The 576,716-nt window shown below is 50.2% G+C and overlaps 1 protein-coding gene and 2 long non-coding RNA genes across 6 annotated transcripts; 2 read left to right on the top strand and 1 right to left on the bottom strand.

The window, feature by feature from the left end:
* The first annotated feature begins 218,594 nt into the window (after positions 1-218,594).
* LOC147120684 (uncharacterized) lies at positions 218,595-225,103 on the top strand. Its single transcript, XR_015078224.1, has 2 exons — positions 218,595-218,904; positions 223,990-225,103. It is a non-coding gene; the product is annotated as an uncharacterized LOC147120684 (long non-coding RNA).
* Positions 225,104-233,441: 8,338 nt separating this feature from the next.
* LOC147120682 (rab GTPase-activating protein 1-like) lies at positions 233,442-568,499 on the bottom strand. 4 transcript variants are annotated; one of them, XM_085986863.1, is made up of 13 exons: positions 568,492-568,499; positions 499,195-499,269; positions 436,338-436,463; positions 420,797-420,940; positions 380,955-380,996; positions 314,740-314,868; positions 270,683-270,775; positions 249,235-249,345; positions 247,155-247,259; positions 245,625-245,708; positions 243,764-243,835; positions 234,775-234,972; positions 233,443-233,979 (listed from the first exon to the last, which is right to left on the bottom strand). In XM_085986863.1, the coding sequence occupies exons 3-13, from the start codon at positions 436,461-436,463 to the stop codon at positions 233,839-233,841; spliced, it is 1,245 nt and encodes a 414-aa protein (XP_085842989.1). In that variant the 5' UTR covers positions 499,195-499,269; positions 568,492-568,499; the 3' UTR covers positions 233,443-233,838. The 4 variants fall into 4 exon arrangements, with proteins under 4 accessions (XP_085842990.1, XP_085842991.1, XP_085842989.1 ...); XM_085986864.1 differs by lacking the exons at positions 380,955-380,996; positions 420,797-420,940; positions 436,338-436,463; positions 499,195-499,269; positions 568,492-568,499 and adding an exon at positions 358,231-358,387 and having other exon boundaries at positions 233,442-233,979; XM_085986865.1 differs by lacking the exons at positions 314,740-314,868; positions 380,955-380,996; positions 420,797-420,940; ... (1 more) ...; positions 499,195-499,269; positions 568,492-568,499 and adding an exon at positions 293,288-294,687 and having other exon boundaries at positions 233,442-233,979.
* LOC147120683 (uncharacterized) lies at positions 454,825-455,185 on the top strand. The gene is made up of 2 exons (XR_015077862.1): positions 454,825-454,875; positions 455,146-455,185. It is a non-coding gene; the product is annotated as an uncharacterized LOC147120683 (long non-coding RNA).
* Positions 568,500-576,716: the final 8,217 nt, after the last annotated feature.

Genomic DNA, 576,716 nt, shown 5'->3' with positions numbered 1-576,716 from the left:
TCAAAAAATTGGCCCTAGAAATGCAGGATAAGGTTGTAGCGGAAGAGAAAATGCTAGTGGCACTTCAGGCGTTAAGCCAAGAGAGAGCGCAGACGGCAAGGGAACACCAGGCAAAGGTAGAGCGTCTGGAGGCCCGGGCCGACGAAGTGCAACGGGAACATCAGGCAAGGGTAGAGCGTCTGGAATACCAGACCGCTGAAACTAAAGCCAGCGCAAGGCGCAAGATGGAGCACTTAGAATACCAGGTTAGAGAGGCGAGGGGTAGTGAGGTAAGGATGCAGGACACAATTTGCGACCTTACCCAAAAATCAAAAGAGCAGGAGGCGAAAGTAAGGGAGGTAAAGGCAGCATACAAGCTAGCCTGCGACCGGGGGTTCGAGGAGGCAGATCACGGGCCCTGTAGGGAGGAGATAGAAAGCTTGGGCATGGCCTTGTCGAGGGCAAAGGGGATGATATGCCTCATCAGCCCGAAGGCGGGCCAGTCGGACTTTACCGCAACCCAAACCGAACCGTCCCACAGGCAGCACCCAGGACAAAGTTGGCTAGGGAATCAGAGGTCCCACGGCCGCCACCCATAGCTCTGAGTTTTCAGGAGCTCTGGCAGCAAGGGGAGGTGGAGGATGAGGTGGGAGGGGAAGCACAGTAGGCTCCGCTAGATAGGCCGGGACCATGACCGGTGTATCCCCTCCGACAACGGAGGTACGGCCCGCCCGTTGATGACGAGGACCCAGGGGCCATCCAAAATCAGTTTGTGGTGCCGCATGGCACCCAACAGCTCAGGGCCATGGTTAGCCACATCCCCAAGCTCACCAAGAAGGGAGACCCCTCTCTGCACTTCAGGGAGATAGAGCAGGCAGGGTGTGTCAATGACTGCGATGACGCAGAGCAAGCTAAGATGCTGCTGTTTTCTCTGGGGAGTGATCTCCTCCAGACCCTATCTGATGAATGTAAAAAGGGGCAGAAGGATTATGAGGATTTGAGGAATGAGATATTGGAGGCCATGGGACTCAATGACGGTAGTCCGTTCGCCCGGGTGGAAAAAACGGTACATCTCCCAGGGGAGTCCCGCAGGCATTCGCAGACAGGCTGTGGCCAGTCTACCGGAGCGCAAGCCCGGGAATGCCAGCACGGGCATTACTGAACCAAGTTCAATTGACTCACTGGCTCCGTTGTCTAATGACAAACTGCCTGCCCCAAATCCGAGCCCAGGCTGCGGCCTGGTTTGACCCTAGTAGCCCCCAGACCACTGAGGAAACGGTGATCCGCCAGCTCATGATAGCATTTAAAAATATGAGGGGTATCGAGATGCCCCATCCCAAGGGAAAAGTCCATGAGGTTAAACCTGGGAGCCAGAGTAAGAAAGAGTGGCACCAGGAGGGGAACCGTCCCTCCCAGACTAAGTTAAACTGTTACGGGTGCAGGAAGGACGGCCACTGGTACAAGGATTGTAAGAATCCCTGGAAGGAGAATAAGGGAAAGAATCCATCAGCCCCAGCCCAAAAGGCAGAGCCAGGTATCCCTCCCGCTGCGATCGAGCCACTCTTGGAGTCGATACGATCTTTCTTCCTGATCAACCAGGGGAAAATAGCAGCCACCACCGGTGTTGTAATCCCATCAGCCCCATACAACCCACAGCAATGACTAGAGCCAGTGCAGCCTGTCGACCTGTGTCCCCCAGAAAGACACGCACAGGAAGAGACCTCCTGTAAAATGGAGGAATACCTGCGGTGCCAGGTTGCGGAGGCTAAGTTAGTTGAGCAGGCTTTAAGGGAGGAGAACGCTATGTTAACAGCGAGGGCTGGCAGTTTAGAGCGTCAGCTAAGGGTTTTTAAAATGGTTCATGACCAGTGTGAGCTGTTTAAGCCGGTGGCGAGGGATTGCCCGTCCCCAGTTCAAGTTTTGGAGGGGAGCAGGCCCTATGTTAAGATGGGGGTGAAGACGGTGCAGGGGAGATATTCGGTGGACACTGGAGCTTCCAGCACGGTGGTCCATTCGGAAGACCTGACCAATTCACCCCGGTCTAACAAGGTCCCATTTAGCTTAATGGGATCCACAGGAAACGAGCAGGCTAGGGAAAGGTCAAAACCTTTGGCCATAGGTTTAGGATCCCTCCATACCACGTGGGAGGGTAACCAAAAGACCGATGAGGTGGCCAAGCAGGGGGACAGGGAAGGAGAGTTCTGGGACCCCTGTAGGGCAGTCCCGGTAGCAGCAATCCGGGACAAGGGAGGCACACAGGGGATAGCTTTGGCCCCGGACCAAAAGCAGGTCCAAGCCCAAGATTCCGCCTTTAAGGCCGCCCTGGTAAGGAGAAAGAATTTAGAACAGGGTTACTGGCAGGCTGCTAGTTATATTAAACGATGTAAGTTGTTTAAACCCGAAAAGAAAGAGCAGCCAGTTGGGACAAGGTCTGAGGATAGAGATCCTCAGCCCGCAGTGGGTACAAGCTCACAGGCTGCACAGGCAGGCGCTGTGGCTTGTGTCAGGGGAGGAGCCATTCCGCCCACCATTCAGGACACTCCCCCAATCCTCTGGGATTCAAATGGGGAGGAGTCCGAGCGCGAGAATCCCGCCCCCGACCCAGGTTTGGAACCTGGGGGCGGAGACTCACAGCCTGCTGCAACAGGCGGCGAAAGGTTACCTGCCCTCAGCCCAAGTTTGTGAGAGGTGAAACCTGAGGGAGAGGACCCCCAACCAGCGGTCGTGGAAACCCACAGACTGCACTAGCAAAGGCTGCGGTCCGAGCCAAAGGTCCACCCGCCAAGAAAACCCCACCCGTAGCCTCCCTAGAAGGTCCCCTCGGACACCCCAGCCCAGAAAATTATGGTCACCGACTCCCCAGCTTAAAACGACAACCTCCCGAGTTAAGGAGAAGTCGGAAGACAAAGGTCCCCAGCTAGCAGCTACAGGCTGCGAGGGACCAGGAGTAGAGATCAGTGCAGCCACGTCGCAGGGAGCAGCCTGCAGCAGCCCAAACAGGGATTAGACTGGCCGCCCGGAGACGGGCCGCGGATGTATATAGTTTAGGCAGTATAATTTTAAGTAATGTGTATAGAGGATTAAGTTAGGGTGTTTTTAATTTAATTCTAGGCAAGGAAACAGTAGTGTATAAGTTTTAAGTATGGAACCGTTCCAGAGTGTGTACATTTGAGTCGAGGTCGCAAGACTTGACCATGCTTCACCCAAGCCAACGAATCTCTGGGTAACCTGGCTGTGTGCTTCCATATCTGTTACAGGAAAATTTACGGAATGAAGGGGGGCGTAATCCTACTCGCCCTGATAGGACTGAGCTTCGGAAGGAGAGGTGATGTGGAGGATTCCCACTTCTATGGGTGCTCCGGAGACACAGCACCGATAGCGATCGATGGGAGCGGCGAACGGGATGCAGAGGAGAATTTTACCAATTATGGGGATAGTTGTAAGAATGCCGGACATGGGCGGGACGGCCCGACCCGCACCGGTATACAGGGTGGAGAACATTGGAATCATTCAAGGGGGTGCACACATTGATTTTGCAGCGGTCCCGCCCTATGTCATAAAGTGGGAGCACGCTATGACGGGTACTGACCTCTCGGGGTGCCGTAGCCAGGGAGCACACATCATCCTGTGTCCCCAGCACTTGAATGCCTATTCAAAGCCACAATGCGGGTTCAGAGCTGCTGACACGAAACCTATTAATTGTACCATGGAAGCCATGGCACAAGGCCATGTTCCCCCATAGGTAGCACATATAGGAAGTGGGACATATTGCGTCACCACAGGAGCGTCTCACTACCAGCACGGACAGCACAGCTGGTGCGCGGTGAGTGACAGCAGTTTCTGCTTCATACCCGAGGCAGAAGTTCAAGTGGCTCAGGTACGAATTGTCCCCATTCCTGAACCATCCACTGTTCACCTCACTGTGGAGGAGAATTTTACCCACCTCCAGAAATATGTCACCCACTTCGGTTACCCGATTCCCCCTCTCCCAGAGCACCTTACCAAATTATTAAAAGCCGTCCTAGTATTGCAAAAGCACTTCTACGCTTTGGAACAGAAGACTGTACAGATAGGGGCCGACATTTTAGATATCATGACCCCGCCCTGGTGGGACGTTTTTGAGAGTATAGAGGTCCCCTCCTGGATTCAAATGGTGTCCCACATCTTAGTAGTCTGTGTAAGGGTTGGGGGGTTTCTTTAAACTGGTTTAAATTAATTTTCCTGGTCTTGCAGCCTTTGCCTGCACTCAGACCAATTTTAAAACAGCGGTTTCGAATCGCTACCCCACCTTCCAGTTCTGACTGCAGGGCTTATAATTATTGATATTAAAACAGGCACGTAGTTTGGATGAGAGAAAAAAATCAAGTTTTATTAACTAAAAGAAACTATAATCAAAATATCAAACTATACCACACGAACACAGTAATTACAGTAAACTATATAACAGGGGGGTTGCAGATGGTGAAAACGAGGGATACAATGGCTACAATGTTATTTAAACAATCTTAGCAATTCCCTTAAATCACCACCCCAAACTCCTGCTAGGTTGCCTTGTTGAGGAGTCAGAACACCCTGCTCACCTGTGGTCCAGCGAAGTAAGAGAGCGAGATAGCTTCTCAGCCACTATCTTTATACCTGGTGAGGCCCCTGCCATTCTGCCTTGCAAGGGCTGTGTGCAAAATTCCCCACCCAAAGGGTCCAATACACAAGAGAAAGCTGTGATTGGCTAACTCAAAGTGGTTAGACTGGGTTAATGTGTCTTGGGCTGAAACAAAAGAATGCAACAGCCCTATTGTCCAGTGCTGGGTGATTTGAAACCCATTCAATTGTTAAGCGTTTCCCATTCAAGGTACAAAAGTCTCTTCTGCAGTTTAGATGTATCCACTCGATATACAAACAAATGCTAATAGCATTCAATTGCTTTGTAAACAAAGCATTGTCCTTTGTCTTCGGCCATGTGGTGACAGCCATTTTTATCCCTGGAAATTTAAAAGCACATCACCCAGGGATTCTTTAATCAAAAAAATTGATCTTCAGAACTGTAAATTATTGTGAATTCTTACAGTCTGCCAGCTAGGGATCGTCCTCTACCTGGTCTGTGTCCAGTGTAGGAGAAAGGGTCCCGTGGTAGAATTTAAAGTAAAAGGGTTATGGAAGGACCAGTATGCCCGGGTGGAAGAAGAAACACCCATGTGAGCTTTGTGTAATATCACTGCCAAATGATGGCAGATCCATTTGTTATTTTAATAAAGCCCGTTTTGCTTTTGCTTGTTATTTTTAATAAATATGGGGTTTTTTTTGGCCTGATGTTTATTTTTATTAAAGGTTGTGGGTTGAAATGAAGTTCTATGATGTCCCAAGTAGTGCAGGGGTGTTGGACCCCCTCCGTGCTTGGATTATTGTAACAGATAGTAATTTGTTTCTATCGATAGATGCGTGTCGTGCACTGTAGTTTTCTCTAAGTAAGGGGAATGTATGTGTCGAGGGATCGTGGATAGATAAATATAGGGGAAGGTTGTTTGTGGGGGGTCAGAAATTTGCTCACCTTGATTGAATACTTCAAGCAAGTTTCAGTATCCTAGGGGGGACTGAAAGGATTCGCAAATTTCATGTCTCCCCTGAAGATTTACTTCTGGCTTATTGGAGAAACCCTGGCTGGACTGAGTTTAAAATCCAGGGCTCCAGGGCCCAACAAGATGGCTACGGTCAACCTCATGGCCAAGGCCTGCAAAGTTCAGGTTTGGACTGACAAAGAAGGAATGTTCCAGAAATTAGAAGGCAGACAGGCCTTCTGCATTTATGTATGAGAAGCAAACAGTGGCATTCGGGCCTCTGATTAAAACCCATCAAGGCCGTTTGCACAGATAATCAATGGGTAATAGCTGCCTTCAGACCTTCGTTAGCTGACTTCAACACTGTTTGGAAACAATCAATGGGGCATTAAAACTGGAATGGCCCCATCACAAGACCAGTTACACAAAGGAAAACACTTATGGAACGTTTAAAAACCGATTAACCGGCCATCCAGGTTGATGGGCCCAGAACGGTTTCCTTTGTATAGACTTCAACACGTCCAGGTCAGACAAAGAAACAAGCTGATCTGGCAAGTGATAAGGGCTCCCAGAAAGGGATATAAGTAATCCCTCAGGAAGCCATCTCTCTCTCTCTCTCGCCTGGCCTCCGGTGCCCTGCCTTACCATCAAGAAGATCGACGACGAAGAGCCCGTCCAGGGAAGCAGGATACCGACAGTTACCTTTGAATCACTGGGGTATCTCTGCTCTGGGCGGTGAAAACCCTAAAGACATCGGCAGGCAATGGGGCACGGAGCAGGCGTTCTAACATCCGAGACTGGTGAGCATAAACTTTCTGGCCCATCGCAAAGCAACTTAGATAGGTGTAAAGGGTGGGAGTTAAGGGGATTGCTAAAATTGTCATTTTAGTCATTTTCGCTCGATGTGTCCATTTCTCCTCCCCCGCTAAGTGTAGTTGTGTTACATACATAGTGATTTTCTCTGTATAGTGTTTAATTTTCTCTATTTTTAATAAACATTGGTTTTCTTTGCACCAAACCACTGGTCTCGTTTTGTTTATTTCGCTGCTCGTAATAAGTCCAGTGGTCAGAACCAGAGGGGAAGCGATTCGAACCGCATGGGGCTGGAGCAGCTCAGATACGCCTGACTGGCCAGACACAAACCCCAAACCAAAACCCCCTACACAATGGACAGAAAATTGAGGGCAGTGGACTGCGATTTCCTGATATGCCCAGTCGGCAAACGAGGCTCTCCTTTGGCACCACGACCTGGGAAGGTCGGTCCTAAATGCGCTTCAACCTTAAGGAGCGCACTTCCCTCCCTCCACTTTGCCATTGCGCCGAGTGCATTTTTCACAGCAGATGTCCGTGTGGTTTCTCTCAATAAGCCTGCCAGATTAATACCAGTTTGTTTAATGCGGTGTATCTGAACCCACCAGCACCTGCCCAAACACATTTCAGCTTGAGTTCTGACACCTTGTTAGAGAGAGACTTTTATCCTTTCACTCTGGATCCAAGTACTGAATCCCTGAAGTGAAAGTGCTGCATTGTACAGCCTTGTGGACTGTGGTTGTTCATGCTTCTTTTGAATTACTATTAGTTCTAAACTTTGTTTGAACTCTGCATGGTGCCACCTCCATAGAAATGTGCGTGTGCCTTTTAATTTATTCTCGACTAATTTCTGAAGATTGCGCGCGTAGCCATTGAATGGGCCCAGAAATTCGGGTTGGGGGCTTCCCGCGGGTGCAAGCCCCCAACCTGCACTTACCTAGCGCGCCGGCCGTTGTGCTGTGGGCCCGCGTGGGATTCCGGTCCTGGGCCTACTCCAGCTGCCGGCGCGCAGTGCTTGCGTATCCCAGGGGCGCAGTTAGTCCAATGTGTCCCCTGGGATCATGTGGGCCATGGAGAGCCAATGGTAGCAGGGAATGCCTATTCATAAAATTGACAGGAAGGGCTGTCAAAACCATAAATACTACAAGCCCCAAAACATCACTAAAACCTCAAATAATTTTTTTTTTAAATCACATTTTTAAAATAACTATAAAACATATAAAATAACTATTTTAAACAATAATATACATTTTTGAAAAAATTAATTACATTTTCTAATGGGGTTAAAAATAAACTTACCTTTCTTTAAGGTATTTAAAAATAATAAACCTGTGGAAAAAATGTTTTAATTTTAATTAATTTTAAGTAATTCACCACCTACCTTGTTAAAAGCAGGCCTTATGCCTGCTTTTTACATGTGTAACTTCTGGAGACTTACCCTCCCGGAAAAACCTGGGAAAAAAACGTAAGTTCAATGCGCACGCGCTGCCTCTCCGGCGCACGCGTTCCAGCTCTGAACCCCTTCTTTCAAGGGAACGGAAGTTCCGGTTTCCCGTGCATGCGCAGTGCATGCACGAAACCGGCACTTTCGTTGGGCCTACGCGTGAGTACCCAGCGCGTACTCACCCGTGGGGACCCGAGTTTCTGGGCCGTTATCATGTATCCTCCTAGCACTGAACTGCAGAATGTTGTAATAGTCCTATTTCAGGTTGCAGGTTCAGGTTATTTCTGAAGTATTATTGCTGACCTGTGACTGATAGATGGGAAAAACCAAATCAATCAAAATAAGCCATGCTTTCCAAACTTCTATAAATCATTATTGACCATTTAAAAAAAAAATGCAGTGGACCCTAATTAGGTCTGTTGCTTTGTTTATCAGCTTTTGATGAGTGTGTCATTGAATCTATTATTATGAGGTAATGTAGATTTCTCCTCAGACTTCAGATGTCAAACCTATTTACCAGAGACCCAGTGACATCTTGTGTTATAGGCACACATGATATAAGCTATTGGAAACGGATTCCCAAACTAGTTATTTTATGTGAGCAACAATCCCTTATAGCTCTCCCACTGCCAGTGAATTTAAATCTGGACACGATCCGTGAACAAGAACGAATGAATTTATCAGCCGAGGTACAGAAAATGCAAAACCAACTTACCTCCAAGCCAACCCAGGGCAATGGCTGACAGAGATAACAGCGGCTTTATGTGAGCGATCCAATGTTGACAGACATAGCGAGGATAGTTGAAGAGATTAAGAATTTTTACAATGGATATTTTGCTGCTGATCATTCCTGCGAGATCAGAGATCAAAAACTTTCCAGCAGCAACAGAAAGTGCGGAGAGAGGCTTAGTGGAAATGAGGGCGAGATTAACTGACGCTGATCAATGTGCTGTTGGACTCGCGTTGAGGATGGAGCACTCACTGGCACGTGATGGTGGCTCGATGTCAGATAAACAAAAAACAGCTGTAGTAACAACTCAGAATTTGGAATGCCTGAAGGTATCAAAGAGCCGGTCGTGATAAATTTTAAGCATGCACTCCTTCTTTCCTTACATTGCATAGGATATACGGCACAGCAACAGGCCATTCCGGCCAACCAGTCCATGCCGGCGCTTACGCTCCACTCAAGCCTCCTCCCGTCTTTCCTCATCTAACTCTACCAGCATAACCCTCTATTCCCTTCTCCCTCATATGCTTATCTAGCCTCCCCTTAAATGTAACTATACTATTCGCTTCAACCACTCCCTGTGGTAGCGAGTTCCACATTCTCACCACTCTCTGGGTAAAGAAGTTTCTTCTGAATTCCCTATTGGATTTCTTGGTGACTATCTTATATTGATGGCCTCTAGTTATGCTCTTCCCCACAAGTGGAAACATTCTCTCTGTGTCTACTCTATCAAAACCTTTCATAATTTTAAAGGCCTCTATTAGGTCACTCTCATCAAAACCTATAAAATTCTGTCAGGTCTGGACAGACTAGATGCAGGAAGGATGTTTCTGATGGCCGGGGAGTCCAGAGCCAGGGGTCATAGTCTAAGGATAAGGGGTAAGTCATTTAGGACTGAAATGAGGAGGAATTTCTTCACACAGAGAGTGGTGAACCTGTGGAATTCTCTGCCACAGAGGGCAGTGGAGGCCAGTTCATTAAATATATTCAAGAAAGAGTTGGATATATTTCTTGAGGCTAAAGGGATCAAGGGATATGGGGAGAAGGCAGGGACCGGGTACTGAATTTGGATGATCAGCCATGATCTCATTGAATGGCGGAGCAGGCTCAAAGGGCCGAATGGCCTACTCCTGCTCCTATCTTCTATGTTTCTATGTTAAGAGAAAAGAAACCCAGGTTGTTCATCCTTTCCTGATGGGTATAACCTTGCAATTCTGGGATCATCCTTGCAACTCTTTTTTGCATCCCCTCCAGTGCCTCTATATCCTTTTTATAATATGGCGACCAGAACTGCACGCAATACCCCAAGTGTGGTCTAACCAAGGTTCGATACAGGTTTAGCATAACATCTTTATTTTTCAGTTCTATCCCTCTAGAAATAAACCCTAGTGCCTGGTTTGCTTTTGTTATGGCCTTATTGACCTGCATCACAACTTTGTTCCTCTACCCCATTTAGATTCTTATTTTGCAAGTAAGATGTGACCTCCTTATTTTTCTTAACAAAATGTAATATCTCACACTTATTTATGTTGCAATTCATTTGCCAATTATATGCCCATTCTGCAAGTTTATTCATGTCTTCTTGTAATTTGTTGCAGTCCTCCTCACTGTTGACTATCCCTTCCAATGTGGTGTCATCCGCAAAATTAGAAAAATGTGTTTTTGATTCCAAAGTCTAAATCATTAATAAAAATTGTGAACGACACTGATACTTGTGGGACCCCATTTCCCACCTTCTGCCACTCTTAATAGCTACCCAGTACCCCTACCCTTTGCTTTCTGTCTTGAAGCCAGCTAGCTATCCATTCTGCAAGAGAGACTACACCTTAAAAGTAATTTATTGGTTGTGAAGCACTTTAGGATGTTTGAGGCCATGAAAGGCACAATAGATGTGCAGGTTCTTTCTTTATTTGATAATCTGCAATTGGAAATGGTTAGACATCTGGAGAGATGTATGCTGGACATCTTGGGAAGTTAAAAGTTTAACAGTTTCGTAAAGCAACAGGCTTTCCGATATAAACAGGATGACATTGAAGTGTCGTGAGGAGAAAGCATGGCTTGTCTTCTGATATGTAAAGTTCTTGTGTAAGGAAATATAAGTGTGGGTTAATAAAATGGGGGTGGTGAGTCCTTTTGTTAAAGATAACAGTAGGTAAAGGAAGCCTTGTTTAAGGGAAGTGGTTCTGAGGTAAACAATTGCAAACTGTTTACATAGATTTTCTTAAGGCTAAAGGGATCAAGGGATATGGGGAGAAAGCAGGGACAGGGTACTGAGTTTGGATGATCAGCCATGATCTCATTGAATGGCGGAGCAGGCTCGAGGGGCTGAATGGCCTACTCCTGCTCCTATCTTCTATGTTTCTATGTTTCTATGTTTCTATAGTCTGTTTTCAGAGGATTTGGGAAATAGATACGTTATTTTTGACATTTTCCTTTGATGTAGTTAAAATATGGTGTATAAAAGATCATGGTTTTCAACGGTATCTCAGAGCGTACTTGAAAGATACAGAAGTCACTCTCTGTATACAGTTAAAGGCCGATCACCTTTCTGTGTATCAGTAAAGTCTGTTCCGTATACTCTACTACGAAGTCTCGTGCTTACTCGAAATGCGTTGTTGTGAACCAGAGGAGAAAGGAGGTTGTTTAACAGAAATTTAAAGGTTTCACTCGATGTTGGCACCAAGACCCTGTAGCCCACCCAACAGAGTGAGAGCAGTGGTCCTCAATTCACAAACTAAAGTTTTAATTGTCTATCAATCTCATTTGAGAGGCGATCTTAACTTATTGGGAAACAACTGCCCATTTACTCAGATCTAGCTATTGAGTTATTGGAAAGCTGCTGCAGTTTGACAACATAGAAACATAGAAACATAGAAGATAGGAGCAGGAGTAGGCCATTCGGCCCCTCGAGCCTGCTCCACCATTCAATGAGATCATGGCTGATCATCCAAACTCAGTACCCTGTCCCTGCCTTCTCCCCATATCTGATGGGCACATAAGGGGGTGAGGTGTAACAGGCTGTAAGTTCACCAAGCTGAGAACCCTTCATGAGATGGGAAGGCTGCTTTTACTGTCTTGGCATGTGCCCTGTCTTTTCTAACAATGGTCATTATTAAAGGTAAAAGTGCAGTGAAGCAGTCCCAGGGTTTGAGTTTTACCCTTTGACAATGACCCAAGATGGGTGACAGGCTGAAAGAAAGTAAAAAAAAACACGATCCCCTGTAAATGACCATGAAGCCGTACTGAAGAGGTTTTTAAATTGCAGTATTCTTCTACACGAGTCGCTCAGCCATTAGCACCACTGAGTGAAGAACGAGCAGCCACGTAGCTGGGAGTTACCATTAAAACCATCATTTTGTCTTTGTCCTAACCCAGTTATAAAAGAGAAGATAAAATGTGGTTGAAGGAGTCTGGCGCTGCAAGAACAGTACAATATTTGGAAAAATAATTTCTGCCTGTCTGAAAATGGGTGCCTTGAAAGAGGTAAAATCACATCTGTTGTAAATGTTTCAAAAGACCATTGGCCTGGCTTGCTAGTCCACATAACTGCTGTTTTGTCTCCTTCGAAATGATCACAATCTTAAGATTATATAGCAATAATGCAAAGGGAATAACAGTTTCCCTGGGTAACAACATCATGAATGTTTTATAACATCAATATTTGTAATAATGCAAATGATTATATTTTTGTTTAATTCAAGAAATGAATCATATCAAATGAAAGAAATTATTATTAGTAAAAACATAGTACTGGAAAAATTAATGGGACTGAAAGCCAATAAATCCCCTGGACCTGATGGCCTACATCCTAGGGTTTAGAAAGAGGTGGCTATAGAGATAGTGGTTGTCATCTTCCAAAATTCCATAGATTCTGGAACGGTTCCCGTGGATTGGAAGGTAGCAAATGTAACCCCACTATTTAAGAAAGGAGGGAGAGAGAAAACGGGGAACTACAGACCAGTTAGCCTGACATCAGTAGTAGGGAAAATGCTAGAATCTATTACTAAGGAGGTGGTAACAGGGCACTTAGAAAATCATAATATGATTGGGCAGAGTCAACACGGATTTATGAAAGGGAAATCATGTTTGACTAATCTGTTAGAGTTTTTTTGAGGTTGTAACTAGCAGAGTAGATAAGGGGGAACCAGTGGATGTGGTGTATTTGGATTTTCAGAAGGCATTCGATAAGGTGCCACACAAGAAGTTATTAGACAAAATTAGGGCTTATGGGATTGAGGGCAATATACTAGCATGGATTGAGGATTGGTTAATGGATAGAAAACAGAGTAGGAATAAAAAGGTCATTTTCGGGTTGGCAGGCTGTAACTAGTGGGGTACCGCAAGGATCAGTGCTTGGGCCTCAGCTATTCACAATCAACATCAATGATTTGGATGAGGGGACCAAATGTAATATATCCAAATTTACTGATGATACAAAGCTAGGTGGGAATGTAAGTTGTGAGGAGGGTGCAAGGAGGCTTCAAGGAGATATAGACAGGCTAAGTGAGTGGGCAAGAACATGGCAAATGGAATATAATGTGGAGAAATGTGAAGTTAAAAAATAGAAAAGTAGAGTATTTTTTAAATGGAGAGAGATTGGGAAATGTTGGTGTTCAGAGGGACCTGGGTGTCCTTGTACACGAATCACTGAAAGTTAACATGCAGGTACAGCAAGCAATTAAGAAAGCAAATGGTATGTTGGCCTTTATTACAAGAGGATTTGAGTATAAGAGTAAAGACATCTTACTGCAATTATATAGGGCCCTGGTGAGACCACACCTGGAGTATTGTGCACAGTTTTGGTCTCCTTACCTAAGGAAGGATATACTTGCCATAAAGTGAGTGCAACAAAGGTTCACCAGACTGATTCCTGGGATGGGGGGATTGTCCTATGAGGAGAGATTGAGTGACTAGGCCGATATTCTCTAGAGTTTAGAAGAATGAGGGGTGATCTCATTAAAATATACAAAATTCTTGCAGGGCTTGACAGGGTAGATGCAGGGAGGATGTTTCCCCTGGCTGGTGAGTCTAGAACCAGGGGTCACAGCCTCAGATTAAGGGGTCGGCCATTTATGACTGAGATGAGGAGAAATTTCTTCACTCAGAGGGTGGTGAATCTTTGGAATTCTCTACCCCAGAGAGCTGTGGAGGCTCAGTCGTTGAGTATATTCAAGACAGAGATCGATAGATTTTTGGATACTAAGGGAATCAAGGGATATGGGAATAGTGCAGGAAGGTGGAGATGAGGTAGAAGATCAGCCATGATTTTATTGAATGGCGGAGCAGGCTCGAGGGGCCGAATGGCCTACTCCTGCTCCTATTTCTTATGTTATTGGGCCAGAAATTAGGATCGGGTGCTTGCCGCGCGTGCAAGCCCCCGATCTGCATTCACCCTGCACACTGACATCTGAAGCCCGGGCCTGCTTGCATTTCCTGTCACTGGCCCGGTTCAGATGTCGGCGCGATGTGCTTACCTGATCCAGCGGCGTAGTTAGTGCGATGTGCCGGCTGGGATCAGGTGAGCACTCTGCAGCCAATCAGGGGAGGGGAAACTCATTCATGAGTTTGATAGTAAAGACTGTCAAACTCATGAAAAGTACGGGCGCCCAAAAGACTAGTTTAACATTAATTAAAATTTTAAAAAAATCCCAATAATTAAATAAACTATAAATAACTTTAAAAAACTATTTAAAACAATTAATAAAATTTTTGAAAAAAATAATTTTTTACAAAATCGGGTCTAAAAATAAACTTACCTTACTGTAAAGTCCTTAAAAACAATGAAGCTGTGGAAAAAATGTAATAATTTTAAATAATAGGCCACTTACTTTCAAGAATCCACTCCTTATACCTCCTTTTTTCATTTCTAAAAAGTCCAGGCCCTTGCACACGCGCAAACCTGTCAAAACGAAGGAAGTTCAATGCGTGCGCGCAGAGTCCTGCGCGTGCGCGCAGGACTCTTAACCCCTTAGTTCGATGGAGAGGAAATGCCGGTTTCCCGCGCATGCGCTGTGCGTGCTGGAATCCGGCACTTCCAACGGGCCCACGCGTGAGTACACCGTCCGTACTCACACGTTGGGAGCGGAAGTACTGGCCCAATATATTCTTATATAGTGCACATGATTGTGAGAAACAGCAAACTGTGTCCATTCGATTGTGGAATGAAGGAAATATAGTTTGAACACATTTTTTTGTTGAAAACAAAGCATTTATTTAGAAATCATAGGTCGGAATTTTCATTACCTGTGCGGGTCAGGCGCGGGCAGTCGCCGTGGCGGGGCGGAACCCCGTTCTGCATTTCCTCCCACTCCTCAGAGCGACTTTCCGTTAATGTCACCTATTAAGGCAGGCCTGCGTGTTTCCCGGTCCTATTAAATGGTGCGAGTCTCATGATGTCATCCATGACTCATTTCCTGCAGGGATATTTAAAGCAGCCTTGGCCACGTTGCATTTGAAGGTTGATCTAGGAGTGCGCAGAAAGTGCATATCACCACCTGGTTTCTGCAGAGATGGCTTCACAGAGACAGAGGGCTGCACCCAGGTTCTCAGATGACTCCCTACATATTCTTGTGGAGGGACTCAGAGCACGCAGCAAGGTCCTCTTCCCTGCTGATGGGCACAAGAGACCTCCCCAGGAGTCTAAAAGAGCCTGGCTCCAAATAGCAGAGGAGGTCAACAGCAGGGATATAGTGAGGAGGACCTGGGTGCAGTGCCAGAAGAGCATCAGTGATCTCATGAGATCAGGAAAGGTGCGTGCAAAGCCACACTCAACTTCATCCTGCTGTGCCTGTCATCACATCCCCATCACTCTGCCTTCCCAACCCTACTCCTGCACATCCTTACTCACACCAACATACCTTGCACGTCCACCCATCCCTCTCTCTCTATCTACAAAGAAATTCACGAGGTTGATTCCGGAGATGAAGGGGTTGTCTTATGAAGAAAGGTTGAGCAGGTTGGGCCTATACTCACTGGAGTTTAGAAGAATGAGAGGTGATCTTATTGAAACATATAAAATTCTGAAGGGGCTTGCCAGGGTAGTTGCAGAGAGGATGTTTCCCCTCGTGTGGGAATCTAGAACTAGGGGGCATCATTTCAGAATAAGGGGGCACCCTTTTAAATTGGAAATGAGGAGGAATTTCTTCTCACAGAGGGTCGTGAATCTGTGGAATTCTCTTCCCCAGAGAGCTGTGGAGGCTGGGTCATTAAATATATTTAAGGTGGAGATAGACAGATTTTTGAACGATAAGGGAGTCAAGGGTTATGGGGAGCGGTCAGGAAAATGGAGTTGAGGCCAAGATCAGATCAGCCATGATCTTATTGAATGGCGGAGAAGGCTCGAGGGGCCGAATGACCTACTCCTGTAAGGGGTTTTCCTTGAGAGATGTCTCTGAGGTTTCTCTCTCTAGAGGCCTCTCTCTCTTGCACAGTAAAACCTTGAGTGGTTCGACCCACTCGCCCCTTAGATTCTATACTCTGGACTTTGGGGCAGGAACTACAATGCAGAGAAAACTCTTGTAGACCAAGTTTGATGAAACAAAATGAAATTTTATTGCATAAGGAAAAATATCAAATCAAATGCAAGCAGATAAGAGAGTGCATGGGAGGGAAAAACACAACAAATCATAATGACACAGTACTAACTAAGGCAAATACAGGCATCTTATACTCTACAAAGATCATCATGAAATAAGGAAACACACGGAACATCGAGGGACAACAACTCATGTTAATTGTACCCTTAAATCCACCCCCTTATTAAACCTATCTAGATCTGATTGTGAAGGGCCAGAAACATGCTCACCAATCCCACTAGGAAGTGCAAGGTTTTGAAATCGAGTCTGTGTTTTGATCCCTTCAGGCGCTCCGTCTCCTCGTGGATCGTGGAACCCCTGCGAGCTGCGCCACACCTCTCTCCTGAGGTGGGGGTCGGGGGCGGCTGGACACCGGCGGGCCTGGATGTCGGCGGGGTCGAGGATCGTCGGCTCGACCCTGGTCAGAGGAGCCTTGGGCCGGCTCCCATAGATTTCCTTGGTTCGTTACTGTCTCTTTTCGAGCCAGAGTGGCTGGAAGGTTTCTTCTCTTGGGGTTTTATTTTTTTGTTTCTTCTCCCAAGTTGGGTCGATGGCCTCTTGTTTCGGCAACGGCTCGGGGATGGTCGATGATCTCCCGATGTTTTCCCCGGGGCAGGACGCCGGCTTCGAAACGGCCTTCTTGATGTTGGCTTGATTCTTCTTCCTCCTCTGAGGGTGGAGAGGAGTTTGCTGATCTTCTCCCGAAGCAACTCCTCTTCACCCACCGCTGTCTCCAACTACAACTCCGGTGTCTCCTTCAGAGTTTCCCGAGTCTGCGTCCGCCTCTCTCCGAGTGTCTTTGTACAACTCCCATTCCTCCAGTTATACTTTTTCTTCAGGAGCCTCCACTTCCCGCCCAAAATCAGGTTAGTCTTTGTTTAACTTTTGGCGGGCTGGGAGCACAGCGGGGTAGTTATTATATTTTAAAATGTTTCAGATGGCTGGTAAAGGCCCATCTCTGGTCTGGAATGACCTTCATTGTTTTTAATGTCCTGCTGATCTCGTTATCTAGTCCTTGGTGCTGTTCTCATGAATATGAAATTGTCCCCTTTTGTCTGGGTCAACATTTAGATGGCCTCTGTCACCAGGCCGATCTTGACTGGATCTGCATCTAATCCATATGTATATGCATGGGTCTGGTTTCGTTCTCTCAGAAACGGCTTCCAGAACTTGCTGTGGGTTGAATCCACAAAGCTGTCTGAGGATTCAAAGGAACCATTTTAAAGTGTCACAATAAGCTGGTCACATGGTATGGCGGCCATTTTGTATGCCCCTTTTTCTGGGCTTCTTTTAAAACAGTCTTTAAAATCACGGCCTCTTCTGCCATTTGACCCTTATTAATACAAAATCCAATTTTGCGAATCCTACACTCCTGCTCCTATGTCTTACGTTCCTATGTTATGTATTTATTTACATACTCACATCCCCATCTGAGTAACCACCCGTCACACTCAGCCTCATCCTAATGCAATCATAGCAACTAACACCGCACAAGGAGGCCTCTATTGGCACTTTGGCATTGACACCACACTCCCTCATAGTCATCCTCTAAAACTGTAACCCACACATTCCTTACACTCATGTCATCACTCTCACTCAAACTTCTCTTCTTTCCCTCCTTGCAGGAGAAGTGAGCCCACAATAAGAGGGAGAGGGAGAGAACAAGAGGTGGCCCTCCATCCTCCGTCACTTTCACAGAGGCAGAGGAGGTCGCCCTGGAGGTCTCAGAAGTTGCGGAGCAGCTGGTGGTGGGAGACGGAGAGAGGAGAGCCTCTCAGCAACCTGGTGACAGAATTACATTTCATACAGCCACATGGCATACAGTAGTCACTCATATGGGGACTGATGTCAGCAGCCAGTGAACGTTCATCATGTGCATCATGGTATTGTTACCCATTCTTAATATAACATTTCTAAATCATCTCTTTACCCTCCCACAGATCCACCAAGAGCACCCCCCACTGTCCAGCCGGAAGAGGAAGACGACTCCTCAGAGGAGCTTCCAGCTTCTGAGGGTGCACCATCACCAGACATAAGCGCACCCAGCACCAGGGCAGATACGCAAACCTCGGTGGGTCCTACGCGAGATAGAGTAGTGTTGTCACCTGGTGTCTCACAAATCACAAGTGAGCAAGAAGAGATGGTAGAGACAGGGACAGCAGTGGAGACTCCTCGCTGGAGGGCGCAGGATGCTCCCAGCTCTGCTCAGCTGAATACAGACGCTCAGCCTTGGGGCCATCGAGAAAGAGGGGGATTCTGGAGGTGCAGGAGGCTCTGACAGGTGTTGCAACCACGATGCCTGCAAATGCGCAGAGAGTGGAGGAGTCCAGCTCCAACATGAGCACCACCGTGTCACAGGCGATGGTGACTGTAGGCTCTTCCATGGATAGGATGGCCACCTGCATGAAGCAGCTAATGCGCCACTCACACGAGCACATGCTATCTATGGAGAACAGGTGACAGAGGCTCATAGGCCTCCTCTCTGGGAGGGATGTCAACGTAGACTTGGGTCCTCATGGCACCACTGCTATGCAGCAAGGTGCTCTCCAGCTCCTTGCTTGCAGGGAAGTATGGGTGGCCCATGAGAAAGCTGATGGTGAGAGGGGACATGGAAGTGGGGGGCTCCTCTCAAATGCTTACACTTCTCCCCCATTGCCCCCCCTCAGTCAGAGCCTCAGATGCCTCCTGGGATCCCATTGGCTGAGTCTGCCCCTGCACAGTTGCAGGAGGAGCAGACTTTGGCGGGGCCCTCACAGGCTCCAAAACCCAGAGGACGTCAGCCAAAAGTGTCTACGCAGTCGCAGCAGGGAAGTGAGCAGCCTGCCTCTACCTCTGCTGAAGCCACAGGGGTTGCACCTCTTAGAAGCACGCATAAAAGAAAGATGACACAGAAGTGGATGAACAAGGGTAAGCACATGGGTGTTTAGAGAAGTGTTTTTGTTAAGGTTCCGTTACCATTATGTCACATACAAAACAATGTATTTTCACCACTTTCCGGTCATGCCCATTTTTCTCTGCTACTTTGGAAGTGGCTTAATGAATTGGAGTGAATGGTGAAACATAACGTTACCACCAGCAATGGAGGTCAGTGTGAAAGGAATGGCTTGGTCATTGTAGGGATGCTTTATGGTGCTGTTGGTGGGGGGGGGGGGAACCTGGCACAGCATGTGGCAGCCATATGGGTGTAATGCAGGAAGTTAAGTAAATTTGGCCTTGATGAGGCCATCTCTGGCCTCCCGGGCAGCAATGTCCGCGTGTGCTGCTGGCATCAGAACCTCAGGTTCCTGCTGGTCCTCCTCATCTTCCAGCTGATGCTCCTCCTCCTCCTCCTCCTCTGAAGAGGCTGTGCAGTCTGCGCCTTGCTCCTCGTGCAGCACTAATCCTCGCTGCTGCGCTATGTTGTGCAGCACGCAGCAGACCACGATGATTCTGGAGACCCTGGCTGATGCATACTGAAGGGCTCCTCCAGATCTGTCAAGGCATCTGAAGCGCATTTTGAGCATGCCTATTGTTTGCTCTATGACACATCTGGTGGACATGTGGCTTTCATTATATCTCCCCTGGGCCTCAGTACTTGGCCTCCTCAAAGGTGTCATGAGCCATGTCTTCAGTGGCAAAGTTAATATAATTGGCTGATTTGTCAAAGAGGGCATTGGTGACCTGTGTGATGCATCTGTGGGCACCCGACTGCGAGATGCCGCAAATATCTGCTACAGATCCCTGGAAGCAGCCTGAGGCAAAGAAGTTGAGGGTGCTGGTGACTTTGACAGCCACTGGTAAGGCATGTCCACCAGGTTCTCTGGGCTGCAGCTCTTGCTCCAGCAAGCTGCAAATGTCTGCGATGACCTGGCGCGATAGCTTGAGCCTCCTTTGGCACTGCTGCTCCGTCATGTTGAGGAAGCTCATCCTCTGCCTGTGTTGGGGGTATCGCCTCCGGCGCGGTGCAGCCCTGCGCTGATGCCCTCTGCCCTGTGGAGCAGCCGGTGGTTGAGGAGAAGGTTGATGGTGGTGTTGCTGCTGCTGCTGCTGTGCCTGGTGCTGCTGGTGGTGGGACTCATCATGGTCCGATTGTGAGGACCAAGGTGAGACAGTATAAACGGCACCCATGCTGATGCAATAGATGGCAAGTCAAGTAGAGATCAGAGAAGTAATTGTCAATGGTGTGATAGTAGCAATGAGGTGAAAATGGCTTCTGTATTTGCAAAAAAGATTTGCAAACTCTAGACACCTAAACCTGTGCTCAAAATGCACTCACTAAGAGCCTTTCCCTTAGGCAACTAAGCAGGTGTCATGTGGGATTATTTATTGTGCTTTCCATGCTCTGCAGCAATGACCTCGATCAATGGCCACTGAGCTTCCGCCTCAGCTTGACAGACGTGGTTCCCGAGCTGCGTGATTCCCGTGGGCATGCAGTTAAATTTAAAATGTCTGGTTAAAATCACTGTTAAGGGTCTGACAACAAGGTATTAATGAGCTAAATTAGGTCGCCTGCCTCTGCCATTCGGGTCCTTGCCGCGCTGGCAAACGCGCCCGAGTTAAAGGCGCAAGGAGGCGGGGTGACGGCGGGGTCCCAACGCGCTCCCATTTGTAGCGAATTTTACTCCTGACCCGCCTCCAATCCCACACGCATGGCAGCCTGAAAATTCCGGTCATAGAATTTTGACAGATGTGTGATTTCGTATTAAAATTCACTTTACATTTTTAATTCATGAGCTGACTATTGCTTTCACTTTTTCTATCATTCAATTAAAATATAACTGCAGAGCTCAAGAGGTCGACAATCCCTTCTAACCAAATATAACGGTGGACTGATTCGGAGATTATTAATCATTAATGGATTATGAAACACGCAACAACATCTCTAGCAGGCACAGCAATCTTAATAAAGGAGTGGAATGATGGGATTGCTGAAGGTTCTAAAATCAGGACTATTTAGCGATATATTAGAATTGATTAGATTCAGTGAAACAGAATCTGAGTCTATTGTAATAGCTCTTATTTATTCTAACTGGTGAAGAAAGATTTGGATCAGAAATACAAATTGTGCGATAGTTGAGAGCATTGGGAAGATATCTGTTTCAGATTCGCAGGGCCCAAAATGTTGATTTTTAGAACCAAACCATAAATTGAATGAGGTTGTTGCATGAGGAGTGAGGTGTCGCCACTAGACCACCAGAGATGGACATTTATCAACAACTGAGCAACCAGAGCCTCAAACTCAACCTTCACCCCCTCCTTACACTACAAGGGAATGAGACATGTACTCATCACAAGACTTCAAGGGACTCAGAAGCATACTATCAGTAGGCTTCCAGGAACTATCATATATTCATCATTAGGCCAAGGGATAAGACATCTACCTTTCACTACACCGTGGTGTGGAGATGCTGGTGTTGGACTGGGGTGGACAAATGTAAGAAATCACACAACACCAGGTTATCATCCAACAGCTTTATTTGAAATCACAAGCCTTCGTCAGGTGAAGTGGAGAGATGCATAACAACGCCGAAAGCTTGTTATTTCAAATAAAGCTGTTGGACTATAACCTGGTGTTGTGTGATTTCTTACATTTCACTACACCACCAGACAGTGAGACGTGTAACCATCAGAAGACACTACCTTCCCCTTTTGAACCCATGCTGCTTCTCTCTAATCAGACCATGTCCTTCCAGATCATCCTTTATGCTATCCTTCATCAACATTTCAAACGCTTTCCCCACAATCGAGGTAAAGCTCACAGTTGTGTAATTCGAGGATTGATCCCTTGCCCCTTTTTTAATGATGGGGTTCATTTTACTACTTTCCAATCCATTGAGATGCTATGCTATTCCAATTAGCTTTGAAAGACATTGCTGAGGGGGTTTGCAATCTCATCTGCCAAGTCCCCCACCACCCATGGATGGAAATTGTTAGAGCCTTGTTTAGCTTCAGCTTCCTACAGCAACAACAACAACTTCCATTTAGATAGCACTTTTAACATAGTAAAATATCCCAAGGCGCTCCACAGGAGCTCAATCAGACAAAAACTGACACTGAGCCAAAGAAGGAGACATTAGGACAGGTGAGAAAACGTTCGCTCAAAGACATCGATTTTAAGGAGCGTCTTAAAGGAGGAGAGAGTGGTGGAGCATGGGAGAGGTTTAGGGAGGGAATTCCAGAGCTTCGGGCCCAGGCAGCTGAAGGCCCAGCCACCAATGGTGGGGCGAAGGAAGTCAGGGCTGCACAAGAGGCCAGAATTGGAAGAATGATAAGTTCTGGAAGGGTTGTAGGGCTGGAGGAGGTTACAGAGATAGAGATAGAACTTTCTGCTCTGCCTTTCCTTGTGATACTGAAGTCAGTGGAAATAAAAAGCGGGAGAGATATAAAACGGGCTGTCAATTCGTTATCACCCATTTTTCACTATCGCACAAAATTACCCCCACTGAGCTTATAGTTCTCCCTAGCCTGTTCTTTCCCTGTACATTTCAGAATTTTATATCTCCTTTTTCCCAAAATGCCAGTTTGATTCTTCTGGATTGTTTCTGGGATAAACTGCACTGCAATATCTCCATAAAGCTCTCTCACTTTCATTCCATATCCTTCCATTAAATAGTTCTTCCGATGTTATTCATTTTACGCAGCAGTTCAACCCCTCAAAGTCCCCCTGGAATCTAATTTCATTTTTTTTTATTATTATGTGCTTTCCTCATTTCAACCTTAAAATTAACAACTTTATGGTCACTAGACCTCAAATGGCCTCCAATTTCAATGTGTTTGATTAGTCTCTCCTCATTAGTTAGGAGCAAATCCAACACTGTCATCCCTTTTGTAAGTTCCCTCAACCACTGATTAAAAAAAGATCCATGAAGTACTTCAATGAACTGCCTCACACATACAGATTAACCCCTTGTAACCCATCACCCCTGTGCTCGCTGACCTACATTGGCTCCCGATTAAGCAGCGCCTCGATTTTAAAATTCTCATCCTTGTTTTCAAATCCCTCCATGGCCTCGCCTCTCCCTATCTCTGTAACCTCCTTCAGCCCCACATCTCCCCGAGATCTCTGCGCTCCTCTAATTCTGCCCTCTTGAGCATCCCTGATTATAATCGCTCAACCATTGGCGGCCGTGCCTTCTGTTGCCTGGGCCCCGAGCTCTGGAATTCCCTGCCTAAACCTCTCCGCCTCTCTCGCTACCTCTCTTTCCTCTTTTAAGACGCTCCTTAAAACCTACCTCTTTGACCAAGCTTTTGGTCACCTGCCCTAATTTATCCTTAAGTGGCTCGGCGTCCAATTTTTTGTCTTTTAATATTCCTGCGAAGCGCCTTGGGACGTTTTACTATGTTAAAGGCACTATATAAATAAAAGTTGTTGTTGGAAATCCCAGTCTATGTCAAAAGGATTAAAATGCACCCTCCCCCCCCCCATTTTCAATTGAAGCCTTAGTACTAATTATGTGGCCTCCCACAACATTAAACCCACCTCCTTCTTATTTTGTGGTGACCTGTGACAGATTTTGCACCAATTCCCAGTTCCTTCCATTCAGCAATGCATATACCTTCCCTGATAAACCTTGCCGTCCATCCCCTTTCTTCCTTTCTCTATCCTTCCTGAAGTACACATAGCCGACTCATCCTCTTCTTTAAAATAGTTTTAAGTACCTCCTACAATATCTACTAGCTCCCTACCTGCTGTCATTTCTAACTTAGCTATTTAGTTCCTTACGCTCATGGCTTTCATATAAATACAACTTTGATCATTCCTCATCCTTGCTGTATTCAAGTGACTTCTTCCTAGTAACTGGCCCTCATTGTTATCTCCTCCAGCTCAAATCCTTTTCAACAGTTTTACTTATTGTATCAGCCAAGATGAATGCATCTTCTTGGTTAGGTGAAGCCCATCCCAATGGTGTGGCCTTTCCCTTCGCCCAGAGATTGGCTCAGTGGACCAATAATCTGAACCTCTCTCTAATAGGTCCAGCACATGGCATGGGGAATAATCCAGAGATTACGGGCTGGATTTTCATTCAGGAGTCGGGTTGGAGGCAGGACTACAACCTTCGGGATTGTAGTCCCGCCTCCATCGAGATGCGGCCAATCCACGCGATTTTAACTTGATTGACCTTGTTGAGCCCACCCAGCGGGCTCAGCAGGCCAATTAAGGGCCACCCGGCAACAGGTGACGTCACAGACTGAAATTTCATCTGTCAAGAGGTTTTGACAGATGAAATATCAGCATTTCACAGCTGTTTGAAGTTGTCAAACACTGACAGTCTTATTTCTAACATGAGTCCTTCTCCACAGACTCAGTTAGAAATCTCTCCTGCACAGAAAGCTGCGGGCTGTCACTTTTGACAGTTCGCAGCCATTCTGCTTTCTGTGCCGGTTAGATGAGGGACTCCCCGAAACTAAAGGAAGGAAGGCTGAAAAGGTAAGAAAAGGTAATTTACACTTCTTTAATCACTTTAGACACACCAAACACACTTACCTTTGCACTCATGCACACATCACTCACCTGAACACTGACATCTCGACCCTTCCAAGTCCTTCAACCCGACGGCCCGACTCCTCCAAGTTGGCGTGGTTTGGAGCCATCGGGAATCCCACAGTTCAAGCTTAAAAATAGGGATTAGGCTAAAAACTGCCTGTTAACTACCTGTTAACAGGCAGTTATTTGGCACTAATCCCTTCCCGCCTCGGGTAGGCAGGTCCCAGTGCGGGGCGGGTACCCGCCTCCTTTGAAACTTACATGGAGGCGTGTTGGGGGCGGGATGGGTTCGTGACCCCCGATTTTGGAAATTTAACTCCCCGCACGCCTCCAATCCCGACTCCACAGCACACTGAAAATCAAGCCCAACAACTCTGGATGTCCTTTTCTTCAATCTTTAGCCCAATTCCTGAAATCTCCCTTGTAAGACCTCCACTCTACGCCTACGTATCTCACTGGTTCCCATGGGAACTGATACCTTTGATTTCTGCCATTCCTTCCACCCTTACCCCACCTTCAGTTATGTCCCAAACCCTAGCACCTTGGAAGCTGCACATCAATTGGGATTCCAGGTCACGTTTGCAGAAGGCTCTAACAAGGAAGTCCCTTACAATTACAATGTTACCTTTTATCTGTTCTCTGTCCCCTGAAGAAAGCAATTGTTGCCCTGTGCCATTGGTCTGCCTGTTGTTACCATCCCTTTGTAATTCCATCCTTGTCCACATCCAGTACTGAAAATGTGTTGGGCAACTCGAGTACCTCTGTTTTTGCCTAAGCTTTTCACATCTCCTAGGGGCTACTACCTTTATCTTCCTCTTTGCTGCACTGTCTCCCTCTATCTATCTCCCTCTACCTCTGCTTAGCATCCACAGCAGCCTTCTAAATTCAGGTGTGTGGCAAAGAGTTTTAATTTTTTTTACAATGTGCAATGTTCCTAAATCCTCAGCTCAAACTTCCTTCAAGTGGCGATTCTTCACATGGGAGTCCAGCCAGTGAGTCAGGGTGGGGCTTACACAGCCGCCATGCCTGGTCCAGTGTCTTTACATGTGGTCTTTCCAGTGGCGACGAATGGATAGCAAGTAAGAGTGAGAACTCTTATGTTTCCCCATTAGAGCGTAGGGCTAATTGTAAGGGCCTATCAAGCACCCAGTTGAGATCGGCTAAGTCAACACTTTGCGATTAATTTAGGATGTTTTTGGTTTGTGTAGCTCAGTTGTGCATGGCCAGTGCACTGAAGCACCAGTGGTGTTATCTCCAGATACTTTACCTGTCCGTATCTGGTTTGGTCAGGGGCAAATAAACATGGATGTTTGTTTCTGTTCAGAGAGATTTCAGTTTTCACTAATGCAGAATATCACATTTCTTGCTGACCAGGGAAATGCCTCCTTTTCCCCTTCCAAATCAGGTTGGCACCTCACTTTTAGGTACGCCTGGTGTTTGTAATAAGGAGCTTGTAATAAGGAGCCACGTTATCATGGGTATGGTCACAGGCGATTGGGGAATTTATTCATTTTCACCTGAATCTCGGTAAAGAGCATCAGAATCGGTGGTCTCTGCTGCAGAACAGTAATATCGAATACTTGGAAACAATGTCAAACGTTTTCAGCTACATCGAGTTGAGCTCTGATGGAAATGCAAATTTCAGGCTTCCATCATTATCCTTCTGAGAAATGGAGCTCCCTGCAGCAAAAGAGCTGATGGAAACATTTCATTCACATTATAAGGTGAGTATTAGAACAGGGAGGTTAAAACTAATTTGGGAACAATCCCAGTGTATGACATTTCAAAATGATTGCTTCCTAGTTATTTTATTATGGTATAATGATGACCGGAGTGAAGATAATTATACGGATAGTAATGGTAAATTTGTTGTTTTCCTGACTTCTGGGCTGGTGTGGTGATTAGAAAGAGTTCCTGTTGGGTTGGCTCGTTTAGTACTATTCTAGCCTCTGTGTCAGAAGGTTGTGGATTTAAGCCCAAACCCGGGTTTTAAGTGTTGTGAGCTATGGGGGCGGTTTGAGGTGTGATGGACGGTATGTGGCCACCAGATGGAGACAAAGTCCCCCTCTTACTCCAATTCAGGTGAAGGCCACACCCACCTCCAACACACCTGAGGCAAACCTACCCATTAGCTCACCAGTTCAAAAGGCAAACTAGTGCATCCCTTCAGGGCCAGTGCCAGGGAAAGGGGTCCTGAGTGAGGACCAGGCCAGAGCCTAGAGGAGCCTGAGGAGAGGGCCAGGCCAGGCCAGGCCAGGACAGGACAGGACAGGACAGGACAGGACAGGACAGGACAGGGCCAGTGCCTGTGCCTGAGGAGAAAGAACCAGTGGTAAAGTAACCCTGGCTTATTGTTTTTGGAGAAAGAACCAGTGGTAAAGTAACCCTGGCTTATGTTTTGAATTTTGCCAGACGTGAAGCTTTTTCCCCATTTGCTAAAATAAAACACAGCTAATTGCTGTTTTTCATAGACCAATCTTGTGACTGTGCTTGTGTTCTTCTGTTCCCGCGTCAACACACCCTTCGGTCTAGGGGGTGGTTGATCGCAGTGTATATTCCACAGTGAAAAACTGCTGTATTGTTGGATATACCATTCCTCAGATAAAATGGCAGCACGGTGGCATAGTGGTTAGCACTGTTGCCTCACAGCGCCAGGGACCCGGGTTCGAATCCGGCCTCGGGCGACTGTCTGTGTGGAGTTTGCACATTCTCCCCGTGTTTGCGTGGGTTTCCTCCGGGTGCACCGGTTTCCTCCCACAGTCCAAAGATGTGCGGGTTAGGTTGATTGGCTATGATAAATTGACCCTTAGTGTTAGGGGGATTAAATACGTGGGGTTACGGGGATAGGGTGGGATATGTGTTGGTGTAGGGGTTACGGGGATCGGGTGGGATATGTGTCGGTGCAGGCTCGATGGGCCGAAATGGCCTCTATCTGCACTGTGGGGTTTCTGTGATTCGGTGAAAATGGTGAACCAAGGTCATTCTGATCATTCAGGTGGATGTTAAAGCTCTCATGGCACTATTTGAAGAAGAGCAGGGAGCTCTCCTGGTGTACTTGCCATCTTTCATCCCTCAACCAATACCACCAAAACAGATTCATTGGTTATTTCTCTCATTTCCTGTCTGCGGGATCTTTATTTGTGCAAAATGGCTGCTGCATTTGCCGAGAAAACAACAGGATCACAATTGAATAACTTGAATAATTTATTTCAATTTCTCAGTATCATCTTTTAAAAGCCCTTCCCCTTCCTTGCCTGAGTCCAATTATCCTCCCATCCTCTAAGTTTGCCTGACCTCAATACTGCACATGGGAGGTCAACTAGTTATATAAAGAATCAAAGGACGCAAAATTCGGTTATGTCCCGTTAGGGGGCGATAACCGAGTTAAGGCCGGACATTTAACGCCCAGCACAGAAGTGCTGCAGTAATAAACTTATAAGTAATACTGTATTACACTTGTGAGTAGTTTGAAACATTTGCAACCACATTGAAAGAGTTAAGCTTTGATGAAAATATAGACTTCAGAGCACCATTTCGCTGACATAGATTTCTATAAGTGTGCAAGCCTGGTAACTTATACTTCAAATATATTTAATTGGTTATAATACACTTTGGACGTCTTGAGGATATAAATCCAATTTCTTTCTTCAATATATGACTAGATGTTTATCTGTACTTGTCTCTGTCAGACCTTTTAAACATGGTCTATTCTATGTCCCAAAGTTAATGATTGTTGTGATTTGTAACCCCTTTTGAAGGACAAGGGTAGCCGGCGCTTGGGAACACCACCACCTCCAAGTTCCCCTCCAAGTCACACACCATCCTGACTTGGAAATATATCGGCCGTTCCTTCATCGTCGCTGGGTCAAAATCCTGGAACTCCCTCCCTAACAGCACTGTGGGAGTACCATCACCACACGGACTGCAGCGGTTCAAGAAGGCGACTCACCACCACCTTCTCGAGGGCAATTAGGGATGGGCAATAAATGCTGGCCTTGCCGGTGACGCCCACACCCCATGAAAGAATTTAAAAAAAAACTTTTGTTAATTTATTCACTTTTGTTTATTTGGATAAGCTACTATGGCCCCGATTTTCTGGCTGCCGTTGGGCAGCTTTTCATGCGGCCGGGGGCCGAAAATCAGCAAAAAAGCGGGTCGGGACCCCCCCGCCTGATTTCCCGCCCCGTCCGACTTTCGGACTGCCATTTCCGCGCGCCCCGCTTCAGTCCCGGCCGCCGCTGGCGGGACTGGTCGTCGGAGCACTAACAAGCAATAATCAGCTTGCTGAAGTTGATTTTCCCGTGCCGTTGCGACTTTGGGGCTTTCCCCACCTGAAACCCGCCTGCGGGGAACCCCGCTGCTGAGAGCTGGCGTGAAGCTTGCTAGCTGTCAGCTGCAGGTAAGGAGAAGCTGCGATTTAAAGGGCCCGCATTTGTATGTTGAAGGACCTTCTTGTTGCAGGTTTGGGGCTACTTCTTCATGGCTTAGGCACAGCTGTGGAAGGTTGGAGCCTCACACACTTCTCCAATGCGATCTCCTGGGAAGCCCCTCTCGCCACCCTCACTCAGCGCTTCCTCAGCGGAGGCATCTACGAGAAGCATGGGACGCCTTTTTTTCCTTCCCTTCTTGACATTAGAGGATCTCCAGCAGCAGAGGCGGCAGCAGCAGAACCAGGAACAGCATGATGAGCACCAGGAGCACCAGGTGACAACACTACTCTATGTACCGAAGGTCCCCCCGAGGTGTGAGTGTCTGCGCTGGTGCTGGGTGCGCTTACTTCTGCTGACGCTGCGTCCTCAGAGGTTGGAGCTTCTTCTGAGGAGTCTGGCTGCACAGCCTCTTCCTCCTCCACAGTGAGGACGGGGGCTCTGGATGGTACTGTGGGGGAGTAAAGGAAGGAGATAGAGATGTAATGCCAAGGTTCTTCTGGTGACTCCCAGCGAGTTGGCATCTGCTGACACCTGCATCCATGCAGCATTGGTCTCAGTGGGAGGCCTCTTTCTCCCTGACCTAGGGAAGAGGACCTCCCTGTGGGCCCTAACCCCATCCAATAATGCCTGCAGTGAAGCCTCGTCAAATTTGGAGGCAGCTCGGGGTCTGGCACTGCCCACAGCTGCTGCAGGCTCCTCTGCCATCCTGTATGGTTTGTTTGGAAGCCTTCAGAGGATGCAATGTTTGCTATGGACCTTGAAAGCACCACGAATGATGACATCATACTGTGGGGATTTCTGACACGAATTGGACAATTAGCAAGGCTTCCCACATGCTGGGAATTAATTGGCCAATTGAGGGAAAATTGCGTGGAGCTGGCTGACACTTTTTTATGTGTGTCAGAAACCCCACATTCGGGGAAACCCGACCGTTTCCCACACAAGCCGAAAATCGGGGCCTTTGTGTTCAATGTGATGAGGAACAGTTTCCAATTTAACACCTGGTATCAGAATCGAACATAGAAACATAGAAGATAGGAGCAGGAGCCCCGAGCCTGTTCTGCCATTTAATGAGATCATGGCTGATCATCCAAATTCAGTACCCTGTCCCTGCTTTCTCCCCATATCCCTTGATCCTTTTAGCCTTAAGAAATATATCTAACTCCTTCTTGAATATATTTAATAAGTTGGCCTCAACTGCCTTCTGTGGTAGAGAATTCCACAGGTTCACCACTCTCTGGGTGAAGAAATTCCTCACGGGTGACATACAGAGCAAGCAAGATACTGAATAAAGTTCCCTCTACTCTACTCTCTACAATGCGCCTTAACCACTATATTAGAAGAGTATATAATTCTGCACCAGAGTGAATGTATTCTACACTAATTATCCTTATGGCTCCTCTGGGTGTGATTGCCAATTTAATGTCAATTTGTGCTGATTCTAAGTTGTGGATTCATAATCACTAGGAACTGTGTTAAAATTTCCTAATACATCAGAGCAAATTCAGTGTGGCTACACTCCTGGAACAGAGCCTCGCTAGATGTGAGTGCAGGTCAGAGAATTAGGGCTATAGTATTATGTAACCACTTGTCTGGGGTAAATTCAAGCTTAGATCACAGCTATGAAAGGACTATGCTCTATTATACTGTCTCCAAATCTGTCACAATAAATGTGTTCATCTTGGATAGTGAACATCTCTCATTATACTGTCTGTGGTACCAGTTATGCCTGTATGTAGCACTGTGATTCACCCACAAACACACGGTTGTTTGCAGCTGTAAGCATGTATGGGTACAAAAAATAACTTGAATAATTTATTTCAGTTTCTCAGTACCTTCTCTTAAAAGCCCTTCCCCTTCCTTGCCTGAGTTCAATTATCCCCCCACCCTCTAAGTTTGCCTGACCTTAATACTGCACATGGGAGATCAGCTAGTAATAAAGTAACAAAGGGTGTGAAATTCGATTACATCCCGTTTGGGGGCAATAACCAAGTTAAGGTTGGACATTTAGCGCCCGGCACGGAAGTACAGCCCCGGCCGCTAAATTCGATTTACCACCTCGCACAGGAAGTGGAGCGCAATCTCGGGTGCTCCACTTCCTGGCGGGGCAGTAACCGAGGCGATGTTGAGGCGCAATCGGCAGCGCTCCACCAGAGGCTCCACAGAGCGATGCTGCGTTTCAACGCCCCCCCGCTTCAGTGAAAGGGGAGGGCCGTTGCACATTCTGCAGGGCCTCCGATGGCCCCAACTAGGCCACCAGGGCGGCGTGGTGGTGCTGCGGGCGCTGTCCGGCACTGAGACGCAGTGCCAGGCCGTGCGATGGCGGCCAGAACCACGCCACGGCCCACCACCTGGAGGTCGGCCAAAAAAAAGAAAATGGCGGCGCGGGTTGCGGCCGCACCTCCCCTTTAAATACCTCCCCACGAGCGGAGGTCAGTCTGGTTCGCGCCCTGCGAGACCTGCACCGACACTGCCCGCGGCATCCTTGCAGGGCGCAGCTGAATTTCTCCTAAGCGGTCGCGATGACATTGTCGCTGGTGGCGCAGTGGTCCGGTGTGCTAACAGCAGGGGAGCGGCGCTATCAGGTAGTGCCTCAGCAACGCCCCGCTGAATTTCTCGGGAGGCGCTTTTTTCACCCCCCCCCCCCCCAACTGGCCAATAAGCCCTTTGTGCCGTGTTTGGGCCTGCCAGAGGCACTAACGGCAGGCGCAAGGAAGCCGAATTTCTAGCCCAAATACTTGCATTTATATAGCGCCTTTCAGGACATCCCAAAGCGCTTTACTTTTGCATTGCAGTCACTGTTGTAATGTAGGAAACATGGCAGACAATTTGCGCACAGCAAGGTCCCACAACAGCAATGAGATAATGACCAGATAATCTGTTTGTGATGTTGATTGAGGAATAATTATTGGCCAGGACACCAGGGATAACTCCCCTGCTCTTCTTCAAAATAGTGCCATGGGATCTTTTACAACCACCAGAGAGAGCAGACATGGCCTCAGTTTAACATCTCATCTGAAAGACAATACCTCCAACAGTGCAGCCCTCCCTCAGCACTGCAATGGGAGTGTCAGCCTAGATTTTTGTGTTCAAGTCTCTGGAGTGGGACTATGAACCCATAGCCTTCTGACTCAGAGGCAAGAGTGCTGCCCACTGAGCCACAGCTCATCGAACACCTCCTATCAGTCAGTACCTGTTATCTCTGTAGTTGGTGCTGTGATTGTTATTCCCAATGTTAAAGGTGTTGCAGTGTGTGACGCACAATAGCTGCTATTTTACAGCGAGAGCATATCACGCTGTGGTTGTGCAATCTGACCACCAGGTCCCCACAAATCACTGAAAATGATAAAATGTGGAAAAATGCGAGGTTATCCACTTTGGTGGCAAAAACAGGAAGGCAGATTATTATCTGAACGGCAATAGATTGGGAGAAGGGGAAGTGCAACGAGACCTGGGTGCCCTTGTGCACCAGTCGCTGAAGGTAAGCATGCAGGTGCAGCAGGCGGTTAAGAAGGCAAATGGTATGTTGGTCTTCGTAGCGAGAGGGTTCGAGTACAGAAGCAAGGATGTCTTGCTGCAGTTGCACAAGGCCTTGGTGAGACCACACCTTGAGTATTGTGTGCAGTTTTGGTCACCTTATCTGAGGAAGGATGTTCTTGCCATGGAGGCAGTGCAGCGAAGATTCACCAGACTGATACCTGGGATGGCAGGAATGATGTATGAGGAGAGATTGGGTCGATTGGGCAAATACTCGCTGGAGTTTAGAAGAATGAGACGGGATCTCATTGAAACTTATAAAATTCTAACAGGACTGGACAGACTAGATGCAGGAAGGATGTTCCCGATGGCGGGGGAGTCCAGAACCAGGGGTCACAGTCTAAGGATAAGGGGTAAGCCATTTAGGACTGAGATGAGGAGGAATTTCTTCACCCAGAGAGCGATGAACCTGTGGAATTCTCTACCACCGAAGGCAGTGGAGGCCAATTCATTAAATATATTCAAGAAAGAGTTAGATATATTTCTTAAGGCTAAAGGGATCAAGGGATATGGGGAGAAGGCAGGGACAGGGTACTGAATTTGGATGATCAGCCATGATCACATTGAATGGCGGAGCAGGCTCGAGGGGCCGAATGGCGGAGCAGGCTCGAGGGGCCGAATGGCGGAGCAGGCTCGAGGGGCCGAATGGCGGAGCAGGCTCGAGGGGCCGAATGGCAGAGCAGGCTCGAGGGGCCGAATGGCGGAGCAGGCTCGAGGGGCCGAATGGCCTACTTCTGCTCCTATCCTCTAAAATGTTTTCAGAATTTATTTTTCATTCACCATTTTTTCTGAAGCCAAATCTCGAATAGCTAAAATAATGCAGAAAACATTCAAATAATTACATATTTTGCAATAATTATGTTACCCATTGGATTATCTTTCATCTCTTTTAATGTCTTTGTCAAGGACTTTACTCGAAGATCTCGGCCTGTCCCAAAACTGGACTTGATGTTGGTGACATATAAAATAAAATTATATCAATTGTGATCTACCAAGAGCCTAATGACGAGAAGACTCAAAGTAGGACCAAGCACACTTTCTCTCAGAGATCCCCACGTAGATGTTGTGATGAGATGATGAAGTCCACTTGTCATAAATGATATTTTTGTCACCAATCCAATGGCGCAGCTCGCCAGATGTACTCAAATGGTCAACTTTTGAATGAAGTTAGTATATCAGCATATCTTATAAAGAGTGCCAGCAATGTCAATTGCTATTGCTTAAATTTTGGATTTGGTATCAGGAGAATCATTTAATTTCCAAACCATGAGATTGAGAGAGTCGCAGATTGACTGTTTTAATCTGCAGCCACATTAGCCACCTCTGCTCCCAAAACCCGATTAGTAACCAGATAGCAACTTGTTGTGATTGAAGTGTTGCAACAGGTCTGCATTGTGTATGCGCTCCATGAACTTTGATTCAATTGGCAATAGCAATGCCGCTCTGTAATGATTAGAGTCTGACTTTTACTCCTCCTTGTGGATAGGCCTAGCTGTTGCTGTTTCTGCTCAGACGGGACAACAATGGTTGACAATGACAGGAGAAACAGATAAGCCCCGGTGAGCAGCACATCGGGCTTTGACAACCCAAGCAACTATGCCATCAGGGCCAGAAGCTTATCTGACAGCCACAGCTGAGGAAGGGGGTTCAAAAAGGACAAGAATTGCAGCATTTTTCACACTGAAGCAACAATGAATTAAATGACTGGTGACAACTTGGTTAACTTGCAGTTGAGCATGATAGCAAAAAAAAAAATTAGTGTTAGAAATAGAGGTTTTTTTCCCTCCTGGCACTTAAACAATTGTCAGTAACCTACGTGTTCTCATCATGCCAGAGATTTTTTTGAAAGTTCATTCAGGGAGAAACATGTTTTTGTCCCAATTTGTATTGATGCGTTGGCATTCTGGTCTTTTTAACAGGCTTTGTTTTTTGCATTTTTATAGAAGATTTATTTTGAGGACGATTTGACATCCATTAAAGCCTCCTGGTGATTGTAGTTGTAATAAATTGCATTGCGGTGGTTCACATATGTATTCTGATAACGGCGCTGATTGAAGTCACTGGTCAAATTGGTGTTTTGCATTCTCCCTTCGTATGTGTCCATGCAGGCAGCTAGTGAAGCTGCCTGAACAACTGTTTGTGCCATGAGTTATCACCGGCTGGTTGAGGTTTCAGACAAGTCTTTCTCACCTTTCCTGCTGCACACAGCCACACATTAACGTTCACCCTGATGGTTCACTTTCTGCTTCCTGTAGCCGGTCTAAGGCTCACAGCCATATAATAGGACTGAGATGACAGTTGATTTTAGAGATTCAGCTGGATCTGCATCTTTTGGTCATGCTGTGTCAACACCGAAATGATGAGGCACAGTGTTCAGCGCCATTCACAACTCCTCAGATAATGAAGCAGTCCATGCCCGCATGCAACAAGGCCTGGACAATGTTCAGGCTTGGGCTGATAAGTGACAGGTAACATTCGCACCACACAAGTGCCAGGCAATGACTATCTCCAACAAGTGAGAGTCTAACCACCTCCCGTTGACATTCAACAGCATTACCGTCGCTGAATCCCCCACCATCAACATCCTGGGGGTCACCATTGACAGAAACTTAACTGGACCAGCCACATAAATACTGTGGCACCAAGAGCAAGTCCGAGGCTAGGTATTCTGACTCCCCAAAGCCTTTCTGTTAGATCCGTGTATCTTGATGTTGTGTCCTTCAATAATTAGACAAGAGACTGCAGGGAACGATCAACAGGTGTTTACTGAATGAGGGTTACTCTAGAACTAATTGTACAGATCATTACTCAGAGTTTATCACAGAATCACAGAAACCCCACAGTGCAGATAAAGGCCATTTCGGCCCATCGAGCCTGCACCGACACATCACACCCGATCCCCGTAACCCCTACACCAACACATATCCCTCCGTAACCCCACGTATTTAATCCCCCTAACACTAAGGGTCAATTTATCATAGCCAATCAACCTAACCTGCACATCTTTGGACTGTGGGAGGAAACCGGAGCACCCGGAGTAAACCCACGCAAACACGGGGAGAATGTGCAAACTCCACACAGACAGTCGCCCGAGGCCGGATTCGAACCCGGGTCCCTGGCGCTGTGAGGCAACAGTGCTAACCACTATGCCACCGTGTGGTCACTGCCGGTACTACAGTATACAGGAGCTGTAAAAAGTAGTTCTCCCCTTAAAGGTACATACATTACAATTCCTCCCCTTTTAGATTAACAGTACCATCACACTCATTTAACAATTAAATATCAAACTAATTACAATTAACACTTTTAACATGCAACATTGGTGAAAATAGTCTATTTATAAATTCAGTCTTTGGGGAGGCTTCCTGATCCTTTCTGGATAGCGCCTTTCCCGATTGTCTTGCTCTTGGTGTGGAGGCGATTCTGGCCCCCTGTTGTCGGTTGGTTCATCCGCTTCCGATGCTACTGTTTCTGGGGTAGATGCGACCTGTACGTTGGGTTCATCACCAGGTACGTATGGGCGAGACATGGGGTTGACTCGTTCCTGTGACTCTAGGATCTGGTCAGCATGGCGTCTCACAATGTTCTCCCCAACATCCACTGTGTACATTAGTGGCCCCTGCCGTGTGCATATCGTTCCTGGTTGCCATTTCTCTGTTCGGTAGTCGCGGGCCAAGACTGGTTGCCCTACATTGAAGCTTCTTGTCGGCTTCTCATTGATGTGCTGGAATTGCTTATTCTCAACATCTCTTCGTACATTTGGTCTGAGCAAATCCAGACGAGATCTCAACCTTCGGTTAAAGAACATCATGGCCGGGGCTTGGTTGGTGACTGCATGTGTCGCATTTCTGTAGGCTAACAGGAAATTGTCCACCTTATGCTGCAGTGGAATGTCGTCATCGCACATGGCCTTTACTGCTTTTTTAAAGGTTTGTACGAACGTCTCAGCCAATCCATTTGTGGCTGGATGATACGGGGCGGATGTGTAATGCCTTACCCCATTCCTTTTCATAAATCTTCGAAACTCTTCGGACACAAACTGTGGTCCATTATCAGAGCAAATCTGCTCTGGCAAGCCGTTCCTGGCAAAAATGGTCCGTAGGACTGCAATAGTTTTCTCCGTGGTGGTGTAAGACATTTTGATCACCTCAGGCCATTTCAAGTGCGCATCCATGGCTATTAAAAACATTGAGTCCATGAATGGACCAGTAAAATCAATATGCATCCATTGCCATGGTGATGAGGGCCACTCCCATGGGTGTAGAGGGGCATGTGGTGGTGCATTTTGGACCTTCTGGCATCCTGAGCAGCTCTTTGTCAGGTCCTCAATTTGCTGATCGATCCCCGGCCACCACACATAAGCCCTAGCAAGGCTTTTCATTTTCACCCCTCCCAGATGACCTTCATGAAGCTCATTGAGCACTCTCCCTTAACTTGGGTGGAATTACCACTCGGGATCCACACATCAAGGTGCCCTGGCATTCTGACAGCTGTTCTCTTCTGGATGAGAATGCTGGCAACAGTGAGTCGCCATGTGCTGGCCATCCCTTCACCGTCAAATCATATACCCGAGACAGTGTCGGGTCATTTCGGGTCTCCTTCTCTATACCAGCGTAAGTTACTGGCAAGCATTCAATTATAGTCGAATGAAATATTTCGACAGCATCCACAGCTGGTGCTTCCTCCGCAGTAGGCAGTGGCAGGCGTGATAGCCCATCAGCGTTTCCATGCTGTTTCGTGCGCTTATACTCGATTTCATATTGGTGCGCCCCTAGAAAAAGGGACCATCTTTGTAGCCGTTGCGCAGTCATCACCGGAACGCCCTTCTTTGGATTAAAGATGGAGACAAGTGGTTGGTGGTCAGTCAGCAAGGTGAACTTCTGCCCGTGCAGATAGTGATTGAACTTTTTCACTCCCCACACTAGGCTGAGGGCCTCCCTGTCAATCTGGGCGTAGTTACGCTCGGCTGAGGTTAGTGACCGAGACGCAAAGACTACTGACCTCTCTGAGCCGTCTGGGAATTTGTGCGATAGCACCGCTCCAATGCCATAGGGTGATGCATCACACGCCAACCGAATTGGTAGTGCTGGGTTGAAATGAGCCAACATCTCTTTTGATGTGATCAATGCTTTGCTCTTCTGGAAAGCTCGTTTACATTCGTCACTCCACTTCCATGGTACCCCCGTTTGCAATAGGGTGTTCAGTGGGTGTAGTACAGTAGACAAATTCAGCAAGAACTTATGGTAGTAGTTCACCAGCTCGAGGAACGACCTCAGCTGTGACACATTTTCCGGTGCTGGAGCCTTGACTACTGCCTCAATCTTTTCAGGGGACTTATGTAACCCCTCTTTATCAATAACGTGGCCACAATACGAGATCTGCTTCTGGAAAAACTCGCATTTGTGGCGATTAGCTCGGAGCCCATATTCCTTCAATCTAGTGAGCACCTGCTCCAGGTTGGCGAGGTGATCACTGTCATTTTCGCCCGTGACCAGGATGTCGTCCAAATAACACTGGGTCCCTGGAATCCCTTGCAGGACTTGTTCCATTGCCCTTTGCCAAATAGCCGGACATGATGTTACCCTGAACACCAGCCGGCTGTATTGGTAGAGACCTTTATGAGTGTTGATCGTGAGGTACTGTTTCGAGGCTTCTTCTACCTCCATTTGCAGATACGCCTTGGCCAGATCAATCTTAGTGAAGCGTTTCCCTCCCGATAGCGAGGTGAAAATATCTTCAATCCGCGGAAGCGGATATTGTACAGTGTGAAGGACTGGGTTCACTGTTACCTTAAAGTCCCCACAGAGGCGAACCTTCTTTGGTTCCCCAGGCGTATTACACAATGACCTCTTAATTACAGGAACGATGGGTGTAGCCCACTCGCTCCAGTCCACTTTGCACAGTACTCCTGAACGTTCCAAACCTTCCAGCTGTGCTTCGACAGCTGAGCGGATCGCATAAGGTACTGGTCTGGCCTTAAAAAGCTTTGGGCTTGCAGTTTCCTCTATTTTGATCGTCGCTGTTATGCCTTTTAGTGTTCCGAGTCCCTGCTGGAACACTTCTTGTGCCTCAGTTAGCATTTTTGACAGTCGTCCAGGTGTGACGTCGTCATCCTTTTTGGCATCTACAGTCAGTGCTTGTATGGAATGCCAATCTAGCTGTATCTTCCAGATCCATTCATGTCCTAGTAGTGGTGGTCCTCCATCTGGCAATACATATAGGTCCATTTTTGGTGTTTCCTTGCCGTTATATATAACGTTCACCCTTACTTTTCCTTTGGGGTAGACTTTTTGCCCCGTGTACGTCTTCAAGACAATCTTTGTATGTCTCAAGGTTATATGTGAATATAGCCGCTTGTAGTCCCTTCGGTTTATAACTGTTAGGGCTGATCCTGTGTCCCATTCCATTTTCACTTGGACTCCTGATATCTTGAGCGTGACCCAGATAGTTTGGTGATCCTCCGTTTTGATCACATTATGTAGTTTCAGACAACCCAGCTCCTTGCTTCCGGAGTATCACTTTTCTGTTCGTCTGAACTACTCTCCGTCACCTTATGTACCTTCTTGTACTTTTCTTTTGGAGATTTCTTATTGCTGGTTTTCTTTCCCGACCTGCAGACTCTTGCTATGTGTCCTACTTTTCCACACTGTCTGCACACTTTGTCCTTGAACCAGCAATCCTTATGGTCGTGTGTTGTTCTGCCGCAGCGATAGCACGTCACTGTTCCGTATGACATTTCATTTGTGCCATATTCTTGCGGTCTCCGTTGTATTTCTGCCGCGCTCCGTGCTGCTGCTTCGTGTGATACTGCCATGCTGAAAGCCTTGACCAGCGTAAGATCCTTTTCTGATAGAAGCCATTTCTGGGTTCCTTCACTTTGAAGCCCACACACAAACTTGTCCCTTAAAGTATCTGCTAGTCCCGTTCCAAACTGGCAGTGTTTCGATAGCTTGCGCAGTTCCGTTAAATACTCAGCATTGCTTTCATCTTTACGCTGGTTCCTTTTGTGAAACTTAAATCTTTCTGCTATCAGCAGCGGTGTGGGGTTTAAGTGGTCCTGTAGGATTGACACTATGTTTTCAAAATCCTTTTCTACTGGCTTCTCTGGGGTTACTAGGTTTCGTAGTAAGCCATATGTTTTTGCACCCATTGAATTCAACAATACCAGCGCTTTCTTGTCATCTGGCACTTCATTCGCCTTGCAGTATACTTCTATACGTTCGACATATGTCGTCCAATCTTCAACTTCATTGTCGAACGCTGTGATACTGCCACTCTTCAGCATTTTTGGGTGTGGTTAGACTGGCTTAAAATGGCGTCTCCCGCACTTTCCTTTCTTCCCCGCTGCGGCTTAAAATGGCGACTCCCGCGCTTTCCTTTCTTCCCCGCTGCGGCTTAAAATGGCATCTCCCACGCTGCTGCCAATGCCGCTCTCGGCGGTCCTCGTGGCAAATGGCGTCGCCCTGTGGGTTTCGTGCGCTGCTCCTGCGCTGCTGCCAATGCCGCTCTCTGCGGTCCTCGTGGCAATGGCAGCGCCTTGCGTTTTCCTGCGCGCCTCTCTCCCCCGTTGACGCTGCTCGGCCCTTGAACACCGGCTGCGCTCTGCGCATTTTCCTGCGCGCCTCTCCCCCCCGTTGACGCTGCTCGGCCTTTGAACACCGGCTGCGCTCTGCTCTCTCTCTCTCCTCTCTCCCCTGTTGACGCCGCTCGGTCCTGAACACCGGCTGCGCCCTGTGCGCTCTGCCCTCTCTCTCTCCCCCGTCGACGCTGCTCGGCCTTTTCCTGTGCTGCTCGGTCAGCTGTAGCCGTCGCTGTCCGGGAAGGGTCTGCGCAGTACTTGTTGCCAGCCCATTTCGCTGGACTACCGTGACTGGAAAGCCAAGCCTGGCTCTCGACAGCCTCCCCTGCGATGCTCAGATCTCCGCTGGATGACTGGGGGGTTTCCCGTGGTCGACGCCTGTGCTTCTGGACTCCGCCTTCTTCCACTGTACTCCAGGAGCGAATCCCTGGGAGGTAATGCAGAGTTGCAGGTAGGTTTGAATCTGCTCGTTGCCAATGTTAGATCCATGTATCTTGATGTTGTGTCCTTCAATAACTAGACAAGAGACTGCAGGGAATGATCAACAGGTGTTTACTGGATGAGGGTTACTCTAGAACTATCTGTACAGATCCCTACTCAGGTTTATATACAGGTGTGTTCACTGCCGGTACTACAGTATACAGGAGCTGTAATAAGTAGTTCTCCCCTTAAAGGTACATACATTACACTTTCCATCATCTACAAGGCACAAGTAAGGAGTGTGATGGAATACTCTCCACTTGCCTGGATGAGTGCAGCTACAACACTCAAGAAGCTCGACTCCATCCAGGACAAAGCAGCCCACTTGATTGGCACTCCATCCACCACCTTAAACATTCACTCCCTCCACCACCAGTGCACCGTGGCTGCAGTGTGTACCATCTACAAGATGCACTGCAGCAACTCACCAAGGCTTCTTCGGCAGCACCTCCCAAACCCGTGACCTCTTCCACCTAGAAGGACAAGGGCAGCAGGTGCATGGGAACACCACCACCTCCAAGTTCCCCGCTAAGTCACACACCATCCTGACGTAGAAGTATATCGCCGATCCTTCGTCGTCGCTGGGTCAAAATCCTGGAACTCCCTCCCTAACAGCACTGTAGGATCAATCTCACCACGCGGACTGCAGCGGTTCAAGAAGGTGGCTCACCACCACCTTCTCAAGGGCAATTAGGGATGGGCAATAAATGCCGGCCTTGCCAGCGACACCCACATCCCATATATGAATTAAAAAAGAAGCAACTCCACAGTGACCTCGGTCCACAACAGAACCATCATTTCACCAGATGATGAACTCCTCCACATAGAGAAAGGTGAAGGCCTTCATTGGGAGGACTACAAGAGAAAGCAGAAACATGCTGAAAGGCTGTTCAATGGGTGTGAAGCCTAGAAAAAAGCAGACCAGCTGAGGCTAAACGTTGGTTAAAGAAAAAAAAACGGTACCACAAGGTACAAAAGGCAGTCAGAAAAGTAGTGAATGTGAGCACAAAATAATAAGTATTCTGAATGTTTACTACCGCCATGTATTCACAAGTGAAGGCATGATCAACATATTCTTCCCAAACAAAGATATCCCAAATTTGAAAAAGGCTCAAAAGAAATAAATCCTCAGGGATACATGGAATTTATTTTCAAGTTCTGAGAGACTAGGGAGAAGATTTGTGAGGCATTGACAATCATTATGAGGGAGTCAATGGATGCTAGGGAGGCACCAGTAGATTAGAAATAGGCTAATATGGTGCCCATATTCAAAAAGGATGGCAAAACAAATGCAGGCAATGATAGAACTTTTAATCTTACTTCTATTTTATTTAAAATAATGGATTTGATTATCAGAAGTAAATGTGAGGATTAGCCGTACAACAATAACCTAGTAAAGAGCAGTCAGAATAAATCCAGAAGTGGGACGTCCTGTCTGAGCGACCTCTTTGACTTCTTTGAGGAAGTCAACTTAATGTCGAAGTGCATAGCAAAACTGGTAGAATTCAAAGTCAAAGGATCAAACTTTATAGTGCTTGGGTAATGGCTTGAATACTGCACCCCCGCTTCTGGTCACCAAGGTACAAGGGAGACGTTCAAGCACCGGGGGCAGTGCAGGGAAGGGCCACAAAGCTAATCTCCAGTGTCATGGGTCTGAATTACGAGGAAAGACTGGAGAAACTGAACGTTTACAGATTTTCAAGGGAATGGAGAAAATAAACTTGCAATAATACTTAAAAATTAAATCAAGGTAAAATTTAGGACTGGTACAAAGAAATTCTGATCCACACAGAGCGTGCTTAACGTGCAAAGCAGACATCTAGCTAGAGTAGTGGAGGCAAAAACCTCAGAATCATTTACAATGGTGGGATTGTAAGATCTTTCTGAATGGATGAATTAAGATGGCCTTCCCCATCCGTAATTATCTTGTGATCTCATGTTTTGTATGAGACAGAAGAGCATCCTCCCCAAAGCGATCTGGTACCGAAGCCTGGCAGATTGGTTAATGCTGTCTGCACAATCTAGGCCGGCAAACGCTGCCCCAAAGAAAGCTGCCAAGCTAAGGCTATCGAACAGCTTTCTTTGCCAAGCAGGCTGACCCAGTGTGCATGCTGTAAAGCATTCCTTCATAATCACAAAGGTTTTTTGATAGAGTAAATAAGGAGAAACTGTTTCTAGTGGGAGCTGGGTCGGTGACTTGAGGACACAGATTAAAGGTCATTGGCAATAGAAGCAGAGAGCTGAGATGAGGAGAAATGTTTTTAAGCAGTGAGTTGTTGTGATCTGGAATACGCTGCCTGAAAGGATGGTGGAAGCAGATTCAATAATAACTTGCAAAAGGTAATTGGATAAATACTTGAAGGGAAAAATTTGCAAGGCTATGGGGAAAGGGCTTGGTGTGGGACTAATTGGATCGCTCTTTCAAAGAGCCGGCACAGGCACGATGTACCGAATGGCCTCCTTCTGTGCTGTGTCATTCTATGATTCTATAACTATAGTTTCCCATCCCTGGCATCATATGCTTATGTTCTCTCTAACTTTAATGTCTTCCCTATAATGGGAAATGCAAAACTGCGCACAGCACTCTAACTGTCGTCTAACCAACGGGGGTACTTTTCATCTTCACTGCTTGGGTTCTATAGGGGGCAGGTGATCTGCTCCACCAGTTTTCTTCTTAACACTTGCACTCTCTGCCCCTTTCTATAAAGCCTAACATGCTGTTGGTGCTTATCTGGGCTCTATATCCCTGCACTCGCACTTTCAGAGATTATAAAAAGAAAAGAAAGACTTGCATTTATATGGCGCCTTTCACGACCACCGGATGTCTCAAAGCGCTTTACAGCCAATGAAGTACTTTTGGCATGTAGCCACTGTTGCAATGTACTTGTACTATGTACTTGAACCCTTGGGTCGGTGTGTTCATCCTCTACCCAAGTCCCCATATGTGGCAACAGTGTATTGTATTTCCTTTAGCGATTTACCTTCTTGGCTAGAAACGTGAGTACCAGTTTTTAAGCGAGTGCCACTTAATTTGGCGAAGATAAAGATAGCAGTTCTTGTCAAACAGTACCAATCAGTAACAATTTTTATTCCAGCAGGCACTTTCCTGCAAAAACTCTCATCACTGCCTGCTGCATTCAGGAAACTTAGGGGGAAAAATTCAGTATCGCCCCGCTTGGGGCGCCATTATCGTCCGTGAGCAAAGTTTAGCGCCTGGCGCTAATTGTCACCTCCGACGGCAAACTTGGCTTTTATCGCCCCTGGAGGTGATTGGAGCGCTAAATCAGGCGCTTCACACCTGTCTTAAGGCGCAAAGGCCGAGGGGCGAGGCGCTACCTCAGAGCGCTGGCGAAGCAAGGAAGGGCAAATCAAAATGAACCTGCAACATGCTGCTCAGTACCCAAAACTCCTTTGCACAGCGTTGAATCTCTCCAGAAGTCTCTCTCTCTCTCTTAGAATGCATGGTGCAAAAATGTCACCAACAAAAATAGGCAGGAAGCGGTCACCTTTAAATAATGCTCCCCCAGTCACTTTCTGACTGCAAAATGCTCCCCTCAACCTGTCGTTGCTAATGGCAGGCAGTAAGGCAGGGGGCGCCACTCAATATCCGGTCCAGGGCGCTACCGGGGCATTGCGCACTCGACTGACATCACAATCTGCCGGCGCCGGAGATCGTGGCGGTAGTGTTTAGCACCGCCGCACAATGTCTAGTTATTTTCGCGAGTGGCGCAAACATCGCCGCGCCCGGGCGCTAGTTGCTTTACGCCCCATTAGCGCCCTCTTAAGGCGCTAGCGGGAGGCGCAAACAACTGAAATTTTCCCCCTTAAATTCACAGATGAGGCTCCCTTATATGTTTACTGCCGCACGGTTCCAGTGCGGTAATCTCACAGGCAGGAGACAATTCCTTCAGGTATCAATTTAATTGACTGTAGGTTTTATAGCCATGAAACATAAAACATGTATTCCTTCATCGTAGCACGGCCTTCACAGTGAGGCTCTCACCAAGCAATGCCCAGACAGTGATTAAACAAAAGCATCTGCTGTTATTTCCACATTCTGACATGCATTTCTCTGAAGGATTCATCTTGTCGTCTGAAGGCCAGAGTTAATCAGAATCCTAACAGGTAAGTGGAAGTAACTTTTTATATAATTGTCCCAACAGTTTCCATTTTTTCAGGGGTCTTTTCCAAAATGGCAATAATATGATTTCAAAATCGTTCTGCACTGCACTGATTACAAATGATATCGGCACAATGTATCACATATATCACATTTCAATTTAAATTGCAAATAAAATCTGATCTTTTTAGCGGTGAGCTTTTATCTTACCTCCTGATATTTATGAACGCACTCATGATGTAGAAGGACAACAATATTCCATTGGCGACCACTGAGGAACACTGTCTGCTCCCGTAGAGTTGCTCAGGCACTTTAACGTCAGCGTTCTGTATTGGGTTACAAAAACACTTGCAATATATAATGGGGGAGAAATTTGGTTGCTTATCACCTCCCGTTAGCGTCTCCGGGGGGGAGCGCTAACGGGTCGCTAGGAACTTAGCGCCCGAGCGCGGCGATTTTAGTGCCGCTCGAATAATTGACCAGTCGTTTTGCGGCGGCGCTAAACACTACCGCCACAATCTCCTGCGTCAGCAGATCGTGATGTCAGTCAAGCGTGCAATGCCCCGGTAGTGCCCCAATGAGTCGCGCCCCCTGCCTTAGCACCTGCCGCTAGAAGCGACAGGTAGAGGGTAACGTTTTCAAGTTGGGAAGGGGCTGGGGGAGTGCTATTTAAAGGTAGGCACTACCTGCCTTTTCTTGTCGGCAAAATCTTTGGTTTTAATGCTGTCCTAAGGAGTTTTGGCCCTCAGCACCACTTTTGAGGTTCCTAAGCGCCGAGCTCTTTCTATGGGCCTATCCATTAGTACTTCCAACATAATTGCTTTTGAGGTCTCTCCAGGTCGTGCTTCACGGCTGCAATGAGCAGGGTGTGGCTAGCCAGCAAGATGGCCCCTCACCTTTAAAAACTGGACGGCGCCAGTCTGTCTGGCTTCCATGGTAACTGGCATCGCATGAGCTTCGGTAGCGTTCTGTGGTAGGGCCTCGCTCCCTGACATTTGCACCTTAAGGGAGGTGTGTAGTGCCTGATTTAACGCTCAAATCACCTCCAGGGGTGGTAGAGGCGATAGATAGCGCCCCAAAATGGGTGATACCGAATTTTTCCCCCAATGGCATATAGAATCATAGAGTCATAGGCCTAGAAATTCGGTTGTTTGCGCCAGCGGTTAGCGCCTAAAGAGACCGAGAATTGGGGCGTTACCCAATGTTGGGGCGGGCGCAATGAAGATAGCGACAACTCCCATATTGACTATACATTTAACGCCTGCGCTAAGTGTTTGCGCGCGCCCGCGAGCGCAAGCAGATCATGACGTCATTTCAGTGTGCAACGCCTTTTAGGGGCGCCTGAGTGGGTGGCGCCCGGATCCTTTACGCCTAGCGCTATTAGTGACAGTTCGAAGGAGCGTTAGCAGGCCCTTCTCGGAGTCGGGGGCGCTATTTAAAGGGGACAGCTCTGGTATAGAAGCTTCAGCCACTTGGCCTGTTCATTGCGATCGTTGGTTGGAGAGAGTTGGTGAGCTACTGTGGAGCAGAGTTTTTGGAATTTAGCATCAGAGTACTTGGGGCCTTCAAACCTGTCCGGAGCAGTTGGAGCACTAGACCTAACAGCCTTTTGACCAACTGGCATCGGAATGGGAGATGCTTTGGAGGGCAACGTCCTCATGGCCGGACACTGTGAAGGGGCAGAGAGACGGCGGGAGAGAGGGCCGGGATTGGCCAGAAGGAGGAGGGGCAATGGAGGTCAGCCAATCCGAGGGTATGCTGCGAGGGTCTTTAGGCAGCAGGTGTCACACCTTGACATGTCGAAGGAGCAGTGTGTGCGAAGGCTCCGAATCGGGAGGGACGTTGTTACTGAGCTGTGCCACCTGCTTGCTGAGGATCTGCAGCTGCGTCTACGGTGCAGGACCTCTCTGTCGGTGGCCGTTAAACTGACTGTTGCCCTCAATTTTTATGGCAACGGATCCTTTCAGTCAGCCATTGGGGACATTGCGAATATCTCTCAGGTTGCAGTCCACTGTTGCATTCGGCAAGTTACAGCTGCCCTTTATAGACGAAGGCGTCAATTCATCACCTTCCCTCTGACCCTGGAGAAGCAGACGGAGCACGCGCAGGGCTTTGCTGCTATTGCAGACTTCCCCATGGTGCAGGGGGTGATTGACTGTACACACGTGGCTTTGAGGGCGCCATTCCAGAATCCTGAGGACTTCCGCAGCCGCAAGGGGTTCCACTCCCTCAACGTGCAGCTGGTCTGTGACCACCGCCAAATCATCATGGCAGTCAACACCCAATTCCCAGGGAGCAGCCACGATGCCTTTATCCTGCGGTAGACCTCAGTTTGTGACCTTTTTGAGGGGCCGGCTCGACCATGAGGCTGGCTTATTGGGGACAAGGGCTATCCTCTCTGCCCATGGCTGATGACACCACTCCTTGTGTCTGCCACCACAGCAGAAGAGCTGTTCAACAGCAGCCATCAGGCGACCAGGAACATTCTAAAGCACACTATTGGTGTGCTCAAAAAGCGTTTCCGATGTCTTGACCATTCGGGGGGAGCCCTGCAGTACTCGCCGGAGCAAGTGGGTCACATCGTCGTCGTCTGCTGCATGCTCCACAACTTGGCGATTAGACACACCCAGCCAATTCCAGCTGTCCCTCAATGACCAGCAGAGCAGGCGGTCGAGGAGGAGGAGGAGGAGGAGGAGGAGGAGGAAGAGCAGGTGGAGGAGGAGGAGGAGGAGGAGCATGCGGACGAGGAGGAGGAGGAGGAAGATGGAAGGTGTTGTGTATGTACCTTTAAGGGAATAACTGGTCTTAGACTGCAGTACCGGCAGTGACCACCCCTGTATAAAAGGCCCTAGCAGGCGTCTGTAGTTTCAGTTTCAAGCTGCCTCTTGTTCAGTAAAGTACCTGTTAAACTGTTCTCCCGAAGTTCGTGTATGATTGAAGCGCGGACTTTACAGTGGCGATGAGTAAGTTCGAACTCACCTGCAGTGTGGCATCATCTCACGGGGATCTCGCCTGAAAGGAAGGTCCTGGAAGGTCGTAGTCTGAGCAACGGGTGTCGACCGAGGGCAACCGCCCAAAGAATCCATCGGTGTTTGGAGAATTGCGGGAGAGGCTGTGGTCCCAGCGAATCGTGCTGGTAGCAGGTAGCGCGCTGACCCTTCCGGACTGCAGCGGGCTCAAGCTCGATCGAGCGGCTCTACAAATCGGGCCGCGCAGCGTCGCCGGGAAAAGAAAACAAGAGAGGGTGGAGAGCACAGGGCGCGGTCGGTGCTCGAGAACAGGACAGCAGAGAGAAACTAAACGGGGGGGGGGAAGGAAAGCGAGACGCGCCGAAGCTGCGGGTCGCCGCCATTACCAAGTAGAAAGCTAGGAGCAGCGTGGCAGTAAGGGGAAGAAGCAAACGCGCGGGAGGTGCCATTTTATCTGGTTGGGGAAGAAGCAAAAGCGCGGGAGGCGCCATTTTACTCCATTGGGGAAGAAGCAAAAGCGCGGGAGGCGCCATTTTAAATCGCCCAAGATGCCGAAAAGTGGCAGTATCACTGCTTTCGACAACGAGGTAGAAGACTGGACCACGTATGTGGAGAGAATTGAGGTGTACCGCAAGGCAAATGAGGTGGCTGATAGAACGAGGGCGTCGGTATTATTAAATCTGATGGGTGCGAGTACGTACTGCCTATTGCGGAATTTAATTACCCCAGCTAAACCAATGGAGAAAAGTTTTGAGGAGATTGTTCATATTTTACAGGAACATCTAAGCCCTACACCACTGCTGATAGCAGAAAGGTTCAAGTTCCATAAAAGAAACCAGCATAAAGATGAGAGCAATGCTGACTATCTTACGGAACTACACAAGTTATCAAAGCACTTCCAGTTCGGAGCAGGACTGGCAGACACCTTACGGGATAAGTTTGTCTGCGGGCTCCAGAGTGAAGGAACCCAGAAATGACTACTTTCAAAAAAGGACCTGAAGCTAGAACAGGCTTTCAGCGTGGCAGTATCCTACGAAGCAGCAGCATGGGGAGCTGCGGAAATACAACAGAAGCCACAAGAATACAGCGCTAACGAAATGGCGTATGGAGCCGAAAAGTGCTATCGCTGCGGCAGAACAACCCATGAGCAGAAGGACTGCTGGTTTAAAGACAAAATATGCAGGCAATGCGGGAAGATGGGATATATAGCAAGAGTCTGCAGGTCGGGAAAGAAGAACAACACGACAAGAACTACTAAGGAACAGTACAGGAAAGTAAAGAAACTGACATAGTAGTTCAGAAGACCAGGAGAGTGATAAGGACTCCGGGAGCAGGCGACTAAGTTGTTTAAAGTTACACAACATGCTCGCAAAAGAAGTATTGGCCCACTACAACCCAACACTACCGATTCGGTTGGCATGTGATGCGTCACCTTACGGCATTGGAGCGGTGCTGTCACACAAATTCCGTGATGGTTCAGAGAGGCCAATAGCCTTTGCGTCGGGCTCGCTAACCTCAGCTGAGCGTAACTACGCCCAGATTGACAGGGAGGCCCTCAGCCTGGTGTGGGGGGTGAAGAACTTCAATCACTATCTACACGGGCAGAAATTCACCCCACTGACTGATCATCAACCCCTGGTCTCAATTTTTAACCCAAAGAAGGGCGTTCCGGTGATGACGGTGCAACGGCTGCAAAGATGGTCACTTTTTCTAGGGGCACATCAGTATGACATAGAGTACAAAGGTACGAAACAACATGGAAACGCTGATGGGCTGTCGCGCCTACCATTGCCTACGGCGGAAGAAGCATCTGCAGTGGACCCTGTGGAGATATTCCATGCGACCATAGTCGAATGTTTGCCTGTTACAAACGCAAGTATTGAGAAGGAAACCCGAAATGACCTGACACTCTCTCGGGTCTATGATTTGACGGTGAAGGGATGGCCAGCATATGGCGACTCACTGTTGCCAGCGTTCTCGCCAAGGAGGGAACAGCTGTCAGTGTGCCGGGGAACCTTGATGTGTGGATCCCGAGTGGTAATTCCACCCAAGTTGAGAGATTGAGTACTCTATGAGCTTCACGAGGGTCATCTGGGAGGGGTGAAAATGAAGAGCCTAGCCAGGGCGTTTGTGTGGTGGCCGGGAATCGATAAAGAAATCGAGGATATGACCAAGAGATGCACAGGATGCCAGAAGGTCCAAAACGCTCCACCACAGGCCCCGCTACATCCATGGGAGTGGCCCTCATCTCCATGGCAACGGGTACACGTTGATTTCGCTGGTCCATTTATGGACTCAATGTTTCTAATTGCTGTGGACGCCCATTCGAAATGGCCAGAGGTCATTAAAATGTCCTCCACCACCATGGAGAAAACTATTGCAGTCCTAAGAACCATCTTCGCCAGGAATGGGTTGCCAGAACAGATCTGTTCCGACAATGGCCCACAGTTTGTGTCTGAGGATTTCCGGAGGTTCCTGAAGAATAATGGGGTGAAACATTACACATCTGCCCCATATCATCCAGCCACAAATGGATTGGCTGAGAGGTTTGTTCAGACCTTTAAAAAGGCCATAAAGGCAATGTATAATGATGACATACCACTGCAACAGAAGGTGGATAACTTCCTGTTTGCTTACCGGAATGCAACACATGCAGTAACCAACCAAACTCCAGCTGTACTGTTTTTTAACCGGAGACTAAGATGTCGCTTGGATTTGCTCAAACCAAACATAAGACGAGATGTTGAGGTTAAGCAGTTCCAGCACATAAATGAAAAGCCAACCAGGAGCTTCAAGGTAGGGCAGCCAGTCTTGGCCCGCGACTACCGAACAGAAAAATGGCAGCCAGGCACGATATGCACACAGCAGGGACCACTAATGTACACAGTGGACATTGGAGAGAGCATCGTGAGACGCCATGCTGACCAGATTCTAGAGTCACAGGAACAAACCAAACTTGTACCACAAGCATGTGCACCTGGTAATGAGCCCGAAGTACAGATTGCGCCTACCTCAGAAGCAGGGGTATTGGAAGCTGATGAACCAACCAATGACAATGAGTCAGAATTGACTCCACCGCCAGAACAGGATACTCGAGAAAGGCGCTATCCAGTCCGGATCAGGAAGCCTCCTCAAAGACTGAACTTATAAATGACTATTTCAGTTGATGTATATATTACTGAGAAAATTGTAATTGTAATTAGTGATTATTTAGTTGTTAAATGAATGTTATGTACTGTTTATCTAAAAGGGGAGGAATTGTTGTGTATGTACCTTTAAGGGAATAACTGGTCTTAGACTGCAGTACCGGCAGTGACCACCCCTGTATAAAAGGCCCTAGCAGGCTTCTGTAGTTTCAGTTTCAAGCTGCCTCTTGTTCAGTAAAGTACCTGTTAAACTGTTCTCCCGAAGTCCGTGTATGATTGAAGTGCGAACTTTACAGAAGGGCTCCTGAAAGTGGAAGGGCCATCCGTCAGAGGCTCATGAGGACTCATTTCGAGGCCCCTCTGGTGGAATGATGAGTGTCTTTACTCCTGTGCACTTTGGATGTTTGAAAGCCTCTAAAGGCCAGCATCACTGTAATTAGTCACGTGCACCATAGCACATTAAAACTTCTCTTTATTGTCACAAAAGTCTTTCATTACAGCAAAACAACGTCATGTCAACAGAAACCATAACTAACAAAATAACAGTTAACTCTTCAGCAAAGCCGCAAAACTAAACAAACCATTTCCAACAATTACAACAGGTGAGGGTGTCCTTGAATTTGGCCAAGGAAACGTCTCAGCACCTCCCTCTACTGCTGGCCCCTTGATGGAGAACGACTTCTCTTTCGCGGACGGCCCCTTCCCTCCCTTCTGCTCCTACGTAATTGAACCCCAGTGGCGGGGTGAAGGCTGGGGGACGCCTGCTGACTGTGTGGAAGCGCAGAAGCCCCTGAGGGACGGCCTGGCCGACCTCTGGGCTTGGAGGGTGCGGACGCAGGCTGCTTGATCTGAGCATGGCTGGAAGCAGTGTGCCCTGCAGGTGGTGGCAGCTGCACTGCAGACGTACCAGCGCTGGCATGTGCAATGGTCACCTGCCGAGAGAGGACACCTGCACCATGGTCGGACGACACACTGGCTCTCTGAGGGGACCGGCTCGGCTCATCCGCCACAATCGCATGCTCCACTGATTCCTGGCCTTGTATGGGACTGGAAGGGCCCGGGGTGATCCTAGCTGATGCAGATAGGGTGGCTGCAGTGAGAGTTCGCGTTGCCTCAATCTGGGTGTGGACGAGGCCGGCAAGTGACTGCGTGGCAGCAGTGAGGACCTGTGAGCTAGGTGCCAGTGCTTCGGAGAAGCCCTGGACAGTTCTTTCCATTGCTTCGGACAAGGCCGGTGCCGACCGCTCCACTGCCTTGGACAAGCCCTGGACAGACCTTTCCAGGGATTGTCCGAAGCCCTGAACAGTCCTTTCCATAGCGGCCTCAAAGCCCTGGACAGTCCTCTCCATTGTTGCCCCGAAGTCCAACACACTCTTTGCCAGTGTATCTATTGACTGAGGCATCCTCCCCACTGCAGCCATCAGCTCAGTGTGCCTGAGCCGGGCCTGGGTGCTCATTTCAGCCAGGCGACGCACCTCCTCTGCACTCTGTGCAGCAGTCATCACTACCTGCCTTGCCCTCCGGGGAGACGGTGGCCGAACTTGCCTACCCCCCTTGCGATGCTGCATGCCGCTTGTTCCGGCAACTGGCTGATCCTCAGAGCCCCCCCCCCATCCCCTCCAGGGAACTACTATCCCCAGTCTGTAGATGTGTATGCTCCCCTGAGATTGGAACGAATGGTCCGGCTTCCTCCTGATCCTCGCCTCCGGAGGCACTGGCACTGGCAGCTTCAAGGCGTTGAGCCCGAGTTGGTGATGCATCATCTGAAAGCAGGGAGGTGGAAGAGTGGCTTTAGCAAAAGGACAGGTTGGCGGAAAGGCATGCCAGATTGCGGCAAGGCTCTGACATGGCTGCACACTCAGGAAGCATGCTGGCGGGGGGACCAAGTGAAAGGAAACAGCTGAAAAAGGAGAGAGCCTTACCCTCGCTGTCGGAAATGGGGTCGGCAGCTGCAGTGGTAACAGGACCAGACAGACGTCCTCCAAGAATCTGGTGCACTCTTTCCTCGAGATCCGTCAGAGTGACCACTTGTGGAGGTCCGGCACCGGTTCGAGTCTGCTCCTTTCGCCTCGCTGCCAGCTTGGACTGCAGGGGAAAGAAGGGGAAGTTCTGTAACATGATGCCTTGAGAGATCATCGCATGCCCCCCATGGTGCAAGAGCCCTTACATGAGGCCTTGAGAGATCATTGCATGCCCCCCATGGTGCAAGAGCCCTTACATGAGGCCTTGAGAGATCATCGCATGCCCCCCATGGTGCAAGAGCCCTTACATGAGGCCTTGAGAGATCATCGCATGCCCCCCATGGTGCAAGAGCCCTTACATGAGGCCTTGAGAGATCATCTCATGCCCCCCATGGTGCAAGAGCCCTTACAAGAGGCCTTGAGGGATCATCGCATGCCCCCCATGGTGCAAGAGCCCTTACATGAGGCCTTGAGAGATCATCTCATGCCCCCCATGGTGCAAGAGCTCTTACATGAGGCCTTGAGTGAAATGTCCATGTGTGAGCCCAGAAAGAGCCATGGGTGCTTGCTGACAGATGGCCATTGGGGCATCATGGCAACAGGGTGCTCGAAGTCAGGTGCAGATGGAGGGAATCAGAAGTTTGCATAACCAACACTCACCCTAATGACCCGAGTGAGGTCGTTGAATTTCTTCCTGCACTGAACAGGGGTCCTGGTCGCCATGCTGCTGGAGTTGACCCTCAGAGAAACCTCCCTCCAAGATCGCCGGTAAGCCTTTTGATTCGGCCTCTTGCCATTGTCAGGATACAGAACATCTCGACGGCGCTCAACTGCAGACATCAACTGGTCCAGAGCCTCAGTGCTGAAGCGCTCTGCTCTCTGTCTCACCTTCTCCATCCTGACCAAGTTTCTTGCGCCAGAGAAGGGCGAGTGCCGATTCTGAGGCCTACAGGGCGTTGAGTGTGGCAGCTCAGGCTGACTGACCCACCCCTTTAAGAGCCGGCCGGCGCCTGGAAGTCTCGTGGTTTCCGGTAATTGAGATCACCTGCGCTGCGCCCGTCCGCGCCGATATTGGGTAGCACCTGAACTTTTGCGCCTTAGGAGCCCCGTGCAACATCTGAGTTCGCGCCTCAATCCCCTTTGGGGGTGATGCAACCCAATATCTCGCCAGGCAGCGATAAGTTTCGTCTGGCTATAAAATTTGCGCAGTGCCAGTTCTAACGCCTCAAGCGGGGCTATACCCAATTTCTAGGCCATAGAGTTATACAGCACAGAAAAAGGCCCTTTGGCCCATCGTGTCTGCGCCGGCCATCAAGCCCTATATATTCTAAGTGGTATATGTGACTAAATATAGAGAAAGATAGACCACATACAAAAGCAAAATACTGCGGAAGCTGGAAATCTGAAATAAAAACAGAAAATGCTGGAAATACTCAGCAGGTCAGGCAGCATCTGTGGAGCGAGAAACAGAGTTAATGTATCAGGTCGATGACCCTTCGTTAGAACTGGAAAAAGTTAGCGTTTATAGCAAGTGCAGCGGCAGGGAAAGGGGGGAGGGGAGGAAAGAACAGGGTGGAAGGCAGGAGAGATTAAATGAAAAAGGGATGATGGTACAAGGCGAAAGGACATGGTAATGGGACAGGTAAAAAAACAAAAGTTGGGTCTAGAAGAGGTGTAAATAGGAGTAGCAAAATCATCAAAAGCTGCCATCTGAGAAAATGGGGGCAGAGGTTATGGTCTGAAATTATTGAACTCTATGTTGAGTCCAGAAGGCTGTACTGTGCCTAATCGAAAGATGAGGTGCTGCTCCTCGAGCTTACATTGAACTTCGGTGGAACAGTGTAAGAGGCCGAGGACAGAGAGGTCAGAGTGGGAGTGCAGTGGAAAATTAAAGTGACAGGCGACCGGAAGCTCGGGGTCACGCTTATGGACTGAACGGAGGTGTTCCGCAAAGCGGTCACCCAATCTGCGTTTGGTCTCCCCAATGTAGCGGAGATCGCATCGTGAGCAGCGAATACAGTATACTAGATTGCAAGAAGTACAAGTAAATCGCTGTTTCACCTGGAAGGAGTGTTTGGGGCCCTGGACGGTGGGAAGGGAGGAGGTAAAAGAAAAAGTGTTGCATCTCCTGTGCTTGCACAGGGAGTAGCCGTGGGAAAGGGAGGGGTTGTTGGGAGTGATTGAGCAATGGACCAAGATGTTATGGAGAGAGCAGTCCCTTCGGAATGCTGGAGGGGAAGGGAAGATGTGTTTGGTGGTGGGATCACGCTGGAGTTAGCAGAGATGGCGGGGGATGATCCGTTGAATGTGGAGGCTGGTGGGGTGAAAGGTGAGGACAAGGGGAACCCTATCGTAGTTACTGTGAGGGAGGGGAAGAGGTGAGAGCAGAAGTGCGGGAAATGGAATGAACACGGTCGAGGGCCGTGTCAACCATGGTAGAGGGGAATCCTTGTTGAGGGAAAAGGAAGACATATCAGAAGCACTGGTATGGAAGGTGGCATCGTCAGAACAGATGCGGCGGAGATGGAGAAACTGGGAGAATAGAATAGAACCCATACAGGAAGCGGGGTGGGAGGAAGTATAGTCCAGGTAGCTGTGGGAGTCAGTGGGCTTATAGTGAATGTTTGTCAATAGCCTATCCCCAGAAATGGAGACAAAGAGGTCAAGGAAGGGAAGGGAAGAGTCGGATTTGGACCATGTTAAGGTGAGGGAAGGGTGGAATTTGGAAGCAAAGTGAAAGAAATTCTCTAGTTCAGGGCGAGAGCAGGAAAGGGCACCGATACAGTCATCAATGTACCGGAAAAAGAGGTGAGGGAGGGGACCCGAGGAGGACTGGAACAAAGAATGTTCCACATATCCCACGAAAAGGCAGGCATAGCTAGGACCCATGCGGGTTCCCATAGCAACACCTTTTAAAACAAACTTCATTCAGCGCCTTTCATGACCTCAGGATGTCCCAAAGCACTTTGCAGCCAATGAAGTACTTCTGAAGTAAAAACCGAAAACGCTGGAAACACTCAGCAGGTCAGGCAGCATCTGTGGAGAGAGAAACAGAGTTAACGTTTCAGGTCGATGACCCTTCGTCAGATCTCCGCCAAGTACTTTTGAAGTTTAGTCACTGTTGTAGTCAATTTGCGCTCAGCAAACTCCCACAAACAGCAATGTGATAATGACCAGATAATCTGTTTTGGCGATGTTGGTTGAGGGATAAATATTGGTCAGGATACCGGAGAGAACTTTCCTTCAAAATAGTGCCGTGGGATATTTATGCCCACCTGTGAGGGCAGACAGCGCCTTGATTTAATGTCTCATCCGAAAGATGGATGAGCTAGAGGTTAAATTCCTCTTTGAATGAAAAATGGCAGGAAATCAATTTCACTCTAAATTTAGTGCCCACTAACTAAATAATGGAACACGTGCCTTTGAAATGTGCGATTTCTGAGGATGCAATTTAATGAGCAATCATTAATTATGAAGTACAGTAAACCGAAGTTAAAACAGAAATGTCACCTCCACTGTATGTCATTGCCAGAATGCAATACAATTTAAATCCATATCTGTAATTGTACAGAGAAGAATTAATTTCTAAGTCAGCATGACTAATCCGATGATTTCTTTACAAATTGTAGATTTACATTTTGAATTTTCCTAATCTATGCAATAAGAAAAACACAAGAAATAAGATGTAGGATTTGCATAGCCCATAGCAACACATGTTAAATTGTGGTTAACCTGTTAGCACTGAAGTTTGGAAAAACCACTTTTTGCCTACCCAAATGAGAAAAGATTTAATCTAATTGTTGAAATAGGTGATGCCCCATTGCCAGTGATCCCAAAAGCCAGGCTGGAGATCGTTACAGTCTTCAAAGTCGGCAAATACAGTCACAACTAAATTGCTTTAGCTCCAGTTCAGATATATGCCACTATCTTTCCCACCAATTGCACAAAATGCTTTTCAAGGGCTATGGGGAATGTAAGGGAAGGCTTCCTGATTATAGCAGCAAGAAGAGTTTTCCCAGTTCCTGCAGTGAGTCCAAAATATGGCTAAAAGTTTCCACAAGCATTCTCAGTTAAGCAGTGTCCCTTTAACCAAATCCTTACGCTCTAATTCCTGGTGGTTCTCCCTGGAGTGGCCCCCACCTTCACTCCCTCAAGTCCAATGGGGCACAGATTTGAATGCATCACAGATTTGTGTCAGCTGTGGCTCAGTGGGTAGCACACTCACCTCTGAGTCATGAAGGCTGTGGGTTCAAGCCCCACTCCAGGGACTTCAGCACAGAAAGCTAGGCTGACACTCCAGTGCAGTGCTCAGGGAATGTTGCACTGTCGGAGGTGCCGTCTTTTGGATGAGACTTTAAACCGAGGCCCTGCCTGCTCTCTCAGGTGGAGGTAAAAGATCCCATGGCACTATTTTGGAGAAGAGTTATCCCTGGTGTCCTGAACAATATTTCTCCCTCAACCAACATAACAGAAACAGATTATCTGGTCATTATCACATTGCGGTTTGTGGGAGCTTGCTATGCGCAAATTGGCTGCTGTGTTTGCCACGTTACAACAGTGACTCCACTTCAAAAAAATACTTTGTTGGCTGTCTGGTAGTCGTGAAAGGTGCTATATCAATGCAAGTCTTTCTTTCTATCTGTTCAACGAGTGGTTTACACATCAAGCACAACTGGTCGTCAATCACCTCTGCCAAAACCACCCACTGCTTAGGAACAGCAAAGATAGCCCCAGGCTTTTCTCCGCAGCTAACCATCTTCTTAAGCCCTGCTCACATAGAAACATAGAAGATAGGAGCAGGAGTAGGCCATTCGGCCGCTCGAGCCTACTCCGCCATTCAATGCAATCATGGCTGAGCATTCAAATTCAGTACCCTGTCCCTGCCTTCTCTCCATATCCCTTGATCCCTTTAGCCTTAAGAAATATATCCAACTCCTTCTTGAATATATTTAATGAATTGGCCTCTACTGCCTTCTGTGGTAGAGAATTCCACAGGTTCACCACTCTCTGGGTGAAGAAATTCCTCTTCATTTCTGTCCCAAATGGCTTACCCCTTATCCTTAGACTGTGACCCCTGGTTCTAGACTCCCCGACCATCGGGAACGTCCTTCCTGCATCTAGTCTGCCCACTCCTGTCAGAATTTTATAAGTTTCAATGAGATCCCCTCTCATTCTTCTAAACTCCAGCGAGTACAAGACCAATCGACCCAATCTCTCCTTATACGTCTTTCCTGCCAACCCAGGTAACAGTCTGGTGAATCTTTGCTGAACTCCCTCCATGGCAAGAACATCCTTCCTCAGATAAGGTGACCAAAACTGCACACAATACTCAAGATGTGGTCTCACCAAGGCCCTGTACAGCTGCAGCAAGACATCCTTGTTCCTGTACTCAACCCCTCTCGCTACAAAGGCCAACATACCATTTGCCTTCTTAACCGCCTGCTGCACCTGCATGCTTACCTTCAGCGACTGGTGCAGAAGGACACCCAGGTCTTGTTGCACTTCCTCTTCTCCCAATCTATTGCCATTTAGATAATAATCTGTCTTCCTGTTTTTCCCACCAAAGTGAATAATCTCACATTTATCCACGTTATATTGCATCTGCCATGCTTCTGCCCAATCACCCAACCTGTCCAAATCATCCTATAGTTTCTCGGCATCCTCCTCACAGCACATACGCCCACCCAGCTTTGTGTCGTCTGCAAATTTGGAGATATTACATCTAGTTCCCTTGCCTAGATCATTAATATATATTGTTAATAGCTGGGGTCCAAGGACCGATCCCTGCGGTACCCCACTAGTCACTGCCTGCCACTTGGAAAAAGACCCGTTTATTCCAACTCTTTGCTTTCTGTCTGCCAACCAGTTCTCTATCCAAGTCAATACCTTGCCCCCAATCCCATGTGCCTAAACTTTACACGCTAATCTCTTATGCGGGCCCTTATCGAAAGCCTTCTGAACGTCCAAATACACCACATCCACTGGTTCTCCCTTATCTAGTTTACCAGTTACACCCTCAAAAAATTCCAGCAGATTAGTCAAGCACGATTTACCTTTTGTAAATCCATGTTGACTTTGTCCGATCCTGTCACTGTTTTCCAAGTGCTCTGCTATTACATCGTTTATAATGGACTCTAGCATTTTCCCCACTACCGATGTCAGGCTTACCGGTCTGTAATTCCCCGTTTTCTCTCTACCACCTTTTTTGAATAGTGGGGTAACATTAGCTACCCTCCAATCCATGGGTACTGTTCCAGATTCCAACGAATGTTGGAAGATGATCAGCAATGCATCTACTATTTCTAGGGCCACTTCCTTAAGTACCCTGGGATGTAGATTATCAGGCCCTGGGGATTTATCGGCCTTCAATCCCATCAATTTCCCTAACACCATTTCCCTACAAATACTGATTTCTTTCAGTTCCTCCCTTTCGTCAGACCCTATGTTCCCCGGCATCTCTGGGTGGTTATTTGTGTCCTCCTTTGTGAAGACAGAACCAAAATATGTATTTAATTGGGCTGCCATTTCTTTGTTCCCCATTATTAATTCCCCTGATTCTGACTGCAAGGGACCTATGCTTGACTTCAACAATCTTTTTCTCTTCACATATCTATAAAAGCTTTTACAGTCAGTTTTTATGATCCCTGAAAGCTTACTCTCATATTCTATTTTCCCTTTCTTAATTAATCCCTTTGTCCTCCTTTGTTGAATCCTAAACTGCTTCCAATCCTCAGGTGTACTGCTTTTTCTGGCCAATTTATATATCCTCTCCTTGGTTCTTATGCTATCCCTAATTTCCCTTGTTAGCTACGGTTGAGTCACCTTTTTTGTTTTATTTTTATGCCAAACTGGGATGAACAAATTCTGTAGTTCATCCATGCGGTCTTTGAATGTTTGCCATTGCCTATCCACCGTCAACCCTTTGAGTGACATTCCCCAATCAATCCTACCCAACTCATGCCTTAGACCATCATAGTCTCCTTTATTTAAATTCAGGACCCTAGTCTCTGAGTCAACTATTTCATTCTCCATCTTAATGAAGAATTCGATCATATTATGATCACTCCGACACAAGGGGCCTCGTACAACAAAATTGCTAATTAATCCTTTCTCGTTACATAACACCCAGTCTAAGATGGCCTGATCTCTAGTTGGTTCCTCGACATATTGGTCCAGGAAACCATCCCGTAAACACTCCAGGAATTCCTCCTCCAAAGTAATGTTACTAATTTGGTTAGCCCAATCGATATGTAGATTAAAGTCACCCCTGATGACTGCTGTGCCCTTATTGCACGCTTCTCTAATTTCCCATTTAATGCCATCCCCAACCTCCACATTACTGTTTGGAGGTCTATATACCACTCCCACTAACGTTTTCTGCCCCTTGGTATTTCTCAGTTCTACCCATACAGATTCCACATCATCAGAGCTAATATCCTTCCTTACAATTGTGTTAATTCATTCTTTAACCAGCAATGCTACCCCACCTTCCTTTCCTTTTTGTTTATCTTTCCTGAATATTGAATACCCCTGGATGTTGAGTTCCCAGCCTTGGCCACCCTGGAGCCATGTTTCCGTAATCCCAATCAAATCATATTCGTTTACCTCTATTTGCGCAGCTAATTCATCCACCTTATTACGAATGCTCCTCGCATTAAGACACAAAGCCTTCAGGCTTGTTTTTTTTAACGTTCTTAGACCTATTAGAATTATTATTTACTGTGGCCATGTTTGATTTAAACCCTTGATTTCTCTGACTGCCACTTTTGTTTCTCTCCTTCCTATCTTTTGCTTTTATCCTTGTTTCCCTTTCCTCTTTCCTCCGCTCAGGTTCCCAAACCCCTGCCATTTTAGTTTAAACCCTCCCCCACAGCACTAGCAAACACTCCCCCTAGGACATCGGTCCCGGCCCTGCCCAGGTGCAAACCATTCGGTTTGAACTGGTCCCACCTCCCCCAGAACCGGTTCCAATGTCCCAGGAATTTGAATCCCTCCCCCTCGCACCATTCCTCTAGCCACATATTCAGCCGAAATACCTTTCTATTTCTACTCTGACTAGCACGTGGCATGGGTAGCAATCCTGAGATTACTACCTTTGAGGTCCTATTTTTAAATTTACCTCCTAACTCCCTATATTCAGCTTTTAGGACCTCATCCCGTTTTTTACCTATATCGTTGGTACCAATATGCACCACGACAGCTGGCTGTTCACCCTCCCCTTCCAAGATGTTCTGCAGCTGCTCTGAGACAGCCTTGACCCTTGCACCAGGGAGGCAACACACCATCCTGGAGTCTCGTTTGCGGCCGCAGAAATGCCTATCTAGTCCCCTTGCAATAGAATCCCCTATTACTATAGCTCTACCCCTATTTTTCCTCCCATCCTGTGCAGCAGAGCCACCCCTGGTGCCAGGAAGTTGGCTGATGCTGCCTTCTTCTGATAAGCCATCCCCCCCAACAGTACTCAAAGTGGTGTATCTGTTTGAGAGGGGGATGTCCACAGGGGACCCCTGAACTACCTGCCTGTGCCTAGTACTCTGCCTGTTGGTCACCCATTCCCTTTCTGCCTTTCCAACCTTTGCCTGCGGTGTGACCAACTGATCAAACGTGATATCCACGATGCCCTCAGCCTCACGAATGGTCCAGTATGTATCCAATCGCCGCTCCAGTGCCACAATGCAGTCTGCCAGTAGCTGCAGCTCGACACACTTCCTGCACACATAGTTGTCAGGGACACAGGAAGTGTCCCTGAGTTCCCACATAGCGTAGGAGGAGCATACCACGGCACCGGGCTGTCCTGCCATGACTTACCCTTTAATTAATTGCAATTAAATTAAATCAAATCAATCCCATCAATTACACTACAGTTAAATAGTATATTTAAGGGCCCTGGTTTATAAACAGTCCCTGCTACACCACAGAGACATTAGGAACTATAAACCACAGAGTTAAAATTTATAAAGAGAGAAATACTCACCAACCAATCACTTACCTGCTTTCTGGTGACGTCACCCTTCGATTACTTTTTAATTCTCTCCCTCTCTTAGATTGGAGATTAGTAATCCTACCTGGTCTCCGGCACTTTAAATACTCGCCACCGCCACTCTGAGATTCCCGCGCACTGAGGCCTATCTGGTCTCTGGCGCCTTTTAAAGCCTCGCTCCGCCGCTGAGATTCCTCCCACCGCCGCTGCTGACGCTATGAGGCCTAACTGGTCTCTGGCGCCTTTTAATGCCTCGCCGCTCCGAGATTCCCGCCGCTGCTCTGGCCGCTCTGAGGCCTACATGGTCTCCGGCGCCTCTTTTATACCTCGCCGCTCCGAGATTCCCGCCGCCGCTCTCGCCGCTCTGAGGCCTACCTGGTTTCCGCCGCTCTTTAAAGCCTCGCCACACCGAGATTCCCGCCGCCGCTCTCGCCGCTCTGAGGCCTACCTGGTCTCCGCCGCTCTTTAAAGCCTCGCCGCTCTGAGATTCCTGCTGCCGTTCTCGCCGCTCTGAGGCCTACCTGGTCTCTGGCACCCCTTTTATACCTCGCCGCTCCGAGATTCCTGCCACCAGTCTCGCCACGCTCTCACCCTCTCCACCCGCACCTCCAACAGTAAGTGCGAGGAGCTCATGGACTTCATTGTCACTAAGGTTGAGAGCATCTGTTCAGCTGCCTCTGCTGATTTCCCCTTACCCTTTCCCAGCAAAAAAAAATAACAGGAATATGGAAGGGAAGATACTTCGGTTAAAAAAAAATGTCGATTTCTGAAGATTGTAATGTTACTCTGTGAAATGAAAAAATTACAATGATGAATAAGATACGGTGGATCTTAAATTATCAGGGTGGAACAATAAGCATCAGATAGGCATCCCAGTTATGTCCTGCAAGCTGTGATGCAGAACAAGGTGCAAAAAGTAATTGATTCTAAGGTATTATGTAGAGCAGAAATAATCCAAATTCCCGTTATGACTCATTGCTGTTGAGACTCCAACCTCATCTAAATTCCAGTCATCTCAGTTTGGTTTTATAGATTATTGAAAGTTGGTTTTCATCCTGGTAACCATGGAACAGATTAATAAGACACGGCTGTAACGTCCGTGTGTAATTGAGACACGGACTGCAGGAGTTGGTTATAACAGGTGTTTACTGAATGGAGACAAAACTGGAACTACTATGCAAGGTTACTACACAGGCTTATATACAGGGGTGGTCACTACTGGTACTGCAGTATGCAGGGGCTGCAGAATATAGTTCCTTCTTCAGGTTACATACACAACAATTCCTCCCCTTTTAGCTAAACAGTACATAACATTCGATTAATAATTAAATAACATATTTACAACTACAGTTGCTATATACATTAGCTGAAGTTAATCAATTATAAATTCAGTCTTTGAGGAGGCTTCATGATTCTGTCCGGATAACGCGTCTTTGGGGTATCAGGTTCTTCTGGCAAAGCTGATTCGGGATCAACGTCGTTGTTTGGTTCGTCTGCTTCCAATATCACCGATTCTGAGGTAGATGCAATTGGTACTTCGGTCTCATCACCAGGTGTATAGGATCGCGGTGTAGATTTGACGTTTTCCAGTGACTCTAGAATCTGGTCAGCATGGCGTCTTACAATGCTCTCTCCAATGTCCACGGTATACATTAGAGGTCCTTGCCATGTGCAGATCGTTCCTGGCTGCCATTTCTCTGTGCGGTAGTCCCGGGCCAAAACTGGTTGACCTATCTTGAAACTCCTGGTTGGCCTTTCATTCATATTCTGTAACTACCTGTTCTCCACATCTCTTCTGATGTTTGGCTTAACCAAATCCAAGCGGCATCTTAGTCTTCGATTGAAGAACATCATGGCTGGGGTTTGGTTGGTAACCGCATGTGTCGCATTCCGGGAGGCAAACAAGAAGTTATCCACCTTGTGTTGTGGGGGTATGTCTTCATTACACATTGCCTTGATAGCCTTCTTGAATGTTTGAACGAACCTCTCAGCCAATCCATTGGTGGCTGGATGATATGGGGCGGATGTGTAATGCTTAACACCATTGTTCTTTAAGATCCTCCGGAACTCTTCAGACACAAACTGTGGCCCATTGTCGGAGCAAATCTGTTCAGGCAGCCCATTTCTGGTGAATATGGTTCGTAAGACTGTGATAGTTTTTCTGTGGTGGTTGAGGACATTTTTATTACCTCTGGCCACTTTGAATGTGCATCCACCGCAATTAAAAACATCGAGTCCATAAATGGACCAGCAAAATCAATGTGCACCCTTTGCCATGGAGATGAGGGCCACTCCCATGGATGTAGAGGGGCTTGTGGTGGGGCGTTTTGGACCTTCTGTCCTGTACAGCTCTTGGTCATCTCTTCGATTTCTCTATCGATTCCCGGCCACCACACAAACGCTCTGGCTAAGTTCTTCATTTTTACCCCTCCCAGATGACCCTCATGAAGCTCATTGAGCATTCTATCCTTCAATTTGGGTGGAATTACTACTCTGGATCCACACATCAAGGTTCCTCGGCACACTGACAGCTGTTCTCTTCTCAGCGAGAATGCTGGCAACAGTGGTTCGCCATGTGCTGGCCATCCCTTCACCGTTAAATCATAGACCCTGGAGAGTGTCGGGTCATTTCGTGTTTCCTTTTCTATGTTTGCATTCGTCACAGGTAGATATTCGACTATGGTCGAGTGGAATATCTCCACAGGATCCACTGCAGGTGCTTCTTCCACCATCGGCAACGGTAGGCGCGACAATCCATCAGCATTCCCATGCTGTTTAGTTCCTTTGTACTCGATGTCATATTGGTGTGCCTCTAGGAAAAGGGACCACCTCTGTAGCCATAGTGCTGTCATTATCGGTACGCTCTTCTGAGGGTTGAAAATGGAGACAAGAGGTTGATGATCAGTTAGTAGAGTAAATTTCTGTCCGTGCAGGTAGTGATTGAACTTCTTCACCCCCCACACCAGGCTGAGGGCCTCTCTGTCAATCTGGGCGTAGTTACGCTCGGCTGAAGTTAACGAGCGTGACACAAAAGCTATCGGCCTCTCTGAACCATCAAGGAATTTATGTGACAGTACCGCTCCAATGCCGTAGGGAGACGCATCACACGCCAGTCTTATCAGTAGTGATGGGTTGTAGTGAGCCAATACTTCTCTTGAAGTGATCAGGTCTTTACACTTCTGAAAGGCCCGCTTACATTCATCGCTCCATTTCCATGCTACTCCAGTTTGTAGTAGGGCATTCAATGGGTGCAGAATTGTGGACAAATTCGGCAAAAACTTATGGTAGTAATTCACCAATCTGAGGAATGACCTCAGTTGCGACACATTTTCAGGCGCTGGAGCCTTAACTACCGCTTCAATTTTGTCAGGGGACTTATGTAACCCCTCTTCCTCAATCACGTGGCCACAATACGATATCTGTTTCTTAAAAAACTCGCACTTGGAGCGATTGGCTCGTAGCCCATGTTCTCTTAGTCTAGTGAGCACGTGCTCTAGGTTGGCAAGGTGTTCACTGTCATTTTCACCTGTCACTAGGATGTCGTCCAAATAACACTGAGTCCCCGGAATCCCTTGCAGGACTTGTCCTTCGCTCTTTGCCATATCGCCGGAGCTGATGCTACTCCGAATACCAGTCGATTATACTGGTAAAGATCTTTGTGAGTGTTTATCGTGAGATATTTCCTAGAGGATTCTTCAACCTCCATCTGCAAATATGCTTGCGCTAGGTCAATTTTTGTAAAATGCTTCCCTCCAGATAGTGAGGCGAAAATATCTTCTATCCTCGGAAGAGGATACTGTACTGTGTGAAGGACTAGGTTCACAGTCACCTTGAAGTCCCCACAGATGCGAACCTTCCTTGGCTCCTTAGACTTATTGTTTAACATTTTCTTCATGACAGGAATGATGGGTGTCGCCCACTCGCTCCAGTCTACCTTAGATAACATGCCTGCATTCTCCAGATTCTCCAGCTCTGCCTCGAGGGCTGGGCAAATTGCATACGGTACCGGTCTTGCTTTGAAAAACTTGGGAATTGCATTCTCTTCTATTTTTATCGAGGCGGTTACGCCTTTAAGAGTTCCCAGTCCTTGTTGAAATACCTCTTTAGCGTTAGCTAAGATTTTTGACAATCGTCCAGGTGTGACTTCGTCAGCCTTTTTACCAGCCACAGTCAGTGCTTGAATGGAGTGCCAGTCTATACTTATCTTTCTGATCCATTCACGTCCCAATAACGGTGGTCCACCATCTTGCAGTATGTACAGATACAATTTCTGTATTTCCTTGCCGTTGTATTTGACAGGCACCCTTATTTTCCCTCTGGGGTATACTTTCTGCCCCGTATACGTCTACAAGACAACGGATGTGTCTTTCAAGGGTATGTGTGAGAATAGCCGCTCGTAGTCTCGTCGATTCATGACGGTCAGGGCTGATCCTGTATCCAATTCCATTTTGACTTGGGACCCTGCTATCGTGAGGGTGACCCAAATGGTTCGGTGATCCTCTTTTGCGATTATGTTGTGTAGTTTGAGACAGCTTAGTCTCTTGTTCCCGGATTCACTATCGCTCTTCTGGTCTTTGGAACTACTGCCCGTCATCTTTTGTACTTTCCTGTACTGTTCCTTAGTAGCCTTTTTGTTGTCGTTAGTCTTCTTCCCGGACCTGCAAACTCGTGCAATGTGTCTGTAAGGGGTCGTTTTAACGAGCTTATGGTGTGCTAGATCGGTTTTGATTTCGCATTGCTCGTGAGCGTTTCCGAAGCGCTCCCCCCTCACCGGTTCTAGACACTGGGCTTATTGCCAGACAACCTTGATCTGTGGCCCAACTTGTGACTCAGAAGACAAATGGATCAGGTGAGACAAGGTGAGTTTTAAATCAGAAATATCTTTATTTTCAAGGAGGATAAACACAGAGAATGCAAGAATCAATTTAGACAAAAATCATTAGCACGTCTCCCAATGGGAACTAAAATTTAACCCACAAGGAATAACTTTGACTATCTTAAATCATACAACAATTCTTAATCAGCGGTATACTAAAACGGGGGTGGGAAAAGCGCACGGACACATCGAGGGTTAAATCACACTCCTGAATTACAAAACCCTTAATGTTACAAACCCTCCCGTTGCTAAAATATACCTCAACTATGTCAGTTAGGTAGAGTTGGACCTTTATGCTCACCAGAGTTTTAAAACCGTCCTTGATCTTGGTACTCCTGTGACGTCTGGGATCTCTGATCTTCCTTATGGGATCGGCTCCTGAACCCGCTCTCCTGCACAATCTTGAAAGTCCTCCGAACTCCTCGAACCGTCTCCCCTCCACTCGGCCTTCGAACTCCTGATGGTCTTGGATCTGGACTGAACTTCTGAATCTGCTCTCCTGCACAATCTTGAAAGTCCTCCGAACTCCTCGAACCGTCTCCTCTCCACTCGGCCTTCGAACTCCTGATGGTATCTGGACTTGGACTTCACTGCTTCTGGTGAATCTTGTGGATCTGTCTGAGTCTGGCTGAATCTCTCTCCTGCACAATCTTGAAAGTCCTCCGAACTCCTCGAACCGTCTCCTCTCCACTCGGCCTTCGAACTCCTGATGGTCTTGGATCTGGACTGAGCTTCTGAATCTGCTCTCCTGCACAATCTTGTGAGTCCTCCTCGCTCTGTCATTGACCTTGTGTCTGTGTGAATCTATGATGGATCTGTCTGAATCTCACTGAATGAAAAAAAAAATCTTGCTGTCGATTCTCCCTCCACAGTTATACTGTTTCCTTGTCCTTATCTCGGCGCCAAATCAGGGGTTTTCTTTTGTCAAGGTAATGAGCAGGCTGCTTTGACAAAATCAAGTACTTTATTTTAATGTCTTGTAAATGAAACTGATGGGATCTGTCCTGTGTCCCTCTGAGTTTGGTACAGATAATGGTTTTTTTTCTGTGCTCAGCGATTTCAGAGATGGGTTTGCATTTTGCTAGCAATTAGCGCACCTCCAGGTGCAAATACTTTTGTTTACGAGTTCGTTACTGCTGTAACCATATTATCATATCAATAGCAGTAAGTTCTGGAATCTTCTAATCGGTGATGACTCAGGCTGCTGTAAGATACTGCTGGTGTGTCCTTTTGAACTGAGCCATGAGAACTGCCAACTCCATCTTGTGTTCTCACAATGTGGCCATTTCAGGGGTTTTACCAATCTAGACTGTATTTTCTGGATTTTGCGAATCCTACATGTCCCATCTTTCCGCATTGCCTGCATGTTTTGTCCTTGTACCAGCAGTCCTTCTGGTCATGGGTTGTTCTGCCACAGCGATAACATTTTTCAAATCCCCGTGTCATTTCATTGGTGCCGTATTCCTGTGGCTTTTGCTGTATTTCCGCAGCTCCCCTTGCTGCTGCTTCGTATGATACTGCCATGCTGAAAGCCTTATCTAGCGTCAGCTCTTTCTCTGAGAGTAATCTCTTCTGGGTTCCTTCACTCAGGAGTCCACAGACAAATTTGTCCCGTAGGGTATCTGCCAGTCCTGCTCCGAACTGGCAGTGCTTTGATAGCCCGCATAGTTCCGTAAGGTAATCAGCATTGCTCTCATCTTTATGCTGATTTCTCTTGTGGAATTTAAATCTTTCTGCTATCAGCAGTGGTGTAGGATTTAGGTGTTCCTGTAGGATATCAACAATTTCGTTAAAACTCTTCGCCATCGGTTTGACTGGAGTGATCAGGTTCCGCAATTGGCCGTACGTTCTTGCGCCCATTAAGTTTAGTAGTACCGATTCCTTTTTCTCATCGGCTACTTCATTTGCCTTGCAATATACTTCGACTCTTTCCACATACGTGTTCCAGTCTTCTATTGCATTATCGAAGGCAGTGATATTGCCAGTCTTCGGCATCTTGGAGATCTAAGATGGCGCCTCCCGCGCTTTGCCTTCTTCCCCGATTGAACAAAATGGCACCTCCCATGCTTTGCCTTCTTCCCCGCTGGATTAAGATGGTGCCTCCTGCGCATTCTGTCTTTTCCGCTGCTGCTAGCGCTGTTGCTGGCATTTTTATACCTTGATGGCGATGCCCTATGGTCTTCGCGCACTTCCCCCCCAACGCTACTGCCAACGCCACTCTCCGCGGTCCCCGTGGCAAACTGCAGCTCCTCGCGGCTTCTGCGCTTCCAAATTCTTTTATTTTAATTACTGTTCCTGTCGTCAGAGCAGACCCTATGGGACACTTTCCTCCCTCTGCTCGGGTCTGTACGCTGCCCGGCTTCGTAGCACCGGCCGCGCCCTGTGTGCTCTACCCTCTCTCTCTCTCTCCTCCTCCCGACAACGGTTCCAAAAACCACAGGGAACCTTGGATGTCAGGGGATATACGAGAATGGATTAGGAAAAAAAGGAGGGCTTTTGGCAGATACAAAAGGCTAAAGACGGAGGAAGCCCTAAAGGAGTACAAAAAGTGCAGGGGGATACTAAAAAAGAAGGGGTCCGTCATCGCCATTGTCTTCATTTGGACCGAGCCTCCGGTGTCTCGTTGGACACATCGGCGCCGGCCCTGACTCTACTATCTGGGGTTGCTCTACCTCAGGAATCTCTTCCTCTACCGTCTCCGTCTCCTTCCCCGGAGTCCAAGACTCATCATAAGCAGGAGGCGCAGAGGGTTCGGGGGTTGGTTCCCGAACTATCTCTTGTGGAATCGGTCTTTTGGATTCCTTGGCTAGCAATAGCTGGCTCGCTGGTGGATTTATGAGACACACCAACCCGTTTGCCTTGGCTAGGGCCATTCTCAGGTCCTCTTGCTCCCGGCGGCAAGCGCTGTGGTCGGTGCTCTCAGATCTATCCTCCATGGCCATCTTATATGCTGCCCTGGCTCCCAGAAGTTTTTCCTCTTGGGCCTCTATTTGCTTAGCTAGACGGAAACACCTGTCTCTCATTCTACCTTCACTGGCCTTGGCCTCAATGACCTGACATTTTATATACTCTACCCGGGTTTCGTGGCAGCGAATTATGGAGTGGCGTTCCTGATTCAGCGCGTTAAGCGATTCAATCAGTTTTTGACCTCCCGCAACCTTTTCCTCTACGTCTGTAAGCAACCCTTTGATCTGGGCTGTCTGTGCTGCAACGACTTGGTCCAAAAGCTGGACTTGCTTCTTGTAGCACATCAGCCAGACCGCCTTTTCTACAGATTTCTTATGCCCTTTACCCTCTGTCCACTTGATGGCTGTGTCTAGCGGGCGCCTATCCCTTAATAGGTCAGATATCCATTGTTTTGTGAGGTTGACTTTTCCAAAAACATAATCTGCTATTCTTTCATCCATCACATTTCGTTTATTCAGACCTTGATCTAACACACTACTTTCCTGCTGCCAAGGTCCTGCCGTGGTCGCCATTTCTGTAGGGGGTTTCTCTTGCTCGTTCTGGTCTCCTGCCAGGCTTCATGCAATAATTACCCTTGAGTGGTTCGACCCACTCCCCCTACGGTTCTAGACCTTGGACTTAGATGCAGAGAACAGTAGTGCAGAGAAAGGACTCAATAGACCAGGTTGAATAGCACGAAATGGATGCTTTTATTTTTAAACAGTTTGAAGCATTACAAAATACATGTCATAGGCACAGATTAAAGTAACTACAATCATGCACAAATTTATGAACTTGACTCTATGGAAATGGGGAACACACGGCACATCGTAAAAGGGAAAACACATTACAATTACCCTTAACTCCCTCCCCTATACCTAAACTAAGTTTCGACCTGGGGAACTTGGGATCATGCTCACCACTCTCAAAATCGCGAAAAAGGGGGTTCGCAGCCTTTTGGCACCGCTTTCCGTCGTCACGTGGATTTGGAAACTTCTGGCGCTGTCGATATTCTCTCTCTCTCTCTCTCTCGAGGCGGCGGGGTAGACACAGCCTCGATGAGCGCTTGTCAAGGTTGAAGATCAGCTACAAGCAGTTGAAGAACTGCATACAAATGGGAGAATCTGAAGGTCTCTGGCCGAATGGTAGGCCGAGGACCTTCCTCGCTCCCGCCTGGCTCGATGGCTTTCCAGAGGGTTTCTTCTCCTTCGGCCTGGGTCGTCGATGATCTCCCGACCCCAGTACCCGGGCCACCCTCGTCGCCTTCTCGTCGTGGCCGAGCCTTGTCTGGCTGAACACCGACCACGTTGTCTTTTCACCGAAATTGTCCGTCCGAAGCGTCTTTAAAAAGACGAAGTGTCTTCATCGATTCCGAAGCTACCGAGGTAGAAGAGGCGCCGATCCTGGCACCGTCCGTCCTTCGTTCGTCCGTTCGTTCCGTCGATCACTCCAATAACGTCGATCGTGTTTCCTCCGATCGTTCCTTTGTCACTTTTGATGGACTTTCAATCCATAGTTATACCCTTTTGGGACAGTCTTATCTCCCGCCAAATCATAGTCCTGTCTTTGTATTAATTTTGGCGGGCAGAAATCTCTGCAGGGGCGCTTTGTCTTGTAACGGGAGCCGGTGATAACTTAACTGGCCTTCCTGGCCGATAATGTCTTTTTAAGTCTTTTACATTGTCATCGCGACTCGGTTCGCATATTGATCGGTCCGGAGATTTTCCTTGATGGCTGTTAAACGGTTTCTCCTTTGTACAATAAATGGGTATAAGTGTTTTTGCATTGTCCGCCCATATCTTGATGGGCCCCATCCTGTACTTAGAATCCATTGAATATGTATGCTGTTTCCCTGAGTTTCGGTTCCCAGATACTGGCTTTCGCGGGCTTACTGTCTTCAATCCACAAGCCTGTCTGGCTTGCAGTAACAGAAATAAAATTGTCCAGAAAACTGACCACAAGGCCCGGCGGCCATTTTGTATGCCCTTTTATCAAAGGTTTTTCTGTGCAAGCTTACTTTGGTCAATAAACAGTCTTATTTTATCCGGTTTTCTTGCGTGATTATTGCTGAAAATTTCGAATCTTACAGAAGCCTGTGGCCAGTGGGGTACCACAGGGATCGGTGCTGGGTCCCTTGCTGTTTGTGGTCTACATTAATGACTTGGATATGAATGTAAAAGGTATGATCAGTAAGTTCGCGGATGATACAAAAATTGGTAGGGTGGTAAATAGCGAGGAGGGTAGCCTCAGTCTGCAGGACGATATAGATGGGTTGGTCAGTTGGGCGGAACAGTGGCAAATGGAATTTAACCCGGAAAAGTGCGAGGCGATGCACTTTGGGGGGACTAACAAGGCAAGGGAATACACAATGAATGGTAAGACCCTAGGCAAGACGGAGGGGCAGAGGGATCTGGGGGTGCAAGTACACAGATCCCTGAAGGCGGCGGAACAGGTGGATAAGGTGGTAAAAAAGGCACATGGGATACTTGCCTTCATTAGCCGAGGCATAGAATATAAGAGCAAGGAGGTTATGATGGAGCTATATAAAACACTGGTTAGGCCACAGCTGGAATACTGTGTGCAGTTCTGATCGCCACACTACAGGAAGGATATGATCGCTTTGGAGAGGGTGCAGAGGAGATTCACCAGGATGTTACCAGGGCTGGAGCGCTTCAGCTATAAAGAAAGACTGGGCAGATTGGGTTTGTTTTCCTTGGAGCAGAAATGGCTGAGGGGGGACATGATTGAGGTGTACAAAATTTTAGGGGCATAGATAGGATGGATACTGAAGAGCTTTTTCCCTTAGTAGAAGGGTCAATAACTAGGGGGCATAGATTCAAGGTAAAGGGCGGGAGGTTTAGAGGGGATTTGAGAGAGAACTTTTTCACCCAGAGGGTGGTTGGAGTCTGGAACTCACTGCCTGAAAGGGTTGTGGAGGCAGGAACCCTCACAACATTGAAGAAGCATTTGGATGAGCACTTGAAATGCCATAACATACAAGGCTACGGACCAAATGCTGGAATATGGGATTAGATTAGACAGGGCTTGATGGCCGGCACGGACACGATGGGCCGAAGGGCCTCTATCCATGCTATATAACTCTATGACCCTATGACTCTATAACGCGGCTCGGCCCCGTTGAAAAGCCACCCGATCGAGCTCTAGCCCGCCACAGCCCAGGAAGAATCAGTGTACTACCTGCCACCAACCCGATTAGCTGGAACACCATAGACTGGATAACCAACCCCAGCTCTCGACAGCCTCTCCTGCAAATCTTCAAATTCGATGAATCAGAGCGCGGTTGCCCACGGTCGACGCCCGTTTCTTCTGTTTGTTTTTTTTCTTTTTTTTTCTTTTTGGATTTCTTCCTTCTTGCCTCGACGTCTAACAACTTCGCTTCAGGGATGGATCCCCGTGCAGTGGTGCAGAACTGTAGGTAAGTTCGGATCTGTTCGTCGCCAGTGCAACGTCCGTGTGTAATTGAGACACGGACTGCAGGAGTTGGTTATAACAGGTGTTTACTGAATGGAGACAAAACTGGAACTACTATGCAAGGTTACTTCACAGGCTTATATACAGGGGTGGTCACTACTGGTACTGCAGTATACAGGGGCTGCAGAATATAGTTCCTTCTTCAGGTTACATGCATTACAACGGCCACAGGAAGAACATGAAACAATTTATTATTCAGAGATAAAAGCAGAAAATGCTGGAAACTCTTCAGCAGGTCGTCATTGAGGTTTTTTTTTACAATATGACTTAGGTACAAACAATCTTGTTTGATGGTAACTGTTCAAATTGTAGGTGGCGCCTGGTTGGTCCCATCAAGCTGCAATAATTCCTGTGTGGATTGCTGGTTCTAAATGAATCCGTGCTCAGGAACGAGATAGATTTACCTTTTCGGAGCACCTACTCTACTCTGAATGTGTAACTACCATGGGTTGAAAATGAGTTGTGCAATATTAAGAACATAAGAAATAGGAGCAGGAGTAGGCCATATGGCCCCTCGAGCCTGCTCCGCCATTCAATCTTTTTCTTCTCCTCCTTCTTAGGCAGTCCCTCGGAACCGAGGATGAATTGCTTCCACACTGAAAATGAGTTCTCAGGTGACGGATGAGTCCAATGCGGGACCTACAGTCTCTGTTTCAGGTCTGTTTCAGGTGGGGCAGACGGTGGTTGAAGGGGCGGGTGGGTGGGGTGCTTGGGTTGACGTGCGCTCCTTGCGCTGTTTGCGCTTGGCTTCCGCTTGCTCCGGGCGAAGAGACTCGAGGTGTTTGGCACCTTCCCGGATGTTTCTCCTTCACTTTGTGCGGTCTTGGGCCAGGGATTCCCAGGTGTTGGTGGGGATGTTACACTTTTTCAAGGAGGCTTTGAGGGTGTCTTTGAAGTGTTTCCTCTGCCCACCTGGGGCTCTCTTGCTGTGTCGGAGCTCCAAGCAGAGCGCTTGTTTTGGGAGTCTCGTATCGGGCATGCGGACGAAGTGGCCCGTCCATCGGAGCTGATCGAGCATCGTCAGAGCTTCGATGCTGGGGATGTTGGCCTGAGGGAAAACACTGATGTTGGTGCACCTATCCTGCCAATGGATTTGTAGGACCTTGCGGAGGCAGTGTTTGTGGTACCTCTCCAATGCTTTGAGGTGCCTGCTGTACATGGTCCATGTCTCTGAAGCATACAGGAGGGCGGGTATCATGACTGCTCTGTAGACCATGAGCTTGGTGCCGGGCTTGAGATCATGGTCTTCAAATACTTTCTTCCTCAGGTGACTGAAGTCTGCACTGGCACACTAAAGGCGGTGTTGGACTTCATCATCGATGTCTGCCCTTGTTGATAGTAGGCTCCCGAGGTATGGAAAGTGGTCCATGTTGTCCAAGGCCTCATCATGGGTTTTGATAATAGGGGGGCTGGAATTGTGTGGCGGGGCAGGTTGTTAGAGGATCTTTGTCTTACGGATGTTTGGAGTTCAGCCTCCGAGTGTGTGCAGATGCAAGCGTTGACAGAGGATGGGACAACCTTGGGTCTGGACTGGAGGCGATGGAGGTTGATCAGTTTCCTGTTTGTTCTGTAGATTAGCTCCACTCCAGCGGGGAGCTTACTGAGGGTGAGATGGAGCATTGCAGCAAGGAAGATCGAGAAGAGCATTGGTGCGATGACACAGCCTTGCTTGACCCCGGTCCATACGTGAATCGGGTCTGTGGGGGATCCATTGGTCAGAATCATGGCTTGCATGTCGTCATGAAGCAGGTGGAGAATGGTGACAAACTTTTGAGTGCAGATGAATTTGAGGTGGACACTTCATAATCCCTCATGGTTGACAGTGTCAAAGGCCTTTGTGAGGTCAAAGAAGGCCACGTACAGCTGTTGGTGCTGTTCCCTGCATTTCTCTTGTAGTTGATGCGCGGTGAAGATCATGTCCATTGTGCCCCTTAGTGGGTGGAATTCACATTGCGACTATGGGAGGAGCTCTTCAGCCATTAGGAGAAGGCAATTGAGGAGGATTCTTGTGATGACTTTCCCTGTGACAGACAGCAGGGAAACTCCTCTGTATTTATCGCAATCGGACTTGTCACCTTTCTTGAAGATGGTCACGATTACGGCATCTCTGAGATCTCCTGGCATGCTCTCCTCCTTCCAAATAATAGAAATGAGTTCATGTATTCGCGCCAATAGTGCCTCTCTGCCATGCTTTAGTGCCTCGGTGGGGATTCCACCTGCTCCTGAGGCCTTGTTGTTCTTCAGTTATCAGATGGCCTTTGCAACCTCATGCCGGGCTGGGGTTGTGCTGAGGTGGTGGCGGGTAACATGCTGCGAGATGGAGTTGAGGACACTCGCATCGAAGACTGAGTCTCGGTTAAGGAGATCTTCGAAGTGCTCCTTCCAGTGGGCACTGACTGCCTCTCTGTCCTTGATGAGTACCTCTCCATTCTTGGCACTCAGTGGCGTAGGACCTTGGGTGCTTGGGCCATAGGTGGTCTTGACCCGAGACCGGAGCCCACAGCCCCGAGACTGGAGAAGCAGCGGACCTGCGCGGGAGCAGCCCGAGGCGGGAGAGCTTAAAGGCTTGAGAGGGAGCAGTCAGAGGCACCGAGGCCCACAGCCCCGAGACCGGAGAAGCAGCGGACCTGCGTGGGAGCAGCCCGAGGCGGGAGAGCTTAAAGGCTTGAGAGGGAGCAGTCAGAGGCACCGAGGCCCACAGCCCCGAGACCGGAGAAGCAGCGGACCTGCGCGGGAGCAGCCCGAGGCGGCAGAGCTTAAAGGCTTGAGAGGGAGCAGTCAGAGGCACCGAGGCCCACAGCCCCGAGACCGGAGAAGCAGCGGACCTGCGTGGGAGCAGCCCGAGGCGGGAGAGCTTAAAGGCTTGAGAGGGAGCAGTCAGAGGCACCGAGGCCCACAGCCCCGAGACCGGAGAAGCAGCAGACCTGCGCGGGAGCAGCCCGAGGCGGGAGAGCTTAAAGGCTTGAGAGGGAGCAGTCAGAGGCACCGAGGCCCACAGCCCCGAGACCGGAGAAGCAGCGGACCTGCGCGGGAGCAGCCCGAGGCGGGAGAGCTTAAAGGCTTGAGAGGGAGCAGTCAGAGGCACCGAGGCCCACAGCCCCGAGACCGGAGAAGCAGCGGACCTGCGTGGGAGCAGCCCGAGGCGGGAGAGCTTAAAGGCTTGAGAGGGAGCAGTCAGAGGCACCGAGGCCCACAGCCCCGAGACCGGAGAAGCAGCGGACCTGCGCGGGAGCAGCCCGAGGTGGGAGAGCTTAAAGGCTTGAGAGGGAGCAGTCAGAGGCACCGAGGCCCACAGCCCCGAGACCGGAGAAGCAGCGGACCTGCGCGGGAGCAGCCCGAGGCGGCAGAGCTTAAAGGCTTGAGAGGGAGCAGTCAGAGGCACCGAGGCCCACAGCCCCAAGACCGGAGAAGCAGCGGACCTGCGTGGGAGCAGCCCGAGGCGGGAGAGCTTAAAGGCTTGAGAGGGAGCAGTCAGAGGCACCGAGGCCCACAGCCCCGAGACCGGAGAAGCAGCGGACCTGCGCGGGAGCAGCCCGAGGCGGGAGAGCTTAAAGGCTTGAGAGGGAGCAGTCAGAGGCACCGAGGCCCACAGCCCCGAGACCGGAGAAGCAGCGGACCTGCGCGGGAGCAGCCCGAGGCGGGAGAGCTTAAAGGCTTGAGAGGGAGCAGTCAGAGGCATACCAATCCAGGTTCCAGGAGAGAGGTAAAAAGTAGTCCAAGTGTGACGTCAGCAGGTAGCAGGTAAGTGATTGGTTGGTGAGTATTTTCTCTCTTTTCAATACAAGCTTGAATTCTGTGGTTAAATTTCTAGGGTCTCTGTGGTGTAGTGGGGACAGTTGGTAAATAAAGCGCCCTAGAGTATACCTGTAACTGGGGTATTGAATAAATTTTTAAATTAATTAAAGGAGTAAGTCATGGCAGGAGAGTTCAGACCCGTGTTCTGCTCCTCTTGCTCCATGTGGGAAGTCAGGGACGCTGCCAATGTCCCTGGCGACCATGTGTGCGGGAAATGCATCCAGCTGCAGCTATTTGTAGACCGCATTGCGGCGCTCGAGCTGCGGGTGGATGAATTTTGGAGCATGCGCGATGCTGAGAGGGTCGTGGATAGCACGTTTAGCGAGTTGTTCACGCCTCAGGGTAGGGCTGCACAGGGGGTGACCATCAGGCGGAGCAACAGATGCAGGCAGGAAGTGCAGGGAACCCCTGCGGACATCCCCCTTTCAAACAGGTATACCAAGTTGGATGCTGTTGAGGGGGATGACTCACCAGGGGAAGGCAGCGGCAGCCAGCTTCCTGGCACCAGGGATGCTTCTGCTGCTCAGGAAGGGAGGAAAAAGAGTGGGAGAGCAATAGTGGTAGGGGATTCTATCGTAAGGGGAACAGATAGGCGTTTCTGTGGCCGCAAACATGACTCCAGGATGGTTTGTTGCCTCCCTGGGGCCAGGGTCATGGATGTCACTGAGCGGCTACAGGACATTCTTAAGGGGGAGGGTTAGCAGGCAGAGGTCGTGGTCCACATTGGGACCAACGACATAGGTAGGAAGGGGGATGAGGTCCTGCATCAAGAATTTAGGGAGCTAGGTAACAGATTAAAGGGCAGGACCTCAAAGGTTGTAACCTCTGGATTACTCCCAGTGCCACGTGCTAGTGAGTATAGGAATAGGAGGATAGTGCAGATGAATGCGTGGCTAAAGAGTTAGTGTAGGGGGGAGGGTTTTAGTTTCCTGGATCACTGGGCCTGCTTCTGGGAAAGGTGGGACTTGTACAAGTCGGACGGGTTGCACCTGAACCAGAGCGGGACAAATATCCTGGCGGGGAGGTTTGCTAGCACTGTTGGGGGGGGTTTAAACTAACTTGGCAGGGGGATGGGATACAGAGGGGAGCTGAAATAGGGGGTGATGTGCTGCCAATTATAGAGAAAAAAACAAGTCAGCTTGGTAGACAGGGCAAATATATAAGGGCAAGGCTGGATGGCATCTATTTTAATGCAAGGAGTCTTGCAAATAAGGTGGATGAACTGAAGGTGTTGATAAACACATGGGAGCATGATATTGTTGCTATCACGGAGACATGGTTGAGGGAGGAGCAAGACTGGCAGCTCAATATTCCGGGGTACAGAATCTTCAGGCGAGACAGAGGGGGAGGTATAAGAGGAGGGGGTGTCGCAATATTAATTAAGGAGTCAATTACTGCAGTAAGGAGGGATGATATATTAGCAGGTTCCTCTAATGAGGCCATATGGGCGGAGCTTAAAAACAAAAAGGGGGCAAGCACTTTGCTGGGAGTGTACTATAGGCCTCCAAACAGTCAGGGGGAGATAGAGGAACAGATATGTAGGCAAATCTCAGAGAAATGTGCAAATAATAGGGTAATAATAATGGGGGATTTCAACTTCCCCAATATTAACTGGGATAGTCAAAGTGTGAAAGGCTCAGAGGGTGTAGAATTCTTAAAGTGCATCCAGGAGAGCTTTTTGAGCCAGCATGTAGAAAGTCCTACACGAGAGGGGGCAGTACTGGACCTAATTCTAGGGAATGTGGCCAGCCAAGTGGAAAAAGTGCTAGTAGGTGAGCACTTTGGTGACAGTGACCATAATATGGTGAGATTTAAGGTGGTCATGGAAAAGGACAGGGATGGGCCAGAAATAAAGGTTCTAAATTGGGGGAAGGCCGATTTTAATAGGATAAGGCAGGATCTGGCCAAAATGGACTGGGATCAGCTACTTGTAGGAAAATCCGCATCGGAGCAATGGGAGGCTTTCAGAAGGGAGATTGAGATCATACAATGGCAACATGTTCCCGTAAAGGTCAAGGGTGGTTCCAAAAACCACAGGGAACCTTGGATGACAGGGGATATACGAGAATGGATTAGGAAAAAAAGGAGGGCTTTTGGCAGATACAAAAGGCTAAAGACGGAGGAAGCCCTAGAGGAGTACAAAAAGTGCAGGGGGATACTTAAAAAAGAAATTAGGAGATCAAGGAGGGGCCATGAAATAACACTGGCGAGCAAAATAAAGGAAAATCCTAAGATGTTTTATAAGTATATTAAGGGTAAGAGGATAACTAGGGAAAAAATAGGGCCCATTAGGGACAAAAGTGGCAATTTGTGTGTGGAGCCGGAAGATGTAGGAGGGGTTCTAAATGAACTTTTTGCATCTGTTTTCACTATGGAGGAGGACGATGTAGACATAGAAATAGGGCGGGGGGACTGTGATATGCTCGAACATATTAACATCGAGAGGGAGGAGGTATTGGCGGTTTTAGCAGGCCTAAAAATGGATAAATTCCCAGGCCCGGATGAAATGTATCCCAGGCTGCTGTGTGAGGCAAAGGAAGAGATTGCGGGGGCTCTAACACATATATTCAGGACCTCTCTGGCCACAGGGGCTGTGCCAAAGGACTGGAGAACCGCTAATGTAGTACCATTATTCAAGAAGGGAAGTAGGGAAAAACCGGGGAACTACAGGCCAGTGAGCCTAACATCAGTGGTAGGAAAATTATTGGAAAAAATTCTGAGGGACAAAATTAGTCTCCACTTGGAGAGAAAAGGATTAATCAGGGATAGTCAACATGGCTTTGTCAAGGGAAGATCGTGTCTGACTAATTTGATTGAATTTTTTGAGGGGGTGTCTAGGTGTGTGGATGAGGGTAACGCAGTGGATGTGGTATACATGGATTTCAGTAAGGCCTTCGATAAAGTCCCGCACAGGAGACTGGTCAAGAAGGTAAGAGCCCATGGAATCCAGGGTGCCTTGGCACATTGGATACAAAACTGGCTTAGTGGCAGAAGGCAGAGGGTGATGGTCGAAGGCTGTTTTTGTGACTGGAAGCCTGTGGCCAGTGGGGTGCCACAGGGATCGGTGCTGGGTCCCTTGCTGTTTGTGGTCTACATTAATGACTTGGATATGAATGTAAAAGGTATGATCAGTAAGTTCACGGATGATACAAAAATTGGTAGGGTGGTAAATAGCGAGGAGGGTAGCCTCAGTCTGCAGGACGATATAGATGGGTTGGTCAGATGGGCGGAACAGTGGCAAATGGAATTTAACCCGGAAAAGTGCGAGGTGATGCACTTTGGGGGGACTAACAAGGCAAGGGAATACACAATGAATGGTAAGACCCTAGGCAAGACGGAGGTGCAGAGGGATCTGGGTGTGCAAGTACACAGATCCCTGAAGGCGGCGGAACAGGTGGATAAGGTGGTAAAAAAGGCATATGGGATACTTGCCTTCATTAGCCGAGGCATAGAATATAAGAGCAAGGAGGTTATGATGGAGCTGTATAAAACACTGGTTAGGCCACAGCTGGAATACTGTGTGCAGTTCTGGTCGCCACACTACAGGAAGGATGTGATCGCTTTGGAGAGGGTGCAGAGGAGATTCACCAGGATGTTACCAGGGCTGGAGCGCTTCAGCTATGAAGAGAGACTGGGCAGATTGGGTTTGTTTTCCTTGGAGCAGAGGAGGCTGAGGGGGGACATGATTGAGGTGTACAAAATTATGAGGGGCATAGATAGGATGGATACTGAGGAGCTTTTTCCCTTAGTAGAAGGGTCAATAACTAGGGGGCATAGATTCAAGGTAAAGGGCGGGAGGTTTAGAGGGGATTTGAGAAAGAACTTTTTCACCCAGAGGGTGGTTGGAGTCTGGAACTCACTGCCTGAAAGGGTTGTGGAGGCAGAAACCCTCACAACATTGAAGAAGCATTTGGATGAGCACTTGAAATGCCATAACATACAAGGCTACGGACCAAATGCTGGAATATGGGATTAGATTAGACAGGGCTTGATGGCTGGCACGGACACGATGGGCCGAAGGGCCTCTATCCGTGCTGTATAACTCTATGACTCTATGACTCTATGACTGCACTAAAGAATCCACGCATGTTGTGGTTGTCGGCTAGCTGCTGGATCTCCTGCGCTTTCTCCACCAACAACCTGTTCTTTAGGTCGTGAGTTTTTTGTTGGAAGTCGGCCTTCAGGCATCTGAGATCATGGCTGATCTCCGACTTGAACTCCACTTTCCTGGCTGATCCCCATATCACTTGATTCCCCGAGAATCCAAAATCTGATCCCCATATCCCTTGATTCCCCATGAGTCCAAAATCTATCTATCTCAGCCTTGAATATACTCAACGATTCAACATCCACAGTCTCTTCGGGTAGAGAATTCCAAAGATTCACAACCCTCTGAGACTATGCCCCTAATTGTAGACTCTCCAGCCAGGGGAAACAATCTCTCAACATCTACCCTGTCAATCCCCTGCAGAATCTTGTATGTTTCAATGAGATCACCTCTCATTCTTCTAAACTCCAGAGAGTATCGGCGCAATCTACTCAATCTCTCATATTAGTAACAAATTTGCTAATGGGTTTGCGTGAAATTCTTCATCCTGCTGTTTTCGTGAAAGAAGCTTCAGTTAAAATAGCAGATAAAAAAATGTCATACCAATGTGTTAACACATTCAGTACTGATCGCACAATGCGATTACAACTCATTGGTTTATGACTGACATTTAAAAAAGAAATGTGATTTGTCAGTCTTTATATTTCCTAGGCAAATTGACCTTCATTTGTTCTTTTAATCTCTGATACTAATGGAAGGCTTCTAGCTACAACAATCTCATATTCACGAAAGGGCACCTACTTTACTGAACCTTTATAAAGCGCTGGTTAGGCCACAACTGGTGTAACATCGAAGATAGGAGCAGGAGTAGGCCATTCGGCCCCTCGAGCCTGCTCCTCCATTCAATGCGATCATGGCTGATCATCCAAATTCAGTACCCTGTCCTTGCCTTCTCTCCATACCCCTTGATCCCTTTAGCCTTAAGAAATATATCTAACTCCTTCATGAATATATTTAATGAATTGGCCTCTACTGCCTTCTGTGGCAGAGAATTTCACAGGTTCACCACTCTCTGGGTGAAGAAATTCCTCCTCATCTCAGTCCTAAATCTACTGGAATTTTTTGAGGATGTAACTGGTAAAATAGATAAGGGAGAACCAGTGGATGTGGTGTATTTGGACTTTCAGAAGGCTTTCGATAAGGCCCCACACAAGAGATTAGCGTGCAAAATTAAGGCACATGGGATTGGGGGCAAGGTATTGACTTGGATAGAGAACTGGTTGGTGGACAGAAAGCAAAGAGTTGGAATAAACGGGTCGTTTTCCGAGTGGCAGGCAGTGACTAGTGGGGTACCGCAAGGATCGGTCCAAGGAACCCAGCTGTTCACAGATTCCACATCATCAGAGCCAATATCTTTCCTTACAATTGTGTTAATCCTTCTTTATAAAGCAATGCTACCTCACCTCCTTTTCCTTTTTGCCTATCTTTCCTGAATATTGAATACCCCTGGATGTTGAGTTTCCAGCCTTGCTCACCCTGGAGCCATGTTTCCGTAATCCCAATCATATCATATTCATTTACATCTATTTGTGCTGCTAATTCATCCACCTTATTACGAATGCTCCTTGCATTAAGACACAAAGCCTTCAGGCTTGTTTTTTTTAATGCTCTTAGACCTTTTAGAATTATTATTTACTGTGGCCATGTTTGATTTAAACCCTTGATTTCTCTGACTTCCACTTTTGTTTTTCTCCTTCTTATCTTCCTTCCTTGTTTCCCTTTCCTCTGTCTCCCTGCTCAGGTTCCCAACCCCCTGCCATTTTAGTTTAAACCCTCCCCCAGAGCACTAGTAAACACTCCCCCAAGGACATCAGTTCCAGCCCTGCCCAGGTGCAGACAGTCCGGTTTGTACTGGTCCCACCTCCCCCAGAACCGGTTCCAATGTCCCAGGAATTTGAATCCCTCCCCCTTGCACCATTCCTCTAGCCACGTATTCATCTGAAATATCCTTCTATTTCTACTCTGACTAGCACGTGGCACTGGTAGCAATCCTGAGATTACTACGTTTGAGGTCCTATTTTTTAATTTACCTCCTAACTCCCTGTATTCAGCTTTAGGACCTCATCCCATTTTTTAACTATATCGTTGGTGCCTATATGCACCATGACAACTGGCTGTTCACCCTCCCCTTCCAAGATGTTCTGCAGCCGCTCTGAGATATCCTTGACCCTTGCACCAGGGAGGCAACACACCATCCTGGAGTCTCGTTTGCGGCCACAGAAACGCCTATCTATTCCCCTTACAATAGAATCCCCTATCACTATAGCTCTACCCGTCTTTTTCCTCCCGTCCTGTGCAGCAAAACCACCCCTGGTGCCAGGAAGTTGGCTGCTGCTGCCTTCCTCTGATAAGCCATCCCCCCCAACGGTATCCAAAGCGGTATATCTGTTTGAGAGGGGGATGACCCCAGGGGACCCCTGCACTACCTGCCTGCGCCTACTACTCTGCCTGGTGGTCACCCATTCCCTTTCTGCCTTTGCAATCTTTACCTGCGGTGTGACCAACTGGTTAAACGTGCTATCCACGACGTCCTCAGCCTCGCGAATGCTCCAGTATGCATCCATCCGCAGCTCCAGCGCCGTAATGCGGTCTGCCAGAAGCTGCAGTAATGCATCCAGTTCTGGTCATCACACTTTAGGAAGGATGTGAAGGCCCTTGAAAGGGTGCAAAGGAGATTTACTAGAATGGTTCTGGGGATGAGGGATGTTAGTTACAAGGACAGGTTGGAGAAGCTGCATTTGTTTTCATTAAAGCAAAGGAGGTTGAAGAGTGATTTGATAGAGGTGTACAAGATTATGATGGGTTTGGATAGGCTGGACGGGGAAAGGCTGCTACCACTAGTTGATGGTACAAGGACGAGGGGACACAGATTTAAGGTTTTAGGCAAGAGATACAGGGGGGATGTGAGGAAAAACTTTTTTACGCAGCGAGTGGGGAGGACCTGGAATTCGCTGCGGACGGAAGTGGTGGAAGTGGAAACACTCGGGGAAAAATTCGGTTGCTTTGCGCCTCCCGTTAGCGCTAAAGGGACGTAAAGCAACTAGCACCCGGGCACGGCACCGTCAACTCCTGCAAAATTCAGTGGGAGGTTAGCGGTAACTGTTAGCACCCCATGCCGGCAATGACATCATTGCTGTGCGCAGCGCCCTGCTCGTGCCCCGGCCATGATCTTTGGTAGCGCCCCCTGACTTACCGCCAGATGGTATGTCCGATGGGGTCAGGGGGGCCTACGTGCGGCGCAAATTAAAGGCGAGGTGCCAGGCGGCCATTTCTGTTGCTGGCCGCCTGCCAGCACCTGCCCCTGTTGCCATCCCCGGCCTCCTGTGCAGCCCCCCCTCCCCCACAGAGTGCCATCAGCACTTCATGAGGCTGCCACTTCTCTTGAGTGCCGGGCTCTGTTGCCAGCACTCTGATCCCTGGTGGCCCAGCTGGGCACCGGGTCGTGCTGCGCAAGGCCCCTCCCCTTTAAGAAGGGGAGGAAGGCCTGCAGTACCGCGACACCCCAAGAAGGAGGCAGGGTGCTTCCAGCAGTGCACTCTTGGGGTGCTACCAATGAATTTTGGCTGCGGGGGTGGTAATTTTTCGGGGTGCTAAAAGTAGCGCCCCAGCGAAGTTAGCACCCGAAAGGGAGCACGACTCAATTTTTCCCCCTGTGACTATAGCCTAGAAATTGGGCATAGCCCCGCTTGAGGCGTTAGAACTGGCGATGCACAAAGTTTATAGCCAGACGAGACTTATCTGCGCCTGGCACGATATTGGGTTGCTTCACCCCCAAAGGGGATTGAGGCGCTAAATCAGCTGTTGCACGCTGCTCTTAAGGCGCAAAATGTCAGGCGCTACTCAATATCGACGCGGACGGGCGCAGCGCAGGTGAACTCAATTACGGCAAAGCACGAGACCTACAGGCGCCGGCCGGCTCTTAAAGGGGTGGGTCAGTCAGACTGAGCTTCAACACCCAATGCTCTGCAGGCCTCAGATTCGGCGCTCGCCCTTGTCTGGCGGTACAAGGTGATCATTATGGAGAAGGTTAGGCAGAGAGCAGAGCGCTTCAGCACTGAGGCTCTGGACCACTTGGTGGCTGCAGTTGAACACCGTCGGGAGGTCCTGTACCCGGATAATGGCAAGAGGCCAAATCAGAAGGCTTACCAACGATCTTGGAGGGAGGTTGCTGTGAGGGTGAACTCCAGCAGCATGGCGACCAGGACCCCTGTTCAGTGCAGGAAGAAATTCAACGACCTCACACGGATCGTTAGGGTGAGTGATGGTTTACCAAACTTGTGCTTCCCTCTATCTGCAGCTGACTTCGGGCACCCTGCTGCAATGATGCGCCAATGGCCATCTGTCAGTATGCACCCATGGCCCTTTCTGGGCACACACATGGACAGATGTTTCAAGGCCTCATGTAAGGTCTCTTGCACCATGGGGGGCATGCAATGAGGTCTCAAGGCCTCATGTAAGGGCTCTTGCACCATGGGGGGCATGCAATGAGGTCTCAAGGCCTCATGTAACAGAACCTCCCCTTCTTTCCCCTGCAGTCCAAGCTGGCAATGATTCAAAAGGAGCAGCGTTGAACCGGTGGCGGACCTGCACAATTGGTCACTCTCACGGATCTGGAGGAGAGAGTGCACCAGATACTTGGAGGACGTCTGTCTGGTCCAGTGACCACTGCATCTGCCGACCCCATTACCGACAGCGAGGGTAAGACTCTCACCTTTTTCACCTGTTGCCTTCCACTTGGTCCCCCCGCCAGCATGCATCCTCAGTGTGCAGCCATGTCAGAGCCTTGCCACAATCTGGCATGCCTTTCAGCAAAGCTGTCCTTTTGCTAAAGTCACTCTTCCACCTCCCACTTTCAGATGAAGCAGCACCAACTCGGGCTCAACGCGCTGAAGCTGCCAGTGCCAGTGCCACCGGAGGCGAGGACCAGGAGGAATCCGGACCAGCCACTGCAGAATCCGGGGAGCTGAGACATCTGCAGACTGGGGATAGTAGACCCCTGGAGGGGAGGGGGGGTGGCTCTGAGGATGAACCAGTTGCCGGACCAAGCGGCATGGAGCAACGCAAGGGGGATAGGCAAGTTCGGCCACCGTCTCCCCGCAGGGCAAGGCAGGTCGTCATGACTGCTGCACAGAGTGATGATGAGGTCCGTCGCCCTCCAAACAAGCTCCCAATCCGATGCCAGTTGGTCAAAAGGCTTTTAGGTGTAGTGGTGCAAGTGCTTCGGACAGGGTTGAAGGTACCAAGTACTGTAAAGCTCAAATCCCAGAACTCCGCTCCACATTAGCTCGCCAACTCTCTCTAGCAGCGAGCGCAATGAGCAGGCCAAGTGGCAGAAGATTCTGCAGTAGAGCTGTCCCCTTTAAATAGCGCCCCCCTACTCCGAGAAGGGCCTGTTAGCCCTCCCTCGAACTGTCACTAATAGCGCTGGGCGCTAAGGCTCCGGGCGCCACCCAATATGCGCTCAGGCGCTCCTAAAAGGCGTTGCACACTGAAATGACGTCATGAGCTGCTTGCGCTCACGGGAGCGCGCAAACACTTAGCGCAGGCGCTAAATGTATAGTCAATATCTGAGTTGGCGCAATCTTCATAGCGTCCGCCCCAGCATAGTGCTTCGCCCCAATTCTAGGTCTCTTTAGGTGCTCAGCGCCGGCGCTACCAACCCAATTTCTAGGCCACTGACTTCTTAAATCAAAGCAAATGTTAATTATTCATCTATTCTAACATTATGACCTAAAATGCCTTGTTAAAATAATTTCATTCTGAAAAAGTGTAGGGTAGAACGAGACTCGCGATCAAAGTGATCTGAACTATTGCAGTTATTGATGGCGATCGCATTTCACAGCAGGTCAGATCTTATCTGATCCCTTTGTAGGAAAGGAAACTCAATATGCCTTTTCAGTTCAAACACTTCCCTGCCCCTTAAGCAAGGGAGCATTGGCCTCAGCTGATGCTGCCTCAGCTTTAAGTAATATTTTAGATTCATCAGAGACGCTGAAGCCTATTTTCACGGTCTCCACCCAGTGGGAACGGCGCGATAGTGGGCCAAAAATGTCACTGCCCCGTTCTCGCTCCCGCTACGCTCATCGTCATTTTCAATTAAGCCTTTGCCCAGGTGCCCACTTGCTTCAGGTGGGAACCTACCTGTAACACGCTAACCGAGGTCCCATGTTATACGTAGAGCAATGAGGAAACAATGGCCCCACATGCTTAGCCCATTGGTGCCAGGCGTTGAGCAGCCTAACCAGTGGCCCTTAAAGGGACTACAGCGGGCCGCTGCTTAAAAAAAAGCACAGGCAAGTTTTTGTTAAAGATTTTTCGGGGTCAGTCGGAACAACAAATAGTCACTGGCGCAGCAGTGCATCAATTTACAGGCTAACGTCCTGGGTGAAACAAATATTTTGTTCATCCTTGCATTCAGCAACCATTTTGCAACCCCCGCCACCCCTGTTATCCCAGTTAACTGCATACATAATAGCCCAGATTTTGCTGCAGCTCACATTATTAACCATTAGTTAAAGCTTTATTCCTCACCCTTGAGCTCTAAAAATGTTTGCGCCGCAAATTGCTAGAAGTGCGAGCTGATAAAGGCATGGTGAAGGCACCCTGGGACTGGCACAAATATAGTGCGATCTGAGGGGTGAGGTAAAAAATCACCTTCACGGCGCTCGCCGTGAGATGCCCCGCTGCGACAATTTCTGGGCCAGTGAGTTAACCCATGGCACCAACAAGAGGAGCAGGGAGTTCTCCCAGTGCCCCAGCCAACATTCCTCCCTCAACCAAAGCCAAAAAACAAAAACAGATGAACTGGTCATTCATCTCACCCATGCCTGTGCGATCTTGCTGTGCGCAAAAATGGCTACCACATTTGCTTCCATAACAAATAAGTCACTGCACTTTCAAGTAATTCACTGTACGCGAAGTGCGTTGACACAGTTCTGAGAGATGTGATGTTAGAAACTAGGGGTGTCTAAAAATGTCTATCGCTACACGAGTAATACTGTGTTTAAATGGTTGTATGTTTCTGCTCGAGACAAGTAAGGGGTTAACGTATAAGTTTCGTCTTCCTGGAGGTTCGTATTAGAATTTGAGACAAAGGGTTGGATTTTCATTGAGGAGGCGGGTAGGAGGCGGGACTACAACTTTTAGGTTTGTTGTCCTGCCTCCATTGAGTTCTAGCCAACCCAAGCGATTTTGACTTGATTGACCTTGTTGAGCCCGCCCAGCGGGCTCAGCAGACCAATTAAGGGCCACCTGGCAACAGGTGACATCACAGATTGACATTTCATCTGTCAAGACCTTTTGACAGATGAAATATCAACGTTTCACAGCTGTTTGAAGCTGTCAAACACTGACAATCTGTACTACAAGTTAATTCCTTCCTCTCAGGATGATTTAGAGATCGCCCTGGAACAGAAAGCTGAGTGCTGCAATTTTTGACAACTCGCAGCCATTCTGCTTTCTGTGCCGGTGAGATGAGGGACTCCCGAGACCTGAAGGAAGGAAGGCTGTATAGGTAAGTAAAGGTATGTAAAACTTCTTTAAACACTTTAAACACACCAAACACACTTACCTTTGCACTCATGCACCCATCACTCACCTGAACACCGGACATCTCGACCCCTCCAAGCCGTTCATCCTGTCGGTCGACCTCCTCTAACTTGACGGGGTTTGGAGCCGTCGGGAATCCCACACTTCAACATTAAAAATAGGGATTAGGCTAAAAACTGCCTGTTAACTACCTGTTAACAGGCAGTTAATTGGCACTAATCCCCTTCCCGCCTCGGGGAGGCGGATCCCAGTGCGGGTCGCATACCTGCCTCCTTTGAAACTGGCATGGGGGCGGGTTGGGGGCGGGATGGGTTCGTGCCCCTCGATTTCAGGATTATAACCCCCCACACGCCTCCAATCCCGCCTCCACGGCCCAATGAAAATCCTGCCCAAAATGTTTTCAGTTAGATTAGATGAGGCATAAATATCCCACACAGGGGCCCACAAGATGGCCTTGCTGTTACATCTGTTGGTTGTAAGTTAGGGTTTTGACTTTGTTAATGTATTTTTAATTTGGCCAATGAAGACCCAACCTATGTTTCTTCCATTATTACCATATTATAATCTCTACAGATAGAATTTTGGAGTTTGTTTAACAGAACTGCTTGTGAAGATAATTAAAAGTTAATGAATATAGAAAGACATAGAATAAATTGAGATAACGACTGGCTGGAGTGGGACAGCTCTGGCTTGGGCCTTTTGATTGATGGGGTACGAGTCCAGGCCTAGTACCAATTGTAACAGGATGGGGACAAAGAGTGATAAGACAAATTCCAATAGAGGAACCTTCAAATTTAAAAACAAGAAAGATAAATTGGATGACATCATGAGACACCTTTTGGGGAGAGCTTTCATCCAAGAATCAAGATAAAGAACTTGATGCCCCATTGGGTAATGAGGTTTTAGGGGAACCTCTATAGGTTAAATGGCCTTGTCAATAATTTGGCCTCAGGCCCACCACTAAAAAGAGAATACAAGTAAGACCCTGAAGGTTTGCCCACTCAGGTGGTGGAGGGGAGAACTAAGCCAAGGTTGGGCTGGTTGAGCGCTTTTTCGAGAGTGATCCCATGCTCACCAGTTCTATACGAAAGGAAGAGAGGCCGCAAGTTAGAGAACTGTTCACGCACGCCAGCCGTCTGTCCAATCGGGTCCGCTACCAGCTGCTTGTCACGGTCGTATGTTTTTGCTGTATTACTTGTGTGTTATATTCCATCCTCCACTCCGATTAAACACAATGGCCCAGAAATTCGGGTCCCAACGTGTGAGTGCGCACGGAGTACTCACGCGCGGACCCGATGGAAGTGCCGGTTTCTTGCATGCACTACGCATGCGCGGGAAACCGGCATTTCCGATCCTCTGAACGAAGGGGTTCAGAGGTGAAACGCATGCGCGTGGGAGTCTGCACGTGCACATTGAACTTCCTTTTTTTTTACAGGTTTTTCCGTGCGTGTAGGCCTCCACATTTTACACATTTAAAAACCAGGCGTAAGGACTTCATTTTAAAAGGTAAGTGGTCAATTAATTAAAATTAGAACATTTTTTCCACAGGTTTATTATTTTTAAATACTTTACAGTAAGGTAAGTGTATTTTTAGCCCTGTTTTATTATAACATTTCAAAAATTTAAATTATTGTTTAAAATAGTTATTTAATGTTTTTTATAGTTTATTTAAAAAGTGTGATTTAAAAAAAAATGTATTTGAAGGTTAAGTACTGTTTTGGGGGCTGGAGTTTTCATGAGTTTGACATGTCTTTCTGTCAATCTCATGAATGGGCTTTTCCCTCCTCCGATTGGTTGCCCAGTGCTCACGTGATCCCAGCCGACGCATCGCACTAACTACGCCGCTGGATCACGCAAGCACAGCGCGCCGGGAGCTGGACCGGGCCACAGACAGGAAATCCACGCAGGCCCAGGCCTCAACTGCTGGCGCGCTAGGTAAGTGTAGGTCGGGGGCGTGCACCCGCGGGAAGGCCCCGACACGAATTTCTGGGCCATTATCCCCACCATATTGGATTGCACTCGATCCTGTTTACCAGAGATACGCGAATCTCTACAGCGATAAGATGCTATCTAAAAGCAAGTCATTTTATTTCTTTCCTAAACTTCTGCTGAAAAATCCAAAACGTAACTTCTCGAGTCATTTGACTGGGGAACAATTAACAGGTTCCAATACTCTTTTGATGGTGTTCAGTTGATACAGTGTGTTAATTTGCTGCATGCAGCATTTAAAGTCATCGTGAAAATGGAATTTTCCAGCATGATTTTAAATGCCACATACAAAAAGTAACACTGCATCAGCAAGATGATGAGTAGGAAAGTCTATTCGAGTTTGCAAATTGTTCCCTAGTTACTAATTTGAGCAGTGAAGTCTTGTTTTTCCTTAATTGGATTTAGTAACACTTAATTATAAGTGTATGCGCAATCGTGCTGCAGCAACACAACTGCATTGTGGTAAATTATGCATAATATCTATATATATAAAGGAATCGATCTGTCTGTCTGTCCTTCTGTCTGTCTGTCCTTCTGTCTGTCTGTCCTCACGTGTGCGTCTATCCGGCTATGCGCTCGAAAGTAATAGAGCGTACCCACGCGCGCGTTACCTCCGAAGAAAGCTTACGGTTCCGGGACGGTCGTAAGCGTATTTACTTTTCGGCCGGATGAAAATTGTTCGCGCCTTATGCAAAAAACCTTCAAAATTAAACTCATTATCTGCTACTTAGCATTGATTGACTGACGTCAAGGTTCAACCAATCCTGTGCCGTCACGATTGACCAATCCTACAGTACGGTCCCCTGATGGTTGGCCAATGTGTGTGGGCGGGGCTAATTGTTTTCATCTCAGGGATGTGGCAGCCATTGTTTCACTGCCATTACTTCAGCTTCCAGCTCAAACTACTTTGATCATCCAGCTTTGAAAAAGTTAGTATCTCTTTTAAAAATAACATAAGATTTACCAAAAACATTTTATAAGTACTTTCACTTTCATCTTTCAAGGTACTAAAAGGTAGAAATGTTGCCCGGCAGCAGATTCACACAGGGAGAGAGAGACAGGGCCTGAAAGCCTGGGTCTCGATTTAAAACGTTGCCCGGCACCAGATTCACAGAGGGACACAGAGAGGCCCCAAAGCCTGGCACTCGATTTAAACCGCCCGGCCCAAAACAGCTCTGGCAAAGCCGGGCTCCCCCAGCTAGTATATTTATGTATTAATACTTTAATTATTTATAATATAATGTTGATAGCATTAAACAGGCCACTTTTATATTGCCTGTGCTGATCACTGGTTTAGTAGAAGTTTCTTCTGTTCATGATACTAGTCTAAATTCACTGTCATTAGATGACTCCATCCCTGAACTCGGCTCTGAAACAATTTATCAATTAGGTGGTAAACCTGTCCACTAGGTCTGATGAACGTCAGCAAGCATCATTAAAAGCATCATTCAAGCTATTAAATTGCGTTAATTTAAGCAAAGATAGCAGCAACTTATAACTGCAGGAATCCAAAACCATCAGAGGTGACCTGCCAGCACTTGAAACTAACTATCCAAACGGTGTACCATCCAACATCTGATCTACCTCAACACATCTAAGGCAGAGTCTTTGAGGAGTCAGAGGCTAACCAGGGCTGCCGTGGCAGATATCAGTCATCTATTACAGGAAGATCTGCAGTCACACTCCACCATCAGAGTGGCACTGTGAATGGAATGTGTTGAGGTAGATCAGGCGTTGGTGGTATACCGTTTGGATAGGGAGTGCGGGTAGATCACCACTGATGGTCTTGGATTTCTATAGTTAGAAGATGCTGCTGTCCCCGCTTCTATTCTTCAAATTCCGTAAGTGGCTCAGAATGGGTGACTACTGTCCATCAATTTTCTATGATTGGGTCCTTCCAGTCCCCTGCAGGTGTTGCTGCATGCGGGCACGGACTGCTTCATTATCTGTGGAGTTGCGAATGGCACTGAACACTGTGCAGTCATCAGCAAATATCCCCACTTCTGACCTTATGATGGAGGGAAGGTCATTGATGAAGCAGCTGAAGATGTTTGGGCCTAGAACACTGCCTTGAGGGACTCCAGGATGATTTGGACAGGTTGGGTGATTGGGCAGAAGCATGGCAGATGCAATATAACGTGAATAAATGCGAGGTTATCCACTTTGGTGTCAAAAAACAGGAAGGCCGATTATTATCTGAATGGCAATAGATTGAGAGAATGGGAAGTGCAACGAGACCTGGGTGTCCTTGTGCACCAGTCGCTGAAGGTAAGCATGCAGGTGCAGCAGGCGGTTAAGAAGGCAAATGGTATGTTGGCCTTCGTAGCGAAAGGGTTTGAGCACAGGAACAAGGATGTCTTGCTGCAGTTGTACAGGGCCTTGGTGAGACCACATCTTGAGTATTGTGTGCAGTTTTGGTCGCCTTATCTGAGGAAGGATGTTCTTGCCATGGAAGGAGTTCAGCGAAGATTCACCAGGCTGATACCTGGGATGGCAGGAATGATGTATGAGGAGAGATTGGGTCGATTGGGCTTATACTCGCTGGAGTTTAGAAGAATGAGAGGGGATCTCATTTAAACTTAGAAAATTCTGACAGGACTGGACAGACTAGATGCAGGAAGGATGTTCCCGATGGTCGGGGAGTCCAGAACCAGGGGTCACAGTCTAAGGATAAGGGGTAAGCCATTTAGGACTGAGATGAGGAGGAATTTCTTCACCCAGAGAGTGGTGAACCTGTGGAATTCTCTATCACAGAAGGCAGTAGAGGCCAATTCATTAAATATATTCAAGAAGGAGTTGGATATATTTCTTAAGGCTAAAGGGATCAAGGGATATGGGGAGAAGGCAGGGACAGGGTACTGAATTTGGATGATCAGCCATGATTGCATTGAATGGCGGAGCAGGTTTGAGGGGCCGAATGGCCTACTCCTGCTCCTATCTTCTATGTTTCTGTGTTTCCTGCAGCGATGTCCTGGGGCTGTAACTTATTTGTATACAACCTTTATTAATTTCATCCTGGAAGCAGAATAACAGGAACATTGGTGTTTATGTCTTTCTTTCTCGCAAGGGATGCCACTCCCTTAATGTACAACTATTTTGTGACCACCAGCAGCACATAACTCATAAATGCCCATTTTCCTGCAATGTCCATGGTGTTTTGCAGCAATCCACTGTGCTTCTCATTTTCAGTGGCAAGGATAAAATGGAAAGCTAACTTCTTGGCAACAGCTTGTATCTCATGCAACCATGGCCTATGTCATCAATAAGGAAACCCAATACTGCACCAAGTCCCTTTACAATGAGGGCCATATCAGATTCTAACTGAGCAGACTTGTAAGCTTCTTATGCAATTGGGTTCAATTTTAACGGTTCTTGCTGGGCATGATACGGGGGGCAGTGGGTGACTCACTCGGCCGCGCCCTGCTCCAAGGAACCTTAAAGGGGTCGCGCAGGGCAAAAAACAATTACAGGGAACATAATGGGTGAGCCATCCATTTAACATCCCACCTAATTTTTCTTTCCGTTGACTTAAAATCGGCCCCAATTTGCTACCAAGACTGTTCGGGGGGTGGGGGGCGGACTTTACAATATGCACACTATGTTGGAATGATTGTCATGGTCTGCTGCATGACATTGTGAGAGACAGAGGCATTTCCTTTATAGACAGAAAATCTGGATGAGGGGGGAAGACGAGGGAGAACACCTGTTGATGAAGGTTTGATCAGGAAAGATAGCTTCACTAAACCTTGATCCATGAATTTTTCACCAATGAACCCTCTGAAGAATTGAATGTTCCAATATCTATTAACCGCCAATACACATTACCTGCCATTACTTGTCGTACTTATCTTTTTACCTCTGAAACAATCGCATTCTACAGTGGGAAATCCCACAATTGCATATTCTTGCTATGAGCATAATATCATTGAGTTCTACGATAGCTTCATCATAGAAATGAGATAATTCAACTGTGGGAGTATCCACCTGTTTGTTGTCATTGAGTAGCAATTAAGACCAATTTCTCCATTAAATTAAGGCAACTGTGTGCACTAAGCTACAAAATTATCAAACAAACTTCCATTTGTATAGCGCCTTTCACAACTTTAAGCCATCCCAAAGTGCTTCAGAGACAATGGAGTACTGTTGAAGTGTAGTCACTGCTTTAATGTGGGGAAACGCGGCAGCCAATATGTGCACAGCAATGTCCCACAATCAGCAATGAGATAAATGGCCAGATAATAATCTGTTTTCAGTGGTGTTGGTTGAAGGATAAATGTTGGTCGGGACAGTAGTTGGAGCCTCTGCAAATTTGAGCCTTAGGCCACGATTTCCCTCACCTCAGCGGGTCCGGTGCGGCTGGATTCAGTGGCAGGTCCCGGCCTCGCTGCAGGCTCCAGCCTGCTGTCTAAAGTGGTTTTACATTGTTTGGGCTTGTTGAGCCTGCCCATCGCATTTGCTGGCCAATTGAAGGAAGCGGGTCTGATGACGTCATTTGATGACGTGTCATCACCCGGTTTCCTTAAGCAACCATGTGCAACTTTATTTTGACATTTGTGCTGTCAGTGTTCTACAGCATTGAGGTGCTGCAAACACTGACAAGCACTGCACAGAGGTGCACGGCTGCACCCAGTCTCTCCCAAGATTCCCTCCATATGCTTATGGAGGGAGTCACAGCACGCAGGGAGGTCCTCTTCCCTTCCAATGGGCAGAAGCGACCACCCCAGGAGACCAACACAGCCTGGTTGCACATTGCAGAGGAGGACACAAGCAGGGATGTGGTCAAGGGGACCAGGCTGCAGAGGCACAAACCTTTCAATGAACTCAGTAGATCATGAAACATTAGTACAAAGCCACACTCAACCTCATCCTGCTGTGCCACTCATCACATCCCCATCACTCTGCCTTCCCTACCCTACTCCTGCACATCTTAACTCACACTATCTTACCTTGCACCTCCACCCATCCCTCTCTATCTACATTATCACATCCCCATCTCACTAGCCACCCCTCACACTCACCCTCATCCTAGTCTAATCATATCAACTAACAACACACAAGGGTAGGCACTTGTGTGTTTTAGCCAATGTTCATGTAAAGTTTTGGTTAATGTGCTGTCAAACATTGAAATCTTTATCTTCAACACTTTCTGTTCTTGGACAGAGTTGTGTGCACCTTTGGAAGTGGCTTAGTGAGTTGCAGTGAATGGTGAGACATAACGGTACCCCCGCAATGTTGATGAGTGTGAAAGGAATGGCTTGGGCATTATAAGGATGCTTTATGATGTTGGTGTGGTGTGGTGCCAACTTGGCGCATCATGTGGCAGCCAGGGTATACAGCGTCAAGTGAAGTAAATCTGGCCATGGTGAGGCCATCCCTGGCGTTCTGGGCAGCAATGTGTTCGGTTGCTGATGCCCTGTGTCCTGTGCAGCATCAGGTGATTGCAGAAAAAGTTGGTGTTGTTGTTGGTGCTGCTGGTGTGCCTGGTGATGCTGGTGTTGGGCCTGATCGTGGTTGGATTCTGAGGACCAAGGTGAGATTTTTTCAAGGGCACCGATGCTGCTGGAATAGATGGCAGGTGAACTTGAGATGACAGAAGCGATCTGTCAATCGTGAGAGAGGTTATTCCAATGAGGTGACACTATATAGAGAGTTTACTCCAAACACTTGCAACCTGTTCAATCTATCTTCCAAATGCAGTAAGCAACAGCCTCTGAGCTTGGGAAGTGAACAGCTATGAGATGGGAGCTTTTATAGCACATTTGCAGCTGTCAAGTAAAGAAATGATTTCATGCTAACACAACTCCCGACCTCCTTACCTGACGTGATCCCCAAGCAGCGTGGAACCCGTGGGCGACCTCGTAAAATGTAAAGGTGAGCTCAAAATACTCTTTAACAGGCTGTTAACAAGCTCTTAATCACCTAAATTGCCTCCCCCGCCGCTTGGTGTCGGGTCTGTTCAGCGCTGACAGACCCGACATCTGGGAAACTAGTGTGGCGGAAGGTTGACAGTGGGTTCCCTACCCGCTGTCAAAAAAAAAGCCCACCCGACCGGCCACCAAACGCGCCCACTGACCCCCTGAAAAATTCCCCCCTTACTGTCTGCATACTAAAATAACTTAAACTATATACAGGAAACTTTGTGGTATCCGGCAGCGACGGGACCGCCGTGTTGCCAATCTATCAAAACTGCCGGACATACAAAGTTAATGTTGAAGCATACGGAGGTTTTCATCTCCGTATCTGACAACAAACACTATTGCTTAGCAACAGCTTCTAAAGACTCGGCTGCAGCTGATCTAAAAAACTTACAGAAAATGGCTCCTGATTTTTGCTGTTAGATCGAGTATTCCGAACATACAACCTCCGGATAAACCAAAGTTTCCTGTAACGTAAGGGGTGTAATATATTTCTGATGTACTGGCAGCATGATTATTATAACATTATTTTATTTATTTTTTGCTATACATTCACGTGTCAAACTGAATGTCTGGGAAATTTTACTGATGCTGATGACCTTACACAGCATGTAAAGCACCTTACCATTTCCTCTTAGGCTCCTTACCTCCTCTGTGCTTGTTTTTCAGGTCAAAACACTTTTGCGCACCTCATTGCAGGTGTTTTAGTCGGCACCCACTGCCTTCATTAAATTCAAAAATCATAAATATCATGACAAATTAAAATCTGAAGGTGTAATTGCAAAAGAGATTAAGCATCACACGATCCAGAAAACAAGGAAAAAATTGCTGTCTCTGTTTAATTCGATGGGGTGAACTGCAGTTAATAAGCATGAAAAATATGCTTTACAATTCAAAATTTGTGTCTGTAGAAATGTAATGATAAAGCATTTCATTATTTATGAATGTACTCATAAAGACCATTGAGTTCCTGTTCGAATCGCAGCGCTCAAGACCAAGGCTCACATTGCAATCCTCGGCTTATCGCTTTTGAGGCAATTTCGGTCCAGAGTTTTAATGACAATTTATCCAGAAATGCACCATGGAGCATCATAAGCCAGACCTTATTGCTCTTTGTGGTAAATAATTGAGAAATATAATCCGCAGAGGTGAAATGAGTCTAAAACTGCTTAGATTTAAATTCTGTAACATCAAAAGGGAGACATGTTGGCCCCGATATTAATGGCCAGGCGGGGAGGGAGTGGGACGGGGGGGTGGGTCATAGCAGTATCGGGAAAACAGAAATGCGGGTAACGCAGAGGTCCAGCCGGGTTTAACGGCAGGACATCATTTGAATTTTTTTTCTCCGATTCCCGGCCGGCAGCCAGAATCAGAGGCGGGAAGGCCTGCACAGGAAGGCTGCAGCCGGGGAGCAGAGAGGAGGGAGGAAGAAATCGTGGGAGGGGAAGAGAGATCACTGGTCAGGGGGGGGGTTGGTAGGGGGAAGAGATCGTTGGTAGAGGGAGAGATCGCAGGTCAGGGGAGAGATAGTGGGTCGGGGGAGAGATCGCTGGTTGGGGGAGAGATCACGGGTCAGGGGAGAGATCGTTGGTCGGGGGGCAGAGATTGCTGGTTGGGGGAGAGATCGCATGTCAGGGGGGAGAGATCATGTGTCGGGGGCAGAGATCGCGGGTTGTGGTGAGAGATCGTGGGTTGGGGGGAGGTCGCATGTCAAGGGGGAGAGATCACGTGTCGGGGGCAGAGTTGTCGGGAGAGATTGTGGGTTGGGGGAGAGATCGTGGGTCAGGGAGATAGATCGCGGATCAGGGAGAGAGATCACGGGTCAGGGGTGAGATCACTGGTCGGGGGAGAGATTGTGGGTCGGGGGGAGAAGAGATCTTGGGTTGGAGGAAGAGATTGTGTCTCGGGGAGACTACGAGGGGCTTGCGTTGAAGAGATTGTGGTTCAGAGGGTGATTGTGGGTCGGGGGAGATCGCAGGGGGTGCTTCGGAACACAGGGAGGGTGGCCGATCGCCGGGAGGCACACAGCCTCATTAGCATATTTTAATAACTGACCCACCTCTGGAGAGCAGGTTAGTCGTCTGCGACGATGAAGGATCAGCGATATACTTCTAAGTCAGGATGGTGTGTGACTTGGAGGGGAGCTTGAAGGTGGTGGTTGTCTTGTTTTGCACACTTTGTACAAAAATAATAAATTGCAGGACAACGGAGTATTACAGTTTAACTCTTTATTTAAGCAATAGGTCTGTGAACTTACTCATACAGCACAGTGGGGACAAGATGGAGTTAGGACCCCTAGCCTGGGTCCTCTAAACAATAGTAGTCCTTACAGATGCCTGCAGGCCAATGACAACTCAGCATGTGATCACATGTGAATATAATAGGTATTCCTTACAGATGCCTGTGGGCCAATGATAAATCAATATGCAAATGTTACATCCCCGTTCTTTTAAAAGAAAAATGTTATGCATTACTTTTAAACCTTTCTTCCACATAATGTTCTCGGTAGCATAAACATATAAGTAAACTCAGCATTTAACTAGCACTGAAAACATCTCAACGTTTCAATAACGATGTACAGTTTTTTTTAGGGCAGCGATCCACCTACACCCTTTGACAGTTCACAAGTCAAGGATAACTCTAGGCTTGACCTCTCGTCCCGACCTTGTGTGGTATGGAACTGAGCATGCTCCTGAATCGGTCAACAAATCAGGTTCAGGTTTAGGTTCAGGTAAGTATGATGTGTTTTGTGTATTGCTCTGTTCATCACACTCTGTTGAACTGATCCTCTCGTCTGAATGACGGTGTTCCTTGGTGTTCAGGAGGTGCCTGCAATTGCGGCGGTACACCTGTCCTTCTGGGGTGCGGACGTGATACGATCGCTCAGTGTCAGCTGGCTGGATGATGACTGCAGGCTTCCAGTAGTCATGCTCCTGGATTCTGATGGATTCCCCATTGTGCAGCGGCGGCAGTAATCTAGCTGACCTGTCATAGTATCTCTTTTGGTGTTGCTGTCTCTGTACACGTTTTGCATGCACTTGCTTGCAGCTGATGACCTCTGGCTGCAGCTGCTGGTTGGTGCTTGGAAGGATTGAGCGAAGTCTGCGTCTCATCAACAGCTGTGCTGGTGACTTGAAGTTGTCAACCGGAGTGTTGCGGTACTCAAGGAGACAGATGTAGGGGTCTCTTTTGTCCGCTTTGGCTTCGTCCATGAGTGTTTTTGCAATCTGGACAGTTTTTTCAGTAAGGCCATTACTTTGAGGGTAATGTGGGCTTGATGTGACATGTGTGAAATCCCATGCCTTGGTAAACGACTTGAACTCTTTTGATTTGTATTGGGGGGTCTTTGTCTGAGATTAAAGTCTCTACCATGCCATGCCTGGCAAAGGCTGCCTTTAGCTTGTGGATCACAGCTGCAGATGTGGTGCTGTGAAGTTTGTTCAGTTCAAAAAATCTGCTGTAGTAATCAACAGTCACTATGTTGTTCCATGTGAACAGGTCCATTGCCACGACTTGCCAGGGCCCGTCTGGGATACATTTGATGAGCGGCGTTCTAGAGAGATAGAACATTTTCCGACAATGTCCTCAATGTGTTTGCACATTCCGGGCCAAAACATAATGTCACGTGCTCTTTGTTTGCATTTTTCCATGCCCATATGTCCAGCATGAATTTTTGTCAACATCTCTTCTCTGAGACTGGTAGGAATGATGATTTTCTCCCCTTTGAAGACAATTCTGTTGATTTGTGACAGTTCGTCTCTGTGGTTCCAGAATTCAGATATACTCTGAGGGCATTTCCTCCTTTCCTCAGGCCATCCTTCATGTATGACTTTGCTCAGCAGTGTGAGTTGTGCATCTTTCTCTATTCCTGCTCGAATCTCCTTCAGTTTTGAGTCACTCACAGGTAAGCTGTTGTACACCATGTGCACCTGCACATCCATGCCTTCACTGAGGCTGCTGTCCTGGTAGCTAAGAGACTTTCTGGAGAGCGTGTCTGTGACAGGAATGTCTTTGCCTGGACGGTGAATGATTGTGAAGTCGTACTTCTGTAGCTGAAGGATCATTCTCTGTAGCCTTGGTGGGGCTGCGGCTAGTGGTTTCCTCCTGATTGACTCGAGGGGCTTGTGGTCGGATTCCACAATGACTTGTCGGCCATAGATGTACTGGTGGAAATGCTTACATCCAAACAGAATTGCATATAGCTCTTTCTCGATTTGAGCATAGTTGATTTCACTGTGAGAGATCTGGAAGCGTAGCTGATGGGCTTTCCTTCTAGCAGTAATACTGCACCTAGTCTGTACTTTGTCGCGTCCACTTGTAGTCTGAGCTCTTTGTTGGGGTCGAAGTAGGCAAGAACTGGTCCTGGTTCTCTGGTGATTAGTTCTTTCATTTTCTGAAATGCTGTGTCATGTTGTTTGTCCCACAGGAACTCATTGGATTGTTTGAGCAACTGACACATGGGTGTATTGATTTCGGAGAGGCTCGGGGCAAACTTGGCTAAGTAGTTAACCATGCCTAGTACTGTCTCCAGCTCTGCGCGGTTCTTCGGCGGCTCCATCTTCTTGATGGCGGAGATTTTCTCTGGATCCGGCTTAATGTCATCAGTTGAGAGGTGATGCCCGAAATAACTGATCTCGGTGGATCCGATTATGCCTTTCTCGGGGTTGAGCCGGATACCTTTCTCCCGTGATCTTTGTAGCATCGCACGGAGGTTCCTGTCATGTTCCTCTCTATTCCTGCCATAGATGAGGATGTTGTCTACAATTACGACTACTCCGTCGAGGCCTTCATAGGTTTCATCGATCTTCCGCTGGAATTCATCCTGAGCTGAGATAAGACCAAATGGTAAATGCAGAAATCGGTAGCGTCCAAATGGTGTGTTGAACGTTGTTAGCTTAGATGACTCTTCCGTGAGCTTGATAGTCCAGTATCCTGATCGTGTGCCCACTACACTGAAGTAACGTGCTCCCACTAGCTTGGGTGTGATGTCATCTAGCGTTGGTAGAGGGTAGTGAGGGCGTTTGATAGCCTTGTTCAAATCTCTGGGGTCGAGACAGACTCTGAGCTTGCCTGTACGTGGTTTCTCAACCATTACTAACGCATTGACCCACTCTGTCGGTTTTGTTTCCCGGATGATGATTTCTGTATTCTCCATGCTCTGCAGCTCCTCCTTCAGGTGACTATGTAGAGCAAGGGGTATCCTTCTCGGTGGGCAAACCACAGGGGTTGCTGTTGGGTCAAGGTGAATAGTGCATTCACCTGGGAATAGTCCGATTCCTTTGAAAACGTCAGCAAACCCCTCCATGACTGTCTGCTTCTCAACTGGTGCTGTCAATGATAGCACTAGCTTGACGAGGTCCATGTCTAAACATGCCTTTAGACCTAGCACTGGAGGTGCTCGAGTGTCAACAATGTAAAAGTCCAACATCATGTCGCTTTCTTTGTACTTGCATTTCATCACGCATGTGCCTTTTACAATGAGCTGCTCACCCCCATAGCTGGTCAGTCTGCATGAGGTGGGCTGTAGCTCACACTCATCCTTCAAGCTGTGATATTCACTCAGAGGAATTACATTAACCTGAGCTCCAGTGTCTAGTTTAAAACAAAGCTCTGTGCTCTGTTTTCCTATCTCAATATCGGCAAAGGCTTGCTCAGTCTCTGAAATCTGTTTTTTCTGTGACACAGAATCAATAAACAGTTTCTCTGCATTTGGCTCTCTATCTGGCATTTGGCTGTCACTCACTGTATGTACTGTTTTACCAAAAACAGTCCTGCAAACTTTAGCAAAGTGGTTCCGTTTACCATATTTAGCACATTGCCTTCCTTTGGCGGGGCAGTGCTCCTTTTCTCCATGCCAGTTGTTTCCACAATATCCACAGTTTTTGAAGTATTTTATGTCTGTGTCGCTCATTTTTAGAACTCTCTCTGTTCTTTCTGTCCTGAAACATGCTCTCTGGGCAGTGTTCTTTGGTGTGTGTATATTAACTGTGTGCACTGTCTGTTCCCTCGAGCTGTTTGTGGCTCCGGTTATGGTTTGCAACTGTGCTTGGGCTATCTCGTGCGATCTAGCTACGTCCATAGCTTTGTCCAGCGTTAGACCGGACCCAACATTCAAAAGTTTCTCTCTCACTTTAGCTGAATGTATTACAAACACGATGTGGTCTCTGACCATCTCATCTTTATCTGCATATTCAAAGTCTTTTACCAGTAGTTTTAACTCAGCCACGAACTGTTCAAACGACTCACTAGCTCCTTGTACTTTCTCCTGAAACTCGTACCTAGCGAATATCGTATTTGTCTTGGGCATCACATATGATTCAAAACGGTCAAAATAACTTTTCAGTACCTTTGCTTCATCCGCGGTGAGAGACCATGTGTTAAAAATGTCTCTCCCATTTTCTCTGATCCACAGGAGTAGGTAGCTGCATCTTTCTTCCTCCCCTTTGCTTTTCAGCAGACCCGAAAACATCAACTCCACGTGTTGCTTGAACTTGCACCATTCTCAATGTAAGTTCAAAGATCCCCAATTCATTCAAGGGAAGGGAGCTCCAACGATGCCCATTTTCAATCCCTATTCTGACACCATGTCCTGTTTTGCACACTTTGTACAAATATAATAAATTGCAGGACAACGGAGTATTACAGTTTAACTCTTTATTTAAGCAATAGGTCTGTGAACTTACTCATACTGCACAGTGGGGACAAGATGGAGTTAGGACCCCTAGCTGGGTCTTCTAAACAATAGTAGTCCTTACAGATGCCTGCAGGCCAATGACAACTCAGCATGTGATCACATGTGAATATAATAGGTATTCCTGCGGGCCAATGATAATTCAATATGCAAATGTTACAGTGGTGTTCCCATGCGCCTGCTGCCCTTGTCTTTCTAGGTGGAAGAGGTCACGGGTTTGGGAGGTGCTGCCAAAGAAGCCTTGGCGAGTTGCTGCAGTGCATCTTGTGAATGGCACACACTGCAGCCATGGTACGCCGGTGGTGGACGGAGTGAATGTTTAAGGTGGTGGATGGGGTGCCAATCAAGCGGGCTGCTTTGTCCTGGATTGTGTTGAGCTTCTTGAGTGTTGTTGGAGCTGCACTCATCCAGGCAAGTGGAGAGTATTCCATCAGACTCCTTACTTGTGCCTTGCAGATTGTGGAAAGGCTTTGGGGAGTCAGGAGGTGAGACACTCGCCGCAGGCACGGTCCATCATCAAAGACCCTACCCACCCCAGCCACAGTCTGTTCGCCCTCCTACCATCTGGAAGACGCTACAGATGCATTCGCACCCGTACGACCAGATTTAGGAACAGCTTCTTTCCCAGGGCTGTCATCCTACTGAACTCCACAAATAAACACTAAAGCCTGCACATCTGCCGATGCACTTTATTATGGTCATATTTATGCTAATATATATGTACAAATGTATGTTGAAATGTTTAAGTGGCCTAATCCAAATTGTACTCTCTCGGGAGCCGTAAGCCTACATTTCGTTGTACTGCACTTGTGCACTAACAATGACAGTAAAAGTTGATTTGATTTGATTTGATTTGAGAATACCCAACCTCTGACCTGCTTTATAGAAGATAGAAGATTAAGGGGTGATATAATTGAGGTATTTAAGATGATTAAAGGATTTGAGTGGGTAGATAGAGGAAAACTAGGGCTAGAAATTCGGTATCGCCCCAGTTGGCGTGCTAAATTAAAAAAAGTTGGAGAATTAGCACCAGGCGCTAATCCTTCTGACCTCCCGCTAAATTGATTGTTAGCTTTCCAAGAAAGAACTGGAGTACTAAATCAAGCACTAATCACCTAACTTAGGGCAATACAGACAGAGAGAGCGCAGGGAGCTACACACAGAAAGCGGGATGCTACACACAGAGAGCGGGGCGCTACACACAGAGAGGGTGCGGGGCACTACACACAGAGAGTGGGGCGCTACACAGAGAGAGAGAGAGCGGGGCGCTACACACAGAGAGTGGGGCACTACACAGAGAGAGAGAGTGGGGCACTACACAGAGAGAGGGAGAGCGGGGCGCTACACACAGAGAGTGGGGCACTACACACAGAGAGTGGGGCGCTACACAGAGAGAGAGAGAGAGAGCGGGGCGCTACACAGAGAGAGAGAGAGCAGGGCGCTACACACAGAGTGGGGCGCTACACAGAGAGGGAGAGAGCGAGGCGCTACACACAGAGAGTGGGGCGCTACACAGAGAGAGAGAGAGCGGGGCGCTACACACAGAGAGTGGGGCGTTACACAGAGAGAGAGAGAGCGGGGCGCTACACAGAGAGAGAGAGAGCGGGGCGCTACACAGAGAGAGAGAGCAGGGCGCTACACACAGAGAGTGGGACGCTACACAGAGAGGGAGAGAGCGGGGCGCTACACACAGAGAGTGGGGCGTTACACAGAGAGAGAGAGAGCGGGGAGCTACACTCAGAGAGGGGGGCGCTACACAGAGAGAGAGGGAGCGGGGCGCTACACACAGAGAGTGGGGCGTTACACAGAGAGAGAGTCATAGAGTCATAGAGTTATACAGCACAGAAAGAGGCCCTTCAGCCCATTGTGTCTGCGCCGACCATCAATCCCTGTCCAGTCTAATCCCATTTTCCAGCATTTGGTCCATAGCCTTGTATGCAATGGCATTTCAAGTGCTCATCCAAATGCTTCTTGAATGTTATGAGGGTTCCTGCCTCTACCACCCTTTCAGGCAGTGAGTTCCAGATTCCAACCACCCTCTGGGTGAAAAAGTTCCTACTCAAATCCCCTCTAAACCTCCTGCCCCTTACCTTGAATCTATGCCCCCTTGTTATTGACCCCCCTGCTAAGGGGAAAAGTTCCTCTTTATCTACCCTATCTATGCCCCTCATTATTTTGTACACCTCAATCAGGTCCCCCCTCAGCCTTCTTTGCTCCAAGGAAAACAACCCCAGCCTGTTTAGTCTTTCTTCATAGCTGAGGCGCTCCATCCCAGGTAACATCCTGGTGAATCTTCTCTGCACCCTCTCCAAAGCAATCACATCCTTCCTATAGTGAGGCGACCAGAACTGCACACAGTACTCCAGCTGTGGCCTCACCAGCGTTTTGTACAGCTCCATCATAACCTCCTTGCTCTTATATTCTATGCCTCGGCTAATGAAGGCAAGTATCCCATATGCCTTTTTAACCACCTTATCTACCTGTTCCACTGCCTTCAGGGATCTATGTACATGTACACCAAGGTCCCTCTGACCCTCTGTACTTCCTAGGGTCCTACCACTCATTGTGTATTCCCTTGCCTTATTTGTCCGTCCAAAATGCATCACCTCGCACTTTTCAGGGTTAAATTCCATTTGCCATTTTTCCGCCCATCTGACCAACCCGTTTATATCGTCCTGTAGCCTGAGGCTTTCCTCCTCGCAATTTACCACCCCACCAATTTTCGTGTCATCTGCGAACTTACTGATCATACCTTTTACATTCTCATCCAGATCATTTATGTAGATCACAAACAGCAAGGGTCCCAGCACCGATCCCTGAGGTACCCCACTGGACACAGGCTTCCAGTCGCAAAAGCAACCTTCGACCATCACCCTCTGCCTCCTGCCACTCAGCCAGTTTAGGATCCAACGCTCCAAGGCACCCTGGATCCCATGGGCTCTTACCTTCTTGACCAGTCTCCTGTGCGGGACTTTGTCAAAAGCTTTACTGAAATCCATGTAAACCACATCCACAGCATTTCCCTTATCCACACACCGAGTCACCCCCTCGAAAATTCAATCAGATTGGTCAGACATGATTTACCCTTGACAAAGCCATGCTGACTATCCCCGATTAATCCTTGCCTCTCCAAGTGGAGACTAATTTTGTCCCTCAGAATTTTTTCCAATAATTTCCCTACCACAGATGTTAGGCTCACTGGCCTGTAATTCCCTGGTTTATCCCTGCTAACCTTCTTGAATAATGGTACTACGTTAGCTGTTCTCCAGTCCTCTGGTACATCCCCTGTGGCCAGAGAGGTTCTGAAAATTTGTGTCAGAGCCCCTGCAATCTCCTCCTTTGCCTCACACAACAGCCTGGGATACATCTCGTCCGGGCCTGGGGATTTATCCACTTTTTGGCCTGCTAAAACCGCTAGTACCGCCTCCCTCTCGATGCTAATATGTTCAAGTATGTCACAGTCCCCTTGCCCGATTTCTATGTCTACATCGTCTTTCTCCATAGTGAACACAGATGCAAAAAATTCATTTAAAACCCCGCCTACATCATCTGGCTCTACACACAGATTGCCGCTTTGGTCCCTAATGGGCCCTACCCTTTCCCTGGTTATCCTCTTGCCCTTAATATACTTATAAAACATCTTAGGATTTTCCTTTATTTTGCTCGCCAGTGTTATTTCATGGCCCCTCCTCGCCCTCCTAATTTCTTTTTTAAGTATGCCCCTGCACTTTTTATACTCCTCTAGGGCTTCCTCCGTCTTTAGTCTTTTTAACTGCCAAAAGCCCCCCTTTTTTTCCTAATGCATTTTTGTATATCCCTTGTCATCCAAGGTTCCCTTTGCTTGTTGGTCCCACCCTTGACCTTTACAGGAACATGTTGGCGTTGTACTCTCTCTATTTCCCTTCTGAAAGTCTCCCACTGCTTTGATGTGGATTTTCCTATAAGTAGCTGCTCCCAGTCCACTTTGGCCAGATCCTGCCTTATCATATTAAAATCGGCCTTCTCCCAATTTAGAACCCTTATTTCCGGGCCGTCTTTGTCTTTTTCCATGACCACCTTAAATCTCACCGAATTATGGTCACTGTCGCCAAAATGCTCTCCGACTGACACTTCCACCACTTGCCCGGCTACATTCCCTAGAATTAGGTCCAGAGAGAGCGGGGCGCTACACACAGAGAGTGGGGCACTACACAGAGAGAGAGCGGGGCGCTACACACAGAGAGTGGGGCGCTACACAGAGAGAGAGAGCGGGGTGCTACACACAGAGAGAGAGGGCGGGGTGCTGCACACAGAGAGCAGGGCGCTACACACAGAGAGTGGGGCACTACACAGAGAGAGAGAGTGGGGCGCTACACACAGAGAGCGAGGCGCTACACACAGAGAGCGGGGCGCTACACACAGAGAGCGGGGCGCTACACACAGAGAGCGGGGCGTTACACAGAGAGCGGGGCGCTACACACAGAGAGCGGAGCGCTACACACAGAGAGCGGGGCGCTACACACAGAGAGCGGGGCACTACACAGAGAGAGAGAGAGCGGGGCGCTACACACAGAGAGTGGGGCACTACACAGAGAGAGAGAGCGGGGCGCTACACACAGAGAGCGGGGCGCTACACACAGAGAGCGGGGCGCTACAAACAGAGCGAGAGCGGGGCGCTACAAACAGAGCGAGAGCGGGGCGCTACACACAGAGAGCGGGGCGCTACACACAGAGAGCGGAGCGCTGCACACACAGAGAGCGGGGCGCTACACACAGAGAGCAGGGCGTTACACACAGAGAGCGGGGCGTTACACACAGAGAGCAGGGCGCTACACACAGAGAGCGGGGCGCTGCACACACAGAGAGCGGGGCGTTACACACAGAGAGCAGGGCGCTACACAGAGAGAGAGAGCGGGGCGCTGCACACACAGAGAGCGGGGCGCTGCACACACAGAGAGCGGGGCGCTACACACAGAGAGCGGGGCGCTACACACAGAGAGCGGGGCGCTACACACAGAGAGCGGGGCGCTACACACAGAGAGCGGGGCGCTACACACAGAGAGCGGGGCGCTACACACAGAGAGCGGGGCGCTACACACAGAGAGGCAGGGGCTACACACAGAGAATGGGGCACTACACAGAGAGAGAGAGCGGGGCGCTACACAGAGAGAGAGAGCGGGGCGCTACACAGAGAGAGAGAGCGGGGCGCTACACACAGAGAGAGCAGGGCGCTACACACAGAGAGCGGGGCGCTACACACAGAGCGGGGCGCTACACACAGAGAGCGGGGCGTTGCACACACAGAGAGCGGGGCGCTACACACAGAGAGCGGGGCGCTACACACACAGAGAGCGGGGCGTTACACAGAGAGCGGGGCGTTACACAGAGAGCGGGGCGCTACACACAGAGAGCGGGGCGCTACACACACAAAGAGCAGGGTGCTACACACAGAGAGCGGGGCGCTACACACAGAGAGCGGGGCGCTACACAGAGAGAGCAGGGCGTTACACAGAGAGCGGGGCGCTACACACAGAGAGCAGGGCGCTACACACAGAGAGCGGGGCATTACACACAGAGAGCGGGGCGCTACACACAGAGAGCGGGGCGCTACACACAGAGAGCAGGGCGCTACACACAGAGAGCGGGGCATTACACACAGAGAGCGGGGCGCTACACACAGAGAGCGGGGCGTTACACACAGAGAGCGGGGCGCTACACACAGAGAGCGGGGCGTTACACAGAGAGCGGGGCGCTACACACAGAGAGCGGGGCGCTACACACACAAAGAGCAGGGCGCTACACACAGAGAGCGGGGCGCTACACACAGAGAGCGGGGCGTTACACACAGAGAGCGGGGCGCTACACACAGAGAGCGGGGCGTTACACAGAGAGCGGGGCGCTACACACAGAGTGCGGGGCACTACACACAGAGAGCGGGGCTACACACAGAGAGCGGGGGGCTACACACAGAGAGCAGCGTGCTAACCACAGAGTGATAACCCTTTTCAGGTGCTCTCCAATCGCGACTCATCATTCACACTGGCTCCTTCCAGTTCTTAAAGGGGAGGTTCAATCACTCTGCACAACCTCATTCTCAACATTGCTGGCTCTGATGGTGACCGCCAAGCAACTCAACAGCTGCACCCCTTATCCTCATGGCTGATCCCAGTCCCAGGGCGAGAGCTCGCCATTTCAGCCACCAGGCATTGGAGGCATTGGTCGCGACAATCGAAAGAAGGAGGGCAGTGCTTTTCCCGACCACTGGCAGCAGGCCATTGGCCCAGGTCTTCAGGGTAGTGTGGAGGAAAGTGGCCCAGGATGTCTCGGCCAGCAGTGTGGTCCTCAGCAGCCTCACACTGTGCCATAAAAAATTAAACAACCTCACTCGGGTGGTCAGGGTGAGTACATGCTTCAACAAGTCCTACATACCAGCATCTGAACCTCAGTCTGTACACACTGCACAAACCACCACACCCCCACCACTCACCCACCAAGCATCTCCACCTAGTAAAACACACATCCACATCTCACACCTTGCCTACAGTCACAGCTTTTCAACTATGGCAGGCACATCTCCCAAACACATAGCTGTACACTCACTCACACACTTTCCTTTCTCTTGCAGGCCAAGCTGGGACACAATAGGAGGAAGCAACAACAACCAGGTGGGGGTGAAGCGGACATCCAACAGCTTACAGACCTGGAGGAGCAAGTGCTGAAAGTCATTGGGTGCCAGGTGGTGGCCGCCGTGGCTGTCGGCGACGTCGACCCCCTTGGGGGAAACAACAGTCTGCTCATCCCCTCTCCCTCTCTCACCCCACTTCCCCTTCATACCACAAGCCTTTCCCACTTTCCAGCTCATTATACTGTCTACATTCCTTGCTCCCTTCCTGAACCCCTGCCCCCACTTTGACGCCAGTCTTGTGCCTTTATGCTTTCCGGTAATCAGCAACCAGCTGACCAGCCTGTCCCTGAGCATCCCACTGAGAGTGAGGAAGGAGGAGGAGGAGCAAAGCACCGCATCACTGCATATCTCACCCGCAGACACCACCTCAGATACTGACACTACATGATCTTTAGAGGCATGTTTAGTAGAGGGGTCTGCACTGGATGATGCACCAGGGATGAGTGAGCTGCAGCAAGGCCTGGGGGAAAGGGTAGCTCGGGAGCCATCTCCCCGGAGGGCGAGTTCGCGCGCGAGTTCTGCTGCACAGAACTCAGATGAGAACCTCGATGGGAGGCGTTCACAAGAAGGGTGATGGGCATACACACCAAGGTGATAGGTGCAATGGCAAAGGTGCCCGAGAGCCTCTCGCCAATAGTAAGGAGCGTAGAGGAGTCCACCTCCGACATTTCACAGAGCTCAGCGCACACCATGGAGCCCATCTTTGGCAGTCTGCAAAGGATGGTGGACTCCCTGAGAGACTGTGGGGACCCAGACCTCATGCCATGTGTCATGGGTGATGTGGCAGCTTCCATTGATGCCACGCAAGCTCTGACTGCTGCCATCATTGCTGGGTACACCACAGTCCACCGGGGATCTCACGGTGTCGCAACAGACCACCAATCTGTGCTCCAGCAGATTGGTAGAAATGCCGAGGTGCTGCTCCGGGGGAGTGGCAGTGGGTCAGTGGAGCAGGAACCTGCTGTTCCCTCTCAGGATGACAGCATTCCTGCTCCCACCACTGCCACTCCGCCATTGCCCTTGTCGCTGCCTGTCATCCAGCCGGCCCGGATTGCCGCCACCCATGCTGAGATGGTGCAGTCTACAGCCAGGCCTTCCAGGCCCATAGCTGGTCGAGGGCGTCCTGCAAGGCCATCTGAAGTCTCCCGCACAGACACTCAACAGCCTTCCACCAGCCCTGCTGCAGCCATTGAGGAGAAACTAGGTAGGAGCAGTAGATTAGGAAAAGGCACTGTAAAGAGGGGAAGTAATGGTTTGTACATCAGTGATTAGTTAATAATGTTGTATATATGTGTTTACTGAATGTTGGTAAATTTATTAAAGGAATTTTGCAGAATTTGTGCTGTCTCTGATTTCAGTTTTGCACTGTGATATGACATGCGAAATGGATGGAATGATGGGGATGTGGTGAGCAACCGGGATAGAATTTATTGGAATCGCAGTCTGATGAGGCAGTCACAGACCATCCTTCCAGAAGGATTGAGTGGCTGCCTCCTCCCTCGCTCCTGTTCTTCCTCCTGTTGCTCCTCCTTCTCGACCTCCTCATCCTCCTCATCCTCCACCTCTCTCACTTCCTCCTCCTGAGGTGATGCGACTATGCCTGGTAGCAATGGCTGCACCCTCAGGATAGCCAAGTTGTGCAGCATGCAGCAGACAATAAGTGACACCCACTCCGGCAAGTACTGGAGGGCTCCTCCCGGGCGGTCAAGGCAATGGAACTGTTGCTTGAGCACTCCGATGGTCTCCTCAATGATGTTCCTGGTGGCGGCATAGTTCTCCTCATGAGTGCAGTGCAGAAGTGTTGGGGTTGCGGGGGGGAGTCATGAGCCAGGTGAAGAGCGGACATCCCTTGTCTCCAACCAGCTAGCCGCGAGCTTGATGTGGTGGCTGGAAGAGTGCTGGCACACCGGTTTGGTACAGGATGAAGGCATCGTGGCTGCTGCCAGGAAAGCGGGCATTAACATTGAGGATTCACCATGTGTGGTCACACGCCAACTGCACATTAAGTGAGTGGTAGCCTTTGCGGTTACGGAAGACCTCAGGATTGTTATGAGGTGCCTGCAAAGCGACATGGGTGCAGTCAATGGCACCCTGCGCCATGGGGAAGCCCGCTATCCTGGCAAAGCCACATGCACACTCGCGCTGCTTCTCTCTGGTGAGGGGGAAGGAAATGTAGTCCCTCCTCCTTCTGTAGAGAGCCTCTGTGACCCCCCGGGTGCAGCAATGGACGGCGAACTGCGAGATGTTAGATATGTCTTGTAAGATTTGCAAAATTTCTGCATTTCCCCGAAGGTTATTATTAATAAAGGGGACCCTGCATGGACATTTTAAATCAAAAAGGGTACCTAAGATGGCGTCCGTGCCTCGTGGCAGAAAGCCTGTGAGATTTAAAACTTGGACTCTGCGACGCAGACAGCTTGTGGAGAAATCGAAACCAAAGCTACAGTTTCTGTGAAGAGAGACTTTGCATTTTGAAAACCAGACAGGACTTTGAATTATGTATTAGGTCAAATTGGAGACAAATCTAAACTCAGTTAGGCCTATAGTTGAGGCCATTAAGCAGTTTCCATAAATAATCGGCAACCGATTAAGGAAGCCATCGAGGCTGGAGAGGCCCATCAAGGTGCATTCATAACAAAACAAGTCAATTATCGGGCCGGTAGGTGCGATTACCGGCCATCTAAAAACAGTTAGTATAGATTGCTACCATTATTTAAAATAGCCCGCCAAGATTAAGACAACGAACTAACCTGATTTGGCGTGCAGATAAGGGTTTTCGAAAGGAGTATAATTGAAGGCCCCGGGTAGCAATCGTGGGCTGCTCTTCTCTTCTCTCTGGCCTCTCATTGCTCCTCGCCCTCGTGGCTGCTGCTCTTAACCCGTCCCGCGCTTACCCCCTGGCCTTTGCCTGTGCCTTTCCCCACTCCATCTGGAATCGCCCAGGCACTGCATCAGGCGGACACGGACAATTCAGGCTAGGCGAGGCGGGACACGACGAAGGTGAGGAGGTGAGACAAACTGAGGAAGACAACTGAGGAAGACCAACTGAGGAAGACCAACTGAGGAGACGAACTGAGGATAGGCTTCGAATCATCGGGCCTTCAGCCTCAGCTGACCTGCGACTATCTTTATGCAAACTCAAACTGTTGGCCGAGGAAGAGGAACCATCATCCCTGCGAGGTAAAGCACCCAAGCAGAGACTTTAACTTTGGGGTACTCGAACCTGGACAATGCCCTTGCAGCACCCGGAGACCACGTGACGACGGCAGGCTCCAGAGAGCACCAAGAGCGAACCCCGAACCCCACCGCTGTTTTGAGTCCAGCAGACCCTTTTGATTGGTGAGCATTAATTCTGGCCCCTCATAGCTTAATCTAGTTAGGTATAGGGGATGGGATAAGGATAAGGGGATTGTTAAGATAGTTATTTTCCCTCGATGTGCCGTGTGTTCCCCATTCCCTGTATAAGTATAGTTATTTGTATTTGCCTGTAATTTTATACACTGGTAACTTCTCATAAGACTGTGTTATTTTTTTTTTCTGTTGAATAAAATCTTGAGTTTTGCTTACATCCAAACCACCTGTCTACTCAAGTCTTTTCTGTATTGCTGCCTGTACCTAAGTCCGGTGTCTAGAACCCAGGGGCGTGGGAGCGATTTGAACCGCTCATAAGCAGTCAGCGGCATAACTGACTGGGCGTACGCGCCAAACAACCACCACACGCCACCCCCTACAGAAATGGCGACCACGGCAGGACACCGGCAACAGGGTTGCGATACAGTAGACAATGGTGCGGATGAGCAAACCATGATGGAGGAAAGGATTTCTGATTATGTGTTTAGCAAGGTGAATATCACTAAGAAGTGGATCACCACTCTGTTAAAGGCTGGGCATCCGGTAGATGCAGCAGCTAAGTGGACAGAGGGAAAAGAACACAAGAAGTCCTTAGAGAAGGCAGTTTGGCTGATGTGCAGGCTTTGAACCAGGAGAGAGTGCATTTAGTGGGAGAACACAAGGCCCAGTTGGAATACCTATGGTGCCAAGTCACCGAGGCCAAGGGAAACGAGTTAAGGTTGCAGGAGAAGAATGCTCGCTTGGCAAGGCAGATTAGGGAACAGGAAGAGAAAGTGCAGGAGGTAAAAGCCGCTTACAAGCTAGCAAGTGAACAGACCACGGCCCCTGTAGAGAGAGGATAGAAAATCAGAGCCGGGCCCTCCGGAAGGCAAAAGGCATGGTATGCCTCATAAGTCCAAAGGCAGGCCAAGCAGATTTTATGGGGAACGAGGGGAGGACAGTTCCAATATCACCGGTAGTGCCCAGGGACGACCCGGTTGAGAGAGAGGAGACCTCACGGCCACCACCCGTAGCGCCAAGTTTCAGCGAGATTTGGCAGCAAGGTGGGGTGGAACCGGGGGTGGAACCCGGAGTGCAGCCAGAGGTGGAGGCGGAGGTAGAGCAACCCCCCCCCCGAGAGGCCGGAGGCGGGACCGATGTGCCCAGCGCGGCATTGGAGGTTCGGCCCACCCGCCAATGGCGACAATGAGGGACCCCTCCAAAACCAGTTCGTGTTACCCTTTAACACCCAACAGCTTAGGGTTATGGTCAACCATATCCCGAAGCTTTCCACAAAGGGAGACCCCTCGATCCACTTCAGGGAAATAGAGCAGACCGCCAGCGTCAATGACTGCGTTGACGCTGAGAAGGCCAAGATGATGCTATTCTCCCTGGAGAGTAATCTCCTCCAATCCCTCTCTGATGAGTGTAAAAGGGGGCAGAGCGGGTACGAGGAGCTTAGAGATGCGGTTCTAGAGGCCATGGGGGTGGATGAGGGAAGTCCCTTCTCCCGTGTGGAGAAGACGATCCAGCTCCCTGGGGAAACCCCGCAGGCTTTTGCGGACTGGCTGTGGCCGGTGTACCGGAAGGCTTGCCCGGGGACGCTGGACCGAGCGTTCCTGAACGGGGATCTCCTGGCCCATTGGCTCCGTTGCTTGGTGGCAAACAGCTTGCCACAGGTCCGGGCCAAGGCAGAAGCCTGGTTCGACCCGAAAGATCCTCAGACCACAGAACTTACGGTAATTAGGCAGCTCACTCTGGCTTACAAAAACAGTAGGAGAGTCGATGCTCACCCACCCAAGGGAAAGGTGCATGAGATAAAACCCGGACCGGGTAGGAAAGAGTGGCACCAGGAAGGGAGTAACCCCCCCAACACAAAGACCAATTGTTACGGGTGTGGGAAGGATGGTCACTGGCGGAAGGAGTGCAAATACCCTTGGAAGGATAACAAGGGAAAGCATCCCACAGCCCCAGCCCAAAAGGCGGGGGCAGGGACCACTTCCGCAGAGGTCGAGTCACTTTTGGACACCATGAGGTCCTTACTGACTGGCCAGGGGAGCGTAGCAGCCGCCACCGGTGCTCTCACCCCGTCAGCCCCATCCAACGCACAGTCGTGACTAGAACCAGCGCAGCCGGTTTATCTGTGTTCTCTCTGGTATGATGAGTGGAAAAGACCCCTTTTGGAGATGGAGGTGGTGAAGGTTGTTAAGTCTGTGTGTTATATTGCGAATTACTACACAGACCACAAGAGTAAACTTTAACAGGACTTTACTGGTTGAAGGTCAGGGCGGAACTGCCCAATAAATCATTACACAGCACTTATATACCGGTGTGGTCACTGCCGGTATTACAGTATACAGCAGCCAAGATAAAGTAGTGCAACTCTTAAAATAGTTCTCTTAAAGGTGGAAGGGTTACATACAATAGTTCTCTTAAAGGTGGAACGGTTACATACACTACAATCCTCCCTTTTTAGCTTACAATATATATCTTCCCCATTAAACATAACATCATAACATAGATACACAACTTCATGTAAAACAGTTCACAGATTCAGTCTCTGCGGAAAACAGTTCACAGATTCAGTCTCTGCGGAAAACAGTTCACAGATTCAGTCTCTGCGGAGGCGCCTCCTGCGCTTCCTGACTCGGTCCGGATAACGCCTCGGTGGTGTAGTAGGTTCACGTTGCTGGGGTGACTCATCTAATAGTCCTTCACTGGACTTAACAGCTTGAACTTTCGTAACTTCAGAACCAGCCTTGCTGACTTCTAAAGGCTCGAGTACCTTGGGAAGTTTTTCTACTTCCAAACTGATTTGACTCAGTTCGGAGGGACCACGTGCGTGACCTGGTAGAGGTGATAATGGTTCAGATGGGTCATCATCTTCTGCTGCGTCTTTTCCTTTTCTGCTTCTTGGAGACTCTCTGGGCTCCACTCCCAGCTGCATGCACAGTTCCTCCTCCTCTTCTTCCTGTTGCCGTATTAGCGCCACCATCTCCCAGTGTTTCTTAGACTTTTCGTGATTCTTCATGGTTTTTGCACTTTGGAAGATTTCCCCACAAGCTGGGCAGAACAGGTCGTGGTAATATTCGGTGTCATCCTGAGCTAGGCCAGCGAGAGGGTCTTTTATTTCCTCCATGCCCAGCTGGACGTTAGCCAGCTTTTGTTCCAAATCCAGACATCTCTCCTGAAGAGACTTCTTCATGTGTTCAGCTTCATCCAGCTGTTTCTGGGCTTCCTGCAAGTCTTTTACTAATGACATCATTTGTGATTTCAATACTTCAACTTCATTCGGAGATTGATTGATCGGACTATTCAATCCCTCTACTGGAGCAGCTGTTTCAGCATTCTGTTGTTCTACATTGACGTGAGTCAGCGTACTCTTGGCATCCAAAGGCTGCTCTGCTGCAATTATCTGTGTTGCAACCTCAGCTATTTCAATAACTTTTGAGAGCTCCGAACCCCTTTCCTTTGAAGATTGAAGCTCATGTTCAAGCTTTTCCCAATTCAGAGTCTTGTCCCTCAGCATATGAAGGAGTTGGCTGACCGTTAACTCTTCTGACATCAGACGTTTCCCAGTATCGTCGTCATGTGTTTTTGACGTATAGGCTGCAGGGCTGTTTGTAACCTTGCACTGGGGCTCCTTTGCTGCTTTTAATTCGCCATCATCCACAGCCTCCACCATTCGAATTTCAACAAATGAATCGTCCGGTGATGCTGCACCCAACTTCAGTAGGAGCTCGGAATTCATGGCAACCAAATCAGCCTTTTCTGCCTGCAACCTGCTAACAAGCACCTTCAGTTGCTGAACATCTTGCTCCACCAGATTAGAGCACGCACCTTCAGAAACCAAATCAGCTTTGATTCGTTTGGCCTCCTTGCGCAGATGGTTTGTGTGTTCCTGTCCCATTTTCTCCATCAGCTGCTTCTGCTGTCTTTCCAGATTCTCCCACTCTGTGTCAAAGAACTTTTTCGTTGCATTCATCTCTTGCTCAAAACGGCGAATCATTTGTTCTAATTGCTGTTGTAGTTTGAAACGGAGTTGAGTTCGAGCCCGGTGTTCCTCAGAAATGTGCATGTCTGTAGACTGGACAGACTCAGAATTCTCTGTCAAACTATGTTGTTGTTGTTCAGTGGAATTCTGTTCTGATACTTTGTTCTCCTCTGAAGCATAAGCATTTATGCACTCCTTCATTTTTCCATCATTAGTCTGCAAGTCCATTTTAGACTTGTCTTTTGCACATGGGCTGGTCTTACCATCATCAGTTCCAGAGTCTGAGCTGATTGTCTTCACCGAGTTCTCACTCTTTATTGCTTTTAGGGAGTGCCAGTCCATATTTATTTTCCTGATCCACTCCCGTCCCAGAAGTGGTGGACCTCCCTCAGGTAGTACATATAAGTCCATTCCTTGGTGTTCTTTGCCCTTGTGTCTCACCTTGACTTTTATCTTTCCGATGGGGTATACTCTTTGCCCCGTGTATGTCAGCAATACAATCTTGGTATCTCTCAAGGGTATATGTGAGAATAGCTGCTTGTAGTCCCTTCGGTTTATGACTGTTAGGGCTGATCCTGTGTCCAATTCCATTTTCACTTGGACTCCGGCTATCTTGAGCATGACCCAGATAGTTTGTAGGTCAGCTTCCTTACTCACATTGTGAATTCTCAGACTACCCAGTTCCTGGCTGTTGGAGTCTGAATCCGAATTGCTGGTCTTCTTACCTGACCGGCATACGTTAGCTATGTGACCAAGCTTGCCACATTTTCTACATTCCTGGTTTTTAAACCAGCATTGGTTCTGACCGTGTGTTGTCTTTCCACAACGATAACATTTCATTGTACCCAAAGCCATTTGATCTACGCCGAGTACCGCTGCCTTCAGCTGCATTTCCGCCGTGCCTCTCGCTGCGGCTTCGTGCGATGCTGCAATAGAGACAGCCTTATCAAGTGTAAGATCATTCTCTTCGAGCAGTCGCTTTTGTGTTCCTTCCTTTGACAACCCACACACGAACTTGTCTCTCAGTGCCTCTGTCAGATTTTCCCCAAACTGACAGTATTTCGCTAGCCTACGCAGTTCAACCAAGTACTCCGCGTTGCTTTCCTCTTTCAGTTGCGTTCTCGCATAAAATTTAAATCGTTCCGCTAACATCAGCGGTGTGGGGTTCAAATGATCCTTCAGGACAGCAACAATATTAGCGAAAGTCTGATCCACCGGTTTAGCTGGTGATAGAAGATGCTTCAATAGCCCGTATGTCTTCGCACCCATTGAGTTTAGTAAGGTTAGTGCTTTATCATCATTTGATATTTTATTTGCCTTACAATATATCTCTATGCGTTCTACATACGTGGCCCAATCTTCCACATCGGGATCGAAATCGTTGATGTTACCACGCTTAGGCATCTTCGCAATCTTTTTGAGAAACAACAACGAAATTTTTCTTTAACTTTTTTTTTCAAAAATGGCGGTTTCCCGCGCTTATCTTCTTCCCCGCCTCCAAGAATGGCGGTTTCCCGCGCTTGTCTTCTTCCCCGCCTAAATGGCGGCTTCCCGTGTTTCTTCCTCTGGCGGGAGGGGTAAAGCTTTGCCCTCGGGCGACGACCGCTGGCTTTCGGGGTTCGCAGCCTGCGCGCCAGCTTCAGTTTATTCTGAAAGCGCGAGAACAGCTGATTGAGTTCCTTGTTCCCTTTCCCGACAGGGGCAACCGGGCGCTGGGGACAACCAGTTGGCGGCGGACAGTTCCAGCTCTTGGTCCTTTACGGAAAGCTGCTGTAAGCCGCTGGGCAGAAATCTCGCTCGGTCTCCCTCGCTCGGTCCCGTTCTCCCTCGCTCGCTCGGTCTCCCTCGCTCGGTCCCGTTCTCCCTCGCTCGCTCGGTCTCCCTTGCTCGCACGGTCTCCCTCGCTCGCTCGGTCTCATTCTCCCTCGCTCGCTCGGTCTCGTTCTCCCTCGCTCGCTTGGTCTCCCTCGCTCGCTCGGTCTCTTCTCTCTCCCGCTCGCTCGGTCTCGCTCGCTCGCTCGGGCTCTGTCTCTCCCGCTCGCTCGGGCTCTGTCTCTCCCTCAGCGGTTTTCAATCGTGCCTCCCAGCCCCTCTTGCAGTCCGGTCCTTTCCCCCGCCGACTGCGGCTGAGTTCTCCGCGTTTTTAAAAAAATTTTTTTTATTTGTTTTATTTTCTCCCGCGCAAACGGTTCTCGGTCGCTGCGCCTCGTGGCCTCGGTAGCTGCCCGGCCTTGTTTACCGGTCGTGGTTGAGCTGTCTCTCGACGCTGTTGCGTCTCCCAGCCCGCTTGTAACCCGGTCTCTCACACCGGCTGCGTTTGCCTTCACCGCGGCTTCCGTGCCCTACGCTGCCCCAGTCTCAGCGCCTCTGGCCCCGACTTCTGTCCGGCTCCTTTCCCCGGCCATGGTCGAGTTCTCTGCCCTTATATCCTCCGTTTTTTTTAAATTTTCTCCCCTACTCACAGTCAACGTGGCCGACTTGCTTCTCGTCGCTGATCGGCTCACCCACCACCGTGATAGAAGGGACGATCACTGCCTGTTGCTGATGGAAGGCTTCGTGTCAGAATTCTTCCTTCTTCCTTTGCTCTGCAGACTCGAGTCTTCTCTCAGCAGAATGACGAGGGCGGATGCCTCTACTCGACGCCCGTTAAACTGCCTTGGATGTATCTCTGCCGCAGGGTAAGATCGAACTCATCGCCACTGTTAAGTCTGTGTGTTATATTGCGAATTACTACACAGACCACAAGAGTAAACTTTAACAGGACTTTACTGGTTGAAGGTCAGGGCGGAACTGCCCAATAAGTCATTACACAGCACTTATATACCGGTGTGGTCACCGCCGGTATTACAGTATAGAGCAGCCAAGATAAAGTAGTGCAACTCTTAAAATAGTTCTCTTAAAGGTGGAACGGTTACATACACTACAAAGGTGACGAGGACCTATCTGTTAGACACGGGGGCATCATGCACCGTGGTCTACTCAGCTAACCCCATCACCTCACCTCTCTCCAGCGGGGTCCCATACAGTCTATCGGGGTTCACGGGTAGGGAACAGGCTGGCTCGTTTTCCATCCCGCTCGTCATTCGGATAGGACCGCTCCGCTCCAAGTGGACGTGTGTCTTGATTAAATGGGACATGGAGGGTTGAGGAGGGGTCCTGGGGGCCGACTTTATCGTGGGTCATGGGATCCTAGTGGATTTGAGGAATCATTGCCTTTGGGGGGGCAGGTAGAGTAAAGAACGGAGAAGTCGTAGTAATCCCGGGAAAGGAAGGGAAGGGGACCCTCTGCACCATGAAGCCCAAAGAGGATTGTAACCTCGGGCTCATGGTCAGTAACACCCCACCAGAGTTCCAGGCATTTGTGTAGGCCCACCTGGCCACATTTGCCACTCATAAACACGACTGCGGGAGGGTCACAGGATTTGAGGTCAGCGTAGACGGGGACCCCATGGCCCGACCACAGAAACAGTATAACTTCGCCAGGGAAGCAGAGCCAGACATGGAAGCAGCCATGTCCTCGTTAGTGCAGCAGGGAGTTCTGAAACCGATAGCCACCCACGTGAATTCTCCGTTATGGCCGGTCAGAAAGCCGGACAATTCCTGGAGGGCCACAGTGGACTATCGAGTGCTCAATAGTAACATCCCAGCCCGCGCACCCACAGTAGCAGCAGTTGCCGACCTCATCGGGAGTATTCCAGCATCTGCGACCACTTTCACGGTGCTGGATATTTCAAATGGGTTTTGGTCCATCCCTGTAAGGAGGGAGGATCAGTACAAGTTTGCCTTTACGTTTAAAGGGCAACAGTACACGTGGAACTGTTTGCCACAGGGCTTCCACAACAGCCCCAACATTTTCCATCAGTGCATGGCCAACAGTTTGAAGGATTTTAGCCAGCCCAGACAGTTGGTCCAATATGTGGATGACCTGCTCCTGTTCACTGATTCGAAAGAGGAGCATGGCCCGCTATTGGCCGAACTGCTGGAGCTGCTAGGGCAGAAGGGTTTCAAAGTAAATCCCAGGAAAGCGCAGATCGGCCAGCAGGAGGTGAAATTCCTCGGTCTGACCGTGCGCGCTGGAGAAAGGGCCATAGATAAGGCTAGGAGGGAGGCGGTACAAGTACTACCGGCCCCTAACACAGTAACGGGTGTGAGGTCATTTCTAGGGCTAACCGGGTACTGTAGAGACTTTATTGAGGGCTATGCAGCCACCGCAGCCCCTCTGCTCCGACTCCTACACAAGGGAGTGGAGTGGCTTTGGGATGAGGGTTGCCAGGCAGCATTTGTCAGGCACAAGAAAGACTTGCAGACCGTGCCAGCTTTAGGGGCCATAGATGGGGGGAAAGAGTTTTTCCTGGAGGTAGCAGCCAGTGGGGACAGCCTGAGTGCTGTGCTGCTCCAAGAGCGGCACGGCCGGCTGCGGCCGGTGGTCTACTCCTCCAGGATACTCACAGATGTGGAAAAGCGCTATTCCAATTGAGAACGGTATCTTTTGGCCACACCTTGGGCTGTGAAAAGATCATTGATCTTCACAGGCACCTCTCCCATCACCCTCCTCACCCATCACACACCCACCCAGATGCTTCTGGACGGGAGGATCAAGGATGGGACAGTGAGCAGTGCCTGCATTGCCCGCTGGACCTTGCTTCTCTCACAGATGGATCTGGAGGTGAAGGGTCTCTGTGAGCCAAAGCTCGCAGCCAACATGATATATCCTGTAACAGCCCATCTGTGTTCCATTGAAGGGGTTTGGGAAGTAAACATAGGTTTATGGACTGGGATACATCCCACAGGCCGCGAGATCTATGTAGACAGTTCCAGCACGGTATCTGCTGGCGAGCGTCTCACGGGGTGTGGAGTTTATGACCCAGCGGCAAACATTGCCCTGGCAATTAAGCTCCCCCGCACCATGAGCGCCCAGCAGGCTGAACTGCCCACGGTAGTGTACGTCGTTACACACCCCGAGATCTTCCCCACCCCCTACACGATTTGCTCGGACAGTTTGTTCACGTGCAATTCGTGTACGGAGTACCTGGCCATCTGGTCCTGCCGCGGATATACCTCCGCGGACAGGAGACCCCTCACAGTAAAACCCCTGCTGGAAAAGATCCTGACAGCCGTGGGGGAGGAAGGGGAGGTTTTCATCCACAAGGTGAAAGCCCATTCCTCCACAGAACCCCGCGGCTAAGGCAACCAGCAGGCTGACTTGCTCGCCAAGGAGGGTGCCCGCACAGGCACTTTCTGGGACCCATTCGGGTCCAGATCCCTGGCGGCGGTCAGAGGTAGGGACGGGACCTCAGGGAGTGTAGGAGTAGCGTTAGCCCCGGACCTTAAGACGGTCCAAGCCCAAGACCCCGCTCTCAAAGCAGTCTTCAGCGCCATAGCTGAGGGAAAGGAGATAGAAGGTCCGTACGGCACAGCGACTCTCTCCGTTAAAGAGGGTATGCTGTTCCAAGGGGAACAGTGAGTTGTGCCACAGCAGCACCGGAGGGAACTCCTTCAACTGGCCCATGAAGGTCCAGGAGCGGGACACCCCGGGCCTGAGACTACCTGGCAATGGTTGGAACAGGCGAGATGGTGGCCGGGACTCAGGGACGATGTCCGCGAGTTCTGTGCAGGCTGACTTGTGTGCGCTGCGAGCAACCCTGACCCTCACAAAAGGAAGGTCCCTATGGGACACGTCAGGTGGGTAGAGGGACTATGGCAGTCGATACAAGTTGACTACATCGGGCCCCTGCCCACCGCCCAGGGAGGCTATAAGTACTGCCTAGTCCTGGTGGGCGTGTTTACCAAGTGGGTAGAGGCTTATCCCTGCAGAACTGCCACAGCTCTGGGTACTGCCAGGATCCTAGTCCGGGAAGTGTTCTCGAGGTGGGGACTGCCACAGTTTTTGGAGTCCGACCAAGGGAGTCACTTCACCGGACAGGTGATGCAGAACACCCCGATGCTGCTAGGCATCGAAGGGAAATGGCTTGTAGCTCACAACCCCCAGTCATCGGGGATCGTAGAACACATGAATCGGACCCTGAAAGAAAGGTTAAGAAAGGAAACGATGGACTCGCCCCGCAAATGGGCCGAAGTCCTACTGTTGGTTTTGATGGGGATCCGGGCCAGCCAGTCTAAAAGCACGGGGTGTTCCCCGTACGAGCTGATGACTGGCAGGGTTATGCGGACCCCCACCCATGTACTAGCCCCGGTGCTCACGGAGGGTCAGCTCAGGGTGGTAAACCGGGACAGGTTCGCCCAAAGCCTTTTTGAGCACCTGAAACAGGTCCATGAGCAGGCGGCGGGGAACAGGGGAAGGCAGCATCGGAGTAACCGATTGCGGCTCGAACCAAGAAAGCACCACGAGTGGGAGATAGGAGACCGAGTTATGGTAAGGAATTATGCCCGAGTAGGTAGTTTGGAACCATTGTACATGGGGCCCTACAGCATTGTAGATAAAGCCAGCCCCATGGTCTATGCCGTGAAGATGCCCCGGCGTACAAAATGGCTCCATATCAACCAGTGTAAGCTGTTTACACCTGAAAGGGGAAAGCAGCCAGTTAGAAAAAGGTCTGAGGATAAAGATCCTCAGCCCACAACAGGAGCGAATTCACAGACTGCACAGGCAGGCGCTGTGGCTTGCTTGAAGGGAGGGGCCATCCAGCCCATCGATTGGGACACGCCCCCACTCTTCTGGGATCCAGACGAGGGGGAGGGACCTGAGGGCGAAAACCTTGCCCCTAACCCAGGTGTAGAGAGGAAGCAACCTGAGGTCGAAAACCCCGCCCCGGACCCAGCCATGGGACCTGGGGGCAGAGACTCTCAGCTCGCAGCAGCAGGCTGCGAAAAGTTACCTGCCCTCAGCCCAGGTTCGAGAGAGGTCAAGCCTGAGGGAACGGTGGTTCGGGTCAAAGGCCCATCAACCAAGAAAGCCCCACCCGCCAAGGCCCCCAGAAGGTCCCCACGGACACCCCAGCCGAGAAAGCCATGGTCACCAGCCCTCCAGTTACCAAGGGCCGCCCCTCGAGCCAGGGAGAGGTCCAAGGACATAGGTCCTCAGCCAGCAGCCACGGGCTGCGAGGGACCAACAATCAAAGACGGTGCGGTCACGCCGGGGGTAGCGGCGAGCCGCAGGCCGCCCAGAGACAGGTGGCAGTTGTATATAGTTTGTTTAAGTTTAAGTTTTAAGGTGTAATTATTTAGCTTACGTTTGGGTGTTTATAATTTAAGTTAAATAAGGTGATGGGTAGTCTTATGTAAGTAATCTGTTAAGAGTGTGTTTTTGGGTCGAGGTCGTGGGACCTGACCATGCCTCACCAAGCCAAAGAATCTCTTTGGGACCTGGCTGCATGTTTTTACATCTTTTCGCAGAAAGATTTTCGGGATGGAATGGATCGTGATCCTATTCGCCCTGATTGGGATGAGTGCAGAGAGGAGGGGCGACGTCCAGGACTCCCACATCTATGGGTGTTCGGGAGACACGGCGCCCCTGGCGATCGACGGGAGCAGCGAACGGGATGCGGAGGAGACCGCCATCTACTTGCACGAGGGAAGGTGGCCAGGATGGTTGGGGTCCAATTCGTCTCAGTACTCCAGCCAAACCGGATTCATGTATGGGGAAGCCTCCCTCCTGTGCCCCCGGGTGCGAGTCGTTACCACGAGGGTCAGCTTCACCGTTGGAAAGCGAATATGTTTGACGTGTAAAGGACACATTCCACTGGATAGATGGTGGTGGCTCAGGAAGTTGAGCAAGGACATGAGGAACCCTGAAGTCGAATGGGAACGTTTGGGTAACAACACCCATCGGACAATTACCGGGACTCATGGAGGACTAAGCGTGTGTTGGGACAAGTGGTGGGAACCGGATGAAGGGATTTACATCTGTACGTGGGGGGTCAGAGAAGGTCTGCCCCACAGGCATATCCATTATGTTCCACCGGCAGTGGCACGACACCGGGGAGGGGATAAGGTGGGATACCAGCCTGAAGGTGTGTGCGGTCCCATACGCCCAGATCCCAGTTAATGCCACTGAACTTGTGCCCCGCCCACGGCGCAGGTGGCGAGGTTATCCAGGGAAGATTGCCCCACCGCCACCAAGGGACCAGGGAATGGGTTGGTACTAGTCCCCACCGATCAGATGCTGTACCAGGGGGTACACTACGCGGTGGCCTCCGTGATTTTAAATCGAACCGCTCACAATACAGTCAGAGGCATAACTGACTGGGCGCACGCACGCGCCAGGTGACACCACCGCTACCGCTGCCACCCCCTACAAATCCTTCATCCCTGCAACCATTCTAGTAACTCTCTTCTGTACCCTCCCCAAAGCCTTCACGTCCTTCCTAAAGTGTGGTGCCCAGAATTGGACACAGTACTCCAGCTGGTGCCGAACTAATATAGGTTTAGCATAACTTCCTGGCTTTTGTACTCTATGCCTTTATTTACAAAACCCAGGATCCCATATGCTTTATTAACTGTTTTGTTAACCTGTCATTAACCTGTTAGGTCATTAAACTGCTTCCTACATCGCATTCAAGACCAGGGCGCAACGCTGCTGCTGCTCACCTCCTCAGCCACCTCCAACCACACCTTCCTAGTTTCTTCCTCGCATTGCTGGGGAAAAGTATGTCCCTCCTGCTCCTGACTGCACCCAGCAGTAACTCCAGCGACACATCATTGAATCTGGGTGCTGCCCTTGCTCTATGTTGTAAGACATTTAAATTCACCCTTGTCCTTTAACCCGTCCAACAGTTTCCAAAGTTCAGAGCCGTGGAACAGACAACACAAAACACAAGGGTTTGAGAATAACTTTGTTTTACTTAAAATCAGCAAGACGTTACAAGTGAGTTCACATAAACTGTTGCATATAATATACCTGATTATATCTAAGCATACACAGATTTATTCTCTTTCTTTAAGATCAAGCGATAATAAGCCAACTCTACATATGTACTAACACCAGCGAGTGGTCAATTCGGTGATGACTGGACGTACGACTTTAACTGGCAACTGACCAAGTTGCCCCCGACTGCAGCAGCGCTGAGTGTCTTAAAACAGCATCACTTACACCCTAAAAACCTGGGCAGGCCCCTCAATGCGTATGTGAGGCTCCGCAATGCGTATGTGTCCCAAACTGCGTGACAAATGGTCGGCAGTTGTTTTCCTTTTCTTCTTATCATCTAGTCAGTTAATCAGTGGGCCCTAAGGACATTCACACCATTTGCCTGAAGATGTTCCTGTCTTTGTAACGCCCAACAGTTTCCTTCCTGCTCAGGATCTGTCGCTTCCTTATCTGCTTAGCAGCTGGCAGCCTTTACAGCTCACAGCCGCGGCAGTTTATTTTACATCTGTTCCGCAGAAAGTCTCTTGGCCTCAAGGAATGCTGATACATTAAATTTGGTCAACTTTTAAGTTTGGTCAAGTTACAGCAAACTTTTACAATAAATGTTGTATTCTTACTGTTAGATCCGTGATTCTGAGAGTATGATGTTTTTCAATAACCACACGGATGCTGTAACTTAACAATAAACAGGTATTTACTGGAGGAGGGTAGTCTCAAGACTGGGGATACAGAGGCATGCGCAAAGCTTATATACAGGTGTGGTCACTGCCGGTACTACAGTATACAGGAGCTGTAAAAGTAGTTCTGTCTTAAAGGCACATACACGACAATTCCTCCCCTTTTAGATTAGTAGTACCCCTAATATTCAAATAACAATTAACACTTTAACATGTACATTAAACAACAATAGTCCATTTATAGGTTCAGTCTTTGGGGCGGCTTCCTGACCCTTTCGGGATAGCGCCTTTCCTGAGGTTCTTGTTCTTGGTGCAGAGGCGATTCTGACCCCTTTTCATCGGGTAGTTCATCGGGTTCCACTGCTACTGGTTCTGAGGTAGATGCTACCGGTATGTCGGGTTCATCCCCAGGTACTCGAGACATTGGGTTGACGCATTCCTGTGACGCTAAGATCTGATCGATGTGGCGTCTCACAATGTTCTCCCCGACATCCACTGTGTACATTAATGGCCCCTGCCTTGTGCATATCGTTCCGGGTTGCCATTTCTCTGTGCGATAGTCACGGGCCAAGACTGGTTGCCCTACATTGAAGCTCCTTGTCGGCTTCTCATTGATGTGCTGAAATTGTTTGTCCTCAACATTTCTTCGCACATTTGGTCTGAGCAAGTCCAGGCGAGATCTCAACCTTCGGTTAAAGAACATCATGGCCGGGGTCTGGTTGGTAACTGCATGTGTCGCGTTTCGGTAGGCTAATAAGAAATTGTCCATCTTATGCTGTAGTGGAATTTCATCGTCGCACATGGCCTTTATCGCCTTCTTAAAGGTTTGTACGAACCTATCAGCCAATCCATTTGTGGCTGGATGATACAGGGCGGATATGTAATGCCTTACCCCATTCCTTCTCATAAATTTTTGAAACTCTTCGGACACAAACTGTGGTCCATTATCAGAGCAAATCTGCTCTGGCAAACCGTTTCTGGCAAATATGGTCCGTAGGACTGCAATTGCTTTCTCTGTAGTGGTTGAAGACATTTTTATCACCTCAGGCCACTTTGAATGAGCATCCACTGCTATTAAGAACATTGGGGGAGAAATTGGGTGAGTAGCGCCACCTGTTAGCGCCTAAAGTGGCAGTCAGTGGCTGTAGTGCCACTGGCTGCGTCTCACACGATATTCAGTAGGGGCGATAATGGTGGCGTTAGGCTTTTGCGCTGCGCCGCCACTGATGACATCATCGGTGTGCGCAGCGCCCCATTCATGCCCCGTTCACGATATTTGGTAGCGAACACCGCAGTTGCGCCGCTCGCTACCCGCGCCCGGTTCACGGGGCCTTACTGTGCCGGCAGCGGCGCAAGTTAAGGTGGAGGTGCGGGGCGGCTGCTTTTTCGGCGGCCGCCTGCCAGCACCTCCGTCCCCAGCCTCCTAACCACCCCCCCCGTGGCATTGCCGGCTGTTTCCCGAGAGCCCGGCAATTCTCCTTGGTGCCGGGCTCATTTGCCGGCACTCGCGATCGGGGATCGCGCTGTTGCAGGCACCTCCCCCTTAACAGAGGGAGGAAGGCCTGCAGTACCGCAGCGTGCCGTGCCGCAGCGTCTGGCGCTGCGGCACGTTGCACTGCGATAATCAGTTTCAGCGCCCTAAGAGGGACGCGGAGCGCCTCGAGCCTCGCCTCATCTCCCTCGAGCGGCACTGAAACTGAATTTCTGGCGATCGGAATTACTCCGATCGCTGCGCTAAATCCTGCGCTCAGGCGACTTTTGCGCCACTTTGGCGCCCCAACACATTTTCTAGGCCATTGAGTCCATGAATGGACAAGCAAAATCAATATGCACCCGTTGCCATGGAGAGGAGGGCCACTCCCATGGGTGTAGAGGGGCATGTGGTGGTGCATTTTGGACCTTCTGGCATCCTGAGCAGCTCTTAGTTAGGTCTTCGATTTGTTGATCGATTCCCGGCCACCACACATAAGCCCTAGCAAGGCTTTTCATTTTCACTCCCCTCAGATGACCTTCATGTAGCTCATTTAGCACTCTCTCCCTTAACTTGGGTGGAATCACCACTCTGGATCCACACATCACTGTCCCCTGGCATACTGACAGCTGTTCTCTTCTGGATGAGAATGCTGGCAACAGTGAGTCGCCATGTGTTGGCCATCCCCTCACCGTCAAATCATATACCCGAGACAGCGTCGGATCATTGCGGGTCTCCTTCTCTATATCCGCGTTCGTTACTGGCAATCGTTCAATTATTGACGAATAAAATATCTCGATAGGGTCCACTGCTGGTGCTTCCTCCACAGTAGGCAGTGGCAGGCGCGATAGCCCATCAGCGTTCCCATGCTGCTTCGTGCCTTTATATTCTATTTCACACTGATTCGCCCCTAGAAACAGGGACTATCTTTGTAACCGTTGTGCAGTCATCACTGGAACACCCTTCTTAGGATTAAAGATGGAGACAAGTGGTTGGTGGTCAGTCAGCAAGGTGAACTTCTGCCCATGCAGATAGTGGTTGAATTTTTTTACTCCCCATACTAGGCTGAGGGCCTCCCTGTCAATCTGGGTGTAGTTGCGCTCGGCTGAGGTTAATGACCGAGACGCAAAGGCTACTGGCATCTCCAACCCGTCTGGGAATTTGTGCGACAGCACCGCTCCAATACCATAGGGTGAAGCACCACCTGCCAAACGAATTGGTAGTGCTGGGTTGAAATGGGCCAACACCTCTTTTGATGTGATCAATTCTTTACACTTCTGGAAAGCTCGTCTATGTCCGTTATCCCACTTCCATGGTACCCCTGTTTGCTGTAGGGTGTTCAGTGGGTGTAATACCGTGGACAAATTTGGTAAGAACTTGTGGTAGTAGTTTACCAGCCCGAGGAACGACCTCAGTTGTGACACATTTTCCGGTGCTGGAGCCTTGACTACTGCCTCAATCTTTTCAGGGGACTTATGTAACCCCTCTTCATCGATGACGTGGCCACAATACAAGATCTGTTTCTGGAAAAACTCGCACTTGTGGCGATTAGCTCGTAGCCCATACTCCTTTAATCTGGTGAGCACCTTCTCCAAGTTGGCGAGGTGATCACTGTCATTTTCGCCCGTGACCAAGATGTTGTCCAAATAACACTGGGTCCCTGGAATCCCTTGCAGGACCTGATCCATTGCCCTTTGCCAGATAGCCGGAGCCGAGGCTACTCCGAACACCAGCCGGTTGTATTGATAGAGACCTTTATGAGTGTTAATCGTAAGGTATTGTTTCGAAGCTTCTTCTACCTCCATTTGCAAGTACGCCTGGGCTAGATCAATTTTGGTGAAGCGTTTACCTCCAGATAGCGAGGCGAAAATATCCTCAATTCGTGGAAGCAGATATTGTACCGTGTGAAGGATTGGGTTCTATTATGTCCGTGTATAATTGAGATACGGACTGCAGGAGTTGATTATAACAAGTCTTTACTGAATGGAGACAACCTGGAAACTGAAAACTACAGAAGCCTGCTAGGGCCTTTTATACAGGGGTGGTCACTACCGGTACTGCAGTCTGAGACCAGTTATTCCCTTAAAGGTACATACACAACAATTCCTCCCCTTTTAGATAAACAATACATAACATTCATTTAACAACTAAATAATAACTAATTACAATTACAATTACGGTTGCTAGATACATTGGTTGAAGTTAAGCAATTATAAGTTCAGTCTTTGAGGAGGCTTCCTGATTCTGTCTGGATAACGCCTCTTTGGGATATCAGGTTCTTCTGGCAAGGTTGAGTCGGGATCACTGTCGTTGTTTGGTTCGTCTGCTTCCAATATCACCGATTCTGCGGTAGATGCAATTGGTACTTCGGTTTCATCGCCAGGTGTATCAGATCATGGTGTGGAGTTGACGTTTTCCAGTGACTCTAGAATCTGGTCAGCATGGTGTCTTACAATGCTCTCTCCAACGTCCACGGTATACATTAGAGGTCCTTGCCGTGTACAGATCGTTCCTGGCTGCCATTTCTCTGTGCGGTAGTCCCGGGCCAAAACTAGTTGACCTATCTTAAAACACCTGGTCGGCCTTTCATTCATATTCTGAAACTGCCTGTTCTCCACATCTCTTCTGACGTTTGGCTTAACCAAATCCAAGCGGCATCGTAAGTCTTCGATTGAAGAACATCATGGCTGGAATTTGGTTGGTAACCGCATGTGTCGCATTCCGGTAGGCAAACAAGAAGTTATCCACCTTGTGTTGTTGGGGTATATCTTCATTACACATTGCCTTGATAGCCTTCTTGAATGTTTGAACAAACCTCTCGGCCAATCCATTAGTGGCTGGATGATATGGGGCGGATGTGTAATGCTTAACACCATTGTTCTTTAAGAACCTCCGGAACTCTTCAGACACAAACTGTGGTCCATTGTCAGAGCAAATCTGTTCAGGCAGCCCATTCCTAGCGAATATGGTTCGTAAGACTGTGATAGTTTTTTCTGTGGTGGTTGAGGACATTTTTATTACCTCTGGCCACTTTGAATGTGCATCCACCGCAATTAAAAACATCGAGTCCATGAAGGGACCAGCAAAATCAATGTGCACCCTTTGCCATGGAGATGAGGGCCACTCCCATGGATGTAGAGGGGCTTGTGGTGGGGCGTTTTGGACCTTCTGGCATCCTGTACAGCTCTTGGTCATCTCTTCAATTTCTCTATTGATTCCCGGCCACCACACAAACGCTCTGGCTAAGTTCTTCATTTTTACCCCTCCCAGATGACCCTCATGAAGCTCATTGAGCACTCTATCCTTCAATTTGGGTGGAATTACTACTCTGGATCCACACATCAAGGTTCCTCTGCACACTGACAGCTGTTCTCTTCTCGGTGAGAATGCTGGCAGCAGTGGTTCGCCATGTGCTGGCCATCCCTTCACCATTAAATCATAGACCCAGGAGAGTGTCGGGTCATTTCGTGTTTCCTTTTCTATGTTTGCATTCGTCACAGGGAGACATTCGACTATAGTCGAGTGGAATAACTCCACTGGATCCACTGCCAGTTCTTCTTCCACCATCGGCAACGGTAGGCACGACAATCCATCAGCATTCCCATGCTGTTTAGTTCCTTTGTACTCGATATCATATTGGTGTGCCCCTAGGAAAAGGGACCACCTCTGTAGCCGTTGTGCCGTCATTATCGGTACGACCTTCTGAGGGCTGAAAATGGAGACGATAGGTTGATGATCAGTTAGTAGAGTAAATTTCTGACCATGCAGGTAGTGATTGAAATTCTTCACCCCCCACACCAGGCTGAGGGCCTCTCTGTCAATCTGGGCGTAGTTACGCTCGGCTGAAGTTAACGAGCGTGACGCAAAAGCTATCGGCCTCTCTGAACCATCAAGGAATTTATGTGACAGTACCGCCCCAATGTCGTAGGGAGACGCATCACACGCCAGTCTTATCGGTAGTGATGGGTTGTAGTGAGCCAATACTTTTCTTGAAGTGATTAGGTCCTTACTCTTCTGAAAGGCCCGCTTACATTCATCGCTCCATTTCCATGCTACTCCCGTTCGTAGTAGGGCATTCAGTGGATGCAGAATTGTGGACAAATTCGGCAAAAACTTATGGTAGTAATTCACCAATCTGAGGAATGACCTAGTTGCGACACATTTTCAGGCGCTGGAGCCTTAACTACCGCTTCAATTTTGTCAGGGGACTTATGCAACCCCTCTTCATCAATCATGTGGCCACAATAGGATATCTGTTTCTTAAAAAACTCGCACTTGGGGCTATTGGCTCATAGCCCATGTTCACGTAGTCTAGTGAGCACCTGCTCTAGGTTGGCAAGTTGTTCACCGTCATCTTTACCTGTCACTAGGATGTCGTCCAAGTAACACTGAGTCCCCGGAATGCCTTGCAGGACTTGTTCCATCACTCTTTGCCATATCGCCGGAGTTGATGCTACTCTGAATACCAGTCGATTATACTGGTAAAGACCTTTGTGAGTGTTTATCGTGAAATACTTCCTAGAGGATTCTTCAACCTCCGTCTGCAAATATGCTTGTGCTAGGTCAGTTTTTGTAAAACGCTTCCCTCCAGATAGTGAGCCGAAGATATCTTCTATCTTTGGAAGAGGATATTGTACTGTGTGAAGGACTGGGTTCACCGTCACCTTGAAGCCCCCACAGATGCGAACCTTCCTTGGCTCCTCAGATTTATTGTTTAACGTTTTCTTCATGACAGGAATGATGGGTGTCGCCCACTCACTCCAGTCTACCTTAGATAACAGGCCTGCATTCTCCAGATTCTCCAGCTCTGCCTCGACAGCTGGGCGAATTGCATATGGTACCGGTCTTGCTTTGAAAAACTTGGGAATTGCATTCTCCTCTATTTTTATCGAGGCGGTTACGCCTTTAAGAGTGCCCAGTTCTTGTTGAAATACCTCTTTGGCGTCAGCTAACATTGTTGACAATCGTCCAGGAGTGACGTCGTCATCCTTTTTACCAGCCACCGTCAGTGCCTGAATGGAGTGCCAGTCTAAACTTATCTTTCTGATCCATTCACGTCCCAATAACAGTGGTCCACCATCTTGCAGAATGTAGAGATACAATTTCCGTATTTTCTTGCCGTTGTATTCGACAGGCACCCTTATTTTTCCTCTGGGGTATACTTTTTGCCCCATATACGTCCTCAAGACAATGGATGCCTCTCTCAAGGGTACGTGTGAGAATAGCCACTCGTAGTCTCGTCGATTCATGTCGGTTAGAGCTGATCCTGTATCCAATTCCATTTTGACTTGGGACCCTGCTATCGTGAGGGTGATCCAAATGGTTCGGTGATCCTCTTTTGTGATTACGTTGTGAAGTTTGAGACAGCTTAGCCTCTTGTTCCCGGATTCACTATCGCTCATCTGGTCTTCGGAACTACTGTCCGTCATCTTTTGTACTTTCCTGTACGGTTCCTTAGTAGCCTTTTTGTTGTTGTTGGTCTTCTTCCCAGACCTGCAAACTCATGCAATGTGTCCCTTCTTTCCGCTTTGCTTGCATATTTTGTCCTTGGACCAGCAGTCCTTCTGGTCATGGTTTGTTCTGCCACAGCGACAACATTTTGCAAATCCCCGTGTCATTTCGTGGGTGCCGTATTCCTGTGGCTTTTGTTGTATTTCCGCAGCTCCCCTTGCTGCTGCTTCGTACGATACTGCCATGCTGAAAGCCTTATCTAGCGTCAGCTCTTTCTCTGAGAGTAATCTCTTCTGGGTTCCTTTACTCAGGAGTCCACAGACAAATTTGTCCCGTAAGGTATCTGCCAGTCCTGCTCTGAACTGGCAGTGCTTTGATAGCTTGCGTAGTTCCGTAAGGTAATCAGCATTGCTCTCATTTTTATGATGATTTCTCCTGTGGAATTTAAATCTTTCTGCTATCAGCAGTGGTGTAGGATTTAGGTGTTCCTGTAGGATAGCAACAATTTCGTTAAAACTCTTCGCCTTCGGTTTGGCTGCAGTAATCAGGTCCCGCAACAGGCTGTACGTTCTTGCGCCCATTAAATTTAGCAATACCGATGCCTTTTTCTCATCGGCTATTTCGTTTGCCTCGCAATATACCTCGACTCTTTCCACATACGTGGTCCAGTCTTCTATTGCATTATCAGAGGCAGTGATATCGCCAGTCTTTGGCATCTTGAAAATCTAAGATGGCACCTCCCGCGCTTTGCCTTCGTTCCCGATGGATCAAAATGGCGCCTCCCGCGCTTTTCCTTCTTCCCCGCCGAGTTAAGATGGCGCCTCCCGCGCTTTCCTGCCGCTGCCGCAGCTGCCAACGCTGTTGCTGCCGATTATATTTATTTTACTATCCTGTAATGGCGACGCCTTATGGTCTTCGCGCCTCCCCGATCGCTGCTGCCAACGCCGCTCTCCGCGGTATTTTTATTTTTCTATCGCGCTTCAATATTTGCTCCGTTAATTGAAGAACCGTTCCCGTCATGGAGCGGACCCTCTGGGACACTTCCCTCCCTCTTCTTAGGTCCGAACGCTACCCGGCTTCGAAGCACCGGCCGCGCCCTGTGTGCTTCACCCTCTCTCTCTCTCTTTGCTTCCCGACTCGCTGCCCGGCCCCGTTGCAGAGCCACCCGATCGAGCTCTAGTCCGCTGCAGACCAGGAAGGATCAGTGCACTACCTGCCACCAGCCCGATTAGCTGGGAAACCACACACTGGAGAAGCAAGCCTGGCTCTCGACAGTCTCTCCTGCACTTTTCAATTCGATGATTTGGAGGGTGGTTGCCCACGGTTGACGCCCGTTTCTCGAGTTACTTTGGATTATTTTTTTATTTATTTTTTCTTTCTTCTGGCTTCGACCTTCAATAACGTCGTCTGAGGTGCTGCCGAGTTGCAGGTAAGTTAATTTCTTACTCGTCGCCAGTATTATGTCCGTGTATAATTGAGACACGGACTGCAGGAGTTGATTATAACAAGTCTTTACTGAATGGAGACAACCTGGAAACTGAAAACTACAGAAGCCTGCTAGGGCCTTTTATACAGGGGTGGTCACTGCCGGTACTGCAGTCTGAGACCAGTTATTCCCTTAAAGGTACATACACAACAGGTTCACTGTCACCTTAAAATCCCCACAGATGCGGACCTTCTTTCGTTCCCCAGGCGTATTTCTCAACGACCTCTTCATTACAGGAACGATGGGTGTAGCCCACTCGCTCCAATCCACTTTGGACAGTACACCTGAACGTTCCAACCCTTCCAGCTCTGCTTCAACAGCTGGTCTGATCGCATAAGGCACTGGTCTGGCCTTAAGAAACTTTGGGCTTGCATTTTCCTCTATTTTAATCATTGCTGTTATGCCTTTTAGTGTTCCTAGTCCCTCTTGGAACACTTCTTTTGCGTCAGTTAGCATTTTTGACAGTCGTCCAGGTGTGACGTCGTCTTCCCTCTTGGCCTCAACCTTCAGTGCCTGTATGGAATGCCAATCTAATTGTATCTTCCGGATCCATTCACATCCTAGCAGTGGTGGTCCTCCATCTGGCAATACATATATATCCATTTTAGGTATTTCCTGGCCTTTATATATCACTTTCACCCTTATTTTTCCTTTGGGGTAGACTTTTTGCCCTGTATACGTCTTCAAGACAATCTCTGTAGCTTTCAAGGGTATATGTGAAAATAGCCACTTGTAGTCCCTTTGGTTTATGACTGTTAGGGCTGATCCTGTGTCCAATTCCATTTTCACTTGGACTCCGTCTATCTTGAGTGTAACCCAGATAGTCTGGTGATCCTCCATTTTGGTTACCTTATGTAGTTTCAGACAACCCAGCTCCTTGCTTCCGGAGTCTGTGTCACTTTTCTGTTCATCTGAACCACTGTCCATCACCTGGTGTACCTTTTTGTACTTCTCCTGTGGAGATTTCTTACTGTTGGTTTTCTTCCCAGACCTGCAGACTCTTGCCATGTGTCCTGCTTTTCCACACTGTCTGCACACTTGGTCCTTGAACCAACAATCCTTCTGGTCATGTGTTGTTCTGCCGCAGCGATAGCACTTCCCTGTTCCATAGCACATTTCATTGGTGCCATATTCTTGCGGTCTCCGTTGTATCTCTGCAGCGCCCCTTGCGGCTGCTTCGTGTGATACTGCCATGCTGAAAGCCTTGTCCAGCGTAAGATCCTTTTCTGATAGAAGCCGTTTCTGGGTTCCTTCACTTTGTAGCCCACACACAAACTTGTCCCTTAACATATCTGCTAGTCCCGCTCCAAACTGGCAGTGTTTCGATAGCTTGCGCTGTTCCGTTAGGTACTCAGCATTGCTTTCATCTTTGTGTTGGTTCCTTTTATGGAACTTAAATCGTTCTGCTATCAGCAGTGGTGTGGGTTTTAAGTGGTCCTGTAGGATTTCTACTATGCTTTCGAAATTCTTGTTCACCGGCTTCTCTGGGGTTATTAGATTTCGCAGTAACCCATAAGTTTTTGCACCCATGGAATTTAACAAAACCAGTGCTTTACTAGCATATGGCACTTCATTCGCCCTGCAGTACACCTCAATACGTTCCACATATGTCGCCCAATCTTCGACTTCATTGTCGAACGTAGAGATACTGCCACTCTTCAGCATCCCTGGGTGTGATTTAACTGTCAAAAATGGCATCTCCCGCGCTTCCCCTTCTTCTCCGCTGGCACAAAATGGCGTCTCCCGCGCTTTCCTTCCTTCCCGCGCTTGCCCTTCTTCTCTGCTGCGGCTTCTAAAAATGGCGTCTCCCGCACTCTTCCTTCTTCTCCGCGGCTCAATGGCGTCTCCCGCGCTCTTCCTTCTTCTCGTCATGGACCCTGTTCAGCCTGTGAGCCCTGGCTGTGCTCTGTGCGTTCTACTTTTTATTTTATTTTTATTTTTTTCGACGCCGCTCGGTCTTGAACCCGGCTGTTGCTTTACCCTCTCTCTCTCCGGTTTTTATTTTCTCGACGCCGCTCGGTTTTCAACCCCCGGCTGCGCCCTGTGCGCTTCACCCTCTGTCTTACCCCGTCGACGCTGCTCGGCTTTCTCTCCGCCGTCGGTCGGCTCCAGCCGCCGCTGCCCGGGAAGGGTCTGCGCTGGACCTGTCGTCAGTCTCTTGCTGGTCGTCGTGGCTGGGGAACCAAGCCCGGCTCTCCACAGCCTCCCCTGCGATGTTCACTCTCTGCCTGACGACTGGGCCGTTGCTCGTGGTCGACGCCCGTGTTCCTGGCCTCAACTTTTTTTTTAGTTGCAGGTAGATTCGAATCGACACTCGTCGCCACTGTTAGATCCGTGATTCTGAGGGTATGCTGTTATTCAATAACCACACGGCTGCTGTAACTTAACAATAAACAGGTATTTACTGGAGGAGGGTAGTCTCAAGACTGGGGGTACAGAGGCATGCGCAAAGCTTATATACAGGTGTGGGCACTACCGGTACTACAGTATACAGGAGCTGTAAAAGTAGTTCTGTCTTAAAGGCACATACACTACACTTACTATGCCCACCATCCATCTGGGAAACCTCCAATTTCCATTGGTGCACTGTCCCTTTAAATACAGCAGAGATCGCGCGTCATGCAGGTGCGCATCACGCCCGCTGTGCAGCTTGGAGACGTGAAACCCGGGAGTCAAAATTAATTCGTACAATTGAGTTGAGGTCGCAGCTCAGTTGACTCCCGAGTTTCACCCACGATATTCCACCCCCCCGCACCACCCCCCACCACCGTTCGGAAGCCACCTTCCTATTAATATCAGGGCCGTTGCTTCTGCTAGATGCCAATTCTGTAAATGGGCTCTCAGTCTAAACAATGCATTGTAACAGAAAAACACGAAGAAGGAACATCAGACCCTGAATCTCCTTGCACTTTCTGCTGCTGCAGCTGCTATAACTTTAACATAGAAGATAGGAGCAGGAGTAGGCCATTCGGCCCCTCGAGCCTGTTCCGCCATTTATTGAGCTCATGGCTGATCATCCAAATTCGGTACCCTGTCCCTGCCTTCCCCCCATATCCCTTGATCCCTTTAGCCTTAAGAAATATATCTAACTCCTTCTTGAATATATTTAATGAATTGGCCTCAACTGCCTTCTGTGGTAGAAAATTCCACAGGTTTACCACTCTCTGGGTGAAGAAATTCCTCCTCATCTCTGTCCTAAATGGTTTACCCCTTATCCTTAGACTGTGACCCCTGGTTCTGGACTCCCCGGCCATCGGGAACATCCTTCCTGCATCTAGTCTGTCTAGTCCTGTTAGAATTTTATAAGTTTCAATGAGATCCCCTCTCATTCTTCTAAACTCCAGCGAGTACAAGCACAATCGTCCCAATCTCTCCTCATACGTCATTCCTGCCATCCCAGGTATCACTCTGGTGAATCTTCGCTGAACTCCTTCCATGACAAGAACATCCTTCCTCAGATAAGGCGACCAAAATTGCACACAATACTCAAGGTGTGGTTTCACCAAGGCCCTGTACAGCTGCAGTAAGACATCCTTGTTCCTGTACTCGAACCCTCTCGCTACGAAGGCCAACATACCGTTTGCCTTTTTAACCGCCTGCTGCACCTGCATGCTTACCTTCAGCGACTGGTGCACAAGGACACCCAGGTCTCGTTGCACTTCCCCTTCTCCCAATCTATTGTCATTCAGATAATAATCTGCCTTCCTGTTTTGGACACCAAAGTGGATAACCTCGCATTTATCCACGTTATATTGCATCTGCCATGCTTCTGCCGAATCACCCAACCTGTCCAAATCATACTGGAGTTTCTCAGCATCCTCCTCACAGCACACACGCCCACCCAGCTTTGTGTCGTCTGCAAACTTGGAAATATTACATCTAGTTCCCTCATCTAGATCATTAATAGACTTTGTCGGTAGCGCAATGCCAATCCGGATTGTATGCGTAGCAGGGTTTCCGCTGTACGTTTGACAAAAGTTACTGCAGTGTAGCAGCAGGGAGCTCAAGTTATTCCAGGGTCTGCGTTCTTGCATAATGGCTTCTGTTTGGCACAGCATGCTAAATAAATATTCAAGTTTTGAATTTTTGTGATAATTTTCTAGGTCTTGCACTTTATGCAACGCACACACACAGTGGGTCAAGTCAACCTTAAAAAATTAAAAGGTAGAACATTTGATCATATTCCACATGGTTTTGAATCTGGCTACATTAATCATGATCCTGGCAGTTGAATACATAATGAAGCCTTAGGAGTCAGACGCACTGTCAATTTAAATTGTGATGACGTGATGTTTAGAACGTTTAAATTACCATAAGCAGAACTGGCCTCTCAAGCAAGGCAATGCATATGTTAGGTAATAATCCATAACTTATTGTTAAATCTGAATTTAATTTGATGATGCATTGCATTTGGATGTGTATATATGCTGAGTCAAATAATGTCCCGCACTGCAAGAAATATGGCCTCTTGAAAGACTTTTAGTGGATTCAATTACATTTACTATCGGAGCAGAAAGTACTAATATAATTATGAGACACTTAGCTCTGAAATATAATGATGTTCATACAAAATATAGCATATGAATTCATACCATAATCTGTAATATTATGCGTCATTCGTAAATTCCGGTATTTGACATCTTTTTCTTGCTCTCTACTTCTTCCTTCTATAAACTTTAACGTTGGATCACTGGACTCAACTGCGTTGTGTCATTTCATCGCTACTTGCAGCATCACTACACACATCCGTTCTGTGTTTGGTGATAGATCAGTTTCTTTTTGTTTGCCACTTTCGCAGTGAACCAGGAAGCATTCAGAAAGAATGTGAGCTAGGGGCACGTGGCTGAACAATAAGTTGTAATGAGCAGCAGGCACAATATACCTGATCGGCTTTAAAACAGAAGCTAGTCCAAAACCTCAGTTTGCTCCATGATCTACAATGGCCCTGAAATTAGGATCGGGAGCTTGCCGTGCGTGCAAGCCCCGCGATGTGCACTCACCCGGCGCGCCGACATCTGAAGCCCAGGCCTGCTTGCATTTCCTGTCACTGGCCCGGTTCAGATGTCGGCGCGCTGTGCTAACCTGATCCAGCGGCGTACTTAGTTCGATGCGCCGGCTGGGATCAGGTGAGCACTGTGCAGCCAATCAGGGGAGGGGAAACTTCATTCATGAGTTTGATAGTATTAGCTGTCAAACTCATGAAAAGTAAGGGGCCCAAAACACTACTTAAACTTTAAATAAAATTTTAAAAAACATCCCACTGATTAAATTAACTATAAATAAGTTTAAAAAAATATTACTCACGCGTTGTGCCCGGAATTACTGGGCTATTGTATTTAAATTCCCAAAGCCTTCTCTCCCAGCAGACTATTGTTGACTGCTTAAAACTATGGCACATTACCAATAAATTAATTGTATTTTTCTTATGAAAGCAACTATTTTTAAAAGACATTTTGCAGCAGATTCCCTAAAGCAGTTCATGAAAAATCTCCCCTGCCTGTTCAGTACATGGTCACTTCTACCTCCCTGGAGAGTTTCCAGGCAGGCTTAATATCTGGAGCAACAGCCCTTATTTTAACTTGGGGCACATTTGGAGCAGGCAGGGTGCATGTCAGCTGGGAATCCCCACCACAGACAGTTGAACGTGAGGCTCAGGCCATTTTAACTCCTGGGCCTCAGTATCATGGGCGGACTTCTCACCTGACTGCCTGTAGAATCGATCAGCTCGACCCCGCCTCACGCAACTTCTGGCACCACTGCCCACTGTACTTAAAGGAGGATGGACCTCTTAAAGCGAGATTGCATTCCCCGCTTTTATTTCCTGTGTTGAAACTGCTTTCAAACTAGTGGGAACTGTATGGAGAATGCTTTCTTGCAGCCAGGATGAGCAGATTCGTGTATATATCACACTGGCTCAGTGACTTATAGGCCAGCTGTACTGCACAGTTTGTGTGGATGCTTTTGGCTTCGTACTGACACAAACTGTGGTTTAATTCCGGTGTGAAGTTATTTGAAGTGCACTTAGGCAGCAGTAGGCAGGAGACCATCTCCACCAAGTAGCTTGGGGTTCATGCCAGGTGCAGTATAACTGTAGCTCGCACTTTGTAAAAATTTTAAGGCTCGGATGTTGCTTGCCAAAATAACGACGAGTTTAATGTGCTCACCGTTGTTAATGTGTAAATTTTTCAGCAACTGGTGGCGAAGCAGATACCCCGTGAATTCCAATTTGCCACAAGTTAGCCTCGCAAAAACGGCAGCTCGCCTTAAACCTCCCCATGAGATTCATGAAGTTTCTGCGTTTGCGCATTAATTGCCCATTAAACTTGCCGCAGAAAGTTAGGGCTAATACTTAACAGCGTATGTACCTTTTTAATGACATAGTCTCATTCCTACAGGAAGTAAATTGTTATTAGAGAATTTTAAAATTTAAAATGTTAACTTAACTTTTTTTAATTCTTACGTTTCCTTTCTGTCTCTTTTCTCTCTCTCTCAATCCAATCTTTCCTTCCCTCTCTTTATTTCTCTTTCTGTACCTGATTTGACACTAATTCACCTGATTTCTTTCTCCATTGTCCCTCTGTTCTTTCTCAATCCTTAATCTTCATTGGTTAAGGGGATAGACTGTTGGTCCCGTTGATCACAAAGGTCGCTGCTGCCCCGTTGCCCTCGCCATTATCAGCTCGCACTTCCGGCAACTTACAGGGTAAAATATTTTCAAGCTGAAGGGTGAGAGAAAAACTCTAATTAACGGGCCATGCCATGAGATGCACCGCTCCAGCAAAATCTGGGCCAAGACTGTTGCACACTGTTGGGAAATATTGAAAATCATCCAGACTCCATGACGTATAACAATGGAGTAAGCCTGTCACCAATGATAAGGGTATAATACGTTCTGTGCGGTGTCCTTAATGGTCTAAAACTAAAATTGCATTTGAAATGTAATACTTTGGAGAGATGAGTCATAAGGTATGAATGTTCATAACCTGGATTTTGAAGAAATATCACATAATAGTTTTCGGTTGTGATCGAGAAGACAGAAATTCATGAGCGGCAGCAGCGAGAGCGGCCCTGGGTGGAGACTGAGCGCTGAGACCGAGGATTTAAGGAGCGGGGAGAGAGAGAGTGGCCCAGACTCACCGGCGGCAGCAGCGAGAGCGGCCCTGGGTGGAGAGGGAGTGCAGAGACCGAGGATTTAAGGAGCGGGGAGAGAGAGCGAGCGGCCCAGACTCACCGGCGGCAGCAGCGAGAGCGGCCCTGGGTGGAGACTGAGCGCTGAGACCGAGGATTTAAGGAGCGGAGAGAGAGCGAGCGGCCCAGACTCACCGGCAGCAGCAGCGACAGCGGCCCTGGGTGGAGACTGAGCGCTGAGACCGGGGATTTAAGGAGCGGGGAGAGAGCGAGCGGCCCAGACTCACCGGCGGCAGCAGCGACAGCGGCCCTGGGTGGAGACTGAGCGCTGAGACCGGGGATTTAAGGAGCGGGGAGAGAGCGAGCGGCCCAGACTCACCGGCGGCAGCAGCGACAGCGGCCCTGGGTGGAGAGGGAGTGCAGAGACCGAGGATTTAAGGAGCGGAGAGAGAGAGAGCGGCCCAGACTCACCGGCGGCAGCAGCGAGAGCGGCCCTGGGTGGAGACTGAGGGCAGAGGCTGAGGATTTAAGGAGCAGGGAAAGAGAGAGTGGCCCAGACTCACCGGCGGCATCAGGGAGAGCAGCCCTGGGTGGAGACTAAGCGCAGAGACCGAGGATTTAAGGAGTGGGGAGAGAGAGAGAGCGGTCCAGACTCACGGATGGCAGCAGCGAAAGTGGCCCTGGGTGGAGACTGAGTGCAGAGACCGAGGATTTAAGGAGCGGGGAGAGAGAGAGCGGCCCAGACTCACCGGCGGCAGCAGCGAGAGCAGCCCTGGGTGGAGACTGAGGGCAGAGACCGAGGATTTAAGGAGCGGGGAGAGAGAGAAGTAAAAAGTAATCGAAGTGTGACGTCACCAGAAAGCAGGTAGGTGATTGGTTGGTGAGTATTTCTCTTGCTTTTTACAAAGTTAATTTTTGGGGTTTATAGTTTCTAAGGCCTCGGTTGTGTAGCGGGGAGTGCTAGTAAACAAGGGCCCTTGAGTATATCATTTAATTGTAGTGTAATTAGTGGTATTGATTTGATTTATTTTAATTTGAATTAATTAAAGGGTAAGTCATGGCAGCAAAGCTCGGCACCGTGGCATGCTCCTCCTGCACTATGTGGGAAATCAGGGACACTTCCTGCGTCCCTGATGACCATGTCTGCAGGAAATGTATCCAGCTGCAGCTATTGGCAGACCGCATTGCGCCACTGGAGCTGCGAATGGATACATACTGGAGCAGTTGCGATGCTGAGGACATCGTGGAAAGCATGTTTAGGGAGTTGGTCACATTGCAGGTAAAGGCTGCACAGGCAGGAAGGGAATGGGTGACCGCCAGGCAGAGTAGTAGGCGCAGGCAGGAAGTGCAAGGGTCCCCTGTGGCCATCCCCCTCTCAAACAGACATACCGCTTTGGATATTGTTGGGCGAGATGGCTTATCGGGGGAAGGCAGCAGTAGCCAACTTCCTGGTACCATGTGTGGTTCTGCTGCACAGGACAGAAGGTAAAAGAGCAGGAAAGCTATAGTGATACGGGATTCTATTGTAAGGGGAATAGATAGGCATTTCTGCGGCCGCAAACGAGACTCCAGGATGGTATGTTGTCTCCCTAGTGCAAGGGTCAAGGATGTCTCGGAGCGGCTGCAGGGCATTCTGGAGGGGGAGGGTGAACAGCCAGCTGTCGTGGTGCATATAAGTATCAACGATATAGGTAAAAAATATAGGGAGTTAGAAGGTAAATTAAAAAATAGGACCTCAAAGGTAGTAATCTCAGGATTGTTACCAGTGCCACGTGCTAGTCAAAGTAGAAATAGAAGGATATTTCAGCTGAATACATGGCTAGAGGAATGGTGCAAGGGGGAGGGATTCAAATTCCTGGGACATTGGAACCGGTTCTGGGGGAGGTGGGACCAGTACAAACTGGACAGTTTGCACCTGGGCAGGACCGGGACCGATGTCCTAGCGGGACTGTTTGCTAGTGCTGTTGGGGAGGGTTTAAACTAAAATGGCAGGGGGTTGAGAACCTGTGCAGGGAGACAGAGGAAAGGGAAGCAAGGATAAAAGCAAAACACAGGAAGGAGAAAAGCAAAAGTGGAAGGCAGAGAAAACAAGTGTGTAAATCAAACAGGGCCACAGTAAATAATAATTCTAAAAGGACTAAGAGTGTTAACAAAAAAAAGCTGAAGTCTTTGTGTCTCAATGCGAGGAGCATTCGTAATAAGGTGGATGAATTAGCTGCACAAATAGATGTAAACGGATATGATTTGATTGGGATTATGGAGACATGGCTCCAGGGTGACCAAGGCTGGGAAATCAACATCCAGGGGTATTCAATAGTCAGGAAGGACAGGCAAAAAGGAAAAGGAGGTGGGGTAGCATTGCTGGTTAAAGAGGAGATTAACACAATAGTAAGGAAGGATATTAGCTCTGATGATGTGGAATCTGTATGGGTAGAGCTGAGAAATACTGAGGGGCAGAAAATGTTAGTGGGAGTTGTATACAGACCCCCAAACAGTAATGCTGAGGTTGGGGATTGCATTAAACAGGAAATTAGAGACGTGTGCAATAAGGGCACAGCAGTTATCATGGGTGACTTTAATCTACATATAGATTGGGCTATCCAAATTAGTAACAATACTGTGGAGGAGGAATTCCTAGAGTGTATACGGGATGGTTTCCGGGACCAATATGTTGAGGAACCAACTAGAGATCAGACCATCTTAGACTGGATGTTATGTAATGAGAAAGGATTGATTAGCAATCTTGTTGTGCGAGGCCCCTTGGAGAGGAGCGATCATAATGTGATAGAATTCTTCATTGAGATGGAGAGTGAAGTAGTTGACTCAGAGACTAGGGTCCTGACTGTAAATAAAGAAAACTACGATGGTATGAGGCGCGAGTTGACTAGGATGGATTGGGGAATGTTACTTAAAGGGTTGACGGTGGATAGGCAATGGCAAACATTTAAATAATGCATGGATGAACTACAGAATTTGTTCATCCCTCTCTGGCATAAAAATAAAACAAAAAAGGTGGCGCAACCGTGGCTAACAAGGAAAATTAGGGAAAGCATAAGATCCAAGGAGAGGACATATAAATTGGCCAGAAAAAGCAGCAAACCTGAGGATTGGGAGCAGTTCAGGATTCAGCAAAGGAGGACAAAATGATTAATTAAGAGGGGGGCAATAGAGTATGAGAGTAAGCTTGCTGGGAACATAAAAACTGACTGTAAAAGCTTCTATAGATATGTGAAGAGAAAAAGATTGGTGAAGTCAAGCGTAGGTCCCTTGCAGTCAGAATCACGCAAATTTATAATGGGGAACAACGAAATGGCAGACCAATTAAATACATACTTTGGTTCTGTTTTCACAAGGAGGACACAAATAACCTCCCAGAGATGTCGGGGAACATAGGGTCTAATGAGAGGGAGGAATTGAATGAAATCAGTATTTGTAGGGAAATGGTGTTAGGGAAATTGATGGGATTGAAGGCCGATAATCCCCAGGGCCTGATAATCTACATCCTAGGGTACTTAACGAAGTGGCCTAGAAATAGTAGATGCATTGCTGGTCATCTTCCAAAATTCTATAGACTCTGGAACAGTTCCCATGGATTGGAGGGTAGCTAATGTAACCCCACTATTTAAAAAAGTTGGCAGAGAGATAACGGGGAATCATAGACCGGTAAGCCTGATATCAGTAGTGGGGAAAATGCTAGAGTCCATTATAAAAGATGTAATAGCAGAGCACTTGGAAAACAGTGACAGGATCGGACAAAGTCAACATGGATTTACAAAAGGTAAATTGTGCTTGACTAATCTACTTGAATTTTTTGAGGATGTAACTGGTAGAATAGATAAGGGAGAACCAGTGGATGTGGTGTATTTGGACTTTCAGAAGGCTTTTGATAAGGTCCCGCATAAGAGATTAGCGAGTAAATTTAAGGCACATGGGATTGGGGGTAAGGTACTGACTTGGATAGAGAACTGGTTGGCAGACAGGAAGCAAAGAGTTGGAATAAACGGGTCTTTTTTCGAGTGGCAGGCAGTGACTAGTGGGGTACCGCAGGGATCGGTGCTAGGACTATTCACAATCTTCTTCTTCTTCTTAGGCAGTCCCTCGGAACCGAGGATGACTTGCTTCCACATTAAAAATGAGTTCGCAGGTGACTGATTAGTCCAATGCGGGACCTACAGTCTCTGTCACAGGTGGGGCAGACGGTGGTTGAAGGGGCAGATGGGTGGGGTGCTTGGGTTGACGTGCGCTTCTTGCGCTTGGCTTCCGCTTATATATATTAATATATATTAATGATCTAGACGAGGGAACTAGATGTAATATCTCCAAGTGTGCAGACGACACAAAGCTGGGTGGGCGTGTGTGCTGCGAGGAGGATGCCGAGAAACTCCAGTATAATTTGGACAGGTTGGGTGATTGGGCAGATGCATGGCAGATGCAGTATAATGTGGATAAATGCGAGGTTATCCACTTTGGTGTCAAAAACAGGAAGGCAGATTATTATCTGAACGGCAATAGATTGGGAGAAGGGGAAGTGCAACGAGACCTGGGAGTCCTTGTGCACCAGTCACTGAAGGTAAGCATGCAGGTGCAGCAGGCGGTTAAGAAGGCAAATGGTATGTTGGCCTTCATAGCGAGAGGATTCGAGTACAGGAGCAAGGATGTCTTGCTGCAGTTGTACAGGACCTTGGTGAGACCACACCTTAAGTATTGTGTGCAGTTTTGGTCGCCTTATCTGAGGAAGGATGTTCTTGCCATGGAGGGAGGGCAGCGAAGATACACCAGACTGATACCTGGGATGGCAGGAATGACGTATGAGGAGAGATTGGGTCGATTGGGCTTATATTCCCTGGAATTTAGAAGAATGCGAGGGGATCTCATTGAAACTTATAAAATTCTAACAGGACTAGACAGACTAGATGCAGGAAGGATGTTCCCGGTGGCGGGGGAGTCCAGAACCAGGGGTCACAGCCTAAAGATAAGGGGTAAGCCATTTAGGACAGAGATGAGGAGGAATTTCTTCACTCAGAGCGTGGTGAACCTGTGGAATTCTCTACCACAGAAGGCAGTTGAGGCCAATTCATTAAATATATTCAAGAAGGAGTTAGATATATTTCTTAAGGCTAAAGGGATCAAGGGATATGGGGAGAAAGCAGGGACAGGGTACTGAATTTGGATGATCAGCCATGATCTCATTGAATGGCGGAGCAGGCTCGTGGTGCCGAATGGCCTACTCCTGCTCCTATCTTCTATGTTTCTATGTTTCTATTGTGTTTAATAATGCCTGCAAAATGCAATTTAGAGACAAAGAGGAAAAGCTTCCCAGTCAACAGTGATTAATGGGAAACTAGTAGCTGCCAGTGCAAAATTGGCTAGAAAGTAGATGATTCTTTGATTAAAGGATAGATGTTCTCTGAAAGCCCTTTCCTGAGCCAGCCACTAGGTAAGCTCATTATTGCTCACTCACCTTTTTCACTTTCTCCTCTCTGCTGCTCTTATCTCTGGCCGCCTGCTCCCTCGGTTTTTTTCCTCTATTCTTGTCACTATAATTGTCCTGGCTTTTAAGTGAATGTCATTGCTTCAGGCCTGAACATGCCAGATGAAGTTTTTGTAGCAAAGTGGCCTGCTTTCAAAAGCACTGTGTATTTGTTCGATTGAACTGGCACGTGTATTACATAGAATTACATCAGATATACGGCACAGAAACAGGCCATTCGGCCCAACCAGTCCATGCTGGCGTTTATGCTCCACTCGAGCCTCCTCCAGTCTTTCCTCATTTAAAATCTATCAGCATACCCTCTATTCCCTTCTCCCTCATGTGCTTATCTAGCCTCCCCTTAAATGCATCTATACTATTCGCTTCAACCACTCCCTGTGGTAGCGAGTTCCACATTCTCGCCACTCTCTGGGTAAAGAAGTTTCTTCTGAATTCCCCATTGGATTTCTTGGTGACTGTCTCATACTGATGGCTTCTAGTTTTGCTCTTCCCCACAAGTGGAAACATTCTCTCTGTATCCACTCTATCAAAATTTTCATAATTTTAAAGCCCTCTTTTAGGTCACCCCTCAGCCTTCTTTTTTCAAGAGAAAAGAGACCCAGCCTGTTCATCCTTTCCTGATATGTATACCCTCACATTTCTGGTATCATCCTGGGTAAATCTTCTCTGCACCCTCTCCAGTGCCTCTATCTCCTTTTTATAATATGGCGACCAGAACTGTACGCAGTACTCTAAGGGGGAGAAATTCAGTATCGTCACGTTTGGGGCGCGACTTTCGGCCGTGCGCAAAGTTTAGCGCCTGCCGCTAATTATCGCCTCCAACTGCAAACTTGGCTTTTATCGCCCCTGGAGTTGATTGGAGTGCTAAATCAGGCGCTACACACCTCTCTTAAGTCGCAAAGGCTGAGGAGCGAGGCGCTACCTCAGAGCGCTGGCGAAGCTCATGTGATGTCAGTCAGCAATGGAACACAGACACACTGGCGCCGGCCAGTTCTTAAAGGGGAGGGTTGATTTTGCTCTCCATCCACACCCTGCTCATTGCAGCCTTGAATCTCGGCCTGGAGAGACCTGTACATCAAATCTGCTGGAAAGAACAATGGAGAGGCCCAGGGAAAGAGCTCAGAGTGCAGCCACCACAATCTCTTCTAAATCGATACGAGGAAGGGCAAATCAAAATGAACCTGCAAAGTGCTGCTCAGTACCCAAAACTTCTTCACACAGCGCTGAATCTCTCCAGAAGTCTCTCTCTCTCGCTCAGAATGCGTGTTACAAAAATGTCACCAACAAAAAAAGGCAGGAAGCGGTCGCCTTTAAATAGCGCTCCCCAGTCCCTTCCTGACTGCAAAACGCTCCCCTCAACCTGTCGTTGCTAGCGGCAGGCAGTAAGGCAGGGGTCGCCACTCAATATCTGGTCCGGGGCACTACCGGGGCGTTGCGCACTTGACTGACGTCATGATCTGCTGGCGCAGGAGATCGTGGCGGTAGTCTTTAGCGCCGCCGCAAAATGTCTAGTTAATTTCATGAGCAGCGCAAACACCTCCGCGCGTGGGCACTAGTAGCTTTGCGCCCCATTAGCGCACTCTTAAGGCGTTAATGGGAAGTGCAAACCAACTGAACTTTTCCCCCTAAGTGTGGTCTAAGCAAGGTTCAATACAAGTTTAGCATAACTTCCCCACTTTTCAATTCTATACCTCTAGAAATAAACCCTAGTGCTTGGTTTGCTTTTTTTTATGGCCTGTGTCGCAACTTTTAGTAATTTGTGTATTTGTACTCTGAGATCCCTTTGTTCCTCTACCCCACCTAGACTCGCACCCTCCAAGTGATAAGTCTATTCTTCCTACCAAAATGTAGTACTTTACATTTATCTGTGTTGAACTTCATTTGCCAATTATATGCACATTCTGCAAGTTTATTAATGTCCTCCTGTAATTTGTTGCAGTCCTCCTCAGTATTGACTATTCCCCCAAATTTGTTGTCATCCGCAAATTTAGAAATTGTGTTTTTGATTCCAAAGCCTAAATCCTTAATTTAAATTGTGAATAGCAGTGGTCCCAGCACTGATCCTTGTGGAACACCACTACCCACCTTCTGCCACTGTGAATAGCTACCAGAGCAGGAGTAGGCCATACAGCGCCTCGAGCCTGCTCCACCATTCACCAAGATCATGGCTGATCTTCGACCTCAACTCCACTTTCCTGCCCGATCTCCTTATCCCTTGATTTACCGAGAGTACAAAAATCTATCTATCTCAGCCTTGAATATACACAATGATTCAACATCCACAGCCCTTTGGGGTAGAGAATTCCAAAGATTCACAATCCTTTGAGTGAAGAAATTCCTCCTCATCTCAGCCTTAAATGGCCGACCCCTTATCCTGAGGCTATGCCCCCTGGTTCTAGACTCTCCAGCCAGGGGAAACAACCTCTCAGCATCTACCCTGTCAACCCCCCTCAGAATCTTATATGTTTCAATGAGATCACCTCGCATTCTTCTAAACTCCAGAGAGTAGAGGCCCAATCTAATCAATCTTTCCTCATAGGACAACCCTCTCATCCCAGGAATCTTCTAGGCTCTGTTGCGTGATTATATCCTTTTACCTTGACCACCTCTCAAGAAAAGGGTGGATTACAAGCTCCTTTTTAATAAGAACTGAATTAAATGTAATAATACAAATAAAGCCATTATAGCTCCCAGGGACTAAATTTAGTTGAGTGCCACCTTAAACATAAATCATTTTAGTGAAAATATTGAGCATGATTTAATATGATTACAGCAGTATTAAACTGTTTTTGTTAACCCCATCACCTGAAATCTATTTTGTATCCACCTTTGCCTGTTTCACTGGGGTTTGCACTCAGCTCCTGTGGAAAAGATGAGGAAGAGTAACATTTAATAACCAGTGCTACCATCACTCATCGCATTTCTTTAGTGCAACAATGGTCTTTCTTTGAGGATCATCTGCTGGCACATTTGCCTCTGAGTCAAAAGGTGGTGGGTTCAAGCCCCACTGCTAGAGCTGAGTAAATAAACTAGGCCGGCAGCTTAGTGCGGTCTTGAGAGATTACCAGAGGAGCCGTCCTTTAGCGGAGACAGTAAGCCATCTGCCTGTTCCAGGTGGATGTAAAAAAATTGTGTGGCATTGTTTGAAGAAGAGCAAGGAGTTCTCTGGTCTAGCATTCTTCTCCTGGCCAACATTCCTCTCTCAACTAACAACACCAAAATTCTGGTCATTCAGTCATTGTTTTTTGTAGGACTTTGTGTGTAAACTGCGTGCCACATTTTCCTACAGTGACTGCAGTTCAAAAGTAATCCTCTGAATATAAAGTGCTTGAGAATGTGAAAGGTGCTATGCAAATGCAAGTTCTTTTCACTTAGGACCACCAGGTTTGTGGAGATACAGTAAAGGTTCTTGTGTCACCCAAGTTGATTAGGATTAAACATTTTTTTTTTTAAACTAGGCACCTGATCCTTGGACACAATGGGGGTGATTTTGCCACTGGGGATGTGATGGAGGCAGGACTGCTGCTGGTCGGGTTTTAGTCCCGACTCCATCGATGTTCGGACAACCCACGCTATTTTCCCTTGATTTACCTTGATCTACCGCCCAGCGGGCTTAGCAGGCCAATTAAGGGAAAGCTGGTTACAGGTGACGTCAGCGAGTGATGTTTCATCTGTCAAGAGCTTTTGACAAATTAAATCTCATCGTTTGACAGCTCTGTGAAGCTGTCAAACACTGACAATCTGTCTTCTTAGTTGAATCTTTACTCAAGAATCAATTAGAAAGCCTTCCTGAGCAGAAAGCAGAAGGCTGATGCATTTTTAGAATGCAGCCGCCATTCTGCTTTCTGTGCCGGTGAGCTGAGGGACTCCCGAGACCTGAAGGGATGAAGTCTGGAGGAAGAAGCAAAGGTAAGTACAGCTTTTAAAACACTTAAGACTCACCTCACACACTTACCTCTGCACACATGTACCCATCACTCACCTGCACACCAGACATCTTGACCCCTCCGACCTCCGCAGGCCCATGGGTCGCCTCGCTGACCCTGGTGAGGTTCGGAGCCATCGGGAAGCCCACACTTTAGGTGGCAAGATAGGAATTATCCAAAAAACTGCCTGTTAACTACCTGTTAACAGGCAGTTAATTGGCACTAATCCTCTTCCCGCCTCGAGGAGATGGGACACGGCGCGTGGCGGGTACCCGCCTCCTGGGAAGATGACATGGAGGCGGGTTCCCGCCCCCAGATTCTGCCATTTTCCCGGCAGTCCCGCCTCCATACCCGCCTCCCCAGGGCTGGCAAAATCGCCCTCAATTTGGTCAGGGGGTCTTCTGCAAATTTGCGTCATTTGATTTTAGGACATAAAAATAAAATGCTCTTAAACTTATTTTAATTTTAATAGTCTTTGCTCCAAAACAAACCTTGCGAAAAACCAACAGTACAATAGTAAAATTCTAACTCTCAATAACACAGTGAGGGTCATTTTAACTTTGGGCAATAGTGTAAAATGGGCGTTAGAGAATTAGTCATCCGTTGTATGCCCCGCCCGGTTCACCCTTCCATTTGACTTCATTAAACCTAAAAAATGAAAAAATAAATAAACTGGATGGAAGGAATTTTATAGGAAGAGGAGGAGGCGATTTAGTCCCTCGGGCCTGTTCCAACATTCAATGAGCCCATGGCTGATCTGTGACCTAACTCCACATACCCACCTTTGTCCCATATCCCTTAATAACTTTGGTTAACAAAAATCTATCAATCTCAGATTTAAAATTAACAATTGATCTAGCATCAACTGTCGTTTGAAAAAGAGAGTTCCAAACTTCGACCACCCTTTGCGTGTAGAAGTGTTTCCTAACTTCACTCCTGCAAGATCTGGCTCTAAGTTTTAGGCTATGTCCCCTAGTTCTAGACTCCCCACCCAGCGGAAGTTGTTTCTCTCTATCCTACTATCTGTTCCCCTTAATATCTTGAAAACTTTGATCAGATCACCCTTTAACCTTCTAAATTCCAGGGAAAACAACCCTAGTTTGTGTAATCGCTCCCTCGTAATTTAATCCTTGGAGTCCAGGTAACATTCTGGTAAATCTACGCTGCACTCCCTCCAAGGATAATACAGGTTGACTATCCCTTATCCGAAAACCTTGGGACCAGCTGTGTTTCGGTTTTCGGAAATTTTCGGATTTCAGAAGGTATTATTTCAGACTGGGAAACTCTGAACATTAAATTAATTTGGTAATTAGTATTTGTATTTAATATAAATTTTTAAAGTTGAGGCTGCCTCTTGCGACTGTTCCGTGTCTCATTCCCCTTCCTGCTTCTCTGTGCTGCCGCTCCCAGTCTGTTTACAGCTCCCCCTGCTCCGTGTTTCATTCCCCTTCCTGCTTCTCTGTGCTGCCGCTCCCAGTCTGTTTACAGCTCCCCCTGCTCTGGGTCTCATTCCCCTTCCTGCTTCTCTGTGCTGCCGCTCCCAGTCTGTTTACAGCTCCCCCTGCTCCGGGTCTCATTCCCCTTCCTGCTTCTCTGTGCTGCCGCTCCCAGTCTGTTTACAGCTCCCCCTGCTCCGTGTTTCATTCCCCTTCCTGCTTCTCTGTGCTGCCACTCACAGCCTGTTTACAGCTCCCCCTGCTCCGTATCTGAATTCCTTGACTTAGCGGGGTCTGGGGCTCGACTGCCATCACCAGTTGTGGGAAAGCTGGATATCGACTGACTCCTACGCTAAGCTGGCCCGCAAATCAGGTCAGAAAAGCATCGGCCACATCGGGTCATGTTTGGCGCCACTCGGGTTATGTCGTGCGCACGACTTACGCTCCACAAAAAAACTTTCGGTTTTCAGAGGTTTTCGGTTTTCAGAAGTGCGGATAAAGGATAGTCTACCTGTATATCCTTCCTAAGGTGTGGTGCCCAGAACTGAACACAGTATGCCAGGTGTGGTCTAACTAGAGCTTTGTATAGCTGTAGTATAACTTTTTTTTCATTCACGGGATGTGGGCGTCGCTGGCAAGGCCAGCATTTATTACCCATCCCTAATTGCCCTTGAGAAGGTGGTGGTGAGCCGCCTTCTTGAACCACTGCAGTCTGTGTGGTGAAGGTACTCCCACAGTGCTGTTAGGGAGGGAGTTCCAGGATTTTGACCCAGCGACGATGAAGGATCGGCGATATATATCCAAGTCAGGATGGTGTGTGACTTGGAGGGAAACTTGGAGGTGCTGGTGTTCCCATGCGCCTGCTGGCCTTGTCCTTCTATGTGGAAGAGGTCGCGGGTTTGGGAGGTGCTGCTGAAGAAGAAACCTTGGCGAGTTGCTGCAGTGCATCTTGTAGATGGTACACACTGCACCCACGGTACGCCGGTGGTGGAGGGAGGAATGTTTAAGGTGGTGGATGGGGTGCCAATCAAGTGGGCTGCTTTGTCCTGGATTGTGTCGAGCTTCTTGAGTGTTGTTGGAGCTGCGCTCATCCAGGCAAGTAGAGAGTATTCCATCACACTCCTTACTTTTGCCTTGCAGATGGTGGAAAGGCTTTGGGGAGTCAGGAGGTGAGACACTCGCCGCAGAATACCTAGCCTCTGACCTGCTCTTGTTGCCAATGGCTGGTCCAGTTACGTTTCTGGTTAATGGTGAGACCCAAGATGTTGATGGTGGGGGGTTTGGCGATGGTAATGCCGTTGAATGTCAAATAGCAATGGTTAGACTCTCGCTTGTTGGAGATAGCCATTGCCTGGCACTTCTGTTGTGCGAATGTTACGTGCTACTCATCAGCCCGAGCCTGAACGTTGTCCAGGTCTTGTTGCATGTGGGCATGGACTGCTTCATTATCTGAGGAGTTGTGAATGGCACTGAACACTGTGCAATCATCAGCGAACATCCCCATTTCTGACCTTATGTTGGAGGGAAGTGTAGAGTCCGCGCCTTAATAATACACGGACTGCGGGAGAACAATAAAACAGGTATTTACTGAACAGAGAGTAAACGTCAGACTGAAGTACAGAAGCCTGCTAGGGCTTTTTATACAGGTGTGGTCACTGCCGGTACTGCAGTATAAAATCAGTTCTTCTCTTAAAGGTACATACACAACAATTCCTCCCCTTTTAGCTAAACAGTACATAACATTCATTTAACAACTAAATAATAACTAATTACAATTACAATTTTCTCGGTACTATATACATCAACTGAAATAATTATTTATAAGTTCAGTCTTTGAGGAGGCTTCCTGATCCTGACTGGATAGCGCCTTTCTCGAGTATCCTGTTCTTGCGGTGGAGTCGATTCTGGTTCATTGTCATTGGTTGGTTCGTCAGCTTCCAATACCACTGCTTCGGAGGTAGACGCAATCGGTACTTCGGGTTCATTACCAGGTGCACATGCTCGTGGTATAGGTTTGGCTTGTTCCTGTGACTCTAGAATCTGGTCAGCATGGCGTCTAACGATGCTCTCTCCAATGTCCACTGTGTACATTAGTGGTCCCTGCTGTGTGCATATCGTTCCTGGCTGCCATTTTTCTGTTCGGTAGTCGCGGGCCAAGACTGGTTGCCCTATCTTGAAGCTCCTGGTTGGCCTCTTGTTGATGTGCTGGAATTGCTTATCCTCAACATCTCGTCTTATGTTTGGTTTGAGCAAATCCAGGCGACACCTTAGCCTTCGGTTGAAGAACATTATGGCTGGAGCTTGGTTGGTGACTGCATGTGTCGCATTCCGGTAAGCAAACAAGAAATTATCTACCTTGTGTTGTAGTGGTATGTCGTCGTTATACATCGCCTTTATTGCCTTTTTAAAGGTCTGAACAAACCTCTCAGCCAATCCATTTGTGGCTGGATGATATGGGGCAGATGTGTAACGTTTCACCCCAGTATTCCTCAGAAACCTCCGGAAATCCTCGGACACAAACTGTGGCCGATTGTCGAAGCAAATCTGTTCTGGCAAGCCATTCCTGGCGAAGATGGTCCATAGGACTGCAATAGTTTTCTCCGTGGTGGTGGAGGACATTTTGATGACCTCTGGCCATTTCGAATGGGCATCCACGGCGATTAGAAACATTGAGTCCATAAATGGACCAGCAAAATCAATGTGTACCCGTTGCCATGGAGATGAGGGCCACTCCCATGGGTGTAGAGGGGCCTGTGGTGGTGCATTTTGGACTTTCTTGGTCAGGTCCTCAATTTGTTTATCGATTCCCGGCCACCACACATGAGCCCTGGCTAGGATTTTCATTTTTACCCCTCCCAGATGACCCTCATGAAGCTCATTGAGCACTCTGTCTCTCAACTTGGGTGGAATTACCACTCGGGATCCAAACATCAGGGTCCCCGGCACACTGACAGCTGTTCTCTCCTTGGCGAGAATGCTGGCAACAGTGAGTCGCCATGTGCTGGCCATCCCTTCACCGTTAAATCATAGACCCGAGAGAGTGTCGGGTCATTTCGGGTTTCCTTCTCTATACTTGAGTTTGTAACAGGCAGACATTCGACTATGGTTGCATGGAATATCTCAACAGGGTTTACTGCAGGTGCTTCCTCTACCATAGGCAACGGTAGGCGCGACAGCCCATCAGCGTTTCCATGCTGCTTCGTACCCTTGTACTCTATGTCGTACTGATGTGCCCCTAGAGAAAGTGACCATCTTTGCAGCCGTTGCGCCGTCATCACCGGAACGCCCTTCTTTGGGTTAAAAATTGAGACCAGGGGCTGATGATCAGTCAGTAGGGTGAATTTCTGCCCGTGCAGATAGTGTTTGAACTTCTTCACCCCCCACACCAGGCTGAGGGCCTCCCTGTCAATCTGGGCGTAGTTACGCTCGGCTGAGGTTAACGAGCGCGACGCAAAGGCAATTGGCCTCTCTGAACCGTCAAGGAATTTGTGTGACAGCACCGCTCCCATGCCGTAGGGAGACGCATCACATGCCAACCAAATCGGTAGTGTTGGGTTGTAGTGGGCCAACACTTCTTTTGAAGTGATTAGGCATTTACATTTCTGAAAGGCACGCTTACACTCATCACTCCATTTCCATGTTACTCCAGTTTGCAGCAGGGCATTCAGTGGGTGCAGAATTGTAGATAAATTTGGCAAGATCTTATGGTAGTAGTTCACCAGCCCGAGAAACGACCTCAGTTGAGACACATTTTCCGGTGCTGGAGCCTTGACTACAGCCTCAATCTTGTCTGGCGACTTATGCAACCCTTCCTCATCAATCATGTGGCCACAATACGAGATTTGTCTCCTGAAGAACTCGCATTTGGGGCGGTTGGCTCGTAGCCTATATTCCTGTAATCTAGTGAGCACCTGCTCCAGGTTGGCAAGGTGTTCACTGTCATTTTCGCCCGTAACCAGGATGTCGTCCAAATAACACTGGGTCCCCGGGATCCCTTGCAGGACTTGTTCCATCGCCCTCTGCCAAATAGCCAGGGCTGATGCTACCCCAAATACCAGTCGATTGTACTGGTAAAGGCCTTTGTGAGTGTTTATCGTGAGGTATTTCCTAGATGCTTCTTCCACCTCCATTTGTAGATACGCTTGGGCCAGATCGATCTTCGTAAAGCGTTTCCCTCCAGATAGTGAGGCGAAAATATCTTCTATCCGTGGAAGTGGATATTGTACTGTGTGCAGGACTGGGTGCACAGTTACCTTGAAGTCCCCACAGATGCGAACCTTCTTCGGCTCCCCAGGCATGCTGCTCAATGATTTCTTCATTACAGGAACGATGGGTGTGGCCCACTCGCTCCAGTCCACCTTGGACAGCACACCCGAATGCTCCAGACTCTCCAGTTTTGCTTCAACGGCTGGGCGGTTCGCGTACAGCACCGGTCTGGCCTTAAAAATTTTGGGGTTTGCGTTATCTTCGATTTTTATCATTGCCTTTACTCCTTTTAGAGTCCCCAGTCCTTGTTGGAACACCTCTTTCACGTCAGTTAGAATTTGTGACAGTCGTCCAGGTGTGACATCATCATCCTTTTTGTCAGTCACAGTTAGCGCCTGAATGGAATGCCAATCCAATTGTATTTTTCGGATCCATTCACGTCCCAATAATGGTGGTCCTCCATCTTGTAGTATATATAGATACAGTTTCTGTGTTTCCTTGCCGTTGTATTTTACTGGCACCCTTATTTTTCCTCTGGGGTAGACTTTTTGCCCCGTGTATTTCTTCAATACAATGGACGTGTCCTTTAAGGGTGTGTGTGGGAATAGCCGCTCATAGTCTCGTTGATTCATGACAGTTAGGGCTGATCCTGTATCCAATTCCATCTTTACTTGGGACCCTGCTATCATGAGGGTGACCCAAATGGTTCGGTGATCCTCCTTTGCGATCACGTTGTGTAACTTTAGACAACTTAATCTCCTGCTCCCGGAGTCGTGATCACTCTCCTGATCTTTCGAACTACTGTTTGTCATTTTTTTTACTTCCTTGTACTTTTCCTTAGTAGTTCTTGTAGTGTTGGTTTTCTTTCCCGACCTGCAGACTCTTGCTATATGCCCCATTTTCCCGCATTGCCTGCATACTTTGTCCTTAAACCAGCAGTCCTTCTGATCATGGGTTGTTCTGCCGCAGTGATAGCACTTTTCTGCTCCATACGCCATTTCATTAGCGCTGTATCCTTGTGGTTTCTGTTGTATTTCCGCAGCTCCCCGTGCTGCTGCTTCGTAGGATACTGCCACACTGAAAACCTGTTCTAGCGTCAGGTCCTTTTCCGAAAGTAGTCGTTTCTGGGTTTCTTCACTCTGGAGCCCGCAGACAAACTTATCCCGTAAGGTGTCTGCCAGTCCTGCTCCGAACTGGCAGTGCTTCGATAACTTGCGTAGTTCCGTAAGATAGTCAGCATTGTTCTCATCTCTGTGCTGGTTTCTTTTATGGAACTTGAATCTTTCTGCTATCAGCAGCGGTGTAGGGTTTAGGTGTTCCTGTAAGATATTAACAGTCTCTTCAAAACTTTTCTCCATTGGTTTAGCTGGGGTAATTAAATTCCGCAGTAGGCCGTACGTTCTCGCGCCCATTAAATTTAATAATACTGACGCCTTCTTTCCATTGGCCACCTCATTGGCATTGCAGTACACTTCAATTCTTTCCACATATGTGGTCCAGTCTTCTACCTCATTGTCGAAAGCAGTGATACTGCCACTCTTCGGCATCTTGGGTGATTTAAAATGGCGCCTCCCACGCTTTTCTTCTTCCCCAATGGAATAAAATGGCGCCTCCCGCGCTTTTCCTTCTTCCCCAATGGAATAAAATGGCGCCTCCCGCGCTTTTCCTTCTTTCCCTTGCTGCCAGGCTGCTCCTAGCGTTCTGCAGGGTAATGGCGGCGACCCGCGGCTTCGGCGCGTCTCACTTTTCCTTCCCCTCATTTATTTTCTCTCCGCTGCCCGGTTCTTGAGCACCAACCGCGCCCTGTGCGCTCCACCCTCTCTCTCTCTCTTTCCTCCCGGCGACGCTGCGCGGCCCCTTTGCAGAGCCGCTCGATCGAGCTGGAGCCCGCCACAGTCCGGAAGGGTCAGCGCACTACCTGCTACCAGCACGATTTGCTGGAACACCTTGACTGGGGAGCCAAGCCCAGCTCTCCACAGCCTCTTCCGCAATTCTCCGAACTCCGATGGATCCTTGGGCGGTTGCCCGCGGTCGACGCCCGTTGCTCTGACTTCGACCTCCAAGAAACTTCTTCTCAGGGAAAGATCCCCGTGAGGTGATGCAGTCCTGCAGGTGAGTTCGAACCTGCTCGTCGCCACTGTAGAGTCCCCGCCTTAATAATACACGGACTGAGGGAGAACAATAAAACAGGTATTTACTGAACAGAGAGTAAACGTCAGACTGAAGTACAGAAGCCTGCTAGGGCTTTTTATACAGGTGTGGTCACTGCCGGTACTGAAGTATAAAATCAGTTCTTCTCTTAAAGGTACATACACAACAGGAAGGTCATTGATGAAGCAGCTGAAGATGGTTAGGCCTAGGACACTGCCCTCAGGAACTCCTGCAGTGATATCCTAGGGCCATGTATTTGCCCACTCACTCAACTTGTCTAAATCATCTTGAAGCCTCTTTGCATCCTCCTCACAACTCACAATCCCACCTAGTTTTGTGTTGTCAGCAAACTTGGAAATATTGCATTTGGTTCCCTCATCCAAATCATTGATATATATTGTGAATTGCTGGGGCCCAAGCACTGATCTCTGCGGTGCCCCACTAGTCACCGCCTGCCACCCCGATAAGATCCATTTATTCCTGCTCTCTGTTTCCTGTCTGTTAACCAATTTTCAATCCATGCCAGTATATTACCCCCAATCCCATGTGCTTTAATTTTGCACACTAACCTCTTATGTGGGACTTTATCAAAGGCCTTCTGAAAATCCAAATACATCACATCCACTGGTTCTCCCTTATCTATTCTACCAATTACAGTACATCCTCAAAAAACTACAGTAGGTTTGTCAAACGCGATTTCCCTCTCATAAATCCATGTTGACTTTGTCTAATCCTGTTGATATTTTCCAAGTGTCCTGTTATCACATCCTTTATAATAGACTCTAGCATTTTCCCTACTACTGATGTTAGGCTAACCGGTCTGTAGTTCCCTGTTTTCTCTCTCCCTCCTTTTTTAAATAGTGGTGTTACATTTGCCACCCTCTGTTCCATAAACTATAGAATTTTGGAAGATGACAACCAATAAATCTGAAATAAAAAGCTAAAAATGGTAACCACGAAACTAACAGATTGTCATGAAAACCCATCTGGCAAGGAAATGGATCACCCTTACCCAGGTGGCCTATATGTGACTCCAGACCCACAGCAATGTGGTTGACTCTTAACTGCTCTCTGAAATGGCCAAGCAAGCCACTCAATTGTACCAAAGAAGTAGACTCAGTGTGAGAGTACCTTCACCTCATGAGACTGCAGTGGTGCTAGAAGGCACCTCACCACCACCTTCTCAAGGGCAATTAGGGATGGGCAATAAATGTTGGCCTTGCCAGCGACACCCACATCCATAAAAAAATTGAAAAGTCATTGACCTGAAACATTAAATCTGCTTTCAGATTTCCAGCATTCACAGTATTTTGCTCTTAGCTTTAAATCCTAATCATCCATTTTCTCTTGAACATTCTGTAACTATTTACATCTCTTCGGGACTGAGATCTTGCTTCCATATTTGTTCCATTATTAGCTCCTTTTGCCTTTGACCATAATCCCTTTTGTCATTTAACCACTCCTGCTGTCCACTCTATGATAGACCTCATTACAACTTTGTTCCAAAAATGGACACAAGGGCTGATTTCTGGGCAGCATTCAACCAAGTGTGGAGCCAAGAAGCCTTAATGAAACTGAAGTCAATGGGGATCAGGGAGAAAACTTTCCAGTGGCTGGAATCATACCTGGAACAAGGGAAGATGGTTGCAGTTATTGGAGGCCAATCATCTCAACCCTGGACATCATTGCAGGAGTTCCTTAGGGCAGCGACCTAGGCTCAACTATCTTCAGCTGCTTCATCAATGACCTTCCATCCATCATAAGTTTAGAAGTGGGGTTGTTCGCTGATGATTTCACAGTGATTAGCTCTATTTGCAGTTGCTCAGATAATGAGATAGGTAGCACGGAGTCCAGTTCTACGGAGTACTGCTTCTACAGAGCACTAAACTGGGGAATTTGGTGAGTGAGGGAATTTGGTGAGGTGGGGGTAAGAGTTGCTGCTTGATACATTAAAAAAATATAAACAACTAGGGTTAAATTAGGACTGTGGGCTAAGTTACAGTAAAGACCTAAAGCATACAACTAAATTTAATAAATTAAACAAGGTTATTACCTAGATTAAAAACTATTAATAGACAATTGAGTATTTCAAAACGTGAAAACCTAATTAGTTAAATAAAATACAATAGAAATGGTCGGGCAGGTGATTTGTTGCAGCTGTAGCATGTGGGAGCTGGTGGACCCCAGTGTGATCCACAGCAACCACATCTGCAGTAAGTGTCTGCAGCTCGAGGAACTTCGGCTCAGAGTTGATGAGCTGGAGTCCGAGCTTCGAGCACTGCGATACAGCAGGGAGGGAGAAAGTTACCTGGACAGTTTGTTGCAGGAGGCAATCACACCTCTTTGGTTAAATACTTCAGATTTGGTCCGTGGTCAGGGACATGAGGGTGTGACTGCGAGAGAGGCAAGTATGGGGATCCAAAAGGTAGCATTGGAGGAGCCTCAGCCCTTGCACTTGTCCAACAAGTACGAGGTTCTAGCTCCCTGTGTGGACGAGAGCAGGGACTACAGGGAGCATAAGCAAACTGACCACAGGGGAACCATTCAAGCTGGGGGAGTAAAAAGGAATGTAGTAGTGGTAGAGGATAATATAGTTAGGGGGATAGATACTGTTCTCTGCAGCCGAGAGTGTGAGACCCAAAGGCTGTGTTGCCTGCCAGGGTTAAGGACATCTCCATGGGGCTGGAGGGGAACTTGGAGTGGGAGGGGCAGGATCCAGTTGTTGTGGTCCACATAAGTACCAACGACATAGGTAGGACTAAGAAAGAGGTTCTGCTGAGGGAGTATGAGCAGATAGGGGCTAAATTAAACAGCAGAACCACAAAGGTAATAATCTCTGGATTACTACCTGAGCCACGAGCAAATTGGCATAGGGTCAATAAGATCAGAGAGTTGAATGCGTGGCTCAAGGATTGGTGTAGAAGAAATGGGTTTTGATTCATGGGGCACTGGCAACAGTACTGGGGAAAGAGTCATCGAGTCATAGGGCTCGATATTGCTAGGCCTGAGGAGGCGGGATTGGAGGTGTTTGAGGTGTAAAAATTTGGCGGGCAGCTCTGATCCCGCCTCCAGCCCACCTCCGAGCAATTTTCCCAGAATCGGGGTTTCAGACCGGGAGGCGGGATAGGCCCATAAGGCCCTTAATAACCAGATAATTACCTCTATAATCCCATTTTGAGAGGCCTTTCTGATTTTAACACTTTTCCCCTGTCCTGCACATCTCCTCTGGAACACGCCAGTTAATCCTGGTGGCCTCACGAGTGGATTGCTTACTAACAGCTGCAGCTCCACCATTAAAAAGGAGCTTTCACCAATGATCATTTGCAGGTGGCAGAACTTTGTTGTCTCAGGTCTGGGGGAACTGTTAGCAGGCATACTCATTGTTGTGGAAGTTTGGAGCCTGACACTCATCTCCAGTGTGACCTCATGGGAAACCCCTCTCCCCACCTTGACTGAGCGCGTCCTCAACTGAGGTATGTACCAGAAGCATGGGAACCATTTATTTCCTTTCCTCCTGGACATCAGATTTGGACGAAGACCAGTCGCGGCAGCAGCCAAACCATGAACAACAGCAGCACAAACAGCACGAGCATCAACAGGAGTCCCAAGCTGCTAGTCACCCACCTGAAGCTGCACAGGCCAGAAGGCGCCAGCGTGCGACCACATTGCTGCCCGGGATGCAAGGGATGCACTCATGTTGGCCAGATTTGCTTAACCTGCACAATCAAACACTTTTGCCTCGCACCTTCTTACCAGAGCATCAACAATGGACAAGAACCTGCGGATTCCTATCACTCTGGCCACCATACTGACAATTGCAAGTCGCTCTAAGCCCTCAATGTGGAAGTCCCATTAGCGAAATGACACAGGCCACAACTTCAACAGTTTGCCATCAGAATATTTTATCACAACAAGCAACTGCTGGCATTTCAAAAATAAACACAACATAACATCCAAGTGACTACCCTTGTGACTACTTGTGCATTATCTTCCTCTTACGCATGCTCCTACGTGTTGCTTCCCCTGTGGCTTCAGCAGATGTGGAGGCTCCTTGCTCACTTTCTTACTGCTCCTGTCTCAACACCTTTGGTGCTGTCCTCTGGGGTTATGAACCTGTGAGGGCTCAGCAACAGTCTGCTGCTGCTGCGGCTGTGCAGGGGATAAGATTCCCATCTCAGTTGGGTGAGGGCTCTGGTGGGGCCCTGACCGAGGGCTTTGTAGTGGCATGGTTGTGTGAGCACTTGGAGAGGAGCCCCCATTTCCTTGTTGTCTGCCACCAACATCCCTCTCATGGGCCAGCCCCACTTCAGAGCTAGCAAGTGGCTTGACAGCACCTTGCTGCACTTCATGGGGGCCATGAGGACCCGTTTCTACACTGGAAGTCCTACTCCAGAGGAGTTCCATGAAGGTCTGGTTTCTATGCTCAATAGCTGACCATCGCTCCTCAAGAGATGCCAGTCTATTCTGAACAATGACCATGTTTTCAACACTCTGGCAACTTAGCTCCTCCATGGCCGTAGCCATCCTCTCCTCTACCGTAGCCATCCTTTCCACGGAGGTGGTCATCCCTTCCGTGCTAATGCGTTCATGCGCCAATGCCTCCAGAATGGCTCTGCTCATGTTCATGATGGGCTCCTCCATTCGCTCCACACTCGCAGTGACCCTGGAGAGAAAACCTGCCAGAGACTCCTGCACCTGTTCCTGGAGTTTCAGCACCGCTCTCCTTCTGGATGGACCCAGAGGCACAGGGTCGACATGCAGTTGAGCCAAGCTGGCAGAGTCCTACGCCCTCCGACGAGGACTCTCCACTGCTGTCCCTATCTCCACCATCTGCTGATGCTCACTTGTAAACTGTGATACACCAGGTGACAACACTACTCTGTCTCCCGAAGGTCCCACCGAAGTGAGTGTCTGCACTGGTGCTGGGTGTGCTGAATTCTGCTGATACTATGCCCTCAGAGGTTGCAGCTTCCTCTGAGGAGTCTTGAAGCTCAGGCTGTTCCTCCTGGACAGTGGAGACGGGGGCTGTCGATGGTCCTGTGGGGGAGTAAATGAAAGAGTTAGAGATGTGAGGTAAAGGTTGCATGCACATTGAATTGTGCAGATGATCATAAGTCAATCTGTTGGAGCATCAGAATCATTATCAGCCACTCATGCAATGTCAATGAGAGAGATGCCAAACTATTCTGTCACCAGCTTGCTGTGATACGCCCGTCTGTCCGTCCCCCACTTGGGAATCTTCCTCAACACCGGCGATTTCCAAGGCCGCCTCCTCTGAGGTGGTGAGCTGGGCTACTGAGGGTGGCCCTCCTCCTGTCCTCGCGCTTTCCCTCTTAATGTGGGCTCTCTTTCCCTGCAATGAGGGACACAAGTGGAGTTTGAGTGAGAATGAAGGAGTGAGTGTAGAGAATCCATAGCATAGATGCTTAGAAGGAAACAAAGGGCCCTCCCTGTGTGTTGTAAGTTGTTGTCATTGCATCACAGTGATAGGGAGTGTGAGGGCTGCATGTTCGAATAGTTAAGTGAATTTGATGACAGAGAGTGAGGGAATGAGTAAGGGTGCAGGGATGTCAGTGTCAAGTGGGATGTGGAGGAGAAGGTTGGCAAAGCAGAGTGCTGGTGAGGGGAAGTGATGGGGATCGGATTGAGGGTGATGGGAAAGTCATACTCACTTTTCCTGTGCGGAGAAGGTCATGAAACCTCTTCCTGCACTTCAGCCAGGTTCTGCGGCACATAGAGATTGAGTTGACCTCCTGGGCCACTTGCGTCCACACGGCTTTAATCTGCTGGGGAGGCTTTTTCTTCCCTGAGGAAGGGAAGAGCACCTCCTTATTAGATCTTGCTCCCTCCACCAGAGCTTGGAGGGATACCTCATCGAACCTTGGAGCACACTTTCGCCTGCTGCTGGACATAGTTGCTGAATGAAGCGATCACAACAATGGGCATAACGTTTAAAGTCTCCAGAAGAAGCAAGGCTGCTTGCAGGCCTTAAATCCAGCAGCATTGATGACATCATCGGAGGCGACTTTCTGTATGAAAAGACTCATTGGGCCAGGGGTTTCCACACGCTGGAAATCAAGTGCCCAATTAGGGCAAAATCGCACTTTTTTCCCACTTCACAACGGAGTCGGGGTCCTGACACAAAAACCACCTGACACACCCCAGTCCGCCTCCAATGGCAAAATCGAGCCCATAGAGTCAGAACGGCACAGAAGGAGCCCAATCGGCCCATCGAGTCTGTGCCGGCTCTCTGTAGAGCAATCCAGTCAGTCCTATTCCCCCGCTCTATCCCCGTAGCCCTGCAAGTTTATTTCCCTCAAGTGCCTATCCAGTCTCCCCTTGAAAACATTGAGTGTCTCCGCTTCCACCACTTCCGTCGACAGCGAGTTCCAGGTCCTCACCACTCGTTGCATGAAAAAGTTTTTCCTCACATCCCCCTTGTATCTCTTGCCCAAAACCTTAAATCTGTGTCCCTTAGTCCTTGTACCATCAACTAGTGGGAACAGCCTTTCCCCATCTAGCCTATCTAAACCCATCCTATTCTTGTACACCTCTATCAAATCACCCCGCAACCTCCTTTGCCCTAATGAAAACAAATCCAGCTTCTCCAACCTGTCCTTGTAGCTAAGATTCCCCATCCCCAGAACCATTCTGGTAAATCTCAGCATAAATTGTCTACTTTTCTACACAATACCTCTACTTATGAAGCCCAAGATCCCATATGCTTTGCTAACCACTCTCTCAATATGTCCCGCCACCTACAGGGACCTATGCACATAAACTCCCAGGTCCCTCTGTCCCTGTACACTCTTTAAAATTGTGTCATTAAGTGTATATTGCCTCTCCCTGTTCCTTCTGCTAAAATGCAACACCTCACACTTCTCTGTATTAAATTCCATCTGCCACTTGTCTGCCCACTCCATGAGCCTCAATTTTGTTAACCAGCCTTCTATGTGGTACTTTGTCCAACGCTTTCCTAAAATCCATGTAGACAACATTCATTGCATTCCCTTCAGCAATCCTCCCTGATACTTTGTCAAAAAATTCAATTAGATTTGTCAAACACGATCTGCCTTTTAGAAATCCGTGTTGGCTCTCCTTAATTAGCTTAAACCTGTCCAAGTCCCCGTTAATATTTTCCTTATGTTTCTAAAACTTTACCCACCACTGATGTTAAACTGACCGGGATGTAGTTACTAGGATTGCCCTTAACCCTTTCTTGAACAATGGTGTGACATTTGCCACTTTCCAATCCTCAGGCACTTCCCCTGCATCTAGGGAAGATTGGAAAATGATGGTAAGCCTTCTGCTATCTCCTCCCCCAATTCCCTTAGCAACCTGGGATGCAAGCCATCTGGACCAGGCAACTTGTCCACTCTAAGCATACCCAGTCTTTCTAGTACATCCTGTCCATTAACTTTCACCCCTTCCATTGCTTCTACCTTTTCCACTTCTACCGATATTTTGTCAGCATCCACCTCCTTAGTAAACACCAATACAAAGTACTCATTGAGTATTCACGCCTTGCCCTGTGCCTCTAAGCATATATCACCTTCTTTGTCTCTAATAGGCCCCACCACACCTCTTACTACCCGCTTACTGTTTACATGCCGGTAGAAGATTTTATGTTAAGGAGCTGTTCCATTGGGACATGCTTCACTTGAATCGTGCTGGGACCAGTGTCCTGGTGAGTTGAATAACTAGGGCTGTAGATAGGACTTTAAACTTACTAGTGGTGGGGGGAGGGTTCAGGTGAGTGGAAACTTAGAAAGTTAAAGAGAAAGAACAAGGCAATTGTGCAGGGTAGCGATAGGGGTAATGATAACTAGAGTGTGACAGGAAGGGACAGAGCGTACAAGCATAAGAGTGCACCAGCAAATAGAGTCACAGTAGGGAAACTTGGTAAAAAGACAAAATTAAGGTTCTTTATCTGAATGCATGCAGCATTCATAACAAAATAGATGAATTGACAGCACAAATAGAAGTAAATTGTTTGATCTGATAGCCATTACAGAGATGTGGCTGCAAGTTGACCAAGGCTGGGAACTGAATATTCAGGGGTATTTGACATTTCAGAAGGAATGGCAGAAAGGAAAAGGAGGTGGGGTAGCTTGTTAGTAAAGGATGAGATCAGTACAGTAGTGAGAAATGATCTTGGCTCGGAACATCAAGATGTAGAATCAGTTTGGTTGGCGATAAGAAATAATAAGGGAAAGAAGTCACTGGTGGGAGTAGTCTATAGGCCCCCTAACAGTAGCTACACTGTGGGACAGGGTATAAATCAAGAAATAATGGGGGCTTGTAAGAAAGATACTGCAATAATCGTGGGCAATTTTAATCTTCATATAGATTGAACAAATCAAATTGGCAAAGGTAGCCTTGAGGACGAGTTCATAGAGTATATTTAGGACAGTTTCTTAGAAGAATATGTTGTGGAACCAACCAGGGAACAGGCTATTTTAGATCTGGCAATGTGTAATGAGACAGGATTAATTAATGATCTCATAGTAAAGAATCCTCTAGGGAAGGGTGATCATAACATGATTGAATTTCACAATCAGTGGGCTCAGCAGGCCAATTAAGGGCCACCCGGCAACAGGTGATGTCACAGATTCATATTTTATCTGTCAAGACCTTTTGACAGATGAAATATCAGCGTTCGGCAGCTGTTTGAAGCTGTCAAACACTGACAATCTGTACTCCAAGTTAATTCCTTCCTCTTAGAATGATTTAGAGATCTCAACAGAACAGAAAGCAGAATGCTGGAACTTTTGACAGATCGTGGCCATTCTGCTTTCTGTGCCAGTGAGATGAGGAGCTCCCAAGACCTGAAGGAAGGAAGGCTGTAAAGGTAAGTACATGTAAGTACAACTTATTTAAACATTTTAAACACACCAAACACACTTACATTTGCACTCATGCACCCATCACTCACCCGAACACCGGACATCTCGACCCCTCCAAGCCCTTCATCCCGACGGCCTGCCTCACTAACTTGGCGTGGTTTGGAGCCATTGGGAATCCCACACTTCAGGGATGAAAATAGGGATTAGGCATAAAACTGCCTGTTAACTACCTGTTAACAGGCAGTTAATTGGCACTAATCCCCTTCCCGCCTCGGGGAGGCGGGTCCCAGTGTGGGTCGGGAACAGCCTCCTTTGAATCTGGCATGGAGGTGGGTTGGGGGCGGGTTGGGTTTGTGACCCCGAATTTAGGATTTTAATCCCCCACATACCTCCAATCCCGCCTCCACGACCGAATGAAAGTCCTGCCCCAACAGTCTGCAAAGGGATATAGATAGGTTAAGTGAGTGGGCAAAAATTTGGCAGATGGAGTATAATGTGGGAAAATGTGAGGTTATCCACTTTTGTAGGAAGAATAGAAAAGCAAAATATTATTTAAATAGAGAAAAACTACAGAATGCTGCGGTACAGAGGGATCTGGGTGTCCTCATACATGAAACAGAAAATGTTAACATGCAGGTACAACAAGTAATTAGGAAGGCAAATGGAATGTTGGCCTTTATTGCAAGGGGAATGGAGTATAAAAGCTGGGAAGTCCTGCTACAACTGTACAGGGCATTGGTGAGACCACACTTGGAGTACTGGATACAGTTTGGTCACCTTATTAAAGGAGGGATATACTTGCATTGGAGGTAGTTCAGAGAAGGTTCACGAGGTTGATTCCTGAGATGAAGGGGTTGTCTTATGAGGAAACGTTGAGCAGGTTGGGCCTATACTCATTGGAGTTTAGAAGAATGAGCGATGATCTTATTGAAACATATAAAATTCTGAGGGGGCTTGACAGGGTAGATGCTGAGAGGATGTTTCCCCTCGTGGGGGAATCTAGAACTAGGGGGCATAGTTTCAGATTGAGGGGTCACCCTTTTAAGACGGAGATGAGGAGGAATTTCTTCTCTTAGAGGATCGTGAATGTTTGGAATTCTCTACCCCAGTGGGCTATCGTTGAGTATATTCAGGACTGAGATCAATAGATTTTTGGACACTAAGGAAATCAAAGGATATGGGGATAGAACTGGAAAGTGGAGATGAGGTAGAAGATCAGCCATGATCTTATTGAATGGGAGAGCAGGCTCGAGGGGCCAAATGGCCTATTCTTGCTCCTATTTTTTATGTTCTTATCATCATTGAATCCCCCACCATCAACATCCTGGGATCACCATTGTTCAGAAATACACCTGGACCAGCCACAGGAATACCATGGCTACTAATCCCAAGGTGTTTTATAAGTATATTAAGGGCAAGAGGATAACCAGGGAAAGAGAAGGTCCCATTAGGGACCAAAGTGGCAATCTGTGTGTAGAGCCGGAAGATGTAGGTGAGGTTTGAAATGAATATTTTGCATCTGTGTTCATTATGGAGAAGGACGATGTAGGCATAGAAATCAGGCAGGGGGATTGTGGTATACCTGAACAAATTAGCATTGAGAGGGAGAAGGTACTAGCAGTTTTAGCGGGCTTAAAAGTGGATAAATCCCCAGGCCCAGAGGAGATGTATCCCAGGCTGCTGTGTGAGGCAAGGGAGGAAATTGCAGGGGCTCTGACACACATTTTCAGAACCTCTCTGGCCACAGGGGAGGTACCAGAGGACTGGAGGACAGCTAACGTAGTACCATTATTCAAGAAGCGTAGAAGGGATAAATCAGGGAATTACAGGCCAGTGAGCCTAACATCAGTGGTAGGGAAATTATTGGAAAAAGTTCTGAGGGACAGAATTAGTCTCCACCTGGAGAGGCAAGGATTAATCAAGGATAGTCAGCATGGCTTAGTCAGGGGGAGATCATGTCTGACCAATTTGATTGAATTTTTCAAGGGGGTGACTAGGTGTGTGGATGAGGGTAGTGCAGTTGATGTAGTCTACATGGACTTCAGTAAGGCTTTTGACAAAGTCTCACATGGGAGACTGGTCAAGAATGTAAAAGCCCATGGGGTCCAGGGCAACTTGGCACATTGGATCCAAAATTGGCTTAGTGGCAGGAGGCAGAGGGTGATGGTCGCACGTTGTTTTTGTGACTGGAAGCCTGTGTCCAGTGGTGTACCACAGGGATCGGTGCTGGGCCCCTTGCTGTTTGTAGTGTACATTAATGATTTAGATATGAATGTAGGAAGTATGATCAGTAAGTTCACAGATGACACGAAAATTGGTGGAGTGGTAAATAGCGAGGAGGGAAGCCTCAGGCTTCAGGATGATATAGATGGGTTGGTCAGATGGGCAGAACAGTGGCAAATAGAATGGCAATAGATTGGGAGAAGGGGAAGTGCAAAGAGACCTGGGGGTCCTTGTGCACCAGTCGCTGAAGGTAAGCATGCAGGTGCAGCAGGCGGTTAAGAAGGCAAATGGTATGTTGGCCTTCGTAGCAAGAGGGTTCGAGTACAGGAACAAGGATGTCTTGCTACAGTTGTACAGGGCCTTGGTGAGACCGCACCTTGAGTATTGTGTGCAGTTTTGGTCATCTTACCTGAGGAAGGACGTTCTTGCCGTGGAGGGAGTGCAGCGAAGATTCACCAGGCTGATACCTGGGATGGCAGGAATGACGTATGAGGAGAGATTGTGTCGATTGGGCTTATACTCACTGGAGTTTAGAAGATTGAGAGGGGATCTCGTCGAAACCTATAAAATTCTGTCAGGTCTGGACAGACTAGATGCAGGAAGGATGTTTCTGATGGCGGGGGAGTCCAGAACCAGGGGTCATAGTCTAAGGATAAGGGATAAGCCATTTAGGACTGAAATGAGGAGGAATTTCTTCACCCAGAGAGTGGTGAACCTGTGGAATTCTCTGCCACAGAGGGCGGTGGAGGCCAGTTCATTAAATATATTCAAGAAAGAGTTGGATATATTTCTTGAGGCTAAAGGGATCAAGGGATATGGGGAGAAAGCAGGGACAGGGTACTGAATTTGGATGATCAGCCATGATCACATTGAATGGCGGAGCAGGCTCGAAGGGCCGAATGGCCTACTCCTGCTCCTATCTTCTATGTTTCTATGTTTCTAAATGGAATTTAACCTTGAAAAGTGTGAGGTGATGCATTTTGGGAGGACTAACAAGGCAAGGGAATACACAATGAATGGTAGGACCCTAGGAAGGACATATGGAGAAGGACATATGTCGCTGTTCCTTCATCGTCGTTGGGTCAAAATCCTGGAACTCCTTATCTAATATTATTGTGGAAGCACCTTCACCACATGGACTGCAGGTGAGTCACTGCCACCTTCTCACAGACAATAAATACTGGCCTTACCAGTGACTCCCATATGAATGAATAAAACAAAATATTTTGCAACCTAGTACCTATGTATCTAATGTGTGGTCATTTTTACTGGGAAATCTGCTCGATTTTCCAGTAAAGAGAAGGCAAAATACCATGACCCAGTGCTGTGACAAAACGAACCTCTCGTCACAGTTAATAACACTGCTTGTGAGTAAATCGGTAATATGTATAATATATTTCAAAGGGAAAGATATGCAAATACATTAAGCTGTAAACAGCAGTGCATGGTTGAAAAGATTTGGAGGAGAAATTATTAATTGAATCTTTCATATCAGAGCATCAGAATATGTGAGCCTAGAGATCATTAATCCATACGCCTGTGCCTTCTGCAGTCCATGGTTAATTTACCATCACAGAGACTCCACTCAAATTCCAATGGCCCACTTTACTTCTGTCGGGTGGAAGCTATCCTCAGGGAAAACTTCCACGGTAATGTTTTGGGAATTTTCTCCTTGACCCCAAAGGTAATCGAGTAAAACTTGTGAATGCAATTTTTCATTGCAGCTTAGATTCTTCAACCTTGAACAATTGCATTCCACAGGCGACACTCCCATGGTCTCATCATCATCGTGTTGCCTAGGATATTTGGTCACCTATTTGTCTTTGCAAACTTTATTCATGTTTTCAACAAGCTGCTTTTAAAAGAATCAACCTGGCATCAACTGCTTTTCTTGGGATTCTATTCCAAGTCTTATGTTTCTGTGCAAAAGAACTCTATCGCCAGTCTAAATTGAGGTATATTAATTTTGTTCTCAATTACCATCTAAGATAATAGCTTTCAATGTCTCTTAGCTTTTTAAATGCTTTTACCTCTCAATCTGATTTCATAGAAGAATCATAGAATGGTTACAGAGGAGGCCATTCGGCCCGTCGAGTCCGTGCCGGCTCTCTGCAAGAGCATGTCAGCTAGTCCCACTCCCCCGCCCTTTCCCCGTAGCCCTTCAAATTTCTTTCCTTCGGATACTTATCTAACTCCATTTTCAAAGCCGTGATTGAATCTGCCCCCACCACCCTTTCAGGCAGTGCATTCCAGATCCTAACCACTCGCTACGTAAAAAAGTTTTTTCTTACGTACCCTTTGGTTCTTTTGCCAATCACCTTAAATCTGTGTCCTCTGGTTCTCGATCCTTCTGCCAATGGGAACAGTTTCCCTCTATCTACTCTGTCCAGACCCCTCTTGATTTTGAACACCTCTATCAAATCTCCTCTCAATCTTCTCTGCTCTAAGGAATTCAACCCCAGCTTCTCCAGTCTATCCACATAACTGAAGTCCCTCATTCCTGAAATCATTCTCGTAAATCTTTTCTGCACCCTCTCTGCCTTGAATATACTCAACGACTGAGCCTCCACAGCCCTTTGGGGCAGAGAATTCCAAAGATTCACCACCCTCTGAGTGAAGAAGTTTCTTCTCATCTCAGTCCTAAATGGCCAACCCCTTATTCTGAAACTGTGACCCCGGTTCTAGGCTCCATAGCCAGGGGAAACATCCTCCCTGCATCTACCCTGTCAAGCCCTGTAAGAATTTTGTATGTTTCAATGAGATCAACTCTCATTCTTCTAAACTCTAGAGAATATAGGCCTAGTCTACTCAATCTCTCCGCATAGGGCAATCCCCCCATCCCAGGACCCAGTCTGGTGAACCTTTGTTGCACGCCGTCTATGGCAAGTATATCCTTCCTTAGGTAAGGAGACCAAAACTATACACAATACTCCAGGTGTGGTCTCACCAGGGCCCTATATAATTGCAGTAAGACGTCTTTACTCTTATACTCAAATCCTATTGTAATAAAGGCCAACATACCATTTGCTTTCCTAATTGCTTGCTGTACCTGCATGTTAACTTTCAGTGATTCGTGTACAAGGACACCCAGGTCCCTCTGAACACCAATATTTCCCAATCTCTCACCATTTAAAAAATACTCTGCTTTTCTATTTTTCCTACCAAAGTGGATTACTTTACCTTTCTCCACATTATATTCCATTTGCCATGTTCTTGCGTAGCTTAGCTTGTCTATATCCCCTTGAAGCCTCTTTGCATCCTCCTCACAACTTACATTCCCACCCAGCTTTGTATCATCAGCAAACTTGTATATATTCCATTGATATAATCCACTGGCACCACCCCTGTATCTATGGAGGATTACAATATTATGGCCAGTACCGCCGTGATTTCCTCCCTCAATTCCCTCAGCATCCGAGGATGCATCCCATCCGCTCCTGGTGATTTATCTACTTTAAGTTCAGCCAGCCTTTCCAATACCTCCTCTTTATCAATTTTTATCCTATCAAGTATCTCCACTACCTCCTCCTTTACTATGTCTATGGCAGCATCCTCTTCCTTGGTGAAGACAGATACAAAGTACTCATTTAGTACCTCAGCCATGCCCTCTACCTCCATGCATAGGTCTCCTATTTGGTCCCTAATTGGCCCCACCCCTCCTCTTACTACCCTTTTACTACTTATATTTCTATAGAAGACTTTTGGATTACCTTTTATGTTGGCTGTCATTCTATTCTCATACCCTCTCTTTGCCCCTCTTATTTTCTGTTTTACTTCTTCTCTAACCTTTCTATTTATCCTGATTCTCAGATGTATTTGCAACCTGACATCTGTCATACGCACTCTTTTTCTGCTTCCTCATATTCTCTATCTCTTTCATCATCCAGGGAGCCCTGACTTTAGTTGCCATGCCTTCCCCCCTGGTGGGAATGTACCTCAATTGTACCTGAACTATCTCCTCTTTAAAGGCAGCCCATTGTTCCATTACTGTTTTGCCTGCCAATCTTTGATTCCAGTTTACCCGGGCCAGATCCGTTCTCATCCCACTGAAATTGGGATACACATTTTTACTCTAGATTGCTCCCTGTCCTTTTCCATAGCTAATCTAAACCTTATGATACTATGATCACTGTTCCCTAAATATTCACCTATTGACACTTGCTCGACTTAACCTACCTCATTCCCCAGAACCAGATCCAGCAATGCCTCCTCCCTTGTCGAGCCAGAAACATACTGATCAAGAAAATTCTCCTGAACACACTTCAGAAATTCTTCCCCTTCTCTGCCCTTAACACTATTATGATCCCAGTCTATACTAGGATAGTTGAATTCCCCCATTATTACTACTCTATAATTCTTGCACCTCTCTGTAATTTCTCTGCAAATTTGCTCCTCCATATTTTTCCCACTATTTGGTGGTCTATAGAATACACCTAGTACTTTAATGGCACCTCCATTATTTCTTAACTCTAGCCATAAAGATTCTGTCCTTGATCCCTCCAGGACATCCTCCCTCTTCAGCACTCTAACATTCTCCTTGACCAATGCTGCCATATCACCTCCTATCTTTCCTTCCCTATCTTTCCTAAACACTTTATAACCGGGAATATTTAATATTCAATCCTGCGCTTTTTTGAGCCAAGTGTCAGTTATTGCCACAACATCATATTCCCCTATGGCTATTTGTGCCTGCATCTCACTTACCTTGTTTACTATGCTTCGTGCATTCACAGACATACACTGTAAACCCATGTTAGATCATCCTGTATTCTCTCTTAATTTGACCCCACCTAATACCTTACTATTTCTTACGTTAGTGCTCTCTGCCTCTCCCAATCCTTTGTGCACTTTATTTCCGCTTTCTAATGTTACATCCTGGTATCCATTCCCCTGCCAAATTAGTTTAAACCCTACCCAACAGCACGAGCAAATCTCCCAGCGAGGATATTGATTCCGGCCCTGTTGAGGTGCAACCCGTCCGGCCTGTACAGGTCCCACAGCCCCCAGAACTGGTCCCAATGCCCCAGGAATCTAAAACCCTTTCTCCTGCACCATCTCTCCAGCCACGCATTCATCTGCGCTATCCTCCTATTTCTATACTCACTAGCGCGTGGCACTGGGAGTAATCCGGAGATTACTACCTTTGAGGTCCTGCTTTTTAATCTCTTTCCTAGCTCCCTGAAATCTGCCTGCAGGACATCATCCCTCTTTCTGCCTATGTCGTTGGTACTGATATGGACCACAACCTCTGGCTGTTTACCCTCCCGCCTCAGAATGTTCAGTGAAAACTTATTTCAGTTCTTTGAGTCTATCTTGGGAACTTGAGAAATCATGGAACAAGAAAAGTTTTGTTAACTCCCTCCACCGACCACATGCAATTTCCCCTATCAAACCAATCCATTCAATCTCTTGAGGGAGGCAACCAACTGTAGGTGAACTCAAAGATGATAAAGCTCTGAAGTTTCTCCCGACCCACTTCCCATGCCTAGAGTAAGTAAGCAAAATCCTGTAGGGGTAATCCCACACATTTGCACTTCCAACAGGGAGCCACACTCGCAGGGAGTGCAAGTCAGAAATAGGGCTACAGCGTTTTAGTCTCAATTCTCTGACCCAAGCTTCACACTGTAGGGAGGCATCTTTTCTGTGGTTTATGGTAATTTACCTTGTCAGCAACCTTTGCCTGCACTCTGACCAATTCCAGCCTTTTACCTGGTTTACGGTAATTCACCTGGTCAGGCAGCCTTTTGCTGCTACACTCTAAACCAATTTAAACAGCGGTTTCGAATCGCTACCCCACCTTCCAGTTCTGACTGAAGGACTTATAATTAATGATATATTAAAAACGGACAAGTGGTTTTGATGTGAGAAAGTCAAACTTTATTAAACTAAAGAAACTATAATCAAATTTAGACTATACCACACGAACACAGTGATTACAGTAAATTGCTTAACAGGGGAAGGCAGACGGCAAAAACGAGGGATAAATGGCTACAATGTTGATTAAACAATCTTAGCAATTTCCCCTAAATTACCACCCCTCTAACTCCTTACTAGGTTGCCTTGCTGAGGATTCAGTAACCTGCTCACCTGGTGTCCAAGGGAGAGAGAGAGAGATAGCTATCTTTATATCCTGCCAACTCCTGCTGTTTTGGCGCTGAAAGGGTCTGTGTGCAAAATTCACACCCAAAAGTTCCAATATACAAGAGAAGGCCCATGATTGGCTGACTCAAATGGGGTTGGAGTGGTTTAATGTGTCTACACTTTGGGGCCGGAATGTTCCTGCCCACCTCCGGAGCTCACTGGGCTGAACAAAAGGAATCCAACTGCCATATTGTCTGAGTCAATGGGTGATTCAAAACCTCATTTGTTTCTTAACTGTTCCATATCAAAAGTCTTTTCCATGGTTTAGATGTATCCATTGTGTGTGAGTGGAGTTTGAATGGGGCTGGATTTCTGTGTAAACAGAAGCCCTTTGTTCTGCAGTTTTAGAGTAACTGCAGTTAAGTGCTATGTCAACAGACAGCAGTTTCAATAAATAAACATCGATTGACTGGAGGAGAGGGAAACTCCCTTTGATTGGCAGGTTTTTCACACAGACACACTACAAGCTGTACAAGCTGGGTTTTTTTCAAGCCCCATTGTTCTTGGCCAATGCTTTCTCTGACAGCCATTTTAAAATCTTTGTGATTGACCAAACTCCAGGGAACAATTTTATTAATAAAAATGTACTGTTATTAAGGTGTGCGAATTTTTCCACAGAACTCCTCGATTCCAGTGTTGTCCACGTGCTGTCCATCTCAACACAGCCTTTTGTGGTTCTGGGCACGTTTTAAAACATTGTAGACAATTCACATCACCCAATTCTTCGTCCACGATGTGGACCAATATTTCTGATCTTCAGGGAAAATAGGGGAATTTTGCGAACCCCCTACAACACGAGTGCAGTTCCCCTTTGGAAGTGCAGGATTACAGAATCATTTATTGTAATCCAATTTTGCAATCTATATCTGGAGTTCTATGCCACTGTATTCTGCAGGGTGACTTATCAGTGGCCCAAGAGTACATGAGCCAATATGTTTCAAAAACGACTTTGCTTCTAACTTTCTCCCCTCCTCTCTTGAATGAACCCGACTCTGCTGGGGCACGGTTACTTGGCGGCCCTCCAGTATCTTGTCCGGCAGGCCATTCATCATCTGAGGGTCTGGGCAGTCATTGAACTCTGGACTTTCTCAGTCTAAATGGTTCAGTATCACAATGAGCTTTTGCAGGCTATTTAATCATCTTTTTCTGTTATTGTTTTAGAGCCCTAAGTCGAAGAATTATCTTTGTTGTTCTCTCCTGAATCCTTCCTAATGTATCAATGCTCTTTTGAAGATAAGTGCCCAAAATTGCACAAAACATAGCCTGACCAATGAGGTATTACATAGAATTAACAGCACAGAAACTGGTCTATGCTGGCACAACACAAACTTATTCCTCACCATCTAACCCTATCAGCATATCCTTCTATTTCTTTATCCTTCATAAAAGGTTATCACACAAGATTAGGGCTCATGGGGTTGGGGTAATATAGTAGCATGGATAGAGGATTGGTTAACGGACAGAAAACAGAGAGTAGGGATAAACGGATCTTTTTCAGGTTGGCAGGCTGTAACTAGTGGAGTTCCGCAAGGATCATTGTTGGGGCCTCAGCTATTTACAATCTATATTAAAGACCTTGATGACGGGACTGAGTGAAATGTATCCAAGTTTGCTGACGATACAAAGCTAGGTGGGACAGTAAGCTGTGAGGAGAATACAGAGTCTGCAAAGGGATATAGATAGACTAAGTGAATGGGCAGTAAGGTGGCAGATGGAGTATAATGTAGGGAAATGTGAGGTTATTCATTTCGGTAGGAAGAATGGAAAAACAGAATATTTTTTAAAAGGTGAGAAACTTTTAAATATTGGTGTTCAGAGAGATTTGGGCGTCCACGTGCAAGAAACACAGAAAGCTGCCATGCAGGTACAGTAAGCAATAAGGAAGGCAAATGGCATGTTGGCCTTTATTGCAAGGGGGTTGGAGTATAAGAGTAAGGAAGTCTTGCTACAATTGTACAGGGCCTTGGTGAGACCACATCTGGAGCACTACTGATGTAGTGTATATGGACTTTAGCAAGGCTTTTGATAAGGTTCTACGGCCTAGAAATTCAGTGGGCCTTGCGCCCACTTAACGCCTAAAGAGGTCTTTTGCGCCGGCGGGGTGATAGCGCGGAAATTGAGTGCAGCGGTATTGGCGGCGGTAGCCGTTAACGCTGCGCCGGGACCGATGACGTCATCGGTGTGCGCGGTGGCCCGTAACGCCCCGAAACCGCGCCGATCCCCATATTTATTTGCGCACGCCTCCTCCGAAGCGGGCGCAAACAGCGAACAGAAAACGGGGCCGTCCTGCTGCCATAGTGGGGCGCTTTAAAGCTGAAGGTGCGGCCGGCCGCTTTTTCGGCGGCCGCCTGCCCGCACCTCCTTCCCCGGCCTCCTCCACCCCCCCCCGCGGCATTGCCGGCTGGTTTCCGTGGAGCCCGGCACTTCTCCGTTGTGCCGGGCTCTTTTGCCGGCACTCGCGATCGGGGCTCCGGCCGTTGCAGGCACCTCCCCCTTAATAGAAGGAGGAGGCCTGCAGTACCGCAGCCTGCCGCACCGCATCGGGTGGCGCTGCGGAAACTAGCGCGCCGATATTCAGTTGCAGCGCCCCAAACGGAGGCGGGCACACCCTGGTATAGTGCCCGCTTCCGAATTGGGGCGCAGAAGACGAATATACGGCGTGCGCTAATGCCTCCCCGCCCAGCGCTAACTTTTGGGCGCTAACTTTTTAGCCCTACATGTCAGACAGGTCACAAAGTTAAAAGCCCATGGGATCCAGGGCAAAGTGTCAAGTTGGATTCAAAACTGGCTCGGAGACAGGAAGCAGAGGGTAATGGTTGATGGGTGTTTTTGTGACTAGAAGGCTGTTTCCAGTGGGGTTCCGCAGGGCTCAGTACTAGGTCCCTGGCTTTTTGTGGTATATATCAATGATCTTGACTTGAATACGGGGGTATGATTAGGGAGTTTGCAGATGACACTAAAATCGGCTGCAGACTGCAGGAAGATATCAATAAATTGGTCAGGTGGGCAGAACAGTGGCAAATGGAATTCAATCCGGAGAAGTGTGAGGTAATGCATTTGGAGAGGGCTAACAAGGAAAGGGAATACACATTAAATGGTAGGATACTGAGTAGTGTAGAGGAACAAAGGGACCTTGGAGTGCATGTCCACAGATCCCTGAAGGTAGCAGGGCAAGTAGATAAGGTGGTTAAGAAGGCATACGGAATGCTTGCCTTTATTAGCCGTGGCATAGAATACAAGAGCAGGGGGGTTATGCTTCAACTGTATAAAACACTAGGTAGTCCTCAGCTAGAGTACTGCATGCAGTTCTGGTCACCACATTACAGGAAAGATGTGATTGCACTAGAGAGGGTAGTTACAAGGATGTTGCCGGAAGTAGAGAATCTTAGCTATGAGGAAAGACTGGATAGACTGGGTCTGTTTTCCTTGGAACAGAGGAGGCTGAGGAGAGACTTTATTGAGGTGTATAAAATTATGAGGTGCATAGATAAAGTGGATAGAAAGGACCTATTTCCCTTAGCAGAGGGGTCAAAAACCAGGGGGCAACAGATTTAAAGTAATTGGTGGAAGGTTTAGAGGGGATTTGAGGGAAAATTTCTTCACCCAGAGGGTTGTGGGGGTCTGGAACTCACTGTCTGAAAGGGTGGTAGAGGCGGGAACCCTAACCACATTTAAAAAGTACTTGGATGTGCACTTGGGATGCTCTAACCTGCAGGGCTACGGACCAAGAGCTGGGAAGTGGGATTAGGCTGGATAGCTCTTTGTTGGCCGGCGCGGACACGATGGGCCGAAATGGCCTCTTTCTGTGCTGTACCTTTCTATGATTGTATGATTATCTAAGGAAGGATATACTTGCCTTGGAGGCGGTGCAACGAAGGTTCACTAGATTGATTCCTGGGATGAGAGGGCTGTCCTATGATGAGAGATTGTGTAGAATGGGCCGATACTCTCCGGAGTTTAGAAGAATAAGAGGTGATCTCATTGAAACATACAAGATGCTGAAGGGGATTGACAGGGTAGATGCTGAGAGGTTGTTTCCCCTGGCTGGAGTGTCTAGAACTAGGGGGCATAGTTTCAGGATAAGGGGTCGGCCTTTTAAGACTGAGATGAGGAAGAATTTCTTCACTCAGAGGGTTGTGAATCTTTGGGATTCTCTGCCCCAGAGGGCTGTGAATGCTGAATCTTTGAATATATTCAAGGCTGAGATAGATAGATTTTTGGACTCTAGGGGCATCAAGGGATATGGAGATCGGGCGGGAAAGTGGAGTTAAGGTCGATGATCAGCCATGATCTTATTGAATGGCAGAGCAGGCTCGAGGGGCCATATGGCCTACACCTGCTCCTATTTCTTATGTTCTTATGTGCTTATCTAGCGTCCCCTTAAATGTAAAATTGAAATGTTTGATTTATAATCAAATGTTCTCAAGACGTATCCCATTACTTAGTTAGCCCTGTTGATAATGTCTTCACATCGGCTGGTACTTACATTGCCTCACAGTTCCCAGGTCATATAGAGATACTGGCATTGCCATTGTCTACAATTAGCTCTCGAAGGTTTAGGATGTTGGCAAGGGGTTGGGCTAAAAAGATTGTCATCTGACTTTTTGCTGACCTCCCACCTCAGCATCATTAGAACATCATGGCTTCCTTGCATCTGCAGTGTATTCTGGGTAGAGTGTGCAGTAGTTACCTACAGACAATATGTGACCAATGTTCCCGTTCATATTTTTTTGGTTGCGCGGCCTCTTCAAGGGGCTGCGCGGCCCATTCAAAATACCGCGCATGCGCAGTTTTTCACATTGAAAAGCTGTCAAACCGGCTGCGAGGAGGTCCATAGAGCTGCATGGTTGCATTAAAGGACACATTGTATGTGACCTCTCCTTTAACAGTGTAAGGGGTTTTCCTCGAGAGGTTTCCCTGAGGTTTCTCGCTCTACAGGCCTCTCTCTCTCGCACAGTAAACCTTGAGTGGTTCGGCCCACTCGCCCCTTAGATTCTATACTCAGGACTTAGGGGCAGGAACTACAATGTAGAGAAAACTCGTGTAGACCAAGTTTGATGAAACAAAATGAAACTTTATTGCAAATGGAAAAAAAAAATATCAAATCAAATGCAACGCAGATAAGAGTACGGTACATGGGAGGGAAAAACAAACACAAACAAATCATAATGACACAGTGCTAACTAAAACAAATACAGGCCTCTTATATTCTACAAAGATCAATATGAAATAAGGAAACACACGGAACATCGAGGGACAACAACTCATGTTAATTGTACCCTTAAATCCACACCCTTATTAAACCTATCTAGATCTGATTGTGAAGGGCCAGAAACATGCTCACCAATCCCACGAGGAAGTGCAAGGTTTTGAAAACTGTTGTGTATGTAATATGTGTGCTACTTTGAACCTATGGACAGGACTGCACTACTTGTAGGGCGTAGTGATACGCAGTACCACTCCTGGCCATAGGGGTATAAATAGTACTGTGGGTACTGATCTCCCCTCAGTTCCCGCCTGTGGGCATGAAGTAAAGACCTACGTATAGTCCCTACCTCCAACCAGTAAAGACCTGTTTTATTGTTACTGATTAAGTCTCAGTATTAATTACTTGAACAACTCACAGATTTAACACTGGCGACGAGTCTGATTCGGACCCTGCGGCAGTCACTCCACGGCAGCTTCGTCCACAGCCAGGACGTTGCAGAGAGGTTTCCACCCTCTCCACCCCACTGGAAGACATCCTGACCTCGGAGCCTCCATCAGCGACCGTCAGCTTCTTCTCCAGCTTGGTGGTGGGTAAGCCGTTGTCTGAGCCGGGCAGCGACGCGACAGGCAGTCGACCGCGTTGGCCGCACGAACGTGGCTGGGGGAGCTGGAGGAATAGGGCGCGAGAGCCGCTTCGAGCAGGAGGCGTTTCAACAGAGCGATCGCATCTCCTGATAAGAGCCGAGAGCCGCTTCGCGATCCAGCGATCGCATCCGCTGATAAGGGCCGCACTCGGGCGATCGCGGCGAAGATAAGGGCCGCACTCGGGGGCTGAAGGGAGACGGCGTTGGGGGACGGGTGAAGACCGCCAAGCGCGGGAAAACCGCCATTTTGTGGGCGGAGGACGACGGCAAGAGCGGGAAGCCGCCATCTTGGATAGCAGTAAAAAAAAAAAAAATCTGAGAAATTGCAAATCTACAATGCCTAAACACGGGAATATTAGCACCTTTGATAGTGACCTCGAAGATTGGGCCATATATGTTGAAAGAGTAAAAAATTATTGTAAGGCCAATAAAATTCGTGACCAAGATAAAGCTCTAACATTATTAAATTTAATGGGTGCGAAGACATACGGGCAATTGAAACACCTGTTATCACCAGATGAACCGGCGGATAAGACGTTCGATGAGATTGTTACTGTCCTGAAAGATCATCTAAACCCCACGCCGCTGATGCTAGCGGAACGATTTAAATTTTACGACAGAAGGCAGCTACAGCATGAAAGCAATGCTGATTATTTGCTGGAATTGCGTAAATTAGCGAAATATTGCCAGTTTGGAACGGGACTGACAGAGGCACGTCGAGACAAATTTGTGTGTGGTTTATTTAAACAGGATACACAAAAGCGATTGCTCGAGGAGAATGAGCTGACGCTTGAGAAGGCGGTCACTATGGCAGCAGCACACGAAGCCGCAGCGAGAGGCACGGCAGTAATGCAGCTACGGTCACCGGAGATCAGTGCACACAAATTGGGTGTGAGTTCTGGCAAATGTTATCGTTGTGGAAAGACAACGCATGATCAGAACCAGTGTTGGTTTAAAAACCAAGAATGTAGAACTTGTGGTAGGCTTGGACATATAGCTAGAGTATGCAGGTCAGGGAAGAAGACCAGCAACAAGAAGTCACCGCAAGGAAAATACGCAAAGGTACACAAGGTGACCGAACAGGAGTCCGATTCAGACGCTAGCAGTAATGAACTGGCTAGCTTAAGAGTACTCAACGCTGGTAAGGGTGCAGACCTCCAGACAATTTGGGTCACTCTTCAGATAGAAGGAGTCCAAGTAAAACTGGAATTGGACACTGGATCGGCATTGACGGTCATAAATAAGAAAGATTACGGAAAGTTATTCCAACATATTCCCCTACAGGATACGGGGATTATATTGAAAACATACACGGGGCAAAGAGTGTACCCCATCGGGAAAATAGAGGTTGCAGTGGTCCACAAGGGCGAAGACAGTCAAATAATGGACTTATATGTGATATCTGAAGGAGGTTCTCCACTACTAGGACGGGAGTGGATTAGGAAAATGAATATGGACTGGCATTTCCTACAAACAATAACGAGTGAGAACTCGGTGAAGATAGTCGGCCCAGACTCTGGAACGGATGATGGTAAGCCCAACTCAGGTGCAAAAGACAAAGTTTCAGCACAGAATTCCACTGAGCAACAACAACATAGTTTAACTGTGGATTCTGAGTCTGGCAAGTCTACTGATGTGCCCATTTCTGAGGGACACCGGGCTCGAACTCAACTCCATTTCAAACTACAACAGCAATTAGAACAAATGCTTCGCCGTTTTGAGCAAGAGTTGAATGCAACGAAAGAGTTCTTTGATATAGAGTTGGAGAATCTGGAAAGACAACAGAAGCAGCTGATGGAGAAAATGGAGCAGGAGCACACAAAACGTCTGATGTCAGAGGAGTTAACGGTCAGCCAACTCCTGCATATGCTGAAGGACAGGACTCTGAAATGGGAAAAACTTGAACACGAACTTCAATATTCAAACGAAAGGGGTTCGGAGCTCTCAAAGGTTATTGGAAGAGCTGAGGTGGCAACACAGACTGAGATGACTGCAACAGAGCAGCCCTTGGATGCTAAAAGTACGCTGACTCACGTCAACGTAGAACAACAGACCGCTGAAACAGCTGCTCCGGTAGAGGGATTGAATAGTCCGATCAATCAATCTCCAAAAGAAGTTGAAGTAGTAAAATCTCAAATGAGGTCATTAGTAAACGACTTGCTGAAAGCCCAGAAAAAGCTGGATGAAGAGGTACGCATGAAGAAGTCTCTTCAGGAAAGATGTCTGGACTTGGAACAAAAGCTGGCTAACGCCCAGCTGGGTATGGAGGAAATAGAAGACCCTCTCGCTGGCCTAGATCAGGACGACACCGAATATTACTATGTCCTGTCCTGCCCAACTTGTAACTTCGACTCCCACCATACAGAAATCATGGAGGAGCACCGAAAGTCTACGGAACATCGGGAGAAGGTGGCTCTACTACGGAAAAAGGAGGAAGAGAAGGAGGAACTGCGCATGCAGCTGGCAGCTGACAGTGGAGCCCAGAGAGTCTCCAAGAAGCAGAAAAGGAAAAGTCGAAACAGAAGATGACCCATCTGAACCATTATTACCTCTACCAGATCACACACGTGGTCCCTCCGAACGGAGCCAATTCAGTTCGGAAGTTCAAACTGTTAAATCCATGGAAGGACTATTGAATGAGTCACTCCAGCAACGTGAACCGACTACACCACAGAGATTGAATCTGTGAACTGTTTTCCGCAGAGACTGAATCTGTGATCTGTTTTGACATGAAGTTATCTATGTATCTATGTTATTCTGTTATGTAAACCTGAAGTTATATATGTATATATGTTATTACGTTATGTTAAATGGGGAGATGACTGTAAAGCTAGGAAGGGAGGAATGTTGTGTATGTAATATGTGTGCTACTTTGAACCTATGGACAGGACTGCACTACTTGTAGGGCGTAGTGATACGCAGTACCACTCCTGGCCATAGGGGTATAAATAGTACTGTGGGTACTGATCTCCCCTCAGTTCCCGCCTGTGGGCATGAAGTAAAGACCTACGTATAGTCCCTACCTCCAACCAGTAAAGACCTGTTTTATTGTTACTGATTAAGTCTCAGTATTAATTACTTGAACAACTCACAGATTTAACAAAAACGAGTCTGTGTTTGGTCCTTTCAGGCGTCTCGTCTCCACGTGGATCGTGGAGCCCCTGCGAGCTGCGCCACACCTCTCTCCTGAAGTGGGGGTCAGGGGCGGCTGGACACCGGCGGGCCTGGATGTCGGCGGGGTCGAGGATCATCGGCTCGACCCTGGTTAGAGGAGCCTTGGGCTGGCTCCCATTGCTTCTTCAGGTTCCTTTCCTCTCTTCTACCGAGCCGTGGTGGCTGGAAGGTTTCTTCGCTTGGGACCTTTATTTTTTTGTCTCTTCTCCCAAGCTGGGTCGATGGCCTCTCATTCCGGCAATGGCCCGGGGACGGTCGATTATCTCCCGATGTGCTTCCCCGGGGCGGAACACCAGTTTCGAGACGGCCTTCTCGATGTTGGCTTTCCTCTTCCTCCTGCGATTGACTGCTCCTTCTTCAAGCTTGCTCATCCTGAGTGTGTGTGGCTGCCGAAAAGGTCTCTCCAGATATACCTTTCTTCCAGAGGCTTCACTTCCTGCCCAAAATCAGGTTAGTCTTTGTTTTATTTTTGGCAGGCTGCGAGCACAGTGGGGTAGCCATTATATTTTTAAATGTCTTAAACGGCTGGTAACAGGCCCATCTCTGGTTTGAAATTACCTCCATTGTTTTTAATGTCCTGCTGATCTCGTTATCTAGTCCTGGGTGCTGTTCTCATGAATATGAAATTGCCCCCTTTTGTCTGGGGCAACATTTTGATGGCCTCTGTCTCCAGGCCGATCTTGACTGGATCTGCATCTAATCCATATGCATACGTGTGGGTCTGGTTTCGTTCTCTCAGAAACGGCTTCCAGAACTTACTGTGGGTTGAATCCACAAATCTGTCTGAGGTTGCGCAGGAACCACTTTAAAGTGTCCCAATAAGCTGGTCACATGGTATGGCAGCCATTTTGTATGACCCTTTTTCTGGGCTTCTTTTAAAACAGTCTTTAAAATCACGGCCTCTTCTGCCATTTGACCCTTATTAATATAAAGTCCAATTTTGCGAATCCTACAACAGGGCTCCACGTAAGCGTGTCTTACAACAGAATAAAAAATGTTGTCCAATTACTTTGTCACTTTTTCTAAGTTTGCCCAACACTAGTCCAGAATAGAAAAGGGAAGACTCAGGGATGACCTAGTAGAGTTCTTTAAAATTATGAAGGGGTTGTGAAGTAGATGTAGAGAAGATATTTCCATTTATGGGAGAATTGAAAACTAGGGGTCATAAATAAAAGTTAGTCATTAATAAATCCAAAAGGAGAACTTTCTTTACCCAGAGAGTGGATAGAATGTGGATTGGTTGAGGAGAATAGCATAGATGCCTTTAAGAGGAAGCTCGATAAGCACATGAAGGAGAAAGGAATAGAAGGATATGCTGATTGGCTGAGATGAAGTGAGGTGGAAGGACATGCATGTGGAACATAAACATCACCACAGCCCAGTTGGGTCGAATGGCCTGTGTCTGTGCTGTAAATTCTGGGTTATTTATTAAACAAAAAGCAAAAACCTACAGAGGCTGGAAATCTGAAACAGAAACAGAACATGCTGGATAATGTTTCAGATGTGGGCTCTTCCTGAGAAACTGATGAAGGGCTTGATGTAATAAAACTCACTGCACACTTGGTTTGAGTATAAAGCAAGGCTTTAATCAACTTGTTTCAGAACATGGAGGTCTAGTTGTACTTCACTAGTTCCTGTCTTACATAATGCCCCTGGGCAAGCTTGGCCCACGCTCGAGTATTTATACTCCTTGGACGGCGCCACCAGCTGGCCGTCCAGTGTTATTTCATGAGTAGTTTCTTTATGATGATGAGATTTATAGCAGGGTTCACAACTGAAATATTAATTTCTGTTTTTCTCACTGATGCTAACTGATTTTCTCAGTGTTTACACCTAATCATATTGTTAGTTTTTAAATTTATATATATATACACACACACAGACAATAGCATTTTTCTATTCTAACCAGTCAGATTGATTTGTATCACATTGCAAAGAAAATCTCCTAAACCTCAACTTCCTGAATAAAGCCAATCATTAAATCTCTATTATTTTAATTGTATAATTGGCATGGCTTAAATGTTTCTACCTTCACTGAAAGGAAGATCAATCAATTTAAAACACTTTTCTCCAGTCACTGGTAATTGGTGACACCGTGAATGAGGGGACTGACCTTACAAAGTAGATGGGAGTCGAAGACACCCACCACCTTTACATGAAATGAGGAGAATAAACGACTCGCACTATCTGGTGGTGCTGAAGCGTGGAGTGCTTTTTGGGATTTATGGCGTGTTTGTCTGCCAATAGTAAGGCACAGTGTGGAAGGTAAATGTTAATTTTTGACACATTCATTTGTCAGCTCAACACTGAGGAAATATTCAGAGGAGGTCGTTGAAAACCATCTCCTCACCCTAACCAGTGTTACCCGAAGACATCGGCCCAGATATTGCTGGAGTGGGGTATCTCACGTTGCGCCCCGTTAGTCAAGACATTTCCCCTCACCCTTTAGCTCGAAAAATGTTTGCCCCGTAAGGTGCTCAAAGTGTGAGCTGATAACGGGGCAGCTGGGACCTTGGTGAACGACAGGACCAACAGTCTAGCTCCTTAACCAACGAGATTTAAGAACTCAGAAAGAAACAGAGGAACGGCAGAGAATGAAACGGGTTGAATTGGAGTTAAAATAGTTACAGAAAGAGAAATAGAGGGAAAGAAAGATTGGACTAAGAGAAAGAGAAAAAAAGAGACAGAAAGGAAAAGTCAGATAAAAAATAAAAAATGTAAATTATAAAAATCTCTAATAACAATTTACCACCTGTAGGAATGAGAGTCCACAATTTAAATAGTTCCCTTTCTGGTCTGCAGAGCTGGACTGGCATTGCAGGAACAAAAATCTCCTCATTAAAAAGGTACTTACGCTGTTAAGTAGCAGCTGTAACTTTCTGCGGTGAGCTTAATTGATAATTAATGCGCAAATGCGTAATTTCATGAAACTCATGGGGAGTTTGAGGGTGAACTGCTGTTTTCGCGCGGCTAACAGCGGAGTGGCACAAATCATCCAGCAACTTGTGGCGATTCGCAATTCACGGGGTATCTCTTCCTCACCACAAGTCGCTGGATGATTTACTCATTAGTGACGGTGAGTACCATTGAACTCATCGTTATTTTGGCAGCAAAATAGGCGTGCTGAAGCAGCACTTCTGATGCCCTGAAAGATCAGGGGCAGCCATCAGTCATTATAATGCATCCAAACTTTCTTGTAGCATCTTGGTCTGCTGCATTGTCTACAACCGTCATAATTCAAAGAGACAGCCACATGGAGAAGCTGAAACTACAGCCTTCTGACAAGCAGCTGGAGGGCGTTGCTGTGATACCTGTGGCACCTTTGGCAGCTTCAAGAGTCATTTGGCAGACCTTGATACAGAGCACTTTCTCCTAATGTACCCATGGGCTCTTCCCATTACCAGTCTTTCCTGTATCTTCCCCATCCCTGCAATAAATCACAATCCTCGATATTTGTTTTGTCAAGCTACCTATCCACCAGACAGACCACACGTCGTCACTGCACTTCTTTTCCCAGCCGCTCGCTGCAAGTCCTATACCGTGATATTTTATTTCCCAAAATGTGAAATGTCTCTCAATCTACTTCTTGTTATCATGGTGCTTTCCTTTCTTAAATGTCAATTTATATTGTACTTCTTCGTAGTGTAACCTTCACGGATGGAGCCTTTGAGGTGGTTGGCAGCTGCGCACCTGTGAAAGGCTCCTGAGATCAAGGTGGCCCTCAACGTCTGCGAACATGTCTCCAAGCACAAATAAACAGGAGCAGGTGGGGGTGCTACAGGGGAAACAGAAGGAGAGGGATTGAAAGCTTCAGGCTGCTGCATTTCTCCAGGTGTGGGGGCAGCCCAGCCCTGCCCACTTTCTGGCACATATGGAGTTATTGGAGAGAGGTAGTGGAATGGTGTGGGTGCATTTACATCGGCAGAGACAAAAAATCTCTTCCCTTGCTAAGACTAACTTGCTCATAGAATCCATTTCACCCTGCCCAATGGTCTACAGTTGGTGCTGACCCTACTGCACCAATGATAGAAACATAGAAACATAGAAGATAGGAGCAGGAGTAGGCCATTCAGCCCCTCAAGCCTGCTCCACCATTCAATGCGATCATAGCTGATCATCCAAATTCAGTACCCGGTCCCTGCCTTCTCCCCATATCCCTTGATCCCTTTAGCCTTAAGAAATATATCCAACTCCTTCTTGAATATATTTAATGAATTGGCCTCTACTGCCTTCTGTGGTAGAGAATTCCACATGTTCACCACTCTCTGGGTGAAGAAATTCCTCCTCATTTCTGTCCTAAATAGCTTACCCCTTATTGTTAGACTGTGACCCCTGGTTCTGGACTCCCCGACCATTGGGAACATCCTTCCTGCATCTAGTCTGTCCAGTCCTGTCAGAATTTTATAAGTTTCAATGAGGTCCCCTCTCATTCTTCTAAACTCCAGCGAGTATAAGCCCAATCGACCCAATCTCTCCTCATACGTCATTCCTGCCATCCCAGATATTCGAAAAGCCCCTATCATTCGCTCTCCCTCCATTAGGTCAAGCTAAGCAACTAAATTGTTCAAGGAGGAGGTGGCCTTGCAACACCAAGGCCTGTAAAGCAGCAGCCTGTGCCTTGCAAGACTGAGGCTGCAATGTAGATGTCCCTGGAGGTACCACTTGGATGACAGCAAGCTTGCAATGGCATGCATGTAAACCCCACACATGCAGGTTGTGGAATCCTCCATAACTACTACGTGTTGAAAGTTCCTAGACAAATCTTTCAATGACACCAATAATCTCTCACGCTTGAAAATGTCCTTTTAAAAGTTCGGCCCTAGGATTTGGATCCCTAGCCTCATCAGCACTGACTGCGGATGTTAGATGAGCCTGCGACCAATTGCCTCTGCTCCTCCTGTGCTAGCTCCACCTGTTCCTGTTCATTTGTACTCAGTGATTAATTTGATGCACTCTCCATAAACTAACTACCTAAACTCCCTGCTGAAGTTAGTTAGATTCATGTGAGGTGATTGCTGACCTCAGCTCAGAGGTCCCTGAGACACAGAAAGAGGAAAAATATTAGCAACATGCCTTCATTACAACTTGCTTCCAAGCATTCTTCGCCAATGATTTCCGATTTGTTAAACCTGCAAACTAAATCCAGAATCATGCTTGGATGTGATTCCAGAATGAAGGAGGATTCCAGAGTGAGAAGAGTTAGGGTTACATCATTTGGGTTGGACAGTCATGGAGTGTAAATCCAGTGCTGTGTCAAACCTGGTTTACCAAGTGCTCAGGAGGTCCCGTCTTTACTCTTTAAACCTGCCTGATTGTAATTTAAATATTTAGGGCATTCAGGCTTTTCCCATCAAGCTGTCTAATTATTAAAGGTCCAAAATTCCAACCGCCTTCTGGCAAATTCCCAGTGTTCGGCGAGCATGCTGAGGAAAGGTCAAAAAGAAAGGCAGGTCCCGGAAATACCAGGAATATCAGGATGGCCTATTGGGAGTGAAGCTTCCACCCGTGACAGACAAAGCCATTGGCGTCAGAGGGGGAAGGACCAGGTATGGGGACTCCCTGCACGGGGAGTTACTGTTGAGTCTGTGTTTTCAAATGTAGTTATGCTGAATAACAGGACACAGACTACAGAAATAATTAAACAGGTCTTTAGTGAGTGAGGGTCAGGGCTGAACTGGGATACACTTTGCTCCGCAGGGTTTATATACCGGTGTGGTCACCACCGGTACGACAATGTACAGGAGCCATCAAAAAGTAGTCCATCACCTTAAGGTATCCTCTTAAGGTGGTACAGGTTACATACACTACAATTCCTCCCCTTTTAGCTTAACAGTGTACACCCCAAATTAAACATTACATGGATAACATAGATACAATTTTCACACAAAACTGTTCAAAGATTCAGTCTCTGAGGAGGCCTCCTGATCCGGGCCAGATAACGCCTTTCAGGGGTCTCTGGTTCTCATTGCTGGGGTGACTCATCCATTTGATCTCCTATGGATTGAACATCATCATGTACGTTCGAGTCTGAGGTAGATGCTACAGGCTCAATAACTTCTTCAACTGGTGTCTCTGCCGTAGACATGGGGTCGACCCTTGTTCTCGATTCCACAAGTTGGTCAGCATGACGTCGTATTACGTTCTCTCCAACGTCTACCGTGTACATCAAGGGTCCTTGTCGGGCACGAATTGTTCCGGATTGCCATTTATCATCCCTATAGTCCCTGGCCAACACTGGTTGTCCTATTTCGAAACTCCGAGTGGCCTTGTTATTTACGTGCTGGAATTGCTTGTTTTCGACTTCCCTTCGCACATTGGGCTTTAACAAATCCAACCGGGACCGCAACCTCCTGTTATAGAACATTATGGCAGGGCTTTGATTTGTCACTGCATGCGTGGCGTTTCGATATGCCATCAGGAAATTGTCCACCTTGTGTTGTAGTGGAATATAGTCTTCGCTCATGGCCTTTATCGCCTTTTTGAACGTTTGTACAAATCTCTCGGCCAACCCATTTGTAGCCGGATGATATGGGGCAGATGTATAGTGTTTCACCCCATTCTTTTTCATGAATTTCTGGAATTCTTCTGACACGAACTGTGGTCCGTTGTCTGAACATATTTGTTCCGGCAACCCATTCCTTGCAAATATGGTTCTTAGAACTGCGATCATCTTCTCAGAGGTAGTGGTCGACATCTTAATCACTTCTGGCCATTTAGAATGTGCGTCTACTGCTATCAAAAACATGGAATCCATAAATGGACCTGCAAAGTCGATATGCACACGTTGCCATGGGGTTGAAGGCGATTCCCACGGATGCAGCGGTGCAATTGGAGGTGCATTTTGAACTTTCTGGCACCCTGAGCAGCTTTTAGTCAGATCCTCTATTTGTTTGTCAATACCTGGCCACCACACATAAGCCCTAGCAAGGCTTTTCATCTTGACTCCCCCCAGATGACCTTCATGCAATTCCTTCAGAACTCTCTCCCTTAATTTAGGAGGAATAATCACCCTTGTTCCATACATCAATGTTCCTTGACATACGGACAGCTGTTCTCGTCTGGCTGAGAATGCTGGCAACAGTGGGTCGCCATGGGCTGGCCATCCCTTCACTGTCAAGTCGTAGACCCGAGACAGTGTCGGGTCATTTCGGGTCTCTCTCTCAATACCCGCATTGGTGACTGGTAAGCATTCGATGATGGTCGAGTGAAATATCTCGACAGGGTCAACTGCCGGCTCCTCTTCCGCTGTAGGTAGTGGCAGGCGCGACAGCCCATCAGCATTACCATGTTGCTTTGTACCTTTGAATTCGATATCATATTGATGTGCCCCTCGGAAAAGGGACCATCTCTGAAGCCTCTGCGCCGTCATTACCGGAACACTCTTCTTAGGGTTGAAAATGGAAACCAACGGCTGGTGATCTGTCAGCAGCGTAAACTTTTGGCCTTGCAGGTAATGGTTAAATTTCTTAACTCCCCACACGAGGCTGAGAGGCTCCCTATCTATCTGAGCATAGTTGCGCTCTGCGGAGGTCAATGATCTGGATGTGAACGCGACTGGCCTTTCCGAGCCATTTGGAAACTTATGTGAGAGCACTGCTCTGATACCATATGGAGAAGCATCACAAGCTAAGCGAATAGGCAGCGTTGGGTTAAAGTGAGCCAACACTTCCTTAGAGGTGATCAGTGCCTTGCTCTTTTGAAAAGCCCGCTTACAATCATCGCTCCACTTCCATGGTATTCCCATTTGCAAAAGAGTGTTCAGCGGGTGTAACACCGTGGATAAATTTGGAAGAAACTTGTGGTAATAGTTAACCAACCCAAGGAACGACCTCAACTGGGATACATTTTCCGGAGCAGGAGCTTTCACAACAGCTTCGATTTTGTCAGGTGACTTATGGAGCCCTTCCTGGTCAATGACGTGGCCGCAGTACGAGATTCGCTTTTGAAAGAACTCACATTTCTGGCGATTAACTCTGAGCCCATATTCTTTCAACCTGGTGAGCACCTGCTCCAAATTCGCGAGGTGATCCTTATCATCATCTCCTGTAATCAGGATGTTGTCCAGGTAGCATTGTGTGCCTGGAATTCCCTGCAATACCTGCTCCATGGCCCTTTGCCAAATCGCTGGAGCCGATGCCACTCCAAAAACCAGTCTATTATACCGATATAAACCCTTATGTGTGTTGATCGTGAGATACTGGCGTGACGCTTCATCAACTTCCATCTGTAGGTACGCTTGCGCCAGGTCTATCTTGGTGAAGTGTTTCCCACCAGACAGCGAAGCAAAGATATCTTCAATCCGCGGAAGTGGATATTGCACCGTGTGAAGAACTGGATTAACAGTGATCTTGAAATCGCCACAGATGCGAACCTTCCCAGGTTCCCCCGGCTTGTTGCTCAACGGACGCTTCATGACAGGAACAGTGGGTGTGGCCCATTCGCTCAAGTCAACCTTGGACAGTACTCCTGAACGTTCTAGCCCTTCCAGCTCTTTGAAAAATTTTGGGTTTGCATGCTCTTCAACCTTGATGTTTGCCGTAATTCCTTTCAGTGTTCCCAGTCCCTGTTGGAACACCTCCTTAGCATCGTCTAATATTTTGGACAGTCGTTTAGGTTTGACATCGTCCTCTTTACAGGCATCTACATTCAGTGCTTGTATGGAATGCCAGTCCACATTTATTCTCTGGATCCATTCCCATCCCAGTAGTGGCGGACCTCCATCAGGTAACACATACAAGTCCATGTTCTGACTTTCTTTACCATTGTAGACCACATTTACTTTTATCTTTCCTTTGGGGTATACTATTTGCCCCGTGTATGTTTTCAATACAATCTCCGTATCCCTCAGGGGAATGTGCGAGAATATCCTTTTGTAATCTTGCTTATTCATGACCGTTAATGCCGATCCAGTGTCCAATTCCATTTTCACTTGGACTCCTGCTATCCGAAGCATGACCCAGATAGTTTGGTGGTCTGCTGTGTTACCCACATTATGTATTTTTAGACAACCCAGTTCCTTACTGCTGGAGTCTGAATCCATCTTCTGTTCATCCGAACTGTTCTCTGTCACCTTGTATACTCTTTTGTACTTCTCCTGCGGTGACTTTTTGCTGCTGGTCTTCTTTCCTGACCGGCATACTCTCGCTAAGTGACCAAGTTTGCCACATTACCTGCATTCTTTATCTTTGAACCAGCACTGGTTCTGGTCATGTGTTGTCCTTCCGCAATGATAGCACTTTACTGCGCCCAATTCCATTTCATTGGTGCTGAATTCCAATGGCCTTTGCTGTATCTCTGCAGTGCCTCGTGCTGCTGCCTCGTGCGATGCTGCAATGCTGAAAGCTTTGTCCAGCGTAAGATCCTTTTCCTCTAGCAGTCGCTTCTGGGTTCCTTCCCTTAGGAGCCCACACACAAACTTATCTCTCAGTGCGTCTGCTAGTCCTGTACCGAACTGACAGTACTTTGATAACTTGCGCAGTTCGGTTAAGAATTCAGCGTTGCTTTCTTCTTTGAGTTGAATTCTTTTGTAGAATTTAAATTGCTCCGCTCTCAGCAACGGCGTGGGGTTTAAATGCTCTTGCAGGATAGTAACAATATCCGCGAAACTCTTTCCTACCGGTTTATCTGGTGTTACAAGGTTCCTTAATAACCTGTACATCTTCGCACCCATCGAGTTTAATAGGGTTAGTGCTTTCTTATCCTTCGGTACCTCATTCGTTGTACAGTAAACTTCGATGCGTTCCACATAAGTGGCCCAATCTTCCACATCGCTATCAAAAGTATTGATGTTACCCGTTTTTGGCATCCTTGTTGAGTTTCCTTTCCTTCGGATATGATTATTATTATTACTTTTTTTTTTTAAATGGTGGCTTCCTGCGCTTGGCGGCTTTTCCCGCGCTTGTCTTCTTCCCCCGCTGACTCAAAATGGCGATTACCGCGCTGTTGCCGTTCTCGCCTCCCAGCGGTCCTTTATTTTCCCCTACGCTGCTGCTCTTGCTGCCCCCGCTCCCGCGGTCCTTGTGGTCATAAACGCTTTCCTGGCTGCTGCGCGTCTCTGCCCCGATTGCAGTCCGGCCCCTGACACCGGCTGCGGTCGTGTTCTCCGCCCTTTTCGTTGTTTCCCTCCCCTTCTCTTACTGACAACTCGGCCGACTTCTACCCCGTGCCGCTCGATCAGGCTTACCCGCCGCTGTCGTCGAAGGGATGCTCACTGATGCTTGACTTCGTGGTCAGCAAACCAACCCGGGTTTCCGATGGCCTCCCGTGCGATGCAGGATGTTGAGGGCGGATGCCCTTTTTTGACGCCCGTTCCTGAGGACGATGCTTCCTTTGATGCAAAACTGCCGCAAGGTAAGATCAGACTCGTCGCCACTGTTGAGTCTGTGTTTTCAAGTGTAGTTATGCTGAATAACAGGACACAGACTACAGAAATAATTAAACAGGTCTTTAGTGAGTGAGGGTCAGGGCTGAACTGGGATACACTTTGCTCCGCAGGGTTTATATACCGGTGTAGTCACCACCGGTACTACAATGTACAGGAGCCATCAAAAAGTAGTCCATCACCTTAAGGTATCCTCTTAAGGTGGTACAGGTTACATACACTACAGTTACCACTTTCCTAGCTCTTAGAGGGACCTGGTGAACCTATGGGGGGGTTCGGATTGTTGCCTGAACTCCCAAAGACAACAGTATCTATGGTGCCTGGCCACCAAAGGGACCACTGCCGAGGGCAACTAAAAGATGTTTCCAAGGGGAGGGGAACCCCAGCTGACCTTTGGCGGGGTCAGTGGTGGAGGTCTTGGGCAGGCACATCTCTGCAACATATGGTGGGCTGCCCTCTGCCCCCTCGGATTTTCAGAACCTGAAATTTTTCTTTGTTGGGAAAAGGCTTCGTGCACGTGTGTGCCCATGCATGCACAGAGCTGTCTCCTGGGAGGACAATTAAAATTCCAGTCAGGCAGGAGTCAAGAATGTAAGCGGCAGGAACCCAAACTGGAGCTACTCCATCTCACAACAGCAGCTGCAGTGTAAATGTCCCCTTAGTCAACCTATTGCCATTACAGGTTAGTGAAGTATTGCTGCAAATGATAACATCCCACAGTCTGCAGTAAAAGTCCACACATTTTACTGGACAAAGGACAGTCCTGGCAAATGGGTTTCCTTGGTCTTTCCTTTCTAGTGCATTTAGTGGCTTCAGTGGCATCGCCTCAGGCACAAGTTTGTGACTTAAAAGAAAAATCACCTTAAAATTGATTTAGTGCGAGAAGCATTAAGCGCTATTTCACTAGCTGCAGGGTTTTAGTGGCAGCCTTCTTGAACCGCTGCAGTCCGTGTGGTGAAGGTACTCCCACAGTGCTGTTAGGGAGGGAGTTCCAGGATTTTGACCCAGCGACGATGAAGGATCGGCGATATACTTCTAATTCAGGATGGTGTGTGACTTGGAGGGGAACTTGGAGGTGGTGGTGTTCCCACGCGCCTGCTGCCCTTGTCCTTCTAGGTGGAAGAGGTCGCGGGTTTGGGAGGTGCTGCCGAAGAAGCCTTGGCGAGTTGCTGTAGTGCATCTTGTAGATGGTACACATGGCGCGCCGGTGGTGGAGAGAGTGAATGTTTAAGGTGGTGGATGGGGTGACAATCAAACTGGCTGCTTTATCCTGGATGGTGTCAAGCTTCTTGAGTGTTGTTGTAGCTGCACTCATCCAGGCAAGTGGAGAGTATTCCATCACATTCCTTACTTGTGCCTTGTAGATGGTGGAAAGGCTTTGGGAAGTCAGGAGGTGAGACACTTGCCACAGAATACCTAGTATCTGACATGCTCTTGTTGCCACAGTATTTATGTGGCTGGTCCAGTTAAGTTTCTGGTCAATAGTGACCCCCAGGATGTTGATGGTGGGGGATTCGGCGATGGTAATGCCATTGAATGTCAAGGGGAGGTGGTTAGATTCTCGCTTGTTGGAGATAATCATTGCCTGGCACTTCTGTGGTGCGAATGTTACCTGCTACTTATCAGCCCAAGCCTGAACGTCATCCAGGTCTTGTTGCATCACTTTGCTGATGATTGAGAGTGGACTGATGGAGCGGTAATTGACTGGGTTGGATTTGTCCTACCTTTTGTGGACAGGACATACCTGGGCAGTTTTCCACATTGTCGGGGAGATGCCAGTGTTGTAGCTGTACTGGAACAGCTTGGCTAGAGGCGTGGCTAGTTCTGGAGCACAAGTCTTCAGCATGATAGCCGGGATGTTGCCTGGTAGATACTTTCTGGTATATCTACTGTCACCTTATACAGGGATGCCCGGATAGGCCAGATGTGGTGTCATTCTTGAGAGGCAGCCCCTTCATTTGTATCTTCACCAGCCATGCCACTGTGGCTGGACACCTCCTCAGCATGTTCACTGATCTGAGTGGAGGCAGCAAATGGTCAGTGAGTCCCTGACATAAGGTTCTCTCAATCTGATCACCCAGCATATTGAAGCAGGACTTGGGAGTCTGTAGTAGATTTGAGTTTACGGTCTTTATCGCAGCAGTTCATGAAAGATACTCTCACAGGGCTTGGGATTTGAGCTCCACTGCAGACAGCCCTTAGCTGCTACACATTCCAGGTAGTGCAGGCAACCATTCATCCATAATTACACAGCTCTGGCTACTGGACTCCTTTTTGGACCTTGTTTTGCATGGATTTAAATGACTCCTATAGATGATCTTAGAGAGGGTGCAGAAGAGATTTACAAGAATGGTACCAGGGACGAGGGATGTCAGTTATGTGGAGAGACTGGAGAATTTGTGGTTGTTCTCCTTAAAGTAGAGAAGGTTAAGAGGAGATTTGATAGAGGTGTTCAAAATCATGAATGGTTTTGATAGAGTAAATAAAGAGAAACTGTTTCCAGTGGCAGAAGGGTCGGTAACCAGAGGACATGGATTTAAGGTGATTGGCAAAAGAACCAGAGGTGACATTTTTTTACACAGCAAGTTGTTAGGATCTGGAAAGCACTGCTTGAAAGGATGGTGGAAGCAGATTCAATAGTAACTTTCAAAAGAGAATTGGAAAAATACTTGAAGGGGACTACAGAGCTTTGATCTGAACCGTTGATTGTGGGATTGCTTAGCCCTGTCTATAGCATGCTGCTTCTGCTTTTTAGCATGCATGTAGTCCTATGTTGCAGCTTCCCCAGGTTGGCACCTCATTTTTAGGTATGCCTGGTGCTGCCCCAGCATGCTCTTCTACACTCCTTATTAAACATAGAAACATAGAAACATAGAAGATAGGAGCAGGAGTAGGCCATTCGGCCCCTCGAGCCTGCTCCGCCATTCAATGCGATCATGGCTGATCATTCAAATTCAGTACCCTGTCCCTGCCTTCTCCCCATATCCCTTGATCCCTTTAGCCTTAAGAAATATATCTAACTCCTTCTTGAATATATTTAATGAATTGGCCTCTACTTCCTTCTGTGGTAGAGAATTCCACAGGTTCACCACTCTCTGGGTGAAGAAATTCCTCCTCATCTCTGTCCTAAATGGCTTACCCCTTATCCTTAGACTGTGACTCCTGGTTCTGGACTCCCCGCCATCGGGAACATCCTTCCTGCATCTAGTCTGTCTAGTCCTGTTAGAATTTTATAAGTTTCAATGAGATCTCCTCTCATTCTTCTAAACTCCAGCGAGTATAAGCCCAATCGACCACAATCTCTCCTCATACATCATTCCTGCCATCCCAGGTATCAGTCTGGTGAATCTTCACTGCCCTCCCTCCATGGCAAGAACATCCTTCCTCAGATAAGGTGGAACCAGGGTTGGTCCCCTGGCTTGATGGTAATGGTAGAGTGAGGGGTATGCCGGGCCATGAGGTTACAGATTGTGGTGGAATACAATTCTGCTGCTGCTGATGGCCCACAGCACCTCATGGATGCCCAGTTTTGAGCTGCTAGATCTGTTCTGAATCTATCCCATTTAGCATGGTGGTAGTGCCACACAACATGATGGAGGGTGTCCTCAGTGTGAAGACAGGACTTTGTCTCCAAAATGACTGTGTGGTGGTCACTGCTACCATCTGTGACAGGTAGATTGGTGAGGATGAGGTCAAATAGGTTTTTCCCTCGTGTTGGTTCTCTCACCACCTGTCGCAGGCCCAGGCTGGCAGTTATGTCCTTCAGGACTCGGCCAGGTTGGTCAGTAGTGGTAGTACCAAGCCACTTTTGGTAATGCACATTGAAGTCCCTCACCCAGAGTACATTCTGTGTTCTTGCTACTCTCAGTGCTTCTTCCAAGTGGTGTTCAACATGGCAGAGTACTGATTCATCAGCTGAGAGAGGGCAGTAGGTGGTAATCAGCAGGAGGTTTCCTTGCCCATGTTTGACCTGAAGCCATGAAACTTCATGGGGTCTGGAGTCAATGTTGAGGACTCCCAGGGCCACTCCTTCCCCACTGTATACCACTATGCCGCCACCCTGGTGGGTTTGTCCTGCCGATGGGAGATGGAGGATTTTGGGACATTAGCTGAAAGGTATGATTCTGTGGGTATGATGCTTGACTAGTCTGTGGAACAGCTCTCCCAATTTTGGCACAAGTCCCCAGATGTTGGTGAGGAGGACTTTGCAGGGTTGACTGTGTTGGGTATGCCGTTGCCGTGTCCATAGCCAGTGCCAAGGTCAATGCCGGGTTGTCCATCTGGTTTCATTCTTATTATTTTGTTTCGTAGCGGTTTGGTACAACTGAGTGATGTGCTAGGCCAAGAGTCAGCCACAGTGCTGTGGGTCTGGAGTCACATATAGGCCAGACCAGGTAAGGACGGCAGATTTCATTCCCTAAAGGGCCTTAGTGAACCGGATGGGTTTTTACAACAATCCAATAGTTTCATGGTTACCATTACTAGCTTTTTATTCCAGATTTATTTAATTAACTGAATTAAAATTCCCCAGCTGCCATGGTGGGATTTGAACTCACGTCGCTGGACCATTAACCCAGGCCTCTGGATTACTAGCCCAGTGACATTACCGCTACGCTACTGTACCCCAGTGTTGTTGCTTACTGTATTGTACTTTGGATAAATGAACTTTGCTTGTGAGCTTATTGTCTTACCAACATGGCTCAATCTCGCAGTTCTAAGGTGACTAGTTAACAGGTTAGCTGACAGGCCCAAGAGTGACTCTTGAATGGTGCATCAGCTGCAATTTCTTTGCTTTTCACAGAAATCTGCTAAATAGTATATGAAAAGTTTAAAAAAATTTAGACCTTTGGGATTGTTAGAATGAAGCAAAAATACTCCACAAAACTGAATTATAAAAAACCTATAATTTTATTGCAAAATATCTGTCCATGACAGTCATATTTAAGTGGAAATTGGCTTAATTGGGAGTTCTGGTGCCTTTTCATAGCATCTTAGCTGGGACTTGGGAAATTTAAATACAGTCATTTGTATAGCTTGGAACACAAAGTAGTAACCAGCTATTTCAGTCCCGAAGACCTACTGTCATTCAGTGGCCAAATTACATGGTACTGCATAAAATATAGTCATAAAATATTGAACCCATTGTATTGTTGTGTAAAATTCCCTGTGTATGACTATGATGATAACAAAAGGAGTGAATTTGAATTGCTGAATGTTTTATTGTTACGGCTATAATTGTATTAAAGTCTCAAAGTCTTTATTAACGAGCATTTATAAAGCCCAGTCCTGGCTCACTTCTGTTATCTGGCTCTGATAATCCATCCACGATTTTAACCTCGTGTCTCCTCTTTGAAAACCCAGTTGCGCTCATAATATCCAGCCACGTTCCAACTTCTGCCACTAGCTACAAATCATGGCTTTCCATCCCGAGTTATGACATCATATATTTGTTAGTAGCTATTGCAGTGCAATTGATAGCTGGGGGTGGGGGGGGGGGCGGTGGATTGGGTGGAATTTGGTTAGTTAATTGTTTGGGGTGCATACGAAGCCCATCAGCAATTTCTGTAGGTGTTTAATCTATGGGTCCTTGATGATTTATACTCCATCACTGCACCACTATAACGAATGGTTCTTGGCTATACACTTTTTTACCTCTGTGTTGTCTTTTACAATTCAATTCCGAGCTAATAACTTGATTTTTCTGTTTTAGTTTCAACAGATTTATGAGATGGCTACACCATTTTAGTTATCTTCTGCAAAATATTATGGATATGAGCGCCTGATTGATCTGTATTTGAACTTGTACAGTACGCAATAACTACTTTGCTTTGTTGCATGTAACTCAATTTTGTTCACAAATTTACTTTATTCACAGTCGTGTTGGGAGCCTATATCTTGCGATTGGTGGCTGGAAACTTGGGAAAAGACTTCAAGAGACGCATAAATTCTGAAAGCTGTAGTAAAGAGTGTGGGAACGGAGAAGGGTCGTGGAAGGAGAACAGAGGAAATAATTTGACAGCAGGGGAAAATAGAAGCCTGAGAAGATAAAAGTTGTACAACCACAATTGAAAGACTGAGCAAACAAGGAGTAGCAAGAATGACTAACAGTGACTGCACTGAGCTGTGTCAGTGACAGGAAGGATAACTTAAGCCTAACGAGCACTGCTAAGGAACCACATCAAATAAAGACAAGCTAAAGAATTCAGTGTCACCTACCTAGGTGTTACTTTCAATAATTCTGAGCATCAGTGTTGTTGTGAAGTGTGTGCCGAATGTTTGTATTTGGTGCAATTCTCAATGATATAAATATCTGCGTGTATTAATAATTAATAATATTGAATTGTGGCAAAGTGATTATGAATAACTAGAGTAATAAGAATCTGATTTGTGGAATAGAGTGCAACTGTTTATTCAACACAAGTCTGTGAGCCTGATTAAATATTAATTAAAGGTGGTGAAAAGTGACAGCAGTTACTGTAAACTCGCTTCATAGATTCTGGTGAAAACCAATTATTACAGCTTTCTTTTATTTGTTCACGGGATGTGGGTGTCGCTGGCAAGGCCAGCATTTATTGCCCATCCCTAGTTGCCCTTGAGAAGGTGGTGGTGAGCCGCCTTCTTGAACTGCTGCTGTCTGTCTTCTTTGCAGCGGTTTGGTACAGCTTGCTAGGCTATTTCAGAGGGCAGTTAAGAGTCAACCACATTGCTGTGGGTCTGGAGTCTCATATAGGCCAGACCAGGTAAGGACGGCAGATTTCCTTCCCTAAAGGACATCAGTGAACCAGTTGGCCTTTTATGACAACCCAGTAGTTTCATGGTCACCGTTAATTTCCCCAGCTGCTGTGGTAGGGATTTCGAACTAAAAGTCTCCTGATTATTAGTCCAGGCCTGTTGGATTACTAGTCCAGTAACATAACCGATATGCTACCATGCCCTTTTAGTACCTGCCACAAAAACCCGCTATAACTACTCAGGAGCTGCTTTCAAAAACATGCAATAAAGTGGACAAAATGCTGCGGTGGTGCAGTTCACACTTTAAGGGAACCGACAAAGACGACCCAACACTATCAGATGCCAGATAGATGTCCCGTGTATACATAGCAGAAAGTGTTACTTCTCAACCTGCTGAACATTTACTGGTGCCCCTTGTACGGACCTGAAACAGCCGTACAACTTTCTCTGTTCCTCAGACTGATGTTAGAATTCATTCATATGTTTCTTTATTGAATGGAATCATATCATTCATTCCCCTTCTTCCTCCCAAAGCTGCAGCTAATTTCCATCTCTTTCCCACACCCAACTGCATAATTCCCCTCTTTCTGGGACGCAGAGAGATGCTCCCTCATCCACAGTCCCGGAAAGATAGGAAACAAAAAGTGTCGAAAAGATGAGAACAGAAAGAATATTGCATAAAAAACCCAAAGGGAACGGGTCATTGAGGGCACTCAAGCATCCATCCTCCATCTGAGCATAGGTGTGAATAAATGAATACACATCTTGCAATGATTTGCCGTGGGAAGCCCTCGTAAGATGGCAGTACGCCACTGGCTTCAGTTGTAGCTTTCAGCTTGAATGTTTGCCTACTAGAACATGAACAAGCACAGTAAGCGAAGAGAAATTTGTATGGTTGTTTCAGGGCTGTACGTGGGACACCAGTCAATGTTCAGCAGGTTGAGAAGCAACACTTTGTGCTATGTATACTTGAGGCATCTAACTGGCAAATGATAGTGTTGGGTAGTCTTTGTCGGTTCCCTTTTAAAGTGTGCCATCTTCTTTAGCATCTATTCTCAGTTGCTGCAGGTACTGTACACAGCATTGACCATAGTCACCATCATCTGTTAGGCATCATACACTGCTCACTACTGTGGTGGGTGGACTGGAGTTCCAATCAGGGCACCCACATCATGAACTGGCATCTCTACTTCACCATCTATTACATGGAGGTTCTGGTCCTGTTCTGCTCCATCACTTGCCCAGAAACTCCATTTGCTGCCTCTATTTTTCAGGCATCTGTTTTTCTGTCGCCAGCCATTTTGTTTTGCTAGAAAGTTATTTTTGCCCCCCACATTCAGCCACTCACCTTTAAGTGGCTCCTTTGTGGGGTAAATTGGGCACCTTAGCGCCTCCCATTAGCACCTCCAGGGGTCGCTAACGGGGCACTACCAGCTTTGCAACCGGGCGCAGTGGTAGTACCGATGCTGGCGAAATTGAAGTGGAGGTTCGCGGCAGCGGTAAACACTAGCGCCACACTCTCCAGCGGCCAGAGATCATGACGTCACGTCATCCGGGTGCGCAGCGCCCCGGCTCTGAAATTCATTCTTGCCCTCTGCCTGAGCGCCTGCCGTTAGCAACGACAGGTAGAGGAGGCGGTTTGCAGTCGGGTGAGCGCTGGAGGAGCACTATATAAAGGGGTCAACTTCCGGGGGTTTTTTAGTTGGCAAAGAAAGCTGCCTTGTCAGTTTGACAAAAGCAAACAGGCGCTTTGAGTGATTTGAGCGTTCTCAACTTGAAGGAGTATTCCGGCTGAGAAAAATGTATCACTTTCATTTGGGTTACATTTGATAGTGCAACATTTCCATCATTTAATGAAGGCTGTACCGTCACTGGACCTCGCCCTCCAGCATCACCATCGGAGGCAGAGAAGGCAGAGAGATAGATTGGAAAATGTGGCCGGAGGGAGGAGGGCCAACAGGGCTCTCAACAGGAGACTTTACCCTCCCAGGGTGTCCCAGCAGCATTTCTCCTGCATCAATCATGTAATGTATATACCTTTAAGGGAGGAACTACTTTTTACAGCTCATGTATACTGTAGTACCGGCAATGACCACACCTGTCTATAGCACTGAGTAGTAATCTGTACAGGCAGTTCCACTGTGAGCCATGTTGAGTAAACACCTGTTGTACCGTTTCTCCTGCAGTCTGTTTCTTATTATACACAGACACAACATTTGGCGACAAGGCAAGTTCGAACCTACCTGCAACTCTGCATCACCTCCCGGGGATTCGTTCCTGGAGATCAGTGGATTGGAGGTCAAAGCCAGAGACTCGGGCGTCGACCACGGGCAACCGCCCAGTCATCCAGCAGAGACTCGAAAATTTCGGGGGAGGCTGTCCAGAGCCAGGCTTGGCTTTCCAGTCGAGGTGGTCCAGCGAAATGGGCTGGCACCAGGTAGTGCGCAGACCCTTCCCGGACAGCGGCGGGCTAGAGCCCGACCGAGTGGCACAGCAAAGGGCCGAGCAGCGTCGACGGGGGAGAGAGAGAGAGGGCAGAGCGCACAGGGCGCAGCCGGTGTTCAGGGACCGAGCAGCGTCGAAGAGAGGGAGAGAGAGAAGCGCGCGAAACCTACAGGGCGCTGCCATTGCCACGAGAGCCGCCGGGAGTGGCGTTGGCAGCAGCGGGGGAGGAAGGAAAGCGTGGGAGACGCCATTTTAAGCCACTGGGAGACGCCATTTTAAACCACACCCAAAATGCCGAAGAGTGGCAGTATCACCGCATTTGACAATGAAGTCGAAGATTGGACTACATATGTCGAACGAATAGAGGTGTACTGCAAGGCAAATGAGGTGTCAGATGACAAGAAAGCGTTGGTATTGTTAAATTTAATGGGTGCAAAGACGTATGGTTTATTACGAAATCTAGTAACCCCAACGAAGCCAATGGAAAAGAGTTTTGAAGACATAGTAACGATACTACAGGAACATTTAAACCCCACACCGCTGCTGATAGCAGAAAGATTCAAGTTTCACAAATGGAACCAGCATAAGGATGAAAGCAATGCTGATTATTTAACAGAACTGCGCAAACTATCGAAACACTGGCAGTTTGGAGCGGGACTGGCAGATACCTTAAGGGACAAGTTTGTGTGTGGGCTTCAAAGTGAAGGAACCCAGAAACGGCTTTTATCTGAAAAGGACCTTACGCTGGAAAAGGCTTTCAGTATTGCGGTATCATATGAAGCAGCAGCACGGGGTGCTGCAGAGATACAACAGACCGCAAGAATATGGCACAAACGAAATGTCATATGGAACAGAGAAGTGCTATCGCTGCGGCAGACAAACACACAATCAAAATGATTGCTGGTTCAAAGACAAAGTGTGCAGACAGTGTGGAAAAGTAGGACACATAGCACGAGTCTGCAGGTCGGGAAAGAAAACCAGCAATAAGAAATCTACCAAAGAAAAGTACAAGAAGGTACATAAGATGACGGAGAATAGTTCAGATGAACAAAAGAGTGATAACGACTCCAAAAGCAGGGAACTGAGTTGTCTGAAACTGCATAATGTGAGCACAACGGAGGATCACCGAACTATTTGGGTCACTCTCAAGATAGCAGGAGTCCAGGTAAAGATGGAATTGGACACAGGATCAGCCCTAACAGTCATAAATCAACGGGACTACGAGCGGCTATTCTCACACATACCCTTAAGAGACACAAAAATTATTTTGAAGACGTACACGGGGCAAAAAGTCTACCCCAAAGGAAAAATAAGGGTGACCGTTATATATAACGGTAAGGAAACACCAAAACTAGACCTGTATGTATTGCAAGGTGGAGGACCACCATTACTGGGATGTGAATGGATCCGGAAAATACAACTGGATTGGCATTCCATACAGGCACTGACTGTGGCTGACAAAAAGGATGATGACGTCACACCTGGGCGACTGTCAAAGATCCTAACTGACGCGAAAGAAGTGTTCCAGCAAGGACTCGGAACACTAAAATGCATGACAGCGACGATTAAAATTGAACAAAACGCAAGCCCAAAGTTTTTTAAGGTCAGACCGGTACCTTATGCGATCCGCCCAGCCATCGAAGCAGAGCTGGAGAGTCTGGAACGTTCAGGTGTACTGTCCAAGGTAGACTGGAGTGAGTGGGCTACACCCATCGTCCCTGTGATGAAAAAATCGTTGAGCAGCACGCCTGGGGAACCAAGGACGCTTCGCATCTGTGGGGACTTTAAGGTAACAGTGAACCCGGTCCTTCACACCGTACAATATCCACTTCCGCGGATTGAAGATATTTTCGCCTCGCTATCTGGAGGGAAACGCTTCACTAAGATTGATCTGGCCCAGGCGTATCTGCAAATGGAGGTAGAAGAAGCATCAAAAAAATACCTCACAATCAACACCGATAAAGGTCTCTACCAATACAACCGGCTGGTATTCGGGGTAGCATCAGCTCCGGCTATTTGGCAGAGGGCAATGGAACAAGTCCTGCAAGGGATTCCAGGGACCCAGTGCTATTTGGACGACATCCTGGTCACGGGCGAAAATGACAGTGATCACCTTGCCAACCTGGAGCAGGTGCTCACTAGATTGCAGGAATATGGGCTCCGAGCTAACCGCCCCAAATGCGAGTTTTTTAGAAAACAGATCTCATATTGCGGCCACGTTATCGATAAAGAGGGGTTACCAAAGTCCCCAGAGAAGATTGAGGCATTAGTCAAGGCTCCAGCACCGGAAAATGTGTCACAACTGAGGTCGTTCCTTGGGCTGGTAAACTACTACCATAAGTTCTTGCCAAATTTGTCTAAAATACTACACCCACTGAACACCCTACTGCAAACTGGGGTGCCATGGAAGTGGAGTGACGAATGTAGGCGAGCTTTCCAGAAGAGCAAAACACTAATCACATCGAAAGAGGTATTGGCCCATTACAACCCGGCATTACCAATTCGGTTGGCATGTGATGCATCACCCTACGGCATTGGAGCGGTGCTGTCGCACAAATTCTCGGATGGCTCAGAGAGGCCAATAGCCTTTGCGTCACGATCACTAACCACAGCCGAGCGTAACTACGCCCAGATTGACAGGGAGGCCCTCAGCCTAGTGTGGGGAGTGAAAAAGTTCAATCACTATCTGCACGGGCAGAAATTCACCTTGCTGACTGATCACCAGCCTCTTGTCTCCATTTTTAATACGAAGAAGGGCGTTCCGGTGATGACTGCGCAATGACTACAAAGATGGTCACTTTTTCTAGGGGCGCACCACTATGAGATTGAATATAAGGGCACGAAACAGCATGGAAACGCTGATGGGCTATCACGCCTGCCACTGCCTACTGCGGAGGAAGCACCAGCAGTGGATCCTGTCAAAATATTCCATTCGACTATAGTTGAATACCTACCGGTAACTAACGCTTGTATCGAAAAGGAAACCCGAAATGACCCGACACTGTCTCGGGTATATGATTTGACGGTGAAGGTATGGCCAGCACATGGCGACTCAATGTTGCCAGCATTCTCGACAAGGAGAGAACAGCTGTCAGTGTGCCGGGGGACCTTGATGTGTGGATCCCGAGTGGTAATTCCACCCAAGTTGAGGGATAGAGTGCTCAATGAGCTTCATGAGTGTAGGATTCGCAAAATTGGATTTCATATTAATTAGGGTTAAATGACAGAAGAGGCTGTGATTTTAAAGACTGTTTTAAAAGGAGCCCAGAAAAAGGGGCATACAAAATGGCCACCATACCATGTGATCAGCTTATTGGGACACTTTAAAATGGTTCCTGCGCAACCTCAGACAGCTATGTGGATTGAACCCTTAGTAAGTTCTGGAAGCCGTTTCGGAGAGAACGAAACCAGACCCACAGGCATGCATATGGATTAGATGCAGATCCACTCAAGATCGGCTTGGAGACAGGGGCCATCTAAATGTTGACCCAGACGAAAGAGAACAATATATATTCATGAGGACAGCACCAAGGGCTCGGTAACGAGATCAGCAGGACATTAAAAACATTGAAAGCCATTTCCAACCAGAGATGGGCCTATTACCAGACGCTTAAAATTATTTTTAAATATAATAACTGCCCCGCTGTGCTAAAAGCCCGCCAAAGTTAAAACAAAGACTAACCTGATTTTGGGCGGGAAGTGAGGCCTCGGGAAGAAAGGTATATCTGGAGAGACTTTTCGGCAGTTGAGACGGCAGTGGGACACGACTCGACACGGCAGTGGAAGAGACAGGATGACACAGCACCAGGGAGCACGGAGCGCAGCACCCCGGACACGCAGCTTGAGGAGGAAGAAACAGCTTGGAAGAAGACGCTGGAGGAAGCTTGAATCAACAAGCTTGAACAGTCACAAGGAGAGTCGAGCTAAAAGACAGTTTACAGTCGGACAGTCGTTGCAGCCCCAGCAGCCGGTCCAGCTTTTGAGCTGGGCGAAGAGGAGCTGGCTTGGGGAAAGATCAGCAGACTCCTCTCCACCGTCGGAGGAGAAAGATAATTATGACTGTATAAAGAAAGTCATTTCGGAACCAGCGTCCCGCCCCGGTGAAGACTATCGGGAGATCATCGACCATCCCCGGGCCGTAGCTGAAGGTAGAAGGGGCCACACCAGCCCAAAGCTCCTCTAACCAGGGTCGAGCCGAACATCCTCGACCTCGCCGACATCCAGGCCTGACGGTGTCCAGCCGCCCCCAACTCCACCTCAGGAGAGAGGTGTGGCGCAGCTCGCAGGGGCTCCACGATCCACGTGGAGACGAGACGCCTGAAAGGACCAAACATTGCCGTTGATGGAGACAAAATGAAGCTAGATAAAATAATGGAACAGTTTGAGGCCTACTGCATACCTAAACGTAACGTGACCTTTGAGAGGCACAAATTTTTCACATGTGCACAGAAAATCGGCGAGACTATTGATCAGTATGTGACTGAACTGAGAAACCGGAGCAAATCGTGTGAATTTGGGGGACTCACAGACTCGCTGATAAAAGACAGACTGGTGTGTGGTATTCCAGATAATGATCTAAGGGAAAGGCTGCTAAGAGAGCAAGATCTAGACCTGGGAAAAGCCATAGCACTGTGTAGGGCTACAGAGACTGTGAAGTCACAGGCAAAGGAGCTGTTCAGTGACAGTAGCTGCAACGTGGATGCAGTGAGAAAGAACGGACACAAACCGTTTAACAAAGAGAGCGCCAATGTGAAAAAAGAGACGTGGCCAGCAAACGAAAATGAAAGTGACAATCGGAAGTCATGTAGTCGATGTGGTACACAGCATCCACCAAGAAAGTGTCCAGCATATGGTAAAACTTGCTATAGTTGCAACAAGAACAACCATTATGCCCGTTGCTGCAAGAACCAAGTGCAACAAAGCAAGGTCCATGCAGTAGATGCAAGCGACATAGAGGAATTCAATGTAGATGTTGTGTCTGAAAACAAAAGAGAAGAAAGAGACTGGATGTTGACACTAAAAGTGAATGACATACACATTCCATTTAAATTGGATACTGGAGCACAAGTTAATGTGATATCAGAGACTGATTTTAAGAGAATTAGACCCAGACCAAAGTTACATGGAATACAAGTGAAAGTGACCGGATACTCAGGTACTGATATACCAGTGAAAGGAAAATGCATTGTCAAAGTAACACACAAGGACAGAGAGCACACGCTAGCATTAATCGTGGTGCCAAAGGATGTGCAAGCCATACTAGGTTTAAAAGCCTGTGAGAGACTGAACCTGGTAAAGAGAGTCCTCGTTGTGGAAAGTGAAAGAGAGACAGTCTATGATGAACTGAATGTTGCGTTCACACCGGGTAAGCTGATGTATACAGCAGACACGTTGTCCAGACTATTACTCCCTGTATCCAGAGGTTTGTAGACTGTACACCACCACTGCAGAAGCTGTGATAAGAAGTATGAAAGCCATATTCTCCAGACATGGCATGGCAAGCGAGATCTTCACAGACAACGGACCCCAGTTTAACAATGCAAATTTCCGACACTTTGCCAAAGAGTGGGACTTTGTCCACACAACGTCAAGTCCTCACTATCCACAGTCCAATGGACTAGTGGAAAAATCAGTCCAGACAGTGAAAAGACTGATGTACAAGGCAAAAGACAGTGGAACTGACTTCTACCAAAGCATGCTTGTATACCGCACAACGCCGCTTGAGTGTGGTATGTCACCAGCCCAACTCCTGATGGGACGTCAGCTAAGGTCAAACCTACCCATCCCGGAGAACCTCCTGAAAACAAAAGAGGGGGAGAAAGTGAGGAAGTTCAAAGAGCAACAGAAAGAAAAGCAAAAGTACTACTATGACAGAGGAACACAAAACCTACCTGAACTCCACACTGGTGACCAAGTAAGGTTGAAAGACAAAACAAACACATGGACTCAGAAGGGAACTGTCCTGAGTGAAGTTCAACCAAGATCATACACCATTCAGACAGATGAGGGTGCTGTTCTGAGAAGAAATCGTCGAGATCTTCTCATGGGACCAGCCACAGCAGGTCAAGAGACTGACACTGGTGAACAACCTGATCACACAGCTGAGAACCAATCATCTGAGGCAACAACTCAGATTCAAGGACAATCAATCAGAAAATCCTCAAGACACGTGAAGCCTCCTGAGAGACTCATTGAGCAAATTTAAGGACTATTGTTAAAGAAGGGAGTAATGTTATCTTATTCTTTCTTCAAGTTCTAGTGTATTGACATATTTCATGTGAACACACAAAGCAAGGGTAAAAAACCTTGATCATGATAATGATAATGTAAGTTCATTAAATGTTGTTAGTTAAAAGTAAAATACTTTTGTTTTAAGAAAGGGAGATGTAAGGATATCAGCAAATAGTGATGATATTTGTCTGTGTTTGATTACTTATGCCTTACAGCATATTTGTCTGTGTTTTTGATTACTTGTGCCTGACCAGCAGAGGTCATGTGAGAGACAAGCAGTCCAGAGAAGTTTTACTTTCAGTTTCATTCTAGATGCATCACAGCATAGTGTGTTCTGTAAAAAGCTGTAGAAAGTCTTGAACAAGACTTTAGATTAAACAACATTCTCTTTCAGAAATGAGTCTTTATTGAACCCAAAAAGAAATCAAAACAGTAGTTCCTGCGCCTAAGTCCAGAGTATAGAATCTAAGGGGCGAGTGGGTCGAACCACTCAAGGTTTTACTGTGCAAGAGAGAGAGGCCTCTAGAGAGAGAAACCTCTGGGAAACCTCTCGAGGAAGGAAAACCCCTTACATGAGGATCATCTGGGAGGGGTAAAAATGAAAAGCCTAGCCAGGGCTTATGTGTGCTGGCTGAGAATCGATAAACAAATCGAGGACCTGATCAAGAGCTGCTCAGGATGCCAGAGAGTCCAAAATGCACCACCACAGGCCCCTCTACACCCATGGGAGTGGCCCTCATCTCCATGGCAACGGGTGCATATTGATTTTGCTGGACTATTCATGGGCTCAATGTTTTTAATAGCCGTGGATGCGCACTCGAAATGGCCTGAGGTCATCAAAATGACCTGCACTACCACGGAGCAAACTATTGCAGTCCTACGGACCATTTTTGCCAGGAATGGCTTGCCAGAACAGATTTGCTCCGACAACGGACCACAGTTTGTGTCTGAAGAGTTCCAGAGGTTCTTGAAAAAGAATGGGGTAAGGCATTATACATCCGCCCCGTATCATCCAGCCACCAATGGATTGGCTGAGAGGTTCGTGCAAACCTTTAAGAAGGCATGTAGGATTCGCAAAATTGAATTTCATATTAATAAGGGTCAATGGGCAGAAGAGGCCATGTTTTAAAGACTGTTTTAAAAGAAGCCCAGAAAAAGGGGCATACAAAATGGCCACCGTATCATGTGAGGAGCTTATTGGGACACTTTAAAATGGTTCCTGCGCAACCTCAGACAGCTATGTGGATTGAACCCTTAGTAAGTTCTGGAAGCCGTTTTCTGAGAGAACGAAACCAGACCCACAGGCATGCATATGGATTAGATGCAGATCCACTCAAGATCGGCTTGGAGACAGGGGCCATCTAAATGTTGACCCAGACGAAAGAAACATAGAGATAGGAACAGGAGTAGGCCATTCGGCCCTTCGAGCCTGCTCCGCCATTCAATGAGATCATGGCTGATCTTCGTCTGAGATCTTAGCTGATCTTACCAGTTCAGTACCCCGTCCCCGCCTTTTCTCCGTAACCCTTAATCCCCTTAGCCTTCAGAAATATATCCAATTCTCTCTTGAAAATATTTATTGAATTAGCCTTCACAGCCCTCTGTGGCAGGGAATTCCACAGGCTCACCACTCTTTGAGTGAAGAAATTCTTCCTCATCTCTGTTTTAAATGATTTGCCCGCTATTTTTAGACTGTGGCCCCTGGTTCTGTGCTCCCCTGCCATTGGAAACATTCTCTCTGAATTCAGCCTGTCCAGGCCTGCCATAATTTTATATGTTTCGATGAGATCCCCTCTCAATCTTCTAAACTCCAGTGAGTACAAGCCCAAACTATTCAATCTCTCCTCGTAGGTCATTCCCGCCATTCCAGGTATCAGCCTGGTGAATCGCCGCTGCACTCTTTCCATGGCAAGAACATCCTTCCGCAGATGGGGCGACCAAAACTGTACACAATACTCCAGATGCGGTCTCACCAGCACCTTGTACAGCTGTAGTAAGGTATCCCTATTCCTATACTCGAACCCCCTTGATATGAAGGCCAACATACCATTTGCCTTCTTAATCGCCTGTTGCACCTGCATGCTCTCCTTCAGTGACTGGTGCACAAGAACACCCAGGTCCCTCTGCACTTCCCCATCTCCCAATCTATTGCCATTTAGATAATAATCTACCCTCCTGTTTTTACCCCCAAAGTGGATAACCTCGCATTTATCCACATTATAGTGCATCTGCCACGTATCCGCCCATTCCCCCAACCTGTCCAAATCGCACTGTAGCCTCCTGACATCCTCATCAGAGCCCACCCCTCCTCCTAGTTTAGTGTCGTCAGCGAATTTGGAAATATTGCATCCAATTCCCTGATCCAGATCATTTATATATATTGTGAACAGCTGGGGTCCCAGGACAGATCCTTGCGGCACCCCGCTGGTCACTGCCTGCCACTCCGAAAACGAGCCGTTTATTCCAACTCTCTGTTTTCTATCCGCCAGCCAGTTCTCTATCCACGTTAATACTTTGCCCCCAATCCCATGAGCCTTAATTTTGCATGATAATCTTTTGTGTGGACCTTATCGAAGGCTTTCTGGAAGTCAAGGTACACCACATCCACTGGCTCTCCCCCATCTATTTTACCAGTTACTTCCTCAAAAAATTCCAGCAGATTAGTCAAACACGATTTACCCTTTGTAAATCCATGTTGACTCTGTCCGATCCTTTCCCCATTTGTCAAGTGCTCCGCTATTTTATCCTTAATAATGGACTCTAGCATTTTGCCCACAACCGATGTAAGGCTTACTGGTCTATAATTCCCTGCTTTCTCTCTACCCCCCTTTTTAAATATTGGGGTAACATTAGCTACCCTCCAATCCACGGGTACTGTTCCCGAGTCAATGGAGTTCCGGAAGATGATCCTTAGAGCATCTGCTATCTCCAGGGCCACCTCCTTAAGTACCCTAGGATGTAGTTTATCAGGCCCCGGGGATTTGTCGGCCTTCAGTCCCCTCAACTTACCCAACACCATATCCCTAGAGATACTAATTTCTGTCAGCTCCTCCCTCTCATTAGTCCCTATGTTTGCCGATATTCCTGGGAGGTTATTTGTGTCCTCCTTTGTGAATACAGAACCAAAGTATGAGTTTAATTGGTCTGCCATTTCCTTATTCTCCATTATATATTCTCCCGAATCGGACTGCAAGGGACCGACTTGGGATTTTACCAGTCTTTTCCTCCTGATATACCGATAAAAGCTTTTGCAGTCTGTCTTTATGTTTGCTGCAAGTTTACTTTCGTATTCTATTTTCCCCTTCCTGATTAATCCCTTTGTCCTCTTTTGCTGTATCCTGTACTGCCCCCAATCTTCCGGTCTGCTGCTTTTTTTTGCCAGTTGATATGCCCTTTTTTTTGATTTTATGCTGTCCCTAATTTCCCTCGTTATCCACGGTTGAGCCACCTTTTTAGGTTTATTTTTATGCCAAACCGGTATAAACATGTTCTGGAATTCTTCCATTCTATCTTTGAATGCTTGCCATTGTCTATCCACTGTCAATCCCCCCAGAAACACCACCCAATCAATCTTACCCAATTCCCGTCTCATACCCTCGTAATTCCCTTTATTTAAGTTCTGGACCTTAGTCTCTGATTCAATTTCCTCACTCTCCATCTCGACTGAGAGCTCGATCATATTATGATCGCTCTGACCCAAGGGGCCTCGTACAAGAAGATTGTTGATAAGTCCCTTCTCATTGCACAATACCCAGTCTAAAATGGCCTGATCTCGAGTCGGCTCCTCGACATATTGGTCCAGATAACCGTCCCGAAAACATTCCAGGAATTCCTCCTCCTCAGAATTTTTACTAATTTGGGTAGTCCAATCAATATGTAAATTAAAGTCACCCATGATGACAGCTGTGCTCTTATCGCACGCTTCTCTAATTTCCCTTTTTATGCCTTCCCTCACCTCCATATTACTATTTGGAGGCCTATATATCACACCCACTAACGTTTTCCTCCCCTTGCTATTTCTCATTTCTACCCATACAGATTCCGTTTCATCCGAGTTAATATCCTTCCTTTCCATTGCATTAATCCCCTCCTTTACCAGCAATGCTACCCCACCTCCCCTACCTTTTTGCCGATCCTTCCTAAATATTGTATATCCCTGGATGTTAAGTTCCCAGCCTTGCCCACCCTGCAGCCACGTTTCTGTAATCCCAATCAAATCATACTTGTTTACCTCTATTTCCACAACTAATTCATCCACCTTGTTCCTAATGCTTCTAGCATTAAGATACAAAGCCTTCAGGCTTGCTTTTTTCACACTCTCATTATGAATTAGTTTGGCCCTTTGTGTTTCTCTCCTTTGCTTATTGCTTCTCACCTTTCTACCATCTATTTCTGACTTCATATGACTTCCCTCTTTTCCACTACCTAGGTTCCCATCCCCCTGCCAAATTAGTTTAAATCCTCCCGAACCGCCCTAGAAAATATTACCCCGAGGACATCGGCTCCCTCACAGTTCAGGTGTAGACCGTCCCCTTGGTACAGGTCACTCCTCCCCAAGAACTGGTTCCAATGCCTCAAGAATTTAAATCCCTCTCCCTTGCACCACTGCTCAAGCCACGTATTTAGCTTATCTATCTTACTCTCTCTAAACTTATTAGCTCGTGGCACTGGTAGCAATCCAGAGATTACTACCTTTGAGGTCCTACTTTTCAATTTAGCTCCTAACTCCCTAAATTCAGCTTGTAGGACCTCCTCCCTCTTTTTACCTACATCGTTGGTACCTACATGTACCACGACAACTGGCTGTTCCCCCTCCCCCTTCAGAATGCTCTGCACCCGCTCCGAGACATCCTTGACCCTTGCACCAGGGAGGCAACATACCATCTTGGAGTCTCGGTCTCGGCCACAGAAACTCCTATCTATCCCCCTTACAATTGAATCCCCTATCACTATAGCCCTATCCCTCTTTTTCCCGCCCTTCTGTGCAGCAGAGCCAGTCATGGTGCCCTGAACCTGGCTGCTGGTGCCTTCCCCTGATAAGTCATCTCCCCCAACAGTACCCAAAACGGTAAACCTGTTTTGGAGGGAGATGACCGCAGGTGACTCCTGCACTACCTTCCTGCCTTTACCCTGCCTTTTGGTCACCCATTTACTGTCTGAGCTAGCCTTTACCTGCGGTGTGACCAACTCACTGAATGTGCTATCCACAACATCCTCAGCATCGCGTATGCTCCAGAGTGAGTCCATTCGCAGCTCCAGCGCCGCCATGCGGTCTGCTAGGAGCTGCAGCTGGACACACTTCCTGCACACATAGTTGTCAGGGACAGTGTCCCTGATTTCCCACATGGCACAGGAGAAGCATGACACGGGTCCGAGCTGCCCTTCCATGACTTAACCCTTACAATACCCTTTTATTTACTACGATTTAGCTTAATTATTGAATTCTACTTAGAATAAGTTTGTGAAAGTACTCACCAACCAGTCACCTACCTGTTTTCTGGTGTTGTATTTTCACTGCCGCCTCCTGTCCTGGAACCTTCTCCACCTAGGTTAGGCTCCTGAAATAAAATAAATTGAACCTACCTTTTCAACTTCCCCTAACCCCTAAAAGGTTAGAGGAGGTGGAAGGGTGGGAGACACTACACTGTAGTGTTTCGGGTTTAGCAACAGCTCCACCTATATAAGAGTTACTGGCCTCCTGCTCTCCCGACTGCACCAGCTGTGAAAGAAAAAGCCCGCGAAAGGTGAGCTTTTAAACTCACCAGTTACTGGCCTCCTGCTCTCCCGACTGCCCCAGCAGTTACTGGCCTCCTGCTCTCCCGACTGCCCCAGCTGTGGTCTCGGGCCTCGCCTCTCTCCGGTTTTTATACCGGCTCTGAATCACTGCTCCCGACTGGTCTCGGGCCTCGCTGGTCGCCGGGTTTTCTCCCGAGCTCCTCCTCGCTGCTCCCGCTGGTCCCGACTGGTCTCGGGCCTCGCCTCTCTCCGGTTTTTATACCGGCTCTGAGAGAGAGAGAGAGAGAGAGCGAGAGAGAGGGAGTGAGAGAGAGAGGGAGTGAGAGAGAGAGAGGGAGTGAGAGAGAGACAGGGAGTGAGAGAGACAGGGAGTGAGAGCGAGAGGGAGTGAGAGAGAGGGTGTGAGGGAGAGAGAGAGTGAGAGAGTGAGCGAGAGAGAGGGAGAGAGAGAGCGAGGGAGAGGGAGAGAGAGAGCGAGGGAGAGGGAGAGGGAGAGAGAGGGAAGACAAGAGAAAGGGAGGGCGAGAGAGAGGGAGGGTAAGAGAGAGGGAGCGCGAGAGAGAGGGAGGGCGAGAGAGAGGGAGGGCGAGAGAGAGGGAGGGCGAGAGAAAGGGTGAGAGAGAGGGACGGCAAGGGAGAGGGAGGGAGTGAAGGAGGGAGGGAGGGCGAGAGTGAGGGAGGGAGAGAGGGAGTGAGAGAGGGAAGGAGTGAGAGAGAGAGGGAGTGAGAGAGGGACTGAGGGAGAGAGGGAGAGAATGAGGGAGGGAGCGAGGGATTGAGAGAGGGAGGGAGAGAGATAGAGGGAGTGAGAGAGGGACTGAGAGAGAGGCAGAGAATGAGAGAGGGAGTGAGAGAGGAACTTAGAGAGAGAGTGAGAGCGGGAGTGAGAGAGGGAGGAAGAGAGGGAGAGAGGGAGAAAGAGAGAGAGCGAGAGAGGGAGAGAGAGGGGGAGGGAGTGAGAGTGGGAGCGAGAGAGGGAGTGAGACAGGGTCTGAGAGAGTGACGGAGAGAGAGAATGTGAGAGGGAGGGAGAGAGGGAGTGAGAGAGGGAGTGAGAGAGGGAGTGAGACAGTGAGAGAGGGAGTGAGAGGGAGGAAGAGAGAGAGTGAGAGAAGGAGTGAGAGAGAGAGTGAGTGAGAGAGTGAGAGAGATAGACAGAGTGAGAGAGACACCGTGAGGGAGAGAAACATAATGAGAGCGTGAGAGGGAGAGAGACCCACAGATAGACACATATTGAGACACACACAGAGACACAGACACACACACACACACACACACAGAGCGGCACAGACAGAGACAGATGCGCACACACACACAGACAGAGAGAGACACACACACAGAGCGGCACAGACAGAGACAGACGCACACACACACACAGAGAGACACAGAGACACAGAGACACACACACAGACAGACAGAGCGGCACAGACAGAGACAGACGCACACACACACACAGAGAGACACAGAGACACACACACAGAGAGCGGCACAGACAGAGACAGACACGCACACACACAGACAGAGAGAGACACAGAGACACACACACACACAGAGCGGCACAGAGACAGACGCACACAGAGAGACACACACACACACACAGAGACATACACAAAGAGACAGAGACACATACAGAGAGACAGAGACACACACACAGACACAGACCGAGACGGCGAGAGACAGAGCGAGGCTGAGAGTGACTGAGTGAGTGAACCAGGGAGCGGAGGATATTGTACAGCTCCTGCACTGGCAGCTGTCACTGTGGCTTACGTTCGGTAAAGGAACCAAGCTCAGACTGAGTAAGTAAACCCCAATCCTCCGTTATTAACACTTTAAATACTGAAACTTTCTCAGACATAAATGCTGAATGTGCGAAGGTGTTAGTGGGGAGCAGCAGTGAATGAAATGGTTAATTCTTTAGTTACAATCCCCCTTCAAGCAGCAAACTATAAGTAACTAACTGTTACCGACCGTGTAGAGGAGAGCTGGAGTTTTGCAGACTGGTCACATCCCTGCACCATCCACCGAAATCACGCACTGGCCTCCTGCCAGTCTGAGTGTGAGAGAGACGGGCAGAGTGTGGTGTGAGCTCTGGGCAGTCTGTGCCCCTGTCGCAGTCTCTGATTATAACTGAGCTCAGCTTCAGTGCAGTGAGACACTGAGGTCCCGCCTCCCCCAGCTTTAACTCGGATCTGTCCAGTCCCTGGTTATCTCCTGTCCAAGTTCTGATCACAAACAGGCACAGCAGGGCTCGCAATCCAGTGGCTTCAGTGTTCCAGGGCTTTGGGGAGACTCTCAGTTGCTTTTCCTGTGGGTCGAGTTCAGGCCGATATTTATCCCTCAACCAACATCGCTAAAAATGATTACATATCTCATTGCTGTTTGTGGGAGCTTGCTGTGCGCAAATTGGTTGCCATGTTTCCCTGCATTACAACAGTGACTGCGCTTTAAAAAGTACTTCATTGGCTGTGAAGCGCTTTGGGATGTCCTGAGGTTGTGAAAGGCGCTATATAAATGCAGCTCTCTCTTTACTTTCTCTTTTCCTTTTATTAACTGGGGCTCACACCATTCCCCCGTTGATCAGACCCGAGCCCAGCAGAACAACCCCAGAAAACTGACTAATCTTGGTCTGATTTGTCTGCGTGTTTATTACACGGGACTGAGCAGACAGCAAGAGTTTCAGCAGCAACAAAGGGTGTTCCACGAGTGCACCTCCCACTTTCCCCATCGACTTCCGAGGTTCTTACGGGTAACCGGGCTCAGCCCCTTCCATCGACTGGTTCAATGTCAGCCCTCCAGACCACAGGCTTCCCCTCATCTGTCCCCATCTCTGTCCTCAAGGCACTAGCTCTGGCTGGGGCACATCTCCCCTCCCCAAGTGGGGTCATTCCTCCGAGTGTGAGCGTGGCAGGCTATTCGACCATGAGGAGTCAGCCCTGCCTCAGTGGGTCGCACGCTCACCTCTGAGAAAAGAAAGTAAGACTTGCATTTATATAGCGCCTTTCACGACCACCAGACTTCTCAAAGTGCTGTACAGCCAATGAAGTGCTTTTTGAAGTGTAATCACTGTTGTAATGTAGGAACTGTGGCAGCCAATTTGCACACAGCAAGATCCCACAAACAGTAATGTGATAATGACCAGATAATCTGTTTTAGTGATGTTGGTTGAGGGATAAATATTGGCCAGGACACCGGGGGTAACTCCCCTGCTCTTCTTCAAAATAGTGCCAGGGGATCTTTTACGTCCACCTGAGAGAGCAAACGGGGCCTCGGTTTAACATCTCATCTGAAAGACGGCACCTCTGACAGTGCAGCACTCCCTCAGCAACACACTGGAGTGTCAGCCTAGATATTTTCATGCTCAAGTCTCTGGAGTGGGATTTGAACCCACAACCTCTGTCTCAGGGGCGAGGGTGCTACCAACTGAGCCACAGCTGACACCATTCGGCCCATCGTGTCTGTGCCGGCTGAAAAAGAGCTATCCAGCCTAATCCCACTTTCCAGCTCTTGGTCCGTAGCCCTGTAGGTTACGGAAATTCAAGTGCATATCCAAGTACTACTTAAATGTGATGCGGGTTTCTGCCTCTACCACCCTTTCAGGTAGTGAGACCCAAACCCCCACCACCCTCTGGGTGAAAAAAGTTCTCCTCAACTCCCCTCCAATCCGTCTACCAATTACTTTAAATCTATGCCCCCTGGTTATTGACCTCTCTGCTAAGGGAAAAAGGTCCTTCCTATCCACTCTATAAGGGCCCCTGATAATTTTATACACATCAAATAAATCTCCCCTCAGCCTCCACCGCTCCAAAAAAGCCAAACCCAGCCTATCCAATCTTTCCTCATCGCTAAAATTCTCCAGCCCAGGCAACATCCTTGTAAATCTCCTCTGTACCCTCTCTAGTGCAATCACATCTTTCATGTAATGTGGTGACCAGAACTGCACGCAGTATTCCAGCTGTGGCCTAGCTCGTGTTTTATACAGTTCAAGCTCTTACATTCTTACCTGCTCTTACATTCTCTGCCGCGACTAATAAAGGAAAGTATCTAGTATGCCTTCTTAACCATCTTATCTATATGTCGTACTATCTTCAGGGATCTGTGGACATGTGTTCCAAGGTCCCTCTGTTCCTTTACACTTCTCAGTGTCCTACCATTTATTGTGTATTCCCTTGCATTGTTAGCCCATCCAAATGCATTACCTCACACTCCTCCAGATTGAATTCCATTTGCCACTTTTCTGCCCACCTGACCAGTCCATTGATATCTTCCTGCAGTCTACAGCTTTCTTCCTCACTATCAACCACACGGGCAATTTTTGTATCATCTGCAATCATGCCCCCTATGTTGAAGTCTAAATCATTGATATATATCACAAAAGGCAAGGGACTTAGTACTGAGCCCTGCGGAACCCCACTGGAAACAGCCTGCCAGTCACAAAAACACCCCTCGACCATTACCCTTTGCTTCCTGCCATTGAGCTAATTTTGGATCCAACTTGTCACTTTCCCTTGGATCCCATGGGCTTTTATTTTTCTCCCATGTTGAACCTTGCCAAAAGCCTTGCTAAAATCCATGTAAACTACATCAAACGCACTACCCTCATCGACCCTCCTTGTTACCTCCTCAAAAATTCAATCTATTTAGTCAGACACGACCTTCCCTTAACAAATCCATGCTGACTGTCCTTGATTAATCCGTCCCTTTCTAAATGACGATTAATAATGTCCCTCAGAAATTTTTTCAATAATTTTCCCAGCCCGAGTTAGCCAGAGAAGGTTGGAAAATGATGATTAGAGCCTCCGCTATTTCCTTCCTTGCTTCTCTTAACAGCCTGGGATATATTTCATTCGGGTCTGACGATTTATCTCCTTTCAAAGATGCTAAACCCCTTAATACTTCCTCTCTCACTGTGTTTATCTCATCTAATATTTCACACTCCTCCTCAACTACAATGTCTGCATCGTCCCTCTCTTTTGTGAAGACAGACACAAAGCATTTATTAAGAAAAATACCATCATCTTCCACAGGTTACTTTTTGGTCTCTAATAGGCCCTACTCTTCCTTTAATTATCCTCTTGTTCTTTATGTATTTATAAAATATCTTTGGGTTTTCCTTCATTTTAATTGCCAATATTTTTTCATGCCCTCTCTTTGCATTCCTAATTTCCTTTTTAATTTCACCCCTACACTTTCAATACTCCTCTAGGCTTTCTGCAATATTTAGCTCTCGGTATCTGTCATAAGTTTCCTTTTTTTGTCTTTTTTTACACTGTATGTCCCTTGACATACAGGGGGCTCGAGATTTGGGAGTCCCACCCTTTTCCTTTCTGGGAACATATTTACTCTGAACCCTCACTATCTCCTCCTTGAATGCTATGACACTGATTTACCTTCAAGTAACTGTTTCCAGCCCACTTTTGCTAAATCACATCTCAGCTTAGTAAAATTGGCCTTTCCCCCATCGAGAACTTTTACTCCTGGTCTATCTTTGTCCTTTTCCATAACTATGCTATCTCTAACTGAATTATGCTCTCCCACTGATACCCCTTGTACCTGCCCAGCTTCATTCCCTAAAACCAAGTCCAGAACCGCCCCTCTCTTGTTGGGCATGCTACGTACTGTCTAAAAAAGTTCTGAATGCATTTTAAGAATTCTGCGCCCTCTATACCTTTCACACTGATTCTTTCCCTGTTAATGTCAGGGTTGTTGAAATCCCCTACTATTACTGCCCTGTTGTTTTTGCACTTCTCAGAAATTTGCCTATATATTTATTCTTCTATCTCCCTCTGACTATTTGGGGGTCTATAATACACTCCCAGCAGTGTGATTGCCTCTAATTTGTTCTTCAGTTCAACCCATATGGCCTCATTTGATGATCCGTCTAACATATCATCCCTTTGTTGGAGGTGCCGTCTTTCAGATGAGACGTTAAACCGAGGCCCCGTCTACCCTCTCAGCTGGACATGAAAGATCTCATGGTCACTATTTGAAGAGCAAGGAGGTTCTTCCCAGTGTCCTGGCCAATAATTATCCCTCAACCAACATCGTTAAAACAGATGATCTGGTCATTGTCTCATTGCTGTCTGGGAGCTCGCTCTGTGCAATTGGATGTCAAGCACCTTGGGACGTCCTGAGGTTGTAAAAGGCGCTATATAAATGCAATTCTTTCTTTGTTTGAAGTGGGAGGGTCCTGATCCTGACCCTCACCCATTCTCCGCGCACTCTCACCTTCCAGGAGGTCAGGGGTTAATTGGGAGCAGTGACCCTGCCTGACCCCGGTACACTGATGCCACTTGTAGCCTCACCCTTGACCTCACCCAGTGCTGGGTGGCAAGGTTTTAACTGAAATCCAGAGCCTCCTGCACCGATACCAACATGAAGCTTTTCTAAAGTGTGGTGATACAAGTCTGCTCCAGTGTTCTCGGATAAAGTTCTCCCGATCTGTGTGTGATCTGAGGTTTCTTAATGCTGAGCCTGTTTCCTTCGCATCAACTGATCTATAGTTGGAGCTTCCTGCCAGGGTAACACCATCTTAAAGGGACCCTGAGTCTTTAAGTACTCGTACTATTAACCATTTCATGGCTGAATTTGTGGCAACCCTTCACTGCAGATGTTTATAGAACACTCTAATATGATTTAACCACCTTAACATCAAACACATTTATATTTAGATTAATCTTAAGCGAGACAAAAAGAAGCAAATTAAGAATTAGTGATGCTCGTGTCTAATGGTTCATCGCTAACCAGGAGTTCATCGACCCAGCTCTCGGTTATCAGATGTGAATTATCCACAGACGGAAACACCCACAGACACACACACACACAAATATATGCACAGAATGCACAAATATACACCCATTAACAGCCCTTCTCCTCTCTTTCAGGCCGAGGGAAGAGTCAACCCACGCTGACCCTGCTGCCCCCCTCCCCAGAGGAGGTCACGACCAAGGGCACTGCCACCCTGGTGTGCCTCGCTGATCACTTCTACCCCGATGCCGTGGGGGTGGAGTGGAAGAAGGACGGGGCGATCATTTCGGCCGGGGTTCAGACCAGCGACTACCTACGAGCTTCGGACAACACCTACAGCGTCAGCAGCCTGCTGACCCTCTCTGGCTCCGACTGGGAGTCCAACGCCAGCTTCTCCTGCGCGCTCACGCACGAGACCCTCTCCTCGCCCCTCAGCAAGAGCGTCAGCAGAGCAGAATGTGCGTAGAGTGTTAGAGACAGTCCACAGAGGAGGCACAACTTTAAATATAGCAGGGGTGAGCCGGGAGGACAAAGGTCATTGTCAGCACTGCATTTCCACTCGCTTCCTTCTGATGACTGGGTCAGGGAAAGCTTCTGAGGGTCAGGGGTTAAGGCACACTCTTGGGCAGTGTAGAGGGAGCTTTGCTCTGTATCTAACCCGTGCTGTACCTGCCCTGGGGGTGTTTGATGGGACAGTATAGAGAGAGCTTTACTCTGTATCTAACCCGTGCTGTACCTGCCCTGGGAGTGTTTGATGGGACAGTGTAGAGGGAGCTTTACTCTGTATCTAACCTGTGCTGTACCTGCCCTGGGGGTGTTTGATGGGACAGTGTAGAGGGAGCTTTGCTCTGTATCTAACCCGTGCTGTACCTGCCCTGGGGGTGTTTGATGGGACAGTGTAGAGGGAGCTTTACCCTGTATCTAACCCGTGCTGTACCTGCCCTGGGAGTGTTTGATGGGACAGTGTAGAGGGAGCTTTACCCTGTATCTAACCCGTGCTGTACCTGCCCTGGGATAGTTTGATGGGACAGTGTTGACTCGTGATACCAAGTAAAATTTCTCTAAGATACTGAAGTCCGTCAGCTGAGTAAAATTAACGTGAAACTCCAAAGTCCCCGCTTCAGTAACCAGACCTCCTTCCTGCTCACCCTGCTGTTACAATTTAAGGTTTTGTCCCCGTTTCAAGGGACAGGATTCTCATGGTGTTGAGAAAATCTCCAGAACCATTTTAATAAAGCTCCATTCTCCCTGTGAATGTCTCCAGCTTCCTCTCGCTTGACTGTTTATTCCAGTCTTTTTTCTGTAAATGTAAGTCTGTAAAAGGTAATAAACGTTAAGAATATTCAGTATATGTCTCGCAAGTGCTTTGGAAATGTCCCACTGCCCCAGCAGCTGGATTGGCTGCATTTCAGCAAGTGGCTCTCCTGATTGGCTGGTTAGGCTGTCAATCAATGGCACATCAGCAGAAGATTTGATTCGAAGCCACTTATCAATCACTTTGAAATGATCAGTTTTACCCTCGAATCCCTGGAGTGTACAAGATTAAAAACAAAGAAACTGAAAGCTGCTGAGATTAAATCCTCACAGTCTGAGCGTTCGCTCTCACTCTGCACACTGGAGGTGTTGGTGCAGCCCCAGCTGGTGGGATCGCACTCTGCTATCTGTGCTGACTGCTGGGTAATACCTGAAATGAGCTTGGGGCAATCTCGGGGCAGGAGGCCACAGTCACAATGTTGCTTTCTCTCTGCTTAACGTCTGGCTCGTGGCAACAGCACAAAACTGCACCGACTGAGGCCTCACCTTAAGAGAGCCGTGGTCAGGGTATCAACTGTGTACATGTCCCTGAGTGTCAGTCTGACTGTTACCCAGTACCACCTGTAGGTACGTGTCCCTGAGTGTCAGTGTGACTGTTACCCAGTACTGCCTGTAGGTGCGTGTCCGAGTGTCAGTGTGACGCCTGTAGGTACGTGTCCCTGAGTGTCAGTGTGACTGTACCTACAGGCAGTACTGGGTAACGTGTCCCTGAGTGTCAGTGTGACTGTTACCCAGTACTGCCTGTAGGTGCATGTCCCTGAGTGTGGGTGTGACTGTTGCCCAGTACTGCTTGTAGGTGCGTGTCCGAGTGTCAGTGTGACTGTTACCCAGTACTGCCTGTAGGTGCGTGTCCGAGTGTCAGTGTGACTGTTACCCAGTACTGCCTGTAGGTGCGTGTCCCTGAGTGTGGGTGTGACTGTTGCCCGTTGCCCAGTACTGCTTGCAGGTGCATGTCCCTGAGTGTGGGTGTGACTGTTACCCAGTACTGCCTGTAGGTGTGAGAGTGTGGGTGTGACGGTTACCCAGTACTGCCTGTAGGTGCGTGTCTCTGGTGTGTGACTGTTACCCAGTACTGCCTGTAGATGCGTGTCTCTGGTGGGTGTGACTGTTACCCAGTACTGCCTGTAGGTGTGTGTGTGTGTGTGTGACTGTTACCCAGTACTGCCTGTAGGTGTGTGTGAATGGGGTGTGACTGTTACCCAATACTGCCTGTAGTTCCCACTGTGTTTGCCTTCTGTCTCATTCCCCCACCTCGTCTCCCTTCCCTGCTTGAAGTTTGATTTTCGTTGTGTGGAGCCCAGTTGGTCAGTTTACTGGATGAAAGGTGCTGTATCAGTGATGGTTGTTATTATAAAGTTCCAGTGGCTTATTTCCCCCTATTTCGGTTAAACTCAGATTATTGGATGTCTGCAGTGTTGGTGTGTCTGTAATAACTGCTGTCAGTCAGTTAAGATGCTGCATATACAGGGGCCCGGTCAGTCAGGCAAGTGATCCTGGTTCCAGAGGCCAATGGGCCAAAGTCTATCAGTTTCTAAGTTGTGTGGGGAGTCTTACGACTGACGCCAATCGAATGATCCGTTGAAGTGAACGAGCAGTGAATGGGATCTTCCTGTGCAGGAGTCTGACGGGCCCAAAGTGTGGACGGGTCACAGAACACAGGCAGACACAAGCCACAGTGAGTTAGTTTATTCTTGAAAATACAATTGTTCCAAATACAAGCTGCCCCCAGGGATGGCTGCACCACTGTGAACAGCTGGGGGAGCTCGGAATTACAGACAAACACAGAAACCAAAGGAACCTGTTCACCGGGACAACAGGCTGCAAGTTAAGCATCAAATCTCTCCTATTTTTAACTATTTTAATATCTAACTTGTCTGAAAATTAAAGAAACAAGATAGATCATTTGTTCTTTATACATTGTGCAAATTGAGTCCTTGATCAGTTACTCTGTCGAGTCCACACACATCAGGTTGTGAAGACTGAAAGGGAAGAATGTTGGGATAGTCCTGTGGAAAAATCCAGGCAGAATGTTTAGCATGTACACAATATGTCCAGTGAGTGCCGGTGAGGCTCGGGAACCAACCTGAGCAAAGCATCTCGATCTATGTGGGCGAAAGGATGGGAGAGAGAGAGAACAACCTCAAGTCAGTCTGTACAGAGAGAGAACATTCTCAGTCAGTCTGTACAGTGTGAGTGTAAACAGTAAACACATGGATTGCAGGTAGCCCCTCACCCCTCAGGCAGACTGCGGGATTGATCCTCTCACTATGTTAACCTGCGATGATATCAATGAACAACTGATGGCAATGAAAGTTACGACAAGATCTGGTAATAAAATACAACAACATTTCTTGCGATACAATATACAAACCAACAATTAGTAACATTGGATTAAATAATGAAGTAGTACTTGAATGTACAAATAGGCCTAAGGTGGGCAGCCCATCCCAAGCTGGAGACCTGGGCAGTCGGAGGGGGGTTGGGGGGGCGGGTGACTGCTGCAGCCGGGGCAGGGTGGGGGGGGGGGGTGGGTGAGCGGGGCAGTGTGGGGGTGGGGGGGTGAGCGGGGCAGTGTGGGGTGGAGTCTGAGCAGGGCAGTGTGGGGGTGGGGGGTTGAGCAGGGCAGTGTGGGGGTGGGAGGGCGAGCGGGGCAGTGTGGGGGTGGGGGTGAGCGGGGCAGTGTGGGGGTGGGGGGGTGAGCGGGGCAGTGTGGGGGTGGGGGGCGAGCGGGGCAGTGTGGGGGTGGGGGGGGCGAGCGGGGGTGGGTGGGCGAGCGGGGCAGTGTGGGGGTGGGGGGGGCGAGCGGGGCAGTGTGGGGGTGAGCGGGGCAGTGTGGGGGTGGGGGTGAGCGGGGCAGTGTGGGGGGGGGTGGGTGAGCGGGGCAGTGTGGGGGTGGGGGGGGTGAGCGGGGCAGTGTGGGGTGGGGTCTGAGCAGGGCAGTGTGGGGGTGGGGGGTTGAGCAGGGCAGTGTGGGGGTGGGGGGGCGAGCGGGGCAGTGTGGGGTGGGGTCTGAGCAGGGCAGTGTGGGGGTGGGGGGTTGAGCAGGGCAGTGTGGGGGTGGGGGGGCGAGCGGGGCAGTGTGGGGGTGGGGGGGCGAGCGGGGCAGTGTGGGGGTGGGGGTGAGCGGGGCAGTGTGGGGGGTGAGCGGGGCAGTGTGGGGGTGGGGGGTGAGCGGGGCAGTGTGGGGGGTGGGGGGGTGAGCGGGGCAGTGTGGGGGTGGGGGGGTGAGCGGGGCAGTGTGGGGGTGGGGGTGAGCGGGGCAGTGTGGGGGTGAGCGGGGCAGTGTGGGGGTGAGCGGGGCAGTGTGGGGGTGGGGGTGAGCAGGGCAGTGTGGGGGTGGGGGGGGTGAGCGGGGCAGTGTGGGGATGGGCGGGGCAGTGTGGGGGTGAGCGGGGCAGTGTGGGGGTGGGTGGGCGAGCGGGGCAGTGTGGGGGTGAGCGGGGCAGTGTGGGGGTGGGGGTGAGTGGGGCAGTGTGGGGGTGAGCGGGGCAGTGTGGGGGTGGGGGGGGTGAGCGGGGCAGTGTGGGGGTGGGGGGTAAGCAGGGCAGTGTGGGGATGAGCGGGGCAGTGTGGGGGTGGGGGTGAGCAGGGCAGTGTGGGGGTGGGGGGGGTGAGCGGGGCAGTGTGGGGGTGCAGGGGTGAGCGGGCCAGTGTGGGGATGGGCGGGGCAGTGTGGGGGTGAGCGGGGCAGTGTGGGGGTGGGTGGGCGAGCGGGGCAGTGTGGGGGAGAGCAGGGCAGTGTGGGGGTGTGGCTGAGCGGGGCAGTGGGGGGGTGGGGGTGAGCAGGGCAGTGTGGGGGGTGGGGGGGTGAGCGGGGCAGTGTGGGGGTGCAGGGGTGAGCGGGCCAGTGTGGGGATGGGCGGGGCAGTGTGGGGGTGAGCGGGGCAGTGTGGGGGTGGGTGGGCGAGCGGGGCAGTGTGGGGGAGAGCAGGGCAGTGTGGGGGTGGGGCTGAGCGGGGCAGTGGGGGGGTGGGGGTGAGCGGGGCAGTGTGGGGGTGGGGGGGTGAGCGGGGCATTGCGGGGGTGGGGGGGTGAGCGGGGCAGTGCGGGGGTGGGGGGGTGAGCGGGGCAGTGCGGGGGTGGGGGGGGTGAGCGGGTCAGTGCGGGGGTGAGCGGGGCAGTGTGGGGGTGGGGGGTGAGCGGGGCAGTGTGGGGGTGGGGGGGTGAGCGAGGCAGTGTGGGGGTGGGGGGGGAGAGCGGGGCAGTGTGGGGGTGGGTGGGCGAGCGGGGCAGTGTGGGGGTGGGTGGGCGAGCGGGGCAGTGTGGTGGTGGGGGGGCGAGCGGGGCAGTGTGGGGGTGGGGGGGGGGTGAGCGGGGCCGTGTGGGGGTGGGTGGGTGAGCGGGGCAGTGTGGGGGTGAGCGGGGCAGTATGGGGGTGGAGCGGTGAGCGGGGCAGTGTGGGGGGTGAGCGGGGCAGTGTGGGGGTGGGGGGGGCGAGCGGGGCAGTGTGGGGTGGAGGGGCGAGCGGGGCAGTGTGGGGCAGTGTGGGGGTGGGTGGGCGAGCGGGGGCAGTGGGGCAGTGTGGGGGTGGGGGGGGCGAGCGGGGCAGTGTGGGGTGGAGGGGCGAGCGGGGCAGTGTGGGGCAGTGTGGGGGTGGGGGGGCGAGCGGGGCAGTGTGGGGGTGGGGGGGGTGAGCGGGGCCGTGTGGGTGAGTGGGGCAGTGTGGGGGTGGGTGGGTGAGCGGGGCAGTGTGGGGGTGAGCGGGGCAGTGTGGGGGTGGGTGGGTGAGCGGGGCAGTGTGGGGGTGGGGGGGGTGAGCGGGGCAGTGTGGGGGTGGGGGGGGAGAGCGGGGCAGTGTGGGGGTGGGTGGGTGAGCGGGGCAGTGTGGGGGTGGGGGGGGTGAGCGGGGCAGTGTGGGGGTGGGGGGGGTGAGCGGGGCAGTGTGGGGGTGGGGGGGGTGAGCGGGGCAGTGTGGGGGTGGGGGGGAGAGCGGGGCAGTGTGGGGGTGGGTGGGCGAGCGGGGCAGTGTGGGGGTGGTTGGGAGAGCGGTGCAGTGTGGGGGTGAGCGGGGCAGTGTGGGGGTGGGGGGGGTGAGCGGGGCAGTGTGGGGGTGAGCGGGGCAGTGTGGGGGTGAGCGGGGCAGTGTGGGGGTGGGGGGGCAGTGTGGGGGTGGGCGTGTGAGTGGGGCAGTGTGGGGGTGGGTGGGCGAGCGGGGCAGTGTGGGGGTGAGTGGGCGAGCGGGGCAGTGTGGGTGTGGTGTGGGCGAGCGGGGCAGTGTGGGGGTGGGTGGGCGAGCGGGGCAGTGTGGGGGTGGGGGGGGCGAGCGGGGCAGTGTGGGGGTGGGTGGGCGAGCAGGGCAGTGTGGGGGTGAGCGGGGCAGTGTGGGGGTGAGCCGGGCAGTGTGGGGGTGGGGAGGGCGAGCGGGGCAATGTGGGGGTGGGGGGGTGAGCGGGGCAGTGGGGGGGTGAGCGGGGCAGTGTGGGGGTGGGGAGGGCGAGCGGGGCAATGTGGGGGTGGGGGGGTGAGCGGGGCAGTGTGGGGGTGGGGTGGGCGAGCGGGGCAGTGTGGGGGTGGGGGGGGTGAGCGGGGCAGTGTGGGGGTGGGGGGGGTGAGCGGGGCAGTGTGGGGGTGGGGTGGGCGAGCGGGGCAGTGTGGGGGTGGGGGGGTGAGCGGGGCAGTGTGGGGGGTGGCGGGGTGAGCGGGGGCAGTGTGGGGGTGAGCGGGGCAGTGTGGGGGTGAGCGGGGCAGTGTGGGGGTGGGTGGGCGAGCGGGGCAGTGTGGGGGTGGGGAGGTGAGCGGGGCAGTGTGGGGGTGGGGGGGGAGAGCGGGGCAGTGTGGGGGTGGGTGGGCGAGCGGGGGGTGGGGGGGGCGAGCGGGGCAGTGTGGGGGTGGGGGGGAGAGCGGGGCAGTGTGGGGGTGGGGGGGTGAGCGGGGCAGTGTGGGGGTGGGGGGGGGGAGAGCGGGGCAGTGTGGGGGGTGAGCGGGGCAGTGTGGGGGTGGGGGGGTGAGCGGGGCAGTGTGGGGGTGGGGGGGAGAGCGGGGCAGTGTGGGGGTGGGGGGGGAGAGCGGGGCAGTGTGGGGGTGGGCGGGGCAGGTGGGGGTGTGGGGGTGAGCGGGGCAGTGTGGGGGTGGGGGGGGAGAGCGGGGCAGTGTGGGGGTGGGTGGGAGAGCGGGGCAGTGTGGGGGGTGAGCGGGGCAGTGTGGGGGTGAGCGGGGCAGTGTGGGGGGTGAGCGGGGCAGTGTGGGGGTGGGGGGGTGAGCGGGGCAGTGTGGGGGTGGGTGGGAGAGCGGGGCAGTGTGGGGGTGGGGGGGTGAGCGGGGCAGTGTGGGGGTGGGGGGGTGAGCGGGGCAGTGTGGGGGTGGGGGGGTGAGCGGGGCAGTGTGGGGGTGGGTGGGCGAGCGGGGCAGTGTGGGGGTGGGGGGGAGAGCGGGGCAGTGTGGGGGTGGGGGGGGTGAGCGGGGCAGTGTGGGGGTGGGGGGGGGAGAGCGGGGCAGTGTGGGGGTGGGGGGGTGAGCGGGGCAGTGTGGGGGTGGGTGGGCGAGCGGGGCAGTGTGGGGGTGGGGGGGAGAGCGGGGCAGTGTGGGGGTGGGGGGGTGAGCGGGGCAGTGTGGGGGTGGGGGGGGAGAGCGGGGCAGTGTGGGGGTGGGGGGGTGAGCGGGGCAGTGTGGGGGTGGGGGGGGTGAGCGGGGCAGTGTGGGGGTGGGGGGGAGAGCGGGGCAGTGTGGGGGTGGGGGGGGAGAGCGGGGCAGTGTGGGGGGTGGGGGGGTGAGCGGGGCAGTGTGGGGGTGGGGGGGAGAGCGGGGCAGTGTGGGGGTGAGAGGGGCAGTGTGGGGGTGGGGGGGTGAGCGGGGCAGTGTGGGGGTGGGGGGGCGAGCGGGGCAGTGTGGGGGTGAGCGGGGGCAGTGTGGGGGTGGGGGGGTGAGTGGGGCAGTGTGGGGGTGGGGGGGCGAGCGGGGCAGTGTGGTGGTGGGGGGGTGAGCGGGGCAGTGTGGGGGTGAGAGGGGCAGTGTGGGGGTGGGTGGGCGACCGGGGCAGTGTGGGGGTGGGGGGGCGAGCGGGGCAGTGTGGGGGGTGAGCGGGACAGTGTGGGGGTGGGGGGGTGAGCGGGGCAGTGTGGGGGGTGAGCGGGGCAGTGTGGGGGTGGGGGGGGGAGAGCGGGGCAGTGTGGGGGTGGGTGGGAGAGCGGGGCAGTGTGGGGGTGGGGGGGTGAGCGGGGCAGTGTGGGGGTGGGGGGGTGAGCGGGGCAGTGTGGGGGTGGGGGGTGAGCGGGGCAGTGTGGGGGGTGAGCGGGGCAGTGTGGGGGGTGAGCGGGGCAGTGTGGGGGGTGAGCGGGGCAGTGTGGGGGGTGAGCGGGGCAGTGTGGGGGGTGAGCGGGGCAGTGTGGGGGGTGAGCGGGGCAGTGTGGGGGGTGAGCGGGGCAGTGTGGGGGGTGAGCGGGGCAGTGTGGGGGGTGAGCGGGGCAGTGTGGGGGGTGAGCGGGGCAGTGTGGGGGGTGAGCGGGGCAGTGTGGGGTGGGGGGGTGAGCGGGGCAGTGTGGGGGTGAGCGGGGCAGTGTGGGGGTGGGTGGGCGAGCGGGGCAGTGTGGGGGCGAGCGGGGCAGTGTGGGGGTGGGTGGGCGAGCGGGGCAGTGTGGGGGTGGGTGGGCGAGCGGGGCAGTGTGGGGGTGGGTGGGCGAGCGGGGCAGTGTGGGGGTGGGTGGGTGAGCGGGGCAGTGTGGGGTGGGGGGGTGAGCGGGGCAGTGGGGGGGTGAGCGGGGCAGTGTGGGGGTGGGGGGGTGAGCGGGGCAGTGTGGGGTGGGGGGATGAGCGGGGCAGTGTGGGGGGTGAGCGGGGCAGTGTGGGGGTGGGTGGGTGAGCGGGGCAGTGTGGGGGTGGGGGGGCGAGCGGGGCAGTGTGGTGGTGGGCGGGTGAGCGGGGCAGTGTGGGGGGTGAGCGGGGCAGTGTGGGGTGGGGGGGTGAGCGGGGCAGTGTGGGGGGTGAGCGGGGCAGTGTGGGGGTGGGGGGTGAGCGGGGCAGTGTGGGGGTGAGCGGGGCAGTGTGGGGGTAGGGGGGTGAGCGGGGCAGTGTGGGGGGGTGAGCGGGGCAGTGGGGGGGGTGAGCGGGGCAGTGTGGGGGTGGGGGGGTGAGCGGGGCAGTGTGGGGGTGGGGGGGTGAGCGGGGCAGTGTGGGGGGTGAGCGGGGCAGTGTGGGGGTGGGGGGGTGAGCGGGGCAGTGTGGGGGGGTGAGCGGGGCAGTGTGGGGGTGAGCGGGGCAGTGTGGGGGTGGGGGGGGTGAGCGGGGCAGTGTGGGGGGGGTGAGCGGGGCAGTGTGGGGGGGTGAGGGGCAGTGTGGGGGGTGAGCGGGGCAGTGTGGGGGGTGAGCGGGGCAGTGTGGGGGGTGAGCGGGGCAGTGTGGGGGGTGAGCGGGGCAGTGTGGGGGGTGAGCGGGGCAGTGTGGGGGGTGAGCGGGGCAGTGTGGGGGGTGAGCGGGGCAGTGTGGGGGGTGAGCGGGGCAGTGTGGGGGGTGAGCGGGGCAGTGTGGGGGGTGAGCGGGGCAGTGTGGGGGGTGAGCGGGGCAGTGTGGGGGGTGAGCGGGGCAGTGTGGGGGGGTGAGCGGGGCAGTGTGGGGTTGACCAGGCAGTCAGTTCGCTGCAGGACCCTCTCCTCCCTCTGTGTCTCAGTCCAGTCTTGCTGTGGGAGTTCAGGAGGCGATGCTCAGGTTGGTTCTCCCGCACCATCAGGGGCCTGCGGAGACTATGTGCTTTCTTTGGGAGGGGGTTGGGGAGGGGGCTGGGTGCCAGTAGCAGTTTTGATGGAGTTGAGAGTTTTGCTGAGCCAGGAGTTTTTGGCGGCCTGGATCTCGTTGAGGAGAGCTCCCCGGTGGTGCTCCAGCTCCTGGGAAAGGCAAAGACAGGAGACAATGATTCCAGCCCGAAATAACTCGTCGCCACCACCACAACAACAACATGTATTTATATAGCCCCTTTAACGTAGTACAACATCCCGAGGAGCTTCACAGGAGCGTTAAAAAACGAAATTTGACACCGAGCCACATAATGAGATGTTAGGGCAGGTGACCAAAAGCTTGGTCAAAGAGTTGGGTTTGAGGCGGAGAGAGAGGTAGAGAGGCGGAGAGGTTTAGGGAGGAAGTTCCAGAGCTCAGGGCCTTGCCAGCTGAAGGCAGGGCTGCCAATGGTGGAGCGATTAAAATCAGGGATGCTCAACAGGCCAGACTTAGAGGAGCGCAGATATCTTGGAGGGTTGTAGGGCTTGAGGAGGTTACAGAGATAGCACGAGGCAAGGCCATGGAGGGATTTGAACACAAGGATGAGAATTTTAAAAATTGAGGCATTGCTTAACAGGAAGCCAATGTAGGTCAGCGAGCACAGGGGTGATGGGTCACCCAGAGCCAGTCATCACAACCAGGGGACTACTGTACACACACTCAGAGCCAGACCGGGAGAGGCACCGAGCGTAGGTATAATGGGGAGACAGATACCGTCTGAACCGCCTGAGCCGGACTCTCCCCGCCCGAGACGCACTCTCCCCGCCCGAGACGCACTCTCCACGCCCGAGACGCACTCTCCACGCCCGAGACGCACTCTCCACGCCCGAGACGCACTCTCCACGCCCGAGACGCACTCTTCCTGCCCGAGCCAGTGCAGGATCCCCTCCCTCTCAGGCCTGTACCTGTATTTTGCACTTGGCCTCCACCAGTTGCAGTTTGGTCTGTGCCAGCTCCAGCTCCATCTCCCTCAGCTGCTTCTTCAGCAGCTCCTTTTCCTCGTCCACATCCTGGTGCGAGTGGTCCTGGCTGGGGTCCGGGAGCTGCAGCTCGCCGTCCTTTCTGAAGAGCTCGCAGCACCGCTCACACGACAGCACTTTGCCCTGGGGATTGGAGAGAAATCACCCGGTCACAAGGCATGGACACAGGCCCAGGGCTTTCAGTGGCACAGATTAACCAGCAGAACACCTTTCAGCCCTTCTACTCTCTCAGGGAACAGATGAAGTTCAGAACAAGGGGGCATAACCGTAAAATTGGAACTAAGCCGTTCAGGAGTGACGTCAGGAAGCACTTCTTCAAACACAGCGTAGTGGAAATCTGGAACTCTTTCTCCAAAGACCTGTTGAGGCTGTGGGTCAATTGAAAATGTCAAGAATGAGATTGATTGTTTTTTGTTGGGTAAGGGTATTAAGGGTTACAGAACCAAGGCGGGTAGATGGAGTTAAGACACAGATCAGCCACGTTCTAATTGAATGGGGGAACAGGCTCGAGGGGCTGATTCAGATTCACTGTAAACTCTCAGCGACTGGAAAGACTGCTCGAACTGCAGCACTGTGTTGGTGGTGCAGACCATTTTAAAAGTCGCAGTGTGGTAAAACCACCAATGAACTCCTGTACAAATGAATAACTGTCTTTAAAGCAATGTTACAGCACCTATGTCCGTTTGCTGAGTGTAAACAAGCTTTCTGTAAAAACCCTGAAACAACGCGATGACATCATCACGTTGGTCACGTGGTGCCCCGAGTGGCGGGAAACGTGATGACGTCATGATGTCAGAGGTGGGAGGTTCTGAGTTCAGACCTCGTGGAACAAGCTACTGTATAGACCTGTTTGCTGTTGCTCCTGCATGTTTTTGTTTTGTTCACCAGTTTAATTAAATTCGGTTAATTTACTGAACTGACTCGACCTCAGTGATTTAGATAGGAATCCGTTGATTCCTACATTGGTGACCCTGAAGCTTCGCGGACGATTTTCGCGGAGGCAAGCTCGAGAACAAGATGGATGCAAATGCAGCGAGTTTGAAGCTCCCTCAATTTTGGGAACAACAGGCAGCCTCCTGGTTCGTTCAAGCGGAGGCTCAGTTCCAACTGCGAAACATAGTGCTGGATCAGACCCGTTACCTTTATGTGGTCTCCGCACTGGACAGCTCGATGGCTTCCCGCATTATCAGCCTGCTGGAGACCCCGCCCGTGGAGAACAAGTACGAAACGCTCAAGGCGCGCCTCATGCAAGTATTCGGTCTCACAAAGGCGGAGCGCGCACGACGCTTGCTCGCACTCCCCGGGTTAGGCGATGCTAAGCCTTCCGAGTTGATAAGCCACATGCTCACCCTCCTCGGGTCTGAGCCGCAGTGTTTTATATTTCGTGAACTGTTCCTGCTCCCTGAGCAGGTACAAGCAGCCTTGGCCAGGTCGACGGCTACGGACGGTGTGGCGCTCGCGGCCGAAGCCGACACCATTTACGCGGTGATGCAACAGTATTGTGCCACCTCGACGCGCCCCGCCTCCAAGAACCCCGCCTCGGCACCTCCACAGACCGGCCTTTGCTACTACCACGCCCGTTTTGGTCAGAAAGCCAGATGCTGCCGACCCCCGTGTAAATTCGTGCCGCTGGCACCGAGAAAGCAGCAACACCGATTGCGCGACTGGAAGGGAAGCCCCGAGGTCGGTTTCGCCTCCACAATGACAGTTGGTGATTCCAGGAAATTGTTGTACATCACCGACTCCATTTCGGGCCGGCGTTTCTTATGCAACACGGGCGCTCAGTGCAGCATTCTCCCCGCTTCGGTTCTCAATGTCCGATCTGGGCGGCGCAGTTCTCCACTACAGGCCGCCAATGGCAGCGCCATCCATACGTACGGGAAGCGGCGTATCCGATTGTGTCTCGGCGGCCAACTCTTCCACTGGAAGTTTATCACCGCCACGATACCACTGGCAATCCTCGGTGCCGATTTTTTCTGCACGCATGACCTACAGGTCGACGTACGTAATCGCCGCCTGATCCATGCCGCCTCATGAGCCCCCATCCTGTTTTCGGGGCTCCGGCGCGACCCACGCGGTTGCCCACACCGAGTCGCCGCCCGACGAGTTCACCCGCCTGCTCAAGGAATTTCCGGAGCTCGCTCGACCCACTTTCTCTGCGACGACCGCCAAACACGGTGTTGAACACCACATTGCGACGACCGGCCCCCCGGTTTACACCCGGGCTTGGCGATTAGAGGCCAGTAAACTCGAGGCCGCGAAGGCGGAATTCGCCACTATGGAGCGGTTGGGCATCGTTCGCCGATCTGATAGTCCCTGGTCGTCTCCGCTACACATCGTGCCAAAGCCCAGCGGTGGGTGGCGGCCCAGTGGTGATTATCGGCGCCTCAACGAGGTCACAACTCCAGACCAGTACCCGATACCGTATATTCAAGATTTTTCCGCCCATTTGGCCGGCACGTCGTGGTTCTCCAAGATCGACCTCATCCGCGGATACCACCAGGTGCCCGTCCACCCTCAGGACGTCCAGAAAACGGCGGTCATTACCCCATTTGGCCTTTTTGAATTTTTATGGATGCCTTTCGGGCTTAAAAATGCGGCGCAGGCGTTCCAATGCCTCATGGATTCGGTGCTCCGGGATCTCAAATTCCTTTTCGTATACCTCGATGACATCCTCGTCGCCAGCGCGTCCAAGGAAGGACACCTACGTCACCTGCGCGTCCTTTTCCGCCGTCTCCAGGAGCATGGCCTTATAGTTAACCCAAACAAGTGCCAATTTGGACTGAGGCAGATCGATTTTCTGGGCCACCGCATCACCGCGGAAGGGGCACTGCCACTCAGGGCCAAAGTGGCAGCCGTCGCTGCGTTCCCACGGCCGCAATCGTCAAGGCGCTCCAAGAATTCCTCGGCATGGTAAACTTTTACCATCGCTTTGTCCCCCGGGCCGCCCAGCTCATGCGGCCGCTCTACGAGGCACTCGAGGGAAACCGGGGAAAGAACCGGTGATCTGGTCGTCGGTCATGGACCGCGCATTTGGGGACACGATGTTAGCGCACCCGCTGCCCGGCGCCACCATCGCGCTCACGACAGATGCGTCGGACTACGCCGTCGGCGTCGTGCAAGAGCAATGGGTCGATGGGGCATGGCAACCGCTGGCGTTTTTTAGCCGCCAGTTACATAGCAACGAACGTAGCTATAGCACATTTGACCGAGAGCTGTTGGCGTTGTTCCTGGCTATCCGCCACTTTCGTTTTTTACTGGAAGGACGCCAATTCGTCGCTTTCGTGGATCACAAGCCCCTGACGTTTGCTATGGCCAAGACGACTGAGCCGTGGTCGGCCCGACAGCAACGGCAACTCACTTTCATCTCCGAGTTTACCACCGACATCCGTCATGTGGCCGGCAAGGACAACGTGGTTGCCGACTGCCTTTCACGTGCGGCCGTCCAACTGGGTCTCGACTATTCACTAATGGCGGTCGACCAAGCGGCTGACCCGGAGACGCACGCTTTCCGTTCCGATTCGTCCGGCCTGCGGCCAGTGGACGTACTTTTCCACTCAGACGGCACATCCTTGCTCTGCGATGTCTCCCTGGGAGACCCACGCCCGATCGTTCCGTCATCCTGGCACAGGAAAGTCTTCGATATCATGCACAACCTCGCCCACCCGGGTGTGCAGGCTTCACAGAAGTTGTTAGCATCCAAGTTTGTCTGGAGGGGAATGCGGAAAGATGTGCGCGACTGGGCCAACACCTGTGTCGTGTGCCAGAGAGCGAAGGTGCAGCGCCACGTTAAAGCTCCTGTCGCCGTTTTCGAGGTACCGGAGCGGCGATTCGATCATGTTCATATCGACCTAGTGGGCCCACTACCACCGTCACAAGGGTTCACGCATCTGCTGACGATCGTCGACCGTACCACCAGATGGCCGCCATTCCATTGACGTCCACCACCTCCGCAGACGTCGCCCGGGCTTTTCTTTCGTCCTGGGTTGCCCGTTTCGGCGTGCCATCGGACATTTCATCGGACCGCGGGCCGCAGTTCTCCTCTGCTTTGTGGAACACCGTGGCTTCAGAATTGGGCGCCAAGCTCCATCGCACCACGGCTTACCACCCGCAGGCCAATGGGTTATGCGAACGCTTCCATCGTTCTCTGAAGGCATCGCTGCGGGCTACCCTCCAAGGGACCGCGTGGACGGATAAGTTGCCATGGGTAATGCTCGGGTTGCACACGGCGCCTAAAAGAGGACCTGCAGGCGTCGGCCGCCGAACTGGTCTACGGCCAGCCGCTCAGGGTCCCCGGCGAGTTTCTCCCGTCGCCGACGCGTCCGTGGTCCGCCACTGAACAACTGGAGGCTCACCAAGCCGCGGCGCACACTTTCCGGCCCATTCCGACTTTACAGCATGGACTGCCTGCGTCACATGATCCGCCAACGCTCATGAGGGCTAAATTCGTTTTTGTACGGCACGATGCCCACCGTAGTCCCCTCATGCCTCCATACACGGGCCCCTTCCGGGTACAGAAGGCGGGCGCCAAGAGTTTTCTGGTAGGCGTCGGTGGGACGCCCGACTACATTTCCGTGGACTGCCTCAAGGCTGCGCACCTGAACCTCGACTAGCCAGTCGAAACAGCGCAGCCGGCGCATCGTGGGCGACCGCCCGCGGCCGCTACGCCTGGCCCATCGGCCCCGCGGCCCAGCTCCTCTCCTGCACCATCCATTCCTCTCCAGGAAAATCGGAGTCGCTCCAACAGGATTGTCCGACCTCCTCTGCGATTGACTTTGATGATTAAAGACACTTCTGGGGGGGCGCATGTGGTAAAACCACCAATGAACTCCTGTACAAATGAGTAACTGTCTTTAAAGCAATGTTACAGCACCTATGTCCGTTTGCTGAGTGTAAACAAGCTTTCTGTAAAAACCCTGAAACGCGATGACGTCATCACGTTGGTCACGTGGTGCCCCGAGTGGCGGGAAACGTGATGATGTCATGATGTCAGAGGTGGGAGGTTCTGAGTTCAGACCTCGTGGAACAAGCTACTGTATAGACCTGTTTGCTGTTGCTCCTGCATGTTTTTGTTTTGTTCACCAGTTTAATTAAATTCGGTTCATTTACTGAACTGACTCAACCTCAGTGATTTAGATAGGAATCCGTTGATTCCTACAGTAGCATACATTTTATTTCAGCTATTTCCATCCCCGTGTCCACCCCCCTGCTAATAATTGGACCAATTGGTGCTTTAGCGCCCCCTATGGTACATCTACATCGGAACATCCTGCTTTCAACCCTTGAACCAGCATTGCCCACGATAGCTGGAGCACTCCTCCTTCAACATAGCATCTTACAGCACAGAGGGAGGCCATTCGGCCCATCATGACGCTGCTCTTTGAAAGAGCTATCCAATTAATCCCACTCCCCTGCTCTTTCAGTCTTGAAAGCTCCAATTGACCCCCGGCATCCCCAGCCTTTTGTGGGAGAGACTTCCAGATTTCCACTACCCTTTGTATGAAGAACTGCTTCCTGACATCAGCCCTGAACGAACGGCCTGAATTTTAAGATTAACTCCCTTGTTCTGGACTCCCCGCCCCCACCAGAGGAAATAGTTTCTCTCTATCTACATCATCGAATCCATTTAACATTGTAAACACCTCAATCAGACTGCCCCTCAATCTACTAAACTCAAGCGAATACAAATCGAGTCCATGCAACCTGCCCTTATAATTTAACCCTTTGAGCCCTGGTATCATTCTAGTGAATCTGCGCTGCTCCCCCTCCAAGGCCAATATATCCTTCCTGAGGTGCGGTGCCCAGAACTGAACGCAGTGTCCAGGTGGGGTCTAACCAGACCCGGGGCCCGTCGCCCGGTGAGAGACCGGGGCCCGTCGCCCGGTGTGAGACCGGGGCCCGTCGCCCGGTGTGAGACCGGGGCCCGTAGCCCGGTCTGATACCGGGTCCCATCGCCCGGTGAGAGCCCGGGGCCCGTCGCCCGGTGTGAGACCGGGGCCCGTCGCCCGGTGTGAGACCGGGGCCCGTCGCCCGGTGTGAGACCGGGGCCCGGGGCCCGTCGCCCGGTGTGAGACCGGGGCCAGGGGCCCGTCGCCCGGTGTGAGACCGGGGCCCGTCGCCCGGTGTGAGACCGGGGCCCGTCGCCCGGTGTGAGACCGGGGCCCGTCGCCCGGTGTGAGACCGGGGCCCGTCACCCGGTGTGAGACCGGGGCCCGTAGCCCGGTCTGATACCGGGTCCCATCGCCCGGTGAGAGCCCGGGGCCCGTCGCCTGGTGTGAGACCGGGGCCCGTCGCCCGGTGTGAGACCGGGGCCCGTCGCTCAGTGAGAGGCCGGGGCCTGTCGCCCAGTGTGAGACCGGGGCCCGTCGCCCGGTGTGAGACCGGGGCCCGTAGCCCGGTCTGAGACCGGGGCCTGTCGCCCGGTGAGAGCCCGGGGCTCGTCGCTCAGTGAGAGACCGGGGCCCGTCGCCCGGTGAGAGACCAGGGCTCGTCGCTCAGTGAGAGACCGGGGCCCGTCGCCCGGTGTGAGACCGGGGCCCGTCGCCCAGTTTGAGACCGGGGCCCGTCGCCCAGTGTGAGACCGGGGCCCGTCGCCCGGTGAGAGGCCGGGGCCCGTCGCCCAGTTTGAGACCGGGGCTCGTCGCCCGGTGAGAGGCCGGGGCCCGTCGCCCAGTGAGAGGCCGGGGCCCGTCGCCCAGTGAGAGGCCGGGGCCCGTCGCCCAGTTTGAGACCGGGGCCCGTCGCCCAGTGTGAGACCGGGGCTCGTCGCCCGGTGAGAGGCCGGGGCCCGTCGCCCGGTGTGAGACCGGGGGGCTGTTGCACGGTGTGAGACCGGGGCCCGTCGCCCGGTGTGAGACCCGGGGGCTGTTGCCCGGTGTGAGACCGGGGCCCGTCGCTCAGTGAGAGGCCGGGGCCTGTCGCCCGGTTTGAGACCGGGGCCCGTCGCCCGGTGTGAGACCGGGGCCCGTCGCCCGGTGTGAGGCCGGGGCCCGTCGCCCGGTGAGAGGCCGGGGCCCGTCGCCCGGTGAGAGGCCGGGGCCCGTCGCCCGGTGAGAGGCCGGGGCCCGTCGCCCGGTGAGAGGCCGGGGCCCGTCGCCCGGTGAGAGGCCGGGGCCCGTCGCCCGGTGAGAGGCCGGGGCCCGTCGCCCGGTGAGAGGCCGGGGCCCGTCGCCCAGTTTGAGACCCGGGGCCCGTCGCCCGGTGAGAGACCGGGGCCCGTCGCCCGGTGTGAGACCGGGACCCGTCGCCCGGTGAGAGGCCGGGGCCCGTCGCCCGGTGTGAGACCGGGGCCCGTCGCCCGGTGTGAGACCGGGGCCCGTCGCCCGGTGTGAGACCGGGGCCCGTCGCCCGGTGAGAGGCCGGGTCCCGTCGCCCGGTGAGAGGCCGGGTCCCGTCGCCCGGTGAGAGGCCGGGTCCCGTCGCCCGGTGAGAGGCCGGGGCCCGTCGCCCGGTGAGAGGCCGGGGCCCGTCGCCCGGTGAGAGGCCGGGGCCCGTCGCCCGGTGAGAGGCCGGGGCCCGTCGCCCGGTGAGAGGCCGGGGCCCGTCGCCCGGTGAGAGGCCGGGGCCCGTCGCCCGGTGAGAGGCCGGGGCCCGTCGCCCGGTGAGAGGCCGGGGCCCGTCGCCCGGTGAGAGGCCGGGGCCCGTCGCCCGGTGAGAGGCCGGGGCCCGTCGCCCAGTTTGAGACCCGGGGCCCGTCGCCCGGTGAGAGGCCGGGGCCCGTCGCCCGGTGAGAGGCCGGGGCCCGTCGCCCGGTGAGAGGCCGGGGCCCGTCGCCCAGTTTGAGACCCGGGGCCCGTCGCCCGGTGAGAGACCGGGGCCCGTCGCCCGGTGTGAGACCGGGGCCCGTCGCCCGGTGTGAGACCGGGGCCCGTCGCCCGGTGAGAGGCCGGGGCCCGTCGCCCGGTGTGAGACCGGGGCCCGTCGCCCGGTGTGAGACCGGGGCCCGTCGCCCGGTGTGAGACCGGGGCCCGTCGCCCGGTGTGAGACCGGGGCCCGTCGCTCGGTGAGAGGCCGGGGCCCGTCGCCCGGTGTGAGACCGGGGCCCGTCGCCCGGTGTGAGACCGGGGCCCGTCGCTCGGTGAGAGGCCGGGTCCCGTCGCCCGGTGAGAGGCCGGGGCCCGTCGCCCGGTGAGAGGCCGGGGCCCGTCGCCCGGTGAGAGGCCGGGGCCCGTCGCCCGGTGAGAGGCCGGGGCCCGTCGCCCGGTGAGAGGCCGGGGCCCGTCGCCCGGTGAGAGGCCGGGGCCCGTCGCCCGGTGAGAGGCCGGGGCCCGTCGCCCGGTGAGAGGCCGGGGCCTGTCGCCCGGTGAGAGGCCGGGGCCCGTCGCCCGGTGAGAGGCCGGGGCCCGTCGCCCAGTTTGAGACCCGGGGCCCGTCGCCCGGTGAGAGGCCGGGGCCCGTCGCCCGGTGAGAGGCCGGGGCCCGTCGCCCGGTGAGAGGCCGGGGCCCGTCGCCCAGTTTGAGACCCGGGGCCCGTCGCCCGGTGAGAGACCGGGGCCCGTCGCCCGGTGTGAGACCGGGGCCCGTCGCCCGGTGTGAGACCGGGGCCCGTCGCCCGGTGAGAGGCCGGGGCCCGTCGCCCGGTGTGAGACCGGGGCCCGTCGCCCGGTGTGAGACCGGGGCCCGTCGCCCGGTGTGAGACCGGGGCCCGTCGCCCGGTGAGAGGCCGGGGCCCGTCGCCCGGTGAGAGGCCGGGGCCCGTCGCCCGGTGTGAGACCGGGGCCCGTCGCCCGGTGTGAGACCCGGGGGCTGTTGCACGGTGTGAGACCGGGGCCTATCTCTGAGTATTTAGTTGATAGTTAACAGTGTTTGCGTATTAGACCACACTCGTTGTACAATGGATGTCACAGTGTGGAGACAATACGATACAGGAGTGTGACATTCAGAGGCTGCCCAGCAGAGTCAGGCCCACTCCTACCTTCACCATCTCCAGCTCCTCCTTACTCGCAGCCTGCTGCTTCTCCAGACGTGTGCTCAACTGTGAACAAATCTGATCAGAACAAGAGGAAGAATTACTGCTGGTCCTATTAATCAATGTGGTGACTGAACATTACACAGGAACGGGGGAGGGGGGAAAAGGGAGAGGGGGAGGTGAGTGGTGGGGAGAGGGGTGGGAGGGGGAGGAAGACAGGGAAGATTCCTCAGACCCTCCACTGTAAACAGAACCGAGACACTTACTGCCCCACACGATCTGCTCCGGGGAAGACGCCGGCTGGGAGGAGCCGCCTGCTCCGGGGAGACACCGGCTGGGAGGAGCCGCCTGTTCCGGGGAGACACCGGCTGGGAGGAGCCGTCTGTTCCGGGGAGACACCGGCTGGGAGGAGCCGTCTGTTCCGGGGAGACACCGGATGGGAGGAGCCGTCTGTTCCGGGGAGACACCGGCTGGGAGGAGCCGTCTGTTCCGGGGAGACACCGGATGGGAGGAGCCGTCTGTTCTGGGGAGACACCGGCTGGGAGGAGCCGTCTCTTCCGGGGAGACACCGGCTGGGAGGAGCCGTCTCTTCCGGGGAGACACCGGCTGGGAGGAGCCGTCTCTTCCGGGGAGACACCGGCTGGGAGGAGCCGTCTGTTCCGGGGAGACACCGGCTGGGAGGAGCCGTCTCTTCCGGGGAGACACCGGCTGGGAGGAGCCGCCTGCTCCGGGGAGACACCGGCTGGGAGGAGCCGTCTCTTCCGGGGAGACACCGGCTGGGAGGAGCCGTCTCTTCCGGGGAGACACCGGCTGGGAGGAGCCGTCTCTTCCGGGGAGACACCGGCTGGGAGGAGCCGTCTCTTCCGGGGAGACACCGGCTGGGAGGAGCCGTCTGTTCCGGGGAGACACCGGCTGGGAGGAGCCGTCTCTTCCGGGGAGACACCGGCTGGGAGGAGCCGTCTGTTCCGGGGAGACACCGGCTGGGAGGAGCCGTCTGTTCCGGGGAGACACCGGCTGGGAGGAGCCGCCTGCTCCGGGGAGACACCGGCTGGGAGGAGCCGTCTGTTCCGGGGAGACACCGGCTGGGAGGAGCCGTCTCTTCCGGGGAGACACCGGCTGGGAGGAACCGTCTGTTCCGGGGAGACACCGGCTGGGAGGAGCCGTCTGTTCCGGGGAGACACCGGCTGGGAGGAGCCGCCTGCTCCGGGGAGACACCGGCTGGGAGGAGCCGTCTGTTCCGGGGAGACACCGGCTGGGAGGAGCCGTCTGTTCCGGGGAGACACCGGCTGGGAGGAGCCGCCTGCTCCGGGGAGACACCGGCTGGGAGGAGCCGTCTGTTCCGGGGAGACACCGGCTGGGAGGAGCCGTCTGTTCCGGGGAGACACCGGCTGGGAGGAGCCGCCTGTTCCGGGGAGACACCGGCTGGGAGGAGCCGCCAGCTCCGGGGAGACACCGGCTGGGAGGAGCCGTCTGTTCCGGGGAGACACCGGCTGGGAGGAGCCGCCAGCTCCGGGGAGACACCGGCTGGGAGGAGCCGTCTGTTCCGGGGAGACACCGGCTGGGAGGAGCCGTGCGACCTTGGCTTGGTTCCACTAGTTGTAACCAAGGTTTCTATGAGGCCTAACCCTGGGAGCTGGGCCCAGAACACCGGCTGACAGCAGGGTCTGGAGCCAACACTCGAAGGCTGGGCCAAGATTGCCATCCCCATTAAAATAAGGGAGGGAAGACAGACGCTCCACACTCTGGCCCTCACACACTCGCCCCATGCACCGACTCTCCAAACACAAGCTGCACTGAGCTTCAGTCTCTCAGCAGATGCTGCAGAGTATTTCAACCCAGCAGCCCGTAACAGCCTGTGTGTAAATACCTGTTTGTATTCCGAAATGATAGCACTCGTCTTCCTCACTTCAGATTCAGCTTTCTCCAACTCCCTGCGGAAAACTTCCTTAATCTGTGATGGACAAAGACAAGCAGCAAATCAAATATCAGACCACTTGGTGAGAGACTAAGACATCTTCAAGCAATGATCACAGGGCCTGGGCCCCACTCCCAGGCTCGGAGCCCCGGGCCCCACTCCCAGGCTCGGAGCCCCGGGCCCCACTCCCAGGCTCGGAGCCCCGGGCCCCACTCCCAGGCTCGGAGCCCCGGGCCCCACTCCCAGGCTCGGAGCCCCGGGCCCCACTCCCAGGCTCGGAGCCCCGGGCCCCACTCCCAGGCTCGGAGCCCCGGGCCCCACTCCCAGACTCGGAGCCTCGGGCCCCACTCCCAGACTCGGAGCCCCGGGCCCCACTCCCAGACTGGGAGCCCCGGGCCCCACTCCCAGACTGGGAGCCCCGGGCCCCACTCCCAGACTGGGAGCCCCGGGCCCCACTCCCAGACTGGGAGCCCCGGGCCCCACTCCCAGACTGGGAGCCCCGGGCCCCACTCCCAGACTCGGAGCCCCGGGCCCCACTCCCAGACTGGGAGCCCCGGGCCCCACTCCCAGACTGAGAGCCCCGGGCCCCACTCCCAGACTGAGAGCCCCGGGCCCCACTCCCAGACTCCGAGCCCCACTCCCAGACTGGGAGCCCCGGGCCCCACTCCCAGACTGGGAGCCCCGGGCCCCACTCCCAGACTGGGAGCCCCGGGCCCCACTCCCAGACTGGGAGCCCCGGGCCCCACTCCCAGACTCGGAGCCCCGGGCCCCACTCCCAGACTCGGAGCCCCGGGCCCCACTCCCAGACTCGGAGCCCCGGGCCCCACTCCCAGACTCGGAGCCCCGGGCCCCACTCCCAGACTCGGAGCCCCGGGTCCCACTCCCAGACTCAGAGCTCCGGGCCCCACTCCCAGACTCGGAGCCCCGGTCCCCACTCCCAGGCTCGGAGCCCCGGCCCCATTCCCAGACTAGGAGTCCCTGGCCCACTCCCAGACTCGGAGCCCCGGGCCCCACTCCCAGACTCGGAGCCCCAGGCCCCACTCCCAGACTCAGAGCTTCGGGCCCCACTCCCAGACTCAGAGCCCCGGGCCCCACTCCCAGACTCAGAGCCCCGGGCCCCACTCCCAGACTCAGAGCCCCAGGCCCCACTCCCAGACTCAGAGCTTCGGGCCCCACTCCCAGACTCGGAGCCCCGGGCCCCACTCCCAGACTCGGAGCCCCGGGCCCCACTCCCAGACTCGGAGCCCCGGGTCCCACTTCCAGACTCGGAGCCCCGGGTCCCACTCCCAGACTCAGAGCCCCGGGCCCCACTCCCAGACTCAGAGCCCCGGGCCCCACTCCCAGACTCAGAGCTCCGGTCCCCACTCCCAGGCTCGGAGTCCCGGGCCCCACTCCCAGACTCAGAGCTCCGGGTCTCACTCTCACTTCCAGTCCCAGAGCCTGGGCTTTCCTCTCACTCCCAGACACCTCTCCATTCCATACCTGTGCTGACTCTTCTTCCTGTCTCCTCTTCTCATCTTCGGTCTCCACCAACTTCTGTTTGGTCTCCAAGAGTTCCTTGTTGAGAACATCAGCTTTGTCTTCAATCTGTGTGGGTAGAACACGGTGTCAGTGTACCGAGTGGGGACATGCACCAAGCAACACGTCAGATCGTGACTCCACCTGCTGTGAACACGCCTTGCTGCAACGGTAGATTTTCAATCGATCCCAGCCCTCTCTCAGCCATTACTGGCCATACCATGGATTATAACTTAAGCACATGTCATTCTACTGATGTTGCAGCACTGCTCAGCACTGTCAGCCGTGGCTCAGAGGGCAGAACTCTCGCCTCTGAGTCAGAAGGTCGTGGGTTCAAGGACCCATTCCAGAGACTTGAGCATACAATCCAGGCAGACATTCCCTGTGCAGTACTGAGGGAGCACTGCACTGTCAGAGGGGCAGTACTGAGGGAGCGCTGCACTGTCGGAGGGGCAGTACTGAGGGAGCGCTGCACTGTCGGAGGGGCAGTACTGAGGGAGCGCTGCACTGTCGGAGGGGCAGTACTGAGGGAGCGCTGCACTGTCGGAGGGGCAGTAGTGGGAGCGCTGCACTGTCGGAGGGGCAGTACTGAGGGAGTGCTGCACTGTCGGAGGGGCAGTACTGAGGGAGCGCTGCACTGTCGGAGGGGCAGTACTGAGGGAGTGCTGCACTGTCGGAGGGGCAGTACTGAGGGAGCGCTGCACTGTCGGAGGGGCAGTACTGAGGGAGCGCTGCACTGTCGGAGGGGCAGTAGTGGGAGCGCTGCACTGTCGGAGGGGCAGTACTGAGGGAGCGCTGCACTGTCGGAGGGGCAGTACTGAGGGAGCGCTGCACTGTCGGAGGGGCAGTACTGAGGGAGTGCTGCACTGTCGGAGGGGCAGTACTGAGGGAGTGCTGCACTGTCGGAGGGGCAGTACTGAGGGAGCGCTGCACTGTCGGAGGGGCAGTACTGAGGGAGCGCTGCACTGTCGGAGGGGCAGTAGTGGGAGCGCTGCACTGTCGGAGGGGCAGTACTGAGGGAGCGCTGCACTGTCGGAGGGGCAGTAGTGGGAGCGCTGCACTGTCGGAGGGCCAGTACTGAGGGAGCGCTGCACTGTCGGAAGGCCAGTACTGAGGGAGCGCTGCACTGTCGGAGGGATAGTACTGAGGGAGTGCTGCACTGTCGGAGGGGCAGTACTGAGAGAGCGCTGCACTGTTGGAGGGGCAGTACTGAGGAAGCGCTGCACTGTCGGTGGGGCAGTACTGAAGGAGTGCTACACTGTCGGAGGGGCTGTACTGAGGGAGTGCTGCACTGTCGGAGGGCCAGTACTGAGGGAGCGCTGCACTGTCGGAAGGCCAGTACTGAGGGAGCGCTGCACTGTCGGAGGGATAGTACTGAGGGAGTGCTGCACTGTCGGAGGGGCAGTACTGAGGGAGTGCTGCACTGTCGGAGGGGCAGTACTGAGGGAGTGCTACACTGTCGGTGGGGCAGTACTGAGGGAGTGCTGCACTGTCGGAGGGGCAGTACTGAGGGAGTGCTGCACTGTCGGAGGGGCAGTACTGAGGGAGTGCTACACTGTCGGAGGGGCAGTACTGAGGGAGTGCTGCACTGTCGGAGGGGCAGTACTGAGGGAGTGCTACACTGTCGGAGGGGCAGTACTGAGGGAGTGCTGCACTGTCGGAGGTGCTGCCTTTCGTTAAAGCGAGGTCCCGCCTGCCCTCTCAGGTGGATGTAAAAGATCCCGTGGCACTATTCGAAAAAGTGCAGGGGAGTTCTCCCCGGTGTCCCAGGCCAATATTTACCCCTCAACGAAAATCACGAAAACAGATGATCTGGTCATTATCACATTGCTGTTTGTGGGAGCTTGCTGTGCGCAAATTGGCTGCTGCATTTCCCACATTGCAACAGTGACTACACTTCAAAAAGTACTTCATTGGCTGTAAAGCGCTTTGGGACGTCCTGAGGTTGTGAAAGGCGCGATATAAATGCAAGTCCTTCTTTCTATTTCTGGCCTTTGTACAAAGGGACATTCTGCAGTCCGTGTGGCCTGGTTATTTCACTCACCTGATCCAGGTCATTCCTCAGGGCGATCTTGCTCGTCACAAGTTCATGAGCCAAATCATCGTTCTCCTGCTCCAGGCGCAAGCTGGTTTCTTGCAGCCGCCGATTCTCTCGCTGTAGGGAACAAATCGTCAGAGGTTCGGTCACTCAACCAGAGGCAAAGGCTTCATCAGGAGAGTGCTGCAGCACACTCGGTCACAGGGCCTGGGCCTCACTCCCAGGGCCTGGGCCAAACACTAACTCCCAGTCACAGGCCCTGGGCCTCACTCCCGCCCCCAGTCACAGGCCCCGGGCCTCACTCCCACTCCCAGTCACAGGCCCTGGGCCTCACTCCCGCCTCCAGTCACAGGGCCTGGGCCTCACTCCCGCCCCCAGTCACAGGGCCTGGGCCTCACTCCCACTCCCAGGGCCTGGGCCTCACTCCCACTCACAGGCCCTGGGCCTCACTCCCGCCCCCAGTCACAGGGCCTGGGCCTCACTCCCGCCCCCAGTCACAGGGCCTGGGCCTCACTCCCAGTCACAGGCCCCGGGCCTCACTCCCACTCCCAGTCACAGGCCCTGGGCCTCACTCCCGCGCCCAGTCACAGGGCCTGGGCCTCACTCCCACTCCCAGTCACAGGGCCTGGGCCTCACTCCCAGTCACAGGCCCCGGGCCTCACTCCCGCCCCCAGTCACAGGGCCCGGGCCTCACTCCCGTCCCCAGTCACAGGGCCCGGGCCTCACTCCCAGTCACAGGCCCTGGGCCTCACTCCCGCCCCCAGTCACAGGGCCCGGGCCTCACTCCCGCCCCCAGTCACAGGGCCCGGGCCTCACTCCCGCCCCCAGTCACAGGCCCTGGGCCTCACTCCCAGTCACAGGCCCCGGGCCTCACTCCCACTCCCAGTCACAGGCCCCGGGCCTCACTCCCGCCCCCAGGCCCTGGGCCTCACTCCCACTCCCTGGGCCTCACTCCCACTCCCAGGCCCCGGGCCTCACTCCCACTCCCAGTCACAGGCCTCACTCCCGCCCCCAGTCACAGGCCCTGGGCCTCACTCCCGCCCCCAGGCCTCACTCCCACTCCCAGTCACAGGCCCCGGGCCTCACTCCCGCCCCCAGTCACAGGCCCTGGGCCTCACTCCCACTCCCAGGCCCTGGGCCTCACTCCCGCCCCCAGTCACAGGCCCTGGGCCTCACTCCCACTCCCAGTCACAGGCCCCGGACCTCACTCCCACTCCCAGGCCCTGGGCCTCACTCCCAGTCACAGGCCCTGGGCCTCACTCCCACTCCCAGTCACAGGCCCTGGGCCTCACTCCCACTCCCAGTCACAGGCCCCGGGCCTCACTCCCGCTCCCAGTCACAGGCCCCGGGCCTCACTCCCACTCCCAGGCCCCGGGCCTCACTCCCAGTCACAGGCCCTGGGCCTCACTCCTACTCCCAGTCACAGGGCCTGGGCCTCACTCCCACTCCCAGGCCCTGGGCCTCACTCCCGCCCCCAGTCACAGGCCCTGGGCCTCACTCCCGCCCCCAGTCACAGGCCCTGGGCCTCACTCCCACCCCCAGTCACAGGCTCTGGGCCTCACTCCCACTCCCAGGCCCTGGGCCTCACTCCTGCCCCCAGTCACAGGCCCCGGGCCTCACTCCCACCCCCAGTCACAGGCCCCGGGCCTCACTCCCAGTCACAGGCCCTGGGCCTCACTCCCACTCCCAGGCCCCGGGCCTCGGGCCTCACTCCCGGCCCCAGTCACAGGCCCTGGGCCTCACTCCCACTCCCAGGGCCTGGGCCTCACTCCCACTCCCAGTCACAGGCCCTGGGCCTCACTCCCGCCCCCGGGCCTCACTCCCACTCCCAGTCACAGGCCTCACTCCCGCCCCCAGTCACAGGCCCTGGGCCTCACTCCCACTCCCAGTCACAGTCCCTGGGCCTCACTCCCGCTCCCAGTCACAGGCCCCGGGCCTCACTCCCACTCCCAGGCCCCGGGCCTCACTCCCACTCCCAGGCCCCGGGCCTCACTCCCACTCCCAGTCACAGGCCCCGGGCCTCACTCCCACTCCCAGTCCCTGGGTCTCACTCCCACTCCCAGTCACAGGGCCCGGGCCTCACTCCCGCCCCCAGTCACAGGCCCCGGGCCTCACTCCCACTCCCAGTCACAGGCCCTGGGCCTCACTCCCACTCCCAGGCCCTGGGCCTCACCCCCAGTCACAGGCCCTGGGCCTCACTCCCACTCCCAGTCACAGGCCCAGGGCCTCACTCCCACTCCCAGGCCTCACTCCCACTCCCAGGCCCCGGGCCTCACTCCCACTCCCAGGCCCCGGGCCTCACTCCCACTCCCAGTCACAGGCCCTGGGTCTCACTCCCACTCCCAGTCACAGGGCCCGGGCCTCATTCCCGCCCCCAGTCACAGGCCCCGGGCCTCACTCCCACTCACAGGCCCTGGGCCTCACTCCCGCCCCCAGTCACAGGCCCCGGGCCTCACTCCCAGTCACAGGCCCTGGGCCTCACTCCCACTCCCAGGCCCTGGGCCTCACTCCCACCCCCAGTCACAGGCCCTGGGCCTCACTCCCACTCCCAGTCACAGGCCCTGGGCCTCACTCCCACTCCCAGTCACAGGCCCTGGGCCTCACTCCCACTCCCAGTCACAGGCCCTGGGCCTCACTCCCACTCCCAGTCACAGGCCCTGGGCCTCACTCCCACTCCCAGTCACAGGCCCTGGGCCTCACTCCCACTCCCAGTCACAGGCCCTGGGCCTCACTCCCACTCCCAGTCACAGGCCCTGGGCCTCACTCCCACTCCCAGTCACAGGCCCTGAGCCTCACTCCCACCCCCAGTCACAGGCCCCGGGCCTCACTCCCACTCCCAGGGCCTCACTCTCACTCCCAGTCACAGGCCCTGGGCCTCACTCCCGCCCCCAGTCACAGGCCGTGGGCCTCACTCCCACCCCCAGTCACAGGCCCTGGGCCTCACTCCCACTCCCAGGGCCTGGGCCTCACTCCCAGTCACAGGCCCTGGGCCTAACACTAACTCCCAGTCACAGGCCCTGGGCCTCACTCCTGGCCCCAGTCACAGGCCCCGGGCCTCACTCCCAGTCACAGGCCCTGGGCCTCACTCCCACTCCCAGGGCCCGGGCCTCACTCCCACTCCCAGTCACAGGCCCTGGGCCTCACTCCCACCCCCAGTCACAGGCCCTGGGCCTCACTCCCACTCCCACTCCCAGGGCCCGGGCCTCACTCCCACTCCCACTCCCAGGCCCTGGGCCTCACTCCCACCCCCAGTCACAGGCCCTGGGCCTCACTCCCACCCCAAGTCACAGGGCCCGGGCCTCACTCCCACTCCCAGTCACAGGCCCCGGGCCTCACTCCCACTCCCAGGCCCTGGGCCTCACTCCCGCCCCCAGTCACAGGCCCCGGGCCTCACTCCCGCCCCCAGTCACAGGCCCTGGGCCTCACTCCCACTCCCAGTCACAGGCCCCGGGCCTCACTCCCACTCCCAGGCCCTGGGCCTCACTCCCACTCCCAGGCCCTGGGCCTCACTCCCAGTCACAGGCCCTGGGCCTCACTCCCACTCCCAGTCACAGGCCCTGGGCCTCACTCCCACTCACAGGCCCCGGGCCTCACTCCCGCTCCCAGTCACAGGCCCCGGGCCTCACTCCCACTCCCAGGCCCCGGGCCTCACTCCCAGTCACAGGCCCTGGGCCTCACTCCTGCCCCCAGTCACAGGCCCCGGGCCTCACTCCCGCCCCCAGTCACAGGCCCTGGGCCTCACTCCCACTCCCAGGCCCCGGGCCTCACTCCCGGCCCCAGTCACAGGCCCGGGCCTCACTCCCACCCCCAGTCACAGGGCCCGGGCCTCACTCCCGCTCCCAGTCACAGGCCCTGGGCCTCACTCCCACTCCCAGGGCCTCACTCCCACTCCCAGTCACAGGCCCTGGGCCTCACTCCCGCCCCCAGTCACAGGCCCCGGGCCTCACTCCCACTCCCAGGCCCCGGGCCTCACTCCCGCCCCCAGTCACAGGCCCTGGGCCTCACTCCCACTCCCAGTCACAGGCCCTGGGCCTCACTCCCGCCCCCAGTCACAGGCCCTGGGCCTCACTCCCACTCCCAGTCACAGGCCCCGGGCCTCACTCCCACTCCCAGGCCCCGGGCCTCACTCCCACTCCCAGGCCCCGGGCCTCACTCCCACTCCCAGTCACAGGCCCCGGGCCTCACTCCCACTCCCAGTCACAGGCCCTGGGTCTCACTCCCACTCCCAGTCACAGGGCCCGGGCCTCACTCCCGCCCCCAGTCACAGGCCCCGGGCCTCACTCCCACTCCCAGGCCCTGGGCCTCACTCCCACTCCCAGGCCCTGGGCCTCACCCCCCAGTCACAGGCCCTGGGCCTCACTCCCGCTCCCAGTCACAGGCCCTGGGCCTCACTCCCACTCCCAGGCCCCGGGCCTCACTCCCACTCCCAGGCCCCGGGCCTCACTCCCACTCCCAGTCACAGGCCCCGGGCCTCACTCCCACTCCCAGTCACAGGCCCTGGGTCTCACTCCCACTCCCAGTCACAGGGCCCGGGCCTCACTCCCGCCCCCAGTCACAGGCCCCGGGCCTCACTCCCAGTCACAGGCCCTGGGCCTCACTCCCACTCCCAGTCACAGGCCCTGGGCCTCACTCCCACCCCCAGTCACAGGCCCTGGGCCTCACTCCCACTCCCAGTCACAGGCCCTGGGCCTCACTCCCACCCCCAGTCACAGGCCCTGGGCCTCACTCCCACTCCCAGTCACAGGCCCTGGGCCTCACTCCCACTCCCAGGCACAGGCCCTGGGCCTCACTCCCAGTCACAGGCCCTGGGCCTCACTCCCGCCCCCAGTCACAGGCCCCGGGCCTCACTCCCAGTCACAGGCCCTGGGCCTCACTCCCACTCCCAGTCACAGGCCCTGGGCCTCACTCCCACCCCCAGTCACAGGCCCTGGGCCTCACTCCCAGTCACAGGCCCTGGGCCTCACTCCCACTCCCAGGCACAGGCCCTGGGCCTCACTCCCACTCCCAGGCACAGGCCCTGGGCCTCACTCCCACTCCCAGGCACAGGCCCTGGGCCTCACTCCCACTCCCAGGCCCTGGGCCTCACTCCCACTCCCAGTCACCTCCCACTCCCAGTCACAGGCCCTGGGCCTCACTCCCACTCCCAGGCCCTGAGCCTCACTCCCACCCCCAGTCACAGGCCCCGGGCCTCACTCCCACGGCCTCACTCTCACTCCCAGTCACAGGCCCTGGGCCTCACTCCCGCCCCCAGTCACAGGCCGTGGGCCTCACTCCCACCCCCAGTCACAGGCCCTGGGCCTCACTCCCACTGCCAGGGCCTGGGCCTCACTCCCAGTCACAGGCCCTGGGCCTAACACTAACTCCCAGTCACAGGCCCTGGGCCTCACTCCTGGCCCCAGTCACAGGCCCCGGGCCTCACTCCCAGTCACAGGCCCTGGGCCTCACTCCCACTCCCAGGGCCCGGGCCTCACTCCCACTCCCAGTCACAGGCCCTGGGCCTCACTCCCACCCCCAGTCACAGGCCCTGGGCCTCACTCCCACTCCCACTCCCAGGGCCCGGGCCTCACTCCCACTCCCACGCCCTGGGCCTCACTCCCACCCCCAGTCACAGGCCCTGGGCCTCACTCCCACCCCCAGTCACAGGCCCTGGGCCTCACTCCCACCCCCAGTCACAGGGCCCGGGCCTCACTCCCACTCCCAGTCACAGGCCCCGGGCCTCACTGCCAGTCCCAGTCACAGGCCCTGGGCCTCACTCCCACTCCCAGTCACAGGCCCTGGGCCTCACTCCCGCCCCCAGTCACAGGCCCTGGGCCTCACTCCCACCCCCAGTCACAGGCCCTGGGCCTCACTCCCACCCCCAGTCACAGGGCCCGGGCCTCACTCCCACTCCCAGTCACAGGCCCCGGGCCTCACTCCCACCCCCAGTCACAGGGCCCGGGCCTCACTCCCACTCCCAGGCCCCGGGCCTCACTGCCAGTCCCAGTCACAGGCCCTGGGCCTCACTCCCACCCCCAGTCACAGGGCCCGGGCCTCACTCCCACTCCCAGGCCCTGGGCCTCACTCCCACCCCCAGTCACAGGGCCCGGGCCTCACTCCCACTCCCAGTCACAGGCCCCGGGCCTCACTGCCAGTCCCAGGGCCTGGGTGCGAGAAGTGGGAAGAAAATGTAACTTTGAAGTAGTAAAATAAACCAGACTCTGATGCCGAAGGACATGGAGGTGTGAAGAAGCAGTGATTTAGGGCACCGGAATTGATGGCACTGTCAGTTATGTGGTCTGCAGGAAGCTGTTTAAAGTAGATTGGAATCATCAGCAAAGGTCTGGTTAATGAGGTATTGCAGCACCATGATATGGAGGCACAGTATTAGTGGACACAGGAAGCATGGTGCCACAGACAGTGACACAGACAAACTGCAATGGGACACGGAGACACGCAGATGAAGAGATGGAGGCAAAGAGAGACGGAGGCAAAGAGAGAGACGGATGCAGAGAGAGACGGAGGCAGGCAATCAGAGACAAACATAAAACAGAGACAAATACATAGACAACAATAGAGAAACAGTCAGCTGATGCTGTAAAAAGGTAAAACACGGGCACTGGAAGACAGACAGGGTCACCGAGGGCAATTTCCACTGTTAGATCTGAACACAGGAGTCACCACCTCTCGCTGCACAGCAGGTATAGTCAAAAGCTCAGAGACTGGCAGTGAGAGAGACACTAAAACAAAACGATAGCAAAATACTGCAGATGTTGGAAATCCGAAATAACAACAGAAAATGCTGGAAAAACTCAGCAAGTCAGGCAACATCCGTGGAGAGAAATTTGAGTTGACGTTTCGGGTTTGACCCTTCTTCAAAAAACAACAAGGAGGTATGGGGATAGACAGAGTGATAAGAAATGAGCAACGTGAGATAATGAGTCACCAAACCACAGTAACACTAAGATACAGAGACCCCCGGCGGGGAGAGAGAATAGCACAGAGAGTTACGGAGACACCGAGGAGATAGAAACAGGGACAGAGAGATCTCGCAGACAAGTAGAGGCCAAGACACAGAGAGAACAGGAGAGAGGGGCAGAAAAAGCATCTTCAATCTATGCTTCATTGCTCCACCGCTACGATTACGCTGGTTTTATCGCTGCCATGCCTATCTAACCTTCCACTCTCTGTACTTCGATGAAATCCTGATGGTCTCTTTTAGCTTTTGAGTCTTTCTAACCTCGTAACCCTAGATTATTTCAGCTGTACGTTAGACCACCCATGTAGGCAAGTCTCCAATCCTTGTGTTGACCCTTGCTACGAGAGCTTGGTAATCTTTCGACAATGCCTTGCAGGTTAAAGGCACGGCAAACCCCGTTTGTTCATTGCTGGTAGACACCAGACTACCTTATAGCTCCGTAAGATCTCATCCTTATGTTTCAAATATCAAACAATATTTTGCAACAATGAACCAGTGAATAATTTTGAGTAACACAGTTATATATTTACAGTAGATTAGTCATCTAACTCTGAGTAGACAAAATTAAGAGAGCACAACCGTAACTGATCTAACCTTTTAGAAATTATTTTAATTAGACATAATATTTCTTCTTAATCTTTCAAGATTATACGAATGTCTCCGCTGAGGTTTTCAAACAGTTTCTTATGAGATTGTTCAACTAACGGCCTTTCTCCTGAGGTCTCCCTAATGCAAACAGAATTTTCTCCTTAATATTCCAGAAAATCATTACCAAGATATCCTGGATTTTGAATATCAAGCCACTGGAATATAAAAAGGAGCCGTCAGTCAAACACAAACCGAACCAGTCATGAAGCGTTTGCATCTAAATAGTTAGTGCAATCGGTAGCACCTTCCCCTCTGTGCATTCCTAGTGCAGTGCTGAGAGAATGCTGCACTGTCGGAGGGGCAGTACTGAGGGAGTGCTGCACTGTCGGAGGGGCAGTACTGAGGGAGTGCTGCACTGTCGGAGGGGCAGTACTGAGAGAATGCTGCACTGTCGGAGGGGCAGTACTGAGGGTGCGCTGCACTGTCGGAGGGGCAGTACTGAGGGAGTGCTGCACTGTCGGAGGGGCAGTACTGAGGGAGTGCTGCACTGTCGGAGGGGCAGTACTGAGAGAATGCTGCACTGTCGGAGGGGCAGTACTGAGGGTGCGCTGCACTGTCGGAGGGGCAGTACTGAGGGAGTGCTGCACTGTCGGAGGGGCAGTACTGAGGGAGTGCTGCACTGTCGGAGGGGCAGTACTGAGGGAGTGCTGCACTGTCGGAGGGGCAGTACTGAGGGAGTGCTGCACTGTCGGAGGGGCAGTACTGAGGGAGTGCTGCACTGTCGGAGGGGCAGTACTGAGGGAGTGCTGCACTGTCGGAGGGGCAGTGCTGAGGGAACGCTGCACTGTCGGAGGGGCAGTACTGAAGGACTGCTGCACTGTCGGAGGGGCAGTACTGAGGGAGTGCTGCACTGTCGGAGGGGCAGTACTGAGGGAGTGCTGCACTGTCGGAGGGGCAGTACTGAGGGAACGCTGCACTGTCGGAGGGGCAGTGCTGAGGGAACGCTGCACTGTCGGAGGGGCAGTACTGAAGGACTGCTGCACTGTCGGAGGGGCAGTACTGAGGGAGTGCTGCACTGTCGGAGGGGCAGTACTGAGGGAATGCTGCACTGTCAGATGGGGCAGTACTGAGGGAATGCTGCACTGTCAGATGGGGCAGTACTGAGGGAATGCTGCACTGTCGGAGGGGCAGTACTGAGGGAGTGCTGCACTGTCGGAGGGGCAGTACTGAGGGAATGCTGCATTGTCGGAGGGGCAGTACTGAGGGAGCGCTGCACTGGTTGGAGGGGCAGTGCTGAGGGAGCGCTGCACTGGTCGGAGGCGCAGTGCTGAGGGAGCGCTGCACTGTCGGAGGGGCAGTGCTGAGGGAGCGCTGCACTGGTCGGAGGGGCAGTGCTGAGGGAGCGCTGCACTGGTCGGAGGCGCAGTGCTGAGGGAGCGCTGCACTGTCGGAGGGGCAGTGCTGATGGCGTGCTGCTCTGTCGGTGGGTCAGTACTGAGGAAGTGCTGCACTGTCGGAGGGGCAGTACTGAGGGAGTGCTGCACTGTCGATGGGTCAGTACTGAGGGAGCACTGTACTGTCTAGGGGCAGTACTGAGGGAGCGCTGCACTGTCGGAGGGTCAGTGCTGAGGGAGTGCTGCACTGTCGGAGGGTCAGTGCTGAGGGAGTGCTGCACTGTCGGAGGGTCAGTGCTGAGGGAGCGCTGCACTGTCGGAGGTACCGTCTTTCGGATGTGACTTTAAACCAAGGCCCCGTCTACTCTCTCAGGTGGACGTAAAAGATCCCATGGCCACTATTTCGAAGAAGAGCAGGGGAGCTCCCCCCAGTGTCCTGGCCAATATTTATCCCTCAACCAACATCACTAAAACAGATGATCTGCTCATTGTCTCATTGCTGTTTGTGGGAGCTTGTTGTGCTCAAATTGTTTGCCACGTTTCCTACATCACAACAGTGACTACACTTCAAAAGTACTTCATTGGTTGTGAAGCACCTTGGGACATCCTGAGGTCATGAATGGCGCGATATAAATCTTAAACAGTTTTTATGTGGATTTCAATGTTAACTGTGCTCACACTGTTGTCATGGCCTGTGATGCCTGTCACTGACTCTGTAACTAGGCTTTCCCTGTTTGGTAGATTTGGGTCAGGTTTTGGCTGTTGCTCCACCTCACTCTGTGCAGTTCCCCAATTACATGAACTTGGTTTGAGTATGCATGCAATAGGAGGCACTGGCCACTGGGTGGTGCTGCCAAAAGATTTGCAACCCTTCCCTCCCCAACTAATTTCACAAAGCACGGTCTTCACCAGCAGGAGGATCATTTGATTGCTTCAATTTCCTCCATGGCCTCGCCCTGCCCTATCTCTTCCCAATCTCTGCGCTCCTCCAATTCTGGCCTCTTGAGCATCCCTGATTTCCCTCACCCCCCACTATTAGTGGCCGTGTCTTCAGCTGCCAAGGACCTGAGCTCTGGAATTCCCTCCCTAAACCTCTCCGCCTCTCTTCCCTCCTTTAAGACGCTCCTTCAAACCTACCTCTTTGACCAAGCTTTTTGTCACCTGTCCTAATATCTCATGTGGCTCGGTGTCAATACTACATTAAAGGCGCTATATAAATGCAAGTTGTTGATTAATATTACTACAAAAGGTTTTATTTATTTACAGGTCTCATCTTTATAAAGAAAGGAAATGACTACTGGCTGTGGACAGGTGCCCATTTTCAGCTGGCTATACTCCCCACTGCCTACCCTTTCCTGGACACCTAGCCCGGCCTGATACTCGGTCCTCAACTGCTGTTTGGGTTCAATTTGCCAGCCTGTTCTGTTCCCCACTCCTGTTTCTTGCCCGTTGACTTCCCCTCCCCGCTCTCTCCCTCCGCCCCCTCCAACACCCTCCCCGTGTTCAAATCAAGAATCAACAACCCGCCTCTTGGAGAACTTATTCTATGACGAGGCTGCAGACTGTAGAACTCCTCTCACCCTCAGTCTTGAGTGCAAAGGCCAATTTAACTCCATCATTCGATCACTGCGACCTGATTTACCTCGCGTGGGCTGTCACCAGGCACGGTCTCTGTACTGGGCCCCATACGTTACTGAGAAGATCTCTCAGCCCGTGGCTCGATTGAGTTTGAAGTGTGAGCCACCTCTGGACTTACCGCACTGCTCCGTACAGAATCCGTAGGGGCAATGGAGCTTTGCACACACGTGACGATAGCCTTCGATCCACCGGCAAAATTCAGGAGTCGGTTCAGTAAGTTTTTTTTTTCGTTGCTTTTTTTCCCCACCAGTCAGGCTCTGCAAGGTCTAGCTAAAGCTGTTGCTTAGCTACAGAGACGCTTGCAAGCTACGGCCGACTGTTTAGAAGCTGGGTTTGTTGCTAGATACGGAGCTCAAAAGCTCCGTATGTTTTAACATTAGCGCTGGTTTGTCCGGCAGTTTTGATGGGACGGCAACAGCTCGGTCCCGTCGGTGCCGGATATCACAAAGTTTCCTGTAACGCCAAGTGCTGGATAACAGGCTGCCAATCACAGTGTTGCAATTGTCAAGGATAAACATGGCTCCGTTCTAACTTGGTTTAGTCAGAGAGGAGCTGGTATCAATGAAACCCAGAGGGACATTTAAATACTTCCTAAAACATAGCTGTATTAATTGCAATAGTTTTATCAATCAGGGCACAGTGCATTGAAGATTAAAATCGGCTTGGTTTCAATTTGTGCCCATTATACTTTGAGGAATAGTTGCGACAGTAATTGTGGCGAATTGCTCTGGTTCCAGAAATGGCAAAACTAAGTGTCAGCAATAAAGTGACTGCAACTAAATTAGGCAAAATACAAGGCTGCAACTTTGAAAGCTGCCCGTGAGCAAGACTGGGGGTGACACATGATGGCCAACTACGCCCATCATTAGACTTTGCCTTAATCCCAGGCGATTAACCCGCTCGTGCTCTCCCAACTGCGGTCAACCCTGATGAAATTCTCCGTCACAGGCCCCGGTGGCATCTCCCATCAGTAACACCCTCAGATAATGAGGGGTCATTAACAGCAGTGACACCCTCAGAGAGTGAGGGGACATTAACAGGAGACACACTCTCAGATAATGAGGGGACATTAACAGGAGTGACACCCTCAGATAATGACGGGACATTAACAGGAGTGACACCCTCAGAGAGTGAGGGGTCATTAACAGCAGTGACCCCCTCAGAGTGAGGGGACATTAACAGCAGTGACACCCTCAAAGTGAGGGGTCATTAACAGCAGTGACACCCTCAGATAATGATGGGACATTAACAGGAGTGACACCCTCAGAGTGAGGGGACATTAACAGGAGTGACACCCTCAGAGAGTGAGGAGTCATTAACAGGAGTGACACCCTCAGAGAGTGAGGGGTCATTAACAGCAGTGACACCCTCAGATAATGATGGGACATTAACAGGAGTGACACCCTCAGAGAGTGAGGGGTCATTAACAGCAGTGACACCCTCAGATAATGATGGGACATTAACAGGAGTGACACCCTCAGAGAGTGAGGGGTCATTAACAGCAGTGACACCCTCAGATAATGATGGGACATTAACAGGAGTGACACCCTCAGAGTGAGGGGACATTAACAGGAGTGACACCCTCAGAGTGAGGGGACATTAACAGGAGTGACACCCTCAGAGAGTGAGGAGTCATTAACAGGAGTGACACCCTCAGAGAGTGAGGGGTCATTAACAGCAGTGACACCCTCAGATAATGATGGGACATTAACAGGAGTGACACCCTCAGAGAGTGAGGGGTCATTAACAGCAGTGACACCCTCAGATAATGATGGGACATTAACAGGAGTGACACCCTCAGAGAGTGAGGGGTCATTAACAGCAGTGACACCCTCAGATAATGATGGGACATTAACAGGAGTGACACCCTCAGAGTGAGGGGACATTAACAGCAGTGACACCCTGAGAGAGTGAGGAGTCATTAACAGGAGTGACACCCTCAGAGAGTGAGGGGAGATAAACAGGAGTGACACCCTCAGACAGAGTGACGTTAATGGCAGTAAGCTCCAGGATAGGGTAGATTGTTCATGGTGTGTGTACAAAGATTAATTGGGTGGGTAGAGTCCATGATAGGGTAGAGTGTACATGGTGTGTGGAAGGAGATTAAATGGGTGGGTAGAGTCCATGATAGGGTGGAGTGGACATGGTGTGTGGAAGGAGATTAAATGGGTGGGTAGAGTCCATGATAGGGTGGAGTGGACATGGTGTGTGGAAGGAGATTAAATGGGTGGGTAGAGTCCATGATAGGGTGGAGTGGACATGGTGTGCGGAAGGAGATTAAATGGGTGGGTAGAGTCCATGATAGGGTAGAGTGGACATGGTGTGTGGAAGGAGATTAAATGGGTGGGTAGAGTGCATGATAGGGTGGAGTGTACATGGTGTGTGGAAGGAGGTTAAATGGGTGGGTAGAGTCCATGATAGGGTGGAGTGGACATGGTGTGTGGAAGGAGATTAAATGGGTGGGTAGAGTGCATGATAGGGTGGAGTGGACATGGTGTGTGGAAGGAGATTAAATGGGTGGGTAGAGTCCATGATAGGGTGGAGTGTACATGGTGTGTGGAAGGAGATTAAATGGGTGGGTAGAGTCCGTGATAGGGTGGAGTGTACATGGTGTGTGGAAGGAGATTAAATGGGTGGGTAGAGTCCATGATAGGGTGGAGTGTACATGGTGTGTGGAAGGAGATTAAATGGGTGGGTAGAGTCCATGATAGGGTGGAGTGTACATGGTGTGTGGAAGGAGATTAAATGGGTGGGTGGAGTCCATGATCGGGTGGAGTGGACATGATGTGTGGAAGGAGATTAAATGGGTGGGTAGAGTCCATGATAGGGTGGAGTGGACATGGTGTGTGGAAGGAGATTAAATGGGTGGGTAGAGTCCATGATAGGGTGGAGTGGACATGGTGTGTGGAAGGAGATTAAATGGGTGGGTGGAGTCCATGATAGGGTGGAGTGTACATGGTGTGTGGAAGGAGATTAAATGGGTGGGTAGAGTCCATGATAGGGTGGAGTGGACATGGTGTGTGGAAGGAGATTAAATGGGTGGGTAGAGTGTACATGGTGTGTGGAAGGAGAATAAATGGGTGGGTAGAGTCCGTGATAGGGTAGAGTGGACATGGGTTGCGGGAGGAATAGGCTTGATAGGTTGAAATGCCTTTCTTCATTTTGTGCTGTTTTATGATATCATTGGTTGTGGAGACTGGTTTTGCTGATTGTTTGATAGTTGTATTTTGCTCGGTTGAATGGTTCTACTAACTAGTTCTCAATTCCATACTTCTTGCTCATCAGTGTCAGTTCCCTTCTGAACTGATGTCCACTGTAGTTCATTATTTCATTTGGAGTTTGTCCCGGTTGTCCAGTGTGGCGCACGGACCCGCCGGTACGACACATTGCCTGTACCATGTGAGTGGAGCAACAGGAAACTCTGCAGCGATCTCTTCCCTTACACCGAGAAACCAGGTTCATTGTATGAATGCAGAGAGCACTACAATGGCTTTGATCCACCCGAGCAACCAGAAGGTTCACTCAACTGGCCCATCGATGAATGGCAGGTCCTGGTAACTATCAATATCTCGGGCACAGCTCACTCACTGAGAAACACAACTAAATACCAACTACCAAATGTAACAGATTAATTTTATTACAAATTAAAATTCCATAAATAACTTTCAAATACAGTATTTACAAGAACCTGGGTTCAAGTCCAATTTCAGCATAGCTACAAAGACGACAGCCGTTTTATGAAAGCTAGCCGAGGTTCTGTGAGAACTCAAACATCCCCCGTTCAGGCAAACTCTGTTATACACGCACTGTCTTCATCAAAACATGTTGGTAAAACTTTTTTAATAATGTGCACAGGGAGAGAAACACCAGAAGAGTGGTTTATTATCAAGATATCGGGAACAAGGAACATGGCTTCATCAGAAACTAGGGACACGGTGATAAATGATCCCAGGCAAGGAAGACATTGATGCATTTACATCATTGCGTCAAGTGTTGATAAACAAATTTAAAAAGTCTGCCAGACACTTTTATGAAGACAATGCCCTTTCAATATCAAATTTTCCAGTACAATTACAAGAGGTAACAAATACATGAAATCTAACACAAAAATTACAACAGGCACATAAGTACAGACCTGGTTCCTGAGTATCAAATTCAACATCAGTGTCTCGTCACGGGCTGGGAATATTAATGCCCGTTATCATTTGAGTTTTCAAGCTGCAATATTACTTATCCAATAAAAATGCTCTGATTGGAAAACACACAGCCCATGTTGATCATAGCTACAAATGGGGGTGCTGTGCTGCAGCTCGGACCCCCATTTACAGGAGTCCGAGCTACAACACAGGACCCCCATTTACAGGAGTCCGAGCTACAACACAGCACCCCCATTTACAGGAGTCCGAGCTACAACACAGCACCCCCATTTACAGGAGTCCGAGCTGCAACACAGGACCCCCATTTACAGGAGTCCGAGCTGCAACACAGCACCCCCATTTACAGGAGTCCGAGCTACAACACAGCACCCCCATTTACAGGAGTCCGAGCTACAACACAGCACCCCCATTTACAGGAGTCCGAGCTACAACACAGCACCCCCATTTACAGGAGTCCGAGCTGTAACACAGCACCCCCATTTACAGGAGTCCGAGCTACAACACAGCACCCCCATTTACAGGAGTCCGAGCTGTAACACAGCACCCCCATTTACAGGAGTCCGAGCTACAACACAGGACCCCCATTTACAGGAGTCCGAGCTACAACACAGGACCCCCATTTACAGGAGTCCGAGCTGTAACACAGCACCCCCATTTACAGGAGTCCGAGCTACAACACAGCACCCCCATTTACAGGAGTCCGAGCTACAACACAGGACCCCCATTTACAGGAGTCCGAGCTGCAACACAGCACCCCCATTTACAGGAGTCCGAGCTACAACACAGCACCCCCATTTACAGGAGTCCGAGCTACAACACAGCACCCCCATTTACAGGAGTCCGAGCTGTAACACAGCACCCCCATTTACAGGAGTCCGAGCTACAACACAGCACCCCCATTTACAGGAGTCCGAGCTGTAACACAGCACCCCCATTTACAGGAGTCCGAGCTGCAACACAGCACCCCATTTACAGGAGTCCGAGCTGCAACACAGCACCCCCATTTACAGGAGTCCGAGCTGCAACACAGCACCCCCATTTACAGGAGTCCGAGCTGCAACACAGCACCCCCATTTACAGGAGTCCGAGCTGCAACACAGCACCCCCATTTACAGGAGTCCGAGCTGCAACACAGCACCCCCATTTACAGGAGTCCGAGCTACAACACAGCACCCCCATTTACAGGAGTCCGAGCTGCAACACAGCACCCCCATTTACAGGAGTCCGAGCTGCAACACAGCACCCCCATTTACAGGAGTCCGAGCTACAACACAGCACCCCCATTTACAGGAGTCCGAGCTGTAACACAGCACCCCCATTTACAGGAGTCCGAGCTGTAACACAGCACCCCCATTTACAGGAGTCCGAGCTGCAACACAGCACCCCCATTTACAGGAGTCCGAGCTGCAACACAGCACCCCCATTTCACACACACTGCAGGGCCAATAATTCCAGTCTTTTGGCCGACTGTTGATTCCTGTGGGACTGGGATGGAGTGAAAGACCAGGAGCAATTATCATAGAAGGAATGAGGGGTAAAGAAAAAAAAGATACCATATTGAAAAGGTGGAGAGACAGAGATTTACACCCCCCGTTAGGCACTGGCACAGTCTGGGTGAATCATACCGCATTGCAATGTCACGTAATGAACACTACTGCAGTCTGCGAAGACAACTGAAAGTAAAGCTGAAACTTTTATTTCACAAATACTGGCAGCATAAATGCAGGGGACATTTTCTTTGTGGTCTGGAACATTTAGGCTTGGTATTCTGGTTCTAAAGGTGTACTCTTTCTCTCTCGGTGGCTCTTCAGGTTGAGCCAGTTTCACTCTAGTGGAGGCAGGGTTAAGCCATACTGTTTCGGGAGAGTGGAACAGCTCGATGACTCAGTGATTATAGAGTGCTTTCACTGTTGTTGCGGGGTGTGGGTAAAATCTGCTTTCATTACCGTCATTCTGCAAGTGAAAGAAGGCCAGTAAACGGGAAACAATTACATCTCAGGTGGATGCAAAGAAAATATCTTGGCCCAGAAATTCCTGCCAGGCGCTAATCCTGGCAGTTATACTGGGACTCTGCTGAAGTTCAAGGGGTCGGCATCTGCGTGGACTCCGTCCCCCACTTTAAGATGCTGGAAACACTAGCAGAAACTTGGCCGCCTGGGGCCGGGGTGGGGGGAGATAAGAGCCGCCTCCCACTTGAAAAAGGTATTGAGGGTGTTGACCCTTTGCCCTATGTCAGAGGCAACTTTAAAACATTTTTTAATAAAGATTTTCCTGCTGATCTTTAGGGTCCAGACCAGGACCCCAGGCCCCAGAACAATTTGAAACCATTCCAGTGGACTCCTGCCGGAGGAGGCCATTCAGCCCCTCGAGCCTGTTCCATCATTCAATGAGATCACGGCTGATCTGTATCTTACCTCCACCTACCCGCCATGGTTACACATCCTGTAATACCCTTGCCTAACAAAATCTATCAATCTCAGTTTTGAAAGTTTCGATTGACCCCCCCAGCCTCAACAGCTTTTTGGGGGAGAGAATTCCAGATTTCCACTACCCTTGTGTGAAAGTGCTTCCTGATGTAGAGGATGTAGCTCAGTGATAGAGCGCATGCTTTGCATGTATGAGGTCCTGTGTTCAATCCCCAGCTGCTCCAAATCTTAATTTTTATGTTCTTATACAGATTTTTACAAGATAAGGGAGTGAAGGGTTATGGGGAGTGGGCGGGGAAGTGGTTTTGAGCCCAAGATCAGCCACGATCTTATTGAATGGCGGAGCAGGCTCGAGGGGGCAGGTGGCCTATTCCTGCTCCTATTTCTTATGTTCTGACATCACCCCTCAATGACAACTGAACAGCAGACAGCAAAGGGCTGCACTAAATGAATGATTTCTTTTTATTCACTCTCAGGATGTGGGCGTCACTGGCAAGGCCAGAATCCATTACCCATCCCTAGTTGTCCTGACCGAGTGGCTTGCTAGGTCATTTCAGAGGGCAGTTAAGAGTTAACCACGTTGGTGTGGGACTGGAGTCACATAAAGGCCAGACCAGGTAAGGACGGCAGGTTTCCTTTCCTCAAGGACATCGGTGAACCGGTTGGGTTTTTACAACAATCCGATAGTTTCATGGCTATTTTCACTGATACCAGCATTTCCCTCCCCACCCCACCCCCCCATACTTTTAAAACTAAATTCAAATTCTCAAACTGCCGCAGTGGGATTTGAACTCCCGTTTCCTCTAGGTCATTAGTCCAGGCCTCTGGATTACTCGTCCAGTAACATAACCACTACACTACTGTACCTAGTTTCTCAGGCTGGAAGGCTAGTGGGGTGCCCTTAAGATCGGTGTTGGGATCATATATAAAACGAATGCTCTACACTCAGACATAAAGAATGGCTATCAAATCTTGCTACCAAATTGTGAGGAGTAGGAAACGTCCAGGAAGAACGCAGGAGACTACAAGAGGGCATCAACAGGTCTAGGAGCATTGGGCAGACAAGTGGTAGATGCAGTTTAACAAACTAAAAAATGTGGTAATACATTAAGGAATAAGGGATGGAAATGTAGTTCATATTGTAAATATCTTAATGCAGTGGAGTAGGAAGGATGTGAAGAGACATAAATCCTTAAAAGTGGGAACAGAGAGTCAAAAAAAAGTCATTGGGAAGGCAAATGAGATTTTGGAGTTAATACTGAGAGGGATTGGGTGCAGAAGGAAAGAGGTCATGACAACTGGTTAGGTCACATCTGGAATACTGTATGCAGTTTTGAGCTCCTCATAAATCACCAAAAGTACAATGCAGGTTTACCAGGATCATACCAGGGGTCTAAGTTATAAGTTATAAGGGGGGGTTCTCCCCAGCGTCCTGCCAACATTCAACCAACACCACCAAAATACACAGATTTGTCTGGTCATTCATTTGATGTTTGTGGGACCTCTCAAACTTGCTGACGTAACAACAATGGCTCCACTTCAACAGTAGCACTACAAAGCACTGGGGACGTCCCGAGGTGATAAACGAAGTTCTTTCTTTTTTAGCAGATAAAGGAGAGCAATGAGCCGGTGAAAACACACATTCAATGCAAACACAAACTTCAAATCAAAGGCTTATTTGCAGCATGTTAAACTGCACCCGGGCACTTCCTTCCAATGTCCCAGGGAGTTACCAGGCAGGGATGTATGCTGATAGATTACAAGGACTCCTTCGAACAAGATATAGACGGCCACGGTCCAGGCTTGCTGTAAATATTGGGTTTCCTCCTATAAGTGGTGGGAGCTTCGCTATTTCTTTGAGCGGAAGGCGGTTCAAGTACATATCCGTGAAGTATCAGAGATTTTAGTGAAATGAAATGAACTGAAAGAAGAGAAGGAAATGGGCAGAATTAACCAGACCAGGCTGAGCGTCGAGAGAGGCTGGGGTGTGTGGAAGAATCAGTGCCATTAAAAAATCCCAACTGGGTTTCATGAGAAATGCTAAATTAATTACAAGAACATAACAGGGATAATGCCTGCGCTCACTGCTTCCACAATACGCTTGAAAATCACAAACAGAATTGCACTGAAGCTAATCCAGTACTTACGTATTCAGGCCTCTTATTTCTAACCATACAGTGAGAGCACTCAGCACAGGATACAGGAGGAGTCCGGTACTTGTGTGATGTGCAGCATGTTTATGTATCCAACATATGATTCAGCCTAACCAAATGGACAATGTATGTATTAGAACAGACAGTAGAGTGTCAGCCTTGGCTCAGTGGGCAGCACTCTCGCCTCGGAGTCAGAAGGTCTTAAGCCCCAGAGACTTGAGCACTAAATCTAGGCTGACACTGTTGGAGGTGCCGTCTTTCGGGTGAGACGTTAAACCGTCTGCTGTCTCCGGTGGACGTAAAAGATCCCACAGCGCTATTTTGAAGAAGAGTGGGGGAGTTCTCCCCGGTGCCCTGGCCAATAGTTATCCCTCAACCAACATCACTGAAACAGATTATCTGATAGACAAAGTGGCTGCCACCTTTCCTACATTGCAACAGTGACGACACTTCACAAAGTACTTCATTGGTTGTGAAGCACTTTGAGATGTCCCGAGGTGGTGAAAGGTGCTATATAAATGCAAGTCCTTTCCTCTTTACCACATGCAACTGACTCTAAAAACAGTTATCACAGGCTTAAGGGAGGCACGCAAGTACATACCCAGTAACTCCAGGATATGGAATAAATCCATTTTAATATACAAACTGAATTCTGAACCCGACTGCTTCCAGGGGGTGAATTTCCACCTGACTGGTGGCTGTAACTTCGGTGGAAGATCGGTGTAGATGGCTGAGGGTTATCCACCAATCCTCCGCTGAAGTTGCAGAGGCTGTCGGGGGAAAGCCCCGGAGAAGGAGATTGCCGGTGCAGTCTGTATTAGCTGAGAGTTTCACTCCCATTACACGGAGAGGCCCTTTCCTTGTAGTTCCCAAAGGATGATGCTGAGATTAGTACACCCTCAGCCCCCAACAGGCTTCAGTTATCCTGAGGGCGGGGCAGTGTCACAGGAATTACTAGATGTTAAACCATGGTCTATCTAGTTCGCCTTCTACCATCCTGATAGTCGCATGATACCACGATAATGGAGTTGTTGACTAATCCTGGCAAACAACCTCTATCAATTCGTCTACAACAGACCCAGGCATGAGGCGAGGAAAACCCCCAGTGGTGGAGAGCTTTGGGATCCACAGGTCCAAAGTCACCTGTTCCTCCCAAGCACTTACCACGTATCCCATCTCAAATTACCCCTATACCGTATCCCAAAATATTGTTGCTTGGAATGAATCAATACTAACTGATTCCACCAGGGAGCCTGTCCCATAGATTGACCACTCACTCACTGAAATAATAGTTTTGAATTTATCCCCCCTTCAAGCGCAGGTCGTGGCCTCTGGTTCTGCTGCTCTGGCGCAGGTGGCACAGCCTGTTATGGTCGACATATCTAGTCCCTTTAGGATCACAAAAACTGGCAACAAGAGCACCCAGCTGCACGAGCGAGGAATAGAATGTGGGTCCCCGCCTGGGATTTCTGCTGTGCTGTCAGCAAGTCAATTCCCCAGACTGTAGCAGAGGAGCAGCCAGCCACCTGCTGGGCATTAAAGGAGGTCTGGATACAGGGTGGGTGCGGCGGGGGGGGGAATTAAAAATAAAACTAATGAATGAAATCTGTGACAGTTGGGAATGAGTGTTAGATTCCTGTGAACACATGTACATACGAGCAATGATGGACAGGTAAAGGCCCTCTGGTCCATACAACCTGTCCCACACAATGGTGATGCCACCCCACCCGAAACCATGTGATCCCCATGGACAGGTGAGAAACAGATTTAAAAAAAACCCAGGCCAATTTGGAGGGGGGGAAATCTGGGAAATTCCTCTCCGACCCCCTTAGGCGATCGAAACTAGTGCTGAGCTATTTGTTTTGGCTGGGTGTGTCTCCCGACAGCAGGTCCTGCCCAGTCCAGGGGTGTCACCAGTCCAGGGGGTGCCACCAGACCAGCACTCCGCCCTTCACTGTGTTCACACACGGCTCCTTTCTCACAGCCTCAGAGACCTTAGTCTGAGAGAATGGTGCAATTTGCATTACAGACTCCAGGTACCTAAACTTTGCCATCGCAGTCATTAGCCTCTGGCATTCCAACCCTCTCATCAGTGCATTCCCAACACCATCACCTACAAGACACCAACAGGGTTTCTCCCTACCTTATATCTGTCAATCGGATCTTCCTGCTGTGCCTGTTGCTCTCTCATTGTTTGGTATTCCTTCTCATACTTTTTCAGTTTTTTCGTTGGCACCTGGAGAGATTGAAGGAGAAAGGGGTGATAGTGGAAACTCTACAACACACTATACTTCTGGAACATGTCTACACCAAGTTCAGCCTGCAGGGGGCACAGTTGCTGCAGGATGCTGATAGCCCAAGTCAGTATGTCTCATCCATCGAAGATTTACATATAGTTACACAGGCTTTTGGCAGCTAAAACAGTGATGGGGGAGGCTCATTACTCAGTGAGGGGAGCAGTTTTGTTATTAGCAGAGGGATAAAGTACAAACAAACAACATAGGAACAGGAGTAGGCCATTCAGCCCCTTGAGCCTGTTCCGTCATTCATTTAGATTATGTCTGATCTGTATCTTAACTCCATCTACCTGCCTTGGTTCCATATCCCTTAATACCCTTACCCAACAAAATTCTATCATTCTCAGTTTTGAAATTTTCAATTGACCCCCAGCCTCAATAGCTTTTAGGGGCCCTCTTGAGCATCCCTGATTTTAATCGCTCAACCATTGGTGGCTGTGCTTTCTGTTGTCTAGGTCCTAAGCTCTGGAATTCCCTCCCTAAACCTCTCCGCCTCTCTACCTCTTTTTCCTCCTCCATTGTTAATCTAAGTCTCATCATCGTATAAGATTTAGATTAGCAATGGAGAGGAGCAAGGAACAATCTAGAGTGGAACTTCTAAACTGGAATAGGGCTAACTTCAATGGGATGTGAAAGGATCTAGCCAGAGTTAAATGGAACCAAAGACTGACAGGAAAAACAGTAATGGAACAGTGGGTGATCTTTAAGGAGGAGATGTTCCAAGTACAGGCTAGGTACATTCCAACAAGAGGGAAGGGTAAGGGAACCAAAGCAAGGGCTCCTTGGATGACGAGGGAGATAAAGAAGATGATGAAACAAAAAAAGACGGTGTATGATGCATGTCAGGTGAATTCTTCAAGGCAGAACCAGACCAAATACAATAATTTGAGAGGGGATGTGAAGATGAAAAGATTGGCAAAGAGAGAATATGAGAGTAGAATGGCGGTTAACATAAAAGGGAACCCAAAAATATTCTACCGGCATGTAAACAGTAAATGGGTAGTAAGAGGCGGGGTGGGGCCTATTAGAGACAAAGAGACTGAGTATTCTAGCCTTGCCCTGCGCCTCTATGAGTACTTTGTATCGGTGTTTACTACGGAGGTGGATGCTGACAAAATATCAGTGGAAGTGGAAAAGGGAGAAGCAATGGAAGAGACGAAAATTGATAGACAGGATGTACTAGAAAGGCTGGGTATGCTTAGAGTGGATAAGTCGCCTGGTCCAGATGGCTTGCATCCCAGGTTGCTAAGGGAATTGGGGGAGGAGATAGCGGAAGGGCTTGCCATAATTTTCCAATTTTCCCTAGATGCAAGGAGGTGCCTGAGGATTGGAAAGTGGCAAATGTGACACCATTGTTCAAGAAAGGGTGTAAGGACAATCCTAGTAACTACTTTAACATCAGTGGTGGGAAGTTTTAGAAACAATAATCAAGAAAAAAAAGTTAACGGGCATTTGGAGAGGTTTAAGCTAACACAGGTTTGTAAATGGAAGATCATGTTTGACTAATCTAATTGAATTTTTTGATGAAGTAGCAGAGAGGATTGATGAAGGGAATGCATTGGGTGTTGTCTACATGGATTTTTGGAAGGCGTTTGACAAAGTACCACATAGAAGGCTGGTTAACAAAATTGAGGCTCATGGAATAGGTGGGTCAGTGGCAGCTTGGATAAGGAGTTGGCTTAAGGACAGAAAACAGCGAGTTGTGGTAAACGGCTGTTTTTTAGACTGGAGGATGGTAGTCAGTGGTGTTCCTCAAGGGTCAGTGCATAGGTCCCTGAAGGTGGCAGGACATATTGAGAAAGTGGTTAACAAAGCAGATGGGATCTTGGGCTTCATAAATAGAGGTTTGAGTACAAAAGTAGAGAGGTTATGCTGAACCTTTATAAAGTGCTGGTTAGGCCACAACTGGAGTATTGCGTCCAGTTCTGGTCACCACACTTTAGGAAGGATGTGAAGGCCCTTAAGATGGTGCAGAGGAGATTTACCAGAATGGTTCCGGGAATGGGGGATCTTAGCTACAAGGACAGGTTGGAGAAGCTGGATTTGTTTTCATTAGAGCAAAGGAGGTTGAGGGGTGATTTGATAGAGCTGTACAAGATTATGATGGGTTTGGATAGGCTAGACAGGGAAAGGCTGTTCCCACTAGTTGATGGTACAAGGACTCGGGGACACAGATTTAAGGTTCTGGGCAAGAGATACGGGGGGATGTGAGGAAAAACTTTTTTACACAGCGAGTGGTGATGACCTGGAATTCGCTGCCGACAGAAGTGGTGGAAGCGGAGACACTCAATAGAAACATAGAAGATAGGAGCAGGAGTAGGCCATTCGGCCCCTCAAGCCTGCTCCGCCATTCAATGCGATCATGGCTGATCATCCAAATTCAGTACCCGGTCCCTGCTTTCTCCCCATACCCCTTGATCCCTTTAGCCTTAAGAAATATATCCAACTCCTTCTTGAATATATTTAATGAAATGACCTCTACTGCCTTCTGTGGTAGAGAATTCCACAGGTTCACCACTCTCTGGGTGAAGAAATTCCTCCTAATTTCTGTCCTAAATGGCTTACCCCTTATCCTTAGACTGTGACCCGTGGTTCTGGACTCCCCGACCATCGGGAACATCCTTCCTGCATCTAGTCTGTCCAGTCCTGTTAGAATTTTATAAGTTTCAATGAGATCCCCTCTCATTCTTCTAAACTCCAGTGAGTATAAGCCCAATCGACCCAATCTCTCCTCATACGTCATTCCTGCCATCCCAGGTATCAGCCTGGTGAATCTTCGCTGAACTCCTTCCATGGCAAGGACATCCTTCCTCAGATAAGGCGACCAAAACTGCACACAATACTCAAGATGTGGTCTCACCAAGGCCCTGTACAACTGCAGCAAGACATCCTTGTTCCTGTACTCAAACCCTCTCGCTACGAAGGCCAACATACCATTTGCCTTCTTAACCGCCTGCTGCACCTGCATGCTTACCTTCAGCGACTGGTGCACAAGGACACCCAGGTCTCGTTGCACTTCCCCTTCTCCCAATCTATTGCCATTCAGATAATAATCTGCCTTCCTGTTTTTGACACCAAAGTGGATAACCTCACATTTATCCATGTTATATTGCATCTGCCATGCTTCTGCCCAATCACCCAACCTGTCCAAATCATCCTGGAGTTTCTCGGCATCCTCCTCACAGCACACACGCCCACCCAGCTTTGTCTCATCTGCAAATTTGGAGATATTACATCTAGTTCCCTTGTCTAGATCATTAATATATATTGTGAATAGCTGGAGTCCAAGGACCAATCCCTGCGGTACCCCACTAGTCACTGCCTGCCTCTCGGAAAAAGATCCATTTATTCCAACTCTTTGCTTTCTGTCTGCCAACCAGTTCTCTATCCAAGTCAATACCTTGCCCCCGATCCCATGTGCCTTCACGTTACACGCTAATCTCTTATGCGGGACCTTATCGAAAGCCTTCTGAAAGTCCAAATACACCACATCCACCGGTTCTTCCTTATCTATTTTACCAGTTACATCCTCAAAAAATTCCAGTAGATTAGTCAAGCACGATTTACCTTTTGCAAATCCATGTTGACATTGTCCGATCCTGTCACTGTTTTCCAAGTGCTCTGCTATTACATCTTTTATAATGGACTCCAGCATTTTCCCCACTACCGATGTCAGGCTTACCGGTCTGTAATTCCCCGTTTTCTCTCTACCACCTTTTTTGAATAGTGGGGTAACATTAACTACCCTCCAATCCATGGGTACTGTTCCAAATTCCATCGAATGTTAGAAGATGATCAGCAATGCATCTACTATTTCTAGGGCCACTTCCTTAAGTACCCTAGGATGTAGATTATCAGGTCCTGGGGATTTATCGGCCTTCAATCCCATCAATTTCCCTAACATCATTTCCCTACAAATACTGATTTCTTGCAGTTCCTCCCTTTCATCAGGCCCTATGTTCCCCGACATCTCTGGGAGGTTATTTGTGTCCTCCTTTGTGAAGACAGAACCAAAATATGTATTTAATTGGTCAGCCATTTCTTTGTTCCCCATTATAAATTCCCGATTCTGATTGCAAGGGACCTACGCTTGACTTCACCAATCTTTTTCTCTTCACATATCTATAAAAGCTTTTACAGTCAGTTTTTATGTTCCCTGAAAGCTTACTCTCATATTCTATTTTCCCCTTCTTAATTAATCCCTTTGTCCTCCTTTGTTGAATCCTAAACTGCTCCCAATCCTCAGGTTTACTGCTTTTTCTGGCCAATTTATATGTCCTCTCCTTGGATCTTATGCTGTCCCCAATTTCCCTTGTTAGCCACGGTTGAGTCACCTTTTTTGTTTTATTTTTATGCCAAACTGTGATGAACAAATTCTGTAGTTCATCCATGCGGTCTTTGAATGTTTGCCATTGCCTATCCACCGTCAACCCTTTGAGTGACATTCCCCAATCAATCCTACCCAACTCGCGCCTCAGACCATCATAGTTTCCTTTATTTAAATTCAGGACTCTAGTCTGAGTCAACTACTTCATTCTCCATCTTAATGAAGAACTCTATCATATTATGTTTTCAAGGGGAGACTAGATAGGTACTTGAGGGAAATAAACTTGCAGGGCTACGGGGATAGAGCGGGGGGAATGGGACTGACTGGATGGCTCTACAGAGAGCCGGCACGGACTCGATGGGCTGAATGGCCTCCTTCTGTGCCGTTATGACTCTAAGACATGCCTTAAAACCTACTGCTTACTGGCCTAATTTTTCCTTATGTGGCTCGGTGTCAAATTTATTGTCTCAAAATACTCCTGTGAAGCGCCTTGGGACGTTTTATTACGTTAAAGAATATAAATACAAGTTGTTGTTGTTGAAGGGGTTGCGGGGGGGGGGGGGGGTGGGTAAAGAGAGAGTTCCACATTTGCACTCCCGTGTGTGTGAAGAAGTGCTTCCTGACATCAGCCCTGAAAGGCCTGGCTCTAATTTTAAGTTTATGCTCCCTTGTTCTGGACCCCCCACCAGAGGAAACAATTTCTCTCTATCTACCCTATCAACTCCTTTAATCATCTTAAACACCTCGATTTGATCACCCCTTAATCTTCTGTATTCAAGGGAATACAAGCCTAGTCTATGAAACCTGTCCTCATAATTTAACCCTTTTAGCACCAGTTTCATAGAAATGGGGATAGAAGGTTGCTCCATCTGGTGTACAGTTTTGGTCATGGGAAGATTATTATTGCCTTTGAGAACGTACAGAAGTGACGAAAGATATTTCTGGATAACGAGAGTTTAGATTATGAGGAAAGGTTTAGGAAGTTGTGATTGTTTTCTTTGGCTAAGAAGAGTGTTTGAGGTGACCTAATAGAAATTTTGAAGAATATGAAGAGAACTGACAAAACTGGTGGAGGTAAATGATTCAAATGTCAGGGAACGTTAGATAAAAATGGAAAAAAATGCATGAAATGGCAAATCTAAAAGACAAACACTAAATGCTGGATACACTCAGCAGGTCAGTCTATCTGTGGTGAGAACGGGTGAGTTAGCGCTCGAGGTGTTCCAACAGAGGACCCCCACCCCATGGACCAACCCTGGGTCAAAATTCTGGAACTCCCTCCCTAACAGCACTGTGGGAGCACCTTCACCACACGGACTGCAGTGGTTCAAGAAGACGGCTCACCACCACCTTCGAGGGCAATTAGGGATGGGCAATAAATGCTGCCCTTGCCAGCGACTCCCACATCCCATGAATGAATTTTTAAAAAACGTCCTCGCCCCCTGCTCCCGCAACCCATTGGAACACCGTGCTGGCAGGGTGGTCCTCACCCTTGGTGTCCACCTTCTTTTCCTTCTCCCAGGCTCCTGGGTCGCTGGAGCCTGCTCCGCTTTGCCAGTTTCTCCTGCTCCTATTTCTACCTGCCTCACCGCCTCAGCCATTCACACGCTCCCTTGGGTGTCGCAAACATCTTAAATTTCTCTCATTGTGCCTTGTATTGTCTCACTTGAATATCACTTCAGTCGTTTAACCATCTCTTGCTTTCCGCTCAAACACTTTACAAACCATTTTACTCAACTCAAGAGTATTTAATTCTCCCTTTCGGCTCCACATCTTGATATGTTAATTCACTTGTTCTCGCCACAGATGGACTGACCTGCTGAGTGTTTCCTGTGTGTTCGATTTAAAAATTATGAAGTTAGGAGTAAGTCTGGTGGAAATTTTTCATCCAAAGGATAACAGAATTGTGGGATAAATTACCTGGGAAGGCAACTGAAGCAGTCAGTGTAGGTTTAAGAGACAAACTGTGAAGAGAAAGAAGACAGACAGACTTTCTACAGCGCCGTTCATGACCGTAGGACGTCCTAAAGTGCTTAACAGCCAATGAAGTACTGTTGGAAGTGTCGTCATTGTTGTGATGTAGGGAAACACGGCAGGTAAATTGCGCACAGCAAGCTCCCATAAACAGAAATGAGAATGACCAGATGTTTAATGATGTTGGTTGAGGGATAAATATTGGCCAGGACACCAAGGAGAACTCTCCTGCTCTTCTTCAAAATACTGCCGTGGGATCTTTTACACCCACCCAAGAGGGTAAGCGGGGCCTCGGTTTAACATCTTGTCCAAAAGACAGCAACTCTGACAGTGCAGCACTCCCTCAGTACAGGACTGCGAGTGTCAGCCTGGATTTTCTGCTCAAGTCTCTGGGGTGGAACTCGATCCCACAACCTTCTGCCTTGGAGACGAGAGTACGGCTGACACAGTAGAGAGAGGAGATTGAGGTATATGATAAAAAGACAGGCAAGTAGGGTTGACTGAAGTGGCGAGCCTGTATGCACCCAATAGTCTTGTGTTGTGTCTCTGTTCTCCAAGCCTTTGCGTTCCCAGTAGTAACCTGAATCAAATGTATTCGCCTTTCCAGTTATTGCTACCGTCTCTGGCTGCACCTGGCTTTGTTACCCAAGTATAGAAAAAACACAGACGCGTAACTTGTGCCCAAAATCTTTGCGCCCCTTTGAGCTTCAGTCTGTAATATTCAGCTATAATAGCAGTTTACAAGAACATTTAAAGGCAGCAGCTTTATATTTCAATTAAGAAGAGCGCGTTGAATAATTCCTAGAAAGAGAAAGCCAAGATTGTAGTCCACAACTAATTCTGCTCAACACAGGACTATAATGTACCAGAAACCTTGACTGTGAGCGACTAAACACTCGTTACTTGTTGCCTTATCTTTAAATAATCTCCACCCTGAAAGTTCTGTCCTTAACCACACAAGGTGATAATCAGCCAATCACAACACAGCAACCAGGTTGTTCGGACAAAGGGTCAACAACCTGAAACGTTAACTCTCTTTCTCTCTCCACGATGTTGCCTGACCTGCTGAGTGTTTCCAGTATTTTCTGGATTTCCAGCATCCGCAGTATTTTGCTACTGTAACAGCAACCAGGTTACTGGGCTTACTTTCAAACACTGTAAGGCTGTATGAAATAAGAAGAATTTGTACGCCCAGCTCCCTGGCAGTGTGTGTGACCATATCCTCAGACTGAAGGTTCAGCTGTGATCCCCAGGTTGTGCGGCGTTAGCGAATCTCATTTGAGTGGGAACCCCCAGCTAATTTCACACCCGTGCTGAGGCTGGGTTGTGAAATAAGCTGGGGGTTCCCACTCACCTCTCTACTGCAAGCTGTATGTGGGGGTGTTGGGCGACAGCAGGAGCCGGGGTGAAGTTGATGCCCTCTTAGAAAATCTGCTGATTCTCATCGTCTCCGGTCACCCATGAAGATTGCAGAGATACTGGGGGGGTGGGTGCGGGATACCCGGCACTCAAAGAATGATGGGGAAAACACAGCGATCCTGAAGGCGACTGGCTCCCATAGAACTACTGGGGAAATTCAGTGACACTGTGCTCCCAGCAGAAGACTGGCTCCCATAGAACTACAGGGGAAATTCCGTGAGCCTGTGCTCTCAGCTGGGGCTGGTTCCCATAGAACTATAGGGGAAATTCAGTAACGCTGTCCTCCGCTCTCAGTATGGAGCCTCATTGTACAAGAGCACCAGGCCAGAGAATTAAAGCTTCAGTGTTAAGATGCTCTGTGAGCTAGGCTCCAGTTGTTGACACTCCTTCCCTGCTGGGAATCTCTAAATGTGCCCTTAAAGCCCAACAGGCAGTCAACATCTTTGGAGGTTGTTTATACAGAACTTCCCTCAGGGGAGTATATGGGTGGAGTAGAGAGCACGATAGGGTAGAGTGTACATGGTGTGTGAGAGAAGCAGGGTTGACTGGGCATTTCTTAGCCAAACGCCTTATGATGTTCAAATTGAACAGACGCCTTTCAACAACAACTTGCATTTCTATAGCGCCTTTAATGTAGAAAAACACCCCAAGGCCTTTCACAGGAGCGTTATCAAACAAAATTTGACACTGAGCCACAACGAAATATTAGGACAGGTGACCAAAAACTTGGTAAAAGAGGTAGGTGTTAAGGAGCATTTTAAAGGAGGAGAGGTCAAGAGGTGGAGAGGTTTAGGGAGGGAATTCCAGAGTTTAGGGCCTAGACAGCTGAAGGCACGGCTGCCGATGGTGGAGTGAGGGGTCAGAATTGGAGGAGTGCAGAGATCTTGGAGGAGGTTATAGAGATAGGGAGGGGTGAAGCCAGGGAGGGATTTGAAAACAAGACTAAGAATTTGAAAATTGAGGCCCGGAGCCGATGTAGATCAGCAAGCACAGTGGTGATGGACGAACGGGGCTGTGTGAGTTAGGATTCGGGTAGCCGAGTTTTGGATGAGCTCAAGTTTATGGAGGGTGGAAGATGGGAGGCTGGCCAGGAGCGCGTTGGAATAATCAAGTCTAGAGGTAATGAAGGCACCGATAAGGGTTTTAGTAGATGAGCGGAGGCAGGGGCGGAGACGAATGATGTTACGGAGGTGGAAGTAGGCGGGCTTAGTGATGCAGGAGGTATGTGGTCAGAAGCACAGCTCAGTCAAATCGGATGCTAAAGCTGTGAACGGTCTGGTTCAGCCTCAGACAGTAACCAGGGAGAGGGAATGGAGTCGGTGGCTAGGAAAGGAGTTTGTAGCGGGGACCGAAAACAATGGCTTCGGTCTTCCCAATATTTAATTGGAGGAAATTTCTGCTCATCCAGTACTGGATGACGGACAAGCAATGTGAAAAATCAGAGGGAGTGGAGGGGTCGAGAGAGGTGATGGTGAGGTAGAGCTGGGTGTCGTCAGTGTACATGTGGAACCTGATGTGTTTTCGGATGATGTCGCCGAGGGGCAACATGTAGATGAGAAATAGGAGGGGGTCAAGGATAGATCCTTGGGGGGCTCCAGAGACAGTGGTGTGGGAGTGGGATGAGAAGCCATTGCAGGTGATTCTCTGTCTACAATTAGATAGGTAAGAATGGAACCAGGCGAGGGTCGTCCCACCCAGCTGGACAAAGGAGGAGAGGCGTTGGAGGAAGATGCTGTGGTCAACCGTGTCAAAGATGCAGACAGGTCGAGCAGGACAAGGAAAGATAGTTTACCACGGTCAGTCACATAGGATGCCATTTGTGACTATGATTAGGGCCATTTTGGTACTGTGGCAGCGGTGGAAACCTGATTGGAGGGATTCAAACATGGAGTTGCGAGAAAGATGGGCACAGATTTGGGAGGTGACAACACGTTCAAGGACTTTGGAGGGAGGTTGGAGATCAGGTGGTAGTTTGCAAGGATGGAGGGGGGTGATGATGGCAGATTTGAAGGGGAGGGAGACAGTACCCGAGGAGAGGGAACCATTAACAATATCGGCTAATATGGGGACTAAGAAGGGAAGTTGGGTGGTGAGCAGTTTGATGGGAATAGGGTCGAGGGAGCAGGAAGTGGATCTCATGGACAAGATGAGCTCAGAGAGGGCATGAGGGGAGATAAGATGTGCAGTGTTGGCAGAGGAGAGCAGGACCTGTTAATGTTTTGTGTGGTCCAGCCAGATCTGGTGATGAATGGCTAAACTAGTTGTCCGTCATAAAGGTTTCCCTTGCACAAAGTCCTTGAACGTGTTGTCACCTCCCAAATCTGTGCCCATCTTTCTCGCAACTCCATGTTTGAATCCCTCCAATCAGGTTTCCACCGCTGCCACAGTACCAAAACGGCCCTAATCATAGTCACAAATGGCATCCTATGTGGCTGACCGTGGTAAACTATCTTTCCTTGTCCTGCTCGACCTGTCTGCATCTTTGACACGGTTGACCACAGCATCTTCCTCCAACGCCTCTCCTCCTCTGTCTGTCTGTCTGTGTCTCTGTCTGTCTGTGTGTGTGTGTAATGGTTTTAATGGGGACGAGGGCAAGAAAGGTGGAGGTGAGGGTATGATTGAGCAGATCGGTAGCTGCAGAAATGTCGTGGTGAATGGAGGGCCAAAGGCTAGACAGTTGGAAATTTGAAAGTACCATTGTTAGTGACTTAGAGGAGAGTTTTTTCCAGGGGCGGATAAAGAAGGAAGAGGGGTTGGGAGAGGGAAGGGGGATGTGGGTGGAGAGCGATACAAGGAAGTGATCATAGATGGCTTTATCTGTGACTGACACGATGGGAGTGGAGAGGCCACGTGAGATGGTATGGGCAAGGAGGTGGCTGTGAATATGGGTAGGGGAGTTTATATGGAGGGAGAGATTAAGGGAGGATAGAAGGGCAGTGAACTCAGAAGTGAGAGGGTATGAAGAGCTGAGGATGAGAAGTCACTCTGAGAGGAAAGCAGTGAAGCTATCACTTTCCTATCCTTAGGAAAACACATGGTCATTTCTGTCCCATTGCAGCCTCATTTCAGAACTCTGAATTGGGAACTAGCAGTGGGGCAAAGCCTTTATCTGGTTATCACATTGCTGTTTGTGGGACCTTGCTGTGTACAAAATGGCTGTCATGTTTGCCTACAAAACAACAGTGACTACACTTCAAAAGTATTTCATTGGCTGTAAAGCAGTTTGGGTCGCCCTGAAAGGCACAATATAAATGTCAAGTCTTTCTTTCAAACATCTTTCTTCTCAGGGAACTGAAGGGGAATATCCAGCCTGTCACTCAGTACCACTAATCACTAATGCCTTGCCTGATCTTATTGACTTAACACTGTGTCTGATAACCACTTTTTATTAAGCCTCTACATGGAAAAACACAAGAGCTCGGATGTAAAATATACAGCTGAACCCACAAGGTGCGACCTTGCAATCACATCAACACCTGCACTCGCAATCAAATCCATCAGGGGTTTAAGGAATCAATTCTGAAAGATGGAACACACTTCCCTTTGCGTTTCTAATACCCTAAACGTCTGACAAACCCTCGGAACGGATCAGAATATTCTCTGTTTCCCACTGCCTGCTCTGAAATGGAGCTCCAATTAAGCAGATTCAAGAAGCTGTTGACTGCAAGTCAAGTCACACGCTCAGGTGCAGAGTCAGAGAAACATACTAACTCCGCGGAGAGAGTTAAATCACTGCTGACCATTCCAGCCACTGATTAAAGACTCACCTACGAGCTGCTTTCTCAGCACCAAGCTATTCCGAGCCGAGGCTGTGTGACTACATCTCGCTCGTGCATTCACTTTGGGTGCCGTGCTGGCTTGGTATTTCAAGCATTGTGTATCTAGGTCACACGCAGGTTCACTTCCTGGTTCAATCCCTGCGCTGTGCTAAATGAGCTCATCTCAGCTGGGGCAGTGGCTAGGGGGGGATAAATCAGCCAGGCTCCCGATTGTTACCCAGTGAGCCCTGATGCAATGTGTCGGCAACAGCACTTAGGGAGGAAAGGAATGTACACAGCTGTGACGCCCCCCATGGTCAAATGACTGGGCTACATTCTCCAGCTAGGCTCACACAATCACTTGGGTAGGATTCAACAACAATTTACATTTCTATAGTGGCTTTAATGCAGTGAAACATCCCAAAGCGCTTTACAGAAGCGTTATCAGATATAAATTGACACCGAGCCACATATTTGAACAGATGACCAAAAGCTTGGACAAAGAGGTAGATTTTAAGGAGTGTCTTAAAGGAGGAGGGAGGGGAGGTAGAGAGGCAGAGAGCTTTAAGGAGGGAAGTCCAGAGCTTAGTTCCTAGGCAGCTGAAGGCACGGCTGCCAATGGTGGAGTGATTAAAATCGGGGATGTGCAAGGGGCCAGAATTGGAGGAGCGCAGAGATCTCGGAGGGTTGTAGGGCTGGAGGAGGTTAGAGAGATAGGGAGGGGCGAGACCAAGGATGAGAATTTTTAAACTGAGGCGTTGCTGGACCGGGAGCCAATGTAGGTCAGCGAGCACAGGGGTGATGGGTGAACGGGACTTGGTGCAAGTTAGGACACGGGCAGCAGAGTTTTGGATGCGTGCACCTGGTGTTCGCAGAACTGTATCCCGGCACGTGTTAAAACAGCTTGAACTACATTTGAAGCAGTTCTACAAATATAGACTGGCCATTCAATTCAACTCTTTACAAAATGGGCACCAGTCCAGTCGTATGCAAGGTTACCAACCCTTCAGGATTGCCCTAAAATCGCCAGGAATTGAAGGCGAAACTCCAGGACCCTGCTGCAAGCAACCCGGGAGAAAAATCAGACGGGCATTGAACAAAACTGTGTTTTTTCCATTTTCTTCGAACACTCATTCATTAGTTAGAAAAATATCGGATTGGAGATGGAGAGGAAAAAGGCTTTTCACCAATGGTAAATATTAATCAAGTTGAGTAACAAAGAGTTTGTTCCCTTTCCAATTGGCTATGGGATGGCACGGCGCCTGGAGGATGGACCAATGGCGGGAGTGTGGGGGGGTGTCACGTGATGAAACTTCTAGGATTACATCCAATCAGAACTGGCAACTCTAGTGCACATGGGCTGTCCAAAGTCTATCTCTGTGCTGGCAGCATTCAATTCAGAACCTGTTTACCAAAGTCAATCCACATGGTTATAAATCAATCTCACAAACTACAAGTATTGAGGGATGGAATGCTCCCTGGAGGCCTCGTGGAGCGGAGCCACACACACACACACACGACAGGAGGTCTCCGAGCTGCCCTCAGCCGGGTGGAGAGTGGCGGTGGTGTAATCGGCCCGCAGGGCCCTGGTCACAGGCAGTCACAACTACACCATTAATCATTGCCTCCCGCTTTCCATCATTTATCAAACTCACTGCCCGATTTGAGAGTTTTCTCCTCGAGATTTTAACCATCAGTTTTCTCAGACTCTTTGGCAAATGTTTCCTGTAAATCCTGATTTATAATACGGTAATCGCTCACGTCAGTGCAACATGGAACACCAAACTTGTTGTGCAGGACTTGCCATTGGTAAACCTGGGCTGTCTTTGTTTAACCAGCTTTCTTTCCCTCCTCCGTTTTCTACATTATAACAGTGACTACACTTCAAAAAAGTATTTCATTGGCTGTAAAGTGCTTTGACGTGTCCTGAGGCCATGAAAGGCAGAACATAAATGCAAGTCATTCTTTTCTTTCCTCTCTTGAAGGTGATGTATCGTGCTGGGATACAAGACCCTCCACTATCTCTACCCAGTGACCATTCTTCATATGGGGGCTTGGTCAGTGAGCGGTGGTTGGGTATACAAGGGCAAGGGGACATCAAGGCCAGTCTGTACTCACACGATGTCAACAGGAGTTGGCTACATCGGCCTCCTCCAGACTCCCTTCACCTAACCCCCAGCCCAGCCCAGCCCCATCATGCTCTATAGCTTCCCCTCTTGTGCCCACATGATTCCCTCCCCCTTGACCTTATCTCCTCCGCGAGACTCACCACCTGCTCTCTCCTGACTACTCAAATACCTTGCCTCACCCTGGTGCTCACCAACATCTCCTCAGGCCTTCTTACACTTCCCTCCCTTCAAAATTGCTCTTATCATTATCCTCTCCTTATAAAGTCCACCTTTGACACCTGCTGTCCTCTCTACTACCCCATCTCTGGCTTCCCCTTCCTCCCCGAGGTCTTCAAACATGGAATCACCAACCAACTCTGCGGGCACCACTTGCTGCTTGAATCCCTTCGATCTGGCTTCCGTCACTGCCCACAGCACTGAGACTGACCCAGCCAAGGCTGCGAACACTATCTCGTGTGGTGGGTCCGCCTCACCTCGGTGGCACTGCCCTCTCGTGATCCCATTCCTACCCATCCCAACCTATCCCTTGCAATGGCATCTCTTCCTGGATGCCTGAGGCTGTGAAAGGCACTATATAAATCTAAGTCTTTTTTCATATTTTTAGTGTTAAATATTTGTAGAATACGCTTCTGATCATCAGTCTGTGGTAATGAAGGGTGCCCACCTGGGAACATCCGAACCGATCTGTTCTCTTCAAAGATGCTGACTGCCCTGCTGTGCATTTCCACAGCTTTATCTTTATTCCAGATTTCCAGCATGTGTGCGGCTTTTCCTCGTTCTTTAGGGTAGTAGCGCTCGTGGGGAGCGCAGTGCGGGTTATCACGAACCGCATGCTTGCGATCCAACCCCTGGGAGCACCAGATTGTGGAATAAGCAATTGTTGTGTTGCTGGATTTTCCCTCCCAGTGTGCTGACTCCACACTGGGGTACAGTTCACCCTCTAGTATTTCACCTAAGTCATCATTATTAATTTGTGAGCATCAGAATAGAGTGCTGGTCTGGCCCTACCCTTACCAAACAGCAATGTGATAATGACCAGATAACCTGTTTCAATGATATTGATTGTGGGGTGAATATTGGCTAGGGCAACGGGGAGAACTCCCCTGCTGCTCTTCGAATAGTGCTGCAGGATCTTTTACGTCCACCTTATCAGGCAGCCCGGGCCTCCGTTTAACGGATCATCCGAAAGATGGCACCTCCGACACTGCAGCACTCTCTCAGTACTGCACTGGGAGTGTTAGCCTGGATTATGTGCTCAAGTCTCTGGAGTGGGACTTGAACCTTTGACCTTCTGACTCAGAGGCGAGAGTGCTATCCACTGAGCCCTTGCTGGGTTCCATTCTCATCTAACCCATCATGGACAGATAATCTCTAGCAATGGCTCCTCTTCCAACCCCTGCAGTGTCATCTCCGGAGTTGCCCAAAGATCCACCCTTGGCCCCTCCTCTTTTCCTCATTTACATCCTGCTCCTTGGTAAATGTCACATTTTTGGATTTTTCGGTCTTTTTTCTTTGGTGGAAAGTTTTTAGGATTCAGTCATATTTAAGCGTTGGGTTTTAAATTCGCACAGGTTCTTATAACAAAAGGCCTGGGGCAATTGAAGATGTGCATTAGAGCCAGATAAACCAGTGTGTGGACAATCACAACTCTCAGTCCATTTCAAATTGAGAGGGTTTATTGTCTCATCCCAGGTCTCGGAGAATGGCTCTGGGCCCAATCATCATAAGACTAGCAGGAGATGGTCTCTTCAAACCCACACCCTAAAAGGACAAGGCCTACAGGAGAATCATTGGATGGGGAGGAAGTCAAGAGTCAAAACCCTCCCGCTGGTTGAGAGCACAGAAAATAAAAAGGACAAGGACACACAGCCAGGCTTGGAGCAAGGGTCTGTGAGGGACAGTCCTTGGCCTGGAGCTAAAATGTGGGAGGTCAGCTTTTTCGCAGTTAGAACTTGTGTGGAAAGAAACATAATGCCAAAAACAATCAGTTGGCCCACGAAAGGGACAAAGCACGTGTTTTGTTTTCATGTCACGTGAGCGACACAATATCCAATTTGGATCACAAGGGGACACGATTATTACACCCTCAGAATACGCTATTGTACGATTAGACATTGCAAAGGGCGAGCAACACTCCTGAACGCAAGATCTTCGACCCCTTCTGGAAGTGACCAGCACCACTGTACCCGAGATCGCCAAGGCAGACCCAAACTTGCAACAGTGACATCATCCGCAGACCTGTACGTTGACGACGCCTAGCTCCACCTCGCCAAACCCTACACTGCCTCTGTGCTGTCAGACTCTTGACCAACATCCATTCTTAGAGGAGCCCCACCTAAACATTGGGAAACCGTCATCTTCCAACCCCATCCCAAATGTTGTACCCTCACCACCGATTCCATCCCCCTCCTCGGGCACTGTTGAACCAGACGGTTCACAACCTCAGGTTATATTTGATCCTGAGTTTCAGATCCCACATCCTCTCCATCACAAAGGCGGCTACTTCCATCACAGTAATATCACGTGCATCCCCCCTCCATTTCTGTTGCTGAAACCCTCATCAACGTCTTTGTCACCTCTAGACTCAATTACTCCAATACACGGCAGGCCATCCTCTACTCTCCGTAAACTTCAGCTCATCCAAAACTCTGCTGCTTGTATCTTATACTGCACCGACTCCTACTCAGCCATTACCATGGTCCTCATTGGCCCCCAGTCCCCCAAAGCTTCCAATTTAAAATTCTTGTCCTTGTGTTTCAATCCCTGCATGGCCTCAACAATCGTATCTCTGTAACCTCCTCCTGTTAGAAACCTCCCCCTGAACTCTCCATTCCTCCGACTCCAGCCACTTGTCCCCTTCTTTGCCCCACCACTGGTGGCCATGCTTAGATCCTAAGCTCTTGAATTCCCTCCTTAAGTCCCTCTGCTCTCTACCTCCCTCTCCACCTCCTTAAAACCCACCTCCTTGACTAAGGGCTTTGGTCACCTCTCCGGATACCTCCACCTTTAGCTTGGTGTCTGTTTCTCACTTCCCTATGAAGCGCCTCGAGACGTTTTCCTAAATTAATTGCAGCTCACCCAAATTATGGTGATGAGGCCTAAACCTCAAAATGGGTCGTGTTCCTACACGGTCTTTGAGCGTGGAGGCATGATCGCTCCACTGATTTCACACCAGTTTTGGGAAGGTTGAAATCTTTGCCCCACAGCAAATTATGAGAGTGGAACGTAAGTAGGTTACTGATGTCACCTGAAGCGGCTAACAACTACACAATAACTTGATAATCAAATGCACCATGCGGTGTGGTACCTAGTCTTGCAGACCAAAACTCCTCGATTCAATGTAGAATGGTCACTTGACTAAGTTACTGGAGGGCAGCCAGTCCCCATGGAGTCAGCATCGTCAGGACAACAACTTACATTTATATAGCGCCTTTAACATAGTAAAATATCCCAAGGTGCTTCGCAGGAGCGTAATCAAACAAAATTTGACACCGAGCCACATGAGATATTAGGACAGGTGAAGATGATGAGAGCAGCACCCCTGGAACTGTACCCCAGTGAGAGTCAGCACCTTCAGGAGAGGAGGGGGGTGGGGCCCATGGAACTGTACCCCAGTGAGAGTCAGCACCTTCAGGAGAGGAGGGGGGTGGGGCCCATGGAACTGTATCCCAGTGAGAGTCAGCACCTTCAGGAGAGGAGGGGGGTGGGGCCCATGGAACTGTAACCCAGTGAGAGTCAGCACCTTCAGGAGAGATGGGGAGTGGGGCCCATGGAACTGTACCCCAGTGAGAGTCAGCACCTTCAGGAGAGATGGGGAGTGGGGCCCATTGAACTGTACCCCAGTGAGAGTCAGCACCTTCAGGAGAGGAGGGGAGTGGGGCCCATTGAACTGTACCCCAGTGAGAGTCAGCACCTTCAGGAGAGGAGGGGGGTGGGGCCCATGGAACTGTACCCCAGTGAGAGTCAGCACCTTCAGGAGAGGAGGGGGGTGGGGCCCATGGAACTGTACCCCAGTGAGAGTCAGCACCTTCAGGAGAGATGGGGAGTGGGGCCCATTGAACTGTACCCCAGTGAGAGTCAGCACCTTCAGGAGAGGAGGGGGGTGGGGCCCATGGAACTGTACCCCAGTGAGAGTCAGCACCTTCAGGAGAGGAGGGGAGTGGGGCCCATGGAACTGTACCCCAGTGAGAGTCAGCACCTTCAGGTTAGGAGGGGAGTGGGGCCCATGGAACTGTACCCCAGTGAGAGTCAGCACCTTCTGGTTAGGAGGGGGGTGGGGCCCAGGGAACTGTCTCCCAGTAAGAGTCAGCACCTTCAGGAGAGGAGGGGAGCGGGGAAGGTTGATAAAAAAATTCCCCCATGTATTCAGTTGTTGTTCTTTACAATATATAATCAGAGACTGGCAGGTGGAGATGTTGGGAGCGTGGGTTGGAGTGTGGAGTGTTTACTAACTGACTAGGGTGGATGATGACAGCCTTCTCGCGGTCCACCCTGTTACATGATCTTAGATCACAACTAATGTCGTCTCAAAGGACACCGAACTGGTCGTTAAATCGAGCAAACCAAGCAAATCGAAAATTGCCTCGCCAGGACCAAAGAAAGCTACATGTAGGCCCAGCCATCCGAATATACCAACTTAACATCGAAGGCATCTCTCGTTCAAAATGCGAATACCTCGAAAGGTTACTGAAGAAACACAGCGTCGATGTCCTGGTTCTTGGAGAAACACACATTGAACACGTCCACCAGTTTGACACAAGAGGACGTATCACAGGTTATGACCTAATTGCTTTCTATAACCATCCCAAATATGGCCTGGCGTGCTACGTCAAACAAGGCCATCGAAGGCTGCACTGAACTCGAGCATACCAGGACTGCTGGAATTTTCACTACAGCAATACGAGTAGGAGCGCGAACAATCTCCGATGTCTACACACCACCACTCGTACAGTGGCCTGACCCACCGTTCCCACCTATCAACATCCATCCATCCATCTCGGAGACTTTAATAGCCACCACACAATGTGGGGCTCTGCAGACGCCAACTATGATGGAGAAGCAATTGCACAGTGGGCTTCACTAGAGAATAAATTCCTCCTTTTTGATGCCAAAGATAGAGTTACGTTTCATTTATCAAGGTGGCAGAGAGAATCTAACCCAGACCTATGTTTCCTCTCTAAAAAACAGCAAGGAAACCCAATCATCGCATCCAGAACCGTTCCTGACGATTTCCCCAACAATCAACTCAGGCCCTCAATCATCAACGTTGGCCTTGAAATTCCTGTCATTACATCAACACCGGAACCATGATGGAACTTCAAAAAAGTAGACTGGGAAACATTCCAAAGGTCAGTTGACACCAAAATTAGGTGGATTCAGCCAACCACCAATGCCTTCAACAGATTTAAAGGAATTATTAAAGCTGCCGCAAAACGCAGTATACCTCGGGGGTTTAGAAAAGACATAGATTCCTTGTGGGATGGAAGAAAGCGAGGCTCTCTACCAGGAGTATTCACTGAACAAAAACCCAGCCACAGCAACCCTGGAGTCCTTGAACTTGGAGACATGAAAGGTGGAGGAGCCTTGTGGAGAAGACTAACTTCACTCACTCCAGCAGGAAAGCTTGGGCCCTGCTCCGTCAACTGGGCGAGGCAAACCCCGCCTATAAACACAGGACGACCATCAGAGCGGACGCCATCGCATCCCACTTGTTACAGGAAACTTTCTGGTATCCGGCACCGATGGGACCGAGCTGGTGCCGTTAGATCAAAACTGCCGTAGAAACCAGCGCTAATGTTAAAACATACGGAGCTCAGAGCTCTGTGTGAAGCAACAAACCCTGTACAGCTTCAAAACAGTCGGCGCAGCTTGCAAGCGTCTAGCTGAAGCTGTTGCTTAGCTACAGAGACGCTTGCAGAGCCAGGACTGGAGAAAAGAAGCAACGAAAAGAAAAATGATCTGAGCCGGTAGATAGAGCTTTCCGGACATTTAACCTCTGGATAAACGAAAGTTTCCTGTACAAACATCAGGCTCCGGTGGACAAAGAATTGAGACGCCAGGTGAAGCGGTAGCTTTTGACAAACTTGTTGGTGACACCAAGATCGTCAACTATGTCTGATCCATTCAGCTTGGACGAACTAAACGCAGGCCTGTCGACAACCAAGTCTGGAAAAGCTTCTGGTCCAGATGGTGCTTACCCAGAATTCCTAAAAGCACTGGGGCCCAAAGCGAAGGGATGGTTGACCTCCTTCTTCTCCGATGTACTAGCAACTGGTAAAATTCCACCTATTTGGAGGGAGACTAAAATAATTGCCCCTCCTGAAACAGGGGAAGGATGCTTGTGAAGCCTCCAGCTACCGCCTGATCTCCTTACTTTGCACTTGTTATAAAGTGCTGGAGAGGCTACTACTCCACAGACGAGCCCCCATCATCGAGCCAACCACCCTAAGGAGCAAGTGGGCTTCTGGAGCGGCCGTAACTGCTGCGACCAAGTGGTAGCTTTAACAACGCACATCAAAGCAGGCTTCCAGCGCCAGCTCAAGACCACCGTAGCACTTGTGGACCTGTCAGCAGCGTACGACACAGTATGGACGCATGGACTGCTTTTCAAGCTCGCCACCATTTTACCCTGAAGAACAACGATCGATCTTCTCAACTGACGTTTCTGTGTGTACTCTGACACCCAGAAGAGCAGATATAGTACACTGAACAACTGACTCCCACAGGGTTCTGTCCTGGCACCCATATTATTCAACGTTTACACCAGTGACCGGCCTGAAACAGAGTCCCACACGTTTGTATACGCTGATGACATTGCCTTGGCCACACAGATCATGAGTCTGTCCATCACCGAGGAAACCCTGACCAGTGATTTAGAGGATGGAGGCCTACTTCCGCCGATGACGACTTTGGCCAAACCTGCAAAAGAACATTACCTCGATATTCCACCTCAACACCCATCAAGCAAACCAAGCTTTGAAAGTCTCCTTTTGCGGCGCAGGGGTAAACCATGCCACAAAACCCTCCTATTTAGGAGTCACGCTTGTTCGCACCCTGTCATATAGAGAACATCTCCAGAACCTTGGGAAGAAACTAAAGAGTAGGGTCAACTTGATCCAGAAACTCGCCGGATCCACATGGGGAGCTCAAACCCGCTGTACGGCAACACTCGCCCTGGTGTACTCTACAATGGAGTACTGTTCTCCGCATGGCTATCGAGTCCGCATGTCAAATCTGCTGATGTGCAGCTGAATTCTAGTATGAGAATTATCACCGGTACACTTTTATCGACACCAACACCTTGACTGCCTGTGCTTGCAAACATCACACCACCGCAAATATGCAGTCTCCAGAGAATACAACCGCTACACCAGCAAAGACATGCTGATCCAGGCCGACTTGAACAACCGACCACCAACCCGTCTCAAATCTAGAAGGCCATTTTGGACAGTCACCGAAGCCCTTCAGCGATCTCCCCTCAGCCTTGATGACCGATGGCTAAATGCTTGAAAGAACTGTGACATACGGAATGGATTCCTTATAGAGGACCCCACAGTACAACCTGAAGGATCAAACCTTCCTCACAAACAGTGGACAACCATCAACCGCCTCATAACCGGTCATGGTAGATGCTGCCACCTTCGCCATAGATGGAAGATTCCCATCATGCAACTGTGGAGCTCCTGATCAGGCCCTGGAGCACATCATTGAGCACTGCTCTCAGAGGAAATTCGCAGGCAGCCTACAAGATATCCACGCTGTTACACCAGAAGCTTTGGCCTGGATATCTGACTTAGATATTGACATTTGATTGGCTCTGCTACTACCATACGAAAGAAGACGACTACCTGACTAATGCATTTGACAGAAATTTAAACCGTTACAATTAGACACTGTACTATGCATTGTATGGGAGGAAATAAACTCCAGCTCTTTCACAACAACTTGCTGGTAACCTCGGAAACCTCAGGATTTCACTCCTTCAACACAGTTAAAGGGGAACTTTATACTTTAGGGAGCTCCCATTTGAACCTGTGATACGAACACAATACGGGAGTTTATTATTTTTTTAATTCATCTTCGGGACGTGGGCGTCGCCGGCAAGGCCAGCATTCATTTCCCATCTCTTGTTGAATTGACTCGATGTGCTTGCTAGGCCACTTCAGAGGGCAGTTAAGAGTCAACCGCATTGGTGTGGGACTGGAGTCACGTATAGGCCAGACCAGGTAAGGACGGCAGATTTCCTTCCGTAGAGGACATTAGTGAACCTGTTGGGTTTTTACAACAATCCGACAGCTTCATGGTCATTTTCACAGACACGAGCTTTTTATTTCTAAATTTAATATCTCAAACTGCTACGGTGGGATCTGAACTCACATTCTCTGGATTACTGGTCCAGTAACAAAGCCACCACACTATTAAAAGAAAAGAAAGAAATTGGAGAGGTAGGTAGAAAGCAAAGGGGTTTAAGGAGGGAATTCAGGACGCCCCAAAGCGCTTTACAGCCAATGAAGTATTTTTGAGGTGTAGCCACTGTTGTAATGTAGGAAACGTGGCGGCCCAATTTGTGCACAGCAAGATCCCACAAACAGCAATGTGATAATAACCCGATAATCTGTTTATGGTGATGTTGGTTGAGGGATAAATATTGGCCAGGACACTGGGAGGAACTCCCCTGCTCTTCTTCAAAATAGTGCCATGGGATCTTTTACTTCCACCAGAGAGGACAGACTCAGTTTAACGTCTCATCCAAAAGACGGCACTAAAAGATTGCACTGGTAACCCCCTGGTGTAATCTGGATCCCACCCTGCCTCACTAACCAAGCTGCGTTTGCAATGACCTACCATTGACTTGGGCTTCGTGGTCGCAACCATATTGGCCAATGTGTCCTCCTCATCCATTTGACTGAAGACGTGGGCGTCGTAGGCGACTGTTATAGAAACTTCTTCCATCATTTTGACAGGAAATCATTAAATAAAAATAAATTAAATAAATAAGAAAAACCTCCCTAAATGTAGGGAAAATTGTCAAGAGACTGAAGAGTCTGCCCAGCATCCACTCTGGGCACTGAAACTAGTTGTGGTGAACAAGCTGATTAAGATCTGTCCTCCTTTCTATTCCTCCTTGAAACGTGGGTTGCGCACCAGAGACCCCATCATCAATTGAGTGCACAGAGTCTCCCACCGACAGAAATTGAGACTGTTGAAGAACAGGAGTTTTATTTAATTATCTGCTCTCTCGCCGCATTTGTGCTGGATCCCGATTCTCCAGTTGTTTGTTAGAAGTCAAAAGGCGAAAGGGTTGAGAGACCGGGAGCAGAAGCCGATGCCGATGAAACGCCACTTCATCTCTCGAGCAGAGCACGCCCGCTGAAAGGGAGATCCTCGACTTCAGCCCGCTGACCACTTCCTGCTCGGTTTTTGCTGGAATTTAAAGCAGGGATGAGGGTGGGGGGGCGTTTGTTAGCATTGCCTGTTTGGCTGCTCTAGCTCATGATTCCTCTCTGTGCACCTTCCCTCGAAGGGCAAGGCTTGCGGAGCAGTTAGACAGTCGAAAGCAACATCCTGTACATTTGCATTTGAATAGATTTCTAGGGCAGCAGCTGTGGAGGATGAGGCTTCAGTGAGCGTGCGTTCACACTCACTCTCTCGCACAAACACTCCGTGGCACTTCACATACAGTGCTTACTTTAAAAGAAAACACAGCAGTGCAACCAATTCACCCAGGGGCCACCTCGAGACTGACTTAACTATTTCCTGGTTCAGATCTCTCCATTCACAGGTGTCTTACAGATTCCAGGCTGGAGGGTTTCCAGTCAAATCCACCTGACCAGTTCTTGCAATCTTCCCTCGAGTGTCCCAGCAGGAGAGGAGTAACAGTTTCTTCAGGTGAGGCAAGTCGTCAGGAGGTTCTGGAACATTCCCTCACCGGTTTTCGTGGCGTGAGGCACCTGTTCCACAAGGGGTGAAAGGAGCCCGCGTCTCTCCTCTCTCTCTCTCTGTCTGAGCTGGCTGCAGCTTTTACAGCCAACTGTGCAAACCAGGAAGCAGCAACAGAAAGCTCTAGATGCCCCGCATTCCTCATCAGTTCACGTGCTTTCTTTTAAGGAGCGGCTCCTCTCTGTCCATCAGTTCCTGAGGGCAGGTTAATGAGCAGCGGCAGTTGGAGAGGAGTGGCCCGACATGGCTCGTTGCCACAACATCCACAGTCAGTGAGATACTGCTCCTCAACATATAACGTAGATAAAGGGACTGAAACTCAGTGGGAAAGGCAACTGATGTTAATTAGGCAACACTCTTATTATTGCATGTGGATTAGTCCACTTTACAGCTTATCTGGAGGGGGAGTGACAGAAATATTTTGTTTAACACGGGCACAGTTATATTGAGGATCTGCAGTTCTTTAACAGTTCAACACTTCTCTAAGGACTGAAAAAATAAGAAGGACTTGCATTTATTTAGTGCCTTTTATGACGCAGGATATCCCAAAGAGCCAGTGAAGAACTTTGAGTGTAGTCACTGTTGTAATGTAGGAAATGTGGCAAATAATTTGTGCACAACAAGCTCCCACAAACAGCAATAAGATAATGAGCAGATCATCTGTTTTAGTGCTGTTGGCTGAGGGATAAATATTGACCAGGACACCGGGGATAACTCTCCTGCTCTTCTTCAAAATGATGCCATGGGATCTTTTACATTCACCCGAGAGCGCAGACGGGCCTCGGTTTAACGTCTCATCCGAAAGACGGCACCTCCAACAGTGCAGCGCTCCCTCAGTACTGCACTGGAGTGTCGACCTGGATTATGTGCTGAAGTCTCTGGAGTGGGACTTGAACCCACAACTTTCCGACTCAGAGGTGATTGCGCTAAGGCCAAGGATGAGAGGCGGGCACAGCAGCCCTTCCACAGTGGATTTTCCAGGCAGCTGATCTTTCCTCGGTTGCCAGAGGCCCTGGTTAGATATTTCTATGGGATGCTCAACCCAACAGCTGTATTAAGATAGCACAGAGAGGAATTCAGCGTGAGCGTGTTAGGTGTTCGTATGAGAACGAGCCGAGGGGAAAATCTCTCCCTCCCCACTGCCCCACATTTCAGTGTATGAAAGTCCGTGTGGAAGGAACCAACAGGAAAAGACAGAAGCTCAAGGGTCCGACTCGCGAAGTCTCCACCTCAGCACATTTTCTGCTTCCACTGTGGCTGTAACCCCCCAGTGCACAGGGCACACTGCTGCATACAAAGGGTCGAAGGGCCTCCTTCTGTGCTGTAAGAATCTATATATCACTTCCTATTCAGGGTCAGATTTTCAGATAAAACAATTTTTTTTAAGCCCAACTTACCTTGTGACTCCACATTGTAAACCCAGAGGGCATTGAAAGCTGCACTGTTTATAATGCAGAATGTACAAAAAACTGTGCGGCGTAACATCACATGCGACTCAGAAGACTAAGTATAATTTCACGTACGGATCTGTAGCAGATTTCTGTGCTCACCAGGATGAGGGTTATTACAGATATGTTTGAAGCCAGTGTCAATATTTATCAACCCCAAGTCAGATAAAGCACAGGTTTGATACAGAGTAAAGCTCCCTATACACTGTCCCATCAGACACTCCCAGGACAGGTACAGCACGGGCTAGATACAGAGTAAAAATCCCTCTGCACTGTTCCATCAAACACTCCCAGGGCAAGTACAGCACGGGTTAGATACTGAGTAAAGCTCCCTCTACACTGTTCCATCAAACACTCCCAGGGCAGGCACAGCACGGGTTAGATACAGAGTAAAGCTCCCTCTATACTTCCCCATCAAACACTCCTGGGGCAGGTACAGCACGGGTTAGATACAGAGTAAAGCTCCCTCTATACTTCCCCATCAAACACTCCTGGGGCAGGTACAGCATGGGTTAGATACAGAGTAAAGCTCCCTCTACACTGTCCCATCAAACGCTCCCAGGCCAGGTACAGTGCAGCATAGATACAGAGTAAATGGTCCCACTACACTGTCCCATCAAATACTCCCAGGGTAGGTACAGCACAGGTTCAAAATAGGGTCAGAAACAGATGACGGAATTTGCATTTACACACTTTTGCACACAGCAAGCTTCCTACAAATAGCAATGAGATAAATGACCAGATAATCTTTTTTTTTTGTGATGTTGATTGACGGATAAATATTAGCCAGGACACTGGGGAGAACTCCCCTGCTCTTCCTCACATATCGCCTAGATCTTATACGTCCACCCAGGAGGGCAGACGGAGCCTCGGTTTAACGTCCCATTGAAAGATGGCACCTCCGACAGTGCAGCACTCCCTCAGTACTGTACTGGAGTGTCAGCCTGGGTTATGTGTTCAAGTCCCTGGAGCAGGACTTGGAACCCACAACTTTCTGACTCAGAGGCGAGAGTGCTACCCACTGAACCAAGGCTGACATTAAGCATGAGATATGGTTAGATGCAGAATAATGCTCCCTCTATATTATCTCAAGTACTCCCAGGCCTGGTATAGCACAGGTTAAATCCAGAGTAAAGCAACAATGGTGAAAAGAAGCTGTTCAACAAAGTCTAAATACTGATTGATGAGCAGATTTGGTATACTGGCTAAATCCCTTCAGGAATTCCAACCCATACACTTTGAGCCAGTGTGAAATAGGTCCGAATACTGTCCGATGTGATCGGAGTAAAGAAAAAAAGGTACATCAAAATTCAATTAATTGTGATCTGTGTCCATACTGACCACATCCGAGATGAAAAATGACAGGATGTGGATGTGGTGCATTAATGCAGTGCGTTAAGCTGTGTTGGGAGATTAGCTCACCCCTGACATTCCACACACACCGAGGTTCGGAATTCAGACAGCTGGGGAATTTCCCCTGCTACGACATGGCCCCAAAGAACGAGCATAGGATTTTGCTAGCAGTGGCGTGCGGAGGAAACCTTCCCCCGGGGAGTCACCCCACAGTGCTACAACATTGGACTACATGCATGCTAAACAGCGGAAACAGCATGCTATAGACAGAGCTAAGCGATCCCACAACCAACAGATCAGATCAAAGCTCTGCAGTTCTGCCACATCCAGTCGTGAATGGTGGTGGACCATTAAACAACTAATGGGAGGAGGCGGCTCCATGAACAGCCTCAACCTCAATGATGGTGGAGCCCAGCACGTGAGTGCAAAAGGCAAGGCTGAAGCGTTTGCAAGCAGCTTCAGCCAGAAGTGTCGAGTGGATGATCCATATCAGCCTTCTCGAGGTCTACACCATCAGGAAGCCGGTCTTCAGCCAATTCAATTCACTCCACGTGATATCAAGAAATGGCTGAGTGCACTGGATACAGCAAAGGCTATGGACCCTGACAACATCCCGGCTATCGTGCTAAAGACTTGTGTTCCAGAACTAGCAGCGCCTCTAGCCAAGCTGTTCCAGTACAGCTACAACATTAGCATCTATCCAACAATGTGGAAAACTGCCCACAGAAAGCAGGAAAAAATCCAATCCAGCCAATTACCGACTCATCAGTCTACTCTCAATCATCAGCAAAGTGATGGAAGGTGTCGTCGACAGCGGCACTTACCCACCAATACCCTGCTCATCGATGCCCAGTGTGGGTTCCGCCAGGGCCACTCTGCTCCCGACCTCATTACAGCCTTGGTCCAAACATGGAGAAAAGAGCTGAATTCCAGAGGTGAGGGGAGAGTGACTGCCCTTGACATCAAGGCAGCATTTGACAGAGTGTGGCATCAAGGAGCCCTAGTAAAATTGAAGTCATTGGGAATCAGCAGGCAACTGTCCAGTGGCTGGAGTTATACCTAGCACAAAGAAAGTTGAAATAACAGAAAATGCTGGAAATACTCAGCAGGCCAGGCAGCATCCGTGGCGAGACAAAGAAAGTTGGTTGTGGTTATTGGAGGCCAATTATCTCAGCCTCAAGACATCGCTACAAGAGTTCCTCAGGGCTGTGTCCTAGGCCCAACCATCTTCAACTACTTCATCAATGACCTTCCCTCCAACATAGGATCAGAAGTGAGAATGTTCGCTGATGATTGCAGTGCTCAGTTCCATTCGGAACGCCTCAGATAATGAAGCAGTCCGTGCCCGCGTGCAGCAAAACCTGGACATTCAGGCTAAGGCTGGTAAGTGGCAGGTAACATTCATGCCACACAAGTGCCAGGCGATGACGATCTCCAACAAGAGTGTCTAATCACCGTCCCTTGACATTCAATGGCATTACCATCGCCGAATCCCTCACCATCAACATCCTGGGGGTCACTATTGACCAGAAATTTAACTGGGCCAGCCACATAAATAGTGTGCTAACAAGAGCAGGTCAGAGTCTTGGTATTCTGTGGCGAATGGTTCACCTCCTGACTCCCCAAGGCCTTTCCATCATCTACAATGCACAAGTCAGGAGTGTGATGGAATACTTGCCTGGATGAATGCAGCTCCAACAACACTCAAGAAGCTTGACACCATCCAGGACAAAGCAGCCCGCATGATTGGCACCCCATCTACCACCTTAAACATTCACTCCCTCCACCACCAGCGTATCGTGGCTGCAGTGTGCACCATCTACAAGATGCACTGCAGCAACTCGCCAAGGCTTCTTCGACAGCACCTCCCAAACCCGCGACCTCTACCACCTAGAAGGACAAGGGCAGCAGGCGCGTTGGAACACCACCACCTCCACGCTCCCCCAAGTCACACACCATCCTGACTTGGAAATATGTCACTGTTCCTTCATCGTCGCTGTGTCAAAATCCTGGAACTCCCTACCTAACAGCACTGTGGGAGTACCTTCACCAAATGGACTGCAGCGGTTCAAGAAGGCGGCTTACAACCACCTTCTCAAGGGCAATTAGGGATGGGCAATAAATGCTGGCCTTACCATTGATGCCCACATCCCATGAACGAATAAAAAAAGTGCAGCTCACAAGTCAGTATTCTAGACGAGCTGAAGATTTGAGCAACAATCCAGACCGGATCACGGAACAGTATCCTAGACCGGATCACAGGGCAGTACCCCAGACAAAATCAAAGGGCAATATTCCATGTCGGATCACCAGACCTATTCCACATAGCTTGAAGTTAACAGGTTGGGATTCCAGAAAGGACCATGAGCCAGTACTGCAGACTGGATCACAACAGGTTGGGATTCCAGAAAGGACCATGAGCCAGTACTGCAGACTGGATCACGAGCCAGCATTCCAGATCTGCTTGTCAATCAGTATTCCACAGCAGGCTCAGAGTTAACATTCCCAGAGCAGACCATAAGTGAGTATTCCAGGCACTGTAGATGTAGTGAGAACCAGGGTCAAACAGGGAACCCTGGCCATTGCACTCAGCTTACTGCAATGTATCACGTGCGGCCGTGTGATTCTCCTCACCTTCGATAGGCAGATGAATAATACACTGCCCACACTCAGACCAGGTAAATGAACAGCACTCAGTACAAACAGTAGGGTTACAATAAGTAAAGGCGTCACTACTCCTCGGAATCAAAACAACAAAGGTAGTTGGGTCCTTGGTTTAACGTCTCATCTGAAGGAACAGCACGATCACCATAAACTTCCACCATCGCCGCACCGTGACTGCAGAGTGTACAATCTACAGGAGCCAAGGCTTCTCTGACAGCACCTCTCGAACCCGCCACCTCTATCACCCAGAAATATATCCCCATTCCTTCATCGTCACCACATCAAAATCCTGGAACTCCCTCCCCAACAGCACCGTGGCAGCAGCTTCACCACACGGACAGCAGCGGTTCAAGGCGGCGGCTCACCACCACCTTCTCGAGGAGAACTAGGACTGGGAAGTAAATGTCAACAATGCCCATATCCAGAGAATTCAATTTAAAAAAAAATTAGCTGCGCGAGTACTGCAGTGGAATACACTAACAGAAGGCTGCACAGAGGCATCTGTCTAGGTGCTCTGGCAGCGTCTAACATCTGGACCTCTCGTGAAAAAAAGGCAACTCAACCACAGTTTGTGTGCACCTACTGACGAAGAAGCGGCAACTGCACAGGAGCTGTCCCAGTTCGAGGGGATAGCGCTCAGCATTTCTAGACCAGAGTCTCAGATAGGAGGAATGGGAGGGAGAGTTTTGCAGTGTGGTCCCCTTGCCCAACGAGTATCCAATCTTCTGTTACCCTCACTGCCTTCTGTGCAGAAACCCTTGTAACGCACAATTCCTGCTGAATCTTTCCAAGTTGAGACGGCATCATCTCGTGACACCCAGACCCTGCGCATGTTGCATCACACACTCCACCTGGCACCAGTTCAATGCAAGGGGCATTGAGACAGTCAGCTTGGAGAGGGAGCACTGGGTGAAGCACCGATCGCAAGCGAGTAGGAACAAGCGAAGGTGACAGCCGAGGAATAGATAGCAACTACACAGGGATCCAGAGCTTGGCATTCCTCTGTTGTACGGACTGGGGATTGGTACCCTACTGGCCGGCCTTCAGAAGGGAGAGATCGATGAGCAAAAGCCCTTGCTGACATCGTTTGAGACCCGATCAGGGCTGTTAGGTGCACGGCTGCACGCTCTCTTGAGGTTTCTGTAACAAAGTCTGACACGTCTTCACGACTGCAGTTCATCAAGGAGCATGTGGCAACTTCACCAACACCCGCAGGGGAGCCCCGAGGACAAGGGACCCCCCCCCCCCCCCCGAGGACAAGGGAGCCCTGAGGGCAGAAGGGCCCCAAGGACAAGGGAGCACCCCCCCCCCCCCCGAGGGCAGAAGGGCCCCAAGGACAAGGGAGCACCCCCCCCCCCGAGGGCAAAGGGGCCAAGCCCCTTCATTCAGGGACGCTGTGACTAGGGCAATTAATCAAATTAACAGAAGTGCTGGATTTAGCAGGCTGGGGGACTGTCTTGGAGGGGGGGGGGGGGGGTGGAAAAAGAGAGAGAGAGAGAGAGAGAAACCCATCCCTTGGGGCTCACAGTGAACAGCAGCAACCTGACACCACACTTGCTTGGCTCCACTTCGATGTAGCATTAGGTTAGGAAGCAGGTGGAGGATACCTTGCAGGCACATTAATGGAAACGTCACCTAAATCAATTTTGTGCACCTTATTTCTCCTTAGTCTGGGGAGTTTCCGTTGGGAAGGGCTATGTAAAGAGATCAGCACATGGAGGACGTCACAACATGGCAGCTGAAGTACAGTAGAAGGGAAAAGAAACAATGCAAGACTTGCATTTCTAGAACGCCTTTCATGACTTCAAGATGTCCCAAAGCGCTTCAAAGCCAATGAAGTACTTTTTGAAGTGTAGTCACTGTTGTAAAGTAGGAAGGTTATTGCATATTGTTTCTGGGATTCTAGGTAATTCGTCGGGATCTGGGAATTACTGGAAGTTGTCACCTACCAGTGCCTCCCAGACCAATCTCCCCGGCTCCACCTCTGGTTCCTTCATTTCCTTCTCCTCTTGCACTACATCTACAACTTCCTTTGTATCCTGGATCATGCTTTCTGCTCCAGGCAAGTCAGATGTTGCATTCTGAGTTTCCACACAAGATACTCTCCTCCGGTTCAGCAATCACAGACCATCCCGTGGGCCAGCTTTGCAGCTGGAGTGAGTCTTTACTTGTTGAGTATTTAGGAAATGTAGCGAGCCCAGAGGTCAAACAGAGAACCCTGGTCATTTGTGTTTCAGCTTACTGGATATGTCACATGCTGCCGCACAAATCCCTCCACTTCAAAAGGCGGAAGAATAAACATTCTTTTTGCTAGAAAAGAGAAGGCCGATAGGTGCCCCAATAGAGGTCTTTAAACTTATAAAGGGGTTTGATATAGGGTGACCATATTTTCTAAACCGAATCTGGGGACACATAGGGCGGGAGCACAGCAAAGTAGCCAGGACCGAAAATGTAGGTTGCGCAGCGTAGCGAGGCAACATTTTTTAGCAGCCTATATTTTAACAGTTGCACAGATACACTACAAATGCAAAATGTGCTTATAATTACCGCGGATGTGACGTCACATTATTGAAACGCATTCAGACACTGTTTATAAATAATACAATAACATTGTTCAGTCCATTGACCTGAAACTGTGATTATGTCTAATGGTATGATATGCATATACAGTATTACAATGACTATGGCTCGGGTCTATATTGTGAACCGGAGACTCTTCTAGGGACATTGCTTGCCCGGGGACACAGTGCCTCATCCGGGGATGTATGGTCGCCCTAGTTTTATAGGGCAGACGTAGAAAAGAGGTTTCCACTTGTGTGAGTCCAATATTAGGGACTATCAATATAAGCTAGCCACTAATAAATCCAATAAGGAATTCAGGAGAAACTTCTTTACTCAAAGTGGTGAGAATGTGGAACTCGCTACCACAGGGAGTAGTTGAGGCAAATAGAATAGATGCATTTAAGAGGAAGCTAAATAAGCAGGAGGAAGAAAGGAATAGAAGGATATGCTGACCGGGCGAGATGAAGTTGGATGGGAGGAGGTTTGAGTGGAGCATAAACACCGGCATAGAACAATTGGACCGAATGGCCTGTTTCTGTGCTGTAAAACTCTATGTAATTTTCATCAGACTGTGGTTTAGGCTACAAACTACTAGTCAGGCTTATTAAGCAGTAAACAGATAAATGATCATCAACTACAAACAGTAAAGTTATAGTAGTTACAGACTATCAATAACAAAGGCACTTTTCCTGCACAGACCCACAGTATAAAACTGAAGGAAGGATGGTCGTTGATTAGACCTACGTTGTTGTTGACGACCAGTTTCTGGCCTGCCCTGTCGCGGATTAGGCCTACGTTGCCGTTCACGACCAGAGTTTTTGGCTTGCCCTGTCGCTGTTGGCTGAATGCAGGGGGAAGTGAGCCTCAGATTCACCAATCAAAATCCTTTTGATGATGCACTGGAACAAAGGCCATTAAAAACATATCTCTCATAACTACTTCTGGTAGTCAGTCATTCACAGGCTTCAAAGCTGTGTCTGCCCCACACAAATTCAGCTGCCGCTTACATGGGGGCTCAGAGTAACTGACTAACCAAAGTGAAGAGAACTCCTCCCAAGCAGATAGGTGTCAGGAAATGCTTCTTGGGAAGAATGTCTTCGAAGTGACCTTTTGCGTACCAGACCATAATGTGCATTCTCTGCAGCTTGAGGAAGCAGCTAATGGTATCTGACACTCAGTGACTGCCAGACTCCTGCGCGGGATATTAAAACATACACAGACCTCCTTAAATGCAGCACCTCCTTGTCCTGCTGCATTATTACACATCTCTATTATAAAATAATAACGTTATGATGTCAAGGCCTTGGAGAGGGTGCAGAGGAGATTTACTAGAATGGTACCAGGGATGAGGGGCTTCAGTTATGTGGAGAGACTGGAGAAGTTGATATTGTTCTCCTTAGGGCAGATAAGGCTAAGGGAAGATTTGATAGAGGTGTTCAAAATTATGAAGGGTTCAGATAGAGTAAATAAAGAGAAACTGTTTCCAGTGGCTGAAGGGTCGATAACCAGAGGGAACAGATTTAAGGTGATTGGCAAAAGAACCAGAGGCAACATGAGGAAAAACATTTTTACGTAGCAAGTGGTTAGGGTTTGGAATGCACCGTCTGATAGGGTGGTGGATACAGATTCAATAGTAACCTTCAAACAGGAATTGGATAAATACTTGAAGGAGAAAAAGTTGCAGGGATCTGGGGAAAGAGCGGGGGAGTGGAACTAACTGGATTGCTCTTCGAAAGAGCTGGCACAGTCTCGATAGACCGAATGGCCTCCTTCTATGCTGTACTATTCCATGATTCTATGATCCAACACGCTACAGACGTAATTATTTTGGACACCATTGCTGGGAGATCCACAAAGTGGAACCATTGCTGAACACTCCCTGTACTCTCTACAGGGAGCATGTACCTTACCATGTTTATGTTCCACTGCTGTTCAGGGGTTTAAGGGTGGGATCATCGGCCCTGTCTGTTGAGGAGAGCCCTGGCTTCCCTGCAGACGTCCTTCTGGTCCATCAGGGCCTTCAAATAATGCAGGTCCTGCGGGCTGGTGCAAAAGGAAGGCAACATGGCTGCTTCCAAGATAACAGGAATTTGTGTGAATTATTATATTTGTGGTTAGGCTCCATCTGAATATTAATTGAATGGGGTTGCTGCAAGAAGCCCTGATGCCCACATGGATGCCAATCATTACACCTTGCACTCTTGGAAACCTTGCCACCCTCGCCAGCTGTGCACCCTCTTTTCCATGAGGAAAGTGATGCACTGTGTTGTCCCTTGCAATCACTGCACCTGTCACCTGTTTGTTAGCCATGGTTCAGTGGGCAGCACTCTCGTCTGAGTCAGAGGGTCATGGCTTCAAGTCCCAGAGACTTGAGCCCATAATCCAGGCTGACACTCCAGTGCCATGCTGAGGGAGTGCTGCACTGTTGGAGGTGCCGTCTTTCAGATGAGATGTTAAACTGAGGTCCCGTCTGCTCTCTCAGGTGGACGTAAAAGAACCCATGGCACTATTTGAAGAGGAGCAGGGGAGTTCTCCACTGTTTGCTGGCCAATATTTATCCCTCAACCAACATCACAAACAGATGATCTGGTCATCACATTACTGCTTGTGGGAGCTTGCTGTGCACAATTTGGCTGCCACGTTTCCTGCATTACAACAGTGACTACACTTCAAAAAGTAATTAATTGCCTGTCGAACACTTTGGACATCCTGAGGCCATGAAAGGAGCTTTCTTTGAGTCAGGCTGATTTGGTCGAAGTGGAGGCAGGAGGAGCTGGGGCCTGAAAGGCCCGGAAAGGAGAAGTTCCTCCAGCAGGATTAGGAATGCTGCTCCGGGCCAAATGAGGAAACCTTTGGTCTCCTCCCACCCTGGACCCTCCATGTTCACCCCACTCCGGCTCCAGAACCGCCTCCCAACCACTTACCGACGTCAGGGACCATTCCTTCGGGTCCTCAGCGTCAGCCTCCTGCGCATCCCCTGGTAGACAGACGGGGCCTCAACAGACGGGTTAAAATCTCTCGGCCTCAATCCGCGCGTCTCCTGCCCGGAGTTAAAATGGGCCCTTACAGATTCATGCAGTCTCACTGGGCAGGGTTGAAAACAAGGCCTGCTGCTAACGTGCGCCGTTGTTCATGGCGCTATTAAAACCAACAGGACTTCTACTCAAAAGTAGATGGCGTTCAACGTAGCTACGAGCACCTTCACCAGTGACACGTGCAGGATCTTAGTGTATGCCACACGCATCCAGCCAAAAACAAGTGCCCTGTTCACTCCACACCAACCTCGAACCGCATCAACTGTGCAATTGGAGACTCAAAGATACAGAATGCCCAGGGATGCAGGCTGGGAATGACTGCAACTGGTGACATGTGGGCAGGTTTGTAACAAGGAGCATTTCAAGCGCCCTTATTCTCTCGTTTAAATTGTTTGGCTCGTTTAGCTAAAATCAAAGGGTGCTGAGCTGAGAGATTAATATTTAAAATCTTGAATATGCAGTTTTGAGTAACTGCGCCTCCTCACTGTTCAGCTCCCTCCGATTGAGTTGTACACCAGGGGCCAATTACTGGTTGCTAGGATACAAGATGGTGCCTTAGGAACAGCGAAAACAAGAGAAAGCAGCCCATGGGATTAAGTTCTCGAGACCTGTTGTACAGTTGGTACATTTTTGACTCATATTACGACTCAATCTCCTCCTCTTCAGTTTAGCAGTATGTTACAACACAGCCAGTCTTTTGTATTTGGCAACAATCCACAAAACACCCAAAGGCAGGTCTGGTATCATAAGACTGGTCAAAAGAATTCCATCACATCTCCCGGGGATAGGAGCAGAGCATGAATAAAACATAGGGCGCTGATACAATTCATGCTGTGATCTGCAATCAGCCCCTCTCTCTAACACGTAAATCCACTCCGTAGAAAGAAATGGGATTACAAATCAGTGAATACAGGCTATGGCACCCACAGCAGGACCGAGGTATACTTCCAAGTCACACCATCCTGACTTGGAAATATATCGCCGTTTCTTCATCGTCGCTGGGTCAGAATCCTTGCACACCCTCCTGTGGGAGTACCTTCGCCACACGGAATGTGGTGATTCAAGGAGGCTCACGACTTTCTCAAGAGATGGGCAATTATTGCTGGTCTGGCCGTGAATGAATTAAAAAAAACTCAGGCACCTAAACACAGCAGGAACCAGGAGACTCGGGCACCTAAACACAGCAGGAACCATGAGACTCGGGCACCTAAACACAGCAGGAACCATGAGACTCGGGCACCTAAACACAGCAGGAACCAGGAGACTCGGGCACCTAAACACAGCAGGAACCAGGAGACTCGGGCACCTAAACACAGCAGGAACCATGAGACTCGGGCACCTAAACACAGCAGGAACCAGGAGACTCGGGCACCTAAACACAGCAGGAACCATGAGACTCGGGCACCTAAACACAGCAGGAACCAGGAGACTCGGGCACCTAAACACAGCAGGAACCATGAGACTCGGGCACCTAAACACAGCAGGAACCAGGAGACTCGGGCACCTAAACACAGCAGGAACCAGGAGACTCGGGCACCTAAACACAGCAGGAACCAGGAGACTCGGGCACCTAAACACAGCAGGAACCAGGAGACTCGGGCACCTAAACACAGCAGGAACCAGGAGACTCGGGCACCTAAACACAGCAGGAACCATGAGACTCGGGCACCTAAACACAGCAGGAACCAGGAGACTCGGGCACCTAAACACAGCAGGAACCATGAGACTCGGGCACCTAAACACAGCAGGAACCAGGAGACTCGGGCACCTAAACACAGCAGGAACCAGGAGACTCGGGCACCTAAACACAGCAGGAACCAGGAGACTCGGGCACCTAAACACAGCAGGAACCATGAGACTCGGGCACCTAAACACAGCAGGAACCAGGAGACTCGGGCACCTAAACACAGCAGGAACCAGGAGACTCGGGCACCTAAACACAGCAGGAACCAGGAGACTCGGGCACCTAAACACAGCAGGAACCAGGAGACTCGGGCACCTAAACACAGCAGGAACCAGGAGACTCGGGCACCTAAACACAGCAGGAACCAGGAGACTCGGGCACCTAAACACAGCAGGAACCAGGAGACTTGCAGTAATTCAGAGCCCAGTATTAAAAATGATTTAAACAACTTGTATTTATATAGCGCATTTAACACAGTAAAAGGTTCCAAAGCGTTTCACAGGAGTGTTAGCAAACAACATTTGACACCGAGCCACATAAGGAGATATTACAGCAGGTGACCTAAAGCTTTGTCAAAGAGGTAGGTTTTAAGGAGCGTCTTAAAGGCGGAGAGAGAGAGTAGAGAGCCGGAGAGGCTCAGGGAGTGAACCAAATGGGGGAGGTGAGTGGAGAGAAATTGGATCCTCCACGAGACTGGATTGGAGTGTGGATATTAACCATGTAGTGGGCAGGAACAGTAACTCAGAAATACTGGATCCATCCATCAGAAGCACAGACACTGAAGGCAAAACAAGGGGGTAATTCTATAATAAGGAGCACTTACACGGCTGCTAAACAAACTCATAAGACGGCAGAGTTTAAGGCTTGTGAAATAAGATGCAACAGGAACATCAGAAACAGGCTAACTACAGAAGATAGAGATGAATGTAACACACAAGGGTATCCAGGCAAGTTAGGATAGACAGGAAACGAGGTAGTGTAGCTTCCATATGTTAAGGACATCTGTGAGATTAAGGAGATTGTTCCTGTACAATTCGGAGCGAGCTAACAAACTATGCTGGCTGGGAGTTTTAAGAGGGAGACGAGCAGAGGTAGCAGCAGGGGTTTGCTAAAGAATGCCCACTCAGAACAGGATAAACAGTTTACTCAATGGAGAGATAAGGAGAGCATGTGAGAACAGGATGGAGATTTCAACCAACCAAATATCAACTGGGAAGGCCCATATAGTTTGAGCTAGTAAATGTGATGCGAATGCTTCGTGAATCAGTGCATCAGGAAAGCCATGAGAGAGAGCTCTCAGCTTGACATTGTACGGAAAATGGAGGGTGTGGCGTGGCCCGCCCTGCCCCAACCCTGTCCTCTACCCGAGGGATACTGACCACGATGTAGTGACGTTCAATACAATCTGGGAATCAGCAATGCTGAGAGCCAATGGCCAAGTAGGGAATTTTAAAAAGGCCGACTGCAACACTGTGGACTCCAGTGAGCAAAGGTGTGGGCCATACTGGGGGAATGATCGGGATGGGAGGGAGTAAAGGTTTTTCTGGGGACAAAGGTGGAGGAGAGGGAGCGGTTGAGCAAATCGACGGCTGCAGAGGTATTGGGACAAAGAGGGCCAAAGGTCAGGCAGTTCTAAGTGACTTGGGGTGAAGGAGTTTTTTTTCCCAAGGGCAGAAGGTGGAGAAATTGGGGTTGGAAGGAGTTATGAGGACGCGCGTGCTAAGAGATATAAGGAAGTGGTCGAGATCGTGGGAGTATTGAGGCCACGCGAGATGGCAAGGTCAACCAATGGCTGTGAACATGAAGGAAGAGGTTTAGCAAGGACAGGAGAGCAGTGAAATCAGAGAAGAGGGGGCAAGGAGAGCTGAGACGGAGATTGAAATCACTGAGGATGAGGAGTATAACCAGACAGGGAGGCTTTGTTAAGGGGGTCAAAGACAGAGGTAGATGTAGGGTTGCGAAGAGGTTGAAAGTTTCCGGTAAATTTCCGGAAATTTTCCACGGGAAGTTTAGCGTGGGAATTTTGCCCAAAAAGCACATGCTAGCATAATTTTTTTTTTTGTTTTTTTTTGTATTTCTTTCATTTTTTTCCCCCACAGGTCCTCTCTTAAAATTACTAACAGAGATGGAATCTTAATTATTAAGGAATTTCTTAATCAATATATGTTTCTCTTCTTACTTGGCTTGTTTTAACAATTACAAGTTTTGTGTGTGACTGCGAACAAATGTGTCCTGATTGGTTGGATGAGCGATTAGCTCCCTCTATTGGTGATGTAGCGTCGTGCATGCACAGGTCATGCTTCCATCACATGGAGCATCAGGAAAAATTTACTCACCCTGTTGCAATCGTGCTGATCGACCGCAGTTCGACACAGAGACGAATGCCCTTTATTTCTCTGCACAGAACAATGCCATGTTAACCGTCGGATGTGTGGAAGCATTTTACCCCAGGCATTAAAATGGAAAGACTGTGTACATGTGCAAACACTGTAGAAAGCCATATGTAAAGAATGCCACAAAGATGCAGCAGCATTTATCCAAATGCAGCAAATTCACTCAAAGCTCACAGCAGTCAGCCCAGAGTTCCTATGCTTCCATTCAAGAAGATGATGGTTCACATTCAGCATCAGGCTCCTTATCATCAGCAACTCCTGGCCCACTTGGAAGGTTCTTTGATACAATGGATAACCATAGCCAGAAGAATGCAGATGAGTGCCTTGCTCGAGCTGTATATGCGACAGGCTCACCCCTCATGCTCACAGCCAATGTGTACTGGAAGAGATTTTTCAATGTTATTCGTCCTGCATACTGTCCTCCCACCAGACATGCTTTATCTACTTATTTGCTGGAGGCGGAGTATAACAGAGACCAAGGAAAGCTCAAAGAAACGATAGAGATGGCAAACTGTTGCAGTTATCTCAGATGGGTGGTCAAATGTACGAGGGCAGGGCATCATAAACTACATCATCTCCACTCCTCTCCCAGTGTTCTTCAAGAGCACAGACACGAAGGACAACAGACACACAGGCACATACATTGCTGATGAGCTGAAAGCGGTCATCAACGATCTTGGATCACAAAAGGTCTTTGCAGTAGTTACTGACAATGCTGTGAATATGAAGGCTGCTTGGGCTCAAGTGGAGGAGGCCTACCCTCATATTACGTCTACTGGGTGCGTAGCTCATGGGCTCAACCTGCTCCTCAAGGACATCATGGTTAGAGAACCATGGAAACACTGTACAAGAGAGCAAAGCAAGTTGTTAAGTATGTCAGGGGAAAACAGGTAGTTGCAGCAACCTACAACTCCAAGCAAACAACAAAGAACAAGAACACCACACTGAAGCTGCCCAGCAACACTAGATGGGGTGGCGTTGTCATAATGTACAATAGCTTCTTTGTGGCATTCTTTACATATGGCTTTGTACAGTGTTTGCACATGTACACAGTCTTTCCATCTTTAATGCCTGGGGTAAAATGCTTCCACACATCAGACGGTAAACATGGCTGCAAGAAATGGCAATATCCCAGTCTGGGGATATGGAAACCACCATCAAGAAAATACTGCTGGATGATGTGTTTTGGGAGAGAGTGGTTAGCAGCCTTAAACTACTCTCACCAGTAGCATCTGCAATTGCTCAGATTGAAGGAGATGACGCTGTCTTGTCAGATGTTCTCGGGCTTTTTGCTGATTTAAAAGAACAAATCAGCATTGCCCTACCCACATCCCTGCTGCTCAAAGCAGAGGAGAAGGCAATTGTTCAATTCATACAGATGCGTCAAGAATTTTGTGTCAAGCCGATTCATGCTGCAGCATACATGCTGGACCCAAAGCATGTTGGGAGACCAATACTTTCTGGAGAACAGATCAACAGCGCTTAGTGTGATTTCTACCCTCTCACGCCACCTCAATCTGGATGTGGGCAAAGTTCTGGGAAGTCTGGCAAAGTTCTCTACCAAGCAAGGTCTTTGGAATAGAGATGGGATATGGGAATCATGCAAGCGTATCAGTGCACATACCTGGTGGAAGGGACTTTGTGCCCTGTCACCCATTGCATTGGTGATACTCCAAATCCCACCTTCATCAGCGGCCTCTAAACGAAACTGGTCACTTTTTGGGAATACGCATACAAAGGTGTGCAACAGGCTGACTAACGAGAGTGGAGAAACTGGTGGCTATCCGGGCGAACCTACAACTTATTGAGCCAGATACAGAAGTGTCCACCACACAGCTAGACACTGACACAGAGGAGGAAATGGACACGTCAGAGCCAGAGAATCAGGAGGAGCAATGATGAGTAGAAGACTCATGAGTGGAAGACTCAAAGGGACAAAATAAGGACAAATTACAGGCTAAATAAGCTGACGCTCTTTTTATTTTATTTTAGATGGGTCTTTTTTGTGGGGGCTAAATAAAGTTCAAAATTATAACCTAAATAAAGTTTTGAAAGCCTGTTTTTATTTGTATGGAACAGTATGTCTATTTTGATGACAAAGATAACATAAGGGTCAGAGACAAAAACCATCAGTGTGCAAAAAAACTCAATTCCCATAAATTCACGAAAATTCCCATGTAAAGTTTCCTCTTTTAAAAATTCCCGGAATTTTGCAACCCTAGGTAGATGGGGGCCTTTGGGGTTGCTGCATCCCTGGGAGAACATCACTGCACATTTCCCTCCAGTCTGAAAAACACCCATTCATCACTACTCTCTGCTTTTTTTCCCTTAACCAATTTCGTATCCATACATCCACTGTCCCCTTAATCCCATGGACTTGTAGGATTCACAAAATTTCCACATTCCCCCAAGGTTATTAATAAAAGGGACCCTATGGACAATTTAAAAAGGGTACCCAAAGATGGCGTCCGCACCTCGTGACCAAAAGCCTGTAAGATTTTACAAGCTTGGACTCTGCAGCACCGAACAAGCAGCTTTGGGAAATTGAAACGTAAAATGCATTTCTGTGAAAAGGACTTTTGTGTTTGAAGGGCCAGACAGCTAAGCAAACATTGAATATGCATTTCGTCAGATTGGAACAAATCAACCCGGTTAACCTAAGCATGAGGCCATTAGTTTGTCCACATAATTAATCGGAAACAGCTTAAGGAAGCCATCAAGGCTGGACAGGCCGATTAAAATGCATTAATGACAATACAGCCCGGACATCAGGCCATCAGGTGCGTTAAACGGCCATCTAAAACCAGTTAACTTAGATTGGTACAATCATTTAACACAGCCCGCCAAAAGTTAAACTATGGACTGACCTGATTTGGCGCACTGATAGGAGATGAAGGAACAGGTATAATTATAGGCCCTCAGTAGCAATCTCTCTCTCTTGCCCCTTAGTCCTGCTCTGCTCTCGTGGCTCCGGCCTCTTGGGCTGCTGCCACTCGTACTCGTGCCCTGGCCTCGTGGCAGGTTCGCTTCTCGCTCCCGCATTAAGTTGCAACCAAGGACATCCATACCAAGCGCGGAGAGGGGAACGAGACCCGAGTCCAAAGTTATACAGGACACACGGGCCACCAAAAGGGGCAGACGAAACGAGACGAGATAAGGCGAGACGAAGAAGAAGGTAAAGACCCGACAAGAGCAGAGAAGGGCAGCAGAAGACGCATTAATTAAGACCTAGCGCCTAGTTATAAGCTGGCGCTTGGGGGAAGAAAATATATGGACAGTGAGACTAAGTTGGCTAGTTAAACACTGCGAATGAGCTGGCATTAAACGCAGGTGTCCACGCCATAAGGAATATACCAGCGTTCCAAGAATGGGTAGGAAAATCTAAGCAGTGAAGACTGCCAAACGTCTCACTGACGCAACGTTACCGCCAGCGACCACCCGAGGGAGAAGAGGAGGAGAACCCATCGCGATGAGACGACGACGGTAGCTGAGAAGAAAGGTGTGTCGCAGCAACAGCTCCAGCACCGCACCCTGAGACCACGTGGCGACGGAGTACCCCAAAGAACAGGAGACCAGACCTCAAAACTCGCAATTGCTAAAACAACAGGCTTTGCTTTGGATTGGTGAGCATGAATTCCTGGCCCCTCATAGCTTAATCTAGTTAGGTATAGGAGTGGGATAAGGATAAAGGGGATTGTTAAAGTAGTTGTTTTTCCCTCGATGTGCTGTGTGTTCCCCATTCCCTGTATAAGTATAATTATTGTTATATGCCTGTAATTTTTCCTACCAGTAATTTTCTCATAAGACTGTGTTTTCGTTTCTGTTTTAATAAAATCTTAGTTTTCTTACACCAAACCACTTGTCTACTCGAGTTTTCTGTATCGCCGTCTGTACCCAAGTCCGGTGTCTGGAACCCAGGGGCGTGGGAGCGATTCGAACCGCTCACAGGCAGTCAGGGGCATAACTGACTGGGCGCACGTGCCACCCCCTACAGACTTCAATTTTGCTAACAAGTCTATCACTAAAAAATACAGAATATCTGGTCATTATCACATCGCTGTTGGTAAATTGGCTGTCACATTTCCTACATTGCAGTGACTATACTTCAAAGATACCTAATTGGTTGTAAAGCGCTTTGGGACGTCCTGAGGTCATGAAAGGCGCTATAGAAATGCAAGTCTTTCTTTCTTTTCTGTCTGTCTATAAGTCAGAGAAGGTCATGCTTGAACTTAGTGCTCCAGTTAGGCTGCACCTCGAGTGCTGTTTTTGATGATTAAGAGACATGGGAAACGTTCAAGAACTGGAGACCGTGCAGCGAAACGCCATGGGATTGACCCCCAACATTGGAGAAATGAGTTAAGAGCGATACTTGGGCTCTACAGTTCTGAAAGGAGGCGAGTAAGAGGGAACCTCACAGGTGTATACGATATTAAACAGTGTGGACAAGGCATGCCTCGAAGACAAGGGGCACAGGGCAAATTTCAGACCTATGTCAGGAAGTTATTGATCATGCAACTGAATTCCTGATAGAGAAACTGGAGTCATTTAAGAAACAAAAATAGAAAATCATGGAAGTACACAAGTCAATCAGGAATTTCTAGACAAAAAAAGACCAAGGTCCATCTAGTTCAGCTTCTACCATCCTGGTAGTCTCTATCAATTTGTCTACAACAGACCCAGACATGAGGCGAGGAAAACCGCCAGTGGTGGAAAGCTTTGGGAACCATGGGTCAAAAGTCACCTGTTCCTCATCTGTAAAGACAAAAGACTGATTCTGACACATTTCAGGTGTCTGCTCTTATTTCTGATTTCCAGCAGTCACAGCTTTTCCTGTTTGTTTTACCATTTAAAAGGCAATTGGATACAATGAAGAGGGAGTGTCAAGCTTTTTATGAGATGGATGAGCCAAGATGGGCTTCCTCATTTATCTTGTTGAGTATGACCTGGACTATTGATGTATGAAGCAGACACACAGCTGTTTCCTTACAGTGTTTACACTGTACCAGTGCAGTTTCTGGATATAAATCTGAAGTAGAGCTGAGACCGCCCTCTCCTGATTAACAGTGTTTGCACTTGGTCCACTAAACCAGTCAATGCGAGAACGTTATTTGTTTTCACCCTGATTGGTGTCACTTACTTGGCCGTATCAATAAGTGGATATAATCCTAATCCCAAACGCTCTGTATTTTCCATGGCTCCCATCTACCTATTTGCTTACCTTTATATTGCAGGCTTGCTCCATTAATCTCCTGGCATTTTCCTCGGCCCTGTAGCGCTTTGGCAGCTGGACGCGGAAGAACTTTAATGCCCCTTCGAAGTCAGCCTGCAGCAGGTCTTCCTTAGAAGTCTGGGAAGGGAAAACGGAGTATGAGATGTGGTTTGAACGTCAGGTCCATTATGTAGGTATTCAACATCACAAAACTCATCAATAACTTGGCTTCCCTTTAGCTGCACTCATTGAAAAGGGAGAAATGGCACTTCTGGAGACCAAAGCTCTCCATTTTCTATCAGTCGCCAACGATGATACCAAGCCAGTCTCGGTCAGCCTAAGCTGAAGGACCTCCCACAATTCACTTGTGCACAAGTTGAAAGTGTTACACTGTTCTCAAATCCCTCCATGGCCTCGCCCCTCCCTATCTCTAACCTCCTCCAGCACCTACAACCCTCAGATATCTGCGCTCCTCAATTTCTGGCCTCTAGCGCATCCCTGATTTTCATCGATCCACCATTGGCAGCCATGCCTTCAGCTGCCTCGGCCCTAAGCTCTGGAATTCCTTCTCTAAACCTCTCCACCTCTCTCTCCTCCTTTAAGATGCTCCTTAAAACCCATCTCTTTGACCAATCTTTCGGTCACCTGTCCTAATATCTCCTTCGTTGGCTCGGTGTCTGATAAAACTCCTGTGAAGCACCTAGGGACATTTTACTACATTAAAGGTGCTTTATAAATGCAAGCTGTTGTTTGGGGCCCCGCAGCACACACATCACACCAAACTCTTGACGTGCTAATTTACAAAACAGTAGAACCACATTGCTGGGCTAGATTTCACAATGTAGCTCACTGGACTTTGCAGACCACGAGTGCCAAGTGGAATATCGCGCAAGGTGGTCAAGCATGCCAGTTTCACAGGCTACTCTATTTTCCACCAGCTAATTTCAGTCGGCAAAAAAAATCCAGTGGGCCATGAAGTTGGGCATCTTCCAATTAGCGATTCAATACGCGAAGCTACGCCACCAAATTTGGCCCCATGTGTGGTACTGAGTTTCATGTGTATGATCAGGATATTAGAGGTTAAGCAGCGAATGAGTCTACCACTTCCTTGGGGCAATGGGTAAATGTACTACCCAGTGTAACACTAAGTTAGACAGAGAAGCAAAAGAGGGAGTTTGTGTTAAATGGAACAGGTAAGATATCTGGGAGTTTTTGTAGATAAATCTATGAAACCATCAGCTGAAGTAAAATAGCCAAGTAAGGTACTGGTTTGCATTAGCAGAGGGATAGAGTACAAATCAAAAGAGGTTGTATTGATATGCAAGGCATTGGACAGAACCCATCTGCAATATATAGGTCACCTCGTTGAAGGAAGGATATTGAGACAGTACAGTGAGGAACAACAAAGTTGATTGCGTATCAGGAAAGGTTAGCTATGCTGGGTTTATTGTCTTTGGAAGAGGTGAGACCATTGAAGTTTTGAAGACTACTCAGGGACTTGACCAGACTGATGCAAGCAAATTGTTCACTGAGTGACTGGAGAAATTACAATGGAGAATAAGGAAATGGCAGAGACATTAAACAAATACTTTGTATCTGTCTTCATGGACGAAGACACAAAAGAATTCCAGAAATACTGGGGAACCAAGGGTCTAGTGAAAATGAGGATCTTAAAGACATTAGTATTAGTAAAGAAATAGTACGGAGAAATTAATGGGATTGAAAGCCGGCAAATCCCCTGGACCTGATGGCCTACATCCTAGGATTTTAAAAGAGGTGGCTACAGAGATAGTGGATGCATTGGTTTTGATCTTCCAGAATTCTCTAGATTCTAGAACGGTCCTCGCGGATTGGAAGGTAGCAAATGTAATCCCGCCATCAAAGAAAGGAGGGAGAGAGAAAGTGGGGAACTATAGACCAGTTATCAGTTGTAGGGGAAATGCTAGAATCTATTGTTAGGGACGTGGTAACAGGGCACTTAGAAAATCAAATCCGGGCAAGTCAACACGGATTTATGAAAGGGAAATCGCATTTGATAAATTTAAGTTTTTTGAGGTTGTAACTAGCAGGGTAGAAACATAGAAACATAGAAGATAGGAGCAGGAGTAGGCCATTCGGCCCTTTGAGCCTGCTCCGCCATTCAATGAGATCATGGCTGATCATCCAAACTCAGTACCCTGTCCCTGCCTTCTCCCCATATCCCCTGATCCCTTTAGCCATAAGAAATATATCCAACTCTTTTTTGAATATATTTAATGAACTGGCCTCCACCGCCCTCTGTGGCAGAGAATTCCACAGGTTCACCACTCTCTGGGTGAAGAAATTCCTCCTCATCTCAGTCCTAAATGGCTTACCCCTTATCCTTAGACTATGACCCCTGGTTCTGGACTCCCCGGCCATCAGAAACATCCTTCCTGCATCTAGTCTGTCCAGGCCTGACAGAATTTTATAGGTTTCGATGAGATCCCCTCTCAATCTTCTAAACTCCAGTGAGTATAAGCCCAATCGACACAATCTCTCCTCATACGTCATTCCTGCCATCCCAGGTATCAGCCTGGTGAATCTTCGCTGCACTCCTTCCATGGCAAGAACGTCCTTCCTCAGGTAAGGCGACCAAAACTGCACACAATACTCAAGGTGTGGTCTCACCAAGGCCCTGTACAACTGTAGCAAGACATCCTTGCTCCTGTACTCGAATCCTCTCGCTATGAAGGCCAACATACCATTTGCCTTCTTAACCGCCTACTGCACCTGCATGCTTACCTTCAGCGACTGGTAGATGAGGGGGAAACCAGTGGATGAGGTGTATTTGGATTTTCAGAAAGCATTCGTTAAGGTGCCACACAAAAGGTTATTACACAAAGTTAGGGCTCATGGGATTGGGGGTAATATATTAGCATGGATGGATTGATTAATGGACAGAAAACAGAGTAGGAATAAACAGGTCACTTTCAGGTTGGCAGGCTGTAACTAGTGAGATACCAAAAGGATCAGTGCTTGGACGTCAGCTATTTACCATCTATATCAATGACTTAGATGAGGGGATCAAGTGTAATGTATCCAAGTTTGCTGATGATACAAAGTTAGGTGGGAAAGTAAGTTGTGAGGAGGGTGCAAAGGGATATAAGACAGGTGAAATGAGTGGGCAAGAACATGGCAGATGGAATATAATATGGGGAAATGTGCAGTTATCCACTTTGGTAGGAAAAATAGAAAAGCAGAATATTTTTTAAGTAGTGAGAGATTGGAAAATACTGGTATTCAGAGGGTGACCTGGATGTCCTTGTAAACTAATCACTGAAAGTTTACATGCAGTTATGCTAGCAATTAGGAAATCAAATGGTATATTAGCCTTTATTACAAAAGGATGGAGTATAAGAGTAAAGAAGTCTTACTGCAATTATAAAGGGCCTTGTGAGACCACACCTGGAGTACTGTGTAGTTTTGGTCTCCTTAACTGGGGAAGGATATACTTGTCTTAGTGGGAATGCAACGAAGGTTCGCTAGCTTGATTCCTGGGATGGGGAGATTGTCTTATGAGGAGACTAGGCCTACATTCCCTAGAATTTAGAAGAATGAGAGGTGATCTCATTGAAACATATAAAATTCTTACTGGACTTGACAGGGTAGATGCAGAGAGGCTGTTTCTCCTGGCTGGGGAGTCTAGAACTAGGGGTCACAGTCTCAGAATAAGGGGTCGGCCATTTAGGACAGATGAGGAGAAATTTCTTCACTCAGAGGGTGGTGAATCTTTGGAATTCTCTACCCCAGAGGGCTGTGGATGCTCAGTCGTTGAGCATATTCACGACAGAGATTGATAGATTTTTGGATATTAAGGGAATCAAGGAATATGGGGATAATGCAGAAAGGTGGAGTTGAGGTAGAAGATCAGCCATGATCTTATTGAATGGTGGAGCAGGCTCGAGGGGCCGAATGGCCTACTCCTGCTCCTAGTTCTTATGAAAAGCATTCAAACATCAGTGGATACAAGCTAAAGGTAATAGAAGAGTAAAGTTACATGAAAGGTCATTACAATGAGCAGTATAACCATATTCAGAAGATAGCTACGGCTGAGTAAGGCCATTCGGCCCATCCATTCACAAAGAGCCTGCAGTCCTACCATCATTGAATCCAACTGTTTCCTAGATGGTTCTAAAGGTTGTGCCTCCAATACCCTACCCAGAAGTCCATTCCAGGTCAGGTGCCCCTTCTCCTACTGTACTGCACAGCCTTCCGGACTCACTGAGTTCAACAATTTCAGATCATAACCTTTGCCCCCATGTTTTGGACGGCAGCTGTTGATGATGATTCTAATATTCCCATTTACACCTCCTCTAGACTCATCTTTCATTTCTTTACTTGTTCTGTTACCATCTCCTTTTGCCTTGCACCATTACCCCCCTTTGTCTTTTAATCTCTCCTGCCTTCCACCCCATCACAGACCTTCCCTTTTGTACTTTCATCCCCTCCCCCCTTTCCCTGCCTCTGTACTTGCTTAAAACCTGTGACATCTCTAACTTTTTCCAGTTCTGACGAGGGGTCATCGACCTGAAACATTGGCCCAGAAATTCCGTTTGCAGGCCTCCCGCGGGCGGAGGGCTGCGATCTTGAAAAATCTGCGCCAAGACCGGAGGGCTCCCGGGAGGCGCAGAGTTCCATTCCTGGGCCTCTTCAAACTGCTGGTGCACAGGGCCCATGTATCCCAGAGGCGCAGGCGGTTCGCAGCGTCCCTGGGATCATGTGGGCCATGGGGAACCAATCAGAGAAGGGAATCTCCATTCATACATTTGGCAGGAAGACCTGTCAAATATATGAATGGAGATCAGCCCCAAAACATAGTAAAACTTTAAATAAATTTTAAAAATTCACATTTTTAAAATGACTTGAAATTACATAAATTAACTATTTTAAACAAAAATTTAAATTTTTGAAAAAAATTAAGTTTTTAACGGGGCTAAAAATAAACTTACCTTTCTTTAAAGTACTGTATTTTTAAATAATAAATCAATGGAATTTTTTTTTAATTTTAATTTTTTACTTTTTTTCAACTCTTATCACAGAATCACAGAAACCCCACAGTGCAGATAGAGGCCATTTCGGCCCATCGAGCCTGCACCGACACATATCCCACCCGATCCCCGTAACCCCTACACCAACACATATCCCACCCTATCCCCGTAACCCCACGTATTTAATCCCCCTAACACTAAGGGTCAATTTATCATAGCCAATCAACCTAACCTGCACATCTTTGGACTGTGGGAGGAAACCGGAGCACCCGGAGGAAACCCACGCAAACACGGGGAGAATGTGCAAACTCCACACAGACAGTCGCCCGAGGCCGGATTCGAACCCGGGTCCCTGGTGCTGTGAGGCAACAGTGCTAACCACTATGCCACCGTGCTGGTAAAAGCAGGTCTCCACCCGCAGAGGCCCTGCTCCAGCGCAGCCAGAGGATCTGTCAAGAGCTTTCTTGACAAATCAGAAATGTCGGTTTCCAGCGTATGCGCAGTGCATGCCTGAAACCAGCATTTCCGATGTCCCTAGGGTGGGTACCCACCCGTAGGGGTCGGAATTTCTGCCCTGTTAACTCGGTTTCTCTCTCGACAGATGCTGCCTGACCTGCTGAGTATTTCCAGCATTGTCTGTTTTTAGTCCATTCCATGTGTTGATTGTTGTGTGGGCATCAGTGCTAAATATTCCTTGAACTATTTTGAGCCTGCGCCTCTTGCCCTACTGTCAAGGTTTAGTTAGAAGTAATAACAACAGAAAATGCTGGAAAAACTCAGCAGGCCAGGCAACATCCGTGGAGAGAAATTAGAGTTGATGTTTCGGGTCTAACCCTTTTTCAAAACTGGAAAGGAAATAAAATAGATCGAAGGCAGGGCTGCGTTGGACAAAAGAAGTAAGAGAGACATTAAGAGGTATTCAAAACCAGACGAGATGGTAATAGGACAGTGGAGACAAAAGACGGCTCAGATTAGGTGTGAAGTGTACTGGCAGGATGAGAGACAGCTGCCATGTGGGACAGAGGGAAAAAAAAGGAAAGGGGGGGGGGGAAGGGAAGACCCAAAACAAAGGGGTGGGAAAAAAAAGTAAAAATGTAATAGGGGCCGAGGTTATGATCTGAAATTGTTGAACTCGATATTGAGTACGGAAGGCTGCAAAGTGCCTAATCGGAAGATGAGGTGCTGTTCCTCGAGTTTACATTGAGCTTCCGTGGAACAATACAAGAGGCCAAGGACGGTGAGGTCCGAGTGGAAATGGAGCGGTGAATTAAAATGACAGGCAACCGGAAGCTCGGGGTCACCCTTACGGACTGAACAGAGGTGTTCCGCAAAGCGGTCACCCAATCTGCGCTTGGTCTCCCCAATGAAGAGACGACCATATCGTGAGCAGCGAATACAGTATACTAGATTGCAAGAAGTACAAGTAAATCGCTGTTTCACCTGGAAGGGGTGTTTGGGGCCCTGGACAGTGGGAAAGGGGGAGGTATAGGGGCAGGTGTTACATCTCCTGCGCTTGCACAGGCAGGTGCCAGGCAAAGGGGAAGGGCTGTTGGGGGTGATAGAGGAGTGGACTAGGGTGTCTCGGAGGGAGCGGCCCTACGGAATGCTGAAAGGGGAGGGGAGGGGAGGGGAAGATGCGTTTGGTGGTGGGATCACTTTGGAGGTAGCGGAAATGGCGGAGGATGATCAGTTGAATGTGGAGGCTGGTGGGGTGATAGGTGAGGACAAGGGGAACCCGATCGTGGTTCCGGGAGGGAGGGGCAGGGGTGAGGGCAGAAGTGCGGGAGATAGAACGGACACGGTCGAGGGCCGGGTCAACCATGGTAGAGGGGAATCCTCGGTTGCGGAAAAAGGAAGACATGTCGGAAGCACTGGTGTGGAAGGTGGCATCGTCGGAGCAGATATGGTGGAGATGGAGAAACTGGGAGAATGGAATAGAGTCCTTGCAGGAGGCGGGGTGGGAGGAAGTGTCGTCCAGGTAGCTGTGGGAGTCAGTGGGCTTGTAGTGAATATTGGTCGATAACCTATCCCCAGAGATGAAGACGGAGAAGTCGAGGAAGGGAAGAGTCAGAGATGGACCATGTGAAGGTGAGGGAAGGGTGGAAATTGGAGGCAAAGTGAATGAAATTGTCTAGTTCGGGGCGAGAGCAGGAAATGGCACCGATACAGTCATCAATGTATCGGAAAAAGAGGTGAGGGAGGGGACCCGAGTAGGACTGGAACAAAGATTGTTCCACATAACCCACGAAAAGGCAGGCATAGCTAGGACCCATGCGGGTACCCATTTGCTGGATTTCCCTTTTCCAAACCCATTTCCTATCTTACATACCGCAGTGTCAGTGGCAGCACTCTTACCTCGGAAGTCAGCCACTCATAGAAACATAGAAGATAGGAGCAGGAGTAGGTCATTCGGCCCCTCGAGCCTGCTCCGCCATTCAATGAGATCATGGTTGATCATCTAAACTCAGTACCCTGTCCCTGCCTTCTCCCCATATCCCTTGGTCCCTTTAGCCTTAAGAAATATATCTAACTCCTTCTTGAATATATTTAATGAATTGGCCTCAACTGCCTTCTGTGGTAGAGAATTCCACAGGTTCACCACTCTCTGGGTGAAGAAATTCCTCCTCATCTCAGTCCTAAATGGCTTACCCCTTATCCTTAGACTGTGACCCCTGGTTCTGGACTCCCCGACCATCGGAAACATCCTTCCTGCATCTAGTCTGTCTAGTCCTGTTAGAATTTTATAAGTTTCAATGGGATCCCCTCTCATTCTTCTAAACTCCAGCGAGTATAGGCCCAATCGACCCAATCTCTCCTCCTACGTCATTCCTGCCATCCCAGGTATCAGTCTGGTGAATCTTCGCTGCATTGCCTCCATGGAAAGAACATCCTTCCTCAGACAAGGCGACCAAAACTGCACACAATACTCGAGGTGTGGTCTCACCAAGGCCCTGTACAACTGCAGCAAGACATCCTTGTTCCTGTACTCGAATTCTCTCGCTACGAAGGCCAACATACCATTTGCCACCTTAACCGCCTGCTGCACCTGCATGCTTACCTTCAGCGACTGGTGCACAAGGACACCCAGGTCTCGTTGCACTTCCCCTTCTTCCAATCTATTGCCGTTCAGATAATAATCTGTCTTCCTGTTTTTGCCACCAAAGTGGATAATTTCGCATATATCCACATTATACTGCATCTGCCATACATATGCCCAATCACCCAACCTGTCCAAATCACACTGGAGTTTCTCGGCATCCTCCTCACAGCACACACGCCCACCCAGCTTTGTGTCGTCTGCAAACTTGGAGATATTACATCCAGTTCCCTCGTCTAGATCATTAATATATATTGTGAATAGCTGGGGTCCTAGCACCGATCACTGCGGTACCCCACTCGTCACTGCCTGCCACTCGGAAAAAGAGCCGTTTATTCCAACTCTTTGCTTCCCGTCTGCCAGCCAGTTCTCTATCCAAGTCAGTACCTTGCCCCCAATCCCATGTGCTTTAACTTTACACGCTAATCCCTTATGCGGGACCTTATCGAAAGCCTTCTGAAAGTCCAAATACACCACATCCACTGGTTCTCCCTTATCTATTCTACCAGTTACATCCCCAAAAAATTCCAGTAGATTAGTCAAGCACGATTTACCTTTTGTAAATCCATGTTGACTTTGTCTGATCCTGTCACTGTTTTCCAAGTGCTCTGCTATTACATCTTTTATAATGGACTCTAGCATTTTCCCCACTACCGATGTCAGGCTTACCGGTCTATAATTCCCTGTTTTCTCTCTACCACCTTTTTTGAATAGTGGGGTAACATTAACTACCCTCCAATCCATGGGAACTGTTCCAGAATCAATAGAATTTTGGAAGATGACCAGCAATGCATCTACTGTTTCTAGGGCCACTTCCTTAAGTACCCTAGGATGTAGATTATCAGGCCCTGGGGATTTATTGGCCTTCAATCCCATCAATTTCCCGAACACCATTTCCCTACAAATACTGATTTCATTCAGTTCCTCCCTCTCATTAGACCCTATGTTCCCTGACATCTCTGGGAGGTTATTTGTGTCCTCCTTTGTGAAGACAGAACCAAAGTATGTATTTAATTGGTCAGTCATTTCTTTGTTCCCCATTATAAATTCCCCTGATTCTGACTGCACGGGACCTACGCTTGACTTCACCAATCTTTTTCTCTTCACATATCTATAGAAGCTTTTACAGTTAGTTTTATTGTTCCCTGCAAGCTTACTCTCATACTCTATTTCCCCCCTCTTAATTAATCCCTTTGTCCTCCTTTGCTGAATCCTAAACTGCTCCCAATCCTCAGGTTTGCTGCTTTTTCTGGCCAATTTATATGTCCTCTCCTTGGATCTTATGCTATCCCTAATTTCCCTTGTTAGCCACGGTTGAGTCACCCTTTTTGTTTTATTTTTATGCCAAACAGGGATGAACAAATTCTGTAGATCATCCATGCGATCTTTAAATGTTTGCCATTGCCTATCCACTGTCAACCCTTTAAGTAACATCCCCCAATCCATCCTACCCAACTCGCGCCTCATACCATCGTAGTTTCCTTTATTTAAATTCAGGACCCCAGTCTCTGAATCAAATACTTCACTCTTCATCTTAATGAAGAATTCTATCATATTATGATCGCTCCGCCCCAAGGGGCCTCGCACAAGATTGCTAATTAATCCTTTTTATTACATAATACCCAGTCTAAGATGGCCTGATCTCTAGTTGGTTCCTCGACATATTGGTCCAGGAAACCATCCCGTATACACTCCAGGAATTCCTGCTCCACAGTATTGTTACTAATTTGGTTAGCCCAATCTATATGTAGATTAAAGTCACCCATGATAACTGCTGTGCCCTTATTGCACGTGTCTCTAATTTCCTGTTTAATGCCATCCCCAACCTCCGCATTACTGTTTGGGGGTCTATATACAACTCCCACTGACATTTTCTGCCCCTTGTTATTTCTCAGCTCTGCCCATACAGATTCCCCATCATCAGAGCTAATATCCTTCCTTACTATTGTGTTAATCTCCTCTTTAACCAGCAATGCTACCCCTCTGTCTTTTCCTTTTTGTCTGTCCTTCCTGAACATTGAATACCCCTGGATGTTGAATTCCCAGCCTTGGTCACCCTGGAGCCATGTCTCCGTAATCCCAATTATATCATATCCGTTTACATCTATTTGCGCAGCTAATTCATCCACCTTATTACGAATGCTCCTCGCATTAAGACACAAAGCCTTCAAGGCTTGTTTTTTTTAACACTCTTAGACATTTTAGAATTATTATTTACTGTGGCCATGTTTAATTTAAACCCTTGACTTCTCTGCCTGCCACTTTTGCTTTTCTCCTTCCTGTCGTTTGCTTCTATCCTTGTTTCCTATTCCTCTGTCTCCCTGCAGTTTCCCAACCCCCTGCCATTTTAGTTTAAACCCTCCCCAACAGCACTAGCAAACACTCTCCCTAGGACATCGGTCCCGGTCCTGCCCAGGTGCAAACCGTCCAGTTTGTACTGGTCCCACCTCCCCTAGAACGGTTCCAATGTCCCAGGAATTTGAATCCCTCCCCCTTGCACCATTCCTCTAGCCACGTATTCATCTGAAATATCCTTCTATTTCTACTCTGACTAGCACGTGGCACTGGTAGCAATCCTGTGATTACTACCTTTGAGGTCCTATTTTTTAAATTTACCTCTTAACTCCCTATATTCAGCTTTTAGGACCTCATCCCGGTTTTTACCTATATCGTTGGCACCTATATGCACCACAACAACTGGCTGCTCACCCTCCCCCTCCAGAATGCTCTGCAGCCGCTCCGAGACAACCTTGACCTTGCACCAGGGAGGCAACATACCATCCTGGAGTCTCGTTTGCGGCCGCAGAAATGCCTATCTATTCCCCTTACAATAGAATCCCCAATTACTATAGCTCTCCCACTCTTCTTCCTTCTGTCCTGTGCAGCAGAACCACCCACGGTGCCAGGAAGTTGGTTGCTGCTGTCTTCCCCCGATAAGCCATCCCCCCCAACAATATTCAAAGCGGTATATCTGTTTGAGAGGGGGATGGCCACAGGGGACCCCTGCACTACCTGCCTGCGCCTACTACTCTGCCTGGCGGTCACCCATTCCTTTCCTGCTTGTGCAGCCTTTACCTGCGGTGTGACCAACTCCCTAAACATGCTATCCACGACGTCCTCAGCATCGCGAATGCTCCAGTATGTATCCATTCGCAGCTCCAGCGCCGCAATGCGGAAGTGTCCCTGATTTCCCACATAGTGCAGGAGGAGCATACCATGGCACCGAGCTGTCCTGCCATGACTTACCCTTCAATTAATTTAAATTAACTTAAATCAAATCAAATCAATACCACCAATTACACTACAATTAAATGATATACTCAAGGGCCCTTGGTTACTAGCACTAGAAACTATAACCAGAAAAAAATTAAGACCTTCTAAACTTTATAAACGATGAACCTTAACTGTTAAACTATAGAGTAGTATAAATACTCCCTGGCCGTACTCACCCAATCAGCTGCTCCCTCCTGCCCGCGTCACGTTTTGAATCGTGACGTGGCTCTGGAACGCCGCCGCCGGTCTGTGAGATCGGTAAGCCTCTGCAAAGAAAGCCCGCGAAAGTGAGTTTAAATCCTCACTGGGTCTCCGGTCTCACTGCTCCCGACACCAGCCTCTGCAAAGAAAGCCCATGAAAGTGAGTTGCAATACTCACTGGGTCTCCGGTCTATCTGCTCCCAACACCAGCCTCTGGAAAGAAAGCCCGCGAAAGTGAGTTTAAATACTCACTGGGTCTCCGGTCTCACTGCTCCCGACACCAGTCTCTATAGCTCCAGAGACTTGAGCACATAATGAAGGCTAAAACATCATAGTCAGTACTGTACTGTCAGAGTTGCTATCTTTCAGCTTAGATGTTAAACTGAGATGCTCAGCAGGACAGAAAGATCCCTTTCAATGAGGCAATGAGCTGCATGTCAGTGGAAAAATGGGGATTGAGGAATATTGAAGGTTGGTGGGGTTGAGATCAGTCAAAGGGATGGGCTTATTGGGCAAAATAGCCATTTCCTGTTCCTAAAAATGTTGTCTATGTACCTTTAAGAGAGAACTGCTTTTATACTGTAGTACCGGCAGTGACCACACCTGTATATAAAGCCGTAGCAGGCTTCTGTACTTTCAGTTCCAGCATACCCTCTTCAGTAAACACCTCTTATTACCGTTCTCCTGCAGTCCGTGTGTTATTGATACGCGGACACTACAGTGGCGACGAGCAGGTTCGAACTCACCTGCAGTACTGCATCACCTCACGGGGATCCATCCCTGAAAAGAAGCTTCTTGGAGGTCGAAGCCAGAGCAACGGGCATCGACCGTGGGCAACCGCCCAGTGATCCATCGGAGTTCAATGAATCGCAGGGGAAGCTGTGGAGAGCTGGGCTTGGCTCCCCAGTCAAGGTGTTCCAACAAATCGTGCTGGTCGCAGGTAGTGCGCTGACCCTTCTGGACTGCGGTGGGCTTGAGCTCGATCGAGCGGCTCTACAAGGGGGCCGTGCAACGTCGTCGGGAAGGAAAAGAGAGAGGGTGGAGCGCACAGGTGCTCAAGAGCTGGGCAGCGTTAGAGAAAATAAAAGAGGGGAAGGAAAAGAGACGCGCAGTGGACAGCGTCGAAGAAGAATAAAACGAAGGAATTTAACTAACAAAAGAGAGACGCACCGAAGCCGCGGGGCGCCGCCATTACTATTTAGAACGCTAGGAGCAGCATTGGCAGCAAGGGGAAGAAGGAAAAGCGTGGGAGGCGCCATTTTAATCCATTGGGGAAGAAGGAAAAGCGCGGGAGGCGCCATTTTAAACCACCCAAGATGCCAAAGAGTGGCAGTATCACTGCTTTCGACAACGAAATAGAAGACTGGACCACGTATGTGGAAAGAATTGAACTGTACTGCAAGGCAAATGGGGTGGCCGATGAAATGAAGGCGTCGGTATTATTAAATTTGATGGGCGCGAGAACGTACGGCCTATTGCGGAATTTAATTACCCCAGCTAAACCAATGGAGAAAAGCTTTGAAGAGATTGTCAATATCTTACAGGCACATCTAAACCCTACACCGCTGCTGATAGCGGAAAGATTCAAGTTCCATAAAAGAAACCAGCACAAAGATGAGAGTAATGCTGACTATCTTATGGAACTACGCAAGTTATCGAAGCACTGCCAGTTCGGAGCAGGACTGGCAGATATCTTAAGGGATAAGTTTGTCTGCGGGCTCCAGAGTGAAGGAACCCAGAAACGACTACTTTCGGAAAAGGACCTTACGCTGGAAAAGGCTTTCAGCGTTGCAGTATCCTACGAAGCAGCAGCACGGGGAGCTGCGGAAATACAACAGAAACCGCAAGAATATAGCACCAATGAAATGGCATATGGAGCAGAAAAGTGCTATCGCTGCGGCAGAACAAACCATGACCAGAAGGATTGCTGGGCTAAGGACAAAGTATGCAGGCAATGTGGAAAAGTGGGACACATAGCACGAGTCTGCAGGTCGAGAAAGAAAACCAACACTAAAAGAACTACTAAGGAAAAGTACAAGAAAGTGCAAAAGATGACGGACAGTAGTTCAGAAGACCAAAAGAGTGATAATGACTCCGGGAGCAGGAGACTAAGTTGTCTAAAGTTACACAACGTGATCGCAAAGGAGTATCACCGAACCATTTGTGTCACCCTCATGATAGCAGGGTCCCAAGTAAACATGGAATTGGACACAGGATCAGCCCTAACAGTCATGAATCGACGAGGCTACGAGCGGCTATTCTCACACATTCCCTTGAAGGATACGTCCATTGTCTTGAAGACATATACGGGGCAAAAAGTCTACCCCAGAGGAAAAATAAGGGTGCCCGTTAAATACAACGGCAAGGAAACACAGGAACTGTATCTATATATACTACAAGATGGAGGACCACCATTATTGGGACGTGAATGGATCCGAAAAATACAACTGGATTGGCATTCCATTCAGGCGCTAGCTGTGGCTGACAAAAAGGATGACGACGCCACACCTGGACGACTGTCAAAAATTCTAACTGCCGCGAAAGAGGTGTTCCAGCAAGGACTTGGGACTCTAAAAGGCGTAATGGCAACGATAAAAATTGAAGATAACGCAAACCCAAAATTTTTTAAAGCCAGACCGGTACCGTATGCGATCCGCCCAGCCGTCGAAGCAGAGCTGGAGAGTCTGGAGCATGCAGGTGTGCTGTCCAAGCTGGACTGGAGCGAGTGGGCCACACCCATCGTTCCTGTAATGAAGAAATCATTGAGCAGCACGCCTGGGGAACCGAAGAAGGTTCGCATCTGTGGGGACTTTAAGGTAACTGTGAACCCAGTCCTTCACACAGTACAATATCCACTTCTGTGGATAGAAGATATTTTCGCCTCACTATCTAGAGGGAAACGCTTTACGAAGATTGATCTGGCCCAAGCGTATCTACAAATGGAGGTAGATGAATCATCTAGAAAATACCTCACGATAAACACTCACAAAGGTCTTTACCAGTACAACCGACTGGTATTCGGGGTAGCATCAGCTCCGGCAATTTGGCAGAGAGCGATGGAACAAGTCCTGCAAGGGATCTCGGGGACCCAGTGTTATTTGGACGACATCCTGGTTACGGGCGGAAATGACAGTGAACACCTTGCCAACCTGGAGCAGGTGCTCACTAGATTACAAGAATATGGGCTACGAGCCAACCGCCCCAAATGCGAGTTTTTCAGGAATCAAATCTCATATTGTGGCCACGTGATTGATGAAGAGGGGTTACATAAGTCCCCAGACAAGATTGAGGCAGTAGTCAAGGCTCCAGCACCGGAAAATGTGTCACAACTGAGGTCGTTCCTCGGGTTGGTGAACTACTACCATAAGTTCTTGCCAAATTTGTCTACAATTCTGCACCCGCTGAACGCCCTGCTGCAAACTGGAGTAGCATGGAAATGGAGTGATGAGTGTAAGCGTGCCTTTCAGAAATGTAAATGCCTAATCACTTCAAAAGAAGTATTGGCCCACTACAATCCATCACTACCGATTCGGTTAGCATGTGATGTGTCTCCCTATGGCATTGGAGCGGTGCTGTCGCACAAATTCCTTGACGGTTCAGAGAGGCCAATAGCCTTTGCGTCACGCTCGTTAACTTCAGCCGAGCGTAACTACGCCCAGATTGACAGGGAAACCCTCAGCCTGGTGTGGGGGGTGAAGAAGTTCAATCACTATCTTCACGGGCAGAAATTCACCTTACTGACTGATCACCAGCCTCTTGTCTCCATTTTTAACCCAAAGAAGGGCGTTCCGGTGATGACGGCACAACGGCTGCAAAGATGGTCCCTTTTTCTAGGGGCACATCAATACGACATAGAGTATAAGGGCACAAAACAGCATGGAAACGCTGATGGGCTGTCGCGCCTGCCGCTGCCTACAGTGGAGGAAGCACCTGCAGTGGACCCTGTTGAGATATTCCATTCAACCATAGTCAAATGTCTACCTGTTACAAACTCAAGTATAGAGAAGGAAACCCGAAATGACCTGACACTCTCTCGGGTCTATGATTTGACGGTGAAGGGATGGCCAGCACATGGCGACTCACTGTTGCCAGCATACTCGCCAAGGAGAGAACAGCTGTCAGTGTGCCGGGGGGCCTTGATGTGTGGATCCCGAGTGGTAATTCCACCCAAGTTGAGAGAAAGAGTGCTCAATGAGCTTCATGAGGGTCATCTGGGAGGGGTAAAAATGAAGAGCCTGGCCAGGGCGTTTGTGCGGTGGCCGGGAATCGATAAAGAAATCGAGGAAATGACCAAGAGATGCACAGGATGCCAGAAAGTCCAAAACGCTCCACCACAGGCCCCGCTACACCCATGGGAGTGGCCCTCATCTCCATGGCAACGGGTACACATTGATTTTGCTGGTCCATTTATGGACTCAATGTTTTTAATCGCCGTGGATGCACATTCGAAATGGCTAGAGGTCATCAAAATGTCCTCCACCACCACGGAGAAAACTATTGCAGTCCTACAGACCATCTTCGCCAGGAATGGCTTGCCAGAACAGGTTTGCTCCGACAATGGACCACAGTTTGCGTCCGAGGATTTCCGGAGGTTTTTGAGGAATAATGTGGTAAAGCATTACACATCCGCCCCATATCATTCAGCCACAAATGGATTGGCTGAGAGGTTTGTTCAAACCTTTAAAAAAGCAATAAAGGTGATGTATAACGACAACATACCACTGCAACACAAGGTGGATAATTTGTTGTTTGCTTACCGAAATGCGACACATGCAGTCACCAACCAAGCTCCAGCCATGATGTTCTTTAACCGCGGGTTAAGATGTCGCCTGGACTTGCTCAAACCAAACGTAAGACGAGATGTTGAGAATAAGCAATTCCAGCACATCAATGAAAAGCCAACCAGGAGCTTCAAGATAGGGCAACCAGTTTTGGCCCGCGACTACAGAACAGAAAAATGGCAGCCAGGAACGATATGCACACGGCAGGGACCACTAATGTACACAGTGGACGTTGGAGAGAGCATCGTAAGACGCCATGCTGACCAGATTCTAGAGTCACAGGAACAAGTCAAACCCATACCACGAGCAAGCGCACCTGGTGATGAACCCGAAGTACAGATTGCGTCTACCTCAATCAGTGGTATTGGAAGCTGACGAACCAACCAATGACAATGAGCCAGAATCAACTCTGCCGCAAGAACAGGATACTCGAGAAAGGCGCTATCCAGACAGGATCAGGAAGCCTCCTCAAAGACTGAATTTATAAATGATTACTTTCAGCTGATGTATATAGTACAAAGAAAATTGTAATTGTAATTAGTTATTATTCAATTGTTAAATGAATGTTATGTACTGTTTATCTAAAAGGGGAGGAATTGTTGTGTATGTACCTTTAAGAGAGAACTGCTTTTATACTGTAGTACCGGCAGTGACCACACCTGTATATAAAGCCGTAGCAGGCTTCTGTACTTTCAGTTCCAGCATACCCTCTGTTCAGTAAACACCTCTTATTACCGTTCTCCTGCAGTCCGTGTGTTATTGATACGCGGACACTACAAAAAACATTTAGGTTCTTATGTTATCAGCATATCTGAGAGTAGAGCATCTACTTCAGCAGGAAATAACAAAGGAAGGAGACCACAGACCACAAAAAGTCTTGAAAAGGGCACTGACAAGATAGGTATCGAGTTGCTAAGCAGCGGATGGAGACAAGCACAGAAACGGTTCTCCACCGATCCAGAGAACGCAGAAACCCAAACAGAACTGAAGTACAACTACGATATAATGTTAATATGGCAGTATCCTAAGGGACATCCCTTGTGGACTGTGAAAAGTGCCACAACATGCTGGACTCAGATTTCCAGAAAGCACATTACAGAGTTCGACTTGAAAGGTTTCTACTTAAGGAAAAAGCAGTGGGGATTCAAAGCAGAATCTGGGAATGGATAAAAGACTGGCTGAAGGGTAGGAAGCAACAAGTACTTGTCAAAGAGGTTTGAATCACAGAATCTTACAGCACAGCAAAAGGCCATTCAGCCCATCGTGCCTGTGCTGGCACTTTGAAAGCTATCCAATTAGTCCCACTCCCCGGCTCTTCCCCCACAACCCTGAAAATGTTTCCTTGTCAAGTATTTATCCGATTCCCTTTTGTAAGTTACTACTGAATCTGCTTCCACCGCCCTTTGAGGCAGTGCATTCCAGATCACAACAACTCGCTGCGTAAAAAGATTCTCATTGCCCCTCCTGGCTCTTTTGGCAGTTATCTTAAGTCTGTCGAATGGTTATAGACTCTTCTGCCAACAGTTTCTCCCAACCCACTCTGTCAAAACCCCATATAATTTTGAACACCAAGTCCAGGTCATTAATATATATCAAAAACAGCAGCGGTCCTAATACCAGCCCCTGGGGGATACCAGTTTATGCTTCACTCCAGTCTGAAAAACAACCGTTCGCCACTACTCTCTGCTTTCTGTCTCTTAGCCAATTTTGTATCCATGCTGCCACTATCCCTTTAATCCCATGGGCTGCAATTTTGCTAAGTTTATTATGTAGTATTTTATTAAACGCAATATCAACAGTACTTCCTTCATCAACCCTCTGTTATTTTGTCAAAGAACTCAATCAAGTTTGTCAGACATGATTTGCCTTTAACAAAATTGTGCTGACTTTCATTGACTAACCCATATTTTTCCAAGTACCAATTAATTTTGTCCCAGATTATTGTCTCTAAAAAGTTACCCCACCACCAACATTAGGCTGACTGGCCTGTAGTTGCCAGGTTTATCCCTCTCCCCTTTTTTTAAACAGAGATGTAACATTTGCAATCCTCCAGTCCTCTGGCTCTACCTAAGGAGGATTGGAAGATTGTGGCCAGAGCCTCCACAATTTCCACCCTTACTTCCCTCAGTAACCTAGAATGCAACCCATTCTGGCCAAGTGACTTCTCTACTTTGTGTGCTGCCAACCTTCTCAGTTCCTCCTCTTTATCTATTTTTATCCTATCCAATATCACTACTGCCTCCTCCTTTACTGCGACATTGGCAGCATCCTCTTCTCTAGTGAAGACAGATGCAAAGTACTGATTTAGTACCTCAGCCACACCCTCTGTCTCCACAAGCAGATTTCCTTTTTGGTCCCTAATCAGCCCCACCCTTCCTTTGACTACCCTTTTTAATCTTTATATGTTTATAAAAGACTTGAGTGTTCACTTTTATGTTACCCGTTATTCTTTTCTCATACACGCTCTTTGTCCCTAATTTCCTATTTCAGTTCTCCTCTGCACTCTGTATTCTGCTTGATTCTCTACTGTATTATGAACCTGACATTTATGCTAAGCCTCTTTTTATCATCGTTTACAGTATTGCCGGGGGAGGGGGGTGGAGGAAGCGCTGCGTGAAGTGCCCCAGCGAGCAGTAGTGGGACCCCTACAGTCTCTAATTTACATTAACTACTTGAATTCAGAAGCTCAAATGTTAAAAGCATAGAAAATGAGCCTGAGGAGACAGCTTTCAAAATCAGTTAGGCAAAATATGTAACTGGAGAGAACAATGGCAGATAAAATTTAATACAGATAAGTATAAAGTATTGAAAGGAAGAAAAAAAATTGCCAACTTAGATACTCCGTGAATGTTAGGTTTACCAGCCCTCCAGGACTGCCCTGGGGTCTCCAGGATTTAAAGACTAATCTCCAGGACACTGCTGCCAGCAACCCAGGAGAAACATTGTTGGGGCAATAAATAAGTGTTTTAAAAAAAATTATTTGAACACTTTCTTTACTAGTTCTAAAAAATATTAGACATGGGAAAAAGTGCTATTTGAATGACAGTCAAGAATGAGCCAATCGGGTTTAGAGTCTATTCACTTTCTGATTGGTGTAGGAAGCGATGCTCCATGAGGGTGGATATGTCGGCTGACCAATGGTGGGAGTGTCGGGGCAGGGCGGTTGGAGGCGGGAGGTCATGTGATGAAACCTCCAGGAAGATGTCCAACAAGAGTTGGCAACCCTAATGAATGTTGTTGAAACATCGGAGGATGAAACTGAAAGAGCTCGAGGGGTTATTGTAAACTCGATGCTCAACATTTTCCAGTGATTGTGGAGCAGGAATCAACCAGGCACGTGGAATGCTGAACAATGTAGTCAAACTGCAGAGTACAAGTCAGAGGTAGTCATGCTTAAACTATGCAACACTACCACACCTCAAATACTGCATCCAATTCAGGTCACTGGCCCTGAAGGCAGTTTAGAGAAGAGTCACAAGGCTGAGCCCTAGCATTAGAGGATTGAGTAAAGACTGCAGAAACTGTGGCTTTTCAGCCCTGAAAAAGGGGAACTGAGAAGACACCTTAGAGGTGTAGAAGATAGTAAACAGTATAGAAAAGTTAGATCTGCAACACCACTATAAACGAAAGCACAAGAGTAGGACAAGAGACAGAGGTACAAAATAGTAAATGGCAAATTTAACCCAGATGTCAGCAGGTTCTTCACAGAAAGAAAGAGCGACAGAAAGAGCATTTATTTTGCACCTTTCACGACGTCCCAAAGCACTTAATAGTCAATGAAGTGTAGTTACTGTTGTAATGTAGGAAATGGGGCATCCAATTTGCACACAGTGAGCTCCCACAAACAGCAATGAGATAAATGACCAGATAATCTGTTTGTGATTTTGGTGGAGGGATAAATATTGGCCAGGACACAGGGGAGAACTCCACAGCTCCTCTTCGAAATAGTTGGCGTGGGATCATTTATGTCCACCTGCGAGGGCAGACGGGCCTCGGTTTAACGTCTCATCTGAAAGACGGCACCTCCGACAGTGCAGCACTTCCTCAGTACCGCACGGGGAGTGTCGGCCTAGATTATGTACGAGTCTCGAGTGGGGCTCGAACCCACAACCTTCAGAGTGAGTGCTACCAACTGAGCCACAGCTGACGCATGGTGAGACCTTCAGGGTGGACTGGCAGCAGCATTTCAGTGGGATGCTGTGATAGAACCATCTAAGTTTACAGCACAGACAGAAGCCATTGGTCTGTGCCTGCTCTACGTTAGAGTAATACAGAACTAACCCCAGTGTCTCGTTCACTCCCTGCAACCCTGTGTCTTCCTCTGCTTCAAATTCCTCACCTCTCCTCACTCTGATGATTTTTAAATTGGCGACCCCTTGTCACTGACTCCCCAACCAAAGGAAATCGTCTTTTCCCTATTTATTCTGTAAATACCCTTCCTAATTTTAAAAACCTCTATTAAATCTCCTCTTAGCCTCCTCTGCTCCAGTGGAAATCGTCGCAGCATAGAATCATGGAACAGTACAGCACAGAAGGAGGCCATTCGGTCTATCGGGTCGGCTCATAACTGTAATCCCTGGCATCATCCTGGTGAATCTATGCTGTACACACACTATGGCTTTAAAATTCTCTCTCAAATGGTGAGCTCAAAACTGCACAGAAGTATTCCAACTGTGGCCTAACCAATGGTTTGTACAGGTTAATCATTATTTCTTTACACTTGTACTCTATGCCCCTATTTATAAAACCCAATAACCTATTGGCCTTTTCTATGGCTTTATCTACCTATACTCGCATTTTTGGGGAACTATTTATTTGAGCCCCTAGGTATCTCTGTTCATCTGCATCTTTCAATATATTTCATATTACATAGAAGTTACAGCACAGAAACAGGCCATTTGGTCCAACAGTTCCATGCCGGTGTTTATGCTCCACACAATCCTCCTCCCACCCTTCTTCATCTAACCCTATCAGCATAACCTTCTATTCCTTTCTCCCTCATGTACTTATCTAGCTTCCCCTTAAAAGCATCTATGCTATTTGCCTCAACTACCCCATGTGGTGGGGGGAGGAGGTAACCACATTCCAACCACTCTCTGGGTAAAGAAGTTTATCCTGAATTCCATATGTGATTTATTAGTGACCATCTTATATTTATGGCCCATGGTTTTTGACTCCCCATAAGTGGAAACATTTTCTCTACGTCTATCCTATCAAGCCTCTTCATAATCTTAAAGACCTCTATTAGGTCACCTCACAGTCTTCTTTTATAGAGAAAAGAGCCCCAGCCTATTCAATCTTTCCTGATAGCTGTAACCTCTCAGTTCTGGCATCATCCTTGTAAATGTTTCTGCACCTTTTCCAGTGCCTCTATATCCTTTTTATAATATGGAGACCAGAAATGTGCACAGTACTCTAAATATGGTTCCCTACAAGTTTAACATAACTTCTCTGCTTTTCAATTCTATCCCTCTAGAAATTAAACCCAATGCTTTGATTGCTTTTTAATGGCCTTAGTAACCTGTCTCTACTGATGTGCCTCAATAATCCCGAGACTCGATGTTAGCGAAACAAAACAAGGCTTTTATTAACTTAGAAGATAACACGCAGTGGAGAGAGGTATCTTCCATCTGGAGCTCTGCAGTGCTGGATATGAGGCCAGACTGAGCTGGCTTACATAGAGGCCAGGTATGGGCGGAGCCCTACACACAACACATTCCATACATTCCAATATACAATACAATGGTGAGGAGAAACCTGAAACCAACCACAGTCACAGGCAATACAATGGTGAGGGGAAACCTGAAACCAACCACAGTCACAGGCAGTGATGAATGGAATATTTCATCACATTCACCCCTTCTATAGATTTAGTCTGTTCGGGGGTTTGGTAGTCCTCTGCGACCGACGTGGCTGTTGTGGTGTCGCGGGTGTCGGCTGGGTGTCCCCGGTGGCCTCCTGGGTCTCTGCTGGGGGTGCCGCCAGGGTTGTTGAAGGGGTAGTTGGTGGGGGTGCCGTTGGTCGATGTTCTTCCAGGGGTGATGAAAGAGTAGTGGGTGGGTAAGAGTTGCTGTGGTCGTTGTTGCTGCTATTGCCGTGGTTGTTGTCGTTACCGGCTGGGGCGACATCTTTTATTGACACGGTGTCCTCCCTTCCGTCGGCGTGCCGGACATACGCGTATTGGGGGTTGGCGTGGAGTAGGTGCACTGGCTCCACGAGAGGGTCCGTCTTATGGCCCCTCACATGCCTTCGCACGAATGCTGGACCTGGGGTGGAGAGCCATGACGGCATGGATACGCCTGAGGTGGATTTCCGGGGAAAGCTAAACATTCGTTCATGAGGCGTGGCATTAGTGGCAGTACACAATAGCGACCGTATCGAATGGAGGACTTCCTGCCAGCGGGAGATAGGGAGGCCCTTGGTCCTTAGAGCTAGAGTGACTGCTTTCCATACTGTCCCGTTCTCTTGCTCCACTTGACCGTTACCCCGGGGGTTGTAGCTGGTGGTACGGCTCGTGGCGATACCCCTGGACAGCATGTACTGGCGTAGCTCTTCACTCATGAAGGACGCCCCCCTATCCGTGTGGATGTAGCTCGGCATACCGAACAGGCAGAACAGGCTGTTGAGGCATTTAATGACCGTGGCGCTGGTCATGTCTGGGCAGGGGAAGGCGAATGGGAACCGGGAGTGTTCGTCCACAATGTTCAGGAAGTAAACATTGCGGTCGACGGACGGGAGGGGGCCCTTGAAATCTAAGCTGAGCCGCTCAAAGGGCCGTGTAGCTTTGATTAAGTGGGCTCTATCAGGGTGGTAGAACCGAGGCTTGCACTCAGCGCAAGTGCGGCAGTTCCTGGTCAGAGACCGAACTTCCTCAATCGAGTAGGGTAAGTTGCGGGACTTTATGAAGTGGAACAGCCGCGTGACCCCTGGGTGGCAGAGGTCGTTGTGGAGGGTCTGTAGCCAGTCCCCGGTGGCACTGGCACACATCCCTCGTGAGAGGGCATCTGGGGATTCGTTAAGGGCCCCTGGCCGGTAAATGATGTCATACTCAAAGGTGGAGAGCTCGATCCGCCACCTAAGAATCTTATCATTTTTGATCTTCCCCCTCTGTTTATTATTGAACATAAACGCTACCGGCCGCTGGTCGGTAAGTAGGGTGAAGCGTTTGCCGGCTAGGTAGTGGCGCCAGTGGCGCACTGCCTCCACGATGGCTTGGGCCTCCTTTTCCACGGATGAGTGTCTGATCTCGGGCCCTTGGAGGGTCCTCGAGAAGAAAGCTACGGGCCGCCCCGCCTGGTTGAGGGTGGCCGCCAAGGCAAAGTCAGATGCATCACTTTCCACTTGAAATGGAGTGTTCTCGTCCACTGCCTGTAGCGTGGCCCGCTCAATATCCTGCTTAATGCTTTTGAAGGCGGCGTGGGCCTCAGCAGAGAGCGGAAAAGAGGATGCTTTCAAGAGGGGGCGGGCTTTGTCGGAGTAGTTGGGGACCCATTGGGAATAATAAGAAAATAACCCCAGGCACCTTTTCAGGGCTTTGGGAGTGTTGGGCAGGGGCAGCTCCCGTAGGGGGCGCAATCGGTCGGGGTCTGGTCCGATTTCCCCATTCTCCACCACGCTGCCTAGTATGCAGAGGCGCGTGGTGTTGAAAACGCACTTGTCCTCGTTGTAGGTGAGGTTGAGTTTTTGTGTGGTTTTCAGGAACCTCTCGAGGTTCGAGTCGTGATCCTGCTGGTTGTGACCGCAGATGGTGACGTTGTCGAGGTAGGGGAAGGTTGCCTGCAAGCGGTGGTCATTGACCATGCGGTCCATCTCCCTCTGGAAGACCAAGACCCCATTCGTCACCCCAAAGGGGACTCTGAGGAATTGGTAGAGGCATCCGTTCGCCTCGAAGGCGGTGTACGGGCGGTCCTCTGGTCTGATAGGGAGCTGGTGGTACGCTGACTTGAGGTCGATGGTGGAGAACACCCGGTATTGGGCGATTTGGTTCACCATTTCTGATATGCGGGGTAGCGGGTAGGCGTCTAGTTGGGTGTAGCTGTTGATCGTTTCGCTATAGTCGATCACCATCCGTTTCTTCTCGCTACCCCTAACCACCACCACTTGGGCGCGCCACGGGCTATTGCTGCATTCAATAATGCGCTCTTTCAGGAGCCTGTCTACCTCGGTCGCGATAAACTGCCTGTCCTCCCAGCTGTACCTCCTGCTTTTGGTCGCTATTGGCCGGCAGTTAGGGGTAAGGTTCGCGAATAGCGAAGGCGGCTTTACCTTCAGGGTAGCCAGGCCGCACACTGTGAGGGGCGGCTGGGACCCACCGTACTTGAGCGTGATGCTTTGGTGGTTGCACTGGAAATCCAGGCCCAAGATCACGCTCGCGCATAGATTCTTCATGATTAATACTTTAAAATTATCGTATACCGTCCCGTTAACGGACAATTGTACCGTGCAGTAACCCAGAATGGTCGATGTCTGGGTTTTATCAGCCATAGAGATGGTACCCCGAGTAGGGACCACCTTTAGGGAGAGTTGTTGTGCCAGTTCAGGGTGGATAAAACTCTCCGTGCTTCCACTGTCAATTAAACATTTAACCCGGCACCCGTTTACCTCGATGTCCACCATTGATTTGGATAGCGGGTGGGGCCTGGTCTGGTCCACTGTGACCGATGCCACTGTAGGGCCCTGATCGAGACAAGATGGCGTCCACGCTGTCTGCTCATGAGATGGCGGACCCCACGAGGTCGGGCAAGATGGCGTCCAAGATGGCCGCTCCCACGGCGCACACGCGGCGGTGGCGGGTTTTCCGGCGGGGTTCCCTCTGCACACCTTCCCGAAGTGCCCCTTCTTACCGCACTTAAAGCAGGTGGTGCCTTTCGCCGGGCACAGGTTTCTGGTGTGCTTTGGCTGCCCGCAGAAGTAGCAGTTGGGTCCCCGACGCGTCGCGGCTGTCGTAGGGCTTCTGGGGGGAGAGCGGGGCCCCGACGGTGTCGGGCTGCCGGGCGGGGAAGATGCCTTCCAAGATGGCGGCGTCCTTGGTGCACATGTGGCAGCGTGGACGGCACGGGCTGAAGAGTAGGCGTCCGAGTTTCTCTGGGCCACATCCAGGGATCGCGCGGTGTCCGCAGCCTGTTTCAGGTCCCATCCCATTTTTTCCAGCAGTCTCTGCCAGATGTAAGTGGAGCTGAGGCCTGTGATAAAGGCATCGCGAACAAGCTCGTCAGTGTACACTGCGGCTTTTACATCTTGGCACTTGCAGTCTTTGCCAAGCATTTTCAGGGTGCCTAGGAACTCCTCCACCGATTCCCCAGGTCGCTGTGCGCGAGTAGCGAGCAGATGCCTAGCATACACCTCATTTGTAGGCTGCTGGTAATGCGCCTTTAAGATGTCGCAGGCGGCCAGGTACGTGTCGGCGTCTTGGATGAGGGGGTAAACCCGGTGGCTTACCCAATTCCGCAGAATTCCGAGTTTCATACTCGCAGCGTCCGTAGCGTCTTTGACGGCTGCGGAATTGTCCAGGAAGAATTCCATACACATAAACCAGTGTCCGAAGCGTGCTGATGCGTCCGGAGCATGCTGATCCAAATCCAAACGTTCGGGTTTCAGGAGTTGATCCATTGTGTTGAAAAATAAGTTAATAAAATTGATGTGCCTCAATAATCCCGAGACTCGATGTTAGCGAAACAAAACAAGGCTTTTATTAACTTAGAAGATAACACGCAGTGGAGAGAGGTATCTTCCATCTGGAGCTCTGCAGTACTGGATATGAGGCCAGACTGAGCTGGCTTACATAGAGGCCAGGTATGGGCGGAGCCCTACACACAACACATTCCAATATACAATAAAATGGTGAGGAGAAACCTGAAACCAACCACAGTCACAGGCAATACAATGGTGAGGGGAAACCTGAAACCAACCACAGTCACAGGCAGTGATGAATGGAATATTTCATCACATCTACTTTGTCATTTATGTATCTGTACCCCTAGATCCCTTTGCTATTCTACCCCATTTACTCTTATTTTCCAAGGGGTATGTGGCCTCCTTATTCTTCCTACCAAAATGTAGCACCTCACACTTATCTATATTGAAATTCATTTGCCAATTCCATTCAGTGTACACTCCCATTCCTGGTTTTTCCTCCTAAATGCAATAACTCAACTTAGCCACATTAAATTGCCACTTGCTTGCCCATTCTGCTAACTTGTCTGTGTTTTCCTGGCGTGCTCACAGATTGGCCATTCTGCTTAAGACTGTGTTCCTTATACCCAAGACCAAACCATCTATTTGTACCATAACAAAAGTGACACAGCTCTGGCCCCTGGGATACGTGCTCCCAACCCTACTCCAATCTGAGCCACAGCCTTCACCCAAACTCTGTCTCCTGCCTGTCAACCAACTTTCTATCCCATCTGCTACATTTCCTCTTCATCGACTGAATTGGGAGGCACCTTATTGAACGCCTTCTGGAAATCCATATACACTACACCAATTATTATCCCTTTATCAACCCAATCAGTCACTTAAAAAACACTATTAATTTGTCTTTAACAACGTCTTTAATTAACCCTGGCATTTCTGAAAGCTCATTAAATGTTATCTTGAATTATGGATTCTAAGTGTTTGCCCACATCTGGCATTGGACTAATTGGTTACCTGGTTTACCCTTTTAGAATAAAAGTGTTCCATCGGCTACTCTCCAGTCCAATGGCACAATTGGCATATTTTGGAATGATTTAAAAATTGTGGCCAGAGCCTCTGCTATCTCCTCTCTACAACAGCCATGGGTGCCTGCCATCAGGGCCCAATGACTAATCCACCTTGAGTTCTGCTTTCTGTTCAGAACCAATTCCATTTCTACCATTATCTCTAACAATTGTTCTAGCTTATCCTCCAGAACACCTACATTGTCACTTCTACACCATTTGTAAAAAAAAATGCAAAATATTTATTATCTTCTCCATACTTCATCTTACACAATTAGACTTCCTCTTTCATTCAGGGTAGCCCTGCCCTCTCTTTAACTAATTTATATTTCAAGAGGCCTTACTATTTTGTTTTATATTTTCTTCTAGCTTTTTTTCATATCCCTTTTTCGCCCATCTAATCTCCCTATTACCCTCTCTATATTCCTCATGATTTACTTTAGTATTGTTAGCTTTAACTTTATCATACACCTCCCTTTTAAATCCTTGTCACTCTTCTTTGATGCACCCACCTTTTTCCCTAATAATATATTTATATGTTACTCCATCCATTTCACATTTGAAGATTTCCCACTGCTGCTCCATCTTGTTTGCTAATGCTTCTGCCTAGTTAATTTTGTCCAGATCCCTTCTTATCTCACCTGAACTTTGCCTTTTTCCTTGAGTCTTTATTGGCCTCTTCTATTCTTATATTGAACCCGATTATGTTGTGATTGCTGTTTCCCAATTGTTCTAGAAACATAGAAGATAGGAGCAGGAGTAGGCCATTCGGCCCCTTGAGCCTGTTCCGCCATTTAATGAGATCATGGCTGATCATCCAAATTCAGTACCCTGTCCCTGCTTTCTCCCCATATCCCTTGATTCCTTTAGCCTTAAGAAATATATCTAACTCCTTCTTGAATATATTTAATGAATTGACCTCAACTGCCTTCTGTGGTAGAGAATTCCACAGGTTCACCACTCTCTGGGTGAAGAAATTCCTCCTCATCTCAGTCCTAAATGGCTTACCCCTTATCCTTAGACTGTGACCCCTAGTTCTGGACTCCCCCGCCATCGGGAACATCCTTCCTGCATCTAGTCCTGTTAGAATTTTATAAGTTTCAATGAGATCCCCTCTCATTCTTCTAAACTCTAGCGAATAGAAGCTCAATCGACCCAATCTCTCATTCCTGCCATCCCAGGTATCATTCTGGTGAATTTTCGCTGCACTCCCTCCAGGGAAAGAACATCCTTCCTCAGATAAGGCGACCAAAACTGCACACAATACTCAAGGTGTGGTCTCACCAAGGCCCTGTACAACTGCAGCAAGACATCCTTGCTCCTGTACTCGAATCCTCTCGCTATGAAGGCCAACATACCATTTGCCTTCTTAACCGCCTGCTGCACCTGCATGCTTACCTTCAGCAACTGGTGCACAAGGACACCCAGGTCTCGTTGCACTTCCCCTTTTCCCAATCTATTGCCGTTCAGATAATAATCTGCCTTCCTGTTTTTGCCACCAAAGTGGATAACCTCGCATTTATCCACATTATACTGCATCTGCCATGCATCTGCCCAATCACCCAACCTGTCCAAATCATACTGGAGTTTCTCTGCATCCTCCTCTCACATCAATTATTTCCTCCTCTTCATTTCCTAAATCAAGCAATGCTTCTTTCCTCACAAAATGCTGGGGGGATTGTAGGGTTCTTATGGTTAGGTAAGCTAAAATGGGCCCAATGACCTTTCATTCATATCTTGTGATCTAGTGGCCTAGGTTCTAAAAAGCAGATCTCAGACCTTGGCCACAATGAGTTCTTATCCCTTAAATAGTACTGACTAGTGGTAATGCAGCATTGCCTCCACTCATAGCCAGAAATTTTATCCGACTTGATTCCACACTCTCAGCTCGGATGTTACAGAAATCCACAAATCTCACCTCTGACCTAAAAAGATTCTACAATTGCAGCTCTAATCTGTCACAATTCCACAATCTCACCTTAGATTTGACATGAATGCACAATCCCAGCAACAAGAAGAATTTTATATAGCATCTTTAATGTAGAAAGTTTTTTTTTAAATCACCGGAGAAAGCACAAACAGATTTACAAGGATGATACCAGAACGGGGAGGTTGTAACGGTCAGGAAAGACTGAACAGGCTGGGGCTCCTTTCTCAGGAAAAAAGACTGAGAAGTGACCTGATGGAGGTCTTTAAAGTTATGAAGGGGTTTGATAGGGTAGACATGGAGAAGATGTTTCCACTTGTGTGGAGTCCAAAACTAGGGGCCACAAATATAAGATAATTACTAATAAATCCAATAAAGGAATTCAGGAGAAACTTCTTTACTCACAGTGGTTAGAATGTGGAACTCACTACCACGGAGTGGTTGAGGCGAATAGTACTGATGCATTTAAAGGGAAGCTAGATAAACATGAGGGAGAAAGGAATAGAAGGATATGGTGATAGGGCGAGATGAAGAGGGGTGGGAGGAGGCTCGTATGGAGAATAAACACCGGTACAAACCAGTTGGGCCAAGTGGCCTGTTTGTGTGTTGCAAAATGCTTTGTAATATATAAAGGCACATCGCAGAGGTGTAATCAGAAAAAACATGGAATCTCAGCGAAAGATGGAGATGTAAGGAGGGGTGACAAAAAGCTTCATCAAAGAGGTGGTTTTATGGAGGATCTTAAAGGAAGGGAGAGAGGTGGCGATATGGAGGAAGGGAACTGCAGAGCGTGGGACATAGGCGGTTTAAGGCACAGCCACCACTAGTTGGCCGATGTAGATGAGGCCTGAGTCGAAGAAATGAAGATTTCGGTGGGGGGGGGGGGGCGTACGGCTGGAGGAAGTTACAGAGATAGCGAGGGGAGAGATTATGAAAGAATTTAAACACAAAGATGAAAGTTTTAAATTGGAGGCAGGAATCAATGTAGGTCAGCAAGGACAGGGATGATGATTGTGCAGGGGTTCTTTTCTCAGGAAAAGTGAAAACTGACAGGTGACCTGATCGAGGTCTTTAAAATTACGAAGGGGTTTGATAGGGTAGCAGAGTTTTGGGTGAGCTGAAGTTTATAAAGGGTGGGAGGCTGGCCAGGAGAGGGTTAGAATAGTCGAGTCCGGAAATGACAAAGGCATGGATGAGGATTTCAGCAGCAGATGGGCTGAGGCATCTCTGGCTACGATTTACTGGTAACAGTGGAACCAAGCAAGGGCAGTCCCTCTGAGCTTGACAACAGAGGAGAGGCGTTGGAGGAGGACTGTGTCAAAGGCTGCAGCGAGTTCGAGGAGGACGAGAAGGGAAAATGCACCATGGTCACAGTCACAAAGGATGCATTTGTGATTTCAGTGTTGTAGTAGTGGCAAAAACCTGATTAGAGGGATTCAAGCATAGCGTTGCAGGAAAGATGGGCTTGGATTGGGAGGCGACAACACGTTCAAGGACTTATGGCACAGAAGGAGGCCATTCAGCCCATCGAGTCCGTGCCGGCTCTCTGTAGAGCAATCCAGTCAGTCCCATTCCCCCGCTCTATCCCCGTAGCCCTGCAAGTTTATTTCCCTCAAGTGCCTATCCAGTCTCCCCTTGAAAACATTGTCTCCGCTTCCACCACTTCCGTTGGCAGAGTTTTCCAGGTCCTCACCACTTGCTACGTAAAAAAGTTTTCCCTCACATCCCCCCTGTATCTTTTGCCCAAAACCTTAAATCTGTGTCCCCAAGTCCCTGTACCATCAACTAGTGGGAACAGCCATTGCCCGTCTAGCCTATCCAAACCCGTCATAATCTTGTACACCTCTATCAAATCACCTCTCAACCTCCTTTGCTCTAATGAAAACAAATCCAGCTTCTCCGACCTGTCCTTGTAGCTAAGATCCCCCATCCCTGGAACCAGTCTGGTAAATCTCCTCTGCACCCTCTCAAGGGCCTTCACATCCTTCCTAAAGTGTGGTGACCAGAACTGGACACAATACTCCAGTTGTGGCCTAACCAGCGCTTTATAAAGGTTCAGCATAACTTCTCTGCTTTTGTACTCAATGCCTCTATTTATGAAGCCCAAGATCCCATATGCTTTGTTAACCACTCTCTCAATATGTCCTGCCACCTTCAGGGACCTATGCACATTAACTCCCAGGTCCCTCTGTCCCTGCACACTCTTTAAAACTGTGCCATTAAGTGTATATTGCCTCTCCCTGTTCTTTCTGCCAAAATGCATCACCTCACACTTCTCTGTATTAAATTCCATCTGCCACTTGTCTACCCATTCTGCTAGCTTTTCTATGTCCTGTTGCAGTCGATTGGCATCATCCTGTTTGCCACACCCTTGCTTTGGTTCCCTTACCCTTCCCTCTTGTTGGAATGTACCTTGCCTGTACTTGGAACATCTCCTCCTTAAAGATCACTCATTGTTCCGTTACAGTTTTTCCTGTCAGTCTTTGGTTCCATTTTACCTTGGCTAGAACCTTTTGCATCCCATTGAAGTTAGTCCTATTCCAGTTTAGAAGTTCCACTCTAGATTGTTCCTTGCTCCTCTCCATTGCTAATCTAAATCTTATGATACGATGATCACTCGTACCCAAGTGTTCTCCCACAGACACTTGGTCGACCTGGCCCACCTCATTCCCCAGCACTCCTTCCGAGTTGGGACTCAGAACATACTGGTCAAGGAAATTCTCCTGAACACATTTCAGAAATTCCTCCCCCTCCTGTCCCTTTACCCTTGCATTATCCCAATCGATATTTGGGTAATTAAAGTCCCCCAATATCACCACTCTATAGCTCTTGCATATCTCTGCGATTTCCCTGCAGATATGCTCCTCTACCTCCCTCTTACTATTTGGAGGCCTGTAGAATACCGCCAATAGTGTGATTATACCCTTTTTACTCAACTCTAACCAAATGGATTCTGTCCTTGTCCCCTCAAGAACATCCTCCCTTTCCAACACTACAATGTCTTCCTTAATCAGCACTGCCACCCCACCTCCTTTTTTCCTTCCTTATCTTTTCTGAACACCTTGTACCCTTGAATATTAAATGCCCAGTCCTCGCCATTTTTAAGCCACGTTTCCATTATTGCCACAACATCATATTGCCACATGACTAATTGTGTTTGTAGCTCACCAATTTTATTCACCACACTTTGTGCGTTTACGTACATGCATTCTAAACCCATTTTTGAATTTTTCATAGTCTTTCTTAGTCTGTTCCGATCTAATATCGTACTACTTCCGCCTCTGGTACTACTTTCTTCTCTAGTATTATCCAACACACTCACTCTTTTATGCACCTTATTCCTCCTTTCTACTCCTATCCCCCTGCCAAGCTAGTTTAAACCCTCCTCAACAGCAGGAGCAAACCTCCCCACGAGAATATTGGTCCCGGCTTTGTTGAGGTGTAACCCGTCTGGTTTGTACCAATCCCACCTTCCCCAGAAATGGTCCCAATGCTTCAGGAATCTAAAGCCTTCCCTCCTGCACCATCTCTCCAGCCACGCATTGCGGGGAAAGGGAGGATGGCGAAGGGTGATAGTTTGCAAGGACAGAGGGGTCGAGGGTGGGTTTCTGAGAAGGGGTAGTGATGACGCTGACATAACTTGGAGAGGGAATGATGTCAGCTAACATGGGGACCCAGAAGGGAAGTTGGGTGGTCAGCAGTTTAGTGAGAATGGGGTCAAGAGAGCAGGAGTTGGGTCTCATTGAATAGATGAGCTCGGAGAGGGATGAGCCTTAGTTACGGGCTAGGGCAAGGGGTAACCTTGGGGTGGCGGGAGCGGAGGGTGGGGGAGCTTGGCTTAGTCGGCAAGGGGAAGAGAGGCAGCTGAGCGGATGTTCTCAATTTTAATGACAAAAGTCCAGGAGTTCATCGCAGTTCTTGTTGGAGGTGAGGGTGGAGGGGCCAGATGAGAAGGGTTTAAGGAGACGGTTGGTCGTGCAGAGAAAAAGCCGAGGATTTTCTTTGCTTTCCAGGATGATCCTGGAGTAGTGAGCACTTTCGGAAGAGGAGAGCAGGGCCCAATAGTGCTTGCTTTTTCATCCAACCAGATCAGACGATTGACGGCTAAACAGGCTGTGTCCCACATAGGCTCAAGCCTGCGGTCCGCCATAATTCCACAATCCCAGGTCTGAGCCACAAGAATTCACAATCATAATTCAGTGTCAGCTGGGTAGCACTCTCTCGCCTCAGAGTCAGAAGGTTGTGGGTTCAAGTCCCACTCCAGAGACTGGAGCACAAAAACCTAGGCTGACACTCCAGTGCACTGCTGAGGGAGTGCTGCACTGTCGGAGGTGCCGTCTTTCAGATGAGACGTTAAACCGAAGCCCCGTCTGCTCTAAGGTGGACGTAAAAGATCCCATGGCATTATTTTGAAGAAGAGCAGAGGAGTTATCCCTGGCGTCCTGTGGTAAACCACTGTCGTTCACTGTGTTCACTATTGTTGTTGTTGTTGTCGTTCACTCTTGTTTCACTGTTATACCTGACTATGCCTCAGCTGACTCCGCCCTTGGCTACCTGGTATAAGGACGGCTGCACGGCAGCTCTCTGCCATTCGGTCGTCCACTAGAGGCATAGTCCTGATCTGTTTGTAGTTGCATTCAGTAGTTAATAAAAGCCTGTTGTTCTGAACTCTACTCAGCCTCTTATTAGAATCGATAGCGCATCAATTTTATTAACTACTGACAAAATTTTTTTTTTTTTTTAAATAACGATGCTGCAGATACTTAAGATCAAGTGCCTGGAACTCGACCCGCAAGAACCGGACTCGCCTGCTAAGTTCTCACACTGGTTGAACTGTTTTGAGTCTTTTCTGGCTGCATCCGGCGAGACCATCGCCAACAAGCTCAGGGTGCTGAATTCGAAAGTAAACCACCGAGCTTTTGCCCTTATCCGGGACGCTACGAGCTACCAGGGGGCTATCGACATTTTAAAGGAACAATATGCACGCCCGGTCAACTATGTTTACGCAAGACATCTCCTGGGGTCCCGCAAACAACAGCCCGGGAACCCACAGAAGCATACATACGGGCGCTGAAGGAACTCGGCCGAGCCTGCGAATGCAAGCAAGTATCAGCCACGGAACATACGGAGGAGCTCATCTGGGATGCCCTCGTTGCGGGCCTCAGGTCCACTCACACAAGGCAGCGACTGCTGGAAAGTAGCGAGCTCGGCCTGAAGGCGGCGATTTCACTCACCCTTTCGTTGGACGTAGCCCATCGGAACATGGAGGCCTACTCCCCGGACCGCGCGGCCGCCTCGTGGATGTCGCCGCCGCCGCCATCTTGGGACGTGGCGCCGCCCCGGGCCCCGGCCCCAACTGCTGCAGCGATGTCCCGCCCGAGCCAGAAATGTTATTTCTGTGGCCAAACCAAACACCCCAGGGCGCGCTGCCCGGCGAAAAACGCTGTCTGCTCTGCCTGCGGTAAGAAGGGACACTACGCCGGCGTCTGCAGAGGTCAGAAGACCCCTACCTTCAGCAGCGCCGCTTGCGATTCGTGGGAGCGGCCATCTTGCCTTCCTCCAGCCTCGTGGGGATCGGGATCGTCATGGGCGTCGCCATTTTGTTCTTCTTCTCCGACACCGCCATTTTGTCCGCCATTTTGCCAACGGGCCCCCGACTCACCCACCGCCTCACCGGGGTTTTACAGCGATGCTCCCGACTCCACAGCGGCCTCCATTACGCTGGATCAATCCAGACCCCATCAGCTAGCCAGGTCCACGATGGACATCCAGGTAAATGGCCGCACCACAACTTGCCTTTTTGATTCCGGGAGCACGGAGAGCTTCATACACCCCGATACGGTACGGCATTATTCCCTCTCGGTCCTGCCAGTGCGCCATCGGATCTCCATGGCCTCAAAATCTCACTCAGCATACGTCGGCGGCTACTGCGTAGTGACCCTTTCGGTGAGGGGCTCCGTTTATAAAAATGTAAAGCTCTTCGTCCTGCCACATCTCTGCGCTGCCGTTCTGCTGGGGTTGGACTTTCATTGTCACTTTAAGAGTGTCACCTTGACATACGGTGGACCTTTTCCCCCACTCACTGTCTGCAACCAGCAGTTTTTAAATTGCCCACCGCGCCCCACCTGTAGTCTCTCCACCCTCAAAATCACACCACCCCCCCCCCCCCGTTCGCTAACCTCACCCGCGACTGCAAGCCTATTGCCACAAAGAGCAGGCGATACAGCACCAGGGACAGATCCTTTATAAGATCTGAGGTGACGCGGCTCCTGAAGGAGGGGATTATTGAGGATAGTACCAGCCCCTGGCGAGCTCAGGTGGTAGTCGTTAAGACCGGCAACAAGCAGCGCCTGGTCATCAACTACAGCCAGACAATCAACAAGTACACCCAGTTGGACGCATACCCTTTCCCCCGCATAGCCGACATGGTTAATAAGATAGCGCAATATCGCGTTTTCTCGACCATTGACCTCAAGGCAGCATACCACCAAATCCCTATCCGCCCTGAGGACCGCCAGTACACAGCTTTCGAGGCAAACGGCCGTCTTTTTCACTTCCTCAGGGTTCCTTTCGGCGTCACCAACGGTGTCTCCGTCTTCCAGAGGGAGATGGACCGGATGGTCGACGAGAATGCGTTACAGGCCACGTTTCCCTACCTGGACAACGTGACCATCTGCGGCCATGACCTGCAGGACCATGATGCCAACCTTGTTAAGTTCCTTCGCACGGCCCAACTCCTAAACCTCACGTACAACAAGGAAAAGTGCATATTCCGCACAACCCGCCTCGCTATCCTTGGCTGCGTGGTGGAACACGGAGTCATCGGTCCTGACCCTGACCGGATGCGCCCCCTGATGGAACTTCCCCTGCCCCCCACTGTCTCAAAGCCCTCAAAAGGTGCCTGGGCTTCTTTTCCTATTACGCCCAGTGGGTCCCTCATTATGCGGACAAAGCCCGTCCACTTATCAAGTCCACTTCCTTTCCCCTGACGGCGGAGGCCCGCTCAGCCTTTCACCGTATAAAAGATGACATTGCCAAGGCCACCATGCACTCGGTGGACGAGTCCATCCCCTTCCAGGTGGAGAGCGATGTATCCGACTTTGCCCTGGCCGCTACCCTTAACCAGGCGGGAAGACCCGTGGCCTTCTTTTCACGAACCCTCCAGGGCTCCGAACTCAGACACTCCTCTGTGGAAAAGGAGGCCCAGGCCATTGTGGAGGCGGTGCGCCACTGGCGGCACTACCTGGCTGGAAAACGATTTACCCTGCTTACTGACCAGCGTTCAGTCGCTTTCATGTTCAATAATAAGCAGAGGGGCAAAATCAAAAATGACAAGATTTTGAGGTGGAGAATTGAACTTTCCACCTACAATTACGACATCTTGTACCGGCCCGGGAAACTCAACGAACCCTCAGATGCTCTATCGCGAGGCACATGCGCCAACGCGCAGATCGATAGACTACGGGGCCTCCACAACGACCTCTGCCACCCGGGGGTCACCAGGTTCTTCCACTTCATCAAGGCCCGCAACCTGCCTTACTCCATCGAGGTGGTCAGGACCATGACCAGGAGCTGCCCAGTCTGTGCAGAGTGCAAGCCGCGCTTCTATATGCCTGACAGAGCAAACCTGATCAAGGCCACCCGCCCCTTTGAGCGCCTGAGTGTCGACTTTAAAGGGCCCCTCCCCTCCTCTGACCGTAATGTGTACTTCCTCAACATAGTTGATGAGTACTCCCGTTTCCCTTTCGCCATCCCCTGCCCGGACATGACCACTGCTACGGTCATTAAATGCCTGCACAACCTCTTTGCTTTGTTCGGTTTTCCCAACTATATTCATAGCGACCGGGGCTCGTCCTTCATGAGCGACGAACTCCATCAGTACCTGCTCATGAGAGGTATTGCCTCAAGCCGGACCACCAGCTACAACCCCCGGGGGAACGGACAGGTTGAAAGAGAGAACGCGACGGTCTGGAAGGCGGCCCTCCTAGCCTTAAAATCTAGGGGCCTTCCGACCTCCCGTTGGCAGGATGTCCTACCTGATGCGCTCCACTCCATCCGGTCACTGCTGTGTACTGCCACCAACGCCACCCCCCATGAGCGAATGTTCGTTTTTCCCCGGAGGTCCACATCCGGTACCTCACTACCACACTGGCTGACGTCCCCAGGGCCCGTCCTGCTGAGGAAGCATGTAAGGTCCCACAAAACGGCTCCCCTGGTAGAGAAGGTTCACCTCCTCCATGCCAACCCCCAGTACGCCTACGTGGCATACTCGGACGGGCGGGAGGATACAGTCTCCATTAGAGATCTGGCACCCTCGGGGTCCACTGACCCGTCACCATTGCCCTCCACCATGACCCCCTTCGACACGGCCCAAAATTCAGTAGACCCAATTCTCACCCCTGTCCATTCCACCCCAGTAGACGGCATGCCGCGACCCCAGGACCCGCCGGAGTCCACTCGCCCACCCAACACCAAAGGGGACGATACGCCGGTGCTCGATCCCGTTCAAGACGCGTCGTTGGAAGCTGTACCATCTCAACCGTCGCCACGAAGATCTCGACGGCAAACGAGGCCGCCCGACAGACTCACCTACTCGAACTTTTGATACACTTCACCCCGCCGGACTTAATTTTAAACGAGGGGTGAATGTGGTAAACCACTGTCGTTCAGTGTTCACTATTGTTGTTGTTGTTGTCGTTCACTCTTGTTTCACTGTTATACCTGACTATGCCTCAGCTGACTCCGCCCTTGGCTACCTGGTATAAGGACGGCTGCACGGCAGCTCTCTGCCATTCGGTCGTCCACTAGAGGCATAGTCCTGATCTGTTTGTAGTTGCATTCAGTAGTTAATAAAAGCCTGTTGTTCTGAACTCTACTCAGCCTCTTATTAGAATCGATAGCGCATCAATTTTATTAACTACTGACAAAAATTTTTTTTTTTTTTAAATAACGATGCTGCAGATACTTAAGATCAAGTGCCTGGAACTCGACCCGCAAGAACCGGACTCGCCTGCTAAGTTCTCACACTGGTTGAACTGTTTTGAGTCTTTTCTGGCTGCATCCGGCGAGACCATCGCCAACAAGCTCAGGGTGCTGAATTCGAAAGTAAACCACCGAGCTTTTGCCCTTATCCGGGACGCTACGAGCTACCAGGGGGCTATCGACATTTTAAAGGAACAATATGCACGCCCGGTCAACTATGTTTACGCAAGACATCTCCTGGGGTCCCGCAAACAACAGCCCGGGAACCCACAGAAGCATACATACGGGCGCTGAAGGAACTCGGCCGAGCCTGCGAATGCAAGCAAGTATCAGCCACGGAACATACGGAGGAGCTCATCTGGGATGCCCTCGTTGCGGGCCTCAGGTCCACTCACACAAGGCAGCGACTGCTGGAAAGTAGCGAGCTCGGCCTGAAGGCGGCGATTTCACTCACCCTTTCGTTGGACGTAGCCCATCGGAACATGGAGGCCTACTCCCCGGACCGCGCGGCCGCCTCGTGGATGTCGCCGCCGCCGCCATCTTGGGACGTGGCGCCGCCCCGGGCCCCGGCCCCAACTGCTGCAGCGATGTCCCGCCCGAGCCAGAAATGTTATTTCTGTGGCCAAACCAAACACCCCAGGGCGCGCTGCCCGGCGAAAAACGCTGTCTGCTCTGCCTGCGGTAAGAAGGGACACTACGCCGGCGTCTGCAGAGGTCAGAAGACCCCTACCTTCAGCAGCGCCGCTTGCGATTCGTGGGAGCGGCCATCTTGCCTTCCTCCAGCCTCGTGGGGATCGGGATCGTCATGGGCGCCGCCATTTTGTTCTTCTTCTCCGACACCGCCATTTTGTCCGCCATTTTGCCAACGGGCCCCCGACTCACCCACCGCCTCACCGGGGTTTTACAGCGATGCTCCCGACTCCACAGCGGCCTCCATTACGCTGGATCAATCCAGACCCCATCAGCTAGCCAGGTCCACGATGGACATCCAGGTAAATGGCCGCACCACAACTTGCCTTTTTGATTCCGGGAGCACGGAGAGCTTCATACACCCCGATACGGTACGGCATTATTCCCTCTCGGTCCTGCCAGTGCGCCATCGGATCTCCATGGCCTCAAAATCTCACTCAGCATACGTCGGCGGCTACTGCGTAGTGACCCTTTCGGTGAGGGGCTCCGTTTATAAAAATGTAAAGCTCTTCGTCCTGCCACATCTCTGCGCTGCCGTTCTGCTGGGGTTGGACTTTCATTGTCACTTTAAGAGTGTCACCTTGACATACGGTGGACCTTTTCCCCCACTCACTGTCTGCAACCAGCAGTTTTTAAATTGCCCACCGCGCCCCACCTGTAGTCTCTCCACCCTCAAAATCACACCACCCCCCCCCCCCCCGTTCGCTAACCTCACCCGCGACTGCAAGCCTATTGCCACAAAGAGCAGGCGATACAGCACCAGGGACAGATCCTTTATAAGATCTGAGGTGACGCGGCTCCTGAAAGAGGGGATTATTGAGGATAGTACCAGCCCCTGGCGAGCTCAGGTGGTAGTCGTTAAGACCGGCAACAAGCAGCGCCTGGTCATCAACTACAGCCAGACAATCAACAAGTACACCCAGTTGGACGCATACCCTTTCCCCCGCATAGCCGACATGGTTAATAAGATAGCGCAATATCGCGTTTTCTCGACCATTGACCTCAAGGCAGCATACCACCAAATCCCTATCCGCCCTGAGGACCGCCAGTACACAGCTTTCGAGGCAAACGGCCGTCTTTTTCACTTCCTCAGGGTTCCTTTCGGCGTCACCAACGGTGTCTCCGTCTTCCAGAGGGAGATGGACCGGATGGTCGACGAGAATGCGTTACAGGCCACGTTTCCCTACCTGGACAACGTGACCATCTGCGGCCATGACCTGCAGGACCATGATGCCAACCTTGTTAAGTTCCTTCGCACGGCCCAACTCCTAAACCTCACGTACAACAAGGAAAAGTGCATATTCCGCACAACCCGCCTCGCTATCCTTGGCTGCGTGGTGGAACACGGAGTCATCGGTCCTGACCCTGACCGGATGCGCCCCCTGATGGAACTTCCCCTGCCCCCCACTGTCTCAAAGCCCTCAAAAGGTGCCTGGGCTTCTTTTCCTATTACGCCCAGTGGGTCCCTCATTATGCGGACAAAGCCCGTCCACTTATCAAGTCCACTTCCTTTCCCCTGACGGCGGAGGCCCGCTCAGCCTTTCACCGTATAAAAGATGACATTGCCAAGGCCACCATGCACTCGGTGGACGAGTCCATCCCCTTCCAGGTGGAGAGCGATGTATCCGACTTTGCCCTGGCCGCTACCCTTAACCAGGCGGGAAGACCCGTGGCCTTCTTTTCACGAACCCTCCAGGGCTCCGAACTCAGACACTCCTCTGTGGAAAAGGAGGCCCAGGCCATTGTGGAGGCGGTGCGCCACTGGCGGCACTACCTGGCTGGAAAACGATTTACCCTGCTTACTGACCAGCGTTCAGTCGCTTTCATGTTCAATAATAAGCAGAGGGGCAAAATCAAAAATGACAAGATTTTGAGGTGGAGAATTGAACTTTCCACCTACAATTACGACATCTTGTACCGGCCCGGGAAACTCAACGAACCCTCAGATGCTCTATCGCGAGGCACATGCGCCAACGCGCAGATCGATAGACTACGGGGCCTCCACAACGACCTCTGCCACCCGGGGGTCACCAGGTTCTTCCACTTCATCAAGGCCCGCAACCTGCCTTACTCCATCGAGGTGGTCAGGACCATGACCAGGAGCTGCCCAGTCTGTGCAGAGTGCAAGCCGCGCTTCTATATGCCTGACAGAGCAAACCTGATCAAGGCCACCCGCCCCTTTGAGCGCCTGAGTGTCGACTTTAAAGGGCCCCTCCCCTCCTCTGACCGTAATGTGTACTTCCTCAACATAGTTGATGAGTACTCCCGTTTCCCTTTCGCCATCCCCTGCCCGGACATGACCACTGCTACGGTCATTAAATGCCTGCACAACCTCTTTGCTTTGTTCGGTTTTCCCAACTATATTCATAGCGACCGGGGCTCGTCCTTCATGAGCGACGAACTCCATCAGTACCTGCTCATGAGAGGTATTGCCTCAAGCCGGACCACCAGCTACAACCCCCGGGGGAACGGACAGGTTGAAAGAGAGAACGCGACGGTCTGGAAGGCGGCCCTCCTAGCCTTAAAATCTAGGGGCCTTCCGACCTCCCGTTGGCAGGATGTCCTACCTGATGCGCTCCACTCCATCCGGTCACTGCTGTGTACTGCCACCAACGCCACCCCCCATGAGCGAATGTTCGTTTTTCCCCGGAGGTCCACATCCGGTACCTCACTACCACACTGGCTGACGTCCCCAGGGCCCGTCCTGCTGAGGAAGCATGTAAGGTCCCACAAAACGGCTCCCCTGGTAGAGAAGGTTCACCTCCTCCATGCCAACCCCCAGTACGCCTACGTGGCATACTCGGACGGGCGGGAGGATACAGTCTCCATTAGAGATCTGGCACCCTCGGGGTCCACTGACCCGTCACCATTGCCCTCCACCATGACCCCCTTCGACACGGCCCAAAATTCAGTAGACCCAATTCTCACCCCTGTCCATTCCACCCCAGTAGACGGCATGCCGCGACCCCAGGACCCGCCGGAGTCCACTCGCCCACCCAACACCAAAGGGGACGATACGCCGGTGCTCGATCCCGTTCAAGACGCGTCGTTGGAAGCTGTACCATCTCAACCGTCGCCACGAAGATCTCGACGGCAAACGAGGCCGCCCGACAGACTCACCTACTCGAACTTTTGATACACTTCACCCCGCCGGACTTAATTTTAAACGAGGGGTGAATGTGGTAAACCACTGTCGTTCAGTGTTCACTATTGTTGTTGTTGTTGTCGTTCACTCTTGTTTCACTGTTATACCTGACTATGCCTCAGCTGACTCCGCCCTTGGCTACCTGGTATAAGGACGGCTGCACGGCAGCTCTCTGCCATTCGGTCGTCCACTAGAGGCATAGTCCTGATCTGTTTGTAGTTGCATTCAGTAGTTAATAAAAGCCTGTTGTTCTGAACTCTACTCAGCCTCTTATTAGAATCGATAGCGCATCAATCCCATGGCATTATTTTGAAGAAGAGCAGAGGAGTTATCCCTGGTGTCCTAACCAATATTTATCCCTCAATCAACATCACCAAAACAGATGATCTGGTCATTATCACATTGCTGTTTGTGGGAGCTTGCTGTGCGCAAATTGGCTGCCGCGTTTCCTACATTACAAGTGACTACACTTCAAAAAGTACTTCATTGGCTGTACAGCACTTTGGACGTCTGGTCGTCATGAAAGGCGCTATATAAATGCAAGTCTTTCTTTTATAATTCTATGATACCACATATGATTGGGCATAACTCCACAATCCCGCCCCGATCCGACAGGATCCCACAATCCCACCCCGATCCAACGATTCAGCAATCAAGGCTTAATTGTCCCCATTTACTTCACTCGGTACGGAGTTATTACTGAAGTACTTAAAACCAGGAATATTAAAACAGGAGTGGAGGGCTGTGGCCAGCCAATATCTTGCTGTGGATCAGCTGGCGTGGTCCTCTAGCCCCGCCTCTGGCAGGTACACTCTTCGCTTTACTGCTAATAATGCCTGTTGCACTGACAGGACTGCAAACTGCAGGTCTGGGAAGGTCCGGGGAGCAGAGGTCTTAGTTGCTGTTTCAATCTGGTTTTACCTGGTCAGTGATAACTCAAATTTTTTTTTTTTTTTTTTTTAAATAAAAAAAAAAGGCTGGAGGGGAGGGGGCCGAGAGTGCCAATGGTCCTGTCAGTGCCTCCCGAGACTAGCAGTACAGCCCACATCAAGCACAGGGTGAATCCCAAACCTGCCAGCTCCAATGCCAGTGGCAGTACCACACCCCGCCAACAAACAGGAGAAGCGTGCCTCCCTCACGACACCACAATACAGAAATCGGCTCACTAATTAACACCAGCAATGAAAGCAAAGGCAACCCTCGAGTGGCATGGCCGTCCTAATTTGCACGAGACTACATTGCCAGTGTGTGGACTGTCACAACTCTCGCAAGCACATTCCCACAAAGAAAAACTTCCGCGCTTTAGGAATGGGCTGGAAGAACAGTCAGCCGACACGACTGCAGCCTCTAGGAATGTCAGCCGGAGGTGCCATCAGCTCCCCAAGCACGGTCAAGTGTACTGTCAAACAAGTTGTGTCAATTTTAAAACAGCACCTCGATATTTAAGGCAGCCTAGTGAGTGCAACAAGGAAGGATGCAAAGATTCCTGACGGCTTTATTCTTGCATACAGGCTGGGGGTCGCAGCCTTAAGGACCTGACTGCTTTTAGTGACCAGAGGGCCACCCACAGACAGCCAACAATAGCTCAATAATTCTCGGCAAACGTCATGAATTCCAGGCTGCAGGCCTCTGCCTCCTGCCGGCCCACTTCCACCCATCCCCTCTTTAGCCTCAACCTCTCAGAGAAAAGATGCTCACCGGCAGCAGCCGAGGTACAAACAAGCGATGGCCCATCCCCAGCAGTTCCAGCAGCCGGCAGGCATACTCATTCACCATCTTGTGGCCGTCATCCTGTGCTTCTTGGGCTTTGGAGCGGGGGTTCTGCACAGCCGAGAGGGAAGGGGCGGAACAGGGAAGCCCCTCTTCTGTCAGGAGGAAGCAGGACGGATCCAGCTTGCTGGCTCGGGAGTCGGAGCGAGCGGGAGAAACCGGGGCGGTTAATTCGGCAGCCTTGCCCCTACCACTGAGTTAGCACTGAGCGCAGGCTTGTCAGCATTGTGTCGCCTGGTGGAAAAATGACGGCACGTTTGAGACTGCCTGTGATCCACACCGAGGAGCCGAGGCAGAGCTGCTCCTGCTAATGTAGTCGGTGAGCTCATCGCCCCTGGCTGAAAACGTGACGGCTGCTGTTCTCAGTGCTGATGTGAATGTGTAATGAGGAAGCTAGTGAATGAGCATACAAGCCCATGTCTCACGGGAACATGTCTGGGAAAGGAGAGGGCTATGCTGATGCTGAGACACCTCAGCTACTAGCCAGCTCACTCCTCTGACATGCTGACCCCTCCTCTGCAGACTGGTAGCTGTACTGTGTAGCTTTAGCAGAGATAACAGCAAGAGTCCCATTGTTCAGTGTTCCAGCCTTTATTCTCACTCACTAAGTAAATGTGGCACATTGAGAATCAGGATTAGTTCTAAGTCCCTGCTTTGTAGCTGCTGTTTGAAGTTTATTTGTCACTATAATGTGTATTTTCTTTTTAACCCTAGTGTATGGTGATTATCCCTGTGGGAATAGCCATCCCCCAACATCCAGTAATCCGGTTATCCCTGTGTACTAAGTCTCTGTGCCCAGCAGGGTTTTTCTTACATGTCAGGTTATTTTGCAGTGTCCAGATTGTCGCTTTTCTTCTTTCACTAACATGGCATATTTACTCTGAAGTCTCAAAACCTGAGTGTGGACAGAGAACCCAGGGGTGGGGGGGGAAGAGGATCGGGAGTGCGGACAGAGAACCCGGGGGGGGGGGGGGGGGGGCGGCATCAGGAGTGCGGACAGAGAACCCGGGGGACCGGGAGTGTAAAATACACCCCGAACGCCTATACATGTTTATTTTGAGATTTTACATATTGGAAAGGCTAAGTATCCCAGCATGCTTTCCCAACAGGCTAAGAAGCCCTTGTTGAGATGTAGCAGCTATCAATCTCCCACAATAGCTAGACTGAAAAAGAATATGAACAACAAGATAAGGCAGGGAGGTATGGGAGTGCCCATCTGGTCAGGAAATCTTGTAATACCACAAAGGGAAAGATAGTCCTGCCCCAACTATTGACCCTACCCCTTGAAACATATAAAATTCTGACAGAGTTAGACAGACTGGATGCAGGGAGGATGTTTCCCCTGGCTGGGGGGTCTAGAACGAGGGGTCACAGTCTCAGGATACGGGATAGGACATTTAGGACTGAGATGAGGAGAAATTTCTTCATGCAGAGGGTGGTGAACCTGTGGAATTCTCTACCACAGAAGGCTGTGGAGGCCAAGTCTCTGAATATATTTAAGAAGGAGATAGATAGATTTCTAGACACAAAAGGCATCAAGGGGTATGGGGAAAGAGCGGGAATATGGTATTGAGATAGAGGATCAGCCATGATCATATTGAATGGCGGAGCAGGCTCGAAGGGCTCCTGTTTTTCTACATTTCTATGTTCTATGTTTCTACCCTGTATTAATGGAAAACCTATGGAAGTGTTTAGTGTAGAGTTGTAGGGACATTAGAAGGAGATGCCCTTAAGGAATTTAAGTCCTACCCTAATATAGTGAAGAATGGAGAATGACACGCCGCTGACCTGCCCGGTTGGCAATTGGTGTTTGGGGGGGGGGGGGGGGGGGGGGGGGGGGCGGGGGGAGGAAGGGGTCTTGGATTTGCCTTTGCGATGTGCTCCAAGGGAATAAATCACCACGTGGGTTCACGATGGGAGAAGAGAACACAAGAAATGGGAGGAGTCGGCCATTCGACCATTCAAGCCTGCTCCACCATTCTATAAGATCATGGCTGATCTTCTACCTCATCTCCACTTTCCTGCACTATCCTCATATCCCTTGATTCCCTTGGTATCCAAGCATATTAAGGGTCCAGAATGTACTATCCACCAGCCCATCTATGTCGTCTTGAAGTCAATCACTCTCCTCCTCACTATTCTTCAAGGTTTTGTCTTATCTGCAAATTTTGAAATTGTGCCCTGTGCACCCAAGTCCAAGTAATTAATATACATCAAGAAATGCAGTGGTCCTAGAACCGACCCCTGGGGAACACCACTGTATGCCTTCCTCCAGTCCGAAAAACAACTGTTCACCACTACTCTCTGTTTCCTGTCACTTAGCCAATTCTGTATCCATGCTGCCACTGTCCCTTTTATTCCATGGGCTTCAACTTTGCTGGCAAGCCTATTACGTGGCACTTTGTCGAACGCCTTTTGGAAATCCATGTACACTACATCAACCGTATTACCCTCATCAACCCTCCCTGTTACCTCATCAAAAAACTCGATCAAGTTGGTTAAACACGATTTGCCATTAACAAATCCGTGCTGGCTTTCCTTAATTAATCCACACCTCTCCAAGTGACATGAATTTTTTTCCTGATGACTGTTTCTGAAAGCTTCCCCACTACCGAGGTTAAACTGACTGGCCTGAAGTTGCTGGGTTTATCTTTACACCCTTTTTTGAACAATGGTGTAACATTTGCAATTCTCAAGTCCTCTGGCACCACCCCCGTATCTATGGCCAGTACCTCCGCGATTTCCGCCCTCAATTCCCTTGGCATCCTAGGATGCATCCCATCCGGTCCCGGTGTCTCCACTGCCTCCTCTTTCACTATGTGTATGGCAGCATCCTCTTCCTTGGTGAAGACAGATGCAAAGTACTCGTTTAGTACCTCGTAATATGGGAAAGCGCTCGTATCATCGAATAATCTCCATGGGCTTTGTAACAGCGCAAGTGATTGTATTGTTTTTATTATCTTGGTTTAAGCGTGTGATGTGGCGATTGTCACGGCAAATGTATAACTGTGCATTAGCATCATTGATTATGTAATGAGGGATCAGAAATTGTTCTTCACCCTCAACGTGGGGAGTCTAAGAATATTGGGGATGGGAGTAAAATTGACAACTCTTGCTTGGTTATATTAACCATCCTGCATCCTGCATGGTGAATCATTCTTGAATGCTTTTTCTTAAAGTGGAAGATTATTGGCTTAACACAATCACTAAACTTAGATGACTCAAACCACAGGACAGGTACAAGCTGTCTGTCAGACTCCGGAAAGATAGCGGAACAATGATTCCGAGAGAGCAGCAGAAAAAACTATCGACTTTAGGAACAATGTTAAGACAGGTAAAGGAAAATCAGTGGCTTTGCCAGATAACCACCTGGAGGTTTGTGAAAATAATTCCTTATTTGAAAGGGTGTACTTGACTAGAACATGTCATATCACTGGGTATCACTAGAAATGACATATCACTGGGTAGAATTGTAGAGGTCAAGACGCCGCACTGGAAGGGGTCAGCTGGACGACGCACTCTACCGAGAAGTGGAACAGGATGATAACATTCAACTTCTCTGTAAATTACTGCTTAAATACTGAAATGTATTAACACTCGCTTGTGCTTGAAATAAAGGGCTGTTGTACCCAATTTGGTGTCACCTCCAAATCCCTTACAGGCACCGAACGACCGGGGCGAGAGCCCCGCGCCGAACGACCGGGGCGAGAGCCCCGCGCCGAACGACCGGGGCGAGAGCCCCGCGCCGAACGACCGGGGCGAGAGCCCCGCTCCGAACGACCGGGGCGAGAGCCCCGCGCCGAACGACCGGGGCGAGAGCCCCGCGCCGAACGACCGGGGCGAGAGCCCCGCGCCGAACGACCGGGGCGAGAGCCCCGCGCCGAACGACCGGGGCGAGAGCCCCGCGCCGAACGACCAGGGCGAGAGCCCCGCGCCGAACGACCAGGGCGAGAGCCCCGCGCCGAACGACCAGGGCGAAAGCCCCGCACCGAACCAGGGGATTGGGGGTCTGGATAAAGAAGCTGGGCATCATGAGTCTGAACAGGTGGTGGTTAGGGAAGAGGCAAGTGTATGCAACGAATTCCACCTTATACACCTGTGTATGTGCCCAGATCCTGCCTGTATGATCAAGTCTCATTTAAAGGGAAAGAAACAGATTGAGAGAGCACAAGTTAAAAAGTGAAGTGGGAGGCAAGAAGCAGAAAGTCCCAGGCCCCTAAAATGCAAAAACACCGGTGGGAAGATAAGGTGTGGAATAGATTAGAGAATGCTATGCGTATGTTTTATGAATCATATAGTTTTTAAGGTGTTTGTCGGGTTATCAATGTTACTTATAGCATTACGAGAGTAAATTTACTGGTCCCACATTCCTAGTGGAACGAACATGGGTCGGAGCGCTGGAACTACCACGTTGCAGGCCCATCTCAGACCTGCAGGGACTGCAGGCATCGGTGCATTTACGCAACTACTCAACTCAGGCAGAAGCCACAATGGATCCACTTTGAAAAAAATGAATTCAGCAAAGTGATTGGTGAAAATTCCAGTCTTTGGAAAGGAGCTGATTTTTACACATAATCTACAGCACAGAAACAGACCATTCATAGGAACAGGAGGAGGCCATTCAGCCCCTTGAGCCTGTTCCACCATTCAATTAGATCATGGCTGATCTATATCTTAACTCCATCTACCCGCCTTGGATAATGGTATTGAGGATTACGGAACCAACGAAAATGTATCAATCTCAGTTTACTGACTCCAGCCTCAACAACTTTTTGGGGGAGAGAGTTCCAGATTTCCACCACCCTTTGTGTGAAGAAGTGCTTCCTGACATCACCCTTGAACGGCCTGGCTCTAATTTTAAGGTTATGCCCCCTTGTTCTGGACGCCCCCCACCAGAGGAAATAGTTTCTCTCTATCTACCCTACCAACTCCTTTAATCATCTTAAACATTTCAATTAGATCAGCCCTTAATCTTCTATACTAGGAAATACAAACCTCATCTATGCAAAATGTCCTCATAAATTTAACCCTTTTAGCCCCAGCATCATTCTGGTGAACATTCGGCTCAACTGGTCTATGCCAGTCCTCTTAAATGCAGTGATGTTCTCTGCTTCAAAAACCCTCCCTGTGCATGGAGTTCCACATTCTCACCAATCTGTGCAAAGAAATCCCTCCTAAATTCTTTATTTGATCTGTTTGTTGCTATCTTATATAATACTAGCTGGGGAGCCCCGCGTTGCGAGGGCAATTTTGGGGCGCTTGGTCTCCCTGCCCCTGTGTGTCCCCCCTCTCCTGTCATGTCCTCTCCCTGTCCTATCCCTCCCTCCCCCTCCTCCTCCCCTCCTCCCTCCCGTCTCCCTCCCTCCCTCCCGTTCTCCCTCCCTCCCCTCCCCTCCCGTCTCCCTCCCTCCCCTCCCCTGTCTCCCTCCCTCCCTCCCCTCCCCTGTCCCCCTCGTCCACCCCCACCCCTCCCCTCCCCCGCTCCCCTCTGTCCCTCTCTCCGGCCCCTCCCCCTGCCTAGCGCCCGAGGTCCGGAGCCGAGGTCCCCCGCGTATCGCGCGGCTGATGGACGGCCGCTGTGGGCGGGCGGGCGGCGCATGCGCGGTCAGCGCGAGCCCCCCGCAATTTCCCGAGGCTCGCCCCCCCCCCCCCGCGATTTCCCGAGGCTCTCCCCAACCCCCCCTGCGATTTCCCGAGGCTCTCCCCCCCCCCCCGCAATTTCCCGAGGCTCTCCCCCACCACCCCGCAATTTCCCGAGGCTCTCCCCCCCCCACCCCCGCGATTTCCCGAGGCTCTCCCCCCCGCAATTTCCCGAGGCTCTCCCCCCCCCCCCCGCGATTTCCCGAGGCTCTCCCCCCCCCCCCCCCTATTAAATTGTTATTTAATTCCCTAACACATCATTAAAATATTTACCTAGTTCCCTAACACACAGAAAGTGTGGGGGGAAAAATTGTGAAAAATCAAGATGGCGGCCACTCACCTCGGTCAGAAGGATAAGGCCCGCCCCCACACACGCACCGATTGGTCGACCGGTCAGGTCACCGAAGCGTAGGATTGGTCAATCGTCGAGTCACTCGACACTCAACTGTAGGAAGGATCCCGCCGTCCAATTGTGGACCTCGACGTCACACGGTCGCTAATGAGATGCTAATGAGCGGAACGCTGAACGTTTTTGGGATACCGCGGCGGGATTTTTGTCCGGCCGAAACGTAAATACGCCTATGACTGGTCCGGAATCGCAAGCTTTCTTTTGAGGCGACGCGCGCGTCGGTACGCTCTGTAACTTTCAAACGTATAGAGAACAGACAGACAGACAGACATCGGGACAGACAGAAGAGCCGCTTTATATATATAGATATACACCACCTTGTTCTGGACTTAGCCACAAGTGGAAACAGTTTCTCCACATCCACCCTATCGAACTCCTTCAGAGTCCTGACCCTGCCCTGATTTAGTCAGTCATAACATCACCTACTTTGTTTCTGAAAGTAATATGGGAACATAATACACCAACCAACCAAAGCATGGCAGAATCTCAGGTTGCTGTGGCTAAATTCACAGCTGCTGCAGTGCCAAAAACAGCCCATGGAGTCTGTGCTGGCATTTTCCCCCCAGAATCACCAAGCCTAATCTCACTACTGAACTGTAGCAACAGTGCCCCGTAAATGGCTGAAGGGTGCATACAAGGCTCGTGTGGGGAAGTGCCCTAAAATGGAGTTTTAGTTTAAAAAATGGCCACACAAAATGGGGTTCAATTGTTGAACCAAATGCTGGGAAAAGGCCTTCAGCAAACACAAGTTCTCAGCTTGGAGTTTCCTCGATAATTTGGCCATAAAAACTTCTAAGATAAAGGCCATAAACTAATTAAATCCATAAAACCGCTAGGTTAATTGCATCAGGAAGATCTGTGTTTGGAGAATGGACATCCCTTACTAGTTTGAGAAGCCATTATCCCCAATTGAAACCACTTAGGTAACACCTAATGGAACATCAAGATGTCACCTCTCTCCATTTATGTGAAAAAAAACTCAAGAAGATCAGTAGGGACGTGGTCGCTTGGGGAAAAGCCATGCTCCAGTGATCCAATGACAGCCACAGAGCTTCACATTTATCAGGTTTGATTAGCAGAAGATGAGGAGAGGGCACGATCTTCTGCCACCAGTGTCATCCTTTGGTTAAGTGAATGTAGGGAGAGCTCCCCTGAAAATCAAGATGCAAAAATAGAGGGCTCGGCACGTCTCAGGCTGGTCAGCGTTAGACAATCGGTGGTCAGTGGTAGACAGTCTGTAGTAATCTTTTTCTGGAGAGAACAAGCCGTGTCCCTCTGCCTTTGCAGAAGTAGCAGTCGCTCTGTTAGTTCGCTTAGGTTCTCTTTCTTCTGTAAGAATCGTTCCTTAGCAGATGCAGAAAGGAGCCTTTACAGGTACAGCATTAATATCCCACTCTTGTGCTCACTCCCAATAACTTTTAATATTCAACCTAACCAATCCCACTCTCCTAATCACTCCTCACTCCCTTTACTAACCCACCTAGTACAATCTCACTCTCCTAATCACTCCGCACTCCCTTTACTAACCCACCTAGTCCAATCCCACTCTCCTAATCACTCCGCACTCCCTTTACTAACCCACCTAGTCCAATCTCACTCTCCTAATCACTCCGCACTCCCTTTACTACCCCACCTAACCAATCCCACTCTCCTAATCACTCCTTACTCCCTTTACTAACCCACCTAGTCCAATCCCACTCTCCTAATCACTCCTCACTCCCTTTACTAACCCGCCTAGTCCAATCCCACTCTCCTAATCACTCCTCACTCCCTTTACTAACCCACCTAGTCCAATCCCACTCTCCTAATCACTCCTCACTCCCTTTACTAACCCACCTAGTCCAATCCCACTCTCCTAATCACTCCTCACTCCCTTTACTAACCCACCTAATCCAATCCCACTCTCCTAACTCCCTTTACTAACCCACCTAGTCCAATCCCACTCTCCTAATCACTCCTCACTCCCTTTACTAACCCACCTAGTCCAATCCCACTCTCCTAATCACTCCTCACTCCCTTTACTAACCCACCTAGTCCAATCCCACTCTCCTAATCACTCCTCACTCCCTTTACTAACCTACCTAACCAATCCCACTCTTCTAAATCACTCCTCACTCCCTTTACTAACCCACCTAGTCTAATCCCACTCTCCTGATCATTGAATCACAGAACACTACAGCACAGAAGGAGGCCGTTCAACCCATCAAGTCTGCAACGGCTCTTTCAAAGAGCAATCTCTTTCCCCATATCCCTGCCCGAGAGGGCAGACGGGGCCTTGCTTTAACGTCTCATCCAAAATATGGCAAATCCGATTTCAGTAGCAGCTTTCAAAGGGAAATTGGATAAACACTGCATGTGGTCTGGAAAAGCACTAAACCCCTTTAAAAAAAAAGAGAAAGAAACTGAGTACAAGTATTTGTCCCTATCTTGAGGTGTGGGTGCCCCGGAGGACAGAATCTAAGTCCCCAAGCACAGAGGACGACACTACCCATCCGCCCACTCCCCAGACAGAGAGGAAGAAGGGCTTGGAGACCAGCACTGCATTGGGAGCGTCAGCCTAGATTTTGTACTCAAGTCTCTGGATTGAGGCTTGAACCAAATGAATTTAATCAAACAGTGAGCGTGAATTGCTTATGTGAGTCGATGGGAAAAGTGACGCACTTGATTTTGTTTGTCTGCTGTGGATAGATTTGATGTTCCAGCTACAAAGTGAATTGCTGTACACAAGGTTTTCGATTACACAGATGCACCTAATTGGTCACAGATTAGTTTGGGGTTCGGCCTGTCTCGCCCACTGGCCTGCAACATACTCATGCTTTGTTGTATAAAGGGTTAGGATGGGAGTGTTGTAATAGCCGAGTGTTGCAATAGCCTGGGTGGGACATTTGCTGCAGACGTGTTGCTATCAAAGTGCTGATAAGGAGTATCATATATACAATTATACATTTCCACAAGTGGATAGGGCACAGTCAATCAAAAAGGTGAAAGCGATGCATCAAAGCAGAATGGACACGTATATTTGGGCAATAAAGTATCCAACTGATCTGTGAATATCAATAAACACACCAAACTAGAGTGTAATAAAACAAATATGAATAACCATGAGATAACTACTGATACAGATGGGAGGAAATAACTGATGGGCCAGCCAGAAGTGGTTACAGTGGAAGAGGGAGGCAGCCATGTGTCCTCAGGGATGGAGTCAGTGTTGGGTGATGCAGCTGCTGGATGAAACCAGCCAGCCCACAAGGGTGGCGGGGCGGGAAACTGAAGAGTCAAGGGGTGAGGAGGTGGAAGATCTTCTCCTGTGGTCGCAGTTCAAGGTACTCCCCTGTACTGACATTACCACCTGATGAACACAAACATCCACCTAAATGGTGGGGCTGATTCTACGGTGTGTGGAAGATGGGAACTGAAAGAAAATGGTGGCTTCGAATGAGGCTAGCGATTCGCCCCAGGAAATTCACTGAGTAATCGCAGGGTGGTTGTGGTTAAAGTTGAGAAAATTGGGGGTGGATGAAAGAGGAAGATGTTGAAACACCCTCCTGCGCCAGCAGAAAGCCGACACATTGGGGCAGATTTTACAGTTGGCGGCGTACCTACAGGGTACGCTGCCAGCATCCTAATAGAATATGAACTTACCTGATGGCAACCCTCCTTCGTGAACTTGCTTGCTGAGGCTGCGTACTCGAGGGCAGCGTAATGGCCCACAGATCCCAGGGCGCAGTGTGTGTGGAAGCATACCTGGGATCACATGGGCCAAGTGCTCCAATCAGTACACCGAAGGGCAAGTGTCTACCTCCAATGTTATAGTTTTACAGAATTATCTGCAATTGGATGTACTTTCAGAATAATTATAAGGACGAGGAGAATAAATCGTTCTAAAATGATCTGCTCTCCCTCACACAGACCCACCGAAAAAAATGTGGGAATTAATTCTTAAATCTAATTTAGGAATTAGAGTTCTGATAAATCGTTCAACCTCTGTGACATTTCATATAAAATACATCTAGAAGAAGCGGAAATTTCTGACAGTATTAACATGGACAGGTGATACAAACATAAATACAACAGAGCCCAAACAAAGATCTGAAAAATCTGTACATTAATCATTGGAGGTGTTTCAGACAGTTTTACAATTCATTACATCGGAGCTAATAGAATGCGTTACTGTCTCTATCTAATCCCCTTACGCTGATACAAACAAGCCCAGCTCCTGTTTGCATCAGCCGTAAAATTTTCAGACACAATTGCTGGTCAATTAGCCCAACTCTGCGCCAGCAATTAGGATTTCCAAGACAGAGCGGATAATCTATCAAGTTGTAACTTCACAGATGGCAAGTTCGGGATTTAGTGCATGGAATCCCAAACTTGCGGTCCATTTCAAAGGCGGTATGACAGCGTACTCGGAGTACACCATAAATACTGGCCCAATAAGGAATCTAAGAGGATCTTATAAACTGCAGTCATCGGCAAGCATAGTTGTTAGGGGTGGTGCCAGAGGACTGGGGGTGGTGCCAGACGATTGGAGAATTGCAAGTGTTTCACCCTTGTTTCAAAAAAAGGGTGCAAGGATAAACCCAGCAACTACAGGCCAGTCAGCTTAACCTCGGTGGTGGGGAAGCTTTTAGAAACGATAATCCGGGACAAAATTAACAGTCACTTGGACAATTGTGGATTCATTAAGGAAAGCCAGCACTGATGAGGTAAAGGGTTGATGAGGGCAATGCGGTTGATGTGGTGTACATGGACTTCTAAAAGGCATTTGATAAAGTGCCACATAATAGGCTTGCCAGCAAAGTTGAAGCCCATGGAATAAAAGGGACAGTGGCAGCATGGAATGAAATTGGCTAAGTGACAGGAAACAGTAGAAACGGTTGTTTTTCCAGACTGGAGGAGTGGTGTTCCCCAAGGGTTGGTACTAGGACCACTGTTTTTCTTGATATATATTAATGATTTGGACTTGGGTGTACAGGGCACTATTTCAAAATTTGCCGATAACACAAAACTTGGAAGTATAGTAAACAGCGAGGAGGATAGGGATAGACTTCAGGAAGACATAAACAGGCTGGTAGAATGGGCGGACACGTGGCAGATGAAGTTTAACGCAGAAAAGTGCAAAGTGATACATTTTGGTCGGAAGAATGAGGAGAGGCAATATAAACTAAAGGGTACAATCCTAAAGGGGGTGCATGAACAGAGACCTGGGGGTATATTGCACAAATCGTTGAAGGTGGCAAGACAGGCTCAGAAAGCGGTTAAAAAAGCATATGGGATCCTGGGCTTTATAAATAGAGGCATAGAGTACAAAAGCAAGGAAGTTATGATGAACCTTTATAAAACACTGGTTCGGCCTCAACTGGAGTATTGTGCCCAATACTGGGCACTGCACTTTAGGAAGGATGTGAAGGCTTTAAAGAGGGCGCTGAAAACATTTACAAGAATGGTTCCAGGGATGAGTGACTTCAGTTGCATGGATAGACTGGAGAGGCTGGGGTTGATCTCTTTCGAACAGAGAAGATGATTGGAGAGGAGTTTCAAAATCATGAGGGGGTCTAGACAGAAATAACAACAGAAAATGCTGGAAAAACTCAGCAGGCCAGGCAACATCCGTGGAGAGAAAATAGAGTCAACATTTCGGGTCAAACCCTTTGTCAAGACTGAAGGCCAGGCTGGGAGAGAACAAAAGAGAAGTGAAGAGACATTAAGAGGTATTCAAAACTAAATGAGATAGTGATAGGATTAGTGGAGACAAAAGACGGCTCTAGATTAGGTGTCGGCGGGAGGTGCGAGCAGGAAGCTTTAAAAAGCTTCAGAGACCAGGTAAGGCCTCAGACCGCGGGTGTCGGCGGGAGGCGCGAGCGGGAAGCTTTAAAAAGCTTCAGAGACCAGGTAAGGCCTCAGACCGCGGGTGTCGGCGGGAGGCGCGAGCGGGAAGCTTTAAAAAGCTTCAGAGACCAGGTAAGGCCTCAGACCGCGGGTGTCGGCGCGAGGGGGAAGCTTTAAAAAGCTTCAGAGACCAGGTAAGGCCTCAGACCGCGGGTGTCGGCGCGAGCGGGAAGCTTTAAAAAGCTTCAGAGACCAGGTAAGGCCTCAGACCGCGGGTGTCGGCGGGAGGCGCGAGCGGGAAGCTTTAAAAAGCTTCAGAGACCAGGTAAGGCCTCAGACCGCGGGTGTCGGCGGGAGGCGCGAGCGGGAAGCTTTAAAAAGCTTCAGAGACCAGGTAAGGCGTACCAATCTCCAGTCTCGGACCTCAGAGGGAAGGAGAGAGGTAAAAAGTAATCCAAGTGTGACGTCACCAGAAAGCGGGTAAGTGATTGGTTGGTGAGTATTTCTCTCTTTTGAAGCTTAAACTCTGTGGTTTATAGTTTCTAAGGTGCGATATTCATCATCTAGAATCGGGGCAGAGGGTATTTAAGAATAATATTAATAAATTAAATTAATTACATAGAATGGGAGATCAGGCGATGTGTTGCTGCTGCAATATGTGGGAGCTGGTGGACACCATTGATGCTCACAGTGATCACATTTGCAGTAAGTGTTGGCTGCTCGAGGAATTCTGGCTCCGTGTTGAAGAGCTGGAGTCCGAGCTTCAAAAACTGAGACACATCAGGGAGGGGGAGAGTTACCTGGACTCTGTATCAGGAGGTAGTCACACCAATTAGTTTAATTAATTCAGATGTAGTCCGTGGTCAGGGACAGGGTGGTGTGATTAGAAGTAAGGCAGGTACGGGGATCCAGGAGGTAGTGTTGGAGGAGCCGCAGCCCTTGCTCTTGTCCAACAGGTTTGAGGCTCTTACTCCCTGTGAGGATGGGAACGGGGACTGCGGGGAGGATGAGCAACCCGGCCACAGCACCGTGGAGCGGGGGGCCATTCAAGTGGGGGGGAGATAAAAGAAATGTTGTAGTGGTAGGGGATAGTATCATTAGGGGGATAGATAGAGTTCTTTGCAGCCGAGAGCAGGAGTCCCGAAGGCTGTGTTGCCTGCCCGGTGCCAGGGTTAAGGACATCTCCTCTGGGCTGGAGAGAAACTTGGAGTAGGAGGGGGAGGTTCCAGTTGTCGTGGTCCATGTTGGTACCAACGACATAGATAGGACAAGGAAGGAGGTTCTGCTGATGGAGCTAGGGGCCAAATTAAAAAGCAGAACCACAAGGGTAATAATCTCTGGATTACTACCTGAGCCACGTGCAAATTTGGCTAGGGTAAATAAAATTAGAGAGTTAAATGCGTGGCTCAAAGCCTGGTGTGGGAGAAATGGGTTTTGCTTCCTGGGACACTGGCATCAGTACTGGGACAGGAGAGAGCTGTTCCGTTAGGATGGACTTCACTTGGCCAGTGCTGGGACTAGAGTCCTGGCGAATCGAATAACTAGGGCTGTAGAGAGGGCTTTAAACTAATTAGTGGGGGGGAGGTTTTAAGAGAGCGAAAAATAAAAATGACAGCGGAGAAGGCAATAGAGCAAGGTAGCAGTGGGGGAATTAAAAACCAGAGCGTGTCAGGAAGGGACAGAATGTATAATGATAAAGGTAAAGTAGTAAAAGGGGTAAAAGCAGGAATAAATTGTCAGAAAACAGATTTGAAAGTTCTTTATCTGAATGCACACAGCATTCGTAACAAAATTGACGAGTTGACGGCACAAATAACTACGCATGGGTATGATCTGGTGGCCATTACGGAAACATGGCTGCAAGATAATCATGACTGGGAGCTAAACATACAAGGGTATTTGACAATTAGGAAGGACAGACAGGAAGGAAAGGGAGGTGGGGTTGCTATGTTAATCAAGGATGGAATCACTGCAATAGTCAGAAATGATATTGGGTCAAAGGATCAGGATAGTGAAATAGTTTGGGTGGAGATAAGGAATAAGATGGGGAAAAGTCACTAGTGGGCGTAGTCTATAGGCCTCCTAACAGTTGCAACTCTGTTGGTCGGAGTATAAATCAGGAAATAGTTGGGGCTTGTAATAAGGGAACAGCTATAATCATGGGGGATTTTAACTTTCATATTGACTGGACTAATCAAATTGGGCATGGCAGCCTTGAGGAAGAGTTCATAGAGTGTATTAGGGACGGGTTCCTTGAGCAGTATGTAACTGAACCAACCAGGGGGGCAGGCAATCTTAGATCTGGTCCTGTGTAATGAAACAGGATTAATAAAAAATGTCCTAGTAAAGGATCCCCTTGGAATGAGTGACCATAATATGGTTGAATTCCAAATTCAGTTTGAGGGTGAGAGAGTTGGATCTCAAACCAGCATACTGAGCTTAAATAAAGGAGACTATGAAGGTATGAGAGTAGAATTGACTAAAGTGGACTGGGAAAACAGATTAAAGTGTAAGACGGTACAAGAGCAGTGGTCTACATTCAAGGAGATATTTCACATCTTTCAAGATAAATATATTCCACTGAGGAAAAAGGGGAGTAAAAGAAAAGACAGCCATCCGTGGCTTAGTAAAGTAATAAAGGATAGTATCCGACTGAAAACAAGGGCATATAAAGTAGCCAAATCTAGTGGGAGGATAGAAGATGGGAAGCATTTAAAAGCCAGCAAACAATAACTAAAAGATTAATTAAGAAAGGGAAGATAGATTATGAAAGTAAACTAGCAAAAAATATAAAAACAGATAGCAAGAGTTTCTACAGCTATATAAAAAGAAAAAGGGTGGCTAAAGTGAACGTTGGTCCCTTAGAGGATGGGGCCGGGAAACTAGTGGTGGGGAACATGGAGATCTTTACAGTAGAGGACACTAAAAAATATCCCAACACTGGACAAACAGGGGGCAATGGGGGGGGGGGGGGGGGGGGGGGGAGGAGCTAAAGACGATTAAAATCACTAAGGAGATGGTACTCAGTAAAATAATGGGACTGAAGGCGGATAAATCCCCCGGACCTGATGGCCTATGTAGTGTATGTACCTTTAAGGGGAGAACTACTTTTTACAGCTCCTGCATACTGTAGTACCGGCAGTGACCACACCTGTATATAAACCCTGAGTCGGGATCTGTACGTTTAGTTTTTAGAGTAACCCTCATCCAGTAAATACCTGTTGATTGTTCCTGCAGTCTCGTGTCTAGTTATTGAAGGACACACATCAAAAATACACGGATCTAACAGTGGCGACGAGGCAGATTCGAACCTACCTGCAACTCTGCATTGCCTCCCAGGGATTCGCTCCTGGAGAACAGTGGAAGAAAGTTGAGGCCAGAAGCACGGGCGTCGACCACGAGCAACCGCCCAGTCATCCAGCAGAGATTGAGCATCGCAGGGGAGGCTGTTGAGAGCGGGGCTTGGTTCTCCAGTCACGATGGTCCAGCGAAACGGGCTGGCAACAGGTACGGCGCAGACCCTTCCCGGACAGCGGCGGCTAGAGCCGACCGACGGCACAGAAAAGGCCGAGCAGCGTCGACGGGAGGAGAGAGAGGGTAGAGCGCACAGGGCGCAGCCGGTGTTCAGGACCGAGCGGCGTCGACAGGAGATGAGAGAGGATAGAGCGCACAGGACGCAGCCAGTGTTCAGGACCGAACGGCGTCGACGGGAGAAGAGAGAGAGGCGCGGAAGAAAACGCGCAGAGTGCAGCCGGTGTTCAAGGGCCGAGCAGCCGCAGCGGAGAAGAAGGGAGAGCGCGGGAAACGCCATTTTGAGCCGCAGCGGAGAAGAAGGGAAGCGCGGGAAAACGCCATTTTGAGCCGCAGCGGAGAAGAAGGGAGAGCGCGGGAAAACGCCATTTTGAGCCGCAGCGGAGAAGAAGGGAAGTGCGGGAAAACGCCATTTTGAGCCAGTCTAACCACACCCAGGGATGCCGAAGAGTGGCAGTATCACAGCGTTCGACAATGAAGTCGAAGATTGGGCGACATATGTCGAACGCAAAGAAGTGTACTGCAAGGCGAATGAAGTGCCAGATGAAAGGAAAGCGCTGGTATTGTTGAATTCCATGGGTGCAAAAACGTATGGCTTACTGCGAAACCTAGTAACCCCAGAGAAGCCAGTGGACAGGGATTTTGGAAACAGTGTCAACCCTACAGAATCACTTAAACCCCACACCGCTGCTGACAGCAGAAAGATTTAAGTTTCACAAAAGGAACCAGCATAAAGATGAAAGTAATGCTGAGTATTTAACGGAACTGCGTAAGGTATCGAAACACTGCCAGTTTGGAGCGGGACTGGCAGATACCTTAAGGGACAAGTTTGTGTGTGGGCTTCAAAGTGAAGGAACCCAGAAACGGCTTTTATCTGAAAAGGACCTTACGCTGGAAAAGGCTTTCAGCATGGCAGTATCACACGAAGCAGCCGCACGGGCGCTGCAGAGATACAACGGAGACCGCAAGAATATGGCACAAATGAAATGTCATACGGAACAGTGAAGTGTTATCACTGCGGCAGAACAACACACGACCATAATGATTGCTGGTTTAAGGACAAAGTGTGCAGACAGTGTGGAAAAGTAGGACACATAGCAAGAGTCTGCAGGTCGGGAAAGAAAACCAGCAGCAAGAAATCTCCACAGGAGAAGTACAAGAAGGTACATAAGGTGACGGAGAATAGTTCAGACGAACAGAAAAGTGATACAGACTCCGGAAGCAAGCAGCTGGGTTGTCTGAAACTACATAAGGTGATCCAAACGGAGGATCATCAAACTATCTGGGTCACGCTCAAGATAGCTGGAGTCCAAGTGAAAATGGAATTGGACACAGGATCAGCCCTAACAGTCATAAACCGAAGGGACTACAAGCGGCTATTCTCACATATACCCTTGAGAGATACAGAGATTGTCTTGAAGACGTACACGGGGCAAAAAGTCTACCCCAAAGGAAAAATAAGGGTGAACGTTGTATATAACAGTAAGGAAACACCAAAAATGGACCTATATGTATTGCCAGATGGAGGACCACCACTACTAGGACGTGAATGGATCCGGAAGATACAGCTAGATTGGCATTCCATACAAGCACTGACTGTAGATGCCAAAAAGGATGACGACGCCACACCTAGACGACTGTCAAAAATGCTAACTGACGCACAAGAAGTGTTCCAGGAGGGACTTGGAACACTAAAAGGCATAACAGCGACGATCAAAATAGAGGAAAATGCAAGCCCAAAGTTTTTTAAGGCCAGACCGGTGCCTTATGCGATCCGCCCAGCCGTCGAAGCAGAGCTGGAAGGTTTGGAACGTTCAGGAGTACTGTCCAAAGTGGACTGGAGCGAGTGGGCCACACCCATCGTTCCTGTAATGAAGAGGTCGTTGAGTAATACGCCTGGGGAACCAAAGAAAGTTCGCATCAGTGGGGACTTTAAGGTGACAGTGAACCCAGTCCTTCACACGGTACAATATCCGCTTCCGCGGATTGAAGATATTTTCGCCTCGCTATCTGGAGGGAAATGCTTCACTAAGATTGATCTGGCCCAGGCGTACCTGCAAATGGAGGTAGAAGAAGCCTCGAAACAGTACCTCACGATCAACACTCATAAAGGTCTCTACCAATACAACCGGCTGGTGTTCGGAGTAGCATCAGCTCCGGCTATTTGGCAAAGGGCAATGGAGCAAGTCCTGCAAGGGATTCCAGGGACCCAGTGTTATTTGGACGACATCCTGGTCACGGGCGAAAATGACAGTGCTCACCTTGCCAACCTGGAGCAGGTGCTCACTAGATTGAAGGAATATGGGCTCCAAGCAAATCACCACAAATGCGAGTTTTTCCAGAAACAGATCTCGTATTGTGGCCACGTTATTGATGAAGAGGGGTTACATAAGTCCCCTGAAAAGATTGAGGCAGCAGTCAAGGCTCCAGCACCGGAAAATGTGTCACAACTGAGGTCGTTCCTCGGGCTGGTGAACTACTACCATAAGTTCTTGCCGAATTTGTCTACAGTACTACACCCACTGAACACCCTACTGCAAACGGGGGTACCATGGAAGTGGAATGATGAATGTAAACGAGCTTTCCAGAAGTGCAAAGAATTGATCACGTCAAAAGAGGTGTTGGCTCATTTCAACCCTGCACTACCCATTCGGTTGGCATGTAATGCATCACCCTATGGCATTGGAGTGGTGCTGTCGCACAAGTTCCCGGACGGCTCGGAGAGGCCAGTAGCCTTTGCGTCTCGGTCACTAACCTCAGCCGAGCGTAACTACGCCCAGATTGACAGGGAGGCCCTCAGCCTAGTGTGGGGAGTGAAAAAGTTCAACCACTATCTGCACGGGCAGAAGTTCACCTTGCTGACGGACCACCAACCACTTGTCTCCATCTTTAATCCAAAGAAGGGCGTGCCGGTGATGACTGCGCAACGGCTACAAAGATGGTCGCTTTTTCTAGGGGCGAACCAATATGAAATCGAGTTTAAGGGCACGAAGCAGCATGGAAACGCTGATGGGCTATCACGGCTGCCACTGCCTACTGCGGAGGAAGCACCAGCAGTGGACCCTGTCGAAATATTTCATTCGACTATAATTGAACGCTTGCCAGTAACTAACGCTGATATAGAGAAGGAGACCCAAAATGACCAGACACTGTCTCGGGTATATGACTTGACGGTGAAGGGATGGCCAACACATGGCGACTCACTGTTGCCAGCATTCTCATCCAGAAGAGAACAGCTGTCAGTATGCCAGGGGACCTTGATGTGTGGATCCCGAGTGGTAATTCCACCCAAGTTAAGGGAGAGAGTGCTCAATGAGCTTCACGAAGGTCATCTGGGAGGGGTGAAAATGAAAAGCCTTGCTAGGGCTTGTGTGGTGGACGGGGATCAATCAGCAAATCGAGGACCTGACAAAGAGCTGCTCAGGATGCCAGAAGGTCCAAAATGCACCACCACATGCCCCTCTACACCCATGGGAGTGGCCCTCATCTCCATGGCAACGGGTGCATATTGATTTTGCTGGTCCATTCATGGACTCAATGTTCTTAATAGCCGTGGATGCGCACTCGAAATGGCCTGAGGTGATCAAAATGTCGTCCACCACCACGGAGAAAACTATTGCAGTCCTACGGACCATATTTGCCAGGAACGGCTTGCCAGAGCAGATTTGCTCTGATAACGGACCACAGTTTGTGTCCGAAGAGTTTCGAAGATTCATGAAAAGGAATGGGGTAAGGCATTACACATCCGCCCCGTATCATCCAGCCACAAATGGATTGGCTGAGAGGTTCGTACAAACCTTTAAGAAAGCAGTAAGGGCTATGTGCGATGACGACATTCCACTGCAGCATAAGGTGGACAATTTCCTGTTAGCCTACAGAAATGCGACACATGCAGTCACCAACCAGACCCCGGCCATGATGCTCTTTAACCGAAGGTTGAGATCTCGTCTGGATTTGCTCAGACCAAATGTACGAAGAGATGTTGAGAATAAGCAATTCCAGCACATCAATGAGAAGCCGACAAGGAGCTTCAGTGTAGGGCAACCAGTCTTGGCCCACGACTACCGAACAGAGAAATTGCAACCAGGAACGATATGCACACGGCAGGGGCCACGAATGTACACAGTGGATGTTGGGGAGAACATTGTGACCATGTCGACCAGATCCTAGAGTCACAGGAACGAGTCAACCCCATGTCTCGCGCACCTGGTGATGAACCCGACATACAGGTAGCATCTACCCCAGAAACAGTAGCATCGGAAGCTGATGAACCAACTGACGACAAGGGGCCTCCGCACCAAGAACAAGACATTCAGGAAAGGCGCTATCCAGAAAGGATCAGGAAGCCACCCCAAAGACGGAATTTATAAATGGACTATTTTCAGTTAATGTGCATGTTAAAAGTGTTAATTGTTAAATGAATGTTATGGTACTGTCAATCTAAAAGGGGAGGAATTGTAGTGTATGTACCTTTAAGGGGAGAACTACTTTTTACAGCTCCTGTATACTGTAGTACCAGCAGTGACCACACCTGTATATAAACCGAGTAGGGATCTGTACGTTTAGTTTTTAGAGTAACCCTCATCCAGTAAATACCTGTTGATTGTTCCTGCAGTCTCGTGTCTAGTTATTGAAGGACACACTACATCAAAAATACACGGATCTAACAGCCTACATCCTAGGGTCTTGAGAGAAGTGGCGGTAGGGATTGTGGATGCATTGGTGATTATTTTCCAGAACTCCCTGGACTCAGGAGAGGTCCCGGCAGATTGGAAAACTGCTAATGTAACACCCTTATTTAAGAAGGGAAGTAGACAAAAAGCTGGAAACTATAGACCAGTTAGCCTAACATCTGTGGTTGGCAAAATGTTGGAGTCCATTATTAAGGAAACAGTAACAGAGCATTTGGATAAACATAATTTAATAGGACAGAGTCAGCATGGTTTTATGAAGGGGAAGTCATGTTTGACAAATTTGCTCGAATTCTTTGAGGATGTAACATACAGGGTGGATAAAGGGGAACCAGTGGATGTAGTGTATTTGGACTTCCAAAAGGCATTTGACAAGGTTCCACACAAAAGATTACTGATCAAGATAAGAAATCACGGGATTGGGGGTAATATACTGGTATGGGTGGAAGATTGGCTATCTAACAGAAAACAAAGAGTTGGGATAAATGCTTCATTCTCGGGCTGGCAATCAGTAACTAGTGGTGTTCCTCAGGGGTCAGTGCTGGGACCCCAACTCTTTACAATCTATATTAACGATTTGGAGGAAGGGACTGAGTGCAACATATCCAAGTTTGCCGACGATACAAAGATGGGAGGGAAAGCAATGAGTGAGGAGGACATAAAAAACCTGCAAAAGGACATAGACAGGCTAAGTGAGTGGGCAGAGATTTGGCAGATGCAATATAATGTTGGAAAGTGTGAGGTTATGCACTTTGGCAGAAAAAATCAAAGAGCAAGTTATTATCTAAATGGAGAGAAACTGCAAAGTGCTACAGTACAAAGGGATCTGGGGGTCCTGGTGCATGAAACACAAAAAGTTAGTATGCAGGTGCAGCAGGTGATCAGGAAGGCCAATGGAATCTTGGCTTTTATTGCAAGGGGGATGGAGTATAAAAACAGGGAAGTCTTGCTGCAGTTATACAGGGTATTGGTGAGGTCACACCTGGAATACTGCATGCAGTTTTGGTTTCCATATTTAAGAAAAGATATACTTGCTCTCGAGGCGGTTCAGAGAAGGTTCACTCGGTTATTCCGGAGATGAGGGGGTTGACGTATGAGGAAAGGTTGAGTAGGTTGGGACTCTACTCATTGGAGCTCAGAAGAATGAGAGGCGATCTTATCGAAACATATAAGATTGTGAGGGGGCTTGATCGGGTGGATGCGGGGAGGATGTTTCCACTGATGGGTGAGACTAGAACTAGGGGGCATAATCTAAGAATAAGGGCTGCCCTTTCAAAACTGAGATGAGGAGAAACTTCTTCACTCAGAGGGTAGTAAATCTATGGAATTTGCTACCCCAGAGAGCTGTGGAAGCTGCAACATTAAATAAATTTAAAATGGAGATAGACAGTTTCCTAGCAGATAAGGGAATTAGGGGTTACGGGGAGTGGGCAGGGAAGTGGACGTGAGTCTAGATTCGGATCAGCCATGATCCTATTGAATGGCGGAGCAGGCCCGAGGGGCCGTATGGCCTACTCCTGCTCCTACTTCTTATGTTCTTATGTTCTTAATGCACTGGCAGAATGGGAGACAGTTGCCATGTAGGAGAGGGGGAAAAAAGGGCCAAAACAAAGGTGTGGATAAAAAATAAGTAAAAATGTAATAGGGGCTGAGGTTATGATCTGAAATAGTTGAACTCGATATTGAGTCCGGAAGGCTGTAAAGTGCCTAATCGGAAGATGAGGTGCTGTTCCTCGAGGTTACGCTGAGCTTCTGTGGAACAATGCAAGAGCCCGAGTACAGTGAGGTCTGAATGGGAATGGGGCGGTGAATTAAAATGACAGGCGACCGGAAGCTCGGGGTCATCCTTATGGACTGAACGGAGGTGTTCTGCAAAGCGGTCACCCAAACTGCGTTTGGTCTCCCCAATGTAGAGGAGACCACATCGTGAGCAGCGAATACAGTATACTAGATTGCAAGAAGATTGTTATTTCGGATTTCCAACATCTGCAGTATTTTGCTATTGTAGGGGTCTAGACAGGGTAGATACAGAGAAACTGTTTCCATTGGCGGAAGAGTCGAGGACCAGAGGACACAGATTTAAGGTGATTGGCAGAAGATCCAAGGCAACATGACTGTAAGCAGTCTTGGCAAGTTGCTGCAGTGGTATACCACCTTTGGCCAGCCCTGTTATTTTATGTTTCTACTATCTTAAAAGGCACAGATTAACAACCAAATTTATTGGCTGTGGCAGATTGTGAAAGAAAATTTTCCATTAAAAAGTCAAAATTTGAAAAACAAAATCACACCAAGAGTACACAAATGGCAGGCTTGGTAAAGGGACATCACACTGTGATAAATCACCAGCCGATAATATTCATAGATTCGATAATAAGGCTTTCTTTTAGGAATTTCATCTGTGTAGTACGAAAGTTTGACAATCTCAATTTAGAACAGGTGAATTATAGACTCCACCGGAGGAAGCAGATGATGTTCCGGGTTAATGGGTTAAGCAATTGGTTTGGATGAGGAGATACAGGAGTTAGTGCTTTTACTCCACTTTTCCACCTTACCTTCAATAGAGCCAGGGCCACATTGAAAATGATGCTGAGTCCCTGAGAAAACAGAAAGAGGAGCCCGTGTTAATACTCCTAGATCACCCTGGATTCTCTAAATATTACAGAACGCTCCAACACTTTTTCTTGTACATAGACAGTTAGGGACACACTTCTTTCAGTATCTCTATTCCTATAGCACCTATTTTCATGGCTACCTCTTCAGATTCCCAGTCGCTCAATGCCTCCAATTTAAAATTCTTCTCCTTGTATTTATATCATTTTGTGCCCTCGCCCTTCGTCATCTCTGTAACCTCCTCTACCCCTACAAACTCTATTATTCCTCCAATTCTGGTCTCTTGTGGATCCCCGACTTCTTTCATCCCACCATTGGTGGCCGTGCCTTCAGCAGTCGAGGCCCTATACTCTGGAATTTCCTCTACCTCCTCCTTTAAAACCCTCCTTAAAGGCTTTTGGTCGCCTCTCCTAAAATCTCCTCCTTTGGCTCAGCATCCATTTTTGTCTGATAACGCTCCAGTGAAGTGCCTTGGGATGTTTTACGATGTTAAAGATGCTGTATAAATAGAAGTAGATGCCTGGTGTTAAAACTCTGCTGTGGCTGGTATTAGCCTGTGCCTAGCTCTGTGATCAACTCTGATCCCTCCGCTCAATGTCCCCATCCCTTTGGTTTCCTCTGGTCATGCTTCACGTTCTCCAGTTTCTACTTCAAGTGGGTCTCCTGGAGACGTGACTGGAACTCTAATTCCTGTTAGAGAGGGTGGCTGCAACAAGGTCTCTGGAACCTGTTTTGTTCTGCCTCTTTGTCCATTCTAATTACAACTCACATTTCATTCATGCCCATTAGGAACCAAGAAATGTCAGACAGAGCTTTACAGAGTGGGAATGTAGCTGGAGGGTGGGGCGGGGGAAGGAGAAGTGTCAGAAACGTAGCCAAAGAGGAGGCTCTTCAGGTTTTTGAAAGAAGTTACATCACTTCACAAATGGAAATACCATCAGCCCCGAGTCCTAGCTTTCAGCTCGAAGATGGCTGACACTAAGGATGCCATCTATGTCTCAGATCTGCAGTGATGCAGGATGATGTGACAGGGTACAGTTATGTTACCAGTTCTGATAACTGACTAAATGCAAAAGCTGTTGAGGAGAAAATAACTTCTCTCCATTTATTTCTATTCTCCCATTCTCTACTGCTAACCATCTTCTTAAACCCCTCTCCCCTGTCTCCTCCACCCTCACCTCCGATAACAAGTGTGAGGAGCTCATGGACTTCTTTGTCGCTAAAATTGGGACCATCCGTTCAGCTGCCTCTGCCACTTCCCTTCCTTCCCCTAGCCCACCGGGCCAAACTTCCTCTAAAGTTTCCCCTCTGCCCTAGCCCTGAAATCGCATCTTTTTCCAGTTTCTCTCCGATCTCCCCTCATGACCTCTCCGTGCTCATCTTGTCCATGAGACCCACTTCCTGCTCCCTCGACCCTATTCCCACCAAACTGCTGACCACCCAACTTCCTTTTCTGGCTTCCATGTTAGGTGACATTGTTAACGGTTCTCTCTCCTCAGGTACTGTCCCCCTCTCCCTCAAATCTGCCGTCATCACCCCCTCCTCAAAAAAAACCTTGACCCCTCCGTCCTTGCAAACTACCACCCCATTTCCAACCTCCCTTTCCTCTCCAAAGTCCTTGAACGTGTTGTCACCTCACAAATCTGTGCCCATCTTTCCCGCAAGTCCATGTTTGAATCCCTCCAATCAGGTTTCTGCCCTTGCCGCAGTACCGAAATGGCTCTCAACAAATGACATCCTTTGTGACTGTAACAAAGGTAAACTATCCCTCCTCGTCCTTCTCGACTTGGCTGCAGCCTTTGACGCGGTTGACTACTCCATCCTTCTCCAACGCCTCTCCACTGTCGTCCAGCTAGGTGGGACTGCATGCGCCTGGTTCCATTCTTAACTATCTAATCGTAGCCAGAGAATCACCTACAATGGCTTCTCTTCCAGCTCCCGCATCGTTACCTCTGGTGTCCCCCAAGGATCTATCCTTGGCCCTCTCCTATTTCTCATCTACATGCTGCCCCTTGGCAACATCATCTGAAAGCACAGCATCGATTTCCACAGGTACGCTGATGACACCCAGTTCTACCTCACTACTTCTTCTCTCGACCCCTCCACGGTCTCTAAATTGTCAGACTGCTTGTCCAACATAGAGTTCTGGATGAGCAGAAATTTTCTCCAATTAAATATTGGGAAGACCGAAGCCATTGTTTTCAGTCCCCGCCACAAACTCCGTTCCCTAGCCACTGACTCCATCCCTCTCCCTAACATCTGTCTGAGGCTGAACCACACTGTTCATAACCTTGGGTGTCATATTTGACCCTGAAATGAGCTTCCGGCCACAAATCCGCAGCATAACAAAGACTGCCTACTTCCACCTCTGTAACATCGCCCATCTCCGCCCTTGCCTCAGCTCATCTGCTGCTGAAACCCTCATCCATGCCTTTATTACCTCTAGACTTGACTATTCCAACACACTCCTGGCTGGCCTCCCGCATTCTACCCTACGTAAACTTGAGGTCATCCAAAACTCGGCTGCCCGTGTCGTAACTTGCACAAAGTCCTGATCGCCCATCACCCCTGTGCTCGCTGACCTACATTGGCTCCCGATTAAGCAGCGCCTCGATCTCAAAATTCTCATCCTTGTTTTCAAATCCCTCCATGGCCTCGCCCCTCCCTATCTCTGTAATTTCCTATTTTTTTGTCTTATAATACTCCTGTGCAGCACCTTGGGACATTTTACTACGTTAAAGTGGCTATATAAATACAAGTTGTTGTTGTTGTTATTTGGAAAAACAGTTGTGCTGTTAGTAGGAAAATATGGTAAATTAAAAAAGCATGACCACTGCTGCTTTATGTTGAGGGATTTTCAGTCAGTTGTATCAGCTGGCCCGGACGTTGAATGCCAGTTGTATGGATGGAGCTGGTCGCTGTACAGTGCGAGAGGCCGCTGTTGGGAAATGTAGTGAATATTTGGCCATAGTGGCCTGCAGCAATGGCTATGCTCCATTAAGTGTCAGCTGTGGCTCAGTGGGTAGCACTCTCTCTTCGGAGTCAGAAGGTTGTGGATTCACATCCCACTCCAGAGACTTGAGCACTCCAGTGCAGTACTGAGGGAGTGCTGTACTGTCAGAGGCCCCGCCTGCCCTCTCAGGTAGACGTAAAAGATCTCGACACTATTCAAAGAAGAGTTCTCCTGGTGCACTGGCCAACATTTATCCCTCAACCAACAAGACTAAAACAGATGATCTGGTCATTGCCTTAGTGCTTGCTGTGTTTCCTACATTCAATCAGTGGCCACATTTCAAAAGTATTTCAATGGCTGTAAATCGCTTTGGGATGTCCAGAGGTTGTGAAAGGTGCTGTATAAATGCTAGTCTTTTTTTTTAAATTAACAGCCATGCAGGATTGTGCCAGATGATGTCAGTGTCTCACACAGTCTCTCCATTACATCCACAAGGGTAAGTCGCCCTGGATTTAATCAACAAAGGAAACACGCTGCCATAAAAATGCTTGGGACAATCACAGCTGGCCTGTAAACGGTAACTAGTTGAAGAGAACATTCACCCCTGAGCCACCTATGCAATCCTCACCACTTGGTCTGAATGTCTAATGTGCTGCTCCCTGATGTTTGGAGAGATCCACTAGAGGGAGACAAGCACCTGCTGCTTAACCGGTAAATACGCTGAAGGTTCTCACTGAATTAATCATGGCCTCAGAAACTGCTGTCTAAGAGAGTAATATCAAAAAGTGCCACGCTATTGATCCCAATTTCATGAAGTATGGCAGAGAGACTTTCAGGTCCAGTGCCTTTCATCATTCATTAACACACTGCATACCAGGAATAGGATCACCAGTTTCAAGATGAGGATAGTAGACCAAACACCCCGGTTTTTCAGACAATCAGAGAAGAGACTGGAAATGACTATTCTGCCCAGTACAATCAGGTTCATTATAAATTTTAGGGTTCCTATTTTTGCTTCCCCCTATCTCTCCTAAAGGTGCCGTCTCTCACTGGGGAACAGTTCCATGGGCCCCACTCCTCTCCTCTCCAGAAGGTGCTGACTCTCACTGGGGTACAGTTCCATGAGGCCTGCTCCCCTCCTCTCCAGAAGGTGCTGACTCTCACTGGGGTACAGTTCCATGAGGCCTTCTCCCCTCCTCTCCTGAAGGTGCTGACTCTCTCTGGGGTACAGTTCAATGGGCCCCACTCCCCATCTCTCCTGAAGGTGCTGACTCTCACTGGGGTACAGTTCCATGAGGCCTGCTCCCCTCCTCTCCAGAAGGTGCTGACTCTCACTGGGGTACAGTTCCATGAGGCCTTCTCCCCTCCTCTCCTGAAGGTGCTGACTCTCACTGGGGAACAGTTCCATGGGCCCCACTCCTCTCCTCTCCTGAAGGTGCTGACTCTCACTGGGGTACAGTTCCATGAGGCCTGCTCCCCTCCTCTCCGGAAGGTGCTGACTCTCACTGGGGTACAGTTCCATGGGCCCCACTCCCCTCCTCTCCTGAAGGTGCTGACTCTCTCTGGGGTACAGTTCAATGGGCCTGATGTGCCAAATAACTGCCCGAATCCGAAGTTAAAGCTTAAGACTGAAGCCTTTTATTAAATAATAATCATGGCAGAGTTAACAGAGTACATAATCGACCGAGCCCTTGGTAGAACATACCAGAAGAGGGGCGGGGCCAGGGAGGAGCATTAGTGGTTCCCCCCGGTGGAACATTCCAGACATTACAGTACAAGTACAAATATCAGAACACAGTTATTTCATCACATTCACCCCCTGCTATAGATTCAGTCTGTCAGGAGGTCTGATAATCCTCTGGGAACGACGTAACTCTTGCTGAGGCTCCTCCCGGAGTACTAACTCCGGTTCATTCGAATTCCCAGAATCATCAGTATTTTCCACACTGAGGGTTTGTGTCTCTGAAGGTCCAATACCACGATTGAAAACTCTACTCTCAGAGTCGAACTCTTTGAGCTCCAGCAGGTGCAAGATCTTTAATAGAGACCGTATCCTCTCGCCCATCCGAATATTGAATATACCCATACTGGGGATTAGCATGGAGGAGTTGTACTTCCTCCACCAGTGGATCAGTCTTGTGGCCTCTCACATGTCTGCGCAACAACACAGGGCCCGTGGTCGTCAACCATGTGGGTAACGATACTCCATTAGTAGCTTTTCTTGGAAAACTAAACATCCTTTCATGAGGGGTGGCATTCGTCGCTGTACACAAAAGAGACCTTATGGAATGCAGCACGTCTGGCAGGACATCCTGCCAGCGAGAGGTCGGCAGGCCTCGTGACTTCAGAGACAGTACGATAGCCTTCCACACTGTCGCATTTTCTTTCTCGACCTGCCCATTACCACGAGGGTTATAGCTGGTAGTTCTACTCGTTGCAATCCCCTGCGAGAGCAAAAACTGTCGTAATTCTTCGCTCATAAAGGAAGAACCCCTATCACTATGTATATAGTTAGGCATGCCGAACAAGGAAAACAGTTGGCAGAGGCATTTAATTACAACAGCACTAGTCACATCCGGACAGGGGATAACAAAAGGGAACCGAGAGTACTCGTCTATAATATTAAGAAAATAGACATTACGGTCGCTCGATGGAAGGGGACCTTTAAAATCGAGACTCAAACGCTCAAATGGTCGAGTTGCTTTAATAAGATGAGCTGGCTCGGATGGCTTATAGAAGCGGGGTTTGCATTCAGCACAAACATGACAGGTTCTGGTCATTGTCTGGACCTCCTCAATAGAGTAGGGTAGATTGTGGGACTTAATGAAGTGGTTCATTCTGGTAACACCAGGGTGGCAGAGTGCGTCGTGGAGACTTTGAAGCTTATCTGTACCTAGACTAGCACATACTCCTCGTGACAAAGCATCCGATGGCTCATTAAATACTCCAGGCCTGTACTGAATATCATAGTCATATGTTGACAGTTCTATTTGCCATCTTAAAATCTTATCATTTTTGATCTTGCCTCTCTGCTTAGTGTTGAACATAAAGGCCACAGATCGCTGGTCAGTAATGAGCGTAAAACGTTGGCCAGCGAGATAATGTCTCCAATACCTGACTGCTTCAATAATTGCCTGTGCCTCCTTTTCCACTGAAGAATGTCGAACTTCTGGTCCTTGCAATGTACGAGAGAAGAAAGCTACTGGTCTACCAGCTTGGTTAAGAGTTGCTGCCAACGCAAAATCAGATGCATCACTTTCCACTTGAAATGGGATCTTCTCATCCACGGCACATACCACTGCCTTCTCAATGTCCCGTTTGATATTAAGGAAAGCCTCCTGAGCTTCCGCCGATAGCGGAAAAGACGTCGACTTAATAAGAGGTCGGACTTTATCTGAGTAGCTAGCCACCCACTGGGCATAGTACGAGAAGAATCCCAGACACCTTCTTAAAGCTTTTACAGTTTGAGGTAAAGGTAATTCCTTAAGTGGGCGTAATCTTTCAGGGTCTGGCCCAATTACCCCATTCTCCACAACGCAACCAAGAATACACAAACGTGTAGTATTGAAGGTACACTTGTTTTCGTTGTAGGTCAGGTTTAACCTCTTTGCAGTCTCTAGGAACTTCGCGAGATTTTGATCATGCTCCGGTTGGTCACGCCCACAGATGGTAACATTGGCCAGGTACGGGAATGTTGCTTCCAACGCGTATTCATCCACCATACGATCCATCTCCCGTTGGAAGACGGATACCCCATTCGTCACTCCAAAGGGCACCCGAAGGAATTGGAACAGGCGCCCATTAGCTTCGAAGGCCGTATAAGGTCGGTCTTCTATTTTGATGGGGAGTTGATGGTAGGCAGACTTTAAATCAATGGTGGAGAACACGCGGTACTGAGCTATCTGGTTCACCATCTCAGAAATACGAGGCAAAGGATAGGCATCTAATTGGGTATACAAGTTTATAGTCTGGCTATAAATCGACCACAAGTCTTTTCTTCTCATTAGTTTTAACCACCACCACCTGGGCACGCCACGGGCTACCACTGTGTTCGATTATTCCCTCCCGTTGAAGCCTTTCCACTTCCTCTTTTATAAATGTTTTATCTTCTGAACTATACCGTCGACTCTTAGTCGCTATAGGTCTACAATTAGGAGCAAGGTTCGCAAACAAAGAAGGCGGACTTACGTTTAAAGTAGAAAGGCCGCAGACTGTGAGCGGAGGCTGAGATCCACCATACTTAAGGGTAACGCTCTCATGCTGACACTGGAAGTCCAAGCCTAATATTAAGTTCACACACAACTGAGGTAATATGAGGAGTTTAAAGTCCTTATACTCCGTATCCTTAACGGTCAATGTGACTTTACAATATCCAGTTCCCTCCGAAGTAAGGGATTTGGACGCCATCACAATTTCACTTCAAGTAGGATACACCTTCAATGAACAGGAGTTAACAAGGTTGGGGTGTATAAAACTTTCAGTACTGCCACAGTCTATCAAACACCCAGTAGGACGACCATTAATCTTAATGTCCATCATAGATTTTGACAAGGAACACGGTATGGTCCGGTCAACCGTAGCCGAGGCTAGAGTAAAACGATAGGCGGCAGCAGAGAAGACATCGGGTACAGGATTACCCTTACACACTTTACTAAAATGTCCCCGTTTCTTACATTTAAAACAGGTAGCCTCTCTGGCTGGGCAACTTTGCCTGGGGTGTTTAGATTGGCCACAAAAATAACACTTAGACCCATGGGGCACAGCCGCAACAATAGGATTAAGTGGGGGCTCCATTGGTGTGATGGATGCCTCCATACTCGGAACATACGAGGCTGAGAGAGATGCATGGGCTGATGCATACACTTCTGAATTCTTCTGGGCTACATCTAACGATCGAGCAACAGCGACAACCGTTTTTAAAACTAACGAGTCGTTCTCGAGGAGTCTCTGTCTAATATAATTAGATCGGAGGCCAGATATGAAAGAATCGCGGATGGCTTCTTCCTGATACACTATGGCAGAGACAGCCTTGTAGTTGCAACCCTTAGCCAAAGCCTTAAGGTCCTGCAGGAAATCGTCCAGAGATTCCTCGGGTAATTGCCTGCGAGTAGACAGGAGATACCTGGCGTATACTTCGTTAACCGACTTAAGGTACTGGGCTTTAAGAGCTGCGAGGGCCTCTTCATATGTAGTAATATCTTCAATTATAGAGTAAGTTTGATGACTTACCAAGTTGGCTAGAAGACCCAACTTGTTAACCGTCGGATCGGTCGATGATGCGATGAAGTGTTCAAAACATCGGAGCCAATGTGTAAATTTCTTCGACGCATCTGCCGAATGGGGATCGATATCCAGACGCTCTGGTTTCAAAAATCGATCCATCTTCCAAAAGTTGTTATTTAATAAAATTGATGTGCCAAATAACTGCCCGAATCCGAAGTTAAGGCTTAAGACTGAAGCCTTTAATTAAATAAGAATCATGGCAGAGTTAACAGAGTACATCATCGACCGAGCCCTTGGTAGAACATACCAGAAGAGGGGCGGGGCCAGGGAGGAGCATTAGTGGTTCCCCCTGGTGGAACATTCCAGACATTACAGTACAAGTACAAATATCAGAACACAGTTATTTCATCACAGGGCCCCACTCCCCTCCTCTCCTGAAAGTGCTGACTCTCACTGGGGTACAGTTCAATGGGCCCCACTCCCCTCCTCTCCTGAAGGTGCTGACTCTCACTGGGGTACAGTTCCATGGGCCCCACTCCCCATCTCTCCTGAAGGTGCTGACTCTCACTGGGGTACAGTTCCATGGGCCCCACTACCCTCCTCTCCTGAAGGTGCTGACTCTCACTGGGGTACAGTTCCATGGGCCCCACTCCCCATCTCTCCTGAAGGTGCTGACTCTCACTGGGGTACAGTTCAATGGGCCCCACTCCCCATCTCTCCTGAAGGTGCTGACTCTCACTGGGGTACAGTTCCATGGGCCCCACTCCCCTCCTCTCCTGAAGGTGCTGACTCTCACTGGGGTACAGTTCCATGGGCCCCACTCCCCATCTCTCCTGAAGGTGCTGACTCTCACTGGGGTACAGTTCCATGGGCCCCACTCCCCTTCTCTCCTGAAGGTGCTGACTCTCACTGGGGTACAGTTCAATGGGCCCCACTCCCCTCCTCTCCTGAAGGTGCTGACTCTCACTGGGGTACAGTTCCATGGGCCCCACTCCCCTCCTCTCCTGAAGGTGCTGACTCTCACTGGGGTACAGTTCAATGGGCCCCACTCCCCTCCTCTCCTGAAGGTGCTGACTCTCACTGGGGTAGCATTCCATAAGCACAAGTAGCTGTCCAATTACTTCAGTTACATGGCCATTGTTCCGATGAAATTAAACAGTGAGTCGTGGCAAGGTGGGGCCCGTCACAGCTGTGCCTGACCCAGTCCAGATATGCACCTCCCAGCAAGAGTGACTGAATGGCAATCAGCAGAATCCTGGCTGATAATAGTGTAGGGCTCACGGTGAGCAATTCCCTGCTGTGCATCCAGCAGAATTTACAGATGAGATGATGCATCAGAAAGAGACTACGTCAAGAATTCAGAAACACGCCCAGTTAGAGTGTTTATAGCTTCTACACACCTGCCATTACCTCAATGCAAATGGCTTTTAAAAGGTAAAGTAGTATGGAACTAGAATTTCATAAAATCATAGAATGGCACAGCACAGGAGGCTGCCATTCGGCCCATCGAGTCTGTGCCGGCTCTTTCGAAGAGCAATCCAGTTAGTCCCACTCCCCCGCTCTTTCCCCATATTCCTGCAATTTTTTATCCTTCAAGTATTTATCCAATTCCCCTTTTGAAGGTTACAATTGAATCTGTATCCACCACCCTATCAGACGGTGCATTCCAAACCCTAACCACTCATTGCGTAAGAGATTTTCCTCGTCGCCTCTGGTTCTTTTGCCAATCGCCGTAAATCTCTGAACTCTGGTTATCGACCCTTCAGCCACTGGAAACAGTTTCCCTTTATTTACTCTGTCTAGACCCATCATGATTTTGAACACCTCGATCAAATCTCCTCTTAGCATTCTCTGCTCCAAGGAGAACAATCCCAGCTTCTTCAGTCTATCCACATAGCTGTAATCCCTCATCTCTGGAACCATTGTATTAAATCTCTTCTGTACCCTCCTCAAAGCCTTAACATCCTTCCTAAAGTCTGGTGCCCAGAATTGGACACAATACTCCAGCTGGGGCCGAACTAGTGTTTTGTAAAGGTTTAGCATAACTTCCTGACTTTTGTACTCAGTGCCTCTATTTATAAAGCCCCGGATCCCATATGCTTTATTAACTGCTTTGATAACCTGCCCTGCCACCTTCAGAGATTTGTGCACAAACACCCCCAGGTCTCTATCTTCTTCCACCCCCTTTAAATTTCTTTCTAAATGAAATGTGGAGACAATGTACATCTTTTCAATCAGCTAGTTTGCACCAGATAGATATTCCACAGTTTCAAGTATGATTATGCTCCTGTGAAGCATCTTAGGACTTTTTACAACAACTTGTATTTAAATAGTGCCATTAACATAGTAAAGCATCCCAAGGCACTTCACAGGAGCGATATCAGACAAAATTTGACACCGAACCACATAAAGAGACATTAGGACAGGTGACCAAAAGCTTGGTCAAAGAGGTAGGTTTTAAGGAGTGTCTTAAAGGAGGAGAGAGAACTAGAGAGGCGGAGAGGTTTAGGGAGGGAATTCCAGAGCTTCGAGCGTGGACAACTGAAGACACAGCCGCCAATGGTGGGGCGAAGGCAGTGGGGAATGGACAAGAGGGCAGAGTTGGAGGGGCGCAGAGTTCTCAAGACTTGGAAGTTAACGTTCCCTGGATACTGGGGACGTAGTAGTAGATTGGAACCAGGTTAGTATGGTAGCCATGTTAAAAAAGGGTGACACAACAGACACAGTAGCTGCAGATTCATTAGTCCCGCTTCAATTAGTAAAATAATGGAATCGATTATCTGGAGCAAAACGGATTATGTGAACACCACTTGGAAGAAGCACTGAGGATAGCAAGGGCACAGTGGGCGACTTCAATGTCCATCGCCAAGAGTGGCTCGGTAGCAGCACGACTGACCGAGCTGGCAGAGTCCTGAAGGACATAACTGTCAGTCTGGGCCTACAACAGGTGGTGAAAACCAACACAAGGGAAAAACCTACTTGACCTCATCCTCACCAATCTACCTGTTGCAGATGCATCTGTCCATGACAGCATTGGTAGCAATGACCACCGCACAGTTGTTGTAGGGACGAAGTCCCGTCTTCGTACCAAGGACACCCTCTTTCGTGTTGTGTGGCACTACCACCATGCTAAATGGGATAGATTCAGAACAGATCTAGCAGCTCAAAACTGGGCATCCATGAGGCACTGTGCGCTATCAGCAGCAGAATTGTAATCCATCACAATCTGCAACCTCAGGGCCCAGCATATCCTTTACTCTACCATTATCAAGCCAGGCAACCAACCCTGGTTCAATAAGGAGTGTAGAAGAGCATGCCAAGAGCAGCACCAGGCGTACCTAAAACTGAGGCGCCAACCTGGGGAAGCTGCAATACAGGACTACATGCATGCTAAACAATGGAAGCAGCATGCTATAGACAGAGCTAAGCGATCCCACAATCAACGGATCAGATCAAAGCTCTGCAGTCCTGCCACATCCAGTTGTGAATGGTGATGGACCATTAAACAACTAACAGGAGGAGGAGGCTATATGGACATCTCCATCCTCAATGATGGCGGAGCCCAGCACGTGAGTGCAAAAGACAAGGCTGAAGCTTTTGCAACCATCTTCAGCCAGAAGTGCCAAGTGTGTGACCCATCTCGGCCTCCTCCGGAGGTCCCCACCATCACAAAAGCCAGTCTTCAGCCAATTCGATTCTACGTGATAAAGAAACGGCTGAGCGCACTGGATACAGCAAAGGCTGTGGGCCCTGACAGCATCCCAGCTATCGTGCTGAAGAGTTGTGCTCCAGAACTAGCCGCGCCTCTAGCCAACTGTTCCAGTACAGCTACAACACTGGCATCTACCCGACAATGTGGAAAACTGTCCAGGTTGTCCTGTCCACAAAAAGCAGGACAAATCCAAACCGGCCAATTACCACCCCATCAGTCTACTCTCAATCATCAGCAAAGTGATGGAAGGTGTTGTCGACAGTGCTATCAAGCTGCACTTACTCACCAATAACTTGCTCACTGATGCTCAGTTTGGGTTCCGCCAGGACCACTCGGCTCCAGACCTCAATACAGCCTTGGTCCAAACATGGACAAAAGAGCTGAATTCCAGAGGTGAGGCGAGAGTGACTGCCCTTGACATCAAAGCAGCATTTGGCCGCGTGTAGTATCAAGGAGTCCTAGTAAAATTGAAGTCAATGGGAATCAAGGGGAAAACTCTCCACTGGTTGAAGTTACATTTAGCACAAAGGAAGATGGTTGTGGTTGTTGGAGGCCAATCATCTCAACCCCAGGACATTGCTGCAGGAGTTCCTCAGGGCAGTGTCCTAGGCCCAACCATCTTCAGCTGCTTCATCACTGACCTTCCCTCCATCATAAAGTCAGAAGTGGGGACGTTCGCTGATGATTGCAGTGTTCAGTTCCATTCGATGATGAAGCAGTCCATGCCCGCATGTAGCAAGACCAGGACTACATTCAGGCTTGGGCTGATAAGTGGCAAATAACATTCGTGCCAGGCAATGACTATCTCCAACAAGAGAAAGAAAAGAAAGCGAGCGTTTAACTACCGCCCCTTGACATTCAACAGCATTACTACTGCCGAATCCCCCATCATCATCCTGGGGGTCCATTGACCAGAAACTTAACTGGACCAGTCACATAAATACTGTGGCTACAAGAACAGGTCAGAGGCTGGGTATTCTGCAGCAAGTTTCTCACCTCCTGACTCCCCAAAGCCTTTCCACCATCTACAAGGCACAAATAAGGAGTGTGATGGAATACTCTCCACTTGCCTGGATGAGTGCAGCTCCAACAACACTCAAGAAGCTCGAAACCATCCAGGACAAAGCAGTCCACTTGATTGGCAGTCCATCCACCACCTTAAACATTCACTCCCTCCACCACCAGTGTACCGTGGCTGCAGTGTGTACCATCTACAAGATGCACTACAACAACTCACAGAGGCCGGTGTCGGGAGGACCAGAGAGTGGCGGTACAGTGAGTACTTAAACTCACATTCACGTTTTTTTTTTTTTTTTTTTTTTTTAAAACAGAGGCTTACCAATCTCACAGACCGGCGGCAGCGTTCCAGAGCCACATCACGATTCAAAAAGTGACGTGGGCAAGAGGAAGTAGCTGATTGGGTGAGTACAGTCAGGTGAGTATTTATACAACTCTACAGTTTGACAGTTAAGATTAATAGTTTATAAAATATAGATGGTCTTAATTTTTGTGGTTATAGTTTCTAAGGTCTCTGTTGTGTATCGGGGAGTACTAGTACCCAAGGGCCCTTGAGAATATCATTTAATAGTGTAATTAGTGGTATTGATTTGATTTAAATTAATTAAAGGGTAAGTCATGGCAGGACAGCTCGGCCCCATGGCATGCTCCTCCTGCGCTAGGTGGGAAATCAGGGACACTTCCTGTGTCCCTGATGACCATGTGTGCGGGAAGTGTATCCAGCTGCAGCTACTGACAGACCGCATTGCGGTGCTGGAGCTGCGAATGGATACATACTGGAGCATTCGCGATGCTGAGGACATCGTGGATAGCACGTGTAGGGAGTTGGTCACACCTCAGGTAAAGGCTGCACAGGCAGGAAGGGACTGGGTGACCACCAGGCAGAGTAGTAGGCACAGGCAGGTAGTGCAGGGGTCCCCTGTGGCCATCCCCCTTTCAAACAGATATACCACATTGGATATTGTTGAGGGAGATGGCTTATCGGGGGAAGGCAGCAGCAGCCAACTTCCTGGCACCATGGGTGGTCCTGCTGCACAGGACGGGAGGAAAAAGAGTGGGAGAGCTATAGTGATGGGGGATTCTATTGTAAAGGGAATAGATAGGCGTTTCTGCAGCCGCAAACGAGACTCCAGGATGGTATGTTGCCTCCCTGGTGCAAGGGTCAAGGATGTCTCAGAGCGGCTGCAGGGCATTCTGGAGGGGGAGGGTGAACAGCCAGTTGTCGTGGTGCATATAGGTACCAACAATATAGGTAAAAAACGGGATGAGGTCCTAAAAGCTGAATATAGGGAGTTAGGAGGTAAATTAAAAAAATAGGACCTCAAAAGGTAGTAATCTCAGGATTGCTACCAGTGCCACGTGCTAGTCAGAGTAGAAATAGAAGGATATTTCAGATGAATACGTGGCTAGAGGAATGGTGCAAGGGGGAGGGATTCAAATTCCTGGGACATTGGAACCGGTTCTGGGGGAGGTGGGGCCAGTACAAACTGGACGGTTTGCACCTGGGCGGGACCGGAACCGATGTCCTAGGGGGAGTGTTTGCTAGTGCTGTTGGGGAGGGTTTAAACTAAAATGGCAGCAGGTTGGGAACCTGTGCAAGGAGACAGAGGAAAGGGAAGCAAGGATAGAAACAAAAGACAGGAAGGAGAAAAGCAAAAGTGGAAGGCAGAGAAATCAAGGGTGTAAATCAAGCAGGGCCACAGTAAATAAAAATTCTAAAAGGACTAAGAGTGTTAAAAAATCAAGCCTGAAGGCTTTGTCTCTTAATGCGAGGAGCATTCGTAATAAGGTGGATGAATTAGCTGCGCATATAGATGTAAACGGATGATATAATTGGGATTACGGAGACATGGCTCCAGGGTGACCAAGACTGGGAATTCAACATCCAGGGGTATTCAATATTCAGGAAGGACAGAATTAAAAAAGGTGGGGTAGCATTGCTGGTTAAAGAGATTAACACAATAGTAAGGAAGGATATTAGCTCTGATGATGGGGAATCTGTATGGGCAGAGCTGAGAAATAACAAGGGGCAGAAAATGTCAGTGGGAGTTGTATATAGACCCCCAAACAGTAATGCGGAGGTTGGGGATGGCATTAAACAGGAAATTAGAGACACGTGCAATAAGGGCACAGCAGTTATCATGGGTGACTTTAATCTACATATAGATTGGGCTAACCAAATTAGTAACAATACTGTGGAGGAGGAATTCCTAGAGTGTATCCGGGATGGTTTCCTGGACCAATATGTCGAGGAACCAACTAGAGATCAGGCCATCTTAGACTGGGTATTATGTAATGAGAAAAGATTAATTAGCAATCTTGTTGTGCGAGGCCCCTTGGGGAGGAGTGATCATAATATGATAGAATTCTTCATTAAAATGGAGAGTGAAGTAGTTGACTCAGAGACTAGGGTCCTGAATTTAAATAAAGGAAACTACGATAGTATGAGGCACGAGTTGGCTAGGATGGATTGGGGAACGTTACTTAAAAGGTTGACGGTAGATAGGCAATGGCAAACATTTAAAGATCGCATGGATGAACCACAGAATTTGTTCATCCCTGTTTGGCATAAAAATAAATCAAAAAAGGTGACTCAACCGTGGCTAACAAGGGAAATTAGGGATAGCATAAGATCCATGGAGAGGACATATAATTTGGTCAGAAAAAGCAGCAAATTTGAGGATTGGGAGCAGTTTAGAATTCAGCAAAGGAGGACAAAAGGATTAATTAAGAGGGGGGAAATAGATTATGAGTGTAAGCTTGCAGGGAACATAAAAACTGACTGTAAAAGCTTCTATAGATATGTGAAGAGAAAAAGATTGGTGAAGTCAAACGTAGGTCCCTTGCAGTCAGAATCAGGGGAATTTATAATGGGGAACAAAGAAATGGCTGACCAATTCAATACATACTTGGTTCTGTCTTCACAAAGGAGGACACAAATAACCTCCCGGAAATGTCAGGGAACATAGGGTCTAATGAGAGGGAGGAATTGAATGAAATCAGTATTTGCAGGGAAATGGTGTTAGGGAAATTGATGGGATTGAAGGCCGATAAATCCCCAGGGCCTGATAATCTACATCCTAGGGTACTTAAGGAAGTGGCCCTAGAAATAGTAGATGCATTGCTGGTCATCTTCCAAAATTCTATAGACTCTGGAACAGTTCCCATGGATTGGAGGATAGCTAATGTAACCCCACTATTTAAGAAGGGTGGTAGAGAGAAAACGGGGAATTATAGACCGGTAAGCCTGACATCGGTAGTGGGGAAAATGCTAGAGTCCATTATGAAAGATGGAATAGCAGCGCACTTGGAAAACAGTGACAGGATCGGACAAAGTCAACATGGATTTACAAAAGGTAAATCATGCTTGACTAATCTCCTAGAATTTTTTGAGGATGTAACTGGTACAATAGATAAGGGAGAACCAGTGGATGTGGTGTATTTGGACTTTCAGAAGGTTTTCGATAAGGTCCCACATAAGAGATTAGCGTGTAAAGCTAAAGCACATGGGATTGGGGGCAAGGTATTGACTTGGATAGAGACCTGGTTGGCAGACAGGAAGCAAAGAGTTGGAATAAACGGGTCTTTTTCCGAGTGGCAGGCAGTGACTAGTGGGGTACCGCAGGGATCGGTGCTAGGACCCCAGCTATTCACAATATATATATATATAAAAATGATCTAGACGAGGGAACTAGATGTAATATCTCCAAGTTTGCAGACGACACAAAGCTGGGTGGGCGTGTGCGCTGTGAGGAGGATGCAGAAACTCCAGTATGATTTGGACAGGTTGGGTGATTATACTGCATTTGCCCAATGTGAATAAATGCGAGGTTATCCACTTCGGTGGCAAAAACAGGAAGACAGATTATCTGAGCGGCAATAAATTGGAAAAAGGGGAAGTGCAACGAGACCTGGGTGTCCTTGTGCACCAGTCGCTGAAGGTAAGCATGCAGGTGCAGCAGGCGGTTAAGAAGGCAAATGGTATGTTGGCCTTCATAGCGAGAGGATTTGAGTGCAAGAGCAAGGAAGTCTTGCTGCAGTTGTACAGGGCCTTGGTGAGACCACACCTTGAGTATTGTGTGCAGTTTTGGTCACCTTATCTGAGGAAGGATGTTCTTGCCATGGAGAGAGTGCAGCGAAGATTCACCAGACTGATGCCTGGGATGACAGGAATGACGTATGAGGAGCGATTGGGTCGATTAGGCTTCTATTCGCTAGAGTTTAGAAGAGTGAGAGGGGATCTCATTGAAACTTTTAAAATTCTAACAGGACTAGGCAGACTAGATGCAGGAAGGATGTTTCCGATGGCAGGGGAGTCCAGAACCAGGGGTCACAGTCTAAGGGTAAGGGGTAGGACATTTAGGACTGAGATGAGGAGGAATTTCCTCACCCAGAGAGTGGTGAACCTGTGGAATTCTCAGCCACACAGGGCAGTTGAGGCTAATTCATTAAATATATTTAAGAAGGAGTTGGATATATTTCTTGAGGCTAAAGGGATCAAGGGATATGGAGAGAAAGCAGGGACAGGGTACTGAATTTGGATGATCAGCCATGATCTCATTAAATGGCGGAGCAGGCTCAACGGGCCGAATGGCCTACTTCTGCTTCTATCTTCTATGTTTCAATGTTTTCGACAGCACCTCCCAAACCCACGACCTCCACCACTGAGAAGGACAAGGGCAGAAGGTGCAAGGGAACACCATCACCTCCAAGTTCCCCTCCAAGTCGCATACTATCCTGACTTGGAACTATATTGCTGTTCCTTCATAGTCGCTGGGTCAAAATCCTAGAACTCCCTCTGTAACAACGCTATGGGAGTACCTTCACCATGCGGCCTGCAGCGGTTCAAGAAGACAGCTCACCACTACCTTCTCAAGGGCAATTAGGGATGGGCAATAAATGTTGGCCTTGCCATCATCTCCCACATCCCAGGAACGAATAAAATAGTTAAGCAGCAGTCAACAGGAGAAGTAAATCGTGCCTGACCAACTCCTTGACTTCTTTCAGGAAGTGACAACCCAATTGGGTTGTGGGAAGCCCCATGACATGGTGTAGCTCGACTTTTGAAAGGCATTTGACCAAGTTGCACAGGAAAGGCAATCAAGCTGAAATCTGTGGGGATTCTAAAACAACTTGAATTTATATAGCGCCTTTAGCGTAATAAAACATGCCAAGGTGCTTCACAGGAGTGTTAGCAAGAAAACAAAATTTGACACCGAACCATATAAGGAGATGTTAGGGCAGATGACCAAAAGCTTGGTCAAAGAGGTAGGTTTTAAGGAGTGACTTAAAGGAGGAAAGAGAGGTAGATAGGCGGAGAGATTTAGGGAGGGAATTCCGGAGCTTAGGCCCTTGGCAGCTGAAGGCATGGCCGCCTATGGTGGAGCCTTTAAAATCAGGGATGTTCAAAAGTCCAGAATCGGTGGAGCGCAGAGGTCATGGGGGATTATAGAGCTGGAGGAGATTACTGAGATACGGAGGCGAGGCCATGGAGGGATTTGAAAACAAGGCTGAGAATTTTAAAATCGAGGTGTTGCTTAGCTGGGAGCCAATGTAGGTCAGCGAGCACAGGAGAGATAGGTGAGCAGGACTTGGTGCGAGTTAGCACACGGGCAGCAGATCTTTGGATGACCACGTTTATGGGGGGTAGAACGAGGAAGACTGGCCAGGAATGCGTTGGATTAGTCACGTCTAGAGGGGATAAAGGCATGGATGAGGGTTTCAGCAGCAGATAAATTGAAGTAAGGGCTGAGACGGGCGATATTATGAATGTGGAAATGGGCGGCCTTAGTGATAGAACGGATATGAGGTAGGAAGCTCAATTCATAATCAAATATGACACAAGGTTGCGAACAGACTTGGTCAGCCGTAGACAGTTGCCAGAGAGAGAGATTGGCTCAGTGGAAAGGGAATGGAGTTTGTGACGTGAACCAAAGACAATGGCTTCGGTCTTCCCGATATTTCATTGGGGGAAATTTCTACTCATCCAGGTCTGGATGTCAGACAAGCTGTCTGATAGTATAGAGATGGTGGAGGGTTTGAGAGAGGCGGAGGAGAGGTAGCGCTGGACATCATCAGCGTACATTTGGAACCTGATGGTGTTTTTGGATGATGTCGCCAAGGGGCAGCATGTAGATGAGAAATAGGAGGGGGCCAAGGATAGATCCTTGAGGGACACTAGAGGTAACTGCAGGATAGGGAAGAGCAGGTGAATTCAGAGTAAATCTGTAGAATGAGAAGAAATTGGTTGAAGGGTAGAAACCAATGTGACAGGAATTACATGGAGCGGGGAGAGGGGGAACTGAATGGAGTGACTCAGGACTCGGAATTACATGGAGCGGGGGAACTGAATGGAGTGCCTCAGGACTCGGAATTACATGGAGCGGGGGAACTGAATGGAGTGCCTCAGGACTCGGAATTACATGGAGCGGGGAAACTGAATGGAGTGCCTCAGGACTCGGAATTACATGGAGCGGGGGAACTGAATGGAGTGCCTCAGGACTCGGAATTACATGGAGCGGGGGAATTGAATGGAGTGCCTCAGGACTCGGAATTACATGGAGAGGGGGAACTGAATGGAGTGCCTCAGGACTCGGAATTACATGGAGAGGGGGAACTGAATGGAGTGCCTCAGGACTCGGAATTACATGGAGAGGGGAGCGGGGGAACTGAATGGAGTGCCTCAGGACTCGGAATTACATGGAGCGGGGAGAGGGGGAACTGAATGGAGTGCCTCAGGACTCGGAATTACATGGAGCGGGGAGAGGGGGAACTGAATGGAGTGCCTCAGGACTCGGTGTTGGGACCATTACTGCCTCTAATTTAGATGAATGGCTTGGATTCAAAACCTCAGTGCAAACTGGTCAAATGTGCAGACAAGACCAAACTAGGATCAAAAGGAGGCAGCTCAGAAATTGCAGACCGAGTTCGACAAGATATGCAAGTGGGCAGAAAGATGATGAAATTTAAAAGGATGAATGTAAAGTACTGCACATAGGAGGGAAAAAACATGCAACACGCCTACTCCACAAATGGCGTTGAAGGATGAAGTTGAGAAAGCCTGTAGAGGCAGAGTAGACTCGATGCTGAACATGTCCAAACAACAATGAGCAGCAATCAACAACGCCAATGGAATGATGAACTACACAGCCAAGAGGGAGTCAATCAAACTGCACCGAGCTGTGGTCACAGTGCACCTCAACCTCTGGTCGCTGAGGCATAAGGGAAACATTCAAGTGCTGGAGGCAGTGCAGGGAAGAGGCACGAGGCTGATCGCTGGTGTCAAAGGTCTGAGTTATGAGGAAGGACTGGAGAGATTGAGGCTTTTCAGCCTGAAAAAGGTGTCTGAGAAGTGATCTTACAGAGTGACACAAATAGTTAAGGGCATGGAGAAAGTAAATATGGAATATCACTCTGTCCTATGCTTGCAATTTAATTCAAAGTGACACGGGTTCAATTTATTAAAAAGGTAAATTAGATTTGTTGAAGTTTACAGCAGATTACTGCCAGCTTTTTGCTGGAGAACTCCACAACTAATCTCACTGCCCCCATTCAAAGGTCCTGTATCTTCCTCTGCTTCAAGTATTTACCCAAGTTTCCCTTAAAAGATGGAACAAACTCTGGCTCAACCACTCCCTGTAACAAAGCATTCCATGCTACAATAAGACTGAAGACATTTCTCCTAACCGATATTCTTGCTCTCAATGGCAATTTTAAGTTGATAACCCCTCGTCAAGGGGCATCCATAAATGCACATGGTATTCTAACTGTGGCCTATCCAATTGTTTAATCCAAATGTATTATTTCATTGCTCATACTCTAGGTCCCACATAGAAAACCCAAAATGCTGGTGGCTTTTTATAGCTTTATCCACTTGCAGTCTCACTTTCTGGGAATTATATATTTGTCCCCGAGAGGTCCCTGATCACGCACATCTTTCAGCGTCTTTCCGGTGAGTGTTTACTCCTATTCCTGGTTTGTCCTCCCAAAATGTATTACATCACCCTGATCCACTTTAAATTGCATCTGCCATTGGTTGGCACTGTCTTCCTGAAGTGCTGTACAGTCCCCCTCATTTCTTGCCAAATCTTCTACTTCTGTGCTGTCAGAATATTTTGAGATTGTGTTCCCTATAGCCAAGTCTAAATCACCAATATACAGGGAGAAACAAAAAAGTGAACCCAGCATTGATCCCTGGGGTAAACAAATTCCAACCCTTCTCCAATGCAAGGAACACCCAGGCACCCTAAGTCTTTGTTTATGGTCCTTTAACCAACTTTTTACCCATTATATTTCCTCTCATACCATACACTTGAATCTATTTGCAATGCCATCTGATAATCCCTGTGCGCAATATCGCCTGCATTCCCTTTACCTTTCCAGTCACTTCTTCAAAAAAAAATGTAATTTGTCAAATTTGTTTTCCTCACATCCCCCCTGAATCGCTTGCCCAAAACTTTAAATCTGTGTCCCAGTCCTTGTGCCATCAACTAGTGGGAACAGCCTTTCCCCATCTAGCCTATCCAAACCTGTCATAATCTTGTACACCTCTATCAAATCACCCCTCAACCTCCTTTGCTCTAATGAAAACAAATCCAGCTTCTCCAACCTGTCCTTGTAGCAAAGATCCCCCATCCCCGGAATCATTCTGGTAAATCTCCTCTGCACCCTCTCAAGGGCCTTCACATCCTTCCTAAAATGTGGTGGCCAGAACTGGACGCAATACTCCAGTTGTGGCCTAATAGCGCTGGTTAGGCCACAGCGAGCCGGCACGGACTGGATGGACCGAATGGCCTCCTTCTGTGCCATTATGACTCTATGACAACTTGCCTTCAACAAATCCGTGCTGGCTGTTCTTGATTAAAACATGAATTTCTGAATGCTCATTCATTTCATCTCGAATTATATACTCGGAGAGTTTGCCCACAACTGACGACTGGTCCAAAGTTACCGAGTTTATCCTTCTGTCCCTTCTGGAACAAAGGTGTGACATTGGCTGCTCGCCACTCCCCCAGCACAATTTACATATTTGAAGAATGAAATAACCAATGCACAATATTTAATATCTCTGCCACGCCTTCATCCTCCCACAATTCGGCTACCTCCATCATAGAAACATAGAAGATAGGAGCAGGAGTCGGCCATTCGGCCCCTCTAGCCTGCTCCGCCATTCAATGCGATCATGGCTGATCATCCAAGTTCAGTACCCGGTCCCTGCTTTCTCCCCATACCCCTTGATCCCTTTAGCCTTAAGAAATATATCCAACTCCTTCTTGAATATATTTAATGAATTGGCCTCTACTGCCTTCTGTGGTAGAGAATTCCACAGGTTCACCACTCTCTGGGTGAAGAAATTCCTCCTCATTTCTGTCCTAAAAGGCCTACCCCTTATCCTTAGACTGTGACCCCTGGTTCTGGACTCCCCGACCATCGGGAACATCCTCCCTGCATCTAGTCTGTCCAGTCCTGCCAGAATTTTATAAGTTTCAATGAGATCCCCACTCATTCTTCTAAACTCCAGCGAGTACAAGCCCAATCAACCCAATCTCTCCTCATACGTCATTCCTGCCATCCCAGGTACCAGCCTGGTGAATCTTCGCTGAACTCCTTCCATGGCAAGAATATCCTTCCTCAGATAAGGCGACCAAAACTGCACACAATACTCAAGATGTGGTCTCACCAAGGCCCTGTACAACTGCAGCAAGACATCCTTGTTCCTGTACTCAAACCCTCTCGCTATGAAGGCCAACATACCATTTGCCTTCTTAACCGCCTGCTGCACCGGCACGCTTCCCTTCAGCGACTGGTGCACAAGGACACCCAGGTCTTGTTGCACTTCCCCTTCTCCCAATCTATTGCCATTCAGATAATAATCTGCCTTCCTGTTTTTGACACCAAAGTGGATAACCTCACATTTATCCACATTATATTGCATCTGCCATGCTTCTGCCCAATCACCCAACCTGTCCAAATCATCCTGTCGTTTCTCGGCATCCTCCTCTCAGCACACACGCCCACCTAGCTTTGTGTCATCTGCAAATTTGGAGATATTACATCTAGTTCCCTTGTCCAGATCATTAATATATATTGTGAATAGCTGGGGTCCAAGGACCGATCCCTGCGGTACCCCACTAGTCACTGCCTGCCACTCGGAAAAAGACCCGTTTATTCCAACTCTTTGCTTTCTATCTGCCAACCAGTTCTCTATCCAAGTCAATACCTTGCCCCCAATCCCATGTGCCTTAATTTTACACGCTAATCTCTTATGCGGGACCTTATCGAAAGCCTTCTGAAAGTCCAAATACACCACATCCACTGGTTCTCCCTTATCTATTTTACTAGTTACATCCTCAAAAAATTCCAGTAGATTAGTCAAGCACGATTCACCTTTTGTAAATCCATGTTGACTTTGTCCGATCCTGTCACTGTTTTCCAAGTGCTCTGCTATTACATCTTTTATAATGGACTCTAGCATTTTCCCCACTACTGATGTCAGGCTTACCGGTCTGTAATTCCCCATTTTCTCTCTACCACCTTTTTTGAATAGTGGGGTAACATTAGTTACCCTCCAATCCATGGGTACTGTTCCAGATTCCATCGAATGTTGGAAGATGATCAGCAATGCATCTACTATTTCTAGGGCCACTTCCTTAAGTACCCTGGGATGTAGACCATCAGGCCCTGGGGATTTATCGGCCTTCAATCCCATCAATTTCCCTAACACCATTTCCCTACAAATACTGATTTCTTTCAATTCCTCCCTTTCATCAGACCCTATTGTTCCCCGACATTTCTGGGAGGTTATTTGTGTCCTCCTTTGTGAAGACAGAACCAAAATATATATTTAATTGGTCTGCCATTTCTTTGTTCCCCATTATAAATTCCCCTGATTCTGACTGCAAGGGACCTACGCTTGACTTCACCAATCTTTTTCTCTTCACATATCTATAAAAGCTTTTACAGTCAGTTTTTATGTTCCCTGTAAGCTTACTGGAGCACTTTACTTTTATATGTTTAAAAAGAACCCTTGCCGATTCATACAATCTTACAGCACAGGAGGCCATTTGACCTGTCATGCCTGTGCCAGCTCTTTGAAAGGGCTGTCCAATTTAGGTCCCACACCAGAACTTCCCCCCCCATAATCCTGCAAAAGAGTCCTCTTCTAGGTACATGGCCAATTGCCTTTTGAACATTACTTATGGAATCTGATTCCACCACACTTTCAGCAAGTGTATTCCAGATCTTAACAACCCGCTGTGTGAAGAAATTTCTCATTTCCCCTCTAGTGCTTTTGCCAATTATTTCAAATCTATGACCTCTGGTTACTGACCCACTTGCCAGAGGAAATAGTTTCTTCTCTACTTGCTCTCTCAAAACCCTTCATAATTTTTAATGCCTCTATTAGGTTCCCCCTTAACCTTCTCTGCTCCAAGGATGACAATCTCAACTTCTCCAGTCTCTCCAGATAACTGAAGTCCCTCATCCCTGGTTGTCAACCTGGTAAACCTTCTCTGTACCCTCTCGAAGGCCTTGATATCACAAGTGTGGTGCCCAGAATTGTACACAATTCGCTATAGTAGTTTCCTTTTATATTTTCCACTAGCCTTTTTTGCATACTCCTTTTTAATCTGCCTTTTCACTTCCCCACTACACCATCTATATCCCTCATGATTTTCTTTAGTATTATTAGCCCCAACTTTAACATATGCCTCTCTTTTACGTTTCACTTTAGTTTTAATCTCTGTCTTTATCTACGAAGCTCTATTCTTTGATGCATCTTCTTTTCCCCTTGCAGCAATATATTTATTTTGTACTCTACCCATCTCATACATGAAGATTTCCCACTGCTGTTTGCTAACTTTTCCTGCCCAGCTCTAGCCTCTCCACAGGGGGCGTTGTTTTGGTTCAGTTGGAAGCTGTCCCTTCGGTCTAACCTTCCCTTGTTCCAGAACTTGCTCCGATGCCCCAAGAATGTGAACCCTTCCCTCCTGCACCAGCCCTGCAGCCACGCGACGTTCTTTCCTAATCTTTCTCTCCTTAACCTGTCCAGCATGTAGCACAGGGAGCAAGCTGGAGGTGAGGCTTTTCAATATGGTGCCTAACTTTCTCCGTGCAAACTCGAGTACTTCTATCCATGCCATTGGTCCCAATATTGACCATGTCTTTTGGCTGCTCTCCCTTCCACTCTCCATCCTAGAACATTTTCCGTGAGGCCCTTCATCCCAGCAGCAAGTAGGCAAAATACAATTCAGGATTACACATCATGACTGCAAGAAACACTATCCATACTCCTGACTATCAGGTCCCCCACTATTCCCACTCCCCTATCATGGTAGAATACTATAAAGTCTCCCACTATTCCCATTCTCCTACTCTTGTCGAACACTATCCATGCCCGACTATAAACTCCTGTTATTCCTACTATCCTATTCTTGTAGAACACTATCCATACCCAACTGTAAAGTCTCCCACTATTCCCATTCTCCTACCCTTATAGAACACTATCCATATCAGACTATAAAGTCTCACACTATTACCATTCTCCTATTCTTGTAACCTACCTGCCTCCCAACCCTTGGCTCCATGGTGACACAATGTTGCTTTGGACCACCCTCCTGAGTTGTTACCACTATCCACCTCACTCCTGCCCAACAGTAACTTGGGTGCCCTGCACCTGCGAGTCCTGTCTCCCTCTACTGCCCCCGTGAATGGTCACCTACTGCTCTCTTTCTGTGTCCTGGACTGTGCAGCACTGCCTCGAGCGACCACATTCAGAACGCGATCCAGAAAAACCTCCTCATCCAACCTGCAGATGCGGAGATGCAGCCAATTTCTCCTTGAACACAGGGATCCTCGGCTCCAGAGACTCCATTTTCTGATACTTGGTGTAAATGTGCAGTCCTTGGATGCACTGAGGATCTATGATGACTCATATATCTAACTCCAAACACGTCACGAGTGTTCCCTGCCCTGCCATCTTTCTGTTTCCAAATTCAAAATGTAGTTAATGGTTTGCCTGAACTCCTACTAGAACCAAACTCTCATAAGAATCAAAGGTTACTCACTTCACACAAGTATTATAGGAAAATAAACTCCCGTCCAACTGCACCTCCCATTGAGGGTAAAATACACACACCAAGGATCTCACTACTCAGCTCACACTGATACTATCTTAACTTACACAGTAACCCAAGTGCCAGAAAACACAGCCAATCAAAGAACAGCTAATCACACCTCCTATTTAATGGCAAACCACACCCAATCTATTTACCCAATTAACCTATTATCGGCTTCAACCAGCCCACGGTTAAGGAATCAAGGAAACAAGCTTAAACACCTCCTAGTATTCAACAGCTAAAATGAAGTAAAGCAAAATAAATCCATGAAAATATCATTACTTCTGTCCCAATCACTCCCGAGGCTAAAAAAAAGACCTGCATTTATATAGCGCCTTTCACAACCACCGGACGTCTCAAAGTGCTTTATAGTTAATGAAGTATTTTTGAAGTGTAGTCACTGTTGTAATGTGAGAAAAAAGTCAGCCAATTATGCACAGCAAGCTCCCACAAACAGCAATGTGATAGTGAGCAGCTAATCTGTTTTTGTTATGTTGGTTGAGGGAAAAATATTGGCCAGGACACCGGGGATAATTCCCCTGCTCTTCTTCGAAATAGAGCCACGAGATCTTTTATGTCCACCTGAGAGAGCAGACGGGGCCTCAGTTTAACGTTTCATCCGAAAGATGGCAACTCTGACAGTGTAGCACCCCCTCAGTACTGCACTGGAATGTCAGTGCAGCTTTATGTACTCAAGTCCCTGGAGGGGGACTTGAACCCACAACCTTCTGACTCAGAGGTGAGGGTGCTACCCACTGAGCCACAGCTGACACTCTTGATACAGCTGAAACTCCACACACTTCTGACTTTTCCCACTGCACCAACCTCTCACAGCTCAAGACTCATATCAGGAAACTATTCACATGAAGAGTGATTCACAACATGGAATGGACTTCCTGATATACTGGAGTTGAGCACCTAGGAATCATATAGGAAAGAATTAGATACTGGAATGGAGAGAATATAGGGGTTGTCTGGACCGAATGGCCTTCCTCATCTGTATTAATCTTGTGATAATGGGAAAATAAATTTAACCCTTACACTGCCAGATCCAGATATGTAGGGTTGAACTTTCAACTCTTGGAAGACTGAATCAAGCCCTAGTATTACAATGAGGAAGCTATTCAAAGTTCAGGAACAGCTTTATTATTGTAACATTACCCCTAAGCTTAAAAATAAACATGATGTTGTCCTGCTGATGTCCCTGAGGTTGGCAGTGCAAGAGTCACATAGTCATTCTTATAAGCAGCTCTGTGCTACTGCCTCTGAAGTGGGAATGTTTGGACCAGTGAGTTGCTATCGGAAGAAAAGAGTTCCATTTCCCTTAGCCAACAGAACATACAACTTTAGATGGGCTAACTTTAGGTCTGAGCGCAGTAACATATTCAAGGATGAATCTGTCATGATAAACCTGGCAACTACAGTTCCATGAGCTGATCCACACCTACTATCTACAGACCTGATCACAGGAATCATAAAATGAATGGAATCAATCATCAGAAGCAAAATATAAGATCACCTATATGAAAACAATAGAATTCTCGACCGACAACGCTGCTTCAGAAAGGGTAGACTTTGCCTGGCCATTTGCATAGGGCTTTCTTGAGAAGGTGACACCCGAAACTGATGGGATGAAGCACTATAACCAGCCTTTCAAAAAGCCTTTGATACAGTACATGAGAGCCCACTACACAAACTAAGGGTAGAGGATATCACAGGTAGGACATGGATTACTAACAACTAAAAGGAAGGAAGCATTATGGGAGTTAGCTTACAATTGGCGAGGTATTGAGTGAGGTATGCCAGGGGTCTGCGCTGAGACCATACCTATTCGTAAAGATCTGGATTCGTAATCTCAGTGCAAGGCAGCTAAATTCAGATTACCCCAAACTGGAAGAGGATGAGAGGGGAAGCTGTAGGATAGGGTAAAGCACCCAAGATAGTCAGAGGCAAATGATGTTCAATACAAGGCATACAAAATGTAAAAATAGGAACTTGCTGAGAGGGAAATAGACAGAGATCTAGGGCATCAGTTGACTCATCGCTCACCCATAACTAAAACCAAATAAAATTAAAAAGAAAGACTTGCATTTCTATAGAGGCTTTCACAACCTCAGGCACTTCCCAAAGCTCTTCACGGTCAATGAAATACTTTTGAAGTGTAGTCACTGTTGTAATGTAAGAAACACAGTAGCCAATTTGTGCACAGCAAGCTCCACACATGGCAATTAAATCTGTTTTAGGTGTTGGTTGAGGGATAAATATTGGCCAAGCCACCAGGGATGACTCCTCAGCTGTGGGATCTTTTACGTTCACGCGAGAGGGCAGAAGGGACCTCAGTTTTAACATCTCATCTGAAAGACAGCACTTCTGATAATGCAGCTCTCTCTCAGTACTGCACTGGAGTGTCAGCCTAATATATGCACTCAAGTTTCTGGAGTGGGTCTTGAACCCACAGCCTTCATGACTCAGAAGCGACAGTGCTACCGCTGAGCCACAGCTCATACTGTAGGATCCAAGGTTAAATTGCAAGATGAGTTGAGTTTACATTCCCAGAAATCATGCTGTTGCTGTACAATGTTCTGCTCAGACCAAACCTGAAGTACTTCATGGCTCTTCAAGGCCTGGAGGCAATGCAGAAAAGAGTAATCTACTGATCACTGGTATTAGAGGGATGAGTTATGAGAAACTACTTGAACAGCTAGGGCTCTTCAGAGTTATAAAGAATGTCTGAGAGGAGATTTAATAGAGTTATACAAAATATACACTCTACAGGATAGAGAAAGTAAACCCAAATCATTACTTTCAGATTGGCCAAGGCAGCAACACAAGGTTCAAGGTTGCAAGGGGAAGTTCAGAACAGATCTCAGGAAGTACTTGGGTCAGAGCGATCATAACATGATCGATTTCTCACTTGAAATGGAGAGCGAAGAAATTGACTCAGAGACTAAGGTCCTGAATTTAAACAAGGGGAATTATGATGCCATGAGACGGGAACTGAGTAGGTCTGATTGGACAACGTTCCTGAGAGGACTGGAGGTAGATAAACAATGGCAAACATTTAAAGATAGAATGACAAAATTGCAAAAATTGTTTATACCAATCTGGCATAAAAGGAAATCTAAAAAGGTGACTCAACCGTGGATAACAGGGGAAATTAGAGACAGCATAAAATCCAAAGATAGGGCGTATAAAATAGCCAAAAAAAGCGCCAGAGCGGAAGATTGGGAACAGTTTAAGATAGAGCAAAGGAGGGCAAAGGGCATGATCAAGAGGGGCAAAATAGCTTACGAAAGCAAGCTGGCGGAAAATATAAAAACTAACTCCAAAAGCTTTTATAAATATATCAAAAGGAAAAGACTGGTGAAAACCAAAGTTGGTCCATTGCAGTCAGATACGGGGGAATATATAATGGGAAATAAGGAAATGGCAGATCAACTAAATGCATACTTTGGGTCAGTCTTTACGAAGGAAGACACAAAAAACCTCCCTGGGATATCGGGAAAAATAGGGACATTGGCAAAGGAGGAACTGACGCAAATCAATATCTCTAAGGATATGGTGTTAAGGAAGCTAAAGGGATTGAAGGTGGACAAATCCCCAGGGCCTGATAACATGCATCCTAGGGTACTGAAGGAGGTGGCCCTAGAGATAGCGGATGCACTAAGGATGATTTTTCAGAATTCATTAGACTCGGGAACAGTGCCGATGGATTGGAGGGTAGCTAACGTTACCCCACTATTCAAAAAGGGGGGTAGGGAAAAAGCAGGTAATTACAGACCTGTAAGCCTTACATCAGTTGTGGGCAAAATGCTGGAGTCCATCATTAAGGATGAAATAGCGGAGCACTTAGCAAATGGGGACAGGATAGGACAGAGTCAACATGGATTTACAAAGGGTAAATCGTGCTTGACTAATCTATTGGAATTTTTTGAGGGAGTAACTGGTAGAATAGATGGGGGAGAGCCAGTAGATGTGGTGTACCTGGACTTCCAAAAGGCCTTCGATAAGGTCCCACATAAAAGATTAGCATGGAAAATTGAGGCTCATGGGATAAAGGGGAAAGTTTTGGCGTGGATAGGGAACTGGCTGTCAGATAGAAAACAGAGAGTTGGAATAAACGGCTCATTTTCTGAATGGCAGGCAGTAACAAGTGGGGTACCACAGGGATCTGTCCTGGGCCCCCAGCTGTTCACAATTTACATTAATGACCTGGATCAGGGAGTCGGATGCAGCATTTCCAAATTTGCAGACGACACTAAACTAGGAGGTGGGGTGGGCTCAGAGGAAGAGACCAGGAAGCTCCAGAGCGATTTGGACAGACTGGGCGATTGGGCGGATAAATGGCAGATGCACTATAATGTGGACAAGTGCGAAGTTATCCACCTTGGGTGCAGGAACGGGAGGGCAAATTATTATTTAAATGGCAATAGATTGGGAGAGGGGGAAGTACAGAGAGACCTGGGTGTTCTTGTACACCAGTCACTGAAGGCGAGCATGCAGGTGCAACAGGCGGTCAAGAAGGCAAACGGTATGCTGGCCTTCATAGCAAAAGGGTTAGAATACAGGAACAGGGATACCTTGCTGCAGCTGTACAGGGCACTGGTGAGACCACACCTCGAGTACTGTGTACAGTTTTGGTCGCCTCATCTGAGGAAGGATGTTCTTGCCATGGAGGGGGTGCAGCGGCGATTCACCAGGCTGATACCAGGAATGGCGGGAATGACCTATGAGGAGAGACTATGTAGTTTAGGGATGTACACACTGGAGTTTAGAAGATTGAGAGGGGACCTCATAGAAGTGTATAAAATTCTGACAGGTCTAGACAGACTGGATGCAGAAGGAATGTTTCCCTTGGCGGGTGAAAACAGAACTAGAGGACATAATTTAAGGATAAGGGCTAAACCATTTAGGACAGAGATGAGGGGGAATTTCTTCACTCAGAGAGTGGTGAACCTGTGGAACTCATTGCCACAGAGGGCAGTGTACGCCAGCTCATTAAATATATTTAAGAGGGAATTAGATATATTTCTACGGGCAAAAGGGGTTAAGGGTTACGGAGAGAAGGCGGGGACGGGATACTGAATTAAAGGATCAGCCATGATCTCATTAAATGGCGGAGCAGGCACGAAGGGCCGAATGGCCTACTCCTGCTCCTATCTTCTATGTATCTATGTATCTATGTACTTCCTTACACAGAGGGTGATCAACAACCGGGACGGGTTACCAGGAAGGATGGCTGAGGTCAGGACACTAGACTAATTTAAGAAATGCCAGTCAGGGGAAGAGGGTAGGGTTGATATTCTGGAAGGATGAGATCAAATGGGTTCAAGAGGCTCCTTCATCTGAAACTATTGTCATATTTTATGACATTGATAATTAAGGTAAGATACATCTGAGTGGCTTGTTCTGACGTACAAGATAAATTTATTTACATCATCACGTTAGAGGCACTTAAATTCTGTGAAAGGTACAAACTTCAATGTCACGTTCTGGATAACTAACCTTGTCCCACTTATTACAGTATTACACTTAGCCATCTACATCACATGTTTGGAGATCAGCTTACAACAGGAAAGGTTTAAGGGTAATAAAGGACGGGTCAAAAGTGAGTGCATGCCCAACTTGTCTTCGAGAACCTTTTATGTTCATCAATTTAAAAGGAGAGGGTGAACAATAATGGCTCAAAATTTGCTGTCAAAATAATGGTGGGGCTAATCACGCTCGCCGTTATTTATGCACAAATGCCACAGCAACTTCAGGCGAGGGCAGATGTGCGATTAAATGCGGGATTGGAATGTTGCTGTCGGAGATGTGCCGCTCCGTGTTGTGAAAACAGCATCTCGCTGTCTGCCTCACCACTGGCATGCACTGAGTGGCGTGACGTTGCTGTACTTGCGCGGTAGATATGAACTAAACTCGCCACAGAAAGTTAAGCCAAGTCATTTCAAGTCTATGTACCCTTTTAACAATGTGATAATTGTTCATTACTGCCAGTCAACCCCTCTGGCACGGAAAATTAACTATTACAAATGTGCAGTCTCATTCCTTCAGGTTTTAATTATTGTTGAAGATTTTCTTCACCTCTTTTTTTTCTCTCTCTCTTTCTTTCCTTCTCTTTCTGTACCTGATTTGACACTGAATTCACCCACTCTAATTTACACTTCCTTCTCAGTCTTTGCGCTGTTTGTTTCACAATCCTTCAATCTGATTGGTTAAGCAGACGCACAGTTGCTTGCCCTGTTCACTCAGGTGCCAGGTGCCCTGTAGAGGGCGCCGCGCCATTTCCATCCTCCACATACAGCAACCTGCAGCACGAAATGTCATTGACGTCAAATGGGCAAGGGTAAGTCGAACGAGCAGCGTGCAGCGCTCGTGCACTATTAGAGCAAATTTTGACCATAATGTTTCAACTTTACATGAATGAAAAAGAAAAGGACTTGCATTTATGTGGTGCCTTTAACATAGTAAGATGTTCCAAAGCACCATCAGACCAAATTTGACACCGAGCCACATAAGGAGATAATAGGACACATGATCAAAAGCTTGGTCGAAGAGGTAGGTTTTAAGGAGCGACTTAAAGGAGGAGAGAGAAGTAGAGAGGCAGAGAGGTTTAGGGAGGGAATTCCAGAGCTTAGGGCCTAGGCAGCTGAAGGCACAGCTGCCAATGGTGGAGCGATTAAAATCAGAAATGCGCAAGGGGTCTGAATTGGAGGAGTGGAGAGAACTCAGAGGGTTGTAATACAGCAGGAGGTTACAGAGCTAGGGAGTGGCGAGGCCACAGAGGGATTTGAACATAAGGATGAAAATTTTCAACCAACATCACTAAAACAGATTATCTAGTCATGTAGCTCATTGCTGGTTTTGGGACCTTGCTGCACGCAAATTGGATGCTGCATTTCCTACAACAGTGACTACTTTTCAAAAACAACTTCATTGGCTGTAAAGATCAGGGTGCCCCAAAGTGCTTTACAGTCAATGAAGTTCTTTAGAAGTGCAGCAACTAACTTGCCGACAGCAAGGTCTCACAAACAGCAAAGAGATAAATCATCAGATCATCTGTTTCAGTGATATTGGGTGAGGGATAAATATTAGCCAGGACACCGGGGATAACTCCCCTGCTCTTTTTGTAATAGTGCCGTGAGGTCTGAGAGAGCAGACAGGGCCTCGGTTTAACATCTCATCCGAAAAACGGCACCTCCGACAGTGCAGCACTCCCTCAGTACTGTGCTGGAGTGTCAGTCTAGGTTACGAATAGAGAAAGGACATAACCAGGAATGGCAAAGGTAATATTGCTGTTTTTTCTGCAAAGAAATATGAAAAGTTCGAACTAAACTGCAGCAATGAATGCAAATCTAACTTGAGATTTGCAGCTGGTAAATACGAGCGTGTGCCAACTATGTGATTAGCTTCAGGCCCACTCAATTTAGCTGCTGTTTGAAATGTCTGGCTCCAGCAGAGATACCCACCCTACTAGGGGCACAGCCCAGGTAATGGTTTCAAGGCCCCACTGCACTGCATCACCCTTCAAGCACTGGCAAACTTTGCAGGTTGCAAAATCCCAGTCCAATGGAAGAGAGCTTTCCATATTGGTTGAAAAATGTCTGGAACAGACACTGAGTTCACATCCTTACTGAGAAATCTCTTCAAGGAACTGGTCCTCATGAGGAGGGATTGTCCTCATTTTTAACTCTTTCCCCTCTCCCCCAATCTTTCGATGTTCTATACTGCACACCAATGTCTGCCCAGGTGGGCAAGCTCCTCATGTCCTTAGAATCTGCTGCGAGGAGGGGTGCGTCATTTCTCCCATGTCTAATCTGTGTTAGGAACAGGAGTCCCTCGATCCTGCTCTGCCATTCCAGTAGATCCTGGCTAATCCGTACCTCAACACCATTTACCCCCCTTAGCTCCATATCCCTTGGTAACCTCGCCCCCAAAAAATCTATTTATCTCAGTTTTAAAAATTTCAATTGTTCGAGCGTCCACAGCTTTTTGGAGGAGAGTTCCAGATTTCCACTTTGTGTGAAGAAGTGCTTCCTGATTTTAAGGTTATGTCCCCTTGTTCTGGACTCTCCCACCAGGGGAAATAGTTTCTTTCTATCTATCCTATAAAATCCTTTAATCATCTTAAACTCCTCGAGTAGGTCACCCCTTAATCTTCTATACTCGAGGGAATACAAGCCTAGTCTATGCAACCTGTCCTCAAAATTTACCAATGGCATACTGAGACAAGCTGTACCTTTAGTGACGGGTCACTCAAACATCAGTCACATGGTTACTGTGCGTGCTGTAAACTACATGCGCACATTCGAAACAGGCTCACTCCTCTTTTCCCTATTCTTACTCCATTCTTTTATTCTACCTGCTCTGCACTTTCCAACCATCTTTAAATTAGAAAACTACATTGAAAAGCATTAACAACAGAAAATGCTGGAAAAACTCAGCAGGTCAGGCAACATCCGTGGAGAGAAATTTGAGTTGACGTTTCGGGTCGAACCCTTCTTCAGTTTTAAAGAAGGGTTCGACCCGAAACGTCAACTCAAATTTCTCTCCATGGATGTTGCCTGACCTGCTGAGTTTTTCCAGCATTTTCTGTTGTTATTTCGGATTTCCAACATCTGCAGTATTTTGCTATCGTACATTGAAAAGCATTTCCTCACCTCCATTCTCCTGACCCCCCGAATCACTGTCTCTTTCGGAGGTGGAAGAGAATTCGGGGTTGGGGGGGGGATTAGTTGGTCTTTGATTGAAAAGCTGACTCTTGGAGCTGGTTTCTAAATCCATGTGATCTGCTTAGACTGCAGAAAAAACGTATTCAACTCATGATTCAGAAAAGTGCATCATATCAGGAAGGGGCCGCTGGGCAAATGAATCCGTCAATGGCTCCCTGAATGGCTTCTCTTGATGCACAATTTGTTCACAGCATGGTAAGGGACAAAAGTTTTTTTTTGAAGTAATATTGAAAATATTGAGTATACGAGAGAGAATGGGGAAGTGACGACAAGAGCTGCAGAATTAAAGCTCTTCAGAAAGCGATGTGTCACAATAGTCACCCTCAGAGGAGGTTGTAAACTTAAGTACCATTCTGCACTGTGTGCCTGCACCTTCAGAGAATGAGCTGGAGAACAGCCAAACTCATTTTTTACGTAGAACCTTTACAAATTATGTTCCAAAGCCCCATAGCCTTTTTAAAACATCGCACATAGAAACACAGAAGATAGGAACAGGAGTAGGACATTCAGCCCTTTGAGCCTGTTCCACCATTTAATAAGATCATGGCTGATCATCCAAATTCAGTACCCTGTCTCTGCTTTCTCCCCATATCCCTTGGTCCCTTTAGCCTTAAGAAATATATCTAACTCCTTCTTGAATATATTTAATAAGTTGGCCTCAACTGCCTTCTGTGGTTCACAGAATTCCACAGGTTCACCACTCTCTGGGTGAAGAAATTCCTCATCTCAGTCCTAAATGGCTTACCCCTTATCCTTAGACTGTGACCCCTGGTTCTGGACTCCCCTGCCATCGAGAACATCCTTCTTGCATCTAGTCTGTCTAGTCCTGTTAGAATTTTAGAAGTTTTAATGAGATCCCCTCTCATTCTTCAAAACTCTAGCGAATATAAACCAGTCGACTCAATCTCTCTTCATACGTCATTCCTGTCATCCCAGGTATCAGTCTGGTGAATCTTCGCTGCACTCCCTCCATGGCAAAAACATCCTTCCTCAGCTAAGGTGACCAAAACTGCACACAATACTCAAGGTGTGGTCTCACCAAGGCCCTGTACAACTGCAGCAAGACATCCTTGTTCCTGTACTCGAACCCTCTTGCTACGAAGGCCAACATACCATTTGCCTTCTTAACCGCCTGCTGCACCTGCATGCTTACCTTCAGCGACTGGTGCACAAGGACACCCAGGTCTCGTTGCACTTCCCACACAGGGTTGCAGTGGAATTGTCTACCAGACTATCAATGTGGAACGTGGGATAGATCTCCTCCCTCAGTTGCTGATTTGGGCTACATTACTCAAGGTGATGATGAGCAGGGGCAAAGCACGTTCTTGCAGGGGTGGAGGTGGAGGGGGTGGTGATGTTGGGAGAAACACAGACAGGGGTGTCCTCACCAGGCTGCTGGTCATCTGGGGGCAGGACATTCAGATATAAATATTTTAAAAATATTTCCTTGCTAAATGCAAAGGTGCAAATGCCAGCTTATTTCTTAAGGATGCTCAAACACTTCCTGCTGAGTAATCTTGCTTTCATATTCCTGTAAGGTTCACTAGGTGGCAATATTGGCAGAGAAGTTATGCTGAACCTTTATAAAGCACTGGTTAGGCCACACCTGGAGTACTGCGCCCAGTTCTGGTCACCTCACTTTGGGAGGATGTGAAGACCCTTGAGAGGGTGCAGAAGAGATTTACCAGAATGGTTCCGGGGATGAGGGATCTTAGCTACAATGACAGGTTGGAGAAGCTGGATTTGTTTTCATTAGAGCAAAGGAGGTTGAGGGGTGATTTGATAGAGGTGTACAAGATTATGACGGGTTTGGATAGGCTAGACGGGGAAAGGCCATTCCCACTAGTTGATGGTACAAGGACTAGGGGACATAGAATTAAGGTTTTGGGCCAAAGATACGGGGGGAATGTGAGGAAAAACTTTTTTACGCAGTGAGTGATGAGGACCTGGAACTCGCTGCCGATGGAAGTGGTGGAAGCGGAGACACTCAATGTTTTCAAGGGGAGACTGGATAGGTACTTGAGGGAAATAAACTTGTAGGGTTACGGGGATAGAGCAAGGGAATGGGACTGACTGGATTGCTCTAAAGAGAGCTGGCATGGACCCGATGGGCCGAATGGCCTCCTTCTGTGCTGTTATGACTCTATGACTGACAGGCAGCAAACCACTTGTGATCGGATAAATACAAACTCCCCCACTAAAGAGCCTGGTCCTCAGCGTATAACTATTTCAATACATCATGTTGTTTGATTTTAGTCTGACCATTTTTTTTACATTCTTTTGTTTGTGTGAAATTATTTAAAGCAGTCGTCGTCCACTTCAGATGTGAACATGTAGTGGGACTGATGCAGTGCTTTGAATTAGCATTAAATGGAGGTGGGGTATGGGAGGGGTGCGGTGTGGGAGATTGGCTTTGCTCGTGAACCAGTGTTAGCCTGCAGTGGCCCCACTGTGTCTGTCACCAGAGCTTCTTACTTCGAAACAAGTGCAGCAGGTGTGAACAAAACCTGGCCATATTAACTGGTTATTGTATTAGTTACCTCTAGACTTGATTATTCCAACGCACTCCTGGCTGGCCTCCCCCGTTCCACCCTCCATAAACTTGAGGTCATCCAAAATTCGGCTGCCCGTGTCCTAACTCGCACCAAGTCCCGTTCACCCATCACCCCTGTGCTCGCTACCCGTGTCCTAACTCGCACCAAGTCCCGTTCACCCATCACCCCTGTGCTCGCTGCCCGTGTCCTAACTCGCACCAAGTCCCGTTCACCCATCACCCCTGTGCTCACTGCCCGTGTCCTAACTCGCACCAAGTCCCGTTCACCCATCACCCCTGTGCTCGCTGACCTACATTGGCTCCCGGTTAAGCAACGCCTCGATTTTAAAATTCTCATCCTTGTTTTCAAATCCCTCCATGGCCTTGTCCCTCCCTATCTCTGTAATCTCTTCCAGCCCCACAAACCCCCAAGATATCTGCACTCCTCCAATTCTGGCCTCTTGAGCATCCCTGATTTTAATCGCTCCACCATTGGTGGCCGTGCCTTCAGCTGCTGAGGCCCTGAGCTCTGGAATTTTCTCCCTAAATCTCTCCGCCTCTCTTTCCTCCTTTTAAGACGTTCCTTAAAACCTACCACTTTGACCAAGCTTTTGGTCATTTGCCCTAATTTCTCCTTATGTGGCTCGGTATCAAATTTGAAAACGCTCCAGTGGGTTGTGTTGCTGTTGTCTCTCACTAGGGTACAATTCTATAGGTGCTGACTGACTAGGGTACAATTCTATAGGTGCTGACTGACTAGGGTACAATTCTATAGGTGCTGACTGACTAGGGTACAATTCTATAGGTGCTGACTCACTAGGGTACAATTCTATAGGTGCTGACTCACTAGGGTACAATTCTATAGGTGCTGACTGACTAGGGTACAATTCTATAGGTGCTGACTCACTAGGGTACAATTCCATAGGTCCTGACTGACTAGGGTACAATTCTATAGGTGCTGACTGACTAGGGTACAATTCCATAGGTGCTGACTCACTAGGGTACAATTCTATAGGTGCTGACTGACTAGGGTACAATTCTATAGGTGCTGACTCACTAGGGTACAATTCTATAGGTGCTGACTCACTAGGGTACAATTCTATGGGTGCTGACTGACTAGGGTATAATTCTATAGGTGCTGACTCACTAGGGTACAATTCCACAGGTGCAGACTCATTAGGGCACAATTCTATAGGTGCTGACTGACTAGGGTACAATTCTATAGGTGCTGACTCACTAGGGTACAATTCTATAGCTGCTGACTGACTAGGGTACAATTCTATAGGTGCAGACTCATTAGGGCACAATTCTATAGGTGCTGACTGACTAGGGTACAATTCTATTGGTGCTGACTCACTAGGGTACAATTCCATAGGTGCTGACTCACTAGGGTACAATTCCATAGGTGCAGACTCATTAGGGCACAATTCTATAGGTGCTGACTCACTAGGGTACAATTCTATAGGTGCTGACTGACTAGGGTACAATTCTATTGGTGCTGACTCACTAGGGTACAATTCTATAGGTGCTGACTCACTAGGGTACAATTCTATAGGTGCGGACTCACTAGGGTACAATTCTATAGGTGCTGACTCACTAGGGTACAATTCCATAGGTGCTGACTCCCTAGGGTACAATTCCATAGGTGCAGACTCACTAGGGTACAATTCCATAGGTGCAGACTCATTAGGGCACAATTCTATAGGTGCTGACTTACTAGGGTACAATTCTATAGGTGCTGACTGACTAGGGTATAATTCTATAGGTGCTGACTCACTAGGGTACAATTCTATAGGTGCTGACTCACTAGGGTACAATTCCATAGGTGCGGACTCACTAGGGTACAATTCTATAGGTGCTGACTGACTAGGGTATAATTCTATAGGTGCTGACTCACTAGGGTACAATTCCATAGGTGCAGACTCACTAGGGTACAATTCCATAGGTGCTGACTCACTAGGGTACAATTCTATAGGTGCTGACTGACTAGGGTACAATTCTATAGGTGCTGACTCACTAGGGTACAATTCTATAGGTGCTGACTGACTAGGGTACAATTCTATAGGTGCTGACTGACTAGGGTACAATTCTATTGGTGCTGACTCACTAGGGTACAATTCCATAGATACTGACTCACTAGGGTACAATTCTATAGGTGCTGACCCACTAGGGTACAATTCTATTAGTGCTGACTGACTAGGGTACAATTCTATAGGTGCTGACCCACTAGGGTACAATTCTATAGGTGCTGACTGACTAGGGTACAATTCTATAGGTGCTGACTCACTAGGGTATAATTCTATCGGTGCTGACTCACTAGGGTACAATTCTATAGGTGCTACTCACTAGGGTAATGTGTGTGTGAGTAAGCGTGTGTGCATGAGTATGTGTGTGTGTGTGTGTGTGTGTGTGTGTGTGTGTGTGTGTGTGTGTGTGTGTGTGTGAGAGAGAGAGAGTATGAGTGTGTGTGAGAGTGTGCATGACTAGGAGTGTGGTTACCTCAGAGAGCAGCAAATCGATGATGTGGAAAACCATGCAGAGTGGGAACTTGGCGGTGAAGAGCGTGAGGAACCACTGTGAAGCGTACATGTGCGCCTCCAAGTTCAGATCCAAGAAGTGATTGCAGAGTTCGGGCAGCTGTTCCTGCAAACAGTAAACCAAGAATCAGGGGCTTTACTCCAACACATACCTCTGAAAGCAACAGGCAGCCACTGTACAGGCCACTGGCAGCAGAGAACAGCTCAGACTGACTGCTTTTGACACAAACAAGGCAGGATGTCAATTTTCCAAATTAACGAGGAGCAAAGCAAAGTACAAAGGTTTCGGAATGGAGGGAGGGGGGAATATCAGAGAATTGCAGTCTGCTCTTGCATATCATTAAAAATGGCCTCTTGTACAGCATCATTGGCAGTTCACCCAGTTACTCCTTCAGCCTAAATGGTGTAACGGGGTATATTGTGAAAAGAAAAATAGCCGCCAATTACCAGAGTGCAGAAGTAGGAAACGATGAGGAAGGAATCGGAAGGTCAGAGTTCCAACCGATGTAGTTCACTCCCGGACTCTTTACTACATTCCTGTCTGTGCTATTGTTACACAAGCATTAGCCCATTTATTGTAAACGAGCTGGGGGTGCCCGGCGTTGCCAGGGCAATTTTGGGCCGCGCGGTCTTCCTGCCCCTGTATGTCCCCTCTCTCTGTCCCTCCCTCTCCCCCTCACCACGCCCTCCCTCCCCCTCCTCTCCCTGCCTAGCGCCTCAGGCCCGGTGCCGTTGTGATACCGGTGGTGCGGGGCCTAGCGCTTCAGGCCCGGCCGGGCTCTGCAGCCGAGACAGACCCGAGCTGAGCTCCCCCGCGGATCGCGCGGTTTACGGCCGGCCGCTGCCGCTCCCCCGCCCGCTGTGTGTCTCGGGCCGAGCGGTTGTGAGGCGCAGCCCGAGTGAACCCAACTCACCTCCCGCTCCCGGAGCCGCAATGTGTGGGTTTGTTTGGCTGGTGCTGTCGCTGTGGGGATGAAAAAAATGGGGGCGAAGTTTCGGGAGGCTGGAGGATTAGGACCCGCCCGTGACGCACTGATTGGTCAACCATCAGGTGAGTGAACTGTAGGATTGGTCAAGCAGCACGTCACTCAACGCTAATGAGAGGTAGGATTGGTCAAGCGCTAATGAGTGGATTTTTGAACGTTTTTTGTATACTGTCCGAACAATTTTTGTCTGACCAAAAAGTAAATACACCTATTAGAGTCCCCTAATGATAAGCTTTCTTTTGAAATAACATATGTGTAGGTACACTCAATAACTTTTGATTGTATAGCCGGACAGATAGACAGACAGATGTATCCGTTTATATATATATAGATACTACCTGGAGTGCCCGGTGCTGCCAAGGCTTTTTTGAGGGCATGTTGTTGGAAGAGAGAGAGCGAGCGAGCGACTGGGGGGAAGCGAGCGAGCGAGCGACTGGGGGGAAGCGAGCGAACGAGCGACTGGGGGAAGCGAGCGAGCGAGCGACTGGGGGGAAGCGAGCGAGCGAGCGACTGGGGGGAAGCGAGCGAGCGAGCGACTGGGGGGAAGCGAGCGAGCGAGCGACTGGGGGGAAAGCGAGCGAGCGAGCGACTGGGGGGAAGCGAGCGAGCGAGCGACTGGGGGGAAGCGAGCGAGCGAGCGACTGGGGGGAAGCGAGCGAGCGACTGGGGGGAATAGAGCGAGCGACTGGGGGGAATAGAGCGAGCGACTGGGGGGAATAGAGCGAGCGACTGGGGGGAATAGAGCGAGCGACTGGGGGGAATAGAGCGAGCGACGGGGGGAATAGAGCGAGCGACTGGGGGGAATAGAGCGAGCGACTGGGGGGAATAGAGCGAGCGACTGGGGGGAATAGAGAGAGCGACTGGGGGGACGAGAGCGAGCGACTGGGGGGAAGAGAGAGCGCGACTGGGGGGAAGAGAGAACGCGACTGGGGGGAAGAGAGGTCGCGACTGGGGGGAAGAGAGATCGCGACTGGGGGTGAAGAGAGAGCGCGACTGGGGGGAAGAGAGCGCGACTGGGGGGAAGAGAGAGCGCGACTGGGGGGAAGAGAGCGCGCGACTGGGGGGAAGAGAGCGCGCGACTGGGGGGAAGAGAGCGCGCGACTGGGGGGAAGAGAGCGCGCGACTGGGGGGAAGAGAGCGCGCGACTGGGGGGAAGAGAGCGCGCGACTGGGGGGAAGAGAGCGCGCGACTGGGGGGAAGAGAGCGCGCGACTGGGGGGAAGAGAGCGCGCGACTGGGGGGAAGAGAGCGCGCGACTGGGGGGAAGAGAGCGCGCGACTGGGGGGAAGAGAGCGCGCGACTGGGGGGAAGAGAGCGCGCGACTGGGGGGAAGAGAGCGCGCGACTGGGGGGGAAGAGCAAGAGCGACTGGGGGGGAAGAGCTAGAGCGACTGGGGCGAAGCGAGCGAGCGACTGGGGCGAAGCGAGCGAGCGACTGGGGCGAAGCGAGCGAGCGACTGGGGCGAAGCGAGCGAGCGACTGGGGCGAAGCGAGCGAGCGACTGGGGCGAAGCGAGCGAGCGACTGGGGCGAAGCGAGCGAGCGACTGGGGCGAAGCGAGCGAGCGACTGGGGCGAAGCGAGCGAGCGACTGGGGCGAAGCGAGCGAGCGACTGGGGCGAAGCGAGCGAGCGACTGGGGCGAAGCGAGCGAGCGACTGGGGGGAAGCGAGCGAGCGACTGGGGGGAAGCGAGCGAGCGACTGGGGGGAAGCGAGCGAGCGACTGGGGGGAAGCGAGCGAGCGACTGGGGGGAAGCGAGCGAGCGACTGGGGGGAAGCGAGCGAGCGACTGGGGGGAAGCGAGCGAGCGACTGGGGGGAAGCGAGCGAGCGACTGGGGGGAAGCGAGCGAGCGACTGGGGGGAAGCGAGCGAGCGACTGGGGGGAAGCGAGCGAGCGACTGGGGGGAAGCGAGCGAGCGACTGGGGGGAAGCGAGCGAGCGACTGGGGGGAAGCGAGCGAGCGACTGGGGGGAAGCGAGCGAGCGACTGGGGGGAAGCGAGCGAGCGACTGGGGGGAATAGAGCGAGCGACTGGGGGGAATAGAGCGAGCGACTGGGGGGAATAGAGCGAGCGACTGGGGGGAATAGAGCGAGCGACTGGGGGGAATAGAGCGAGCGACTGGGGGGAATAGAGCGAGCGACTGCGGGGAATAGAGCGAGCGACTGCGGGGAATAGAGCGAGCGACTGCGGGGAATAGAGCGAGCGACTGCGGGGAATAGAGCGAGCGACTGGGGGGAATAGAGCGAGCGACTGCGGGGAATAGAGCGAGCGACTGGGGGGAATAGAGCGAGCGACTGGGGCGAAGCGAGCGAGCGACTGGGGGGAAGAGAGCGACGGGGGGAAGAGAGAGAGCGACTGGGGGGAAGAGAGAGAGCGACTGGGGGGAAGAGAGAGAGCGACTGCGGGGAATAGAGCGAGCGACTGCGGGGAATAGAGCGAGCGACTGCGGGGAATAGAGCGAGCGACTGCGGGGAATAGAGCGAGCGACTGCGGGGAATAGAGCGAGCGACTGCGGGGAATAGAGCGAGCGACTGCGGGGAATAGAGCGAGCGACTGCGGGGAATAGAGCGAGCGACTGCGGGGAATAGAGCGAGCGACTGCGGGGAATAGAGCGAGCGACTGCGGGGAATAGAGCGAGCGACTGCGGGGAATAGAGCGAGCGACTGGGGGGAATAGAGCGAGCGACTGGGGGGAATAGAGCGAGCGACTGGGGCGAAGCGAGCGAGCGACTGGGGCGAAGAGAGAGAGCGACTGGGGGGAAGAGAGAGAGAGCGACTGGGGGAAGAGAGAGAGCGACTGGGGGAAGAGAGAGAGCGACTGGGGGAAGAGAGAGAGCGACTGGGGGAAGAGAGAGAGCGACTGGGGGAAGAGAGAGAGCGACTGAGGAAGAGAGAGAGCGACTGGGGGAAGAGAGAGAGCGACTGGGGGAAGAGAGAGAGCGACTGGGGGAAGAGAGAGAGCGACTGGGGGAAGAGAGAGAGCGACTGGGGGAAGAGAGAGAGCGACTGGGGGAAGAGAGAGAGCGACTGGGGGAAGAGAGAGAGCGACTGGGGGAAGAGAGAGAGCGACTGGGGGAAGAGAGAGAGCGACTGGGGGAAGAGAGAGAGCGACTGGGGGAAGAGAGAGAGCGACTGGGGGAAGAGAGAGAGCGACTGGGGGAAGAGAGAGAGCGACTGGGGGAAGAGAGAGAGCGACTGGGGGAAGAGAGAGAGCGACTGGGGGAAGAGAGAGAGCGACTGGGGGAAGAGAGAGAGCGACTGGGGGAAGAGAGAGAGCGACTGGGGGAAGAGAGAGAGCGACTGGGGGGAAGAGAGAGAGCGACTGCGGGGAAGAGAGAGAGCGACTGCGGGGAAGAGAGAGAGCGACTGCGGGGAAGAGAGAGAGCGACTGCGGGGAAGCGAGCGAGCGACTGCGGGGGAGAGAGCGACTGCGGGGAAGAGAGGGAGCGACTGCGGGGAAGAGAGCGAATGGGGGGAAGAGAGCGAATGGGGGGAAGAGAGCGAATGGGGGGAAGAGAGCGAATGGGGGGAAGAGAGCGAATGGGGGGGAAGAGAGAGACCGACTGCGGGGAAGAGAGAGAGCGACTGCGGGGAAGAGAGCGAATGGGGGGAAGAGAGCGAATGGGGGGAAGAGAGCGAATGGGGGGAAGAGAGCGAATGGGGGGAAGAGAGCGAATGGGGGGAAGAGAGCGAATGGGGGGGAAGAGAGAGACCGACTGGGGGGAAGAGAGAGCGCGACTGGGGGGAAGAGAGAGAGCGACTGGGGGGAAGAGAGAGAGCGACTGGGGGGAAGAGAGAGAGCGACTGGGGGGAAGAGAGAGAGCGACTGGGGGGAAGAGAGAGAGCGACTGGGGGGAAGAGAGAGAGCGACTGGGGGGAAGAGAGAGAGCGACTGGGGGGAAGAGAGAGAGCGACTGGGGGGAAGAGAGAGCGCGACTGGGGGGAAGAGAGAGAGCGACTGGGGGGAAGAGAGAGAGCGACTGGGGGGAAGAGAGAGAGCGACTGGGGGGAAGAGAGAGAGCGACTGGGGGGAAGAGAGAGAGCGACTGGGGGGAAGAGAGAGAGCGACTGGGGGGAAGAGAGAGAGCGACTGGGGGGAAGAGAGAGAGCGACTGGGGGGAAGAGAGAGAGCGACTGGGGGGAAGAGAGAGAGCGACTGGGGGGAAGAGAGAGAGCGACTGGGGGGAAGAGAGAGAGCGACTGGGGGGAAGAGAGAGAGCGACTGGGGGGAAGGGAGAGAGCGACTGGGGGGAAGGGAGAGAGCGACTGGGGGGAAGAGAGAGAGCGACTGGGGGGAAGAGAGAGAGCGACTGGGGGGAAGAGAGAGAGCGACTGGGGGGAAGAGAGAGAGCGACTGGGGGGAAGAGAGAGAGCGACTGGGGGGAAGAGAGAGAGCGACTGGGGGGAAGAGAGAGAGCGACTGGGGGGAAGAGAGAGAGCGACTGGGGGGAATAGAGCGAGCGACTGCGGGGAATAGAGCGAGCGACTGCGGGGAATAGAGCGAGCGACTGCGGGGAATAGAGCGAGCGACTGCGGGGAATAGAGCGAGCGACTGGGGGGAATAGAGCGAGCGACTGGGGGGAATAGAGCGAGCGACTGGGGGGAATAGAGCGAGCGACTGGGGGGAATAGAGCGAGCGACTGGGGCGAAGCGAGCGAGCGACTGGGGGGGAAGAGAGAGAGCGACTGGGGGGAAGAGAGAGAGAGCGACTGGGGGAAGAGAGAGAGCGACTGGGGGAAGAGAGAGAGCGACTGGGGGAAGAGAGAGAGCGACTGGGGGAAGAGAGAGAGCGACTGGGGGAAGAGAGAGAGCGACTGGGGGAAGAGAGAGAGCGACTGGGGGAAGAGAGAGAGCGACTGAGGAAGAGAGAGAGCGACTGGGGGAAGAGAGAGAGCGACTGGGGGAAGAGAGAGAGCGACTGGGGGAAGAGAGAGAGCGACTGGGGGAAGAGAGAGAGCGACTGGGGGAAGAGAGAGAGCGACTGGGGGAAGAGAGAGAGCGACTGGGGGAAGAGAGAGAGCGACTGGGGGAAGAGAGAGAGCGACTGGGGGAAGAGAGAGAGCGACTGGGGGAAGAGAGAGAGCGACTGGGGGAAGAGAGAGAGCGACTGGGGGAAGAGAGAGAGCGACTGGGGGAAGAGAGAGAGCGACTGGGGGAAGAGAGAGAGCGACTGGGGGAAGAGAGAGAGCGACTGGGGGAAGAGAGAGAGCGACTGGGGGAAGAGAGAGAGCGACTGGGGGAAGAGAGAGAGCGACTGGGGGAAGAGAGAGAGCGACTGGGGGAAGAGAGAGAGCGACTGGGGGAAGAGAGAGAGCGACTGCGGGGAAGAGAGAGAGCGACTGCGGGGAAGAGAGAGAGCGACTGCGGGGAAGAGAGAGAGCGACTGCGGGGAAGCGAGCGAGCGACTGCGGGGAAGCGAGCGAGCGACTGCGGGGGAGAGAGCGACTGCGGGGAAGAGAGAGAGCGACTGCGGGGAAGAGAGAGAGCGACTGCGGGGAAGAGAGAGAGCGACTGCGGGGAAGAGAGAGAGCGACTGCGGGGAAGAGAGAGAGCGACTGCGGGGAAGAGAGCGAATGGGGGGAAGAGAGCGAATGGGGGAAGAGAGCGAATGGGGGGAAGAGAGCGAATGGGGGGAAGAGAGCGAATGGGGGGAAGAGAGCGAATGGGGGGTGTGGTAAACCACTGTCATACCTGTCTGTGTCTGTATGTGTATTCCACTAGGTACAGGTCTGGACATGCCTCGGCTGACTCCTCCCACTATTCCAGGTATATAAGTGACTACCTCCCAGTCCCTTAGTATTCTGGACGGGTCGACCACTCGAGACAAGACCTTCATTCTTTAGTTAATAAAAGCCTGATTGTTACTCGCTCAACTTCAGTCTTTTGAGTAATTGATGGCGCATCAGGGGGGAAGAGAGAGACCGACTGGGGGGAAGAGAGAGCGCGACTGGGGGGAAGAGAGAGAGCGACTGGGGGGAAGAGAGAGAGCGACTGGGGGGAAGAGAGAGAGCGACTGGGGGGAAGAGAGAGAGCGACTGGGGGGAAGAGAGAGAGCGACTGGGGGGAAGAGAGAGAGCGACTGGGGGGAAGAGAGAGAGCGACTGGGGGGAAGAGAGAGAGCGACTGGGGGGAAGAGAGAGAGCGACTGGGGGGAAGAGAGAGAGCGACTGGGGGGAAGAGAGAGAGCGACTGGGGGGAAGAGAGAGAGCGACTGGGGGGAAGAGAGAGAGCGACTGGGGGGAAGAGAGAGAGCGACTGGGGGGAAGAGAGAGAGCGACTGGGGGGAAGAGAGAGAGCGACTGGGGGGAAGAGAGAGAGCGACTGGGGGGAAGAGAGAGAGCGACTGGGGGGAAGAGAGAGAGCGACTGGGGGGAAGAGAGAGAGCGACTGGGGGGAAGGGAGAGAGCGACTGGGGGGAAGGGAGAGAGCGACTGGGGGGAAGGGAGAGAGCGACTGGGGGGAAGGGAGAGAGCGACTGGGGGGAAGGGAGAGAGCGACTGGGGGGAAGAGAGAGAGCGACTGGGGGGAAGAGAGAGAGCGACTGGGGGGAAGAGAGAGAGCGACTGGGGGGAAGAGAGAGAGCGACTGGGGGGAAGCGAGCGAGCGACTGGGGGGAAGCGAGCGAGCGACTGGGGGGAAGCGAGCGAGCGACTGGGGGGAAGCGAGCGAGCGACTGGGGGGAAGCGAGCGAGCGACTGGGGGGAAGCGAGCGAGCGACTGGGGGGAAGCGAGCGAGCGACTGGGGGGAAGCGAGCGAGCGACTGGGGGGAAGCGAGCGAGCGACTGGGGGGAAGCGAGCGAGCGACTGGGGGGAAGCGAGCGAGCGACTGGGGGGAAGCGAGCGAGCGACTGGGGGGAAGCGAGCGAGCGACTGGGGGGAAGCGAGCGAGCGACTGGGGGGAAGCGAGCGAGCGACTGGGGGGAAGCGAGCGAGCGACTGGGGGGAAGCGAGCGAGCGACTGGGGGGAAGCGAGCGAGCGACTGGGGGGAAGCGAGAGAGCGACTGGGGGGAAGCGAGAGAGCGACTGGGGGGAAGCGAGAGAGCGACTGGGGGGAAGAGAGAGAGCGACTGGGGGGAAGAGAGAGAGCGACTGGGGGGAAGAGAGAGAGCGACTGGGGGGAAGAGAGAGAGCGACTGGGGGGAAGAGAGAGCGCGACTGGGGGGAAGAGAGAGCGCGACTGGGGGGAAGAGAGAGAGCGACTGGGGGGAAGAGAGAGAGCGACTGGGGGGAAGAGAGAGAGCGACTGGGGGGAAGAGAGACAGCGACTGGGGGGAAGAGAGACAGCGACTGGGGGGAAGAGAGACAGCGACTGGGGGGGAAGAGAGACAGCGACTGGGGGGAAGAGAGACAGCGACTGGGGGGAAGAGAGACAGCGACTGGGGGGAAGAGAGAGAGCGAGTGGGGGGAAGAGAGAGAGCGACTGGGGGGGAAGAGAGAGAGCGACTGGGGGGGGAAGAGGGAGCGCGACTGGGGGGAAGAGAGAGCGCGACTGGGGGGAAGAGAGAGCGCGACTGGGGGGAAGAGAGAGCGCGACTGGGGGGAAGAGAGAGCGCGACTGGGGGGAAGAGAGAGCGCGACTGGGGGGAAGAGAGAGGAGGGGGGAGGAGCTGGGGGGGAGGGAAGGGGGAGGGGCGGAGGGAGGGGGCGAGGGGAGGAGAGAAGGGGGGCAAGGAATGGGGGCAGGGGGTTAGAGAATGGGGGAGGGGGGAGAGAAGGGGGGAGGGGGAGAGAAGGGGGGGGAGAGAAGGGGGGAGGGGGGAGAGAAGGGGGAGAGAAGCGGGGGAGGGGGGGAGAGAATGGGGGGAGGGGGGAGAGAGAAGGAGAGAGAGAGACAGAGGGAAGGAGAGAGAGAGGGCGAGTGGCCCGCGGCCGCAAATGGAGCCAAGCCCCGGGAACAGGCGTGAGCCGGCTTGAGGCTGTGAGAGACGGCCACGCCCGGTTGCCGGGGTAACCCTTCCCCCCCTTCCAAGCACCGGCCGCACCGCCCCGCCCCGCACTCCCGAGAGCCCCGCTCTGTGAGCCACGGCCGGCCCGCCCCGCACTCCCGAGAGCCCCGCTCTCCGAGCCCCGCCCCCCCACCCGAGCCGGCTTCAAGACCGCTGAGCGGGGAAGAGAGAGAGAGAGAGACGCCGCATCTCAGCTGCTGGCTTCCCGCGCTCCGTGCGTCGCCTGCTGCGCGCGCACCCTGTGCATGTCCCGTGACCCTCGCCGGTGCCCCGGGTAACGTGACGGGGGGGACTGGCGGGGGGAGGGGGGGAGAGAGGAGCTTACCAGAAGCCGTGGGACAATTACCTAGCTCGGGCGTGGCTGTGCAGGAGAGACCCAAGCTTTGAGGCCTCGGCTTTGAGGCCTTACAAAAACGGGGAAAGGTCGGAAAAAGAATCATCAGGTTAGAGAAAATATTTACAAATGAATGGACTTTTTTTTAAAACAATTTAATCAAAGCAATTTTTTTTTTTGCTGGAAATGTAGATTTGAAAAGAAACACGCAGAAAGTGGGAAAAAGAATGGAATCAAGATGGCGGCCACTCACCTCGGTTCAGAACGATAAGGCCCGCCCACACACGCACCGATTGGTCAATCGTCCTGTCACTCGACTCTAGGAGGGCCCACCTGCACGCGCGACGAACCCGCCCCCGCGACGCAGTGATTGGTCGACCGTCGGGTCGCTCGACCGTACGATTGGTCGACCTCGATGTCACTCGATGCTAATGAGCGGATAATGAGCGGAAATTTGAACTTTTTTTGGATACCGCGGGCGCAATTTTTGTCTCACCGAAACGTAAATACGCTTATGACCGTTCTGGAATCGTAAGCTTTCTTTTGATGTGACGCACGTGTAGGTACGCTCTATAACTTGCGAGTGTATAGCCGGACAGACAGACAGACGGAAGGACAGACAGACAGACAGAGAGATCGATCCTTTTATTTATATATATATATAGATAGATAGATAGATGGGTGAAAGTAGCACAGACGGAGGGAATGTAGGATAGCAAAATACTGCAGATGCTGGAAATCCGAAATAACAACAGAAAATGCTGGAAAAACTCAGCAGGCCAGGCAACATCCGTGGAGAGAAATTAGAGTTGACGGTTCGGGTCGAAACCCTTTTTCAAAACTGGAAAGGGAATAAAATAGATCGAAGGCAGGGCTGCGATAGAACAAAAGAAGTAAAAGAGACATTAAGAGGTATTCAAAACCAGACGAAATAGTAATAGGACAAGGAGACAAAAGACGGCTGAGATTAGGTGTGCAGTGTACTGGCAGGATGGGAGAGAGAGAAAAAAAAGGAAAAGGTGGGGGGGTGGGGGGGGGGGGGGGCGGCGAAGGGAAGACCCAAAACAAAGGGGTGGAAAAAATATAAGTAAAAATGTAATAGGGGCCGAGGTTATGATCTGAAATTGTTGAACTCGATATTGAGTCCGGAAGGCTGCAAAGTGCCTAATCGGAAGATGAGGGAATATAGTACCAGCTCGTTAAACACTCACACATGAAGCTTCATCAATTGGACGTTGTACACTGGGGTGAGGAGATTTTACCCCATTTGCAGGAACCACATCGTTTTTTGCATTTGCACAATGTTAAATTACATAAATTCATTATATGATTTCTTTTTTAAAAGTGTGCCTCTATAAGTTTATTCGAAGCTGTGTTCTGTCGACAGGCTCTTTTGACACTTGTTTTTAAAGAGTGTGACACAGAAATCTGAAGGTATGATCACGTGACAGAAATCTGTAACTATGACCATGTGACAGGCAAGTGTGACAGAAATTTAATTATGATCACGTGACAGATGAGAGTGACAGAAATCTGTAATTATGACCATGTGACAGGTGAGGTGTGACAGGAATCTGTAATTATGATCATGTGACAGGAGAGAGTGACAGAAATCTGTAATTATCATGTGACAGGTGAGAGAGACAGAAATCTGTAATTATGATCATGTGACAGGTGAGGTGCGACAGAAATCTATAATTATGATCATGTGACAGACGAGTATGACAGAACTCTAATTATGACCATGTGGCAGGTGAGGTGTGACAGAAATCTGTAATTATGATCATGTGACAGGTGAGTGACAGAAATCTGTAATTATGATCATGTGACAGGTGAGTGACAGAAATCTGTAATTATGATCATGTGACAGGTGAGTGACAGAAATCTAATTATGACCATGTGACAGGTGAGGTGTGACAGAAATCTGTAATTATGATCATGTGACAGGTGAGTGACAGAAATCTGTAATTATGATCATGTGACAGGTGAGTGACAGAAATCTGTAATTATGATCATGTGACAGGTGAGTGACAGAAATCTAATTATGACCATGTGACAGGTGAGGTGTGACAGAAATCTGTAATTATGATCATGTGACAGGTGAGTGACAGAAATCTGTAATTATGATCATGTGACAGGTGAGTGACAGAAATCTGTAATTATGATCATGTGACAGGTGAGAGTGACAGAAATCTGTAATTATGATCATGTGACAGGTGAGAGTGACAGAAATCTATAATTATGATCATGTGACAGGTGAGGTGTGACAGAAATCTGTAATTATGATCATGTGACAGGTGAGGCGTGACAGAAATCTGTAACTATGACCATGTGACAGACGCGTGTGACAGAAATCTGTAATTATGATCACGTGACAGGCGAATGTGACAGAAATTGGTAACTGTGTGTAAGCCGTTGTTCAATTGACAGCACTCTCGCTTTGAGTCAGAAGGTTGTGGGTTCAAGTCCCACTCCAGAGACTTGACACAAAATCTAGGCTGACACTCCAGTGCAGTGCTGAGGGAGTGCTGCACTGTCAGAGGTGTCGCCTTTTGGATGAGATGTTAAACCAAGGCCCCGCCTACTCTCTCAGATGGACGTAAAAGATCCCGTGGCCCTATTTCGAAGAAGAGCAGGGGAGTTATCCCCACTGTCCTGGTCAATATTTATCCCTCAATCAACATCACTAAAACAGATTATCTGGTCATTATCACATTGCTGTTTGTGGGAGCTTGCTGTGCGCAGTTGGCTGCAGGCGAATGTGATGGGCATGTGCTGAAGCTTTCATGTGAATAGATTTCTGTTTAATTTATAATTTCACAATTTAAAACTTCTTTTCCTGGGGAATAGACCCAGGCCTTCGCATCTCGATGGTTTTAGTAACACAGTGTGGGCCATTTACCCAGTAGCAATTATATTGCTTAAATAAATTAATAAAATAAAAAGTTTAAAGGCCCAAATTTAAATTCTAGTTTTTGAGAACTTATTTTAAACTTCATTACCACAAATAATTGCAGTAAATCACACCTGTTATTCAACTTCCTTTCTTCCTGTATTGAAAGAATCCCATTACTGGTCCTGTGAATCACCCTCCAATGCTTGCCTTATTTGCTTCAATAGGTTCACAATGATTCATGTAAATTCAGGTTCAGACACAACTTTAATTTCATATCAACAGCTGCAGTCAGACTCTATGTAGATGTTAATAATCCATATCTCTACTCCTGCACTACAGCTTCAGATTAAGCATCTTAGAAGTGTCAGCGGTGGCTCATTTGGCAGCACTCCAGAGACTTGAGCACTAAATCCAGGCTGACACACCAGTGCAGTACAGGAGGCTTTGGTTTATCCGGAGGTTGCATGTCCTGAAACCTCGATCTACCGGCAGAAATCAGGAGCCGTTCTGTTAGGTTGTTTTTCTTCTCGTGGCTTTTTTTTTCCCCAACAGTCAGGCTTTGGAAAGTCTCTCTGAAGCTGTTGCTAAGCTACAGAGACGCTTCCAAGGTACGGGCCGACTGTTTGAAGCTGTTGCTAAGCAACAGTGTTTGTTGTCAGATACGGAGATGAAAATCTCCGTATGCTTCAACATTAACTTTGTATGTCCGGCAGTTTTGATAGATCGGCAACAGCTCGGTCCCGTCGGTGCCGGATATAACGAAGTTTCCTGTACTGAGGGAGTGCTGCACTGTCTGAGGTGCTGTCTTTCAGAAGAAACATTAAACTGAGGCCCCGTCTGCTCTCTCAGGTGGACGTAAAAGATCCCACAGCACCATTTCGAAGGGGAGCAGCGGAGTTCTCCTCAGTGTCCTGGCCAATATTTATCCCTCAACCAACATCATGAAAAACAGGACTGCATTTACTGCAATTCAAAAGTATTTAATTGGCTGTAAAGTGCTTTGGGACATCCTGAGGTCGTGAAAGTGTGAAAATTACAGTCTTTCAAGTAAACCAGAGTGAACAACTACTCCCAGTCTAGATGGGTGAGAGCAGGATTGCATGATGGGGTTGCGCTTCAACCTACCGGTGTTAAACAGGGGTTGTGGATCGCCCGCCCGTTATAGAAACCGCTCCACTTTCACTTCCAACTATCTCAATGGATATGACAACCGGGCTGTTTCTCTAATAACAACAACAGCTTGCAGTTATACAGCGCCTTTAAAGTAGTAAAACGTCCCAAGGCGCTGCACAGGAGCGTTATCAAACAAAATTTGACACCGAGCCACATAAGAATATATTAGGACAGATGACCAAGAGCTTGGTCAGAGAGCGTCTTAAAGGAGGAAAAAGAGGTGGAGAGATGACCAAGAGCTTGGTCAGAGAGCGTCTTAAAGGAGGAAAAAGAGGTGGAGAGGTTTAGGCAGGGATTTCCAGAGCTTAGGGCCTTAGCAGCTGAAGGCACGGCCACCAATGGTGGAGCAATTAAAATCAGGAATGCTCAAGAGGCCAGAATTGGAGGAGCGCTGATATCTCAGAGGGCTGCAGGGCTGGAGGAGATTAGAGATAGGGAGGGGTGAGGCCATGGAGGGATTTGAAAACAAGGATGAGAATTTTAAAATCGAGGCGTTGCTTAACCGGGAGCCAATGTAGGTCAGCGAGCACAGGGGTGATGGGCGAACGGGACTTGGTGCGAGTTAGGACACGGGCAGCGAGCACAGGGGTGATGGGTGAACGGGACTTGGTGCGAGTTAGGACACGGGCAGCGAGCACAGGGGTGATGGGCGAACGGGGCTTGGTGCGAGTTAGGACATGGGCAGCGAGCACAGGGGTGATGGGTGAACGGGACTTGGTGCGAGTTAGGACACGGGCAGCGAGCACAGGGGTGATGGGTGAACGGGACTTGGTGCGAGTTAGGACACGGGCAGCGAGCACAGGGGTGATGGGCGAACGGGACTTGGTGCGAGTTAGGACACGGGCAGCGAGCACAGGGGTGATGGGCGAACGGGACTTGGTGCGAGTTAGGACACGGGCAGCGAGCACAGGGGTGATGGGTGAACGGGACTTGGTGCGAGTTAGGACACGGGCAGCCGAATTTTGAATGACCTCAATTTTATGGAGGGTGGAACGGGGGAGGCCAGCCAGGCGTGCGTTGGAATAGTCAAGTCTAGAGGTAACAAAGGCATAGATGAGGGTTTCAGCAGCGAATAAGCTGAAGTAGGGGCGGAGTCGGGCGATGTTACGGAGGTGGAAATAGGCGGGCTTAGTGCGCGGGATCTGGAGCACGAGCTCTACGCCCAGGTGGTAAGTTGGAAAAGCTACCACCACATGTCACTGCAGAGAAAGCCGACTCATCCTGGATACCGATTCGAATGAAAAAACTGACATCTAAATGTTATGGTTAATACTGAGGCAGACTGTGACAAAATGCAAGGCGACTTGCAGAATGGGCGTGGAATGGGCAAATTAACTTCCATATAGACAAGTGTGATGTGGTACATTCTGGTAGAAAGAATAAGGAAGCCACATCCTCCTTGCAAAATAAGAGTCAAAATGGGGTAGAGGAACAGAGGGATCGGGGGGTTGGGGGGGGGGTACAGATACACAAATCACTAAAAGTAGCGACGCAGGTTAATAAGGCCATTAAAAAAAGCAAATGAAGCACTCGGGTTTATTTCTGGAGGGATAGAATTGAAAAGCAGAGACGTTATATTAAACTTGTCTAGAACCTTGGTTAGACCACACTTGGAGTACTGTGAACAGTTCTGGTCTCCAAATTATAGAAAGGATATAGAGGCACTGGAGAAAGTGCAAAAAAGATTTACAAGGATGACACCAGAACTGAGAGGTTATACCTATCAGGAAAGACTGAACAGGCTGGGGCTCTTTTCTCTAGAAAATAAAAGGCTGAGGGGTGACCTGATAGGGTAAACGTAGAGAGAAGATTACTCCACATGGGGAGACCAAAACTAGGGGTCATAAATATAAATATAAGACAGTCATTAATAAATCCAATAGGGAATTCAGGAGAAACTTCTTTATCCAGAGAGTGGTGAGAATGTGGAACTCGCTAGCACATGGAGTAGTTGAGGTGAATCGCATAGATGCATTTAAGGGAAAACTGGATAAACACATGAGGGAGAAAGGAATAGAAGGATATGTTGATGGGGTTAGATGAAGAAGGGTGGGAGGAGGCTTGTGTGGAGCATAAACACCAGGACTGACCAGTTGGGCCAAAAGGCCTGTTTCTGTACTGTAAATTCTATGTAAATTAAACCCAAATTTGGTTTGTACAGGGTGCTTACCTGGAGTAGCCTCTCCAGCTGGTAAAACTTGCAATGCAGATCCTCGAAGTTGTTCTTGTAGAGCTCTCGGAGACCGTAATCGTACATGATCTTCACCAAGACACAGAACGCCTGCTCCTCTGGCATCTGTGAAAAGACATTCATTCCACATGTGAGGAACCCATGCACTACCCACTGAACCTGGTGGACAGAACAGACTGACATGCTTGATCGTCCATGGTGCCTACAGTGTCAGCCATGGCTGAGAGGTAGCACACTTGCCTTTCAGTTAGAAGGTCTTGGGTTCAAGATCCACTCCAGACACCTGAGCACATAGTCTAGGCTGACAGTTCCAGTGCTGCATTGTCAGAGGTGCCGTCTTTCAGATGAGACGTTAAACCGAGTCCCCGTCTGCCCTCACAGGTGGACGTAAAAGATCCCGTGGCACTATTTCAAAGAAGAGCAGGGGGGTTCTCTCGGGTGTTGCGGAGAATATTTATCCCTCAACGAACAGCAGTAAAACAGATGATCTGGTCATTATCACATTGCTGTTTGTGGGAGCGTGCTGTGCGCAAACTGACTGCCGGGTTTCCTACATTGCAACAGAACTTCAAAAGTACTTCATTGGCTGTAAAGCACTTTGGGATGTCCTGAAGTCGTGAAAGGCAAGTATTTCTTTCTTTGGAAAATGCCAGCTTCTATTTGTTCTCGTGTCATTTGGGAAGTGGCTCTAACAGTGACAGCTCAGACGGCCAGGTATGAACCCCTCTGAGGCCAGATTCGGTTAAGGTATTATGTATTTATTAGTTGTACAGAAATTTTCAAAAGACATTTTTAAAAATGACTGATGTGGGTGCACGTTGAGACAGTGTGTTGTAGCGAAACATAGGAAAAGGAGGAGGCCATTCAGCCCCTCGCGCCTGCTCCACCATTCTATCAGATCATGGCTGATCTGTATCTCAACCCCATTTACCTTGATTACCTAATAAAAATCTATTGATCTCAGTCTTGAATGTTTCAATTGACCGCCAGGCTCAACAGCTTTTTGCGAGAGAATTCCAGCTTTCCACGACCCTTTCGTGAAAAAGTGCTTCCTGACATCACTCCTGAATGGCCTGGCTCTAATTTTGAGATTGTGCCCCCTTGTTCTTGATTCCCCCAAAAGAGGAAATAATTTCTCTGTATCTACCCATTCGAATCCTTTCGTCACTTTAAACACCTCGATTAGATCACCCCTCAATTTTCTAAACTCAAGCCAAGTTTATTCAATCTGTCCTCATAATTGAACCCTTTGAGTCCCAGCATCATTCTGGTGAATCTGCGCTGCGCCCCCTCCAAGGCCAGTGTAGCTTTCCACAAGGTGCTCCAGAATAAAGGCATTCAGGCTTGGAGCTCATCCATTTAATTTGTAATCAAGGCCTCTCCTCCGTCCCAGCTGCTGTCATGTGGCTCCTGGTGGCCAGATGAACATGGTTTAACAGGGTTAAAGTGAATCATCCACAGCGTCTCAACTGCTGGCACATTCTGACTCCTGCAGAAAATGTTTTCAGCTGTAAAGTCTCAGGGCATAGAGAATGGGCCACTCTTGATTCATGTATTTCAGGAGGCCTGCGATCTGTATCTAAGGCATACTGACTGGCAGCAGATCATCTCAACTGTGGCTGGGCCTTTGCACCATGGAGATATGCTCTTCATCCAGAGAGAGAGAGAGAGAAAGCAATTCTATAAAATGAATCCTTGTAAAATGCGCTTTAAGTTCCATCGAATCAAAGGCATGTGTTGACACTTGGCTGATCTCAGCACTCTGGGATATGGGACTACTGAGACAGAAGCTTCAATTCCAACTCTCAGCAACTGGGTGATTGGTGCCAGCAAAATAGCTGCCAACATTAGTTCCAAGACTGAAGAGTAATGTTCTGTTGAAATCCTGTGTCTTGCAGTCAAGAAAGAGACCATTACATAGAATGTACAGCACACAAACAGGTCATTCAGCTCAGCAGATCCAGGCCAGTGTTTATGCTCCACACGAGCCTCCTTCCACCCCTCTTCCTCTAACACTGCCATGATTTGCTTGAATGGCGGAGCAGTCTCTAGGGCTGAATGGCCTACTTCTGGTCCAAGGTTCCTATGCGGTCCTGAAACAGTCTGGTGTCAGTGAGACCCGACTCATTTCAAATCGAGCACCTCTGAAGGACAAAGCCTGCAAAGGCTCCAGACTAAGCCGAATCCCAGTCTTCCTGATAGCATATACCTTTGAGACATCTAAATAAATGCTCCTGAATCATTCAGTAGCTAATTATATGGCTCTCTGCACCTCAATATACCTTTGCTGTGTGGTATTTTCTAGATTATGCAGTGGAGCCATCAATTGAAAGGAAAAGGAAAGGACTTACATTTATTTAGCACCTTTCACATTCTCAGTACGTACCCAGTCAATTAAGCTTCTTGAAGTGTAGTCACGGCTGTAATGTAGGTAAATGCTGCAGTTTATTTTTCACAGCATGATCCCACAAACAGCAATGAGATAACTGATCAGATCATCTGTTGTTAGTGATGTTGGTTGAGTGATAAATATTGGCCAGGACACTGAGGAGAACAACTCTGCTCTTCTTCAAAATACTGCCATGGGATCTTCTATGTCCACCCGAGAGGGCAGACAGGGCCTTGGTTTAACGTCCCATTCAAAAGACAGCACCTCTGACTGTGTAGCACTCGCTCAGTACTGCACTGGAGAGTCAACCAAGATCTTCTGCTCAAGTCCAAAGTTCCCCGTAATTTTTTATTGGGTGTGCGGCCTATTCACAGTTTCACACGTGTGAAATTTAACATTAGAAAAGCCTACATTGGGCTGCACGGGACCGACAGAGTGCTGCGCGCACAGCTTAGAGGGAAAGTTGCTTAAGTCTTTGGAGTGGGACTTGAACCCACGACGTTTTGACTCTGGGCGAGGGCTACCTGCAGAGCCACTGCTGATGCCTCATTATGATGGGACATTGGACAAGTCACAAATTGGTGTGTGCAGTCGTGGTTCCGATTTCAGAATTCCACCACTTCCAAGGCTGTGCACCCCAGGTTAAGCCTCAGAATTGTTATCCTTTCATATTGGAAAGTACGCAGTACAGTAGAACTGACTCAGTATAGGGGAGTGGGCCCAGTATAGGGGAGAGGGCCCAGTATAGGGGAGAGGGCCCAGTGTAGGGGAGTGGGCCCAGTATAGGGGAGTGGGCCCAGTATAGGGGAGAGGGCCCAGTATAGGGGAGAGGGCCCAGTATAGGGGAGGGGGCCCAGTATAGGGGAGGGGGCCCAGTATAGGGGAGAGGGCCCAGTATAGGGGAGAGGGCCCAGTGTAGGGGAGTGGGCCCAGTATAGGGGAGAGGGCCCAGTATAGGGGAGTGGGCCCAGTATAGGGGAGAGGGCCCAGTATAGGGGAGAGGGCCCAGAGTAGGGGAGTGGGCCCAGTATAGGGGAGTGGGCCCAGTACAGGGGAGAGGGCCCAGTATAGGGGAGTGGGCCCAGTACAGGGGAGAGGGCCCAGTATAGGGGAGAGGGCCCAGTGTAGGGGAGTGGGCCCAGTAGGGTTGCAAAGGGGTGGAAAGTTTCCGGTAAATTTCCGGAAATTTTCCACGGGAAGTTTAGCTTGGGAATTTTGCCCAAAAAAGCACATGCTAGCATAATATTTTTTTTTTGTATTTCTTTTTTTTTTTTTCCACAGGTCCTCTCTTAAAATTACTAACAGAGATGGAATCTTAATTATTAAGGAATTTCTTAATCAATATATGTTTATCTTCTTACTTGGCTTGTTTTAATAATTACAAGTTTTGTGTGTGACTGTGAACAAATGTGTCCTGATTGGTTGGATGAGCGATTAGCTCCCTCTATTTGTAATATTTGCATATCGAATTGTGATTGGCCTGCAGGCATCTGTAAGACTGCTATAGTTTTTTTAAGATCCAGGTTAGGGGTCTTGAGGGAAGTCATTTTGTTTTCTGCCGATGTTGTGATGATGCAGTAAGTAAATCAGACTTTATACCAAATAAACCAGTTACTTGTTGAACTCTGTTGTCCTTCAATTTAAAATATACAAAATAATACACTATTGGTGATGTAGCGTCGTGTGTGTACAGGTCATGCTTCCATCACATGGAGCATCAGCAAAAATGTACTCACCCTGCTGCAATCGTGCTGATCGACCGCAGTTCGACACAGATGAATACCCTTTATTTCTCTGCATAGAACAATGCCATGTTTACCGTCGGATGTGTGGAAGCATTTTACCCCAGGCATTAAAGATGGAAAGACTGTGTACATGTGCAAACACTGTAGAAAGCCATATGTAAAGAATGCCACAAAGATGCAGCAGCATTTATCCAAATGCAACAACTTCACTCAAAGCTCACAGCAGTCAGCCCAGAGTTCCTCTGCTTCCATTCAAGAAGATGATGGTTCTCATTCAGCATCAGGCTCCTTATCATCAGCAACTCCTGGCCCACTTGGAAGGTTCTTTGATACAATGGATAACCATAGCCAGAAGAATGCAGATGAGTGCCTTGCTCAAGCTGTATATGCGACAGGCTCACCCCTCATGCTCACAGCCAATGTGTATTGGAAGAGATTTTTCAATGTTATTCGCCCTGCATACTGTCCTCCCACCAGACATGCTTTGTCTACTTATTTGCTGGAGGCTGAGTATAACAGAGTCCAAGGAAAGCTCAAAGAAACGATAGCGATGGCAGACTGTGTTGCAGTTATCTCAGATGGGTGGTCAAATGTACGAGGGGAGGGCATCATAAACTACATCGTCTCCACTCCTCTCCCAGTGTTCTCCAAGAGCACAGACACGAAGGACAACAGACACACAGGCACATACATTGCTGATGAGCTGAAAGCGGTCATCAACGATCTTGGATCACAAAAGGTCTTTGCAGTAGTTACTGACAATGCTGCGAATATGAAGGCTGCTTGGGCTCAAGTGGAGGAGGCCTACCCTCATATTACGTCTATTGGGTGCGCAGCTCATGGGCTTAACCTGCTCCTCAAGGACATCATGGGTTTGAGAACCATGGAAGCACTGTACAAGAGAGCCAAGCAAGTTGTTAAGTATGTCAGGGGAAAACAGGTAGTTGCAGCAACCTACAACTCCAAGCAAATGACAAAGAACAAGAACACCACACTGAAGCTGCCCAACAACACTAGATGGGGTGGTGTTGTCATAATGTACAACAGCCTTCTGGAGGGTAAGGAGTCGCTGCAAGAAATGGCAATATCCCAGTCTGGGGATATGGAAACCACCATCAAGAAAATACTGTTGGATGATGTGTTTTGGGAGAGAGTGGTTAGCAGCCTTAAACTAGTCTCACCAGTAGCATCTGCAATTGCTCAGATTGAAGGAGATGACGCTGTCTTGTCAGATGTTCTCAGGCTTTTTACTGATTTAAAAGAACAAATCAGCATTGCCCTACCCACATCCCTGCTGCTCAAAGCAGAGGAGAAGGCAATTGTTCAATTCATACAGACGCGTCAAGAATTTTGTGTCAAGCCGATTCATGCTGCAGCATACATGCTGGACCCAAAGCATGTTGGGAGACCAATACTTTCTGGAGAACAGATCAACAGCGCTTACAGTGTGATTTCTACCCTCTCACACCATCTCAATCTGGATGTGGGCAAAGTTCTGGGAAGTCTGGCAAAGTTCTCTACCAAGCAAGGTCTTTGGAATGGGGATGGGATATGGGAATCATGCAAGCATATCAGTGCACATACCTGGTGGAAGGGACTTTGTGCATCTGAGGCCCTGTCACCTATTGCATCGGTGATACTCCAAATCCCACCTTCATCAGCGGCCTCTGAACGAAACTGGTCACTTTTTGGGAATACGCATACAAAGGTGCGCAACAGGCTGACTAACGAGAGTGGAGAAACTGGTGGCTATCCGGGCGAACCTACAACTTATTGAGCCAGATACAGAAGTGTCCAACACACAGCTAGACACTGACACAGGGGAGGAAATGGACACGTCAGAGCCAGAGTCAGAGAATCAGGAGGAGCAATGAGGAGTAGAAGACTCAGAAGACTCATGAGTGGAAGACTCAAAGGGACAAAATAAGGACAAATTACAGGCTAAATAAGCTGATGCTCTTTTTATTTTATTTTAGATGGGTCTTTTTTGTGGGGGTTCAATAAAGTTCAAAATTATAACCTAAATAAAGTTTTGAAAGCCTGTTTTTATTTGTATGGAACAGTATGTCTATTTTGACGACAAAGATAATATAAGCGTCAGAGACAAAAAACCATCAGTGTGCAAAAAAAATCAAAATTCCCATAAATTACCAAAATTCCCATAAATTCCCGAAAATTTCCATGGAAAGTTTCCTCTTTTAAAAATTCCCAGAATTTTGCAAACCTAGGGCCCAGTATAGGGGAGAGGGCCCAGTATAGGGGAGTGGGCCCAGCATAGCGGAGAGGGACAAGTATAGGGGAGTGGGCCCAGTATAGCGGAGAGGGACAAGTATAGGGGAGTGGGCCCAGTATAGCGGAGAGGGACAAGTATAGGGGAGTGGGCCCAGTATAGCGGAGAGGGACAAGTATAGGGGAGTGGGCCCGGTATAGGGGAGTGGGCCCGGTATAGGGGAGTGGGCCCGGTATAGCGGAGTGGGCCCGGTATAACGGAGTGGGCCCGGTATAACGGAGTGGGCCCGGTATAACGGAGTGGGCCCGGTATAGGGGAAGAGGGCTCGGTATAAGGGTGGGGGCCCTGTATAGGAGTGGGGGCCTGGTATAGGAGTGGGGGCCCGGTACAGGGTAGGGGGCCCGGTACAGGGGAAGGAGCCCGGTACAGGGGAGGGGGCCCGGTACAGCGGATTGGGCCCGGTCCAGCGGAGTGGGCCCGGTCCAGCGGAGTGGGCCCGGTCCAGCGGAGTGGGCCCGGTACAGCGGAGTGGGCCCGGTATAGGGGAGGGGGCCCGGTATAGCGGAGTGGGCCCTGTATAGGGGAGTGGGCTCGGTACAGGGGAGTGGGCACAGTATAGAGGAGTGGGCCGAGTATAGGGGAGGGCCCAGTATAGGGGAGTGGGCCCAGGAAAGTCGAGTGGGCCCAGTATAGGGGAGTGGGCCCAGTATAGGGGAGTGGGCCCAGTATAGGGGAGTGGGCCCAGTATAGGGGAGTGGCCCAGTATAGCGGAGTGGGCCCAGTATAGAGAGGGCCCAGTATAGGGGAGTGGGCCCAGGATAGGGGACAGGGCCCAGTGTAGCGGAGAGGGCCCAGTGTAGCGGAGAGGGCCCAGTGTAGCGGAGAGGGCCCAGTGTAGCGGAGAGGGCCCAGTGTAGCGGAGAGGGCCCAGTGTAGCGGAGAGGGCCCAGTGTAGCGGAGAGGGCCCAGTGTAGCGGAGAGGGCCCAGTGTAGCGGAGAGGGCCCAGTGTAGCGGAGAGGGCCCAGTGTAGGGCAGAGGGCCCAGTGTAGGGGAGAGGGCCGATTATAGGGGAGAGGGCCCAGTATAGGGCAGGGGGCCCAGTATAGGGCAGGGGGCCCAGTATAGGGGAGGGGGCTCAGTATAGGGGAGAGGGCCCAATATCGGGGAGAGGGCCGATTATAGGGGAGTGGGCCCGGTATAGGGGAGTGGGCCCGGTATAGGGGAGTGGGCCCGGTATAGGGGAGTGGGCCCGGTATAGGGGAGGGGGACCGGTATAGCGGAGTGGACCCGGTATACCGGAGTGGGCCCGGTTTAGCGGAGAGGGCCCGGTATAGCGGAGTGGGCCCAGGATAGGGGAGAGGGCCCAGCACAGGGGAGAGGGCCCAGCACAGGGGAGAGGGCCCAGCACAGGGGAGAGGGCCCAGGATAAGGGAGAGGGTCCATTACCGGGGAGAGGGCCCGGTATAGGGGAGTGGGCCCGGTATGGCGGAGAGGGGGCCCGGTATGGCGGAGAGGGGGCCCGGTATGGCGGAGAGGGGGCCCGGTATGGCGGAGAGGGGGCCCGGTATGGCGGGGAGGGGGCCCGGTATGGCGGAGTGGGCCCGGTATGGCGGAGTGGGCCCGGTATCGGGGAGTGGGCCCGGTATGGCGGAGAGGGCCCGGTATAAGGGACTGGGCCCGGTGTAGGGGAGCGGGCCCGGTATACGGGAGCGGGCCCGGTATAGGGGAGCGGGCCCGGTATAGGGGAGCGGGCCCGGTGTCGGGGAGGGGCCCGGTGTCGGGGAGGGGGCCCGGTGTGGCGGAGGGGGCCCGGTGTGGCGGAGGGGGCCCGGTGTGGCGGAGGGGGCCCGGTGTGGCGGAGGGGGCCCGGTGTGGCGGAGGGGGCCCGGTGTGGCGGAGGGGGCCCGGTGTGGCGGAGGGGGCCCGGTGTGGCGGAGGGGGCCCGGTGTGGCGGAGGGGGCCCGGTGTGGCGGAGGGGGCCCGGTGTGGCGGAGGGGGCCCGGTACAGGGGAGAGGGCCCGGTACAGGGGAGAGGGCCCGGTACAGGGGAGAGGGCCCGGTACAGAGGAGTGGGCCCGGTACAGGGGAGTGGCCCGGTACAGCGGAGAGGGCCCGGTACAGGGGAGAGGGCCCGGTACAGGGGAGAGGGCCCGGTACAGGGGAGTGGGCCCGGTACAGGGGAGTGGGCCCGGTACAGGGGAGTGGGCCCGGTACAGGGGAGTGGGCCCGGTACAGGGGAGTGGGCCCGGTACAGCGGAGGGGGCCCGGTACAGCGGAGGGGGCCCGGTACAGCGGAGGGGGCCCGGCACAGGGGAGTGGGCCCGGCACAGGGGAGTGGGCCCGGCACAGGGGAGTGGGCCCGGCACAGGGGAGTGGGCCCGGCACAGGGGAGTGGGCCCAGTATAGGGGAGTGGGCCCAGTAGAGGGGAGTGGGCTCAGTATAGGGGAGTGGGCAAATATAGGGGAGTGGGCCCAGTATAGGGGAGTGCGCCCAGTATAGGGGAGAGGGCCCAGGATAGGGGAGAGGGCCCAGGATAGGGGAGAGGGCCCAGGATAGGGGAGAGGGCCCAGGATAGGGGAGAGGGCCCAGGATAGGGGAGAGGGCCCAGGATAGGGGAGAGGGCCCATTATAGGGGAGAGGGCCCGGTGTAGCGGAGTGGGCCCGGTGCAGGGGAGTGGGCCCGGTGCAGGGGAGTGGGCCCGGTATAGGGGAGTGGGCCCAGTATACGGGAGTGGGCCCAGTATGGGGAGAGGGACCAGTATAGGGGAGGGGGCCCATAATAGCGGAGAGGGCCCGGTATAGCGGAGAGGGCCCGGTATAGCGGAGGGGGCCCGCTATAGCGGAGGGGGCCCGGTATAGCGGAGGGGGCCCGGTATAGCGGACGGCGCCCAGTGTAGGAGAGAGGGCCCATAATCGGGGAGAGGGCCCGGCATAGGGGAGAGGGCCGATTATAGGGGAGTGGGCCCAGTGTAGGGGAGTGGGCCCGGTGTAGGGGAGTGGGCCCGGTGTAGGGGAGAGGGCCCGGTGTAGGGGAGAGGGCCCGGTGTAGGGGAGAGGGCCCGGTGTAGGGGAGTGGGCCCGGTGTAGGGGAGAGGGCCCGGTGCAGGGGAGAGGGCCCGGTGCAGGGGAGAGGGCCCGGTGCAGGGGAGTGGGCCCGGTGTAGGGGAGTGGGCCCGGTGTAGGGGAGAGGGCCCGATGTAGGGGAGAGGGCCCGATGTAGGGGAGAGGGCCCGGTAAAGGGGAGGGGGCCCGGTATAGGGGAGTGGGTCCGGAACAGGGGAGTGGGTCCGGAACAGGGGAGTGGGTCCGGAACAGGGGAGTGGGAGCGGTACAGGGGAGTGGGAGCGGTACAGGGGAGTGGGAGCGGTACAGGGGAGTGGGCCCAGTATAGTGAAGTGGGCCCAGGAAAGGCGAGTGGGCCCAGTATAGGGGAGTGGCCCAGTATAGGGGAGTGGGCCCAGGATAGGGGAGAGGGCCCAGTGTAGCGGAGAGGGCCCAGTGTAGCGGAGAGGGCCCAGTATAGCGGAGAGGGCCCAGGACAGGGGAGAGGGCCCAGTATAGCGGAGACGGCCCAGTATAGCGGAGAGGGCCCAGGACAGGGGAGAGGGCCCAGTATAAGGGAGTGGGCCCAGTATAGCGGAGAGGGACCAGTATAGCGGAGAGGGCCCAGTGTAGGAGAGAAGGCCCAGTATAGGGCAGAGTGCCATGTATAGGAGAGAGGGCCCAGTATAGGGGAGAGGGCCAAGTATAGGGGAGAGAGCCCAGTATAGGGGAGAGGGCCCAGTATAGGGGAGAGGGCCCAGTATAGGGCAGGGGGCCCGGTATAGGGGAGGGGGCTCGGTATAGGGGAGGGGGCTCGGTATAGGGGAGAGGGCCCGGTATAGAGGAGGGGGCCCGGTATAGCCGAGTGGGACCGGTATAGCGGAGTGGACCCGGTATACCGGAGTGGACCAGGTTTAGCGGAGAGGGCCCGGAATAGCGCAAAGGGCCCAGTATAGCGGAGTGGGCCCAGCATAGGGGAGAGGGCCCAGCATAGGGGAGAGAGCCCAGGATAGGGGAGAGGGCCCATTATCGGGGAGAGGGCCCGGTATAGGGGAGTGGGCCCGGTATAGTGGAGAGGGCCCGGTATAGGGGAGAGGGCCCGGTATAGGGGAGAGGGCCCGGTATAGGGGAGAGGGCCCGGTATAGCGGACTGGACCCGGTATAGGGGAGTGGGCCCGTTGTAGGGGAGAGGGCCCGGTGTAGGGGAGTGGGCCCGGTATAGCGGAGTGGGCCCGGTATAGGGGAGTGGTCCCGGTATAGGAGAGAGGGCCCGGTATAGGGGAGTAGGCCCAGTGTAGGGGAGACGGCCCAGTGTAGGGGAGTGGTCCCAGAGTAGGGGAGGGGGCCCAGCGTAGCGGAGGGGGCCCAGCGTAGCGGAGGGGGCACAGCGTAGCGGAGGGGGCACAGCGTAGCGGAGGGGGCACAGCGTAGCGGAGGGGGCACAGCGTAGCGGAGGGGGCACAGCGTAGCGGAGGGGGCACAGCGTAGCGGAGGGGGCACAGCGTAGCGGAGGGGGCACAGCGTAGCGGAGGGGGCACAGCGTAGCGGAGGGGGCACAGCGTAGGGGAGGGGGCCCAGCGTAGGGGAGGGGGCCCAGCGTAGGGGAGGGGGCCCAGCGTAGGGGAGGGGGCCCAGCGTAGGGGAGGGGGCCCAGCGTAGGGGAGGGGGCCCAGCGTAGGGGAGGGGGCCCAGCGTAGGGGAGTGGGCCCCGTGTAGGCGAGTGGGCCCGGTATGGCGGAGTGGGCCCGGTATGGCGGAGTGGGCCCGGTATGGCGGAGTGGGCCCGGTATGGCGGGGAGGGCCCGGTATAGGGGAGTGGGCCCGGTATAGCGGCGAGGGCCCGGTATAGGGGAGTGGGTCCAGCATAGGAGAGAGGGCCCGGTATAAGGTAGTGGGCCTAGTGTAGGGGAGACGGCCCAGTATACGGGAGCGGGCCCAGTATGGGGGAGCGGTCCCAGTATAGGGTAGGGGGCCCAGTATAGGGGAGGGGGCCCAGTATAGGTGAGGGGGCCCAGTATAGGTGAGGGGGCCCAGTATAGGGGAGGGGGCCCAGGATAGGGGAGGGGGCCCAGTGCAGCAGAGAGGGCCCAGTATAGGGGAGAGAGCCCAGAATAGGGGAGGGGGCCCAGTATAGGGGAGTGGGCCCAGTATAGCGGAGTGGACTCAGTATAGCGGAGTGGACCCAGTATAGCGGAGTGGACCCAGCATAGGGGAGGGGGCCCAGACTAGCGGAGGGGGCCCAGTCTAGCGGAGGGGGCCCAGTCTAGCGGAGGGGGCCCAGTATAGGGGAGAGGGCCCAGTATAGGGGAGAGGGCCCAGTATAGAGGAGTGGGCCCAGTACAAGGGAGTGGCCCAGTATAGCGGAGTGTGCCCAGCATAGGGGAGTGGGCCCATAATAGTGGAGAGGGCCCGGTATAGGGGAGAAGGCCCGGTATAGGGGAGAGGGCCCGGTATAGCGCAGAGGGCCTGGAATAGGGGAGTGGGCCCGGTATAGCGGCGAGGGCCCGGTATAGGGGAGTGGGCCCGGTATAGCGGCGAGGGCCCGGTATAGGGGAGTGGGTCCAGCATAGGAGAGAGGGCCCGGTATAAGGTAGTGGGCCGAGTGTAGAGGAGTCGGCCCAGTATACGGGAGCGGGCCCAGTATAGGGGAGCGGTCCCAGTATAGGGTAGGGGGCCCAGTATAGGGGAGGGGGCCCAGTATAGGTGAGGGGGCCCAGTATAGGTGAGGGGGCCCAGGATAGGGGAGGGGGCCCAGGATAGGGGAGGGGGCCCAGGATAGGGGAGGGGGCCCAGGATAGGGGAGGGGGCCCAGTGCAGCAGAGAGGGCCCAGTATAGGGGAGAGAGCCCAGTATAGAGGAGTGGGCCCAGTACAAGGGAGTGGCCCAGTATAGCGGAGTGTGCCCAGCATAGGGGAGTGGGCCCAGCATAGGGGAGTGGGCCCATAAGAGTGGAGAGGGCCCGGTATAGGGGAGAAGGCCCGGTATAGGGGAGAGGGCCCGGTATAGCGCAGAGGGCCTGGAATAGGGGAGTGGGCCTGGAATAGGGGAGTGGGCCTGGAATAGGGGAGTGGGCCCGGAACAGCGCAGAGGGCCCGGTATAGGGGAGTGGGGCCGGTATAGCGGAGTGGGCCCGGTATAGCGGAGTGAGCCCGGTATAGTGGAGAGGGCCCGGTATAGCGGAGAGGGCCCGGTATAGCGGAGAGGGCCCGGTATAGCGGAGAGGGCCCGGTGTAGCGGAGAGGGCCCGGTAAAAGGGAGTGGGCCCAGTATAGGGGAGAGGGCCCAGAATAGGGCAGGGGGCCCAGTATAGCGGACTGGACCCAGTATAGGCGAGAGGGCCCGGGATAGGGGAGAGGGCCCGGTGTAGGGGAGAGGGCCCGGTGTAGGGGAGAGGGCCCGGTGTAGGGGAGAGGGCCCGGTGTAGGGGAGAGGGCCCGGTGTAGGGGAGAGGGCCCGGTGTAGGGGAGAGGGCCCGGTGTAGGGGAGAGGGCCCGGTGTAGGGGAGAGGGCCCGGTGTAGGGGAGTGGGCCCGGTGTAGGGGAGTGGGCCCGGTGTAGGGGAGTGGGCCCGGTGTAGGGGAGTGGGCCCGGTGTAGGGGAGTGGGCCCGGTCTAGGGGAGAGGGCCCGGTCTAGGGGAGAGGGCCCGGAATAGGGGACGGGGCCCGGAATAGGGGACGGGGCCCGGAATAGGGGACGGGGCCCGGTAAAGGGGAGGGGGCCCGGTATAGGGGAGTGGGTCCGGAACAGGGGAGTGTGTCCAGAACAGGGGAGTGGGACCGGTACAGGGGAGTGGGACCGGTACAGGGGAGTGGGACCGGTACAGGGGAGTGGGACCGGTACAGGGGAGTGGGCTCGGTATAGGGGAGTGGGCCCAGTATAGTGAAGTGGGCCCAGGAAAGGCGAGTGGGCCCAGTATAGGGGAGTGGCCCAGTATAGAGAGGGCCCAGTATAGGGGAGTGGGCCCAGGATAGGGGAGAGGGCCCAGTGTAGCGGAGAGGGCCCAGTGTAGCGGAGAGGGCCCAGTATAGCGGAGACGGCCCAGTATAGCGGAGAGGGCCCAGTATAGCGGAGAGGGCCCAGTATAGCGGAGAGGGCCCAGTATAGCGGAGAGGGCCCAGAATAGCGGAGAGGGCCCAGAATAGCGGAGAGGGCCCAGAATAGCGGAGAGGGCCCAGAATAGCGGAGAGGGCCCAGGACAGGGGAGAGGGCCCAGTATAGGGCAGAGTGCCATGTATAGGAGAGAGGGCCCAGTATAGGGGAGAGGGCCAAGTATAGGGGAGAGAGCCCAGTATAGGGGAGAGGGCCCAGTATAGGGCAGAGGGCCCAGTATAGGGGAGGGGGCTCAGTATAGGGGAGAGGGCCCAATATCGGGGAGAGGGCCCGGTATAGAGGAGGGGGCCCGGTATACAGGAGAGGGCCCGGTATAGAGGAGGGGGCCCGGTATAGCCGAGTGGGACCGGTATAGCGGAGTGGACCCGGTATACCGGAGTGGACCCGGTTTAGCGGAGAGGGCCCGGAATAGCGCAAAGGGCCCAGTGTAGCGGAGTGGGCCCAGCATAGGGGAGAGGGCCCAGCATAGGGGAGAGAGCCCAGGATAGGGGAGAGGTCCCATTATCGGGGAGAGGGCCCGGTATAGGGGAGTGGGCCCGGTATAGTGGAGAGGGCCCGGTATAGGGGAGAGGGCCCGGTATAGGGGAGAGGGCCCGGTATAGGGGAGAGGGCCCGGTATAGCGGACTGGACCCGGTATAGGGGAGTGGGCCCGTTGTAGGGGAGAGGGCCCGGTGTCGGGGAGAGGGCCCGGTGTCGGGGAGAGGGCCCGGTGTAGGGGAGAGGGCCCGGTGTAGCGGAGTGGGCCCGGTATAGGGGAGTGGGCCCTGTATAGGGGAGTGGTCCCGGTATAGGAGAGAGGGCCCGGTATAGGGGAGTAGGCCCAGTGTAGGGGAGACGGCCCAGTATATGGGAGTGGGCGCAGTATAGGGGAGAGGGGCCAGTATAGGGGAGGGGGCCCGGTATAAGGTAGTGGGCCCGGTATAGCGGAGGGGGCACAGCGTAGCGGAGGGGGCACAGCGTAGCGGAGGGGGCACAGCGTAGGGGAGAGGGCCCAGCGTAGGGGAGTGGGCCCCGTGTAGGCGAGTGGGCCCGGTATGGTGGAGTGGGCCCGGTATGGCGGAGTGGGCCCGGTATGGCGGGGAGGGCCCGGTATGGGGGAGTGGGCCCGGTATAGCGGCGAGGGCCCGGTATGGGGGAGTGGGCCCGGTATAGCGGCGAGGGCCCGGTATAGGGGAGTGGGTCCAGCATAGGAGAGAGGGCCCGGTATAAGGGAGTGGGCCTAGTGTAGGGGAGACGGCCCAGTATACGGGAGCGGGCCCAGTATAGGGGAGCGGTCCCAGTATAGGGTAGGGGGCCCAGTATAGGGGAGGGGGCCCAGTATAGGTGAGGGGGCCCAGTATAGGTGAGGGGGCCCAGTATAGGGGAGGGGGCCCAGTATAGGGGAGGGGGCCCAGTGCAGCAGAGAGGGCCCAGTATAGGGGAGAGAGCCCAGAATAGGGGAGGGGGCCCAGTATAGGGGAGTGGGCCCAGTGTAGCGGAGTGGACCCAGTGTAGCGGAGTGGACCCAGCATAGGGGAGGGGGCCCAGTCTAGCGGAGGGGGCCCAGTCTAGCGGAGGGGGCCCAGCATAGGGGAGTGGGCCCAGCATAGGGGAGTGGGCCCATAATAGTGGAGAGGGCCCGGTATAGGGGAGAGGGCCCGGTATAGCGCAGAGGGCCTGGAATAGGGGAGTGGGCCCGGAACAGCGCAGAGGGCCCGGTATAGGGGAGTGGGGCCGGTATAGCGGAGTGGGCCCGGTATAGCGGAGAGGGCCCGGTATAGCGGAGAGGGCCCGGTATAGGGGAGAGGGCCCAGTAAAAGGGAGTGGGCCCAGTATAGGGGAGAGGGCCCAGAATAGGGGAGTGGGCCCAGTATAGCGGACTGGACCCAGTATAGCGGAGTGGACCCAGTATAGCGGAGGGGACCCAGTATAGCGGAGGGGACCCAGTATAGCGGAGGGGACCCAGTATAGCGGAGGGGGCCCAGTATAGGCGAGAGGGCCCGGGGTAGGGGAGAGGGCCCGGTGTAGGGGAGAGGGCCCGGTGTAGGGGAGAGGGCCCGGTGTAGGGGAGAGGGCCGGTGTAGGGGAGAGGGCCCGGTGTAGGGGAGAGGGCCCGGTGTAGGGGAGAGGGCCCGGTGTAGGGGAGAGGGCCCGGTGTAGGGGAGTGGGCCCGGTTTAGGGGAGAGGGCCCGGTGTAGGGGAGTGGGCCCGGTATAGCGGAGTGGGCCTGGTATAGGGGAGTGGGCCCAGTATAGGGGAGACGGCCCAGTATACGAGAGTGGGCCCAGTATAGGGGAGAGGGACCAGTATAGGGGAGAGGGACCAGTGTAGGGGAGGGGGCCCAGTACAGCAGAGAGGGCCCAGTAAAGGGGAGGGGACCCAGTATCGGGGAGGGGGCCCAGTATAGGGGAGTGGACCCAGTATAGGGGACTGGACCCAGTATAGGGGAGTGGGCCCAGTATAGCGGAGGGGGCCCAGTATAGCGGAGGGGGCACAGAAAAGCGGAGGGGGCACAGAAAAGCGGAGGGGGCACAGAAAAGCGGAGGGGGCACGGTATAGCGGAGGTGGCACGGTATAGCGGAGTGGGCACGGTATAGCGGAGGGGGCACGGTATAGCGGAAGGGGCCCGGTACACGGGAGTGGGCCCGGTACAGGGGAGTGGGCCCGGTACAGGGGAGTGGGCCCGGTACAGGGGAGTGGGCCCGGTACAGGGGAGTGGGCCCGGTACAGGGGAGTGGGCCCGGTACAGGGGAGTGAGCCCGGTACAGGGGAGTGAGCCCGGTACAAGGGAGTGGGCCCGGTACAGGGGAGTGGGCCCGGTACAGGGGAGTGGGCCCGGTACAGGGGAGTGGGCCCGGTACAGGGGAGTGGGCCCGGTACAGGGGAGAGGGCCCGGTACAGCGCAGAGGGCCCAGTACAGCGCAGAGGGCCCTGTACAGGGGAGAGGGCCCGGCACAGGGGAGAGGGCCCGGCACAGGGGAGAGGGCCCGGTACAGCGCAGAGGGCCCTGTACAGGAGAGAGGGCCCGGTACAGGGGAGTGGGCCCGGTATAGGGGGGTGGAACCTGTATAGGGGAGAGGGCCCAGAATAGGGGAGTGGGCCCGGTATAGGGGAGTGGGCCCGGTATAGGGGAGTGGGCCCGGTATGGCGGAGTGGGCCCGGTATGGCGGAGTGGGCCCGGTATGGCGGAGTGGGCCCGGTATGGCGGAGTGGGCCCGGTATGGCGGAGTGGGCCCGGTATAGGGGAGTGGGCCCGGTATAGCGGGGAGGGCCCGGTATAGCGGGGAGGGCCCGGTATAGCGGGGAGGGCCCGGTATAGGGGAGTGGGCCCGGTATACCGGAGAGGGCCCGGTATAGCAGAGAGGGCCCGGTATAGGGGAGTGGGTCCAGCATAGGAGAGAGGGCCCGGTATAAGGAAGTGGGCCCAGTGTCGGGGAGACGGCCTAGTATATGGGAGCGGGCCCAGTATAGGGGAGCGGTCCCAGTATAGGGTAGGGGGCCCAGTATAGGGGAGAGGGACCACTTTAGGGGAGAGGGACCAGTATAGGGGAGGGGGCCCAGTGCAGCAGAGAGGGCCCAGTACAGCGGAGGGGCCCAGTACAGCGGAGGGGGCCCAGTGCAGCGGAGGGGGCCCAGTGCAGCGGAGGGGGCCCAGTGCAGCGGAGGGGGCCCAGTGCAGCGGAGGGGGCCCAGTGCAGCGGAGGGGGCCCAGTGCAGCGGAGGGGGCCCAGTGCAGCGGAGGGGGCCCAGTGCAGCGGAGGGGGCCCAGTGCAGCGGAGGGGGCCCAGTGCAGCGGAGGGGGCCCAGTGCAGCGGAGGGGGCCCAGTGCAGCGGAGGGGGCCCAGTGCAGCGGAGGGGGCCCAGTGCAGCGGAGGGGGCCCAGTACAGCGGAGGGGGCCCAGTACAGCGGAGGGGGCCCAGTACAGCGGAGGGGGCCCAGTACAGCGGAGGGGGCCCAGTACAGCGGAGGGGGCCCAGTACAGCGGAGGGGGCCCAGTACAGCGGAGGGGGCCCAGTACAGCGGAGGGGGCCCAGTACAGCGGAGGGGGCCCAGTACAGCGGAGGGGGCCCAGTACAGCGGAGGGGGCCCAGTACAGCGGAGGGGGCCCAGTACAGCGGAGGGGGCCCAGTACAGCGGAGTGGGCCCAGTACAGCGGAGGGGGCCCAGAAAAGCGGAGGGGGCCCAGTATAGCGGAGGGGGCCCAGTATAGCGGAGGGGGCACAGTATAGCGGAGGGGGCACAGTATAGCGGAGGGGGCACAGTATAGCGGAGGGGGCACAGTATAGCGGAGGGGGCACAGTATAGCGGAGGGGGCACAGTATAGCGGAGGGGGCACAGTATAGCGGAGGGGGCACAGTATAGGCAAGTGGGCCCAGTACAGGGAAGTGGGCCCAGTACAGGGGAGTGGCCCAGTACAGCGGAGAGTGCCCAGTACAGGGGAGTGGGCCCAGTATAGCGGAGTGGGCCCAACATAGGGGAGTGGGCCCAGCATAGGGGAGTGGGCCTGTGCTGTCTCTCCCTCTAACTTACCCTTACTGTATGTACATAACCCACTTATATATGTATAACTTACCTGTTAGGGCCGTTGCCCCTTTAACTCACCGTTTAGGGCCATTGCCCCTTTAAGACGCGCCCCGAGCGTGATGACGTCACGCCACGTACAACGTGACGTGCGTCAGGCGGCTGCCGGCCCGACCCGGCTCTCCAGAAAGGCCGCCGGCACAGCCCGGCCCAGCGTCTTCGGCCGCATCGAGCAGCCGCCAGGAGCGCCGCTATCTTCCGCTCCCGCGGCAAGCACCGGCCCAGCCTGGCCTCCAGCTCCTGCCTTAGGCCCCAACGGCCAGCGACGCAACTACCGGCAAACGCGACGACGTCACGACCCCGAGCGTGATGAGGTCATCACGCTCCCCACGGCACTGCAAGTTCATTCCTCGTGGAGCTACCACGGAACAAGACCTGCGCCACGTTGCTCCTCGGTTGTATTGTCCCCATGCTTCAGTCTTGGAAATTGTTTGTCTGTGAGTATTTAGAATGCTATAGACGATTAGCGTACACTGTATGTTGTGGAAAATGTTTAGTTGTAACTTTTCTCTGTCTAGCCGGTTAACTAGCAGCTGTATTCGATACACTATGTACAGGACTAATTTAAAGAGAATGCCTTCCAGCTTGCTAAATGTATAGTCGTTGCCAGATGTACTGTGTTGCCCAGGCGTACCTAAATTTGTGTATACATATCAATTATGCGTCTGTACACTAATGTGTCCTTCCATTTCTGTGTTGTATTTCAGTTTTACAATAAGAATCTTTCAGTAAAGCGTTACAAGAAAAGTCAAGCCTTGTGATTTTATTGGAAGATATCGAGTTGTTCGCTATCTGTCTAGCTCTGCATAGGATCGCGTTGCGAGGGCAGAATAGGGCCCATAATAGCGGAGGGGGCCCGGTATAGGGTAGAGGGCCCGGTATAGCGCAGAGGGCCCGGAATGGCGGAGTGGGCCCGGTATGGCGGAGTGGGCCCGGTATGGCGGAGTGGGCCCGGTGCAGGGGAGACGGCCCAGTATACGGGAGCGGGCCCAGTATAGGGGAGCGGTCCCAGTATAGGGTAGGGGGCCCAGTATAGGGGAGGGGGCCCAGTATAGGGGAGAGGGCCCAGTATAGGGGAGAGGGCCCAGTATAGGGGAGAGGGACCAGTATAGGGGAGGGGGCCCAGTATAGGGGAGCGGGCCCAGTATAGGGGAGAGGGACCAGTATAGGGGAGGGGGCCCAGTATAGGGGAGAGGGCCCAGTATAGGGGAGAGGGACCAGTATAGGGGAGGGGGCCCAGTATAGGGGAGGGGGCCCAGTATAGGGCAGGGGACCAGTATAGGGGAGCGGACCCAGTATAGCGGAGGGGGCCCAGTATAGCGGAGGGGGCCCAGTATAGCGGAGGGGGCCCAGTATAGCGGAGGGGGCCCAGTATAGCGGAGGGGGCCCAGTATAGCGGAGGGGGCCCAGTATAGCGGAGGGGGCCCAGTATAGCGGAGGGGGCCCAGTATAGCGGAGGGGGCCCAGTATAGCGGAGGGGGCCCAGTATAGCGGAGGGGGCCCAGTATAGCGGAGGGGGCCCAGTATAGCGGAGAGGGCCCAGAAAAGCGGAGGGGGCCCAGGACAGGGGAGAGGGCCCAGTGTAGCGGAGAGGGCCCAGTGTAGCGGAGAGGGCCCAGTGTAGCGGAGAGGGCCCACTGTAGCGGAGAGGGCCCACTGTAGCGGAGAGGGCCCACTGTAGGAGAGAGGGCCCAGGATAAGGGAGAGGGTCCATTATCGGGGAGAGGGCCCGGTATAGGGGAGTGGGCCCGGTATGGCGGGGAGGGGGCCCGGTATAGGGGAGTGGGCCCGGTATGGCGGAGTGGGCCCGGTATGGCGGAGTGGGCCCGGTATGGCGGAGTGGGCCCGGTATGGCGGAGTGGGCCCGGTATGGCGGAGTGGGCCCGGTATGGCGGAGTGGGCCCGGTATGGCGGAGGGGGCCCGGTATGGCGGAGGGGGCCCGGTATGGCGGAGGGGGCCCGGTATGGCGGAGGGGGCCCGGTATGGCGGAGGGGGCCCGGTATGGCGGAGGGGGCCCGGTATCGGGGAGTGGGCCCGGTATAACGGAGAGGGCCCGGTATAGGGGAGAGGGCCCGGTATAAGGGACTGGGCCCACTGTAGGGGAGCGGGCCCAGTGTACGGGAGCGGGCCCAGTGTAGGGGAGCGGTCCCAGTACAGGGGAGCGGGCCCGGGGCAGGGGAGGGGGCCCGGTGCAGGGGAGGGGGCCCGGTGCAGGGGAGGGGGCCCGGTGCAGGGGAGAGGGCCCGGTGCAGGGGAGAGGGCCCGGTGCAGGGGAGAGGGCCCGGTGCAGGGGAGAGGGCCCGGTGCAGGGGAGAGGGCCCGGTGCAGGGGAGAGGGCCCGGTGCAGGGGAGAGGGCCCGGTGCAGGGGAGAGGGCCCGGTGCAGGGGAGAGGGCCCGGTGCAGGGGAGAGGGCCCGGTGCAGGGGAGAGGGCCCGGTGCAGGGGAGAGGGCCCGGTGCAGGGGAGAGGGCCCGGTGCAGGGGAGTGGGCCCGGTGCAGGGGAGTGGGCCCGGTGCAGGGGAGTGGGCCCGGTGCAGGGGAGTGGGCCCGGTGCAGGGGAGTGGGCCCGGTGCAGGGGAGTGGGCCCGGTGCAGGGGAGTGGGCCCGGTGCAGGGGAGTGGGCCCGGTGCAGGGGAGTGGGCCCGGTGCAGGGGAGTGGGCCCGGTGCAGGGGAGTGGGCCCGGTGCAGGGGAGTGGGCCCGATGCAGGGGAGTGGGCCCGGTGCAGGGGAGTGGGCCCGGTGCAGGGGAGTGGGCCCGGTGCAGGGGAGTGGGCCCGGTGCAGGGGAGTGGGCCCGGTATAGGAGGGCCCGGTATAGGGGAGTGGGCCCAGTATACGGGAGTGGGCCCAGTATGGGGAGAGGGACCAGTATAGGGGAGGGGGCCCATAATAGCGGAGAGGGCCCGGTATAGCGGAGGGGGCCCGGTATAGCGGAGCGGGCCCAGTGTAGGAGAGAGGGCCCATAATCGGGGAGAGGGCCCAGCATAGGGGAGAGGGCCGATTATAGGGGAGAGGGCCAGGTGTAGGGGATTGGGCCCGGTGTAGGGGAGAGGGCCCGGTGTAGGGGAGAGGGCCCGGCGTAGGGGAGAGGGCCCGGCGTAGGGGAGAGGGCCCGGCGTAGGGGAGAGGGCCCGGCGTAGGGGAGAGGGCCCGGCGTAGGGGAGAGGGCCCGGCGTAGGGGAGAGGGCCCGGCGTAGGGGAGAGGGCCCGGCGTAGGGGAGTGGGCCCGGTCTAGGGGAGAGGGCCCGGAATAGGGGAGTGGGACCGGCACAGGGGAGTGGGACCGGAACAGGGGAGTGGGACCGGAACAGGGGAGTGGGACCGGAACAGGGGAGTGGGACCGGTACAGGGGAGTGGGACCGGTACAGGGGAGTGGGGCCGGTACAGGGGAGTGGGGCCGGTACAGGGGAGTGGGGCCGGTACAGGGGAGTGGGGCCGGTACAGGGGAGTGGGGCCGGTACAGGGGAGTGGGCTCGGTATAGGGGAGTGGGCACAGTATAGGGGAGTGGGACCGGTACAGGGGAGTGGGCCCAGTATAGGGGAGTGGGCCCAGGAAAGGCGAGTGGGCCCAGTATAGGGGAGTGGCCCAGTATAGAGAGGGCCCAGGATAGGGGAGAGGGCCCAGTGTAGCGGAGAGGGCCCAGTGTAGCGGAGAGGGCCCAGTATAGCGGAGACGGCCCAGTATAGCGGAGAGGGCCCAGAATAGCGGAGAGGGCCCAGAAAAACGGAGAGGGCCCAGGACAGGGGAGAGGGCCCAGTATAAGGGAGTGGGCCCAGTATAGCGGAGAGGGACCAGTATAGCGGAGAGGGCCCAGTGTAGGAGAGAGGGCCCAGTATAGGGCAGAGTGCCATGTATAGGAGAGAGGGCCAATTATAGGGGAGAGAGCCCAGTATAGGGGAGAGGGTCCAGTATAGGGCAGAGGGCCCAGTATAGGGGAGGGGGCTCAGTGTAGGGGAGAGGGCCCAATATCGGGGAGAGGGCCCGGTATAGGGGAGGGGGCCCGGTATAGGGGAGTGGGCCCGGTATAGAGGAGGGGGCCCGGTATAGCCGAGTGGGACCGGTATAGCGGAGTGGACCCGGTATAGCGGAGTGGACCCGGTATACCGGAGTGGAGCCGGTTTAGCGGAGAGGGCCCGGAATAGTGGAGAGGGCCCGGAATAGCGCACAGGGCCCAGTATAGCGGAGTGGGCCCAGTATAGGGGAGAGGGCCCAGGATAGGGGAGAGGGCCCATTATCGGGGAGAGGGCCCATTATCGGGGAGAGGGCCCGGTATAGGGGAGTGGGCCCGGTATAGTGGAGAGGGCCCGGTATAGGGGAGAGGGCCCGGTATAGGGGAGAGGGCCCGGTATAGGGGAGAGGGCCCGGTATAGGGGAGAGGGCCCGGTGTAGTGGAGAGGGCCCGGAGTAGGGGAGAGGGCCCGGTGTAGGGGAGAGGGCCCGGTGTAGGGGAGAGGGCCCGGTGTAGGGGAGAGGGCCCGGTGTAGCGGACGGGACCCGGTGTAGGGGAGTGGGCCCGGTGTAGGGGAGTGGGCCCGGTGTAGGGGAGTGGGCCCGTTGTAGGGGAGAGGGCCCGGTGTAGGGGAGTGGGCCCGGTATAGCGGAGTGGGCCCGGTATAGGGGAGTGGGCGCAGTATAGGGGAGAGGGACCAGTATCGTGGAGAGGGCCCAGTATAGGGGAGGGAGCCCTGAATAGGGGAGGGGACCCAGTATAGGGGAGTGGTCCCAGAATAGGGGAGTGGGCCCAGTATAGCGGAGGGGGCCCAGTATAGCGGAGGGGGCACAGCGTAGCGGAGGGGGCACAGCGTAGCGGAGGGGGCACAGCGTAGCGGAGGGGGCACAGCGTAGCGGAGGGGGCACAGCGTAGCGGAGGGGGCACAGCGTAGCGGAGGGGGCACAGCGTAGCGGAGGGGGCACAGCGTAGCGGAGGGGGCACAGCGTAGCGGAGGGGGCACAGCGTAGCGGAGGGGGCACAGCGTAGCGGAGGGGGCACAGCGTAGCGGAGGGGGCACAGCGTAGCGGAGGGGGCCCAGCGTAGGGGAGTGGGCCCCGTGTAGGCGAGTGGGCCCGGTATGGCGGAGTGGGCCCGGTATGGCGGAGTGGGCCCGGTATGGCGGAGTGGGCCCGGTATGGCGGAGTGGGCCCGGTATAGGGGAGTGGGCCCGGTATAGGGGAGTGGGTCCAGCATAGGGGAGAGGGCCCGGTATAAGGGAGTGGGCCTAGTGTAGGGGAGACGGCCCAGTATACGGGAGCGGGCCCAGTATAGGGTAGGGGGCCCAGTATAGGGGAGAGGGCCCAGTATAGGTGAGGGGGCCCAGTATAGGGGAGGGGGCCCAGTATAGGGGAGGGGGCCCAGTGCAGCAGAGAGGGCCCAGTATAGGGGAGGGAGCCCAGAATAGGGGAGGGGGCCCAGTATAGGGGAGTGGGCCCAGTATAGGGGAGGGGGCCCAGTCTAGCGGAGGGGGCCCAGTACAGCGGAGGGGGCCCAGTATAGGGGAGAGGGCCCAGTATAGAGGAGTGGGCCCAGTACAAGGGAGTGGCCCAGTATAGCGGAGTGTGCCCAGCATAGGGGAGTGGGCCCAGCATAGGGGAGTGGGCCCATAATAGCGGAGTGGGCCCATAATAGCGGAGAGGGCCCGGTATAGGGGATTGGGCCTGGAATAGGGGAGTGGGCCCGGAACAGCGCAGAGGGCCCGGTATAGGGGAGTGGGGCCGGTATAGCGGAGTGGGCCCGGTACAGCGGAGTGAGCCCGGTATAGCGGAGAGGGCCCGGTATAGCGGAGAAGGCCCGGTATAGCGGAGAGGGCCCGGTATAGCGGACAGGGCCCGGTATAGGGGAGAGGGCCCAGTAAAAGGGAGTGGGCCCAGTATAGGGGAGAGGGCCCAGAATAGGGCAGGGGGCCCAGTATAGGGCAGGGGGCCCAGTATAGGGCAGGGGGCCCAGTATAGGGCAGGGGGCCCAGTATAGGGGAGTGGGCCCAGTATAGCGCACTGGACCCAGTATAGCGGAGTGGACCCAGTATAGGGGAGTGGGCCCAGTATAGCGGAGGGGGCCCCGTGTAGGCGAGAGGGCCCGGGGTAGGCAAGGGGGCCCGGTGTCGGGGAGAGGGCCCGGTGTAGGGGAGAGGGCCCGGTGTGGCGGAGTGGGCCCGGTGTGGCGGAGTGGGCCCGGTGTGGCGGAGTGGGCCCGGTGTGGCGGGGAGGGCCCGGTGTGGCGGAGTGGGCCCGGTATAGCGGAGAGGGCCCGGTATAGCGGAGAGGGCCCGGTATAGGGGAGTGGGTCCTGCATAGGAGAGAGGGCCCGGTATAAGGAAGTGGGCCCAGTGTAGGGGAGACGGCCTAGTATATGGGAGTGGGCCCAGTATAGGGGAGCGGTCCCAGTAAAGGGGAGCGGTCCCAGTATAGGGGAGCGGTCCCAGTATAGGGTAGGGGGCCCAGTATAGGGGAGAGGGACCACTTTAGGGGAGAGGGACCAGTATAGGGGAGGGGGCCCAGTGCAGCAGAGAGGGCCCGGTATAGCGGAGGGGGCCCGGTATAGCGGAGGGGGCCCGGTATAGCGCAGAGGGCCCGGAATAGCGCAGAAGGCCCGGAATAGCGCAGAGGGCCCGGAATAGCGCAGAGGGCCCGGTATAGCGGAGTGGGCCCGGTATAGCGGAGTGGGCCCGGTATAGATGAGAGGGCCCGGTATAGCGGAGTGGGCCCGGTATCGATGAGAGGGCCCGGTATGGCGGAGTGGGCCCGGTTTAGTGGAGTGGGCCCGGTATGGCGGAGTGGGCCCGGTATGGCGGAGAGGACCCGGTATAGGGGAGGGGGCCCGGTGTAAGGGAGTGGGCCCGGTGTAAGGGAGCGGTCCCAGTATAGGGTAGGGGGCCCAGTATAGGGGAGAGGGCCCAGTATAGGATAGGGGGCCCAGTATAGGGGAGAGGGCCCAGTATAGGGGAGCGGGCCCAGTATAGGGGAGAGGGCCCAGTACAGGGGAGAGGGACCAGTATAGGGGAGGGGGCCCAGTATAGGGGAGAGGGCCCAGTATAGGGGAGCGGTACCAGTATAGGGTAGGGGGCCCAGTATAGGGGAGAGGGCCCAGTATAGGGGAGAGGGCCCAGTATAGGGGAGAGGGACCAGTATAGCGGAGGGGGCCCAGTATAGGTGAGCGGTCCCAGTATAGGGTAGGGGGCCCAGCATAGCGGAGGGGGCCCAGCATAGCGGAGGGGGCCCAGCATAGCGGAGGGGGCCCAGCATAGCGGAGGGGGCCCAGCATAGCGGAGGGGGCCCAGCATAGCGGAGGGGGCCCAGCATAGCGGAGGGGGCCCAGCATAGCGGAGGGGGCCCAGCATAGCGGAGGTGGCCCAGCATAGCGGAGGGGGCCCAGTATAGCGGAGGGGGCCCAGTATAGCGGAGGGGGCACAGTATAGCGGAGGGGGCCCAGTATAGAGGAGTGGGCCCAGTACAAGGGAGTGGCCCAGTATAGCGGAGAGGGCCCAGTACAGGGGAGTGGGCCCAGTATAGCGGAGTGTGCCCAGCATAGGGGAGTGGGCCCAGCATAGGGGAGTGGGCCGATAATAGCGGAGAGGGCCCGGTATAGGGGAGAGGGCCCGGTATAGCGCAGAGGGCCCGGAATAGGGGAGTGGGCCCGGAACAGCGTAGAGGGCCCGGTAGAGGGGAGTGGGGCCGGTATAGCGGAGTGGGCCCGGCATAGCGGAGGGGGCCCGGCATAGCGGAGGGGGCCCGGCATAGCGGAGGGGGCCCAACATAGGGGAGGGGGCCCAGTCTATCGGAGGGGGCCCAGTATAGCGGAGGGGGCACAGTATAGCGGAGGGGGCCCGGAATAGGGGAGTGGGCCCGGTATAGGGGGGTGGAACCTGTATGGGGGAGAGGGCCCAGATTGGGGAGTGGGCCCGGTATAGGGGAGTGGGCCCAGTATAGCGGAGTGTGCCCAGCATAGGGGAGTGGGCCCATAATAGCGGAGAGGGCCCGCTATAGGGGAGAGGGCGCGGTATAGCGCAGAGGGCCCGGAATAGGGGAGTGGGCCCGGAACAGCGCAGAGGGCCCAGTAGAGGGGAGTGGGGCCGGTATAGCGGAGTGGGCCCGGTATAGCGGAGTGGGCCCGGTATAGCGGAGTGGGCCCGGTATAGCGGAGTGGGCCCGGTATAGCGGAGAGGGCCCGGTATAGCGGAGAGGGCCCGGTATAGCGGAGAGGGCCCGGTATAGCGGAGAGGGCCCGGTATAGCGGAGAGGGCCCAGAATAGGGCAGGGGGCCCGGTATAGGGGAGTGGGCCCGGTATAGCGGACTGGACCCGGTATAGCGAAGTGGGCCCGGTATAGGGGAGTGCGCCCGGTATAGCGGAGGGGGCCCGGTGTAGGCGAGAGGGCCCGGTGTAGGGGAGAGGGCCCGGTGCAGGGGAGAGGGCCCGGTGCAGGGGAGAGGGCCCGGTGCAGGGGAGAGGGCCCGGTGCAGGGGAGAGGGCCCGGTGCAGGGGAGAGGGCCCGGTGCAGGGGAGAGGGCCCGGTGCAGGGGAGAGGGCCCGGTGCAGGGGAGAGGGCCCGGTGCAGGGGAGAGGGCCCGGTGCAGGGGAGAGGGCCCGGTGCAGGGGAGAGGGCCCGGTGCAGGGGAGAGGGCCCGGTGCAGGGGAGAGGGCCCGGTGCAGGGGAGAGGGCCCGGTGCAGGGGAGAGGGCCCGGTGCAGGGGAGAGGGCCCGGTGCAGGGGAGAGGGCCCGGTGCAGGGGAGAGGGCCCGGTGCAGGGGAGAGGGCCCGGTGCAGGGGAGAGGGCCCGGTGCAGGGGAGAGGGCCCGGTGCAGGGGAGAGGGCCCGGTGTAGGGGAGTGGGCCCGGTGTAGGGGAGTGGGCCCGGTGTAGGGGAGTGGGCCCAGTACAGCAGAGAGGGCCCAGTATCGGGGAGGGAGCCCAGAAAAGGGGAGGGGGCCCAGTATAGCGGAGGGGGCCCAGTATAGCGGAGGGGGCCCAGTATAGCGGAGGGGGCCCAGTATAGCGGAGGGGGCCCAGAAAAGCGGAGGGGGCACAGGATAGCGGAGGTGGCACGGCATAGCGGAGGGGGCCCGGTATAGGGGAGAGGGCCCGGTATAGGGGAGTGGGCCCGGTATAGGGGAGAGGGCCCGGTATAGGGGAGAGGGCCCGGTATAGGGGAGTGGGCCCGGTACAGGGGAGTGGGCCCGGTACAGGGGAGAGGGTCCGGTACAGGGGAGAGGGCCCGGTACAGGGGAGAGGGCCCGGGACAGGGGAGAGGGCCCGGTACAGGGGGGTGGAACCTGTATGGGGGGTGGGCCCGGTATAGGGGGGTGGGCCCGGTATGGCGGGGTGGGCCCGGTATGGCGGGGTGGGCCCGGTATGGCGGAGTGGGCCCGGTATGGCGGAGTGGGCCCGGTATGGCGGAGTGGGCCCGGTATGGCGGCGTGGGCCCGGTATGGCGGCGTGGGCCCGGTATGGCGGCGTGGGCCCGGTATGGCGGCGTGGGCCCGGTATGGCGGCGTGGGCCCGGTATGGCGGCGTGGGCCCGGTATGGCGGCGTGGGCCCGGTATAAGAGAGTGGGCCCAGTGTAGGGGAGACGGCCCAGTATACGGGAGCGGGCCCAGTATAGGGGAGCGGGCCCAGTATAGGGGAGGGGGCTCATTATAGGGGAGGGGGCTCATTATAGGGGAGAGGGCCCAGTATAGGGGAGAGGGACCAGTATAGGGTAGGGGGCCCAGTATAGGGTAGGGGGCCCAGTACAGGGGAGTGGGCCCAGCTTAGGGGAGTGGGCCCATAATAGCGGAGAGGGCCCGGTATAGGGGAGTGGGCCCGGTATAGCGGAGTGGGCCCGGCATAGGGGAGTGGGCCCATAATAGCGGAGAGGGCCCGGTACAGGGGAGAGGGCCCGGTAAAAGGGAGTGAGACCGGTATAGCGGAGGGGGCCCCGGTACAGCGGAGGGGGCCCGGTACAGCGGAGGGGGCCCGGTACAGCGGAGGGGGCCCGGTACAGCGGAGGGGGCCCGGTACAGCGGCGGGGGCCCAGTGTAGCGGAGGGGGCCGGTATAGCGGAGGGGGCCAGGAATAGCGGAGGGGGCCCGGTATAGCGGAGGGGGCCAGGAATAGCGGAGGGGGCCAGGAATAGCGGAGGGGGCCAGGAATAGCGGAGGGGGCCAGGAATAGCGGAGGGGGCCAGGAATAGCGGAGGGGGCCAGGAATAGCGGAGGGGGCCCAGTGTAGGAGAGAGGGCCCAGTATAGGGCGGAGGGCCCAGTATAGGGGAGAGAGCTCAGTATAGGGGAGAGAGCTCAGTCTTGGGGAGAGGGCCCAATATCGGGGAGAGGGCACGGCATAGGGGAGAGGGCCGATTATAGGAGAGGGGGCCCGGTATAGCCGAGTGAGCCCGGTATAGCGGAGAGGACCTGGTATACCGGAGTGGGCCCGGTTTAGCAGAGAGGGCCCGGAATAGGGGAGTGGGCCCGGAATAGCGCAAAGGGCCCAGTATAGCGGAGTGGGCCCAGTATAGAGACGGCCCAGTATAGGGGAGTGGGCCCAGGAAAGGGGAGTGGGCCCAGCCTAGGGGAGTGGGCCCATAATAGGGGAGTGGGCCCGGCATAGGGGAGTGGGCCCGGCATAGGGGAGTGGGCCCGGCATAGGGGAGTGGGCCCGGCATAGGGGAGAGGGCCCGGCATAGGGGAGAGGGCCCGGCATAGGGGAGAGGGCCCGGCATAGGGGAGAGGGCCCGGCATAGGGGAGAGGGCCCGGCATAGGGGAGAGGGCCCGGCATAGGGGAGAGGGCCCGGCATAGGGGAGAGGGCCCGGTATAGCACAGAGGGCCCGGAATAGGGGAGCGGGCCCGGTATAGCGGAGTGGGCCCAGTATAGGGGAGTGGGCCCATAATAGCGGAGAGGGCCCGTTATAGGGGAGAGGGCCCAGTATAGCGCAGAGGGCCCGGAATAGGGGAGTGGGCCCGGAATAGCGCAAAGGGCCTGGTATAGCGTAGTGGGCCCGGTATAGCGGAGAGGGCCCGGTATAGCGGAGGGGGCCCGGTATAGCGGAGGGGGCCCGGTATAGGGGAGGGGGCCCGGTATAGGGGAGAGGGCCCAGTATAGGGGAGAGGGACCAGTATAGGGGAGGGGGACCAGCATAGGGGAGGGGGACCAGTACAGGGGAGGGGGCCCAGTATAGGGGAGGGGGCCCAGTATAGGGGAGGGGGCCCAGTATAGGGGAGGGGGCCCAGTATAGGGGAGGGGGCCCAGTACAGCAGAGAGGGCCCAGTATAGGGGAGGGAGCCCAGAATAGGGGAGGGGGCCCAGTATAGCGGAGTGGGCCCAGTATAGCGGACGGGGCCCAGTATAGCGGAGGGGGCACGGTATAGCGGAGGGGGCCCGGTATAGCGGAGTGGGCCCGGCATAGGGGAGTGGGCCCGGTACAGGGGAGAGGGCCCGGTAAAAGGGAGTGAGACCGGTATAGCGGAGGGGGCCCGGTACAGCGGAGGGGGCCCGGTACAGCGGAGGGGGCCCGGTACAGCGGAGGGGGCCCGGTACAGCGGAGGGGGCCCGGTACAGCGGAGGGGGCCCGGTACAGCGGAGGGGGCCCGGTGTTGCGGAGGGGGCCCGGTACAGCGGAGGGGGCCCGGTACAGCGGAGGGGGCTCGGTACAGCGGCGGGGGCCCGGTATAGCGGCGGGGGCCCGGTATAGCGGCGGGGGCCCAGTGTAGCGGAGGGGGCCGGTATAGCGGAGGGGGCCAGGAATAGCGGAGGGGGCCCGGTATAGCGGAGCGGGCCAGGAATAGCGGAGGGGGCCAGGAATAGCGGAGGGGGCCAGGAATAGCGGAGGGGGCCCAGTGTAGGAGAGAGGGCCCAGTATAGGGCGGAGGGCCCAGTATAGGGGAGAGAGCTCAGTCTTGGGGAGAGGGCCCAACATCGGGGAGAGGGCCCAATATCGGGGAGAGGGCACGGCATAGGGGAGAGGGCCGATTATAGGAGAGGGGGCCCGGTGCAGGGGAGTGGGCCCGGTATAGGGGAGTGGGCCCGGTATAGGGGAGGGGGCCCGGTATAGCCGAGTGAGCCCGGTATAGCGGAGAGGACCTGGTATACCGGAGTGGGCCCGGTTTAGCAGAGAGGGCCCGGAATAGGGGAGTGGGCCCGGAATAGCGCAAAGGGCCCAGTAGAGCGGAGTGGGCCCAGTATAGAGACGGCCCAGTATAGGGAAGTGGGCCCAGGAAAGGGGAGTGGGCCCAGCCTAGGGGAGTGGGCCCATAATAGCGGAGAGGGCCCGGTATAGGGGAGTGGGCCCGGCATAGGGAAGTGGGCCCGGCATAGGGGAGTGGGCCCGGCATAGGGGAGAGGGCCCGGCATAGGGGAGAGGGCCCGGCATAGGGGAGAGGGCCCGGTATAGCACAGCGGGCCCGGAATAGGGGAGCGGGCCCGGAATAGCGCAGAGGGCCCGGTATAGCGGAGTGGGCCCAGTATAGGGGAGTGGGCCCATAATAGCGGAGAGGGCCCGTTATAGGGGAGAGGGCCCAGTATAGCGCAGAGGGCCCGGAATAGGGGAGTGGGCCCGGAATAGCGCAAAGGGCCTGGTATAGCGTAGTGGGCCCGGTATAGCGGAGAGGGCCCGGTATAGCGGAGGGGGCCCGGTATAGGGGAGGGGGCCCAGTATAGGGGAGAGGGCCCAGTATAGGGGAGAGGGCCCAGTATAGGGGAGAGGGACCAGTATAGGGGAGAGGGACCAGCATAGGGGAGGGGGACCAGCATAGGGGAGGGGGCCCAGTATAGGGGAGGGGGCCCAGTATTGGGGAGGGGGCCCAGTACAGCAGAGAGGGCCCAGTATAGGGGAGGGAGCCCAGAATAGGGGAGGGGGCCCAGTATAGCGGAGTGGACTCAGTATAGCGGAGTGGGCCCAGTATAGCGGACGGGGCCCAGTATAGCGGAGGGGGCACAGTATAGCGGAGGGGGCACCGTATAGCGGAGGGGGCACCGTATAGCGGAGGGGGCACCGTATAGCGGAGGGGGCACCGTATAGCGGAGGGGGCACCGTATAGCGGAGGGGGCACCGTATAGCGGAGGGGGCACCGTATAGCGGAGGGGGCACCGTATAGCGGAGGGGGCACCGTATAGCGGAGGGGGCACCGTATAGCGGAGGGGGCACCGTATAGCGGAGGGGGCACCGTATAGCGGAGGGGGCACCGTATAGCGGAGGGGGCACCGTATAGCGGAGGGGGCACCGTATAGCGGAGGGGGCACCGTATAGCGGAGGGGGCACCGTATAGCGGAGGGGGCACCGTATAGGGGAGGGGGCCCAGTATAGAGGAGTGGGCCCAGCATAGGGGAGAGGGCCCAGCATAGGGGAGAGGTCCCATAATAGCGGCGAGGGCCCGGTATAGCGCAGAGGGCCCGGAATAGGGGAAGAGGGCCCGGTATATGGGAGTGGGCCCGGTATAGGGGAGTGGGCCCAGTATAGGGGAGTGGGCCCAGTATAGGGGAGAGGGCCCGGTATGGCGGAGAGGGCCCGGTATGGCGGAGAGGGCCCGGTATAGCGGAGGGGGCCCGGTATAGCGGAGGGGGCCCGGTATAGCGGAGGGGGCCCGGTATAGCGGAGGGGGCCCGGCATAGGGGAGTGAGACCGGTACAGGGGAGTGGGCCCAGTAAAAGGGAGAGGGCCCGGGATAGCGGAGGGGGCCCGGGATAGCGGAGGGGGCCCGGGATAGCGGAGGGGGCCCGGGATAGCGGAGGGGGCCCGGTATAGCGGAGGGGGCCCGGTATAGCGGAGGGGGCCCGGTATAGCGGAGAGGACCCGGTATACCGGAGTGGGCCCAGTTTAGCGGAGAGGGCCCAGTATAGAGACGGCCCAGTATAGGGGAGTGGGCCCAGCATAGGGGAGTGGGCCCATAATAGCGGAGAGGGCCCGGTATAGGGGAGTGGGCCCGGCATAGGGGAGAGGGCCCGGCATAGGGGAGAGGGCCCGGCATAGGGGAGAGGGCCCGGCATAGGGGAGAGGGCCCGGTATAGCACAGAGGGCCCGGAATAGGGGAGTGGGCCCGGCATAGGGGAGTGGGCCCGGCATAGGGGAGTGGGCCCGGCATAGGGGAGTGGGCCCGGCATAGGGGAGAGGGCCCGGTATAGCACAGAGGGCCCGGTATAGCGGAGTGGGTCCGGTATAGCGGTGTGGGCCCGGTATAGCGGAGAGGGCCCGGTATAGCGGAGAGGGCCCGGTATAGCGGAGAGGGCCCGGTATGGGGGAGAGGGTCCGGTATGGGGGAGTGGGCCCGGTATGGGGGAGTGGGCCCGGTATGGGGGAGTGGGCCCGGTATAGGGGAGTGGGCCCGGTATAGGGGAGAGGGCCCGGCATAGGGGAGAGGGCCCGGTATAGCACAGAGGGCCCGGAATAGGGGAGTGGGCCCGGCATAGGGGAGTGGGCCCGGCATAGGGGAGTGGGCCCGGCATAGGGGAGTGGGCCCGGCATAGGGGAGAGGGCCCGGTATAGCACAGAGGGCCCGGTATAGCGGAGTGGGTCCGGTATAGCGGTGTGGGCCCGGTATAGCGGAGAGGGCCCGGTATAGCGGAGAGGGCCCAGTAAAAGGGAGTGGGCCCGGTATAGGGGAGAGGGTCCGGTATGGGGGAGTGGGCCCGGTATGGGGGAGTGGGCCCGGTATGGGGGAGTGGGCCCGGTATAGGGGAGTGGGCCCGGTATAGGGGAGTGGGCCCGGTATAGGGGAGTGGGCCCGGTATAGGGGAGGGGGCCCGGTATAGGGGAGTGGGCCCGGTATAGGGGAGGGGGCCCGGTATAGGGGAGGGGGCCCGGTATAGGGGAGGGGGCCCGGTATAGGGGAGGTGGCCCAGTATAGGGGAGGGGGCCCAGTATAGGGGAGGGGGCCCAGTATAGGGGAGGGGGCCCAGTATAGGGGAGGGGGCCCAGTATAGGGGAGGGGGCCCAGTATCGGGGAGAGGGCCCGGTATAGGGGAGGGGGCCCAGTATAGGGGAGTGGGCCCTGTACAGTATGTGACTATACTTAATACAATAATGAGGAGACAGCTTGGAAGGTTCAACTTAGGTCTTTACTTCATACCAACAGGCGGGAACTGAGGGGAGATCAGTACCCACAGTACTATTTATACCCCTATGGCCAGGAGTGGTACTACGGTATCACTACGCCCTACAAAGTAGTGCTGCCCTGGCCATAGGTTTAAAGTAACATACATATTACATACACAACAGGCCCAGCATAGCGGAGGGGGCCCAGCAAAGAGGGGGCCCGGAATAGGGGAGAGGGCCCGGTATGGGGAGGGGGCCCGGTATAGCGGAGTGGGCCCGGAATAGCGGAGTGGGCCCGGAATAGCGGAGTGGGCCCGGTATAGCGGAGTGGGCCCGGTATAGCGGAGTGGGCCCGGTATAGGGGAGTGGGCCCGGTATAGGGGAGTGGGCCCGGTATAGGGGAGAGGGCCCAGGGGAGGGGAGAGGGCCCAGGGGAGGGGAGTGGGCCCAGGGGAGGGGAGTGGGCCCAGGGGAGGGGAGTGGGCCCAGGAGAGGGGAGTGGGCCCAGGAGAGGGGAGTGGACCCAGGAGAGGGGAGTGGGCCCAGCGTAGGGGAGTGGGCCCAGCGTAGGGGAGTGGGCCCAGCGTAGGGGAGTGGGCCCAGCGTAGGGGAGTGGGCCCAGCGTAGGGGAGTGGGCCCAGCGTAGGGGAGTGGGCCCAGCGTAGGGGAGCGGGCCCAGCGTAGGGGAGCGGGCCCAGCGTAGGGGAGCGGGCCCAGCGTAGAGGAGCGGGCCCAGCGTAGAGGAGCGGGCCCAGCGTAGAGGAGCGGGCCCAGCACAGGGGAGCGGGCCCAGCACAGGGGAGGGGGCCCAGCACAGGGGAGGGGGCCCAGCACAGGGCAGGGGGCCCAGCACAGGGGAGGGGGCCCAGCACAGGGGAGGGGGCCCAGCACAGGGGAGGGGGCCCAGCACAGGGGAGGGGGCCCAGCACAGGGGAGGGGTCCCAAGCACAGGGGAGGGGGGGCCCAGCACAGGGGAGGGGGGCCCAGCACAGGGGAGGGGGGCCCAGCACAGGGGAGGGGGCCCAGCACAGGGGAGGGGGCCCAGCACAGGGGAGGGGGCCCAGCACAGGGGAGGGGGGCCCGGACAGGGGAGGGGGCCCGGTACGGCGGAGGGGGCCCGGTACGGCGGAGTGGGCCCGGTACGGCGGAGTGGGCCCGGTACGGCGGTGTGGGCCCGGTACGGCGGAGTGGGCCCGGTACGGCGGAGTGGGCCCGGTACGGCGGAGTGGGCCCGGTACGGCGGAGAGGGCCCGGTATAGGGGAGTGGGTCCGGTATAGGAGGGAGTGGGGCCAGTGTAGGGGAGACGGCCTAGTATAGGGGAGTGGGCCCAGTATAAGGGAGTGGGCCCAGTGTAGGGGAGTGGGCCCAGTGTCGGGGATTGGGTCCAGTATAGGGGAGTGGGCCCAGTATAGGGGATTTGGTCCAGTATAGGGGAGTGGGCCCAGTATAGGGGAGTGGGCCCAGTATAGGGGAGAGGGCCCAGTATAGGGGAGAGGGCCCAGTATAGGGGAGGGGGCCCAGTATAGGGGAGAGGGCCCGGTATAGGGGAGGGGGCCCAGTATAGGGGAGTGGGCCCTGTACAGTATGTGACTATACTTAATACAATAATGAGGAGACAGCTTGGAAGGTTCAACTTAGGTCTTTACTTCATACCAACAGGCGGGAACTGAGGGGAGATCAGTACCCACAGTACTATTTATACCCCTATGGCCAGGAGTGGTACTACGGTATCACTACGCCCTACAAAGTAGTGCTGCCCTGGCCATAGGTTTAAAGTAACATACATATTACATACACAACAGGCCCAGCATAGCGGAGGGGGCCCAGCATAGAGGGGGCCCGGAATAGGGGAGGGGGCCCGGTATAGCGGAGAGGGCCCGGTATAGCGGAGAGGGCCCGGTATAGTGGAGTGGCCCGGTATAGCGGAGTGGGCCCGGTATAGCGGAGTGGGCCCGGTATAGGGGAGTGGGCCCGGTATAGGGGAGTGGGCCCGGTATAGGGGAGGGGGCCCGGTATAGGGGAGAGGGCCCGGTATAGGGGAGAGGGCCCGGTATAGGGGAGAGGGCCCGGTATAGCGGAGTGGGCCCGGTATAGGGGAGTGGGCCCGGAATAGCGGAGTGGGCCCGGAATAGCGGAGTGGGCCCGGAATAGCGGAGTGGGCCCGGTATTGCGGAGTGGGCCCGGTATAGGGGAGGGGGCCCGGTATAGGGGAGGGGGCCCGGTATAGGGGAGAGGGCCCGGTATAGGGGAGAGGGCCCGGTATAGCGGAGTGGGCCCGGAATAGCGGAGTGGGCCCGGAATAGCGGAGTGGGCCCGGTATAGCGGAGTGGGCCCGGTATAGCGGATAGCAGAGTGGGCCCGGTACAGCGGAGTGGGCCCGGTACAGCGGAGTGGGCCCGGTATAGGGGAGTGGGCCCGGTATAAGGGAGTGGGCCCGGTATAGGGGAGGGGGCCCGGTATAGGGGAGGGGACCCGGTATAGGGGAGGGGGCCCGGTATAGGGGAGGGGACCCGGTATAGGGGAGAGGGCCCGGTATAGTGGAGAGGGCCTGGTATAGCGGAGAGGGCCCGGTACAGCGGAGAGGGCCCGGTACAGCGGAGTGGGCCCGGTACAGCGGAGTGGGCCCGGTTTAGCGGAGGGGGCCCGGTATAGGGGAGTGGGCCCGGTATAGGGGAGGGGGCCCGGTATAGCCGAGTGAGCCCGGTATAGCCGAGTGGGCCCGGTATAGCCGAGTGGGCCCGGTATAGCCGAGTGGGCCCGGTATAGCCGAGTGGGCCCGGTATAGCCGAGTGGGCCCGGTATAGCGGAGAGGACCCGGTATACCGGAGTTGGCCCAGTTTAGCGGAGTGGGCCCAGTATAGAGACGGCCCAGTATAGGGAAGTGGGCCCAGGATAGGGGAGTGGGCCCATAATAGCGGAGAGGGCCCGGTATCGGGGAGTGGGCCCGGTATAGCGGAGTGGGCCCGGCATAGGGGAGTGGGCCCGGCATAGGGGAGTGGGCCCGGCATAGGGGAGTGGGCCCGGCATAGGGGAGAGGGCCCGGCATAGGGGAGAGGGCCCGGCATAGGGGAGAGGGCCCGGCATAGGGGAGAGGGCCCGGCATAGGGGAGAGGGCCCGGTATAGCACAGAGGGCCCGGAATAGGGGAGTGGGCCCGGCATAGGGGAGTGGGCCCGGCATAGGGGAGTGGGCCCGGCATAGGGGAGAGGGCCCGGTATAGCACAGAGGGCCCGGTATAGCGGAGTGGGTCCGGTATAGCGGTGTGGGCCCGGTATAGCGGAGAGGGCCCGGTAAAAGGGAGTGGGCCCGGTATAGGGGAGAGGGTCCGGTATGGGGGAGTGGGTCCGGTATGGGGGAGTGGGCCCGGTATGGGGGAGTGGGCCCGGTATGGGGGAGTGGGCCCGGTATGGGGGAGTGGGCCCGGTATAGGGGAGTGGGCCCGGTATAGGGGAGTGGGCCCGGTATAGGGGAGTGGGCCCGGTATAGGGGAGTGGGCCCGGTATAGGGGAGTGGGCCCGGTATAGGGGAGGGGGCCCGGTATAGGGGAGTGGGCCCGGTATAGGGGAGGGGGCCCGGTATAGGGGAGGGGGCCCGGTATAGGGGAGGGGGCCCGGTATAGGGGAGGGGGCCCAGTATAGGGGAGTGGGCCCTGTACAGTATGTGACTATACTTAATACAATAATGAGGAGACAGCTTGGAAGGTTCAACTTAGGTCTTTACTTCATACCAACAGGCGGGAACTGAGGGGAGATCAGTACCCACAGTACTATTTATACCCCTATGGCCAGGAGTGGTACTACGGTATCACTACGCCCTACAAAGTAGTGCTGCCCTGGCCATAGGTTTAAAGTAACATACATATTACATACACAACAGGCCCAGCATAGCGGAGGGGGCCCAGCAAAGAGGGGGCCCGGAATAGGGGAGGGGGCCCGGTATAGCGGAGTGGGCCCGGAATAGCGGAGTGGGCCCGGAATAGCGGAGTGGGCCCGGAATAGCGGAGTGGGCCCGGAATAGCGGAGTGGGCCCGGTATAGCGGAGTGGGCCCGGTATAGCGGAGTGGGCCCGGTATAGGGGAGTGGGCCCGGTATAGGGGAGTGGGCCCGGTATAGGGGAGGGGGCCCGGTATAGGGGAGGGGGCCCGGTATAGGGGAGGGGGCCCGGTATAGGGGAGAGGGCCCAGGGGAGGGGAGTGGGCCCAGGGGAGGGGAGTGGGCCCAGGGGAGGGGAGTGGGCCCAGGAGAGGGGAGTGGGCCCAGGAGAGGGGAGTGGGCCCAGGAGAGGGGAGTGGGCCCAGGAGAGGGGAGTGGGCCCAGCGTAGGGGAGTGGGCCCAGCGTAGGGGAGTGGGCCCAGCGTAGGGGAGTGGGCCCAGCGTAGGGGAGTGGGCCCAGCGTAGGGGAGTGGGCCCAGCGTAGGGGAGTGGGCCCAGCGTAGGGGAGTGGGCCCAGCGTAGGGGAGTGGGCCCAGCGTAGGGGAGTGGGCCCAGCGTAGGGGAGTGGGCCCAGCGTAGGGGAGTGGGCCCAGCGTAGGGGAGTGGGCCCAGCGTAGAGGAGTGGGCCCAGCGTAGAGGAGTGGGCCCAGCGGAGAGGAGTGGGCCCAGCGGAGAGGAGTGGGCCCAGCACAGGGGAGTGGGCCCAGCGTAGAGGAGTGGGCCCAGCGTAGAGGAGTGGGCCCAGCACAGGGGAGGGGGCCCAGCACAGGGGAGGGGGCCCAGCACAGGGGAGGGGGCCCAGCACAGGGCAGGGGGCCCAGCACAGGGCAGGGGGCCCAGCACAGGGCAGGGGGCCCAGCACAGGGCAGGGGGCCCAGCACAGGGCAGGGGGCCCAGCACAGGGCAGGGGGCCCAGCACAGGGGAGGGGGCCCAGCACAGGGGAGGGGGGCCCAGCACAGGGGAGGGGGGCCCAGCACAGGGGAGGGGGGCCCAGCACAGGGGAGGGGGCCCAGCACAGGGGAGGGGGCCCAGCACAGGGGAGGGGGCCCAGCACAGGGGAGGGGGCCCAGCACAGGGGAGGGGGCCCAGCACAGGGGAGGGGGCCCAGGACAGGGGAGGGGGCCCAGGACAGGGGAGGGGGCCCGGTACGGCGGAGTGGGCCCGGTACGGCGGAGTGGGCCCGGTACGGCGGAGTGGGCCCGGTACGGCGGAGTGGGCCCGGTACGGCGGAGTGGGCCCGGTACGGCGGAGTGGGCCCGGTACGGCGGAGTGGGCCCGGTACGGCGGAGTGGGCCCGGTACGGCGGAGTGGGCCCGGTACGGCGGAGTGGGCCCGGTACAGCGGAGAGGGCCCGGTACAGCGGAGAGGGCCCGGTATAGGGGAGTGGGTCCGGTATAGGAGGGAGTGGGGCCAGTGTAGGGGAGACGGCCTAGTATAGGGGAGTGGGCCCAGTATAAGGGAGTGGGCCCAGTGTAGGGGAGTGGGCCCAGTGTCGGGGATTGGGTCCAGTATAGGGGAGTGGGCCCAGTATAGGGGATTTGGTCCAGTATAGGGGAGTGGGCCCAGTATAGGGGAGTGGGCCCAGTATAGGGGAGAGGGCCCAGTATAGGGGAGAGGGCCCAGTATAGGGGAGAGGGCCCAGTATAGGGGAGGGGGCCCAGTATAGGGGAGAGGGCCCGGTATAGGGGAGGGGGCCCAGTATAGGGGAGTGGGCCCTGTACAGTATGTGACTATACTTAATACAATAATGAGGAGACAGCTTGGAAGGTTCAACTTAGGTCTTTACTTCATACCAACAGGCGGGAACTGAGGGGAGATCAGTACCCACAGTACTATTTATACCCCTATGGCCAGGAGTGGTACTACGGTATCACTACGCCCTACAAAGTAGTGCTGCCCTGGCCATAGGTTTAAAGTAACATACATATTACATACACAACAGGCCCAGCATAGCGGAGGGGGCCCAGCATAGAGGGGGCCCGGAATAGGGGAGGGGGCCCGGTATAGCGGAGAGGGCCCGGTATAGCGGAGTGGGCCCGGTATAGCGGAGTGGGCCCGGTATAGCGGAGTGGGCCCGGTATAGGGGAGTGGGCCCGGTATAGGGGAGGGGGCCCGGTATAGGGGAGGGGGCCCGGTATAGGGGAGAGGGCCCGGTATAGGGGAGAGGGCCCGGTATAGCGGAGTGGGCCCGGTATAGGGGAGAGGGCCCGGTATAGCGGAGTGGGCCCGGAATAGCGGAGTGGGCCCGGAATAGCGGGGTGGGCCCGGAATAGCGGGGTGGGCCCGGTATTGCAGAGTGGGCCCGGTATAGGGGAGGGGGCCCGGTATAGGGGAGGGGGCCCGGTATAGGGGAGAGGGCCCGGTATAGGGGAGAGGGCCCGGTATAGGGGAGAGGGCCCGGTATAGGGGAGAGGGCCCGGTATAGCGGAGTGGGCCCGGTATAGCGGAGTGGGCCCGGAATAGCGGAGTGGGCCCGGAATAGCGGAGTGGGCCCGGAATAGCGGAGTGGGCCCGGTATAGCGGAGTGGGCCCGGTATAGCGGATAGCGGAGTGAGCCCGGTATAGCGGAGTGGGCCCGGTATAGCGGAGTGGGCCCGGCATAGCGGAGTGGGCCTGGTATAGGGGAGTGGGCCCGGTATAAGGGAGTGGGCCCGGTATAGGGGAGGGGGCCCGGTATAGGGGAGGGGACCCGGTATAGGGGAGGGGGCCCGGTATAGGGGAGGGGACCCGGTATAGGGGAGAGGGCCCGGTATAGGGGAAGGGGCCCGGTATAGTGGAGAGGGCCCGGTATAGGGGAGAGGGCCCGGTATAGTGGAGAGGGCCCGGTATAGTGGAGAGGGCCCGGTACAGCGGAGTGGGCCCGGTACAGCGGAGTGGGCCCGGTTTAGCGGAGTGGGCGCGGTTTAGCGAAGAGGGCCCGGAATAGTGCAAAGGGCCCAGGAGAGGGGAGTGGGCCCAGTGTAGGGGAGTGGGCCCAGTGTAGGGGAGTGGTCCCAGCGTAGGGGAGTGGGCCCAGCGTAGAGGAGTGGGCCCAGCACAGGGGAGTGGGCCCAGCACAGGGGAGTGGGCCCAGCACAGGGGAGGGGGCCCAGCACAGGGGAGGGGGCCCAGCACAGGGGAGGGGGCCCAGCACAGGGGAGGGGGCCCAGCACAGGGGAGGGGGCCCAGCACAGGGGAGGGGGCCCAGCACAGGGGAGGGGGCCCAGGACAGGGGAGTGGGCCCGGTACGGCGGAGTGGGCCCGGTACGGCGGAGTGGGCCCGGTACGGCGGAGTGGGCCCGGTACGGCGGAGTGGGCCCGGTACGGCGGAGTGGGCCCGGTATAGCGGAGAGGGCCCGGTATAGGGGAGTGGGTCCGGTATAGGAGGGAGTGGGGCCAGTGTAGGGGAGACGGCCTAGTATAGGGGAGTGGGCCCAGTATAAGGGAGTGGGCCCAGTGTAGGGGAGTGGGCCCAGTGTCGGGGATTGGGTCCAGTATAGGGGAGTGGGCCCAGTATAGGGGAGAGGGCCCAGTATAGGGGAGAGGGCCCAGTATAGGGGAGAGGGCCCAGTATAGGGGAGTGGGCCCAGTATAGGGGAGTGGGCCCAGTGTAGGGGAGTGGGCCCAGTGTAGGGGAGTGGGCCCAGTGTCGGGGATTGGGTCCAGTATAGGGGAGTGGGCCCAGTATAGGGGAGTGGGCCCAGTATAGGGGAGTGGGCCCAGTATAGGGGAGAGGGCCCAGTATAGGGGAGTGGGTCCAGTATAGGGGAGTGGGCCCAGTATAGGGGAGTGGGCCCAGTATAGGGGAGTGGGCCCAGTGTAGGGGATTGGGTCCAGTATGGTGGAGAGGGCCCAGTGTAGGGGAGTGGGCCCAGTGTAGGGGAGAACTGATTGGCGGATAGAAACCAAAGAGTTGGAATAAACGGGTCATTTTCCGAGTGGCAGGCAGTGACTAGTGGGGTACCGCAAGGATCGGTCCTAGGACCCCAGCTGTTCACAATATATATTAATGATCTGGACGAGGGAATTGGATGTAATATCTCCAAATTTGCAGATGACACAAAGCTGGGTGGGAGGGTAAGCTGCAAGGAGGATGTCAGGAAACTCCAGTACGATTTGGACAGGTTGGGTGATTGGGCAGAAACATGGCAAATGCACTATAATGTGGATAAATGTGAGGTTATCCACTTTGGTGGCAAAAACAGGAAGGCAGATTATTATTTGAATGGCAATAGATTGGGAGAAGGGGAAGTGCAAAGAGACCTGGGTGTCCTTGTGCACCAGTCACTGAAGGTAAGCATGCAGGTGCAGCAGGCGGTTAAGAAGGCAAATGGTATGTTGGCCTTCGTAGCAAGAGGGTTCGAGTACAGGAACAAGGATGTCTTGCTACAGTTGTACAGGGCCTTGGTGACACCACACCTTGAGTATTGTGTGCAGTTTTGGTCACCTTACCTGAGGAAGGACGTTCTTGCCATGGAAGGAGTGCAGCGAAGATTCACCAGGCTGATACCTGGGATGGCAGGAATGACGTATGAGGAGAGATTGGGTCGATTGGGCTTATACTCACTGGAGTTTCGAAGATTGAGAGGGGATCTCATCGAAACCTATAAAATTATGTCAGGTCTGGACAGACTAGATGCAGGAAGGATGTTTCTGATGGCCGGGGAGTCCAGAACCAGGGGTCATAGTCTAAGGATAAGGGGCAAGCCATTTAGGACTGAAATGAGGAGGGATTTCTTCACCCAGAGAGTGGTGAACCTGTCGAATTCTCTGCCACAGAGGGCAGTGGAGGCTAGTTCATTAAATATATTCAAGAAAGAGTTGGCTATATTTCTTGAGGCTAAAGGGATCAAGGGATATGGGGAAAAGGCAGGGACAGGGTACTGAATTTGGATGATCAGCCATGATCACATTGAATGGCGGAGCAGGCTCGAAGGGCCTACTCCTGCTCCTATCTTCTATGTTTCTATGAGTGGGCCCAGTATAGGGGAGTGGGCCCAGTATAGCAGAGAGGGCCCAGTATAGGCGAGTGGGCCCGGCGCAGGGGAGTGGGCCCGGCGCAGGGGAGTGGGCCCGGCGCAGGGGAGTGGGCCCGGCGCAGGGGAGTGGGCCCGGCGCAGGGGGCTGGGCCCGGCGAAGGGGGCTGGGCCCGGCGAAGGGGGCTGGGCCCGGCGAAGGGGGCTGGGCCCGGCGAAGGGGGCTGGGCCCGGCGAAGGGGGCTGGGCCCGGCGAAGGGGGCTGGGCCCGGCGAAGGGGGCTGGGCCCGGCGAAGGGGGCTGGGCCCGGCGAAGGGGGCTGGGCCCGGCGAAGGGGGCTGGGCCCGGCGAAGGGGGCTGTGCCCGGCGAAGGGGACTGTGCCCGGCGAAGGGGACTGTGCCCGGCGAAGGGGACTGTGCCCGGCGAAGGGGACTGTGCCCGGCGAAGGGGACTGTGCCCGGCGAAGGGGACTGTGCCCGGCGAAGGGGAGTGGGCCCGGCGAAGGGGAGTGGGCCCGGCGAAGGGGAGTGGGCCCGGCGTAGCGGAGTGGGCCCGGCGTAGCGGAGTGGGCCCGGCGTAGCGGAGTGGGCCCGGCGTAGCGGAGTGGGCCCGGCGTAGCGGAGTGGGCCCGGCGTAGCGGAGTGGGCCCTGCGTTGCGGAGTGGGCCCTGCGTTGCGGAGTGGGCCCGGCGTAGCGGAGTGGGCCCGGCGTAGCGGAGTGGGCCCGGCGTAGGGGACAGGGCCCGGTATCGGGGAGTGGGCCCGGTATCGGGGAGTGGGCCCGGTATAGCGGAGTGGGCCCGGTATAGCGGAGTGGGCCCGGTATAGCGGAGGGGGCCCGGTATAGGGGAGGGGGCCCGGTATGGGGAGGGGGCCCGGTATAGGGGAGGGGGCCCGGTATAGGGGAGAGGGCCCGGTATAGGAGAGTGGGCCCAGTATAGGGGAGTGGGCCCAGTATAGGGCAGAGGGCCCAGTATAGGGGAGAGGGCCCAGTATAGGGGAGTGGGCCCAGTATAGGGGAGTGGGCCCAGTATAGGGGAGTGGGCCCAGTATAGGGGAGTGGGCCCAGTATAGGGGAGTGGGCCCAGTATAGGGGAGTGGGCCCAGTATAGGGGAGAGGGACCGGTATCGGGGAGAGGGACCGGTATCGGGGAGTGGGCCCAGTATCGGGGAGTGGGCCCAGTATGTAAGAATTCGCAATAATTTACAGTTCTGAAGATTCATTTTTTTTGATTAAAGAATCCCTGGGCGATGTGCTTTTAAATTTCCAGGGATAAAAATGGCTGTCACCACATGGCCGAAGACAAAGGACAATGCTTTGTTTACAAAGCAATTGAATGCTATTAGCATTTGTTTGTATATCGAGTGGATACATCTAAACTGCAGAAGAGACTTTTGCACCTTGAATGGGAATCGTTCAAGATTTGAATGGGTTTTAAATCACCCAGCACTGGACAATAGAGCAGTTGTATCTCCCTTTTGTTTCAGCCCAGGGAGCTCCGGAAGACACATTAACCCAGTCTAACCACTTTGAGTTAGCCAATCACAGCTTTCTCTTGTGTCTTGGACCCTTTTGGGTGGGGAATTTTGCACACAGCCCTTGCAAGGCAGGACGGCAGGACCTCACCAGGTATAAAGATAGCGGCTGAGAAGCTATCTCTCTCTCTCTCTTACTTCGCTGGACCAAAGGTGAGCAGGGTGTTCTGACTCCTCAACAAGGCAACCTAGCAGGAGTTTGGGGTGGTGATTTAAGGGGATTGCTAAGATTGTTTAAATAACATTGTAGCCATTGTATCCCTCGTTTTCACCGTCTGCAACCCCCTGTTATATAGTTTTACTGTAATTACTGTGTTCGTGTGGGATAGTTTGATATTTTGATTATCGTTCTTTTAGTTAATAAAACTTGATTTTTTTTCTCTCATCCAAACTACGTGTCTGTTTTAATATCAATAATTATAAGTCCTGTAGTCAGAACTGGAAGGTGGGGTAGCGATTCGAAACCGCTGTTTTAAAATTGGTTTTATTGGAACTTTAAACCAGTTTAAAGAAGCCCCAGCCCTACAAGTATAGGGGAGTGGGCCCAGTGTAGGGGAGTGGGCCCAGTATAGGGGAGTGGGCCCAGTGTAACGGAGAGGGCCCAGTATAATAGAGGCAGGTATGTGTCTCGTTTTTGTAATGGTTTCTTTTGACAATGCTTGCACTGTCCTGAGAAAATTGTAGCTTTTGACAATCTGGTGCAGCTGAAACCCTTGATAACTAGGTCTCCCAAGGCCCTTCCTTCCCAGCTGAGTTTTTCAATTTGTGGACGTGAAAAACTATTTTGTATTAAAATCACAAGGGCATAGGAGATGGCAAATTGAATCATGGGCCTCTTGTCATATGCTTCTGACTGCTTTAGCGGCTTTGGGTCAGCTTTAATGAGCTGCTGTCCTCATATCTTGGATTTTGTCTTATCGCAGGATCAGCTGAAATGAATCTGGATGTTATTAACTAAAGGATATAGGGAATAAGAGGAATTAATCCCACCAGTGGCACTCTACTTCCCGACCAGAGTGGGGCAGCTGCCAATAATTGACCCAATTACTTTGCACAAACCCAATTGTCTATCACACAGGGAGTGCACAAAGAATGTTTCGAACCTCAATCCTCTCAACACTGCATTTCATTCAACACATCAGAGGCCCCAGTCAGGCAGAAACTCATTCCAAAGCAAGCAAGTGGGTTGAACAAAAGTGGCTCCGAAAGAGCATCTTGGGTACAACATATTATAATCAACCTCTTTAAAGAAAGACTTGCATTTATATAGCGCCACTCATGACCTCAGAATGTCCCAAAGCGCTTCACAGACAATGAAGTACTTTTGAAGTGTAGTCACTGTTGTAATGTAGGAAATGCAGCAGCCAATGTGTGCACAGCAAGCTCCCACAAACAGCAAGGCGATAATGACCAGATAATCTGTTTTAGTGTTGTTGGTTGAGGAATAAATGTTGGCCAGAGCACTGGGAAGAACTCCCCTGCTCTTCTTCAAATAGTGCCGTGGGATCTTTTACTTCCACCTGAGAGGACAGAGGGGGCCTTGGTTTAATGTCTCATCCGAAAGACAGCACCTCTGACAGTGCAGCACTTCTGACAGTGCAGCACTTCCTCAGTACTGCACTGGGAATGTCAGCCCAGTTAGTATGTAACACACTAACTACAAGTTACTTCTTTTTTTTGACATTCTCCTCTCCTAATGGCAATCTGGAGCACAGTTCCATGGGCACTGGCAGTTCTCTGGGCTAAAAATTCAATATTCCCCGAAAACAGACGTGGAGATCACGACGCGCGATTGGCCCGCGCCCGTTGAAAATAATGCAGGCAGCACACGACCTTCTGAATGGCTGAACGCACAGCAGGGGGCCCAAGTTCAAGTGAGGCTAGCTCCAATTAAAGCTTGCCTTCACTACTTAAAGGCAGTCTGCACCTCTTAAAGCAGCTAGTGCAGCTGGTTGTGGAGATACTGGCACTGCGCGTACTTTAGAGGGTTGTATAGAGGTGGGATCTGAACGTGGCGAGTCACCGGGCATGAGTGGCCTGCAGCCAGGGCGGGGGAAAGGGTAGCACAGGTGCCACCTCCCCGGAGGGCAAGATTCCACATGAGTTCTGCTGCAAAGGACTCAGATGATAATTTCGATGGGGCGGCTACAGAAGAAGGGTAATGGGCATGCACACAGAAATGCTTGGTGCATTGGCAGGCCTGTCAGAGAGCGGGTTGTCACTGTCGAGGAGCATGTTGGAGTCCAGCACCAACTTTGCACAGGGCTTTGCGCAGAGCTTGGAGCCCATGATTTCCAGGATGGAAGTGATGGCCAACTTTGTTAGAGCACTTGTGAACCCAACCTTGTGCTGGGTGTGGTGGGCGATGTCTCGGCTTCCATTGCAGCACAAGCGGAAGCGATCTAACGTTGGAGTGCTGCAGTGGAAGCTTAGACTTCTGTCATGCAAGCTCAGACTGCTCTCATGCAAGCTCAGATTGTTGCCATTGTGGCTGTGCTTACCAGTGTTGAAAGGGGCTTGTAGGGTGTCACAGTAGTCCAGCAATCTGTCCTCTAACAGATTGCTAGGATTGGTGAGGCGCCGCCCCCGTGAGAGTGGCAGTGTACTCTCTCATTCGTCCTCCCACCACTGCCACTCCGCCAGTGCCCCTGCTGTTGCCCGTCAGCCAGCCAGCCCAGACTGCTGCCGCCCAGGCCGAGGGGGTGCAGTCCGCTGCCGGGCCTTCTCGGCCCAGAGCTGCTTGATGTCATCCTACAAGACCACCTGCAGTCTCGCCCACTGAAAGTCATCAGCCTTCCACCAGCCATGCTGCAGGCACTGGGGTAGCACTGCATAGGAGGACAGGCAAAGGCACACGGATGACGGGCACTAAGGGAATGCACAAGGGTGATTGTTGAATCTGTTATGTAATACTGGATTGATTGAGTTATAAATTTGGTTGGAATGTTTGTTTTGTGGTGGCTCTCATTTCAGCACTGTTGGCAAGAGGACGCTGTGATGCTCCGTAACAGAGGGATGGTAAGGTGGGGAAGTGCTGAGCAATGGGGATCTGGGGTTTTAGTTAGGGGAACCGGAATCTGACAGCCCATGTGGATGTGAAGGCTGCCTCTTCCTCCTCCTCCTCCTCCTGAGGCTATTGCGGAACCTGTGGTGGCAAGGGCTGCGCCCTCATAATGGCCTAGTTGTGGAGGATGCAGCAGACCACTACGAATTGGAACATGCGCTCTGGCGAGCTCCTCCCAAGCGATCAAGGCAGCGGAACCGTTGCTTCAGCAGTCCAATGGTGTGCTCGATGACATTCCTCATGGCAGCATTGCTCTCATTATATGAGTGCTGGCCAGGAGTGGTGGGATTGCGGAGGGGAGTCATCAGCCAGGTGTAGAGCGGATAGCCCTGGTCGCCGAGTAGCCACCCTTGGACTTGATGTGGTGGCTGGAAGATAGTTGGCACAGCGGACTGGTGCAGAATGAACACATCATGACTGCTGCCAGGATAGTGGGCATTCACCAGCATGATGTGCTGGGCGTGGTCACACACCAACTGCACATTAAGTGAGTGGTACCCTTTGCGGTTACGGTGCATCTCACCATTGAGATGCGGCGCCTGCAAAGCCACGTGTGTGCAGTCGATGGCACCCTGCACCATGGCGAAGCCCGATATCCTGGCAAAGCCACATGCACGCTCCTCCTGCTTCTCTCATTAAAGAGATGACAAGGAAGTCTCCTCTCCTAGCGTACAGAGCCTCTGTGACCTCCCGGATGCAGCGATGGACGATGAACTGCAGGATGTTTGCTATGTCGCCTGTTCCAGTCTGGCAAAAAAATTCAGGGCCACAATCACCTTGAGGGCTACTGGCAGCACCATTGTCACTCTACTCCGAGGCTGCAGGTCTGATTCCAAGAGGTGGCAGTGTTCTGCGACCACCTCCCTGGTGAAGCGGAGCCGGCGAACACTCTGCTCCTGGCTTAGGTGCAGGTAGGCGAAGTGCTCCCCGAAAACGCTAGGTGGGTAAGGCCTCCTGCTGAGTGCCCTCTTCCTACCTCTGCAAGCAGCTTGTCTTCTTTGCTGCCTCTGCTCCATCTCCGTCATGCTGCAGCGCAAGGGCGACTGCAACTAGAGCCCCCATGACTGGGAGCAAGTGGTGAACTCAGAGGTCTTCCAGTAGCAGCCAACGCCTTCCAAATGTCCAGCTGCACTCCCTGCACACTTCACTCACTTTTCAAAACTCTTCCAGCAACCCAGTACTCCTACAAACTCTGCAAGAGCCAGTAGATAAACGGGAACGTGATAATGTCCAGATAATCTATTTTAATGATGTCTGCTGTTTATGGGACCATGCTGTGCGCAAATTGGCTGCAGCGCTTCCTACATTACAACATCGGCTACACTTCAAAAGTACTTCAAATACTCAGGTCAGGCAGCATCTGTGGAGAGAGAAACAGAGTTAACGTTTCAAGTCGATGACCCTTCGTCAGAACTGGAAAAAGCTGGAGATGGAACAGGTTTTAAGCAAGTGTAGGGGCAGGGAAAGGGGGGAGGGGAGGAAAGAACAGAAGGGAAGGTCTGTGATAGGATGGAAGGCGGGAGAGATTAAGAGACAAAAGGGATGATGGTGCAAGGCAAAAGGAGATGGGACAAGTTAAGAAACAAAAGATGGATCCAGATGAAGTGTAAATGACACTGGCAGAATGAAAGAGAGCTGCCATGTGAGAGCGAGAAAAAAAAGGTTGGGGCCTAGGTTATGATCTGAAATTGTTGAACTCAATGTTGAGTCCAGAAGGCTGTAAAGTGCCTAATCGAAAGATGAGGTGCTGCTCCTCGAGCTTATGTTGAGCTTCATTGGAACACTAAGAGCCCGAGGACCGTGAGGTCTGAGTGGGAGTGGAGCGGAGAATTAAAGTGACAGGCGACCGGAAGCTCAGGGTCACCCTTACGGACTGAACGGAGGTGTTCCGCAAAGCGGTCACCCAATCTGCATTTGGTCTCCCCAATGTAGAGGAGACCGCATCGTGAGCAGTGAATACAGTATATTAAATTGGAAGTTGTTGTGTATTTTGAATGTGTATTAGAATTGTCCCACATGGGATACCGTAGTGGTGATTTGCAATGCACTATGGGAAATGTAGTGCATTGAGCGAAGAAACACATTGTAAATAAAATGCCCGTTAACTAAACTCTCCACCCCGGAGTCCTCCTTAATTGTTATATAGGTAAGGGTATAAAACCCCTTGAGACACAACAAAACTGGCGACGAGGACGACGGACTTGCGCATCACTTTGCACTGGAATCGGCGATGTTGAAAGTAAGAAGTTCCTGTCTTTTCTTAATGGTGCGCCCGCAGTTTAGTGCTGATGCAATCGCCTCGTAAAGGTGGCGGTTCGTGTGTTACACAAATAAGAAGGGGGAGAGTAACAATACAGTGAAATGAAGTGGAGGAAAAGGACTGTAAAAATAAAAAAGGAGGAAAAGGACTGTAAAGATAAAAGAAAGAAAACAAAATGGCTATGCTAACCAGAGCGTTTGGACCATTTGATGAAACGGCGGAGCAATGGAGTGCTTATACAGAGCGTTTTGGATTTTTCGTGACTGCAAATGGCATTAAAGATGATGTGAAAGTGGCGACGTTCCTCAGTGTGATCGGAGCAAAAACATTTGGCTTGTTACGGAGTTTGATGCACCCGGATAAGCCCGGCGCTAAGACATATGATCAGGTTGTGGAAGTTTTGGAAACACATTTCGCACCCAAGCCGCTGCTGATTGCCGAGAGGTTCAGGTTTCACCAACGAAACCAAGGGGAGGGTGAGTCCATAGCCGAATATGTTGCAGTGCTGAAGAAGCTAACTGAGCATTGTGAGTTTGGTGAAACTCTAAATGACACTGTCCGTGATAGGTTTGTGTGTGGATTAAGATGTGAAGTAACACAGAAGCGCTTGCTCACGACTGACAAACTGACGCTTAAATCAGCAGTGGAGCTCGCTGTGTCTATGGAGTTAGCAGCTAAAGATGCACAGCTGTTGGGGGCTGCAACAAGAGTGCACAGGGTAGCAGCTACACCGGATAAGCATGCAAGGGGCGCCAGAGAGTGTTACAGATGTGGAAGGTCAGGTCATCAGCCATCTGACTGCTGGTGTAAAGACCTGACCTGTCGGAAATGTGAAAAGAAAGGACACATTGAACATGTGTGAAGGGTGATGGGCCTTCAATAACCACAAAACTAGAAGTTATAGACTTAAACAAGGTGGCTTTTAATCACTAAGATCAGAGCTAACATCTCAACACGCCGACTGGTTCACAGGAATGAGTCATACAGATCCTGGGATCTTTATGCAAGAGAAGTCAGGGGCGGAGCCAAGAGCCAAGACCTGGAACCTCCCAGGTTAGTCGGGAAAGAGGAAGTGAAACTATACACAGTGGGGGAGGGTAATATACATGAGTGCAAAACGAATACAGGACCAAGACAAACAGATTTCATTACATTCACCCCTTCTATAGATTTAGTCCATCGGGGTGATGTTTCTTAAAAGTTGGTATAAGTGAGTCTATCAGAAGGTTTTGCAGTTCTCAGTGATCGGCGCAAAGCCGGTTCGGGTGCCTCCAGGGGAGTGGATTCTGGTTCCTCCGCTGTCCGGGCCTCCGCAGTGTCTTCCAGGTTATCTGCAGTGTCCTCCAGGTTAAAGTTGGGTATTGATACCTCTGGGCATCCCGTCTCTTTGTAGTGTAGGTCTTCATCGGGTAGTCTCCCATCGTTCTCTCCGCTCCCCGAGGGAGCGAGGTCTTTCATGGAAACAGTGTCCTCTCGCCCGTCAGAGTATTCGATATAGGCGTACTGCGGGTTTGCATGGAGGAGCTGTACCTTTTCCACAAGGGGGTCCGTTTTATGGCCTCTCACGTGCTTCCGCAATAGTACTGTCCCCGGAGACGTCAGCCACGCGGGTAGAGATATGCCCGAGGTGGATTTCCGGGGGAAAACGAACATCTTTTCGTGAGGCGTAGCGTTAGTGGCAGTACATAACAGAGACCTTATGGAGTGGAGCACGTCTGGGAGGACTTCCTACCAGCGGGAGGTCGGAAGGCCTTTTGACTTTAAGGCTAACGTGACAGCCTTCCAAACAGTAGCATTCTCCCTTTCCACTTGCCCATTACCCCGGGGGTTGTAGCTACTGGTTCTGCTAGTGGCTATCCCCTTCGAGAGCAAGAACTGGCGCAGCTCGTCACTCATGAATGACGTCCCCCTATCGCTGTGTATGTAGTTCGGCATGCCAAACATGCAGAATAGATTACAGAGACACTTGATGACCGTGACACTGGTCATGTCTGGGCAGGGAATGGCGAAGGGGAAGCGGGAATATTCATCAATGATATTGAGGAAGTATACGTTACGGTCGGCAGAGGGAAGGGGTCCCTTGAAGTCCAGACTTAGGCGCTCGAATGGCCGTGTGGCTTTGATAAGGTGTGCACGGTCAGGTCTGTAGAAACGAGGCTTGCATTCCGCACAGATGCGGCAGGCTCTGGTCATTGCCCTGACCTCCTCGATGGAGTGGGGCAGATTGCGGGACTTTATAAAATGGTATAGTCGGGTGACCCCTGGGTGACAGAGGTCGTTGTGGAGACCCTGTAATTTGTCCGTATGAATGCTGGCACACATTCCCCGCGATAGGGCGTCTGGGGGTTCATTAAGGGCTCCCGGCCTGTACATAATATCATAGTCGAACGTGGATAGTTCGATCCTCCACCTGAGTATTTTGTCATTCTTGATTTTCCCCCTTTGTTTGTTATTAAACATGAAAGCCACCGACCGCTGGTCGGTGAGCAGGGTGAAACGTTTGCCGGCTAGGTAGTGTCTCCAGTGCCGCACTGCCTCCACTATAGCCTGTGCCTCCTTCTCGACAGAAGAGTGCCTGGTTTCAGGTCCCTGAAGGGTTCGGGAGAAGAAGGCCACAGGTCTCCCAGCCTGATTGAGGGTCGCAGCTAAGGCAAAGTCTGACGCATCGCTTTCGACTTGAAAGGGAATGCATTCGTCCACTGCACACACTGCAGCCCTTTCAATGTCCTGTTTAATACTGGTGAAAGCCTCCCGAGCTTCAGCTGATAGTGGGAAGGACGTCGATTTAATGAGGGGTCGGGCCTTATCAGAGTAATTGGGCACCCATTGGGCATAATACGAAAAAAATCCCAGGCACCTTTTTAAAGCTTTGGGATTGTGTGGCAGGGGCAGTTCCTTTAGGGGGCGTAATCGGTCAGGGTCCGGTCCAATTACCCCATCTTCCACCACACAGCCGAGGATACAGAGACGGGTTGTGTTGAAGACACATTTGTCTTCGTTGTAGGTTAGATTCAGCTTTAGGGCAGTTTTTAAAAATCTCGCAAGATTTAGATCGTGGTCTTGCTGGTTGTGCCCGCAGATAGTGACATTGTCCAGATAGGGGTAGGTAGCTTGTAGTTTATTCTCGTCAACCATGCGGTCCATCTCACGTTGGAAGACCGAGACCCCATTTGTTACCCCGAAGGGCACTCTGAGAAAATGGTAGAGGCGCCCGTTCGCCTCGAAGGCGGTGTATGGGCGGTCCTCCGTTCTAATGGGGAGCTGGTGATACGCGGATTTGAGGTCGATAGTCGAGAAGACTCGGTATTGCGCAATCTGGTTGACCATTTCTGATATGCGGGGTAAAGGGTAAGGCGTCCAGCTGGGTATAAATATTAACAGTCTGGCTGTAGTCAATTACCATCCGTTTCTTTTCGCTATTTTTAACTATGACTACTCGGGCATGCCACGGGCTGGTACTGCATTCAATAATGCCTTCCCGCAGGAGTCTGTCCGCTTCTGCCTTGATAAAGTGTCTGTCTTCCAGACTGTACCGTCTACTTTTGGTCGCTATGGGCCTACAGTTCGTAGCGAGATTAGCGAATAAAGAGGGCGGGCTGATTTTTAAGGTTGATAGGCCACAGACTGAGAGTGGCGGCTGGGACCCGCCATATGCTAGCGTGACACTTTCGTGGTGGCACTGGAAGTCCAGGCCCAAGATTAGATGAACAGAGTGTTCTGGCATCACGAGGAGTTTAAAATCCTTGTAGTCCGTGCCTTTTACAGTCAGTGTTACCACACAGTAGCCCAAAATGTCCGAAGTGTGGGGCTTAGCAGCCATAGCAATTCTGCTCCGTGTAGGGGTTACCGTTAATGAGTGCCGCCGTACCAGGCTCGGGTGGGTAAAACTCTCGGTACTCCCACAGTCAATTAAACATTTCGTTAAATTCCCGTTTACCTGTATGTCCATCATGGATTTTGTCAACGGGTGTGGCCTGGATTGATCCACCGTGATCGAAGCCACTGTTGGGCCCTGGGCAGCCGTTGAGTCGGGAAAAGATGGCGGATCCCAAGATGGCGGCCCGCACGGCATGCACGAGGCGGTGACGGAGTTGGAAATCGGATTCCCCCTGCAGACTTTGCTAAAATGCCCCTTTTTCTTACATTTGAAGCATGTAGCGTCCTTCACTGGGCATCGTTGTCTGGGGTGCTTGGCCTGGCTGCAGAAGTAGCATTTCGGACCTCAAGACATTGCTGCTGTAGTAGGACTCCTGGGTGAACTTCTGTGTGGGGACTCCGGCGGCGTAGAGCTGGTCTGAGACCTGGATGGGGAAGATGGCTGATTCCAAGATGGCGGCCCCCTCGGTGCGCACGAGGCGGTGAGGGCCGCATGGCCATAAGAATAAGAGTCAGAGTTTTTCTGGGCCACGTCCAGCGATCGCGCAGTGGCCACTGCCTTTTTTAAGTCCAGGACCTCCTTCTCCAGCAGTCTCTGCCGGATATAATTCGATTTGAGGCCCGTGATGAAGGAATCGCGGACCAATTCGTCAGAGTACGCGTTGGCCGTCACGGCCTTGCAGTTACAGTCCCGGACCAGGTCCTTTAGGCCCTGTAAGAAATCGTCCATTGATTCCTCTGGTCGCTGCCTGCGTGTAGCCAGCAGATGTCTGGCGTACACTTCGTTTACCGGCCTCTGGTATTGGGCCTTCAGGATAGTGATGGCCTCCGTGTAAGAGGTGGCGTCCCGGATGAACGAATAAATCCGATGACTTACGCGAGTAGTCAGTAGACTCAGTTTATCTACCTCGCTAGCGGATGAGGCCCCCGCGAAGAGTTCAAAGCATTTGAGCCAGTGTCCCAATTGATTTGATGCTTCAGCAGAATGTGGATCCAAGTCCAGACGCTCTGGTTTTAGGAGTCGATCCATCCTAGTATTCTTTAGTGATTAAAATTGATGGGCCTTCAATAACCACAAAACTAGAAGTTATAGACTTAAACAAGTTGGCTTTTAATCACTAAGATCAGAGCTAACATCTCAACACACCGACTGGTTCACAGGAATGAGTCATACAGATCCTGGGATCTTTATGTAAGAGAAGTCAGGGGCGGAGCCAAGAGCCAAGACCTGGAACCTCCCAGGTTAGTCGGGAAAGAGGAAGTGAAACTATACACAGTGGGGGAGGGTAATATACATGAGTGCAAAACGAATACAGGACCAAGACAAACAGATTTCATTACAAAGGGCAAAGCAAACAATCCTACACAGAGGCACACAAAAACAAACAAGGAAACACATCCAACTGGCGTTCTAAAAGAAAAACCTACACATGGTGAAACAAGAACAGGAAGACATAGAAACATAGAAGATAGGAGCAGGAGTAGGCCATTCGGCCCTTCGAGCCTGCTCCACCATTCAATGAGATCATGGCTGATCATCCAGATTCAGTACCCTGTCCCTGCCTTCTCCCCATATCCCTTGATCCCTTTAGCCTTAAGAAATATAGCCAACTCCGTCTTGAATATATTTAATGAACTGGCCGCCACCGCCCTCTGTGGCAGAGAATTCCACAGGTTCACCACTCTCTGGGTGAAGAAATTCCTCTTCATTTCAGTCCTAAATGGCTTACCCCTTATCCTTAGACATTGACCCCTGGTTCTGGACTCCCCGGCCATCAGAAACATCCTTCCTGCATCTAGTCTGTCCAGGCCTGACAGAATTTTATAGGTTTCGATGAGATCCCCTCTCAATCTTCTAAACTCCAGTGAGTATAAGCCCAATCGACACAATCTCTCCTCATACGTCATTCCTGCCATCCCAGGTATCAGCCTGGTGAATCTTCGTTGCACTCCTTCCATGGCAAGAACGTCCTTCCTCAGGTAAGGCGACCAAAACTGCACACAATACTCAAGGTGCGGTCTCACCAAGGCCCTGTACAACTGTAGCAAGACATCCTTGTTCCTGTACTCGAACCCTCTTGCTACGAAGGCCAACAAGACAGTGACACAGACTCTGATGGGGAGCTGAATCTCCATGTGTTAACGGTGGATGGAGGCTCATCAGAACTATTTTAAGAGATGCACTACTTTATCTTGGCTGCTGTATACTGTAATACCGGTGGTGACCACACCGGTATATAAGTGCTGTGTAATGATTTATTGGGCAGTTCAGCCCTGACCTTCGACTAGTAAAGTCCTGTTAAAGTTATTCTTGTGGTCTGTGTGCAGTGATTCATATTAACCATAACTGGAACACACAGACTTAACAGTGGCGACGAGTACGATCTTACCCTGCGGCAGAGATATATCCAAGGCAGTTTAACGGGCGTTGAGAGGAGGCATCCGCCCTCATCATCCTGCTGAGAAAAGACGCGGGTTTGAAGAGCAAAGAAAGAATCCTGACACGAAGCCTTCCATCAGCAACAGGCAGTGATCATCCCTTCTATCACGGTGGTGGGTAAGCCGATCAGCGACGAGCAGCAAGTCGGCCACGTTGGCTCCAGGGCGTTTGTATGGTGGCCAGGTATCGATGGAGACATCGAAGAAATGACCAAGAGCTGTCTAGGATGCCAGAAGGTCCAAAACGCCCCACCACAAGCCCCTCTACATCCATGGGAGTGGCCCTCATCTCCATGGCAAAGGGTACATATCGACTTTGCTGGTCCATTTATGGACTCAATGTTCTTAATCGCGGTGGATGCACACTCCAAGTAGCCGGAGGTAATAAAGATGTCCTCCACCACCACGGAAAAAACCATCACAGTATTAAGGACCATATTTGCCAGGAATGGGCTGCCGGAACAGATCTGTTCTGATAATGGACCGCAATTTGTGTCCGAAGAATTCAGGAAGTTCTTAAAAAACAATGGGGTTAAGCACTACACGTCCGCCCCATACCATCCCGCCACCAATGGATTAGCTGAAAGGTTTGTCCAGACCTTCAAGAAGGCCATGGGTAATGAAGACATAAATCTACAACATAAGGTAGATAACTTCTTGTTTGCGTACAGGAATGCAACACATGTGGTTACAAACCAAACTCCCGCCATGATGTTTTTCAATAGAAGACTAAGATGCCGGCTGGATTTGATCAAGCCAAACATCAGAAGGGACGTAGAGAACCGGCAATTTCAAGGCATGAATGAAAGGCCAACTAGAACCTTCCAGATAGGTCAACAAGTTTTGGCCCGGGACTACCGTACCGAGAAATGGCAGCCTGGAACTATTTGCACACGACTAGGACCGCTGATGTATACCGTGGACATTGGTGAAAGCATAATAAGGCGCCATGCTGACCAGATCACAGAGTCATCCGAAAAGGGACAACCTACACCACAACTCTATACGCCTAATGATGAAGCAGAGATACCCATAGTATCTACCTCCGATCCGGTGATACTGGAACCAGATGAACCCGACACTGGCATTCAAGCCGAATCGACCTTGCCAAAAGAACCTACTACACCACCGAAAACTACTACACCACCGAGGCGTTATCCGGACCGAGTCAGGAAGCCTCCAGAGAGACTGACTTATAATTGATTAACTGCAGCAAATGTGTAGATTATTGTTCTTGTAAACATGTTAATTAATGATTACTTAAAATGTTATGTACTAATTATCTAAAAGGGGAGGAATTGTAGTGTATGTAACCGTTCCACCTTAAGAGAACTATTTTAAGAGATGCACTACTTTATCTTGGCTGCTGTATACTGTAATACCGGTGGTGACCACACCGGTATATAAGTGCTGTGTAATGATTTATTGGGCAGTTCAGCCCTGACCTTCGACTAGTAAAGTCCTGTTAAAGTTATTCTTGTGGTCTGTGTGCAGTGATTCATATTAACCATAACTGGAACACACAGACTTAACACGGTCAAAATGGAGCTGGATACGGGGGCCGCTGTCTCCTTGATTTCAGAGAAGCTATTCAAAGAAAAACTGAACCACCTATCACTGACGCCAGCCAAGCTCATCTTAAAGACCTACACTGGGGAAACAGTCCCAATGCTGGGTAAGACGGAGGTCAAGGTGGAGCTTAATAGACAAACCGTGATGCTGCCAGTTTACGTGGTCAAGAGTGACTATCCATCCCTGATGGGCAGGCCATGGTTGGAGAAAATTCATCTGGATTGGAAAAAAGTGAATGCGGTGTCAGTCGAAGAGGCGGGGCTAGCGGCAGTGTTGACAAAGCATGCGGCTGTCTTTGACGGAGAATTGGGGAGTATGAAGGGGATTACGGTCAAACTCAAGGTGAAGCCTGACAGCCAGCCACGATTCCTGAAGGCCAGGAACGTTCCCTACGCCCTCAGACCAAAGGTGGAGGCTGACCTGGAGCGTCTGGTCAAGATAGGGGTCCTGGTGCCGGTTTCGCAGTGAGTGGGCCACGCCCGTGGTACCAGTGATGAAGAGTGATGGCGCGGTTCGCTTATGTGGAGATTTCAAAGTAACAGTGAATCCGGTGCTCTCAGCTGAACAGTACCCCCTCCCCATCATTTAAGATCTTTTTGCGGGTCTAGCAGGCGGTCAGAAGTTTAGCAAGATTGATCTATGCCAAGCCTACTTGCAGATGCATGTAGAAGAGGACTCACAGAAGTACCTCACCATCACCACCCACAAGGGCCTCTACAGGTACTGCCGCCTACCCTTTGGTAGAACGTCAGCACCAGCATTGTTTCAGCGGGCTATGGACCAGATCTTAAGCGGCATTCCAGGGGTACAATGTTACCTCGACGATATCCTTGTCACAGGAAAGGACGACAACGAGCATCTGCAGAACCTGACGAAGACACTGGGAAGACTTGAAGAATATGGCTTACGCATTCGCAAGGACAAATGCGAATTTTTCAAGCCATCAGTGGAGTACCTAGGCCATGTCATCAACACGGATGTCCTACACACAGCACCGTCGAAAGTGAAAGCCATTGCCGACGCTCCTGCACCTACAAATGTCGGCCAGCTGCGGTCATTCTTAGGTCTCCTGAACTATTACGGAATGTTTATTCCGCAGCTGGCATCACTGTTGAAGCCATTACATGAGTTGCTGTGTCAGGGCAAGGCCTGGGCGTGGACGAAGGAGTGCGAAGCTGCATTCAAGAAAGCCAAAGCAGCTTTGACTGACCCCAGAGTGTTGACGCACTTTGACCCGTCGTTGCAGATTCAGCTGGCCTGTGACGCGTCGCCTTATGGCGTCGGCGCGGTCGTGTCCCACATCTTTCCCTCAGGCGAAGAGAAGCCGATTGCATTCGCGTCAAGGTCCCCGAGCAAGGCGGAGGTGAAATACCCGCAGATCGAAAAAGAGGCTTTGGGCATCATCTTTGGAATCAAAAAGTTCCATCACTACTTGTTCGGAAGGAAATTCACCTCGCTGACGGATTATCATCCTCTGACATCGATCTTTGGTCCACACACAGGAATACCCTCCCTGGCAGCGTGCAGGATGCAGCGCTGGGTGCTGATGTTAAGCGCTCACAATTACAACATCAAATACCGGAGGTCAGCAGCACATGGCAATGCGGACGGATTGTCAAGACTTCCGCTCCCTGTGCCCTCTGAAGGCTGTGAGCAGAAGATTTTCTACTTTGACATGGTGAGCAATGCCCCTGTCACGGCCCGGCAGGTCAAGAAAGAGACCAGAGTGAACCCTACGCTATCCAAGGTGCTGGATCGGGTGATGCGAGGAGACGGATCACGGGTGTCGCGAGGAGACGGATCACGGGTGTCAGACGCACCACCTGAGCTCCTACCTTACCTGTCAAGAGGGAAGGAGTTGTCTGTCACGTCAGGATGCCTCCTTTGGGGCATGCGAGTGATCATACCACCAAAGCTGCGGAAACATGTCCTCAACAAGCTGCACTCAGGACATTGTGGTATTGTCCGGATGAAGGAGCTGGCATGAAGCTACTTCTGGTGGCCCGGTCTGGATCATGAAATTGAAGTTGAAGCGAAATCATGCCCATCATGCGAGACAACCAGGGATATGCCAAGAGCAGCACCACTGCATCCATGGGAATGGCCGGCGACACCGTGGCAACGGATCCATCTGGACTTCGCGGGACCAGTGGAAGGAGCGATGTTCCTGGTCGCGGTGGACTCCCATTCCAAATGGCCGGAGGTTGCAGTAATGTCCACTACCACTACGGAGAAAACCATCGAGACTCTGAGAGAGATGTTCGGGCGATTTGGTCTGCCGAAGCAGATCATAACCGACAATGGAACACAGTTCACATCCCAGGAGATGGAGGAGTTCCTCAAGAGCAATGGAATCCAGCACACATTCTCCGTACCTTATCATCCATCCATGAATGGATTGGCGGAGAGATTTGTCAGAATGCTGAAACGCGCGTTGAAAGCGGCAAGAAGTGATGCTCCTCCAAAGCAGCACCTGAATGCTTTCTTGCTGAAATACCGAAACACGCCTCATGCTACGACTGGAGCATCTCCTGCTTACCTACTCATGGGAAGGCAGCTGTGGACACGCCTTGACCTGCTGAGGCCAATGTCCACAGAAGCAGTGGTGCACGCCAATCAGCAGGATCAAGTCAGCAGACGAGCTCAGAGGTCCAAAGAACAACACTTTGTGGTGGGGGGCAAAGTCCTCGCGCGTAACTACACCACCCCGGAGCGGTGGGTCCCGGCTACGGTCATTCAAAAGATGGACCCCGTTTCATACCGAGACCGCACCGGAGACGACCGAACATGGAGACGGCATGTAGAACAGTTACTGCCAAGACAGTCGCCACAGGTAACCCAAGAAACAGAGGATCAAGGACCTGCTGGGGACTCCAGCAGGGACTGGTCGTCCGACCCTGAGACGGTGGCACCATCCACTCTTGTGCCATCGAGGGAGGAAGCCACGCCTGCAGGGTCACGGGAGAGCCAGCCAGAGCCTGCTCCTGAGACTAGGCGTTACCCCCAAAGAGAAAGGCAGCCTCCAGAGCGCCTTAGTTACAGTTAGTGCTAACCTGTGTGCATGGGGCAGAATAATCCCCAGGGTTAGCGGAATGTAGAGGCAGTCTACCCTCTCTTCCAAAGTTATAGTCATTTTCAGTTATTCTGTTTTGTGGACATTCTATTTTAAGGGGGAGGAAATATGTTGTGTATTTTGAATGTGTATTAGAATTGTCCCACATGGGATACTGTAGTGGTGATTTGCAATGCCCTATGGGAAATGTAGTGCATTGAGTGAAGAAGCACATTGTAAATAAAATGGCCATTAACTAAACTCTCCACCCCGGAATCCTTCTTAATTGTTATATAGGTAAGGGTATAAAACCCCTTGAGACACAACAGAAGTACAACAAGTAAATCGCTGTTTCACCTGGAAGGAGTGTTTGGGGCCCTGGACAGTGGGAAGGGGGGAGGTAAAAGGGCATGTGTTGCATCTCCTGCGCTTGCATGGGAAGGTGCCGGGCGAAGGGGAAGGGGTGTTGGGGGTGATAGAGGAATGGACCAGGGTGTCGCGGAGGGAGTGGTCCCTTCGGAATGCTGAAAGGGGAGGTGAGGGGAAGATGCGTTTGTTGGTGGGATCACGCTGGAGGTGGTGAAAATGGCGGAGGATGATCCGTTGAATGTGGAGGCTGGTGGGGTGAAAGGTGAGGACAAGGGGAACCCTATCGTGGTTCCGGGAGGGAAGGAAGGGGTGACAGCAGAAGTGCGGGAAATAGAACAGACACGGTCAAGGGCTGTGTCAACCACAGTAGAGGAGTATCCTCGGTTGAGGAAAAAGGAAGACATGTTGGAAGCACTGGTATGGAAGGTGGCATCGTCAGAACAGACGCAGCGGAGACGGAGAAACTGGGAGAATGGAATAGAGTCCTTACAGGAAGCGGGATGGGAGGAAGTGTAGTCCAGGTAGCTGTGGGAGTTAGTGGGCTTGTAGTGAATGTTTATCAATAGCCTATCCCCAAAGATGGAGACAGAGAAGTTGAGGAAGGGAAGGGAAGAGTCAGAGATGGATCATGTGAAGGTGAGGGAAGGGTGGAAATTGGAAGCAAAGTGAATGAAATTTTCTAGTTCAGGGCAAGAGCAGGAAACAGCACCGATACAGTCATCAATGTACCGGAAAAAGAGGTGATGGAGGGGACCCGAGTGGGACTGGAACAAAGAATGTTCCACATATTCCACGAAAAGGCAGGCATAGCTGGGACCCATGTGGGCTCCCATAGCAACACCTTTAATTTGGAGGAAGCAAGTGGAGTCAAAGGAGAAGTTGTTCAATGTGAGAACAAGTTCAGCCAGGCGGAGAAGGGTGGTGGTAGATGGAGACTGGTTGGGCTTCTGTTCAAGGAAAAAACGGAGCGCCCTCAGGCCATCCCGGTGGGGGATGGAGGTGTAAAGGGATTGGACGTCCATAGTGAAAAGGAGCTGGTTGGGGCCAGGAAACTTGAATCTGTTAAAGCGGCGGAGGGCGGCGGAAGAGTCGCGGATGTAGGTGGGAAGAGACTGGACAAGGGGAGAAAAAAAGAGTCGAGATAGGAAGAGATAAGTTCCGTGGGGCAAGAACAGGCTGAAACGATGGGTCTACCAGGGCAGTCCTGTTTGTGGATTTTGGGAAGGAGGTAGAAGCGGGCTGTGCGGGTTTGGGGAACTATGAGGTTGGCGGCCATGGAGGGAAGATCTCCAGGGGAGATGAGGTCAGTGACAGTCTTGGAAACGGTGGCTTGATGTTCGGTAGTGGGGTCATGGTTCAGGCGGAGGTAGGAGGAGGTGTCGGAGAGTTGGCGTTTAGCCTCCGCTAGGTAGAGGTCGGTTCATCAAACAACAACAGCACCACCCTTGTCAGCAGGTTTAATGACAATGTTGGGGTTGGATCTGAGAGAATGGAGTGCTGCAAGTTCAGAGGGAGGTAGGTTGGAGTGAATGAGGGGAGCAGACACCTGCCCTTTTACCTCCTCCCTTCCCACTGTCCAGGGCCCCAAACACTCCTTCCAGGTGAACAGCGATTTACTTGTACTTCTTGCAATTTAGTATACTGTATTCACTGCTCACGATGCGGTCTCCTCTACATTGGGGAGACCAAATGCAGATTGAGTGACCGCTTTGCGGAACATCCGTTCAGTCCATAAGGGTGACTCCGAGCTTCCGGTCGCCTGTCACTTTAATTCTCCGCTCCACTCCTATTCAGACCTCACCATCCTCGGGCTCTTACACTGTTCCCATGAAGCTCAACGTAAGCTCTCTTTCGATTAGGCACTTTACAGCCTTCTGGACTCAACATCGAGTTCAACAATTTCAGACTTTAACCTCGGCCCCAACCTTTTTTTTCCATTTTCTTTCTCTCTCACATGGCAGCTGTCTTTCATTCTGCCAGTGTCATTTACACTTCATCTAGAGCCATCTTTTGTTTCTTAACTTGTCCCATTACCATCTCCTTTTGCCTTGCACCATCATCCCTTTCGTCTCTTAATCTCTCCCGCCTTCCATCCTATCACAGACCTTCCCTTCTGTTCTTTCCTCCCCTCCCCCCTTTCCCTGCCCCCACACTTGCTTAAAAACCTGTTCCATCTCCAGCTTTTTCCAGTTCTGACGAAGGGTCATCAACCTGAAACGTTAACTCTGTTTCTCTCTCCACAGATGCTGCCTGACCTGCTGAGTATTTCCAGCATTTTCTGTTTTTATTTCAGATTTCCAGCATCCGTAGTATTTTGCTTTTGCTTCAAAAGTACTTAATTGGCTATAAAGTGCTTTGGGACGTCCGGAGGTCATTAAAGGCGCTATATAAATGCAAGTCTTTATTTCTTTACTCTTACCCTCCGTAACCCCTTGTCTTCCCAGCCTGTGCTTGTGGGTTGGATGGTAATGCAGTAAACGTGAGCAACTTCTCACATGAAACTTACTGGGGGCAAGTTTCAACCTTGCACCGACCGCATGCCCATTGCAGAACACCACCCCCCACCTCCGGCTTTCCCTCCACTGATTTCATTGGTTGGGATACCGCCCAGCCGGGGAAGCTGAAAGTGACCCTCACTGTGGCTAAGGTTGGAAATCTTTGCTGAAGTACTGCGTATTGTATGGCGCAGAGTACTCTACTTACATGTAGCAGGAGAACAGCAGCGAGGAAAGACTGGCCCTGGCAATAGCCAATGTCCTCATCGTGCACAGAGTACGCCTGCGGAGAAGAAAAGACAGCAATGAAAACCGAGGCTCAGTCGCAAGCTCCACCAGCATTGCTCCCGTCGTTTGCGGAGGTGTGTCCCTGTCAGGTTCATCCCGACAAGAGGAGCTTACAGTTTAATGGAATGGTACGTTTTCAACCTGGATTCTTATGGCTTTTAGATGAGGGGGTAACACGGGCATATTAGGATATTCTGATTAACCAGGTCGCTAGTTAAAATCACTAAAATTCCAGCAACTCTGGCACCTGGAACTGACCTGGATTTTTTTTTTTTTTACCTGCAGTGGTGTTTATATTGTAAATAAACACTTTATTTCAAAAACAATCGTTACATGTCTAAACAGGAAAGCAGCCAAACCGTTAACAATTAGCAGCTGAGGTGTGTGCAAGTTTTGCTCTGAATTGTGTGAAGAAAAAGATGGCCCACTATTGGTGTAAGCTGTATATGATAACGTGCTCACTAACAGCACATCTGTCCATACTTGTACCGGGGTTTTTATACACCAATACACGGACATAGGTTGTAGGATCAATTCCTCCCCCCCATGGTTAAAAATATTGGATTATGGAATATAAAAACCCAGAACTGCAGAGCACGCAAAAAGGGCTCAGCAATAAAGGGTTAATTCAAACATTGCAGTCGAAACCACGAATCTAAAATCTGAACAAGAACATCCGCATATTCATGTAGCTTAAGGGGTTACATTGTCCACCTTAGACCATGGCCGCCGAATAACTAGTTTCAGTACAGGCCTAGACAATGGGCCGGGCCTTGAGCCTTTTGATAACGAATGCTAACAGAAACCAACAACTTCGCATATGCAGTCACTTTGGGAAAGTTGCATTGTCAGAAAGATATCTCTAATCAATGGACAATACCAGGGACAATTCACACATTTTGAAATGAATCGTATGCTCAGGAGGGGGCCAGGAAATGTGTGTCAAGATACTGCAAGTTGGTTTTGGTTTAAAGTAAGAGCACTTCGAAGACAGTGGTGTGGGAAGCCAACGGCAGAACAGCGAACAGAAAGATTCGGGCCAACAATCAACTCCAAGACACAGCCGATCAGGAGTGGTGATTGTATGTTTCAGTCAAATCATAGAGGGGGCTTTTGTGATTGAGTCTGAGTAAGTTTGTGAGTTTCAGTCAGATCACAATAAGGGCTTTGTGATTGAGTCTGGGTAACTTTATCTAAATCGCGGACGGGTTTAACTGTGTCATACTGTGTCGATGCAAATGACTCTTGCATAGGGGTTTGTATTTTGGGGTTGTTAGCCTGATATAAATCGCAGGGATTTATACTGGGGAGGCAATTGTGTGTGTTCAATAAACGAACGAATCAAAGGTTGAGCCAAAACCCTGTGCCGTGTGTATTTTGTTCTTATAAATCCTGACGTCCAAGAACTGTGTAACGGGGGACCAGTATCAGAGAAAACCCCTTACAAGGTGCACGAGGGTAGGCTATCTTTTCTGGGGAATCGCTGGGACAACTTGCATTTATATGGCGCCTTTAATGTAGATAAATGTCCCAAGGTTTTCACAGAGGTGTAATCAGGTAAAATGGACGCCAAGCTAAAGAACGAGATATTAGGAGGGGGAGAGGTGGGTTTTAAGGAGTGTTGTAGAGAAGGAGAGGGAGCTGGAGAGGCAGAGGGGTATGGGGAGTTTCATTGTTGTCCTGGCCAACACTTAGCTCTCAACCAGCATCAGTAAAACAGATGATCTGGTCATTTATCTCATTGCTGTTTGTGGGACCTTACTGTGCACAAATTGGCTGCCACGGTTCCTACATTACAACAGTGACTGCACTTCGTAGGTACTTCATTGGCTGTCTTTGGGTATCTGTACAGTGAAGCATATTGGAAATAGCCACCTGCATTGCATGGTAGTGTATGCAGGGCCCCTCAACTCTGTAACCCGACATTTGATTGTCTTTGACTTGTTTATAGTTGACTCTTAAAGAAGTTTATTAAGATATAATTTAAAGCTACTGATTTGACAGCTGAATTTTTATGAATAGACCGCTAACACAAAACAAATCCTGCTCTGTTTGGCACACATGTTCATAAGGTTTTAATGAGGGACCTTCCCTTCTGTGGAACTACTGAATAGAGCTGCTCGGGCTGTGTGTCTGTGCAAATGGAGGGGAGAACAATCAGTAAGTAACATGGAGACACTTTACCAAAGACTGAGCATCATTAAAGGCCCATTTAAGTTATATATCATTGTGGCGCTGTCACAACATCTTCAGAATTACAGTGGCCCCTCATCAATTCACGGATACCAGCAAGCAAAGGCTCGCTTCCCTTGAGAGTGGAGGCATGTATTACCGAGTCAGAATGCATATCCCAGTCAGTCGCATCATGCTGCCACTTAGCAAAAGTTTGATGCGCTGATCGATTATGATGGTCAGATATCTTATGCAAGAAATACTATTTGTTAAAAGTTATGCTAAACCTTTCTAAATCACTGGTCAGGCCTCAGCTGGAGTATTGTGTCAAATTCTGGGCACCGCACTTTTGGAAGAATGTCAAGACCTTGGAGAGGGTGCAGAGGAGATTTACTAGAATGGTACCAGGGATGAGGGACGTCAGCTATGTGGAGAGACTGGAGAAACTGGGATTATTCTCCTTAGAGCAGAGAAGGTTAAGGGGAGATTTAATAGAGGTATTTGAAATTATGAGGGATTTTGACAGAGTAGATAGGGAGAAACTGCAGGAGGATAGGTAACCAGAGGACACAGATTCAAGGTGATTAGCAAAAGAACCAAGGGGGAGATGAGGAGAATTTTGTTTACGTAGCGAACTGTTGTGATCTGGAATGCACTGCCTGAAAAGGTGGTGGAAGCAGATTCAATCGTAACTTTCAAAAGGGAATTGGATAAATACTTCAAGGGGAAAAATTTCCAGGGCTATGGGGAAATAGCCGGGGAGTGGGACTAATTAGATAGCTCGTTCAAAGAGCCGGCACAGGCATGATGGGCTGAATGACCTCCTCCTGTGCTGTAGGATTCCATGATTTCTATGAGAACAGAACTTCAGGAAAGTATGGGGGATAGGGGTGCTGTGCATACTGGGAGTATGACATATAGAGATACTATACAGAAGAATGTAGCATGCACACATACTATATAGGAGTGGGCTACAAATTCGGGTCTGCTGTAGGTACCTTCTTGGGTTTAGAGGCCTCAGTTGTCCCCGTGGTCTGAGTATCTTAAGGCAGACTGAGCCAGCACTGGGTGAGATGACGTCTGATACAAATCATTGAACTGCTTTATTATTTCATAGTAAGGTGAACATCAGTGTTCCCTCTAACTTTATTTTTGGGTGTGTGGACACTTGAACAGCCTGCGCGGGATCTCCAGGCGGCTGCACAGCTACGGGAACATTAGTGAACATATAGACCGGTTGTGTCCGGACTCACTTAATGCAATCCATACCACTTATCCTTGCATAATCATACAAAATAAAGTACACACCACGCAAGCCCACATCAGTGGGTCATCTTACTCGACTGAAACTGGATGGTTTCTAATTATCCTCCAGTACTTCTTAACCTCTTCATCTCTGCAAAGCTTTCAAACCTGACTGTTAACACAGCTTTCAATTTCCAAAATGTATTTCTCTCTCTCCCCCATCTGTTCACTAACACAGACAGAGGAATCAAAGGATTTTCCAACACAATTGGTGAGAGGTGTTTTTCAATTACCCAGACAAGCTAAAACTTTACTTATTGTTTCATTTCTTAGTAAAACAACTTTCATTCAGCAAATTAAGCATCTTTCGCCCAGGAGCCTTTTATTTTAAAAAAACTTGTGCGAATGCACTTTGCTAAAAAACATTAAAAGTAATGCAAGTCTTTCTTTCTTTGGTTATCGATCCTTCTGCCACTGGAAACAGTTTCTCCTTATTTACTCTATTAAAACGCTTTATCATTTTGAACAGTCTATCAAATCTCCCCTTAACCTTTTCTGTTCTAAAGAGAATAACCCCAGCTTCTCCAGTCTCTCTACAAAACTGAAGTCTGCCATCCCTGGGACCATTCTAGTAAATCTCCTCTGTAGCCTCTCCAAGGCCTTGATATCCTTCCTAAACTGTGGTGCCCAGAATTGAACACAATACGACAGCTGAGGCCAAACCACTATTTTATAAAGGTTTAGCATAACTTCTTTGCTTGTGTACTCTATTCCTCTATTAACAAAGCCAAGGATCCCATATGCTTTTTTAACAGCCTTCTCAACTTGTCCCTCCACCTTCAAAGATTTGTGTACATTCACCCCTAGGTCTCTCTGTTCCTGAACCCCCTTTAAAATTGTAGCATTTAGTTTATATTGCCTCTCCTCATTCTTCCTACCAAAATGTATCACCTCACATTTCTCTGCGTTAAATTTCACTTGCCATGTGTCTGCCCATTTCGCCAGTCTGTCTATGTCCTCCTGAAGTCTATTACTATCCTCCTCATTGTTTAATACATTTTCATATCATCTGCATAATTTGAAATTATGCCCGGTATACCCAAGTCCAGGTCATTAATAGAAATCAAAAGAGTAGTGGTCCTAATACTGACCCTTGGGGAACACCACTGTATATTTCCCTCCAGTCTGAAAAACAATTGTTCACCAATAGTTTCTGCTTTCTGTCCCTTTAATCCCATGGGCTTTAATTTTGCTAACACGTCTATTATGTGGTTCTTTATAAAACACCTTTTGAAAATCCATATACACAACATCAATCACCCTCATCAAGCCTCTCTGTTACTTCATCAAATAACTCGATCAAGTTAGTCAAACATGATTTACCTTTAACAAAATCGTGCTGGCTTTCATTTATTAGCCCATACTTTTCCAAATGTCAATTTATTTAGTCCTGGATTATTGTCTCGAAAGGTTTGCCCACCACCGGTGTTAGGCTGACTGGCCTGCAGTTGCCGGGTTTATTCCTCTCCCCTTTTTTGAACAGGGGTGTAACATTTGCAATCTTCCAGTCCTCTGACACTGTCCCCATATCTAAGGAGGATTGAAAGATTATGTCCAGAGCCGCCGCAGTTTCCACCCTTTCTTCCCTCAGTAATCTAGGATGCATCCCATCCGGGCCGGGTGACTTTTCTACTTTGAGGACTGCCAACCTTCTCAGTTCCTCCTCTTTTATCGATTTTTATCCTATCCAATATCATTACTGCCTCCTCCGTAACTGCTACATTGGCAGCATCCTCTTCTCTAGTGAAGACAGATGCAAAGTAATCATTAGTACCTCAGCCACGCCCTCTGTCTCCACAAGATGATTTCCTTTTTGGTCCCGTATCAGCCCCACCCTTCCTTTGACTACCCTTTTAATATTTACATGTTTATAAAAGATTTTTGGGTTCTCTTTTATGTTAGCTGCTAATCTATTCTCATACTCTCTCTTTGCCCCTGTTATTCCCTTTATTAGGTGATCTCTGTACTTTCTATAATCAGCTTGGTTCTCTACTGTATTATGAAGCTTACATTTGTCTTCAGGCTTCTTTTTCTAACTCACTTTAACCTCTACATATCCAGGGAGCTCTAGCTTTGGATGCCCTTCCTTTCCCCCTCATAGGAATGTGTCTACTCTACCCAAACCATTTCCTCTTTGAAGACCTCTCATTGTTCAATTACTGTTTTGCCTACCAATTTTTGATTCCAATCCGCCTGGGCGTGATTCCTTTTCAACTCACTGAAGTTAGCCCTCTTCCAGTTAAGTATTTATATGCTAGATTGTACAGTGCTAAAACTTTTAACTTATGATCACTGTTCCCCAAATGCTCTCCCACTGAAACATGCTCCATTTGCCCCACTTCATTCTCCAGAACTAGATCCAGCACTGCTTCCTTCCTCGTTGGGCTGGAAACACACTGATCTAAAAAGTTCTCTTGCACACATTTCAAGAATTCCTCCCCCTCTTTGCTCTTTACACTGTTACTATCCCAGTCTGTATTAGGATAATTGAAGTCCCCATGTCGGTACTGTTCAATATGAATATAAATCATTTCCCACTTATTACTTGGATTACATAGGATATACAGCACAGAAACAGGCCATTCGGTCCAACCAGTCCATGCCGGCGTTTATGCTCCACTCGAGCCTCCTCCCATCTTTCCTCATCTAACTCTATCAGCATAACCCTATATTCCCTTCTCCCTCATAGGATTATCTAATTGCCCCTTAAATGCATCTATACTATTCACTTCAACCATTCCCTGTGGTAGCGAGTTCCACATTCTCACCACTCTCTGGCTAAAGAAGTTGCTTCTGAATTTCCTATTGGATTTCTTGGTGACTATCTTATATTGATGGCCTCTAGTTTTGCTCTACCCCACAAGTGAAAACACACTCTCTTGTATCTACTCTATCAAAACCTTTCCTAATTTTAAAGACCTCTATTAGGTTACCCCTCAGCCTTCTCTTTTCAAGAGAAAAGAGACCCAGCCTGTTCATCCTTTCCTGATAGGTGTACCCTCACATTTCCGGTATCATCATCCTTATAAATCTTCTCTGCACCCTCTCGAGTGCCTCCACATCCTTTTTATAATATGGCGACTAGAATTGTATGCAGCTCTCCAAGTGTGGTCTAACCAGGGTTCGATACAAGTTTAGCATAACTTCCCTACTTTTCAATTCTATCCCTCTAGAAATAAACCCTAGTGCTTGGTTTGCTTTTTTTTATGGCCTTGCTAACCTGTATCAATACTTTTCGGGATTTGTGTATTTGTACTCAGAGATCCCTTTGTTCCTCTAGATTCTTATTTTCCAAGTAATAAGTGACCTCCCTATTTTTCTTACCAAAATGTAATACCTCACATTTATCTGTGTCAAATTTCATTTGCCAATTATATGCCCATTCTGCAAATTTATTAATGTCTTCTTATAATTTGTTGCATTCCTCCTTAGGGGTTAACCCCCCTGCACCCCCCAACCAATTTGGTGTCAGCTGCGAATTTAGAAATTGTGTTTCTGATTCCATGGTCTAAATCGCTAATGTGAATTGTGAACAACAGTGGTCCCAGCACTGATCCTTGTGGAACACCACTTCCCACCTTCTGCCACTCTGAATAGCTACCCTTTACCCCTATTCTCTGATTTCTGTCTTGAAGCCAGCCAGCAATCCATTCTGCTACTTGTCCCGACTCCACATTCCCTGACCTTATTCATTAGTCTATTATGTGGTGACAAACTTTGAGCGCAGCCGAATTTGAGGAGGACACTCCATAATCCCTCACGGTTGACAGTGTCGTTGGCCTTTGTGAGATCAAAGAAGGCCATGTAGTGGTTGGTGCTGTTCCCTGCATTTCTCTTGTAATTGACGTGCGGTGAAGATCATGCCCATTGTGCCCCTTAGTGGGCGGAATCCGCACTGCGACTCTGGGAGGAGCTCTTCGGCCACTGGGAGAAGGCGATTGAGGATTCTTGCGATGGTTGCCCTCAAAAGTTTGTCACTATCCTCTGCCTGCTTCACGACGACATGCAAGCCGTGATCCTGACCAACGGTTCCACCACAGACCCAATTCATGTACGAACCGGGGTCAAGCAAGGCTGTGTCATCGCACCAACGCTCTTCTCAATCTTCCTTGCTGCAATGCTCCATCTCACCCTCAGTAAGCTCCCCACTGGAGTGGGGCTAATTTACAGAACAAACGGGAAACTGTTCAACCTCCGTTGTCTCCAGCCCAGATCCAAGGTCGTTCCATCCTCTGTCGTCGAATTACAGTATGCAGACGATGCTTGCGTCTGCGCTCACTCGGAGGTCGAACTCTGTAATGAAATCTGTTTGTCTTGGTCCTGTATTCGTTTTGCACTTATGTATATTACTCTCCCCCACTGTGTATAGTTTCACTTCCTCTTTCCCGACTAACCTGGGAGGTTCCAGGTCTTGGCTCTTGGCTCCGCCCCGACTTCTCTTACATAAAGATCCCAGGATCTGTATGACTCATTCCTGTGAACCAGTCGGCGTGTTGAGATGTTAGCTCTGATCCTGGTGATTAAAAGCCAACTTGTTTAAGTCTATAACTTCTAGTTTTGTGGTTATTGAAGGCCCATCAATTTTAATCACTAAAGAATACTAGGATGGATCAACTCCTAAAACCAGAGCGTCTGGACTTGGATCCACATTCTGCTGAAGCATCAAATCAATTTGGACACTGGCTCAAATGCTTCGAACTCTTCGCGGGGGCCTCATCCGCTAGCGAAGTAGATAAACTGAGTCTACTGACTACTCGCGTAAGTCATCGGATTTATTCGTTCATCCAGGACGCCACCTCTTACACGGAGGCCATCACTATCCTGAAGGCCCAATACCAGAGGCCGGTAAACGAAGTGTACGCCAGATATCTGCTGGCTACACACAGGCAGTGACCAGAGGAATCAATGGACGATTTCTTACAGGGCCTAAAGGACCTGGTCCGGGACTGTAACTGCAAGGCCGTGACGGCCAACGCGTACTCTGACGAATTGGTCCGCGATTCCTTCATCACGGGCCTCAAATCGAATTATATCCGGCAGAGACTGCTGAAGGAGGTGGTCCTGGACATAAAAAAAGCAGTGGCCACTGCGCGATCGCTGGACGTGGCCCAGAAAAACTCTGACTCTTATTCTTCCGGCCATGCGGCCCTCACCGCCTCGTGCGCGCCGAGGGGGCCGCCATCTTGGAATCAGCCATCTTCCCCATCCAGGTCTCAGACCAGCTCTACGCCGCCGGAGTCCCCACACAGAAGTTCACCCAGGAGTCCTACTACAGCGGCAATGTCTCGAGGCCCGAAATGCTACTTCTGCGGCCAGGCCAAGCACCCTAGACAACGATGTCCAGCGAAGGAAGCTACATGCTTCAAATGTAAGAAAAAGGGGCATTTTAGCAAAGTCTGCAGGGGGAATCCGATTTCCAACTCCGTCACCGCCTCGTGCGTGCCGTGCGGGCCGCCATCTTGGGATCCGCCATCTTTTCCCGACTCAACGGCCGTCCAGGGCCCAACAGTGGCTTCGATCACGGTGGATCAATCCAGGCCACACCCGTTGACAAAATCCATGATGGACATACAGGTAAACGGGAATTTAACTAAATGTTTAATTGACTGTGGGAGTACCGAGAGTTTTATCCACCCTAGCCTGGTACGGCGGCACTCATTAACGGTAACCCCTACACGGAGCAGAATTGCTATGGCTGCTAAGCCCCACACTTCGGACATTTTGGGCTACTGTGTGGTAACACTGACTGTAAAAGGCACGGACTACAAGGATTTTAAACTCCTCGTGATGCCAGAACTCTGTGTTCATCTAATCTTGGGCCTGGACTTCCAGTGCCACCACGAAAGTGTCATGCTAGCATATGGCGGGTCCCAGCCGCCACTCACAGTCTGTGGCCTATCAACCTTAAAAATCAGCCCGCCCTCTTTATTCGCTAATCTCGCTACGAACTGTAGGCCCATAGCGACCAAAAGTAGACGGTACAGTCTGGAAGACAGACACTTTATCAAGGCAGAAGCGGACAGACTCCTGCGGGAAGGCATTATTGAATGCAGTACCAGCCCGTGGCGTGCCCGAGTAGTCATAGTTAAAAATAGCGAAAAGAAACGGATGGTAATTGACTACAGCCAGACTGTTAATATTTATACCCCGCTGGGCGCCTACCCTTTACCCCGCATATCAGAAATGGTCAACCAGATTGCGCAATACCGAGTCTTCTCGACTATTGACCTCAAATCCGCGTATCACCAGCTCCCCATTAGAACGGAGGACCGCCCATACACCGCCTTCGAGGCGAACGGGCGCCTCTACCATTTTCTCAGAGTGCCCTTCGGGGTAACAAATGGGGTCTCGGTCTTCCAACGTGAGATGGACCGCATGGTTGACGAGAATAAACTACAAGCTACCTACCCCTATCTGGACAATGTCACTATCTGCGGGCACAACCAGCAAGACCACGATCTAAATCTTGCGAGATTTTTAAAAACTGCCCTAAAGCTGAATCTAACCTACAACGAAGACAAATGTGTCTTCAACACAACCCGTCTCTGTATCCTCGGCTGTGTGGTGGAAGGTGGGGTAATTGGACCGGACCCTGACCGATTACGCCCCCTAAAGGAACTGCCCCTGCCACACAATCCCAAAGCTTTAAAAAGGTGCCTGGGATTTTTTTTGTATTATGCCCAATGGGTGCCCAATTACTCTAATAAGGCCCGACCCCTCATTAAATCGACGTCCTTCCCACTATCAGCTGAAGCTCGGGAGGCTTTCACCAGTATTAAACAGGACATTGAAAGGGCTGCAGTGTGTGCAGTGGACGAATGCATTCCCTTTCAAGTCGAAAGCGATGCGTCAGACTTTGCCTTAGCTGCGACCCTCAATCAGGCTGGGAGACCTGTGGCCCTCTTCTCCCGAACCCTTCAGGGACCTGAAATCAGGCACTCTTCTGTCGAGAAGGAGGCACAGGCTATAGTGGAGGCAGTGCGGCACTGGAGACACTACCTAGCCGGCAAACGTTTCACCCTGCTCACCGACCAGCGGTCGGTGGCTTTCATGTTTAATAACAAAGGGGGAAAATCAAGAATGACAAAATACTCAGGTGGAGGATCGAACTATCCACGTTCGACTATGATATTATGTACAGGCCGGGAGCCCTTAATGAACCCCCAGACGCCCTATCGTGGGGAATGTGTGCCAGCATTCATACGGGCAAATTACAGGGTCTCCACAACGACCTCTGTCACCCAGGGGTCACCCGACTATACCATTTTATAAAGTCCCGCAATCTGCCCCACTCCATCGAGGAGGTCAGTGCAATGACCAGAGCCTGCCGCATCTGTGCGGAATGCAAGCCTCGTTTCTACAGGCCTGACCGTGCACACCTTATCAAAGCCACACGGCCATTCGAGCGCCTAAGTCTGGACTTCAAGGGACCCCTTCCCTCTGCCGACCGTAACGTATACTTCCTCAATATCATTGATGAATATTCCCGCTTCCCCTTCGCCATTCCCTGCCCAGACATGACCAGTGCCACGGTCATCAAGTGTCTCTGTAATCTATTCTGCATGTTTGGCATGCCGAACTACATACACAGCGATAGGGGGACGTCATTCATGAGTGACGAGCTGCGCCAGTTCTTGCTCTCGAAGGGGATAGCCACTAGCAGAACCACTAGCTACAACCCCCGGGGTAATGGGCAAGTGGAAAGGGAGAATGCTACTGTTTGGAAGGCTGTCACGTTAGCCTTAAAGTCAAAAGGCCTTCCGACCTCCCGCTGGCAGGAAGTCCTCCCAGACGTGCTCCACTCCATAAGGTCTCTGTTATGTACAGCCACTAACGCTACCCCTCACGAAAAGATGTTCGTTTTCCCCCGGAAATCCACCTCGGGCATATCTCTACCCGCGTGGCTGATGTCTCCGGGGACAGTACTATTGCGGAAGCACGTGAGAGGCCATAAAACGGACCCCCTCGTGGGAAAGGTACAGCTCCTCCATGCAAACCCGCAGTACGCCTATATCGAATACTCTGACGGGCAAGAGGAGACCGTTTCCATAAAAGACCTCGCTCCCTTGGGGAGCGGAGAGAACGATGGGAGACTACCCGATGAAGACCTACACTACAAAGAGACAGGACGCCCAGAGGTATCAATACCCAACTTTAACCTGGAGGACACTGCAGATAACCTGGAAGACACTGCGGAGGCCCGGACAGCGGAGGAACCAGGATCCACTCCCCTAGAGGCACCCCAACCGGCTTTGCGCCAATCACGGAGAACTGCAAAACCTCCTGACAGACTCACTTATACCAACTTTTAAGAAACATCACCCCGATGGACTAAATCTATAGAAGGGGTGAATGTAATGAAATCTGTTTGTCTTGATCCTGTATTCGTTTTGCACGCATGTATATTACCCTCCCCCACTGTGTATAGTTTCACTTCCTCTTTCCCGACTAACCTGGGAGGTTCCAGGTCTTGGCTCCGCCCCTGACTTCTCTTACATAAAGATCCCAGGATCTGTATGACTCATTCCTGTGAACCAGTCGGCGTGTTGAGATGTTAGTTCTGATCTTAGTGATTAAAAGCCACCTTGTTTAAGTCTATAACTTCTAGTTTTGTGGTTATTGAAGGCCCATCAAACTCCAAACCATCGTCAACACCTTCACCGAAGCATATGAGAGCATGGGCCTCACACTAAACATCCGTAAGACAAAGGTCCTCTACCAACCTGCCCCCGCCACACAGTGCTGCCCCCCCCGATTATCAAAATCCACGACAAGGCCTTGGACAACGTGGACCACTTTCCATACCTCGGGAGCCTACTGTCAACAAGGGCAGACGTCGACGACGAAGTCCAACACCGCCTTCAGTGTGCCAGTGCAGCCTTCGGTCGCCTGAGGAAGAGAGTGTTTGAAGACCAGGACCTCAAACCCGGCACTAAGCTCATGGTCTACAGGGCAGCAGTGATACCTGCCCTGCTGTATGCCTCAGAGACATGGACCATGTACAGCAGGCACTTCAAAGCACTGGAGAGGTACCACCAACGCTGCCTCCGCAAGATCCGACAAATCCATTGGCAGGATAGGCGCAACGACGTCAGTGTTCTTGCTCAGGCCAACATCCCCAGCATCGAAGCTCTGACCACGCTCAATCAGCTCTGATGGACGGGTCACATTGTCCGCATGCCCGATACGAGACTCCCAAAACAAGCGCTCTACTCGGAGCTCCGGCACAGCAAGAGAGCCCCAGGTGGGCAGAGGAAACACTTCAAGGACACCCTCAAAGCCTCCTTGAAAAAGTGTAACATCCCCACCGACACCTGGGAATCCCTGGCCCAAGGCCGCACAAAGTGGAGGAGAAGCATCCGGGAAGGCGCCGAATACCTCGAGACTCTTCGCCGGGAGCAAGCGGAAGCCAAGCGCAGGCAGCGCAAGGAGCGCACGTCAACCCAAGCACCCCACCCGCCCCTTCAACCACCGTCTGCCCCACCTGTGACAGAGACTGCAGGTCCCGCATTGGACTCATCAGTCACCTGAGAACTCATTTTTAATGTGGAAGCAAGTCATCCTCGGTTCCAAGAGACTGCCTAAGAAGATGATGTGGTACCTTATCGAAGGCCTTTTGAAAATCTAGATAAATTACATCTACTGCATTACTACCCTTCTCTAAGCTCTCTGTTACCTCTTCAAAAAATTTAATTAGTTTGGTCAAACAAGATTTTCTCTTTTGAAATTCATGCTATTTATTATTATATTTTTTGTTTCTGGATGTTCTTCTATTTTCTCCTTTTGTAGGGATTCCATTATTTTTCCGAACACCGATGTTAAGCTGACTGGCCTATAGTTCCCTGGACATGTTCTATCTCCCTTCTTAAATACAGGTATTATGTTAGCTATCCGCCAGTCTCCTGGCACTACATCTTTTTCTAACAAACTACTAAATATGTGCAGTAATGCCTCTGCTATTTCTTCCCTCGATTCTTTTAAAATGCGTGGATGTAATCCGTCCAGACAAAGGGTTTTATCCTCTTTGAGTTTCATTAGTTTATTCAATATATCTCCTTTTATTTTAAATGCAGTTAACTCATTACTAACCTCATCATCCAATGTCATGTCCACCTGTTCTATCTCCCTGGTAAATACTGAAGCAAAGTAACTATTTAATATCTCTGCCATCTCTCTATTACTACCTGTGGTATTATCCTCTCCATCCCTTCGTGATTGCCATCATGACTTTCCTTTTTAATTTATGTGCCTGTAAAATAATTTACTATTTTGTTTTATGTTCCTTGATAATTTAATGTCATAGTTCTTCTTTGCCTTCCTAATTGGTTTTTTGACTTCTCTCCTAATCCCTTCATATTTTCCCTTATCATGCTCTCCCTGCTGTCCATGTACTTAATGCATGCTTCTTTCCTTACTCTCAATTTTCCGTTATGGTTTTATTCATCCATGGTGTCTTATTAATGTTTAGCTTGTTCTTGTTTATTAGTGGAATATATTTTTCCTGGACGCTGTTGAACATCGTTTTAAATGTTTCCTATTGCTGTTCTGAAAATAATGTTGTCCATTTTATTTTCCCAAGTTCTATTCTCAGCCCCTCAAAATCAGCTTTTCTACAATCTATTGCCCTGGTCTTTGTCATACCTATGTCATTCTCTATTATTATCTTAAAGCGTATTATATTATGGTCACTATTGCATAGATGTTCCCCTACTTTTACTTCTCTTATCTGCTCTGGTTCATTCCCCATTACTAGATCCAATAACGAATCCTCCCTTGCTGGGCTTTTTACATACTGAGTTAGAAAGGAGTCCTGTAAACATTGTAGGAACTCCATTCCCTTATCCCCTTTAACTACCTCTTTTATCCAATTAATATCTGGGTAGTTGAAATCCCCCATGATTATTATTCTATATTTTTTACTCATTTCCCTAATTTGTCTGCATAGTTCTTCCTCCACCTCCCTTCCACCATTAGGTGGTCTGGAGACTACACCTATTAGTGATTAATCCTTTATCTCTATCCACGTGGATTCTATTTCTGTCTTGCTGATAGCTGCGTCACTTTTTTCTACTGCCATTATGTTATCCCTAATGGACTTCAATGTCCATCACCAAGAGTGGCTCGGTAGCACCACTACTGACCGAGCTGGCCGAGTCCTGAAGGACATAACTGCCTGTCTGGGTCTGCGACAGGTGGTGAGAGAACCAACACGAGGGAAAAACCTACTTGACCTCGTCCTCACCAATCTACCTGTCGCAGATGCACCTGTCCATGACGGTATTGGTAGCAGTAACCGCCACACAGTCGTTGTGGAGACACCCTCCATGGTGTTGTTTGGCACTACCACGGTGCTAAATGGGACAAATTCAGAACAGATCTAGCAGCTCAAAACTGGGCATCCATGAGGCGCTGTGGGCCATCAGCAGCAGCAGAATTGTATTCCACCACAATCTGAAACCTCATGGCCCGGCATATCCCTCACTCTACCATTAACATCAAGCCAAGGGAACAACCCAGGTTCAATAAGGAGTGTAGAAGAGCATGCCAGGAGCAGCACCAAGCATACCTAAAAATGAGGTGCCAACCTGGGGAAGCTGCAACACAGGACTACATGCATGTTAAAAGCGGATGCAGCATGCTACAGACAGGGCTAAGCGATCCCACAATCAACGGATCAGATCAAAGCTCTGCAGTCCTGCCACATCCGGTCGTGAATGGTGGTGGACCATTAAACAACTAACGGGAGGAGGAGGCTCCATGAATATCTCCATCCTCAATGATGGTGGAGCCCAGCATGTGAGTGCAAGAGACAAGGTTGAAGCGTTTGCAACCATCTTCAGCCATAAGTGCTGAGCGGATGATCCATATCGGCCTACTCCTGAGGTCCCCACCATCACAGAAGCCAGTCTTCAGCCAATTCAATTCACTCCACGTGATATCAAGAAACAGCTGAGCACACTGGATACAGCAAAGGCTATCGGCCCTGACAACATCCCGGTTATCGGGCTGAAGACTTGTGCTACAGAACTAGCCGCGCCTCTAGCCAAGCTGTTCCAGTACAGTTACAACACTGGTATCTATCCGACAATGTGGAAAACTGCCCAGGTATGTCCTGTCCACAAAAAACAGGCCAAATCCAATTCGGCCAATTACCGCCCCATCAGTCTACTCTCAATCATCAGCAAAGTGATGGAAGGTGTCACCTTAAGGCTAAGGGGATCAACGGATATGGGGAGAAAGCAGGGACAGGGTACTTGTAATGTATATACCTTTAAGGGGGGAACTATGTTTTACAGCTCATGTATACTGCAGTGCCAGCAGTGACCACACCTGTGTAAAACACTTAGTAATCTGTACAGATCAATTGCAGTGTGAGCCATGTTGAGTAAACACCTGTTGTACCGTTCTCCGCAGTCTGTGTCTCATTATACACGGACGTAACATTGGCGACGAGGCAGGTTCGAACCTACCTGCAACTTTGCATCACCTCCCGGGGATTCGTTCCTGGAGATCAGTGGATTGGAGGTCAAGGCCAGAGACTCGGGCGTCAACCACGGGCAACCGCCCAGTCATCCAGCAGAGACTCGAGAATTGCGGGGGAGGCTGTCGAGAGCCAGGCTTGGCTTTCCAGTTGAGGTGGTCCAGCGAAACGGATTGGCAACAGGTAGTGCGCAGACCCTTCCAGGACAGCGGCGGGCTAGAGCCCGACCGAGCGGCACAGCAAAGGGCCGAGCAGCGTCAACGGGGGAGAGGGCAGAGCGCACAGGGCGCAGCCGGTGTTCAGGGGCCGAGCAGCGTCGGAGAGAGGGAGAGAGAGACGCGCAGAAACCCGCGAGGCGCCGCCATTGCCACGAGGACCGCCGAGAGCGGCGTTGGCAGCAGCGCAGGAGAAGCGCGTGAAACCTACATGGCGCCGCCATTGCCACGAGAACCGCCGGGAGCGGCGTCGGCAGCAGCGGGGGAGGAAGGAAAGCGCGGGAGACGCCATTTTAAACCACACCCAAAATGCCGAAGAGTGGCAGTATCACCGCATTTGACAATGAAGTCGAAGATTGGAATACATATGTCGAACGAATAGAGGTATACTGCAAGGCAAATGGGGTGTCAGATGACAAGAAAGCGTCGGTATTGTTAAATTTAATGGGTGCAAAGACGTATGGTTTATTACGAAATCTAGTAAACTCAACGAAGCCAATGGAAAAGAGTTTTGAAGACATAGTAACGATACTAAAGGAACATTTAAACCCCACACCGCTGCTGATAGCAGAAAGATTCAAGTTTCACAAACGGAACCAGCATAAGGATGAAAGCAATGCTGATTATTTAACAGAACTGCGCAAACCATCGAAACACTGCCAGTTTGGAGCGGGACTGGCAGATAACTTAAGGGACAAGTTTGTGTGTGGGCTTCAAAGTGAAGGAACCCAGAAACGGCTTTTATCTGAAAAGCACCTTACGCTGGAAAAGGCTTTCAGCATTGCGGTATCATATGAAGCAGCAGCACGGGACGCTGCAGAGATACAACAGAGACCGCAAGAATATGGCACAAACGAAATGTCATATGGAACAGAGAAGTGCTATCGCTGCGGCAGAACAACACACGACCAGAATGATTGCTGGTTCAAAGCCAAAGTGTGCAGACAGTGTGGAAAAGTAGGACACATAGCACGAGTCTGCAGGTCGGGAAAGAAAACCATCAATAAGAAACCGACCAAAGGAAAGTACAAGAAAGTACATAAGATAACAGAGAATAGTTCAGACGAACAAAAGAGTGATAACGACTCCGAAAGCAGGGAACTGAGTTGTCTGAAACTACATAATGTGATCACAACGGAGGATCACCAAACCATTTGGGTCAGTCTCAAGATAGCAGGAGTCCAGGTAAAGATGGAATTGGACACAGGATCAGCCCTAACAGTCATAAACCGACGGGACTACGAGCGGCTATTCTCACACATACCCTTGAGAGACACAAAAATTATTTTGAAGATCTACATGGGGCAAAAAGTCTACCCCAAAGGAAAAATAAGGGTGACCGTTATATATAACGGTAAGGAAACACCAAAACTAGACCTGTATGTATTGCAAGATGGAGGACCACCATTACTGGGACGTGAATGGATCCGGAAAATACAACTGGATTGGCATTCCATACAGGCACTGACTGTGGCTGACAAAAAGGATGACGACATCACACCTGGGCGACTGTCAAAGATCCTAACTGACGCGAAAGAAGTGTTCCAGCAAGGACTCGGAACACTAAAAGGCATGACAGCGACGATTAAAATTGAAGAAAACGTAATCTCAAAATTTTTTACGTCCAGACCGGTACCAAATGCGATCCGCCCAGCCGTCGAAGCAGAGCTGCAGAGTCTGGAACGTTCAGGTGCACTGTCCAAGGTAGACTGGAGCGAGTGGGCTACACCCATCGTCCCTGTGATGAAAAAGTCGTTGAGCAGCACGCCTGGGGAACCAAGGAAGGTTCGCATCTGTGGGGGCTTTAAGGTAACAGTGAACCCGGTCCTTCACACCATACAATATCCACTTCCGCAGATTGAAGATATTTTCACCTCGCTATCTGGAGGGAAGCGCTTCACTAAGATTGATCTGGCCCAGGCGTATCTGCAAATGGAGGTAGAAGAAGCATCAAAAAAATACCTCACAATCAACACCCATAAAGGTCTCCACCAATACAACCGGCTGGTATTCGGGGTAGCATCAGCTCCGGCTATTTGGCAGAGGGCAATGGAACAAGTCCTGCAAGGGATCCCAGGGACCCAGTGTTATTTGGACGACATCCTGGTCACGGGCGAAAATGACAGTGATCACCTTGCCAATCTGGAGCAGGTGCTCACTAGATTGCAGGAATATGGGCTCCGAGCTAACCGCCCCAAATGCGAGTTTTTTAGAAAACAGATCTCGTATTGTGGCCACGTTATCGATAAAGAGGGGTTACATAAGTCCCCAGAGAAGATTGAGGCAGTAGTCAAGGCTCCAGCACCGGAAAATGTGTCACAACTGAGGTCGTTCCTCGGGCTGGTAAACTACTACCATAAGTTCTTGCCAAATTTGTCTACAATACTACACCCACTGAACACCTTACTGCAAACTGGGGTGCCATGGAAGTGGAGTGACGAATGTAGACGAGCTTTCCAGAAGAGCAAAACACTAATCACATCGAAAGAGGTATTGGCCCATTACAACCCAGCATTACCAATTCGGTTGGCATGTGATGCGTCACCCTACGGCATTGGAGCGGTGCTGTCGCACAAATTCTCGGACAGCTCAGAGAGGCCAATAGCCTTTGCGTCACGATCACTAACCTCAGCCGAGCGTAACTACGCCCAGATTGACAGGGAGGCCCTCAGCCTAGTGTGGGGAGTGAAAAAGTTCAATCACTATCTGCACGGGCAGGAATTCACCTTGCTGACTGATCACCAGCCTCTTGTCTCCATTTTTAATCCGAAGAAGGGCGTTCCAGTGGTGACTGCGCAACGACTACAAAGATGGTCACTTTTGCTAGGGGCGCACCACTATGAGATTGAATATAAGGGCACGAAACAGCATGGAAATGCTGATGGGCTATCACGCCTGCCACTGCCTACTGCGGAGGAAGCACCAGCAGTGGATCCTGTCGAAATATTCCATTTGACTATAGTTGAATACCTACCGGTAACTAACGCTTGTATCGAAAAGGAAACCCGAAATAACCCGACACTGTCTCGGGTATATGATTTGATGGTGAAGGGATGGCCAGCACATGGCGACTCACTGTTGCCAGCATTCTCGACAAGGAGAGAACAGCTTGTCAGTGTGCCGGGGGACCTTGAGGTGTGGATCCCGATGGTAATTCCACCCAAGTTAAGGGATAGAGTGCTCAATGAGCTTCATGAGGGTCATCTGGGAGGGGTAAAAATGAAAAGCCTAGCCAGGGCTTATGTGTGGTGGCTGGGAATCGATAAACAAATCGAGGACCTGACCAAGAGCTGCTCAGGATGCCAGAAAGTCCAAAATGCACCACCACAGGCCCCTCTACACCCATGGGAGTGGCCCTCATCTCCATGGCAACGGGTGCATATTGATTTTGCTGGTCCATTCATGGACTCAATGTTTTTAATAGCCGTGGATGCGCACTCGAAATGGCCTGAGGTCATCAAAATGTCCTCCACCACCACGGAGAAAACTATTGCAGTCCTACGGACCATTTTTGCCAGGAATGGCTTGCCAGAACAGATTTGCTCCGACAACGGACCACAGTTTGTGTCTGAAGAGTTCCGGAGGTTCTTGAAAAAGAATGGGGTAAGGCATTACACATCCGCTCCGTATCATCCAGCCACAAATGGATTGGCTGAGAGGTTTGTACAAACCTTTAAGAAGGCAATAAAGGCTATGTACAATGACAACATTCCGCTGCAGCACAAGGTGGACAATTTCCTGTTCGCCTACCGGAATGCAACACATGCAGTCACCAACCTGGCCCCAGCCATGATGTTCTTTAACCGAAGGTTAAGATCTCGCCTGGATTTGCTCAGACCAAACGTACGAAGAGATGTTGAGAGTAAGCAATTCCAGCACATCCATGAGAAGCCAGCAAGGAGCTTCAATGTAGGGCAACCAGTCTTGGCCCGCAACTACCGAACAGAAAAATGGCAGCCAGGAACGATATGCACACGGCAGGGCCCACTAATGTACACAGTGGACGTTGGGGAGAGCATCGTGAGACGCCATGCTGACCAGATCCTAGAGTCACAGGAACAAGTCAACCCCATGCCTCGCCCATACGTACCTGGTGATGAACCCGACGTACAGGTCGCATCTACCCCAGAAACAGTAGCATCGGAAGCTGATGAACCAACCGATGACAGGGGGCCAGAATCGACTCCGCACCAAGAGCAAGGCACTCGGGAAAGGCGCTACCCAGAAAGGATCAGGAAGCCTCCCCAAAGACTGAATATATAAATAGACTATTTTCAGCTAATGTTGCATGTTAAAAGTGTTAATTGTAATTAGTTTGATATTTAATTGTTAAATGAGTGTTATAGTACTGTAATCTAAAAGGGGAGGAATTGTAATGTATATACCTTTAAGGGGGGAACTATGTTTTACAGCTCATGTATACTGCAGTACCGGCAGTGACCACACCTGTATATAACACTGAGTAGTAATCTGTACAGATCAGTTGCAGTGTGAGCCACGTTGAGTAAACACCTGTTGTACCGTTCTCCGCAGTCTGTGTCTCATTGTACACGGACGTAACAGTACTGAATTTGGATGATTCGAGGGGCCGAATGGCCTACTCCTATCTTCTATGTTTCTATGACAGTGCTATCAAGCAGCACTCACCAATAACCTGCTTACTGATGCCCAGTTTGGGTTTCGCCAGGACCACTCTGCTCCCGACCTCATTACAGCCTTGGTCCAAACATGGACAAAGGAGCTGAATTCCAGAGGTGAGGGGAGAGTGACTGCCCTTGACATCAAGGCAGCATTTGACAGAGAGTGGCATGAAGGAGTAGGGTTGCGAAGGGGTGGAAAGTTTCCGGTAAATTTCCGGAATTTTCCACGGGAAGTTTAGTTTGGGAGTTTTGCCCAAAAAAGCACATGCTAGCATAATATTGGTTTTTTTTTGTATTTCTTTCATTTTTTTCCACAGCTCCTCTCTTAAAATTACTAACAGAGATGGAATCTTAATTATTAAGGAATTTCTTAATCAATATATGTTTATCTTCTTACTTGGCTTGTTTTAATAATTACAAGTTTTGTGTGTGACTGCGAACAAGTGTGTCCTGATTGGTTGGATGAGTGGATGAGCGATTAGCTCCCTCTATTGGTGATGTAGCATCGTGCGTGCACAGGTCATGCTTCCATCACATGGAGCATCAGGAAAAATTTACTCACCCTGTTGCAATCGTGCTGATCGACCGCAGTTCGACACAGAGACGAATGCCCTTTATTTCTCTGCATAGGACAATGCCACGTTTACCGTTGGATGTGTGGAACCATTTTAGCCCAGGCATTAAAGATGGAAAGACTATGTACATGTGCAAACACTGTACAAAGCCATATGTAAAGGATGCCACAAAGATGCAGCAGCATTTATCCAAATGCAACAACTTCACTCAAAGCTCACAGCAGTCACCCTAGAGTTCCTCTGCTTCCATTCAAGAAGATGATGGTTCACATTCAGCATCAGGCTCCTTATCATCAGCAACTCCTGGCCCATGTTATGTATTGTGTGTTCTATTGTGTGTTCTCCTCCCACCTGTGGTGGCGCTGTCACAGGAGATAAATGGTTGGGTATTCTCTCGGTTAAGTTTAGCTCTCTTTGTTCGGAACTTTCCAGAACTTCCTTTCCTTCCAATAAAGCACTTCATGTTTGAATCTCTGAATTCTGAGTCCTAAATTGTGTCTAGGTAGAAAGGTACCGACACAACAAGTGGCAACGAGGAGCGGATGAATCTGCGTACGTTACGGGTGCAGTGAGTAAACAGAAAATTTAATTTGAAACGTGAGATGGCTACTATATCAGGAAACATCGGTGATTTTGATGAAAATGTGGAGCAATGGAGCGCTTATACGGAACGTTTTGACTATTTTGTATTGGCGAATGCGGTGGCAAATGAAAAGGTCGTGCCTACCTTTTTGAGTGTAATTGGGCCGAAGACTTTCAATTTACTTCGCAGCCTCGTGCAGCCAGATAAGCCAGGAACTAAAACATATAAGCAACTAGTGGAAATTCTTGGAGCACATTTTTCACCAAAATCTCTGGTTATTGCTGAGAGATTTAGATTTCACAAACGGAATCAAGAGGAGGGGGAATCAGTGGCGATGTTTATTGCTGTTTTAAAAAGGTTGTCGGAACACTGCCAGTTCAAGGAGGTGCTGAATGACACCATTAGAGACAGACTTGTGTGTGGTCTGCAAAATGCAGCCACACAGAAGCGCCTTCTTACTGAGGACAACCTTACTCTTGAAAAGGCCATTGAAGTTAGTGTCTCCATGGAGATGGCGGAAAAGGAGGCTCACCAGTTGAGTTCAACAGGGAGAGTTCACAAGGTGTCGTCTGAGCCTAAAGGTGCGCGGAACGGCACGTTACCGTTGTGGGAAAACGGGCCATCACGCTAATGACTGCTGGTGTACGGAGCTGGAATGCCGAAATTGTGGCAAAAAGGGTCACATTGAACGCGCCTATAGAGGTAAAAAAAAGAACAGACAGAGCTGGGAAGCATGGAAGCAAAATGTCTGTATTTGGACAAGAGAGGAAAAAGAGTGTTCATTCAGTGCAGTATGATGGAACAAGCAAAACAGAGGGGAGCGACACCTCTGAGGAGGAAGAGGTGCACATTCTGACGGTTGCAGGTGGTTCAAATGGCTACTGGGTGTCACCACTGGTGGAGGGACAATCAGTGCAGATGGAGGTGGACACAGGCGCGGCTGTGTCCCTTGTTTCAGACACTGTCTACAACAAAATGCTAAAGCATCTTACCCTTCAGCCAACAAACATTGTGCTAAAGACGTATACCGGTGAACCTGTGGCCATGTAGCATGGTGGCATAGTGGTTAGCACTGTTGCCTCACAGCGCCAGGGACCCGGGTTCAAATCCAGCCTCGGGTGACTGCCTGTGTGGAGTTTGCACATTCTCCCCATGTTTGCGTGGGTTTCCTCCGGGTGCTCCGGTTTCCTCCCACAGTCCAAAGATGTGCGGGTTAGGTTGATTGGCCATGATAAAAAATTGACCCTTAGTGTTAGGGGGGATTAAATACGTGGGGTTACGGGGATAGGGCTTGGGTGGGATGGCTGTCGGTGTAGGGACCGGGTGCTAGGGTTGGATGATCAGCCATGATCTCGTTGAATGGCGGAGCAGGCTCGAAGGGCCGAATGGCCTACTCCTGCTCCTATCTTCTATGTTTCTATGAGAGGCGTCATTGAGGTGACAGTTAAATTGAACGGACAGACTGCAAAACTGCCACTATATGTGGTAAAGGGAAATTACCCATCGCTACTGGGACGTGCGTGGCTAGAGAAAATCACACTGGACTGGCCTGCAGTCCGCATGATGTCAAAAGGGGAGTTAGGTCTGACTGCAGTGTTAAACAAACATGCAGAACTCTTCAATGGGGAACTTGGGAGCATGAAAAAGATCAGCGTGAGACTGGACATTAAATCTGACAGCAAGCCGAAGTTTCACAAAGCCCGACCTGTACCCTATGCAATTAGGCCAAAAGTTGAGGCTAACTTGGAGGCCTTAGTCGAGAATGGAGTCCTGGAGCCTGTGAGCGTGAGCAAATGGGCCACACCCATTGTTCCTGTCCTGAAAAAGGATGGATCTGTTCGAATCTGCGGGGATTTTAAAGTAACTATTAACCTGGTGTTGTCTGTGGATCGGTACCATCTTCCCCTCATTGATGATCTTTTTACGGGCCTGGCCGGAGGGCAAAAGTTCAGCAAAATAGACTTATGCCAGGCTTATCTACAAATGCATGTCGATGACAAAACAAAGAGAGCTAAACTTAACCGAGAGAATACCCAACCATTTATCTCCTGTGACAGCGCCACCACAGGTGGGAGGAGAACACACAATAGAACACACAATACATAACATTTCCTCCCCTCTTAAATGGAAGGTCCACATTATTCCTCAATAGGTAAGTTACTTTCAATACACTCAACTAACCTAAGGTAGAGGTAGACTGCCTCAAACCCTGACTTTACCCTGGGGTTTATTCTGCCCCAGTCTTGTGGGTAAGTCACTAAGCCTACAGATCCAAGCGTCTTGGAGGCTGCCGCTCTCTGACAGGATACCGGCGGTCATCGCTGGCTTCCACAGCAGTAGGCATTGACACAGGCCTGGATGGAAAAGGTGCCTGTGTCAGTCGAAAGTCAGGAGTTTGCACAGGTGGAACAGTCTCTTTGACTTCCTGTGTTGGAGAAGAGCACTGTGGTAAAGGATGCTGGTTTGCGGTATCATTCGGAAACAGTTCAGGCCAACCAGCCGTTGGAGCCTCTGTGGCTGTCTCTGCTCCTAGCAACAGTTGATCTGTGTGTCTTCTCCAGACGACGTCCTCAGCAGTCTCAACCGTGTAAGACACAGGGCCCGTCTGCGCGATCACCGTAGCAGGAACCCATTTTGGTCCAGTGTTGTAGTTTCGAGCTAGGACGTGCTCTCCCGGATGAAACCGTCTCTCCTTGGCTCTTTTCTCTCTCTTTTCAACTTGATCTTGTTGTTGACGATGGACAACCTGCTCTGCCCTTGGAGGTTTGAGTAAGTCAAAACTTGTCTGCAACTGCCTCTTCATCATGAGCGAAGCGGGGGAAGTTTTGGTTGTGGCATGCGGCTCGTTCCTGTAGGACAACAGGAAGCTGTTCAGACATTGGTGGATTGAGCCCTGACCTTGCGATGCCTTCAAGGCGTGCTTCAAAGTTTGCACGAACCTTTCTGCCTGGCCGTTAGTAGAGGGATGATAGGGCGCAGACCTGATGTGTTGGACACCATTCACATGCAGGAAGGTTGCAAACTTTGAAGCAGGTTGTCCATCGTCAACAACAAGCTCAAGTTGAAAAGAGAAAAGAGCCAAGGAGAGACGGTTTCATCCGGGAGAGCACGTCCTAGCTCGAAACTACAACACTGGACCAAAATGGGTTCCTGCTACGGTGATCGCGCAGACGGGCCCTGTGTCTTACACGGTTGAGACTGCTGAGGACGTCGTCTGGAGAAGACACACAGATCAACTGTTGCTAGGAGCAGAGACAGCCACAGAGGCTCCAACGGCTGGTTGGCCTGAACTGTTTCCGGATATACCGCAAACCAGCATCCTTTGCCACAGTGCTCTTCTCCAACACAGGAAGTCAAAGAGACTGTTCCACCTGTGCAAACTCCTGACTTTCAACTGACACAGGCACCTTCTCCATCCAGGCCTGTGTCAATGCCTACTGCTGTGGAAGCCAGCGATGACCGCCGGTATCCTGTCAGAGAGCGGCGGCCTCCAAGATGCTTGGATCTGTAGGCTTAGTGACTTACCCACAAGACTGGGGCAGAATAAACCCCAGGGTAAAGTCAGGGTTTGAGGCAGTCTACCTCTACCTTAGGTTAGTTGAGTGTATTGAAAGTAACTTACCTATTGAGGAATAATGTGGACCTTCCATTTAAGAGGGGAGGAAATGTTATGTATTGTGTGTTCTCCTCCCACCTGTGGTGGCGCTGTCACAGGAGATAAATGGTTGGGTATTCTCTCGGTTAAGTTTAGCTCTCTTTGTTCGGAACTTTCCAGAACTTCCTTTCCTTCCAATAAAGCACTTCATGTTTGAATCTCTGAGTTCTGAGTCCTAAATTGTGTCTAGGTAGAAAGGTACCGACACAACAGCCCACTTGGAAGGTTCTTTGATACAATGGATAACCATAGCCAGAAGAATGCAGATGAGTGCCTTGCTCGAGCTGTATATGCGACAGGCTCACCCCCTCATGCTCACAACCAATGTGTACTGGAAGAGATTTTGCAATGTTATTCGCCCTGCATACTGTCCTCCCACCAGACATGCTTTGTCTACTTATTTGCTGGAGGCTGAGTATAACAGAGTCCAAGGAAAGCTCAAAGAAACGATAGCGATGGCAGACTGTGTTGCAGTTATCTCAGATGGGTACGAGGGGAGGGCATCATAAACTACATCATCTCCACTCCTCTCCCAGTGTTCTTCAAGAGCACAGACACTAAGGGCAACAGACACACAGGCACATACATTGCTGATGAGCTGAAAGCGGTCATCAACGATCTTGGATCACAAAAGGTCTTCGCAGTAGTTACTGACAATGCTGTGAATATGAAGGCTGCTTGGGCTCAAGTGGAGGAGGCCTACCCTCATATTACGTCTATTGGGTGCGCAGCTCATGGGCTTAACCTGCTCCTCAAGGACATCATGGGTTTGAGAACCATGGAAACACTGTACAAGAGAGCCAAGCAAGTTGTTAAGTATGTCAGGGGAAAACAGGTAGTTGCAGCAACCTACAACTCCAAGCAAACGACAAAGAACAAGAACACCACACTGGAGGGTAAGATGTCGCTGCAAGAAATGGCAATATCCCAGTCTGGGGATATAGAAACCACCATCAAGAAAATACTGCTGGATGATGTGTTTTGGGAGAGAGTGGTTAGCAGCCTTAAACTACTCTCACCAGTAGCATCTGCAATTGCTCAGATTGAAGGAGATGACGCTGTCTTGTCAGATGTTCTCAGGCTTTTTGCTGATTTAAAAGAACAAATCAGCATTGCACTACCCACATCCCTGCTGCTCAAAGCAGAGGAGAAGGCAATTGTTCAATTCATACAGACGCGTCAAGAATTTTGTGTCAAGCCGATTCATGCTGCAGCATACATGCTGGACCCAAAGCATGTTGGGAGACCAATACTTTCTGGAGAACAGATCAACAGAGCTTACAGTGTGATTTCTACCCTCTCACGCCACCTCAATCTGGACGTGGGCAAAGTTCTCTACCAAGCAAGGTCTTTGGAATGGGGACGGGATATGGGAATCATGCAAGTGCACATACCTGGTGGAAGGGACTTTGTGCATCTGAGGCCCTGTCACCCATTGCATCGGTGATACTCCAAATCCCACCTTCATCAGCGGCCTCTGAACAAAACTGGTCACTTTTTGGGAATACGCATACAAAGGTGCGCAACAGGCTGACTAACGAGAGTGGAGAAACTGGTGGCTATCCGGGCGAACCTACAACTTATTGAGCCAGATACAGAAGTGTCCATCACACAGCTAGACACTGACACAGAGGAGGAAATGGACACGTCAGAGTCAGAGAATCAGGAGGAGCAATGATGAGTAGAAGACTCATGAGTGGAAGACTCAAAGGGACAAAATAAGGACAAATTACAGGCTAAATAAGCTGACACTCTTTTTATTTTATTTTAGATGGGTCTTTTTTGTGGGGGTTCAATAAAGTTCAAAATTATAACCTAAATAAAGTTTTGAAAGCCTGTTTTTATTTGTATGGAACAGTATGTCTATTTTGATGACAAAGATAATATAAGCGTCAGAGACAAAAACCATCAGTGTGCAGAAAAACTCAAAATTCCCGAAAATTCCCATGGAAAGTTTCCTCTTTTAAAAATTCCCGGAATTTTGCAACCCTATGAAGGAGCCCTAGTAAAATTGAAGTCAATGGGAATCGGGGGGAAAACTCTCCACTGGCTGGAGTCATACCTAGCACAAAGGAAGATGGTTGTGTTGATTAAAGGTCAATCATCAAAGCCCCAGGACATCGCTGCAGGAGTTCCTCAGGGCAGTGTCCTAGGCACAACCATCTTCAGCTGCTTCATCAATGGCATTCCCTCCAACATAAGGTCAGAAATGGGGATGTTCGCTGATGACTGCACAGTGTTCAGTGCTCCTCAGATAATGAAGCAGTCCATGCCCGCATGCAACAAGATCTGGATGACGTTCAGGCTTGGGCTGATAAGTGGCAGGTAACATTCGCGCCGTAGAAGTGCCAGGCAATGACTATCTCCAACGAGCGAGAGTCTAACCACCGCGCCTTGACATTCAATGGCATTACCATCGCCGAATCCCCCACCATCAACATCCTGGGGGGTCACCATTGACCAGAAACTTAACTGGACCAGCCACATAAATACTGTGGCAACAAGAGCAGGTCAGAGGCTACGTATTCTGCGGCAAGTGTCTCACCTCCTGACTCCCCAAAGCCTTTCTAATATCTACAAGGCACAAGTAAGGAGTGTGATGGAATACTCTCCACTTGCCTGGAAGAGTGCAGCTCCAACAGCACTCAAGCAGCTCGACACCATCCAGGACAAAGCAGCCCGCTTGATTGGCACCCCATCCACCACCTTAAACATTCACTCCCTCCACCACCGGCGTACCGTGGCTGCAGTGTGTACCATCTACAAGATGCACTGCAGCAACTCGCCAAGGCAGCACCACCCAAACCCACAACCTATTCCACCTAGAAGGACAAAGGCAGCAGGCGCATGGAAACACCACCACCTCCAAGTTCCCCTCCAAGTCACACACCATCCTGACTTAGAAGTATATCGCCGATCCTTCATCGTCGCTGGGTCAAAATCCTGGAACTCCCTCCCTAACAGCACTTTGGGAGTACCTTTACCACACGGACTGCAGCGGTTCAAGAAGGCAGCTCACCACCGCCTTCTCGAGGGCAATTAGGGATGGGCAATAAATGCTGGCCTTGCCAGCGATGCCCACATCCCATAAAAACAAATTACATTTTTTTTTTTTTAAAGTACAACTACTCGACCTCCCCTTTTCCCTGTTCTATCTTTTCTAAATATGTTATACCCAGCAATGTTTAATTCCCAGTCCTGATTTCGCAACACATGACTGCCTCCAGCTCCCCTGTTTTATTATGGACACTGTGTGCATTGCTGTACAAACAGATTAACTCATTTTTAATAGCAGTTCCTCTCACTTTATTTTTAACCATCTTTTTTAAACTCCTGTTCTATAACTTTATTTATTCCCTGGCCATCAATGTCTGCCCTTATGTTACTCTTTCCTATGCTCTCCTTTCCTGTTTTGTTTATATTTAGTCTGGTTTCATTTCTTATAGATTCCTCCCCCCGTCTTACTAGTTTAAAGCCTTTGTCATCTCCCTATTTACCCTTTCCGCTAGGACACTGGTCCTATCCCGGTTCAGGTGGAGTCCGTCCCATCGGTATAGCTCCTTTCTATCCTAGTACTGGTGCCAATGTCCCATGAAAAGGAACCCCTCTTTCTCACACCAGCCCTTTAGCCACGTGTTAATTCTCCTGATCTGACTGTTTCTATGCCAATTTGCACGTGGCTCGGACAATAATCCAGAGATTATTACCCTTGAGGTCCTGCTTTTTAATTTCGCTCCTAACTCCTGATACTCCTTCAGCAGCACCTCCTCCCTGTTTCTACCCAAGTCGTTTGTTCCGACATGGACCACGACAACTAGATTTCCCCCCTCGCTTTCCAAATTCCTCTCCAGCCGCCTCAAGATATCCCTTACCCTGGCACCAGATAGGCAACACACCCTTCTGGATTCTTGTTCTTGGCTGCAGAGGAGGCTATCTATCCCCCTAATTATAAAATCCCCTATCACTACCACATTTCTATTCTGCTCTCCCCCCCTTGGACAGTCTTCTGAGCCACGGTGCCTTGGTCTGCATTGTGGCTGTCCTCCCTGCAGTCTTTCTCCTTGTCCTCACAGGTAGTTGGTATTTGATTTTGATTTTTCCAACACTGGATGGTGATGAGATTATCAGGGAGCTAAGTGAGAAAAGTATGAAGGAGGTAACTGACATCGCCAAATAAAGTCCTTTAATCCCTGGTGACTGAGTGATTCGATGCATTTCCTCGCCTCTCCCTCCCACTGTCAGGTTCACTGACATCGATCCAGTCAGTTCCTTGGTAACGCCAGTACAGCTCGTGAATTAAATACATTTAATTCTTAGAAGTGGATTAAATGTACTGTTAAACAATAGGACGTTAAACACATCAGGTGAAAAGAAAACTGTGAATGCTGTAAAAGTCTCAAGTAACCGAGAAAGCGACGAGTACTCCTGATGACACCTGTTAACCCAGTGATCCCAGCTTTCACTGAAGTTAAGCACAATTCTTCGGAATAATGGGATGTGTAAAATGGTGTCCAGGCTTACTCAATAAGCCTCCGAGGTTGCTGTTTAATTAATACATTATTGAGTAAGTCTGGACACCATTTATACATCCCATCATGCTGCAATTCTGTGGTTACAGTAAACATTTATTCTGAAGGGGCAATTCCAAGAATTGCATCGATATAATATATTGGATGTAAAAAAAAAATCTAGCTGCCTTCAGCGGCACTATTCAGACCCCTGACTGCGTGATAAAGGACTGTTCTCTGCTAGCTGCCACATTCACCATCAATCACTGACACCACAACAGTCTCCGCACTCCCAGGCACAGTCACATTGCCCATTTTGCTCTCTCCACCATCCCATCTCCACGGGCTTCCCACCCCTTCTGCACTGTGCTGTTTGTTACTATACCGTCAAACGCAACTGAATTTAAAAAGTCCCCAATTACATTAATCAGCGCTGGCTGTTCAAAGCCACACTGTATTTACAAAGCCAGACCTGTGAAGTTGGCAAATATCCTCTCCCCGCATCCACTTCAAGAATACAAAGAACAAAGTCAGGAATCAGACATTATCCTAAAGCAGACACCAGAGGCAACACAGCTCCAGCTTGTCAAGTTAGTGTTGCAGTAGTCATTCCCCAACAGTCTCAGTACTAAATGTAGCCCCATTTTACTGCCAACTTCACGCTGGAACAAACCCCAAACAGCACTTTAGGATAACGGTGTGAATGATGTAAAACTGCACTCCTGATCTCACAGGAGCATGTCCTTTAGGTCCCAGTTTTGCCAGTAGGAGTCACTGTAAAGGAGAAAAAGAAAGACTTGCAATTCTATAGCGCCTTTCACGAACGGCCTCAGGACATCCCAAAGCACTTCACAGCCACTACTTTTGAAGTGCAGTCACTGCTGTAACGTTGGAAAATGTGGAAGCCAATTTGCACACAGCAAGCTCCCACAAACAGCAATGTGATAATGACCAGATCATCTGTTTTTTAGGTGTTGGTGGAGAGATAAATATTGGCCAGGATACTGGGGAGAACAACCCTGCTCCTCTTCAAAATAGTGCCGTGAAATCTTTTGCGAAAGCAGATGGGGCCTCGTTTAATGTCTCATCTGAACGATGGCACCTCCAACAGTGCAGCTCTCCCTCAGTACTGCACTGGAGTGTCAGCCTGGATCATGGGCTCAAGTCTCTGGAGCGGGACTTAAACCCACGACCTTCTGACTCAGAGACGAGTGTGCTACAACAGAGCCACGGCTGATCCAGTGTGACAAACTGCTGTGGTGGGATCTGAACTTACATTTGTCTGGATTATTAGTCCCGGTCTCGGGATCACATGTCCAGTAACATAAGCACTACCCTACCGCGCCACTACACTGGGAACAGTAATATGCTTTGTCGCTTGCCCGAGGTGCCTGTACACCTTCACTGAAAGCGACACGCAGGGAGCAGTAAGGGGGCCGGGATCCGAGTCTAAGGGAAGGGGCCTCACTCGGGTCGCCAACCCTACAGGATGTTCCTGGAGTCTCCAGGAATTAAAAATAATCTCCAGGACACTGCTGCAAGCAAAAAACCCAGGAGGAAAATCATTGGGGGATTAAAAAGAATTGAGAATTTTTTTGTTTTCCTTGACCACTTTCGTTTATTAGTCATAAAAACATTAGCGGTGGCAAAAAAAAGTTGCTTGACTATTCTAAGATCATCCAGGACAGCAAAAATAACACCAGGCTTCTCTTCTCCTCCACTGTCTTCTCAAACCACCCTCCCCTGCCTCCTCCTCCCTCACCTCCAACAATAAATGTCAGGAGCTCATGGACTTCTTTGTTAAAAAGATCGACAACATCCGTTCAACTACTTCTGCTTTCAATTCCCTCCCTCCACCTAGCCCAACGGACCTTACTTCCTCTCCGTTTTCCCCCTGCCCTAACCCTAAATTTGCATATTTCTCTAATTTCCCTCCTATCTCCCCATCCCTTTTAAAGCTCATCTTGTCAATGAGACCGGCCTCTTTCTCTCTCGACCCTATTCCTACTAAAGTGCTGACCACCAACTTCCCTTCCTGGCTCCCATGTTGGCGGATATTGTTAACGGTTCTCTCTGCTCAGATATTGTCCCCCTTTCCTTCAAATCTGCCGTCATCACCCCCTCCTTAAAAAAAGAAACAACCCTTGACCCCCTCCGTCCTTGCAAACTACTGTATCGCCTCCATCTCCAACGTCCCTTTCCTCTCCGAAGTTCTTGAACGTGTTGTCGCCTCCCAAATCTGTGCCCGTTTATCCCAAAACTTCTTGTTTGAATCCCTCCAATCAGGCTTCTGCCCCACCACAGAACCGAAACTACTTTTACCAAGGTCACAAATGACATCCTAATTGACTGCGACAAAGGTAATCTATCCCTTCTCGTCCTTCTAGACCTGTCTGCAGCCTTTGACACCCTTGACCACAAAATTCTGCTCCAAGGCCTCCACCATCATCCAGCTGGATGGGACTGCACTCATCTGGTTTCATTCCTATCTTTCCAGCCGTAACCAGAGAATCACCTGCAATGGCTTCTCTTCCCGATTCCGCACTGTCACCTCTGCTGTGCCCCAAGGATCTATCCTTGGCCCCCTTCTTATTTCTCATCTACATGCTGCCCCTCGGTGACATCATCCGGTAACACAGCATGAGTTTTCACATGTACGCTGATGATACCCAGCTCTACCTCTCCTCCGCCTCTCTCGAACCCTCCACCATCTCTATACCATCAGACTGCTTGTCTGACATCCAGTACTGGATGAGTAGAAATTTCCTCCAATTAAATATTGTGAAGACTGAAACCATTGTCTTTGGTTCACGTCACAAACTCCATTCCCTTTCCATTGATTCAATCTCTCTCCCCGGCAACTGTCTAAGGCTGGCCAAGTCTGTTCGCAACCTTGTGTCATATTTGATCACAAATTGAGTTTCCTACCTCATATCCGTTCTATCACTAAGACCGCCCATTTCCACCCTCGTAATATCGCCCGTCTCCACTCTTACCACAAATTATCTGCTGCCGAAACCCTCATTCAGGCCTTTATCACTTCTAGACTTGACTATTCCAACGCACTCCTGGCCGGCTTCCCACGATCTACCCTCCACAAACTTGAGGTTCTCCAAAACCCTGCCACCCGTGTGCTGACTCTCACCAAGTTCATCCATCTCCCCTGTGCTCGCTGACCTACATTGGCTCCCAATTAAGCAATGCCTCAATTTTAAAATTCTCATCCTTGTTTTCAAATCCCTCCATGGCCTCGCCCCTTCTTATCTCTGTAATCTCCTCCAGCCCTATAATCCCTCTAGACCTCTGCACTCTGCCTATTCTGGCCTTTTGAGCATCCCTGATTTTAATCGCTCTACCATTGGAGGTCGTGCCTTCAGCTGCCAAGGCCCTAAGCTCTGGAATTCCCTCCTAAATCTCTCTGCCTCTCTATCCTCCTTTAAGACACTCCTTAAAACCTATCTCTTCGAACAAGCTTTTGGTCATCTTCCCTGACATCTTACAGTATATGGCTTGGTTTAAATTTTTGTTTTTTATAACGCTCCTGTGAAGCGCCTTGGGACGTTTTATTACATTAAAGGCACTATATAAATATAAGTTGTTGTTGTTGATTGAAGAATCTTCCAAATGGGTAATGAAGAGTCTGTTTGTTTTCCAATTGGCGGTAGGAAGGCGGTGCGGTGAGGTTGGACCGTCGGACAAGCAATGGCAGGGCAGTAGGAGGCGAGAGGTCATGTGATGAAACCTCCAGGACTATGTCCGAGCAGAATTGGCAAGCCTTGGCCTCACGCCTCAGCTCCAGAATGTGAAAGGTGCTGTGGCACCCCGGGCACTCCACGGCTGCTGTCTCAATCTTTCAGCAGCTAAAGGAGTGGACATGCCTGAGACACTGGCCAAGCCCCTGTGGTTACTGGGGAAAAAAAGGGGGGCAGGCGGTGAGAGACTGCAGAGTCCAGCCTGACCACAATAATGTGCAATGATTCATGAACCCAGCTACACCACAGACACAATGATGCACGATGAGATGTAAAGGTCGCCCAGAGTGCAGGATTACTCAATTTACTGCCTTTGTTCGAATGCCGACTTGACTGGTTTGTCATTAACACCGTGACCTTGCGGCTTGAGACTCGGCTCTCTCATTACGCAGCGGTGCAGTTGCACCTGAGACCGTTTCACCCCCTTTAAGTTCGACGAGATGTTTGATGCCCGACTGTTGGGGATGGAACAACGAGGCTGCAAGCAGCAGCTTTACTCAAAATGTCACAGCACCTTCAGCCGTTTTACACCACATCGTATTAATAAACATTCCACAGAAGGCAGTTCTAAGCTTCTAACATGATGTATCAGGTGAGGAACAAGACTGGCCCTCGGCTGTGATGGTCAAACAGCCTGCCAACAGTCGTTGTCTCAACTTACATCTGAAGAGTGTCCACTTGGCTGAGGTACCAGAGGTGGATCCACAGCCCAGAAAGGTGTTCAGGATGGAAAGGGAGAAACAGGAAAACACCAGCACCTAATAATGCTGTAAAACACCACCAGCAGTCAAAGTGTGCACGCTGGTTTTAAGCTACCTGGAATTTCCTAGTGTAACCTGGCAGACAATCGCTCAAAGAAATGTACTGCCTGATAGGGCGGTGGAAGCAGATTCAACAGTAACTTTCCAAAGGGAATTGGATAAATACTTGAAGGGGAAAAATTGCAAGGATATGGGGAAAGAGCGGGGGAGTGGGACTAATTGGATAGCTCTTTCAAAGGCACGATGGGCTGAATGGTCTCTTTCTGTGCTGTATGAGTCTATACATCCAAAAGGAAATAGTTCGGGTACAGTCGAGGTACATTCCCACCAGGGGGATAGGCAGGGCAACTAAAGTCAGAGCTCCCTGAATGACGAAAGAAATAGAGAGTAAGATGAAGCAGAAAAAGAGCATGTATGACAGATATCAGGTCGAGAATCAGGCTAAATATAGAAAGTTCAGAGGAGAAGTGAAAAGGGAAATAAGAGGGGCAAAGAGAGGGTATGGGAATAGAATGGCAGCCAATATAAAAGGTAATCAAAAGTCTTCGATAGGCATATAAATAGTAAATGGGTAGTAAGAGGGGTGGGGCCGATTAGGGACCAAAAAGGAGACCTACGCATGGAGGCAGAGGGTATGGCTGAGGTGCTAAATGAGCACTTTGCATCTGTCTTTACCAAGGAAGAAGATGCTGCCATAGGCATAGTGAAGGAGGAGGTAGAGGAGATACTGGTTGGGATAAAAATTGATAAAGAGGAGGTACTGAAAAGGCTGGCTGTATTTAAAGTAGATAAGTCACCAAGACCAGATGGGATGCATCCTAGGATGCTGAGGAAAGTAAAGGAAGAAATTGAGGAGGTACTGGTCATAATATTCCAATCCTCCTTAGAAACAGGGGTGATGCCAGAGGACTGGAGAATTGCAAATGTTACACCCCTGTTCAAAAAAGGGTGTAAAGATAAACCCAGCAACTACAGGCCAGTCAGTTTAACTTCGGTAGTGGGGAGGCTTTTAGAAACAATAATCAGGGGCAAAATTAACAGTCACTTGGACAAGTGTGGATTAATTAAGGAAAGCCTGGATTTGTTAAAGGCAAATCGTGTTTAACCAACTTGATCGAGTTTTTTGATGAGGGTAATGCGGTTAACATGGTGTATATGGATTTCCAAAAGGCATTCGACAAAGTGCCACATAATAGGCTTGCCAGCAAAGTTGAAGCCCATGGAATAAAAAGGACAGTGGCAACATGGATACAATATTGGCTAAGTGACAGGAAACAGAGAGTAGTGGTGAATGGTTGTTGTTCGGATTGGAGGAAGGTGTACAGTGGTGTTCCCCAGGGGTCGGTTCTAGGACCACTGTTTCTTGATATATATTAATGACTTGGATGTGGGTGTACAAGGCACAATTTAAAAATTTGCAGATGACACAGTGAGGAGGATAGTGATAGACTTCAAGAGGACATAGACAGGCTGGTAAAATGGGTGGACATGTGGCAGATGAAATTTGATGCAGAAAAGTGTGAAGTGATACATTTTGGAAGGAAGAACGAGGAGAGGCAATATAATCTAAAGGGTACAATCACAGACACACCTGTGCACAAATCGTTGAAGATGGCCGGTCAGGTTGAGAAAGCAGTTAAAAAAGCATACGGGATAGAAACATAGAAGATAGGAGCAGGAGTAGGCCATTCAGCCCTTCGAGCCTGCTCCGCCATTCAATGCGATCATGGCTGATCATTCAAATTCAGTACCCTGTCCCTGCCTTCTCCGCATATCCCTTGATCCCTTTAGCCTTAAGAAATATATCCAACTCTTTCTTGAATATATTTAATGAACTGGCCTCCACCGCCCTCTGTGGCAGAGAATTCCACAGGTTCACCACTCTCTAGGTGAAGAAATTCCTCCTCATTTCAGTCCGAAATGTCCTACCCCTTATCCTTAGACTATGACCCCTGGTTCTGGACTCCCCGACCATCGGGAACATCCTTCCAGCATCTAGTCTGTCCAGGCCTGACAGAAGCCTGGGCTTCATGAATAGAGGTACAGAGTACAAAAGCAAGGAAGTTATGATGAACCTTTATAAATCACAGGTTCAGCCTCAACTGGAGTATTGTGTCCAATTCTGGGCATCGCACTTTAGGAAGGATGTGAAGGCCTTAGAGAGGGTGCAGAAAAAATTTACGAGAATGATTCCAGGGATGAGGGACTTCAGTTACGTGGATAGACTGGAGAAGCTGGGGTTGTTCTCCTTAGAACAGAGAAGACTGAGAGGAAATTTGATAGAAGTGTTCAAAATCATGAGGGGTCTGGACAGAGAAGATAGAGAGAAACTGTTCCCATTGGCAGAAGCGTCAAGAACCAGAGGACACAGATTGAAGGTGATTGGCAAAAGAACCAAAGGCGACATGAGGAAAAACTTTTTCACGCAGCGAGTGGTTGAGATCTGGAATGCACTGCCTGAAAGGGTGGTGGAGGCAGACTCAATCGTGGCTTTCAAAAGGTAGTTGGATAAGTACCTGAAGGAAAAAGATTTGCAGGGCTACGGGGAAAGGGCGGGGGAGTGGGACTAGCTGAAGTGCTCTTGCAGAGAGCTGGCACGGGCTCGATGGGCCGAATGGCCCCCTTCTGTGCTGTAACTGTTCTATGATTCTATGATTCACTTGAGTCTCTTTTTAATTATATGCATCTTTAATGGCCCAGAAATTAAGATGTGCACTTACCCGGCGCGCTGACATTTCAATCCTGGCCCGCATTGCATTTCCTGTCACTGGCCCGCTTCAGGTCCTGCCGCGCTGTGCGTGCGTGACCCAGCGGCGTACTTAGTGCGATGCGCCGGCTGGGATCACGTGAGCACTGGGCAACCAATGGGAGGTTGCAAAAGTTCATTTATGAGTTTGATAGTAAGAACTGTCAAACTCATGAAAACTCCTGGCCCCAAAACACTACTTAAACTTGAAAGAAAATTTTAAAAAACATCGCACTACTGAAATGAACTATAAATAACTGTAAAAAACTATTTTAAACAATAATTTTAAATTTTGAAAAAAATTATTATATAAAAAATCAGGGCTAAAAATACACTTGCCTTACTGTAAAGTCTTCAAAAATAATGAACCTGTGGAAAAAATTTCTAATTTTACTTAATAGACCACTTACCTGTTAAAAGTAAGTACTTACGGCTGCTTTTTTCACGCGTAAAAACCGGAGTCTTTTCCCCACGGGCAACTCTTCAAAAAAAAAGGGAAGTTCAGCGCGCACGCGCTACCTGAAACCTCGCACGCGTTCCGCCTCTTAACCCCTTGGGTCAGAGGAGAGGAAATGCCGGTTTTCCCCGCATGCGCTGTGCATGCTGAAAACCAGCAATTCCTCCGGGCCCACGCATGAGTACCCCGTCCGTACTCACGCGTTGGGACAGGAATTACTGGCCCATAATTTCATAATAACCAGAAATCAAGTCTGTACACAACTAAATATAGTTTAATATTTATTTAAAAATCCATTCAAAGCAAAAGCAATCAAGGACATATGTACAGGATTCACCCTAGACCAATACTAGAGCATTTTCACCAAAGGAGGAGTGCCTACACTTTTGTTTTGGGACCACCGAGAATGTGAAAGCCCAAGATAGGCATCAGCTGGTCTTGTAAATCTGACGGCAATGGAGAGGTGGTTTGAGTTGGGTCTTGCAGATCTGCCACTGGTTTCCGCAGCTCAAGCCTGGCTATTAAGCTTGTTGCCAACCAGTCTACCACCTGGTATCAGCACATCGCGAAACTCATACCTCATGGACCCCACAACAGTTTACCCATGCAGTCCCCTTCAGAATGGCCCAGTCTGCTCGCGAGTCAGCTTTCGAGAGGCCATTTTGATCCGGGAGCCGAGCTAAATGGGAGGCCAGCTCCACCGAGACAGAGCCAACTGTCATTGGCATGTGGAAGTTGACCCACTATCTCCAGATGCAGATGTGTGCAAGGATTAGGTGGGGACCCTTGGGGGACTCCAGATGTGATGGTGCAGGGGTTTGAAGGGAAGGAAATCTGCCGTCCTTACCCAGTCTGGCCTATATGTGACTCCAGGCCCACAGCAATGTAGTTGGCTCTTAACTGCCCTCTGAAATGGCCCAGCAAGCCTCAGCACCACTTTCTCAAGGGCAATTAGGGATAGGCAATAAATGCTGGTGACACCAACATCCCATGAACAAATAAAAATAAAATATAAATACAAATAAAAATAAAAGGTAACTGCTCTGAGATAGATGGCTGATGCGAGAGCCAAGACAGAATTAATAAATGCAAATGCCACATGTGTAGGGAGGCTGAGGAAGGGGCTCCTGATCCAAGGTTATAACACTTAGCATTGGAGTTTAAATACGTGGCCGGCGGGGTCGCCCGGAGGTTGCGGTGGATGGAACTGAAGGAGGAAGAGGAGGCCGCGGAAAGCTTGCTTCATGCCAAGGGCATTATGCCAAGATCACTAAGCCCACTGTGTCAGTGTCTGGTGTCAGAGTACAGAGGATTGCTGTCCATTTCTGAACTGGAGCATTACACCAATACCAGTGTAAATAAAACAATCTGATATGAACAGCAAAAAGAATACCCTGCCTTGAAAGCAAGACCACAAAGAGAGGCTGCGATTTCTCTTTTTAAAGCACAGCCAGAGAAATATCTGCCGCTTTGACATATTGTAGGGGAAGTTTGAAGGAGATTCAGAGTGTGACTGGGCAGAGTTACCAAAAGGATATATAAGCACTAGAGAAGGTGCTACAAGATATTTACTAGGATGATACCAGAACTGTGAGGTTATACCTATCAGGAAAGACTGAACAGGCTGGGGTTCTTTTCTCTTGAAGAGTGAGGGGTGAGCTACTAGAGGTCTTTAAAGTTATGAAGGAGTTCGATAGGGTAGACATAGAGAAGATGTAAGGGAGTCCAAAATTAGAAGCCATAAATATACGATAGTCACTAATAAATCCAATAGAGAATTCAGGAGAAACCTCTTTACCCAGAGAGTGGTTAGAATGTGGAACTCGTTACCACATGGAGTGGTTGAGGCGAACAGCATAGATGCATTTAAGGGGAAGCTAGATAACCACGAGGGAGAAAGGAATAGAAGGATATGTTGAGAGGGGGGAGATGAAGTAAGGTGGGAGGAGGTGCGTGTGGAGCATAAACACTGGCATGGACCAGTTGGGCTGAATGGCCTGTTTCTGTCCTGTACATTCTATGTAATTCGATGTAACGACACTGATGCGCTATCAATTACTCATAAAAGATTGAGAGTTAAGAGAGTAACTAAAGGCTTTTATTAACAAAAGAATAAAGGTCTGCCTCGAGTGGTCGACCGGTCCACAAATACAAAGGGCTGGGGAGCAGTCACCTTTATACTAGGACTTGTGGGAGGAGTCAGCCGAGGCATGTCCAGGCATGTACACAGTGGAATACAAACAGTGGTTTACCACAGACACTCTCTCTGGTTCATGCAAACCTGTATAGACAAGAGGCACACGCCACTCACTCAAAAGCACGGAGAGGAGCTGGGGCAACAAATCGATCATTTTATATGGAATTCAATGTGTCTGTTTCATCAGTATAAAGTCACAGCAAAGGGCGGCAAGAAGAGGCAAGGTGATGAAGAAGGTTCACCTCGACACCAGCATCTCTTCCAAGGCAACGCGCAGCATGAGCTCCTGTGTAAACAATATTTTAGAGCGCATCGCGGGTGAGGCTTCCCACCCGGCTCATTGTACGTTTGAAGTGTAGTCACTGTTATAATGCAGGAAACCTCTGGCAGTGCAGCACGCCCTCAGTGCTGCACTGGGAATGCCAGCAGTTAGTATGTAACACACTAACTACAAGATACTTTTCTTTTTTCCAGCTTTCTCCTCTCCCAATGGCAATATGGAGCACAGTTCCATGGGCACTGGCAGTCCTCTGGTACATTGTGCCAGCGGCCATTCTCTATGTGTAAACGTCAACACAGAATGGCAGCAAGCTACTTGACTGGAGAGCACAGAGCCGAGACTAATCCTGTTCTCACCCACAACCCGTACTTACACTTTCCAGAAGGGGTTCACAGATACTGATCAGGGGCTAACTCTGATCCAATCTGGGAGGGCAGACGGTGCCTCGGTTTAACATCTCATCCGAAAGACAGCACCTTTGACAGAGCAGCACTCCCTCAGTAATGGACTGGGAGTGTCAGCCTAGATTAAGTGCTCAAGTCTCTGGAGTGGAGCTTGAATCCACAACTTTCTGACTCAGAAGCAAGAGTGCTACCCACTGAGCCACAGATGAAAACTAATAAAAAGACGGCACCTTTCACGACCACCGGATTTCTCATAGCACTTTACAACCAGTGAAGTACTTTTGAAGTGTAGTCACTGTTGTAATGTAGGAGACACGGCAGCCAATTTGCGCACAGCAAGCTCCCACAAACAGCAATGTGATAATGACGAGATAAACAGTTTATGTTACGTTGATTGAGGGATAAATATTGGCCAGGACACTGGGTATAACTCCCAAGTCTAAAATACAGGCCAAGGATGCAGTAGTGGCACTAAAAGAAAGACTGGCTGTTGACTGAGAAGCCAGCAACCACGCCTACTGAGTCTTCAGATTCCAGGAAGTTATTATTTGAACATTTTAAATTGCATCCTGCTATTTACTGCATCAGGAGGCTAACGTAACATTGATTCACAGTGTGTGCGGCACAGAAAGGATGCTCTCTGTACACTTCTATCTGCACAACAGGACTGTGGAAAAAGCCAGTGAAGGCTTAACAGCTCATGCAGAAGACTTTCGGAGAAACTCATAGAAACATCGAAGATAGGAGCAGGAGTAGGCCATTTGGCCCCTTGAGCCTGCTCCGCCATTCAATGCGATCATGGCTGATCATCCAAATTCAGTACCCTGTCCCTGCTTTCTCCCCATATCACTTGATCCCTTTAGCCTTAAGAAATATATCCAACTCCTTCTTGAATATATTTAATGAATTGGCCTCTACTGCCTTCTGTGGTAGAGAATTCCACAGGTTCACCACTCTCTGGGTGAAGAAATTCCTCCTCATCTCTGTCCTAAATGGCTTACCCCTTATCCTTAGACTGTGACCCCTGGTTCTGGACTCCCCGACCATCGGGAACATCCTTCCTGCATCTAGTCTGTCTAGTCCTGTTAGAATTTTATAAGTTTCAATGAGATCCCCTCTCATTCTTCTAAACTCCAGCGAGTACAAGCCCAATCGACCCAATCTCTCCTCATACGTCATTCCTGCCATCCCAGGTATCAGCCTGGTGAATCTTCGCTGCACTCCTTCCATGGAAAGAACATCCTTCCTCAGATAAGGCGACCAAAACTGCACACAATACTCAAGGTGTGGTCTCACCAAGGCCCTGTACAACTGCAACAAGACATCCTTGTTCCTGTACTCAAACCCTCTCGCTACGAAGGCCAACATACCATTTGCCTTCTTAACCGCCTGCTGCACCTGCATGCTTACCTTCAGCGACTGGTGCACAAGGACGCCCAGGTCTCGTTGCACTTCCCCTTTTCCCAATCTATTGCCATTCAGATAATAATCTGCCTTCTTGTTTTTGACACCAAAGTGGATAACCTCGCATTTATCCACGTTATATTGCATCTGCCATGCTTCTGCCCAATCACCCAACCTGTCCAAATCATACTGGAGTTTCTCGGCATCCTCCTCACAGCACACACGCCCTCCCAGCTTTGTGTCGTCTGCAAACTTGGAGATATTACATGTAGTTCCCTCATCCAGATCATTAATATATATTGTGAATAGCTGGGGTCCAAGGTACCCCACTAGTCACTGCCTGCCACTCGGAAAAAGAGCTGTTTATTCCAACTCTTTGCTTTCTGTCTGCCAACCAGTTCTCTATCCAAGTCAATACCTTGCCCCCAATCCCATGTGCCTTAACTTTACACGCTAATCTCTTATGTGGGACCTTATCGAAAGCCTTTTGAAAGTCCAAATACACCACATCCACTGGTTCTCCCTTATTCTCACAGTGAAGTTAGCTCATTATTTCAATTTGAATACATTAAATTAATATTTTATTACCTATTCATTATTTTTTCTCATCTCTTCTGCCTCCAGTCCCTTTTTAACTCCATGCCCCCAAAACAATTCACCATTATATGGTGAAATATTAAGAGCAGCGCTGTATGATGGCCCTGGGCTCTGCGCACAGTGTGTCGGGAGTGTTACTGAATGGTAAATTCCTACTGCAATCAATGTTAATTCCCCTACAGTTGATTGAAATTTATCAGAAAATATGTAAGAGCTCTGTGAGAAGATAATCAATCAAAATTGCTGAGACTACGAAATCTTTCTTGCAATAGAAGGATTCAGGTGTCAGTTGCGGCTCAGTGGGCAGAACTCTCTGCTGAGTCAGAAGGTTGTGGGTTCAAGTCCCACTCCAGAGACTTGAGCATAAAAATCTAGGCTGACACTCCAGTGCAGTGCTGAGGGAGTGCTGCACTGTCGGAGATGCCGTCTTTCAGATGAGACGTTAGACCGAGCCCCCGCCTGCCCTCTCAGGTGGACGTAAAAGATCCCACAGCACTATTTCAAAGAGGAGCAGGGGAGTTGTCCCCGGTGTCCCGGACAATATTTATCCCTCAATCAAGATGACTAAAACAGATGATCTGGTCATTATCACATCACTGTTTGTGGGAGCGTACTATGCACAAATTGACTGCCGCGTTTCGTACATTACAACAGTGACCACACTTCAAAAAATTACTTCATTGGCTGTAATGTGCTTTGCGACGTCATGAGGTCGTGAAAGGCATTACAGAAATGCAAGTTTTCCTTTCTTTTACACATTTAAAAAAAAAAGGTATTGGCACCGTGGCTTACTTAGACAGGCCCAAGTAACCGGAGCAATTACCATTGAGTCATTGCAAAATCTGGTGCAGTAATGAGAATAAAAGCAGCATTATTGATGGTGAGAGCAGGCTGCTACATCCCATGTGTAGTTTTTGGATCAGTGTCATTACTCAGCTAGGTATAAAGGCGAACTTACTGAACTGAAAGAAACACAGAATTCTCATTAGGGTGCAGTTATTCTTTGAATAATCAGCAACGATTCTAGGTTTCCCTCACTGAACTGGATTCAGATCAGAGCCTTTGGAGATGAGGGGCAGAAGGTGGCATTGTGACTGTACCTGATCTCCTTTCATGAGGCTGGATTTAAACTGGTTTCCACAAAGATCTGCATGGAACTGAACTGGGTTCTGGTCCAAATAAACCACTGTTAATAGCGCTAGTATGCATAGCACATTATGGGGGTAATGCTCAACGGCACCAACAGATACTACAACCGACTGCAAACTGTTTTCTACGCACGCTCCCTTCCCAGAAAAAGGAGCAAAAAGAGATTGGCGACATATTTCTTTCTGAAAAACCTCATTGAGGCCTAGTTAATAAAGCTTTCAGAGCAAGTCTGGGCAGTTTCTGACTGGTGGAAATTCAAACGACCAGGTCGGGATTAGCTGACCCACAGTGCCGGAGATAATCCAACAATGTAGCATTCGTAACAAAATAGACGAGTTAATGGCACAAATAACTACATATGGGTATGATCTTGTGGCCATTACAGAAACATGGCTGCAGGGTGACAATGCCTGGGAATTAAACATACCAGGTTATTTAACGATCAGGAAGGACAGGCAGGAAGGAAGGGAGGAATCACTGTAAAACAGAGAAATGATATTGGGTCAAAAGATCAGGATAATGAAACAGTTTGGGTGGAGGTAAGGAATAATAAGGGGAAAAAAACACTAGTGGGCGTAGTCTATAGGCCTCCGAACTGTGGCAACTCTGTTGGACGGAGTATCAATCAGGAAATAGTTGAGGCTTGTAATAAGGGAACATCTATAATTATGGGGGATTTTAACTATCATATTAATTGGACAAATCAAATTGGGCAGGGCTGCCTTGAGGATGAGTTCATTGAGTGTATTAGGGATGGGTTTCTTGAGCAGTATGTAACTGAACTGACCAGGGGGCAAGCAACCTTAGATCTGGTCCTGTGTAACGAGACAGGATTAATTAAAAATATCCTAGTAAAGGATCCCCTTGGAATGAGTGACCATAACATGGTTGAATTCCATATTCAATTAGAGGGTGAGAAGGTTGGATCTCAAACAAGCGTGCTAAGCTTGAATAAAGGAGACTATGAAGGTATGAGAGCGGAATTGAGTAGAGTGGATTGGGAAAATAGATTAAAGGGTAAGACGATGCATGATCAGTGGTGTACATTTAAGGAGTTATTTTACAACTTCCAAAAAATATATATTCCACTGAGAAGAAAAGGGTGTAAAAGAAAAGACAGCCATCCGTGGCTAAGTAAAGAAATTAAGGATAGTATTCGACTAAAAACAAGGGCATATAAGGTAGCCAAATCTAGTGGGAGGATAGAGGATTGGGAAAACTTTAAAAGACAGCAAAAAATAACAAAAAGATTGATTAAGAAAGGGAAGATAGATTATGAAAGTAAATTAGCAAAAAATATAAAAACAGATAGTAAGAGCTTTTATAGTTATATAAAAAGAAAAAGGGTGGCTAAAGTAAATGTTGGTCCCTTAGAGGATGAGACCGGGAAATTAATGGTGGGAAATATGGAGATGGCAAAAACACTGAATGAATATTTTATATCAGTCTTTACAGTAGAAGACACTAAGAATATCCCAACACTGGACAAACAGGGGGCTAAAGGGGGGGGGAGGAGCTAAACACGATCAAAATCACTAAGGAAGTGGTACTCGGTAAAATAATGGGACTCAAGGCGGATAAATCACCTGGACCTGATGGCTTACATCCTAGGGTCTTGAGGGAAGTGGCGGTAGGGATTGTGGATGCATTGGTAATAATTTTCCAAAACTCCCTGGACTCGGCAAAGGTCCCGGCAGACTGGAAAACTGCTAATGTAACGCCCTTATTTAAAAAGGGCAGTGGACAGAAGGCTGGAAACTATAGACCGGTTAAATTTTGGAGTCCATTATTAAGGAGACAGTAACAGGACATTTGGATAATCATAATGTAATAGGACAAAGTCAGCATGGTTTTATGAAGGGGAAGTCATGTTTGACAAATTTGCTGGAGTTCTTTGAGGAAGTAACATATAGGGTGGATAAAGGGGAACCAGTGGACGTAGTGTATTTAGACTTCCAAAAGGCATTTGACAAGGTGCCACACAAAAGATTATTGCTTAAGATAAAAAATCACGGGATTGGGGGTAATATTCTGGCATGGATAGAGGATTGGCTATCTAACAGAAGGCAGAGAGTTGGGATAAATGGTTCATTCTCAGACTGGCAATCAGTAACTAGTGGTGTTCCGCAGGGGTCAGTGCTGGGTCCCCAACTCTTTACAATCTATATTAACGATTTGGAGAAGGGGACCGAGTGTAACATCAAAGTTTGCAGATGATACTAAGATGGGAGGGAAAGTAGTGAGTGAGGAGGACATAAAAAACCTGCAAGGGGACATAGACAGGCTAAGTGGGCAGAGATTTGGCAGATGGAATACAATACTGGAAAGTGTGAGGTTATGCACTTTGGCAGGAAAAATCGTTGAGCAAGTTATTATCTTAATGGCAAGAAACTGGAAAGTACTGAAGTACAAAGGGATCTGGGGGTCCTGGTGCACGAAACTCAAAAGGTTAGTATGCAGGTGCAGCAAGTGATTAAGAAGGCCAATGGAATGTTGGCTTTCATTGCTAGGGGGATAGAATATAAAAATAGGGAGGTATTGCTTCAGTTGTACAAGGTATTGGTGAGACCGCACCTGGAATACTGCGTACAGTTTTGGTGTCCATATTTAAGAAAGGACATACTTGCTCTCGAGTCAGTACAAAGAAGGTTCACTCGGTTAATCCCGGGGATGAGGGGATGGACATATGAGGAGAGGTTGAGTAGGTTGGGACTCTACTCATTGGAGTTCAGAAGAATGAGAGGCGATCTTATTGAAACATACAAGATTGTGAAGGGGTTGGATCGGGTGGATGCAGGGAAGATGTTCCCGATGATGGGTGAAACTAGAACTAGGGGGCATAGTCTTAGAATAAGGGGCTGCTCTTTCAAAACTGAGATGAGGAGGAACTACTTCACTCAGAGGGTGGTAGGTCCATGGAATATGCTGCCCCAAAAAGCTGTAGAAGCTACATCATTACATAAATTTTAAACAGAAATAGACAGTTTCCAAGAAGTAAAGGGAATTAAGGGTTATGGGGAGCGGGCAGGAATTTGGACATGAGTCTAGGTTCGGAATGGTCATGGCCCTGTGGGTAGCGGAGCGGGCCCAGGGGCCGTGTAGCCTGATCCTGCTCCTATTTCGTGTGTCTAATTCTGTTAGATTCAGGAGATGGTTCTGTGATAGTGGATTGGCGGTTAGGATCAGATCAGCCATGATCTTATTGAATGGCGGAGCAGGCTCGAGGGGCCGATTGGCCTACTCCTGCTCCTATTTCTTATGTTCTTAATGGTGCACCCAGCTCCCTGGCAGAGAATTTGCTCAACTGCTACACTATCTGGGTTGCTGTTGCCATTGGTGGCAAGAACACTGCCCAGGAACACAGGATTCTCGGGAGACTCAGCATGCGCTTCACGAACCACCAGCGTTTTTTTTTCCAACAGGATACTGTACATGCTGCTGGCAGATGAGCAGGAAACGAATGAAAAATGCCCCCATCTGCTGCTCAGCTGTATATTTCATACTGTCTCGTTGAAAATCAAAACTCTCAAGGTACAGATGTTGAAATAAATCATTAGAAATAAAAAAGGGCAGAATTAACTATCAAGTTAACTTAAATATAATTTCAGATACAAACTGCGCAAATCAGCTTGCAAGTCTGAAACTTAAACTGTCGTTTAAGTTCTGTGATTTCAAAACTCGGAGACTGATAATACACAGGAAGGCAAATATTTTGGTTCTGATAACCTGGATTTTCTGAGCTCCTTACGCCCATTATACAAAGTATTACAAAGTATCTACAGCACAGAAACAGGCCATTCGGCCCAACATGTCCGTGCTGGTGGTTATGCTCCACACTAGCCTCCTCCCACCCCTCTTCATCTCACCCCATTCAACATATCCTTCTATTCCTTTCTCCCTCATGTGCTTATCGAGCTTCCCCTTAAAGACATTCTCTGGGGCAGTTTCTAGGCTGGTGGTGCAGGAAATACCCCAAGGGAGCCATCTCGCCAGCTCTCTGACCTCTGCCACTGTTAGGAATGTGAATTTTGTAATACAGACTAAAGCTTGCAGTCTTGTGCCTATATGCCAAGAATGAATTCTTGGAAAAGTGGTCAAACATGGATGTGAGCTGAGTTGCAGAGGTGAGGTGAGAGTGACTGCCCTTGACATCAAGGCATCATTTTACAAAGTATTACATAGTATTTACAGCACAGAAACAGGCCATTCGACCCAACAGGTCCATGCCGATGTTTATAAGAACATAAGAAATAGGAGCAGGAGTTGGCCATTTGGACCTTCGAGCCTGCTCCGCCATTCAATGAGATCATGGCTGATCTTCTACCTCATCTCCATTTTCCTGCACTATCCCCATATTCCTTGATTTCCTTAATATTCAAAAATCTATCGATCTGTCTTGAATATACTCAGTGACTGAGCATCCACAGCCCTCCGGGGTAGAGAATTCCAAAGATTCACCACCCTCTGAGTGAAAGAAAGACTTGCATTTATATGGCACCTTTCACAACCACCGGACGTCTCAAAGCGCTTTGACAGGCCATTGTCGGGAGCGGTGAGAGCAGAGTGTCAGTGATTATTTAAACTCACTTTCGCGGGCTTTTTTCACAGGCCATTGTCGGGAGCAGTGAGAGCGGAGTTTCAGTGAGTATTTAAACTCACTTTCGCGCTCGCGGGCTTTTGTTCACAGGCCACTGTCGGAAGCGGTGAGAGCGGAGTTTCAGTGAGCATTTAAACTCACTTTCGCTGACTTTTTTTCACAGGCCATTGTTGGGAGCGGTGAGAGCGGAGTGTCAGTGAGCATTTAAACTCACTTTTGCGGGCTTTTTTTTACAGAGGCCATTGTCGGGAGCGGTGAGAACGGAGGTTCAGTGTGTATTTAAACTCACTTTCGCAGGCTTTTTTTTTTTTTTTTTACAGAGGCCATTGTCGGGAGCGGTGAGAGCGGCGTTTCAGTGACTATTTAAACTCATGTTCGTGGGCTTTTTTTTTTTTTTTTTACAGAGGCTTACCAATCTCACAGACCGGCGGCGGCGTTCCAGAGCCACGTCACGATTCAAAACGTGATGCGGGCAAGAGGCAGCAGCTGCTTGGGTGAGTATGGCCAGGTGAGTATTTATACTACTCTATAGTTTGACAGTTAAGGTTCATAGTTTATAAAGTATAGAAGGTCTTAATTTTGTGGTTATAGTTTCTAAGGTCTCTGTTGTGTAGCGGGGAGTGCTAGGAAAAAAGGGCCCTTGAGTACATCATTTAATTGTAGTATAATTGGTGGTATTGATATAATTTAAATTAATTAAAGGGTAAGTCATGGCAGCAATGCTCGGCCCTGTGGCATGCTCCTCCTGCACCATGTGGGAAATCAGGGACACTTGCTGTGTCCCTGACGACCATGTGTGCGGGAAGTGTATCCAGCTGCAGCTACTGGCAGACTGCATTGCGGCACTGGAGCTGCAAATGGATACATACTGGAGCATTCGCGATGCTGAGGACATCGTGGATATCACGTTTAATCAGTTGGTCACACCTCAGGTAAAGGCTGCACAGGCAGGAAGGGAATGGGTGACTGCCAGGTAGAGTACTAGGCGCAGGCAGGTAGTGCAGGGGGCCCCTGTGGCCATCCCCCTCTCAAACGGATATACCGCTTTGGATATTGTTGGGGAGGATGACTTATCGGGGGAAGGAAGCAACAACCAACTTCCTGGCACCATGGGTGGTTCTGCTGCACGGGACGGGAGGAAAAAGAGCGAGGGGATTCTATTGTAAGGGGAATAGATAGGCGTTTCTGCAGCCGCAAACGAGACTCCAGGATGGCATGTTGCCTCCCTGGTGCAAGGGTCAAGGATGTCTTGGAGCGGCTGCAGGGCATTCTGGAGGGGGGAGGGTGAACAGCCAGTTGTCGTGGTGCATATAGGTACCAACGATATAGGTAAAAAACAGGATGAGGTCCTAAAAGCTGAATATAGGGAGTTAGGAGGTAAATTAAAAAATAGGACCTCAAAGGTAGTAATCTCAGGATTGCCAACAGTGCCACGTGCTAGTCAGAGTAGAAATAGAAGGATATTTCAGATGAATACGTGGCTAGAAGAATGGTGCAAGGGGGAGGGTTTCAAATTCCTGGGACATTGGAACCGGTTCTGGGGAGGTGGGACCAGTACAAACTGGACGGTTTGTACCTGGGCAGGGCTGGGACCGATGTCCTAGGGGGAGTGTTTGCTAGTGCTGTTGGGGAGGGTTTAAACTAAAATGGCAGAGGGTTGGGAACCTGTGCAGGGAGACAGAGGAAAGGGAAGCAAGGATAGAAGCAAAAGACAGGACGGAGAAAAGCAAAAGTGGAAGTCAGAGAAATCAAGGGTGTAAATCAAACATGGCCGCTGTAAACAATAGTTCTAAAAGGTCTAAGAGTGTTAAAAAAACAAGCCTGAAGGCTTTGTGTCTTAATGCGAGGAGCATTCATAATAAGGTGGATGAATTAGCTGCGCAAATAGATGTAAACGGATATGATACAATTGGGATTACGGAGACATGGCTCCAGGGTGACCAAGGCTGGGAATTCAACATCCAGGGGATTCAATATTTAGGAAGGACAGGCAAAAAGGAAAAGGCGGTGGGGCAGCATTGCTGGTTAAAGAAGAGATTAACACAATAGTAAGGAAGGATATTAGCTCTGATGATGTGGAATCTGTATGGATAGAGCTGTGAAATGCCAAGGGGCAGAAAATGTTACTGGGAGTTGTATACAGACCCCCAAACAGTAATGCTGAGGTTGGGGATGGCATTAAACGGGAAATTACAGATGTGTGCAATAAGGGCACAGCAGTTATCATGGGTGACTTTAATCTACATATAGATTGGTCTAACCAAATTAGTAACAATACTGTGGAAGAGGAATTCCTGGAGTGTATACGGGATGGTTTCCTGGACCATTATGTTGAGCTACCAACTAGAGATCAGGCCATCTTAGACTGGGTATTATGTAATGAGAAAGAATTCATTCGCAATCTTGTTGTGCGATGCCCCTTGGGGAGGAGCGATCATAATATGATAGAATTCTTCATTAAGATGGAGAGTGAAGTAGTTGATTCAGAGACTTGGGTACTGAATTTAAATAAAGGAAACTACGATGGTATGAGGCGCGAGTTGGCTAGGATGGATTGGGGAACGTTACTTAAAGGGTTGACGGTGAATAGGCAATGGCAAACATTTAAAGATCGCATGGATGAACTACAGAATTTGTTCATCCCTGTTTGGCATAAAAATAAAACAAAAAAGGTGATTCAACTGTGGCTAACAAGGGAAATTAGGGATAGCATAAGATCCAAGGAGAGGACATATAAATTGGCCAGAAAAAGCAGCAAACCTGAGGATTGGGAGCAGTTTAGGATTCAGCAAAGGAGGACAAAGGGATTAATTAAGAGGAGGGAAAATAGATTATGAGAGTAAGCTTGCAGGGAACATAAAAACTGACTGTAAAAGCTTCTATAGATATGTGAAGAGAAAAAGATTGGTAAAGTCAAGCGTAGGTCCCTTGCAGTCAGAATCAGGGGAATTTATAATGGGGAACAAAGAAGTGGCAGACCAGATAAATACATACTTTGGTTCTGTCTTCACAAAGGAGGACACAAATAAACTCCCAGAGATGTTGGGGAACATAGGGTCTAATGAGAGGGGGGGAACTGAATGAAATCAGTATTTGTAGGGAAAGTGATGGGATTGAAGGCCGATAAATCCCCAGGGCCTGATAATCTACATCCTAGGGTACTTAAGAAGTGGCCCTAGAAATAGTAGATGCATTGCTGTTCATCTTCCAAAATTCTATCGACTCTGGAACAGTTCCCATGGATTGGAGGGTAGCTAATGTAACCCCACTATTTAAAAAAGGTGGTAGAGAAAAAACAGGGAATTATATCGGTAGTGACATCGGTAGTAGGGAAAATGCTAGAGTCCATTATAAAAGATGTACTAGCAGAGCAGAGCACTTTGAAAACAGTGACAGGATCGGACAAAGCCAAGATGGATTTACAAAAGGTAAATTATGCTTGACTAATCTACTGGAATTTTTTGAGGATGTAACTGGTAGAATAGATAAGGGAGAACCAGTGGATGTGGTGTATTTGGACTTTCAGAAGGCTTTCGATAAGGTCCCGCATAAAAGGTTAGCGTGCAAAGTTAAAGCACATGGGATTGGGGGTAAGGTACTGACTTGGATAGAAAACTGGTTGGCAGACAGGAAGCAAAGAGTTGGAATAAACGGGTCTTTTTCCGAGTGGAAGGCAGTGACTAGTGGGGTACCGCAGGGATCGGTCCTTGGACCCCAGTGATTCACAATATATATTAATGATGTAGACTAGGGAACTAGATGTAATATCTCCAAGTTTGCAGACGACACAAAGCTGGGTGGGCGTGTGAGCTTTCAGGAGGATGCAGAGAAACTCCAGTACGATTTGGACAGGTTGGGTGATTGGGCAGATGCAGTATAATGTGGATAAATGCGAGATTATCCACTTTGGTGGCAAAAACAGGAAGGCAGATTATTATCTGAACGGCAATAGATTGGGAAAAGGGGAAGTGCAACGAGACCTGGGTGTCCTTGTGCACCAGTCGCTGAAGGTAAGCATGCAGGTGCAGCAGGCGGTTAAGAAGGCAAATGGTATGCTGGCCTTCATAGCGAGAGGATTCGAGTACAGGAGCAAGGATATCTTGCTGCAGTTGTACAGGGCAGCATACCATTTGCTTGAGTATTGTGTGCAGTTTTGGTCACCTTATCTGAGGAAGGATGTTCTTGCCATGGAGGGAGTGCAGCGAAGATTCACCAGACTGATACCTGGGATGGCCGGAATGATGTATGAAGAGAGATTGGGTCGATTAGGCTTATACTCGCTGGAATTTAGAAGAATGAGAGAGGATCTCATTGAAACTTATAAAATTCTAACAGGACGAGACAGACTAGATGCAGGAAGGCTGTTCCTGATGGCGGGGGAGTCAAGAACCAGGGGTCACAGTCTAAGGATAAGGGGTAAGCCATTTAGGACTGAGATGAGGAGGAATTTCTTCACCCAGAGAGTGGTGAACCTGTGGAATTCTCTACCACAGAAGACAGTTGAGGCCAATTCATTAAATATATTCAAGAAGGAGTTAGATATATTTCTTAAGGCTAAGGGGATCAAGGAATATGGGGAGAAAGCAGGGACAGGGTACTGAATTTGGATGATCAGCCATGATCGCATTGAATGGCGGAGCAGGGTCGAGGGGCCGAATAGCCTACTCCTGCTCCTATCTTCTATGTTTACAGTCAATTAAGTACTTTTGAAGTGTAGTCACTGTTGTAATGTAGGAAACGCGGCAGCCAATTTGTGCACAGCAAGCTCCCACAAACAGCAAAGTGATAATGACCAGATAATCTGGAGTGGGACTTGAACCCACAACCTTCTGACTCAGAGGCGAGTGCGCTACCCACCGAGCCACAGCTGACCCTCTGAGTGAAGAAATTTCTCATCTCAGTCCTAAATGGCCAACCCCTTATTCTGAGACTGTGACCCCCTGGTTCTAGACTCCCCAGCCAGGGGAAACATCCTCCCTGCATCTACCCTGTCAAGCCCTGTAAGAATTTTGTATGTTTCAAGGAGATCACCTCTCATTCTTCTAAACTCTAGAGAATATAGTCCTAGTCGACTCAATCTCACCTCATAGGACAATCCACACATCCCAGGAATCAGTCTGGTGAACCTTCGTTGCGCTCCCTCTATGGCAAGTATATCCCTCCTTATACTCCACATGAGCCCTCTTCCACCCCAATGGGGATCAGGGGAAAGCTCTTCACTGGCTGGAGTCATACCTAGCACAAAGGAAGATGGCTGTGGTTGTTGGAGGCCAATCATCTCAGCCCCAGGACATCGCTGCAGGAGTTCCTCAGAGCAGTGTCCTAGGCCCAACCATCTTCAGCTGCTTCATCAGATCAGAAGTGGGGATGTTTGCTGATGATTGCACAGTGTTCTGCTCCACTTGCAACTCCTCAGATAATGAAGCACTCCGTGTCCACATGCAGCAAGACCTGGACAACATCAAGGCTTGGGCTGGTAAGTGGCAGGTAACATTCGCGTCACAGAAGTGCCAGGGAATGACCATCTCCAACAACAGTTAACCTAACCACCGCCCCTTGACATTCAATGGTATTACCATCATCAAATGCCCCACATCATGGGGGTTGCCATTGGCCAGAAACTGAACTGGACCAGCCACATAAATACTGTGGCTACAAGAGCAGGTCAGAGGCTAGGTATTCTGCGGTGAGTGTCTCATCTCCTGACACCCCAAAGCCTTTCCACCATCTACAAGGCAGTCAGGAGTGTGATTGAATACTGTCCACTTGCCTGGATGAGTGCAGCTCCAACAACACTCAAGAAGCTCGACACCATTCAGGACAAAGCAGCCCGCTTGAGCGGCACCTCACCCACCATCTTAAACATTCCCTCCCTCCACCACTGGCGTACCGTGGCTGCAGTGTGTACCATTTACAAGATGCACTGCAGCAACTCGCCAAGGCTTCTTCGGCAGCACCTGTCAAACCCGCAACCTCTTCCACCAGATGGACAAGGGCAGCAGGCACATGGGAACACCACCACCTCCAAGTTCCCCTCCAAGTCACACGCTATCATGACTTGTACCTATATCATTGTTGGGTCAAAATCCTGGAACTCCCTACCTAACATCATTGCAGGAGCACCTTCACCATACGGACTGCAGCGGTTCAAGAAGGCAGCCCACCACTTTCTTTTCAAGAGCATCTAGGGACGGTAATAAATGCCAGCCTTGCCAGCGATGCCTACATCCTTAGAATGATTTTTTGTAAAGCACAGAGGTAGTTGAGGGATCGAAGGTTGGTGCGGAGGCAGAGCTGGGTGTGATTGGCATACATGTGGTAGCTGACCCACTGTCTGCAGATGATGCTGTCAAAGGGAGGCATGTGTAAGGATTAAAAGGGGGGGGCCCTTGGGGGGACTCCAGATGTGATGGTGCAGGGGTGGGAAGAGAAGCCATTGCTGGAGTTGCTCTGGCTATGTTCAGATAGTTAAGAGTGGAATTACGCAACAGCAGTCCCCACAGAGCTGAATGATGGAGGCGAGGCGTTGGAGAAGGATGGCACGATCGATCTTGTTGAACACTGTGGAGAGGTCAATGAGACCAAGGAGAGGTAAAGCGCCTCAGTCAGCGATGATGTCCTTCGTGACTCTGGTTAAGGTCGATTCAATGCTGAGTGAGGAGTTGAAGCTGGACTTGAGGGATTCAAACAGGGAGTTATGGGTGAGGTAGGCAGAGAGTTTGAGGAGACAACATGAGCAAGGGCTTGAGTGGAAAAGGAGGTTGGCAATGGGTGATAATTGGGGAGGAGGAAGGGGCTGAGGTGGGTTTTTTATGAAGTGGGGAGGGGTAACAGCGGTCATGAAGGGGAGAGGGACAGTGTCTGAGAGGGAACCACTGACAATGTCATTAACAAAATTATTTGAACAAGCTCACCCAGTGGAAAACTGAAGTGATAGGCAATTCTATTCCTTGTCATTAAACTAAATAAGATCCCACGGTAAGATTAATAGCCTGGTTTCTAAAAGCAGAAAGCATTCCCACCTATCCTAGTACCTTAATATTCTAAACAGGTTACCTAGCTCACCAAAAGCACATTGTGAATTTTAAGACAGGAAACCGCGGGTCTTTTGCTAAAAGTGAATCTCTCACTGTCACAACGGCGCATAAACTGCAAGAAAAGCCGGATTTCCGGTCGACATTGAGATGGGGTCCAGGGGCTGCAGTCCCTGTAGTCTTGTAGTGTTATTCAGCAGCAGTCTGAAGTGATTAGGAAGATGAACAGCCTCATTAAAGGGTTATAGGAATCTTTCAGGCTCCTCTATTCCTGACTCCTGTCCTTTTCACCTAATGTCAGTGTGCAGGTTAATGCGAAGGGAACAGGCCGACAGACGCCTCTCCTGCCCAGTCTGTGCACTACTTATGGGAGAACGGACTATGCCTTTTAATACAGGGGTAATAAGACACAATGATGGGAATGTCAGCCAGCTCTGCAGGAGCACCCACTGCAGCGCACTGCACCAAAAGGCTGCTTCAGACAGACTCCACAACCTTCGGCCATTCAAGGGGACCGCTGGGGAGACAAGGACTCAGCATGCACCCAGGAATTCTCCCTCAGGAAAGAGTATGACCGTGCCTGCGACTTACAAGGCTGAAAAACATTTAGATTAACAGGGGATTCCTTATCGTCCATATTCACTTCCCATCTCCAGTTCTCTTGTTTCCTCACCCTGCGCGTCTCCAGTACCCCAGGATCCTTTCTGTGCCCGTCCCCATTACCCCTGCTTCCTCTGCCTTCCTGTGTAATTCTATATAGAGGCCATGCACACATACGTGACACTGAAACACAGGAACAGAGCGATCCTATATAGAAGCCACGCACACACACGTGACACTGAAACACAGGAACAATGCGATTCTATATATAGGCCACGCACACACACGTGACACTGAAACACAGGAACAGTGTGATTCTATACACAGGCCACACACACACACGTGACACTGAAACACAGGAACAGAGCGATTCTATATACAGGCCATGCACACACTCACGTGACACAAACACATGAACAGTGCGATTCTATATACAGGCCACAAACATACACGTGACACAATCACAGGAACAGAGGATTCTATATACATGCCACACACACAGACGTGACACTGAATCACAGGAACAGTGCCATTCTATATACAGCAAGCACACACACACACACAACACTGAATCATAGGAACAGAGCGATTCTACATACAGGCCACACACACGTGACACTGAAGCACAGGAACAGTGTGATTCTATATACAGGCCACACACACACGTGACACCGAAACACAGGAACAGAGCGATTCTATATACAGGCCACACACACGTGACACTGAAACACAGGAACAGTGCGATTCTATATACAGGCCACGCACACACGTGACACTGAAACACAGGAACTGTGCAATTCTATATACAGGCCAAACACACACACGTGACACTGAAACACAGGAACTGTGCGATTCTATATACAGGCCAAACACACACACACGTGACACAAACACAGGAACAGCGCAATTCTATATACAGGACACACACACACACACACACACTCTGAATCATAGGAACAGTGTGATTCTACATACAGGCCACACACAAACACACACACGTGACACTGAAACACAGGAACAGAGCGATTCTATATAGAAGCCACGCACACACACGTGACACTGAAACACAGGAACAGCGCGATTCTATATACAGGCCACGCACACACACGTGACACTGACTCACAGGAACAGTGCGATTTTATATACAGGCCACGCACACACACACACATGACAGTGAAACACAGGAACAGTGCGATTCTATATACAGGACACACACACACACACACACACACACGTGACACTGAAACACAGGAACAGTGCGATTCTATATATAGGCCACGCACACACACACGTGACACTGAAACACAGGAACTGTGAGATTCTATATACAGGCCACGCACACACATGACAGTGAAACACAGGAACAGTGCGATTCTATATACAGGCCCAGTGCGATTCTATATACAGGCCACGTACACACACGTGACACTGAAACACGGGAACAGTGTGATTCTATATATAGGCCACACACACACACACGTGACACCGAAACACAGGAACAGAGCGATTCTATATACAGGCCACGCACACACACGTGACACTGAAACACAGGCCCAGTGCCATTCTATATACAGGCCACGCACACACACGTGCCACTGAAACACAGGAACAGTGCAATTCTATATACAGGCCACGCACACACACACGTGACACTGAAACACATGAACAGTGCGAGTCTATATACAGGCCACACACACACACGACACTGAAACACAGGAACAGTGCGATTCTATATACAGGCCATGCACACACACGTGACACTGAAACACATGAACAGTGCGAGTCTATATACAGGCCACACACACACACGACACTGAAACACAGGAACAGTGCGATTCTATATACAGGCCATGCACACACACGTGACACTGAAACACAGGAACAGTGCAATTCTATATACAGGCCACGCACACACACGTAACACTGAAATACAGGAACAGTGCGATTCTATATACAGGCCATGCACACACACACGTGATACTGAAACACATGAACAGTGCGAGTCTATATACAGGCCACACACACACACGACACTGTAACACAGGAACAGTGCGATTCTATATACAGGCCACACACACACACGTGACACTGAAACACAGGATCTGTGTGATTCTATAAACAAGCCACACACACACATGACACCGAATCACAGGAATAGTGCGATTCTATATACAGGCCACACACACACATGACACTGAATCACAGGAACAGTGCAATTCTATACACAGGCCACGCACACACACGTGACACTGAAACACAGGAACAGATCGATTCTATATACAGGCCACGCACACACACACGTGACACTGAAACACAAGAACAGTGCAATTCTATATACAGGCCACGCACACACACGTAACACAGAAACACAGGAACAGTGCAATTCTATATACAGACCATGCACACACACACGTGATACTGACATGAACAGTGCGATTCCATATACAGGCCACGCGCACACACACACGTGACACTGAAACACATCAACAGTGCCAGTCTATCTACAGGCCACACACACACACGACACAAACACATAAACAGTGCGATTCTATATACAGGCCACAAACACACACGTGACACAATCACAGGAACAGAGGATTCTATATACAAGCCACACACACACACGTGACACTGAAACACAGGAACAGTGCAATTCTATATACAGGCCACACACACACACGTGACACCGAAACACAGGAACAGAGCGATTCTATATACAGGCCACACACACACACACGTGACACTGAAACACAGGAACAGTGCGATTCTATATACAGGCCACGCACACACACACGTGACACTGAAAAACAGGAACTGTGCGATTCTATATACAGGCCAAACACACACACACGTAACACTGAAACACAGGAACAGTGCGATTTTATATACAGGCCACGCACGCACACGTGACTCTGAATCACAGGAACAGTGTGATTCTATATACAGGCCATGCACACTCACCCACACACACATGACAGTGAAACACATGAACAGTGCGATTCTATATACAGGCCCAGTGCGATTCTATATACAGGCCACGCACACACACGTGACACTGAAACACAGGAACAGTGCAATTCTATATACAGGCCACGCACACACACACACAGATGTGACACAAACACAGGAACAGTGCGATTCTACACACAGGCCACACACAGAAACAACACTGAATCACAGGAACAGTGCGATTCTATACACAGGCCACACACACACACACACACACGTGACACAAACACAGGAACAGTGCGATTCTATATACAGGCCACGCACACAGACACGTGGCACTGAAACACAGGAACCGTGTGATTCTATATACAGGCAACGCACACACACGTGACACTGAAACACAGGAACAGTGCAATTCTATATACAGGCCACGTGCACACACACATGACACTGAAACACAGGAACAGTGTGATTCTAAATACAGGCCACACACACACACGTGACACTGAAACACAGGAACAGTGTGATTCTATACACAGGCCACGCACACACACGACACTGAAACACAGGAACAGTGCGATTCTATATACAGGCCCAGTGCGATTCTATATACAGGCCATGCACACACACGTGACACTGAAACACAGGAACAGTGCAATTCTATATACAGGCCACGCACACACACACACGACACTGAAACACAAGAACAGTGCAATTCTATATACAGGCCACGCACACACACGTAACACTGAAACACAGGAACAGTGCAATTCTATATACAGGCCATGCACACACACACGTGATACTGAAACACATGAACAGTGCGATTCCATATACAGGCCACGCACACACACACGTGACACTGAAACACATCAACAGTGCGAGTCTATACACAGGCCACGCACACACACGACACTGAAACACAGGAACAGTGCGATTCTATATACAGGCCCAGTGTGATTCTATATACAGGCCATGCACACACTCACGTGACACAAACACATGAACAGTGCGATTCTATATACAGGCCACAAACACACACATGACACAATCACAGGAACAGAGGATTCTATATACATGCCACACACACATACGTGACACTGAAACACAGGATCTGTGTGATTCTATAAACAAGCCACACACACACATGACACCGAATCACAGGAATAGTGCGATTCTATATACAGGCCACACACACACGACACTGAATCACAGGAACAGTGCAATTCTATACACAGGCCACGCACACACACGTGACACTGAAACACAGGAACAGATCGATTCTATATACAGGCCACGCACACACACACGTGACACTGAAACACATGAACAGTGCGAGTCTATATACAGGCCACACACACACACGACACTGAAACACAGGAACAGTGCGATTCTATATACAGGCCACGCACACACACACGACACTGAAACACAAGAACAGTGCAATTCTATATACAGGCCACGCACACACACGTAACACAGAAACACAGGAAGTGCAATTCTATATACAGGCCATGCACACACACACGTGATACTGACATGAACAGTGCGATTCCATATACAGGCCACGCGCACACACACACGTGACACTGAAACACATCAACAGTGCCAGTCTATCTACAGGCCACACACACACACGACACTGAAACACATGAACAGTGCGATTCTATATACAGGCCACAAACACACACATGACACAATCACAGGAACAGAGGATTCTATATACATGCCACACACACATACGTGACACTGAATCACAGGAACAGAGCGATTCGATATACAAGCCACACACACACTTGACACTGAATCACAGGAACAGTGCCATTCTATATACAGGCCACACACACACTTGATCATAGGAACAGAGCGATTCTACATACAGGCCACACACACACACGTGACACTGAAACTCAGGAACAGTGCGATTCTATATACAGGCCACGCACACACACGTGACACGGAAACACAGGAACAGTGCGATTCTATATACAGGCCACGCACACACACACGTGACACTGAAACACAGGAACTGTGCGATTCTATATACAGGCCAAACACACACACGTGACACTGAAACACAGGAACTGTGCGATTCTATATACAGGCCAAACACACACACACGTAACACTGAAACACAGGAACAGTGCGATTCTATATACCGGCCACACACACACACGTGACACAAACACAGGAACAGTGCAATTCTATATACAGGCCACACACACGTGACACTGAATCATAGGAACAGTGTGATTCTACATACAGGCCACACACAAACACACACACGTGACACTGAAACACAGGAACAGAGCGATTCTATACAGAAGCCACGCACACACACGTGACACTGAAACACAGGAACAGCACGATTCTATATACAGGCCACGCACACACACGTGACACTGACTCACAGGAACAGGTTGATTTTATATACAGGCCACGCACACACACGTGACTCTGAATCACAGGAACAGTGTGATTCTATATACAGGCCACGCACACACACGTGACTCTGAATCACAGGAACGGTGTGATTCTATATACAGGCCATGCACACACACCCACACACACATGACAGTGAAACACAGGAGCAGTGTGATTCTATATACAGGCCCAGTGCGATTCTATATACAGGCCACGCACACACACGTGGCACTGAAACACAGGAACAGTGCAATTCTATATACAGGCCACGCACACACGAGACACTGAATCACAGGAACAGTGCGATTCTATATACAGGCCACGCACACACACACGTGACACTGAAACACATGAACAGTGCGATTCTATATACAGGCCACACACACACGACACTGAATCACAGGAACAGTGCAATTCTATACACAGGCCACGCACACACACGTAACACAGAAACACAGGAACAGTGCAATTCTATATACAGACCATGCACACACACACGTGATACTGACATGAACAGTGCGATTCCATATACAGGCCACGCGCACACACACACGTGACACTGAAACACATCAACAGTGCCAGTCTATCTACAGGCCACACACACACACGACACTGAAACACATAAACAGTGCGATTCTATATACAGGCCACGCACACACACACGACACTGAAACACAAGAACAGTGCAATTCTATATACAGGCCACGCACACACACGTAACACAGAAACACAGGAACAGTGCAATTCTATATACAGACCATGCACACACACACGTGATACTGACATGAACAGTGCGATTCCATATACAGGCCACGCGCACACACACACGTGACACTGAAACACATCAACAGTGCCAGTCTATCTACAGGCCACACACACACACGACACTGAAACACATAAACAGTGCGATTCTATATACAGGCCACAAACACACACGTGACACAATCACAGGAACAGAGGATTCTATATACAAGCCACACACACACACGTGACACTGAAACACAGGAACAGTGCAATTCTATATACAGGCCACACACACACACGTGACACCGAAACACAGGAACAGAGCGATTCTATATACAGGCCACACACACACACACGTGACACAAACACAGGAACAGTGCGATTCTATATACAGGCCACGCACACACACACGTGACACTGAAAAACAGGAACTGTGCGATTCTATATACAGGCCAAACACACACACACGTAACACTGAAACACAGGAACAGTGCGATTTTATATACAGGCCACGCACGCACACGTGACTCTGAATCACAGGAACAGTGTGATTCTATATACAGGCCATGCACACTCACCCACACACACATGACAGTGAAACACATGAACAGTGCGATTCTATATACAGGCCCAGTGCGATTCTATATACAGGCCACGCACACACACGTGACACTGAAACACAGGAACAGTGCAATTCTATATACAGGCCACGCACACACACACACAGATGTGACACAAACGCAGGAACAGTGCGATTCTACACACAGGCCACACACAGAAACAACACTGAATCACAGGAACAGTGCGATTCTATACACAGGCCACACACACACACACACACACGTGACACAAACACAGGAACAGTGCGATTCTATATACAGGCCACGCACACAGACACGTGGCACTGAAACACAGGAACCGTGTGATTCTATATACAGGCAACGCACACACACGTGACACTGAAACACAGGAACAGTGCAATTCTATATACAGGCCACGTGCACACACACATGACACTGAAACACAGGAACAGTGTGATTCTAAATACAGGCCACACACACACACGTGACACTGAAACACAGGAACAGTGTGATTCTATACACAGGCCACGCACACACACGACACTGAAACACAGGAACAGTGCGATTCTATATACAGGCCCAGTGCGATTCTATATACAGGCCATGCACACACACGTGACACTGAAACACAGGAACAGTGCAATTCTATATACAGGCCACGCACACACACACACGACACTGAAACACAAGAACAGTGCAATTCTATATACAGGCCACGCACACACACGTAACACTGAAACACAGGAACAGTGCAATTCTATATACAGGCCATGCACACACACACGTGATACTGAAACACATGAACAGTGCGATTCCATATACAGGCCACGCACACACACACGTGACACTGAAACACATCAACAGTGCGAGTCTATACACAGGCCACGCACACACACGACACTGAAACACAGGAACAGTGCGATTCTATATACAGGCCCAGTGTGATTCTATATACAGGCCATGCACACACTCACGTGACACAAACACATGAACAGTGCGATTCTATATACAGGCCACAAACACACACATGACACAATCACAGGAACAGAGGATTCTATATACATGCCACACACACATACGTGACACTGAAACACAGGATCTGTGTGATTCTATAAACAAGCCACACACACACATGACACCGAATCACAGGAATAGTGCGATTCTATATACAGGCCACACACACACGACACTGAATCACAGGAACAGTGCAATTCTATACACAGGCCACGCACACACACGTGACACTGAAACACAGGAACAGATCGATTCTATATACAGGCCACGCACACACACACGTGACACTGAAACACATGAACAGTGCGAGTCTATATACAGGCCACACACACACACGACACTGAAACACAGGAACAGTGCGATTCTATATACAGGCCACGCACACACACACGACACTGAAACACAAGAACAGTGCAATTCTATATACAGGCCACGCACACACACGTAACACAGAAACACAGGAAGTGCAATTCTATATACAGGCCATGCACACACACACGTGATACTGACATGAACAGTGCGATTCCATATACAGGCCACGCGCACACACACACGTGACACTGAAACACATCAACAGTGCCAGTCTATCTACAGGCCACACACACACACGACACTGAAACACATGAACAGTGCGATTCTATATACAGGCCACAAACACACACATGACACAATCACAGGAACAGAGGATTCTATATACATGCCACACACACATACGTGACACTGAATCACAGGAACAGAGCGATTCGATATACAAGCCACACACACACTTGACACTGAATCACAGGAACAGTGCCATTCTATATACAGGCCACACACACACTTGATCATAGGAACAGAGCGATTCTACATACAGGCCACACACACACACGTGACACTGAAACACAGGAACAGTGCAATTCTATATACAGGCCACGCACACACACACACGACACTGAAACACAAGAACAGTGCAATTCTATATACAGGCCACGCACACACACGTAACACTGAAACACAGGAACAGTGCAATTCTATATACAGGCCATGCACACACACACGTGATACTGAAACACATGAACAGTGCGATTCCATATACAGGCCACGCACACACACACGTGACACTGAAACACATCAACAGTGCGAGTCTATACACAGGCCACGCACACACACGACACTGAAACACAGGAACAGTGCGATTCTATATACAGGCCCAGTGTGATTCTATATACAGGCCATGCACACACTCACGTGACACAAACACATGAACAGTGCGATTCTATATACAGGCCACAAACACACACATGACACAATCACAGGAACAGAGGATTCTATATACATGCCACACACACATACGTGACACTGAAACACAGGATCTGTGTGATTCTATAAACAAGCCACACACACACATGACACCGAATCACAGGAATAGTGCGATTCTATATACAGGCCACACACACACGACACTGAATCACAGGAACAGTGCAATTCTATACACAGGCCACGCACACACACGTGACACTGAAACACAGGAACAGATCGATTCTATATACAGGCCACGCACACACACACGTGACACTGAAACACATGAACAGTGCGAGTCTATATACAGGCCACACACACACACGACACTGAAACACAGGAACAGTGCGATTCTATATACAGGCCACGCACACACACACGTGACACTGAAACACATGAACAGTGCGAGTCTATATACAGGCCACGCACACACACACGACACTGAAACACAAGAACAGTGCAATTCTATATACAGGCCACGCACACACACGTAACACAGAAACACAGGAAGTGCAATTCTATATACAGGCCATGCACACACACACGTGATACTGACATGAACAGTGCGATTCCATATACAGGCCACGCGCACACACACACGTGACACTGAAACACATCAACAGTGCCAGTCTATCTACAGGCCACACACACACACGACACTGAAACACATGAACAGTGCGATTCTATATACAGGCCACAAACACACACATGACACAATCACAGGAACAGAGGATTCTATATACATGCCACACACACATACGTGACACTGAATCACAGGAACAGAGCGATTCGATATACAAGCCACACACACACTTGACACTGAATCACAGGAACAGTGCCATTCTATATACAGGCCACACACACACTTGATCATAGGAACAGAGCGATTCTACATACAGGCCACACACACACACGTGACACTGAAACTCAGGAACAGTGCGATTCTATATACAGGCCACGCACACACACGTGACACGGAAACACAGGAACAGTGCGATTCTATATACAGGCCACGCACACACACACGTGACACTGAAACACAGGAACTGTGCGATTCTATATACAGGCCAAACACACACACGTGACACTGAAACACAGGAACTGTGCGATTCTATATACAGGCCAAACACACACACACGTAACACTGAAACACAGGAACAGTGCGATTCTATATACCGGCCACACACACACACGTGACACAAACACAGGAACAGTGCAATTCTATATACAGGCCACACACACGTGACACTGAATCATAGGAACAGTGTGATTCTACATACAGGCCACACACAAACACACACACGTGACACTGAAACACAGGAACAGAGCGATTCTATACAGAAGCCACGCACACACACGTGACACTGAAACACAGGAACAGCACGATTCTATATACAGGCCACGCACACACACGTGACACTGACTCACAGGAACAGGTTGATTTTATATACAGGCCACGCACACACACGTGACTCTGAATCACAGGAACAGTGTGATTCTATATACAGGCCACGCACACACACGTGACTCTGAATCACAGGAACGGTGTGATTCTATATACAGGCCATGCACACACACCCACACACACATGACAGTGAAACACAGGAGCAGTGTGATTCTATATACAGGCCCAGTGCGATTCTATATACAGGCCACGCACACACACGTGGCACTGAAACACAGGAACAGTGCAATTCTATATACAGGCCACGCACACACGAGACACTGAATCACAGGAACAGTGCGATTCTATATACAGGCCACGCACACACACACGTGACACTGAAACACATGAACAGTGCGATTCTATATACAGGCCACACACACACGACACTGAATCACAGGAACAGTGCAATTCTATACACAGGCCACGCACACACACGTGACACTGAAACACAGGAACAGAGCGATTCTATATACAGGCCACGCACACACACACGTGACACTGAAACACATGAACAGTGCGAGTCTATATACAGGCCACACACACACACGACACTGAAACACAGGAACAGTGCGATTCTATATACAGGCCCAGTGCGATTCTATATACAGGCCATGCACACACACGACACTGAAACACAGGAACAGTGCAATTTTATATACAGGCCACGCACACACACGTAACACTGAATCACAGGAACAGTGCGATTCTATATACAGGCCATGCACACACACACGACACTGAAACACAAGAACAGTGCAATTCTATATACAGGCCACGCGCACACACACGTAACACTGAAACACAGGAACAGTGCAATTCTATATACAGGCCATGCACACACACACACGTGATACTGAAGCACAGGAACAGTGCGATTCTATATACAGGCCACACACACACACGACACTGAATCACAGGAACAGTGCGATTCTATACGCAGGCCACGCACACACACATGACACAAACACAGGAACGTGCGATTCTATACACAGGACACACACACACACACACACACACACACACGACTCTGAATCACAGGAACAGTGTGATTCTATATACAGGCAATGCACACACACGTGACACTGAAACACAGGAACAGTATGATTCTATACATAGGCCACGCACACACACGTGACACAAACACAGGAACAGTGCAATTCTATATACAGGCCACGCACACACACACATGACACTGAATCACAGGAACAGTACGATTCTATATAAAGGCCACACACACACGTGACACTGAATCATAGGAACAGTGCGATTCTATATACAGGCCACACACAAACACACACACGTGACACTGAAACACAGGAACAGTGCGATTCTATATCGAAGCCACGCACACACACGTGACACTGAATTACAGGAACAGTGCGATTCTATATACAGGCCAGGCGCACACACACGTGACACTGAAACACAGGAACAGTGCGATTCTATATACAGGCCAGGCACACACACGTGACACTGAAACACAGGAACAGTGCGATTCTATATACAGGCCAGGCACACACACGTGACACTGAAACACAGGAACAGTGCGATTCTATATACAGGCCACGCACACACACGTGACACTGAATCACAGGAACAGTGCAATTCTATATACATGCCACACACGCATACGTGACACTGAATCACAGGATCAAAGCGATTCTATATACAAGCCACACACACACGTGACACTGAATCACAGGAACGGTGCGATTCTATATACATGCCACACACGCATACGTGACACTGAATCACAGGAACAGAGTGATTCTATATACAAGCCACACACACACACACACACACACGATACACTGAATCACAGGAACAGTGCCATTCTATATACAGGCCACACACACACGACACTGAATCATAGGAACAGTGCCATTCTATATACAGGCCACGCATACACACGTGACACTGAAACACAGGAACAGTGCGATTCTATATACCGGCCACACACACACACGTGACACTGAAACACAGGAACAGTACAATTCTATATACAGGCCACGCACACACACGTGTCACTGAATCACAGGAACAGTGCCATTCTATATACAGACCACACACACACACGTAACACTGAATCACAGGAACAGTGTGATTATATATACAGGCCACACACACACACGTGACTCTGAATCACAGGAACAGTGTGATTCTATATACAGGCCACGCACACACACGTGACTCTGAATCACAGGAACAGTGTGATTCTATATACAGGCCATGCACACACACCCACACACACGTGACAGTGAAACACAGGAACAGAGCGATTCTATATACAGGCCACACACACACACGGCCGCAGATGAATTCTGCTAAATACATAGCATTTTTGACAAGAGCTTTGGCAGAAGCACAACTTCTCCAACTGCAGATAAGAGGTTTGGAGCCCAGGACTTTATTTATTTTAATAATAAAATGGTGGAACATATTTTACACCAAGTAATTAGGGCTGCTTAACTGTGGCTGAAAAAAAGCACACAGAGATAACTGGGCAACATCTCACACTTGATCCTAAATTTCGCATCAAAGCCAATGTTCCTGGCAGGAATTCAACACAGTAGGAAGTGGGTTAGTGCATTGGGATTCTGTGCTGTATTTATCAGGTGCTGTATCCCCAGGTAGAAATCTCCACGGGAAGTGAGCTGCAATATCCTACCTTACAAATTTTATATAACGAATCCTGCCCATCTCCGTCAGTGTCCTTGAAGTAATCGTGGGCTGGGAAAGTCCGGTTAATATCACGGGTAATGACGTTTTCCTGAGCAGAATCCTGCATGTCAAATAAAAATAAATTAATGATCTCAGGCACTCGGGTTGGTTTATTCCCCCTCAGTACACTTCTTATGCCAGTCCAGCATACACAATATACATAAAACTAGCAGATCTCCCATGGCTCATGGTCAATCAGGGGATACGCTGCTTTATAACAAGAGGTGTGACCCACAGACTGTTACAGGAACTATGTGTGACACAGACAGGAAGTGTGTGCCGTATTCACAGCTTTTAATCCTAGGGGATCTTGTGTAGCGTTGCTCAGTGAATCCTCTCTTCATCTGATCTTTGTGTCTTCTTCATTCTGTCACCATGACCTCTCTGTGTCTCAACCTCTTTCTTCCCCCAACTTCACTTTTCTCTCACTCTGTCTTCCACGATATCTCTATCTCCCTGAATCACTCACTCTCTCTTACCTAGTATTTTTCTTCCACCCTATCCCCTGATAAATCTCGCTCTGAACCTACAATCAATCTCTCTCTCTATTTCCAATCTTTCTCTGCCCTCCAATCATTCTCTCTCCTGCAAACTCTCTCTGTCCTTGATTACTTCTCTGATGCCAATCGCTTCATCTCTGTCCCTGATGCGCTCTCTCTCTGTCCCTGATGCGCTCTCTCTCTGTCCCTGATGCGCTCTCTCTCTCTGTCCGATGCGCTCTCTCTCTCTGTCCCCGATGCGCTCTCTCTCTGTCTCTCTGTCCCCGATGCGCTCTCTTCTCTCTCTGTCTCTCTGTCCCTGATGCGCACTCTCTCTCTCTCTGTCCCTGATGCGCGCTCTCTCTCTGTCCCTGATGCGCTCTCTCTCTCTCTGTCCCTGATGCGCTCTCTCTCTCTCTCCCTGATGCGCGCTCTCTCTCTCTGTCCCTGATGCGCTCTCTCTCTCTCTGTCCCTGATGCACTCTCTCTCTGTCCCTGATGCGCTCTCTCTCTCTCTCTGTCCCTGATGCGCTCTCTCTCTGTCCCTGATGCGCGCTCTCTCTCTCTCTGTCCCTGATGCGCTCTCTCTCTCTGTCCCTGATGCGCTCTCTCTCAATTCAATTCAATTCAATTCAATTCAAATTCAATTCACATCGCTTTATTGGCATGACAAGTTACATCTTATGTTGCCAAAGCATCGGAAAACATTCATGTTTGTTCACAAAAATACAGATCTATCCATACAGTGTATAAACAGATATATCCCCGAGTGTATAAATATATACTTTCATATAATTTATATATACTCTTTTCTTACATTTACTGGTTGTCCCTCTGTTTATGGCAAGCTGTAACATAGTGTGCCGCTAGTGTTATGCAATTTCTCTCTTCCCCTAGTAGGTATGGGAGTTTTTGGTCGTCATTCAAATTTCTGAATTCCGGGCATATTTTTGTGAATTTTGGGTAGAAATTCTCCCTTATGCCCTGATATTTTCTACAAGCTGTGAGGAAGTGCATCTCTGTCTCCACCACTCCCTGACTGCAGTGAGAGCATATCCTGTCCTCTCTTGGTAGCCGGGTCTGTCTGTGTCTGCCTTTTTCGATCGCCAGGTTATGTTCACTAAGTCTGTACATTGTCAAAGTTTTTCTCAGTTTGCTATCCTTTACCATGGTCTGGTAATCAGCCATGTTGTATTGTCTGTTTAGGGCCAAGTAGCAATTGAGTTTGCTTTGGGTTTTTGTTGTTTCTGCCCAATATGACAGATTATTTTTCCTTTTGCTTAGCGACGATTGTGTTGGGTCGAATTCTTTGTGTTACGCTGTCACTGTCCTGGGGCTGGTTATTGTTAGTAGTTACTTCACTGAGTCCCAGGACTAGTTGACTGAGGGTATTCTTCTTTATGGTCCTCTCTTGGCATTTCAGGGCTTCGTAATGATAGCATTGGGGGTTGCTCATTTCAAGGTGTTTCCAAAATTTGGTGGCTCTTTTTTGGATAGTGATTATTAATGGATATTGGCCTAGTTCTGCCCTGCATGCATTGTTTACGGTTTTCCTTTGAGTCCAGAGGATACTTTTACAGAATTCTGCATGTAGGATCTCAATTGGGTGTTTGTCCCATTTTGCAAATTCTTGTTGTGTTAGCGGTCCCCACACCTCACTGCCATAGAGTGCAATTGGTTCAATTACTGATTTGAAAATTTTGAGCCAAATGCTAATTGGGATTTCTAATTGGTTTGATTTTTTAATGGCATAGAAAGCCCTTCTTGCTTTCTCTTTCAGTTCATTCACAGCCAGTTTGAAATTTCCCGTAGAACTGATTTTTAAGCCCAAGTATGTGTAGTTAGTGGTTTGTTCAATTTTGGTTGTTCCTAGTGTGAAATTTATTTTGGGTCCCTGATGTCTGGATCTTTGCTGGAACACAAGGACTTTGGTTTTTTGGGGATTTATTGTCATGGCCCAAGTCTGGCAGTATGACTCCAGCAGATCCAGGTTCTGCTGTAGACCCTCCTTAGTTGGTGACAGCAGAACCAGGTCGTGTCTGCATAGAGGAGGAATTTAACCTTGGATTCATATAGGGTGAGGCCGGGTGCTGTAGATTGTTCAAGTAGTTTTGCCAGTTCATTTATGTAAATATTAAAGAGTGTCGGTGAGATTGGCGAGCCCTGCATCACCCCCCGCCCCTGTGGGAAGTATTTTGTTTGTTTGTCTCCAATTTTAACTGCACATTTGTTGTTTGTATACATTGATTTAATTACAAAATATGTTTTTCCCCCTACCCCGCTTTTGATAAGTTTCAGGAATAAACCGTCATGCCAGATGGAGTCGAAAGCCTTCTGGAAATCTATAAAGCATGCGTAGATTTTGCTTTTGTTTTGATGAACGTGTTTGTCAATTAGGGTCTGTAGGGTGAAGATATGATCTGATGTTCTATAGTTTGGCAGGAATCCAATTTGGCTTTTACTCAAGACATTGTGCTCCTCAAGGAAGTTTATAAGTCTTTTGTTTATGATGCTGCAGAATACCTTCCCCAGGTTACTGTTTACACAGATGCCTCGATAGTTATTTGGGTCGACTTTGTCCCCACTTTTGTATATGGGCGTTATGAGTCCTTTGTTCCAGATATCAGGGAAGTAACCGACACTCAGAACCAAGTTGAAGAGTTTTAGGATAGCCAGTTTCATTTTATCGTCTGTGTGTTTAATCATCTCGCTTAGTATGCCGTCTGCCCCGCAAGCTTTTCCTGGTCGCAGGTCCTTGAGTTTTTCAAAAAGTTCTTTTTCTGTTATTATGGAGTCTAGCGGGTTTTGGTTATCTTTTATGGCCATTTCTAGCTTTTCCAGTTTTTTGCATATTTGGTGTTGCTCTGGCCTTAGTGTGTTTTTCTGGTATAATTTTTCAAAGTGGTTTTCCCATGTGTCTCCATTTTGAATGGCCAATTCGTCGTGTTGTTTTTTGTGTAATGTATTCCAGTTGTCCCAGAAACAATTGGAATCAATGGATTCCTCAATGGAGCTGAGTGAATTCTTAATATATTGCTCTTTTTTGGTTCTGACTGTATTTCGGTATTGTGTTAGTGTCTGACAATAAGTAAGGCGTAATTCCTCGTTTTCTGGATGTCTGTGTTTTTGGTTTGATATTTTTCTAAGTTTTTTCCTCATATTATGGTAATCTGGGTCAAACCATTTTTCATAGCTTTTTTGTTTTGGGTTTGTTCTTGCGAGCTTTCAAGTTTGACCTCTCTGTCCCTGATGTGCGCTCTCTCTCTCTGTCCCTGATGTGCACTCTCTCTCTGTCCCTGATGCGCTCTCTCTGTCCCTGATGCGCGCGCTCTCTCTCTGTCCCTGATGCGCGCTCTCTCTCTCTGTCCCTGATGTGCGCTCTCTCTCTGTCCCTGGTGCGCGCTCTCTCTCTGTCCCTGGTGCGCGCTCTCTCTCTGTCCCTGATGCGCGCTCTCTCTGTCCCTGATGCTCTCTCTCCCTCTGTCCCTGATGCGCTCTCTCTCTCTGTCCCTGATGCGCGCTCTCTCTCTGTCCCTGATGCGCGCTCTCTCTCTGTCCCTGATGCGCGCTCTCTCTCTGTCCCTGATGCGCGCTCTCTCTGTCCCTGATGCGCGCTCTCTCTCTGTCCCTGATGCGCTCTCTCCCTGTCCCTGATGCGCTCTCTCTCTCTGTCCCTGATGCGCTCTCTCTCTGTCCCTGATGCGCGCTCTCTCTCTGTCCCTGATGCGCTCTCTCCCTGTCCCTGTCCCTGATGCGCTCTCTCTCTCTGTCCCTGATGCGCTCTCTCTCTGTCCCTGATGCGCGCTCTCTCTGTCCCTGATGCGCTCTCTCCCTGTCCCTGTCCCTGATGTGCTCTCTCTCTCTGTCCCTGATGCGCGCTCTCTCTCTGTCCCTGATGCGCGCTCTCTCTCTGTCCCTGATGCGCTCTCTCCCTGTCCCTGATGCGCTCTCTCTCTCTGTCCCTGATGCGCGCTCTTCTCCCTGTCCCTGATGCGCTCTCTCCCTGTCCCTGATGCGCTCTCTCTCTCTCTCTCTCTGTCCCTGATGCGCGCTCTCTCTGTCCCTGATGCGCTCTCTCCCTGTCCCTGTCCCTGATGCGCTCTCTCTCTCTGTCCCTGATGCGCTCTCTCTCTCTGTCCCTGATGCGCTCTCTCTCTCTGTCCCTGCTGCGCTCTCTCGCTCTGTCCCTGATGCGCGCTCTCTCTCTGTCCCTGATGCGCGGTCTCTCTCTGTCCCTGATGCGCGCTCTCTCTCTCTGTCCCTGATGCGCGCACTCTCTCTCTGTCCCTGATGCGCTCTCTCCCTCTGTCCCTGATGCGCGCACTCTCTCTCTGTCCCTGATGCGCTCTCTCTCTGTCCCTGATGCGCTCTCTCTCTGTCCCTGATGCGCTCTCTCTCTCTGTCCCTGATGCGCGCACTCTCTCTGTCCCTGATGCGCTCTCTCCCTCTGTCCCTGATGCGCTCTCTGTCCCTGATGCGCGCTCTCTCTCTGTCCCTGATGCGCGCTCTCTCTCTCTCCCTGATGCGCGCTCTCTCTCTGTCCCTGATGCGCGCTCTCTCTCTGTCCCTGATGCGCGCTCTCTCTCTGTCCCCGATGCGCGCTCTCTCTCTGTCCCTGATGCGCCCTCTCTCTCTGTCCCTGATGCGCGCTCTCTCTCTGTCCCTGATGCGCGCTCTCTCTCTGTCCCTGATGCGCGCTCTCTCTCTGTCCCTGATGCGCGCGCTCTCTCTCTGTCCCTGATGCGCTCTCTCTCTGTCCCTGATGCGCGCTCTCTCTCTGTCCCTGATGCACGCTCTCTCTCTGTCCCTGATGCGCGCTCTCTCTCTGTCCCTGATGCGCACTCTCTGTCCCTGATGCGCTCTCTCCCTCTGTCCCTGATGCGCGCTCTCTCTCTGTCCCTGATGTGCTCTCTCCCTGTCCCTGATGCGCTCTCTCTCTGTCCCTGATGCGCGCTCTCTCTCTGTCCCTGATGCGCGCACTCTCTCTCTGTCCCTGATGCGCGCACTCTTTCTCTGTCCCTGATGCGCTCTCTCCCTCTGTCCCTGATGCGCTCTCTCTCTCTGTCCCTGATGCGCGCGCTCTCTGTCCCTGATGCGCGCTCTCTCTCTGTCCCTGATGCGCGCTCTCTCCCTGTCCCTGATGCGCTCTCTCTCTCTGTCCCTGATGCGCTCTCTCTCTCTGTCCCTGATGCGCGCGCTCTCTGTCCCTGATGCGCGCTCTCTCTCTGTCCCTGATGCGCGCTCTCTCCCTGTCCCTGATGCGCTCTCTCTCTCTGTCCCTGATGCGCGCTCTCTCTGTCCCTGATGTGCACTCTCTCCCCGTCCCCAATCTCTCCCCGTCCCCAATCTCTCCCACTCTCTGTCCCGATTCTCTCTCTGTCCCTAATCTCTCTGTCCCTAATCTCTCTCTGTCCCGATTCTCTCTCTGTCCCTAATCTCTCTGTCCCTAATCTCTCCCACTCTCTGTCCCTAATCTCTCTCTGTCCCTAATCTCTCCCTCTCTCTGTCCCTAATCTCTCCCTCTCTGTCCCTAATCTCTCCCTGTCCCTAATCTCTCTCTGTCCCTAATCTCTCTCTGTCCCTAATCTCTCTCTGTCCCTAATCTCTCTCTGTCCCTAATCTCTCCCACTCTCTGTCCCTAATCTCTCCCACTCTCTGTCCCTAATCTCTCTCTGTCCCCAATCTCTCACACTCTGTCCTGATTCTCTCTCTCTCTCTCTGACCCTAATCTCTCTCTGACCCCAATCTCTCCCACTCTCTGTCCCCAATCTCTCTCTGACCCTAATCTCTCTCTGACCCTAATCTCTCTCACTCTCTGTCCCCAATCTCTCTCTGTCCCTAATCTCTCTCTCTGTCCCCAATCTCTCTCTGTCCCTAATCTCTCTCTCTGTCCCCAATCTCTCTGTCCCTAATCTCTCTCTGTCCCTAATCTCTCCCACTCTCTGTCCCTAATCTCTCCCACTCTCTGACCCTAATCTCTCTCTGTCCCCAATCTCTCTCCCTCTCTGTCCCCATCTCTCTCTGTCCCCAATCTCTCTCTGACCCTAATCTCTCCCACTCTGTCCCCAATCTCTCTCTCTGACCCTAATCTCTCTCTGTCCCTAATCTCTCTCTCTCTGTCCTGATTCTCTCCCACTCTCTGTCCCTAATCTCTCTCTGTCCCTAATCTCTCTCTGTCCCCAATCTCTCTCACTCGCTGTCCTGATTCTCTCTCTCTCTCTGACCCTAATCTCTCTCTGTCCCCAATCACTCTCTCTCTGACCCTAATCTCTCGCTGTCTCCAATCTCTCTCTCTCTGTCCTGATTCTCTCCCACTCTCTGACCCTAATCTCTCTCTGTCCCCAATCTCTCTGTCCCCAATCTCTCTCACTCTCTGTCCCCAATCTCTCACACTCTCTGTCCCCAATCTCTCACACTCTCTGTCCTGATTCTCTCTCTCTGTGACCCTAATCTCTCTCTGTCCCCAATCTCTCTCTCTCTCTCTCTGACCCTAATCTCTCTCTGACCCCAATCTCTCACACTCTCTGTCCCCAATCTCTCACACTCTCTGTCCCCAATCTCTCTCTGACCCTAATCTCTCTCACTCTCTGTCCCCAATCTCTCTCTGACCCTAATCTCTCTCACTCTCTGTCCCCAATCTCTCTCTGACCCTAATCTCTCTCACTCTCTGTCCCCAATCTCTCTCTGACCCTAATCTCTCACACTCCCTGTCCCCAATCTCTCACACTCTCTGTCCTGATTCTCTCTCTCTGTGACCCTAATCTCTCTCTGTCCCCAATCTCTCTCTGACCCTAATCTCTCACACTCCCTGTCCCCAATCTCTCACACTCTCTGTCCTGATTCTCTCACTCTCTGTCCCCAATCTCTCTCTGACCCTAATCTCTCTCACTCTCTGTCCCCAATCTCTCTCACTCTGTCCCTAATCTCTCTCACTCTGTCCCTAATCTCTCTCTGTCCTGATTCTCTCTCTCTCTCTGTCCCTAATCTCTCCCACTCTCTGTCCCTAATCTCTCTCTGTCCCTAATCTCTCTCTGTCCCCAATCTCTCACACACTCTGTCCTGATTCTCTCTCTCTCTGACCCTAATATCTCTCACTCTCTGTCCCCAATCTCTCTCTGTCCCTAATCTCTCCCACTCTCTGTCCCCAATCTCTCTCTGTCCCTAATCTCTCACACTCTCTGTCCCTAATCTCTCTCTGTCCCTAATCTCTCTCACTCTGTCCTGATTCTCTCTCTGTCCCCAATCTCTCACACTCTGTCCTGATTCTCACTCTCTGTCCCTAATCTCACACTCTCTGTCCTGATTCTCTCTCTCTCTGTCCCTAATCTCTCTCTGTCCCCAATCTCTCTCTGTCCCCAATCTCTCACACACTCTGTCCTGATTCTCTCCCTGTCCCCAATCTCTCTCACACTCTGTCCTGATTCTCTCTCTCTCTGACCCTAATCTCTCTCACTCTCTGTCCCTAATCTCTCTCTGTCCCTAATCTCTCTCACTCTCTGTCCCTAATCTCTCACACTCTGTCCTGATTCTCTCTCTGTCCCCAATCTCTCACACTCTCTGTCCTGATTCTCTTTCTCTGTGACCCTAATATCTCTCTGTCCCCAATCTCTCTCTGACCCTAATCTCTCTCTGACCCTAATCTCTCTCACTCTCTGTCCCCAATCTCTCTCTGACCCTAATCTCTCTCACTCTC

Source organism: Somniosus microcephalus, chromosome 4 (genome assembly GCF_052327205.1).
Source record: "Somniosus microcephalus isolate GS21.2 chromosome 4, FLI_Smic_1.0, whole genome shotgun sequence".
Taxonomy (NCBI): Eukaryota; Metazoa; Chordata; class Chondrichthyes; order Squaliformes; family Somniosidae; genus Somniosus; species Somniosus microcephalus.
This window is presented reverse-complemented; position numbering and strand designations above follow the sequence as displayed.

Coding starts and splice junctions, on each gene's coding strand:
- LOC147120682 (XM_085986863.1), bottom strand. CDS start 436,463: ATGCCAGAGGAGCAGGCGTTCTGTGTCTTGGTGAAGATCATGTACGAT. Junction 249,346..270,682: donor ATCCGATTGACAGATATAAG/GTAGGGAGAAAC, acceptor TGTTCCCTACAG/CGAGAGAATCGGCGGCTGCA. Junction 247,260..249,234: donor TGAGGAATGACCTGGATCAG/GTGAGTGAAATA, acceptor CTACCCACACAG/ATTGAAGACAAAGCTGATGT.